Here is a 554,536-nt window from a genome sequence, read left to right on the forward strand (position 1 = left end):
AATCCATGTTCACTATTCTCTAATCGAGATGTTTATTAAATCTCTGAATAAAGATTCCAATCTATCTCAATGGAAACAAATTAAAACATGCTACCGTGCAAAGGGACCTGGGGGTCCTTGTGCATGAGACGCAAAAGCCCAGTCTGCAGGTACAACAGGTGATCAAGAAGGCAAATGGGATGTTGGCCTATATTGCGAGGGGGATAGAATATAAAAGCAGGGATGTCTTGATGCACCTGTACAGGGCATTGGTGAGGCCGCAGCTGGAATACTGTGTGCAGTATTGGTCCCCTTATATGAGGAAGGACATATTGGCATTGGAGGGAGTGCAGAGAAGGTTCACCAGGTTGATACCGGAGATGAGGGGTTTGGATTATGAGGAGAGGCTGAGGAGATTGGGTTTGTACTCGTTGGAGTTTAGAAGGATGAGGGGGGATCTTATGGAGACTTATAAGATAATGCGGGGGCTGGATAGGGTGGAGGCGGAGAGATTCTTTCCACTTAGTAAGGAAGTTAAAACTAGAGGACACAGCCTCAAAATAAAGGGGGGGTCGGTTTAAGACAGAGTTGAGGAGGAACTTCTTCTCCCAGAGGGTGGTGAATCTCTGGAATTCTCTGCCCACTGAGGTGGTGGAGGCTACCTCGCTGAATATGTTTAAAGCGCGGATGGATGGATTCCTGAGCGGTAAGGGAATTAAGGGTTATGGGGATCAGGCAGGTAAGTGGTACTGATCCACGTCAGATCAGCCATGATCTTATTGAATGGCGGGGCAGGCTTGAGGGGCTAGATGGCCTACTCCTGCTCCTATTTCTTATGTTCTTATTACCATGGATGTTGAATTAACTGCTCTCTCCAGTCCTAGAATTGTTCTCTGATGATTATTTCCAATATCTTTTCCATCACTGGTGTAAATTTTGATTGTGAACGTTATATTGTGTCTTGTTGCAGGAACCTCTGATGTAAAAAGGAGGAAAGTGTTGTTTATTCAGATTTATTCCGAGTTGGAACAAGGTCACTTTAAGAGACTGATCACATGATGTATTAATGATCTGTAGTTTGCAGGCTTATTCCTGTGGCCTTGCTTGAATCTCAGTGTAACATTAGCAATCCTCGGGCACTACTGTATCTAATGAGCAATTAAAGTCTCTGCTACATTTATCGTTGCCCCTTTCAGCAACTTATTCTACCCTGCATCTGGAGCGAGTGGTTGACCGAGCTTTCAGGTATGTTGATCTTTTTCAAACATCTATTCTGTCTCTGACCATTCTCTGATTGATTTCCTTTTTAGTAAAGACTTTATATCATCCATTTCCTTTCTGAAGACTGATAGAAAATATTCATTTAATACGTTAGCCATGTCCTCTGTTCTATTTTCAGATTTTTCCTCCTTTTATAGGCCCACCTTTCCCCAGCTAACCTCTTATACTTTATAGGTTTATGAAATGCTTTAAAACTCAGTGTAATATTGCCTGTGTGATGCGCGTTATCACACACGAGGCTTGAGATGCTCAAGGAAATAAAGGCTCTTATTTACTATTACAACGAAGCTACCATGTATAGTACACGATCCCAGACTGAAGGATCCCAGACATAGCAGTGACCTTTATACCTCTCCCAGGAGGCGGAGCCCGACTGGGATGTACCATAATAACTATAATACAGGTGTAACAGCCCAACCCTAACCCCAACAGCAACAAGTAGAACAACCCATCCCTAACCCCAACAGCAACATATATACATACTCGTAGTACTGGCCAGACCCTGGCTCAGTACTATCCAGTGGGAACCAACGATGGTTCACCACATTCACCCCTCCTTTGAAGACAAAGGCCGGCGGGGTACAAAAAAACCCAGAATAATTTGTCATCAGTCTATAAGTTCAGACGGTCAGGGGGACCGCACCGTCGTTGTGACCTCCTCAACACCGGTGATGACACCGGAGTAGGCACTCGCGGTGGCGTTCTCCCCAAGGCGATGTCCAACGGTTCCTCCACAGTCTCACGGGCCGGCTGACCCCGAGGTGATGATAATCCGTTGAGTTCCGACACGCCCTGAAGTGGTGACCATCTCCTGGACTCAGGCAAGCTGTACACGGGAGTAAAAGGGTTAAGTAATGGTCCCGATGCTGCCCGCGCCGTGTCAGGGGGGGAAACAATAGTTGGGGGATCTCTAACAGGAGGTATGGGAGCGACAGGGGTTTCTACGTCCCCTGCTGGTGCCAGGTCTCGAATCGAGACCGTGTCCTCTCGCCCGTCAGGGTATGCCACATAGGCATACTGAGGGTTGGTGTGGAGGAGATGGACCTGTTCGACCAACGGGTCGGGCTTGCGGGCCCTTACATGTCGCCGCAGGAGGACAGGTCCTGAGTATGTCAACCAAGACGGTAATGAGGTCCCAGAGGAAGACTTCCGAGGGAATGAAAACAGCCTCTCATGAGGAGTAGCATTGGTTGCCGTACACAGGAGTGAGCGTATGGAATGGAGCGCATCAGGGAGTACCTCTTGCCAACGGGAGACTGGAAGGCTTTTTGACTTCAACGCCAGTAAGACAGCCTTCCAGACTGTAGCATTCTCACGTTCCACCTGTCCGTTACCCCTAGGGTTGTAGCTCGTGGTTCTACTAGAGGCAATCCCGTATGAGAGCAGGTATTGCCTCAAGTCATCGCTCATGAACGACGAGCCCCTATCGCTGTGAATGTAGCAGGGGTACCTGAACAGAGTGAAACGATCACGGAATGCCTTGATAACCGTGGCAGCGGATGTATCAGAGCAGGGAATAACGAAAGGGAATCTCGAGTACTCATCAATGATGTTGAGGAAGTACACATTCCGATCTGTCGAGGGAAGGGGGCCCTTAAAGTCGACACTCAGTCTTTTGAAGGGACAAGTGGCCTTGACTAGTTGTGCCCGGTCAGGTCGGAAAAAGTGCGGTTTGCATTCCGCGCATACCCGACAACTTCTCGTTATGGACCTGACATCCTCCACCGAGTAGGACAGATTGCGGGCTTTTACGAAGTGGTAGAGCCGAGTGACCCCAGGATGGCATAGGTCATTATGGAGAGCCTGCAAACGGTCCTCCTGTATACTGGCACACGTTCCACGCGAGAGGGCATCCGCGGGCTCGTTGAGTTTCCCTGGACGATACATGATGTCGTAATTATAGGTGGAGAGTTCGATTCTCCACCTCAAGATCTTGTCGTTCTTGATCTTGCCCCGCAGCGTGTTATTGAACATGAACGCCACGGACCGCTGGTCCGTGATCAGGGTGAACCGTTTTCCCGCCAAGTAATGACGCCAATGCCTGACGGCTTCCACAATGGCCTGGGCCTCCTTTTCCACCGCTGAATGTCGAATTTTGGGGCCTTGGAGGGTGCGGGAAAAAAAGGCGACGGGCCTGCCCGCCTGGTTAAGTGTGGCGGCCAGGGCGAAATCAGATGCATTGCTCTCCACCTGAAAGGGGATGGACTCATCAACAGCGTGCATCGTGGCTTTCGCGATGTCAGCTTTTAGTTTATCAAAGGCCAATCGAGCCTCTGGTGTTAGGGGAAAAGAGGTGGACTTGATGAGCGGAAGGGCTTTGTCCGCGTAATTGGGAACCCACTGTGCATAGTAAGAGAAGAAGCCTAAGCATCTTCTCAGTGCTTTTGCGCTAGTGGGCAGGGGAAGTTCAAGGAGGGGACGCATACGGTCTGGATCAGGGCCAATGACCCCGTTTTCCACCACGTATCCGAGGATGGCTAAACGGCGCGTACGAAATACACACTTCTCCCTGTTGTAGGTCAGATTCAGGCGAGATGCAGTGCGTAGGAAATTAAGGAGATTTGTGTCGTGGTCCTGTTGGTCATGGCCGCAGATGGTGACATTATCCAGGTACAGGAAGGTAGCCCGCAGTCCGTTATGGTCCACCATTCGGTCCATAGCACGCTGGAAGACCAAGACCCCATTGGTGACACCAAAAGGAACCCTGAGAAAGTGATACAAGCGACCATCTGCCTCAAAAGCCGTGTATTGTCGGTCCTCTGGGCGAATGGGGAGTTGGTGGTAGGCAGATTTGAGGTCTATGGTGGAGAACACCCGGTACTGCGCAATCTGGTTGACCATGTCAGAAATGCGCGGGAGGGGATACGCATCCAGCTGCGCGTATCTATTAATGGTCTGACTATAGTCAATGACCATCCGGGGTTTGTTCCCACTCTTGACCACCACGACCTGCGCTCTCCATGGACTAGCGCTAGATTGTATGATCCCTTCCTTGAGGAGCCGCTGAACTTCAGATCGAATGAAGATCTGATCCTCAGCGCTGTAACGCCTACTCTTAGTCGCGATGGGCTTGCAGCCTGGCACAAGATTCTGGAACAGGGAGGGTGTGGTAATCTTCAGCGTCAAGAGGCTACAGGCGGGGCGCGTTGGGCAATTTGGAAGCTGCTGTTCTCCCACTGAAAGCGGAGGGAGTAGCCCACCGTACTGTAGGGTTACACTCTTCAAGCGGACCACGAAATTTAGTCCGAGGAGTATTGGCGCGCAAAGGTGCGATAACACTGGGAGCTTGAAGCGCTCGTAAACCGTGCCCTGCACCGTTAAATTTACCACGCAACTCCCTAGCATGGTGACAGACCGGGATCTTGATGCCATCGAAATCGTCTGTTTGACAGGTTGGATCTGGAGGCCACACTGCTTCACAGCGTCTGGGTGAATAAAACTCTCAGTGCTCCCGCTGTCAAACAGACAATAAATCAAGTGTTTGTTTACCTGAATGTCCATCATAGACTTGTCGAGTCTGTGAGGCTTGGCCTGGTCCAGGATGATCGACGCCACCGTTGGTTCGTGTGTGCCACTGCAGGCAGCTGAGATAGATGAAGATGACCCCTGCTGATCGTTCGCGGTTGGTGCCGACCAACATGGCTGCTCCCATAGGACGCACGTGGGCGATGGCGCCAAAATCAGCGACCCCTGGTGGTCGCGCATCTCTTGCGACTCCGTCGACTGTAATGGCGGCGTCCTGGCCTCGCACGTGGACGAAACCCTTGACGATGCCGACGACGAAGAACCGGGCTCCGGGGAGTCGCAGGCTGCACTGCTGTTCCTGGAAGTAAGTTTGGATCGGCATACCTTCGAATAGTGCCCCTTCTTACCACAGGCGGAGCACAACACAGCTTTAGCGGGACATCGCTGCCGAGTGTGCTTCACTCCCCCACAGAAGTAACACCGCGGGCCGCCCGGAGCTGCTGCCGTCGTCAGGCCCGAGTGTGGGCACGCAATCACGCAGCTGTTCAAACCCGAGGGACGAGGAGGGATCAGCGATTGCTCCTGCCACGTTGTCTCCACGTGGTCTTCGGGATACAATACTAGGCTTTTGGAGGCCGTCTCCAATGTATCCGCTAGTTCTATCGACTTAGTGAGATCAAGATTACCTTGCTCCAGTAGTCTGAGTCGGATGTAAGATGATCTGATTCCCGCCACAAACGCATCTCGAGCGAGGTCGTTCATGTTCTGGTCTGCCGACACTGCTTTGCAGTTACAGCCCCTGGCTAGCTGTAGGAGCTCGTTCGCGTATTCTTCCGTCGTTTCGCCGGGCTGCCGTCGTCGAGTGGCTAAGAGGTATCGAGCATGCATCTCGTTTGGCGGTTTAATGTAATGCTCTTAAGAAGCTCGAGGGCCCTTGTGTCGTCGGTGGCCGCACGGATCGCGAGATATACGGTGTCGCTTACCCTCGCGTGGAGGACCCGGAGTCTGTCATCGTCTGTGGTGACCGCTGCGGAGGCTGCCAGGTAGTCCTCAAAACATTTCAACCAGTGGTCGAAGGTGTTAGAGGCGCCCGCCGCACGTGGATCCAGTGTAAGACGTTCGGGTTTTAACATTTGCTCCATACTTTCTGTATCGTTTTCTTTTTTTTTAACGACGAGAGTTTAATTAATAGTAAATAAAATTGATGCGCGATATAACTCACGAGGCTTGAGATGCTCAAGGAAATAAAGGCTTTTATTTAGTATTACAATAGAGCTACCATGTATAGTACACGATCCCAGACTGAGGGGTCCCAGACAGAGCAGTGACCTTTATACCTCTCCCAGGAGGCGGAGCCCGAGTGGGATGTACCATAATAACTATAATACAGGTAGAACAGCCCAACCCTAACCCCAACAGTAACATGTAGAACAACCCAACCCTAACCCCAACAGCAACATATATACAGACTCATAGTACTGGCCAGACCCTGGCTCAGTACTACTTGGTGGGAACCAACGATGGTTCACCACATTCACCCCTCCTTTGAAGATAAAGGCTTTTATTTAGTATTACAACGAAGCTACCATGTATAGTACACGATCCCAGACTGAGGGGTCCCAGACAGAGCAGTGACCTTTATACCTCTCCCAGGAGGCGGAGCCCGACTGGGATGTACCATAATAACTATAATACAGGTGTAACAGCCCAACCCTAACCCCAACAGCAACAAGTAGAACAACCCATCCCTAACCCCAACAGCAACATATATACATACTCGTAGTACTGGCCAGACCCTGGCTCAGTACTACCTAGTGGGAACCAACGATGGTTCACCACACTGTGTGTTATTTTTAAAGGGTTGGTTTGCAGACCATGAAGTTACAAACAAACAAGAACTTCATTAGAAAGGCGTTTACTCTACAGGCTGTTAGGATAGACTATCCATTTGCCTGCCTAAACATGGTGTCATTAATACATCATGTGATTGGACTCTTAAAGTGACCTTGTTCCAATTAGGAATAAACAACACTTTTCTCTCTCTTTACATCAGAGGTTCCTGCAACAAAACACAATATAACGTTCACAATCAAAATTTACAAAATGAACAATTAATAAAACAGCAGTCAGTAAGTTCGACATTTCCGAGGATGCCGATTCCTACGTGGTTGTCAGTGAATCTCTGGTGTTTTGGTTGAGTTTGGGCTTTCTCTGTAGTTGTTTAAAACTGGAGTTGATATAGGATTTGGAGGTTGACTCGGTGTTGAAGTCTCCTCAGCTGAGTTATTGTCTTCCCCAGTTGTTTTGGATATTGTCAGGTTCTCAGGAATGTCCAGGTCTTCACTTGGCACAGCTTGTTGTGGACTCTCGGTTGATTCTGTCTCTGACAAACTGGGTCTAGTTTCTAAAAACGAATCAGCGTGTCTTCCCCGAGTTTGAACGGTGTAGGAGACCGGTCCTGTCTGTGTTAATACCATGGTGGGTACCCGCGTCTCTCTGGTGATATCGTTTCTGCCAATACCTCCTGGCCTTTCTGAAAAACGTGGCGTTTCGCCCTTTCCTCAGATTGCAAAACCTGACTTTGCTGTTTCCTCTCGACAATTCCTCTTGTCTGAGGCGGCTTCAGCAAATCAAAAGCTGTGTGTAACTGACGCTTTACCACGAACAATACTGGAGATCTTTGGGTGGCTGAATGTGTTGTATTCCTGTTTGTCATCAGGAATTGGCTGTCAATTAAACAATGATCCTTGTTCATGAGTTACCTCAATGAATGCTTCATCATCTGAATAAACTTTTCAGCCAGCACATTAATGACAGGATGATGAGGAGCGGATGTGTTGGATTCCGTTCTCTTTTCGATAATTTGTGAATTGAATTATGGCCCATTGTCACCAACAACTTGCTCAGGGTGACCGAATCTTGCAAAACTCTCACTCGGTCTTTCTATCGTTCTCTCCGAGGGCACAATCTTCAGAATGGTGATTTCAGGCTATTTCAAATGAGCATCTACCACAATGAAAAACATTCATCCTTCAAATGGTCCAGTATAATCTATATGTCCAAACTTGTGCAGGTTAGGGGGATTGGCCATGCTAGATAGCCCCTTAGTGTCCAAAGATGTGTAGGTTAGAGGGATTAGTGGGATAAATGAGTGGGGTTAAGGGAATGGGGTGGCGGTTGGGTGTGGGTAAGATGTTCTGTCAGAGAATCGGTGCCGACTCAATGGGCTGAATGGCTTCCTTCTGCACTGTAGGGTTCTATGATTCTCTGCTAACTCATTGCCATGGCCCTTTTGGCCATTCCCATGGGTGTAATGGGGCTAGCAGTGGCAGGTTTCAAACCTTTGCACAAACCAAGCACATCCCTGCCTTCTCTTTGATTTCACTAAAGAGCCCTGACCACCAAGAACAGCTTGTGGCTATCTCCTTCATCCTTACCATCCCACAATGACCTTCATGAGCTCGATTGGGACACGTTTCCTTAACAATGGTGGAGTGAAGACCCTCATTCCCCAGAAGAGACCACCAGTCTGTACGGATAGTTTGAGTCTTCGGGTAACACATGGCCTCAACTCCGTGTTTGTTCCCACGATCTTGCCACGAAGTATCATGTCCGTAACTTCTGACAGTCTTAGATCATTTCTGGTAAACTTCTTAACTTGTCCTGTGGTTACAGGAGTGTTATCAACTTCTTCGAAATAGAAAATATTACCACTCTATTCATTGATAACTTCATAATAAAAGCAGCCAGCATAATCAAGGACCCCACGCACACCGGACATTCTCTCTTCCACCTTCTTCCATCGGGAAAAAGATACAAAAGTCACGTACCAACTGACTCAAGAACGGCTTCTTCCCCGCTGCAATCAGACTTTTGAATGGGCCTACCTCGCATTAAGTTGATCTTTCTCTACACCCTAGCTATGACTACATTCTGCACTCTCTCCTTTCCTTCTCCCCTATGTACTCTGTGAACGGTATGCTTTGTCTGTATAGCGTGCAAGAAACCATACTTTTCACTGTATCCCAATACGTGTGGAGGGCCGAAGGGCCTGTTTCCTGTGCTCTACTGTGTGACAATAATAAATCAAATGGTTCTTGCTTTTTATAATTCTTGTTTTGAATTTGTTCTTTCTCCAATGCGTATGTTCGATGTGTCCTTTTTTACTAAAATTCCTGCATTTTGCATCTTAGCACCAACAGCCAGCTGCCGTGTGCCCAGTTTTTGCACATCGGTGGCAATTTTGAGACTGTATCTGTGTTCAGCTTTCAGTCATTACCTCATGGACTTTGATGCTTTAGCTTAATTATTGTGCTTCCTTAGCTGCTAATTCCATAGAGATTGTGACTAAAGCTCTTTAGGTCTAAGTTGTTTTCTGTTAACAGTCTTTTCTGCGTAGCTTTGCTTCTTAACCCACACACTAGTCTGTCTCTAATGGTGTCGTTCAAGACATCTCCAAATTCACAGTATTCAGCTAATTTCTTTAAAGTAACTACGAATTTTATGATTGATTCACTTTCTTCTTGGTTATGTTTATGGAACCTGATCCTCTCGGCAACTCTGCGATATCTCCACAATCTCATCATTGGTTTGCAAGTCTGGTTTTCCTGCCTGCATCAGAATTCGCAGGTGATAGAATGTTCTCCCCGCCCACCGTGATGCTCAGGAAAGACTCCCGCAATTTTGTTAACGTAGACCAAGTATTCAAATCTTTCAATGTACGAGCTCCCCTGTGGGGTGGGCCGGGCCTCAGGTAAGATGATCTTTCAGAGGGTCAGTGCAGACTAGATGGGCCTAATGGCCTCCTTCTGCATTGCAGGAATTCTATGACTTTAGAATGATTTCTGACCTGTTATTTTAATGTCTTGTTAAAACCTGAGGCAAAGTAACTCTTCAATATTTCTGCCACTTCACTATCCTATTCTATTGTATCTAACCAGTAAGCTTATCTCATTCCTTACTTGTTTTATCTTCATTTAATTTTCCTTTTGTTGTTTGTGTGTGCAGAATTGTCTGCTGTTTATTTGTTATTATTTAATAATTGCAGTTTGTAATTCCTCTTTGATTTTTAAAATTACTTTTATTTCTGTGGCACAGTGTGGAGGTCCCTGGCATTGCTGCCTCACAGTACGAGGGACCTGGGTTCAATTCCTGGCTTGACCCACTGTCTGTGTGGAGTCTGCACGTTCTCCCCGTGTCTGCGTGGGTTTTCCTCCGGGTGCTCCGGTTTCCTCCCACAGTCCAAAAAATGTGCAGATTAGGTGGATTGGCCATGATAAAATCGCCCCTTAGTGTGAGGGGGACTAGCTCATGTAAACGCATGGGGTTATGGGGATAGGGCTTGGGTGGGATTGTGGTCGGATTCTGTGATAGAGTCATAGAGGTTTACAGCATGGAAACAGGCCCTTCAGCCCAACTTGTCCATGCCGCCCCTTTTTTTTGATTTGATTCGATTTGGTTTATTATTGTCACATGTATTAACATACAGTGAAAAGTACTGTTTCTTGGGCGCTACACAGACAAGGCATACCATTCATAGAGAAGGAAAGGAGAGAGTGCAGAATGTAGTGTTACACTCATAGCTAGGATGTTAGAGAAAGATCAGCTTAATGCGAGGTAGGTCCATTCAGAAGTCTGACAGCAGCAGGGAAGAAGCTGTTCTTGAGTCGGCTGGTACGTGACCTCAGACTTTTGTAACCCCTAAGCGAATCCCAATTGCCTGCGTTTGGCCCATATCCCTCTATACCCATCTTACCCATGTAACTATCTAAACACTTTTTAAAAGACAAAATTGTCCCCGCCTCTCCTACTGCCTCTGGCTGCTCGTTTCAGACACTCACCACCCTCTGTGTGAAAAAATTGCCCCACTGGACACTTTTGTATCTCTCCCCTCTCACCTTAAACCTATATTATCTATTTATTGTTTGTGTATTTTCTCTAGAGTTTTAATTTTGCTCTGATGTTTTAATTCAGACACGGTGGGGGCGATTCTCCCAAAAGTGCTGAATTGGCAGGAAAACTGTTCTAGATCACAACTGTTTTTCCAGTTCAGCTTCACACTCGAATCTCCGCACTCTGTGCACTGAAGAAGTCCCAATCGTGAATCTCATTAAAAACCCGGGGGGTGGGGCCTATTTGCGCCGGTGTCTGACAGTTCTGGAACTCTGCGCATTTGCAGTGGCCCCGATCTGTCAGACTCCCCGTTTGCTGGTCAGCCCGGGATCCCCGCAGTGCTGCCCTCTCCAGCCCTCTCCAGCCCTCCGCACGGCCCGATCACAGCTGCCACAACAATTCCCGGGCCAACCCTGAACTCACCCCCCGCTCCGGAGTGCCCCAATGTCCAGCCCCTCCACACCCAGCAGTGACGATCCCCCCACCCCCCTCACCCCAGCAGACCCCCCCCCCCCCCCCCCCCCCCGCCATCACTGGCCTCCCTTCAGCCCAGACCGATCCCAATGCAGAGTGACAGCGGGACCCTCTAGACCCTGCCCACATTAAGCCCCACCCCCTTGGCACTGCCTGATGCCCAGTGGGCAATGCCAGGGTGCCCATGCCCAGGGGGCACCAACCCCCCCCCCTCCCCCACCGCCTACCCCCCCCTGGGGGCCCCAACTGGCCCCCCTTCATTCTGGCGGGCAGTGCACCCCCGATTCTAACCACTCTCTGTGTGAAAAAGGTTTTCTTCTTGACACCCTGGCTCTTTGGCTAATCATATTAAAACCAGTGCCCGCTGTTTCTCAACACTTCCGTCAAAGGGAAAAGTTTCTCCACTCTGTTTAAACTCTTCATAATTCCGAATGCCTCCATCAAACTTCCTCTCAGACATTACTTTCAGGAGAACATTGCCTATTCTCCAAACTATCATACAACTGAACTCCCTTATCCCTGGAACCATTCTCAGCGTTCTGTGCTGCTCCCATCTTCTGAGATTGCAGGACCTAACCCAATGCAGACCCAGATCTCGACACATGATTCCAGCTGAGGTCAAACCAGTGTTTTATAAAAAGTCTACATAACTTCCTTGCTTTTCTAACTATTGTGTCTATTGCTAAAACCCAGGATTCCGAATGCCTGTTTAAGAATTTCCCAACCTGCCCTGCTACTTAAATTGTGCACATTCGCCCCCAAGGGCTCTGTTTCTGCACTCCTCCCTTTTAGAATTGTAACTTTTATTTTATATTGTCTCTCCTCCTTCTTCCCAGCAAAACATCTCACTTTGCAAATCTTAAATTGCATCAGCCACTGCCCCCCTACTGCACCCGCTTGTCTCTGTCCTCCTCACAGTTCACCCTCTCTTTCCTGTCACTCAGACAGCTTCCTACCCACTCTGCTTCACCATCACTCTTATTTCATGAGCTTTAACTTTCCTGATATTTGCCTGTCCTTGTTTATTCAGCAAAATGTATTTTTTCTGATCTCCATTTGAATAAATACTTTCCAATTTACCCAGACAGCTTTCTCCTTTGCTGTCTATCTTCACTGATACATCTTCAACTGTTATTTGAGGATAAGAAGTTTTGCATCATAGGATCCTACAGTGCAGAAGGAGCCATTCAGCCCATCGAGTCTGCACCAACCACAATCCCACCCAGGCCCTATCCCTGTAACCCCATGCATTTACCCTGCTAGCCCCCCTGACACTAAGGGGCAATTTAGCATGGCCAATCAGCCTAGCCTGCACCTCTTTGGACTGTGGGAGGAAACCGGAGCACCCAGAGAAAACCCACGCAGACACGGGGAGAACGTGCAAACTCCACACAGACAGTGACCCGAGGCTGGAATTGAACCCAGGTCCCTGGTGCTGTGAGGCAGCAGTGCTAACCACTGTGCCGCCCTCTCTTGAAAGATGAGAATAGCTAAATCTGCCAAAAACCACAGCAAATCACCTTCCAGTAAAATCTGTTGGAGAGACTTGAGATCTGAAAGGTATAAGCAATGTTCAAACTGAAGGAAACATTTTTCAAATAGTCAAAGAATTCTAGTTTTCATCAAAGCTAGTTTAATATAAATGATAGGGAGTGGGATAGCTTGATCTTGGTTTCGGAAAAGGTTCGGCACAACATCGTGGGCCGAAGGGCCTGTACTGTGCTGTACTGTTCTATGTTCTATGTATGTAATACTAATGGACCAGCTCAAAATGCAATCAAAAAAGCAAATGGAATGTTGGTCTTTATCTCAAGGGGGTTCGAAAACAAAGGAGGTGGAAGTTGTGTTACTGTTATACAAAGCACTGGTTAAATTCCATCTGGAAAACATTATTCAACCTTGGTCACCACACTTAGGCTATATTGGTCTTGGGAAGAATGCCCCACAGATTAACTAGAATGATACCCACAGCTTAAAGGGTTCAATTTAATGGATAGGTTACCTAATATTAACTTGTATTCCTTTGAGTTTGGAAGATTGAAAGCTGATCTGATTGAAATGTTGAAAGGATTCAGTACGCGAGCTAGAGAGAAACGATTTCCTCTGATGGGGAAATCATGGACAATGGGACATCTTACAATTAGACCGCAGCCATTGAGAAGGGAAATCCTTTCCCGACAAGGTCTGGAATTCTCCGCCTCAAAGGCGGTGGATGCTGGGACAATGTTTAGATAAGTTTTATTTGTCAGGTGAAGGAATCAAAGGATTAGGACCAAAGGCGGCTAAATGGAGTTAAGATACAGATCAGCCATAATCTAATTGAATGGCGGAATAGACCCAAGGGATTGAATTTCCTCTCCTGCTATGTTTCAAAAAGAACAATGCAAACTTGCTGTCCAATTTGTGTTCAACACAAGGTTTAAGGTCAAGTCTGGCAGAGACGGTGAACAAGACGAAGGTTCTAAAGACTGGCACCACTCTACGGGCAAGATGATAAATATCCTTCGATTCTGATGGAGAGGCAGAGAGGCTCCAACAAGCATCACTGAAGAGCTGCTGAAGTATTGAGATGTACAACAGCAAATCAGCACAGTACCCGTATTTCAGAGGGAACAGCACTTTGAGCCACGGTAAACCCTTTCGATTGATGCCAGTGACAGGATGGGGCATTGCTGGACAGAATGATCCAGCAATTACCCAGTTTTAGAAGGGAGAGACCTTCTCTCATCACCTGCTTACATCTTTGACATTTTCCGAAATTCTTTTTCGATGCAAGTCTCCTTTGGTTCACCAGTCGGGCAAATTTTCCGACTGTTTACATCCAATTTTAGGGCAGAGAGTTGGGACACGAACTCGACATCAGCCACCCCAGATATTTAACCATTTCGCACATTCTGCATCCTTTCTACTTGGAACTAAGCATGTTGGCAGCACATTCACACCATAGAAAGGTGAAATCTTCATTAGATAGTTAAATAAAGTATCAGACATATTGGTCAGAATTCTCCGGTCTCATTCGCCCCGCCCCAAATTCTAGTGATAATGGAGAATTTCGCGCTCAGTCAAACCTTCATTCAGAGCAGCGGAACTGGAAAATCCCAGCCACAGGTGAGGTCGGAGAATCCCATCCATCATCTTAAACATACAAAATTCCTCAATATTTGTACCAGTTGGATAACACCAGTTAAGCACAATGCTTGCTCTCATCTATTTCCATTCTTGGCAAGGCCAGCATTTTTGTCCATATCGATTTGCCCTCAAGAAAGTGCTGGTGAGCAGCTTTCTTGAACTGTTACAGTCGGATTGCTGTAGGTACACCCACAGTGCTGTTAGGAAAGGAGTTCCAGGATTTGACCCAGTGACATGGTTCCAAATCAGGATGGGATGGCGTGTAACCTTGAGGGGAACTTGAAAATGATGATGTTCCATGGTGGAGGTCACAGGCTTGGAAGGTGCTGTCAAAGAAACCTTGGGGAACTAGTGTAGTGCATCTTGTACATGGTACACACTGCTGCCACAGTGTGGAGGGGTTGCTGATCGAGTGAACTGTTTTGTCCTGGATGGTGTCGAGTTCTTTGAGCATTATTGAGAAATATCACGGCAGGATCGCACTGTGTGCTGGACAACCATGCACCCACCCCGTTCGCGGGCCCATCCGGTCCTCACACTCGCCCCACTCACGCCCGCCCCGCTCGCACCCCCACCCTGTCCTTGTGCCCGACCTGCTCACGCCCTCACCCTGTTTGCGCTCCTATGCCATCAAGATCAGAAACACTGTGAATATTTATTTTGCGAAATCCTTTCATGTTTTCCTGAACCACAGGATAGATGTGCCAAAACACTTTACAGCCAATGAAATATTCCTGAAGTATAGTCAATGTTGTAATGTAGGAAATGTGGAAGCTAATTTGTGCACAGCAAGCTCCCACATACAGCAATGTGGTCATTTTTCAGTCATGTTGTTTGAGGGATGGTATTTTTATGTCCACCTGGGGTGGACATGAAGAGGTTTTCTGCAACCCTACTTATAATCATAGTCATTACAGCACAGGAGACCATTCAGCCCGTCAAATTAATGCTGGCATTCTGTATAGCAATACAGTCAGTCCCATTCCCCCACTCTATCCCCGTCATCTTGCAAGTTTATTTTCTCAATTTCCCATGCAATTTTATTTTGGTTGTCATTTCTTTCACAGCCATTGTAGGCAGTGACTTACTGTCTGTTCCTGGTCAGGACCATTCGCGGAAACAATGGACATTATTTGCATCTTGATAAGCTTATCCGTCTAGTGGAATCAATGACTCCCTGACACAATGAATCTCAAAATAAATGGTAACTCTTTCAGAAACGAATGGCTGGGATATTATCAGTCCTGAAGCCAAGGCCAGTCCCAGACACTCGATCAACATCCCTTCTGAAATCAACGCAGAGAACGAAGGTCGCATAACTCGAGTGACCATTTTTAAATATCTATTTCCTTTGAGAACTGAGAGACCCTCAGACTGCTGCATGAGTGTTTGTGCGTGTGTGTGTGCCTAAGTGTGTGAGTGAGTCTGCATGAGTGTGTATGTATGAGTTTGCTTCTGTGAGTGTGCATGTGAATGTGTATGAGTGTGTGGATGTGTGTGAGTCTGTGTATGTTGGAGTGTGTGTGTCTGTCTGTGTGTGTTGTGACGCTACTGTGTCTTTAAGAAATATTTTTTTAAATCATGTTCTCTGCAGTTTGTAAGCAGCTTTGCTTTTTTTTCATTGTTGCCGACCTGTCTGCTTAGCTATCCTTTGATTGCTTCTTAAATGGTTTAAATGGGGTTTTGTTTATCTTTTGTCAAGGCCTAATGCGACGTCCTGGAGTTTTAAGAGTTTACGGCCCTTTTGAATTATCAGGGGGGGAATGATTGACAGGTCAGGTGACCAGATTTCTTTTACTTGCAGCTTGGCTGTTGCTTTAGTTCGAAGCTGTTTGGACAGCAGAATGGGAGCAGATTTTCCTGCCTCTCTCTGGAGTGAAAATTCTGCCGTCGGTGGTTTGTTGGCAAGGATTGCCTCTGGCTCTCGAAGTGGTTTGCTGGCTAAAAGCTGGAGTAAGAGTTTTAACAACACCAGGTTACAGTCCAACAGGTTTATTTGGTAGCAAATACCATTAGCTTTCGGAGCGCTGCTCCTTCGTCAGATGGAGTGGATATCTCCATCTCCACTCCACCAGATATCCACTCCATCTGACGAAGGAGCAGCGCTCCGAAAGCTAATGGTATTTGCTACCAAATAAACCTGTTGGACTTTAACCTGGTGTTGTTAAAACTCTTACTGTGTTCACCCCAGTCCAACGCCGGCATCTCCACATCATAAAAGCTGGAGGCCAGCAGTGGCTGTATCTCTACCTCGAGGTCTGCTCTAAGTCAAAATTTCAAGTCTATCTAAAGCACTAATTCACAGCAGGTATTTCAGAGCTGCAAAACCACATGAGCATTCTTATTGTCTGTGCTAAGCCTGGGGCAGGTGTATATAAGGAGGTTTGTTGTATTGGAACAGTGCATAAAAAACTCTGAGTAGGAGGTGCTGCTCACTGCACCTATTTGCATACAGCCTTTATTCAGGCTGATAACATGTATCAGCCTGAATAAAGCATAGTGGACACGCCCACTGTCTCGGAGAACAGAAATGCTGCTTGCCCACGGCAAACAATACATTTGTGAAAAGCAGAGGCTTTTGGATCTAATGATAATTGCTGACGAGTCTCTTCAATGTATCAAACTATTCACTGACAGCTATTGGCGCACTCTCCTGGGTTACCACAGGTCATCTCAGGATTTGGGGGGATGATAGAAAGATATTCTTGCTTCTCTCTAATTACCCCAGAACAGCAAATTCATTCAAAATCCTGAACAGTTTTGACTGAATCAAACAATAGAAGTTGTTTCCTGTGACAGTGTTGGTAATCAGAGGACATCCCCAAAGATGGATTGGTAATTGGCCGGGTTGGATTTGTCCTGTTTTTTGTGTACAGGGCATACCTGGACAATTTTCCACATTGCCGGGTGTTGTAGCCGTACTGGAAGAGCTTGGCTAAGGATGCAGCAAGTTCTGGAGCACAAGTCTTCAGGACTATTGCTGCAATGTTATCAGGGCCCATTGCCGTTCCAGTATCCAGTGCCTCCAACCGTTTCTTGATATCACGTGGGGTGAATCGAACTGGGTGACTCGACACTTCTGGCTGAAGATGGTTACAAACTCCTCATCCTTCAGCGTTTGGCTCTGATGGGAATACCTGTGGAGCTTTCATTTATCAAACCTTGTTTTTTTTGAAGTAATGTTTAAATTTGTTTTGAAACGTTGGCTGGGATTTTCCAGCCCTTCCCGCCGGCAGCATCTCTCAATCCCACCGAGATGGGCCATTGACCTTGGCGGGACTGAAAGATTCGGCCCCCCCCTCAGCAGCCAATGACAAGCCAGCTCTGCCACCAGAACACTTGCTGTCGGGCGGGGGGGGGGGGGGGGGGGGGGGGGTGGTGGGGGGGGGGAGTGGAGGGTTGGGGAGGGGGGTGGAGGGTTGGGGAGGGGAGTGGAGGGTTGGGGAGGGGAGTGGAATGGAGAAGGGTGCAGAAAATTCCTGCCTTTGTCTTTAAAGATTTTCCCCTCCCCTGTGATTGGCCATCCAGCCTGTAGTTGTCAGGTCTATCTCTCTCCCACTCAAACAATGCTGGAACATCTACAAGCTTATAGTCCATTGGCACGTGCTCACAGGACTGGAAGATTGTTAAAGACAGAATTAATCTCCCTGTCCCTCCAACACTTCCCTGAGCACAAAGGGATCAATACAGAGTAAAGCTCGCTCTACCTTCCATCTACAATGTGTCTCAGTCACTTCCTGAGAAAATCACCCTTTCTGTTCAATCCCATACCATCATCCTGTGAGTGAGACTTGTACCGAGTAAGAAGCAGGATTGTGTTCCAGGATCACACTGGGCCAGTCATCCTAAAGATAGTTGATGAAGGAACCTTGAGTTCGACAGACAGTGTTATTCTGGGCTGCATTAGAACTCAAATCCAATATTTGGAACAGTACAAATATAATAAATCGAGGATGATTTGATGGGGCCAAAGGTCAAAAGGCTTTATAGCCAACGAACAAATAACTGTATTTACAACAGGGTCAGACAGAATAACCCTGCGACTACACTGCTCCTACCTGGCTCCTTAAGAGTTTTAACAACACCAGGATAAAGTCCAACAGGTTTATTTGGTAGCAAATGCCATTAGCTTTCAGAGCACTGCTCCTTCGTCAGATGGAGTGGAAATCTACTCTCAAACAGGGCACAAAGACACAGTGCCCTGTTTGAGAGCAGATTTCCACTCCATCTGATGAAGGGGCAGCGCTCCGAAAGCTAATGGTATTTGCTACCAAATAAACCTGTTGGACTTTAACCTGGTGTTGTGAGACTTCTTACTGTGTTTACCCCAGTCCAACGCTGACATCTCCACATCATGCCTACCTGGCTCCACCAGCAGATTCTCCCTCAACCCGGGGTACACACCCTCACATTCGATTGGCTCAGCCTCCCACCCCGACACTCCATAGGGTCCGGCCCGACCATGTGGCCTTTAGAAAGCGCCCCCTTAAAGGGGCCATGCTGTCACAACAAAGTAGCATCCTGTAACCATCCCTGCTTTAAGAAATTACTATTGCACAACCAATATTGCTGGTTTTTGGGTAAGGCAGTGAGGTGTCTCCCCACCCCCCACACCCCCTCCCCCCCCGCCAAACTGCAGTCTAATCCACAAACAGTGAGATTATTTGGGTCAAAGTTTGAAGCAGGTGTGGAGAGGGTGAGCTGCCAATTAGAATGTTTCCAGGTTTGCTCTTCACAAATCACTCTGAACTTCAATGCTGATCATCTTCATTTGAATTTGTCAGGTGTTGTGAAACCAGAGATACTGGCTGAGTTATCCACCAGTGGCTGAGTTATTATCTCCCAGTGATTGATTAGACACAATGATATTACAAGGGGGCATAACTATAGGGTTCGTGGAGATATAGGAAGAATATCAGAGGTAGGTTCTTTACACAGCGAGTGGTTGGGGTGTGGAATGGACTGCCTGCAAATGGTAAGGGTAAATGGTAGGACTCTGAAGAGTGCAGTTGAACAGAGAGATCTGGGAATACAGGTACAGAATTCCCTAAAAGTGACGTCACAGGTGGATAGGGTCGTAAAGAGTGCCTTTGGTACATTGGCCTTTATAAATCGGAGAATCGAGTATAAAAGTTGGAGTGTTATGGTAAGGTTATATAAGGCATTGGTGAGGCCGAATTTGGAGTATTGTGTACAGTTTTGGTCACCTAGTTACAGGAAGGATGTAAATAAGATTGAAAGAGTGCAGAGAAGGTTCACAAGGATGTTGCCGGGACTTGAGAAGCTGAGTTACAGAGAGAGATTGAATAGGTTGGGACTTTATTCCCTGGAGCGTAGAAGATTGTGGGGAGATTTGATAGAGGTGTATAAGATTTTGATGGGTATGGATAGAGTGAATGCAAGCAGGCTTTTTCCGCTGAGGCTAGGGGAGAAAAAAACCAGAGGGCATGGGTTAAGGGTGAAAGGAGAAAAGTTTAAAGGGAATATTAGGGGGGGCTTCTTCACGCAGAGAGTGGTGGGAGTGTGGAATGAGCTGCCGGATAAAGTGGTAAATGCGGGGTCACTTTTAACATTTAAGAAAAACTTGGACGGGTTCATGGATGAGAGGGGTGTGGAGGGATATGGTCCAAGTGCAGGTCAGTGGGACTAGGCATAAAATGGTTCGGCACAGACAAGAAGGGCCAAAAGGCCTGTTTCTGAGCTGTAATTTTCTATGGTTCTATGGTTCTATGCAGTGATTGTGGAGTCAGACACTTTAGGAACATTTAAGCGGTTATTGGATAGGCACATGGAGCACACCAGGATGATAGGGAGTGGGATAGCTTGATCACTGCAGGCAGTCCATTCCACACCCCAACCACTCTCTGCATAAAGAACCTACCTCTGATATCCTTCCTATATCTCCCACCACGAACCCTATAGTTATGCCCCCTTGTAATAGATCCATCCACCCGAGGAAATAGTCTTTGAACGTTCACTCTATCTAGCCCCTTCATCATTTTATAAACCTCTATCAAGTCTCCCCTCAGCCTCCTCCGCTCCAGAGAGAACAGCCCTAGCTCCCTCAACCTTCCCTCATAAGACTTACCCTCCAAACCAGGCAGCACCCTAGTAAATCTCCTCTGCACTCTTTCCAGCGCTTCCACATCCTTCTTATAGTGAGGTGACCAGAACTGCACACAATATTCCAAATGTGGTCTCACCAAGGTCCTGTACAGTTGCAGCATGAGCCCACGGCTCTTAAACTCCAACCCCCTGTTAATAAAAGCTAACACACTATAGGCCTTCTTCACAGCTCTATCCACTTGAGTGGCAATCTTTAGAGATCTGTGGATATGGACCCCAAGATCTCTCTGTTCCTCCACAGTCTTCAGAACCCTACCTTTGACCCTGTAATCCACATTTAAATTAGTCCTACCAAAATGAATCACCTCACATTTATCAGGGTTAAACTCCATTTGCCATTTTTCAGCCCAGCTTTGCATCCTATCTATGTCTCTTTGCAGCCTACAACAGCCCTCCACCTCATCCACTACTCCACCAATCTTGGTGTCATCAGCAAATTTACTGATCCACCCTGCAGCCCCCTTCTCTAAGTCATTTATAAAAATTACAAATAGCAGAGGACCAAGCACTGATCCCTGTGGCACTCCGCTAGCAACCTGCCTCCAGTCCAAAAATTTTCCATCCACCACCACCCTCTGTCTTCGATCAGACAGCCAGTTACCTATCCAATCGGCCAACTTTCCCTCTATCCCACACCTCCTCACTTTCATCATAAGCCGACCATGGGGGACCTTATCAAACGCCTTACTAAAATCCATGTATATGACATCAACTGCCCTACCTTCATCAACACACTTAGTTACCTCCTCAAAAAATTCAATCAAATTTGCGAGGCACGACTTGCCCTTCACGAATCCGTGCTGTCTATCCCGGAATAATCCGCATCTTTCTAAATGGTCGTAAATCCCATCTCTAAGGACCTTTTCCATCAATTCTGGCACCATCCCCGTGGACAGCGAGGACCCAAAGATCAAAGCCAAAGGCTCTGCAATCTCATCCCTTGCCTCCCAAAGAATCCTAGGATACATTTCATCAGGCCCAGGGGACTTATCGACCTTCAGTTTATTCAAAACTGCCAGGACATCCTCCCTCCGAACATCTATTTCCTCCAGCCTATTGGCCTGGAACACCTTCTCTTCCTCAAAAACATGGCCCCTCTCCTTGGTGAACACTGAAGAAAAGTATTCATTCATCACCTCGCCTATCTCTACTGACTCCATACACAAGTTCCCACTACTGTCCTTGACCGGCCCTAACCTCACCCTGGTCATTCTTTTCTTCCTCACATAAGATTAAAAAGCCTTGGGGTTTTCCTTGATCCGACCCGCCAAGGACTTCTCGTGTCCCCTCCTAGCTCTCCTAAGCCCCTTTTTCAGCTCGTTCCTTGCTAACTTGTAACCCTCAATCGAGTCATCTGAACCTTGTTTCCTCATCCCTACATAAGCTTCCCTCTTCCTTTTCACAAGACAATCCACCTCTTTCGTGAACCATGGTTCCCTCACTCGGCCATTTCCTCCCTGCCTGACAGGGACATACCTATCAAGGACACCCAGTATTTGTTCCTTGAAAAAGTTCCACTTTTCATTAGTGCCTTTCCCTGACAGTTTCTGTTCCCAACTTATGCCCCCTAATTATTGCCTAATCGCATCATAATTACCTCTCCCCCAATTGTAAGCCTTGCCCTGCCGTACGGCCCTATCTCTCTCCATTGCAATAACAAAAGACACCGAATTGTGGTCACTATCTCCAAAATGCTCTCCCACAACCAAATCTATCACTTGGCCCGGTTCATTTCCCAGTACCAAATCCAATGTGGCCTCACCTCTTGTCGGCCTATCCACATATTGTGTCAGGAAACCCTCCTGCACACACTGCACAAAAACTGCCCCATCCGAACTATTCGACCTACAAAGGTTCCAATCAATATCTGGAAAGTTAAAGTCCCCCATGACAATTACCCTGTGACCCCCACACATATCCATAATCTGCTTAGCAATTTCTTCCTCCACATCTCTATTACTATTTGGGGGCCTATAGTAAACTCCTAACAACGTGACCGCTCCTTTCCTATTTCTAACCTCAGCCCATATTACCACAGTGTGCAGATCCCCCTCAAAGTGCCTTTCCGCAGCCGTTAAACTATCCTTGATTAACAATGCCACTCCTCCACCTCTTTTACCAGCTTCCCTACACTTACTGAAACATCTATACCCCGGAACGTCCAACAACCATTCCTGTCCTTGTTCTAACCACGTCTTCGTAATGGCCACAACATCGTAGTCCCAAGTACCAATCCACGCCCCAAGTTCATCTACCTTGTTCTGGATGCTCCTTGCATTGAAGTAGACACACTTCAACCCACCTTCCTATCTACCGGTACCCACCCTTGACCCTGATACCTTCCCCAATACCTCACCACCCTCAACACTGACTTCTGGACTACAACTCCTCTTCCCACTCCCCTGACAAATTAGTTTAAACCCCCCTGAAGAGCCGTATCAAATTTGTGCCGTATCAAAAGATGTGCGGGTTAGGTTGATTGGCCATATTAAAATTGCCCCTTAGTGTCCAGGGATGCGTAGATTAGAGGGATTAGCGGGTAGAATATATGGGGGTAGGGCCTGGGTGGGATTGTGGTCGGTGCAGACTCGATGGGCCGAATGGCCTCTTTCTGTACTGTCGGGTTTCTATGATTCTATGATATTGGTGCCCCTCTGGTTCAGGTGCACCCCGTCCTGTTTGTACAGGTCCCACCTTCCCCAGAATGTGTTCCAATTAGCCACGTATCTGAAACCCTCCCTCCTACACCATCCCTGCAACCACATGTTTAACTGCACTCTCTCCCTGTTCCTCAACTCGCTATCACGTGGCACCGGCAACGTACCAGAGATGACCACATGTTTTGTCTTGGCTCTCAGCTTCCGGCCCAGCTCCCGAAATTCCTGTTTTAAATCCCTGTCCCTTCTCTTACCTCTTCAGGGGGGTTTAAACTAATTTGTCAGGGGAGTGGGAAGAGGAGTTGTAGTCCAGAAGTCAGTGTTGAGGGTGGTGAGGTATTGGGGAAGGTACCAATGTGTACCACGACTTGTGACTGTTTCCCCTCCCCCTTAAGAATCTGGAAAACACGGTCCGAGACGTCACGGACCTTGGCATCCGGTAGGCAACATACCATCCGTGAGTCTCTTTTGCTGCCACAGAACCTCCTATCTATCCCTCTAACTAACGAGTCCCCAATAAATATTGCCCTCCCGCTCTCCCCCTTACCCTCCCGAGCCACAGAGACGGACACAGTGCTGGAGATCCTCTCACTGCGGCTCACCACTGGTATGTCATCCCCCTCAACCGTATCCAAAGCGGAATACTTGTTGCTAAGGGGAACGACCACCGGGGATCCCTGCACGGACTGCTTCCTCCCAGCCCCTCTCACCATCACCCATCTGTTTTCATTCCTCGGAGTAACTGTATTCCTAAAGCTTCTGTCTATGGCCACCTCTGCGTCCCTAATGATCCTAAGTTCATCCAACTCCAGCTCCAGTTCCCTAACACGGTTTTGGGGGAGCTGCAGATGGGTGCACTTCCCACAGGTGTAATCAGCAGGGACACTGTCGTCGTCCCTTACCTCAAACATAGTGCAAGAGGAACATAGCACTGCCTGCACACCCATCCCCTCTCGATACCTTATGAGAGTTAACAGGCATTTTCAGTTCTAATCAGCTGTTTCTAGTACATGCTCCAACTCTTTTATTACGATGGTGCTACACGTGACTGAAGCAGCATTCGCGTTGCAAACTCTGCTGTGGACCTGCTCAGAGATCATCACCACAGAATTCAGCTGCTGAAAGCACCCCCATTGTCTTATGTTGTCTTCTGGCTCCCTCTGGTGGTAATGTTTTGAATGTGACATTCAGTTTTTCATTGCTGCAAACATGGGGGGGGTATAGCTGTGTGCTGAGGTTATTGCTGTGCGCTGGGGGGTATAGCTGTGCGCTGGGGGGTATAGCTGTGCGCTGGGGGGTATAGCTGTGCACTGGGGGTATAGCTGTGCGCTGGGGGTATAGCTGTGCGCTGGGGGGTATAGCTGTGCGCTGGGGGGTATAGCTGTGCGCTGGGGGTATAGCTGGGTGCGGGGTGTATAGCTGGACGCTGGGGGGGTATAGCTGAGGGTACAGCTGGGCACTGGGGTATAGCTGGACATGGGGGGGTATAGCTGTGCGCTGGGGGGTATAGCTGTGCGCTGGGGGGTATAGCTGTGTGCCTGGGGGGTATAGCTGTGCGCCTGGGGGGTATAGCTGTGTGCCTGGGGGGTATAGCTGTGTGCTGGGGGTAGAGCTGGGTGCTGGGGTTGGAGTTGTCTGTCTTCCACAGCTTACCTGTTCTATAGCAGCTATCGACACAAGACCGCTCTTACCAAGTCTCTTCAAGGGTATAGAGGCAATAATCCCGTTCAGGACAATTCCCCATGTACATCTCCACACCCTCATCCGGTGGGTCAAGGAGTTGGTTTCTCTATGGTTGGTGTTGGATTTGTTTTGTAGCATTAAACAGGCCATTCAGCCCATCTAGTCCATTCCAGTGTTCCTGTGCCACACAAGCCTCCTCTCACCTTATCAGATTATTTCAACATGCAATTCCACTTCCTCATGTACTTGTCAGATTTCTCCTTAAATGCATCTTTGATTCACCTCAAACAATCCATGTATAGCAAGTTCCACATTTTCACCATTCCCTGACCTTCCTGTTGTATTAATGAGTGACTCTCCTGTACCGTATTGATGGTGACTGTTATTTACTCCACCACAAGTGGAAATAACTTTGTTCCACGGTCTGTGTAAATTTTAAAGACCTCCATCAGGTCACTCACCAGTCGTTCCTTTTCCTTTCCTGGAGAAACCGGATTTTTCCTGTTCGCTCCCAGAACGCTAAATGTGATCTAACCAAAGTTAAAATAACTTCTCTCACTCTGGAAATGAAACCTAGTGGTCTGTTACCATCATTTTGTCTTTATTAACCCAGGGTGTTAATTTTAGTGATTTTAAAATATATATATATCTAGACCTCCCCTAGACCTAGGATGGCATGGTGGCACAGTGGTTAGCACTGCTGCCTCACAGCGCCAGGGACCTGGGTTCAATCCTAGCTTGGGTCACTGTCTGTGCGGAGTCTGCACATTCTCCCCGTGTCTGCGTGGGATTCCTCCGTGTGCTCCGGTTTCCTCCCACAGTCCGAAAGACATACAGGTTAGGTGCATTGGCCATGCTAAATTCTCCCTCAGTGTACCCGACCAGGCGCCAGAGTGTGGCAACTAGGGAATTTTCACAGTAACTTCATTGCAGTGTTAATGTAAGCCGATTTGTGACTCTAATAAATAAATTTAAACTTCAATAAACTTTAGATCTCTCTGCTCCTTTGCCCCATTTAACCCTTCATTTCCAGGGAGGATGTGAGCCTCCTATCTAAATACATATTTCACACGTACCTATATAGAAACTACTGTCATACCAAGCTGTGATACATCCGAAACCTGACTCAGCAATCCCATCACCTTTAGAAAGGCCCCCATCTGCCATATAGATAGATAGATACCCTACAGTGCAGAAAGAGGCCCTTCGGCCCATCGAGTCTGCACCGACCACAATCCCACCCAGGCCCTATCCCCATATCCCACCCACTAATCCCTCTAACCTAGACATCTCAGGACTCGAAGGGGCAATTTTAGCATGGCCAATCAACCTAACCTGCACATCTTTGGACGGTGGGAGGAAACCGGAGCACCCGGAGGAAACCCACGCAGACACGGGGAGAATGTGCAAACTCCACACAGACAGTGACCCAAGCCAGGAATCGAACCCAGGTCCCTGGAGCTGTGAAGCAGCAGTGCTAACCACTGTGCTATCGTGCTGCCATATGTTTGTTCTGAGGAGGCAGGTGTTGGATGGATTTGAGTCTTTCACCTCTGGAGCCGGGTCAGGTGTAGTCACGGAGGTACGCAAGTACCAAGGCTGATTCGAAGGTCTGCCTCAGTTGTCTGGGGCTTCAGCCCAGTGGTATTGAAGACTGTTGGGCCCTTTATCCCTCACCTCTCACCCCTCTCTCCACTGACCACTATGCCCCCTCATATCCCCAGGGCACTTCTATTCACCCATGTACCCCATATAACCACTTATCCACTATCCAATACATGGGCAGGAAGCCTGAGGAAACTAAAGCAAAATAAACTCTGACAATCTAATAGAGGTCTCACTCAAACACACTTTTTTAATAGGAATAAAAACTTACTCCTGGAACCCATTAAAATGCAAATGCCCTCAAATGATCAATCTGTTGTGAAAAAACATCTATTTCAATAACCATATCAAAGGCAGCTAATCCTTTAATAACCTCTAAAAACTGTCAATCAAAGTATGTATACAGATCCCTGCTGTGATAAGTAGTTCAGGATCTTTTGAAATTCAACTAAGCATTCATAATGGGCTCAGTTACAGTGACAGACCTTGGGAAGTAGAAACAACAGAATCTATTGAAATTGCAAAAACAGATGGCTTATGTATTTTCATTAAGTTACACCAGATGGCCTGTCAATCAATGTGCTTCAGCAGTGGTGAGGTTGGTGGGTTGGTCTGTTTTTTCACTTTGGATGAAGCTGCACACAGTGTTTTTTTTCACTGAGGGATTTAAATTGCATCAGATCAAGACATTTAAAAAGACCTTTAATCCACCCTTCATGAGCATTTCCGTCTCCTTCATCAAGTTATTATTCTCACTCTGTAGTGTAAGGTGCTTGGAACAGTGAAAATGGAGTCTGTTAGAACTCAGCACTAATTTCACATGGCACCACGGATTTGTGTTTGCCACTTTTGTGGTTCACATCCACCCACCTGCAGGTCTGGAGTCACATGTAGGGCAGATCGGGGAAGGATGGCAGATTTCCTTCCCGAAAGGGCATTTCAATGTAAATTCCACCAGCTGCTATGGTGGGATTTGAGCCCAAGTCCCCAGAGCCTCTGGATTATTGCCATTTGTTTATAATTTGAACTGATCGGTTTTCTTTGAGTCACCACAATAAGTGAAGTCCATTCATCTTGTTAATTGTTCCTGTTTTTTCTCATCTATCCAGGTTTATTTTACTTTCTCTTACTGTGTTTTGTGTCCTCGCTGATCTTTACAAAATGTCAGCTGTATATTATCCTTTATCTTGACTTCAACCTGATGTCTAATTTTATCATTTGGTCAACCTTGCTCAAAGACACCCATGATATCCTTATGAACATGATCAATCCTTTCTTATCCTTTACCTCAATCCATATGGGTTCTATTGATTATGTCCCTTCCATTGAGAGGGAGCACCAATACTACAATGATCTACAAGGAATTCCCAAGGCTGCTCAGACCCCGCAGAGAACATCAACTCCATCCAGATCCCCAGCAAATATCAAGTCTGTACAGACTCCTCTTTGTTCGACTGGAGCATAAAAAGTCGGCTGCACTATACAGCGGGCAGCGTCGGGAGTGGGCAGCAGAGTGTGTGGGAAGCAGAGTGTGAGCTTTAAGGGCTTTGGCTCACAGGGCTTAGGCTGAAAGGGCGAGGCAAGGTAAGTTATTTTTATCCAAACCTGTATCGGATAAGGGTAGCTATGAGCGATAGGCCAATTCGGTGCTTCCGGTGTGGGATGTGGGAGTTCCTGGAAACACCTAGCCTCCCAGAGGTTCACATTTGTGCCAGGTGCGTGGAACTGCAGCTCCTGAGGGACCGTGTCACGGAACTGGAGCTGCAGATTGCTGACCTTGGTCTAGTCAGGGAGAATGAGAGAATAATTGACATGAGTTATAGGGAACGAGTTACACCAGGGCATCGGGAGGAAGACACGTGGGTCACAGTTAGGAGGAGTAAAGGTCAGAAGGGTAACGTACCAGAGAGTACTCCAGTGGCTGTCTCTCATAATAGGAAGGGCTCGGCGACAGGTGTGAGAGGGGAGGGGAGTGAGCAATTAGAGGAGGGGTCACCTGTGGTTGTCCCACTCCAAAACAAGTATATTGTTTTGGATAGTGTGGGGGAGGATGACTCTCCAGGGGTAAGCCACAGTGACCAGGTCACTGGCACACAGTCAGGCTCTGTGGCGCGGAAAGGAAAGAGAGGGGTTAGGAGAGCAATAGTGGTGGGGGATGCGTCGGTTAGAGGCACGGACAGGCGATTCTGTGGGTGCGAATGGGACTCCAGGATGGTAGTCAGCCTACCTGGTGCTGGGGTACTGGATGTCTCCGAGCGGATAGGAGGCATATTAAAAGGGGAAGATAAAGAAACGGATGTCATTGTACACATTGGCGCAAATGACGTAGATAGGAAGAGCAGGGGGATCCTACGAGAGCAATTCAGGGAGTTGGGAAATAGGCTAAAAAGTAGGGCCTCCAGGGTGGCCATATCTGTGCTGCTCCCAATGCCTCATGCCAGTGAGGCTAAGAATAGGGAGTTAGTAAAATTGAATGCTTGGCGAAAGGACTGGTCCAGGAGGGAGTGCTTCATTTTCCTAGATCAATGGGAAGTTTTCAGGAGAGGAGGGCACCTGTACAAGGACGGGTCACAACTAAGTTGGAAGGGCACGAATATCCTGGCTGGGAGTTTTGCTAGTGCAGTTCGGGGGGGTTTAAACTAGTATGGCAGGGGGGAGGGGATCAAAATATTAGGTCTACAAGTGTAGAGGCTGGGGATGAGCTTGGGGCTGGGACAAGGCTGGCAAAGAAGAAGAGCACTCTGGGGGTGGAGGTCTGGAGTGCTGATACTTCAATGCAAGGAGCGTAGCAGGTAAAACAGATGAACTTAGGGCCTTAATGCTCACGAGGAATTTGGATGTGGTTGCGGTGACAGAGACTTGGTTGAAAGAGGGACAGGACTGGCAGCTGAATATTCCGGGGTACAAGTGTTTTAGGCGAGACAGAGGAGGGGCCAAAAGAGGTGGGGAAGTAGCAGTATTAGTTGGAGAGCATATTACAGCGGTGCAGAGGGAGGACAATTCAGAGGGGTCGTGTAACGAGTCACTCTGGGTGGAGCTTAGAAACAGGAAGGGCGCAGTCACTATGTTGGGGGTGTACTACAGGCCCCCCAACAGCCCAAGGGAAGTGGAAGAACGGATATGTCAGGAGATACTGGATAGGTGCAGGAAAAATAGGGTTGTTGTAGTGGGAGACTTCAATTTCCCTGGTATAGACTGGAAATCGCTGAGAGCAGGGACTCTGAATGGGGAGGAATTTGTAAAATGCGTACAGGAAGGGTCTTTGGTACAATATGTAGATAGCCCGACTAGAGAGGGGGCTATACTGGACCTTGTGCTGGGGAATGAGCCCGGTCAGTTCTTCAAAGTTTCGGTAGGGGAACATGTGGCAAATAGTGACCACAATTCTGTTAGCTTTAGGATAGCGATGGAAAAGGATGAGTGGTGTCCCAAGGGTAAGGTGTTGGATTGGGGGAAGGCTAACTTTAGTGGGATTAGGCAGAAATTGGCAGCTCTTGATTGGGAGAGGCTGTTTGAGGGTAAATCCACATCTGGCATGTGGGGGTCTTTTAAGGAACAGTTGTTAGGGCTGCAGGACAGGCATGTGCCTGTTAAAAAGAAGGATAGGAAGGGTAGGATTCGAGAACCGTGGATAACCAGGGAAATTGAGGGACTGGTCAAAAAGAAAAGAGAGGCGTAAGTTAGGTCCAGGCAGCTAAAAACGGAGGGAGCTCTGGAGGAGTACAAAGAAAGTAGGAAAGAACTCAAACGGGGAATTAGAAGAGCAAAAAGGGGTCACGAAATGTTCTTGGCAGACAGGATTAAGGAGAATCCCAAGGCATTTTATTCATACGTTAGGAACAAAAGGATTGTCAGGGAAAAAATCGGACCTCTCAGGGACAAAAGTGGGGAATTATGCTTAGAGCTCAAAGAAGTAGGGGAGATCCTAAATGAATACTTTGCGTCGGTATTCACAAAGGAGAGGGATGTGTTGACTGGGAGTGTCTTGGAGGGGAGTGTTGAAACGTTGGAGAAAATCTCCATTACAAAGGAGGAAGTGTTAGGTTTGTTAGAGAATTTAAAGACTGACAGATCCCCAGGGCCTGATGGAATCTATCCAAGGCTGCTCAGGGAGACGAGAGATGAAATCGCTGGGCCTCTGACGCAAATCTTTGTCTCGTCACTGGACGCAGGTGAGGTCCCAGAGGATTGGAGGATAGCTAATGTGGTCCCGTTATTTAAGAAGGGTAGGAAGGATAACCCGGGTAATTATAGGCCGGTGAGCTTGACGTCCGTGGTGGGGAAGTTGTTGGAGAAGATTCTTAGAGATAGGATGTATGCGCATTTAGAAAGGAATAAACTCATTAACGATAGTCAGCATGGTTTTGTGAGAGGGAGGTCATGCCTCACTAACCTGGTGGAGTTTTTTGAAGAAGTGACCAGAATGGTTGACGAGGGAAGGGCCGTAGATGTCGTCTATATGGACTTTAGTAAAGCGTTTGACAAAGTCCCTCATGGTAGGCTGGTGCAAAAGGTTGGATCTCATGGGATAAAGGGGGAGGTGGCTAGATGGGTGGAGAACTGGCTTGGTCACAGAAGACAGAGGGTGGTAGTGGAAGGGTCTTTTTCCGGCTGGATGTCTGTGACTAGTGGTGTTCCGCAGGGCTCTGTATTGGGACCTCTGCTGTTTGTGATTTATATAAATGATCTGGAAGAAGGTGTAACTGGGGTGATCAGTAAGTTTGCGGACGACACAAAATTGGCAGGACTTGCAGATAGTGAGGAGCATTGTCAGAAGCTACAGAAGGATATAGATAGGCTGGAAATTTGGGCAAAGAAATGGCAGATGGAGTTCAATCCTGATAAATGCGAAGTGATGCATTTTGGTAGAAATAATATAGGGAGGAGCTATATGATAAATGGCAGAACCATAAAGGGTGTAGATACGCAGAGGGACCTGGGTGTGCAAGTTCTCAGATCCTTGAAAGTGACGTCACAGGTGGAGAAGGTAGTGAATAAGGCATATGGCATGCTTGCCTTTATAGGACGGGGCATAGAGTATAAAAGTGGGGGTCTGATGTTGCAGATGTATAGAACGTTGGTTCGGCTGCATCTGGAATACTGCGTCCAGTTCTGGTTGCCACACTACCAGAAGGACATGGAGGCTTTGGAGAGAGTACAGAGGAGGTTTACCAGGATGTTACCTGGTATGGAGGGGCTTAGTTATGAGGAGAGATTTGGTAAACTGGGGTTGTTCTCCCTGGAAAGACGGAGGATGAGGGGAGACTTAATAGAGGTGTATAAAATTATGAAAGGCATAGATAGGGTGAACGGTGGGAAGCTTTTCCCCAGGTCGGTAGTGACGTTCACGAGGGGTCATAGGTTCAAGGTGAAGGGGGGGAGGTTTAACACAGATATCAGACGGACATATTTTACACAGAGGGTGGTGGGGGCCTGGAATGCGCTGCCAGGCAAGGTGGTGGAGGCGGACACACTGGGAACGTTTAAGACTTATCTAGACAGCCATATGAACGGCGTGGGAATGGAGGGATACAAAAGAATGGTCTAGTTTGGACCAGGGAGCGGCACGGGCTTGGATGGCCGAAGGGCCTGTTCCTGTGCTGTATTGTTCTTTGTTCTTTGAATACCCACTCCACTTAGATCCAACTGGAACAGTAATACTGAGCATCCACAGGAAATACCAGATCTACTCAGACCTCCAGGGAATACCAACTACAATAAAAAGTCCAACGAGAAACAAAGTCTCTTCAGATCCCCAGGGAACATCATTACTATAGAGATCCCAGGGAAACAATGTTGTATCGATCTTCAGGGAATATCAAATCTGTTTAGACCCAACTCATCATGGGCCTACTGGGTGCTAATTGTATGTTAATTCTATGAAAATAAAGGTTATTAATTGGTGTTTCAATTCAAAAGATAATTGGCCGGTATTTTACGACCTCACTCGGGTGAGTTTCGTAAAATCCCACCGAGACTAACAGAGAATTCCTGTCGCAGTAAAATTACAGAAAGAGACATTTACTGAGGTTGGTCTGGTGGTGGTCAGAGCTGTAGGCTTATAATTCTTAAACAAATGCATGACTGAGTAAAGATGGGTTCCAGAGTATTCCTTCACCAGCTGGCTTTCCATACTAGAATACAGGGAACATTAACTCTACACAGACCCAAAAGATTACCAACTCTGAATTTACAAAGTAGTTCAAAATGTTCATCTAATTTTTGCAGTAATCAGTGTCATTTAACACAACAAAGCTCCAGTTGGGCCCTTCTGCTTTGAGGCTTTGACTCAGAAGATTCAGTAAAGGATCTAGATGTGGGACTACTCTGATGCGTACACCCACACACGACTTCCTGCGTAGATCTGGACTGCCATTGTCTCTAGATCTGAGTCTTCAGGTGGGACTGCAGTTTTCCTGCTCAAAGGAGCAACACTATCAGATAAAACAGCCAATAATATAAATATACATCACCATAGAGACTGGGTAGAGGATAGCAAATTATTTCATGAAGTTTCTATTCTGTGTTGACCATTTCCAATGTGACAGAATATAACCTTCTCCCCTAGACATTCAATGACCATTGCTGGTTTCCCCACTATCAACATCCTGAAGTTACATTTACATTTGGAAGAAAATGGAAGTCAGTGACAGGCAGCATAGCTTTGTACAGGAAAGGTCACCAATGTCTCACCAACTTGATTGAATCTTTTGAAGGGGTGACAAAGATAATTGATGAGGGAAGGGCTGCGGATGTAGTTTATATGGACTTTAAGATGTTTGACAAGATCCCACATGGCAGACTGGTACAAAAACTAAAATCACATGGGATTCTGGGTGGGCTGGCTCGATGGATGCAGAACTGTCTTTGTCATAGAAGACAGAGAGTAGCGGTGGAAGGGTGTTTTTCAGAATGGAGATCTGTAGCTAGTGGTGTTCCACAGGGATCAGCGCTGGGACCTCTGTTGTTTATAGTATATATAAATGATCTGGAGGAAAATGTGGGGAGTCTGATTAGTAAATTTGTGGATGACACGAAGATTGGTGGAGTTGCTGATAGTGCCAGGGATTGTCAGAGGATACAACAGGATATAGGTAGATTGGAGACATGGGCACAGAAATGGCAGATGGAGTTTAATCCAGACAAATACATGGTGATGCATTTTGAAGGATCAAATTTAGGTGTGAATTATACTGTAAATGGCAGAACCCTTAGGGATATTAACATACAGAGGGATCTGGGCGTGCAGGTCCACAGTTCCCTAAAAGTGGCAACACAGGTGGCCAAGGTGATTAAGAAGGCATATGACATGCTTGCCTTCATCGGCTGGAGCATTGAGTACAGGAGTTGGGAAATCATGTTGGAGCTATATAAAAACTTGGTTAGGCTGCATTTGGAATATTGTGTGGAGTTCTGGTCACCACACTACCAGAAGGATGTGGAAGCTTTGGAGAGAGTGCAAAGAAGGTTCACCAGGATGTTGCCTGGTCTCAAGGGTGTTGGCTATGAGGAGTGGTTGAATAAACTAGGATTGTTTTCACTGGAGAGAGTGGTAAATACCTGGAACGCACGCCAGGGGTGGTGGTGGAAGCAGGTACATTAGCAACACTGAAGAGGCACCTGGATGGGTACATGAATAGGGAGGGAATAGAGGGATCCGGACTGAGTAAGGGCAGAAAGTTTTTTTTAAGTTAGGGCATCATGATCGGCACAGGCTTGGAGGGCCATAGGGCCTGTTTCTGTGCTGTACTTTTCAGTGTTCTTTGTTATCATTGACCGGAACTGAACTGGACTAGACATATAAGCACTGGCTATCAGAGCAGTCAGGGGCTAGGGATTCTGCAGTGAGTAACTCACCTCCTGACTCCCCAAAGCCTGTCCACCATCCATATGGCACAAGTCAGGAGTGTGATGAAATACTCTCCAATTGCCTGGATGAGTGCATCGCCAACAGCACTCAGAAACTCATCACCATCCAGAACAAAGCAGCCTGCTTGATCGACACCCATCCTCCAGCTTAAATATTCACTCCTTCCATCACTCTTGAACATTGGCAGCCATGCGTACCATCTACAAGATGCACTGTAGCAACTACCTAATAGAGGTATATAAGATGTTGAGAGGCATAGATCAGGTGGACTCTCAGAAGCTTTTTCCCAGGGTGGAAATGGCTGCTACGAGAGGACACAGGTTTAAGGTGCTGGGGGTAGGTACAGGGGAAATGTTTGGGGGGAAGTTTTTCACACAGAGGGTAGCGGGCGAGTGGAATCGGCTGCTGTCAGTGGTGGTGGAGGCAAACTCAATAGGGTCTTTTAAGAAACTCCTGGATGAGTACATGGGACTTAATAGGATGGAGGGTTATAGGTAGGCCTAAAAGGTAGGGATATGTTCGGCACAACTTGTGGGGCCGAAGGGCCTGTTTTGTGCTGTAGTTTTCTATGTTTCTATTTCTATGTAACTCACCAAGGCTACTACAACAGCACTTTCCAACGAGTGACCTCTACCATCCAGAAGAACAAGGACAGCAAAAACATGGGAGGTAAATATGTTGTAGGTAAATAATACCTCTGAGACTAGTTGTGAGTCAAAGTACAGTGGTTTATTTTCACAAGCTTGTGGGAGAAGTCCGATTCCTAACATGGTCTCCAGACTTCTCACCAAATACAGGTTGAGCGCAAATATTTATACATATATTTTCGCCCCTGGTTACGTCCGCATTTTCTCACAATTATTGCTGCCTCGGCAGTTCCATCCTTCCCGTGTAACCATGGCCATCTCAAGGCTGCGACTATCTGTTCTGTCGCCTCTATGTGGCGGGCATCTGCGGCTTGTTTATCCAGCATACACGATTATAAGTTTGCATAAACAAGTTAACTGACATACAGGGGCCTATATAACACTTCATATCGGTAAGGATGAATAGTATATAATGAATATGTATGGATCTATTATTATATGATCACAGAAGGCATGTATGTAAGCTCCACCATGTTCAACAGAAGTACATAATATTAAAGAACACAAAATGGATTCTAGCTGGGTTAGCCACATTCCTGAACACAATTAGCTGGGAAAATCATGAGCTTGTATACAGCAGCTGCTTCTCTTATCTGTTTGGATACACGAAAACAAGTTCTACAATGCTTCTCACAAATCTTTAAGTATTACAAAGTTCGGGTTTCAATGCTTTGCACAAATCTTAAGTATTACAAAGTTCATTAACCTGTTCCCTTCTTCAACCTCCTCCAAGTCACTCATCATCCTGACTTGGGAATATATCACCTTCCTTCACTGTCGCTGAGTCAAAATTCTGGAATTCCCTCCCTAACAGCACTGTGGTTGTACCTACACCTCAGAGACTGCAGCGGTTCAAGAAGGAGATTCACCACCACCTTCTGAAGGACATTTAGAGATGGGCAACAAATGCTGGTCTTGCAAGCGATGCCCACATTTCCTCATGAAAGAATAAAGAGCAGTTGCTATGTTCTTTTGCATCAGCAGCTGGATCAATTCTCCAACACTGTCCATGTGAGTCCAAAAGAGAAATTCATACAGCTTTCACAGCTGCAGTTAAAGTAAAATTAGTGGAATATCTATGTAACAAATATCCGTTCTGTTTACACCTGACATGCAGATTTCCAGTGAGGTTTTCTCCTTGTTAGCCAAGCCGGGATGTTGAGGTGAATTCTAGCACTCCAATGCTGAAATTGAGCTACACAGCGCAGACACCAGGTCTAATGTGGAGCATTCTAGTCTGAGTAACTATTGTCCACTCTGTGCTCAAACTCCCACAGTAATGTAGGAACATAGAAAATAGGAGCAGGAGTAGGCCATTCGGCCCTTTGAGTTGATTATTCAACTCCGTAACCTGTTCTTGCTTCCCCTCCATATCCTTTGATCCTTTTATCCCCGAGTGCTATATCTACCTCCTTCTTGAAAACATGTTTTGGCCTCAACTGCTTCCTGTGGTCAAGAAAATGTTGTCTCCACACCATTCTGTGGGTGAAGACATTTCTTCTCATCTCAGTCCGAAACGGTCTACCCCATGTCCTCAGACTGTGACTCCTGGTTCTGGAACCTCCCACCATCAGGAACATGTTTCCTGTCTCTACCCGGTCTAGTCCTGTTAGAATATATAGGTTTTAATGTGATCCACCCTCATTCTTATAAACTCCAGTGAATATAATCCTAAATGACTCAATCTCTCCTCATACGCCAGTTCCGCCTTCCCAGGACTCAGTCTGGTCAACCTTCTTTGCACTCCCTGTAGAGCAAGGACATCCTTTCTCAGATAAGAAGATCAAAACTGCTCACAATATTCCAGGTGTGGCCCTGTTTAATTCATAACATCATAGAATCCCTACAGTACAAAAAGAGGCCATTCAGCCCATCGAGTCTGCACTGACACAATCCTACCCCGGCCCTATCCCCATAACCCCACATATTTACCCCGCTAATCCCTCTAACCTACGCATCCTGGGACACTAAGGGGCAATTTAGCATGGCCAATCGACCTAACCCGCACATTTTTCAGACTGGAGACCAGTTACCAGCGGTGTACCACAAGGATCAGTGCTTGGTCCTCTGCTATTTGTGATTTTTATAAATGACTTGGAGGAGGGGGCTGAAGGGTGGATCAGTAAATTTGCTGATGACGCCAAGATTGGTGGAGTAGTGGATGAGGTGGAGGGCTGTTGCAGGCTGCAAAGAGACATTGATAGGATGCAGAACTGGGCCGAAAAATGGCAGATGGAGTTTAACCCTGATAAGTGCAAGGTGATTAATTTTGGTAGGACAAATTTGAATGCGGATTACAGGGTCAAAGGTATGTGGAGGAACAGAGAGATCTTGGGGTTCATATCCACAGATCTCTGAAGGTTGCCATTCAAGTGGATAGAGCTTTGAAGAAGGCCTATAGTGTGTTAGCGTTTATTAACAGGGGGTTTGAGTTTAAGAGCCGTGGGGTTATACTGCAACTGTACAGGACCTTGGTGAGACCACATTTGGAATATTGTGTGCAGTTCTGGTCACCTCACTATAAGAAAGATGTGGAAGCACTGGAAAGAGTGCAAAGGAGATTTACCAGGATGCTGCCTGGTTTGGAGGGTAGGTCTTATGGGGAAAGGTTGAAGGAGCTAGGGCTTTTCTCTTTAGAACGGAGGAGGTTGAGAGGCAACTTAATAGAGGTTTATAAGATGATGAGGGGGATAGATAGAGTGGACGTTCAGAGACTATTTCCTCGGGTGGATGTAGCTGTTACTAGGGGGCATAACTATAAGGTTCGTGGTGGAAGATATAGGAGGGATGTACGAGGTAGGTTCTTTACTCAGAGAGTGGTTGGGGTGTGGAATGGACTGCCTTCTGTGATAGTGGAGTCGGACACTTTAGGAACTTTCAAGCGGTTATTGGATAGGCACATGGAGCACACTAGAATGATAGGGACTGGGATGGCTTGATCTTGGTTTCGGAAAAGGTTCGGCACAACATCGTGGGCCGAAGGGCCTGTACTGTGCTGTACTGTTCTATGTTTTACGAAACCCACGCAGTCACAGGGAGAATGTGCAAAGTCCACACAGACAGTGACCCAAGCCGGGAATTGAACCCGGGTCCCTGGCGCTGTGAGGCAGCAGTGCTAACCACTGTGCCACCCAATTGCAGCAAGATATCCCTGCTCCTGTACTTGAATCCTCTCGCTATGAAGGCCACCATACCATTTGCTTTCTTTACTGCCTTTTGCACTTGCATGCTTACCTTCAGTGACTGGCGTACTTGTATAAAGAATGTTTTTCATTCCTTCCGTGCCCTGGGTTAATGTCAATCTGTGCAGAATATGAAGCAGGAGTAGCTGTCACACTGACAGAGGGAGTCCTTAATGAAAGTGTTGATTACAAATAAAGGTGAGTATGCACAAGGGGGAATACAGCCTCCTAGAGCTTCATAGGAATCATATTAAACAGTTTGCTTTTCATTTTTCAAGTATTCTATTCAATAATTTGCTGCCACAGCTAGAAAGAAGCTTGCTGTATTTCTGGAATAAATATGCTCCTGGGGCAGGTTTATACTGCATATGTAGCTCAGAGTGACAGAGTTATACTGTTACCTTAATAAACAATAACTGGAAGTGATTTCAGAATGCTCATGGTGTGAACTAAAGGGTTGTTCCCTTGTTGGCCTCAGCTAAAAGAGAAAACTTTGCACACAGCATTCCAACTGAAACAAATAAGGAACTGTAACTTAATTTGAACCTCACCTGGACAAATCTGTCTGGACAGGATCTGGGTGTCATGATTTAAGCTGTGAACTTAGTTCATATAGATAATATTTTAGATAAGTTTAATGTGCTTACAAATCACAAAGTATTTTTGTTAGAACAAGAAGAAAGAAAAGTACAGCACAGGAACAGGCCCTTCGGCCCTCCAAGCCTCTGCTGATCATGATGCCCTAACTAAACTAAAAAAAACCTTCTGCCCTTACTCAGTCCATATCCCTCTATTCCCTCCCTATTCACGTACCCATCCAGATGCCTCTTAAATGTTGCTAATGTGCCTGCTTCCACCATATCCTCTGACAGCGTGTTCCAGGCACCCAGCACTCTCTCCGTGAAAAACGCCCACTGAACATCTCCTTTAAACTTTCCCCCTCTCACCTTGAACCTGTGCCCCCTTGTAATTGACACTTCCACCTTGAGGAAAAAGCCTCTGCCTATCCACCCTGTCTAAGCTTCTCATAATTCAATAGACGTCTATCTGGTCTCCCCTCAGCCTCCGTTTTTTCCAGTGAAATCAATCCTAATTTATTCAACCTCTCCTCATAGTCAATACCCTCGAGACCAGGCAACATTCTGGTGAACCATCTCTGCACTCTCTCCAAAGCTTCCACATCCTTCAGGTAGTGTGGCGACCAGAGCTGAACGCAATATACCAAGGTTTTATATAGCTGCAACATGATTTCCCAACTCTTGTACTCAATACCCCGGCCAGTGAAGACAAGCATGTCTTCTTAATCACCTTGGCCACCTGCGTTGCCATGTTTAGGGAACGGTGGACCTGCACACCCAGATCCCTCTGTATGTTAATGTTCTTAAGAGTTCTGCCATTCACAGTGTAATTCACACCTAAATTTGATCCTCCAAAATGCATCACCTCGCATTTGTCCAGATTAAACTCCATCTGCCATTCCTGTGCCCAAGTCTCCAATCGATCTATATCCTGTTGTATCCTTTGACAATTCACGGCACTATCAGCAACTCCACCAATTTCCGTGTCATCCACAAACTTACTAATCAGACCACCCACATTTTCTTTCAGATCATTTATATATACTACAAAAAACAAAGGTCCCAGCGCTGATCCCTGTGGAACTCCACTAGCTATAGATCTCCATTCTGAAAAACACCCTTCCACTGCTACTCTGTCTTCTATAACCAAGCCAGTTCTGCATCCAATGAGCCAGCCCAGTCCAAATCCCATGTGATTTTAGTTTTTGTACCAGTCTACCATGTGGGATCTTGTCAAACGCCTTACTGAAGTCCATATAAACAACATCCACAGCCTTTCCCTCATCAATTACCTTTCTCATATTTTCAGAAAACTCAATCAAGTTGGTGAAACATGACCTTCCTGTACAAAACCATGCTGCCTGTCACTATCTAGTCCATTTTCTTCCAAAAGTACATATCCTGTCCCTCAGTAACTTTGGATGACATGAAGATTGGTGGAGTCGCTGATAGTGCCGAGGATTATCAAAGGATACAACAGGATATAGATAGATTGGAGACTTGGGCACAGAAATGGTAGATGGAGTTTAATCTGAACAAATGCAAGGTGATGCATTTTGGAGGATCAAATTTAGGTATGAAGTGGACTGTAAATGGCAGAACCCTTAGGAACATTAACATTCAGAGGGATCTGGGTGTGCAGGTCCATAGTTCCCTAAAAGTGGCAACACAGCTGGCCAGGGTGATTTAGAAAGTATACGGCATACTTGCCTTCATCAGCCGGGGCATTGAGTACAGGAGTTGGGAAATCATGGTGCAGCTATATAAAACCTTGGTTAAGCTGCATTTGGAGTAGTGCGTGCAGTTCTGGTCACCACATTATCAGAAGGACATGGAAGCTTTGGAGAGAGTGCAAAGAAGGTTCACCAGGATGTTGCCCAGTCTCAAGGGTGCTGGCTATGAGGAGAGGTTGAATAAATTAGGATTGTTTTCACTGGAAAGATGGAGGCTGAGGGGAGGCCTGATAGAGGTCTACAAAATGATGATGCATATAGAGGGTGGATAGTCAGAGGCCTTTTCCTAAGGTGGAACTGTCAATTACAATGGGGCACAAGTTCAAGGTGAGGGGGAAAACTTAAGGGAGATGTGCGGGGGAAGTTTTTTCATGCAGAGAGTGGTGACTACGTTTTGTTTCATTTTATTGCCTGTAACTGAAGAGTACCTTCTGCTGGATGAACAATGGTTGGGGTTGCTCTATAACGTGGCTTAACCTCGCCACATGAAATGGACAAATGTTGTTGGTGAATTTCAGACTACCTATTTGGATGGCCTTTTCTAGGACCAGATCTTCTTTAGCCTATGGTATGTCTGAATAGCATCATTAGCCACTCCAATCACTATTTGGTTTCAGTGAGCTCTGACTTAAGGTCTCTGTAATCACAACCTTCAGCCAATTTGTATAATTTGTTTATGAAAGAATCAATGAATTCTCCACGTTGTTGGACAGCTTTTGAATTTTTGCTCAGTCTAAAATGTTATTAATTCATGAATAAAATATGTGAAGGATTTCAGAACATCTTGAGACATATTTGAAGATTCATTTATTCTTTGATGTCATTGGCTATTGGACCTACTGGATACAGTCGTGTATTCCCTTGTTTGGCCTCTGTCTTCTTCTCCAAACCTGAAGCTATCACGAATCTTTAAAATCTTATTCACCAAAGTACTTTTGTGGCTGGTCTGTGATGCGCGTTATCACACACGAGGCTTGAGATGCTCAGGAAATAAAGGCTTTTATTTGCTGTTACAACGAAGCTACTAATTATATACATGATCCCAGACTGAGGGGTCCCAGACAGAGCAGTGACCTTTATACCTCTCCCAGGAGGCGGAGCCCGACTGGGATGTACCACAATAACTATAATACAAGGTGTAACAGCCTAACCCTAACCCCAACAGCAACAAGTAGAACAACCCATCCCTAACCCCAACAGCAACATATATACATACTTGTAGTACTGGCCAGACCCTGGCTCAGTACTATCTAGTGGGAACCAACGATGATTCACCACATTCACCCCTCCTTTGAAGACAAAGGCCGGCGGGGTACAAAAAAACAGAATAATTTGTCATCAGTCTGTAAGTTCAGACGGTCAGGGGGACCGCACCGTCATTGTGACCTCCTCAATACCAGCGATGACACCAGAGTAGGCACTCACGGTGGCGTTCTCCCCAAGGCGATGTCCAACTGTTCCTCCACAGTCTCACGGGCCAGTTGACCCCGAGGTGATGGTAATCCATTGAGTAGTTCCGACACGCCCTGAAGTGGCGACCATCCTCTGGACTCAGGCAAGCTGTACACGGGAGTAAAAGGGTTAAGTAATGGTCCCGATGCTGCCCGCGCCGTGTCCGGAGGGGAAACAATAGTTATGGGGTTTCTAACAGGGGGTATGGGAGCGACAGGGGTTTCTACGTCCCCTGCTGGCGCCAGGTCTCGGATCAAGACCGTGTCCTCTCGCCCATCAGGGTATGCCACATAGGCATACTGAGGGTTGGCGTGGAGGAGATGGACCTGTTCGACCAACGGGTCGGACTTGCGGGCCCTAACATGTCGCCGCAGGAGGACAGGTCCTGAGTACGTCAACCAAGACGGTAATGAGGTCCCAGAGGAAGACTTCCGAGGGAATGAAAACAGCCTCTCATGGGGAGTAGCGTTGGTTGCCGTACACAGGAGTGAGCGTATGGAATGGAGCGCATCAGGGAGCACCTCTTGCCAACGGGAGACTGGAAGGCTTTTTGACTTCAACGCCAGTAAGACAGCCTTCCAGACTGTAGCATTCTCACGTTCCACCTGTCCGTTACCCCTAGGGTTGTAGCTCGTGGTCCTACTAGAGGCAATCCCGTATGAGAGCAGGTATTGCCTCAAGTCATTGCTCATGAACGACGAGCCCCTGTCGCTGTGAATGTAGCTGGGGTACCCGAACAGGGTGAAAAGATCACGGAATGCCTTGATAACCGTGGCAGCGGATGTATCAGAGCAGGGAATAACAAAAGGGAATCTCGAGTACTCATCAATGATGTTGAGGAAGTACACATTCCGATCTGTTGAGGGAAGGGGGCCCTTAAAGTCGACACTCAGTCTTTCGAAGGGACGAGTGGCCTTGACTAATTGTGCCCGGTCAGGTCGGTAAAAGTGCGGTTTGCATTCCGCGCATACCCGACAACTTCTTGTTATGGACCTGACATCCTCCACCGAGTAGGGCAGATTGCGGGCTTTTATAAAGTGGTAGAGCCGAGTGACCCCAGGATGGCATAGGTCATTATGGAGAGCCTGCAAACGGTCCTCCTGTATACTGGCGCATGTTCCACGCGAGAGGGCATCCGAGGGCTCATTGAGTTTCCCTGGACGATACATGATGTCATAGTTATAGGTGGAGAGTTCAATTCTCCACCGCAAGATCTTGTCGTTCTTGATCTTGCCCGTCAGCGTGTTATTAAACATGAACGCCACGGACTGCTGGTCCGTGATCAGGGTGAACCGTTTTCCCGCCAAGTAATGGCGCCAAAATCAGCGACCCCTGGTGGTCACGCATCTCCGACTCCGTCGACCGTAATGGCGTCGTCCTGGCCTCGCACGTGGACGAAACCCTCGACGATGCCGACGACGAAGAACCGGGCTCCGAGGAATCGCAGGCCTCACTGCTATTCCGAGAAGCAGGTTTAGATTGGCATACTTTCGAATAGTGCCCCTTCTTACCGCAGGCGGAGCACAACACAGCTTTAGCGGGACACCGTTGCCGAGTATGCTTCGCTGCCCCACAGAAGTAACACCGCGGGCCGCCCGGAGCTGCTGCCGTCGTCAGGCCCGAGTGTGAGCACGCCATCACGCAGCTTTTCGAACCCGAGGGACGAGGAGGGATCAGCGACTGCTCCTGCCACGTTGTCTCCACGTGGTCTTCAGGATACAATACTAGGTTTTTAGAGGGCGTCTCCAACATATCCGCTAGTTCTATCGACTTAGTGAGGTCAAGATTACCTTGCTCCAGTAGTCTGAGTCGGATGTAAGATGATCCGATTCCCGCCACAAACGCATCTCGAGCGAGGTCGTTCATATTCTGATCTGCCGACACTGCTTTGCAGTTACAGCCCCTGGCTAGCTGTAGGAGCTCGTTCGCGTATTCTTCCGTCGTTTCGCCGGGCTGCCATCGTCGAGTGGCTAAGAGGTATCGAGCATGCATTTCGTTTGGCGGTTTAATGTAACGCTTCTTAAGAAGCTCGAGGGCCTTTGTGTAGTCGGTGGCCGCACGGATCGCGAGGTATATGGTGTCGCTTACCCTCGCATGGAGGACCCGGAGTCTGTCATCATCTGTAGTGACCGCTGCGGAGGCTGCCAGGTAGTCCTCAAAACATTTCAACCAGTGGTCGAAAGTGTTAGAGGCGCCCGCCGCACGTGGGTCCAGTGTAAGACGTTCAGGTTTCAATATCTGCTCCATACTCTATCGTTTTTTTTTCTTCCGACGAGAGTTTACTTAACAGCAAATAAAATTGATGTGCGTTATCACACACGAGGCTTGAGATGCTCAGGAAATAAAGGCTTTTATTTGCTGTTACAACGAAGCTACTAATTATATACACGATCCCAGACTGAGGGGTCCCAGACAGAGCAGTGACCTTTATACGTCTCCCAGGAGGCGGAGCCCGACTGGGATGTACCACAATAACTATAATACAGGTGTAACAGCCCAACCCTAACCCCAACAGCAACAAGTAGAACAACCCATCCCTAACCCCAACAGCAACATATATACATACTTGTAGTACTGGCCAGACCCTGGCTCAATACTATCTAGTGGGAACCAACGATGGTTCACCACAGTCTGGCGTCTGTATCAGCCCAAATTGATCTGGTTGGCTTGATTTATCATCCATAGCTGCTTTTGGGGGAGTACATCTTTTAATACTGTTCCACGTTTAAAGCTGGTGCTGGAATAATTGTTTTGTCAACACACTTCTTCTGGTGTTTATCAGGTTTTGACAGGCTCCCACGGCAATCGTGGACCCAACCTCAAAAGGATCTGTTTTTTCCAGCAAATTTTAAAATCAAAGATGTGGACCATTTTGAATGTTTTTGGTGTGTGGTAAGGCACAAACTCTGAACCTAGGCTGGCCGCGGCGATTAATGAAACGGACTGTTCTGGCTGATTATTGAGCTGAAGAATTTCAAAGGCTAGTTCAGCCTCAGAACTGAGTTTTTGCCCAGGAGGTCACAACAGATCTCCCTGTGCTCCAGTGGAGTCCCTTAGTCCTTCTGCCCTTCAGTGTCCACGCTGCAATGAAACTTCTTTCCAAGCAATCTCCAGCCTTGTCTTCAGTTCAAGTGCAATTCAGTCAGGTCAGGGTGCTGTCCCTTTAGTTTTTCAGACTCTGGGGCCTTCACCAGATTCTTGGGTTCTGAATTTGTTCCAAGAGCTATCAGCATGTTGTAAGAGTTTGTTAAGTAACTCTCACTAAGAGACTCAGAGGCTTGTAATGCTGAATAGAAGTTTTGTTATTGGTAACACAACTATTTGCCTATGTACAAATCATAGCCCAAACTATGAGTTAACTCTATGCTTATTTCTACACAGGTCCCTGCACACCTTCAGACTGACCCTTATCATTTGAACATTGTACAGCAGACGGTACTATTCTCTAGTTCCCCATTAACCTTGCTAAGCCAAACATCCTTATACTATCTCAACAAGTATTCCTTGATTAAAATCATAACAGTACATTGCATTTATTTTACCATTTAACCGTAGTAAATGATCATTGTCGTAAGGTTCATCAGTCACAGAATGTAGAGAATAGATGCAGTGAGTTTCTGAGTGGGCATTTATTCACCAACCACTATGACCACACAATATTAAGCTTACACATACTTTCTAATTAGGAATTTATAGCTCAACAATAACACACCAAAGGGAAAGGTTCATAGAACATAGAACATAGAACATAGAAAGCCACAGCACAAACAGGCCCTTCGGCCCACAAGTTGCGCCGATCACATCCCCACCTCTAGGCCTATCTATAGCCCTCAATCCCATTAAATCCCATGTACTCATCCAGAAGTCTCTTAAAAGACCCCAACGAGTTTGCCTCCACCACCACCGACGTCAGCCGATTCCACTCACCCACCACCCTCTGAGTGAAAAACTTACCCCTGACATCTCCTCTGTACCTACCCCCCAGCACCTTAAACCTGTGTCCTCTCGTAGCAACCATTTCAGCCCTTGGAAATAGCCTCTGAGAGTCTACCCTATCCAGACCTCTCAACATCTTGTAAACCTCTATCAGGTCACCTCTCATCCTTCGTCTCTCCAGGGAGAAGAGACCAAGCTCCCTCAACCTATCCTCATAAGGCATGCCCCCCAATCCAGGCAACATCCTTGTAAATCTCCTCTGCACCCTTTCAATGGCTTCAACATCTTTCCTGTAATGAGGTGACCAGAACTGCGCGCAGTACTCCAAGTGGGGTCTAATCAGGGTCCTATAAAGCTGCAGCATTATCTCCCGACTCCTAAACTCAATCCCTCGATTAATGAAGGCCAGTACGCCGTACGCCTTCTTGACCGCATCCTCCACCTGCGAGGCCGATTTAAGAGTCCTATGGACCCGGACCCCAAGGTCCTTCTGATCCTCTACACTGCTAAGAATGGTACCCTTCATATTATACTGCTGCTTCATCCCATTGGATCTGCCAAAATGGATCACCACACACTTATCCGGGTTGAAGTCCATCTGCCACTTCTCCGCCCAGTCTTGCATTCTATCTATGTCTCGCTGCAACTTCTGACATCCCTCCAAACTATCCACAACACCACCTACCTTGGTGTCGTCAGCAAACTTACCAACCCATCCCTCCACTTCCTCATCCAGGTCATTTATGAAAATGACAAACAGCAAGGGTCCCAGAACAGATCCCTGGGGCACTCCACTGGTCACTGACCTCCATGCAGAGAAAGACCCCTCCACAGCCACTCTCTGCCTTCTGCAGGCAAGCCAGTTCTGGATCCACAAGGCAACAGCCCCTTGGATCCCATGCCCTCTCACTTTCTCAAGAAGTCTTGCATGGGGGACCTTATCGAACGCCTTGCTGAAGTCCATATAGACCACATCCACCGCTCTTCCTTCGTCAATGTGTTTGGTCACATTTTCAAAGAACTCAACCAGGCTCGTAAGGCACGACCTGCCCTTGACAAAGCCGTGCTGACTACTTTTGATCATACTAAACTTCTCTAGATGATCATAAATCCTGTCTCTCAGGATCCTCTCCATCAACTTACCAACCACTGAGGTTAGACTCACCGGTCGGTAATTTCCCGGGCTGTCCCTGTTCCCTTTCTTGAATATAGGGACCACATCTGCAATCCTCCAATCCTCCGGAACCTCTCCCGTCTCCATCGACGATGCAAAGATCATCGCCAAAGGCTCCGCAATCTCCTCCCTCGCCTCCCACAGTAACCTGGGGTACATCCCATCCGGTCCCGGCGACTTACCAACCTTGATGCCATTCAATAGTTCCAACACATCCTCTTTCTTTATGTCCACATGCTCGATCCTTTCTGTCCACCGCAAACCAGCAGTACAACCACCCAGATCCCTTTCCACCGTGAATACCGAGGTAAAGTATTCATTAAGCAGCTCCGCCATTTCTAACGGTTCCGCACAAACTTTTCTCCCTTCACCTTTTAAGGGTCCTATGCCTTCACATCTCATCCTTTTACTCTTGACATATTTGTAGAAAGCCTTGGGATTCTCCTTAATCTTACCCGCCAAGGCCTTCTCATGACCCCTTCTCGCTCTCCTAATTTCCTTCTTAAGCTCCTTCCTACATCCCGTATACTCCTCTAAATCCTTAACACCTCCTAGCTCTCTGAACCTTCTGTACGCCTCTCTTTTCTTATTCACCAGGTTCATCACAACCTTCGTGCACCACGGTTCCCGTACCCTACCAACACCCCCCTGTCTCATCGGAACGTTGTCATGCAGAGCTCCAGACAAACATTCCTTGAAAATCCTCCACTTTCCTTCGGTACTTTTCCCCAAGAATGCCTCCTTCCAATTTACCCGTCTAATTTCCTCCCTGATGACACTGTATTTCCCTTTACTCCAGAGAAACACTTTCCTAGCCTGCCTGATCCTATCTCTTTCCAATGCTATCGTGAAGGAGATAGAATTATGATCGCTATCCCCAAGATGCTCACCCACCGAGAGATCCTCCACCTGTCCAGGTTCATTAGCCAGCACCAGATCAAGTACAGCCTCTCCTCTAGTAGGCTTATCCACATACTGTGTCAGGAAACTCTCCTGGACACACCTAACAAACTCCTCTCCATCCAAACCCCTAGCCCTAGGGATATTCCAATCTATGTTTGGGAAATTAAAATCTCCCATCATGACAACTCTGTTATTCCTACATCTCTCCAGGATCTGTTTCCCCATCTGCTCCTCAACATCTCTGTTACTATTGGGCGGCCTATAGAAAACACCCAGCAACGTTACCGACCCCTTCCTGTTCCTAACCTCCACCCACAGAGACTCCGTAGTCAATCCCTCCACGGCGTCCACCTTCTCTACAGCCGTGACACTATCCCTGATCAACAGTGCCACTCCCCCCCCTCTCTTGCCTCCCTCCCTGTCCTTCCTGAAACATCTAAAACCCGGCACCTGAAGCACCCAGTCCTGTCCCTGAGACATCCAAGTCTCCGTAATGGCCACCACATCACAATTCGAAGCAGCAATCCACGCTCTAAGCTCATCCACTTTATTCACTACACTCCTGGCATTAAAATAGACACATCTCAGACCTTCAGCCTGAGCACTTCCCTTCTCCATCACTCGTCTAACCTCCCTCTTACCCTGTTTACATTCCTTATCTATTTGCGAGCTAACCTCCTCGCTCTCAGTCCCCTCATTTCGATTCCCTCCCCCCAACCTTTCTAGTTTAAAGTCTCTCCAGTAGCCTTAGCCAACCTTCCCGCCAGGATATTGGTCCCCCTGGGATTCAAGTGCCACCCGTCTTTTTTAACAGGTCACACCTGCCCCTAAAGAGGTCCCAATGATCCAAGTACCCAAATCCTTGTCCCTTGCTCCAGTCCCTCAGCCACGCATTCATTCTCCACCGATTCCTGTTCTCACTCTCCCGCGGCACAGGCAGCAATCCCGAGATTACTACCTTTGCATTCCTCTTTCTCAGCTGTCTACCTAACTCCCTATATTCTCTTTTCATGACCCCTTCCCTCTTCCTACCTATGTCAGCAGTACCTATATGCATCACGACCTTCGGCTCCTCTCCCTCCCCCTTCAGGATTTCTGGGACTCGACCAGAGACATCCCGGACCCCTGCACCAGGGAGACAAACCACCATCCGAGAGTCCCGTCTGTGTCCGCAAAAACGCCTATCTGACCCCCTCACCGTAGAGTCCCCAATTAGCACTACCCTCCTTTCCTTACCCTTTTGCACTACTGGGCCAGGCTCAGCTCCAGAGACACTGCCACCGCTGCTTCCCCCAGGTGGGCTGTCCACCCCAGTAGTACTCAGACAGGAGTACTTATTATTAAGGGGCACATCCACCGGGGTGCTCACCATCAACTGAGCTTTCTCCTTCCTCACTGTTACCCAGTTACCCTCCTCCCGTGGTCCCGGTGTGACCACCTGCTGATAGCTCCTGTCAATGACCTCCTCACTATCCCTAACCCGGCGAAGGTCCTCGAGCTGCAATTCCAGTTCCCTAACATGGTCCCTTAGGAACCGCAGCTCAACACACCCAGCACAGATATGGTCGTCCGGGAGGCTAGGAGCCTTTGCATTGGGTGAGATGAGGATTTTTACACTCCTGTTTAATATGGCGACTGTATTACTGTCTCTGTTATCCTCCTATCACAACAAAGTAATCTGATTGTTTAAAGCAAGAACTTGCATTTATATAGTATCATTGAACACTCCCAAAACTCATAACCAATGAAGTACTTTCTCAGTAACTCATTCATGTAGGAACTCCAACAGCCAATTTGCACACAGCACAGTCCCAAAAGCAGCAGATATCCACTCGAGTGATGAAGAATAGTGAGTGAGTGGGCGAGGATCTGGCAGATGGAGTATAACGTTGACAAATGCGAGGTTCTTCACTTTGGAGGAAATAATAGCAAATTGGATTATTATCTAAATGGAAAGAAATTACAACATGCTGCTGTGCAGAGGGACCTGGGGGTCCTTGTGCATGAGACGCAGAAACCCAGTCTGCAGGTGCAACAGGTGATCAAGAAGGCAAATGGGATGTTGGCCTATATCGCAAGGGGGATAGAATATAAAAGCAGAGATGTCTTGCTGCATCTGTACAGAGCATTGGTGAGGCCGCAGCTGGAATACTGTGTGCAGTATTGGTCCCCTTATTTGCGGAAGAATATATTGGCCTTGGAGGGAGTGCAGAGAAGGTTCACCAGGTTGATACCAGAGATGAGGGGTGTTGATTCTGAGGAGAGACTGAGCAGATTGGGTTTGTATTTGTTGGAATTTAGAAGGCTGAGGGGGGGATCTTATAGAGACCTATAAGATAATGAAGGGGCTGGATAGGGTAGAGATGGAGGGATTCTTTCCACTTAGAAAGGAAACTAGAACTAGAGGGCACAGCCTCAAAATAAAGGGGGGTCAGTTTAGGACAGAGTTGAGGAGGAACTTCTTCTCTCAGAGGGTGGTGAATCTCTGGAATTCTCTGCCCACTGAAGTGGTAGAGGCTACCTCGTTGGATATGTTTAAATCACAGATAGATGGATTCCTGATTGGTAAGGCAATTAGGGGTTATAGGGATCAGGCGGGTAAGTGGAACTGATCCACTTCAGATCAGCCATGATCTTATTGAATGGCGGGGCAGGCTCGAGGGGCTAGATGGCCTACTCCTGCTCCTATTTCTTATGTTCTTATTAGCCAGGACATTGGGCTGAACAGCTTTCTCCCCATTAAATTGCATCATGAGATCTTCACATCCACCTGACAGCAGAAGTCTCAGTTTAACGTGCCATCTGAAAAATAGCACTGCCAACATAGCAGCACTCCCTCAGTACTGTACCAGAAATGTCATCTACACTGTCTGCAAAAGTCCCTGAAGTGAAGTTTGAACCCATGACCTGAACTAGAGACGAGAAAGCTACCACTGAGCTACGGTTGACATTCAGGGGCTGATTATCAACTGCCAGCTACCCATTTCTGAGTGGGCATCATTGGGCAAGCGAATAGAGGGATTGGGGGAACCACTTCTGTTGCCCCTCTCTACTTGTCGTGTCTGACATAATCTTCAGACAGTCTGCTAAATGAATAAGCAATCCATCTGCCAGTGGGTTGTTTGCAGTCGAGGTTTAATTTTAAATGAACAGAATGTGCATATTGCTCACTGCACTCCAGCCACACAGAAATCATAGAATCCCTACAGTGCAGTAGGAGGCCATTTGGCCCATCGAGTCTGCACTGACAACAATCCCACATCAGGCTCTATTTCCACAACCCCACATATTTACCCCACTAATTCCTCCAATCCACACATCCTGGGACACTAAAGGGCAATTTAGCATGGCCAATCCAACTAACCCGCACATCTTTGGACTGTGGGAGGAAACCAGAGCACCTGGAGGAAACCCACGCAGACACGGGGAGATTGTGCAAACTCCACACAGACAATGACCCAAGCTGGGAATCAAACCCATGTCCCTGGAGCTGTGAGCCATCAGTGCTAACCACTGTGCCACCGTGCCGCCACATATGGCCCTCACTGAGCAGTCTAACCCTTGCTCCCTGTGACCACTGGAGATCACTTATGCAAATCTTTGATTGCTTTGTGCCCCATGCCTGATCTCTGGTCAGTTGACCATGGGAACTGGTTGATTTCCTGTTCTCCTATAGCAGGCCCACCTGCTCAGTGATGACAGCTCAGCTGATGTGTATCCAAACCATTCAGGTTTCCCATTGCTGTGTTTGGACAGGTACACTGGCCCCTATTCCAAACTCGCATGTTCCATGGGAAACCTAAAGTTGTGTCCTTGAGTAGATGTGTTGCATTTGGGAGAAGGTTAGTCATATGACCTAAAAGGTGTGTGTTAGGTGCAAAGTCCACTAGGGTGACAGAGGTAACTAATATCAACCATTGGGATATCAATTGCTGATATCCCAATGGATGTAGATGCCATCCTATTAATTGTATTGCCTAATCCAAGGGATCCATTGTTTTTAAATTGTTGTGAAGTACGGGCGAGAGACCAGTGGTTAGAATTTTGGTCTTGTAGTGATGCCTGGAGAAGCATCACAGAGGCCAGCATCCCTTCCCGGGAATGCAATCTGCCACCAAACACTTCCTGCATGGCCCAGCCAATGTTGCAGCAGGAGAACGATGTATCCGAGTGTGGTCCCTGCAGGCAGCAGAGGCTGTGAATCGGCATTATCTGACATTCCAGAACACATCCCCAGTGTGATGTCAAGTTTCAGAATTTTCACCATGCTGGTCCTGTGCATCCATCACTCTTCAAGAGTTTGGTGTGATGCTGCAACCTGGGCACTGGAATCATGTTCCTTAAAAGGGCAGGCACCCAAATTGAAGTTTGGCAATGTCAGTCTTGACAACTTTTTCCATTGCAAGGAAGTACTCTGGAGTAATGAACTAGTACTGTTTCATTGACAACAACTAAGTTCATTCATCTGCTGTAAGGTTGAACACTGAGAATTCTAATCAACATTTAGACAAAGATTCTTATCTAGAATTGTTAGAGACACAATGTCGTTTGAGTAAATTGCAGTATTTCAGGCTAGGTTCAATTCCCTTTGACACAGTATAAGTCAGGCTCCACATCTGAATCTACAGTTTGGCTCAAAGGTTAGGTTTACAGTTCATATACTAACTTGCTGATAAGTTAACAACTTAACTCATGACTTGATTCTTTACTGGGTGGGATTGCTCTCACCTGGTTCCATTCTAATCAATCTAACTGTAGTTAGAGAATCACTTGCACTGATTTCTCTTCCTGCTCCTGCACTCTTATCTCTGGTGAGTCCCAAGGATTGATCCTTGGGCTCCTCCTATTTCGCATCTATATGCTGCCCTTTGGCAAAATTATCCAAAGGCACAGCAACAATTTTCACATGGATGTTGATAACACCCGCCAGCAGCACCTCTTGATGCAGTCACAGAGAAGGGTGATGAAGGGAATTTGATTTGATTTATTATTGTCACATGTATTAGCAGATAATGAAAAGTATTGTTTCTTGTGTGCTATACAGACAAAACACACGGTTCATAGAGTACATAGGGAGGAAGGAAAGGAGAGGGTGCAGAATATAGTGTTACAGTTCATAGCTAGGATATAGAGAAAGATCAGCTTAATATATGGTAGGTCCATTCAAAAGTCTGATGGCAGCAGGGAAGAAGCTGTTCTTGAGTTGGTTGGAACATAATCTCAGACTTTTGTATCTTTTTCCCGATTGGAAGAAGGTGGAAGAAAGCATGTCTGGGGTGTGTGGGGTCCTTGGTTATGCTGGCTACTTTTCCAAGGCAGCAAGAAATGTAGACTGAGTCAACGGATGGGAGGCTGGTTTGCGTGATGGACTGGGCTTTGTTCACAACCCTTTGTAGTTTTTTGCGGTCTTGAACAGAGCAGGAGCCATACCAAGCTGTGATACAACCAGAAAGAATGCTTTCTATGGTGCATCTGTAAAAGTTGGTAAGTGTCGTAGCGGACATGCCAAATTTCCTGAGCCTTCTGAGAAAGTTGATGGGCTTTCTTAACTATAGCATCGTTGTGGAGAGACCAGGACAGGTTGTTGGTGATCTGGACACTTAGAAACGTGAAGCTCTTGACCATTTCCTCTTCGTCCCCATTGATGTAGACAGGGGCATGTTCTCCACTATGCTTCCTGAAGTCCATGACTATCTCCTTCGTTTTGTTGACATTGAGGGAGAGATTATTGTCACCGCACCAGTTCATCAGATTGCAGTAGATGTTGTCAACATGGATTTTTTAAATTCTTTCTTCGGATCTGGGGCATCACTGGCAAAACCAGCACTTGTTGCCTATCCCTGATTGCGAGTGCTATACTTACTGCTTTGTTTGCTATGCACAAATGATCTTGAAATATAGAGTAAAATTCAAAATTTGCCAATAATATCAAACTTGGAGAAGTCATAAAAAGTAAGGATGATACTAATCAATGCAACAGGACATGGATAAGCTGGTAGAATGGGCAGACAAGTGGCAGATAGAATTTAATTCAGAGAAGTGTGAGGTGATGCATTTTTTACACGTTATAAAGGCAATATAGATTAACAGCACAATTCTAAGAAGTGTAAAGGAAGATGGGTTCTGGGGGTTTGTGTGCATTGGTCTTTAAGTTGGTCAGATATATTGAGAAGTGGTTAGCAAAGCATCTGGGATCTTGGACTTCATTAAGAGGTGTTGAGAACAAAAGCAAGGAAGTTATGCTGAACGTTTATAAAGTTCTGGTTAGGCTCCAACTAGAGAGTTGCTAAGTCTGGTCATCGTACATTAGGAAGGATGTGAGGATCCCTGAGAGGGTGCAGTGGAGATTAATCAGAAAGGTTCTAGGGATGGGGGATTTTAGACACAAGATCAGCTTGGAGAAGCTGGGGTTGTTCTCTTTGGAGCAAATGAAATTGAGGATGACAAGATTATGGCAGGTTTGGATATGGTAGAAAAGTTTAGAAACACTCCCCATTAGCTGATTGTAAAAGACTATGGGGCACAGATTTCAAATTTTGTGTAAGAGATGCAGGGTTGATGTGAGAACGACATATTTACACAGCGCAGGGTAATAACCCGGAACTTGTTGCACACGCGGGTGCTGTAAGCAGAGATGACGAATGATTTCGGAAGGAAAATGAACGGGCATTTGAAGAAAACAAAGCTTTTGAGTTATGGGGATCGAGCAAGGGGATTCTCCAAGGATAGACTCGATGGGCTGAATGGACTCCTTTGGTGCTGTAAACAACTCTATAACTTTATTTCCCTGTAATACTCTCCCCACATCTCTCCACCTCTTTGCCTCACTTACCCCATTAAAACCTTCCTTAAAACCTATCTCTATGACCTGACCCAATATCTGCTGATGTGGAGTAGTGCCAGACTTTGTTTTCATAGAATCCCTGCAGTTCAGAAGGAGGCCATTCAGCCCATCAAGCTTGCACCGACAACAATCCCACACAGATCCTATCCCCATAATCCCATATATGTATCCTGCTAATCTCCCTGACACTAAAGGGCAATTTAGCATAACCAATCCACCTAATCTGCACATTTTTGGAGTGTGGGAGGAAAGCGGAGCACCCAGGGGAAACCCATGCAGACATGGGGAGAATGTGCACCCTCACACAGTCACGCCAGGCAGGAATTGACCCCGGGTCCCTGGTGCTGTGAGGCAGCAGTGCTAACCACTTTATAATGCTCTTGTGAAGCATCTTGTGACATTTCTTTGCATTAAAGAAGCCATATAAATATAAGTTGTTGTTTTTGAAGATGGAGAAATTGCAAGAATGGCGTAGTGTCCTTACAGAAAGCAAGGTGTGAGGAAGTGCAGTCGAGAGGGAGCTGTGGGACTCAGTGTGCTTGTGGCAAATATTGACTGATAAGCTCCCTCCAGAAATGGAGACAGAAGCCAAGGAAGGGAAGGGAAGAATTGGAGGTGGACCTTGTGAAAATGAGTGACTCCCAGAAATGAGATGTCTCAAGTATCCGTAAAGAAATCTCCAGTTTCTTCCAGGGATCTTCTGGTGACATCTTCAGAATTTTAGATTTGGAAGCTGATAAGTGTATCTGCCTGGTGACCTAAGGACCTCATCACAATAGCTGTGAGAGGACCTCCTACGGGTGCAGAAAACAGTTGCAACAAAAGCCACATGACCACCAGGACAATTACTGAGCAAGTCATTAAGTTGCTGAAGATGCAATTCAGATCCCTGGACTGATCTGGGATGCCCTTCGCTGTATTCTAGCAAATGGGGAGTTAAGAACGGTCGTGAAAGCTGTGGCCCTTAAGATAGTGCATGCAGCCATATGGCAGAGCAAGAAGAAACCCCCACACCACTCAACACAAATCATTGCCAGTCATAATTCTTTCCATCATATTTGCTCATCCCTCTTCGCTGGTGGCATTGATCTCCTGCAGTCTAATGTTCGTTTTGGAATTCAGAGATGCAACAATTGAACAGACAGCACAATGAAGAGTTCAAATAAAGGGCTCAATTCAATGAAATTTCAAAGGCGTAATGACATTGATATTGTCATAAACACTCATGTGAATCCCCTTGTGCAAAGAAGAAGTTTCCATTTTCTCTTCCACTCCTACATAGTGTTATCCCTGTGACTTTGGCAGGGCTAGAGACAGGCTGCTCATTCCCCTTTCTCTCATAGCTGAGATGCCCGTCATGTACATCCTCTGGTTTTGGAGCCCGTGAGGGGCTCAAATATGGTCTTGCCTGTACCTGAGCGGGGCAGACATGGTCATCAGGGCAGCAGCATATGGACCAATGATTTAGGGAGGTGGGGATTCTTAGGCAAGGAATGAGAAATCTTGAGCAGAATCCCCACTTCCTTTTGTCCTTCCTCCATTTTTCCTTCCCATGACCCATCGGCAGTTCCCTGTTAGAGTGACAGAGATTGTAAACAACTGGAAACTCCATTGACAGGGGCAGGACTGGAAGACCCTGCTGCCAGCCAATGGTGGGCTGTCTCTGCCACCACAGAGGGTGGTGGAGGATGGGGGTGGCGGGGCTGGGCTGGGAGTTATGCCCAGAAGAGTTGAGGAAGGGAAGAGCTGGAAATAGAGAGGCTGAAATTGAAAATAAATTCAGTGAAAATGTTCCGTTGCAGGATGAGAACAGGAAGTGGCTTTGACACAGTCGTCAATGCGCTGGAAAAAGAGATGAGGGAGGCATCCCAAGTAAGACTGGAACAAGGAATGTTCCATCTATCCCACAAAAACTGCAGACATTGCTAGGACCAATGTGGGTACCCATAGCAACCATAGCAACACCTTTGATGTGGTGGAAGTGAGTGGAGTCAAAGGAGAAATTCAATGTGAAATAAATTCAGTCAGGCGTGGAGGGCGATGGTAGATGGGGACTGTTTAGACCTCCATTCAAGGGAGATGTGGAGAGCCCTCAGACAGCCGCACTGGGGGATAGAGGCGCAGAGAGATTGGATGTCCAGAGTGAAAAAGGAGACAGTTAGCACCAGGAAACCGGAAACTGTTGAAGTGACGCAGGGCATCAGAGGTATCATGAATATCGAAAGGAGGAATTTGGAAAAGGGCGGCCCAGTGATTGGCACTGTTGCCTCACAGTGCCGGGTACCCGGGTTCGATTCCGGCCTCGGGTCACTGTCTGTGCGGAGTCTGCACGTTCACCCTGTGTCTGCGTGGATTTTCACCGGGTGCTCCGGTTTCCTCCCACAGTTCAAAGATGTGCGGGTTAGGTGGATTGGCCATGCTAAATTGCCTCTTAGTGTTAGGGTGACTAGCTGGGGCAAATGCCTGGGGTTATGGGGGTAGGGCCTGGGTGGCATTGTGGTCGGTGCAGACTCAATGGGTCGAATGGCCTCCTTCTGCACTGTAGGATTCTATGAATCTATGATAAAAATAGAGTTGAGTTCAGTGGGCAGGAAGTCAGCTTCTGGCAATTAGGAATTGTCTCAAAAGAACGATAACACTAAAACAAGTGAGTCAGTCCGGAAGGATTCATTCCTTTTCCTTCATTTTATGAGAGGACACTGAGCAAAAGAAGTGAAATGAATCCAGAAAATGTTGGGCATACTCAGCGGGTCGGGCAGCATCTGTGCAGAGAGAAAGAGAGTTAACATATTTTTCTTCTATGTAAGTTAAGTGAGATTTGGTTTTGGCTGTTATTCCACACGGTCACGTGCTGGAATGTAAAAGCCGCAGTATGTGATGCCACAACACTAGGAGGAGCTCTTCCCACACAGTCAGTGACAGTGATGGTCAGTGCGGGGACCGATCGACCTAACAGTTACTGTGTGATCAATCACAGCAGGATTGAAACTTCATGTTCAGGTCGAAGGATGTTAAAGCACTAAAGCTAATGTCAATGCAAGTTTGGAGTCAATCTGACTCAGGAATACCCAATACAGTGACGATTTCCATTTATACAGCACCTTTAATGCAATAACATCAATGTAATGTGGCAATTATCTTCAATATAGTGAAGGGTGAGGTGGAACATTTTGATAGGAAGTATTAGGAGGCCACATAGTGCCTGGAAAATAAAGGGTAATAATCTGTCCTGTGTGGTAGTACGAGATTATACACTGTGTCTGTCCGGTAATTCCATTGACACTGATGCTGTGGGGATCACTGGCTGGGCTAACATTTATTGCTGCAGTGACTTGAGACACAATAAAGATAGTCAAATGTGTTGTTCAAAAGAATGATCTTCTTTATATAAATAAATAACAATGCACTAACAGGAGCACCAGTAAAACAGGTCTCGCTCACAGGTCACCCTCTCACAGACTGAAAAGCCCACCAAAACCCGCACATGCTCAGAACCCTCATTAGATGCCAGCAAACCAATTGCATAGGAGGAACACTCTGAACACAAAATGACACACTGCAACTTTTGCCCATCCTGAATTTCCATTAAACTGAGTGAGTAGCTCGCTAAGCCATTTCAAAGGGTATTTAAGAGTCAACCACAAGGCTGTGACTCTGCCGTATCCAAGCGGAGGCAATGGGGGATATTGCCTTGTCTTTTTAAAAAATTCTCAGCAATGGTTTATGATCAGTTGCTGTGATGAAGTGTCTACCGTAGACATATTGCTGGAGTCAGTTCTCTTGCCTGAATCCGGCCCCCTTTATCAGCATGAGAAACTGTACCAACCTCGCTAACCAGGAGTGAATCCACTCCCATTCATTCCAGACCCCCTGATTAACTTGCAGCTGACCGACTCAAGCTGATAAGAAGAACTGCTCTCTATACTCCATTGTCCCAAAGAATTTGGTCTGTCTGATACTGTCTACTTCCCATCATGCTAAGCAGTTAGATCGTCAGTTGGCCAAGATTCACAAGGCACACATTAAGTTTACATTTTAGTTTCATAATACTTGGTTAACTTGTAGTTATGATGTGGAGATGCCGGCGTTGGACTGGGGTAAACACAGTAAGAAGTTTAACAACACCAGGTTAAAGTCCAACAGGTTTATTTGGTAGCAAAAGCCACACAAGCTTTCGGAGCTCCAAGCCCCTTCTTCAGGTGAGTGGGAATTCTGTTCACAAACAGGGCATATAAAGACACAGACTCAATTTACATAAATAATGGTTGGAATGCGAATACTTACAGCTAATCAAGTCTTTAAGATACAAACAACATGAGTGGAGAGAGCATCAAGACAGGCTAAAAAGATGTGTATTGTCTCCAGACAAGACAGCCAATGAAACTCTGCAGGTCCAGGCAAGCTGTGGGGGTTACAAATAGTGTGACATGAACCCAATATCCCGGTTAACTTGTAGTTATACAGACAATACCTTTGCATATATTGCAATAGGCACATGGTGAATCCTTATTCTATATATAAGGCACCTTGTGATCTTCACCTTAACCTAGTCTTATTATAGTAAATTTAAAACAAGGGTCTTTTAAACTAAGAGTTTTATACTACCCTCCTTCACACCCTATCACTGCCCCTTAATATTTGGAAATGTTCTAGATTCCAGGTGTTAGAGGGATTTAAGATAACTTGGGAGTAAAAGACTAATCGATTAAGATAAAACTAATTTAGAGTGAATATAGTATTGAAAAAGTACAAAGTACCTGGAGTTATAAAGGTACTGTTTAGCATAGAAACACATATTACCGCTGTTAGAGAACTAAAGCATGTATTTTTGAACATTCTGTACACCCGAGGCCAACTGCACACTGCCCCAGGGCATAGTGGGATATAGCTGAGTAAGAAGAACCACATTCCTTGAAAACAATACAGCTGCTTAAGTGAAGTAGAAAAAGGCTCTATTATCAGAGTGGGTCTCAGGTAGTTCGAGCAATCCCAGACAGCCGAATGAATACAATAATACAATTTTCCTGATAAAGATTTGATCAGTAGATAGTGAGAAATGAAACTTTTGAACTCTATGGACTTACGTATTTGAGATTGCTAGGAGACAATCGGAAATAATTCCCAGACTCTACGGACCTATGTATTTTCATGCTGCCAGAGAGTAGAATGTTATTGGCCAAGGTAAATGATTCATTCTAAAATGATTGGCTTATCCGGTTATGATGAACAGAGTAGGTGGGCAGATGATTTCTGAAAAGTGTATAATTGTAATACAATACAATATAATTTCGAGTAATTTGGGCTGCTCCAAATCGTTCTCCCACACGTGTGGACCAGGCCTGGATGACACTAAAGTACGTATTCAACCAGAATTACTGTCTCCATGAGTTCCTTGTATTTGCTGAGCTGTAATTAATAAAGAGAAATCTCTCATGTAACAGCCAACAGAATACATAGGTCCCTGAAAAGCTCCTACCCCAGGGAACTCTGGTTTGTGAAATCTCTCTTCATAATTTAACCCCTTGGAGTCCAGGTATTATTCCGGTAATTCTACACAGCACTCCCTCTGAAGTAGATTTGAGATGCCCAGAACTGCTCACATCGCTCCAGATTACTGTGAGCAGAATGAGAACTGGAGAGTCACTCACACCATCAGTGTCTCCGTTGTTTCGGGCTCTCTGTATTGTAAAATAGCAAGGCTGCAACAGGCCAACCCCTCCTTCACCAACGGTGGGGAGAGAATCAGAGCTGCATGTTACTGAATTCTGTACACCCCTCAGTGATGTGCCCTATGCTTCTGCCCAGGTGACCTCTACACAATGAGATACAAATTTCACCTTTAGCTGGATCCATGCTAACAATATGATGGGTTTTACTGCAGGAATGCTGAAACCATAAAGTAGATCATCTATGCAAATAGACTTTGGGTATGATCTTTCTGGCCCGCTGCACTGCTCGATCGGCGCAGTGAGCTGGGAAGATAGGGCACGAGGCTTTCGCCAGGTGCGAACTGGTCTCGCGCCTAAAGCCATCTTCCCAGCTGTTTACCAGGGTGAAGCCAAGTTAAATATTAATGATATGCCCAGCACAGCCTCCTGGATGTCAGTGAGACCTCAGGTTGGATCTCTGGAGATCCCCATGGGGGTCAGACTGGGTCCCTGGAGATCCACATGGGGGTCTGACTGGATCCCCGGAGATCCCCATGGGGGTCAGACTGGATCCCTGGAGATCCTCATGGGAAGAGTTTTAACAACACCAGGTTAAAGTCCAACAGGTTTATTTGGTAGCAAATGCCATTAGCTTTCGGAGCGCTGCTCCTTCATCAGATGGAGTCAACATCATGATCCTCATGGGGTCAGACTGGATCCCCGGAGATCCCCATGGGTGTCAGACTGGATCCCCGTAGATTCTCATAGGGGTCAGACTGGGTCCCTGGAAATCCCCATTGGGTCAGACTGGATCCCTGGAGATCCCAATAGCTTAATTGCTCCGAAATCTTATGGTATTTGCTACCAAATAAACCTGTTGGACTTTAACCTGGTGTTGTGAGACTTCTTACGATCCCAATAGGGGTCAGACTTGATCCCTGGAGATCCTGATAGGGGTCAGACTGGATCCCGAGGGATCCCCATGGGGTCAGACTGGATCCCGGGGGATCTCCATGGGCTCAGACTGGATCCCGGGGATCCCTGTGGGGGTCAGAGTGGACCCTGGGAATTCCCATGGGGGTCAGGCTGGATCGCTGGAGATCCCCTTGGGGGTCAGACAAGATGTCTGAAGATCCCCATGGGGGTCAGACTGGATCCCCATGATCAGAACTCCCACCCACCTGACGAAGGAACAGCCTGTTCCAAAAGCTAGTGGCTTTTGCTACCAAATAAACCTGTTGGACTTTAACCTGGTGTTGTTAGACTTCTCCCTGGGGAACCCCATGGGGGTCAGACTAGATCCCTGGAGATTCTCATTGGTTCAGACTGGATCCCTGGGGAAAGCTTATGGTATTTGCTACCAAATAAACCTGTTGGACTTTAACCTGGTGTTGTTAGACTTCTTACTGTGCTTACCCCAGTCCAACGCCGGCATCTCCACATCATGACCCAATGGGGGTCAGACTAGATCCCTGGGATCCCCGTGGGGGGTGGTGTCAGGCGGGAGTAGCCCCTCTGGACTGTGGCCCAGACTGAATGTGGCCACATTCAGAGTAATATCAATAGTTTAAATATAAATATTTCACAGAGCTCGGCCCTGTCAGAGAGCGGGACATTCACTAAATCAGAAACTCCCCCATTCCCTTTGTCAGAGCCTGGCGCTGTGGGCGGAGCCAGGGCCATGCGTGCTGACGTAGTGGGTGCGTGGAGACGCGGGGGGGCAGGGCCGGGCCGGGCCTGCGTGGTGAGGCGGGCGGCGAGGTGGGGCGTGCGTGGTGACGCGAGGGACGGGGCGGGGCGTGCGTGGTGACGCGGGGGACGGGGCGGGGCGTGCGTGGTGACGCGGGGGGGGGCGGTTGGCGGTTTGCGGTTTCCTCAGTGAGAGAGTGCGGGAGATGGAGCGGCGGGAGAGCGGCAGCGAGAGCGGCTGAGGCAGCTCCGAGAGAGCAGGTAGGAGCCGCCAGAGCGCCGACTCTGACAGGAATACAGAGCCCGGGAGAGGGAGGGAGGGAGCGATCCCCGAGTGAGAATGAGAGGGAGCGGGCAGACAGCTCCGATGTGACACGGGGAGGTCTCCCGGGGATAGACAGCGGGGAGGATAAAGAGTCTGGGTGTGAGGGATGGAGGGACGGGTGGATCTGGGGGTGGGGGGGGGACGGGTGGATCTGGGGGTGGGGGACGGGTGGATCTGGGGGTGGGGGGACGGGACGGGTGGATCTGGGGGTGGGGGGGGGGGGACGGGTGGATCTGGGGGTGGGGGGACGGGACGGGTGGATCTGGGGGTGGGTGGGGGGGGGGACGGGTGGATCTGGGGGTGGGGGGGGGACGGGTGGATCTGGGGGTGGGGGGACGGGACGGGTGGATCTGGGGGTGGGTGGGGGGGGGGACGGGTGGATCTGGGGGTGGGGGGGGGACGGGTGGATCTGGGGGTGGGGGGGACGGGACGGGTGGATCTGGGGGTGGGGGGGGGGACGGGTGGATCTGGGGGTGGGGGGGGGGGACGGGTGGATCTGGGGGTGGGGGGGGGGACGAGTGGATCTGGGGGTGGGGGGGGGACGGGTGGGGTGGGGGGGGGGACGGGTGGATCTGGGGGTGGGGGGGGGACGGGTGGATCTGGGGGTGGGGGGGGGATGGGTGGATCTGGGGGTGGGGGGGGGGAACGGGTGGATCTGGGGGTGGGGGGGGGACGGGTGGATCTGGGGGTGGGGGGACATCAGGGGGTGGATCGGGGGGGTTGGTGGGGGGTGCGAGGGTCTCGCTGGCTGCAATGTGGGTAGGAACACATTTGGCTTCGGTGGAGAGAAATCATAGAAACCCTACAGTACTGAAAGAGGCCATTCAGCCCATCGAGTCTGCACCGACCACAATCCCACTCAGGCCCTACCCCCATATCCCTACATATTTTACCCACTAATCCCTCTAACCTACGCATCTCAGGACACGAAGGGACAATTTTTTAGCATGGCCAATCAACCTAACCCGCACATCTTTGGACTGTGGGAGGAAACGAAAGATGTGCGGGTTAGGTTGATTGGCCAGGTTAAAAAAATGCCCCTTAGAGTCCTGGGATGCGTCGGTTAGAGGGATTAGCGGGTAAAATATGTGGGGGTAGGGCCTTGGTGGGATTGTGGTCGGTGCAGACTCGATGGGCCGAATGGCCTCCTTCTGCACTGTAGGGTTTCTATGATTTCTATGATTTCTATGAAACCGGAGCACCCGGAGGAAACCCACGCAGACACGAGGAGAATGTGCAAACTCCACATAGACAGTGACCCAAGCCGGGAATCGAACCCAGGTCCCTGGAGCTGTGAAGCAGCAGTGCTAACCACTGTGCTACCGTGCCGCCCTACTCAGAGACACTGAGAATCAGCCTGGAATGAGCTGACTGCTGCCTGTATGGTTCAGCGCTGCAGGTATTTTGAAGCCATCCAAAGCCAGATGTGCTGCAGTGTGAGAGTGTATTTAGGATGAGAATGTATTGTCAGCAGGGTGTGTTGTGGAAATGGCAGTTGCATGGGATATTCTTTGGGTGTGTGATCGTTGTACAGCATGAGGATTGATTCCATGTACATGAATGTTGTGCGTTTGTTGCATTGTCAATGTATTGATCTTCTGTATCTAACCTGAATTAGTGACTGTAATACCTAACACCCGGACACCTTTGGGCAGTGAAACAGAGCTTGATAGCAGCACAGTGTATAGGAAAAGGATTCAGATCAATGATAGGTAACCTAAGCTGGTGGGTGGGCACATGAGATTTTCCCTTGGCCTTTATCTGTGCATAACTTCAGTCATACCGGTAGGGAAAAAAAAAGACACGGATGGAAATCAGTGGAATGTGGCAATCCTGCACGTGGGCATTGGCCAACAAAATGCCCTGTGAGGCTGCACTGGGAACCCAGATGGGCTACATGTCGCCCCTGTGCTACTTTTTGCCCACCAAAGATTTAGATTGTGTGTGTGTGTCTAATTATACTGAAGACAGACTGCAAGATTAAAAATATCAAAAGGGTGTTAGGCGTGAAAGCAAAAGTTTTGAACAGGAGATGAGCAAGGCGAAGGTGAGAACAGTGAGCAGTGTGAATGAAAGTTTGTCGTCGGAAGTTTGACTTTTGTGCTTCAAAAGAAGACAATTGGTCAAGATGGTAATTGAACAAAGCAAAGTAAGATCTGTATAGTCTGGGAAGGAGAACTTTCAAAGGGAGATAGAAACAATAGATTTAAAGATGAAAGGGGGAGAACATATTTCAAGAGAGATTGAAGGTGGTGTATGGAATATGGTCATGAGATCCTGAAGAGCATGTGTGCTGTAACAGACCTGTGAAGAAAGTAGCCTGCATGTTGTGCTGCAAGGTTTTAATACAAGTTATGGTTTTTCCATTATCGAGTGAGATGGGGAGAAGCCAGTGAAATACTTCCCTGTCGCAACTGTGGATGTTTGTGGTAATCTTATATGGAGCAAATCTGAGGACTAGGACAGCAGGAACAAGGGACCTTTCCTTGGCATGTTTGTCCATAGATCTGTGAAGGAGGAAGGGCATGTTAGGGTGGTGGAAAAGTGTATGGGACACTTGCCTTTATCAATCGAGGCATAAATTACAAAAACAGGGAGGTCATGTTGGAGTTGTATAGAACTTTGGTGAGGCCACAGCTAGAGTACTGTGTGCAGTTCTGGTCGCCACATTATCGGAAGGATGTGATTGCACTGGAGGGGGTGCAGAGGAGATTCACCAGGATGCTGCCTGGGATGGAACATTTGAGCTGTAAGGAGAGACTAATAGGCTTGGGTTGTTTCTGTTGGAGCAGAAAAGACTGGGGCAATCTGATCAAGGTGTACAAGATTAAGAGGGGTATGGAAAGAGTGGATAATGAGCAGCTGTTCCCCTTAGTTGAAGGGTCAGCCATGAGGGGACACAAATTCAAGGTGATGGGCAGGAGGCTTGGGGGGGATGTGAGGAAACCCCTTTTTACCAGAGGGTGGTGATGGGCTGGAATGCGCTATCTGGGGGGTGGTAGAGGCAGGTTGCCTCATGTCCTTTTAAAAAGTACCTGGATGAGCACTTGGCACATCATAACATTCAAGGCAACAGGCCAAGTGCTGGTAAATGGGATTAGATGGGAGGTCAGGTGTTTCTTGTGTATCAGTGCAGGGCTGAAGGGTCTCTTCTGCACTGTATGATTCTATAACTGTTGCCTAAAAAGGATCTTTAGCTCTTAACTAATCAGAAATATTTGAGAAATGCTTGTAGAACTGCTGTTAACTGTGAATGTAATCTTTAGTGTTAGTTTTCTTTCAAGAACAAAGAACAGTACAGCACAGGAACAGGCCCTTCGGCCCTCCAAGCCTGCACCGATCATGTGTTCCTAACTAGACCATCCATTTGTATCCCTCTATTCCCAGTCTGTTCATGTGGCTATCTAGATAAGTCTTAAATGATCCTAGCGTGTCTGCCTCAACCACCTTGCCTGGTAGTGCATTCCACCACCCTCTGTGTAAAATACGTCCCCCGCATATCTGTATTGAACCTTGCCCCCTTTACCTTGAACTTGTGACCCCTTGTGTTTGTCATTTCTGACCTGGGAAAAAGCTTCCAACTGTTCACCCTCTCTATGCCCTTCATAATTTTATAAACTTCTATTAGGTCGCCCCTCAACCTCCATCTTTCCAGGGAGAACAACCCTAGTTTACTCAATCTCACCTCATAGCTAATACCCTCCATACCAGGCAACATCCTGGTAAACCTTTTCTGTACTCTCTCCAAAGCCTCCATGTCCTTCTGGTAGTGTGGCGACCAGAACTGGACGCGGTATTCCAAATGTTTCTTTGAAACAAACATTTAAGTTTGATTATTAAAATCTCCAAAAGTGGTTTAAAAGTTTTGCTCTTCAGCGCAGGCACCTTCTGATAAAATACAAATTGCAAATTGTTGTGATAGCATGTTCAAGTTTCCCTTTGGGATTTGGGCAGCCTGGTGATTACCGCCTGCCATAGCATAACAAGATTGATAATAGTATCAGGCAGATAAGGGGCAAAGGGGAAAGGTAAAGTGACATTCATTGATTATGGAAGGCACAATGGAAATTAAATTGGACAGAAAGGTGTTCACATTATATTTGAATGTTGGAATTGGAAAGATTGGATCTGGGCTGAATAAACTGGATTCAGAGGCTGGCAGGAAAAATGGTAGCTGAACAATGGACAGAAGAGGTAGTTCAGGCACAGTCAAGGTAACCTCTTGAAAGGTAAAGGTAGGGCTAACAAATCTGGAGTTGCTTGGATGGCAAAGGACATGGAAATTTAGATAAATTAGAAAAAGTGTGCTTATGACAGATGTCAAGTAGAAAATTCAATTCGGAATCAGGCTGAGTAAAGGTTCAGAGGGGAGGTGAAAGCAAATCTGGAGAAGCAAAGGGAGAGTATGAAAAGAGACTTTCAGCTAACATAAAGGGAATCCCAAGGTCACTTCCACGAATACCAATAAAGTAAAAGGGTGGTAAAGGAGGAGTGTGATTAGGAACAAAAAGGTGATTTACACATGGAGGCAGAGGGCATGGCTGAGGCAGTATATAAATACTTTGACGCTTGCTCAGGCAGTGTATTCCAGATCATAAACATTTAACGTGGGAAAATATTGCAAAACATTTCACAGGTTTGGAAGCAGACAAGCAGTAACAGCTACAGAAGGAGATATTAGGACAGTTCACCAAAAGCTTGTTCATGGAGTTAGAGAGGAAATTCCAGAGCTTGGGTCTCAGGCAATTGAAAGCCTGACCACGAATGGTGGAGTGAACAAATTTGGAGTTAAACAGGAAGCTCAGCTGGGAGAACATGTTAGAGGATTGTACAGCTTGAGGAGTTTGCAGAGAGAAGAAGGGGTGAAGCTATGGAGGAATTTGGAAATTACGATGAGAATTTCCATATCGATTCACTACTGCACTGGAGCCAATGTAAATTAGGCTTGGGTCAGCAGAGTTTTAGATGAGTTCAGGTTTACAGAGGGTGGAGGCCAGCAGGAAAGGATTAGAATAAGAACATAAGAACTAGGAGCAGGAATAGGCCATCTGGCCCATCGAGCCTGCTCCGCCATTCAATAAAATCATGGCTGATCTTTTTGTGGACTCAGCTCCACTTACCCACCCGCTCACCATAACCCTTAATTCCTTTACTGTCCAAAAATGTATCTATCCTTGCCTTAAAAACATTCAATAAGATGGCCTCAACTGCTTCACTGGGCAGGGAATTCCAAGGATTCACAACCCTTTGTGTGAAGAAGTTCCTCCTCAACTCAGTCCTAAGTCTGCTTCCCCTTATTTTGAGGCTATGCCCCCTAGTTCTAGTTTCACCCGCCAGTGGAAACAACTTCCCTGCTTCTATCTTATCTATTCCCTTCATAATCTTATATGTTTCTGTAAGATCTCCTCTCATTCTTCTGAATTCCAAGGAGTGTAGCCCCAGACTTACCGGTCTCTCCTCATAAGCCAACCCTCTCAACTCCAGAATCAACCTAGTGAATCTCCTTTGTACCCCTCCAGTGCCAGTCTATCCTTTCTCAAGTAAGGAGACCAAAATTGTACACAGTACTCCAGATGTGGCCTCACCAGCACCTTATACAGCTGCAACATAATCTCGCTGTTTTTAAACTCCATTCCTCTAGCAATGAAGGACAAAATTCCATTTGCTTCTTAATTACCTGCAAACCAACTTCTTGAGATTCCTGCACAAGGACGCCCAGGTCCCTCTGTACAGCAGCATGTTGCAATTTTTTACCATTTAAATAATAGTCAATTTTGCTGTTATTCCTACCAAAATGGATGACCTCACATTTACCAACATTATACTCCATCTGCCAGACCCTCGCCCACTCACTTCGATTATCTATATCCCTTTGCAGACTTTCAGCATCCTCTGCACACTTTGCTCTTCCACCCATCTAAGTGTCATCTGCGAATTTTGACACACTACACTTGGTCCCCAACTCCAAATCATCTATGTAAATCGTAAACAATTGCAGTCCCAACACTGATCCCTGAGGCACACCACTAGTCACTGATCGCCAACCAGAAAAACACCTATTTACCTCCACTCTTTGCTTTCTGTTAGTTCACCAATCCTCTATCCATGCTAATACATTATCCGTAACACCGTGCACCTTTATCTTATGTAGCACTCTTTGGTGTGGCACCTTGTCAAATGCCTTCTGGAAATCCAGATACACCATATCCACAGGTTCCCCATTGTCCACTGCACATGTAATGTTCTCAAAGAATTCCACCAAATTAGTCAAACATGACCTGCCCTTCATGAACCCATGCTGAGTCTTACCAATGGGACAATTTATATCCAGATGTCTCGCTATTTCTTCCTTGATGATAGATTCAAGCATTTTCCTAGCTAACTGGCCTATAGTCACCTGCCTTTTGTCTACCTCCTTTTTTAAACAGTGGCGTCACATTTGCTGTTTTCCAATCTGCGGGAACCACCCCAGAGTCCAGCGACGTCCAGAATAGTTGAGTCTAGAAGGAACAGTGGATTAGATGAGGGTTTCAGCAGCAGATGACCTGAGGCAGGTGTGAAACTGGGTAATGTTGTGGGTGTGGAAGTAGGATATGGAGTCAAGTTCAGCTTAGGGTTAAATAAGAAGATAAACTATGAGCATTTATTTAGATTTAGTTAAGGTGCATAGGCAGATTACGTTCTAAGTGTCATTACGGCCTGTACAGCAGGTACTGGGTTAAGGAGCTGTGTGTTTGTTGTTTAGGGATGGTGAACAGCAGTAGGAGGAGGGCTGTGTGTTGTGGAATGTTGGAATCCAGGTTTACTATGACGAGAGGTTCAGACCGAGTTATGTGAAAATCTAGGAGTGTCATTTGAGGTCTTGTGGCTATCTACAGAGGGACAGACTTGGAGCAGACCTTTGGCTGAGGATTGGGGAGAGTACAGGATATAAAATTGATTCAGAAGATTATAAATTAAAAAGCAGCCTTGCAATTTATAATGTGCCCTTTCAGACCAAAGGACATTCTATATCGCTTTACAGCCAATGAATTAGTGTACTTCGGAAATTGCAGTTGTAATGTAGGAAACGTGGCAGCCAATGTGAGCACAGTGAACTCCCATCATTAGCAAGAGATAATGATCTGCTTTTGTGATGTTGAGTAAGGAATAAATATTGGCCAACACTCTAGGGATAACTCCCCTGCTCTTTTTCAACATTTTTAAAGTTTATTTATTAGTATCACACTGCAATGAAGTTACTGTGAAAATTCTCTAGTCGCCTCACTCCGGCGCCCGCACATCTTTACATTGACCTGAGGGCAGATGGGACTTTGGTTTATTATCTCCCCCTGAAATCCAGCACCTCCATACCCTCAGTGTCAATCCTGGAGTGGGGCTTGAACCCATAACTTCTGACTCAAAGGCAGGAGTGTTACTATGAGTCATAATTGACACTGGTCATGTTGTGGGGTCTGGGGAATAGGCTGGGATTGCTGGCCCTTTATGATGGTTCAGTTTCCCACTTGTTCAGCTCATTTTGCTGGGACTATCGATAACTGTAAAGGCTGCATAGTTTCCTGGGAGGGGAAACTGGACAATGAGGTTGATCCTGGGCAGTATCCTGTCTCTGCTACGGGACACTGGTTCAGTGTTGGGGGTTGGTCACACCCTGCCAAGCAGACTAAAGGCTGGGAATTAACTGGTGTTGCAAATCACATTTGTTTTTCTGCATCAGGAAAGGTTTGGAAGATTGGCAGTGTGCAGGAGCAGGGGATGTGCTCAGATTTATTTATTTATATATCCAATTCAATCCAATCAAATCCAATTCAGAGTCTCAGCAAGTGAGACATTCCCGATCCAAGCTGACAAGACAGGGCTCTCACCTCCTGTCTTGGGCTTGAGCTACATGATCCAAGCTGATTGGAGTAGGCGTTGCACCTCCTCCAAGGCTTGATCTTATTTGCATCTTAGCCAAAAGGCCGAGATGCCGCTTTTAAAAATTGCTTCAAATGAAGCCACAATGTACCTTATGACTTCAACCAAGCACAGCATGTCAATACTATACTTGATCTTAGCCAAAAGGCCGAGAAGCGATTTACTCTAGGTGATGTAGACACCATCACTGATAAATACAGTGTATGAGCAACTGGTTCGACATGTTTAACGTTGTATGGGGGTGGGGAAGGCAGGGGTGGTGAGAGTGGGTTGAGTTGGATTGTGTTGCTTTGATTTGAGTAGGCAGTGGTGTGGGAGGGGAGGAGAACTGCCTATCTTTTCAATAAATTACAACATTTAAAATTATACAATTATACAATTCTGAGTGTCTGCCGTAGTAACAAATGGTCTCAGTGAAGCTTGGTTTAAGGTCCTATAACTACTGCCACTAAGTGATGAGCAGTTGTTTTGCTGTGTTTCGAGGAAAACATGTTCTGTTTTCAACTAACTAACTGACAGACAATGCAGAGGCTGCCCCTTGACCTGGAAGCTACACAGATGAAAGGTGTATTGTTTGCAGGCTGGGAATTCTGTCGATTCATTCTGACCTGCTGGCATTATCGCTTGAGAGGGAAGCTACGTTTTTAGTATCAAATAATCAGCTTGTTTTTGTGAATTTGTACTGGTAAAGGATATGCAATTCTTCAATGGCACTCTAGGGGATTTTCACAGTACCTTCATTGCAGTGTTAATGTAAGCCCACTTGTGACACTAATAGATAAACTTTAAACTTTGTGTCTCAGTACAGCAGACGTTTAGTCTTTGAGCATGAGGATTTTGTCTTGATGACATAGTCTGAATCCACTTCCCCGCATCCTCCCAAATATTGAATTTTCTCTCCTCAGTTTCATGCTTTTTCACTCACTCCCTGCCTACTTGGGAAACTCTCCTGTCCTGACTTTGTTTCATTGCAATCTTGTTCTCTTTCCACCTCTTCTCCAACACCCCTACCTCTCATTCTAGTACAGTCACATCTTTCTCCTCCCTCCCCCAAGCTTGATTGAAAAAATGAAGAGATGTATGTTGTCATTGCTTCCCCAAGTGCTTTGCAGCTTATGTTTAAAGCATCATAATTGTTGTAATATAGACCCTTATGAAAGTAGTGGTAGCGAGTTGCCTTCTTGAAGCACTGCAATGTGGTGTAGGTATACTCATAATGATGTTGAGGAGGAAGTTCCAGGATTTTGACACAGCAGCATTCGGGGAACGGTGATATTGCTCAAAGTCAGAATGAGTTGGAGGATAACTTGCAAGTGGTGGTGTTAGAATTGTCCATGCAAAGTTAGTCTCTCTGCATATAATTCATGTTGAAGGACCCTAATAATATGTCATTTATGGTCCTGACATGAAGCTCAATCTGAGAGACCCAAAAAAGAGCAAATATAACTGTGGTATCTCACTTAGAATCCATACAGCGCAGAAGGAGGCCATTCGGCCCATCGAGGGTCTGTACCAACCACAATCTCACCCAGATCCTCCTACAATGTCTTGTAACATTTATGTTAGTGTTGGAAGGTAGATTCTCAGGATGCTGGAAGGATGTTCCCAGTGGTGGTGGTGTCCAGAACTAAGGGTCATAGTCTGATATGGAATAAACCTTTTGGGACTGAGACGAGCAGAAACTTCTTCACCCAGAGAATTGTGAGCCTGTGGAATTCTCTACCACAGAAAGCAGTTGAGGCCAAAACATTGTATGTTTTCAAGGAGGAGTTAGATATAGCTCTTGGGGTGAATGGGATCAAGGGATATGAGGGGAAGGCTATTGAGTTGGATGATCAGCCATGATAATGAGTGTTGGAGCAGGCTCGAAGGGCCGAATAGCCTCCTCCTGCCCCTATTTTCGATGTTTCTATGATGCCATGCTGTTTTGACAGTCAGAAATGCAAATTAGTTTGGTGATGTAATTTTGGAATAAGTAACTGTCTGCACAATTTGCTCCAGTATCAAGTCAGCTGTTCAACAATTCGTGGTACATATGTGGTGTTTGGGGGAAAAGCTAAAGATCAGTTTTGCTCATCGTGTGAGGCCCCATTCCAGTGGTTGCTGGACCAACATTCATAATATCTTATAGGAATTAGTAAATTTGATACATTAACATTTTTTTAAAAATCCTGAGGTCTGGTCAAACAATCTTAACTGATTGCATCCTGTAAACAGGCGGTGACTGACCGATTTCTTGTGAAACTAATTTTGTGTAGACTGGAGAAGGTTTTTGTGGCACATATCCTGTGTAATAATTGTCTTTCTTGCCACCGGAGCTAACTCTTTTAAAAATGTAACTCTCAGAAGGCAGTGTTTTTGAATCACGCTGCTTTATCGTGAAGCATAAAGTACAGGAGGATCCTGTTTGATACATAACAGTGCTGTACTTCTGTCACAACATTGCTTGTTTTGTGTATTACAGCAAGGTTTCAGAGTAAGGGGAATTACAGCTCCGAGAATCGGAAGCTGACTGCAATATTTAACCCTGGGGAGTGATTGCAGGTTTGATATGACCCCCCTGGGCTGATATAATGGAACATCTGTTCTTGAGCCTCATTATCAGTACCCATCATAAACAAAGTGCTGAAAATGTGCAGAAGGTCACAGCATCTGTAAGGAGACATAGTATGACATTTGTGCTGTGTACATCAGAATGGATACACGCCCAAAATAAGCTTGCCTTTACAGATGTTGCTGCTCTGATTGTTCAGCATTTACATTGTTTCTAATGGTTAGCTGATTTCTAATAGTGGGAAATGTAGATTTGTACTCAGTAATTGCTGAGCCTTCAGCTATGGGCTGCTGTCAGATCAGACAGCGAAGATAATGAGTTTCAGTAATTCAGTCTCGGTGGTGACCCTGCATATTTGTAACAGGCATGGTTGGATGATGTAGTTCATTTTTGCAAACATGCTGTAATGTTCAGGTTAGTTTAAGCCATATTTTCTCAATTGTAATGCTTGAGATAAATGCAGGATGTTGGGGAAGCAGCTGATAGAATGAACTGATCCATAGCAAAATCTGCCTCCAGTGTAGTAGAAACTGAAAGCATGCCTGCTGTGCCATGTACGAACAGAAGTATTCAGGAATAGATTGTAAAGAGTCTACATGTCTACTTGCTGTCTGAGAGCACTGGGTGGTGAGAAGGTGGTGATGTATTGAGTGGTTTGTCCTTGCGCTAACAGTCACCAAGTGGTAAAGATGCTGGTCTTTGGCCGAGTGTAATAGTGCTTATATCCCAGCGCAGAAGGCTCTGTGCTGGAATGTGTCTTAAAACAATATTTGGGAGCTCTTGCTGTTGAGTGCACAGTTTTGTATTGGAATAGAAGTACAATTGGAGGTGATGTGAGCCTCTTCCTCCATTGAACACCTGCTGTTCTGCATTTTAATTTCCAATCCCTTTATACTCTTTTGTAACAATTTTTTTTACAAAATTACTCCATTGCACAAAGCTATGTGATTCAGAAATGTAATTCCTCATTTTTGCAGTTAACCAATTTCAGCCAGGGCAGTCGGTTTGGCCACCTGACAGATTATAGGGTGAGCATTGGCCGATGAAAGAGTTAATTTAGCTGCCATCTTTCACTGATTCAAAAACCAACTAGCATTCATTGTCTAGGCTTACACTCGAAGAATGGCCAGTTGGCTGAAGTACTGCTGGCAGTCAGTATCTGTCGAAGTAGGCCTCACCGATAGCCAGCACCCTCAGGAGAGGAGGAGAGAAAATAACAATTAAAAATGTAAAGGTGCCTTGAGGGTGAAATGATGGTGATTTCATCAAACTGGAAAATCCTGTTACAGTATTCTGTACTTTGTTTTTGAAGGAACCTGAGCAGCACAGTGGTTAGCACTACTACCTCACGGTGCCAGGGACCCAGGTTTGATCCCTGGCTTGGGTCGCTGTCTGTGTGGAGTTTGCACGTTCTCCGTGTCTGTGTGGGTTTCCTCCAGGTGCTCCAGTTTCCTCCCACAGTCCAAAGATGAGCAGGTTGGGTGCATTGGCCATGCTAAAATTCTCCCTCAGTGTATCCGAACAGGTACTGGAGTGTGACGTCTAGGAGTTTTCACATAACTTCATTGCAGTGTTAATGTAAGGCTACTTGTCATAGAGTCATAGAAGTTTACAGCATGGAAACAGGCCCTTTGGCCCAACTTGTCCATGCCGCCCAGTTTTTAACTAAATAAACATTTTCTTTATGGATCACTTAGAATTTTGGTGAATTTATTATTGGTAAAATAATGTGGATTAGGAATTCTGTTGAAATGTGTTTCTGGAATTTGGGGTCATTTCAGTGTAAAGTAAGGAATGTGCAAGGTCTGTTTTCAATTTGGCTGGGCAGATGCTGGGAACAGTATTGCTAGGTTAGGAGTTTGACGTGTCAAACCGGCCATTTAATATGGAACTGAAATTTATTTTAGTTTTCAGGAGGGCGATTAGAAACAAGCTGCCATGAATATGAGATTTTGAGCTAAACTTGGGAAGATTCTAGATGTGTTACATGAAGCTTGAATTCCAATTGGGTTTAAGTGCTTTTTATGTTAGTTGTGGCTTAGTTGGTAGCCCTCTCACCTTTGAATCACAAGGTCCTGGGTTCAACCCACTTCAGGGCTTGAGCACAAGAATCAAAGCTGATTCTCCAGTACAGTACTGAGGGAGTGTTGCTTAGTTGAAGGTGCAGTTTTTTAAATGAGATGTTAAACTAAGGTTCCATCTGCTTACTCAGGTTGTAGAATTCCTGTGGCGTGATTTTGAAGAAGAATAAGGAAGTTATCCCTGGTGTTCTTGTCAATATTTATCTCTAAATCAACATCAGACAAAAAAACTGATTATCTGGTCGCAATCACGTTGCTGTTTGTGGAGCTTTGCTGTGTGCATATTGGCTGGTAGTCATGATGTGGAGATGCCGGCGTTGGACTGGGGTAAACACAGTAAGAAGTCTCACAACACCAGGTTAAAGTCCAACAGGTTTATTTGGTAGCAAAAACCACTAGCTTTCGGAGCGCTGCTCCTTCGTCAGGTAAGTGGGAGTTCTGTTCACAAACAGGGCATATGAAGACACAACCCTGGGGAGTGATTGCAGATTTGATATGATAAAAGATGTGTCTTTATATGCCCTGTTTGTGAACAGAACTCTCACTTGCCTAACAAAGGAGCAGCGCTCCAAAAGCTAGTGGCTTTTGCTACCAAATAAACCTGTTGGACTTTAACCTGGTGTTGTGAGACTTCTTACTGTGCATATTGGCTGCCATTGTATGTTACAGTGACTACACTTCAAAAGGAATGCATTGGCTACCAAGAGCTTTGAGATGTCTGGTGGTTGTGAAAAGCACCACATAAATACCAGTCTGCCTGTCTGTCTAAATACAAGACTGCAGTATTAATAGAGAGTAGGGAATAGTGGGAAGTGGTTTAAAAGTCCCTGACATGGGGCTTGGTGTCATGAACTGTGAAATAGCCATCAATTGGACCATGAAAGTATATTCCAGCTCTATATTCTACCCTCCATATATGTTCTGATTATTTTTCGTCCACCCTACTGCATTCACTGTTCCAGTTCGTGAAGGTGGGAAGGTAAGTTTGTACTAGGCTTCTATTAATTTCACAATGCAGACATTGACAGTGGCGCAGTGGACTGCTGCCTCACAGTGCCAAGGACCTGGGTTCAATTCCGACCTTGTGTCTGTGGAGTTTGCACATTCTCCCTGTGTCTGCATGGGTTTCCTCCGGGTGCTCCGGTTTCCTCCCACATTCCAAAGATATGCAGGTTGGGTGGATTAGCCATGTAAAATTCCCCCTTTGTGTCTGTAAATTAGATGGATTAGCCATGGTAAGTGTGCAGGGTTATGGGATCGGGTGGGTAAGATACCCTGTCAGAGAGTTGGTTCTGACTCGCTAGTTGGTTTTGACCTGAATGGCCTTCTACACTGTAGGGATTCTATGATTTTATGATTCTGTCTCATGTCTCTTGGGGCTTCTACCTGGTGTCCCTGAGAGCTAGGGTTCTATAGGCTGGAAATAATGGAAGAGAATAAATGTAAATCTGTAATAAGAATTGGGTGATGATCGTTTAGGCTTTAAAAGCTTGTAGTCTGGGGAGGAAATGACCACTGAGAGGGAAAGTAATTCCACAAATTGTGTGTGATGGAAACTCTCTCTGCTGATGTTGCCATTTTAAATATTTCCAGTATGTTCTGTCTTTATTTGGGATTTCCAACATCTGCAGTATTTTACTATTTATTGCAAAATCTGTTGACCTCATTCTATTCCATGCTGCGTCTCTAGGTCATCTATTAGCCCTTTTCCTTGCCATCTTCTACCGGATCTCTGCACACAATTCTCATTCTTGTCTCTAAACCCATGATGTTGCCTCACTTTCTGTCTAGCTCTGCGTCCTAACTTGCACTCCCCACATCCTCCAATGTTGGCAGAGCCTTTCGTGAAAATCCCCCACCATTTTCAAAAGCTTCCATCTGCAATTATCACACTGAACTGTCCACCATCTCTGTACCTGGTATCTATTCGTAAAGCTCTTGCTGTAGCCTCTTTTCTAACCGGAGCCTGAGGTTAATGGCAAACACTTGGGCAACCTGAAGTGTAACGCCCAGGTGATTTTACCTCAAGGGGTTTGTTTGCAAATTCCAGCCGTGCCACGGAAATATTCCCCCAAAAAGAATAAGGGGGCAGGGAGGTTGCAGGTTGAAAAATCTATGATTGGTTGAGATGAGGTTTGAAGTATGCTCATGAGGAACTCTCCCGTTGAGCCCCAAAGCAAGGTAAGTTTAAAAAAATCTTGCTAGTCTGGACCTTCTCTGGCTTGGATTCCTGTTTTTGCTGATGGGCTTGAGACTGTAGGCTGTATTTGGACTCCTTGTTAAAATGGCATACATATCCCAGTAAATTGGACTTAATTTTGTCATTAAGCCGAATGCAACTAAATTAAGGAACTCCCTTGATGTTGGTTAAATGTAACTGAGTATTTTAGGAGTTCTGGCACTATGTAGAAATACTTTGGTACACTTTGCCAACATGAAACTGCTCCTGATACTGATAGGTGCTGTATTTCCTGTGACCTCATCAATTGTTAGACATATTGACAGGATGGAGATAATGACCTCTCTCTCTCCAGTTAGTGCCCTTGGGGAAAATGCTCTGCTCATTTTGTCAGTAAAGAAAATTGTCTCTTTGATCTGATTGAATGAGCGAATAAAGAGCAAATTATTTTACTGCAACTCCATTTACATTTGAATGAGATAGTTGTGTGTCGGTTCATACCTGCTTTTTCTAGTTTTACTTTCCAAACAAAATATGAAACTCAGCACATTCCACAATGTCCTGTGTACTGCTTGTTTTTCCTTCTCTCTCTCTCTCTCTCTCCAGGTATTGGTTAGTGGTGTTGTTCCAGTGACTGGTTGCCCCAGTACTTTGCCCAATTGGCTTTTAGCCATTCTTATACCACCCTGGTAAGTGACTCTTGGCACACTATTCGACTGTGAAGGACACAATAACTGTGTCTATTCTGACCGTTACCCAATGTTCACAAATGGGCATTTTGCAACAGGAGAGCAGAACTGTGATCAGGAGTGGAAACCTTGTTGATATTGGTATATTTTCCTTCGAAGGCACCTCAAACTTGTGACCGCTATAACCTAGAAGAACAAGGCAATAGACGCATGGAAATACCACCGACACCCCTTAAGTTTCCATCCAAGACTCTCACTGTTCTGACTTGAAAGTATATCCCTGTCATCATCACTGAGTCAAAAGCCAGCAACTCCCTTCCTACCAGCACTGTGGGTGTACCTACACTATGTGGATTGCAATGGTTTAAGATGGTGGCTCACCGCCATCATCTCCAGGGCAATTAGGGAGGGCAGTAAATGCATGCTGAACCAGCAACGCCCACATCCTATGAAATAAAAAAAGATTGCAATAGCATTGAATCTTGTTCAGGCTGTTTAAATATTCATGGATATATGACACGGTGGGAGGAAAGAGGCTTTCTGCGCTAGTAGCTCAGAGTAGGTGTAGTGTGACTCACAGTGAGGTTTACTTTAGACACTCTAATCCCACACAAATCCTTGATATGTTGATTTGACTTTTTCTACATTTGCTGTCTGCAACACCAAACCGTAAGTTTACAATTTGTTTCATTGAGAAGCTGGAAATATAAAAACCAGGAGTTCGATGTTCAGATGATTTGGAGATTACTTGACATGAAGTGCTGGTCTTTTGCTTGCTCCAGTTCTCGATGGTTTATACACTACCCTGTTACAGCTGTTGTCTAGTTTGGGCTGTGGTGCAAGTTCCTTGGGGTAGCAGAGGAAACCCAACATTTGGATAAACATTTGTGTTGTTAGTTGAAGTTTCAATCTAAGCTAACAACATGGTCAGATGTGTCTACAAATGTGGGTCCTTCCTTTATTGTTTCATTGTAAACAGCAATCTTGTTTCTCTGGTTTTTGGTTGTAGGCTTTTAATTCAAATTATCTTTTTTTTAGCACAAAGTTACCACTTTGCTCTATTAATAGAATCTATCTTTTATGTTGAATTCAAATGTTGGATTTTTTTTTAGCACAAACAGCTGAATTATAAGGTGCAGACCCCAGCTCCAACTAATCTAATCTTCAAAAGCGCTGGTTTAGTACACAGACCATCGGATTCTGACTCCATTGGATTCATTGTTTAATGTGGGATCCTTCACTTGAACTGCAAGCTATGCGATCATAAGACTCAGGAAATATGCAGTTAGCTACCAGTCTGTTTTTTTTCTTCTATTTAGTTTGTAATAATCTGCTCACTAAAACATTCTGAGTGGGTCCCAAGATGGCACCAGAGTGAGGCAACTTCTTGCAAGCTGTGCCGAGCATACCTTCTAATTCTATTTTTTACTCTCGTTCTACATTCTGCACTCTTGTTTCCTTCTCTATGAACGGTATGCTTTGTCTGTATAGCGCACAAGAAACAATACTTTTCACTGTATGCTAATACATGTGACAATAACAAATCAAATTCTGCTTTGATGAAACAAACTGCTGAGGTGCTTATTGGAAAGGGTTGGATGGGGAGAGGCAGGCATGGTGGCACATGCAGAGAGAATTGCCCCCATAGTTCAGCATATTTAACCTTGTCTCTGTTGAGAGAGGTGAGTGATTTCAGTGCAATTGATGAGGATTTTCTCAGATGTTGGAGAATGATTTCTTTGATAAAGATTGGCTAGGTTACCTTCTGAATGTTGAGAGATTATCTGTACAGGTAAAAAGGAATCGACTATTGAGTCTACACTTGTGGCTATTTCAGTCAAATGGACACTTCGAAAATAGTTTGTCTGGTTACGCTGTTGCTTTTCTCAAATCCACACCGATGATGGATTTGCACTGAAAAGAATGGGAAACTTTCTGTGAGCCCTCAAAGTGATTGTGCACATCCGGTGCATATATTGTGTTACATCCCTGAAGCTGTCTTGATTCTGATTTTATTTGCAAGGGTCTCTTCTAATTCTGCAGTCAAACTGACTCTCCTCAAGAGTTAAACCCTTTTTAAAAAAATTTGATTTGATTTATCATTGTCACATGTATTGGGATACAGTGAAAAGTTTTGATTTTTGCGTGCTATACAGACAAAACATAGCATTCATAGAGCAGGTAGGGGATAAGGAAAGGTGAGGGTACAGAATATAGTGTTACAGTCATAGCTAGGGTATAGCGAAAGATCAGCTTAATATAAACCCACGTGTCTGCGTGGGTTTCCTCCGGGTGCTCCAGTTTCCTCCCACAGTCCAAAGATGTGCGGGTTAGGTTGATTGGCCATGCTAAAATTGCCCCTTAGTGTCCTGAGATGCGTAGGTTAGAGGGATTAGCGGGTAAAATGTGTAGGGATATGGGAGTAGGGCCTGGGTGGGATTGTGGTCGGTGCAGACTTGATGGGCCGAATGGCCTGTTTCTGCACTGTAGATTTTCTATGATTTCTATATGGTAGGTCCATTCAAAAGTCTGATGGCAACAAGGAAGAAGCTGTTCTTGAGTCAGCTGGTACGTGATCTCAGACCTTTGTACCTTTTTCCTGATAGAAGAAGGTGGAAGAGAGCATGCCTGGGGCGTGTGGGGTCCTTGATGATGCTGGCTGCTTTACCAAGGCAGCAGGAAGTGTAGGCAGAATTAATTAATGGGAGGCTGATTTGCGTGATGGGCTGGGCTACGCTCACAACCCTTTTGTAGTTTCTTGCGGTCTTGGTCAGAGCAGGAGCCATACCAAGCTGTGATACATCCGGAAAGAATGCTTTCTATAGTGCATCTGTAAAAATTGGTGAGAGTCATAGCAGACATCATAGAAACCCTACAGTGTAGAAAGAGGCCATTCGGCCCATCGAGTCTACACCGACCACAATCCCACCCAGGCCCTACCCCCATATCCCTACATATTTACCCGCTAATCCCTCTAACCTACCCATCTCAAGACACTAAGGGGCAATTTTAGCACGGCCAATCAACCTAACCCGCACATCTTTGGACTGTGGGAGGAAACTGGAGCACCCGGAGGAAACCCACGCAGACACGAGGAGAATGTGCAAACTCCACACAGACAGTGACCCAAGCCGGGAATCGAACCCAGGTCCCTGGAGCTGTGAAGCAGCAGTGCTAACCACTGTGCTACCGTGCCGCCCTACATGCTGAATTTCCTTAGCCTCCTGAGAAAGTAGAGGCATTGGTGGGCTTTCGTTACTGTAGAGCAGTGTGGAGGGTGATCTGGACACCTAGAAACTTGAAGCTCTCGACCATTTCCACATCATCACTGTTGATGTAGACAGGGGCACGTCCTCCTCAATGCTTCCTGAAGTTGATGACTATCTCCTTCGTTTTACTGACATTGAGGGAGAGATTATTGTTGCCGCACCAGTTCACCTGATTCTCTATCTCATTCCTGTACTCCGTCTCGTCATTGTTTGAGATCCAACCCACTACGGTTGGATCAGCAAACTTGAAATTTGAGTTGGAGCAGAATTTGGCAACACAGTCGTAGGTGTATGAAGAGTATAATAAGGGGCTGAGGACACAGCCTTGCGGGGCACCAGTGCTGAGGGTAATTGTGGAGGAGTTGTTGTTGCCTATCCTACTGGAATTGCGGTCTGTGGGTTAGGAAGTCTAAGATCCAGTTGCTGAGGAAGGAGCCGAACCCGAGGCCACGGAATTTAGAGATGAGTTTTGTTGGGGTAATGGTTTTGAAGGCTGAGCTGCAGTCAATAAATAGGAGTCTGACATTAGTGTCCTTGTTATCCAAATGTTCCAGGGTTGAGTATAGGGCCAGGGAGATGGTGTCTTCTGTGGACCTGTTGCAGCGATAGGCAAACTGTAGAGAGTCCATGCAATCTGGGAGACCAGTTGATTTGTGCCATGAGTAACCTTTCGAAGCACTTCATAGTGATGGATGTCAGAGCCACCTGGCAGTAGTCATTAAGGCACACTGTCTGGCTTTTCTTTGGTACAGGGATGGTGGTCGTCTTAAAGCAGGTAGGGTCTTCAGATCGGTGTGAGAGGTTAAAGATGTCTGCGAATACCCCCGCCAGCTGGTCTGCACAAGATCTGAGTGCTCATCTAGTTACCCCATTCAGGCCAATCGCTTTCCATGGGTTGACTTTTGAGAAGGCTGATCTGACGTCTGCAATGGTGATCTCTGATACTGATTTGACTGAAGCTTCCGAGTGGAAGACGTCCTCTCGCTGACCTCTTGCTCAAAACGGGCAAAGAGTACATTGATCTCATTGGGGAGGGGTGCATTGTTGCCGGCGGTGCTACATGCCTTCATCTTATAGCCTGTTATGTCATGCAGACCTTAGTATAATCGGTGGGTGTTTGTGTGGCTAGCCTGGGACTCTAGCTTGGTCCGGTACTGTCTCTTGGCATTTTTGGTTCTCCATAGATCATATCTGGATTTCTTGTATAGTTCAGGGTCACCCGGCTTGAATGTCTCAGAAGTGGACTTCAGTAAGTCATGGATATCCCTGTTCATCCATGGTTTCCGGTTGAGAAACACACAGATTTGCTTCTTTGGCACACGGTCGTCTATGCACTTACTAATGAAGTATGTTACTGTAATGGTGTACTCATTCAGGTTGGTCACTGAGTTCTTAAATATTGACTCGAAGCCGTCACAAAGGAGATTATCTGATTCCTCAGACCAACATTACATGACTTTCTTCAACGGATTCTCCCGCTTCAGTTTTTGCTTGTAAGCCGGGAGCAGGAGCACAGCCTTGTGGTCTGATTTGCCAAAGTGTGGACGGCGATAGAGCGGTAGTCCTGTTTGATGTTTGTGTAGTAGTGATCGAGGAAGTTTGGGGCTCTGATGGAACAGGAGATGTGTTGGTAATACCTTGGTAGGACACTCTTGAGGTTGGCTTGATTGAAGTCCCCAGCCATGATGAAAAGGCCTCGGGATGTTTAGTCTAAAGGCTATTTGTGGTGACATATGTTTCGTCTAGCGCAGTCTTCCCATCTGCATGGGGTGGGATGTAAACTGCTGTCAGGATAAGAGGGGAACTCCTGCGGTAGGTAGTAGGGGCAGCATTTCAGTGTCAGGTACTCTATGTCTGGGGAGCAGAAACTTGCCAGTGTTGTTACGTATGAGTACCAAGAGGTGTTGATTAGAAGGAAAACCCCACCTCCGCTAGCCTTGCATGAGGCCCCTGTATGGTCCATTTAGTGGATTGAGAAACCCTCTGGTTGTAGGGCACAGTCTGGTGAAGCGGGAGTGAGCCATATCTCTGTGAAACAAAGCACACAGCAGTCTCTCAGTTCTCTTTGAAACGTGTGGCATTGCCATTGGAAATGGATTCTGAATCTCTTACTTTTGTTTAAAATTGTTCTACATTTTTACCTATGAATATTCTCAGGCAGATGTTACCAGTGGGAAATGAAAAGCTGATAATGCCTTTCCCCAACAAAAGATTACCCATTATATCATACACTGGGAAATGGTTGACACTGAGTGGGAAGTGGGATTAGAGGAGGTTGCTGAAGTGGGAGCAAGTGAATCAAAACTGGCTAAGCTTAGGAGATTTCCAGCGGATATGAAGGTGGCTTTGAGCTGTGCCATGTGTAGCATCATAGAAGTCCTACAGTGCAGAAGGAGCCCATTCGTGTCTGTACCGACTCTCTGACAGAATATCCCACCCAGTCCCGATCCCCGTAACCTCCCGTTACCCCGCTAATTCCCCTAACCTACGCATTTTGGGGCAATTTAGCATGGCCAGTCCACCTAACCTGCACATCTTTGGACTGTGGGAAGAAACCCACACAGACAGGAGAACATGCAAACTCCACACAGTCATCCAAGATCTGAATTGAACCTGGGTCCCTGGTGCTGTGAGGCAGCAATGCTAATCACTGTGCCACCATGCCGCCCTGTGGTGGAGGAGAATTGGCAACCAGAGCTGAGAAAAGGATAGAAGCTGAAGGCTGGGATCTGGCCCTTGAGAAAATTTCAAGTGTAACGTGGGACAAGGTAGTGGAGGGATGTGAAGTCAAGCATACAAACTTCAAAGTAGGTGCATTGATGGTATTAAATGAGTGCCCATAGATTAGTGAGGCCAAGATGAGGGGTCTGTATGCCTTTGTGCAAACTAGGATGTAGGAAGTTCTGGATGTGTTGAAGTATGTAGAGTGGAGCTGGGTAAACTAGCAGAGTGTTAGATTAATATGTAATTGACATCGATGAGTATATCAGCAGTGAAGATGTGACCTTGGGTTTTACTGGGGTATATCTTGGAACTGAAAGTATGCAGCCTTCATGATGAACTGGTTATGTGTTTGAAACATAGGGTGGGATCGGGAGTTGAGGCTGTATGTCAGCAAATGACTAAAGACAGGGTTAAAATTGAAACCCAAGGAATTAGAATTCAATAAAAAATATCTGGAATTAAGAACCTACTGATGACCATGAAACCATTGTCGATTGTCAGAAAAACCCACCTAGTTCACAAATGTCCTTCAGGGAAGGAAATCTGCCGCCCTTACGTGGTCTGGCCTACATGTGATTCCAAAGTCACAGCAATGTGTTTGACTCTCAACAGCCCTCCAAGGGCAACTAGGGATGGTCAACCAGTGATGCCCATGTCCCTTGAATGAATTTTTAAAAAGTTTCTCTTTGGGATTTGAACAGAATGGATTTAGATTTGTCAGTGTTGAGCTGGATTTGACCTTGAAAGTATTGGTCTGAGCCATAAAATTGAGTGTGGAGATGAGAAGTAAATTTGGTGTTGACTAGTATGGAAGCTGCCTCAATGTTTGTGTTTGCTGGGATGGACTAATTGCTAGTAGAATTTAATGTTCCAGACCCCCAGTCATCAATCAGCTCATTCCCCTGGACATAGTTGAGGGTTATTTAAAACCTCTATGGTTTTTCTATTATGCAGCTATTTACACTCAGTCCCCACTGTGGATACTCACTGGCCAATTGGCTTAGAAGTTGAGTTGCATTCTCCTAGCTTGTAGACAAAGGGAGAAAACTCACCAACTACTGGAGGCTGAAACAGGGAGGAAAAGAAAGGAGCACTCCTTTTCTTTCTTTACCGACTTTGTCACTCATCAATTTCCCAACTTCACATTTGCCTAAGCCACATTCCGTGACCTTCCTGCAGTGGCTCTTTCCCAACCCTCTAACCCTCCTGTTTCAGCTTCACTTGCCCCACTCACTAGTCCTCCAATCACAGAGTCCCCTTTTTCTGGCTGTTTGATTTGATTGATGTGTGTTGCCCGCTTGATCCCACGCATGTTTAGCTGCCTGTTCCAACTTCAGTATTTCCTGATGCCCCCCTCCCCTGCGCGCCCTGTGATGTAATGGAGCGTATCAAATGGACAGCAATATTACCAGTCTCCTGGCTTTGGGGCTGTTACAGCCTGCTCATTCTGGCGAGATCCAATTACTCTTTGGGGTCAAGATCCATGGTTTAGAAATGACTGGGCTGCAGGGACTATATGCAATGCGGTCAGTTTTGAAGTCTCTTGGCAAAGAGCTGAGTCGAATGGCTTCATCTGTGTTGTAAACATCTATGGAGGCGAAGGTTTGTTCGCTGCTGTCTCTGGACTGAGCTGATCTTTCAGAATTGGAATCAGCGATCTGAAATATGGAATTGTTAAGTTGGATGTAAAGCTTCTCCACATTGTTACAATAATATTTCCCAGCCTCTGTGTGCTTGGTGTGACTTTTGTTTCAGACAGTAGATATCCTCTCTTAGAGAGATTACCAATTTTGTGTCAAAGGTTGTTTTGTGCTACGCTGGCTCATTGTCAGTGGGAACTCTTAATATTCCCAATAAGAATTGGAATGAGAGTACTCAAACTGCAGGTGGCAGCCTTACAGTTTATACACTGGGCTTCAGGGGTGGTTATCAAACTTCCACTGAGAGAATTCCAGGTGACCTCATTTGAGGTTGCAAAATCACCAAGGCAAATTATTCACCGTGATATATGGTTGAAAATGTAGGGACACAATATGGGAGGGGTGGGAAAATCGAGCAGAATTACTTCAGTCGTAGTAGCGTTGTGGAATATGTTATTAATGAGGACTGTTTGAGCAGTAATATCAGTTTGACGACAATCTGAGGAAATTAGGTGTAAATGTTGATCTATGAAAACGCAGAATACCTGTTTTCAGTTGTTAATATTCTTGTGCTGTTTCTCTGCTGGTCTGTAGATGGGCTGTGACTGGGGTATGAATGTGATTGGACTCAGCTGTCATAGGGATGGACTATGGCTGGGTTATGGCTGACACTGCTGCTGGCTTGTAGCCGGGCTGGGCTGGGCTGGTTGGCTTGTCGTTATTAAGATGTCTGCTTTTGCCGAGCCAGAGTGTTTGCAGTGGGCTTGTCTTGAGGTAATGTGACTGCAGTTTAAAAGCACGCTTTGCTGTGTGCTGAAACTGCAGCAAGCTGTGGCTGTTTGCTGCGTCTCACTGTCCTTCACAGCTGGTGTACTGCTTTAGGGACTACAGGCACACTTTCTGTTTGTGAAATTCAATCCTGATGAGGACGGACAATTTTGGTGAGAAATATTTTATTTGGTTTAAACTTGAAGGAAATTAAATGATGTATTCGAATGCCTTGTGTGGATCAGGTGAGCTTGAAGACTGAGCTGAATCAGCCTACTGGTTTTCTTCACCTGTACTTACTTTTATGATCTTTATGCATGTGTCTTCTCGGGTAAATTGTGCTGTACAGTTCCAGCGTCTGATCAGGGGGTCAACATTTGGCAAGAAGCTCATTTCTTTTGCATTTAAAATTTTTGTTTGGTAAATATGTGCAATGAAGGGAAAATGTAAATACGTTATTTTCCAGTTTGGGCATGTATTGTCTAAACCCCCGAATCAGATGTATTGTGACAAGCAGCACAATAATGCTTTCTCTGCTCTGCCTCAACTCCGCTTTGAAAAGCAGTCCCTGCTGTGTTACAGTAATCCTTTCCCATCTCCTACACCAGAACTCTGTAGCCTCTCTGTGATGAATAATTTAGAGTAATGCTGAGGTCCGATTTCTTACTGAGCTTTCATCTCATTGATTGGTCCCTGGAGGTTGAAGAATAGTGCTGATATATTGCACCACCCAGGCAGTCTCCCTCTGCCTTTTGTGGAACCATTCCTGTCACAGTCAGTGTAAAAGTATGATGCTTTGATTTGTACAAAACAAAATCCTGAATTTTGCTCTCTGGTGCATGAAAATTAATCTCTGTAACATCTGCGGAGTTTACACCATGGAGTCTGAAATGTTAGGTAATTTCTATGGTGTACGAAGACAGTATGATGCTGTCAGTTCTCAATCCACTGCTTGTAATTTATTGACCTATTAAATTGAAATATGACTACACTGGCTTCTGAAGTCATTGCTACTACAATTTGTATTTGTGCAGCACCTTTAATGTAGATAAAACACAACAGGGTGGTGTGTGAACACCACCAAAATGCTTAATTATATTTCAATGTGATGAGCCTCAATTTTAGGTGCATGTATTATTAAGTGACGGGGTGAAGTGACTTAATTGGCTTTTAAGCTTCACTCTTGCAGCTGTATCTATTCTTGGTGCAGTGTGCTTTTTAACTCTTTCTTTGATTATGCCTGTCTGGTCAGTGAACCATTTGCACGTTGTGGTAAGAAATGAATATTTTACATTCATTTTTCATAAAGTTAATTGGTTGCATTCTGTCTGTGTTTACAAGCTTTGTCTGGTATCTTGGGAATGACTCTTGAACCTGTTTTCAGAGTTGGATGCATGTTAGAGTTGCCTGCCAGTCTTGTGTGTATGGCCCACACTGTTCACTCCGTGCTTATTGTGTGCTGCTTAGATTTTGTCCAAAAATGCAACAGATCCAAACAGGGTCATGCTGCTTTCTTGTAAAGCTGTGTCACTGTAAGAATTGCTAAGAGATTAATTTTACAATCCCTGTTAGTGCCACTGCACCTGGTAGTAATCTTGGGGATTTTGAACTTCTGTTTATATATGTAAAATTGAGATGTAGAAGCAGCTGCAAGTTATTACCACGACAATTTAGCTGAATAATGACAATGGAAAGAAGATGTTGCAGATATTCATTCATTACGCAGATGGATGCAGACTCACACATGGACTTTCACGTCTCACTATAAGCTGTCTCTGGAGATCAGGTGTTGATGGGTCTGTTGTCACCTCTTTTCCAATTTTACCATCTCTGTTCCTGAAGCTGTTGATTGATGTTGGAGTATGGCTCCATGAAAGCCATTAACCCTCTTGGGTACTTAAAGGGCCTTTCTTCATTTGTGAGTGTATACAGTGAGTGTCAGTTGTGGAAGTTATAACAGCTGAGTTTATTAATGACCAGGGCGGCAATGCTACCTCATGGCGCCAGGGACCTGAGTTTGATTCCGGACTTGGGTGACTGTGTGGAGTTTGCATGTTCTTCCTGTGTCTGTGTGGGTTTCCTCCAGGGGCTTCAGTTTTCTCCCACAGTCCATCGATGTGCAGGTTAGATGGATTGGCCATGCAAAATTGCCCCTCTCCAAAGATGTGTAGCTTAGATAGATCAGCCATGGTAAATGCATGGGTACGGGGATAGGGCAGGGTGAGTGGGCCTGGGTAAGATGCTCTTTCAGAGAGACAGTGAAGACTTGATGGGCCGAATGGCCCCTTTTGCACTGTAGAGGTATTCAATCTTCTGCTTTGTGTCAATATCAAAGGTTGCCAGATCATAAAAGGGAGCTGGAGCCATGTTCTCTTCCTCAGCCTATGCTGCTGAAGTTTATTGCTGTATGCTGCTAGTCGATGGGAAAGTGAACCTGTGATATTTTCTGAACTCTGTGGCTCAGTTGCTTGAGTCTTTGGAAAAATTGGATTATGTTGAAAATGCAATTGTTCCTATATTTGTGCTTGGCTGCTGCCTCCTGCTGTATGGGAGTTAGAGCCTCTGTCCATTCCTACCAAAATTCACCCATTGGTTTTTTTCTTAAGACTGGTGATCAGGAAGTTGGAGATATTGTGGTGAGATCTTTGAGAAGCACTGAACCAGGTAGAAATATAGAAGATCAATATAGATATGGAAGGAAATTTACACTAGGAAATAACTTGAGAGACTAATTGGACAAAGGATGAATAAGAGGCCAAAAGGGCAGAGATCTCAGAGGATTGCAGGAGAGGGGTAAGACCATGAGGAATTTGAAAACAAAGAAAAAATGTTAAAAATCGCCGTGCAGCCAGACCAGATTGGTGAAGATGCCTGAATGGGGCTTAATATGAATTGTGATACAGGCAGCATAGTTTTTGATGAGCACAAATTTATGGAGGCTGTAAAGTGGGTGGTCAGCAAGGAGAACATTCTGCAAATGTGTGAGGAGTAATGCAAGAATGTTGGAGTTTTGAGTGCATTAACGTAATACATAGAACATAGAACAGTACAGCACAGAACAGGCCCTTCGGCCCACGATGTTGTGCCGAGCTTTATCTGAAACCAAGATCAAGTCTGAAATAAAAACAGAAAATGCTTGAAATACTCAACATCCATGGAGAGAGAGATCGAGTTAATGGGCCTGAGCTTCTGTAGTGTGACAACCTGAGTCGGATGGCCACTCTGCTCCGACAGCCTTGCCTGAAAATCCTCTCGATCCTGTCTCACTTGATCTTCTGACTCTGGGTGGGCGAGTACTTCCCCGGAGCAGAGGAGCTACGACATCTTCTCCGGAGCCTTCAATATGTCATTGATGAAGACGAACATCTCGCCAAGGCCATCCCCACACCCCCACTTCTTGCCTTCAAACAACCGCACAACCTCAAACAGACCATTGTCCGCAGCAAACTACCCAGCCTTCAGGAGAACAGTGACCACGACACCACACAACCCTGCCATAGCAACCTCTGCAAGATGTGCCGGATCATCGACACGGATGCCATAATCTCACGTGAGAACGCCATCCACCAGGTACACGGTACACGGTACATACTCTTGCAACTCGGCCAACGTTATCTACCTGGTACGTTGCAGGAAAGGATGTCCCGAGGCATGGTACATTGGGGAGACCATGCAGACGCTACGACAGCAGATGATTGAACACCGCTCGACAATCACCAGGCAAGAGTGTTCTCTTCCTGTTGGGGGGCACTTCAGCGGTCACGGGCATTCAGCCTCTGATCTTCGGGTAAGCGTTCTCCAAGGCGGCCTTCACGACACACAGTGCAGAGTTGCTGAGCAGAGACTGTTAGCCAAGTTCCGCACACATGAGGATGGCCTCAACTGGATTTTGGGTTCATGTCACACTATCTGTAATCTCCATGACTTGCCTGGGCTTGCAACATCTCACTAACTGACAATACATACCTCTTTAACCTGAGCTTAAAGCTCTCTCCACTCACATTGTCTGTTCCTTTGAGACTTGATTACCTGTAAAGACTCGCATTCCAACCATTATTTTGTAAATTGAGTTTGTGTCTTTAAATGCCCTGTTTGTGAACACAACTCCCACTCACCTGACGAAGGAGCAGCAAGCACTCCGAAAGCTAGTGGCTTGTGCTACCAAATAAACCTGTTGGACTTTAACCTGGTGTTGTGAGACTTCTTACTGGGCGAGAACTGTGCAGGGCCGTGCCCTCAGTCAGTTGCTGCAGAATCAGATGGCAGGAGGCTACGTGCTTTTTTATAGCACCAGCTGCTGGAAATCAGCTAAGTATGAAGATCCAGCATTTTCAAGCCAGACAGGGTATGGTTGTCCGGTAGGTTGTTAGAATTTGGAGGGGTGGGGGTGGTGGGGATTCAGAGGGTTGGGGATGTGGGGGGAGGTTCCTGACAGGTGGGGGAGAGGAGACATTGGACAGGCAGGTGGGGTCAGATCAAGGTGGGGGTCAGTTTGGGAGTAAGGTGGGGATTGTTGTGAGTTGGGGGTGTCCCCTGGGGTGTGTAGTTGGAGTGTGTGTGTGTGGGGAGATTCTCCTTGGGGGTTGGGACAGTCTCGTGGGGACTGTCCCATCGAGGGGGACGGGGGCCCACTGGGGATAGTCCAGAGTTGGGGGAGTCTTCTGTGGTTTGGGAGATGTCCCCTGGTCCATGGAATGGTCCACAGAATGCATCCCTGGATACTAAAAGAGATGGCGGGAGAAATAGCAAATGCACTAGTGGTAATTTACCAAAGTTCGCTGGACTCCGGGGTGATTCCGCAGATTGGAAAACAGCAACTGTTTAAAAAAGGAGGTTGACAAAAGGCAGGTAACTATAGGCCGGTTAGCTTAACTTCTGTAGTAGGGAAAATGCTTGAATCTATCATCAAGGAAGAAATAGCGAGACATCTGGATATAAATTGTCCCATTGGTAAGACGCAGCATGAGTTCATGAAGGGCAGGTCATGTGTGACTAATTTGGTGGAATTCTTTGAGAACATTACATGTGCAGTGGACAATGAGGAACCTGTGGATGTGGTGTATCTGGATTTCCAGAAGGCATTTGACAAGGTGCCGCACCAAAGATTGCTTCATAAGATAAAGGTGCATAGTGTTACGGGTAATGTATTAGCATGGATAGAGGATTGGTGAACTAACAGAAAGCAAAGAGTGGGGGTAAATGGGTGTTTTTCTGGTTGGCGATCAGTGACTAGTGGTGTGCCTCAGGGATCAGTGTTGGGACCGCAATTGTTTACGATTTACATAGATGATTTGGAGTTGGGGACCAAGTGTAGTGTGTCAAAATTCGCAGATGACACTAAGATGGATGGAAGAGCAAAGTGTGCAGAGGATGCTGAAAGTCTGCTAAGGGATATAGATAGTCTAAGTAAGTGGGCAAGGGTCTGGCAGATGGAGTACAATGTTGGTAAATGTGAGGTCATCCATTTTGGTAGGAATAACAGCAAAATGGACTATTGTTTAAATGGTAAAAAATTGCAGCATGGTGCTGTGCAGAGGGACCTGGGTGTCCTTGTGCAGGAATCTCAAGGAGTTGGTTTGCAGGTGGAGCAGGTAATTAAGAAGGCAAATAGAATTTTGTCCTTCATTGCTAGAGGAATGGAGTTTAAAAACAGCGAGATTATGTTGCAGTTGTATAAGGTGCTGGTGAGGCCACACCTGGAGTACTGTGTACAGTTTTGGTCTCCTTACTTGAGAAAGGATAGACTGGCACTGGAGGGGGTGCAGAGGAGATTCATTAGGTTGATTCCGGAGTTGAGAGGGTTGGCTTATGAGGAGAGACTGAGTAGACTGGGGCTATACTCATTGGAATTCAAAGAATGAGGGGAGATCTTATAGAAACATATAAGATTATGAAGGGAATAGATAAGATAGAAGCAGGGAAGTTGTTTTCACTGGCGGGCGAAACTAGAACTAGGGGGCATGGCCTCAAAATAAGGGGAAGCAGATTTAGGACTGAGTTGAGGAGGAACTACTTCACACAAAGGGTTGTGAATCTGTGGAGTTCCCTGCCCAGTGAAGCAGTTGAGGCTACCTCATTGAATGTTTTTAAGGTAAGGATAGCTAAATTTTTAATCAGTAAAGGAATTGAGGGTTATGGTGAGCGGGCGGGTAAGTGGAGCTGAGTCCACAAAAAGATCAGCCATGATATTATTGAATGGCGGAGCAGGCTCGATGGGCCAGATGGCCTACTCCTGCTCTTAGTTCTTATGTTCTTATGAAGAGTCCTGAGGGGGTGTTGGTGTGGGGCTGGGTCTGGGGAGGGGGGATCCCCAGCAACTTTGGGATAATCACCAGTTACTGCCCTGGAGCAGGTGCAGAAGTGATTTAATGGACTGGAACCGGGGAAGAGTAATTTCAGCTCTGTGGACAGACTGGAGAATCTGGTGCTGTCCTTTGAGCAGACGCGGTTAGATGGGGGGATTTAATCAAATCATACAGTTCTTAAGGAATAATATGTTTCCAGTGACAGAATGGTCATGAACCAGAGGTATCAATTTAAGGTGATTGGCAAAAAAAAGCTGGAGGGGAGTTGTTATAATCTGGAACGCACTGTCCAGAAAGGGTGGCAGAACCAGATTCTGTCGTAATTTTCAAAAGGAAATTAGGTAAATATTTGAAAGACAATAATTCACAGGGCTGAGGGGAACAAGCAGACGAGTGTGACTAATTTGAAAATTCTACCAAACAACTGACACAGACATGCCAGGTCAATGGTTTCTTCCTGGCTGTATCATTCTGTGATTCAATAAACTTCAACGTCTGGAGTTGATTCGGAGTCAATCAGCACCTTGATGGGCGATGGTGAACCAAACCTTCATTTAAAAGGCAAGAAATTATGAAGGTAGTTGTGGTTGAGGTAGTTACCTTCGATATTGCTCTTTACATAGAGCGAGTAAACATCAATATCTGTATTGGAAGGGGAAAGTTATTTGTGAAAAGTTAAAAATATTCCTTTCTCGAGTTCAACGAGACCTCAACAGAAAACCAAAATCCCAAAGCTGTGTGTTACATTTAACAAAAACATGTTCCGTATGCTCGACTTCCTGAGGTACCATAGTCCACTATAATCAAACTGATTTCAGCTTCACGAAAAGGTGAGAGAGCCAATTCTCTTGCATTCATCTGATGTATCCCTGCCAGCAGGATTTGTTGGTTTTTGGTGTTGGCACATGGAAGTTTTAATAGAATCTCTCACAGGAAGTTGTTGGTTTATAATCTAAAAGCCACAGACCACATAACCTACAATTGCTGATCTGATATATGATTAACATAATGCCTGGGTTTCTAGAGATGAGTTTTCTGTACCAATATAAATCAGTGTAGACGGTTAGTCCCTCTGTCTTGGGAGATGATGGACTGCGCTTGTGGATTGAACATCATCTGTTGTGCTGTAGAGGCCAATTCGTGAGTGGCAGTCCCTTTTACAACTGGCACAGATGAATAGCATTGGCCTGAAGTCGACAGTATTTTCCTCCCATGGACTCTGTCTTCTGCCATCTGGTCATTTCTTTTACCCTCAGTTTTTTGTTTATGCTCTTCTTGACTGCTTCATGCATGAGCTCTGATCCTGGTCAACTTGAGGTCTTCTTTACAGATGTCCTTATATCTCAGATGTGGGCGACCTCTTGGCCTCATGCCAACAATAAGCTCACCATAGATCATGTCTTTGGGATCGTGGCTGTCATCCATTTGGCTTACGTGACCCAATCACCGGAGTTGCCGATGCCTCGAGAGCAAACCTGCTGGAATCCCTATATGCTGGTGTACTTTAGTATTTGGCACTCTGTCTTGTCAGTAGTTGATGTGGAGATGCCGGCGTTGGACTGGGGTAAACACAGTAAGAAATCTCACAACACCAGGTTAAAGTCCAATAGGTTTATCTGGTAGCAAAAGCCACTAGCTTTCGGAGTGCTGCTCCTTCGTCAGGTAAGTGGGAGTTCTGTTCACAAACAGGGCATATAAAGACACAAACTCAATTTACAAAATAATGGTTGGAATGCGAGTCTTTACAGGTAATCAAGTCTTAAAGGTACAGACAGTGTGAGTGGAGAGAGGGTTAAGCACAGGTTAAAAAGATATGTATTGTCTCCAGACAGGACAGTTAGTGAGATTTTGCAAGCCCAGGCAAGTCGTGGGGGTTACAGATAGTGTGACATGAACCTAAGATCCCGGTTGAGGCCGTCCTCATGTGTGCGGAACTTGGCTACCAGTCTCTGCTCAGCAACTCTGCGTTGTCGTGTGTCATGAAGGCCGCCTTGGAGAATGCTTACCCGAAGATCAGAGGCCGAATGCCCGTGACCGCTGAAGTGTTCCCCAACAGAAAGAGAATACTCTTGCCTGGTGATTGTCGAACGGTGTTCATTCATCCATTGTCGTAGCGTCTGCATGGTCTCCCCAATGTACCATGCCTCGGGACATCCTTTCCTGCAGCGTATCAGGTAGACAATGTTGGCCGAGTTGCAAGTGTATGTACCGTATACCTGGTGGATGATGTTCTCACGTGAGATGATGGCATCCGTGTCGATGATCCGGCACGTCTTGCAGAGGTTGCTGTGGTGTCGTGGTCACTGTTCTCCTGAAGGCTGGGTAGTTTGCTGCGGACAATGGTCTGTTTGAGGTGTGCGGTTGTTTGAAGGCAAGAAGTGGGGGTGTGGAGATGGCCTTGGTGAGATGTTCGTCTTCATCAATGACATGTTAAAGGCTCCGGAGAAGATGTCGGAGCTTCTCCGCTCTGGGGAAGTACTGGACAACGAAGGGTACTCTGTCCGCCGCGTCCCGTGTTTGTCTTCTGAGGAGGTTGGTGCGGTTTTTCGCTGTGGCACTTCGGAACTGTCGATCGATGAGTTGAGCGCCATATCCTGTTCTTATGAGGGCACTTTCAGCGTCTGGAGGTGTCTGTTGCGATCCTCCTCCTCTGAGCAGATCCTGTGTGTACGGAGGGCTTGTCCATAGGGATGGCTTCTTTAACGTGTTTGGGTGGAAGCTGGAGAAGTGGAGCTTCGTGAGGTTATCCGTGGGCTTGCAGTACAGTGAAGTACTGAGGTGACCGTCCTTGATGGAGATGCGTGTGTCCAAGAATGCAACCGATTCCAGAGAGTAGTCCATGGTGTGTCTGATGGTGGGATGGAACTTGTTGATGTCATCATATAGTTGTTTCAGTGATTGTTCACCATGAGTCCAAAGGAAGATGCCAGGAGATGCCCAGTATTTGTCTGAGGCAGTGGAAGTGCAAGCTGTTCAGTTGCTTGGCTTGGCTTGCAAAAGTTGACCAAGCTTTGCCACAAACCTGGTACACAGGGAGCTTTGTATTTTCAGTTAGTTACCTTGGTCGACTTCTCAACTTTGGAGTGACAGCTGCGGCATCAGAAAACCTGCTGCTGATTTTGGCATCAAGGGACAGGTTGCTGGTAATTGTTGATCCAAGGTATGTGAAGCTGTTGATGACCTCCAGGTTGTTGATGTTGATGGAAGGTGCCATCTCTATGTCTAAATTCCTTGCAGCCAAGCAGAACCAATCTACAAGTGGATGCCACCATGGTGTCATCAATAATAGCAGCTCATGGACGAGGGCCGATCTCGAAAGCATCTAATGTTGCTTCATTGTAACTGATGTAACTGCATGTTCTCATGGAAAGAAGAAATGTTCAGGAGTCCAAGCAGGATCCTATTTTCCCCAGCAGTTTAAAGAGTCTGTCTCTGCTGATGAGAATGAAGGCCTTGTGTGAGCTCTATGAAGGCAATGTCGAGTGCTCTGTGCTGTTCACAGTGCTCCTCTTGTAACTGCCAAAATGAGAAAATCATGTCAACTGTTGATCTGCCAGCTCTGCGACACAGGGTAGGTCTGCAATCTGGTCAGAGCAACATTAGCAAAGACCTTCCCCATGATACTTAACGAGGAGATGATTCGGTAATTGTTGCAGTCACCGCGATTCCCTTTGTTTTTGTACAAAGTGACCATATTTGTATCTCTCATCTCTTACCTTCTCGGAGAGACACAAAAATTAACAAAGATACTTGGGGATTTACCACTGGCAAGATAGTCAGTGGCCTTATTAAGCTCTACTGCAGTGGGCTCACTGTCCAACTCCTCCATGGCTGGAATGCCTGGAGTGGTGCCAAGAACTTCTTTAGAGACAATGTTTTCTGCTGCATAGAATTTGAGATAGCGCTCCGCACATCTTTTCATCTGCTTGCGATGATCACACCGGATTTTGTCTTCAAGGGAACTCCGTACATCCCTTTAGCAGCCCCAAATTCAGCAGCAGATTGTATACTATTGAAGAGTTTCAATCAGCATTGATTGCCACTGTGCCAAAAAGCCTGCTGAGATTTGAATCTGGCAGTGCTAAGAACATCTAGATTTTTTTTCTTTTATTCTTTCATGGGATATGGGCATTGCTGGCAAGGCTAGCAATTGTTGCCCACACCTAATTGCCCTTGAAGTCTTGGGCCATTTTAGAAAGGTAGGGACTTGTAGTTCATGAGGGCTATCCTCTTGGTTGCAGTAACAGATTCCATTTCAGTCCAATAAGCCTCAAGCCAGTCATACTTCCTTCGATCTCTTCCTGTACACACACTGCAGAATTTTAGATAATGTTGTGCAGATTTTCTCACTTTGACACCACACTCTAGCCTTGGATGTTATTTTTCTTTCAGAACCTGATCACAAATCTGGACAAACTCCTGGGTCCTTTCTGGGTCAATGGTGCAGCAAGTGTTGATGCGAGGATGACTTTCCTTCTTGTAGTGGTATTGTTAGGAGTGGCCAATGTTACAGTCAGCACTGTGATTGTTGAGGGTGATATGTCTGGTGATGGTCTAGCTAATGCCTGTGGTGTAATTTTGCATGTCATCATGACACCTTGTGGCTAGGCTTGGTTGTCACACAGGAGCTCATGGTAATGGCATAGCTCTCGTGACCTTTGTCCTTTTTTGTTCATCTTGCTGATTCTCTGAGACCCTATGCACATTGGTCAAACTGTGTGTTCATTACCCACCCTTGAAATCCCCTAGAAAGCACATATCCTCAATGCTAGGAATTCTGCTGATGGAAGCATCAAGTGCCTCATGGAATTGATCCTCAGCATATGGGCTAGAGGTGAGTGTGTCAGGTATGGATGCACATGAGGTTGATTAGGTCTCTCTGAGCCTGTTGTGGAGTATTGAGTCATCGCAAGTTGTGTTTTTTAGTGCAAAGCTCACTCCATGCTCATGAGTTTCCTCTCTGGTTTTCTCCTGCCAAATGAACGTGGAGTGTTTCTCTTTAAGGAATTCACTTTGAGCGAGCCCAGTTACTTATAATGCAGCAATAGAGTCCAGTGTCATAGATGTGCACAGCACGGGAAAAGATCCTTCAGCCCATCGCCTCTGCATCGGTCAAAGACAAATCCCCTAACTATTCTAATCCCATTTTCCAGCACTTGGCCTATAGTCTTGTAAAGTTTAAAGTTTACTTATTATTAGTATCACGAGTAGACTTGCATTAACACTACAATGAAGTTACTGTGAAAATCCCCTAGCCCCCATACTCCAGCACCTGTTCGGGTACACTGAGGGAGAATTTTAGCATAGCCATCTTTTGGACTGTGGGAGGAAACTGGAACACCCGGAGGAAATCCACACAGCCACAGGGAGAACATGCAGACTCCGCACAGACAGTGACCTAAGCTGGGAATCGAACCCGGATCCTTGGCGCTGTGAGGCAGCAGTGCTAACCACTATGCCACCGTGCCTCGTGCAATGCCTTGGCATTGCAAGTGAACATCTAAATACTGCTTAAATGTTATGAGTGTCTCTGCCTCTACCACCCTTTCAGATGTGAGTTCCACACCCTATGGGTGAAAAGGTTTTTCCCCTCCCAACCTCCTGCTCTTAAATCTATGCACCCTAGTCACTGACCCCTCCCCCAAGAGGAAAGGTTGCTTCCTGTCTACTCTATGCCCCTCATAATTTTATACATCTCAATCATGTTTCTCTTCAGCCTCCTCTATTCCAAGGAAAACAACCCCAGTCTAACCAATCTCTCTTCATCACTAAAATGCTGCAGCCCAGGCAACATCCTGGTAATCTGCTCTGCACCCTATCCAGTGAGACGTAATGATCTCTCCCACCATTGGAAGTAACTCCTGGCGTTTGTGCTCTGTGACAATAGAGCAAGAGCTTATAACTGATAACCATTTCTTCCACTGTTGTGCCAAAGTAAGCCACAAAGCAAGAGTATCCTCCCCAGGGTGCAGGCTTGGGCAAATAGTATGGAGACCCTGGATTGCCCAAGCATCAGGACCCCTTGTCTGAAGTTTGTTTTGCTATAAAAGAACCCTAATTTGTCAGTGGAAGTACACCTGGAGTGAAGCATCCTATCCTCACATTTATGCCAAAAAAAAATAGGGTCTAGTCTGGCTTTCGAATGGAATTTGGGATTCTGATCCAGGACCCTAACACATTTAAAAGTCTCACAAACCTGACAAGGCTGTGTCCTCAGACCCCTTCTATACTCTTTGTACACCTATGACTGTGTGGCCAAATTCCCCTCCAACTCGATTTTCAAGTTTGCTGATGACACCACCGTAGTGGATCGGATCTCAAACAATGATAAGACAGAGTACAGGAATGAGATAGAGAATCTGGTGAACTGGTGCAGTGACAATAATCTCTCCCACAATGTCAACAAATTAAGGAGATAGTCATCGACTTCAGAAAGCGTAGTGGAGAACATGCTCCTGTCTACATCAGTGGGGATGAAGTAGAAAGGGTCGAGAGCTTCAAGTTTTTAGGTGTCCAGATCATCAACAACCGGTCCTGGTCCTCCTGTGCCGACACGATAGTTAAGAAAGCCCATCAACGCCTCTACTTTCTCAGAAGACTAAGGAAATTTGGCATGTCAGCTACGACTCTCACCAACGTTTACAGATGCACTATAGCAAGCATTCTTTCGGTTGTAGCACAGTTTGGTATGGCTCCAGCTCTGCCCAGGATGCAAGAAACTACAAAAGGTTGTGAATGAAGCCCAGTCCATCACTCAAACCAGCCTCCACCCATTGACTCTGTCTACACTTCCCGCTGCCTAGGAAAAGCAGCCAGCATAATTATGGACCCCGCACACCCCGTACATACTCTCTTCCACCTTCTTCCATCGGGTAAAAGATACAAAAGTCTTGAGGACATGTACCAACTGACTCAAGAACAGCTTCTTCCCTGTTACCATCAGACTTTTGAATGGACCTACCTCGCATTAAGTTGATCTTTCTCTACACCATAGCTACGACTGTAACATTCTGCACTCTCTCCTTTCCTTCTTTATGAATGGTATGCTTTGCTTGTATCGTGCGCAAGTAACAATACTTTTAACTGTATACCAATACATGTGACAATAGTAAACCAGATCAAATCATCTCCAGCAGTGTGGCACTCCCTTGGTACTCCATTGAACACAGAAGAATAACTTGCCTGCATTCTGGATTACAGAAGTATCAAATGTAACACTGCTTTACGACTGTGATCAGCATATGAAAACTGGATCTGACTTGATGTGGGTTTCATCCTTGCAGTAATTCTTGTGATAACTTTAAGGATGAAATGAAGGTTTAATGCAGTTGAAATGGATTGAACAGCAGCTTGCTGTGGACTTCCATTTGAGTGCAAGACATATCATCTGTATTTGTAACCTGGCCCTTCTGGTTCAAACATATACACAGGCAGCTCCTACTTGGCTCAGGATAGTCCCTGTTAGATCATTTGTATCACTGTGAAGCTTTGCAAGCAAATGTCACGTGTGAATGCTTTAATCAGATCGGAATGTCTATGAAAGCAACAATGAGCTTGGTGTCTGAGAGTGCCAGGATGTAATTGCCCAGCCGTGTCTTGCTGTTGTAAGTTGCTGCAGTAATGCTTGGTGTGCCAGTTCAGATACACATGTAAAATAACTTGACTAGTTGCTCAGCAACCAGGAAAAAGGGATTGATGATGCACTATAGTGCTTGCGTTCTGATTACAATGTACTGTGCTCACTCTACAATTCAAAAGCCTTTTATTTTGTCAATGCTGTTGTGGTTCTAGATTTCTGGAAGTAGGGAGTGAGAAGTGTTAATTAGCTTGTCTATTGTGAATGTTAAATATTAAATATTCAGCTGATTACATGTAATGAAATGTGGCTGGTGTATCTGAGAGTCTAAATGTTGCCCTGCAATTGAGCTGAGAGATTTATATTAAATATTTCTAATTGATTCTGACTGACACAAACCACCTTTTCTGATGAGGCACTTCATCCAGCTCAGGAATGAGCTTGCTATTCTGTTCTGTGCTGATGTATCTCAAGATTTTTATTAACCTTTAAATTATTTTATAATGTATTTGAACACCTCTTTGATGGATGGTAAATGTTTAAAGAGACATCCTGTTCAATTCAAAACTAAAGTGACTTGGTTTACAATTCCACCATTAGCAGGATGTACTAAAGTAAATTTCATGTTGCAGTTAAAAAAGCTTCTGATATGGGCCTGTGATGAGTGAGGTGGCGGTATTGTTTAATAAACCAGTGCCTGGATGCAGCTGTTTGGTTCAAAGCACACTGAGCACTTATTTCATTGACCAAATTAGGGCGGCACGGTAGCACAGTGGTTAGCACTGCTGCTTCACAGCTCCAGGGACCTGGGTTCGATTCCTGGCTTGGGTCACTGTCTGTGTGGAGTTTGCACATTCTCCTCGTGTCTGCGTGGGTTTCCTCCGGGTGCTCCGGTTTCCTCCCACAGTCCAAAGATGTGCGGGTTAGGTTGATTGGCCATGCTAAAAATTGCCCCTTAGAGTCCTGAGATGCGTAGGTTAGAGGGATTAGTGGGTAAAATATGTAGGGGTATGGGGGTAGGGCCTGGGTGGGATTGTGGTCGGTGCAGACTCGATGGGCCGAATGGCCTCTTTCTGTACTGTAGGGTTTCTATGATTTCTATGATTAGAAATTAAAAGTACATTCCAGCAGGTTATGAGAATAAATTGTAAATTCATAGGGCCATTCCCCATTAATAAATCACTTGGGAATATGCATTTAGCTTGTTTTGTGACTAACCTGAGGATCAAAGCATGAGCCTACTTTAGTTTGGTGTAGTTGGTCATCAGTGAGGATATATTGGGTGAATAGTGGTCCCTGCACTGTCTGTCCATTCCACTGAATGGATTTGATTTGAATTTGAATTTGATTTATTATTGTCACATGTATTAGCATACAGTGAAAAGTATTGTTTCTTGTGTGTTATTCAGATAAAGCATACCATTCATCGAGAAGGAAAGGAGAGATTGCAGAATGTAGTGTTACAGTCATAGCTAGGGTGTAGAGAAAGATCAACTTAATGCAAGGTAAGTCCATTCAAAAGTCTGGCAGCAGGGAAGAAACTGTTCTTGAGTCGGTCGGTGCGTGACCTCAGACTTTGTTTCTTGTTCCCGACGGAAGAAGATGGAAGAGGGAATGTCCGGGATGCGTGGGGCCCTTAATTGTGCTGGCTGCTTTGCCGAGGCAGCGGGAAGTGTAGACAGAGTTAATGGATGGGAGGCTGGTTTGCATGATGGATTGGGCTGCGTTCACAACCTTTTGTAGTTCCTTGCGCTCTTGGGCCTCGTTGAATATGTTTAAATCACGGATAGATGGATTCCTGATCGGTAAGGGAATTAGGGGTTATGGGGATCAGGCGGGTAAGTGGAACTGATCCACTTCAGATCAGCCATGATCTTATTGAATGGCGGGGCAGGCTTGAGGGGCTAGATGGCCTACTCCTGCTCCTATTTCTTATGTTCTTATGGGCAGAGCAGGAACCATACCAAGCTGTGAATCTGTAAAAGTTGATGAGAGTCGCAGCTGACATGCCAAATTTCCTTAGTCTTCTGAGAAAGTAGAGGCGTTGATGGGCTTTCTTAACTATAGTGTCGGCATGGGGGACCAGGCAGACTGTTGGTGATCTGGGCACCTAAAACCTTGAAGCTCTCGACACTTTCTACTTCGTCCCCATTGATGTAGACAGGGGCATGTTTTCCTCTATGCTTTCTGAAGTCGATGACAATCTCCTTCGTTTTGTTGACATTGAGGGAGAGATTATTGTTGCTGCACCAGTTCACCAGATTCTCTATCTCATTCCTGTACTCTGTCTGGTCTCGAATGGAAATAGAGCAACAATTACAACTTTTCAGTCTGCAATGCACCTGGAGATTTGGGAAATATGAAGGAATTTACGAGATGAAGGCAGGATGAAACTGCGGTCAAAGTTTCAGGGTGGTGAGGTCACAGAATAGAGCATTAATAAAGTTTTTAAAATTTATTTATTAGTCATGAGTAAGGTTTACATTAGCACTGCAATGGAATTACTGTGAAATTCCTCTAGTCGCCACAGCCTGGCACCTGTTCGGGTCAATGCACCTAATCATACATACAACATACAATTAAATGAAACTCCACACCTGCCTGACAGGGTGTGGGTGAACAACCACTTTTCATTTGTCTATTCATCTAAAAAGCACAGGGTCAGTGTATAGAATAGCTTTCAGTATCGGGAGGAGCATGACAGGTTAACGTTTTGGGTTATAAACGTATGAATTAGGAACAGGAGGAGGCCATTCAGCACCTTGAGTCTGCTCTGCCATTTGGTAAGGTAATGGCTGATCTGATTGTGGTCTCCACTCCACTTTCCTTCCTACTCCCCATTCCCTGTAAACCTTTGCCACACTTCAGACAAAGAGTCTCCTGATTCCCTTTCAAAAGTTGATGAATCTGCTGTGCGTTTCCAGTAGTTCCTGCTTTTACTGTCGATTTCCAGCACATGTATTTTTTGTCCTTTGGGATGCAGATCATTATGCAAGAAAAAAATGCAGGGAGGAAGCCCACTTGTTAAAAATCTTTCTTGCTGATTGATTGATGCCGGGTGTTCTTTGACTTGTGCTGTAACATGCCCTGCAGAATGATAAAGCAGGACACATTGCTTCACAATTCATAAATTATTGAAACCTGAATTCATTTAGGACAAGAAGTGTTGTTTATTCATGTGGGAGTTCAGACAAAGGTCAGCTAAGCCAAACCTTTCTTTTGTGGTATTTCCCATTATCTAAGAAATTGCACTTCACAATACATTAGCTAGCTGTGAAAACCAGGATTGATTATAGTATCCCATCTACTTGTCTTGGACATTGCTGCCAGTTACTTTTTTAAAAATACTTTTCCAATTCAATCAAATCAAATCCAATCCAACTCACAGTCTCAACAAGTTGAGACATTTCAGATCCAGGCTGACAAGACAGGGCAAGCGACCAAACCACCCTATCTTGGGCCTGATCTACACGAGCCAAGCTGATTGGAGAAGGGGGAGGATCCTTCTCCAAGACTTGAGCTCACCTGCATCTTAGCCAAAAGGCCGAGATGCCGCTTTAAAAAATTGCTTCATATGAAACATATGAAGCCTCAGCGTATTGGACTGATTATGTTTGTCTGTGATTGCATATTTTGGGGGAAACACCTGCTGGCACTGCCCCTCAACCTCTCAGCACAGGTTCAAAGGAGGGAACCAACGAGCGGGAAAGTCTGTGAAATGAGAGAGGCAGAAAATCAGAGGGTCAGAGAGGGGGAGATGGGGAAAATTAGAGGGATGGGGGAAGCAATGAGTGAGAGGGTTGGTGGGCTGGAAGGAGAAGCGGCAAGCTGAAGACAAGCGGAAAGAGGTTTCAGAAATATGTCTGGAACAGAACCCATGCTTATTCTGTAGTTTTATATGGGAAAGTGATTTTTGTTCACGCCATTATTTTTAGGAAGACATAAGCGCTAAACCAAGACAACTATATTTCACTGTCACTCGGCATCTTTGGAGAGCTGATAATGTGTGTTTGTATCCTTGTGAATCTGAAACGTTGTCTCTACACAGATGCTGATTGACCTCTTTAGCTTTTCCTGTTTTCATTCCAGCATTCCAACGTTATTTTTTTTACCTTTCCGGTAGTAGGCACTTTAGTGGGAGATTCTTCAGATTGAAAGCTGATTATTGCGCAATAACGTACTTCATGAATTGCAGTTACTATGATATCACATTTGCAAAGAAATATGTAGCTAGCTGTTCCTCTTTCGACTAAACTTGCAGTGCAGTCTGTAAGGGACTCTGTCTTATTTCCTTTAATGATGTTTCCTTTGGGTATATCAAAATAAATTTTCCCTTGTGTCTGATTATTTATGGTGTTTGTGGATATTTTCTAAGTTAACACATGGAGTTGTCTCCTTGCCTCGTTGAAAGAATATTGATTTTTTTTTCCTCTTTGCATCTCTCATTTTCCCTCTTGCCAGCATTTCTATAATATGTTTGTCCCTTTCCTCCTGCTGGTCAGTATGCAGCTGTCCTGTGAATGAGAAAATCAACACCAGTTCCCATTCTGATTTCAGTCTACAAAATTGAATTGGGTTTTTCCGCAACTCTCTATTCACCAAGCTTTCATGAGTTTGGGGTGCAAGAAAACAGTTCAGTGAGAATGCATTAATCCATGGTGTGCCAGTTAAGGGAAAAAGATCTGCAGTGTTTGCCTTTATAGGACGGGGTATAGAGTATAAAAGCTGGAGTCTGATGATGCAGCTGTATAGAACGCTGGTTAGGCCACATTTGGAGTACTGCATCCAGTTCTGGTTGCCGCATGACCAGAAGGACGTGGAGGCGTTAGAGAGAGTGCAGAGAAGGTTTACCAGGATGTTGCCTGGTATGGAGGGTCTTAGCTATGAGGAGAGATTGGGTAAACTGGGGTTGTTCTCCCTGGAAAGACGGAGAATGAGGGGAGATCTAATAGAGGTGTACGAGATTATGAAGGGGATAGATAGGGTGAATGGTGGGAAGCTTTTTCCCAGATCAGAAGTGACGATCACGAGGAGTCATGGGCTCAAGGTGAGAGGGGCGAAGTATAACTCAGATATTAGAGGGATGTTTTTTACACAGAGGGTGGTGGGGGCCTGGAATGTGCTGCCAAGTAGGGTGGTGGAGGCAGACACGCTGACATCGTTTAAGACTTACCTGGATAGTCACATGAGCAGCCTGGGAATGGAGGGATACAAACGATTGGTCTAGTTGGACCAAGGAGCGGCACAGGCTTGGAGGGCCGAAGGGCCTGTTTTCTGTGCTGTACTGTTCTTTGTTTGTTCTTTGTTCATTACTCAACCTCAAGATATGAATCTATTTGAAAAGGTTCAGACGGGAATGACCAGGGTGATTGTGGTTCTTGAGAGAAAGCAGTCTGAAACAACTGATACTAAAGTATAATACTGCAGATACTAGACATCTGAAATAAAAACACTGCTGGAAATACTCAGCAGCTCTGGCAGCATCTGAGTGATAAGGTTTCATGTTAACTCTTTCTCTCTGCACAGATGCTGCTAAGTATTTATAGCATTTTCTGTTATTTCTGGAGCAACTATATCGATTTGTTGGAGAGAGAATGCAAGGGAGACCTGGTGTACATTTTTAGATGGATGAAAATGTAACTATGCCAGTTGTTTAGCTTGTATGTCAAAGTAAATGTAGGAGCTTAATAGTGTAGTGGCCGAGAGTTATAGACAATTCCTTCAAGTTCAGAAAGGAGGAAAATTGACACCTTTGTGAGAGCACCATCACACATGGACTGCAGTGATTCACTGAGAATCGTTGCTTTGGGGCAATATGGGATGGCAATAAATGCCAACCTTGTCAGTATCACCTACATCCCAAGAGGAAATAGATATTTGTAACAAAAAGCTTCAGTATTCTTGGGTGTAAATAAATTTAGCTTCTACTGTCTCTCTTGGTAGCTCAGTGTTTGACATCAGTCTTAGAGGCCTTTTCTGCTCCTTTCCAGGTGTTGTCTTACCCTTCTTGTAACGGCAATACAGAGTTGGACCAATGCACTGTTTTTCACTCAGTAACACACTTGTGTGCTTTATTCCCTGTGTTATGTGTCTCAACTGTTTCTGGCACAGTGACTACCACTGCTGGTCCTCAGTGCCAGGGACCAGGGTTTGATTCCTGTGCGGAGTCTGCAAGTTCTCTCCATGTCTGCATGGGCTTCCTCCAGGTGTTCCAGTTTCCTCCCACAGTCCAAAAGATGTGCTGGTTAGGTGCATTGGCCATGCTAAATTTTCCCTTAATGTACCCGAACAGTCACCGGAGTGTGGCGATGAGGGGATTTTTGTAGTAACTTCATTGCAGTGTTAATGTAAACCTATTTGTGACACTAAATAAACCTAACTTAAACTTATTTATCTTTTTTAAATTAATTCTTTCATTGGGTGTGGGCATTGTTGGCAAGACAGCTCATATCCCCAGAACATTAGCCTGGATCTCTGGATTACTGGTCCAGTGGCCATGCCATCATCTGCCCTCTTATTACTTCTGCTGCACTGGTGCCCACCATTAAGTCCTCATGGGCAAATGGCGTTTTATCTCTTCCTTTATTCGTTCTTGAAATGTGAGCATCGCTGGCAAGGCCATTATTTATTGCCTATCCTTAATTGTTCTTGAGTGGGTCTTGGTGAGTTGTCTTCTTGAACCGCTGCAGTCCATGTTGGTGAGGGTAATTGGGAGTTGGTTAGGATGTTACAGCAGAGTTTGGATGAGCTCAAGATTATGATATAAATTTATTGTATAAGCATCGAGTGGCATGGTGGCACAAAGGTTAGCACTGGTGCCTCACAGCACCAGGGACCCGGATTTGATTCCTGGCATGGATCACTGTCTATGCGGCGTCTGCATGTTCTCCCCGTGTCTGTGTGGGTTTCCTCCGGGTGCTACGGTTTCCTCCACAGTCCGGAAGACGTGTTGGTTAGATGCGTTGGCCATTCTAAATTCTCCCTCTGTGTGCCCGAACAGGTGCCGGAGTGTGGCGACTAGGGGGTTTTCCCAGTAACTTCATTGCAGTGTTAATGTAAGCCTACTTGTGACACTAATAAATAAACTTTAAATTATAGCCCTTTTGACATCTTTGTGAATTACAAATGAACCTGATTGAGGTGATAAGTCTGTTTGCTTTTTAGTGATGTGATAACCAGGCTTTTGGTTATCTGCCCTTGTATTTCATGTTGCATGGTGTCCCAGCTTGTTTGATAACAGTCCTGTAACACTGGAGGTGCACTATTTCAATATAAGTTGTTGTTAGATAAAATATTCCAAGTGTTCAAAGTCCATGTTCTTTTCAACAGCTCCTCAGTGACATGGTGTGATGAATGTCCCTTATAAAGCCATGTAGCGACAGGGCTAAGAAAACTGGGAACTGTTAACACAAGGACATCTGCAGAGTTTACTCAAAGGAACTTTTTAATGAAAAAGCAGACCTTTTAAAGACTATTCTAGTAAAGTCATAACAGCAAACCAGGATCAGATCTCACATATGAGGGATTCTTAGAACGTAATGATTCTCGGCACCGTGGAGACCGAGTGTATATTTATAACCAGCCGTCACCAAGAGGTATTCATAAAGTAAAGCAATGTGGAGGAACATGAAGAATTTTTTGCCTGCAATTCTCCAATTTGAAGTTTGATGAGGGAAGATGGGCAGCTTCTAGTTAGAATCCAAAGAATCCCTACAGTGCAGAAGGAGGTCATTTGGCCCATCGAGTCTGTTCCAACTTTCTGAAAGAGCACTCTACCTAGGCCCAGCCCCACTGTCCTATCCCCGTAACCCTGTGCATTTACCATGGCTAATACACCCAACGTGCACATCTTTGGACACTAAGGGGCAATTTAGCATAGCCAATCCTCCTAACCTGCACATCTTGGACTGTGGGAGGAAACTGGAGCACCCGGAGGAAATCCATGCAGACACGGGGGAAATGTGCATACTTCACAGAGGCACCCAAGCCCGAATTGAACCCAGGCCCCTGGTGCTGTGAGGCAACAGTGCTAACCACTGTGCCACCCTCTTATAACAGCTTATTGTTGTTTCAAAAAGAATGAGATAATAAATACAGAAGTGACTGAAAAATGTAGAGAGCACCCCATCTATTCAGTGAGCAATGTTCTGTTGTCAGGAATCAATTGTTAAACACGGGCACGTTCTTCCATATCCAGCAGTGAATAAGATACCAGCTTTGGTTCCCAAGGATGTGGAAACTGTCATTCTAGTCTGAATACACGAGTGAAGTTTGTACGGAAAGCTGTGGACTTGGAGCTCTATCCTGTTGTGTGCTCCCATCTAGCAACAGTCTGAATAGATGGAAACATTACTCCTTTTAAGATTCCTGTATGACCCTCGAGTATTCAATCAAAGCACTTAAAAAGGACCCGAGTACTCCTCGCACTGCTGGTGATGTTACCAATTGAATTTCAAATAAAATTAATTACGTGTATATGTCAAACTGCCGATAGAATGTTAAATATGAGCAATTTGGCTCTCCTCAGGCAATTGCTGGACCCAGTAGAGAATTACAGTCTTTTTATTGTTTTAACTTTCAACCTTTAGATTCAGTTAAATATATACTATTGCAATTGGTGATGCAGAAAAACCAAGAAGGATAAAGCCAGTCATTTGCTGAACATCGGAGTATAGCACACTCGGTCTGTCAAATCTGTTCTGCCATTCATTACATGATGACTGATCTGTACTTTGACTTCATCAACTTGGCTTTCTGCCATATCCCTGATACCTTAAACAAGAGCTGTGATAATGCTTCAAAATATCTTATTGCCTATGAAGCATTTTCGATCTCTTGAGGGCGTGAAAGATGCTATTTAAATGCAAGTTTTAAATAATTTTGTGTGAGGACTCCCTGCCTAACACTGTCACAGGTGAGGGATGAAAATATCACTTGTCATTTCACTGTGATTTGTTCCAGAAGGCAGCCTGATAGTGTTACTCCGTATGCAAATCACAGTTGACCTGCGGTCTCTCCATATTCTTCTGCACTTCTTAGCGTCTGCACTGGCCCCAACCTGATCACTACTGATATTTGCCTTTGGAATTTGGAACTTTATTTGTTTTTGTTTCATTCATTCACAAGGTTTGGGCTTCACTGGTGAAATGAGTATTCATTGCCCATTCCTAATTGCCCTTGAGCAGGTGGTGGCAAGGGATTGCCTTGAACTGCTACAGTCCATGTGGTTTAGATGCACCTGTGGTGCTGTTAAGGAGGGAGTTCTAGAATTTTGACCCAGCGACAGTGAAGGAATGGCAATATATTTCCAAGTCAGGATGGTGTGTGGTGGAGAATTTGCAGGTGTTGGTGTTCCCATGCCACCCTTCCAGATGGTAGAGGTTGAACTTTGAAAGCTTTGAATCATAGAATCCCTACAGTGCAGAAGGAGGCCATTTGGCACATTGAGTTTGTACCGACCACAATCTCACCCGGGCCCCACATATTTACCCTGCTAATCCCCTGACACTAGGGTCAATTTAGCATGAATTTGTTGGATGGCACTTGGCTGTACCATGATTGCTGCAAAGAGACTACATTGATCTAAAGCCACAATGACAGAACAATCTCTAATCTGGCTTGGAAAGCTCAACAACTAAATCCAGCAACAAAAATATTTAGGTGCACAATTGAAAATAAGTTAGAACATAGAACATAGAAAAGCTAGAGCACAAACAGGCGCTTCGGCCCACAAGTTGCGCCGAACATGTCCCTACCTACTAGGCTTACCTATAACCCTCCATCTTACTAACTTCCATGAACTTATCCAAAAGTCTCTTAAAAGACCCTATCGAATCCGCCTCCACCACCACTACTGGCAGCCGATTCCACATACCCACCACCCTCTGAGTGAAAAACTTATCCCTAATACCTCCTCTGTACCTACTCCCCAGCACCCTAAACCTGTGACCTCTGAGAATCCACTCTATCAATACCTCTCAACATCTTATACACCTCTATCAGGTCACCTCTCATCCTTCACCTCTCCAAGGAGAAAAGACCTAGCTCTCTCAACCTATCCTCATAAGGCATGCCATCTAATCCAGGCAACATCCATGAAAATCTCCTCTGCACCCTTTCTATGGCTTCCACATCCTTTCTGTAATGAGGCGACCAGAACTGGGCACAGTACTCCAGGTGGGGTCTGACCAGGGTCCTATACAGCTGCAGCATTATCTCCCGATTTCTAAACTCAGTTCCTCTATTGATGAAGGCCAGTATTCCATACGCCTTCTTAACCACAGCCTCCACCTGCGATGCTGCTTTGAGCATCCTATGAGCCTGGACCCCAAGATCCTTCTGATCCTCCACACTGCCAAGCGTCTTACCCTTAATATTATATTCTTTCATCCTACTTGACCTGCCAAAATGAACCACCACACACTTATCTGGGTTGAAGTCCATCTGCCACTTCTCCGCCCAGTCTTGCATCTTATCTATGTCTTGTTGCAACTGCTGACATCCCTCTACACTATCCACAACACCACCAACCTTTGTGTCATCAGCAAACTTGCCAACCCATCCTTCCATTTCCTCATCCAGGTCATTTATAAAAATCACAAAGAGCAAGGGTCCCAGAACCGATCCCTGGGGCACTCCACTGGTGACCGACCTCCATGCTGAAAAAGACCCATCTACCACTCTTTGCCTTCTGTGGGCAAGCCAGTTCTGAATCCACAAAGCAATGTCCCCTTGCATCCCATGCCCCTTCACTTTCTCAATCAGCCTTGCATGGGGCACTTTATCAAACGCCTTGCTGAAATCCATATACACTACATCTACCGCTCTTCCCTCGTCTATGTGTCTAGTTACATCTTCAAAAAATTCAATTAGGCTCGTAAGGCATGATCTGCCTTGGACAAAACTGTGCTGGCTATTTCTGATCATACTATTCCTCTCCAGATGTTCATAAATCCTGCCTCTCAGGATCTTCTCCAACAACTTACCAACCACTGAGGTTAGACTCACTGGTCTATAATTTCCCGGGCTATCTCTTCTCCCTTTCTTGAATAACGGAACCATGATCCCTTCTTGCTCTTCTAATTTCCCTCTTAGGTTCCTTCCTACTAGTCGCATACTCTTCTAGATTTCTAACATTACCTAGCTCCCTGAACCTTTTGTAGGCTTTTCTTTTCTTGACTAAATTCGTTACAGCTTTCGTGCACCATGGTTCCTGTAACCTACCATAACTCCCCTGTCTCATTGGAACGTTGCTGTGCAGAGCTCCAGACAAATGTTCCTTGAAAATTTGCCACATTTCTTCTGTACATTTCCCTGAGAAAACCTCCTTCCAATTTATGCCTCTAATTTCCTGCCTAATAGCCTCATAATTGCCCTTACTCCAAATAAACACTTTCCTAGCTTGACTGATCCTATCTCTCTCCAATGCTAATGTAAAGGAGATAGAGTTATGATCACTATCCCCAAAATGCTCTCCCACCGAGAGATCTGACACCTGCCCAGGTTCGTTCCCTAATACCAAATCAAGTACAGCCTCTCCTCTTGTAGGCTTATCCACATACTGTGTCAGGAAGCCCTCCTGAACACACCTAACAAACTCCTCCCCATCTAAACCCCTTATCCGAGGGATATTCCAATCGATATTTGGGAAATTAAAATCTCCCATCACGACCACTCTGTTATTATCACATCTCTCCAGGATCTGCTTCCCAATCTGCTCCTCCACATCCCTGCTACTATTGGGCGACCTATAGAAAACACCCAGTAAAGTTATTGACCCCTTCCTGTTGCGAACCTCCACCCACAGAGATTCCGTAGACAATCCCTCTGTGGCATCCATCTTTTCTACAGCCGTGACACTATCCCTGATCAACAGTGCCACTCCCCCACCCCTTTTGCCTCCTTCCCTATCACTCCTGAAACATCTGAAACCTGGCAATTGAAGTATCCAGTCCTGTCCCTGAGATAACCAAGTCTCTGTAATGGCCAACACATCACACTTCCAAGTCGTGATCCACGCTCTAAGCTCATCCATTTTGTTCACTACACTCCTTGCATTAAAATACACACATCTCAACCCTTCGGTCTGAGCGCTCCCCTTCTCCGTCACCTGCCTATCATAGAAAGAAATCATAGAAATCATAGAAACACTACAGTGCAGAAGGAGGCCAATCGGCCCATCGAGTCTGCACCGACCACAATCCCACCCAGGCCCTACCCCCACATATTTACCCGCTAATCCCTCTAACCTACGCATCTCAGGACTCTAAGGGGCAATTTTTAACCTGGCCAATCAACCTAACCCGCACATCTTTGGCACTGTCTACAAGCCCCTTTTATTTTTAAGCTAACCTCCTCTCTCCCAGTCACCTCATTTTGATTCCCACCCCCCAAACATTCTAGTTTAAACACTCCCCAGTAGCCTTAGCAAACCTTCCCGCCAGGATATTGGTCCCCCTGGGATTTAAATCCTTTTTGTACAGGTCGCACCTGCCCCTAAAGAGGTCCCAATGATCCAGGAACCTGAATCCCTGACCCCTGCTCCAGTCCCTCAGCCACGCATTTATCCTCCGCCTTATTTTGTTCCCTTCCTCACTGTCTCATGGCACAGGCAGCAATCCCGAGATTACTACCTTTGGCTATTTCTGATCATACTATTCGTCTCCTGACCTAACTTCCTATATTCTCCTTTCAGCTTCTCCAAGTTGACTGCAGCTTCAAGGCTGCAGGCTAAAGTTCGATCCTATCTGCAGGCTGTGTTTTGGATCTAACTGCTCTGGGATATGAAAGTTTGAGTGAGGCTTGTGACAGTTGTGAAGTATAGATGTCACGGGCAATGGTCTCGAGTTGGAAATGGGTGTTAATGGGCTGGAATTGGGATCAAAACCTCAGTTTGGGGTCACCCAGAGTGCCATCAAATCCAGCCTGGAACAATGTGCTGGTGAAGGCTGAGCAAGGATGACTGATATTTGATTGTGGACAGACAGTTGGATAGTACAACAGTATGATTTCTGACCCTCTGGCAACAGAGGTATAGTTCTACAGTGGAATGAATCACTAAGCATTTATGTGGGACATTTTCATTTGAGACAGAGCCGTATGAAATCTATTAACGATAATGGGATTTACAGAATTGTCCTTCCAATGCTGTGCTGGCAGTGTTTTGCCAGATTGCTGCCTGATCTCACTGATTGCCAGTCTTTCTTTCTTAGTGATTCACAGATCAGTTTAGTAGCCCTTTATTTAAGGATGGTGGGAAATATCTTTGAAGCCAGTCCCTGTTTCTGCTAGGCGGTTTGCTTTGGATTTGAATGTAAAGTCTTGAATATTTGTATTGAGCTGAATGTTGTTGAGGAAGCTAATACATTATGTGGGAATTAGCAGCAGTATTCTGGGGGCAAACAGAGGCCCAGGTGGATCCCCTGCAGTTCTTAATATCAGGGTAAAAATTGTATATTTGCATAATAAATTCATCCAAATCTGCTTTTTATAGCTGGGGAGAATGAGAAGTTTGCTTTCACAGGATATCTTCTCTCAACTTTGTTTATTTCTCTAACCTTTAATGCTGTGCTTTACCCGATTATTTCTGTCTGTCCATGTGTTTGGACTTTGCTTGGAGATTGTCCCATTACTATTAAATAATTGCTCTTCTTAGGCTTCTTCTGTTTCACCCTTTGGCAGAAGCGTCCCTTTTTCATCAGTTAGACTTTACACAAACAACGAATTGCATTTATATTGCTGTTTATGTAATTTCTGGGCATCCCAAGGTGTTTTCCATCCAATAGAGTACTTCTGAAATGTAGTTGCTGGCGGCAGCCTATTTGCACACAGCAGGATTACACCAACATCAGTGTAACAAATAGATGTACTTCAGGTGTTAGTGGAGGAGTAAATATTGGCCAGGCCACCAGCAGCACTCCCTCAGTTCTACAGAGGTGTGTCACCCAAGATGACGCCCTCAAATCTCCAGAGTAGGGCTTGAACTCTTGACCTTCTGATTGGCAATTGAGAGTGCCACCAACTGAGTTACGGCTGATACTTAAGGACAGTTCAACAAATCTGCTGATATATCTAATCCTTTATAAATTAATGATGCTAAGCTGAGCTAATGATTAGATTTGAAAAATTGAAGCGTGCTGAACACAGTGGCATGGATCGTGAGCAATGATGTACTGTTGCTATGGGGAGAGAATATGCAAGAAGTAGCAGAAATCAGGCAGGTTCTTAATTGGGGCATTGTCAGATTCTGTCAATTTAATGCTTGTAGGCTCTTGGGCTACTTAATGGAATGGAGATATTTTATGTTCCTGATGTAAACTCCAGTATGTCCAGTTCCCAGCTACAGTTGCTGCGTTAGAGTCTTCAGTCCCATAGATAATGAGCCAAATACTGTGGTCACTGTCTGTGGTGTTATGGCTCTGACATTTTACTGGTTTCTGATGAGGGGAGGCAATGATCTCAGATTATTGGACAGTTTGGGTAAGGGGGAGTATTGCACTCTGAGACACCACTGTAAGGAAGCTCGTCAATTTGGGGATCTGGGTTAAAACACTGAATCACTGATGAATAAACGCACACTTCTCGCTTTGCTTATAGACAGGAAGATATACATTTATAAGCACAGGGACTGGCTTTGACATTGGCGACCACTATAATATATTCAATTGACAAATTGTATTTAACTCCTTACCCATTAGTTACATGACCATTGAGATCAATTCCTTTGTGCAGATGGTTTTGAAAATGGACTTTTCTTTAGATGAAGACAGACTTTAATTAGTGCATAAAACTTGCTCTTTAATAAGAATCTTAGCTTGTAGCATGTGGGAATACCTAGGCACTCCTTGCAGTCTAGATGACCAAATTTGCAGCAAGTGGCACTGTTTGACCAGCTTGAGAGCCGGGTTTCCATGGATCCATGGAAACCATGGATGAACAGGGATATCCACTGCTTGCTGAAGTCTAAGTCTGAGGCATTCAAGTCAGGTGACCCTGACCTATACAAGAAAGAGTACCAGGTTAAAGTCCAACAGGTTTATTTGGTAGCAAATACCATAAGCTTTCGGAGCACAGCTCCTTCGTCAGATGGAGTGGATATCTGTTCTCAAACAGTGCAAACAGACAGAGAAATCAAATTACAGAATACTGATTAGAATGCAAACCTCTACAGCCAGCCAGGTCTTAAATGTACAGACAATGTGGGTGGAGGGAGCATTCAACACAGGTTAAAGACATGTGTATTGTCTCCAGACAGAACAGCTAGTGAAATTCTGCAAGTCCAGGAGGCAAGCTGTGGGGGTTACTGATAATGTGACATAAATCCAACATCCCGGTTTAGGCCGTCCTCATGTGTGCGGAACTTGGCTATCAGTTTCTGCTCAGCGACTCTGCGCTGTCGTGTGTCGTGAAGGCCGCCTTGGAGAACGCTTACCTGAAGATCCAAGGCTGAATGCCCGTGACTGCTGAAGTGCTCCCCCACAGGAAGAGAACAGTCTTGCCTGGTGATTGTCGAGCGGTGTTCATTCATCCGTTGGCGTAGCATCTGCATGATTTCCCCAATGTACCATGCCTCGGGACATCCTTTCCTGCAGCGTATCAGGTAGACAACGTTGGCTGAGTTGCAAGAGTAGGTACCGTGTACCTGGTAGATGGTGTTCTCACATGAGATGATGGCATCCGTGTTGATGATCCGGCACGTCTGTAGAGATTTGCATTCTAATCCGTATTCTGTAATTTGATTTCTGTGTCTGTTTGCACTGTTTGAGAACAGATATCCACTCCATCTGACGAAGGAGCTGTGCTCCGAAAGCTTATGGTATTTGCTACCAAATAAACCTGTTGGACTTTAACCTGGTGTCGTGAGACTTCTTACTGTGCTTACCCCAGTCCAACGCCGGCATCTCCACATCATGACTATACAAGAAAGCCAGATACGATCTAAGGAGATCCATCAAAGATGCCAAAAGACGGCACTGGATCAAGCTAGGATCCCAGACTAGCCACACGGACCCCTGCCGACTATGGCAAGGTCTGCAAGACACAACAGGCCATAAGATGAAGGCGTGTAAAATCGCCTGCACCAATGCACCCATACCTGATGAGCTCAATGCATTCTATGCCCATTTTGAGCAAGAGGTCAGCGAGAGCACACCCTCCACCCTGGATGCCTCAGATGAACCTGCATCGGAGATCACCATTGCAGACGTCAGAGCAGCCTTCACGAAGGTCAACCCACTGGAAAGCGACAGGCCCGGGTGGGGTACCCGGACGAGCACTCTGATCCTGCGCGGATCAGCTGGCAGGGGTATTCACAGACATCTTCAACCTCTCTTTACAACAATCTGAGGTCCCTATCTGCTTCAAGAAGTCAACCATCATCCCGGTACCGAAGAAAAGCCAAGCAGCAGGCCTTAATAACTATCATCGGGTGGCTCTGACATCCATCATTATGAAGTGCTTCGAAAGGTTAGTCATGGCACGAATCAATTCCAGCCTTCCAGATTGACTGGATCCACTACAGTCCACCTACCGCCGCAACAGGTCCTCAGTAGATGCCATCTCTCTGGCCCTGCACTCAACCCAGGAACGCCTAGATAACAAAGACACCTACGTCAGACTTCTATTTATTGACTACAGCTCAGCCTTCAACACTATTATTCCTACGAAACTCATCTCCAAACTCTCTGGCCTGGGGCTCGGCTCCTCCCTCAGTGACTGGATCCTGAACTTCCTAACCCACAGACTGCAATCAGTAAAGATAGGCAACAAAGCCTCCACGATCATCCTCAACACTGATGTCCCACAAGGTTGTGTCCTCAGCCCCCTACTATACTCCTTACACACCTATGACTGTGGCCAAATTCCCCATCAACTCAATTTTCAAGTCTGCTGATGACAACACTATAGTGGGTCGGATCTTAAACAATGACTAAAATAAATAAATTATTTATTAATAAATTTTAATTCATTTTATTCGTTTTGAGAACAATTGCGGCAGTCTAGAAAAGGCGTGGAATGAAAAGTGGGCGAAAAAAAAAAAAAAAAAAATTATTTTTAATTAAAATATATAATTTAAAAACTGCCTGGTTTGGAGGGTAGGTCTTATGAGGAAAGGTTGAGGGAACTTGGGCTTTTCTCTTTGGAGTGGAGGAGGTTGAGTGGAGACTTGATAGAGGTTTATAAGATGATGAGGGGGATAGATAGAGTGAACGTTCAAAGACTATTTCCTCGGGTGAATGGAGTGGTAACTAGGGGGCATAACTATAGGGTTCATGGTGGGAGATATAGGAAGGATGTCCGAGGTAGGTTTTTTACTCAGAGAATGGTTGGGGTGTGGAATGGACTGCCTGCAGTGATAGTGGAGTCAGAAACTTTAGGAACATTTAAGAAGCTATTGGATAGGCACATGGAGTACTTCGGGATGATAGGGAGGAAATAGCTTGATCTGGGTTTCAGACAAAGCTCGGCACAACAATGTGGGCTGAAGGGCCTGTTCTGTGCTGTACTGTTCTATGTTCTAATGACAAATACAGGAATGAGATAGAGAATCTGGTGAACTGGTGCGACAACAATAATCTCTCCCTCAATGTCAACAAAATGAAGGAGATTATCATCGACTTCAGGAAACATAGTGGAGAATATAGTGAGAACATCAATGGGGACGAAGCACAAATGGTTGAGAGCTTCAAGTTTTTAGGTGTCCAGATCAACAACCTGTCCCGGTCCCTCCATACCGACACTATAGTTAATAAAGAACACCAACACCTCTACTTTCTCAGAAGTGGGGAATTTCGCATGCCCGCTACGCATCTCACATACTTCTGCAGATACACCATAGAAAGAAAGCATTCTTTCTGGTTGTCTCACAACTTGGTATGGTTCCTGCTCTGTCCAAGACTGCAAGAAACTACATAGGGTTGTGAATGAAACCCAGTCCATCATGCAAACCAGCCTCCCATCCATTGACTCTGTGTGCATCTACCGCTACCTCGGAAAAGAACAAAGAAAATTACAGCACAGGAACAGGCCCTTCGGCCCTCCAAGCCTGCACCGACCATGCTGCCCGACTGAACTAAAACCCTCTACCCAAAGGACAAAGAAAATTACAGCAGTAAGCATAATCAAGGACCCCAAGCACCCTGGCCATCCTCTCTCTCTCCCATCTTCTTCCATCGGGAGAAAGATACAAAAGTCTGAAGTCACGTACCAACTGACTCAAGAACAGCTTGACTTTTGAATGGACCTACCTTGCATTAAGTTGATCTTTCTTTACACCTTGGCAATGGCTGTAACACTACATTCTGCACGCTCTCCTTTCCTTCTGTATGAACTTAGAAATCTTAGAAACCCTACAGCACAGAAAGAGGCCATTCGGCCCATCGAGTCTGCACCGACCACAATCCCACCCAGGCCCTACCCCCATATCCCTACATATTTACCCACTAATCCCTCTAACCTACGCATCCCAGGACACTAAGGGCAATTTAGCTTGGCCAATCAACCTAACCTGCACATCTTTGGACTGTATGCCTCGTCTGTATAGCGTGCAAGAAATAAAACTTTTCACTATGTTAATGCACATGATGATAAATTAAATCAAAAGAGTATTAGACCTTGTGGGTTGGCTGGAGGCACAGTGGGGCATCTGCAGGGCTGAGAGGTTTTTGGGCAGGACATTTTTAGATATGGTCACCCTGCAGCTTGAAGAAATATAATCAGGGAGGGAATGGGTGACCACCTGTCTGAAGAAAGGGGGCAGGCAGGTAGCCAAGAAAGCCCCAGCATGCATCTGATTCAAGAACCGTTTTTCTGTGTTGGAAATTGGTGAGAGTAATGGGAGTGCAGACAGAGCCAAGTTCACGGCACTCTGGGTGACTCAGCTGCACAAAGTGGGAGGAGTAAGAGTGGAAGAGCAATAGTGGTAGCAAACTTGATAATATGGGGTGCAGACAGGTGTTTCTGCAGCCGCAGACGTGACTCCACAATGGTGTGTTGTCTCCCTGGTATCAGGGTCAAGGATTGTTAGTTGAGGCCTAGAAAATGAGAGCAGGGAGGTAATGATGCAGCCGTGTAAAACCCTTGTGAGATCACAGTTAGAGTACTGTGTGCAGTTCTGGTCACCACACTATAGGAAGGATGTGATTACACTAGAAAGCGTGATAGCAGATTGATGCGTGTTATCATACACGAGGCTTGATGCTCAGGAAATAAAGGCTTTTATTTGCTGTAACAAAGCAGCTAACAATTATATACACGATCCCAGATTGAGGGGTCCCAGCCAGAGCAGGGACCTTTATACCTCTCCCAGGAGGCGGAGCCCGACTGGGATGTACCACAACACTACAATACAAAGGTGTAACAACCCCACCCTAACCCCAACAGCAACAAGTAGCACAACCCATCCCTAACCCAACAGCAACATATGTACATACTTGTAGTACTGGCCAGACCCTGGCTCAGTACTATCCAGTGGGAACCAACGATGGTTCACCACATTCACCCCTCCTTTGAGAACAAAGGCCGGCGGGGTACAAAAACAGAATAACTTGTCATCAGTCTATAAGTTCAGACGGTCAGGGGGACCGCACCGTCGTTGTAACTTCCTCAATACCGGCGGTGACACCGGAGTAGGCACTTGCGGTGGCGTTCTCCCCAAGGCGACGTCCAGCTGTTCCTCCAGAGACTCACAGGCCGGTTGACCCTGAGGTGACGGTAATCCATGGAGTCCCGACACGCCCTGAAGTGTCGACCATCCTCTGGACTCAGGCAAGCTGTACACGGGAGTAAAAGGGTTAAGCAATGGTCCCGATGCTGCCCGCGCCGTGTCCGGGGGAGAAACAATAGTTAAGGGGTTTGTAACAGGGGGTATGGGAGCGACAGGGGTTGCTGCGTCCCCTGCTGGCGCCAGGTCTCGGATCGAGACCGTGTCCTCTCGCCCGTCAGGGTATGCCACATAGGCATACTGAGGGTTGGCGTGGAGGAGATGGACCTGTTCGACCAACGGGTCGGACTTGCGGGCCCTTACATGTCGCCGCAGGAGGACGGGTCCTGAGTACGTCAACCAAGACGGTAATGAGGTCCCCGAGGAAGACTTGCAAGGGAATGAAAACATCCTCTCATGGGGAGTAGCATTGGTTGCCGTACACAGGAGTGAGCGAATAGAATGGAGCGCATCAGGGAGCACCTCTTGCCAACGGGAGACTGGAAGGCTTTTTGACTTCAACGCCAGTAAGACAGCCTTCCAGACTGTAGCATTCTCACGTTCCACCTGTCCGTTACCCCTAGGGTTGTAGCTTGTGGTCCTACTAGAGGCAATCCCGTATGAGAGCAGGTATTGCCTCAAGTCATTGCTCATGTACGACGAGCCCCTGTCGCTGTGAATATAGCCGGGGTACCCGAACAGGGTGAAAAGATCACGGAATGCCTTGATAACCGTGGCAGCGGATGTATCAGAGCAGGGAACAACAAAAGGGAACCTAGAGTACTCGTCAGTGATGTTGAGGAAGTACACATTCCGATCTGTTGAGGGAAGGGGGCCCTTAAAATCGACACTCAGTCTCTCGAAGGGACGAATGGCCTTGACTAAATGTGCCTGGTCAGGTCGGTAAAAGTGCGGTTTGCATTCCGCGCATACCCGACAGCTTCTTGTTATGGACCTGACGTCCTCCACCGAGTAGGGCAGATTGCGGGCTTTTATAAAGTGGTAGAGCCGAGTGACCCCAGGATGGCATAGGTCATTATGGAGAGCCTGCAAACGGTCCTCCTGTATACTGGCGCATGTTCCACGCGAGAGGGCATCCGAGGGCTCATTGAGTTTCCCTGGACGATACATGATGTCATAGTTATAGGTGGAGAGTTCAATTCTCCACCGCAAGATCTTGTCATTCTTGATCTTGCCCCTCTGCGTGTTATTAAAAATGAACGCCACGGACCTCTGGTCCGTGATCAGGGTGAACCGTTTTCCCGCCAAGTAATGGCGCCAATGCATGACGGCCTCCACAATGGCCTGGGCCTCCTTTTCCACCGCTGAATGCCGGATTTCGGGGCCTTGGAGGGTGCGGGAAAAAAATGCGACGGGCCTGCCCGCCTGGTTAAGTGTGGCGGCCAGGGCGAAATCAGATGCATCGCTCCCCACCTGAAAGGGGATGGACTCATCAACAGCGTGCATCGTAGCTTTCGCGATGTCGGTTTTTAATTTATCGAAGGCCAATCGGGCCTCTGGCGTTAGGGGAAAAGTAGTGGACTTAATGAGCGGACGGCCTTTGTCCGCGTAATTGGGAACCCACTGCGCATAATAAGAGAAGAAGCCTAAGCATCTTCTCAGTGCTTTTGCACTCGTGGGCAAGGGAAGTTCAGAAAGGGGGCGCATACGGTCTGGACCAGGGCCAATGACCCCGTTTTCCACCACGTATCCTAGGATGGCTAAACGGCGCGTACGGAACACACACTTCTCCCTGTTGTAGGTCAGGTTCAGGCGAGATGCAGTGCGTAGGAAATTCAGGAGATTCGTGTCGTGGTCCTGCTGGTCATGGCCGCAGATGGTGACATTATCCAGGTACGGGAAATCATAGAAACCCTACAGTGCAGAAGGAGGCCATTCGGCCCATCGAGTCTGCACCGACCACAATCCCACCCAGGCCCTACCCCCACATATTTACCCGCTAATCCACGCATCTCAGAACTCTAAGGGGCAATTTTTAACCTGGCCAATCAACCTAACCCGCACATCTTTGGACTGTGGGAGGAAACCGGAGCACCCGGAGGAAACCCACGCAGACACGAGGAGAATGTGCAAACTCCACACAGACAGTGACCCGAGCCGGGAATCGAACCTGGGACCCTGGAGCTGTGAAGCAGCAGTGCTAACCACTGTGCTACCGTGCCGCCCCACGGTAGCCCGCAGCCCGTTCTGGTCCACCATTCGGTCCATAGCACGCTGGAAGACCGAGACCCCATTGGTGACACCAAAGGGAACCCTGAGAAAGTGATACAAGCGATCATCCGCCTCAAAAGCCGTGTATTGTCGGTCCTCTGGGCGAATGGGGGTTGGTGGTAGGCAGACTTGAGGTCTATGGTGGAGAACACTCGGTACTGCGCAATCTGATTGACCATATCAGATATGCGCGGGAGGGGATACGCATCCAGCTGCGTGTATCGATTAATGGTCTGACTATAGTCAATGACCATCCGGGGTTTGTTCCCGCTCTTGACCACCACGACCTGCGCCCTCCACGGACTAGCGCTGGGTTGTATGATCCTTTCTTTGCGGAGCCGCTGAAACTCAGATCGAATGAAGGTCCGATCCTCAGCGCTGTAACGCCTACTCTTAGTCGCAATGGGCTTGCAGCCTGGCACAAGATTCTGGAACAGGGAGGGTGTGGTGATCTTCAGCGTCGAGAGGCTACAGGCGGGGCGCATTGGGCAATTTGGAGGCTGCTGTTCTCCCACTGAAAGTGAAGGGAATGGCCCACCGTACTGTAGGGTTACACTCCTCAAGTGGACCATGAAGTTAAGTCCGAGAAGTATTGGCGCGCAAAGGTACGGCAACACTAGGAGCTTGAAACGCTCGTAAACTGTGCCTTGCACCGTTAACGTTACCATGCAACTCCCTAGCACGGTGACAGACCGGGACCTCGATGCCATAGAAATTGTCTGTTTGACAGGTTGAATCCGGAGTCCACACCGCTTCACAGTGTCTGGGTGGATAAAGCTCTCAGTGCTCCCGCTGTCAAACAGACAATAAGTCAAGTGGTCATTTACCTGGATGTTCATCATAGATTTGTCAAGTCTATGAGGCTTGGCCTGGTCCAGGATGATCGACGCCACCGTTGGTTCATGAGCGCCACTGCAGACAGCTGAAATCGACGAGGATGACCCCTGCTGGTCGTTCGCGGTCGGTGCCGACCAACATGGCCGCTCCCATAGGTCGCACGTGGGTGATGGCGCCAACCTCAGCGACCCCTGGTGGTCACACATCTCCGACTCCGTCGGCCGTAATGGCGTCGTCCTGGCCTCGCACGTGGACGAAACCCTCGATGATTTCGACGACGAAGAACCGGGCTCTGAGGAATCGCAGGCCGCACTGCCGTTCCTAGATTTAGATCGGCACACTTTCGAATAGTGCCCCTTCTTACCGCAGGCGGAGCACAACACAGCCTTAGCGGGACACCGTTGCCGAGTATGCTTCGCTCCCCCACAGAAGTAACACTGCGGGCCGCCCGGAGCTGCTGCTGTTGTCTGGCCCGAGTGTGAGAACGCCATTACGCAGCATTTCGAACCCGAGGGACGAGGAGGGATTGGCGACTGCTCCTGCCACGTTGTCTCCACGTGGTCTTCAGGATACAATACTAGGCTTTTGGAGGCCGTCTCCAGCATCTCCGCTAGCTCGATTGCCTGGGTAAGGTCAAGGTTTCCTTTCTCCAGTAGTTTAAGTCGAATGTACGACGATCCGACTCCCGCCACAAACGCATCTCGGGCGAGGTCTTTCATACTCTGCTCAGCCGACACAGCTTTGCAGTTACAGCCCCTGGCTCGCTGTAGGAGCTCGTTCGTGTATTCCTCCATCGTTTCGCCAGACTGCCGTCGTCGAGTGGCTAAGAGGTAACGAGCGTGTATTTCGTTGGGCGGTTTGATATAACGCTTCTTCAGAAGCTCGAGGGCCTTTGTGTAATCGGTGGCCGCACGGATCGCGAGGTAGACAGTGTCGCTTACCCTCGCATGGAGGACCCGGAGTCTGTCATCATCTGTGGTGACCGCTGCGGAGGCTGCCAGGTAGTCTTCGAAACACTTCAGCCAGTGGTCGAAGGTGTTAGAGGCGCCCACCGCACGTGGATCTCGTGTAAGGCGTTCCGGCTTCAGTATCTGCTCCATACTCTTTTTTTTTTTCTTTGACGAGAGTTTATTTACAGCAAATAAAATTGATGCACGTTATCATACACGAGGCTTGATGCTCAGGAAATAAAGGCTTTTATTTGCTGTAACAAAGCAGCTAACAATTATACACGATCCCAGACTGAGGGGTCCCAGCCAGAGCAGGGACCTTTATACCTCTCCCAGGAGGCGGAGCCCGACTGGGATGTACCACAACACTACAATACAAAGGTGTAACAACCCCACCCTAACCCCAACAGCAACAAGTAGCACAACCCAACAGCAACATATGTACATACTTGTAGTACTGGCCAGACCCTGGCTCAGTACTATCCAGTGGGAACCAACGATGGTTCACCACACAGATTCACCAGGACGTTGCCTGGATTGGAGTGTTTCAACTACGAAGAGAGATTGGAGAGGCTGGGGTTGATTTCCTTCCAGCAGAAAAGGCTGAGGAGGGGGGACCTCATTGAGGTGTACAAAATTATGAGGGATATGGATAGGGTAGATAGAAATAAACTTTTCTCCTTAGTCGTGGGGGCAATGACCATGGGCAAAGATTTTAGGTAAGGGGCCGGAGGTTTAGAGGAGATTTGAGGAAAAACTTTTTGACCTGGAGGGTGGTGGGAATCTGGAACTCACTGTCCGAAAGAGTGATAGAGGCGGAACCTGCACAACATTTAAGAAGTATTTAGATGAAATGCCATAGCACAGAACGCCATGGACCAAGTGTTTGGAAAATGGGATTAGAATAGATTAGGTGCTTAATGGCTGGCACAGACAGTATGGGCCGAAGGGCTTCTTTCTGTGAGGTAATGGCAATAACTACTGTTTAAAAGTTGTCACATCATTGGGTTTTAATAGAAACTTGGGACTAAACCCGTGTCTCGTCTATTTGGTTGTGCTGAACTTTGTCTGGGAGGACCATGCCTAATGTTTTGCATGATTGCTATTTAAGTATTATACTTGCCTTTGATACTACTGAGGCCCTAAAGTCAGGAAAGGGAGGTGGAATATGATGTACTGGGCCACTGAGGTCATTGTTCCTAAATAGAGTTCTGAATTCTAGCCTTGGCTTGGTGCAGTGTACTTTTCTCTGTACACTTGAGGACACAGTCTTCCCAGAACTGAAGTATTTTCGATACTCTGAATAAAATGTTAAGCTCTGATTCCTTCTGCCTTTTTGGTTAGATAAAAGAAAAAGATCCCATGGCAGCAATTGTAGAAAAGCAGCAGCATTCTCCCCAACCAACACCTAATGCTAAATCACCATCACCAAATCTGACCATGCACCTTGTTTGGAGAACAGTCTATGTGGAAATTGGTTGCTCTGTTGCCCTACAAAATAAAAGTCACTGCACTTTGAAGGTGATGCACTTTGGATTATTCCGAGGACAGGAAATGCAAGTTTTTTTCCCCTCTTCAAAGATGAATAATTGTACTTTCGCAACCCTGAATAATTCCATGTTGAGAGCTGTCTGGTTGGACATGGTGGCACCTCGTTTCTGTCTTATCTCAACTTACTGACCTAGGCACAATTTCACTGGTGTTAGTTTTCCATACTATGTTTTGAAGTTACCATGCTTTGTGTGTGAACTGTCTAGTCCGTGTGTTGACATGCTGTGGAAGATTTTATAGCCAAACCCATTTTCTGTCGTTTCCTGCCTCCATCTTCACTTGGCATCCTTATTTGCAGATTTATTACTTATTACCGAGTTGTTGGATAATGATCCAGCCTTTGGCAAATTCCCCTCACCATTCTGAAGCACTGAGCTCAGTTATAAATTCCCACCTAGTGCCTGAGCAAATATGGTGTTTAGTGCAAATTGTGCTGTAAAATCTGAACTAAATGCAGAACGTGTCAGAAGTGCATAATCTATTGAGTTTAGTTTTAAAAAAGGGTCAATTTAATGTTTGTGTTCAACCCTTTTTGGCAGGATAGAATCCCTACAGTGCAGAAGGAGGCCATTTGGCCCATTGAGTCTGCACTGACAACAATCCCACCCAGGCCCTATCTCCATAACCCCATGTATTTACCTTGTTAGTCCCTCTGACACTGAAGGCAATTTAGCATGGGCAATTTAGCATGACCAATCAACCTAATCCGCACATCTTTGTCGTGAATTCTCAGTACCAGGAACAGTAACTTGTCTCCCATCTTGTCTTCCCATGCGGGAAGAATATTCCCGATGTTGTGGGAAGTCCAGAACTAGGGATCACATTCTAAGAATAAGCCATTCAGGACTGAGATGAGGAAGAACTTTGTCACTGAATTGTGAACCTGTGGAACTCTGAACATCAGAAAGCTGTTGGGGCCAGTTTGTTAGATATGTTCAAGAAGGAGCTGAACATGGCTCTTGCGGCTAAAGGGATCAAAGGGGTATGGAGAGAGAGTGGGATACTGAGAGTGCATGATCAGCTATGATCATACTGAATGCTGGTGCAGGCTCGAAGGACTGAATGGCCTACTCCACCAATTTTCTATGTTTACAAATGCTGATGGAACTTTTGTGCATAACTTGGGCCTCCTGCTGAGGTTTTCTGTGATGTACTAAAATGAATGTAGAAGGTTATGGGATGATGTGACAATTTTTGCTGGACTTTGAAAGGAATTGATTGGGTCGGTAGAAATAAATATTTGTACTGAAGCAGCAAACTAGGACAAGAGGACATATCCTTAGCTAGAGAGCTAGACCATTCGGGAGAAGTTAGTAAACACTTTTTCAGGTAAAGGGAGAGTTTCACACTTCCCCTTTGTGTGAAGAAGTGTTTCCTAACTTCTGGATGGTCTGGCTCTGATTTTAAAGTTATGTCTCCTTGTCTGAGACTACCCCTTCTACAAAAAGAAAGTTTCAGGAAATACAAGCCTAATTTATGTAATTCCTCCTCGCAATCTAGCTCTTGGAATCCTGGTAACATTTTGCTAAATTTGTGCAGTACTCCTTCCATGGTCAGTTTGTAAGGTGCAGTGCCCAGAACTCTCCACAAAATCTCCACATGTGGCCTGAATGAGACTTTGTATAGCTGTAGCAAAACTTCCTCCTTTCTATATTTGAGTCATCCAATATAACGGCTAACGTTACATTAGCCTTTTTGATTATTCTTTTATACGTATTCTATTTTAGTGAGTACATGGGCTTTTTAATCTCTCTGGACTTCCACCAGTCCTAACTTTTCATTATTTAGATAATATTTGGATCTTTCCTTTTTTGGACCTAAATAAATTCTCCTTACACTTGTGTTGAAATGTATCAGCCACAATTCCTTCCACTCTTGTGATTTTTCAACTCTGTACACTCGCTGCAGCTAACCCAATCTTCATAGCAGCAGTCTGTGACTCCATTAGAGGTTGGTTCTAAATCTTGTACCTCACTGCTGCTAACAATTCAACGTCACTAAGCCTCTGGGACCTAATTTTTCTGTTTGTAATACTGTATGGTGGGGAAATGGAGGGGAGCAGGTTGCCTAGCTGCAAGGAGAGAGGGTTATGTGGAAGAGTGCCGTGCTGTACAAGGCTGGGTTTTGGAGGGTAGCTTGCACTCTGGGTGGCAGAGGAAATCATTGAAATCACATTGCAAATTCTTCAACACATTAAGGCTTCATTAGAATGCACTAACACAATAAAATGTAGCCAATAACCCAAGTTTATTTAAATAATTATACTATGATGGCTCCCAGGGGGAATAAAAACACAGCCTTTCTTTGAATCACTTCCTCTGCACTTCCGAGCACTCAGTCCAGTCGTTTGTTATGGGATGTAAAATCTCTCATGCTCGCCTTCCCTACGCAGCTTCCTCTTGCATTAATTTAGTAATGAAAAGCGGGGTCTGTGAGGGAGGAGCCTACTTAAACACTTGGCACAAATCTATGTTGAGATCTTTGTTAACATTAGTATTGGTGAAACCATGACTATGCTGTCAGGATTTGGTTTCCCCTTTGAATTGCACACAAGGGCAGCCATTACTGTCAAATATTTCCACGTGCATTGTACAACAGTGTCTAAAACCATTGTTTCCTTCAGTGACGTTGCTTGCAATATTTGATGTTGTTTGCAATATTGGTTGCTATATTTCAAAGTGTCTCTCTGATGCACTGATGGAATTATTAATCGTGATTCTACTTGTATGTTGTCAAATGATTTCTTGTATGCTTCAGACATACTCCCAGTCACCCATTGTTCTGGATTGCTTCCTATCTCACCTCCTCCTCTCCCTCTCCACTATTGTCTTCCCAGAATGTTCACGCAGCTTGGTTCTGTACGCTAACTCCACTTCACTGTCATACTAATATAGTTCCTATCTAGAATATTATTTTGTTTTTGTATTCTTGCATTGAATTCCATGCTGCCAAATCCACTGGGATCAGGGAATATAAAGATTTTCCAGTGAGCGCACAGGTATTGTGCAAAGTCTTGCGGTAATTTTGCTGCAGTAAACTGACATTGTCACTCAATAAGAAGTCTCACACCAGGTTAAAGTCCAACAGGTTTATTTGGCAGCACAAGCTTTCGGAGTCTCGCTCCTTCATCAGGTGAGTGGGAGTTGTGTTCACAAAAAGGGCATATACAGACACAAACTCAATTTACAAGGTAATTGTTGGAATGTGAGTCTTTACAGGTAATCAAGTCTTAAAGATACAGACAATGTGAGTGGAGAGAGGGTCAAGCACAAGTTAAAGAGGTGTGTATTGTCTCCAACCAGGATAGTTAGTGAGATTTGCAAGCCCAGGCAAGTCGTGGGGGTTACAGATAGTGTGACATGAACCCAAGATCCCGGTTGAGGCCGTCCTCATGTGTGTGGAACTTGGCTATCAGTTTCTACTCAGCGATTCTGCATTGTCGTGTGTCATGAAGGCTGCCTTGGAGAACGCTTACCCGAAGATCAGAGGCTGAATGCCCGTGACTGCTGAAGTGTTCCCCGACTGGAAGGGAACACTCTTGCCTGGTGATTGTCAAGCGATGTTCATTCATCCGTTGTCGTAGCGTCTACATGGTCTCCCCAATATACCATGCCTTGGGACATCCTTTCCTGCAGCGTATCAGGTAGACAACTTTAGCCGAGTCGCAAGAGTATGTATCGTGTACCTGGTGGATGGTGTTCTCACGTGAGATGATGGCATCTGTGTCGATGATCCGGCACGTCTTGCAGAGTTGCTGTGGCAGGGTTGTGTGGTGTCATGGTCACTGTTCTCCTGAAGGCTGGGTAGTTTGCTGCGGACAGTGGTCTGTTTGAGGTTGTGTAGTTGTTTGAAGGCAAGAAGTGGGGGTGTGGTGATGGCCTTGGCGAGATGTTCGTCTTCATTGATGACATGTTGAAGGCTCCGGAGAAGATGTCGTAGCTTCTCCGCTCCGGGGAAGTACTGGATGACGAAGGGTACTCTGTCCGCCATGTCCCGTGTTTGTCTTCTGAGGAGGTCGGTGCGGTTTTTCGCTGTGGCACGTCAGAACTATCGATCGATGAGTTGAGCGCCACATCCTGTTCTTATGAGGGCGACAGATCTGACGTGCCACAGCGAAAAACCGCACCGACCTCCTCAGAAGACAAACACGGGACACGGTGGACAGAGTACCCTTCGTGCGACCTGGCCAACGTTGTCTACCTGATACGCTGCAGGAAAGGATGTCCCGAGGCATGGTACATTGGAGAGACCATGCAGACACTACGACAACGGATGAATGAACATCGCTCGACAATCACCAGGCAAGAGTGTTCCCTTCCATTCTGGGTATTCAGCCTCTGATCTTCAGGTAAGCGTTCTCCAAGGCGTCCTTCATGACGCACGACAACGCAGAATCGCTGAGCAGAAACTGATAACCAAGTTCCGCACACATGAGGACGGCCTCAACCGGGATCTTAGGTTCATGTCACACTACCTGTAACTCTCACGACTTGCCTGGGCTTGCAAAATCTCACTGACTGTCCTGGCTGGAGACAATTCACATCTCTCTAACTTGTGCTTGGCCCTCTCTCCACTCACATTGTATGTACCTTTAAGACTTGATTACCTGTAAAGACTCACATTCCAACCATTATCTTGTAAATTGAGTTTGTGTCTGGATATGCCCTGTTTGTGAACACAAGTCCTCACTCACCTTATGAAGGAGCGAGACTCTGAAAGCTTGTGCTGCCAAATAAACCTGTTGGACTTTAACTGGTGTTGTGAGACTTCTAACTGTGCTTACCCCAGTCCAACGCCGGCATCTCCACATCAGTATCACTCAAGCCATAGAGGTTTTTTGTGAGCGTGGTAATGTCACACTGCTGCAGTAGCATGTACTTTGTTGACAAGGCAGAGTTGAGAGATCTTTACCTGCATTTTGGTTCTGCTGCAGTCAACGTAAGAATCCTGGAATAGTGTATAAAGTCTTGCCATTAGCTAAGTTATTCTGCCTTCCATCCCAGAATTCGTCATTGAGCCTGGAGGTAAAACCTCGCTCCCTGCCCCATGAACAGCTTGGTGCTGTTATAACCCTATGGCTGTGACTCATGTAGTATCAACCAGCCTCTGAATCAGAAAGCTCTGAGTTCAAGCTCCAGTAAGAGGTCTCACAACACTAGGTTAAAGACCAAGTGGAGAGGATCTCCAAGAAGATCGCGCATATCGACAAAGACATCAGGTTTCTACAGAGATGCAAGAAAGCAGACAAGATACCGAAAGGACGACATTTCATCTTTAACCTGGTGTTGTGAGACTTCTTACTGTGCTTACCCTAGTCCAATGCCGGCATCTCCACATTCAAGCTCCAGTCCTTTGAACCTACAAATTTAGACAGACACTCTAGTGAGTTGGATGTGATGTTAAAATGTAGCCTCTCAGGTGGCTGGTAAAGATAGCAACATTTTGAAGAAGAGCAGTGTGTTCTCTCAAACAACTTACCACTGATTTAGATTATCTGATTTTTATCTCATTGTTGCTTGTGGGTGCCAATGGGCTTCTGTGTTTCCTGTACTACAGCAGTAACTATGCTTACTTCATTGGCTGTAAAATATTTACAGATACCACGAGGTTTTAAAAGGTGCCCAATAAATGCAGTTCTTGTTTTTCTCTTCTTTACTGGCCGGAGATTGATACATAATCCTCACCCATTTATCTAGGCATTTCCCTTGACGGAACCTTCATACTAATGTCAACTCATCAAGACTGCAGAAAAAATTGAAACCTGTAATAACCTCCTCAGTAAACTTGCAGGTACCTCATGGGGATCACAGGCAAAGACCCTAAGGACCTCTGCTCTTTCCATCACATACTCAACTGCAGAATTGACTTTTAAGGAGCGTCTTGACTTTTAAGGGACGTTTTGATTTTTAAGGGGCGTCTTGACAAATACATGAATAGCATGGGAATGGAGGGATATGGCCCCCGGAAGGGTAGGGGGTTTTGGTTCAGTTGGGCAGCATGGTTGGTGCAGGCTTGGAGGGCAAAAGGGCCTGTTCCTGTGCTGTAATTTTCTTTGTTCATTGTTCTCACTTTCTCATCATGGTCTCTACTGCTTGTCTGCCTGGCTTTGACCTCCCAAGGTGACAGTGGGCCCTTTTAAACTGCTTCCGGACTGGTGAACGCCTCTGTGCAGCCAACTAACATTGGTGGGTTTCCCAAGACCATTGACACTGCAATAGCAGTGCAGCCCACACATATTGTGGAGGAATGTAGGCAGGATTAAAGCCACTGAAAAGGCTTATTTCTTGGCTCTGTCAATATGCACGTGCTAAATAAATAAGTACATTTCTGTTATTCTGTCTTTGTCATTCTGGATGTATTCTCCACACCATCTGCCAGCCCTCTACTTTAAGTTGTTTTAAAACTTAAAATTTATGATCTGTCCTTATCTACTATTCTGAGAAGGAGAGTCTTATTGAACATACTTGAAATTTGGCTCTTAGAGATATCATGTGTCTGATAGAGAAACTGTGAATGGTGTGTTGCTCTGGACTGATGACTGGAGATGAGTGTAGAGTTGGTGAATTGAACTTTCCAATTTTACTCTTTTATTTGCAACCTGTCTTTAGGCCCCAGGTGAGGTTATGGTGATTGGTTTTGATTGCCAATGCAATTGGGTGGACGATGTGCGCCAGATGATTAAAAAAAGTGGAATTCCTTTTTTTAAAAAAAAATGTTGTGTTTTACCCCTTTTGCTTTCCCAAAGGCCCTTGCAGAGTTAACTTTCTATGATCTCACTGAGTAACTTTATGTATGAACCAAGATATTGAATGCCAACAGGAGGTTCAATTGGATGATGCATCATTAAGCAACCCTTCACCTGTCATCGCCGAGGCGTGTGCTTTTCAGCAGGGATTACTTAATAATGATTTATGTGGGAATCCTGTTACTTATTCGGAGCTTATGGGCACTAAGGTCAATTGTACTCTGTAAAACTTTGGTCTTGTTGTCTAAAGAAGGATATAATTGCCTTCGGGAGCTTGCAACACATATTTACTAGATTATTTCGTGAGCTGAGAGAGATTGAATGAATGTGGATTATATTTTCTGGAGTTTAGGAGAATCAGAGGTGATCTCATTGAAAAGTATAACAATCTTAGAGAGCTTGACATGGTAGAAACTCAGAGGCTGTTTCTCCTTGCTGGAGTTCTCGAATGGGGGGGGGGGGGGGGGGGGGGGGGGCGGGGGGTGCACAGTCTCAGGATAAGGGGTTGGCCATTTAAGACTGAGATAAGAAAATACTTCATGGTTGCAAATCTTTGGAAATCTCTACCCAGAGGGTTGTGAATGCTCAGTGGATGATTCTATTCAGGCTGGAGCTCAATAGATTTTTGAGCACTGAAGTACGGGAATTATATAAGAAAGTGGAATTGATGTTGCAGTTCACCCATGATCTTACAGTCCCTCGAGTCTGCTCCACCATTCAGTAATGGCCAACTGCAGCTCCTATTCCTTATTTATGTACTAATGTTGCTGACCTGACTACTATTAACTAACTCTGCACAGACCAGTAATCAAATCTCAGAGTTCTGGTGATATGGGCAAGTGCAACATCAGGTTGTATTCAACCCCATTAAGTGTTCAGACTAACTTGGAATTCCTTAATAATTTATACTATTGAGATCTGAAGAGATATCTGTTCCTCGTGGGAATTAATGGTTGAATTATTTTTGTTAATATACCAATATCATGCACTTATCCCTGTTTTTCTGAATGATGTGGAAGAGACAGATTATTTGTTGTCATTCCCATTCTGGAGCTAATAACGAAAGGGGGACTAATTAGATAATTCTTTGAGACTTGTCTGATCCCCGTGGTGGAAACCATAAACCAAAATAACTATATTTACTGAATCTCAAATTCAGAAATTATCATCAAGATTCCACTTTTTGTAGATTTTACTTTAATACTGTTTAGAACTGATGCAAATTAACGCATTAATTAACAGGCAAGTGACACTTCAGATGAAAAAAGTAAATTTCACTTTAAATAGTTGATTCACCAAAGATGCATCTTGCATCACCACAAGCATTCCTCTATGGCATGAATGACATTATGTAGCTACACAGTTCCACAGTTCTTTGCTCATGCAGGGTAAATCAAGAGTCCTATCTGACAGCAGCTTTCGCCTCCAGGTTTCATGGGCATGATTATCATCAGCAAGGCATACTCCTACGAACCCCCTCACCCTCCAGTTATGACAGTTCTGGTGGTGAAGCTCTCCAGTACACATGATATTTCTAAGCGCCAAATTTCAAGTGTGTTCAATAAGGCTCTCCTTCTCAGAATAGTAGATAAGGACAGCTGACCAACAACAAGTAACTCACCCCTGTTCATGGCCTGGCCACTGTTAATGTTGCAAATGCTGCATATCCTGCAAATGCTTGCAGGGGAATTTCACAGTAACTTCATTGCAGTGTTAATGTAAGCCTACTTGTGATACTAATAAATAAACTTTTAGGCGGCACGGTAGCACAGTGGTTAGTGTGACAGTTGGTGTCTCACTGTGGGAGTGCTGCTTGGGCTGCAGTAGAGTAATTAATTTATTTAATTATTTTTCAGTTCAATTAGTGAAAAAAATCGGAGGTTTTTTTTTCTAAACAGGAAATAGGCCCAGCAGCAGCCTGGGAAGATTTTGGAGGGTTTAAAAGTAGGCCGCACCTTTGAGCGGGCAGCGTCGTTAGCGGGCAGTGGAGTGAGCAGGGGACAGAGTGAGAGCTAAAAGGGCTTTGGCTCACAGGGCTTCGGCGAGGAAGGTTGTTTGTTTTTCTTCGGTTACACCCCCTTTTTGTTTTATCCCCAAAACTAAAAAGGACATGGCTGGTATGAGTGGGAGGCCAGTATACTGCATTCGGTGTGGGATGTGGGAGTTCCTGGAGACAACTTGCCTCCCGGAAGTCCATATCTGTGCCAGATGTGTGGAACTGCATCTCCTGAAGGATCGTGTAAGGGAGCTGGAGCTGAGGCTCGATGAACTCAGTTTAGTTAGGGAAAATGAGAGAGTCATAGATAAAAGTTATAGTCAGGTAGTGACACCAGGGTCTCGGAAGGAAGACACGTGGGTCACGGTTAGGAGGGGTAATAGTCAGAAGGGTGATGTGCCAGAAAGCACCCCAGTGGCAGTCTCCCATAAGAGAAAGGGATGGGCAACAGATGGGAGAAGGGAAGGGAGTGAGCAGTCTGTGGAGGGATCCCCTGTGGTTGTCCCCCTCCACAATAGGTATCTTGTTTTGGATTCTGTGGAGGGGGATGACCCTCCAGGGGTAAGCCACGAGGACCAGATCGCCTCCACGGGGACAGGCTCAGGGGTCCGGAAGGGAAAGAAGGGGTTTAGGAGAGCGATAGTTGTGGGGGACGCAATAGTTAGAGACACGGACAGGCGCTTCTGTGGGACTGAACGAGAATCCAGGATGGTAGTCTGCCTCCCTGGTGCCGGGGTACTGGATGTCTCCGAGAGGGTAGGAAGCATATTTAAAAAGGAAGGTAGTCAAACGGATGTGATTGTACACATTGGGGGAAATGATGTAGGTAGGAAGAGCAGGGGGGTCATACGAGAGAAATTCAGGGAGTTGGGTGCTAGGCTAAAAAGTAAGACCTCCAGTGTAGCAATCTCTGGACTGCTCCCGGTGCCTAGTGCAAGTGAGGCTCGGAACAGGGAGATTCTACAGTTGAACGCGTGGCTAAAGGACTGGTGCAAGAGGGAGGGTTTTAAATTCATAGATAACTGGGAAATCTTCAAGTCAGGATGGCAACTGTACAGAAAGGATGGGTTACACCTTAACTGGAAGGGAGCAAATATCCTGGCTGGGAGTTTTGCTCGAGTGTTTCGGCAGGATTTAAACTAGTGTGGCAGGGGGGTGGGGAACAAAACAGGAGGTCAGTAAATACTGAGGCTGGGGTCGAGCTGGGGGCCAGGGCAAGGCTAGCTAAGAAGAGGAGCACTCTGGAGGAGGAGGACCTGACTGGGCCTGGAGGTCTGGAGTGCATCTGCTTCAATGCGAGGAGTGTAACGGGTAAAACAGACGAACTTAGGGCCTTAATGCTTGTGCGGAATTTGGATGTGGTTGCGGTGACGGAAACTTGGTTAAAAGAAGGACAGGACTGGCAGCTGAATATTCCGGGGTATCAGTGTTTTAGGCGAGACAGAGGAGGGGCTAAAAAAGGTGGGGGAGTAGCGATATTAGTTAAGGAGCATATTACCGCGGTGCAGAGGGTAGACAACTTAGAGGGGTCATGTACTGAGTCGCTGTGGGTGGAACTCAGAAACAGGAAGGGTGCAGTCACTATGCTGGGGGTGTACTACAGACCACCCAACAGCCCACGGGAAGTGGAGGAAAGGATATGTCAGGTGATTCTGGATAGCTGCAGAAAACATAGGGTTGTTGTAGTGGGGGACTTTAATTTCCCTGGCACAGACTGGAAAGTGCTGAGAGCTGGGGGACCGGACGGGGAGGAATTTGTAAAATGCGTACTGGAAGGTTCTTTGGAACAGTATGTAGATAGCCCGACTAGAGAGGGGGCTATACTGGACCTAGTTCTGGGAAATGAGCCCGGTCAGGTCGTCAAAGTTTCGGTAGGGGAACATGTGGCAAATAGTGACCACAACTCTGTTAACTTTAGGATAGTAATGGACAAGGATGAGTGCTGTCCTACGGGCAGGGTGCTAAATTGGGGGAAGGCTGACTATAGCCGGATTAGGCAGGAATTGGTGGATGTTGATTGGGAGAGGATGTTCGAGGGTAAGTCCGTGTCTGGCATGTGGGAGTCTTTTAAGGAACTATTGATAAGGCTGCAGGATAGGCATGTGCCTGTAAAAAGGAAAGATAGGAAAGGTAGGATTCGAGAGCCGTGGATAACCAGGGAAATTGAGGATCTGATTAAAATGAAAAGGGAGGCGTACGTTAAGTCCAGGCAACTGAAAACAGATGGAGCTCTGGAGGAATACAGAGAGAGTAGGAAAGATCGCAAACGGGGAGTTAGAAGGGCAAAAAGAGGGCACGAGATGTTCTTGGCAGGCAGGATTAAGGAGAATCCTAAGGCATTCTATTCATACGTTAGGAACAAAAGAGTTGTCAGGGAGAAAATCGGACCTCTCAGGGACAAAGGAGGGGAATTATGCTTAGAACCCAAGGGAATAGGGGAGATCCTAAATGAATACTTTGCATCGGTATTCACGAAGGAGAGGGGCGTGTTAGCCGGGAGTGTCTCGGAGGGAGGTGTTGACCCGTTAGAGAAAATCTCCATTACGAGAGAGGAAGTGTTAGGTTTTTTAGGGAACATTAAAACTGACAAAGCCCCAGGGCCTGATGGCATCTATCCTCGACTGCTCAGGGAGACGAGAGAGGAAATTGCTGGGCCTCTGACGGAAATCTTTGTCGCTTCTTTGGACACGGGTGAGGTCCCTGAGGATTGGAGGATAGCGAATGTGGTCCCGTTGTTTAAGAAGGGTAGCAGGGATAACCCAGGAAATTATAGGCCGGTGAGCTTGACGTCCGTGGTAGGGAAGTTGTTGGAGAGGATTCTTAGAGACAGGATGTATGTGCATTTAGAACGGAACAATCTCATTAGTGACAGACAGCATGGTTTTGTAAGAGGGAGGTCGTGCCTTACAAATTTGGTGGAGTTTTTTGAGGAAGTGACAAAAACGGTTGATGAAGGAAGGGCCGTGGATGTCGTCTATATGGATTTCAGTAAGGCATTTGACAAAGTCCCACATGGCAGGTTGGTTAAGAAGGTTAAGGCTCATGGGATACAAGGAGAAGTGGCTCGATGGGTGGAGAACTGGCTTGGCCATAGGAGACAGAGGGTAGTGGTCGAAGGGTCTTTTTCCGGCTGGAGGTCTGTGACCAATGGTGTTCCGCAGGGCTCTGTACTGGGACCTCTGCTATTTGTGATATATATAAATGATTTGGAAGAAGGTGTAGCTGGTGTAATCAGCAAGTTTGCGGATGACACAAAGATGGCTGGAATTGCGGATAGCGAAGAGCATTGTCGGGCAATACAGCAGGATATAGATAGGCTGGAAAATTGGGCGGAGAGGTGGCAGATGGAATTTAATCCGGATAAATGCGAAGTGATGCATTTTGGAAGAAATAATGTAGGGAGGAGTTATGCAATAAATGGCAGAGTCATCAGGAGTATAGAAACACAGAGGGACCTAGGTGTGCAAGTCCACAAATCCTTGAAGGTGGCAACGCAGGTGGAGAAGGCGGTGAAGAAGGCATATGGTATGCTTGCCTTTATAGGACGGGGTATAGAGTATAAAAGCTGGAGTCTGATGATGCAGCTGTATAGAACGCTGGTTAGGCCGCATTTGGAGTACTGCGTCCAGTTCTGGTCGCCGCACTACCAGAAGGACGTGGAGGCATTGGAGAGAGTGCAGAGAAGGTTTACCAGGATGTTGCCTGGTATGGAGGGTCTTAGCTATGAGGAGAGATTGGGTAGACTGGGGTTGTTCTCCTTGGAAAGACGGAGAATGAGGGGAGATCTAATAGAGGTGTACAAGATTATGAAGGGTATAGATAGGGTGAACAGTGGGAAGCTTTTTCCCAGGTCGGAGGTGACGATCACGAGGGGTCACGGGCTCAAGCTGAGAGGGGCGAAGTATAACTCAGACATCAGAGGGACGTTTTTTACACAGAGGGTGGTGGGGGCCTGGAATGCGCTGCCAAGTAGGGTGGTGGAGGCAGGCACGCTGACATCGTTTAAGACTTACCTGGATAGTCACATGAGCAGCCTGGGAATGGAGGGATACAAACGATTGGTCTAGTTGGACCGGGGAGCGGCACAGGCTTGGAGGGCCGAAGGCCTGTTTCCTGTGCTGTACTGTTCTTTGTTCTTTGTTCTTTGAAGGGGGGGAGGTTTAACACAGATATCAGAAGGACATATTTCACACAGAGGGTCGTGGGGGCCTGGAATGTGTTGCCGGGCAAGGTGGTGGAGGCGGACACACTGGGAACGTTTAAGACTTATCTAGACAGCTATATGACCGGAGTGGGAATGGAGGGATACAAAAGAGTGGTCTAGTTTGGACCAGGGAGCGGCGCGGGCTAATTGTTCCTTGTTTCTCGTTTCAAGGCTTCATTCTATGATCATCTTGCTGGTGCCAGTACAGAGCGAGACTGCGGATAGTTGGGAACCTGTCTCGGGGGCAGGGAATTCATATGGTGTTCATGGAAGTGGAAATGACTAGGGTTGGGAAGCATCTTCCGATCAGGGCCATTGTGATCTCCTGGACTCGTTTCGATCGCCTCAGGGGGTCGGAGAGGAATTTCCCAGATTTTTTTTTTCCCCATATTGGCCCTGGGGTTTTTCACTCTGGGTTTTCGCCTCTCCCTGGGGATCACATGGTCTGGAATAGGGGGGTGGGGGTGAGTTAATAGGTTGTAATGAACAAAGCATCGTAGCTGTGAGGGACAGCTCGGTGGATAGGATATTGGTATGTAGATAGGCTGGAAAATTGGGCGGGGATCCTGGATTCAGGATTCAATCCTGGACCGGGGAGCGGCGCGGGCTTGGAGGGCCGAAGGGCCTGTTCCTGTGCTGTATTGTTCTTTGTTCTTTGTTAGCACTGCTGCTTCACAGCTCCAGGGTCCTGGGTTCGATTCCCGGCTTGGGTCACTGTCTGTGTGGAGTTTGCACATTCTCCTCGTGTCTGCGTGGGTTTCCTCCAGGTGCTCCGGTTTCTTCCCACAGTCCAAAGATGTGCAGGTTAGGTTGATTGGCCATGCTAAAAATTGCCCTTAGTGTCCTGGGATGTGTAGGTTAGAGGGATTAGTGGGTAAATATGTAGGGATATGGGGGTAGGGCCTGGGTGGGATTGTGGTCGGTGCAGACTCGATGGGCCGAATGACCTCTTTCTGTACTGTAGGGTTTCTATCATTCTATGAGTGCATTCTCTAGTTGTGATTAAGAGCAACTGATACTAATTGACAGAAGTTTAGGGCACATATAAAAGGATCAGTTTCCACCTGTGTGAGGAACTATGTGGAAGGGAAAAGTATTCTGCTCTCATGCTATCCCCAGTTTTGTGAATAAACTCATGTTGAAGACAAACTGGCTCCTGCTTCTTTCTTTCACAGATGGATGTTCATTTGATTTGCAGCCGCTTCTGGTAAAACACCCAGCTCTTCAGTGTGCCTGAGCTATTCACAAATTCTTCCACCTTTTTGACCCTTTGTTTGCTCAGTGCCTGAGAGTTCCTGCATCTGTGTGCTGATTATTTTCTGCCTCCAGCTCTTCTCTTTGTCTTGTGCATGTCCATCTTAACATCTTCCAGTCATTACTGCTTCTGAGTCAAGGATCACTGGGGCAAATGTCCCAGTATTTCTTATTATCCAAGAAAATTACAATGATGCAAACTCTTAAAAGTCCTTTTCAAACATTCTTAAAACCAATTGCAAATTCTACAGATATTTTAAAGAAATTACAAATGTTCCTCACTGAGTTAACGGTTGAAAGTTGTTGTTAGGTCCTCGATGCGGTGTATGTGATCTATGTGATTTCAGCTAGTGCTTGGTTCAAGTACTGCAGCCTTTACATTGAAATTAGAATATAAACAGGCATTTTGGTCCATTCAGTCTGTGCTTGATATAATAGAGTCATAGAGGTTTACAGCATGGAAACAGGCCCTTCGGCCCAACTTGTCCATGCCGCCCTTTTTTAAAAACCCTCAGCTAATCCCAATTGCCCGCATTTGGCCCATATCCCTCTATACCCATCTTATCCATGTAACTGTCTAAATGCTTTTTAAAATACAAAATTGTACCCGCCTCTACTACTATCTCTGGCAGCTTGTTCCAGACACTCACCACCCTCTGTGTGAAAAAATTGCTCCTCTGAACACTTTTATATCTCTCCCCTCTCACCTTAAACCTATGCCCTCTAATTTTAGACTTTGGGAAAAGATATTGACTATCTAGCTGATCTATGCCCCTCATTATTTTATAGACCTCTATAAGATCAACCCTCAGCCTTCTACGTTCCAGAGAAAAAAGTCCCGTCTATCCAGCCTCTCCTTATAACTCAACATGTATATATCCTGAACATGAGCAAATGATTCTAGTCACACTTGTCCACACCATTCTTATATTCCTTTATCCTCCTTTCCATACCAATCTAGTCGAGAGAGGGCTGCAGTGTTTTTAAATAGAGCTGCCAGACATAGGATCCAGAGTTGAAATTTTCTGTATGTTTACTGAGGTAATGATGCAACCTTCTGTGTCAAGAGGATTGATGCTAACTTGCTCTCATTTGGAGATGGAATCTGAATTCGCAGTCTTTGCTCTCCACAGTTTGCTGCTAATAATCTTCAATGTACAGCCTAAATTTCAGTTGGAAGTCATAGTTTCAGAAATGTAGCATCAATCATCATATATTCAGCATCCAGATACCATTTTAGAATTTATCTTTACCACTACCACAGGCATCAGTTTAATAACATACAATTTTAGATTTTTAATATAATTTATAAGTTTAAACGGCAGATTGAATAGAATGAATTTGGACCATACATTCAGTACTATATTCATGGGATTACTCTACTTCTGAGTTCCTGTCATTTGGGATTTCATGTTTAGAACCATAGAATCCAGAAAGAGGCTATCCGGCCCATCGGATCTGCACTGACGGTCCTAAACAGCATCCCACTCAGGCCCTCCCCTCTGCCCTTTCCCTTAACTCCGCACATTTGCCAGGATTAATCCACCTAATTTACACATCTTTAGGCACGAAGCAGGAATTTAGCATGGTCAATGCACCTAACCTATACACCTTTGGACTGTGGGAGGAAACCAGAGCACCTGGAGGAAACGCCTGCAGAGACATAGGGAGCACGCGCAAACTCCGCACAGTTTACCCAAGACCGGATATGAATTGCTGCTCCACATTGGGGTCCCTGACAATATGGGGCAGCAGTGCTAACCACTGTGCCACCATGCAGCCATAGCCGTTATAATTTAGTGAATGTAAATTCCCTTGTCTCAATTGAACAGTGATTTGAACATTTCGATCCAGTGTTGCTCATTTTGTGCTCAGCTCATCCTGTGATGTACCTATGTGCATGAGTTATGGCTACATTATTGGATGACTGCATTGAAGCCTGTGTTATTTTACAGTTTCACTCCAGTTAGTCACCCCATCTAATATGCTGTGGTATAGATTTAAACATGCGTTGGGTAACGAAGTACCTTAGTGTAGTAGTTTCAAAGTGTTTCAATTTACAGGGCATTTAGGTGCAGCATTGTTAATATTTCAATTGTGAATGAAGCCTGAAGTTGTGTACTGAATTGATGGTCAATAGAGGCTACTGGAAATGGTATTGATTGGTGTTTCTTGTTTGTTGTAGGTTCTCTCATTTCTATAGTGTGTGCCATTTAGATCCTTGTGTGTTACCCCAGTAGCTTCTGTTACTTGGATTCAGATGTCCATTTTTTTAATGTTCTTTCACAGCATGTGGGCATAGCAGGCTAGGCCAGCATTTGTTGTCTATTTTTAATTGTCTTTTAGTGCTGTCAGAGAGGGAGTTTCAGGATCTTGACCTGGAAATGGTGATATATTTCTAAGTCAGGATCATGTGTGGCTTGGAGGGGAACTTGCAGGTGGTTGTGTTCCCATGCACTTATCCTTCTACATGGTAGAAGTAGCGGATTTGGAATGTGCTGTCAAAGGGGATTTGATGAGTTGCTGCAGTGCACCTTGTAGATTGCACATACTGCTGCCACTGTGGCAGTGGCACAGGGAGTGAATGTCGTGAGATGGTGGATGGGGTGTCTCTCTGGATAGTGTCGAACTTCTTAAATGTTGTTGCAGATACAGTCATCTAGGCAAGTAGAGAGTATCCTATAAAACTCCTGACTTATGCTTTGTGCATGATGGACAGGCTTTGGGGAGTCAGGAGGTGAGCTACTCCACAGAATTCCCAATCTCTGACCTGCTCTTTACCACAGTATTTATATCGCTGGTCCAGTTCATTTTCTGGGCAATACCCAGTGATGGTAGGCATTCGAACAATGTTATCGCTAGTGATTGTCAAAGGAAATGGTTAGGTGCAATCTTGTTGAAGGTGGTCATTGCGTGGCACTTGTGTCACATAAATGTTACTTGCCACCTATCAACCCAAGTGTCCAGGACTTGGAGACAAACTGCTTCAGCATCTGAGAACAGTACAATAATCAGCGAATCCCCACTTCTGTTGAAGGAGAGAAGGTAATTGATGAATCAGTTGAGCATGTTTGGGCCTAGGACATGAACCTGAGCAACTCCTGCAGTGATGTTCTGGGACTGAGAAGATTGTTTTCCAACAGCGACATGCTTTGTGCTAGTTATGACTCCAAGCAGTGGAGAGTCTTCCCGATTTCCCCTTGAATCCAAATTTGCTAGGGATTCTTGAAGTCACACTCATCAAATGCTGGTTTGATATCAAGGGAAGTCACTCCCGCCTCACCGCTTGAGCTCTGTTCTTTTGTCCATGTTTGGACGAAGGCTGTAAGATGGTCAGGAGCTAAGTGACCCTGATGGAACCCAAGCTGAGCATCAGTGAGCAGGTTATTGGTGTGTAAATGTTTGATACCACTGCTGATGATCCCTTCCATCACTTTTCTGATGATCGAGAGTAGACTGATGTTACGATAATTGGCTGGGTTGGATTTGTCCTGCTTTTTGTGGACAATACATACCTGGACAATTTTCCACATTGCTGGGTAGATGACACTGTTGTAGCTGTAATTGAATGACTTGGCTAGGGATGCAACTATAACTGGAGAACTATGCTACTACTATAATCTGTCCAGATTCATAGCATTGGCAATATCCAGTGCCTTCAGCCATTTTTTGATATCACATGGAGTGAATTGAATTGGCTGAAGTCTGGCATTTGTGATGCTGGGCTGAGATGGAAACTGCTGTTTGGCATGAAGTAATCCTGTGATGTAGCTGCACAAGATTGATGCCCATTCTTAGCCAACCCTGATGCTGCTACTGGCGTGCCCTCCTGTACTCGTCATTGAACTATAGTTGATCCCCAGTGTGATGGTAATGGCAGAGTGGAGGTATGCTGGGCCATGAGGTTACAGTGGCCCACAGCATCTCATTGAGGAGTCCATTTTGAGCTCCTCGATCCATCCGGAGTCCATCCTGTTTCACACAGTGGTAGTGCCATGCAACATGATAGAGGATATCCTGAATCTGAAAGCAGGACTTGCCTGCACAAGGAATATTTGGTGGTCATTCCTACTGATACTGTCATGGACAGATGCATCTGTGATAAGTAGATTGTTGAAGGCAAGTGGACGGTATTCCATCACACTGCTGACTTGTGCCTTTATAGATGGTGGACAGACTTTGAGGAGTCAGGAGGTGAGTTACTTGTTGCAGGATTCGTAGCCTCTGACTGCCTTTATAGCCACAGTATTTATATGGTTGGCCAATTCAGTTTCTGGTCAATGTTATCCCCAGAATGTTGCTGTCTGAGACAATGTCTGTTGATAAGGTATGATTCAGTGGGTATCATTATGTTGAGCTGTTGCTTGACTAGTCTGTGGGATGGCTCTCCCGCTCCTCCTAACATCTAACAGGATGTTAAGAGGACTTTCAGCTGCTTTGAGGGTCTGGGCCTGAACCCCTCGTCAGCAATGAAGTGTCCCCCAATATCATTAAGATTTTGGTAGGATCCTTGGCTTGGTTATTGGATTCACTGTTGTTTAACCTTGCAGTTACAAAGGGAGTACTGCACTGCTCTTCAGCTGTGGTGTTAAACAGAGGCTCCATTAACCCTCAAGTATAAAGGATCCCACGGCTTTATTCAAAGAAGGCAGGGGATTTATTTCATTACAACTGTAACTACATTATCAAAGACACTTACTTAGTTGGGGAATACTTTGGAATGCTGTCAGGCTGTGAAAGATGCTATATAATTGCAACTCTTTTATTTATGTGAAACTTTTAATGTATTATGTCACACTTCAAGTCAGAGAGGTGTGGAATAATCAGTGGCTGGAACAGGTTTCTCCTCATATAGGGAGTGAAGTGTCTTATTGAAATAGCAAAGAGAGAGTTTCAATTGACCAGATGTACAGTTTGTAACTAAAGATGTTTATTGTTGAAAATCCATTTATCAGTGTTTCTCTTGAAGATTGAGTTTTGGCCCTGAAGCTATGGTTAAGGCTCAGATTGGTTTTCAGTATTTTGTAGATTATAAAAGGATGGAATACCTTGAGACTGTATAGAGAGTGCAAAATGAAGCTGCTTGTGAGAAGTAGTTGCATGTAACTGATCCAGAGTTTTTCCAATACTTTAAAAGTTATATCAGTTACAGAACAAGAAAGTGGTATCCAGAAACTGAATTTTTGCCTGCAATTTCTCCTCCGTTGCTGGGATATAGTTCCAAGATATTAGTAGTTCTCGTCATATTTTAGCCAAATGCTCACTCTTGAACACTGAGTCTCAGCAAGCACTTTTATTGCTTATAGCTGAGATTGATCCTGTCTCACCCAAGTCTCCCCACAGCTACACATACAGCACAGATCTGTGGAATGGAGTCGGGAACAGGGACTCTGCCTGATTATCTCTTTCCAGCTCTGCATGTTGCAGCCACATGTAGCACCAAACTGTGGTGATTGTTGCTAGCTAATTAAATCTGGACTTTACTTAACAGCTCAGTTACTCCTTTTAACATTATAGAAGTCACAATTACATTCATTTAGATTTCAAAGTGTTCATCATCTTTCCTGAACAGATGGGATGCAGCAGTTGATTTTATTTTTATCCTGTTAAGAGTCTGGATGGGTGAGTGGCAGCTTCTTTGGGTGAGGAATTGACTCAACGCTGCATGCCTCCCAGATCTTCTCATGTGATGCCTATGATTGTGATTGTGACAGGAAGTTTGTATTGGAATCACAGGCATAGCTGTGTATTCTGCCACTATGTGGCATCACCGATTAGTGCTGTTTTGTGATGTTGCACAAGTCAGTGTGTCTGTAGCATTTTGAAACAACTGCAGCTTAAGGAATAAATGTATTAGAGTTTTTTGAGTTCTTTAATATCATGGGATCTGCCTGTGCAGCATGCCTTCAGTGATGCAGGTCTGGGTGCTGCAGCATTACTCTTCAAGCAGTGAGGTAAGTGCTGCTTGTGGATTAAATTTGTGTGTGTGTGTGTGTGTGTGTAACCAGGGAACAGAGAGTTGAAAGCTGCTTCCGGTTGGACTCTGGTGATGTAACTATGCAGTGTGTGCAGCCGAATGTGACACAGTGAGGAGCTTTCGAGTATTGGATGCACTGTAACTAGATTCAGGTACCGGGTGTGTAAGCTGTGTTGTACGTGCTTCTACATAAAGGGAAGGTGCACAACATGTTGTTTGTATTTGGATTGATGCAGCTTTGAATCCATTGGCAAGTAATCAGGCTGGCTCCTGGGAGCGACCGAATGGAAGAAATGTTGTGTAGTGTGCCTTCAGTGCAGCATTATTGACTTCTGACTCTTGTTGCTCAGGTCGTTACATGTCCTTTTACTCCATGCTGATATGCTGACCAATATTTTTCTTGGCTGTAATAAGAAATGACAGAGAATGCAATTTACGCATGTGAGCTTGACTGGCTAGTTTGTCTTAAAGCTAATTGTTTGGTGAACTGTGAAACCAGTTTGAACAGGAGTGGAAGGAAAGCTCAGTGCACCATAACCAACATCTGATCTGCCTTGAAACTGTGCTGTTAACCAGACAAACTGCTTCCTTTGCAAATTACTTGCCAGTGTGTGTACAGCTGCTCCGAGCCTGAACATGTGCAGGAGATGCTGGAGATTTTGGTAACGCAGCAGGGATTTATCAGTCACATCTACCTCTCTCTGGGACCATCCTAAATCTAGGGTCTGTGCTGGTGAAAACTGCAGTGACTGGAATATTTACTTGAATTTAAGACTAAACTAAGAATTTACTTGAATATTTACTTGAATTTAAGACCAAGTCCCTGTCAGGCAGGGAGGAAATGGCCGAGTGAGGGAACCATGGTTCACGAAAGAGGTGGAATGTCTTGTGAAAAGGAAGAGGGAGGCTTATGTAGGGATGAGGAAACAAGGTTCAGATGGCTCGATTGAGGGTTACAAGTTAGCAAGGAATGAGCTGAAAAAGGGGCTTAGGAGAGCTAGGAGGGGACATGAGAAGTCCTTGGCGGGTCGAATCAAGGAAAACCCCAAGGCTTTTTACTCTTATGTGAGGAATAAAAGAATGACCAGGGTGAGGTTAGGGCCGGTCAAGGACAGTAGTGGGAACTTGTGCATGGAGTCAGTAGAGATAGGCGAGGTGATGAATGAATACTTTTCTTCAGTGTTCACCAAGGAGAGGGGCCATGTTTTTGAGGAAGAGAAGGTGTTACAGGCTAATAGGCTGGAGGAAATAGATGTTCGGAGGGAGGATGTACTGGCAGTTTTGAATAAACTGAAGGTCAATAAGTCCCCTGGGCCTGATGAAATATATCCTAGGATTCTTTGGGAGGCAAGGGATGAGATTGCAGAGCCTTTGGCTTTGATCTTTCGGTCCTCACTGTCCATGGGGATGGTAGTCATGATGTGGAGATGCCGGCGTTGGACTGGGGTAAACACAGTAAGAAGTTTAACAACACCAGGTTAAAGTCCCAACAGGTTTATTTGGTACTTGTGTGGCTTTTGCTACCAAATAAACCTGTTGGACTTTAACCTGGTGTTGTTAAACTTCTTACATGGGGATGGTGCCAGAGGACTGGAGAGTGGCGAATGTTGTTCCTCTGTTTAAGAAAGGGAATAGAAATGACCCTGGTAATTATAGACCGGTTAGTCTTACTTCGGTGGTTGGTAAATTGATGGAAAAGGTCCTTAGGGATGGGATTAACGACCATTTAGAAAGATGCGGATTAATCCGGGATAGTCAGCACGGATTCGTGAAGGGCAAGTCGTGCCTCACAAATTTGATTTAATTTTTTGAGGAGGTAACTAAGTGTGTTGATGAAGGTAGGGCAGTTGATGTCATATACATGGATTTTAGTAAGGCGTTTGATAAGGTCCCCCATGGTCGGCTTATGATGAAAGTAAGGAGGTGTGGGATAGAGGAAAAGTTGGCCGATTGGATAGGTAACTGGCTATCTGATCGAAGTAAGAGGTTTAACAACACCAGGTTAAAGTCCAACAGGTTTATTTGGTAGCAAAAGCCACACAAGCTTTCGGAGCTGCAAGCCCCTTCTTCAGGTGAGTGGGAATTCTGTTCACAAACAGAGCATATAAAGACACAAACTCAATTTACATGAATAATGGTTGGAATGCGAATACTTACAACTAATCAAGTCTTCGCGACACACGACGGCGCAGAGTCGCTGAGCAGAAACTGATAGCCAAGTTCCGCACACACGAGGACGGCCTCAACCGGGATATTGGGTTCATGGCACACTATTTGTAACTCCCACAGAGTTTCACTGGCTGTCTTGTCTGGAGACAATACACATCTTTTTAGCCTGTCTTGATGCTCTCTCCACTCACATTGTTTTGTTTCTTAAAGACTTGATTAGTTGTAAGTATTCGCATTCCAACCATTATTCATGTAAATTGAGTTTGTGTCTTTATATGCTCTGTTTGTGACCAGAATTCCCACTCACCTGAAGAAGGGGCTTGCAGCTCCGAAAGCTTGTGTGGCTTTTGCTACCAAATAAACCTGTTGGACTTTAACCTGGTGTTGTTAAACTTCTTACTGTGTTTACCCCAGTCCAACGCCGGCATCTCCACATCATATCTGATCGAAGACAGAGGGTGGTGGTGGATGGAAAATTTTTGGACCGGAGGCAGGTTGCTAGCGGAGTGCCACAGGGATCAGTGCTTGGTCCTCTGCTCTTTGTGATTTTTATTAATGACTTAGAGGAGGGGGCTGAAGGGTGGATCAGTAAATTTGCTGATGACACCAAGATTGGTGGAGTAGTGGATGAGGTGGAGGGCTGTTGTAGGCTGCAAAGAGACATAGATAAGATGCAAAGCTGGGCTGAAAAATGGCAAATGGAGTTTAACCCTGATAAATGTGAGGTGATTCATTTTGGTAGGACTAATTTAAATGTGGATTACAGGGTCAAAGGTAGGGTTCTGAAGACTGTGGAGGAACAGAGAGATCTTGGGGTCCATGTCCACAGATCTCTAAAGGTTGCCACTCAAGTGGATAGCGCTGTGATGAAGGCCTATAGTGTGTTAGCTTTTATTAACAGGGGGTTGGAGTTTAAGAGCTGTGGGGTTATGCTGCAACTGTACAGGACCTTGGTGAGACCACATTTGGAATATTGTGTGCAGTTCTGGTCACCTCACTATAAGAAGGATGTGGAAGCGCTGGAAAGAGTGCAGAGGAGATTTACCAGGATGCTGCCTGGTTTGGAGGGTAGGTCTTATGAGGAAAGGTTGAGGGAGCTAGGGCTGTTCTCTCTGGAGCGGAGGAGGCTGAGGGGAGACTTAATAGAGGTTTATAAAATGATGAAGGGGCTAGATAGAGTGAACGTTCAAAGACTATTTCCTCGGGTGGATGGAGCTATTACAAGGGGACATAACTATAGGGTTCATGGTGGGAGATATAGGAAGGATATCAGAGGTAGGTTCTTTACGCAGAGAGTGGTTGGGGTGTGGAATGGACTGCCTGCAGTGATAGTGGAGTCAGACACTTTAGGAACATTTAAGCGGTTATTGGATAGGCACATGGAGCACACCAGGATGATAGGGAGTGGGATAGCTTGATCTTGGTTTCAGATAAAGCTCGGCACAACATCGTGAACCGAAGGGCCTGTTCTGTGCTGTACTGTTCTATGTTCTATGTTCTTAAACAATTACACATTTGTTAAATAAATGCTATGCTCAAAAATGGGGGGTTAGGTCACACCTTTGATGTTCTTTGTTATTGTAAATATTGCTACATGCAGTGTGTAGGGATGATAAAACCTGTTGAAGCTGTGAACTTCCTCTCCCAAGGATGTTGGTGGAGAATGGCAGTTGTGATACATTGGACATTAATATTAGTTTAGTTATTTTTTGGTGGTTGTATCTTTAGGGTGTTATGTTTAAAATTAAAATGAGTTGGAACAGTAGCAGCGGCACCCAAAGTTTAAGTTTAAAAAGCTTCTTGGTGCATTGAAACAGTGGAAAGATTGTAGCTCAGACAACCTTACCACCAACAGAGGTGGTCATATTGATGCAGTTTGGTTTAATGATCTTTTGGTTGCTATAGTGACAAATGTGACAAGTTGGAGTCGTTCTACTTAAAAAGTTGTAGTTACAGGAATAGGGATGTGGCCGCCAGCCGGTAAGGAGCAGGCCTTCCCTTGGACATCACTCTGGCAGGTTGTGAGGTGTTCGACATTGTGATCTTTGCAGTGCACAGATCTGTGATTCTCAAACCAACAACCCTGAAATGAGATGCTACTTTAGATTTGTATTTGAGTGATGAGTTGAGTTGAAGTGTGGATTGTGGCATTCATCCATGGTTGGCACTGTGCTAGTTAGATATCCTGGCATCTTTAATTGTACTTGCACTAAAACCTCGTTGTTCATCCAGGGTCTCCACCACTATCTACCCCCCCGCCCCGCCTCCGTCCCCCACCTCCCAATTTCCTGATGAAGGTAACTCATGATTGAGTTCCGGTTAAAGCCTTTGCACTCATGTTTGCTGCTGGGACTTTTTCACTTATTATTCACTGTAATAAATCATACAATTGTATAGCACACAAGAGGCTCTTCGGCCCATCAATTCCACGTTGACTCATTAGAAACACTTGAATTGCCACCTAATCCCATCTGCCATCACTTGGCCCATAGCACTAAATGTTATGATGTACCAAGTGCTCCTCCAGATACTTTTTAAAGGATGTGATGCAGCCTGCCTCTACCACCCTCCCAGGCAGCGCATTCCAGGCTGTCAGCACCCTCTGGGTAAAAAAGTTTTTCCTCACATCCCCCCTAAATCTTCTGCCCCTCACCTTGAACCTATATCCTCTCGTGACTGACCCTTCAAGGGGAACAGTTGCTCCTTATCAACTCTGTCCATGTCTCTCATAATCTTGTACACCTCGATTTTATAAAATGTATATATTAGAGTACTAACAGCGTGAAACTAAAAGGTTTTGAAAAATGAAGCCATCTTTGAATGTTGACGCCCCTTTGGTTTCTTAAGGAGAGAGGTGTGACGATACTGTGCCTTTAAGAAATGTATTTTAATCATGTTTTTCTGCAGGATGTTTCTAGCAGTCCCTGACAATTTTTCAGCGCTGTTTTGTTTACAACCGGTATCCTCTGTTGTTACGGAAGCAGTATAATTGATACCATGTTTGTTTTAATCTCAACTAATGCAATGTTCTCCTGGGATTGCAGAGTAGGGTTTGACTGGGATGATTGACAGGCCAGGTCATATGACTGGTGACAGCTAAGGTTTCACAGAGAATTCCAGTTTAGTTGCTGTTTTCAGATTCTGTTTGGAGTTGAGAGTGGGCAGTTTCTCTTTTTTCCCCCCTCTGGAGTTGGATATTCTGCTGTCTGAGTGTTAATGTTTTGGAAGTTGCAGAGAGAGAGTTCCCTGCTGCTGAAGTCTGAAGATTGGAAACTGCTAGAGACTAGATTTACTTCTCTGTTTTGCTGCAACATTGTTGTTCCTCTCTATTTAAATAATCTGCTTTTCTATTCCCACAAAAATGAACAACCTCACATTTCCCTACATTACACTCCATTTCCAAGCTTTTGTTCACCTGCCAATTTTTAGCTCACTTGCTAATTTGATATCATCCTTAAATTGCTTGGTTAGCCATGAATAGCACATCCTTATCATAGATATATTCTTTCTGATTGGAACGTTTCCACTAAGAGTTTCCACTATTTCCCGCATTGCCTCGAGAGTTCCAGCTGCCGCACCACTTTAGCTAACACTTCAACATCCATGTGCATCATTAAATCTTACAAGGTTGGGTCTAATCATTGACCTTTCAATTGCATTGAGTAATTTTAACTGACCACATCCATAACAAGTCACCATAGTGAGCCATAAAATGAGACTGTTGATCTGTCAGCCCCAGCTCTCATTCCTATGGGTGTGTTGATCCAGCGAGTTCCTGTGGGGTTGTTCTTGTTGCTGTGGTGACAGTGTGAGCGCCATAACAGGCTGCTCACCTCATCAATGTCAAGGCACGGAATGGTAGGGCCTTTCTGCATTGATGTTGTCGCAGTCTGACGGTCAAAAGGAGTGGTCAATGATAATAATGGTGTCCATTGAGGGGTGGCCGCCTCCATCTCATCGCTGCGTGTTTCAGCCCTTTCATGGGTCCTTGAACGTCTGAGGGAACCACTAGCTGGGGCACATCTGGCATCTATTCCATGTATCTTTGTGCTATTAGTGCCACTGACCAGTCAATGGTACAGAATGAGGCATGAAATCTGTGCCTGCACTGCTCCTGCATTCACTCAGCATGATGCCATATGTGACTTTTTAAGAGGTTGGCCACTCTGAGTTGATGTGCTCGTGCCTGAGACATACTGGGCCATATATCATGAATGAACTGATCCAATCTCTGCTCACGACTCCACAGTGCCCCCGGGGAACTCTGACATTCATCTCCTTTTGCTGCATCAGGACGGCAGACCTTGTGACTGACACCCAAAGCTCTGCACCTTTGTCCAGCTGAGCATGGCTATATCTTTCTTGCCCAGGGACTGTCTGACTTTCTTCATGTTGTGTTGCTGAGCCTGTGTCACCCGTTCTAAATACATACGAGGCCCCACCAAAATGAGGGTTATTGTGCAGCTGGAGAGTGGCTGACCGATATGAAGTTGCTGGCTTGATTGCTTCTTTCCCCATTCAAGAGGACAACAATGTCATTTTTTCTGCCTTGCCTACCCTGTCCCACAACTGCTGGAGACATAAACTGGCTGAAAGAACTTTCCCATTTCAATATTTGCTTAGGCAGAGTTGCAGTATTCCATTGCAAGTTTTTTATAGAAATAAATGAATCCACGGAGGAGGGAACTCTATCCCCATCAACTGGAGCTGGGAAGATATTTTCACTCTGTTGGACAGACGAACATCACACCAACACCAACTTCCTGACGGATCATCACTGTGCGAACATCAGGGGCCTCCTTCATTGACATTAGAATTATTAGAAGGGACATTCCACCTTCTGAATGAATTCTCGAGTTGTGAGTTTATTTCTTCTTCACGGTCAAGTGCAAGAGAGTTGGGATTATATTGCCCTCTTTGACCACCGCCAGTGGGTTAGATGTGTGTTATTTCACTGCCAGCAATATTGTCTCCTCCGCAAGGGACTGTGGTATGATACTTACTGGCTCAATAGTGCTCCAGGGTTCAGATCTTTTTAATATTCTTGAGCTCTATGGGCCTTAGGTTGCTTAGCTCGGTGGTGAGCTAGTTATTACAGTGTTAGAGTTGTGTAACCAGGCACTGCATTGTTTTGCCAGCCTTCAGAAGCTGCATTGTACCCACCTCCTGTCGTACCTGCTTTTTCTGGCTGGCTGGCTGGCCTCCACCTGCCTCTCTGTGGGAAATGAATGAGCTGCTGTCAGCCAACACCTCCAGAAGAACCTTGAGAAAGATGTCTCAAAATCACAAGGCTTCCCTTGCTCGGAAGCCTGACTTGCTACTTCCCCTCTCTTCTGTTCTTCAGCTCCATGTCCACAGTAATTGGCTGCCATTAATCCTTCAAATCAGGCCCATGTCCCGTTCCCATTGCCTCACCCCCATTGCATCACTCGTTCTGCCATCCCTGATTGGATGGTGATTGGGCCATTTGGCCACTAATTGGCTATCTCACTGAAAATTGCATTGGCTGTCATGTGGGGTCAGGGCCTGGAAATGATCCTGATTCCAATTGAAAAATTACCTCTATTATATTTCCACTAATTGCTGAATGTTTCCATCATTTTATGTTTTTAAGTCAATCATTATGGAGTGATTTATTTCCTGCAGTGTTCCATATATTTGGTGCTGCATGTCGTGGCCAGTTCCACCATCTCCATCAGAAACTGCTGATATTTATGCATTGTCTGCTGGACCTCAGCATGCAGAAGCTGTGAAAAAGTTCAGTTTCCTTGTTTGGAGATATCCTCAAAAGTGTGTTGATGACGGCACCATCCAATCGGCTTCATGGTCATACAGACCTGGAAACTGCAGCTTGGATTCCTGGTTTCTGCTGAGTTGTGTTATCTGGTTGGGCCAGTTTAGTTAGCCTCAAGCATCTGGGCTAGGGATGGGAAAAGTTAGCCTGGGTTTCTTTCCACTGTTATTTGCTCTCCAGTGACTCATTCTGGGGAATGAGAATGTGATAGTTTCTGTGATTGGTTGTTCTGCTGACTCAGGGCTCAACCCCTGAATGTTGCTGCAGTTTGTAACATAACTTCTGGTTAATTTGCTAAAATTATTTTTCTTCTCAGCAAATCAATTTTTATTTGGAATGTGCAGCACATCTGTGAAATGTGCATCAGTTTTAGAGAAGGGGTAAAGTTCCCTGTCCTGTCTGAACACAGATTAATGTTATATGCTGTTTTTCCAAATCTGAAATTTAGGCTGTGTTGACATTATACGAATATATGAATTAGGAGCAGGTTAGGCCATTCGGCCCCTTGAACCTACTTTGCCATTAATAAATCGTGGCTGATCTGATTGTGGCCTCAACTCCTTGTTCTGCTAACCCTCAATAACCTTTGACTCTCTTGTTCATTCAGAATCTAACTACCTCTGCCTTAAAGTTATTAATTGACCCTGTTTCCATTGCTCGTTGGGGTTGCAAAGATTCATAACCCTTGGAAAAAATTTATTCTCATCTTCCCAGGCCCTGTTTTTTTACTGTTTTGGTCTCTCCCACAGAAACATCTTCTCAGAATTAATGTGTTTCAATACAATTACCTCTCAATCTTCTACACTCTAATGGACAAAGGACCAGTCTGTACAACCTTTATAGAATCATAGAATGCTACAGTGCAGAAGGAGGCCATTTGGCCCATTGAGTCTGCACCGACCACAATCCCACCCAGGCCTATCCTCATAACCTCATGCATTTACCCTAGCCAGTTCCCCTGATACGAAGGGGCAATTCAGCATGGCCAATCCACCTAACCCGCACATCTTTTGGACTATGGAAGGAAACTGGAGCACCCGGAGGAAACCCACACAAACACGGGGAGAATGTGCAAATTCCACATAGACAGTGACACAAGCCAGGAATCGAATCCAGGTCCCTGGCGCTGTGAGGCAGCAGTGCTAACCACTGTGCCACCCCTAAATGGAACTCATTTACTCGTTAGATAACCCCGACCCAGCTATCAAGTCAAGGGAACCTTCTCTGAACTGCTTCTAACACACTGCTATCCTTTTCAAATGAGACCAAAATTGTACAAAGTGCTTTAGATGTTGTCTCGCCAACTGTTCAACTGTAGCAAAACATCTCCACTTTTATATTCCATTCCCTCTGCAATAAATGACAGCATTCCATTTACTTTGCTAATCACAGACTGTACCTGCGCATTAGCTTTACGTGGTAGTACTGAAAGAAATGGGGACTGGATTGTGCTTTCTGTTTGATCACATTTTGCAATCTGTTGAAATCACATCATCGGTGAGCTCTCATCCAGCTGTATGAGGCAGAATTCCAAACCTGAGCAAAAGCACAAAACTTTGCCCAGTGCCCCAATGAACATTTTACCCATTTTTTTTCATGAATTCCCTTCACTGACAAACTGTCAGACATCTTCCTGCTTCTGTTCACCCCTCGCCTCCACACACTACAGTCATCTCTCAAATCGTGCAAAGATCATCTGTTGATTCCTAGAGTCTGCTCACACATTGCTTTACAAGTAATGAGCTGCAGCCTCCTCCCCACCCACGCTCGTACCTTGGGAGTAATAAGCCAGCCTGCTGAATCCTAAATCCGTTGGTATTCTTTTGATTCTGAGCCAGTTAAAGTATGATCAGTGGAACAGGAATTGAGGGCCAGTAACACACTTTAACCCCTGAAACGTCAGAACTCTGCTTTAAAAATAAAGTTTTGCCAATAACAGGCAGTGCTGGAGACCTGTGCCTTTACTGGGAATGTTAGCAGTGATATATACAGGATCTCCTGGGTAATAGAGTCATATCATTAATCAAACCTTAGCCACAGCCCAGGATTGTGACCATAACCATCACCCCTCAGGATATTGATATAAATTATATGCAATTAATCCAAGGAATGGACTGAGGAAGGAGTACTTATGTGTCTCTTTCTCCTTTCCCTCCTCATCTGCCAATTTTGTATAGCCCTTTCCATCTTGGAGTACAATCATAGATCATATACTCCTACAGTGCAGAAAGAGGCCTTTCGGTCCATCAAGTCTGCACCGACCACAATCACAACCAGGCCATATTCCCATAGCCCCATGCGTTTAGACTATCTAGTCCCCCTGACACTAAGGGGCAAGTTAGCATGGCCAATCAACCTTACCCGCACATCTTTGGATTGTGGAAGGAAACCGGAGCACCCGGAGGAAACCCATGCAGACATGGGGCGAATGTGCAAACTCCACACAGACAGTGACCCAAGCCGGGAATTGAACCCGGGTCCCTGGTGCTGTGAGGCAGCAGTGCTAACCACTGTGCCACCCCAAATCCTTGGACCTTCCAATACCTTGCTTAAATGACAACAGTCTTTGTGTTTGCGTGCAGTTAATGAATGAGCTGTCCAACCCTGGGACATGTCCTTTTCACATATGCACATTGAACAAAAAGGCCTTTCTGTATATAATGTTCTGCCCAACAGAGTGGCTTCAATTCCTGTATTAGCTGAGGTTATTCATGAAGGCCCTGCTTCTCAACCTTGCCCCTTGCCTGAGGTGTGGTGAACCTCAGGTTAAATCACCACCAGTCAGCTCTCCCCTTAGTAGTCCCTCATCTGGGACTATGGCAGCTTTATCTTTACCTTCTATAATGATCAGGAGTTGGGCCACTGGCTGTTATCCCCATCTTAATCCAGGAATGCTGTTTCGAATTATAATGCCTCTATCACTGTCCTCATTGAGACCCTCGGGCTGCATGGTGGCACAGTGGTTAGCACTACTGCCTCACAGTGCCAGGGACCCAGGTTCGATTCCTGGCTTGGGTCACTGTGTGGAGTTTGCACATTCTCCCTGTGTTTCCTCCGGGTGCTCCGGTATCCTCCCACAGTCCAAAGATATGCAGGTTAGGTGGATTTGCCATGCTAAATTGCCCCTTAGTGTCAGGGAGACTAGCTGGAGTAAATGCATGGGGTTATGGGGATAGGGCCTGGGTGCGATTGTGGTTGATGCAGACTCAATGGGCCGAATGGCCTCCTTCCACACTGTAGGATTCTATGGTTGACATAAACATTGCTTGGGAATTGAACCGTACACTTTCCTGGGGGTCTGCGTGGCAGGGCTATCCAATATTTTGACGAGCTGAACTATTGAGAAGGTGGCTTATTTGATATGTTACATTTTCTGCTTTGTTATCTGGTTCCCAATAAAATTAGCTGGAGAACTCGTGTCCCAGGTTTCCCAACATTCTTCCATCTTAAACAGCACTTTTTGTCAGTCATTAAAATGCTCACAACCCATCCCATGCAAAAAGGTTGACACACATGTCTGCCTTTATCAAAGCATCCTGCCCAATTAGAGTTGGATATTCCCCGTAAAGGATCATAATTTGCATTGTGTGGCTATTAGTAGGAGCTTCTTTTCTAATGATTATGAAGGACCTCTCCTTTACTTCCTGATTTAAACACGCATATGGCTGCTCTAGTCTGTATAGTTTGGCTGTAGTTGACCAAGTGTTTGTTTGACTTTGAATTGAAAGAATTGATTATTAGATTCAGTTTGCACTTGGCTTTGGCAAGGAGTGAGTGCCAGCCTCCTCATTTATTGCGATTGCTGCTTAGATTCAGGTTGATGCCTTTATGGCCAAATGTTTGGGTCCTTTTACAAAAGACTGTCCGTCATTGTCCGTATACATGTCCCTTGCTCAGAAACTGAGAATGCCAGGTGACTGGATAACTTTGGTGAAAACACATTTTTGTAAAATTGTTTTAAGATTTCTGTACTTTTATGTCAGGTGGCTGTTTTTCACCAGCTGGGATAGCTGCTCTTTGCCAATGCATTTCCACTAGGTGCCAGTCTCTCAATAACATAGTGCAATGCATTGCTCTTGCAGGAGCAAGCAGCTGAACCTTGTAGTAAGTTTGAGGAGCTGCATTTGGATGGGATTGAACTATGCTTGGCTCCTTATATTTAATGCAGCTATGGGAGAGCATAATGTTATAATGTTAAAGTAATAAATTGAAAAAACTTGCATTCATATAGTGCCTTTCACAAATGTCCCAAAATGCTTTCAGCCAATTAAGTGCTTTTGAAGTGGTAGTTACTGTTGTAATGTAGACGAGGAGGCAGCCAATTTGTGCATGGTCATGGTACACAAATAACAATGAGATAAATGACCAGGTAACCTGTCCTTGGAGTAAGTGCTGGCTAGGACAAAGGGTGAGCCTCCTATCTCTTCTGAATATTGTCATAAGGAATTTTAAATTCACCTAAGGGGGCAGACAGTACAGTGCCTTGGTCATCTGAAAGACAGCATCTCCAACAGTGCAGCACACCTTCTGTATGTCAACCTAGATTCTATACAGAGGTGTATGGAGTGGGGCTTGAACCTAGGTCTTTGCACTCCGAGGTGAGAGTGCACCACTTAGCCATAGCTGACCTTGGTTAGGAGCATAAACTGCAAAAGATACAAATATGAGATAAGAAAAACCCCACGGGTGGAATGATTTGATCCAAAGTCACTGGTTCCTCTCAAGGATGCTTCACTCAACCACGTGATGCCTCAAATTATTCATATATTAATGAAAACACAGCAATTGCATGTTTTATTATTAAGTAGAATGACTTTTTTAAACAACTTGGTGATGGGTGCTGAGGTTCCTTTCACTGTACTACCTTACTTGCCTTGAGAAAGTGGTGGTCTTGTTTGAACTGAAATCATCCTCTGTTCTGCTGCTCCTGTTTAGTCACTGGCTTGCTGGACATGTTGGGTCGACCACATGCTGTGGAACTGGAAATATGTGTAGGCCAGACTGGGTAGGGAAGGATGTTGTGTTCTTTTCCTACTACTTATTAGGCAGTGAATCATAGGCTGTAATCATCATTGCTGGACAAAACATCACCATCAGATCTTTTGAATTCAATTTCACAATTAGCCATGGTGAAATTTGAACTCTCAACCTCTGCTTGCTGGTTCAGTGCTATAACCATGTGAGTAACATGTGAGTCGAAGGGTGACTGTTGTCTGACCTCTGTAGTAACTGGGTCAGATTGTGTATGTGAAATAATTATTTGTGACATTTTGTTTAACAATCCTCTCGCACCTTGTGGACAGTGGTACTTGTGCCACTTCCTGAACCCTGTTGTTATTTGATGTCAGGTATATATCTTAGTCAATATCTTTTCCCAAAAGTAGGGGAGTCTAAAACTAGAGGGCATAGGTTTAAGGTGAGAGGGGAGAGATACAAGAGTGTCCAGAGGGGCACTTTTTTCACACACTGGGTGGTGAGTGTCTGGAACAAGCTGCCAGAGGTAGTAGTAGAGGCGGGTACAATTTTGTCTTTTAAAAAGCATTTAGATAGTTACATGGGTAAGATGGGTATAGAGGGAAATGGGCCAAATGCAGGCAATTAGGATTAGTTTAGGGGTTTAAAAAAAAGGATATAATGGACAAGTTTGGCCGAAGGGCCTGTTTCCATGCTGTAAACTTCTATGACTGTATGACTCTAGGTACCTGCTGTGGTGTTATCAGAAAGCAAGATAGTTAATTTGTGGCTGATTTGGAAGCAGCAGTGGCCACTGGCTCGAGTCCCTTTACATCTGTTGCTTTGATCAAAAGATTACCAGATTTCACACCATAATTAAAAGCCAGAAATGTCAGAAACTTATTGGCTATCAGGCCCAATCATGAATGATGAAGATTACTTGGCAATCTTTGGATGTATTCATAGGTTAGATATTAACTGCATTCCACTTAAAGGTAGAAAATTGCAAAAATCCTATGGGAGAAATTAAGTCTTTAAGAAAGCCATACCTTAAATATTCAGATAAAAGTTAAAATTTATCAGTAGAGTGCTCATCTCCCAAGTCAGAAAATCGTGTCGTTTTGTGTTTATTAGTTTCTGCTATCAGAAAAGAATTGTTCATATTCTTCTGATTTGCAGTGGTCTACACACTACATGCTTATCTTTTTTGCTCACTTTCAGCTGGGGCTTTCAATCCAAGCTGGAACAAAGAAGCTCCAGCGCGGTAAACCAGGTGAAACCTCGCCAAGAGGAGCAACGCTGTTTTTATGACATCAGCTGCCGTATTTAAATATTTGAAGGTCTCAAGTCATTTGAAGGGTTTAGTGAATCCTGTTTTGGGGGGGGCGGGGGTGGTGGTGGTGGTGGTGGTGGTGTGGTCAGGAGTGGGTTGGGGAGGTGGGGGGGTGTGGTAGTTGGATTAGGTGGTATGTAGTTAGATTCGGTGGTATGTAGTTAGGTCAAGCTGTGGGCAGTTGGGTTGTGAATTTGCTGGTGGCGTACACAGGTTCGGTAATCGAGTTGGGGAATTTGGGGAGGGTGTAATTGTAGAAGTTTTAAGGGGGATTAGTTGAATCGGGGGAGGGGGGGTGGTGAGTGGGTTACACGTTGAATCACCTAAATTGTACCAGAGATTAAACAGTGTAATAATTCTGGGTAAATATCCGGTTAAGTAGTAAGTGCCTAGCTCCAAGTCTCTTACTCTGAGCTCAGTGTAAAGGATGTCAGCAAATGATCCGGAGCAGCCCAAATCAGCCCATTGGAAATTTAAACTTTCCATGTGTGTCAGGGTTTCCTCAGTGTCCCAACATGCACCAGTAGAAGTTCAACGCATCACTGCTCCTGAAACCAGAAGATCTGACCAAATATCTTTGAGAGAGTGAATGCCACAACTGTCAACTATTCCTGCATCACTCAAATCCCAGAGCCTGCAATGCTGCCCCAGTTTGTCTTCTCCAGATAAAGATTTGTTCCAATTGCATCGCAAACAGTTTAATAAAGATGTCAGCCCTGCTAGAGGAACAGGTTGATGCCTTAGAGCAAATGTTAATTCAAGAAAGAATGTAAGCATAAATCCAGCAGCTACAGTTTTATTCACAGTCTGGCTAAACTCAATGGTACAAAAGCTTTTGGAGATGATAATCCGGGACAAAATTAACACTTAGACAAGTGTGGGTTAATTTGCGAAAGCCAGAGTGGATTTGTTAAAGGCTAATCATGTTTGAAGTTTTGATTGAAGTTTTTGATGAGGGAGCAGAGGTAGCTGATGAGCGTGATCAGTTCTGCTGATGAGCGTGATCACAATGCAATCGTCTCTACAATGAGGTTCAGTCTGTAAGCTTGATCCTGAGTTACCTGTTACTTGTCATTTCAATTCATCGCCTTGTTCCCGCTCTGACCTTTCTGTCCTTGGCTGCTGCAGTATTTCAGTGAAACTCAACCGCAAGCTCAAGGAACTACACCTCATCTTTTGACTCGGCAGTATCCAACCTCCTGGACTCAGCAATGAGTTCAACAATTTTAGATCATAACCTGCCTCCATTTTGTTTTTTTGCTGGATTGGGTTTTTCTTATTTCTTTATTCCTTCACTTTGCATTCAGATGGCTGCTTTCCAGCCATTCACACCTCATCTAGACATATCTTTTGTTTCTTTACTACATCCATTACTATTCTCTTTGCCTTTTAGATCATGAAACTTTTGTGATTTGATCTTCCCTACTCTCCACCCTTTCATGGATCATTTTGTTTCTGCTCTCCATCCCTCCCCTTTCACTTAAAAGCTATTGCATTTCTATTATCTTCACTTCTGATGAAAGGACGTTGACAAGAAACATTAACAGCATTTACTGTCCATAGATGTTGCCTGACCTGACTCTATCCAGCATTTTCAGATTTTATTACAGATTTCCAGCATTTTACTTTTGTGCTGTGGTTGATATGGACTTCTAAAAGGTTTCTGAAAAGTGCCACAAACAGGCTTGTGAGTAAAGTTGAAGGCACGGAATAAAAGGGACAGTGATACATGGACATGAAGTTGACTGAGTGCTAGGAAATAGATCAGTGGTGGTCGTCTGTTGTTTTTTGGACTAGAGGAGGGTAAATAGTGGGGTTCCCAATGGTTGAGCCACTGTTTTCTTGATTGCATGTCAATGACCTAGACTTGGGTATAGGGCACAATTTTAAAATTTGCAGATGACACGCTAAGAAATATTGTGAACTGTGAGGAGGATAGTGATGGACTTCAAGAGGGCAAAGGTTGCAGAGAAAGAATTGCTATATTTGGTATCAGGGCGGAGAGGCAAAATGAAATAAAGGTTACGATTCTAAAGGGTGTGCAGGAACAGAAGGACCTGGAGATATACGTAGGTTGAGAAAGTGGTTAAAAAGATATATAGCATCCTAGGCTTTATAGAGGAATGGGAAGTTATTTTGGACCTTTATAAAACACTGGTTGGACTGTAACTGGAGTAATGTATCCAATTCTGAGGTTTGCCTTTTGGAAGGATTTGGAGAGAATTCAGTGAATAGTTTACAATAGTTCCAGAGATGAAGGATTTCAGTTATGTGGATAGATTGGAGCTGTTGATGTTCTCCTTAGAGAAGAGAAAGTTGCGGGAGAAATTTGATAGAGGTGCTCAAAATCATGAGGTGCCGGGACAGTGGATAGTGAGAAACTGTTTCCACTGATGGAAGGGTCGAAAACATGATTTAAGGTGAACGGTGTCTCCCCAGAATGAACTCACTGGTGTTTCTGCAAGTCTCTTCCCACATTCAGAGCAGGTGAATGGCCTCTGACATCGTGACATGCAGATAGAAAAAACTGAGCAAGTGTGGATACGATAGGGGCTTTCATAAGGGAATTGGCTAAGCACCTGAAATGAAAAGAAATTGCAGGCTAAGGGAAAGAGCAGCAGAGTTGTCTATTGCAGAGAACCAGAATGGGCATGATTGGCTGAATGGCCTTTTGTGCTGTAAACATTCCTCAAGACTAAAGAGCCTAAAATATGTTGCAGAGCATTCCTAGAATAGCCACAGCTTGTTGGAGCTTCCTGAGGTTGCCTGGACCTAATTGGCAAATAAACTGTTCTCTGAAAAGGGCAGCATCATCAGCTTTTTTTAGTAAATCAAATGGAAAACCTGTAGTTCTCATCCGAACGCTAAGCATAGCAGTGCAAACTGACCTTTGTGTAGAGGACATCCATCATCGATTGCTGGCCAACCATGGCCCACATTAGATCAATTCCTGGATGGAGCAGGAACTTGGATCACTGCCAAATCAATTTCAGTGGAATATTTGTACACAGATTTTATTCTTTGGCAAGAGATCAGATGAAACTGGTTCTCTTTGAATGAAACACCTTTCCTTTCATGCTAAGCGTTTTCTTTACCTCTATTCCAGAGGATCTGAAGGATGTGGAGGTGGAAAGCAGGAAAATGGAACATTGAAAAATCAGCCTGTAAAGGCCCTAAACATTTTTGTAAATTCAGATTGAGGAAGGGTCAAATGGCTGTCCGTGTGTTCAAAATTAAGTGTTTTTGTTTCTACATTTCTGAAAGTCTCTACTTCTTTGCAATTAATAGATTACCATTGAGTCAGTGGATGCTTTTGCAAAAACAAATGTCTCTGAAGTTTGAGGAACTGTACAGAATCTGGCTACGATGATTGCCTGCTGCATTCTTGGATAGTTGGAACCCTGCAGAAATGTGATTAGAAGAAATAGCTACTGGACCATTAACGCTAACCTTGTTTTCCCCAGAATTAGCCTTCAGCTGGACCCACATTGAGAGACATTCCAAATAGGGTTATCATTAAATCGGAACATTCCAAAGTGTTTCACAGCTAATTATGTAAATTATGCAGTCACTGCTGAAGCGTTGGGTGTACAGTAGTCAATTTGTTCATAGCAAGATTCCTCAAACAGCAATAAGATCATCTGTTTTTCAGTGATGATGATTGAGTGAGATAGAATCATAGAGGTTTTCAGCATGGAAACAGGCCCTTCGGCCCAACTTGTCCATGCTGTCCATTTTTTAAAAAACCCCTAAATTAATCCTAATTGCCTGCATTTGGCCCATATCCCTCTACACCCATCGTACCCATGTAACTATCTAAATGCTTTTTAAAAGACAAAATTGTATCCGCCTCTACTACTACCTCTGGCAGCTTGTTCCAGACATTCACCACCCTCTGTGTGAAAAAATTGCCCCTCTGGACACTTGCATCTCTTCCCTCTCACCTTAAACCTATGCTCTTTAGTTTTAGATTCCCCTACCTTTGGGAAAACATATTGACTATCCAGCTGATCTGTGCCCCTCATTATTTTATAGACCTCTATAAGATCACCCCTCAGCCTCCTACGCTCCAGAGAAAAAAGTCCCAGTCTATTCAGCCCCTCCTTATAACTCAATCCATCAAGTCCCGGGAGCATCCTAGTAAATCTTTTCTGCACTCTTTCTAGTTTAATAATATCCTTTCTATAATAGGGTGACCAGAATTGCACACAGTATTCCAAGTGTGGCCTTAACAATGTCTTGTACAACTTCAACAAGACATTCCAACTCCTGTATTCAATGTTCTGACCAATGAAACCAAGCATGCCGAATGCCTTCTTCACCACTCTGTCCACCTGTGACTCCACTTTCAAGGAGCTATGAACATGTACCCCTAGATCTCTTTGTTCTGTAACTCTCCCCAACGCCCTACCATTAACTGAGTAAGTCCTGTCCTGGTTCAATCTACCAAAAGTTTTGTCCAAAATTTAGTCAACCTCGCATTTGTCTAAATTAAACTCCATCTGCCATTCGTCAGCCCACTGGCCCAATTGATCAAGATCCTGTTGCAATTGGAGATAACTTTCTTCACTGTCTACTATGCCACCAATCTTAGTGTCATCTGCAAACTTACTAACCATGCCTCCTATATTCTCAGCCAAATCATTAATATAAATGACAAATAACAGCGGACCCAGCACCGATCCCTGAGGCACACCGCAGGTCACAGGCCTCCAGTTTGAAAAACAACTCTCTACAACCACCCTCTGGCTTCTCTCAAGAAGCCAATTTTGTATCCATTTAGATACCTCACCCTGGATCCCATGTGATTTAACCTTATGCAACAATCTACCATGTGGTATCTTGTCAAAAGCCTTTCTAAAGTCCATGTAGACAACATCAACTGCACTGCCCTCATCTTCCTTCTTGGTTATCCCTTCAAAAAACTCAAATTTGTGAGACATGATTTTCCACTCAAAGCCATGCTGACTGTCCCTAATCAGTCCTTGCATCTCTAAATGCCTGTAGATCCTGTCTCTCAAAATACCTTCCAACAATTTACCCACCACAGATGTGAGGCGAACTGGCCTGTAGTTCCCAGGCTTTTCCCTGCAGCCCTTTTTAAATAAAGGTACAACATTTGCCACTCCAATCTTCGGGCACCTCACCCGTGACTCTCGATGATTCAAAGATCTCGGCTCGGGAACCCGCAATTTCCTCCCTTGCCTCCCACAATGTCCTGGGATACACTTCATCAGGTCCCGGAGATTTAACTACCTTCATGTGCTTTAAGACTTCCAGCACCTCCTTCTCTGTAATATGTACACTCCTCAAGACATCACTATTTATTTCCTCAAGTTCCCTAATATCCATGCTTTTCTCAACAGTAAATACTGATGAGAAATATTCATTTAGGTTCTCACCCATCTCTTGTGGATCCGCACATAGATGACCTTGTTGATCCTTAAGAGGCCCTACTCCCTCCTTTGTTACTCTTTTGCCCTTTATGAATTTGTAGAAGCTCTTTGGATTCTCCTTTGCCTTATCTGCCAAAACAATCTTGTGTCCCCTTTTTGCCCTCCTGATTTCTCTCTTAACTTTACTCCTACACCCTCTATACTCTTAAAGGGATTCACTTGATCCCAGTTGCCTATGCATGTCATATGCCTCTTTCTTCTTGCATATATTGGTTGAGACACCAAGATTGATCTTTGAAAGTACCATGGGATCGTTTACAACCACAAGAGTGGTTTGAAGGCTCACCTGAAACTCAGCACTTTCAACACTGCTGTACCATCCCAGTACTGTGAGAAATGTCAGCCGAGCTTGTGCTTTCAAGTCTCTGAAGTGGGACTTTACCTCATTGAGGTGAGAGTGCCACGATTGAGCCATGACTAACAAGAAGGCTTTATCAGATAGGTAATTTGCCATTTCTCTACAAAAATCAAGAGGGGAGCATTCTGTTTTAAACCATAAAATTGAATAGCAGAATCCAACAATGTAAGGTGTTGTATCATATTTACATATTAAATGTGCGACATTGGTTAATTTCCCTGCCTTGTATTTGATATCAGTAGAAACTAGAATTAAAAAAAGCACAGAAGGATTCCATTCCATCCCTTGTACCTGTGCTGGTTGTTTAAAACTATGGTAGTCCTGATGTGGAGATGCCGGCGTTGGACTGGGGTAAACACAGTAAGAAGTCTAACAAGATAAGAACATAAGAAATAGGAGCAGGAGTAGGCCATCTAGCCCCTCGAGCCTGCCCCGCCATTCAATAAGATCATGGCTGATCTGACGTGGATCAGTACCACTTACCCGCCTGATCCCCATAACCCTTAATTCCCTTACCGATCAGGAATCCATCCATCCGCGCTTTAAACATATTCAGCGAGGTAGCCTCCACCACCTCAGTGGGCAGAGAATTCCAGAGATTCACCACCCTCTGGGAGAAGAAGTTCCTCCTCAACTCTGTCTTAAACCGACCCCCCTTTATTTTGAGGCTGTGTCCTCTAGTTTTAACTTCCTTACTAAGTGGAAAGAATCTCTCCGCCTCCACCCTATCCAGCCCCCGCATTATCTTATAAGTCTCCATAAGATCCCCCCTCATCCTTCTAAACTCCAACGAGTACAAACCCAATCTCCTCAGCCTCTCCTCATAATCCAAACCCCTCATCTCCGGTATCAACCTGGTGAACCTTCTCTGCACTCCCTCCAATGCCAATATATCCTTCCTCATATAAGGGGACCAATACTGCACACAGTATTCCAGCTGCGGCCTCACCAATGCCCTGTACAGGTGCATCAAGACATCCCTGCTTTTATATTCTATCCCCTTCGCAATATAGGCCAACATCCCATTTGCCTTCTTGATCACCTGTTGTACCTGCAGACTGGGCTTTTGCGTCTCATGCACAAGGACCCCCAGGTCCCTTTGCACGGTAGCATGTTTTAATTTGTTTCCATTGAGATAGTAATCCCATTTGTTATTATTTCCTCCAAAGTGTATAACCTCGCATTTCTCAACGTTATACTCCATTTGCCATATCCTCGCCCACTCACTCAGCCTGTCCAAATCTCTCTGCAGATCTTCTCCGTCCTCCACACGATTCACTTTTCCACTTATCTTTGTGTCGTCTGCAAACTTCGTTACCCTACACTCCGTCCCCTCCTCCAGATCATCTATATAAATGGTAAATAGTTGCGGCCCGAGTACCGATCCCTGCGGCACGCCACTAGTTACCTTCCTCCAACCGGAAAAACACCCATTTATTCCGACTCTTTGCTTCCTGTCGGATAGCCAGTCCCCAATCCAGTTTAACACACTACCCCCAACTCCGTGTGCCCTAATCTTCTTCAGTAGCCTTTTATGGGGCACCTTATCAAACGCCTTTTGGAAATCCAAAAACACCGCATCCACCGGTTCTCCTCCATCAACCGCCCTAGTCACATCTTCATAAAAATCCAACATGTTCGTCAAGCACGACTTTCCCCTCATGAATCCATGCTGCGTCTGATTGATCGAACCATTTCTATCCAGATGCCCTGCTATCTCCTCTTTAATAATGGATTCCAGCATTTTCCCTACTACAGACGTTAAGCTGACCGGCCTATAGTTACCCGCCTTTTGTCTCCTTCCTTTTTTAAACAGCGGCGTAACATTAGCCGTTTTCCAATCAACCGGCACTACCCCAGAATGCAACGAGTTTTGATAAATAATCACTAACGCATCCACTATTACCTCTGACATTTCTTTCAATACCCTGGGATGCATTCCATCCGGACCCGGGGACTTATCCACCTTCAGTCCCATTAGTCTACCCAGCACTGCCTCTCTGGTAACATTAATTGTATTAAGTATTTCTCCTGTTGCCAACCCTCTATCGTTAATATTTGGCAAACTATTTGTGTCCTCCACCGTGAAGACCGACACAAAAAACTTATTTAAAGACTCAGCCATATCCTCATTTCCCACTATTAACTCCCCCCTCTCGTCCTCCAAGGGTCCAACATTCACTCTAGCCACTCTATTCCTTTTTATATATTTATAAAAACTTTTACTATCATTTTTTATATTAATTGCTAGCCTAGCTTCATAGTCTATCCTTCCTTTCTTTATCGCTTTCTTAGTCTCTCTTTGTTGTTTCTTAAATTTTTCCCAATCACTTGTTTCTCCACTATTTTTGGCCACTCTGTACGCAGCTGTTTTTATTTTAATACTCTCCTTTATTTCCTTCGTTATCCACGGCTGGTTCTCCCTTTTCTTACAATCCTTGTTTTTTGCTGGAATATATTTTTGCTGAGAACTGAAAAGGATCTCCTTAAAAATCCTCCACTGTTCCTCAGCTATCCTACCTGCCAGCCTGCTCTCCCAGTCTACCTTAGCCAATTCATCCCTCATCCTATCATATTTCCCTCTGTTCAAACAGAGGACACTGGTTTGGGACCAAACTTTCTCCTCTTCCATCTGAATCAGAAATTCGACCATATTGTGGTCACTAGACCCAAGAGGGTCCTTCACAATAAGATCCTTAATTCTACCTACCTCGTTACACAATATCAGATCCAAAATAGCTCGTTCCCTCGTCGGTTCCGTAACATGCTGTTCAAGGAAACTATCCCGACAGCATTCTAAGAACTCTTCCTCCATTCCACCCTTACCGACTTGAGTCTGCCAGTCAATGTGCATGTTGAAGTCCCCCATGATTATTGCCGTTCCGTTTTTACACGCATCCCTTATCTGCTTGTTTATAGCCCTCCCTACCTCAACATTATTATTTGGGGGCCTATATACCACACCTACTAGTGTCTTTCTCCCTCTACTATTCCTCATCTCTACCCATAACGATTCCACGTTTTGTTCCTCAGAGCCTATGTCATCCCTCAGTACTACCCTGATATTATCTCTTATTAATAGCGCGACCCCACCACCTTTTCCTTCCTGTCTATTCTTCCTAAACGCCTGATACCCCTGGATATTCATCTCCCAGTCCTGGTCACCTTTCAGCCACGTTTCTGTAATGGCCACTAGATCGTACCCACTCGTGCTGATTTGCACCATCAACTCATTTACCTTGTTCCGAATGCTTCGTGCATTCAGGCAAAGTGTCCTTATTCCAGCTTTTATCTGGACCCGCTTTGATGAGTCGCGAACACCCTCTCCCTCTACTCCCTTATCTAAATTACCGCCTTCATTCACTTGCACCCTCTCCTCTACCATTAATTTTGTAATTCCCCTTACCCCTGCATCCTCCACCCCATCAATTAGTTCCTTGATCCTAGTCAACTCTTCTAGCTCCCCTCCCCCCAACCTATCTAGTTTAAATTCTCCCCAGTAACCTTAGCCAACCTACCGGCCAGGATATTGGTCCCCGTGTGATTCAAGTTCCACCCGTTTTTTGTATACAGATCACCCCTGCCCCTAAAGAGGGGTGATATTAAATATTTAAAGAGAATTGAGTTTGTGTCTCTGTATGCCCTGATCGTGAGCACATCTCCCACTCCACCTGACGAAGGGGCAGCGCTCCAAAAGCTAATGGTATTTGCTACCAAATAAACCTGTTGGACTTTAACCTGGTGTTGTTCGACGACTCACTGTGTTTAAAACTATCCAGTAGTCCCACTCTCAACCTTTTCTCTATAGTCCTCTTAAAATTGACCCTTTTCAAGTATTTATCCAGTGACTGAATCAGAAACTACTCTTCTTTCAGCCATTGCATTCCAGTTCGCCACAAGTGTAAACAAAAAAAGTTTCTTACCTTTTTCTGCCAGACACCTTAAACCTGTCTCTTCTTTCTGCTGGTGGCCCTTCTGTCACTGGAACCATCAAAACCTTTCATGATTTTGAACACCGTTATTAAATCTCCTCTTAGCATCTCTGTCCTAAGGAGAACAACCTCAGTTTTTCTAGCCTCTTCACAAAACTGAAACCCCCTTTTCCTGGTATTATTGAGTGATTTTTTTTCCTGCACCCTTCCTAAGATCTTGACATCTTTTCCAAAGCATGATGCCTCAAATTGAATCCAATCCATCAGATAAAACAATGTTTTCTAAAAGGCGAAGTATAATTTCTTTGTTTTATTCCCTATGGCTGCCACGCATCCTAGATGCCTTTCTAACAGCTTTCTCAACATGTCCTGCTACCTTCAAAGATTGGTGTACATTGTCATGGTGGGTATGGCTTTTGCATGAGCGATATTAATCAGTAATTTCACTGGCTGACCAAACCAAAGATACTTTTAAGAGCGTGTAGGCCAGCTGGTAGTGCACCAGAGAGCCCTGAATAAAGTATTACATAGACAATTATATTTTTGGATTCATTACAAGAATTAGCATATACCAATCAAACTGTACATTTGTTTAGAAGTTATTTATATCCATTCACAACCAATAATTAGGATTACATAATGAATGGGTGGCACAGTTGTTAGCACTGCTGCCTCACAGCACCAGGGACCTGGGTTCAATTCTGGCCTTGGGTGACTCCCTCTGTGGAGTTTGCACGTTCTCCCCATATCTGCATAGGTTTCCTCTGGGTGCCCTAGCTTTCCGTCTCAGTCCAAAGATGTGCAGGTTAGGTGGATTGGTCATGCTTAATTGCCTCTTCGTGTCCCAAGATGTGTAGGTTAGGAGGATTAGCGAGGTAAATATGTGGGTTGGGGTGGGGGGTGGTCCTGGGTAAGATGCTCTGATAGAGACTCTTACCCAGGTAGACTTGATGGGCTGAATGACCTCCAACTGTACTGTAGCGATTCTATAACATATAATTGTCCAGTTAACTATAATACCATTAAGCACATACTTTCTCTACTTATCTACTAACTTTTGGACATGAGTATGATAGATATATTTCTGACAAGTGGCGTATAAAATTCCCTTGCCCTTGATCCCTGTTTTAATGGACACACACAAGGTATAGCTGCACATGGTTCAATTGAGTTCTTGTGTGCATGCTGTGTGATTAAAACCTCCCTTGTATTTAAAAGTTTCATGGTCCTTGACTGTTATCTGGAGATCTCCTGGTATTAAAGTGTCTGCTTTCTCGGAGCTTCTTTGCCTTTGAGAATTTAGCAGCTTGTGTGATTTTTAATTTGTATGATTTTTAACCTTTTCAAGGAGATCTATATTTCTAAGGGTAAACATTCGAAATAAGGTACAGTTTTAGGTAGGTTTAATTTACTATTTCTGTGTATGGCAAGGAGTTGTAGATAGATTTCATGCTGAACAAAAGTGTTTATCTGTGTGAGGGTTAGTTTCAATCCAGATGAGATACTATTGAAAGTGCTATAGTGTGAAGAAAGAAAGAAAAACTAGAGGGACTCTAAGGGGAGTAGCATCTTTCTTCTTCAGTTTCAGCTGAAAGCTGGAGGCAGTTGGAGACAGCCCCACTAGGGGAAGCTAAAAGAGGGCCCAGGTATTTTAGCTTTGCTAAAAGAACCCTACAGTGGAGTAATGGTTCAGGCACCCAGTGCCAAAGATCTAAAAAGCAACTGGTTAAGAAGTTAGAGAAATTAAGAAAAGTTTTCAGAAGGTCTGGAGTTAAAGGGAACAAAGAAGAAACTTGGAAATGGAACAGGATTCTGTACAGAGACACTAGACAAAAGGGTGAAAAGAAATTGATTGGTGAGGTAATGACAAAAAGGTTTTCTAAAAGTAATCCTAAAATTTGAAATGTCTTATCGTCTGTAAATAAATTATAAAGTATTGACTGGATGTCAGAATTGGTGTAAGTGAAAACCTGAAAGGGTTAATCTGAAATCCTGGCACGGATGTATTGCTAAAAGTGGATGCTCAGGTCAAATTGGTATTTTGGAAAACATGAACTGGGTTTTGGAATGTCAATCACTAAGTGAAAGTATTGCTCTGAAAGAAGATTTTAAAGCGTATTTTGGAAACTCGTATGACAATCATCTAGGGAAGATTCTCTGAGGAGAAATTTGCAGATACTAACTTTGTGCGCTAATGAGACCATTGGAGCTTCAAATGGATTTTGTCTTCCGTGTTAATCTTAATCTGTGTTTATTGGCTAAGCTAAAGGAGGCATAAAGAGTATTGTATTATAATCCATTTTCATATTTAAATTCTTTGCTTGCTAAAACTAATTAGCGGTCCTGTTACTGTTGATCCATGTTTGATTTAGAAAAAGTGAAAGCTGCGGTAGGTATTTAGAGCCAGGGTTCCATTCTGGGACCTTCCTGTCTGGTTATAAAATCAACGTGGGACCGTAACAATATACTGAACTATTTAAAAAGGACTTTTTAAGGACAAGAAGACACTGACCAAAAGTGGTTTCCACAAGTCACCTAAGGTGTGAAATTGCAAGTTGACTAGCTTCTCTTAAATTCCAATATGAGTTGCAATTCAGACATGCTGTGGCATTTTTCTCTGGAACTTTACATATAAGGATGTCGGGAACCACTTCAAAGAGTTTTACTGAAATGTACTGTGCATAACATTTGGACTTGTGTAAGACTTGCTCTCCAGCGAAGAAAGATAGTCTGCTAGAACAATGGTAATATGGAGATGTGTCTTCCTATCTCATCAAGATGGTTAATGGTTGGGACCTTACTGAATCTACAGTAACAGTCAGTTCAGACATCCAATAAATAAACCTCTTCTGAAATCATGATGCGAAGTTAGAGATCCTGTGACTGAAGTAGCCTTTTTGAAATCTCTCAATATAAGTCGCTAAAGACGAGCAGTGAGTAGGCTGGAGAAGTTGTCAGTGAAGCAGTAAAGCACCCTTCTCTCCTCTCCCAATATAATGCCCTATCACTTAAGGTTTAAAAATCCAGCACACAGGTCATGAATTTTCAATTGAAAGCAATCTCAGGTGAAACTACTGGAAGGGACAGGTTATGAAATAGAAATAAATTATCTTCAGAAATTATAATTGCATTGGTGTCAAATCAACTTCTGAATTCTAAAGGAACTTGGCAAAATGTCTGCCACAGCCACAGTAACCAGTCATGGACTCACAATAGCAAACTTTCAAGTTTTTTCATGTTTCTGCATCAAACTTTAATTTGGCTAAGAAAGTAACTACCTACTGTATAACTTGTAAATTTTGCATGCTGAGAGTATTGTGCCTGTGTTCCACATGTTCCTGAAGCAGGGATGTACTTCTGAGGCTGTACAAGGCTCTGATCAGACCCCATTTGGAGTATTGTGAGCAGTTTTGGACCCCATATCTAAGGAAGGATGTACTGGCCTTGGAAAGACTCCAGAAGAGGTTCACAAGAATGATCCCTGGAATGAAGAGCTTGTTGTATGAGGAACAGTTGAGAACTCTGGGTCTGTACTCATTGGAGTTTAGAAGGATGAGGGGGGGATCATATTGAAACTCACTGCAAGGCCTGGATAGAGTGGACGTGGAGAGGATGTTTCCACTAGTAGGAAAAATTAGAACCAGAGGGCACAACCTCAGACTGAGGGGACGATCCTTTAAAACAGAGATGAAGAGGAATTTCTTCAGCCAGAGAGTGGTGAATCTGTGGAACTCTTTGCCGCAGAAGGCTGTGGAGGCCAGGTCATTGAGTGTCTTTAAGACAGAGATCGATAGGTTCTTGATTAATAAGGGCTTGATCAAGGCTTATGAGGAAAAGACAGGAGAATGGGGATGAGAAAAATATCAACCATGATTGAATGGTGGAGCAGACTCAATGGGCTGAGTGGTCTAATTCTTATGGTCTAAGTTCAAGAAGTTCTAACTTCCCTTTTTAAATATTTTGCGATGTCTATTTACCTGGGTGGATTTTTAACTCAATACAAAGTTTTTTTGTGGTAAACTTGAAGAAAGCCTGCTAGATTTGTTTCTTTGCAAACAACACGTGAATGCTTAAACACAAACATTGAGTTAACTTCTTTCATCCTTCTAAATACACAAGAAATTCTGTTACTATCAGACTTGAAGTGATAGGACAGGATCGTCATCTTTATCCTTCCTCACATAGCTGTAACAACATAGACACCCAGGTTCAAAAACAGAAAATGCTGGAGAAACTCAGCAGGCCTGACAGCATCTGTGGAGAGAGAATAGAGCCAATATTTTGAGTCTGGATGACCCTTCGTCCGAGCACGTATTCTCTCTCCACAGATGTCGTCAGACCTGCTGAGTTTCTCCAGCATTTTCTGTTTTTGTTTCAGCTTCCAGCATCTGCTGTATTTTGCCTTTAGACACCCAGGTTTCTCTTCCTAAAATTGTGCCATTTGGTTATTTAGTCTTGTTTTCCTGGTCTAAATTTATCACTTCACACTTACTGAATTTCATCTGCCATGTATGTGCCCATTTTCATAAAAGACTGTTTTCTCTTGAAATCTGGTATTCTTGTTGTTTATTGCATTTCCAAGTTTCATGCATTCTGCAAACTTTGAAATTATACCTCGTCTGCACAAACCCAAGTCAATAATGTGCATTAGTTATGCCATTGAATGTCAAAGGGAGGTGATTAAATTCTCTTTTGTTGGAAATGATCTTTGCCTGGCATTTTGGCACAATTGCCTAGATTTTCTGAGGAACACTTTGCAGGGTCATGTTTGATGCCAAGGCCAATCTTTATGATCTGTCCAGTTTTAGTCGTCTTAGGCTTTTCTGTAACATTTTGATACAAGTGAGTGGCATGCTAAGAGTAACCATGTGCTGTGGTCTGGAGTTGCATGTAGGCCAGACAGGAAAGAAAGATATTTCCTTCCCTGAAGGACATGAGTAAATCAGATGGGTTTTTATGACGATCTGGTTTTCATGGCTACCATTACTGTTTTTTTTATTCCAGATTTATTTAATTGACTGAATTTAAAATTCCCCAAGCAGCTGTGAAGGTGGGCGTTGAACTCCAGTTTCTGGATCATTAGTTCAGACTTCCGGATTACTGGTCCAGTAACTACGCTACTGTGTGGATAATATAGCACAGCAAGCGGGCTAGGTCAATAATCAGACCAGTGCTGTTCCTCTTCAGAAGGTGGAATTCAGTGAACTTAGCTTGTGCGTGTGCAACTTAACCACACAGAATCGGATAGCACAATGGAGCATTGTGAAAGTGGCTATTTTCAAATGTTTCTCTTTAAAGATTCCAATGTAAAGTGATCTCTGAAATGCTCCTGAGTGGTGTTGCACTGTGAGATGTCACTGCCAGGGTCAGGGTTTGCGCTCTCATTATTTCATAGGGATGTTATAGAACCTAACAGAGAGTTGTCTATTTTTAATGTTGTCATTTGTAAATGGAAAGGCACCTGTATTCAGATGTTCTCCAGTTTGCAGTTCACTGCTGGGTACCTTAAATCAGGGCAAAACTGGAGCGATTCCAGAACCAATAGGTAGTAAAAATGTAGCATTTGATCTGTATCTAAAAGAACACCACCTTCCATCATTGTTCCACAGGAGCAGGCTGAGAGTAAGGGAGTGTGTTCCTGCATGTGATTTATGAAAAATCGGAGGTTTTTTTTGCAAAACAGGAAGTAGGCCCAGGAGAAGCTTGGGAAGGTTTTTGGAGGGTTTAAAAGCGGGCCGCACTTTTGAGCGGGCAGTGGAGTGAGTGGGAAGTAGAGTGAGAGCTGACGGGCTTTGGCTCATCGGGCTTCAGCGTAAACAGGCAGAGGTGGGGTAGGTTTAGACAGTTTTTCCTGTGTCATTGGAAGAAAGGGGGAATTATGATTGTGAGGCCAGTTTGTTGTTCTCAGTGTCTGATGTGGGAGGTCCTGGAGTCAGCTAGCCTCCCGGACGTCCATATCTGTGCCAGGTGCATCGAGCTGCAGCTCTTAAGGGACCGCGTTGGGGAACTGGAACTGCAGCTCAATGACCTTCGTCTGGTTAGGGAGAATGAGGAGGTGATAGATAGGAGTTACAGGCAGGTGGTCACACTGGGGCCACGGGAGACAGACAAGTGGGTCACGGTTAGGAAGGGGAAGGGGAAAGGTCAAGTACTAGAGAGTACCCCAGTGGCTGTGCCCCTTAAAAATAAGTACTCCTGTTTAAGTACAGTTGGGGGGAGCAGCTCACCTGGGGGAAGCAACAGTGGCCGTGCCTCCGGCGCAGATTCCGACCCGGCAGCTCAGAAGGGGAGGGAAAGGGAGGATGAGCAAACTGACCACAGCACCAAGGTGTACAGGGAGCCATCCAAGTGGGGGGAGAAACAAAAAATGTCGTAGAAATTGGGGATAGTACACTTTTGGATGCTGTTGGGGGGGACGACTTAGCAGGGGTAAGCCATGGGGTACAGGTCACTGGCTCAGAGTCTGACCTTGTGGCTCAGAAGGGAAGGGGGGAGAGGAGTAGAGGATTAGTCATTGGGGACTCCATAGTTAAAGGGATGGATAGGAGATTCTGTGGGAGCGAGAGAGACTCGCGGTTGGTGTGTTGCCTCCCAGGAGCCAGAGTCCGCGATGTCTCGGATCATGTTTTCGATATCCTTAAGGGGGAGGGGCACCAGCCCCAAGTTGTGGTTCACATAGGCACTCAAGACATAGGTAGGAAAAGGGGTGGGGATGTAAGGCAGAAATTCAGGGAGTTAGGGTGGAAGCTTAGGGCTAGAACAAACTAAGTTGTTATCTCTGGTTTGTTACCCGTGCCACATGATAGTGAGGAGAGGAATAGGGAGAGAGAGCAGTTGAACACGTGGTTACAGGGATGGTGCAGGAGGGAGGGATTCAGATACCTGGACAATTGGGGCTCTTTCTGGGGTAGGTGGGACCTCTACAAACAGGATGGTCTGCACTTGAACCAGAGGGGTACCAATATCCTGGGGGGGGAGGAAATTTGATAATGCTCTTCGGGAGGGTTTAAACTAATTCAGCAGGGGGGGGGGGTACCTGAATTGTAGCTCCGGTGTACAGGAGGTTGAGAGTAGTGAGGTCATGGATGAGGTTTCAGAGTCGCAGGAGTGTACTGGCAGGCAGGAAGGTGGTTTGAAGTGTGTGTACTTCAACTTATACTTCAATGCCAGGAGCATCCGGAATAAGGTGGGTGAGCTTGCAGCATGGGTTGGTACCTGGGATTTCGATGTTGTGGCCAGCTCGGAGACATGGATAGAGCAGGGACAGGAATGGTTGTTGCAGGTTCCGGGGTTTAGATGTTTCAGTAAGTGCAGGGAAGGTGATAAAAGAGGGGGAGGTGTGGCATTGTTAGTCAAGGACAGTATTACGGTGGCAGAAAGGACTTTTGATGAGGACTCGTCCACTGAGGTAGTTTGGGCTGAGGTTAGAAACAGGAAAGGAGAGGTCACCCTGTTGAGAGTTTTTTATAGACCTCCGAAAAGTCCCAGAGATGTAGAGGAAAAGATTGCAAAGATGATTCTGGATAGGAGCGAAAGTAACAGGGTCGTTGTACTGGGGGACTTTAACTTTACAAATATTGACTGGAAAAGCTATAGTTCGAGTACTTTAGAGGGGTCGGTTTTTGTCCAGTGTGTGCAGGAAGGCTTCCTGATGCAGTATGTAGATAGACCAACAAGAGGCGAGGCCACATTGGATTTGGTACTGGGTAATGAACCAGGCCAGGTGTTAGATTTGGAGGTAGGTGAGCACTTTGGTGACAGTGACCACAATTCGATTACGTTTACTTTAGCAATGGAAAAGGATAGGTATATACCAAAGGGCAAGAGTTATAGCTGGGGGAAAGGAAATTATGATGCGATTAGGTGAGATTTAGCTGGCATAGGTTGGGGAAGGAAACTGCAGGGGATGGGCACAATTGTAATGTGGAACTTGTTCAAGGAACAGCTACTACGCGTCCTTGATAAATATATACCTGTCAGGCAGGGAGGAAGCAGATGTGTGAGGGAACTGTGGTTTACTAAGGAGGTTGAATCTCTTGTGAAGAGGAAGAAGGAGACTTATGTTAAGATGAGACGTGAAGGCTCAGTTAGGGCGCTTGAGAGTTAGCCAGGAAGGACCTAAAGAAAGAGTTAAGAAGAGCCAGGAGGGGACATGAGAAGTCTTTGGCGGGTAGGATCAAGGAAAACCCTAAAGCTTTCTATAGGTATGTCAGGAGTAAAAGAATGACTAGGGTAAGATTGGGGCCAGTCAAGGACAGGAGTGGGAAGTTATGCGTGGAGTCTGAAGAGATAGGAGAGGCACTAAATGAATATTTTTCGTCGGTATTGACACTGGAGAGGGACAATGTTGTTGAGGGGAGTACTGAGATGCAGGCTGTTGGACTGGATGGGATTGATGTTCATAAGGAGGAGGTGTTAGCAATTCTGGAAAGGGTAAAAATAGATAAGTCCCCTGGGCCGGATGGGATTTATCCTAGGATTCCCTGGGAGGCTAGAGAGGAGATTGCAGAGCCTTTGGCTTTGATCTTTGCATCGTCATTGTCTACAGGAACAGTGCCAGAAGACTGGAGGATAGCAAATGTTGTCCCCTTGTTCAAGGAGGGGAGTAGGGACAACCCTGGTAATTATAGACCGGTGAGCCTTACTTCTGTTGTGGGCAAAGTATTGGAAAGGATTATAAGAGATAGGATTTATAATCACCTAGAAAGGAATAATTTGATTAGGGATAGTCAGCACGGTTTTGTGAAGGATAGGTCGTGCCTCACAAACCTTATTGAGTTCTTTGAGAAGGTGACCAAAGAGGTGGATGAGGGTAAAGCGGTTGATGTGGTGTATATGGATTTCAGCAAAGCGTTTGATAAGGTTTCCCATGGTAAGCTTTTGCAGAAAATAGGGACACATGGGATTGAGGGTGATTTAGTGGTTTGGATCAGGAATTGGCTCGCTGTAAGAAAACAGAGGGTGGTGGTTGATGGGAAATATTCATCCTGGAGTTCAGTTACTAGTGGTGTACCGCAAGGATCTGTTTTCGGGCCACTGCTGTTTGTCATTTTTATTAATGACTTGGATGAGGACGTGGAAGGATGGATTAGTAAATTTGCGGATGACACTAAAGTCGGTGGAGTTGTAGACAGTGCGGAGGGAAGTGGCAGGTTACAGAGGGACATAGATAAGCTGCAGAGCTGGGCTGAGAGGTGGCAAATGGAGTTTAATGCGGAAAAGTGTGAGGTGATTCACTTTGGAAGGAGTAACAGGAATACAGAGTACTGGGCTAATGGTAAGATACTTGGTAGTGTGGATGAACAGAGGGATCTAGGTGTCCATGTGCATAGATCCCTGAAAGTTGGCACGCAGGTTGATAGGGTTGTTAAGAAGGTGTACAGTGTGTTAACTTTTATTGGTAGAGGGATTGAGTTTCGGAGCCAGGAGGTCATGCTGCAACTGTACAAAGCTCTGGTGCGGCCGCATTTGGAGTATTGCGTACAGTTCTGGTCGCCGTATTATAGGAAAGATGTGGAAGTGTTGGAAAGGGTGCAGAGGAGATTTACCAGGATGTTGCCTGGTATGGTGGGAAAATCGTATGAGGAAAGGCTGAGGGGCTTGAGGTTGCTTTCGTTAGAGAGAAGAAGGTTAAGAGGTGACTTAATAGAGGCATACAAGATGATCAGAGGATTAGATAGGGTGGATAGTGAGAGCCTTTTTCCTCGGATGGTGTTGGCTGGCACGAGGGGACATAGCTTTAAATTGAAGGGTGAGAGATATAGGACAGATGTTAGAGGTAGGTTCTTTACTCAGAGTAGTAAGGGCGTGGAATGCCCTGCCTGCAGCAGTAGTGGACTCGTCAACGTTGAGAGCGTTCAAGTGGTTATTGGATAAACATATGGATGATATTGGAATAGTGTAGATTAGAGGGGCTTTAGATTGGTACCACTGGTCGGCGCAACATCGAGGGCCGAAGGGCCTGTACTGCGCTGTAATGTTCTATGTTCTATCTGAGCCCTGGGTACTGCTTGTTTAATTGATGCAACAACTACAGTCCTTTAATCTCTGGGTTTGTAGTTGAGCCTTGATTGTGATTACCTCCTGAGGTAACCCACGATTAAATTGACTTTCAGTAACATTTCTATTCTGGTAGAAGTGAACCTTTCAATCAGAATTCTTATTGTGTTGTAGAGATTGTATCAAAACTGGGTAAAAAGTATATGGAAACGTCTTTTAAAGTCATTTTGCTACCTGTCTTGAGGGTATTATTGTTATTTCATAGCTTTAAAAATTATGAATCTTTTTGTAGGACACTGTCTTCCCTCACCTGACCTGTGTCGGAATCAGGTGTGAGAGTTTGAGGTGATACTGCTGCTGGGATTGGGTTCCAATGTCCCTGTGATCTAACTGGCCCACATATCTGCGCATAATGAGGTACCAAGCTGCACTTTCAGCTTTCCAACTCACTCCTCACTGCTAGTAACCAATGAGCAAGGTAAAGTAACAGGCACGTTTTAAAAAATTTTCAAGCAATCCTGGCAAGTTTGGCAGTCCATCTCTTTTATCTTTTCAAACTGCAAGTTGTTTGTAGAACTGAGTGCGGAACCTGGCTATCAGTCTCTGCTCACATGAGGACGGCCTCAACCGGGATATTGGGTTCATGTCACACTATCTGTAACCCCCACAACCTGCCTGGATGTGCAAAATCTCACTAGCTGTCCTGTCTGGAGACAATACACATCTCTTTAACCTGTGCTTAATGCTCCCTCCACTCACATTGTCTGTACCTTTAAGACTTGATTAGCTGTAAAGGCTCACATTCCAATCATTATTCATGTAAATTGAGTTTGTGTCTTTGTGCCTTGTTTGTAATCAGAACTCCCACCTACCTGATGAAGGAACAGCCTGTTCCGAAAGCTCATGGCGTTTGCTACCAAATAAACCTGTTGGACTTTAACCTGGTGTTGTAAGACTTCTTACTGTGTTTACCCCAGTCCAACGCCGGCATCTCCACATCACAGGGGAGGTGCCAGATGACTGGAGAACAGCTAAAATGGTTCTACTATTTAAGAAGGGTTGTAGAGATAAACCAGGGAACTACATTCCAGTGAGCCTCGTGTCAGTGGTAGGGAAACTATTAGAGAACCTTCTGAAGGAGAGCATTTATCTCCACTTGGAGAGGCAAAGCTTGATCGGGGATGGTCAGCATGGCTTCGGTAGAGAGAGGTCATGCCTAACAAATTTGATTGAATTTTTTGAGGAGGTGACCAGGCGTGTAGACGAAAGTGGTGCAGTTGATGTAGTTTATATGGATTTCAGCAAAGCCTTTGACAAGATCCCACATGGGAGACTTGTAAGGAAGGTAGACTCACAGGGGGGGATATGGGGTAATTTGATAAAGTGTATTCAGAATTGGCTCAGTTGTAGGAGACAGAGAGTGATGACAGAGGTTGCTTTAGTGACTGGAGGCCAGTGTCCAGCACCACAGAGATCTGTGTTGGCCCCCTATTATTCATCATTTATATAAATGACATAGATGACTATGTGGCGGGGGGGGTAGGATCATTAAGTTTGCGAATGACACAAAGGGCCTGATTTTACCATTTTCATTCTAAGTGCTGAATCTGGGCACAATTCAGATTCGACTTAGAAATCTGCTTTCAGGCGCCCCCATACGCACATAGCCTGAAAGAAAATCGCGGGTCCCATTCGCGCTGTGGGCGGGGCTTAGCGCACCCGAAACGATCGGAGCTCTGAACTGCGCATGCGCAGTTCGAAAAAGAATTTGAAAAAGCGCGCCCATGTCAGATCACTCCCGGGCCACAGAAAGCAGAGAAAGCGGCCCGGAAGCGAAAAGCGGGAGCGATGGCCCCCACAGACATCACTGTCCCCCTTGTCCCCCCACCCCCCTGCTACACAGACCGATTGCGAACCCCCCCCCCCCACTGATCGCCCCCTCGCGCCCACCCCCCCCCCCCACCCAGAGGAACATCTGACCCACCTCCTCCTCCCCGTCCCACCACCACCGATCTGAGTCAGAGACCCTTTGGAAGCTCTGAACCCACCTCTTCAGCAGCTGGAGCGCCCGATTCAGACTTTTATTCAGCATGTTCATTTTAGCACGATTCCGGATCGGCAAACGCGATGGTAAAGGGGGAAATGCTGATAAAGTTGGGTGGGCAGTTCATTAATTCAATATAAATGCATGCAAATGCATTTAAATTGCCGTTGCGCCCGATTCGGGCGCGAATCGGATCGCGGCTATTCCTGGGTCTCAGTAAAGTGGCCATCTGCGCGGACGTGGGCGCGGATTGCGTTAATAACCTCACACCCGACTTTTCCACGTTTTCGTGCCCGTGGTAAAATAAGGCCTAAAGATTGGACGTGTGTTTAACAGTGAAGCGGCATGTCTTGGGCTACAAGAAGATAAAGATGGAATGGTCAAGTGGGCAGATAAGTGGCAGATGGAATTCAACCCTGAAACGTTTAAGGTGATACACTTTGGAAGGAGTAATTTGACAAGAAAGTACTCAGTGGATGGCAGGACACTTGGAAGTTCTGTGGAACAAAGGGACCTTGGCGTGTTTGTCCACAGATTTCTGAAAGCGGAAAGGCAAGTGAGTAGGGTGGTGAATAAGGTATATGGGACACTTGCCTTTATCAAGCGAGGCATAGATTACAAAAGCAGGGAAGTCATGTTGGAGTTGTATTGAACTTTGGTGAGGCCACAGCTCGAGTACTGTGTGCCGTTCTGGTTACCACATTATCAGAAGGATGTGGTTACACTAGAGGGGGTGCAGAAGAGATTTACCAGGGTGCTGCCAGGGATGGAACATTTAAGTTATGAAGAGAGGTTGGATAGGCTTGGGTTGTCTTTGTTGGAGCAGAGAAGACTAAGGGGCGACCTGATCAGGATGTATAAGATTGAGAGACATGGACAGAGTGGATAAGGAGCAGCTGTTCCCATTGTTTGAAGGGTCAGTCATGAGGGGACATAGGTTCAAGGTGAGGGGTAGGAGGTTTAGGGGAGATGTGAGGAAAGGGACCTTGACGAGTTTGTCCACAGATCTCTGAAAGCGGAAGGGACATGTTCGTAAGGTGGTGAAAAAGGCATATGAGCCGTTATCAATCGAGGCATAGGGAGTTGTATGGAACTTTGGTGCGGCCACAGTTAGAGTACTGTGTGCAGTTTGGTCACCACATTATCGGAAGGATGTGATTGCGCTGGAGGGGGTGCAGAGGAGATTCATCAGGATGCTGCCTAGGATGGAACATTTAAGTTATAAAGAGAGGTTGCATAGACTTGTGCTGTTTTTGTTGGCGCAGAGAAGACTGAGGGACGACCTGATTGAGGTGTACAAGATTATGAGAGACATTGGCAGAGTGGATAAGGAGCAGCTGTTTCCCTTAATTGAAGGGTCAACCATGAGGGGACATAGGTTCAAGGTGAGGGGCAGGAGGTTTGGGGGGATGTGAGGAAAAACTTTCATACCCAGAGGGTGGTGATGGTCTGGAATGCACTGCCTGGGAGGGTGGTAGAGGCGGATTGCCTCACATCCTTTAAAAGGTACCTGGATGAGCACTTGGCACATCATCACATTCAGGGCTATGGGCCAAATGCTGGCAGATAGGACTAGGTGGAGTTCAGGTGTTTCTAATGTGTCAGTGTGGACTCGATGGGCTGAAGGGCCTCTTCTGCGCTGTATGGTACTACGAATCACAAGTGACTCATTGTGTGCAGTGCTTTGAAATGCTTTGACATAGCTTTATACAAATGAACACTTTAGATGTTAACTCTCAATTGATATTTATCCTTCCGATTTTTTTTAGAAAGTCTCTGTCACATAAAACAATATGCGATCCACAGCAAAGAAATGTACTGGGAAAGACACTATACTGGAATTAAATCTTCCCAAAGCTTCATTGTGCATTGTGTTTTGTCTTCATTCCTGTGGGCTAGCAGTTAAGAGAGGCAGCTGAGTCCCTCAGAGCTCTTGTGATAGTAAACTTGTGATTTCCCCTCTCCTTACAAACTGAGCAGTTTAAAAACAGGAGGCCATTCAGCCCATTGAATCTGCACTGTCTTTCAAAGAGCAATCCACGTAGTCCTACTATCACTGCAGCCTTTTTCTAGTATTTATCAAATTACTTTTGAAAGCCAATATCAAATGTGTATGCCACACCCCATTAGGTATAAAGAAAGGAGGTCAGTTTGTGAGAGTACTGTTCCTCCAGGCGTTGAATGAAAGTCTTCAATGCGTTTGCACAACAATCACATTATCAAAACTTGGTCATAACCCTCTGCAAATACCAGTTTGAAAACACGTCTGGGCATTTTGCAGTGACATCATCATGTACAGGTAGTTACATGGTGGACATGGGCACATAGACGGGAACTAAGTAATCCTTCCCTCCGCACACGGATCTCTGCCCCTGAGTCATACCCATGTAATGGGAACAACTTGAAGAACGGGGATCTGTGGGGCCAGTGATAGTGAGTGAAAGGCTCATTTATCCCAGCCTACAATTATAGGCACTGCTGTCTTCCAGCCTCCTGTCCATGCAAAGCTTATCCAAGCCAGCATTGATACTGAACTAAAGGACTGTCGCGATCTGCCGCGTGCTGAGTTTCCTATGTTTGTTGATCAATGTGGATGCTGCTGTGGAATGGGGGCTGGATGCGTTAAACTACTAACAGCCAGTTGTTGAAGTAATCTTCTTTCAGTTTTAGACTTATTCAAGTTTTTACATTCTTGATGAACAAGGGAGTTGAAGAATTTAGGGGGTAGGCAGGAAAGTGGAATTGAGGCCACAATCAGATCAGCCATGATTTAATTAGTGATGGAGCAGACTTGAGGAGCTGAATGGCCTACTTTTCTTCCTAATTCATGTTTATAAGGGTGAAGTTCCTAACTCCCACATCAGTGTCAAATTGGTGTCCCTAATCTCTGATCATCCAATCAATTTCCTCTACCTATATATACTTAAATGTCTGTTAATTGTAGCGTATTGAATCTGCAGTTGAGCAATTCAGAGTCTGTGCCCATCTCAACATACTTTCGGATACCAACCGAAAATTCACACCGGGAACTTTCAAGTGGAGTTGGGTTGGTGCAATTAGACCCTGAAAAAAATCTGTGCAGGAAATCACAGTGATTCCCCTCTCCCCACAAAAAAAATACATTAATAAAGTGTTACATTTATGAGCAGGAGGAGAGATATATAGCTAGTTCTGGAATTTGACCCATAAATTCTGTGATAATTGGTGCAGACTAATTGATCTGAGAGTGTTTTTCTGTAATAAGGAATCAGATTTAACTCTATATGGAAATCAGTAATTTATGTTAATTCAGTGCTTGATCTAACAGTTCTACCAATGGGAGATTTGGAAGCAGGTGTGAAAGGGTGAGATGTTGAGATGAGAGCAGTGGAATCAGCCTGTATTGCCTTTATAATTATTTTAAAGTTGCTGTGAGATTGCTTTCCTATCATGACTCTCTAGTTTATGTGTGACTGACTTGCACAGCTTCATCAAGTGCTTTGGAAACCCCAGTACAAACTGTCGGTTTAGTTCAGTTGGCTGGATGGCTGGTTAGTGATGCAGAGCAATGTCAACAGTGTGAGTTCAATTCCCAAACAGGCTGAGGTTATTCATGAATAACCTTCACCTTAATTCTCAACCTTGCCCCTCGCCTGAGGTGTGGTGATCCTCAGGTTAAATCGCCGCAAGTCAGTTCTTCCTCCTCAAAGGAGAGTGCAGCCTATGGTCATCTGGGACTATGGCAACTTACTGTACTTACAAGCTGTGTGTACCACATGTGACACATTCTAAAATTCTGTGATTCATTTGATTTTGGCGGCAATGTGTAAGTTAAAAATTCAGCCTTGTAAATGTACTATCCAGCTGTAAATAACAGTCATGACAAATATGAATGACAATTTTACTTTTGCATGAATGTATAGTCCTGTCTTTAGGTGGGACATGTAAAATAACCAAAGTGTTTTATATGTCTTTGGAAGCATAGAGTATTGTGACATAGTTCTGCTTGCAGCTTTTCAGGGAACAGTGCTGGAAGGACTAATAGTGTGTACCTGCATGGGCACTTTTTGCACAGGTGAGAATTCCTTCCCACTGTACAAGGCAGCATTACAGCTTTCACATTAAAGTCTCAGTAGAACCTTCCGCGTTAGGAAAGACACTTACTAGAAGTGAAAAGTTGTACATTTGTTTTAATATTTCTTCAGTTGTGATGTTCTGCTTCTAAAAGCACGAATTGCATTAAAAATTGGTCAAATCTGGAACAGAGGTGTAGCTTCATAACTATTGGAAAAGGTTCAGTGATATAAGTAGGGGATTAAATCTGCTGAAAGGCTGTTAACCTCTCTTATGCGTGGTACTCGGTGAGTGACTTGGAAAGCACTCCTTCGGCTCAGCTGGTTAGAGAATACTTTACGATGACTCGCTGTGTGAGCTGATGACAGGGTGATCAGTGTTGGATGTGGGGTGGCATGGAGACAGCTGACTCTGGCATCTGGTAAAGGTTAGTGTGCCTTTTCTTGGCTCATTCCACTACAAGAGTACTGATGGTATTGTTGGTACAGTATTCGAATCCTGTGGACTAACTTGGAAATTATAAGAACTGTGTAGACCACCATGATGAAATATTTTCAGAATTTCCTCTTGCTGTGTTTCTAGTATGAGATATGTGCTTAGGGCTGTTTTCTTGGCATTGTGCTTGAAACACTCATTACAAAGGGCAATGCTGTAATTTTATAATCAACAGCAAGTAAAACTAATTGAATGCCTCTGGAGCATGAAATAATCAAGATGTGTGGAATGTTAGCTCTGCCTTTCATTGATAGACATGAAAACATCTTATTTTTTCTTGGCTATTAGTGAGCAGCAGTTCTAATACTAAAATTTCCAGATTCCCTCAGCCAGCTTTTAAAAATTAATTTATGAGATGAGGGCATCGCTGGTTAGGCCAGCATTTGTTGCCCATCCCTAGTTGTCCTTGAGAAGGTGGTGGTGAGCTGCATTCTTGAACTGCTGCAGTCCCTGAGGTGTAGGTACACCCAGTAAGAAGTTTAACAACACCAGGTTAAAGTCCAACAGGTTTATTTGGTAGCAAAAGCCACACAAGCTTTCGAAGCTCTAAGCCCCTTCTTCAGGTGAGTGGGAATTCTGTTCACAAACAGAGCTTATAAAGACACAGACTCAATTTACATGAATAATGGTTGGAATGCGAATACTTACAACTAATCAAGTCTTTAAGAAACAAAACAATGGGAGTGGAGAGAGCATCAAGACAGGCTAAAAAGATGTGTATTGTCTCCAGACAAGACAGCCAGTGAAACTCTGCAGGTCCACGCAACTGTGGGAGTTACAAATAGTGTGACATGAACCCAATATCCCGGTTGAGGCCGTCCTCGTGTGTGCGGAACTTGGCTATCAGTAGGTACACCCACAGTGCTGTTAGGGAGGGTGTTCCAGGATTTTGACCCAGCGACAGTGAAGAAACAGTGATATATTTCCAAGTCAGGTGGTGAGTGATTTAGAGGGGAACTTCCAGGTGGTAGTATTCCTCTGTATCTGCTGTCCTTGTCCTTCTAGATGGTAGTGATTCTGGGTTTGAAAGGTGCTGCCAAAGGAATATTGGTGAGTTCCTGCAGTGCATCTTTAAGATGGTGCACACTGCTGCCACTGTTTATTAGTGATAGAGGGGTTGAATGTTTGTGGAATGGATAACAATCAAGTGGGCTGCTTTGTACTGGATGGTGTCAACCTTCTAGAGTGTTGGAGCTGCACTCATCCAGGAAAGTGGAGAGAATTCCATTCCTATCTTCCTAACACTTCCAACTTGTGCCTTATAGTAGCGGAGTCAGGAGGTGAGTTACTTGCTGCAGGGTTCCTAGCCTTTGACTTGCTCTTGTAACCACAGTATTTATATGGCTAGTCCAGTTCAGTTTCTGGTCAATGGTAATCCCAGGATGTTGATAGTGGGGGATTCAATGTTGGAACTGCCATTGAATGTCAAGGGGCGATGGTTAGATCCTTTCTTGTTGGAGATAGTCATTGTCTGGTACTTGTGTGGTGTGAATGTTACTTGCCACGTGTCAGCCCAAGCCTGGATATTGTCCAGGTCTTGCTGCATTTGGACATGGACTGCTTCAGTATCTGAGGAGTCGCATTACTTCCAGCACATTTTCATTTAGCTTTCTTGCTGCTATCTGGCCACTCTGAATGTGAAATCTAGACATCGCGTTCAACGATTGAAATAACACAAATGATGAATTTGATTCTGTTTTGCCTTGTAACTGCAAATGTGAAAAATTGAATTCAATAGACACAGTGAGACCATTGCCTTTATAACTCTTGGATCACGTGATTATTTGGCTAATATAGCTGCTTTCCATATTGTTTCAAGGATGTGTTTTTAAAGATAAAGATACAATTTCTTGTGCCTTTTTTTCTGGCTGGAGTTTTAATTAACTCTAATCCCATTAAGACAATGGAACAAGACAGCTGAAGATAGAGCTAGCATTCCACCCCAAGTGGGATGAAAAGGAACAAACTCGGAGCATGAAAGATCCAATCTCCTGTTGACTTTTACACTATCACTCTTTAAAAGTTTCTGACATGAGACATCAAAAAATGTAATTACCTGTTACAATGTAATGGCTTCAATATACATGGTGATCAAATTCCCTTGGAATATATAACCAGCAAGGCTTTTTAAGAACTGCTTTTTTTTGCTATATCAGGACAGAGATCAGAAGGGTATACTGAAAGGCTACAAGAACTCTCCCCCTGCCTCTACCTCTTGGAAGTATTGAGCACAGATATTGCAAAGTAACCATTCTGAAAAGAAGAATCCACTGCAAACCAAGTTCTTTTGTGGGTAAAACCTAGCGATCTATTCCATACACTCAGGAGGGCATCTGAAAAAATCAGCCGCAACATGAAAGCACTGCATTGAGACCAGTCAGAGGACAGTTCAGCTTTTGTTATTTCTTCACAAACTGTAAAATATCTATAAGTAAATCTCCCTTTCTGGTGTGTGGTTGTGTATAAATGGTGGTTGTAATTTACCTAGTTTTTCTGAAATTTGGGAAGTAGCTTCAGTAAAAGTTATCTTCTTTGATTTGAACTCAAAGCCTGTCTGGTTGCTCTTTATAATCTGAAAATTTGCATAGTGGGACTCCTACAGTATTGGCAAAGAACATCCTCACTAAATTCACGACAGAATTCTGATACAGCTTTTATTCACTCATGAAACATGGGTGTTGCTGGCCAGCATTTATTGCCCATCCCTATTGCCCTTGAACTGAGCAGCTTGCTCGGCCATTTCAGAGGGCAGTTAAGAGTCAGTCACATTGCTGTGGGCCTGGAGTCGCATGTTGGCCAGTCCAGGTACGGATGGCAGATTTCCTTCCCAAATGGACATTAGTGAACCAGATGGGTTTTTATGACAATCAACAATGGTTTCATGGTCATCATTAGATTTTTAGTTCCAGATTCTTTTTATTTTATTGAATTCAAATTTCACTATCTGCCATAGTGGGATTTGAACCCAGGTCCCCAGAGCCTTGGTCTCTGGGTTACTATTCCACCTGGAGTGTTAGATTACCCCACTTCTCACGGTTTTAACAATATGCAGAGGACACAAATTTCACAATGATCAATGCTAAAGTGCAAAGGGACTTGGGAGTCCTAGTCCAGGATTCTCTAAAGGTAAACTTGCAGGTTGAGTCCGTAATTAAGAAAGCAAATGTAATGTTGTCATTTATCTCAAGAGGCTTGGAATACAAAAGCAGGGATGTACTTCTGAGGCTTTATAAAGCACTGGTTAGGCCCCATTTGGAGTACTGTGAGCAATTTTGGGCCCCACACCTCAGGAAGGACATACTGGCACTGGAGCGGGTCCAGCGGAGATTCACACGGATGATCCCAGGAATGGTAGGCCTGACATACGATGAACGTCTGAGGATCGTGGGATTATATTCATTGGAGTTTAGGAGGTTGAGGGGAGATCTGATAGAAACTTACAAGATAATGAACGGCTTAGATAGGATGGACGTAGGGAAGTTGTTTCCATTAACAGGGGAGACTAGGACGCGGGGGCACAGCCTTAGAATAAAAGGGAGTCACTTTAGAACAGAGATGAGGAGAAATTTCTTCAGCCAGAGAGTGGTGGGTCTGTGGAATTCATTGCCACAGAGGGCTGTGGAGGCCGAGACGTTGAGCGTCTTCAAGACAGAAATTGATAAATTCTTGATTTCTCGAGGAATTAAGGGCTATGGGGAGAGAGCGGGTAAATGGAGTTGAAATCAACCATGATTGAATGGTGGAGTGGACTCGATGGGCCGAATGGCCTTACTTCCGCTCCTATGTCTTATGGTCTTATGGTCTTATGTCAACTTGAGAGGGAATCTGGTGTAGACCTGAAATTTGTAATAGCCAATAATGGCAACCTCTGAGCTCTCCGTTTGCAAGTTATTTCGAGCACTGAGATTACACATACCTGGTGTGACCACAAATATCAAGACAAAGGCCCAGGTGAAGAGTCCCCAGATCCACCAGTATAGCAGGAGGTTAGTGAAAGACCCCAGTGAGGCCGGATCTGTGTCAGGAAGGCCTTGGAGGAATTGGACACAGAGGTGCCTGTGCTTTCTGATTGTTGCTGAATTTGCATGTTTTGTTATGAATTGATGGATGGGAACCCAGCATGGCTGCCCACAGGATTTAGATTTGTCTTTGTTAGCCCTTTGTTGCTTTTTACTGTTTGATTCCTTTTATTTGCGATAGATTGTAGGCTTTGACACCAGCTGTGGGATGAATGGAGGAAAAAGTATATAAAAGACCAGAGTTAAAAGTACTGAAGGATGTGGTTGCAGGGCTGGAAGAGATTGCAGAGATCTTGTAAAGGATCGATTAAGTATCCTTGTGACGTTGACAGAAGAGGTTTGACAAGCTGTGTGGAATGCTTTAAGATTCATTGAGGGAAAGGAAGTAGGAATAGCAAAAAAAAGCAATGACTGCCTCAGGGTGACCGCCGTGGAGTGATTGCAGTATCATCTTATGCTGTTGGAGAAGAGTTGATATTCATAGAAATAATAGAAACCCTACAGTACAGAAAGAGGCCATTTGGCCCATCGAGTCTGCACCGACCACAATCCCACCCAGGCCCTACCCCAATATCCCGACATATTTTACCCGCTAATCCCTCTAACCTACGCATCTCAGGACACTAAGGGCAATTTTTAGCATGGCCAACCAACCTAACCCGCACATCTTTGGACTGTGGGAGGAAACCGGAACACCCGGAGGAAACCCACACAGACACGAGGAGAATGTGCAAACTCCACACAGACAGTGACCCAAGCCGGGAATCGAACCCAGGTCCCTGGAGCTGTGAAGCAGCAGTGCTAACCACTGTTAACCATTCCTGTAATTATTCCTGTTATTTGTTTTCACATTGTAAGTTATTTAAGTGCCTTTTTTCATATACTGACATCAGAACTGCTTCCTTGATATGATACGAGGAACTGGCCTCAATTTCCAAAACAATTGGCCATTTCACTTTGTCTTTCTCACACTTCACCAGATCACCACGTAGCTTCAACATCACATTCCCTTGTTTTCTACAGCTCTTCCCATGCAATAATTGAACTGATGCGTCATTAATGATGTTTATCTCTGTCTCTAACCTGGAGTCTGGCTTAATTTCTCTCTATCCATTTGGATTGTGCTTTTTTGAAAGTTTGTCATGTGACTAGAAGGCTGAAAGTATTTCTGCTTCAGTATCTGGAACATCTGTGGTTGTTCTGCTTTGCCCTCACCCTGATCCTCTACCTTTCTATTCTATCCCCCTCTATTGTCTGCTCTGCCCCCTTACCCCCTCACTCTGCCTTTGACTCTTAACTATTGTGCATCCCCACTGTCCCCTATTGATGGCTGTTGCTTCAGCTGTCTACTCTAGCTGCCACCATCTGGAATTCTCTGATGTTCTTCCTTTAGGACCTTCCTTAAAATTAATCTCTTTGACTAAGCTTTGGCTCAATCTCTCCAGTTTGGTGTCCATATTTTCCTTTCACCTCTGTGAAGCATCTTATTTCCTCACATTTACTGTGCTGAATAAGTGCGGAATTTTAAATCTGCCAAATATGTAATGAAGAATTGGTAAATTATAGTAAATTAGGTCAAATATGAGTAGCATGGCGCTGTGGGTGTGGAGAAGAACGAGGATATTCTTTATCTGTTTGTGAGGAAATTGGTTGTTCTCCTTTTTTGTTTGTGGTGGTGGGACAAATCTGTGAAAAGTATGAAAATTATGGAACTGAATTTGAAAGTGGTATAAAAACTTTTGACCAGCAACAGAGGAGATGGTTTTGTCATGGAGGATCTGTCGGGAGAACAATCTGCTCCTCTGGCACTAATATAGGCTCCAAGATAACAGCTTTACTCTTTAAGCAAACAAGAATGACAGAGGAGAAAAGTGCTGCTTTTGGTAAAAGTTTAATTTAACCCATCTCTGTGCTATTAGTAACTGCTCAATGGAGGCTTCATCATCTTTAAGTTGCTATACTTTGTTATCCTCCATAACAGGCAACATTTCACCACTACAAGCTATATGCTACATTCAGCATCAGTGCTGTTGAAGGATGCCTCCCTTGAAACATAAAGTTTATTTATTTATTAGTCACAAGTAAGGCTTACATTAACACTTCAATGAAGTTACTGTGAAATTCCCCTAGTCGTCATACTCTGGCGCCTGTTTGGGTCAATGCACCTAACTAGCGCATTTTTCAGACTGTGGGAGGGAACTGGAGCACCCGGAAGAAACCGATGCAAACATGGGACCGGATGGGATGTACCCCAGGTTACTGTGGGAGGCGAGGGAGGAGATTGCGGAGCCTTTGGCGATGATCTTTGCATCGTCGATGGAGACGGGAGAGGTTCCGGAGGATTGGAGGATTGCGGATGTGGTCCCTATATTCAAGAAAGGGAACAGGGACAGCCCGGGAAATTACCGACCGGTGAGTCTAACCTCAGTGGTTGGTAAGTTGATGGAGAGGATCCTGAGAGACAGGATTTATGATCATCTAGAGAAGTTTAGTATGATCAAAAGTAGTCAGCACGGCTTTGTCAGGGGCAGGTCGTGCCTTACGAGCCTGGTTGAGTTCTTTGAAAATGTGACCAAGCACATTGACGAAGGAAGAGCGGTGGATGTGGTCTATATGGACTTCAGCAAAGCGTTCGATAAGGTCCCCCATGCAAGACTTCTTGAGAAAGTGAGAGGGCATGGGATCCAAGGGGCTGTTGCCTTGTGGATCCAGAACTGGCTTGCCTGCAGAAGGCAGAGAGTGGCTGTGGAGGGGTCTTTCTCTGCGTGGAGGTCAGTGACCAGTGGAGTGCCCCAGGGATCTGTTCTGGGACCCTTGCTGTTTGTCATTTTCATAAATGACCTGGATGAGGAAGTGGAGGGATGGGTTGGTAAGTTTGCTGACGACACCAAGGTAGGTGGTGTTGTGGATAGTTTGGAGGGATGTCAGAAGTTGCAGCGAGACATAGATAGAATGCAAGACTGGGCGGAGAAGTGGCAGATGGACTTCAACCCGGATAAGTGTGTAGTGATCCATTTTGGCAGATCCAATGGGATGGAGCAGCAGTATAAAATGAAGGGTACCATTCTTAGCAGTGTAGAGGATCAGAAGGACCTTGGGGTCCGGGTCCATAGGACTCTTAAATCGGCCTCGCAGGTGGAGGATGCGGTCAAGAAGGCGTATGGCGTACTAGCCTTCATTAATCGAGGGATTGAGTTTAGGAGTCGGGAGATAATGCTGCAGCTTTATAGGACCCTGGTTAGACCCCACTTGGAGTACTGCGCGCAGTTCTGGTCACCTCATTACAGGAAAGATGTTGAAGCCATTGAAAGGGTGCAGAGGAGATTTACAAGGATGTTGCCTGGATTGGGGGGCATGCCTTATGAGGATAGGTTGAGGGAGCTTGGTCTCTTCTCCCTGGAGAGACGAAGGATGAGAGGTGACCTGATAGAGGTTTACAAGATGTTGAGGGGTCTGGATAGGGTGGACTCTCAGAGGCTATTTCCAAGGGCTGAAATGGTTGCTACGAGAGGACACAGGTTTAAGGTGCTGGGGGGTAGGTACAGGGGGGATGTCAGGGGTAAGTTTTTCACTCAGAGGGTGGTGGGTGAGTGGAATCGGCTGACGTCGGTGGTGGTGGAGGCAAACTCGTTGGGGTCTTTTAAGAGACTTCTGGATGAGTACATGGGATTTAATGGGATTGAGGGCTATAGATAGGCCTAGAGGTGGGGATGTGATCGGCGCAACTTGTGGGCCGAAGGGCCTGTTTGTGCTGTGGCTTTCTATGTTCTATGTTCTATGGGGAGAATGTGCAAACTCCACACAGACAGTAACCCAAGCCGGGAATCGAACCCAGGTCCCTGGTGCTGTGAGGCATCAGTGCTAACTACTGTGCCACCGTGCCGACCATACAGCACGTGGCATGCTCCTTGACCTGAGTGTATGGGTTGCACAAGCGACGCTGAAAGACCATCTCTTTCACTGTTTTCGACATGTCCTGTTCTGCTCAATGTTCAAATATCTGCACTCCTTGCTTGATTAGTGATTTGGATCCCTCCCATGTGTGTGCCTGTAGCAAGTGACTGTAGTGCGCTTTGTAGCAGCACCAGCTGGATGGGGATGTGCAGCTGCTCCAGATGAATTTTAAGCTCTCCCTTTTTTCACTATGATTTAGTATCAGTTGTGTTTTGTACAAACAAGCAGTTGACAGCTAGGCTTTAATGTGTATGTGCTTAAATTGTGGTTGTGTGAGCAATATGCTGATTTGTAATTTAATGAAGCATTTGATAGTCTGGAACTGTATGGGGCTGGGTTTATTCCTGGACTATGGATTCACCCTCTGCTGTCTCGTTAAGAGAATGTTGGATGGAGAAGAGGAGAATATTTTTTTCAGACCTGAAGGATGTGATCTGAAGTCGGCTATCTTGGTGGTAAAGTCAGTACCATTTCATGAGCTGAGATTTTAATCTTGGAATATTTTCTTGAGCAGCAGGCACTGGGAGTTAGTCGGTGCACTGAGATATGCAGGACTGCAGTACTGGCTTCCGTCCAACATTGAGGGGCACAGGTTGCGACAGTCTTCTGTGGAGCTTCATACCTGTCCTGGCAGTGAACTGGGGCACTAAGCACGTGGCGGTGAGTGCAATGGACCGAGAAACTCATTCAGTGCAGATGTGGGGAATGGGGATAAGAAAATTCTCGGTTTTTAGTCTTTCATAAAATAAAATTTATTTTTTTTAGAAAGTTGCAGTTTCCAGACATTAACCCTAAGCACATCCTAGGTTTAGATGCATTCCAAATGTAAGTTAAATAAGAGCTTTAATAATGTTCAGTTATAGTTCATCTTTTATTTAAGTCTTGGCTCATTCTTTATATAAGATGACAGTTCCCTATTGAGGTTAATTCTGGCAAAGAACTTGTTTGTCTTTTTCGTTGTACAGTCAGTCCCAGATATTACACTGAAGAACAGAATATTTGCATTCAAAGCAATCAGTGAGATAATGATATAACAGGAAATGATGCATGAGGAATAGTGGTACTGGAACGTTTAGTGAGATGATTTGTGCCTGAATGCATCATAATGTAAAAGTGCTCAGCAATGCAAGGGTTAATGTGTAACTGGAGAGCCACACCGTCTACAGTGTGGTGTCTGCAATCACATGGTCAGAGAACAGTCTAGAAGTACACTCGAAGCACTTCACCTGCATGGTGGGAGCCCATACTTAGAACTGTAAATAGTTAAAGACTACCAATAAAGATGTTTATGTTTAAACACATAAGCCTCAAGTACTCATCAACGGGCTACTGTCATAGCAGCATAAAGAACCCACATTATGACACTTGGGGATGCCATAAATCAAGCCACTTCATAATTCAGACTATGAACAGCTACTTAGGGAGGGATTGCTGGTTACACCTGTCAGAACTGGGGTTTGTTCCATCTGGACTGTGGCACCTCTTCAGGCCCCATTTTCTCAGGGGATGTCTCTTTGGGACATCAGCATTCCATCTTTTTCTTCTAGCTGCTAACTGTGTCCTTGGTTCAGTATCGGTTGGGTGTAGTACCAGCTCAATGTATAGATACTATGTAGTCTCCTGATTCTTTACCACACACTCATCAGCTGCTGTTTCTTTCAGCCTTTAATGCTTTTTTTCAACTTGGAGAAGAGGAGAATATTTTTTCAATCCTGAAGGATGTGATCTGAAGTCGGCTATCTTGGTGGTAGCTTACTGTCGAAATATGATGCATTAAGATTTTTTTCACAGCTTTGCAGTGCTGGGAGCGACTAAGTTTCAGGGTTTGCTGCATTTTGATGTCTTTTGGGGTCAAGAATTGGCAATCCTACTGTCTAACTGTGTCATTGTGGTTGCTGCTGCTGGTTTGTATTTCTCCTTTGAGGGCATTTGGCATGATTATATTTAGTGAACTTCTCAGACTGCCTGGTATCCTCTCCAGATTCAGGTAGAGGCTGGCCACTCAGCAAATATCACAAAATACATAGGACAAGGTTGAAGCATTTGCAACCATCTTCAGCCAGAAGTGCTGAGTTGATGATCCATAACAGAGGTCAATGTTCTGGCTGGTTATGGTTGTTAACTGAGCAGGTTGGATAGAGCAAAGTTAGTGGACCCCACCAGCTGTAGTACTGCAGACTTCTGCAGCAAAATTAGCTGGATTCCTCACCAGGCTGTTCCAGCACCATACTGGTACCTCCCTGACAGTGAAAACTGCTCAGGTATGTCTATCGTCAATGACCAGGACAAATGCAATTTGACTGATTACTGACCATCTGCCGAAAGTCAATCAACAGCATAGTGATGGAAAATGTTGACAGTGCTGTCAAGTGGCCCTTACTCACCAATACCCTGGTCACTGATGCTCAGTTTGGGTCCTGCCCAGGACCATTTGGCTCCAGACCTCAAAAAGCCTTGTTCCAAACATGGACAAAAGAGTTGAATTCTGGAGGTGAGTTGAGAATAACTGCCAAGACATTAAGGCAGTGTTTTACAAAGGGTGGCATGAAGGAACCTGATCAAAATTGATGTCAGTGCAAATTATGGGGAAATATCCCTCCACTGGTTGGAGTCTACCTAGCATGAAGGAAGGTGGTTGTGTTTATTAGAAGAGTTCCTTTGGAAAGTGTCCTAGTCCTAACCATCTTTAGCTGCTTTATCAATGATCTCTACTCCATCATAAGGTCAGAAATGAGAATATTTGCTGATGACCGACACCCTATCTTGTAATCGATCTATTTGCTCTGTCCATCATTTTTTGTAGATGGAAACAGGTGGTACAATGGTTAGTACTGTTGCCTAACAGCTCCAGGGACCCGGAATCAATTCCAGCCTATGGTGACTGTGAGGAGTTTGCACATTTCTCCCCTTATCTCCGTGGGTTTCTTCCAGGTGCTCCAGTTTCCAACCACAGTACAAAGATGTGCAGGTTAGGTTGATTGGCTGTGCTAAATTGTCCCTTAGTGTCCCAAGATGTGTAGGTTAGATGAATTAGCCATGGGAAATGTATGGGGTTACAGGGATAGGGTGGGGGAAAGGGCCAGGGTAAGATGCTCCGTCATAGGGTTGGTGCAGACTCGATGGGCTGAATGGCCTCTTCTGCTTTAAGGATTCTATGAAAGATGCCACTTGTTGATGTGTAACCTGAAGGCAGGAGGGAGGGTCTTATCCACAAGTTGGCTGGATTCAGCATCTGCTCAGGCAGAGACACCCCCACTCTTCTGATGTAACAGAGGTGTCAATCTGGAGCTTTGATCCAATAATATTGCAGGTTCAAAACATGGCCAGTGTGCTCCTGATTATTATCAGAAACAGTGAACCTTTACTTTGGCATTGTTCTTGGATCCTGTTTGGAAGAGTAGCTTCCATACAATTTTGTTACGCCCAGGCTTTGTCAATGCTGAGTTCACATCCATTGTTCAATATGCAGATTGAAAATGTAAGTTAGAGAATTGAGTAATTTTACCTGCTATTTTTGAAGGTCTATAAAGCAGGCTCCTTTTACATTAAAGAGTGCTGATAATGGAGGAGTAACTTTATAATTTATAATCACCCATGACACTAATCTGTCTACTCACTGCTGGGTGCTCCAAAGTTGCTGTGCAGTCTGAGAAGATTTTGATTTTCCTTGTGTCAAGTCTGGCTCAGGTGTAATTCATTCAGCTGGACTACAGTGGGAGCTTTTCCCAGCCCTTTCACCAGCTGCTGGTTCTCTAGGGGTTGGTTGTATGTGATGGTCCTGCTGTCTGTATAAAGGAGGACACAGTAAGAAGTCTCACAACACCAGGTTAAAGTCCAACAGGTTTATTTGGTAGCAAATACCATAAGCTTTCGGAGCACTGCTCCTTCGTCAGATGGAGTGGAAATGTGCTCTCAAACAGTGCAAACAGACAAAATCAAGTTGCAGAATACTGATTAGAATGCGAATCCTACAGCCAGCCAGGTCTTAAAGGTACAGACAATGTGGGTGATCATTGGTAGTTGCCTGGGTCAACTGGCTGCTGTTGTTTGTTGGCAGAGTCAGATTTCTATGTAAACATGCTTTAAGTAAAGGAGGCCAGCTCCTCTTTTATTTTGAGGGTCCAGAGAATGATGTTCGAGGCAGCAATGCAAATGGAATCAGAAACATGTTGGTGAATAAAGATTTGTGGTGACAAAGGGCATGAGTGCTTTCTCTGTTTGATGCTGTTTGTACTAAAACAACTTGAGAATATAACCAGGAATACCATAATATGATGGCAGGCTTAGAAAAAATCTCTCATCTGATCAGTCTTACAAACTTTAAACAATCCTGTTATCACCACAACCCTGGGTTTCTAATTGGATATTCTGAAAAACTAACACCGTTTCATTGCTGCTGATTAATCCATTACAGGGCATTCAAAAACATGGTGATGTAGACCAAACATCAGCAGGGACATTGAGGTTCAACGGGGACCACCTGACATTGAGGTTGCCTGCATTGCATCACATGGGATACCTACAGAAATAGGAGAAACGTGTAGTGAGGAGTGGGAGAATTTGTTTGGGTTGGATTTTGACTGGACAGTGGTTGTAGATTTTATACGTATGTCACCCACTCCTGAGTAAATGGTGCCCCTAACCAAACCCAATTGCACATGCTGAGTTAGCATCATAAAATGTTCAGCCCCACTAAAAATGTCAGGCTGTGTAAAGAGATAGTTAATCATTGGTAGTTGCCTGGGTCAACTGGCTGCTGTTGTTTGTTGGCAGAGTCAGATTTCTATTGTAAACATGCTTTAAGTAGATAAAAGAATAGAATTTTAATTTGCTGCTCTCAATTGATGGCTCCTTATAAATACCAGTCAAGTGTTGAATGTCCTGTGCAGGTGTGACAGTTTGGACATCGTAAAATTGATTACCCCATGGTACTGATCTCAGTCCGTGATGTTTTGGCCATTGTGCTTAACTATGCCCTAATTATGGACTTTAAATCACTCTTTTCAAAGTAAAAAACATTTGTTAAATTGAACAATGGAAATCCTGCTTCCAAAAGGTGCAGCGGGTAAAGTATAGTGTTAGGATGTATAGATCAACTAACAGGCTGCCAAGAAGGCAGACTGCTAAAGAGCCATAGTTGTCAGCTCCATTGACTTGCTTGGCATTATTGGGCTATGGTCACCCACGGAAGGGGGCGAGGGGAGGGAGTACTATTTCTATTGCTCTGGACCAATAAATCAAGCAGGGTTGGTGATGGCTGTTTTTAATTGAGCTTATTCTTGGGGCAGGGAGAGCACAGAACCTGGTGTAGTGTGATTCATGTGTTGGGGGCTGACTGGAAGCCACAGGGAGCCGGGGATTGGATTAGGCCTGGGATTTGCTCTTTGGAGTTGTGAAGGGACCCCTTTCCTTCAGCAATCCGGGGAGCTGCTCCCCAGCCTCACATATCCAGCAAGGGCCATCCTGAGGCCTTGATGGTTGTTGGAGGCTTCACAGATAATCAGAGACCGCATGTTTTCTGGCCTGGTATTAGCACTGAGTAAGGGGCTAAGTGTGAGTATCTCGTGTAATGGTGTTATTGTTGTTTCTCTTCCCACACTTAGTGGTGCACAAGGCAGACTTTCATAGCAAGTTTTTACCTGGAACAGATCACTAGCCTGCTTCCAGAGTGGCATCATTCTGCATCAAGCATGACTGACTAGTAGTGTCTCCAGCTCTTATCACCTGCCATCGGCATGTTGGAAGGATTTACAAGTTGATACTTAAACTGTTTGGCTGCATTATGAACACCTTCCTTCACCATCAAATCCTGCGGTGGACTTGAACCCAGAATTTCTGGCTCAGAGGTCTACTGTGTCACAAGACCTCCATAAGTGTGATAGAGCGGGGTCATTAATTGTTTGGGGAGGAGTGTATATTTATTGTTGTAAAGAGTTATCTTTGGGAGACCTAGTGCTGTGCCAGGGGTTTTGTTTTAGGGGATTGATTGCTATGGTGAAGGGGTTTGATGAGCATTGATACAACGATGGGATTTACTTGGAGGAATTTGTACTGTGGTGAAGGGATTTAGTGGAAGATTTAGTGCTATGGTGAAAAGCTGTTGATGAGAGTTCTATGGTTCTATGGATGTTTTAGTGCTGAGATGTGGCTTATTGAAGCAGTTTTGGGTTGTACTGAAGGGATACCATTGCTGAGGTGGTGGACTAATGAGGGGTTTTAATGTAATTTGCTGAGGTAGGTGCTTTGTTGAGAGGGATTAGGGACAAGGCTGGGTTTCATTGGCATGAACCAGAGGGGAAGGGGTTGACCTCTGTGAGAGAGGTCAGGGAATGGCACAGCTGGAGGAGAAGATCATATCTACGTCTGTGGTGATCTGGATCTTGCTAGTTGGTGCTTTCAACCTTAACAACAAATCAATAGTAAGGAAGTAAACCCAACACACAATCTGCAGTGGAGTCCCATGTAGCGTTTGTTGTTTCCCTCAAGTTAGCAGCCAGAGCTAGGAGACTAGAGTTTGTCCAAAGCTCCGCTTCAAAGATGCTTGCAAGTGTGACTGAAGGCCTGAGATATTGATTATTGTACCCGAGAATCGCTGATGACAGAGCAAACAGCAACACCATTTTATGGGCTGGCGTTTGCCACCATGATGCCTACAGCAGCTTGACAACAGACGCCAATGTCAAAGACAACAATCTACATGACCTCTGCAACTTGTGTGGTGCTTCTAGCAGTTCCTGTCTCTCAATGATTAACCTATTCAGCCATTAATAAAGGTGCGCCGTATAAAGACATCCTGTCTAAAATGTATTTGTTGCACATCCATTATCATCTTTAGATGGAAGAGTACTGACTAAACAAAGTGAAATGGATCAGATGATCTGAGCTTCATTTCTTCTGTTTGGTGGATTAAATAGTTTAATCTGGGCAGTAAAGTATTGCAACTTGTTGCAGTGCTCATAAGCTGAGAAGAGTCTGCCAAGGTTCCTACTCATAGTTGTGATCCAGTGACTCCTTGAAAATGTGCGGGTGATCAGATAGCTTCCATAGTGGAATTCTCTGCTATTAGATGCTTGTGCTGTTCGAGTACCTTTAAAAGTTTTTTTAAAAAATCGTGATCTCTGCAGCTCTGTCAGTCCGTGTTTCTCAACTCTTAGCTGATGTCATTATGTTGTCGGGCTGACAATGATGAGAGGGTGAATTTGGTGAAAGTGCCAAATTCAGGATCTGGAGCTGGGGTGGAAATCGTGTAAGAAACAAAATCCTGGGATTTCAATACTCATTTCTTGACTTAAAAAACCATGCAGCATCTCATTTGTACATGAAAACTAACAGGGTGAGTTATCCTTCTTTTACTAACTCTCTTCACTGGGGATGATTGGGAAGCCTTACAAACTTTCAATCGCAAAATTTCCCCAAACTCAATTGCTTCAGTTTAGTTGTGAAATTTAATCACCAGTCAGGCTGTGTTGTGTCTTGCATTAGAAGTTGTGCAAAATATGACAGCGAAGTTACTTGAGTGGGGTTGCAGGAGGTTATTCATTGTGCATCATGCCTCTTGGTGCTTTGGTTCCAGTGCAGTTGGACATGATACCAATCCCAGCAGCTGGTCAATGTGGCGTTAGGATGTTTATATTATGAATATTTCCTTCAAATTTTCAGTCATTGGAATGCAATACTTCACTGGACTCTGAAAGATTTCCTTGGATTAGTTCTATATTTGGAATCTGTTAATTGATCGTTGTAAACATCAGGTGTTAGTGATTTGGGAAAAAAGGAACCAAACCAGGAGGAGCTTCAGAAAATGCATGTTGTTGGCTCTCAATCCTTGAATAAGTGAACTGATGATCTGAGTTCTTGTGATAGAATGCAGGTTTGGATTTGTGGTCAGAACTGTTTGTGCCACTTGATTGAATAACTGGTCTAGAATCATTCTCATTCTTTTAGGAGATCGCTCAGTATTACAAGTACAAGATGTGTTTTGCAGTCCAGTGTTATAAGCCAATAAGCTCAACTCCTCCTCCCTGTGATCCTGGTTCATAGAATTCATAGAATCCTACAGTGCAGGAGGAGGCCATTCAGCCCATCGAGTCTGCACTGACCACAATCCCACCCAGGCCCTATCCCCATAACCCTACTAACCCCCTCCTCCTTTCTGTACTTCAAGATTGAACTGTTGGTGAGTTTTTAGCCTCCTTCCTCTGTTAATGTTCTCACCTGTTGTCTAAATGTATTGTGTTTCATTTTTGCTTCAGCATTGAGGTTTCTTGCTGGTGATGGCATCCATAGCTTTACAGTACTCTGGAGACTGGCAGAGAGAGAAAATCAAGGTTGTATATTTTGGAGACAAAAATCAGTACTTCAGTACTTTTATTGGTGTGTCAGCTTAATCGCGCAGCATCAATTGTGCTAATTGACAGTGTTTCCTTGTGTCGGAGGCAGCTGTGAATCATAAATGATGCTTTGTAAAATGTGGGGATTCCAGAGTGCAGCAAATTCACGGTTGAGATTCAGCGGAAGTATCACATCTTTGTCCTGCTTGCTCGGCAGTTCTGAAGATGGGCTAAAGCTATTGCCTGCACTTACTTTGCAACTTTTGCAAAAATATATTTTATTTGTAAAATGTCTGAAAGAACATTGCAAACATTTCAAAATGGCCATCTCACAGTGCAGTAATATTCAGGTTTTTTATCATCAGCCATGTTACACTCTTGAGGTGCTTCAATACAGTCAAATAGATATTACAGACATTTCAAAATGGTCATTACAAATGCTGCAATAGTATTTAAGTTGTCTACGTGAATCACATTGTTCTCTTGAGCCTGAATGCATTTGACTTTGCAGAGCACGGAGGTGGGTCCATCAGAGTGCCTATTTAACAAAGACCCTGTAAGTGCTCAGTGCTACACCACTTATTTCTTAAGTAGTTCAACTTTTCATCTCGCTGTCCTACCCAGGATACCATTCCATGTATTGATCACTGTGTGAAGAGGGGTTTCCAGACAACTACCCTAAACTTTAATATCACTAGTTTGAGCTGGTGTCACTTTATCTTACTCTTGTGGTTTACTATTAGCCGGTCTCAATACAAGTAAGTCACTGCCCATAATGACCTTGAGAAGCAAAAAAAAGGACTGGTGGGTGTTTGGTGATTGTCACCATTTCTGAAGCATGTTAGCATGGCAACCTACAGATGCCTCCACCGTTTCGCTGACTCCCTCGTAATGACAGTTAGTATCACACACATTTTCTCTCAGGGTCTCTGAGTATTCTGCAATAAATTCCCCAGTATTTGTTTTAAGGCCATTTTCCTACATAAATCTTCCACTTCCCATATAATTGACCATTACTTCAGCTTGCCTATGTCTGGTTCCATCCTCTCTTGTGAATACTTGGTTTAACTATAGCTGCTCCAATTATCTCTCCATCATAAGGTTATAATTGGTATTGTTTGCTGATGATTATAGAATGCTCAGCTTCATTTGTAATTCCTCTGATCTCTGTCTGCATTAGCAATTGGGCTAATAATTAGCACACAAATGTATATACCACCTACCAGATGCATTGAGACACCTCCCAAACCAATGACCTCCAGCAGCTAGAAAGACGCTGGTGTATGTGAACACAATCGGCTCCAAGTTGCAGATATATCTCTGTTCCTTGAACTCCCCATGTAAAGCATTGTGGGAGCACCTTCACCTCATGGACTGTAGCAGTTCGAAAAGAAAGGCCACCACCAACTAGGAATGGGCAATAAATGTGGCTTGCTCAGAATATTGATGTCACATTTTGTCTAAGGGTCTCTGATTATTCTGGAATAACTTCTCCCAGTATTTATTGCTTGGCTGTGTAAAATCTGACTGTGGAGATGCCGGCGTTGGACTGGGGTAAACACAGTAAGAGTTTTAACAATGCCAGGTTAAAGATTCTTTAACCAGTTCTTTAACCTGGTGTTGTTAAAACTCTTATTAAATTTTGACTGACAGGGTCAGGAGGTAATCACCTTTGAACTTTACCCTCTGAATCGCTTGGGTATTTCCAACATTTTTACTTGGTTAATTAAAGGCAAAATCAAAATAACTCGACTGTTCTCATACAGTCTTCTTGCTTCATAAGAAGTGAGTCAGCATTCTGTGCCAGTGTGCGGCATACCATACTGTCTCTGTCTTTTTCATATCAAGTAATTCATTATAGAACTTACCAACTTTCACAGAATTACCTTCTTGGGCCTCTCACAGAACCCTGATATTTGGGGCTACACCATACTCTTTTTCCTGCATTGCCGTAAACACTATTCCTCTACATGTTGTATTTAATTTATTTGTAAGGATACAATGGTAAATTGATGGGATTTACGACCATTTAGAAAGATGCGGATTAATCCGGGATAGTCAGCACGGATTCGTGAAGGGCAAGTCGTGCCTCACAAATTTGATTGAATTTTTTGAGGAGGTAACTAAGTGTGTTGATGAAGGTAGGGCAGTTGATGCCATATACATGGATTTTAGTAAGGCGTTTGATAAGGTCCCCCATGGTCGGCTTATGATGAAAGTAAGGGGGTATGGGATAGAGGGAAAGTTGGCCGATTGGATAGGTAACTGGCTATCTGATCGAAGACAAAGGGTGGTGGATGGAAAATTTTCGGACTGGAGGCAGGTTGCTAGCGGAGTGCCACAGGGATCGGTGCTTGGTCCTCTGCTCTTTGTGATTTTTATTAATGACTTAGAGGAGGGGGCTGAAGGGTGGATCAGTAAATTTGCTGATGACACCAAGATTGGTGGAGTAGTGGATGAGGTGGAGGGCTGTTGTAGGCTGCAAAGAGACATAGATAAGATGCAAAGCTGGGCTGAAAAATGGCAGATGGAGTTTAACCCTGATAAATGTGAGGTGATTCATTTTGGTAGGACTAATTTAAATGTGGATTACAGGGTCAAAGGTAAGGTTCTGAAGACTGTGGAGGAACAGAGAGATCTTGGGGTCCATATCCACAGATCTCTAAAGGTTGCCACTCAAGTGGATAGAGCTGTGATGAAGGCCTATAGTGTGTTAGCTTTTATTAACAGGGGGTTGGAGTTTAAGAGCCGTGGGGTTATGCTGCAACTGTACAGGACCTTGGTGAGACCACATTTGGAATATTGTGTGCAGTTCTGGTCACCTCACTATAAGAAGGATGTGGAAGCGCTGGAAAGAGTGCAGAGGAGATTTACCAGGATGCTGCCTGGTTTGGAGGGTAGGTCGTATGAGGAAAGGTTGAGGGAGCTAGGGCTGTTCTCTCTGGAGCGGAGGAGGCTGAGGGGAGACTTAATAGAGGTTTATAAAATGATGAAGGGGCTAGATAGAGTGAACGTTCAAAGACTATTTCCTCGGGTGGATGGAGCTATTACAAGGGGGCATAACTATGGGGTTCATGGTGGGAGATATAGGAAGGATATCAGAGGTAGGTTCTTTACGCAGAGAGTGGTTGGGGTGTGGAATGGACTGCCTGCAGTGATAGTGGAGTCAGACACTTTAAGAACATTTAAGCGGTTGTTGGATAGGCACATGGAGCACACCAGGATGATAGGGAGTGGGATAGCTTGATCTTGGTTTCAGATAAAGCTCGGCACAACATCGTGGGCTGAAGGGCCTGTTCTGTGCTGTACAGTTCTATGTTCTAATAAAGATTGGAGTAAAAACATTAAAACCTGAACATTAAGCTCCAGCAGTCGTATCTGGGTTGTCCAGTTTTGGTCTGTTTGCTGGTTTGCTTTCCCCAGAGAGGTCATTGTAAGGTTCAAATGAGAAATGCAGCATTATTGTGAAGTCCCAAACAAACACAAGTTTCTCCTTGTTAGGGATCAAATAATCTTCCTGCCATCTCTCCACATCTCATCTATTCTAAACCATCGTTGGTATTATTATAGTACTGATGTAGTGTTGTCCTTTCTCATAGGTACTGGTGGCCCTGTTCATAGAATCATAGAATCCCTACAGTGCAGAAGGAGGCCATTCGGCCCATCGAGTCTGCACCGACCACAATCCCACCCAGGCCCTACCCCCACATATTTTACCCGCTAATCCCTCTAACCTACGCATCTCAGGACTCTAAGGGGCAATTTTTAACCTGGCCAATCAACCTAACCCGCACATCTTTGGACTGTGGGAGGAAACCGGAGCACCCGGAGGAAACCCACGCAGACACGAGGAGAATGTGCAAACTCCACACAGACAGTGACCCGAGTCGGGAATCGAACCAGGGACCCTGGAGCTGTGAAGGAGCAGTGCTAACCACTGTGCTACCGTGCCGCCCCTGTTATGGGATTTCTCTTTATATTTTATGTTTCCTGTCCAATTTTTCTATGTCCTTCATACTTTGTGCAAAGTATCCTACTTCCAACATCTCAGATGCTTCATTAATGGTCACCCCTCCATCCAGCAGTTAGAAGTGGGGATGTTTACTGATTGCGCAATGATCAGTACTGTTCATGATGAAAATACTGAAGCATTCTGTGACCATAGGCAACAAGATCTGGATAATATTCGGGCTTGGATTGTGGCAAGTAACATTTGCACGACAGAAGTGCTAGGCAATGATCATCTCCAATAAGAGAGAATCTAGAAATCTCCTCTTGATATTCAATGGCATTACCATCGCTGAATCCTCCATGATCAACGCCTTGAGGGTTACCATTGGCCAGAAACGGAACTGGACCGGCCACATCAATACTGCGGTTACAAGAGTTGGTCAGAGGCTGGGAATTCTGCAGTCGCCTCTTGACTCCCTACAGCCTGTCCACCATCTACAAAGCACAAGTCAGGGGTGTGATGTAATTCTCTCCACTTCCCTTGATGAGTGCAACTCCAGCAACGCTCAAAGAGCTTGACACCATCCAGGCCAAAACAGCCTGCTTCATTGGCACCCCATTCACCACCTTAAATGATCACTTTCCCTACCATTGACGTACAGTGGCAGCAGTGAGTACCATCTACAAAATGCACTACAGCAACTCATCAAGGCTCCTTCAACACCACCTGCTGAACCTGTGATCGCTACCATCTAGAAAGACGAGGGCAACAGATTCATGGGAACATCACCACCTGCAAGTTCTCTTCCAAAGTCACATACCATCCTGACTTGGAACTATGTCCCCATTCAAACTCTTTGGGACCTCCCCCTCCCTCCCTCGCCCTTCTTCCCTCCCCCAACAGCACTGTGGGTGTACCTGCACCACTTGAACTGCTGTGGTTTAAGAAGGTGTCTGACCACCACCTTCTCGAGAGCAATTGGTGATGGGCAACAACTGTTGGCCTAGCCAGCAATGCCCATACCCTAAGAGAATTAAAAATAATGTTTAACAATTTTTGCACGGTTTTATTTCGAAGACTTTTCATTGACTTGCTGAGATCTTTATTGCATATCATTTTTCACCTCTTCCAACTTAATTGTTTTTAACCAAATTCCTAAAAGCTGCTTGGTGGCACAGTGGTTACAAAGTGCCAGGGACCTGGGTTCGATTCCCGGCTTGGATCACTGTCTGTGTTTGCACGTTCTCACCATGTTTGCGTGGGTTTCCTCCGGGTGCTCCGGTTTCCTTCCACAGTCTGAAAGATGTGCTGGTTAGGTGCATTAGCCATGCTAAATTCTCCCTCAGTGTATCCGAACAGGTGCCAGAGAGTGGCGACTAAGGTTTTAAAGTTTATTTATTAGTCTCAAGAAAGGTTTACATTAACGCTGCAATGAAGTTACTGTGAAATTCCCCTAGTCACCACAGTCTGGCACCTGTTCGGGTCAATGCACTCAACCAGCACGTCTTTCAGAATGTGGGAGGAAACCGGAGCATGAGGAGGAAACCCATGCAGACATAGGGAGAATGTGCAAACTCCACACGTGATGTGGAAATGCTGGCATTGGACTGGGGTAAACACAGTAAGGAGTCTAACAACACTTGGTTAAAGTCCAACAAGTTTATTTGGTAGCAAACGCCACTAGCTTTCGGAGCGCTGCTCCTTCGTCAGATGAAGTGGAAATCTGCTCTCAAACAGGGCACAGAGACACAAAATCAAGTTACAGAATACTGATTTGAATGTGAATCTCTACAGCCAACCAGGTCTTAAAGATACAGACAATGTGAGTGACACAGATTTGTGACAGCAGATTTCCACTCCATCTGACGAAGGAGCAGCGCTCCGAAAGCTAGTGGCGTTTGCTACCAAATAAACCTGTTGGACTTTAACCTGGTGTTGTTAGACTCCTTACTGTGTAAACTCCACACAGACAGTGACCCAAGCTGGGAATTGAACCCGGGTCCCTGGTGCTGTGAAGCAGCAGTGCTAACCACTGTACTACCATGCTGCCTGGGGATTTTCACAGTAACTTAATTGCATTGTTAATGTAAGCCTACTTGTGACACTAATAAATAAAACTTTAAACTTAAGTGCGTTGGGGCTGGGTGTGGCACCCTATCTATATAAAGAGCTCCAGAAGAATTAGTACACTTCTTGCTACCAGATTAATCATTTTGTGAATGATGCTTGTGTCCAATAAGCAGGTTTAATTCAACCAGTGAGTATTAATTGCATTTTGGTGGATCATGCCATGTGCCAATTTGTCTTGTGGTGAGTATCTGGATTGCGAGCTGAATGGTCCCCCTGACACTCATTGTTCATTCTATGAATTTGTGAATTCTTGCTCCAGTGTGCACAAACCTTAACTGTGTAAATGATCTGTAAATTAACCTTCTATTGTAATTTTTAAAAAGTCAGGTGGTGGACTCTGCTTGCAGGATTGAACGATGCTGAGTCTGGCATTGTATTTATTATATAGCCTGAGTTAGGGGTGCTGTGTCAATTAAAAACGCATACAAAATGTTTAAAAGCCTGATCTGCCCTTTATTTTTCTTTTAATCTAAGTTTTAATCTTCCTTATTTCTTAAGTAATATTTTCATTTTAGTTGTGGTTTCATAATGAAATAGAAACCAGGCAGCGATGAACCAGTATACATTAAGCATGCAGCATTATTTGCAAGGCTTTCAGAGCTGCTGCCACCAGCGTGGGCGTTTGAAATCATAAGCATGGATTGAAATTATTGGGTTTGGCGGGGGAGGGGGGGGGGGGGGCGGGGGGTGGTGGGTGCTCGCAGCAAGGGATCAGAATCGTGAGTGCTTGGAACTGCTGAATATCAGTGCTTCTGCATCAAAGCCCACATTATAACTGCCCCGCAGATGAAATTCTGATGGCAAAGTAAAAATTTTGACAGGTTGTATTCAAATCTTGAACAAGTGCATAGTGATTTGAAATGAGTTTTTACCCCTGAATTTCTTCCCTTGGTGTTCTTCCCTTGTACCTCCTGGTTTGGAGTTGATGACTGATTGGCATAGTATAATGGGTAGTAAGTAGCTCTGGTGATTTGCCCAAGTGCTCTCCTTTCATACCCGGCTACCTGAAAACTGTCTTTGCTATTTGAGCATTGGAGTTGTTACCTGAAATCTCTCCTCATCCAGAATGCGCACAGAAACACACCACAACAATGGTATAGAAATAATCACTTGGTAACACAATATTGCTGAAAAAAGACATGTTGTCAAAACTTTTTGCCGAGCACCCATCAGGACAGACATGAAAATGCCAAATTTCAAAGGGAGCGACAGTTAGTACTGCATTCGAAAAGGGTGCTAATTGGTTGGCAAGTTGACTTTAGTCGAGGCATTGCCATGGAGACTGCACCAGGGAACTATTGTCATCCGTCATTCCCTCCCCTGTTGTGATGAAAGTTGATCGAGCTGAAATTTTATGCTGAAATCTTCCTCTCTCTACAGCTGCTGCATGATTTGAGTATTTCCAGCATATTTTGTTTTGTACAGCAATAATTTGTTTGTCATCCAACTTCTTTACTTGGAGAGATAAATGTTTATGGCTACACCTGGTCATAAGAAAGAAGAGCTGGAAGTCATACAGTTCTTCAAGCCCACTCCACCATTCAATAAGATCATGGCTGATCTGTTCTTCACCTCAACTGCTCTCTGTGTCCTAGTCTGCAGGCTATCTTTGCCCATTTGATTTGTGTAATCTATATGAAGATTAAAATCACCCATAATTACCGCAGTACCTTTCTTACAACCCCCTATTAATTCTTAATTTACACTGTGTCTTACATACAGCTGTTGTTAGGGGGCTTATAAATGACTCCGATTAATGACTTATTTCTCTTGCTATTTCTTATTTCCATCCAGACTGATTCTATATCTTGATCTTCTGAGCCAAGATCATTTCTCACTACTGTACTGATCTTATTCTTTATTAACACAACTATCTGACCACCTGTATCTTTCTATCTTTCTAAAATGTTAATGGCGTTTGAATATTCAACTCTCAACCTTGGTCACTTTTTCTCTGATGGCTATCAGATGATGCTCATTTCATAGAATCATAGAATCCCTACAGTGCAGAAAGAGGCCATTCAGCCCATCGAGTCTGCACGGACCACAATCCCACCCAGGCCCTATTCCCATAACCCCTCATATTTACCCTGCTATTATCCCTAACACTAGGGTTAATTTAGCATGGCCAATCAACCTAACCTGCACATATTCACAGATTATCACAGTATCTATACGGGTTCTATTTCTATTTGTGGCATCAATTCGTCTTTCTCATTATGAATGCTATGTGCATTCAGATAAAAAATCTCTAATTGAGCATTTCTCCCTACTCTCACCACATTTGCTGTTGGGTTTGTATGTTTTAAATGTTTCTACCACAGTCTGGTTATCATTCCCGATGTCGCAACCCAAGCACTATTGCCTTGTCTTTTCTTTAACTTCCAAAATTTCTCTTCCTTGATCCCTCCCCTTTCTATTTAATTTAAAGCTATATCTGCAACTCTAATTATTTGATTCATCAGGACACTTGGATTTTAGTAAGGCGTTTGATAAGGTCCCCCATGGTCGGCTTATGATGAAAGTAAGGAGGTGTGGGATAGAGGGAAAGTTGGCCGATTGGATAGGTAACTGGCTGTCTGATCGAAGACAGAGGGTGGTGGTGGATGGAAAATTTTCGGATTGGAGGCAGGTTGCTAGCGGAGTGCCGCAGGGATCGGTGCTTGGTCCTCTGCTCTTTGTGATTTTTATTAATGACTTAGAGGAGGGGGCTGAAGGGTGGATCAGTAAATTTGCTGATGACACCAAGATTGGTGGAGTAGTGGATGAGGTGGAGGGGTGTTGTAGGCTGCAAAGAGACATAGATAGGATGCAAAGCTGGGCTGAAAAATGGCAAATGGAGTTTAACCCTGATAAATGTGAGGTGATTCATTTTGGTAGGACTAATTTAAATGTGGATTACAGGGTCAAAGGTAGGGTTCTGAAGACTGTGGAGGAACAGAGAGATCTTGGGGTCCATATCCACAGATCTCTAAAGGTTGCCACTCAAGTGGATAGAGCTGTGAAGAAGGCATATAGTGTGTTAGCTTTTATTAACAGGGGGTTGGAGTTTAAGAGCCGTGGGGTTATGCTGCAACTGTACAGGACCTTGGTGAGACCGCATTTGGAATATTGCGTGCAGTTCTGGTCACCTCACTATAAGAAGGATGTGGAAGCGCTGGAAAGAGTGCAGAGGAGATTTACCAGGATGCTGCCTGGTTTGGAGTGTCGGTCTTATGAGGAAAGGTTGAGGGAGCTGGGGCTGTTCTCTCTGGAGCGGAGGAGATTGAGGGGAGACTTAATAGAGGTTTATAAAATGATGAAGGGGATAGATCGAGTGAACGTTCAAAGACTATTTCCTCGGGTGGATGGAGCTATTACGAGGGGGCATAACTATAGGGTTCATGGTGGGAGATATAGGAAGGATATCAGAGGTAGGTTCTTCACGCAGAGAGTGGTTGGGGTGTGGAATGGACTGCCTGCAGTGATAGTGGAGTCAGACACTTTAGGAACATTTAAGCGGTTATTGGATAGGCACATGGAGCACACCAGGATGGTAGGGAGTGGGATAGCTTGATCTTGGTTTCAGATGAAGGTCGGCACAACATCGTGGGCCGAAGGGCCTGTTCTGTGCTGTACTGTTCTATGTTCTATGTTCTATGTACTAGCCCTACCACTGTCAATGAAGTCTGTCCCAACTGAATTGTTCTTTTTGTTCCCCAGTACTGCTGTTAGTGTCCTATGAATTGAAACCCATTTCTTTCACACCAATCTTTGAGTTATGTGTTCAATTCTCTGATCTTGTTTATCCAATGCCAATTTAATCATGGCTGAGGTGGTAATCTTTGTAGTTCTGCTTTTTCATTGAGCCCTTAGTTGCTCATACTCCCTCAGTAGGACCACTTTCTTAGTCCTACCTGTTATTGGTACCCACATAGAGTCATATGGCCATTCAGCCCATTGAGCCTGCACTGACAACTACCACTAAAAGCACGCTAATCCCATTTCCTTGCACTTGTATTATATCCTTGAATGTTATGATATTTCAAGTGCTAATCCAAATATTTTTTAAAGGTTGTAAGTCTTCCAGCCTCCACTACCTTCCCAGGCAGTGCATTCCAGATTTCCACCACCCTATGAGTGAAAAGGTTTTTTTCTCAAATCCTCTCTGAATCTCCTGCTCCTAACTCTAAAACTGTGCCCCCTCGTGATTGACCCCTCAACCAAGTGGTACAACTGCTCCCGACTCTCCCAGTCCATTATGGACTATGACAACTGAAATTTTCTCTTCCCCCTCCAAGCTCTTCTCCAGCTCCAAGACGTCCTTAACCCTGGCACCAGGCAGGCACCCCCACATCCTTCACTTTTCTAGTTGCAGAGAACACTATCTGTCTCCCTAACTAAATTGTCGTCAACTGCTGCTGCATTCCTTTTCACTCCTCCCACATTGAGCTGGAGAGACTCTTTAAGAATCAAAGGCAGAAAGCTGTTTGTTGAATGAAATGCAATGCACCGGGAAAGGAGAAATTGTCCCTCGCGTTGTTATTCTTGACAATACAAGATGAGAGATAGTGGATTTGAACTTCTGAAAAGTCCTACAGTGTTTCTGAGGGGACTCTGCAAGTTATAGTAATGTATGGAAGTGTTGAGGCTGTCAAATGTAGAATGCGTGCAACCTTCCCAACACCGAGAATTGGTGTAAATAGAGCACCTCAGGAGCTGATGAAAATTGTGATAAATTTTGTTTCCCTGTACAATCTTCTGGTGAAGTAAGAACTTGGGATGTTTTTTTCTACACTAACTAATTACAGATGTAATGCCTTTCACACCAATTAAATTGGTTCATTTAATCTGAATGCATTCAGTTTGAAATGCTGGACTCGCACAATCCTCATAAAAATGCAAGAATGCGAATTTGTCTGGAGAGGAACAATTTAACCGTTGTGTGCCTAGACTTGCTTTTTATGTCCCCTGAATGTGTGTTGGGTGTGAAATTACTCAATGTGTTTCACAGAAGAATGCAATTCCAGATCATTGCATAGCTTAAGAGAATTCTTGAAATGTTTAGCAACAGCTGTTGTATGCTCTGGCACATTATTGCTGAGATAGTGAAGCTTTAGAGAATATTCCGGGAGTAATTGGCAAAGAGGTGTGCTGCTGGCTGGGTCTTGTGGCATCTTATTATACCCTTGACCAGTTATAGAGTGAAAGGAAAAGTAGAATATTGCTGCGGATGGTGGGAATCAGAAATGCAAATAAAAGATGCTGGAAATACTCAGCAGCTCAGGCAGCGTTCTTCAGGTTGTTAACTTCTCATCAGAATGGGGTAGAGTTAGAGATGTAATAAATTTTGAGCAAGGAGAGGGAGTGATGAGGACGAAAGGAAAGTTAAAGTTTATTTATTAGTCACAAGTAGGCTTACATTAACACTACAATGAAGTTACTGTGAAAATCCCGTAGTCGCCACACTCCAGCGCCTGTTCAGGTACACTGAGGGAGAATTTAGCGTGGCTAATTCACCTAACCTGCACATCTTTGGACTGTGGGAGGAAGCCGGAGCGCCCGGAGGAAACCCACGCAGACACGGGGAGAAGGTGCAAACTCCACACAGACTGTGACCTAAGCTGGGAATCGAATCCGGGTCCCCGATATTGTGGGGCAGCAATGCTAACCACTGTGCCACCATGCTGCCCCTTAAGTAATGAGTGGAGGACAGGAGAGGTTGAATGACAGAAGAGTCTTTCAGGGCTGAAGGGAATGGTGATGGGGTAAGAAAAGAAACAGAGATACAAAAGATGTAATCTGAGCAAAAACAGAAATTGCTGGAAAATGTCAGCAGGTCTGACAGCATCTGTGGTGAGAGAACAGAGCTAACGTTTGGAGTCTGGATGACCCTTCATCAGAACTGAAGACAATAGAGAATATACTCTTGTGGTGGTGGGGGGTGGGGGGAGGAGGGGGGGGGGGTGGCAAGCTGGATCGAGAACCATCAGTTGGTAGAGATGGGAGAGATTGATAAAAAGACAAAGGGCATGTAAATGGCTAAGAAGGGTGCTGATGGCAACATGTTAAGTGATCAGAATGAACTCTGCTCCTACTCATTCTTTGCCCCAAGTCTGTAACTGGCCTATGCTGAGCAGGCTGGATGAGAATCCAGTTTTTCTCTCTCCTGTAAAATTTTGGGTGGTGTCTTTTGAGAATGAAGATGAGGGTTATTAGTGCTGGGAATAAAATATTCCCAGTTTCTGAATCCAATATCAGCAGGAACCACTCCCAGGTCAGGTAAAGAAGAGAAGCTGAAACCACCACCTTAGAAATAATCCTCTACTTGTATAAGTGGGAATTTTTGTTAGCTGTGTTCTGGTCAGACTCTCCAAGGAACTTGCTTGCGCTGCCTTTAGACTACAAGCAGAAAGTGACGGAGGCAATAACCATCCTATCTGCCTCGATCTGCCTTAATCCAGTGAAGAAATGACAGAACATGATGACTAATCCAGTCATTATGATAAAGTTCCACATCCAGAACAACATTCAAACGCTTCTGCTGTTGGGAACTCCTAATCTGTGTAACCATGTAGTAGGATTAAATGTTCAGAATGGGATTGTGATTACTCCTGGTAGGATCACATTGAGGCTTTAAAGATGGTGATGATATTAGACATTGTGCATTGAAGGCAGCAAGAATTCTAGTGACTGAAGCAGAAATTGTTCTCGAATTGAAGGTCATGTTCAGAATCTTATTGCTGTGCTGTTAACTCATCCCGGTGGGATGGAAGTAGGAATGAAACACCTGTGTTGAAAGGGAAATTCAGCCAGGGTTCCACTTTCACATCACAACCCAGTGGCCCTGTTGGAAAATGTGTATGGATTTTGAGGATAGAATTTGGCACAGCTGTGATGCCTTCTGTGGCAGCAAAGTCTCAATCCCATTTTGAAGTATTTTTAGTTTTGGTGGAACCCTTTGGGCAAATCTCTACCATCTGTGAAACTGACAGTAACAGCTGACATCATCATGACCCAGCCCACGTAGATGGACTTGATTCACTTGTGTTGAGTTTGAGTCATTGGATCAAAAAACAACTTGTATACACCTTTAGAGAAAATGCTGGAAAATCTCAGCGGGTCTGGCAGCTACCACGGTAGCACAGTGGTTAGCACTGCTGCTTCACAGCTCCAGGGTCCCGGGTTCGATTCCCGGCTCGGGTCACTGTCTGTGTGGAGTTTGCACATTCTCCTCGTGTCTGCGTGGGTTTCCTCCGGGTGCTCCGGTTTCCTCCCACAGTCCAAAGATGTGCAGGTTAGGTTGATTGGCCAGGTTAAAAATTGCCCCTTAGAGTCCTGAGATGCGTAGGTTAGAGGGATTAGCAGGTAAATATGTGGGGGCAGGGCCTGGGTGGGATTGTGGTCGGTGCAGACTCGATGGGCCGAATGGCCTCCTTCTGCACTGTAGGGTTTCTATGATTTCTATGATCTGTAAGGAGGAAAAAGAGCCGATGTTTTGAGTCCAGATGACCCTTTGTCAAAGCTGAGACAAAGGGTCATCTGGACTCGAAACGTCAGCTCTTTTCTCTCCTTACAGATGCTGCCAGACCTGCTGTGATTTCCCAGCATTTTCTCTTTTGGTTTTAGATTCCAGCATCCGCAGTAATTTTGCTTTTATCTGTTGAATACACCTTTACTATAAAACAAAATGTGACACAGAACCACTTAAGGGAAGGCTTGTATTTATATAGTGCTTTTTACAACCGCTGGATGTATCAAAGCATTTGGAATAAATTGAATTATTTTGAAGTGTGGTCACTGTTATGATGTAAGAAAAGCAGCAGCCAAACTCCACTTGTAAATTCTGTCAAGCAGCAATGTGATGACCAGAAAGTCTCTTAATTTTTGTACTGTCGATTGAGAGATAAATATTGGACTGGACATTGGCGAGAACTCCCCTGATCTTTGTCCCAGTTGTACCACGGAATCTTTTACATTACATTCACCTGAGTAGGCAGATGGTGCCTTGATATAATATCTCATCTAAATGATAATTTCTATAGTACAGTGCCACCTCAGTATTACACTGGAGTGTTAGCCCTGATTAAGGAGATGTTAGGGCAGATGACTGATCAAATAGGTTTTAAAGAGCATCGTAAAAGGAAAGTGAGAGAAGCGGAGTGATAGAGAAGGAATTCCAGAGCTCGGGGCCTAAGTAGCTGAAGGCATGGTTGCCAGTGGAAGAGTGATGAAAATTGGGGGATGCTCAAGAGGTCATACTTAAAGGAAACTCAGCTCAGGATCAAATATGACGCCGAGTTTGCAGCTGCCTTGGCTGTGTCTTAGGCACTTGCCACTGGACACCGGCCTCCAGTCACTCAAACAAGCCTTTGACCACCACCCTTTGTATCCTATTACTAAGTTAGTTTTGGATCCATCTCGCCAAGTTTTCCTGAATTCTATTTGCTTCTCAATCAGTCTCTAATGTGGGACCTTGTTAAAGGCTTTGCTAAAATCCATTTAAACTACACAGAATTCCTACAGTGCAGAAGGAGGCCATTCGGCCCACCCATCAAGTCTGCACTGACTCTTAGTCAGGTTTAGCCCGTAACCCCATGTATTTACCCCACTAATCCCCCTAACCTATATATTTTGAGGCACTAAGGGGCAATTTTTCACGACCGATCAATCTAAGCTGCACATCTTTGGACATCAACTGCACTTCCCTCATCCACACATTTGATCACATCTTTGAAAAATTCTATCAAATTTGTTAGGCATGACCTCTCTCTGACAGTCAATTGATTCTTTTTTTGCTGAAACAAAGGTTGGTACCCAGCCTCCCTAATCTCCTAATTGAAACACCGCGCTTTAAATTAGTGAATATTTCCTCAGACCAAACCGGCATTGATCTGTTGAATCTGTTCCATTTGCTCCAGATGTTCATCTGGTGAGTTCTGACCTGATTTTACATGAAGCCCGAATCAAGTTGATCAGCTACATAATTAATCTCCTCACCCCATAGACCCAAGTCAATATTTTGGACAAAGTTTCCATTTCTCTGCTTATAGATAATTAATGTATACAAAGAGATGAGATATTATTACATGCCAGCTGGTTTTAATATTCATGCTCCCTATACACCACTCTTGATCCTCGCAGGTCTCAGAAATATTGGATTCATCTAGGAGACTCCCAGAATTCCTTAACCTCAGATAATGTACCCCTCCCTGCCCCCAAGAAAATTCAACTTCTGCTCTTGCTAACTACGGCCCCACCTCCAAGCTCCCTTTCTTCTCCAGACTCATTGTCCCTGCCCAAATCCTTGCTCATTTGTCCACAGCTCCCTCCTTGAATCCCTCTAATCTGGTCTCCACCTATCACAATACCAAAACAGGCCCAAATCGGTCACAAATGACATTCTCTGTAGTTGTGACGAAGGTAAAATTTCCCCCCTCCTCCTTCTCAACCTGTTTGCAACTTTTGGCACAAGTGACTACACCATTCCCCACCACTGACATCATCTGACGAGACTAATCTCATCTGGTTCCATTCTTATCAAAGGTCGTTAACCGAAAACAATAACTCTCGCTCTTTCTCTCTGCACAGATTCTGCCTGACCTGTTGAACAATTTCCAGCATTTTCTTTTTGGTTTTCCAGCATCTGCATTTGACTCTAATCTGTTCAGCATAAACAGGTTGGCAATGGGTTCTCTCAATACCATAATGCTAAACATTAGGATTTATCTTTAGCCCACTCATATATACATTCTGCCCCATGGCAACATCAGCAATGGCATTTCATCTTGTTCTACATTTCAGCTAGCCACAAAGGACATTTCCTCACTGTCACTCCCTCTTGATCCATCCATTCTCTAATTTGTCACCCTACTTGTCTGATACCTGGCTAAGCAGCAACTTGCTCCAACCAAAAATTAGGGAGAAGAAACTGTTGGCTCAACAGTGCCACAAAATCCATAGCTGACAGTGGATAGACTTGGATTGTTTTCTCTAGAGCAGAGGAGGCTGAGGGGGGAATATGATCACAAGGTGAATACGAAGCAGCTGTTCCCCTTGGTTGAGGGGTCAATCACGAGTTGTCATAGTTTTGGGGTAAGGGGCAGGAGCTTCAGAGGGAATTTGAGAAAAATATTTTTCACCCCGAGGGTGGTGGGAATCTGGAACGCACTGCCTGGGAAGTTAGTGGAGGCTGGAAACCTCACAACCTTTAAAAAATATTTGATGAGCACTTGAAATATTCAAAGGTATGGGATTGGTGCACCTGTAGTGAGTTATTGGTGTCTACTTGATGGGCCAAAGGGCCTTTTCTGCGCTGTACGACTCTATGACTCTTATCAAACTATTTTCAGATGGTTGAGCTGCTCCTGGTTAAATCCTCCTCCCTTTGTGTTTGCACATAGCCTGTGAACCATCAGAATACATTTCATGTGCTCACACCTGTAAAACCTTTGCTTGTGGGAGCTGAGATTATGTTTGTGCCAGTCTGACTGTTGCTTCAATTTCCACAAAGCTCAGCACAGTTTTAAATATTCCCTTTCGATGTAGGTTGAAATATTTGAAGATGTGTTATTGAATTATGGATATGTTGTAATGTGCTCTGTTTCCATACACTGCACATAGATGGATATGGATCCTGTTTGTTTCCTCGCCTCATGTTGTCGGTCTCAGCTGAGCAGAAGGGAAGGGATTTGAATGTAATGATGAGTGTGAGGCTATGCTCCCGCACCTCCTAGTGGCTAGCTTCAGACTGAGCATAGGTTAGCTGCTTACCTTCTCAGTCATGCAATGAGGCATGAAATGGAATAAACAAATAGCATAAAGATAAGGGTTGGCTTGGGGATGTGTGAAATGATTTGGGGTTGATTCAGCTTTGCCTGATGATCCAGTCTTACGGGGCTTGTCACGTCAATGCAGAATGAGATGAGTAGCCCTGCTTGGATGAGGAGTGTATAGGGAAGGATTGGAAGGCGTGGGGTGGGAGAACACGAGAGAGAGATGAGACCATGGTATAAGGTATAACGGCAGAGGATTGGCAGAGGAAATGTTGCCGTCTTGTGGAAAGTGTTGGTGTGTGCAGTATTTGGAATTATCTGTGCCAATTCACTGCCAAAGTTGGAATTAATTGTCCCAGGGAAATCAGGAACTTGTTTTTGTGGCAGCAGATTGTGGTTCTGTTTCTTGAGGGACTACATGTAGGAAGTCCAAGATCCCAAAATATGCACCAAATTGCCAAAGCATTGATTCGATGTAAAGAGGGGCAAGGCTCACTCCATGCTGCCTGGTGGGTTCTTCGGTTAGTGGTTATTGCAAGTGAGCTGTAGTGTCCTGTCATTGGACCATAGAATGTTCTGAATGCTTCAGTGTGATGTTTAGACAAACTGGCAACTAAAAATCACTTCACCGGCAAGATTTTAAAATATATAGATTAGTTTGAGTTATTGACACTGCAATGTGGTGATGTCTATTGCTCTACGGCTAATAGTGATCTCTCTCTCTTATTTCACAGGCCATTGCTTCGTTGTGACATGGAGAGTACTGCTGCAGCTGGAAGGGCTGCCGATGATTTTGTAAGGTGAGTGTAAATCCTTCATTGGAAGAGCTTGCAAAGAGCTCCTCTTTAACCAGGGGTATAAAAAATAGAACAGAAGGGAACAAATCCCACAAGATAAGGCATCTTTTTTGATAAAGAACTGTACAAGTGCAAACAATACACTGCTTGGATACAGTAAGGAAAAATTTAGCAAGGCCAGTGCACCTAACCAGCACGTCTTTTGGACTAGGAGGAAACTGGAGTACCCACAGGAAACCCACGCAGACACGGGGAGAACATGCGGACTCTGCAAAGACGGTGACCCAAGCCGGGAATGGAACCTGGGTCCCTGGCATTGAGGCAGCAGTGCCAACCACTGCCACCAGGCCACCTTAATGTAGGGGAGGGGCTGTCTGCGAGGGTGTGGGGGAGGAGCTGTCTGCGAGCGGGCAGGGGAGGGGCTGTCTGCGAGAGGGCGGGGGAGGGGCATCACGGAAGGAATGCAGTAGCCCTGTTGCTGAGGGCAGTGTGGGGAGGAGGTGTTGCTGATGGAGGGGTGGGGTGGTGGCTAGGGTGGTTGGTGGAGGCTTGGAGATGCTGCGGATTGAGTACAAGTGGAGCTGGAGGACAGGGTGGGGTGAAGCTGCTGCGGAGACGGAGCTTTGAGCAAGACTCAAAAAAATGATTTGAAATCGATAAGTGGGGAAGTCTCAGGAAAAACCTCACCCAAATCAAGACAGATCATAGATGTAAAGGTTAGTTCGATTATTTTGGACACATCCAGGGAGGCATCCATGAATTGAAAATCAGAATGAAGCTGACAGTGGGGATCTTGAAACTTGGTATACTTATACTAAAGCACAGACACACAAATGCTCAATTGATGAAAAATACATAGCCTGAAGGGAAGGCTCTTGTAATGAACCACAATGCCGTCAGAATTTCAGAAAAACGGTTTAATCCGAAGATGATAATTAATGTAACATTCAGAAGGATAGAATGTTCAACATGTCAACACAATGCGATGACAGGTATAAAATACAGTTTAGTGTGAATAAATGTATACTTGTTCATTGTGAGTGGACAACATGGAATAGGAATATAGAATCAAAGCAGAGACAATGAACGTTATGAATGAACCAAGACCAAGGAGTTCAAATTCTCCACAATGTTCCTCCCAAGTCTTTGTTCCTACATTACCGTATTGTACATTTGCCTGTTGTCAGTCCACTGTCATCCTCTTGAAAGCTGAAGTGATGCATAGAAACCAGTTCTGTGCAGTTTGTTCTGGGTGCGGTGTGGAACCATCCCTATATCCAATTGTTCTTTAAAGATTTCCTCCTAAGATTGCGAGTGCCAGTGGACACTGCAAGATTTCAGATTTTGTATTTATCGGCTTTTATGGTTTAGGTCAGAAACTCCAAAGTCTTCTATGGAGCCCGCTTGGATCGTAAGTTTAGCATTTTGAATTTGGCTAGGATAAGCATGGTAGGTTTCGCTTCAGGTGTGATTCAAATGACCCACTAGGGAGCTTTTATCAAACAAAATTTATTTAAGAATAGAGTAAACATGTATAGTAAGAAAATTAGCAAGAACTCTTATTACAAGCAAGAAACAAAACAACCACTATAATGTATAACCCTTAACAAATATATCTAATGTATTCCAATCAAACCATTCCTGTAGACAAAAGACCCTTCAAACACAGGTTTAACATAGCAAAGACTAATGCTCACATGATACTGGACTTGAGACCCTTGGATGAAGTCTGCAGTTCTCTGGATAGACTCAGAACAGTTTAAAATCAGAACAGCTTCCCAAAACACCACCAACAGCCGATTTAGAAAGGCAAGATCTTCCTTTCAGCTAACCAGCAGAATTTCCAAAACCAGAGAGTGAGAATCTTCTTTTCAGCTTGATGCCCCTTCTAAAACTAAAACTCAACCTGAAAACGGAAGAACTCCTGTCACCTGATCTGCCAACCAGGTTTTCTTCTTCTAAGAGTCATAAACATCCCAGAAAAATGAACAAACCTCCGTTTCAGCAGCAATAAAAAGACTTGTAGTCAACTCGGCAACAATGAGTAAAACAAACTGAAAAAGTTTACTTACAGTTGCAGGGTACATGATTTAAAAAAAAACACTTCCTAAAGGTACGCCAACGTCACAAGGCACAGAGTATAAGGGTTGCCCCATATCGACCCAAGGCTGAATGTTGTCCAAGTCTTGCTTTGTGCAGGCATTACATGTCAAATTATGAATGGTGTTGAACTTTGTGCACTCATCAGCCAACTTTCCCACTTTGACTTTATGATGGATGGAAGGTCATTGATGAAGCAGATGTTTGGCCCTTGCACACTACCCTGAGAAACTCCTGAAGTGATGTCCTGGGACTGAGATAATTGATCTCCAACAACCACACCATCTTCCTTTGGCTAGGTTGTGGTTTGATGCAACTGAATGGTTTGCTGGGCCATTTCAGAGTCAATCATATCGCTGTGGGTCTGAAGGCACGTGTAGGTCAGAGCATGTAAGGACGGCATATTTCCTTCCCTAAAGGACATTGTGAACCAGATGACAATCCTAGAAAGATACCATAAAATCCCTACAGGGCAGGAGGAGGCCGTTCGGTCCATTAAGTCCGACAGAGCATCTTACCCATACAGCCACAGGGAGAATGTGCAAACTCCACACAGTCACCCAAAGCCGGAAACGAACCTGGGTCCATGGTGTTGAGGCTGCAGTGCTGCCCCAATTGACAATTCTTTCGTTAATTGAATTTAAGTTCCACTAGCTGTTTTGGTAGGATTTGAACCTGTGTCCCCAGAGCATTAACATGGGCCACTGGATTGCTAGTCCAGTGCCATTACCATCCTGCCACTGCCTCCTAGAAGGATGAGGATAGCAGACACGTGGAAACACTATCACCGACAAATTTCCCTCCAAGCCACCCACCATCCTGAATTGGAATTGTATTGCCATTTCTTCACTGTTGCTGGGTTAAAATCCTGAAACTCCCGCCCTAAAGGCACTGTGAATGTACCTGCATCATGGATTGCAGCGGTTCAAGAAGGCAGCTCACCACAACCTGATGGGCAATAAATGCTGGCCTTACAAAAGAATTTTTAAAAAGGTATGGCTCAACCAGGGAGCGTTTTTGCCTAATTTGCGTTGACTTCAGTTTTGTTGGCGCTCCTTGATGCCACAGTCAGTCGATTGCTGTCTTGATGTCAAGGGCAGCCTCTCACCTCGCCTCTGAAATTCGCTTCTTTTGTCCATGTTTGGTCCAAGACTATAATGAGGTCAGGTGGTGAATTGTCCCAGCAGCACTCTAATTGATCATTGGTGAGCAGGTTATTGCTGAGTAAGTGCCACTTGATAGCACTGTACGAATACCTTCCATTACTTCTGTCTGAGAATAGACTGGTGGGGCAGTGACTGGCCCGATTTGATTGGTTCTGCTTTTTGTGGACAGGGCATACTTGGACAATTTTCCACATTGTTGAGTAGATACTAGTATTTATAGATGTACAGTTCTACATAAAGTAGGATGGGAAATTATTGTTCTGAAGAGATGCTTCAGTTAATAGGACTATTTTTAGTAAAACAAAGAGTATTAAAAGGGGAATTGATTGAATTTTTAAAAATTATGAATGGTAAACCGGGACAGATGCTGATGTGGTCAGTGATGAAGTGTTATCAGTTTAAATTGGGGTGGAAAAATTTCTTCACACAGAGGTTTATTGGAGGATGCTGTGTCAGAGGAACTTATTGAGGCAAAGACCACTGCCTCATTTAAGGGGCAGCTGAATAAATATTTGAAGCAGAGGAAGATACAAGTCTGTGGTGACAGTGCTGGACTGTAGGATTAGTTTCAGACAGTGCTGGACTGTAGGATTAGTTTTAGACAGTGCTGGACTGTAGGATTAGTTTTAGACAGTGCTGGACTGTAGGATTAGTTTTAGACAGTGCTGGACTGTAGGATTAGTTTTAGACAGTGCTGGACTGTAGGATTAGTTTTAGACAGTGCTGGACTGTAGGATTAGTTTCAGACAGTGCTGGACTGTAGGATTAGTTTCAGACAGTGCTGGACTGTAGGATTAGTTTCAGACAGTGCTGGACTGTAGGATTAGTTTCAGACAGTGCTGGACTGTAGGATTAGTTTCAGACAGTGCTGGACTGTAGGATTAGTTTTAGACAGTGCTGGACTGTAGGATTAGTTTCAGACAGTGCTGGACTGTAGGATTAGTTTTAGACAGTGCTGGACTGTAGGATTAGTTTTAGACAGTGCTGGACTGTAGGATTAGTTTTAGACAGTGCTGGACTGTAGGATTAGTTTCAGACAGTGCTGGACTGTAGGATTAGTTTCAGACAGTGCTGGACTGTAGGATTAGTTTCAGACAGTGCTGGACTGTAGGATTAGTTTTAGACAGTGCTAGCAGAGGTGGCACAGTCATGGGCTGAATGGTCTCCTGTGCTGCAAGCGTCAGTTCTAATTATACAATGTTCTGTGAATTACCGGCACGGTAGCACAGTGGTTAGCACTGCTGCTTCACAGCTCCAGGGTCCCAGGTTCGATTCCCGGCTCGGGTCACCGTCTGTGTGGAGTTTGCACATTCTCCTCGTGTCTGCGTGGGTTTCCTCCGGGTGCTCCGGTTTCCTCCCACAGTCCAAAGATGTGCGGGTTAGGTTGATTGGCCAGGTTAAAAATTGCCCCTTAGTGTCCTGGGATGCGTAGGTTAGAGGGATTAGCGGGTAAATATGTGGGGGTAGGGCATGGGTGGGATTGTGGTCGGTGCAGACTCGATGGGCCGAATGGCCTCCTTCTGCACTGTAGGGTTTCTATGTTTCTATGTTTCTACCTGTTACAGGGAAGATGTGGTTTTGGATCATACGCAATTAAATTTTATCAATGTACTGTACCGCTAGAGATGGTATAGGATTTGGGAGGCAAGGTGGCACAGTGGTTAGCATTGCTGCCTCACCGCACCAGGGACCTGGGTTCGATTCCAGCATTGGGTGACTGTGTGGAGCTTGCACTTTCTCCCCTTGTCTGCGTGCATTTCCTCCGGGTGCTCCGGTTTCCTCCCACAGTCCAAAGATGTGCAAGTTAGGTTGATTGGCCACGCTAAATTGTCTCTTTGTGTGCAGGGTAAATATATGGGGGTCACAGGGATAGAGCCTGGCTGGGACAGTTGTTGGTGCAGACCTGATGGACCAAATGGCCGCCCTCTGCACTGTAGGGATTCTATGATTTGTGTGTGCTGTATTAGGTAGTCAGTCCTAGTCCATCACACTACAAATGACAGAAATGTTGGAACATTCATGATTTCAAGCAGATGCTTCTGAAATTCAGCAGTGCTTAGGATGCTATAAACACATGTTCTGTTGTTTTGCGAGATTAAAACTTGAATGTAGCTGATAGCAAATTTAAATGCAAGTTATGAGGCAACTTTTAATTGTTATGAGTTTTATAAAGATGAAGCTGTTTTAACTGCAGTGGATGTTAAGTGCCATCGCTTGGATACTGTAAGGAGGAATGAATTGGCTTAGAGCACTGGTTTAAATATTTATATACAGTGAAGTGTGGCGATTTCCCTCTAAGTAGAATGGTGGGGAATGAAAACAAACATTCGCATAATTGTGGGAGCAGGCTCTCCAAGAACCAGGAAATGGGAGTAGTGAAACCATTAACGGAGTGTGTGGCTTTGGCAGAGGCTGCTGGCAGCTGTTGCTGTCATCTCCAGTGCTGTTCTTGCAGTTGCCTACATGTGGGTATGAACAAATCCAGGTTTCTTTATAGGATCTTTCTGTCCGTGAAAGATCCTTTTAGATTATGGTTTGGTGTGTCTCAGGCACTAAAATTATGATGTTGCATTACTCTACTCCAAATTTGTCTGTTACCGACAGGCGTACTGTTGCCCTCATGGAAGCTGAAAGAATGCATGGAAAACAGACTTTGCCTGCACGTGTGAAACATTTTTAAAAGATTTCCTCCCACAATGTGTAAATTTTTTGAACTAAATGAATTATATGGTGGAGTGCAGTGAAGATGCGCTTAGTCACTTTGGGAAATACACAAAATCTGCTCACTCTTTCCTGCAGATTTTTCTGACAGAGTAAAAAAAATCAGCTGGTGGAATGAGGCACCTAATGAGCCTGGGAATTGCTGCTCTGCTGGTTCCGGGTGTATTTACAAAGCACAGTGCTTGCTTCGGGACAAAGCATGCAGACAAAGAACCAGCTCGGGTGTCTTTTGGATTGGAGCACAATGCAGCTGGTCCGTCAGCAGATTGCGAGTCTTACGGTAAAAATGGAGCTCTGTAACCACCAGCTACATGGAGCTAGGGCTGTTAATGTTTTTACGTTGAAATCAGTAGCGTGGGGGAATATGCATCTACAGTCGATACATCTACAAAGAGGGCTTCCTTCAGATGTAGCTGGGATATGAAGTGTTCCTGGAGTAAATCACTTCTGTCTAGTTACTGAAGCTATTTTTATGACAACAGCAATTTTAAATTAAGTGAATTCTGTTTGTTAGTTTGAGATCATGAACATTTCGTGAAACCTTTCGATAGTTAGAATTTTGCCACTCCTTGGAGTGGTTTTAGTCAATATAAAAATTGAGCCTAATATTCTTGTAGGTTCTATAGCTCCATACAAGAATTGAGGCCAGCTCTAATGAATATAGGATGTGAACCTATAAAGTATTATCTTACAGCATTTGAAGAAAGGCAAGGGAATTCAATCATGTTGGTGGGATATATTGGCTGACTTTATGTATGTGGGTAGATGAGATGTTTAATCATTCCGTTAGAGTACAGATGAGATGACAGAAGGGAGCTCGTTCACAGTGGAACTGAGAGGGAGCCTGCTGAGACCTCATTAATTTTGCACTTCTTCCATCAACGAAGAAGACAGCAAAGCTATGACTAACGGGCCTTGAGACAAATATGCAAATAAACCATACTAGTTAGAACTCTTCAGTTTGTGCTGTGGCCTCTACTCTACTGACAACATGTAGTCAAATTTCATGAGTACGAATGGCAATAAGCAATAATGTTTACCAGGGGATTATGATATATTTATGGGTTGAGTTTCACCTCTGATTTGGGAGAGGTGATTGAGTTGATAAAGGAAATCAATGAAGAGTTAATTCAGGATTTAATAAAGAAGGGGTTGGTTTTCTTTTTGGCTACTTATGCTTTGGGACTTGTCTTGGCAAAAGCAATATGTTCTGGGTGTTTTGATGGTCTGTATAGACAGATGAAGCAGCTGGAGATGATGGCTGACAGCAGCCATTTATTTATGATGTTTGGATTGAGCACCTTGTGATTTGATACGCTGCATTGATCAGGAGGAAAAGAGATTGGGGACGGGAGATTTTACACTAATCACCTTGTTTGCTTTTCAGCACTATTGCTGAAGTTGGGCTATCAGTGTGAATATTGTAATGTAAATGCAGCATTGTAGTAAGACTACATTCTCTTGGAGGCCATTTAGAGGGGTAAGTCTGATCTTGAACCTTGTTTTATGTCCTATTCTATTTTATCCTTATCTTTTCAGACTTGTGACACCCTTTGTCGCCTCTCCATACTTGGGAAAGGGCCAAGCTTATTTAGGGGAGCTAGTGGTGCACCATGACAGTTCAATTTTTAAAAAAAGTTAAAGAAGTCCAGTTTCTTATATAGCTGTGCTCTGACTGGGAAAGTTTATGTATGCAGCAGTGGCGGTGTAGTGCTAATGTCCTGGGGCCAGTAATCCCGAGGCCCAGGTTCATGTTCTGGGGATATAGGTTCAAATCCCACCATGGCAGCTGGTAGAATTTAAGTTCAATTGATAATTCTAGAATAAAACTAGCCTCCGTAATTGTAAAAACTACAGTGGATTCACTAATGTCCTTTAGGGGAGGAAACTGTCATTCTTACTTGGCTGACATGTGACTCCAGATCCGCAGCAAACGATTCTGAAATAGCCGAGCAAATCACCTGATTCAAGGGCAATTAGGGGTGGGAAATAAATGCTGGACTTGCCAGCAATACTCTCATCTCATGAAAGAATAAACAAAAATTCACTGATGTTTATAATGCTAGAATAAATGGACACTTTAAAAGACTTTCTTTTAACCCTAGAATAGAATCCCTACAGTACAGAGGGAGGTCATTCGGCCCATCGAGCCTGCACTGACGACAATCCCACCCAGGCCCCATCCCTGCAACCCCACGTATTTACCTTTCTAGTCCCCCTTGACACTAGGGGCAATTTAGCATAGCCAATCAATCTAACTCACACATCTTTGGAGTGTGGGAGGAAACTAGAGCACCTGGAGGAAGCCCACGCAGACACGGGGAGAAATGTGCAAACTCCCCATAGATAGTGACACGAGGCCGGATTTGAACCTGGGTCCCTGGTGCTATGAGGCAGTGCTAACCACTGTCTCACAGTGCCGCCCATTTAGGGTCATCATCCTACTTGGAAACATCAATGTCCCTTTGAAGTTAACGGGAGGAAATATGAGTGTGGTGTGTGAGGAGAAGCTCCTTGAGGCAAATTTGTGGAGAGAAGCTCTGTAATGAAGCAGTATGACTGTTGAGAATTGGAGATTTATATCACAGAGGGAGAATTTGCATTTATAATGTCTCAGGCTGTCCCAAAATACTGTGCAGCCAATGAAATATTTTAAAGTGTAGATACCATTGTTATGTAAGCAATTACAGAGGACAACCGAGGATCTAATGAATAGATGATCTGAAATATTGGCAGGGAAGCAGAATAACTCCTTTGCGGTTCTTTGAATTGTACCAGGGAAACTTTTATATCCGTCTGAGGGGGGTAGACGGTAAATTGCTTTAATGTTTTAACTGAAGATGCTAGCTCAGATGCTACACTCCCTCAGAACTGCACTGAAGTGTCAGCCCATGTTATGTGTACAATTGTATAAGTGAGTCCATGATCTTTAGAATCAGAAGCTAGAGTCTTGCCACTGAACCAAAATTGATGAACTGGAGGAAGCCATTTGTCTCTTCATGTACTAGCTGCTTGCTACAGCAATCTAAAACTCAACCTACAGTCAACTCTCCATAGTCTTGTATCTTTCTCTTCAAATATTTTTCCTGTGTGGTACCTTGATCCAGACCTCAACCAAAACATTTCATGCTCCAACAGCCCATTCCATAAATTTCGGCGAATCAATCTCAATCAGAGATCCCCTTCCTCTGCCTCCAAGTCTGAGTTGAATTTCCCATGTATCTAATTCTTCATTGTCTGTGGTGCCCAACGCTATACTCAGTTCACTTTTGGGGTAAGGTAGTATTATGCATGGCCATAGGTGGGTAGGTAAGCCATATCTAAAGGCATTCCTGATGTGTAACATAGTAATGTGGAGATCTTGTTTGGTTTCCCGACACTTCATGATTACTGCCTCTTCAGCTGTACTGGACAAAGTGAATATTGCACTTGATTGTGTTGGCCACAGATGTACATGACGTATCCTTCAATTGTCTGATGAATGGAAACTTGGAAAAGTAATTGGTGATTAGAAGACAATTGTCAGAATGGATAATAAATTGTTATGATTTTAGAACAAAGTATGATGGAATCTCATGAGTGTGTAAGTAGAATCATAGAATCCCAACAGTACTGAAGGAGGCCATTTGGCCCATCGAGTCTGCACCAACTCTCTAACAGAGCATCCCACCAAGAACCTATTCCTGTGCAATTCAATCCTTGCAGTGCAGAAGGAGGCCATTCGGCTCATTGAGCCTGCACCGACAACAATCCCACCCAGGCCCTATTTACGTAGGCGACACAGTAGCACAGTGGTTAGTATTGCTGCACCACAATGTCATGGACCCAGATTCGATTCCCGGCTTGGGTGACTGTCTGTGTGGAGTTTGCACGTTCTCCCCGTGTCTGCGTGGGTTTCCTCCAGGTGCTCCGGTTTCCTCTCACATTCTGAAAGACGTGCTGGTTAGGTGCATTGACCCGAACAGGTGCCAGACTGTGGCGATTAGGGGAATTTCATAGGAACATCATTGCAGTGTTAATGTAAGCCTCACTTGTGACTAATAATACATTTTAACTTTAACTTTTAACTTTAACTTTTATCCTGCTAGTCCCCTTGACACTAAGGGGCAAATTAGCATAGCCAATCCATCTAACCTTCACATCTTTGGGGTGTGGGAGGAAACCCACGCAGACATGGAGAGAATGTGCAAACTCCACACAGATCAGTGACCTGAGGCTGGAATTGAACCCGAATCCCTGGCGCTGTGAGGCAGCAGTGCTAACCACTGTGCTGCCCACTGTAACCCCACGTATTTTCCCTACTAATCCCCTATCCTACACATCTTTGGACACTAAGGGACACTTTAGCATGGCCAATCCACCTAACCTGCACATTTTTGAACTTTGTATTGATGTGGTTGATGACTCTGGCATGTAATGCACATTCTCATTTCCTTCAAAATATCATTGTTGATCCTGGCCAATGCACAGTTTCCCTTGCCAGGTACCTTGTTTGCTCTATGCCAATATGCCCCTGGTTTAACAGTGACAATATATCTTGGCAAAGAGCTTTAGGCGCAAGTACCTGTTTTCTTTTGAAATCATGCCTCTAGAAATAACTACAAAACCTTCTGAGGGTGTCTGGCACTTTTTGTATCATATCAGACCAGCATTCTGCAATAAACTCTCCATTATGCTTTCAGTCGTGGACCACTTGCTGTTTCCCACTGAAGTTAGTTGTGTTTGTGTTGACCAAACCTCATCGATTGATTGAGTACATATTCTACTTCAGTGTCTATGTTGTCCACTGTAAGTCTATCAAAATATCTTTTTCCTACTCCAGTGAGTCTGAAATTACTATTTTACTATCTGGCTTGGAACAGACATTGAAATATCCAGTTTTTTTATCAGAAGTCATTCTAGTCTTGGTGGTGTACTCATCAGATGCTTGGACCAAATCATTTCCAATGTTTTATGGTCAGTTTTCAATGTGAGTCATTTAGTAATTAGACTTTTGTGACACAGAGCCAGTACTTCAAATACTCTGCTCAAATAATTGGATTCATCTCGCGATAGATTTTTGGAACTAAATGCAATTTAGTTTACCATCTTTCATAATACATGCTTCTAATCCCTTTTGAGATTTGTTGACCTCTAAGACCGTTTCTTTCCTTGGTTCATTGCATTATAGAATGCCTGCCTCTTCTGACAATGCCTGTTCAAGCAACTCAAACGTGTGTTGATGTTCCTCCTGCCGTGCATAGGGACTATCCTTCTCTAAGAACTCTCTTGGTGCTGATGCTTTATTTGCAAAGTTAGTTATGTATGGCATGTAGAAATTGAAAATTCCAATGCATGTCTGCAAGCCTTCTTGTCCTACATCTTTGAGTTTCCTGGGTCAGGATGGATCCCAAAACTTTAATAAATAGATCCAAAAAATTAATTTGACTTGAATTCATTCATCTGGCATTTCTTACAGTTGAAGGCAAGTTTTTTACAATAGAATCATAGAAGAATCATAGAAGCCCTACAGTGCAGAAAGAGGCCATTGGGCCCATCGAGTCTGCACCGACCACAATCCCACCCAGGCCCCACCCCCATATCCCTACACATTTACCCGCTAATCCCTCTAAACTACGCATCTCAGGACACCAAGGGGCAATTTTAGCATGGCCAATCAACCTAACCCGCACATCTTTGGACTGTGGGAGGAAACCGGAGCACCCGGAGGAAACCCACGCAGCACGAGGAGAATGTGCAAACTCCACACAGTCACCCAAGCCAGGAATTGAACCCAGGTCCCTGGAGCTGTGAAGCAGCAGTGCTAACCACTGTGCCACCGTGCCACCCCTGTTGTCAAACGTGTAGATTTCAGTCATTATCATTTTTAGTTTTGCCCATTACCACAATATTATCAGCAATGCATACACATCCAAGAACATTTTCTATGATTCTGTCCATGTGATGTTGGAATGGACCCTGACTGATGGATGAACTGATGGGTATCTTTGGAAGCAAATCTTCCAAATTATGCCCTGAATGTAGTGATTTCTTGAGATCCTCTGCCAGATGAACTAACTAATATCAGTGTTTGGCATCTGACTTGGCGATACCCTGCTTGTGGCAGAACGGCACCAGTTGGTGTGGTGATGCACACGATGGACACTGCCATTATGCTCTGTGATGTCCAACTCATTCTTAAGCTGTACGTGCACACTGCACTTTCTGGAGGGTCAATCAATGGAGTTGCATCTTTTCTGAGATGTAGTACAGCATCACTTCTGAAGTTTCCTCTGGTGTTGAATCTGTCTGGGTGTATCTGCTATGGGTCATGGACTGACTCAGTGCGATCATTCTTGGCCTCTTCTGCCACACTTGGTACGTTGGTGGTCTTGTGTATGGTCACGGTGTTGAGTTCTGTACATGCCAGTAACCTTGCCATTGCTAGCCCACTTGTGTCCACAATATTTGTAGTTTACATGAAGACTTGCTATAAGAAGCACTTCAATGCCAATATACCGATACAATAAATGGGTGACTCATATGCAGTTAACTTATCTATCGTAGATTGTATAATTGACTTCCAATGATCTAGATGCCAACTGGTAAGATGTTTGCGCTCATTCCTGTGTTGACTTTGGCTGTGTGTGTGTGTTTGCCACTGTTAAAGAACAGTACAGCACAGGAAACAGGCCCTTCGGCCCTCCATATGTTCTTTGGCCATATGATGCTGATAGTAGAGAAAGCCTCTAACTGTTTGAATTCATTTATACATGGTGTCACATTCACAGTATGGAACACTTGTTCACTTCTCAGTTGAAGATTTTTCTACTCTCAATCTTCACCCTGGTCTCCCTGTTGTTGCTGCCAATGTGCTATACGTACTTTTTGTTTGGTTGTATCGTATCATAACTGTTGGTTGCACCTCCAGATCCAAGTTACATACATGGGGGAGCCCAATGTCCTTTTACAACACACACGTTGCAAATATTTTGCAACGCAGGGCACCTTTGTGATTGGTGCAGTAGACCGAACTTTTCACATGGTTTGCTTTTTGGTTTCTGGCTATCGGGATAATATTGATAGTGACACCTAATGCTTCAAAATGCTGTCCAGTGCAGATAGCTTCGTATTTTCTGCCATCTATTAGCAGTGTTAATATTGTGACCTCTTTCTCCAAAACATCTATTTTTATAGACATTGATTGGTGATGAAGCTCTCACCAGATTCATTATCTGTTGAGACGGCTCAGTTGCTTAAAAATCGCAGCCGTTCCTCCTGGAACCTGTTCATGAACTGATCAATTAATTCTTGTGGCTGCTGTCTGTAAGCCATCCGTTTCAATCTGAGTATTCTGAAGTTCACCGCTACATAAAACCTATCCTCCAGCATGTTTTGCAGCTTAACAGGGTCCATCTGATCTTCCTGAGACAGGCCCAAAGTCTATGCAATGCCTCGTTTATTTTTACACTTGTTTACCATGTTCTGGATAAATCTAAAATGCATAGCTCTATTCTTTATTTGAACAGCCTGAATTTGCATAGGACATTTAATTCATGCTGGGAATTTGGTGGTGATCTTCCAGAGGATAGGTGATTGGTAACCCCTCTATTCTGTGAAGAGATTCGCCAGTATAGCTGCTATGTTTTAGAGAGAAACCCTACAGTGCAGAAAGAGGCCATTTTGGCCCATCGAGTCTGCACCGACCACAATCCCACCCAGGCCCCACCCCCATATCCCTACATATTTACCCACTAATCCCTCTAACCTACACATCTCAGGACACTAAGGGCAATTTTAGCATGGCCAATCAACCTAACCCGCACATCTTTGGACTATGGGAGGAAACCCACGCAGACACGAGGAGAATGTGCAAACTCCACACAGACAGTCACCCAAGCCGGGAATTGAACCCAGGTCCCTGGAGCTGTGAAGCAGCAGTGCTAACCACTGTGCTACCGTGCCGCCCACATAGGTTTTTTTTGTTCTGTGGCAGCAGTTTTGTTTTTTCTGTTTTGCATGTTTTTGCCTTGCGCAGTAATAGCAGTAGAGGACATCTTGATGGCCCTGCAGCCTTTCCCACCTAATTAAAAATTGTCTCCAGGGAACAATTCTAAACTGACTTGTTGCTCCCATTAATCACCAATTCAACTAGTCCATGAATTGGTTACTCTTTTGCAAAGCACCATTTGTAGAGGGAATCAGACTCGTTCCCATGTTCATATAGCATTCAGTTGGTCTGTGACTTGTCCAATGGTCTTCAGAATCCAACCGCTGCTATCATGTTGCGTTTCCATGTTTGCTTCATGCAAATTGCCAATCTCGTGCACGGACCAGTAAACAAGACAGAAGTTGTGTTTATTTGAAGATGATACAGAATGGCTCAGCAGACAGATCTACTTTATGGATTAAGCAACTATTTATCATGAGGACAGCGCAACTGCAATTTCTCCAACACACACTATACTATTCTACATCCTGGCTACTTGTTCCTTTGCATATTTCCTTAAAGTGTTATGACAATATAAGTCACAGGTGGGTAAGTTGATATTGTACACAGCCACAGGTGGGATAGGTGGATGTTATACATGGTTAAAGGTTGGGTTATGTGGATGCTATACATAGTCAGAGGTTGAGTAGGTGGATGTTATACACGGTTACAGATTGGGTAGATGGGTGTTAGACACAGCCACAGGTTGGGTTGGTGGATGCCACACATGGTTACAGATTGGGTTGGTGGATGCCATACATGGTTACAGGTTGGGTTGGTGGATGCCACACATGGTTACAGATTGGGTTGGTGGATGCCATACATGGTTACAGGTTGGGTTGGGTTGGTGGATGCCATACATGGTTACAGGTTGGGTTGGTGGATGCTATGCATGGTTACAGGTTGGGTTGGTGGATGCTATGCATGGTTACAGGTTGGGTAGATGGATGTTATACATGGTTACAGGTTGAGTAGGTGGATAGAACAAAGAAAAGTACAGCACAGGAACAGGTCATTCGGCCCTCCAAGCCCGTGCCGATCATGATGCCCTAACTAAACTAAAAAAAAACCTTCAGCCCTTACTCGGACTATATCCTTCTCTTCCCTCCCTATTCGTGTACTCATCCAGATGCTCTTAAATGTTGCTAATGTGCCTGCTTCCACCATCACCTCTGGTAGTGTGTTTCAGGCACCCATCACTCTGTGTGAAAAGCTTCTCCCGCACATCTCCCTTAAACTTTCCCCCTCTCACCTTGAACCTGTGCCCCCTAACAATTGACACTTCCATCCTAGGAAAAGACCTCTGACTATCCACCCTGTTTATGCCGCTCATAATTTTGTAGGCCTTTATCAGGTCCCCTATCAGCCTCCGTCTTTCCAGTGAAAACAATCCCAGTCTCCTCATAGCCAACACCCTCGAGACCAGGCAACATCCTGGTGAACCTTCTTTGCACTCTCTCCAAAGCTTCCATGCCCTTCTGGTGGTGTGATGACCAGAACTGCACGCAATACTCCAAATGCGGCCTAACCGAGGTTTTATATGGCTGCAACATGATTTCCCAACTCTTGCACTCAGTCCTCTGGCTAATAAAGGCAAGCATGCCATGTGCCACCTTAATCACCTTGGCCACCTGCGTTGCCACTTTTAGGGAACTTTGGACTTGCACACCCAGATCCCTCTGTATATTAATGTTCCTAAGAGGTCTGCCATTTACAATATAATTCACACCTAAATTTGATCCTCCAAAATGCATCACCTCGCCTTTATAGGAATTGGCTAGGAATGTTGCAATGAGTAATTTACCTCCTGACTTTCCAGAGGCTGTCCGCCATCTGCAAGGCACAAGTCAGGAGTGTGATGGAGTACTCCTCACTTGCCTGAATGGGTGCAGCTCCAACAACACTCAAGAAGCTTGATGCCATCCAGAACAAAGTAGCCCACTTGATTGGCACCATATCCACAAACACCACTCCCTCCACAACTGATAATCAGTAGTGACAGTGTGTACTATCTAGAGGATGCACTGCAGCAATTCACTAACGATTCTTAGACAGCACTTTTCAAACCTACGACCACTTCCATTTAGAAGGACAAGGACAGCAGGTACATGGGAACACGGCCACCTGCAAGTGCCCCTCCAAGGGAAATATATCCCCGTTCCTTCGCAGTCGCTGGGTCAAAATCCTGGAATTCCCTTCTAACGGCATGTGGATCAACCCACAGCACATGGATTGCAGTGATTCAAGAAGGCAGCTCACCACCACCTTCTCGAGGGTAATTAGAGATGGGCAATAAATGCTGACCAGCCGGTGACGCATATGTTCCACGAATGAATAAAACATTTGTCCAGATTAAAGTCCATCTGCCATTTCTGTGCCATCCATCATATCCTGTTGTATTCTGTGACAATCCCCAGCACTATCAGCAACTCCATCAATCTGTGTCATCTGCAAACTTACTAATCAGACCACCCATACTTTCCTCCAGATCATTTATATATACTACAGACAACAGAGGTCCCAGCATTGATCCCTGCGGAACACCACTAGCTACAGATCTCCATTCTGAAAAACACCCTTCCCCCGCTACTCTCCGTCTTCCATGACCAAGCCAGTTCAGTATCCATCTAGCCAGCCCACCTAGAATCCCACATGATTTTTGTTTTTGTACCAGTCTGCCATGTGGTACTTTGTCAAACGCCTTACTAAAGTCCAAATAAATTACATCCACAGCCCTTCGCTCATCAATTATCTTTGTTAGCTATTCAAAAAAACTCAATCAAATTGGCGAGACATGATCTTCCCTGTACAAAACCGTGCTGCTTGTCACTAACTAGTCTAATTTCTTCCATGTGTGCATATATTCTGTCCCTCAGTATCTTCTCCAAAAGCTTCTGTACCACTGACGTCAGGCTCACCGGTCTATAATTTCCTGGATTATCCCTGCTTCCTTTCTTGAACAAGGGAAAACATTAGCTATTCTCCAGTCCTCTGGAACCTCGCCTGTGGTCAAAGAGGATATAAAGATATCTGTTAAGGCCGCAGCTATTTCTGCCCTTGCCTCCCGCAGTAGCCTAGATAAATCCCACTCTGGCCCCAGGAACATGTCTACCTTGATGCAATTTAGGATCCTCAACACTTCCTCCTTTGATATATTGACATCCTCTCGAGTATTCACACACCCATCCCTGACCTCAACATCCATCATGCCCTCCTTTGTGAATACTGATACAAAGTACTCATTAAGGATCTCGCCTACTTCCTGTGGCTCCACGCATAACTTCCCTCCATTATCTTTAAGTGGGCCTATTCTTTCTCTTGCTACCCTCTTGCTTCTAATATATGGATTAAAAAGCCTTGGGATTCTTCTTCACCCTGTTTACTAAAGACATTTCATGGCCCCATTTAGCCCTCCTATTTCCTTGTTTAAGCTCCTTCCTACTTTCTCTATACTCCTCAAGGGCTTTGTCAGTTTTTAGTTGCGTAGACTAGGAACTGGCAGATAATGTCAAAACTGTAAGATGTGGTTCTGGACATGAGTGTTACCATTTCACAATTCATGCTCAGTCTTGCTGAAACCACCCTGTACTAAAATCATAACAATTCAGCTGTGTTCTGTTATGGAGCTGCTTCCATTGTGATATAAATAGGCCATTAGAGACCAACACTGCTGAGTGCAAAGACCTGATGCCAAGATGACTGCAAGATTTGTCCGTCTGGCATCCTTGTCTTTTACTAATGAATGAGTTGGAGTTGGTCACCCAGCTCAGTGTCAATGCTGCAGTTATCCACTTGCCTTTGACAGAAAATCTAATTGGACAAAGTTATTTGGCATTTAGATTCAGAAAAGACTTTCCTTTGGCAGCAAAACTTAAAAACTGTTCAACCGCCAGCCCCTGGTATCAAACTGATTAAAACGATAGTGAATTGTAACCATAGTATTCTTACCCTTAAAACGGTTAGTATGGTGTCTGGCAGTTTAACCACAGTGTTTTTCGCAGCAGTTGAATGGGGATTTTCCCCTTCACAATCCTGAATCTTGGCCCTCTTGTGTAGCTGCCTTGGCTTTCATGGAAGTATTTTGCATTGTGTTTATATTGTATGTCGTGTTAAGTATTGCGAGGAACCAAAGCTTGTCATTCTCCAAGCTCTTTCCTCTAACAATGGCAGCTTTTTGCCTGTGCTGCACTGATTTTAGGGCCTGAATGTCCCCTTTATGTTGTGCTGCCAAAATAGCGCAGAGCACTCTGCGTGCAACATAACTGATGCATTATAGAGCTTGGGGAAAAGGAGAAATTCTTCTTTTCTGTCACATGGATGCTGCTGCTTGACAACATCAACCAAAACCATAGGGTCTGCTTAAGCTTGAATGCCCATGCCATCCAACTCTAATTCTCTACCTCCTCTACCTCCTCTGCCTTTCTGCAAAACTGACGCTTGACTTATATAGATCAGTAGCAACAGGGGCCCCAAAACTGATGCCAGACACGCTCCCCTGAGTACATCTCTTCAGCTCAGCCAGCTTCACCCCAAATTCACACCAGCTGCTGCTTAAAGGAACGATATATCACGAGCTTTGTGGCATTCACTTGGGATGTTACTGTCTCCAAAGAAAGTCAGGTTCGTTGTTCAGTGTTGGCTGTCATTGGTTTCTTTAATTTATAAGTTGATAATCCTGCAACATTGATTCTAATTGATTCCGTTATTTTGCCAGTTCCTGATGCAAGACAAGTAAATCTACACTGACTGGCATTGGTTATACACTTATTCTGTATGCTCAATAGAATATCCCTAAAGGTCGTCCATCTGTTCTGAGCTACAGTTTTCTTGCGTGCTATCTGATTTTATCTGTTTAATTGCTTTTCTTATTGCCTTGAAGTTAGCGCTTTTAAATTGTGTTCCTGTTGACTTATTCCAGTTTTTACTGTATTTAATTATGCTCTGGTCACTTGTCATTACCAAACATACGTAATGCTCCAAAGAGAGAGCAGTCATGCACTGCCATTCATTAGTTCAGATCCTATTTGGGCAGTCCCAGTTAATATGAGTTGGCAATTGTCCCCTATTATTTTGATCTTTCTGCTTTCACTTTCCTTTCATAAAGAGCGCACTGGCCCCCTTTTTTTTTTGGAGCAGAATCACAGAATTGTTATAGTGAAATGCAGAAGGAGGCAGTTCGGCCCATTGTGGCTCCACTGGCTCTCCAAATTCCCCCTGTAATCCTGCACAATCTTCCTTTCCAGATAATAATTCCCTTTTGAATGGCTTAATTGAACCTGACTCCTCCACAGTATCAGGATCGGATGCACCCCGCTTACTACCTCCTTGTTTTCTGCTTTTCATTCTCCATTGTAACCTTGTTTCACTTGCAAATACATGCTGTTTTATTCTTCTTAGCCAAATACATATCCATTTCTGCCGCCTGCTTGATATTGACTGACTTCCCACTCAGGCAGTACTTCACAAATCCAGGTACAGTACATCATTTCACTCCTTTCATCCCTAAGCTCTGAGCAGTTTGGGATGTTGAATATCCTCAAAACAATTGTGAGATTGGGCTGTTAAAATTCACCATTCTGAGCTCAAGCTGGCTAGCATTTAATAGATTTCTTTACGGGTTCTGTTCCATTTATGCATACTGAGGTTGCCTTTTCTATTCTGTGGATCTGGTAAGGAGCAGTTTAAGCTAGGTCAGCTAATCCATCCTCCTCTTCCTGAGTGCAACTGCAATGTTCCACATGTGCACATCTATTCAGAGAAGTGGTTATTCACCAAGTGCAAACCTGCATAGTGAATGTTGGTGGCATCACAGTCAAGTGTTATCTCGGCCCCGCCCAATATCACATTTGCTTGTTTTCAAGCAGGGGTGGTTTGTTAATATTCAGGAATGAGAACCCTCTTTGATTTTTCCCTTCTCAGCCTGGTGACATTGAGATCAGTTGTACCCCTGCCCTCTGCACTGCTTTTTCCAGTCAGCTTGGTTAGCATGGTTCAATGTAAAATTCTCCATTCTGTTTATCTGTTACTTTACTAATCCGTTGCTATACTGGTCCATTGTAGGTGTGAATCCTAACGCTCAACACATAGTTGTTGAGCATCCCAGTTCTCCTGTACAATTGGGAGTGATACCTTTTATTGCCAGATTTAAATCACTGATAATCAATGAACGAACAACATGTTTTGAATGAGCTTAGCCACAGGTTGTGTAATTCAGGTATGTTTGTTTTGAAATGTGTAATTGGAGTAACTTACACTATCAAACGCAGCTCACCACCATGTTCTGAAAGGCAACTAGGGATTGCCTAACCAGCGACACCCACTTCTCGTCAATTAATTTTTAAAAAGTCTCAATTTTTGACAGTTTAGTGTCCAGGATGAATTGATTGACAGGAACACCGCTGGGGACAGGACACCCGATCAGACTGAATTGTTAGAATTAATGTTAGAACATAGAACATAGAACATAGAACATTACAGCGCAGAACAGGCCCTTCGGCCCACGATGTTGCACCGACCAGTTAAAAAAAAACTGTGACCCTCCAACCTAAACCAATTTCTTTTCGTCCATGAACCTATCTACGGATCTCTTAAACGCCCCCAAACTAGGCGCATTTACTACTGATGCTGGCAGGGCATTCCAATCCCTCACCACCCTCTGGGTAAAGAACCTACCCCTGACATCGGTTCTATAACTACCCCCCCTCAATTTAAAGCCATGCCCCCTCGTGCTGGATTTCTCCATCAGAGGAAAAAGGCTATCACTATCCACCCTATCTAAACCTCTAATCATCTTATATGTTTCAATAAGATCCCCTCTTAGCCGCCGCCTTTCCAGCGAAAACAATCCCAAATCCCTCAGCCTCTCCTCATAGGATCTCCCCTCCATACCAGGCAACATCCTGGTAAACCTCCTCTGCACCCTCTCCAAAGCCTCCACATCCTTCCTGTAATGTGGGGACCAGAACTGCACACAGTACTCCAAGTGCGGCCGCACCAGAGTTGTGTACAGTTGCAACATAACGCTACGACTCCTAAATTCAATCCCCCTACCAATAAACGCCAAGACACCATATGCCTTCTTAACAACCTTATCTACTTGATTCCCAACTTTCAGGGATCTATGCACACATACACCTAGATCCCTCTGCTCCTCCACACTATTCAAAGTCCTCCCGTTAGCCCTATACTCAACACATCTGTTATTCCTACCAAAGTGAATTACCTCACACTTCTCCGCATTAAACTCCATCCGCCACCTCTCGGCCCAACTTTGCAACCTGTCTAAGTCTTCCTGCAAACTACGACACCCTTCCTCACTGTCTACCACACCACCGACTTTGGTGTCATCAGCAAATTTGCTAATCCACCCAACTATACCCTCATCCAGATCATTAATAAATATTACAAACAGCAGTGGCCCCAAAACAGATCCCTGAGGTACACCACTTGTAACCGCACTCCATGATGAATATTTACTATCAACCACCACCCTCTGTTTCCTATCCGCTAGCCAATTCCTGATCCAATTTCCTAGATCACCCCCAATCCCATACATCTGCATTTTCTGCAGAAGCCTACCATGGTGAACCTTATCAAACGCCTTACTAAAATCCATATATACCACGTCCACTGCCTTGCCCCCATCCACCTCCTTGGTCACTTTCTCAAAAAACTCAATAAGGTTAGTAAGGCACGACCTACCTGCCACAAAACCATGCTGACTATCACCTATCAATTCATTACTCTCCAAATAACTATAAATCCTATCCCTTATAATTTTTTCCAACATCTTGCCGACAACAGAAGTGAGACTCACCGGTCTATAATTCCCGGGGAAGTCTCTGTTCCCCTTCTTAAACAATGGGACAACATTCGCTAACCTCCAATCTTCTGGTACTATACCAGAGGCCAACGACGACCTGAAGATCAGAGCCAGAGGCTCTGCAATCACTTCTCTTGCCTCCCAGAGAATCCTTGGATAAATCCCATCCGGACCAGGGGATTTATCTATTTTCAGACCCTCCAGAATATCCTGCACATCCTCCTTATCAACTGTAATACTGTCTATTCTACTCCCTTGCAACCCAGTGTCCTCCTCAGCTATATTCATGTCCCCTTGCGTGAACACCGAAGAGAAATATTGGTTCAATGCTTCACCAATCTCCTCCGGTTCCACACATAACTTCCCTCTGCCATCTATAACTGGCCCTAAACTTGCCCTAACCAACCTTCTGTTCTTGACATACCTATAGAACGCCTTAGGATTCTCTTTAACCCTATCCGCCAAAGTCTTCTCATGTCCCCTTTTAGCCCTTCTAAGCTCGCTCTTCAACTCCCTCTTAGCCAATCTAAAGCTTTCTAGTGCACTACCCGAGTGCTCACGTCTCATCCGAACATAAGCCTCCTTTTTCTTTTTAACCAACAAAGAAACTTTTTTGGTGCACCACGGTTCCCTAGCCCTACCAATTCCTCCTTGCCTGACAGGGACATACCTATCACAGACTCGCAGTAGCTGCTCCTTGAAAAAACTCCACATGTCGGACGTTCCCAGTCCCTGTAATCTCCTAGTCCAACCTATGTTTCCTAATTCTCTCCTAATAGCCTCATAATTACCCTTCCCCCAGCTAAAACCACTGGCCCGAGGTTCATGCCTATCCCTTTCCATCACTAAGGTGAACGTAACCGAATTGTGGTCACTATCACCAAAATGCACACCAACTTCCAAGTCTAGCACCTGGTCTGGCTCATTTCCCAGCACCAGATCCAATATAGCCTCACCTCTAGTTGGCCTGTCTACATACTGAGTCAAAAAACCTTCCTGCACGCTTTGAACAAAAACTGACCCCTCTAACGAGCTAGAGCTATAACAATTCCAGTCAATATTAGTCAAGTTAAAATCCCCCATAACAATTGCCCTATTACTTTCACTCCTAAGCAGGATTGACTCCGCAATCCTTTCCTCAACCTCTCTAGAACTTTTAGGAGGTCTATAAAAGACTCCCAACAGGGTGACCTCTCCTCTCCTATTTCTAATCTCCGCCCATACTACCTCAACAGATAAGTCCTCATCAAACCTCCTCTCTGACACTGTGATACAATCTCTGACCAATAATGCTACCCCTCCCCCTCTTCTACCTCCTTCCCTACTTCGACTAAAACATTTGAACCCCGGGACCTGCAGCATCCATTCCTGCCCCTGCTCTATCCATGTCTCTGAAATAGCCACAACATCGAAGTCCCAGGTACTGATCCACGCTGCAAGTTCACCCACTTTATTGCGAATACTCCTGGCATTGAAGTATACACATTTCAAACCCTGCTCCACCCCACCTCTGCAATGCCGTGCATTGCAGTCCCCATCCATGCATCCCTCACTTTCAGCCCCACTACTCAGGATCCCTCCCCCCCCCCGAATCAGTTTAAACCTCCCTGCATGGCCTTAGCAAATTTACCCCCCAGGATATTGGTCCCCTTCTGATTAAGGTGTAGACCATCCTTCTCATAGAGGTCACACCTTCCCCATCTAGTTGCCATCTAGTTTCTCTGCTGCTTGTGATTCTTTAGTTGAAAACTGATTTGATGAACTCTTTACATCAGCAGAGCTTATAAAAAGATGGATCTCATTCAAAGTGCAATTGGACGCAGTGTTTGATGGTCTTGCCCTCCATTTTAAGTAATGATGTCATGTGAAGCAACATCTCTAGGGTATATGTGGTTGTTTTTGCTTCATGCCAAAGTTATTTATAAGTTGCTTAAGAACAGGCCAGCCCTTTAAGAATGATTACAAGGATATTTTAAAGATGTGACTATGAACGGTTGATTCAAATTTCTAAACAACTGTCAGATTGAATTACATGCAACTCATTTCAGCCATTTTGAAATAATTTCTAAAATTAAAGCAAAAACTTTGGATGCTGGAAACTAAAAATAAAAACGAAATGCTGGAAAAAAAACTCAGCATATCTGGCAGCATCTGCAGAGAGAGAAATAGAGTTGCATTTTAAGTCCAATATGATTCTTCAAAACTGTGGAGAAGTAGGAAGAGAGGTACTCTCTTCAGATCTGAAGAGTCACATGGATTCGAAACATTAACTCTGTTTCTCTCTCTACAGACCCTGCTGGACATGCTGAGTTTTTGCAACAATTTTTATCTCTAAACAATTTCTCCCTAATGTTTAAATATCAACAATTCTTCGCTGATATATTTAATTACAATTTTCAGTTCCCTGTCTGATTTCTGCTGGCGCTTAAACCTGATTATCTTCCCTATTATCTATTAATTACAGCAACATTTGTTTAATGAGATTGGATTGGTTTACATCATTGACAACAGTTCAGTACTTTGATCTCACGCTATAAATGGGCATTGACGACACCTTGGATAATTGCCAAATTAACTCAATTTGGCAGAGAATGTGCCCCTGGGATTTACATTCACAGCAAATTAAAACTGAAAATTAAATTAAGATTTAAAAACAAATTCCTTCTCATTAAGTCAAATTCCAAAGAAGGTTAGGATTGATCACAATTGAGAAACACTGCTCCTTGAAGTAATGTCCCCTGGCACTTTGATCTCTATGTTCTGTCATATTGCAGAGTTCATCATGAATTAAATCTTTAATCAGTTAATCCATCATAAAAGAAAATTTCAGCCTGAAAAGTTAGTGATTTCCTGTGCTGTGAACAGTAAAGGAACAGTTTGTATCACAAACCTGTAAATGTCCTTTGGAAGTTGATTGTGAGATGGATGAGGTAAGGCACCATTTTGCTAAGCATGTGTAGGATTTAAGGCACTACATGCCAGTGCCTATTGTGCTTCTGAAGTACCATCTGATGCTATAGAAAGGTTTTGTTTGTACTGCGAGATGGAGTGTTAGCATATACACATACAGCATATTATTTTGAAGTCACCCACAGTAATTATTTGTCAATGTCTGGGGAAAATTTCGACAGGAAAATGGGAATAGATTGCATTGATGATCTACATTGGGTGACTGAGAAGCTCAGTTTGCTAATTCATTGATGGCTAAAATGTGATGTTTTTAACTAGTGGAGACATGGAACCTGCTGTGTTTGTGGCACAAATGGTGTTACATTTATATTCCTTATTTTGTGATGATTTGGGAGCTGCAAACTAATGATATTTAGGTGTGACATGTACGTTTTTAATCTTTGTCAGGGCTGATTAAAGCCACATTCCAGAATATCCAGCCAACCGTGTGCTGAGGCGCTCGGACCAATTCTCTCTACTGGATGTTGACAAAGTCCAAAAAATAAAACTGGATGGATCACCTGGTGTCAGCTTTGGCGCTGGACACAACAAAGGTACATCTAGTTCAGTCAATCCAGAAAAGCCCTCCTTGCTAACATCTAGACACTTGTACTTAACATCTATCATCGGGAAAATGTTAGAAGCCATTATTAAATATGTCATAGCAGGGCACTTGGAAAAATTCAAGGCAATCAGGCAGAGTCAACATGGTTTAATGAAAGAGAAGTCACATTTGACCAATTCATTGGAGTTCTTTGAAGGAGTTGCGTGCTGTGGATAAAAGGATGATAAGGTGCCACATCAAAGGTTATTGCAAAAAATAAAAGCTCATGGTGTAGTGGGTAACATTGGTGGGGACTGATGATTGGCTAGCTAACAGGAAACCAAGAGTAGGTATAAATGGCTCTTTTTATGGCTAGCCAGATGTAATGAGTGGTGTGCCACCGGGATCAATTACTATAAATGACTTGGAAAAAGATGGTTGCTAAATTTGCTGACGACTCAAAGAGGAAAGTGAAGTGAAGAGGGGTAAAAAAGCTACAAACGGCTATGGGTTCAGTGAGTGGGCAAAGTTCTGGCAAATCGAGTATGATGCGGGCAAATGTGAAATTGTCCACTTTGACAGGAAGAATAAAAAAAAGCTTATCTAAATGGTGAGAGGATGCAGAGGGATTTGGGTTAGCTATGAGGAAATCTCACTCTCTCTTTCTCTCATAACAATATAGAGTGAGGTCTTAGTCCCTTGACACCTTTATTCCTTGAAAATGTCTACCTTCATCTTTCACTGAACTCTGCCTGATGAAGGAGCTGAAAGTGATTGTTCATGATTCCTCTTATAATGACTTTTATTTTTGTTTCTGAACTTGCTTGAACTCTACCTTTGGGATTTTAATCACATGTTTTGTTTTTTAAACTAATTTTGTCCATTGCTAAATTGGACTTAGAATCATAGAATCCCTACAGTGCAGAAGGAGGCCATTCAGCCCATCAAGTCTGCACTGACAACAATTCCATCCAGGCCCTATCCCCATTAACCCCATGTATTTACCTTGCTAATCCCCCTGACACTAAGGGGCAATTTAGCATGGCCAATCAACCTAACCTGCACATCTTTGGTGAGTGGAAGGAAACCGTAGCATCTGGAGGAACCAGGAGTAGACACTGAGAGCATGCGCAAACTTCACACAGTCATCAGAGGCCGGAATTGAATCTGGGACCCGGGCGCTGAGAGGCAGCAGTGGTAACCACTGTGCTGCCCTTGAAGACAACATTATTGTAGTTGCTGTTTCATTACATTAGCCCTAAAGTAAAGTTATCCTTCCCAGATCAATGTAGGTTGAGCGTTTTAAAATCAGTCCCAAAGGATTATCAGCTCTTGCAGTGAGCAGTGATGTTCCGGCATTTTGATTTAGATGGCAGGGAAGTCGTACTGGAGGGAATTGCTGCATTTGCAACAAGGTTATAGAGTCATTGAGGTTTACAGCATGGAAACAGGCCCTTCGGCCCAACTTGTCCATGCTGCCCTTTTTAAACCCCTGAGCTAATAGAACATCATTATGAAGTGGATTATCACTGTTGGCTGTTAATATTAGTTGCTGTCAGGCAGGACATGAGTTCATGACGTTACAGAGCAAGGTTATGGAGACTATTGCATTGGGCATGCTTATAGGCAAGCCAGTCCCAGAACTCAGGAATATTTGGAACCAGCTAAATTTCACTGGGAAGATCAGGCATTGTTGGGAGCACGTTTGGTTGCTTCTCAACATTGCTGTTCTCGGATGTTAGGAAGGATGGCCACCAGGAAACTGAGATGTATGCTCACGTATATATCATCCTGGCTTTTCAGAGCCCATCAGTGATGCTTATGCTGTTGGTCTTTGGGAAAACACCTGTTAGTGTTACAATACAAATGTGGGTAGGCCTAACTACGGTTCATGGAGGCAGAAAACAAAACCAAGTTATGGAGCTTCTAAACCGCATTTTAAATTTTGTGCTCAACCTCTAACTCGAGTCTGTGCTGCTTCATTATCAATAAAGATAGCTGTTTCCTCACATCTAGTTGTCTTAACCTGACTTCGCAGGTGAGACATTTAGATCTTCAGTGGCAGTGAGCTGCTTTTAAGCATTGTCCTAAGTGACATTGTTGTACTTTGAAAAAGGAAATGGTATTGCCGATGCTGTATTTATGAGACTCTGGGTGTAAGTTGAAAATACAGATACTTTAAATATTTAGAACAGAAAGGCTCAGCAAAGCATTAGTCTTCAGTTCCAAAACTATTGGATTAAGAGGCTGAGATCAGTGAGGTTATGTAATTGATTTGCATTTCACATCTTCCAACATCAGCTATTAAACTGTACTCTGGGTTTCTCCGATTCCACCTCATTCAAAGGTTCTTTTGCATTCTAGGATAGTATGTGTTAAAGGAGATCATTGTTTGTTTGAGATTTCCTAAGTTCATTGAACCACCTTTTATTTGAAGCATCTTATAAATAGATGCACAGTTGTGATTTGAAATAGAAAATTGTAATACTGACGTTGCATTCATCATAATGCATAATGCCTCCATGAACCGTAGTTAGGCGTACCCACATTTGTACTGTAACACCAACAGGTATTTTCCCAAAGACCAACAGCATAAGCATCACCGGTGAGCTCTGAAAAGCCAGGATGATATATACGTGAGCATACATCTCAGTTTCCTGGTGGCCATCCTTCCTAACATCCCGAGAACAGCAATGTTGAGAAGCAAGCCAAACGTGCTCCCAACAATGCCTGATCTTCCCAGTGAAATTTAGCTGGTTCCAAATATTCCTGAGTTCTGGGACTGGCTTGCCTATAAGCATGCCCAACGCAATAGTCTCCATAACCTCGTTCTGTAATGTCATAAACTCATGTCCTGCCTGACAGCAACTAATATTAACAGCCAACAGTGATAATCCACTGACTGCTTCATAATGATGTTTTAACCTTGTTGCAAATGCGGCAATTCCTTCCAGTACAACTTCCCTGCCATCTAAATCAAGATGCCGGAACACCACTGCTCACTGCAAGAGCTGATAATCCTTTGGGACTGATTTTAAAACGCTCAACCTACATTGATCTGGGAAGGATAACTTTACTTTAGGGCTAATGTAATGAAACAGCAACTACAATAATATTGTCTTCAAGGGCAGCACAGTGGTTAGCACTGCTGCCTGTTTGCATGCTGTAAACCTCTATGACTCTATAAAGCATTTAGATAGTTACATGGGTACAATGGGTATAGAGGGATATGGGCCAAATGCGGGCATTTGGTCTTAGCTTAAAGGTTTAAAAAAAAATAGGCGGCATGGACAAGTTGGGCCAAAGGGCCTGTTTCCATGCTGTAAACCCCTATGATTGTCTAATCTGTGATGCAAATTGTATTGGTACACTAAGTATTGATAGTGGTACACAAGAAATTAGTTCCATTACAGCTACCAAGGGTAAGCAAGGGAAGTATTGGCAGAGGTTAAATCTAGCCCTGTAGCCAGAATGGTTGGACTTTAGGAAAAGTGAAATACTGCAGAATGCTGGGAACTCTGAAATGAAAACAGAAGATGCTGGAAAAACTCAGCAGGTCTGGTAGCATCTGTAAAGAGAGAAACAGAGTTAATGTTTTGAGTCCAATAAGACTCCTCTTTGGAGCTGCAGAGGAGGCATGGTGGGACTTATGGCTGTAATAGGGATAGCCAACTGACAGGAACCCACATGTAGATGTGAATGTGCAACACCCACACGTGTACACAATGGCATTTATCTTCTCAACAGTCGGAACAGCTCCGACTTCTGTAGATTATATCAACATTTGGTGAATGGCATCAGTGTTTTGTCACCTGTAACACATGAGTTTTCCTTCACATGTAGACAAGCAATCCAACACTAGTTCTTTATGTAGGGGTGGGGTCATTCCAAGGGACTTCCATTTAACCCACTGTAATGCCATCAGGGATTTTACAAGAAACAGAAGCCATTTGGCTCATTGAGCCTGCTCTACCATTCAGTAAAATCATAGTTGATCTGATTGGGGCCTTAACACCACTTTCCTAACGCTCAACTCCCTGTTGATCAAAAACTTGTTCAAATCAGCCTTCAATGACCCAGCCTGCACTGCTCTCTCTAGTGGATAATTTCAAAGGCTGAAAGCACTCTTAAGACGAGAAATTCCTCCTCATCTCAGATCACTAATTTTGAACAGTGCCCCCTAATTCTACATTCCTCAATGAGAGGCAACATCCTCTCAGCATCTGCACTGTCAAGACCCCTCAGAAACCCATGTTTCAATAAAAATCACCACTCGTTCTTCCACACTCCTATGTCAGACTCCTATTTATTGACTATAGCTCAGCCTTCAACACCATTATTCCTACGAAACCCATCTTCAAACTCCGTGGCCTGAGCCTTGGCTCCTCCCTCTGTGACTTGATCCTGAACTTCTTAACCCACAGACCACAATCAGTCAGGATAGCAACAATACCTTGTCCACGATTGTCCTCAACACCGGTGCAAACACCTTCCGCCCCTACTATACCCCTTATACACCTATGACTGTGTGGCCAATTTCTCCTCCAATTCGATTTTCAAGTTTGCTGACGACACCACCGTAGTGAGTCGGATCTCAAACAATGACGAGACAGAGTACAGGAATGAGATAGAGAATCTGGTGAACTGGTGCAGCGACAATAATCTCTCCCTCAATGTCAACAAAACGAAGGAGATTGTCATCGACTTTAGGAAGCGTAGAGGAGGACATGCCCCTATCTACTTCAGCGGGGACGAAGTAGAAAAGGTCAAGAGCTTCAAGTTTTTAGGTGTCCAGATCACGAACAAACTGTCCTGGTCTCCCCATGCCGACACTATAGTTAAGAAACCCCACCAACATCTTTACTTTCTCGGAAGACTAAGGAAATTGGCATGTCGGCTATGACTCTCACCAACTTTTACAAATGCACCATAGAAAGCGTTCTTTCTGGTTGTATCACAGCTTGGTATGGCTCCTGCTCTGCCCAAGACTGCAAGAAACTACAAAAGGTCGTGAATGTAGCCCAGTCCATCACACAAATCAGCCTTCCATCCATTGACTCTGTCTACACTTCCCACTGCCTCAGCAAAGCAGCCAGCATAATCAAGGACCTCACGCACCTCAGACACTCTCTCTTCCACCTTCTTCCTTCGGGAAAAAGATACAAAAGTCTGAGATCACGTACCCACAGATTCAAGACCGGCTTCTTCCCTGCTGTCATCAGACTTTTGAATGGACCTACCTTGCATTAAGTTGATCTTTCTCTACACCCTAGCTAAGACTGTAACGCTACATTCTACACTCTCTCCTTTCCTTCTTTATGAACGGTATGCTTTGTATAGTGTGCAAGAAGCAATACTTTTCACTTTATACTAATACACGTGACAATAGTAAATCAAATCAAAGACTCCAATGAATATAAACCTAACCTGTTTAACCTTTTCTTGTAAGGCGAGTCTCTTTTTCCCAGGAATGAGCACAGTGAACTTACTATAAACTGCTTCCAGTGCAAGTATTTTGCTCCTAAGGAGACTGAAAATGTACACAATACTCTAGGTATTATTCACCAAAACCAGAAAATATAGGCAGACCCCAAACAGGTGTCCAGGTTGTATGCACTGTGAGCACAATGCTACTAACAAACTGCACCTCAAAATGCTGACGTGAAGTAGAAATATAACTGACAGCCCACGGCAGATTCTTGACCTCATTTCCATTCACTGCAAAGTGCTTGTGTGGACTGCCTGAGGACATCATGGAGTTGGATTGTGATGCCCTCCACAGTTGCATTGCCTGCTGACATAGGAATTTGGTTTTCACAGCTCTACTTGAGTGCCTGATGCCATTTAAAATCTGTGGTAAATGTGGGGGTTTGGTGAAACCTGATGACACAATGCACTGTTGCATCCTGCAATGTTCCACGTCACAATGTGCCAATCCATCTGCCTTTCTAGAACGTGGACTCCTGCTTACTCTGTAGCACCATATGAGCAACTGCTGAGTTAATAGAACTCTGCTTGAAAAGCAGAACCTTTTGGACTGTAACCTGGGGGTGTTGTGAGACTTCTTACTGTGAAAAGCAGAGACCAAAGGACTAAATTCCATGTGTGATTCTTTAATGGTATGGTGGTTCCTGTGTTAGGTTGTGTTTTTGGGGAATGTGATAGGGTACTGAATCTCCTCATTGGCTTCACACACTCATATCTACACAAGAGCTTTCACGTCGAGTTGAATTTTTACACATGATTGCAGACCATCCAGTTACCTGGTGATGGACTCAGCAAAGTGCAAGTTGTATTGGACATTGATTTTATCAGTTGTCTAATCTCCATACTGCTCACAGCTTGTGCACTTACTGCTAAATTGGTGAAATTTTCAAGATGTGACTGGCATGTAGATTGGCCCTGCTGCCGCAACCTGCCATAAATTAGCTTTCTAGAAGCTCTCAGATTAGCCTTCACTGACACCGTCTTTTGCTTCTCTGGTATAAATGCTGCAAGTGCTGATAATTTACAAATGGTTCCTTCCCGGTTAGAAATGTTGCAATTTTCTGCTCCGAAATCTCTTTCCTCGGTTGCTTAAAATGCAGTTGAGGTGGGCGCGTTTTGAATCTAACCTGTCTGTTTTCCCACTGCGTATCCGTCCACCCACCCACCCAACCCACACTAAAAACTGTCATTGTACTTATACTAACTGCTCACAGTAGAGAAGACTTCTCGGGTAAGATTGTGCCGAACAGATCAGTTTGGGGATGCAGATGGTAAGTGTTAACAGGAGATAGATTTGTTCCTTCAAAATGTACCAAAGACTAATGTGAAAGATCTCACATGGGAAAGGAAAGTGAGGATTGGTGTTAGAAAAGGTGCTGATTCTGAGCAGGTTGTAGTGCACCTTGTCAGTCTGTCAGTTGGTTGTGAAGATCCTTGGCACATTTTCAATGCAGCAATCTGTGATCAGAATACGCCACCTGCAAATGAGTTATCAACACAATGATTGTCACATCAGACAGTTTTAAAAAAGTATTTGCACCCTCACTCTTTCTGTCCAGAGGGTGTGTGTTCTGTTTGGAGAAATTCTGTGGCTGTTGGTGTGCCTTCTGCTCTGTGATTATTTGTATTCAGACAGTAGGTCGAGTTGAGAAATAGCAAGAGAGCGAAGTCACAGGTGGGAATGGTCCATAGGCCCCTAACATTAACTACATTGTGGGACAGAGTATAAATCAAGACTTAGCAGGAACTTGTGAGAAATGTATTTTAATAATTGTGGGTGACTCCAAATTTCACGTAGATTGAACAAAGAAATTTGGCAAACATAGCCGAGAGGAAAAGTTCAGAGTGTATTCTTAGAATAGTATATGAAAGAACCATCCAAGGAACAGGATATTTTAGATTTGCTAATGTTTAATGAGTGTTATGGCTCAGGTTAGAAACTTCGAAGTGTTTAATGAAGCCCGCCGAATCATAAGTTTTGCATCTTGAATTTGGCTAGGATAAGCATGAGATGCTTCACTTCAGGTGTGATTCAAATGACCCAGTAGAGAGCTTTTATCAAACAAAGTTTATTTAAGAATATAGTTAACATGTATTGTAAGAGGGAGGTCGTGCCTTACAAATTTGGTGGAGTTTTTTGAGGAAGTGACAAAAACGGTTGATGAAGGAAGGGCCGTGGATGTCGTCTATATGGATTTCAGTAAGGCATTTGACAAAGTCCCACATGGCAGGTTGGTTAAGAAGGTTAAGGCTCATGGGGTACAAGGAGAAGTGGCTAGATGGGTGGAGAACTGGCTTGGCCATAGGAGACAGAGGGTAGTGGTCGAAGGGTCTTTTTCCGGCTGGAGGTCTGTGACCAGTGGTGTTCCGCAGGGCTCTGTACTGGGACCTCTGCTATTTGTGATATATATAAATGATTTGGAAGAAGGTGTAACTGGTGTAATCAGCAAGTTTGCGGATGACACGAAGATGGCTGGACTTGCGGATAGCGAAGAGCATTGTCGGGCAATACAGCAGGATATAGATAGGCTGGAAAATTGGGCGGAGAGGTGGCAGATGGAGTTTAATCCGGATAAATGCGAAGTGATGCATTTTGGAAGAAATAATGTAGGGAGGAGTTATACAATAAATGGCAGAGTCATCAGGAGTATAGAAACACAGAGGGACCTAGGTGTGCAAGTCCACAAATCCTTGAAGGTGGCAACACAGGTGGAGAAGGTGGTGAAGAAGGCATATGGTATGCTTGCCTTTATAGGACGGGGTTTAGAGTATAAAAGCTGGAGTCTGATGATGTAGCTGTATAGAACGCTGGTTAGGCCACATTTGGAGTACTGCGTCCAGTTCTGGTTGCCGCACTACCAGAAGGACGTGGAGGCGTTAGAGAGAGTGCAGAGAAGGTTTACCAGGATGTTGCCTGGTATGGAGGGTCTTAGCTATGAGGAGCGATTGGGTAAACTGGGGTTGTTCTCCCTGGAAAGACGGAGAATGAGGGGAGATCTAATAGAGGTGTACAAGATTATGAAATGGATAGATAGGGTGAACGGTGGGAAGCTTTTTCCCAGATCAGAAGTGACGTTCACGAGGGGTCACGGGCTCAAGGTGAGAGGGGCGAAGTATAACTCAGATATTAGAGGGATGTTTTTTACACAGAGGGTGGTGGGGGCCTGGAATGTGCTGCCAAGTAGGGTGGTGGAGGCAGGCACGCTGACATCGTTTAAGACTTACCTGGATAGTCACATGAGCAGCCTGGGAATGGAGGGATACAAACGATTGGTCTAGTTGGACCAAGGAGCGGCACAGGCTTGGAGGGCCGAAGGGCCTGTTTCCTGTGCTGTACTGTTCTTTGTTCTTATAGTAAGAAAATTAGCAAGAACTTTTATCAATTACAATCGAGAAATAAAACAAGAAACAGAACAACCACTATAAATGTTTAAATCTTAGTGAATATCTCTGATGTGTTCCAGTTAAAACCAAAACCCATAGACAACAAAAAACCCTTTTTCACAGGTTTAACACAGCACTGACTAATGTTCACTTGATACTGGGATCGATTCTTTTCCTTATGAAGCTGCAGTCAAATATTCCTGTAACTCAGAGCAGTTTGAAGAAAAAACAGCTTTCCAAAGCAGCAGAGAGACTGTGGTCCAGCCCCCAACAACAGATTTTCTCCAGGAAGGCTTTCAGCTAAAAGGCAGAATTTCCCAAAACAAGGGAGAGAGAGAAGAGATGCTGCTTTCAATCTGATGTCCACTCCCTTTTTAAAAAAAAAACCCCAAACCTGCTGAAAATTGAAACTAAAAGTGACCCTGTCAGCTGACCTGCCGACAGTTTTTTATTTTTCTCCTCCCAACAATGCATCACCGAAGGCTGAGAGCTGCAGAGATCATGGTTTCAAAAAAAATCTCTTAAAGGGACACTAATGTCACGTGAGATAGGATTAATTAATGATCTTATAGTAAAGTATCATCTCTGGGAGAGTGATCATAACATGACTAATTTTGCATTCAGTTTGAGGGTGAAAAACATGGGTCTGAAACTAATGTCTTAAAGTTCATCAAAGACATTTACAAATGACAGAGATAGGGCCAGGGTTGGGTGATGTACTTAGATTTCCAGAAGGCATTTGACACGGAGCCACATCAAAGATTACTGTGCAAAATTCGAGCTCATGGGGTCGAGGATTGGTTGTTTTAACAGGACATGAGCGATTAGGCATAAATGGGTCATTATCAGATTTGCAAGGCGTGATGAGCGGCATGCCACAGGGATTGGTGCTGGAACTCAACTATTTATAATGTCGATCAATGATTTGGATAAAGGTGACAAGTATATGTTTGCTAAATTTGCTGATGACACAAAGATAGGTATGAAAATACGTTGTGAAGAGGACATAAGGATTCTTAAAAGTGATAGATAAATGAGTGGACAAAATTTAACAGGTGGAGTATAATATGGGCAAATGTGAACTTGTCCTCTTTGACCAGAAAAATAGTAAAGCTGCATATTATTTAAATGGAGAGAGATTGCAGAAATCTGTGGCACAGAGGGATCTGAGTGTCCGGGTGCAGCAAGGTTTACGTAGATTCCATGGTTGTGTTAATTGTGGCAATCATTTAGTGCAGTAATAAATATGGAGGTTGCAGATGGACCATTTACAATGCTTCCAAACTATTTTCCAATGTGACCCCATTTTAACACTTGAAAATTAATATGACCCCAGATGTCAGCAAAAATGAAATGGTCAATAAGATTGTTAACATTCAGTATATAATTATTAAAAGTTTGCACCTTCTCGAGGGTAACTAGTGATGGACAATAAATGCTGGTCTTGCCAGCAACATCCGAATCCCATAAATGACACATTTTTTTAATGGATCAACATGCATCAAAATTGAAAATCTGTGTTTTAAAGAACTTTCAGCCAAATATTCCATATTCTCCAGTGACAGAAGATGGAGTGAAGATTCCTTCTCCCCTTCAACCCCTCCCCAACACTGGAATCAGCCCCTCTCCCCTACTCCACACATAATAATCAGCCTCTCTCCCCTATCCCCACACAGTAATCAGCCTGTCTTTCTCCCCCCACCATAAACACCCCCACCATCAGTCCCTCTCTCCCCCCAGAACCACAGTAATCAACCCTTCTCTTCCCGCAGAAACACCATAATCAGCCCCTCCCCCTTCCCTAATACAATCAGCTTTTCTCCCCTTACAACCCCGCAAACAGTAATTCACCCCCATTGCGTGCACAGTAATCAACCCTTTTCCCCACCCCTTACCATATACACACATGCGTGCACGCACACATACACGCGCACAGACAGCTTCATTAATGTCCTTCCTCCCATCGTAAGGGGAGATATTTGCTAATGATTGCACAATTTTCAGCATCATTTGTGACTCCTCCCAAATTGAAGCAGTCCATGTCCAAACTGTAACAGGACCAGAATAATATTCAGGCTTGGGCTGGCAAGTATAATTCATGATGTAATTCACACCATACAAGTGCCAGATAATGACCATCTCGAACAAGAGAGAATCTAACCATCGCCCCTTGATGTTCAAGGGCCTTTCCATTGCTGAATCCTGCACTAACATCCGGGAGGTTATTATTGACCAGAAGAAACTGAACTGGACTTGCCATATAAAATCCATGGCTGCATGAGCAGGTCAAAGGCAAGGATCCAGCAATGAGTAACTCCTGACTCCCCAAAGCCCCTCCACTATCTAAAAGGCACAAGTCAGGGGTGTGATGTAATTCTCTCCACTTGCCCGAAGCTCCGACAACACTCAAGAAACTTGACATCATCCGGGACAAATCAGCCTGTTCGATGCACTGTGGGAACACACCAAGGTTCCATAAGCTGCACCTTCCAAACCGACAGCCACTACCATCTAGAAGACTGAAAGATGATATTGTCAGAATCTGCCTGCACTGAGTCAGCGCACAAACATCCCTGGCCCGCTTTGCACTCACAGCTAAACATGTTTGCTGAGATTAAGGAGCGCTTTGGGCTTATTGTTCGCCAGCAGGCAGCCAATGAGTCAGAGTTTTGTCTCTTTGTAGTTGCCATTGTTGCCTTGGAGGTGGGAGAGCTCACGACCCCAAATGCTATCTCTGCAATCTCATTGGGGTTGGAGCTCACAGTTTGAAAGCCCCAGTTTATGGTATTGTGAATAATGTAACAGCAGGCTGTTTCATGCAGTCAACATGAAGTTTTTCTATCTATTTGAATAATGCTGGGTTTCCATTTTGCATAATGAGTAAACAATTAGAAATAGAATTTTCCAATGCTGCAAAGTGAGTGATTTTTACTAAAAATTATTTTAATTTGAAAGCTATTGCTGGGAGTCAGGAATTTTGAATTTTCCACTTGATGTTATCAAAGCTTTGAGGGCTTTTACCCCCTGCGGTCAGTGCATTGTATAAGCAAATCACTAATCTCCAGTGCAATGAACCAAATAACAAAAACATTACAATTAATTATCTTTTATTCGGTCGATTGGTCTTCTGAAAATTATTTTGTGCTCTAAGCTCCTGGATAAATGGAATTTTTCCAGTATCGGGAAAGAGGATTGTTCGATAAAGAACAGGAAATGGCCTCTGTTTCTCACTTAGCCCCTGCTCTTTCCAGGCTATCTTGTCAACCCTTTCCTATTACTTCAGTGGCTTTCCCTGGTAAATTATTACCCATTTTATTAGTTAGTCTTTGGGTGAGAATGTTCCCCTTCCTTCCTCCTTTCTTGACATGATTTGCCACAAAGACGATTTAAATCTAGGATTTTATGAGCCTTTTAAATTTGGGAACACCATCCAAGTACTATCGCAATGCACCATCTGGCGAAATTGTTCACACGATAAAATACGCACTGGGATGATGACTGAGCTCACCCTTTCCTGTTGTAAGATGCCTTTGCCATCTAGTATTTAACTCCAGTTGTTACCTGTGAAATTTGCTTCAGTCTCAAGATAAGAAAGTGACTCTTTCAGCTGAGGGCTCTGTGTTTTTTAAATTTGTTTGTGGGATGTAAGTGTCGCTGGAGACCAGCATTTATTAGACATTCCTTATTGTCCTTGAGAAGGTGGTGGTGAGCTATCCACTCTGGTCCATGGGGCACACCCATGGTGCAATTAGGGAGGCAGTTCTAGAATAAATTTCCAAGTCAGGAAGGAACGTGCAGGTATTTTTCCATGCTTCTGCAGGCTGTCAAAGGGATGACAGTGTTGATGTGTGTTAGTGGGGTTGACTAAGGTTTTAGCTGAAGATTGAGTTGGTATATTGGAGGTGATAATGAATTTCATTGTCTGTCTGCCTTCGTCAAGAGTAGGTTACCAAGATGTGGAAAATGGTTCGCATTTTCCAGGATTTTAATCAATGGGATGTTGTGCTGTGAGAGCTGGTTGCAAGAAAATCTTAGTTTGCCGGTGTTTAGTGAAAGTCCCATTTTTTCATAACCTTTGGAGAAGAAGTCAACATTGACTTGGAGCTCTGTTTCGGAGTGAGCGTACACACAAGCGTCACCTGTATACTGGAGCTTTATTTCGGAGTGAGTGTATACACAAGCGTCACCTGCACGCTGGAGCTCTGTTTCAGAGTGAGCGTACACACCTGCATACTGGAGCTCAATAACTGAAGCTGGAGTGGTTTTGGTTTTGGATTGAAGTTATGGATTTTGTGGTTTTGGATTGATTATGTTGCAATCAGTTCTGTAGATTGTCCCATCCCTATAGATAATTTGTTGGAGGGGAGGTGCAGTATTGCAGTGAGGAAGATGGGGGAAGAAAGTTGGTGTCGTGGGACAGCCTTATTTTATCATTGAGATAGAGGGTGATTCCGTTGATGAGTATCAAGGTTTGCATGTCACCACGGTGTAGACAGCGGAGGGTGACACATTTCTAAGGGCAGTGAAATATGAGGAAGGTGCCCCATAAGCCTTTTCAGTTGACAGAGTTAGAGGCTTTTGTGAGGTTGAGAAAGGCCTTGTATAGCAGTTGGCGCTGTTCCTTGCACTTTTCTTGAATTTGCTCAAATTTCCTCAACGTACTAACTGCGGAAAAGAGAATTGGAGGACCAGGATCTCAAATTGAGACGAAGACATGGTTGACCATGTAGCAGTGACCCTCCAAGCTCCTTTATGCTTTGGAGACTTGGACAAACTATAGCAGGTACATCTCCAGTGCTTTGAGAAGTACCACCAGTGGATCTTCATAAGATCCTCCTCCGATAGTGAGAAAGACGGTACATCAGCAGCATTCTCTTCAAAGCTTCAGCATGGTGGCTCTAATCACTCAAAACGGGTTCAGTGGGCAGGGCTTGTTGTTCATATGTCTGACGCCAGCCTAGCTCTACCTACTCCGAACTCAGTTGCGGCAGGGAATTTCCAGGAGGGCAACAAATGTTTTAGGGCTGCCCTGAAACCATTCTGAAAGAGATTAAACATCCCTGCCGACTAATGAGAGTCCTGTGAGAATCCCTACATTGCAAAAGAGGCCATTCAGCCCATCGAGTCTGCACCGACTCTCTGACAGAGCATCTTAGCCTGGCCCGCTCTCCTGGCCTACCCCCATAATGCTACACATTTTCCATGGCTAATCTAGTCTACACATCTTGACCACTAAGGGGCAATTTAGCACGGCCATTCCAGCTAATCTACACATCTTTGGACTGTGGCAGGAAACCAGAGCACGCAGACACAGGGAGAACGTGCAAATTCCACACAGCTAGTCACCCAAGACTGGAATAGAACCCGGGTCCCTGGCGCCGTGAGGCTTGTTCCTGACCAAAATGTAAAAGGTTCATAGTGAAAGCACCAAATACATCGAGACACCTTGTCAAAATCACACAAAGGTAGAGTCAAGGCATTGGAGAGAGAGAGAGAGAGCACAAATTTCCAAGCAACTTATCGACCTGATCGTTTCTCTCTCCTCCTCCCCCCCCCCCGCCCCCCTTGGATCCCAAGAGCTATATCCAATGATTTGATTTCTGTGGTAGCGAATTTTACAAAGTCACAACTCTCTGGGTGAAGAAATTTCTCCTCATCTCAGTCCGAAAAGATTTACCCTGTATACTTAGACTGTGACCCCTGGTTATGGACACCCCCGCCATTGTGAACACCCTTCCTGCATCTACCCTGTCTAGTCCTGTTAGAATTTTATAGGTTTCTATGAGATTCCCCCCTCATTCTTCTAAACTCGAGTGAATACAATCCTAACCGACTTAATCTCTCCTCATACGTCAGTCGTGTCATCCCAGGAATCAGTCTGGTCATCCTTCTTTGCATTCTCTCTTTAGCAAGAAAATCCTTTCTCAGACCAAAACTACACGCAATATTCCAGGTGTGGCCTCTCCAAGGCCCTGCGTCAAGACATCCCTGTTCCTGTCCTCAAATCCTCTCGCTATGAAGACCAACATACCATTTGCCTTTTTTTTTACTGCCTGCTGCACCTGCAAGTTTACCTTCAGTGACTGGTGTACGAGGACACCCAGGTCTCATTACACCTTCTCCTCTTTTAACTTATAGCCATTCAGATAATCTGTCTCACTGGTTTTGCTACCAAAATGGATAACCTCACATTCATCTACATTGTACAACATCTGCTGTGCTTTTGCCCACTGAGTCAGCTTGTCCAAATTACACTGAACTAGCTCTACATCCTCCTCACAGCTCACCCTCCCATTGAACCCAGTGAACTGAGTTTAAACAAGTCATCCTCAATCATGAGATACTAAGGTGTATGTGCTCAGAGAGGGCGTTGGCTGGAGATTAAAGGGGAATAAGTAAAAAGGACCTTAGTTAAACATAGCTAGTACTGCCACCGGGCAAGTGTGGTTTGCTTGTGTATGAAAATAGTGAGTTAAACCAGTTTGTATGCTGATGCAGCATTTTGCAATGTGTGTACAATATCATATTTCAGTGACTTTACTAGCTTGAACATTGAACTATCTTGAGCAGTTATTCTCACACTGCAGTTTTTCTCATTTTTCTCTCATGGCCCCAACCCCAGCAAGGAAGAAGGTGTCACTGTATTTTTTTCCAGGATGTCTCAGGAAGCTAGGAAATGGGAGAGGCATCTGAACGATGTCTTGTTAGTGATAAGCAAGTCCACTATCACCTTTCACCTGCTGTTGAAGGTGAAACAGACTGGTTGAGGGGTTTGAATGGATGATTAAAATAGAGGCAGGATGATCAGTTATATTTACTCTACATTATGTTCCTGGACCATCATCCCAGAACCAAAGAAAAACCAAGCAGCGTGCCTTAATGACTATCGGCCAGTGGCTCTGACATCCATCATTATGAAGTGCTTTGAAAGGCTAGTCGTGGCACGAATCAATTCCAGCCTCCCGGACTACCTGGATCCATTACAGTTTGCCTACCGCCGCAACAGGTCGACAGCAGATGCCATCTCCCTGGCTCTGCACTCAACCCTGGAACACCTAGATAACAAGGACACCTATGTCAGACTTCTATTTATTGACTACAGCTCAGCCTTCAACACTATTATTCCCATGAAACTCATCTCCAAACTCCATGTCCTGGGCCTCGGCATCTCCCTCTGTGACTGGATCCTGAACTTCCTAACTCACAGACCACATTCAGTAAGGATAGGCAACGACACCTCCTCCAAAATCATCCTCAACACGGTACCCCACAAGGCTGTGTTCTCAGCCCCCTACTATACTCCTTATACAGCTATGACTGTGTGGCCAAATTCCCCTCCAATTTGATTTTCAAGTTTGCTGACAACACCACCATAGTGGGGTCGGATCTCAAACAATGATGAGACAGAGTACAGGAATGAGATAGAGAATCTGGTGAACTGATGCGGCAACAATAATCTTTCCCTCAATGTCAACAAAATAAAGGGGATTGTCATTGACTTCCGGAAGCGTAAAGGCGAACATGCCCCTGTCTACATCAACGGGGATAAAGTACAAAGGGTCGAGAGCTTCCAGTTTTTAGGTGTCCAGATCTCCACCAACCTGTTCTGGTCCCCCCATGCTGACACTATAGTTAAGAAAGCCCACCAACACCTCTACTTTCTCAGAAGACTATGGAAATTTGGCATGTCAGCTACAACTCTCCCCAACTTTTGTAGATGCACCATAGAAAGCATTCTTTCTGGTTGTATCACAGCTTGGTATGGCTCCTGCTCTGCCCAAGACCACAAGGAACTACAAAAGGTCATGAATGTAGCCCAATCCATCACGCAAACCAGCATCCCATCCATTGACTCTTGTCTACATTTCCCGCTGCCTCGGCAAAGCAGCCAACATAATTAAGGACCCCACGCACCCTGGACATTCTCTCTTCCACCTTCTTCCGTTGGGAAAAAGATAGAAAAGTCTGAGATCACGTACCAACCGACTCAAGAACAGCTTCTTCCCTGCTGCAGTCAGATTTTTGAATGGACCTACCTTGCATTAAGTTAATCTTTCTCTACACCCTAGCTATGACTGTAACACTACATTCTGCACTCTCTTGTTTCCTTCTCTATGAACGGTATGCTTTGTATATCACACAAGAAACAATATTTTTCACTGTATGTTAATACATATGACAATAAATCAACTCAAATCAAATCATAAAGACAAGTGGGTGGGATGAGCAGTAGAATTTTGGGTGGTTTGAATTTTATGCAGGGTGGATGGTGGGAAGCTAGCCAACAGAGCATTGAGCTCCCTTGTTTCTCTGTTCCTGCCACCGCCCTTCCTTGTCTTTGTTCTGTTCCTTTTTAAGTGTGAGTTGGTAATTTTTTCAATGGAAAGGATGTGCAGTCAGATTCTCAGCTCAGGGTCAAACAGAATGTTTAATTAAGCAGTTAATTTAACTAAGGCCGTGAGCACAGAATTCGAGAACATAATTCAAAAGATTAAAGATTAGAATAATCTGTTAACTCACAAAACATACTCCTGGAGAGAAAAAATAACTCTAGGTCACTTGCTACCTTTAAACTTAAAAGGATCTCGATCAACAGCTGTAGAGGGAAGGGGATTAAGAGATACCAATAATTGGTTTGATTCACCTGGGAGTTAGGAGTGATGTGGCACATTCTTTTTTGGGGTATATGAATATCGGTGATAGAGGTAGTTGTGAATTGGATGGACCCAAAGCCTTTTCCTGTCCAAAATCACCTCATGTTGGCTCATCCAAGAACTGTTGTGTTGACTCTATCTTCAACATGTCATAGTTGTTCGGCAGTATGGAACTTGAGTACTGATGAAAAAAGAGACATGCTCTCAAAGCTTTTTGCCTTTCACTCATCAGGACAGCTCACAATAAATTACCAACCATAACGGGGTATATTAATTTATTCTGCGTGTGGAGAGAGTGCTGATTGCTGGTGGAAGCATTGCCATGGAGAATGCGAACGCGTCATGGAAAATTCAAACCAGGCAGGTTTTCTCTGATTTGTTAAAGGCATTGCTGTGAGGAACGAACCAGGGAATGGCTGTACCCCAAGTTTTTGTTTAGTTGAAAAGGACGCAATGTGTGTGCATGCCCCTTTTGCCTGCAAAGAACAATGTGTGAATATGTGTAGCGTACCTCTGAGCTACACTGTGAGCCTGATTGATCATCTTAAATTGATCATCGCAAATAATGTACAAATTACAAGAAATTGTGTCATTCTTGGCACAGTCAGGATTGTTTCATTGGTGTTATCCAATCACAGAATCATATCTGATGTTCGATGCTATGTTTTGGGCTTTGTAAACATGTGCTGATTGGGTATGGTCAATCCTTTACCTATTGTGAAAGGCCAAAGGGCGCACTGTTTGACAGAATCCACCAGTCATTGGCATGTACCACGCATGTACTTGGCATCACACTGACACTGAATAATCATATACCACATTACTCATTTATGGCTTGATGGCAGCATCCTGTTCATGCCGGTATGTGCAGTAAGAAGTTTAACAACACCAGGTTAAAGTCCAGCAGGTTTATTTGGTAGCAAAAGCCACACCGCGATCTTCTTGGAGATCCTCCACCTGGAGCCGGCAGTTTGCGGTGTCGATGGTAGTCATGATGTGGAGATGCCGACGTTGGACTGGGGTAAACACATTAAGAAGTTTAACAACACCAGGTTAAAGTCCAACAGGTTTATTTGGTAGCAAAAGCCACACAAATCAGTGCCGGTATGTGGCCAGGTATATAGACCATACATCCCAATGATTGGCCAATGGTATCAAATAGCACATCCCTTCAGCTGTTCACAACAGACAATACTGACCATACCGAATCAACGGGTGTTTGCAAAGCTCAAAACATAGTGTCCAATATTAGATGTGATTCCGCAATTGGACAGCATCTGCTAAGCAATCCTGATTGTGCAAATCAGTTTAAGATTGCCCGTCAGGCTTGCAGTGTGGCTCACTGAGACATGCTAGAAACCACATATTATATGTCCTTTCCAGACAGAAGGAGCATGTCCATACATTGCATTGGTTTTTCAACTAACCAACAACTTAGGGATAGCCATTGCTGGTTCATTCCCCATGGCAGTGCCTTGATGGATTGGGGTTGACTTGCCGGGTTTGAATTTGAACAAAGCTGGGCAGTTAACTGTTCCATATTGAATTCTCCATGGCAACATCTCCACCAATCAGAGTCCGCTTGCCAACCAATCAGCACTCTCTTCTCAAGCAGAATACATTATTCTCCCTTTACTGTTAGTAACTTCTTGCAAGCTGCTCTGATGAATAGAACATAGAACAGCACAGTACAGGCCCTTCGGCCCTCGATGTTGTGCCGAGCTTTGTCTGAAACCAAGATCAAGCTATCCCACTCCATCATTCTGGTGTGCTCCATGTGCCTATCCAATAACCGCTTGAAAGTTCCTAAAGTGTCCGACTCCACTATCACAGCAGGCAGTCCATTCCACACCCCAACCCCTCTCTGAGTAAAGAACCTACCTCGGACATCCCTCCTATATCTCCCACCATGAACCTTATTGTTATGCCCCCTAGTAACAGCTACATTCACCCAAGGAAATAGTCTCTGAACGTCCACTCTATCTATCCCCTTTATCATCTTATAAACCTCTATTAAGTCGCCTCTCATCCTCCTCCGCTCTAAAGAGAAAAGCCCTAGCTCCCTCAACCTGTCCTCATAAGATCTACCCTCCAAACCAGGCAACATCCTGGTAAATCTCCTCTACACTCTCTCCAAGAATGCAAGATGCAAAGCTTTGATAACATGTCTCTTTTCAGCAATAATGTAATATTCCATTTAGTTCATTTAACCTCGTGAATGTTGGTATGTGTAAGCCTGTGTCAGGTCACCTGAGGAAGGAGCAACACCCCAAAAGCTTGTGCTACCAAATAAACCTGTTGGACTTTAACCTGGTGTTGTGAGACTTCTTACCGTGCTTACCCCAGTCCAATGCCGGCATCTCCACATCATGGCTCTCAAATACCAACATAGTTTGTGCTTCTGCCAAAGCATTTGCTATTGTCTGTATACAATATTATTTCTGAATGACATTTGCTCTCATTGTTAGACCAAGTAACTTGCAGCAATAACTACCTACACTCCATTGTTCAGTAGCTATTAATAAAACAAGCTCCAAAAAAGTAAGGATTATTGCATGAAAGTCTGTCAAGAGCTAAACGATTATAATTTTAAATGCAGTTAGAGGGGGAGGCAACTGAATACATTTTGCATGGTCTACCTGGTGTGCTCTATAATTAACTCTGGCCATGTACTTGCTGAAGTTAATTTTCTGTTAATTGCAATGTGATTTAGTCTGGAGGTCAGTCTGTGTACAGGACTTCAACGTAACGTCAAATAACCTGCCATCTGCAGTGCCGGCTGTTGATAACTGATTAGTGCTTAAAAGCTGTTATTTAAATTTCAGCATTGTCATGTGCTCAATGAGAGGTGAAGCACTTGTCCAGTGTTACAATAATTTTCGTAGAAATGTTTAATGAGCATTGTCAGTAATTTGAGTTGGTACAGTGGATGTATTGTCCAGTGCTGATTCTGGCTGGGACTTGAAGCACAGCTTTTAACTAATAGGCATTTTGTTACACAGATGGATTATTGAAAACCATTGCTGCCTTTGTGTAGTGAGGTTTGGTCATTGTGATCAAGGTTAAATTCCCTGAACAGCACTCACGTTAATGTTGAGATCCCCACTGCAGGTTGCTTCCATAAACTGTTTAGCAGGTTCCAGAATAAGGCGAGAGGGCCACGGATTCTTTGCCTTTTTATCTTTCTTCAGTTTTTGATGAAATGTCGTTGACCTGAAAAGTTAACTCAGTTTCTCTTCGCAGGTGCTGCCTATCTGACTTACTGAGTGTTTCCAGCATTTTCTGTTTTTATTTCAGATTTCCAGCATCTGCAATATTTGCTTACATTTTGTTGCCATAGGATTCCTTCTCTTCCACCTGCCCTACTGACTGGATGAATTCCTCTTTGTTATGTACACCCCCAAACTCCTTCCTCTTTAGTATCAATTTGGCCTGGTGGTAGCACTGTAGCCTGTGAATTTTTTGATTTGATTTATTATTTGCATACAGCAAAAAGAATTGTTTCTTGCGCACTATACAGACAAAGCATACTGTTCATAGAGAAGGAAAGGAGAGAGTTCAGAATGTAGTGTTACAGTCATAGCTAGGGTGTAGAGAAAGATCAACTTAATACGAGGTAGGTCCATTCAAAAGTCTGATGACAGCAGGGAAGAAGCTGTTCTTCAGTCGGTTGGTACTCGACCTCAGATTTTTGTATCTTTTTCCCGATGGAAGAAGGTGGAAGCGAGTATGTTCAAGGTGTGTGGGATCCTTGATTATGCTGGCTGCTTTTCCGAGTCAGCAGGAAATGTCGACGGAGTCAATGGATGGGAGTTGGAGAGTTGTGAGTGCAAGTCCTACTTCAAACTTGAGCACATAAGTTCTAGTACAGTACTGAGGGAGTGCTGCATTATAACAAATGCTGATTTCAGATGAGATATTAAATTGAGGTTGCATCTACCGGTTTGGTTGGCATAAACATTGCCTTGGAACTGTTCAAAGAGTAGGGGAATTTTCCTGGCATCATGGACCACATTGCTCACTTACCATGATGAAAAGAGATGTACTGGTTATTTATCTGTACTGTTTACCTGATCTTGCTGTGTAAACGAGGTATTGTGTAACTGCACTTCAAAAATAATTCATTGGCTGTGGAGCTACTTGCTGAGAGTCTGAAAAGTGATATATTTGCAAGAAGCAAATATTTTCCATTATTTAAGAAGAGTGCAAGTTAAATCTAGCAACTACAGGCCAGTCAGGTTAACCTCAATGCTGGGAAATTTTTTAGAAATGGTAATTCATGACAGATTATCAGGTATTTGGACAAATTTTAAAATTTATTTATTTGTGTCACAAGTAGGCTTACATTAACACTGCAATGTTAATGTAATGCACTGCAACGACTGTGAAAATCCCCGAGTCGCCACACTCTGGCACCTGTTCAGAAACACTGAGGGAGAATTTAGCATGGAAAGTGCACCTAACCAGCATGTCTTTCGGACTGTGGGAGGAATTGGAGCACCCGGAGGAAGCACATGCAGATACGGGGAGAAAGTGCAGACTCCACACAGTCACCCAAGCCGGGAATTGAACCCGGGTCCCTGCTCTGTGAGGCAGCAGTGCTATCCACTCTGCTACCATTTCGCCCCTAGTGCAGATTCATTACAGAAAGCTACCCAATTGTATTCAGCTAACTTGATTGAGCTTGCTTAAGTATTTTGATGAGGTAACAGAAATGATTGAGGGTATTATGGTTGACATCGTGTATTCAGGCTACATAATAGACTTGCCAGCCGAGGCCATGTAATATGAAGCGACAATAGCTGCATGTATACAAAGTTGGCTGAGTGACAGGAATTGGGGAGTAGTGGTTAACATTTATTTTTTGGATTGGAAGGCGGTGTCTGATGGAGTTCCCCATGGGTTGGTATTAGGACGACTGCTTTTCATGATATATATTAATGTCCGAGACTTAAATGTGCAGGGTACAAGTTCAAAATTTGCAGAGGACACAAAACTTGGGAGTACAGCTAACCCTCATTTAGCACACCTAATGTTTTCCTGAAAAACAGTGTGCAAAATGAATACGAGCTAATTGAAGACTATTTTGCCAGTGTTTCACTAGCTTGAGTTTGCGCAGAGAGCTGTCAGAGACAAAACTGAGTGTTGTAACCTTTTTAATCATTCTATGGTACTAAGCAAGACATTTGCCAGTTATGATAGGTCTGTGGAGTTCGTTGCATGATCATTCCAAACTTAATGTCATTGCCTTTCTTTTCCCTATAATCCTGTAACTGCCTCTGCTTCACATATTGACTCATTTTTCAATTCAAAGTTACAATGGCCACAGCCTCAACCACTCCCTAAAATGAGGCATTGCATGCTCCATAAACTCTGCTTAATTCCTCCTGACCTCTCTTAGTGACTATTTTAAATTAATGATCCAATTTTACTGACTCCCAAGACCCTTCACCACACAAATTATCTCCCTTTGTCCTTTTCTGTTCTTTGCAAACAGTCCCAATTCAGTTGGGTGCACTTTCCATGGCACTATTCAAAGAAGACTTGGCCAACATTATTCCTTCTGTCATAATCACCACAGTTTAGTTGATCACTCATGTTACTGGTGGACAAGATACAGGCTCAGCCAAGAATGTAATATATCCCCTTGCCTGGATGGGTGGAGCTATAAAACACTTAAGATACTTCACTTAATAAAACAATTCATTTGATTGGTGTCAATGCCATCAGGACCTAATTTCCATCAATGTTCTCTTTAAAGTTTAATCGTTCTGCGCAACTGTTTTTAATCAGTGTGCGGTCCCTTTAAATGTTTTTGCACTGCTGCGTTTTGGGCTTATCACATGCTGCTTTCATTGTTTGGCATACAAGTAGTTTTGTGTTGTGTCCATTCAATGGTGTGTTATTCCATTCAATTCGGTTGGTCACAGGCATCCCTAAGAGATGTTACTATATCTGGGTGGAGTGTCATTTAACAGGTAATTTAAAACATTTGACATGTATCATGCCATTCATTCAATTCCAGGCATCCTATGTGATTGACATCCTGGATTAGTGATTTTGACTGACAGCCATGTTGAGAATGAAGACTGTGAGAGGGGACAGAGTGCACTGGAGAAAAAGATGGAATAATTGTTACAGATAAATGTAAAAAAGGAACTGCTTATTTTTTAAAAAATGATCAGAACTCATGGTGGATGAATCACCAGTCCCTCCCTGGTGGTTGCATCCTTGGCTGTTGTATGAAAGGAGATAGAAGTGGTTCTGGCCTAAACTAAAACAATATTTCTTAAATGTGTAAATTGTGCAATAGGAGTGAAAATATAATATCTTTGATCAAGATGCATTAGAAGGACAAACCAGGTTCTATTAAGCAGTTAGTTCAATATCAGTTGTGGGCAAACCTTTTGAACTCAGTTCAAGATAGAATTAATGAACATTTACAACACATCAGTAAAGGAGCCATGAATATGATAATCTGGCGCACAGGGAGCAACATTTCAGAATTTGCTGATGAGACTAAAGTGGATAGTTTAGCAAATAATTAGAAAATGTTACTGGAAGATAGATGGTAACTGAGCGAATACAAGTTATTACGGGTAAGTCTGAGAAGGTAAAACTAGAAATGAGAGCATGTATTAAATGGAATGACATGCAGGTTGTGAATGAAACACGCAAGGATGAAATATATAATTTCCTAGAATCATGGACTGAATTTTCCCAGTCATACTGAGGGGGTGATTGGAAGCAAGATTGAGTAGTGCCATGGAATCTTTGCATCCAACTGAACTACTGAGACTGTTTAGAATGGGATTGATTTAACATTTCCTCTTGAAGGTCATCAACCCCAACAATCTAGTACTCCCTCAATATTGAAATGTCAGCTCGGTGAAAACCTTGGAGTGGGACTTAAACTCGCATCACCTAAAGTTATAAAGTATGTATTTTGGGACAGCACGGTGGCACAGTGGTTCGCACTGCTGCCTCACAGAACCAGAAACCCAGATTCGATTTCTGGCTTGGGTCACTGTCTGTGTGGAGTTTGCACATTCTCCCAGTGTCTGTGTGGGTTTCCTCTGAGAGCTCTGGTTTCCTTCCACAGTCCAAAGATGTGCTGGTTAGGTGGATTGGCCATGCTAAATTGCCCCCAAGTGTCAGGGGAACTAGCTAGGATAAATGCATGGAGCTATGGGGATAGGGCCTGGGTGGGATTGTAGTTGGTGCAGACTCAATGGGTCGAATGGCCTCCTTCTGCGCTGTAGGATTCTGTGATTCTATGATTCACCAAGGTTTGTATGATTAAAACATCTGCTTACAGGCTGTTTCATTTTATCATCTTTGCGGTTATGCTGGAATCATGTGGAAATGTTGCTCATTTGAGTATTTTGTTTAATCCACCCAGAAAGCTTGTACACTCCCTGTGCTTCTGCATTTAATTGTTTCTTAATAATTCTCAAGTTTCTGTCTCCAGGAATCTATTCTAAGTGTTGATCACTCTTTGTACAAATAACTTCTTGATATAAATCCTTAAGCAACTCTTCATTAGTCTGAACTGCTCTGGGGTGTTTGTTCTTTTGTCTGATTTTTGCTTTGTATGTTCCTGTTACAGGCTGAAGAGAAGCTCTCCAACACTGGAAGAAGATGATTATGTTCCAGAATTGTTGCTGACCCTCCCTCCTCGTGATCGTCTCGATTGGGAAGAGACAATCAGTGCTATGGTAATATCTCCTTGTGGAATGCTATTGTGGACAAATTGAGGTTCTCCTTTGCATTTGTTGCTATGCATATTACAGTTATCCACGTCCTGTAATTTGAATGACCCCAGGCATCCTTTGGAGAACTGCTGAACCCAGAATACAAAAAAAAATGGTGTGCTTTTCAAACCCTTGTGCAAAATCCATGAACTCAGCAGTGATGTCCTTGCAACTTTGAACAATTGAATTAATATTACCAATACAAAATCCATGGCCGCATCTGTGATTGTTAGTTTAGCAGGAAATGAAGTATCAAGGCAATTGTCATGGTTATTATAAATCAGGTATGCAGATATCTTCAAATTTATTATTCCAGTGTTAAAAATCAATGTTTAAAATGACTTATTGATGCATAAGACTGATACCAATGGACAGGACTGATGCTTTAGTGGTACCAGGTGCCATGTGTGTAGAGAATGAATATGCAACCAGCATTTTCAAATTCAAATTAAGGGTCCCACCAGATACTTGGGAATTATAGAAATAACTCAGTTGAAGTTTTGGGTACAGTATGGTGGTGCTTGAATCCCGAGTGTGCTGCACAATGGCTAGTTGTAAGCTGATCATACTATACACCGTGAGCTGTGCTTCCCAGCTCGGGTCCTGTGAAGAGACATTAAATAAAGTGGAAATGAGAGGCAACATCACTGTAGGCCTCTCTCAAACAATTCCTCACAACTGTGTGATACTCCAAATCTTTCTAACACATCGTCTCACTGCTGACTTCAAGGTGCTGTTGGCAAACATCTGGGAGGAAGAGATGAAGTGCCTTGTATCACGTGACTGGCACATGCAGACCAACGGAAAATGACAGGGGAGAACCAGAATATATACATGTTGAAGTTAGAGAAAACACATCACTAGTTCTGATAAAATAATTCATGTTTCTAGGCACTTGAGGCTTACATTCTGTAACTCTCAATCTACTGGTCAAGCCAAAGGAAGTTTAAAGGTGTTATTTATTTCTTAATTTTGTCAAAATCTGCCTTTTTAATGGAACAATGTGTGGCTCAAGCACAAAATTAAAGAAGCTATACAGAGATCAGGGATCTCAAATCCACGGTGAGATACAGAGATCAGGGATCTCAAATCCACTGTGAGGTACAGAGATCAGGGATCTCAAATCCACTGTGAGATACAGAGATCAGGGATCTCAAATCCACTGTGAGATACAGAGATCAGGGACCTCTAATCCACTGTGAGATAATCCACCCTACCTCTACTGATTTACAAAGTAAGTGTTATGGTGAATGATTATATGAATGAGCTAAACAACTTTTCTGCATACTATACTTGCATGTAAACTGACCTTTATTTTCACGGGGTTGTTTGGGAGACAAAGCTGTATTATTGGTGCTGTTCTAGTTTGTTTTCTGAATCTCAAGCTCTATTATCAGGGGCAGAATTGTCAAGCCAGATATTTACAGATGCAGTTCTCTCATAATCTAAGAAGCAAAAAAGATTTACAAAGATGATCACAGGAAATAGGAGCAGGAGTAGACCATGTGGTCTGCCAAAGCAACTCCACCATTTACTGTGATCCTGGCTGATCTTGGGTTTCAGTTCCACTTTCCTGCCCATTCCCCATATTCCCTAATTCCCTTAAAGGCCAAAAATCCCAGCTTTAAATGTATTCAATAATGGAGCACTCACATCCTGCTGGGGCAGAGAATTCCAAAGATTCTCTTGGAGGGGATGGAAGTGAAGGCAGTGCAATGTACCTCCTGCAGAATGTTTGAGGTGAGGGACACCGTCAGTGTCCCTGCTGATTACACCTGTGGGAGGTGCACCCATCTGCAGCTCCTCCAAGACCGCGTTAGGGAGCTGGAGTTGGATGAGCTTAGGGTCATCAGGGAGGCAGAGAGGGCCATAGACACAAGCTTCAGGGATATAGTTGCTCCAGGGAATGAAAATAGATGGGTGACAGTGAGAGGGGTTAGGAGGAAGCAGTCGGTGCGGGGATCCCCTGTGGTCGTTCCCCTTAGCAACAAGTATTCCACTTTGGATACAGGTGAGGGGGGGCAACCTACCAGTGGTAAGCTGCAGTGACCAGATCGCCAGCGCTGAGTCCGTCCCTGTGGCTCAGAAGGGAAAGGGGGAGAGCAGTAGAGCTATAGTTATTGGGGACTCGTTTGTTAGAGGGATAGATAGGAGGTTCTGTGGCAACAAGAGAGACTCACGGATGGTATGTTGCCTCCTGGATGCCAGGGTCCGTGACATCTCCGACCGTGTCTTCAGGATTCTAAAGAGGGAGGGGGAACAGTCACAAGTCGCGGTGCACGTCGGCACCAAAGACATAGGTAAGAGAGGGGACGGGGATTTAAAACAGGAATTCGGGGAGCTAGGGTGGAAGCTGAGAGCCAGGACAAAACAGGTTGTCATCTCTGGTATGTTGCCGGTGCCACGGGATAGCGAGTTGAGGAACAGGGAGAGAGTGCAGTTAAACACATGGATGCAGGGATGGTGTAGAAGGGAGGGTTTCAGCTATGTGGATAATTGGAACACTTTCTGGGGAAGGTGGGACCTGTACCAACAGGACGGGGTGCACCTGAACCAGAGGGCCACCAATATCCTGGGAGGGAAATTTGCTACAGCTCTTTGGGGGTGTTTAAACTAATTTGTCAGGGGGATGGGAAAAGGAGTTGTAGTCCGGAGGTCAGTGAGTGTAGTGAGGTACTGGGAAGGGTATCATGGTCAAAGGTGGGTACCAGCAGACAAGAAGGTGGGTTGAAATGTGTCTACTTCAATGCAAGGAGCATCCGAAATAAGGTAGGTGAACTTGGGGCGTGGATTGGCACTTGGGACTACGATGTTGTGGCCATTACGGAGACATGGGTAGAACAAGGACAGGAATGGTTGTTGGAAGTTCCGGGGTATAGATGTTTCAGTAAGTGTAGGGTAGCTGGTAAAAGAGGTGGAGGAGTGGCACTGTTAATCAAGGAGAGTGTAACGGCTGCAGAAAGGCATTTCGAAGGGGATCTGCCGACAGAGGTAATATGGCCTGAGGTTAGGAATAGGAAAGGAGCGGTCAAGTTGTTAGGAGTTTACTATAGGCCCCCAAATAGTAATAGAGATGTGGAGGAAGAAATTGCTAAGCAGATTATGGATAGGTGTGGGGGTCACAGGGTAGTTGTCATGGGGGACTTTAACTTTCCAAATATTGATTGGAGCCTTTATAGGTCGAATAGTTCGGACGGGGCAGTTTTTGTGCAGTGTGTGCAGGAGGGGTTCCTGACACAATATGTGGATAAGCCGACAAGAGGTGGGGTCACATTGGATTTGGTAATGGGAAATGAACCGGGCCAAGTGTTGGATTTGGTTGTGGGAGAGCACTTTGGAGATAGTGACCACAATTCGGTGTCTTTTGTTATTGCAATGGAGAGGGAGAGGGCCATGCAGCAGGGCATAGTTTACAATTGGGGGAGAGGTAATTATGATGCAATCAGGCGGGAATTAGGAAGCATAGGATGGGAACAAAATTTGTCAGGGAAAGGCACGAATGAAAAGTGGAACTTTTTCAAGGAACAAATACTGCGTGTCCTTGATAGATATGTCCCTGCCAGGCAGAGAGGAAATGGCCGAGTGAGGGAACGATGGTTCACAAAAGAGGTGGAATGTCTTGTCAAGAGGAAGAAGGAAGCATATGTAAGGTTGAGAAAACAAGGTTCAGTTGGCTCGATGGAGGGTTACAAGTTAGCAAGAAATGAGGTGAAAAAGGGCCTTAGGAGAGCTAGGAGGGGGCATGAGAAGTCCTTGGCGGGTCGGATCAAGGAAAACCCCAAGGCTTTTTACTCTTATGTGAGGAATAAAAGAATGACCAGGGTGAGGTTGGGGCCGGTCAAGGGCGGCAGTGGGAATTTGTGCATGGAGTCAGAAGAGATAGGAGAGGTGATGAATGCATACTTTCCTTCGGTGTTCACCAAGGAGAGGGGCCATGTTTTTGAGGAAGAGAGGCTGGAGGAAGTAGATGTTCGGAGGGAAGATGTACTAGCAATTTTGAATAAACTGAAAGTTGATAAGTCCCCTGGGCCTGATGAAATATATCCTAGGAGTCTTTGGGAGGCAAGGGATGAGACAGCAGAGCCTTTGGCATTGATCTTTGCGTCCTCACTGTCCACAGGGGTGGTGCCAGAGGACTGGAGAGTGGCGAATGTGGTTCCCCTGTTTAAGAAAGGGAATAGAAATGACCCTGGTAATTATAGGCCGGTTAGTCTTACTTCGGTGGTTGGTAAGTTGATGGAAAAGGTCCTCAGGGATAGGATTTCCGACCACTTAGAAAGATGCCAGGAAAAGATAACCAGGGAAATTGAGGGACTGGTCAAAAAGAAAAGAGAGGCGTATGGTAGGTCCAGGCAGCTAAAAACGGAGGGAGCTCTGGAGGAGTACAAAGAAAGTAGGAAAGAACTCAAACGGGGAATTAGAAGAGCAAAAAGGGGTCACGAAATGTTCTCGGCAGACAGGATTAAGGAGAATCCCAAGGCATTTTATTCATACGTTAGGAACAAAAGGGTTGTCAGGGAAGAAATCGGACCTCTCAGGGACAAAAGTGGGGAATTATGCTTGGAGCCCAAAGAAGTAGGGGAGATCCTAAATGAATACTTTGCGTCGGTATTCACAAAGGAGAGGGATGTGTTGACTGGGAGTGTCTCGGAGGGGAGTGTTGACCCGTTGCAGAAAATCTCCATTACAAAGGAGGAAGTGTTAGGTTTGTTAGAGAATTTAAAGACTGACAAATCCCCAGGGCCTGATGGAATCTATCCAAGGCTGCTCAGGGAGACGAGAGATGAAATTGCTGGGCCTCTGACGCAAATCTTTGTCTCGTCACTGGATGCAGGTGAGGTCCTAGAGGATTGGAGGATAGCTAATGTGGTCCCGTTATTTAAGAAGGGTAGGAAGGATAACCCGGGTAATTATAGGCCGGTGAGCTTGACGTCCGTGGTGGGGAAGTTGTTGGAGAAGATTCTTAGAGATAGGATGTATGCGCATTTAGAAAGGAATAAACTCATTAACGATAGTCAGCATGGTTTTGTGAGAGGGAGGTCATGCCTCACTAACCTGGTGGAGTTTTTTGAAGAAGTGACCAGAATGGTTGACGAGGGAAGGGCCGTGGATGTCGTCTATATGGACTTTAGTAAAGCGTTTGACAAAGTCCCTCATGGTAGGCTGGTGCAAAAGGTTGGATCTCATGGGATAAAGGGGGAGGTGGCTAGATGGGTGGAGAACTGGCTTGGTCACAGAAGACAGAGGGTGGTAGTGGAAGGGTCTTTTTCCGGCTGGAGGCCTGTGACTAGTGGTGTTCCGCAGGGCTCTGTATTGGGACCTCTGCTGTTTGTGATTTCTATAAATGATCTGGAAGAAGGTGTAACTGGGGTGATCAGTAAGTTTGCGGACGACACAAAATTGGCAGGACTTGCAGATAGTGAGGAGCATTGTCAGAAGCTACAGAAGGATATAGATAGGCTGGAAATTTGGACAAAGAAATGGCAGATGGAGTTCAATCCTGATAAATGCGAAGTGATGCATTTTGGTAGAAATAATGTAGGGAGGAGCTATATGATAAATAGCAGAAACATAAAGGGTGTAGATACGCAGAGGGACCTGGGTGTGCAAGTCCACAGATCCTTGAAAGTGACGTCACAGGTGGAGAAGGTGGTGAAGAAGGCATATGGCATGCTTGCCTTTATAGGACAGGGCATAGAGTATAAAAGTTGGGGTCTGATGTTGCAGATGTATAGAACGTTGGTTCGGCCGCATCTGGAATACTGTGTCCAGTTCTGGTCGCCACACTACCAGAAGGACGTGGAGGCTTTGGAGAGAGTACAGAGGAGGTTTACCAGGATGTTACCTGGTATGGAGGGGTTTAGTTATGAGGAGAGATTGGGTAAACTGGGGTTGTTCTCCCTGGAAAGACGGAGGATGAGGGGAGACTTAATAGAGGTGTATAAAATTATGAAAGGCATAGATAGGGTGAACGGTGGGAAGCTTTTCCCCAGGTCGGTGGTGACGTTCACGAGGGGTCATAGGTTCAAGGTGAAGGGGGGGAGGTTTAACACAGATATCAGACGGACATATTTTACACAGAGGGTGGTGGGGGCCTGGAATGCGCTGCCAGGCAAGGTGGTGGAGGCGGACACACTGGGAACGTTTAAGACTTATCTAGACAGCCATATGAACGGCGTGGGAATGGAGGGATACAAAAGAATGGTCTAGTTTGGACCAGGGAGCGGCGCGGGCTTGGAAGGCCGAAGGGCCTGTTCCTGTGCTGTATTGTTCTTTGTTCTTTTTTCTTTGTTCTTTATGCAGCTTAATCCGGGATAGTCAGCACGGATTTGTGAAGGGCAAGTCTTGCCTCACAAATTTGATAAAATCTTTTGAGGAGGTAACTAAGTATGTAGATGAAGGTAGTGCAGTTGATGTCACATGCATGGATTTTAGTAAGACATTTGATAAAGTCCCCCATGGTCGGCTTATGAAGAAAGTAAGGATGTGTGGGATAGAGGGAAGTTTGGCCGATTGGATAGGTAACAGGCTATCTAACAGAAGACAGAGGGTGGTGGTGGATGGAAAATTTTCGGACTGGAAACCGGTTACCAGCGGAGTGCCACAGAGATCAGTGCTTGGTCCTCTGCTATTTGTAATTTTTATAAATGACTTAGAGGAGGGGGCTGAAGGGTGGATCAGTAAATTTGCTGATGACACCAAGATTGGTGGAGTAGTGGATGAGGTGGAGGGCTGTTGCAGGCTGCAAAGAGACATAGATAGGATGCAAAGCTGGGCTGAAAAATGGCAAATGGAGTTTAACTCTGACAAATGCGAGGTGATTCATTTTGGTTGGACAAATTTAAATGTGGATTACAGGGTCAAAGGTAGGGTTCTGAAGAATGTGGAGGAACAGAGAGATCTTGGGGTTCATATCCATAGATCTCTGAAAGTTGCCACTCAAGTGGATAGAGCCGTGAAGAAGGCCTATAGTGTGTTGGCGTTCATTAACAGGGGGTTGGAGTTTAAGAGCCATGGGGTTATGCTGCAACTGTACAGGACCTTGGTGAGACCACATTTGGAATATTGTGTGCAGTTCTGGTCACCTCACTATAAGAAGGATGTGGAGACACTGGAAAGAGTGCAAAGGAGATTTACCAGGATGCTGCCTGGTTTAGAGGGTAAGTCTTATGAGGAAAGGTTGAGGGAACTTGGGCTTTTCTCTTTGGAGCGGAGGAGATTGAGAGGAGACTTGATAGAAGTTTATAAGGTGATGAGGGGGATAGATAGAGTGAACGTTCGAAGACTATTTCCTCGGGTGAATGGAGTGGTAACTAGGGGGCATAACTATAGGGTTCATGGTGGGAGATATAGGAAGGATGTCCGAGGTAGGTTCTTTACGCAGAGAGTGGTTGGGGTGTGGAATGGACTGCCTGCAGTGATAGTGGAGTCAGAAACTTTAGGAACATTTAAGAAGCTATTGGATAGGCACATGGAGTCCTTCGGGATGATAGGGAGGAAATAGCTTGATCTTGGTTTCAGTCAAAGCTCGGCACAACAACGTGGGCCGAAGGGCCTGTTCTGTGCTGTACTGTCCTATGTTCTATGTTCTATTCTGAAGTAATTTCTCTTTACTCCAGAATTAAATGATTGGTCCCTTACCATGAGCCTCTGTCCCCATATTTTAGATTCCCCAACCAGGAGAAACAACCTCCAACTGACACCAGACCTGAGAGAATTTTCAGGAAAGATTGATCAGCCTGGCACTCTTCCCTCTAATTCATCATTTAAAAAATAATAACGTGGAATTCATTAGCAAATGGAGTAATTCAGGTGAAAACCATAGATGCAATAAAGGGGAAGCCAGATATGTTCTTGAAACAGAAAGGAATGCTGATAGGACTAGATGGAAGTGCGGCAGGAGGAGGAATCACAGACATGAACTGGTTGGATCGTCGGCCTGTTTCTGTGCTTAGCATTTGTGCAATTCCATTTATGTTCAAACAGCCGCCAAAAAGCAACAGTTTAAATAAGACTACCTTATTGCAGTCCAAGAAGTAAGAATCACTTCTGGAGTTTTCACTGAAGAATTTAATGTATGAACACCATGGGATTTTGAGGCAGATCAACTGCTGTGTTACATGTGTTAACAACATCAGTTCGGTTCATTGATAGTACACTCTTGTGAATCAAAAGATTATAGATTTGAGATACGTTTTGGGATTTTTCTTCATTTGTTCAATGAATATGAGCCAGTATTTGTTGCCCATCCCTGATTGCTCTTGAGAAGGTGGTGGTGAGTCTTACTGAGCCACTGCACTCCATGTGGTGTTGGGGAGGAGTCCAGATTTTTGACCCAGTGAACATGAAGGAACAGTGATATATTTCCAAGTCAGGATGGTGAGTGGCTTGGAGGGAAACTTGCAGAGGGTGGTGTTCCCGTGCATCAGCTGCTCTTGTCCTTAGAGGATAGAAAGTTTTGGAAGGCATTTTTTAAAAATTAATTTATTTGATGTGTGTGTCACTGGCTAGGCCAGCATTTATTGCCCATCCCTTATCGCCCTTCAGAGGGTGGTGGTGAGCTGCCCTCTTGAACTATTGCAGTCCCAGATGAAAAGGTACATCCACAGTGTTGTTAGGGAGGGAGTTCCTAGATTTTGACCCAGTGACAGTGAAGGAGCAGTGATATATTTCTAGGTGTGGGGGTGGGGTTAGAGGTGAGTTAATCTCTGCAAAATACCTGGCCTCTGATCTAGTCTTGCAGGTGCAGTATTTAATCTCATAACCCACTTTATTTTGATCCTGGCTGATCTTGGGCTTAACCCACTTCAGTGCAGAGCTGAAGGATCGTTGCATTGCTCGAGGTGCGATCTATTGAATGAGATGTTAAGATGAATCCCATCTCCATTCTCTGGTGGGCGTAAAACAAAACCATGATCTTGCTAGGTGCTTTATAGGTAAGGCTGATGAGTTCAGAGTGTGGATTGACACATGGAATTGTGATATTGTTGCTATCACAGAGACATGGTTAAGGGAGGGGCAGGACTGGCAACTCAACATTCTGGGATATAAGATCTACAGGTGTGACGGGGTGGGTGTAAAAGAGGAGCTGGTGTCACATAATTAATTAAGGTGTCAGTTACGTCAGTAAGGCGGGACAATATCTTGGATGGGTTTTTGAATGAGGCTTTGTGGGTAGGGTTTAGGAATAACAAGAAGGAAGTCACATTGCTGGGAGTGTATTATAGGCCCCCGGACAGTCAGCGGGCCATAGAGGAGCAGATATATAGACAATTCACTGAGTTAATTACATTAGGGGATTTCAACTTGCCCAACATTGATTGGGATAGTCTTGGTGTAAAGGATTTAGAGGGAACAGATTTTTTGAAATATATTCAGGAGAGCTTTTTATGTCAATATTTGGAAGGTCCTACAAGGAATGGACAGTTGGGCAGGTGTTCGAGGTAGCAGTCGGGGAGCTTTTTTAGTGAGAGCGACCACAACACAGTACAATTTAAGTTTACTATGGAAAAGGAAAAAGATGGTCTTCAAAAATGGTTTTGGATTGGGGAGGAGGCAGACTTAATTCGAATAAGGCAGGATCTGGCCAAAGTATTCTGGTAACAGCTTCTTGGGTGGGGGGAATAATCTACAGCGGGGTGGGGGGCGGGGGGTGTGATATGTTCCCTTTAGGGTGAAATGTAGGAACGACAAGTCTAGAGAACCCTGGATGTCTGAGAATATTCAGGACTGGATCAGAAAGAAAAGAGAGGCCTTAGTGGATTATAGAAAGTTTGGGGGGGCGCTCAAGAAAGCAAAGAGGGGACATGAAAAAGCACTGGTGGGTAAGATTAAGGAGAATCCCAAGATACTCTATGAATATACTAAGGGAAAGAAGATACCAGGGCAAGAGTAGGACCCATTATGAACCATGGAGCAATCTGTGTGAAGCCAGAGGACATTGGTAAGGTATAAGCTAGTTCTTCACTCGAGAGAGTGAGGGATGTAGATACAGAATTCGGGGAGAGGGACTGTAAAGTTCGAACAGCTTGACCTCGGAATTGAGGAGGTATTGCAGGTTTTGGCGGGCTTAAAAGTGGACAAATCCCCAGTTCCGAATGAGTTGTTTCCCAGATTGCTGTGGGAGGCAAGGGAGGAAATTATAGGGGCTCTGACCCAAATTTTTAATTCTGCTCTGTCCATAGGGGAGGTGCTAGAGAATTGGGGGACAGCTAATGTGATTCCACGTTTCAAGAAGGATGGTAGAGATAAACCAGGGTTCGAGTTAAGATTAAGACCAGTGAGTGTCACATCAGTGGTAGGGAAACTATTGGAGAAAATTCTCAAGGAGAGAATTAATCCTCACTGGAGAGCCAAGATTTGATCAGCGATAGTCAGCATGGCTTTATCAGAGGGAGGTCATTTGATTGAATTTTTTGATTTGATTTATTATTGTCACATGTATACCACTCATCTGGTGAAGGAGCAGTGCTCCCAAATAAACCTGTTGGACTTTATCCTGGTGTTGTGAGACTTCTTACTGTACCCACCTCAGTCCAATGTCGGCATCTCTGCATCACGCCCATTGATGTAGACAGGGGCATGTCCTCCACTACGCTTCCTGAAGTCGATGACTATCTCCTTCATTTTGTTGACATTGAGGGAGAGATTATTGTCATCGCAGATTCTCTATCTCTTTCCTGTACTCTGTCTCGTCATTGTTTGAGATCCGACCCACTACGATGGTAGCATCAGCAAACTTGAAAATCGAGTTGGAGGGGAATTTGGCCACACAGTCATAGGTGTATGAAGAGTATAGCAAGGGGCTGAGAGCACAGCCTTGTTGGGCACCGGTGTTGAGGATGATCATGGAGGAGGCGTTGTTGCCCATCCTTACTGATTGTGGTCTGTGGGTTAGGAAGTTCAGGATCCAGTCACAGAGGGAGGTGCTGAGCCCCAGGCCACGAAGTTTGGAGATGGGTTTTGTGGGAATAATAGTGTTGAAGGCTGAACTATAGTTGGTAAATAGGAGTCTGGCTTAGGTGTCTTTGTTATCCAGGTGTTCCAGGGTTGAGTGCAGCGCCAGGGAGATGTTGTCTGCTGTGGACTTGTTGCAGAGGTAGGCAAACTGTAGTGGATCCAGGCAATCTGGGAGGCCGGAATAGATTTGTGCCATGACTAACCTTTCGAAGCACTTTGTAATGATAGATGTCAGAGTCATTGGACAATAGTCATTAAGGCATGCTGCCTGGCTTTTCTTTGGTACCGGGATGATGGTTGTCTTCTTGAAGCAGATAGGGACCTCAGATTGTTGTAAAGAGAGGTTGAAGATGTCTGCAAATATCCCCGCCAAGTGGTCCGCGCTGGTTCTGAGTGCTTGTCCGGGTATCCCATCCGGGCCAGTCGCTTTCCATGGGTTGATCTTCAAGAAGGCTCTGATGTCTGCAATGGTGACCTCAGATACAGGCTCGTCCGAGGCTTCCTGAGTGGAGAGCGTACTTTCGCTAACCTCTTGATCAAAAAGGGCATAGAATGCGTTGAGCTCATTGGGGAGGGATGCATTAGGGCCAGCAATTTTACATGACTTCACCTTGTAGCTGTTATGTAGACGTTGCCATAGTCGGCGGGAGTCCGTGTGGCTATCTTAGGACTCTAGCTTGGTCTGGTACTGTCTTTTGGCATCTTTGCTGGATCTCCTTAGATTATATCTGGATTTCTTGTACAACTCAGTGTCGCCTGACTTGAATGCCTCAGAACTGCCTCAGCAGGCAATGGATATCCCTGTTCATCCATGGTTTCTGGTTGGGAAACACGCGGATTTACTTCTTTGGCACAAAGTCTTCCGCACACTTACTAATGAAGTCAGTTACCATAGTGACTTACTCGTTCAAGTTGATCGCAGAGTTTTTAAATATTGATCAGTCTACTGATTCTAAGCAGCCCCATAGGAGATCATCCGATTCCTCACACCAACGTTGCACAACTTTCTTTGACGGATTCTCCCGTTTCAGTTTTTGCTTGTAAGCCGGGAGCAGGAGCACAGCCTTGTGGTCTGATTTGCCGAAGTGTGGGTGGGTGATAGAGCGGTAGGCATGTTTGATATTTGTGTAGCAGTGGTTTCAGATGTTTAGGCCTCTGTGAAATAGGACACGTGTTGGTGGTATCTTGGTAGAACGTTCTTGAGCTTGGCCTGATTGAAGTTCCCAGCCACAATGAACAAGGCCTCGGGATGTTTTCTCTCAAGGTTATTTGTAGTGGTGTGTATTTCGTCCAGCACAGTCTTCATGTCCACATGAGGTGGGATGTAAACTGCTATTGGGATAACGGAGGTGAACTCCCACGGAAGATAGTAGGGGTGGCATTTTAGCGTCAGGTATTCTAGGTTCGGGAAGCAGAACCTCACTAGTGTTGCTATGTTCAGGCACCACGAGGTGTTGATTCGGAGACAGACCCCACCTCCCCTAGCCTTGCCTGAGGCTGCTGTATGGTCCATTCGGTGGATTGAGAAGCCCTCTCTGGTTGTAGGCACAGTCTGGTGAAGCAGGAGTGAGCCACATTCCGTGAAACAGAACACACAGCAGTCTCTCAGTTCTCTTTGAAAGTGAGTCTGGCTTTTTGAGGTGGTGATCGAGTGTGTAGATAAGGGTGGTGCAGTTGATGTAGTTTGCATTGGTTTCAGCCAAGCCTTTGACAAGGTGCCACATGGGAGACTGATAAAGTTTGCGGGTGACACAAAGATTGACAGGGTAGTTAATAGTGAAGAAGAAGGTTTTTGGTTGCAGGAAGATATAGGTGGGTTGGTCAGTGGGGCAGATCAGTGGCAGATGGAATTTAACCCTGAAAAGTGCAGGGTGAGTAACAAGACAAAGGAGTACTGAATGAATGACAGGACTTTAGGAAACAGATCCCTGAAATACAGGTTGATAGGGTAATTAAGAAGGCATTTGGGACACTTGCATTCATCAGTTGTAGCATAGATTATGAGAGCAGGGATGCTATGTTGGAACTGTACAGAATGTTGGTCAGGCCACGGCTGGAGTACTGTCTGCAGTTCTGGTCATCTTGCCATAGGAAGGATGTGATAACACTGGAGAGAGTGCAGAGGCAATTCACCAGGGATGTTGCCTGTGATGGAGCATTTGAGCTATGAAGAGAGGTTGGATAGGATTGGGTTGTTTTCTTGAAGGAACTGGGGGGAACTGATGTGTATAAGATTATAAGGGGTATGGGCAGGGACTTTAGTTGAAGGGTCAATAATGAAAGGGGATGATTTTAAGGTGAGGGGCAGGAGGTTTAGAGGAGATATGAGGGTGGTGAGAGTCTTGAATGCACAGCTTGGAAGGGTAATAGAGCTGGGAAAGCTCTCAACCTGTGGATGAGTATTTAAAATCCAGACAAGTGTGAGATAATGCATTTTGGAAGGCCCAATGCAGGTAGGAATTATGCAGTAAATGGTAGAACCCTTAGGAGTATTGACAAGCAGAGAGATCTGAGTGTACAAATAGGCTGGAGGAAATAGATGTTCGGAGGGAGGATGTCTTGGCAGTTTTGAATAAACTGAAGGTCGATAAGTCCCCTGGGCCTGATGAAATGTATCCTAGGATTCTTTGGGAGGCGAGGGATGAGATTGCAGAGCCTTTGGCATTGATCTTTGGGTCCTCGCTGTCCACGGGGATGGTGCCAGAGGACTGGAGAATGGCGAATGTTGTTCCTCTGTTTAAGAAAGGGAATAGAAATGACCCTGGTAATTATAGACCGGTTAGTCTTACTTCGGTGGTTGGTAAATTGATGGAAAGGGTCCTTAGGGATGGGATTTACGACCATTTAGAAAGATGCGGATTAATCCGAGATAGTCAGCACGGATTCGTGAAGGGCAAGTCGTGCCTCACAAATTTGATAGAATTTTTTGAGGAGGTAACTAAGTGTGTTGATGAAGGTAGGGCAGTTGATGTCATATACATGGATTTTAGTAAGGCGTTTGATAAGGTCCCCCATGGTCGGCTTATGATGAAAGTGAGGAGGTGTGGGATAGAGGGAAAGTTGGCCGATTGGATAGGCAACTGGCTGTCTGACCGAAGACAGAGGGTGGTGGTCGATGGAAAATTTTCGGATTGGAGGCAGGTTGCTAGCGGTGTGCCGCAGGGATCAGTGCTTGGTCCTCTGCTCTTTGTGATTTTTATTAATGACTTAGAGGAGGGGGCTGAAGGGTGGATCAGTAAATTTGCTGATGACACCAAGATTGGTGGAGTAGTGGATGAGGTGGAGGGCTGTTGTAGGCTGCAAAGAGACATAGATAGGATGCAAAGCTGGGCTGAAAAATGGCAAATGGAGTTTAACCCTGATAAATGTGAGGTGATTCATTTTGGTAGGACAAATTTAAATGTGGATTACAGGGTCAAAGGTAGGGTTCTGAAGACTGTGGAGGAACAGAGAGATCTTGGGGTCCATATCCACAGATCTCTAAAGGTTGCCACTCAAGTGGATAGAGCTGTGAAGAAGGCCTGTAGTGTGTTAGCTTTTATTAACAGGGGGTTGGAGTTTAAGAGCCGTGGGGTTATGCTGCAACTGTACAGGACCTTGGTGAGACCACATTTGGAATATTGTGTGCAGTTCTGGTCACCTCACTATAGGAAGGATGTGGAAGCGCTGGAAGGAGTGCAGAGGAGATTTACCAGGATGCTGCCTGGTTTGGAGGGTAGGTCATATGAGGAAAGGTTGAGGGAGCTAGGGCTATTCTCTCTGGAGCGGAGGAGGCTGAGGGGAGACTTAATAGAGGTGTATAAAATGATGAAGGGGATAGATAGAGTGAACGTTCAAAGACTATTTCCTCGGGTGGATGGAGCTATTACAAGGGGGCATAACTATAGGGTTCGTGGTGGGAGATACAGGACGGATATCAGAGGTAGGTTCTTTACGCAGAGAGTGGTTGGGGTGTGGAATGGACTGCCTGCAGTGATAGTGGAGTCAGACACTTTAGAAACATTTAAGTGGTTATTGGATAGGCACATGGAGCACACCAGGATGATAGGGAGTGGGATAGCTTGATCTTGGTTTCAGATAAAGCTCGGCACAACATCGTGGGCCGAAGGGCCTGTTCTGTGCTGTACTGTTCTATGTTCTATGTACAAGTCCACCAATCACGGAAAGTGGCAACGCAGGTGGATAAGGTAGTCAAGAAGGCATGATTGCCTTCATCGCTTGAGACATTGAGTATAAAAATTGGCAGATGATGCTGCACCTGTACAGAACTTTGGTTAGGCCTCATTTAGAATATTGTGTGCAATTCTGGTTGCCACACTGTCAGAAGGATACAGTTGTGGCCACCTTATTATAACTGTGTACAGTTCTGGTCACCCAATTATAGAAAGGATATTATTAAACTAGAAAGAGTGCAGAAAAGATTTACTAGGATGCTACCGGGACTTGATGTTTTGCGTTATAAGGAGAGGCTGGATAGACTGGAAGTTTTTTCTCTGGAGCGTAGAAGGCTGAGGGGTGATCTTTATAGAGGTCTATAAAATAATGAGGGGCATAGATCAGCTAGATAGTCAATATATTTTCCCAAAGGTAGGGGAGTCTAAAACTAGAGGGCATAGGTTTAAGGTGAGAGGGGAGAGATACAACAGTGTCCAGAGGGGCAATTTTTTCACACACAGGGTGGTGAGTGTCTGGAACAAACTGCCAGAGGTAGTAGTAGAGGCGGGTACAATTTTGTCTTTTAAAAAGCATTGAGACAGTTACATGGTAAGATGTGTATAGAGGGATATGGGTCAAATGCGGGCAATTGGGATTAGCTTAGGGGTTTAAAAAGGGTGACATGAACAAGTTGGGCCGAAGGGCCTGTTCCTATGCTGTAATCCTCTATGTCTCTATGATTCTATGATATGGATGCTTTGGAGAGTGTACAGAAGAGGTTTACCAGGATGTTGCCTGGTCTGGAGGGTACTAGCTATGAGGAGAGGTTGGATAAACTTAGTTTGTTCTCACTGGAATGACGGAGGTTGAGGGGTGACCTGATAGAGGTTTACAAGATAATGAGCGGTATGGACAGAGTGGATAGTCAGATGCTCTTTCCTAGGGTATGAAAGTCAAATACTAGGGGATATAGGTTTAAGGTGTGTCGGGAAAAGTTTAGAAGAGATGTGCGAAGCAAGTTTTTTTACACAGGGTGGTGAATGTCTGTGACATGCTGCCTGGGGAGATGGTGGGAGCAGGTACGATAGTGGCATTTAAGGGGCAACTAGACGAATACATGACTAGGATGGGAATGGAAGGATACGGACTCCGTATGTGCATACGATTTTAGTTTAGGCAGACATCATGAACGGCGCAGGCTTGGAGGGCTGAAAGGCCTCCTGTGCTGTACTTTTCTCTATTCTTTGTTGTTCAAAATGTCATTCCAGTACTTGGCCCATAGCCTTGAATGTTAAGTCGGATTAGTGTAGATTTTGTATAGTTTTGTTGGTGAAGACTCTAAGAACTCTTCTGTACTGTATGACTCTGAAAAAAAACATGATAACTCCCTGATATCAAGGTTCAAATTCCTTCCACAGCCAACACCACCAAATAAACCCTTTAGTTTACTGTTCACGGGACCTTGCTACCAACAAAATTGACTACTGCATTTGTCTGCAGAAAAGTGACAGAAGTTGCAAAGTTAATTGATTCTAAAACGCTTTGAAATTTCCAGAGGATGTGATAAGTCTGTGTAAAGTCGACAGTTTGTATTTTGCAAGGGTAAGGATGATGTGTATGGTAAAACTATACAAGTTCAGTAAAGTTGCTATTGCATCCTAATGGTTAACTGTTAACTTGAAAATCCTGAACATTTTTACATTAAAGAATTATTGCTGATTTGTTTTGCTATTTGACAGCTATTGTATTGTAATGTAGGCCATTTTGAATCCTAATGCAGGTTTAGTGAAAAAAACATTTTGCGTCGGATGCAGAATTATCTGCCGCAGAGAATGAATCGGTAGCAAGTTACCATGGTGATTGAAGTAGTGAGATTTATTTGCGAAACTGAAATCAGCAGTTGATTTCTGGGTATATCTAGGCATTATCGATCACCTCCTGTGAGAATACCTGAGTGGTCTGTCTGGCCACTTAAAAAAAAAATCATTAGGATATTCGAAAGGAAATGTGTATTTCGTAAAGTTGCTGAATTGATCAATAAGACATTCCATGGCCACAGAAATTGCTCGAAAGAAACAATGGAAAGTAAACAGTGTCCATCATTGCCGGATGTTTTGCTAACTAACAATTTATGGTGAAAAGAAGACGGGCCTTGAGTTTAGATTCTCTACAGATCGCTGGACAATTTGCACAACCCTTAACATAAAAAAACCCCAGAAAAATGACAACCTCCCTGTGAGCCTCTCCGCTGAAATGTTTTGCATGACAAAGATTCCTGGATTTGCACCAGAAAAACAAATTAATCTCATTGGTTCCATTTAGGGTTGCTAATTCCTGTCACAAGGTCAATATTAATGATGTGATTTATGGTCCTTACATGAAACTCAACCTCAGAAGCCCAGGATGGACAAATGAAACTGTGTCTCGCTCTGGCGAGTACTAAATTGTTCCTAGAGGTTTTTTATATTAATTTTTTAAAATCTTTAAACTCTAATTTATCCTTTTTCCTCGTTTAGCATTTTCAGTTCCTTTCTTTATCCTGGTTGAGCAGATAAAACATCGACTCAATGTCAAGGAAGGTCCCAGATTCCTTGATGCCACTTATCAATTCACATTTCCAGCATTTGTGAAGCATAGTGCAATCTGAAGGTTTAGGAAGAATGTCCAAGTTGTTTGTTTATTTATTTATTAATGTCACAAGTAAACTTATATTAACACCGCAATTAAATTATTGTGAAAATCACCTAGTTGCCATACTCCACTGTCTGTTCGGGTACACTGAAGGAGAATTTAGCACAGCCAATGCACCTAACTAGCACGTCTTTCAGACTGTGGGAGGAAACTGGAGCACCCGGGAGGAAACCTACGCAGACAGGGGGGAGAACGTGCAAACTCCACACAGACAGTGACCCAAGGCTGGAATTGAACCCGGGTCCCTGGCACTGTGAGGCAGCGGTGCTAACCAATGTGGCACCTTGCAGCCCATGACTGCCATTCCAACAATCTTTTCATCATGGTGTTTGTGCACTGCCAAATCTTAACTAGAAACATGGGTAGTCATCATAAAGGTCATGATTGACCATTGTTGTTTGAGGTGGGTACAATAACACAGAATACAATGGTAACTCCAGAATAATTACCATTTTCAACAAATAATTCAATAAAGCAATTTTAGTTAAAGCAAATAATATTTGATATTGTACATAAACTTCATTTTGTAAAGACTAACAGGTCTCCTATCCCAGGAAGCAATTGAGACAGGGCAGCCTGTCAATAAGTAATACTTGAACTTCTGATTGTTTCCACTAGCTAGAGAATGCCATGCTCGTGGGAGCTGTCTTGGTGTTTTGGCCAACAGTCCTCCCTTTAAACAACAATATGCAGAATACTGATCAATAAATCCTTCATGGCTATTAGTGGGACATGATGAATTTAAACTTTAGTACACCCACGGTTGGAGTTTGGACATGTGCAGTTACATTTGCAACTCTTCAAATACTAAACAGTCCGTGCCTGTATGCACCAAGACTGGACAGCATTTAGGTTTGGGCTATTAAGTGGCAAGTAACATTCGCTCCACCCAAGTGCCAGGCAAATACCATCTCCATAAGAGAGAATCTAATCGCCTTCCCTTAATATTCAACAGCATTGCCATTGTTGTACCCCCACCATCGACATCCTGGGGATAGCGATGGGTGAGGTGGGAGTCACCAAATGATCAGCAATTGAATTGGACCAACCACATGAATGCTGTTAATGCAAAAGAAAAGGCTTTGTATTTTGAGGCAAGTCACCCATCTCCTGACTCAATGATTTTCCATCACCTAAAAGGCAGAAGTTAGGAGTCCACTTTCCAACAACAACACTCAAGAAGCTCAATATCATCTGGGACAAAGCCTGCTTGATTGACAACCACTAAACATGCACTCCTTACAACACTAGCACACTATGGCAACAGTGTGTGCCATCTGACTTGGACATATGTTGCTTTGTCATCATTGAGTCAAATCCTGCAACTCCCTTCTTGTGGGAGCGCTACCACCTTCTCGAGAGCAATGAGTAAGATAAGCGCTGACCATGCCAGTGATACCAACGCCCTGTGAATGAATAAATAAATAAGTATCATCAATTTGTTGTCTGGCACATGAACAGATTGGAACCTTGAGTGGCATGATTTCAAGCTCAGATATAGAACAATCAGTTTATTTGTGGATGACAACCCGACAGTAGTTTGTTACATCTTGTCCTTGGTTTTTATGAAATTATACTAATCAGCTGCTTCTCAAGGAAGCAGTCAGCGATAATTTTTGCTGAACACATTGCTGCATTGAAAAACAGTAGCTAATGCAGCCAGCCAAAATTTTCATCAGCTTATTAAGAACATTTCTGAAACTCAATTACTTTCTTGCATTTTGGAAAACCATCAACATTAGGGCGTATAAAATTAAATGAAGAACTTTGCCCATTGCTAAGCACATTAATCACATTTTGTGACATCTGTTTTAGTGCATGTTGAGCAGTTAATCTTCCTTTAGCTGAAATAAATTGCAGAAAAGTTCCTAGGATTTCTTTTGTAGTTTTCCACAGATTTTTACAAACTCGCTTCCTTGAAGATCAACCTCTTGCTTTATGAAAAGGGTGTAGAAACTGAACCTGATGTGTGTTCTTCATAAACTTGATCAACCTTGTGTAGTGTGGGGAGGATGTTTAGAATTAAAAAAACTGTTGGAGGGTTGCCTTCATTCTTCTCAATTTGAGATATTTCCTATGTGCAATTTCTACATAATTATCCCCTCATTTTTTTCATGGTCAGACCAAATAGCAAATGTAGAGAATGTCCTGCGGGTGAAATTGTGATCTAACAAGTATCAAAAACAGCTGGAAAGAAGGATGTCCCTTGAAAAATTAAAATGTTAAAGCCTTGTTTACTCTGAGTAACTGCGTTTTTAATAACATACTAGGCCATAATTACTATTGAATAAGCACTCTGGCCGACAAAACTAAGCTTATGAGAAGTCTCATTCCCTCAGAAGAACATTTAAAAATTGCATTAAAATAAGAAAAATGACATTTAAACATCTTCCTTAATCCCAATGTATGTCTCCATTTTTTATTTTGTTTAAATATAATGATTTAAATGTGAATTATATCCCTTGCTTTTTACTTTCTGCTTTGCTTAACATGATTGGCTTTTGTTGGCTGACACAAATCCTCTATAAACGGAACCACATGATTCCTGAAAAGAGGACATCTACACTTGAAATCCTACGAAATCATTCTGGGCTGCTCTCCCTTTGCTGCTGATGTGATGAGAGATGTTTTATTTTTTATATTTTTGAGGTCTATTATATTCTGTGAAGCAGGCTTGTTGGTCTGTCTGTGTATGAAAGTTTAGTTAAGCTGGGGGTTGATTGTCTTGTAGGGTTTGAGACCTGAGAATAATGTTGGTGTTAAAGGCATGCACTTGAAGTAGGTATGGCCAAGTGAATTTTCTATTAGTAAATAAGCAGTTGGTAAAAATTTGCACTTGGAGATAAAGGTTTGGATTTTCAACTTAAATTTCAAAGGGGGGGGCGGGGGGTGAAAGATTTTACAGTGTGGAAAAGATCACAAAGAAATAGAAAGGTTAATAAATTTTATTTGGCTTGAAAGTGGGGGCAGTAGGGAGAACAAGAAAGATTGTTATATTTTGGGCAAGTTAAGTTTCAGAGGAGCTAAGGACAATGGATTAAAAAATGAAAGAGGAAAGTGATATTTAAGGAGAGATAAAAGCAAAATACTCCTGGAAATATGAAATAAAAAAGGAAAATATTAGAAAAACTCAGCAGGTTTGGCAGCATCTGTGGAGAGAGAAACAGAGTTAAACAGAGCTCTGAAGAAGAGTTGTACTGATTCAAAACATTAAATTTCTGCTAAGTTTTTCCAGCATGTTCTGTTTTTATTAAATGAAAGATGTTGGACTGTTCTGGATGGTGGCTATGTGGGATCGCCTGGGCACATCTCAGTGTTGAGAAAATATCTGTGAAGGTGCAAGGTTTGAAGCAGCTATTGTGGCCAAGTCAGAAAAGTGTGTTTTTTCCAGAAAGCAGGGCTTTGGTCTTGGAGTGGGACAGAGTTTGAGAAGTCCTGTGATGTACCTTTCCTACAACAATAGTGAGTTAGCCTTGTAATATTACTGGAATTTTGTCGTTAAACATCTATAAGCAAGTGTTGCTTTGAGGGTGTTTACCTATGTAGTAAAGTGAGATTCTTCTGAACAATGTTCTGTGAAGCAAATTTTAACTGTGTAACAGCAGCCATGTATGTTTCAATTTTCTTTTCTTTATTTCTATTTTAACACTTAAACCTTCAAAAGTGTTACTGGAATCCATGGCTTCTGAATTCTGTAGACTTTTCTTGTCAGAATACAAAAATGGTTGTGATACATGAGCCAAGTTTCCCTTTGGGATTTGGTTTGCGCAGTAATTAACATCTGGAGGATTATAACCCTGACCTCAAAATTTGGTGTGGAGATGCCGGCGTTGGACTGGGGTAATAAACACTGGTGTTGTGAGACGGCTTACTGTACTCAAAATTTGGGCCATAGTCTGCAGTGGTGCGCATACAGATTATTTTTCTTACTGTCATTCTACCTGTTGCCCCATGATAAGTAGAAAGCATGGTTGTTTATGCATTGAATTTCTTTATAGGGAGATCTGAACACACTATCATTCCAATAAAAAATGGGTTACAATTATGTGTTCTCTCAGTGGTGGCTACGAGCCAGTTTAAGAACTGACAGCACTTTGATAATTACATTTTGAAAGTATTATAGCTAAATTATTTCACATTAATCTGCTCAGGATTTCATGGAAACAGTGAACTGTGTTTTGGACCAGATCTAGATATAGCACAAGAAGGTGGCAGTTTGGTTAAGCATCCACATAGAATAATTAAAGTAAAAGATGAGTTAATTATATTACAGGCATGTCTTGGTTATCAACAACTTATTTATTTAACCTCTTTAACATAACAAACCATTCCAAGGTACCCCACAGGCACATTATGAAACAAAATATCAGTAAGCTAACTTCAGGCAAACAGTAAAGCAAATACCAATCATTTGAGGTACATTGCTGTCAGGTGCAATTTTAACAAAACACTATAGATAAAAGCTCCTGTTTGGTCATAGTGAACATTCTTGTGACTGCTTGACCGGTTAGTCCAAGAAGTGGCACTAATGTACTTATTGCACGTAATTTCTTTGGAGAATGGTTGAGGATATCAGTTAAGCTTTTACGACAGGGATGAGATCTGGAGCTGTAATAAACAGCTTTTTCAAACAGAAGTCTGCTCAAAGCAGAGTGGCTATTTTTGGACATTAATGACTGCTCCTGTAACACTCTGTAAAGAGGAGGTTTTGTACGTCAGGAGAATTGGACTGAGTGCATTCTACTATGAACATCAACCGTTTTGTATTGAGTTCCAAGACAAACTGAAAGATTGTAACAGTGGGGGACATTTAACATTGCATTTGCGTTGCACACAGCAAGATTGTACACTAGCATTAGTTTTAAAAATTACAATCCTTTAATAAGGATCACTATGCTGGTGACATTTTAGCAATAAAAGTGTTTGAGTCTGGAGGGCATGGGATTGCAATATCATCACCCTTTTCTCCCACCTTCCACAATCCTGCACCATGGTTTGGCAGGGTTAATTTACTTCCCAATATGTTTGGCTGCCTTTGTCTATTGTGGTGGCAACTTTATTAGAATGTTTTTTGATCCCCTGATTCCTTAGTTCTCAATCCTGCTTCTGTTTAATAAAAGCAATGCAATCACCCTGTTGCACATCGTGGTTGTGCTGCAGCAGTTAAAGGAGGATCACCTCACTGCTCAAGATGAACCATTTCTCAAATGAACATAGCTAGATGATTTCCCACCGTGATTATTCCTTTTTCAGTGTGAGATTTGAACTTTGTGGTGTCTTGGAATTTCTAACAATGCTGATTACTTGCAAATGGAATCATGGAATAATACAGCACAGGAGGTCATCATTTGATCCATTGTGCGGCACGGTAGCACAGTGGTTAGCACTGCTGCTTCACAGCTCCAGGGTCCCGGGTTCGATTCCCAGCTCGGGTCACTGTCTGTGTGGAGGGGGCGGCACGATAGCACAGTGGTTAGCACTGCTGCTTCACAGCTCCAGGGTCCCGGGTTCGATTCCCAGCTCGGGTCACTGTCTGTGTGGAGGGGGCGGCATGGTAGCACAGTGGTTAGCACTGCTGCTTCACAGCTCCAGGGTCCCGGGTTCGATTCCCAGCTCGGGTCACTGTCTGTGTGGAGTTTGCACATTCTCCTCGTGTCTGCATGGGTTTCCTCCGGGTGCTCCGGTTTCCTCCCTCAGTCCAAAGATGTGCGGGTTCGGTTGATTGGCCAGGTTAAAAATTGCCCCTTAGAGTCCTGGGATGCGTAGGTTAGAGGGATTAGTGGGTAAATATGTGGGGGTAGGGCCTGGGTGGGATTGTGGTCGGTGCAGACTCGATGGGCCGAATGGCCTCCTTCTGCACTGTAGGGTTTCTATGATTCTATGATTCTAAGTTATTTGGTAGAGCTATCCTGTTAGACCCACTTCTATGCTCTTTGCTGATGGATCTATAATTTGTTTTGTCCTTCAACTATTTACCTGGTTTTCTTTGTCAGAACTTTCATGATTTTGAACACCTCTATCAGATTTCCTCTCTGTTCTAAGGGACAATCAGAAGTCTCACAAACACCAGGTTAAAGTCCAACAGGTTTATTTGGAATCATGAGCTTTCGGAGCATTGCTCCTTCATCAGGTGAGTGACTCACCTGATGAAGGAGCGGAGCTCCCAAAGCTTGTGATTCCAAATAAACCTGTTGGACTTTAACTTTGTGTTGTGAGACTTCTTACTGTGCCCACCCCAGTCCAACGCCAGCATCTCCACCTCATGTTTAAAGGGAAACAACCTTGGTTTCCTCTACATAACTCTGATTCCGCATTCCTGGTTCCACTCTAGTATATCACTGCTGCACCCTTTCCAAGACCTTAACATCGTTCCTTAATTATGGTACTCAAAGCTGAATATAGTGCACTAGCTGAAGCTGAACAAGTGTTTTAAAAAGGTTTAGCATAACATTTGTACTCTATTCCTCTATCAATTGAGCCAATGATATCACGTTCTCTATTAACAGCCTTTTCAACTTGTTTTGGCGTGTGTATGTACAACATTTTTGTACATACACATACAGCTGTCTTTGTTGATGTACCCCCTTTAAAACTGTACTATTTAATCCACGTTGCCTCTTCTCATTCCTATCAAAATATGTCACTTCACATTTCTCTGCATTAAATGTAATCTTAGATGTTTTTGACCATTTCACCAGCCAGTTATTATCATCTTCATTGCTTAGAAGTTTGAGTTTCATGTCATCTAAACATTTTGAAATTATGCTCTATATGCCCACATTAGCGGAGACAGTAGCGTAGTGGTATTGTCACTGGACTGGTAATCCAGAGACCCAGGGTAATGCTGTCGGGACCTGGTTTTGAATCCCACCATGGAAGATGGTGAAATTTGAATTCAATAAAAATCTGCCACTATAAGTCTAATCATAACCATGACAATGAAACAATTGTCGATTGTCGTAAAAACCCATCTGGTTCACTAATGTCTTTTAGGGAAGGAAACTTGTCCTTGCCTGGTCTGGCCTACATGTAATTCTAGATCCACAGCAATGTGTTTAACTCCTAAATGTCTTCAGGGTGTGGCAAATTCTGGCCCAGCCAGCAAGGCCCACATCCCATGAACAAATTGGTCCAGAAAACCATCCCACATACATTCCAGGAATTCCTCTTCTATGGTATTGTGACAAACTTGATTTGCTCAATCTATATACAGATTAAAGTCACTTGTAATTACAGATGTCCTTTATCGCATGCGCCCTCTAATTTCCAGTTTAATGCTTTTCCCAACATCACCACTATAGTTTGGGGGTCTGTATACAGCCCCCACTAACATTCCTGCCCCATAGTATTTTTCAACTCTACCCATACAGACTGTCAGAGCTAATAATTTTCCTCACTATTGCATTAATTTCCTCTTTAACTAGCAATGTAACTCCAGTGCCTTTTCCGTTTTGTTCATCCTTCCTAAATATTGAATACCCCTGGATGTTCATTGCCTATCCCTGATCAGTCTGCAGCCATGTCTCTAATTGCAACTAGATCATCATTTATCCACTTTATTGTGAACTCTCCTCATTTTAAGTAACGAAGCCTTAAGGCCTGTTTTTTTAACAGTACTTATCCCGGTTCCACTATTTTGTACTGTGCCCCTGTTTCTGGCCCATGATTTCTCTGCCTGTCATTTCTCTTAATCCCCTTACTGTCGTTTTGTTCTTGTTCTTGATTCTCCCATCCTCTGACTCCTTGCATAGATAACCAGCCCCCTTCCATTTTCAGTTAAACCCTCCCCAACCACTCGAGCAAGCACATCCCTTAAGTCATGAGTCCCGATCCTGCCCAGTTTGTACTTGATGCCACCTCCCCAGGACCAGTCCCAATGTCCGAAGAATCTGAACCCCCCCCTCCCCGACTAGCATGTGACACTTGTAGTAATCCTGAGATCACTACCTTTGAGGTCCTACTTTTCAACTTACTTCCTAACTCACTATATTCTGCTTTTACAACCTCATCCCTTTTATTAAAACCTATGTCATTTGTACCAATATGTACCCCAACTGCTGGCTGTTCATCCTCCTCCTTCAGAGTGTCCTGCAACTGTTTCTAGACATCCTTGACCCTAGCACCAGGGAGGCAATGTACCATCCTGGAGTCTCATTTGCGACCATAGAAACGCCTGTCTTCCCCTTACAATTGAATTGCCAATAACTATTTCATTCCTACACTTTTTACTCTTCCCCTGTGCAGCAGAGTCAACCATAGTGCAACGAATTTAGCTATTGCAGCTTTTCCCTGAGAGGCCATCCCCCCAACAATATCCAAAATGAAAGTCTGTTTTGTAGGGGGAGTAGCCACAGGAGATCCCTGCACTACCTGCGTGCTTAGTCCTCTTGTTCTTCCTGGTGGTCACTCTTTGCCTTCCTTCTTGTTGAGTCTTGGCAATGTGACCACCTCTCTATATGTGCTATGTATGCTGCTCGTGGATGCTGTCCGCAGCCACCGCTCCAGCTCTGAAACCCGAGCTTCCAGGAGCTTCTGCTGGAGACACTTCCTGCACACATGCTGGCCCCGGGCACTGGAAATGTACATAGAGCCTGAGGAACACACTGCAGCTTTGAGATCTCCTGTCATGACTTACTCCTTTAAATTAAATCTTTGAAAAATGCATAATATCAATTACTCCACTGCTCTTCTTTCCTGGTCCTCGTTACTATAGAATATAGCCCTTATAAACTATAAACCTCAAAAAGACCGTACAAACTGTAAGTGATAAAAGTAGCAACAACTTAGCGAACCTTACCCACTACTTACCAATCTGCCCTCTTCCTTGTAGCCTCTACTGATCTGGCAGGGCAAGGCCACTCCTTAAAAATTAAAAAAGTTAGCCAAAAAAACCCCCCAAAAAGCACCTCTTTTCCCTCTGCATTCAATTCCCATTGTGCTCTAAATTCACAATACCCACGCTCACTCTGGCTGTGTCTCATTCATGATGTGCTCTCTCCCATTCCTTGCACGCAAAGCTCACTGCTCACCAATAGTTTTCACCTATGATAACAAGCAGTTCCAGGTCAAAATCCATCTACGAACATTTTAAGCATCAAAAGATTTGTTCCTTTGTTTAAGAAGGGTAGCAAGAATAATCCAGGTAATTTACAGGTCGGTGAGACTTATGTCAGTGGTAGGGAAATTGTTGGAGAGGATTCTTCGAGACAGGATCTACTCCCACTTGGAAATAAGTAGATGTATTAGCGAGAGGCAACATGGTTTTGTGAAAGGGAGGTCGTGTCTCACTAACTTGATCGAATTTTTCAAGGAAGTGACGAAGATGATTGATAAGGTAAGACGGTGGATTTTATCTACGTGGACTTCAAGGTCCCTTGTGGCAGACTGGTGCAGAAGGTGAAGTCACATAGGATCAGAGGTGAGCTGGCAAGGTGGATACAGAACTGGCTCGGTCATAGAAGACATAGAAGTCTCCACATCGGTCATAGAAGACAGAGGGTAGCAGTGGAAGGGTGCAATTCTGAATGGAGGACAAGTAGCGTTCCTCAGGGATCAGTGCTGGGACCTTTACTGTTTGTAATGTATATAAATGATTTGGAGGAAAATGTAACTGGTTTGATTAAGTAAAGTTGATTTATTAGTCACAAGTAAGGCTTACATTAACACCACAATGAAGTTACTGTGAAATTCCCCTAGTCGCCACAGTCCGACGCCTGTTTGAGTCAATGCACTTAACCAGCATATAGAACCATAGAAAATTACAGCTCAGAAACAGGCCTTTTGGCCTTTCTTGTCTGTGCCGAACCATTTTTTGCCTAGTCCCACTGACCTGCACTTGGACCATATCCCTCCACACCCCTCTCATCCATGAACCCGTCCAAGTTTTTCTTAAATGTTAAATTTATCACTTTATCCGGCAGCTCATTCCACACTTCCACCACTCTCTGCGTGAAGAAGGCCCCCCTAATATTCCCTTTAAACTTTTCTCCTTTCACCCTTAACACATGCCCTCTGGTTTTTTTTCCCCCCCAGCCTCAGTGGAAAAAGCCTGCTTGCATTCACTCTATCTATACCCATCAAAATCTTATACACCTCTATCAAATCTCCCCTCAATCTTCTACGCTCCAGGGAATAAAGTCCCAACCTATTCAATCTCTCTCTGTAACTCAGCTTCTCAAGTCCCGGCAACATCCTTGTGAACCTTCTCTGCACTCTTTCAACCTTATTTACATCCTTCCTGTAACTAGGTGACCAAAACTGTACACAATACTCTAAATTCGGCCTCACCAATGCCTTATATAACCTTACCATAACACTCCAACTTTTATACTCGATACTCCAATTTATAAAGGCCAATGTACCAAAGGCACTCTTTACGACCCTATCCACCTGTGACGTCACTTTTAGGGAATTCTGTACCTGTATTCCCAGATCCCTCTGTTCAACTGCACTCTTCAGAGTCCTACCATTTAACATGTACGTTCTACTTTGGTTTGTCCTTCCAAAGTGCAATATCTCACACTTGTGTGCGTTAAATTCCATTTACCATTTTTCAGCCTATTTTTCTAGTTGGTCCAAATCCCTCTGCAAGCTTTGAAAACCTTCCTCACTGTCCACTACACCTCCAATCTTTGTATCATCAGCAAATTTGCTGATCCAATTTACCACATTATCATCCAGATCAGTGATATAGATGACAAACAACAATGGACCCAACACCGATCCCTGCGGCACACCACTAGTCACAGGCCTCCACTCAGAGAAGCAATCTTCCACAACCACTCTCTGGCTTCTTCCATTGATGTGGAGATGCCGGCGTTGGACTGGGGTAAACACAGTAAGAAGTTTAACAACACCAGGTTAAAGTCCAACAGGTTTATTTGGTAGCAAAAGCCACACAAGCTTTCGGAGCTCTAAGCCCCTTCTTCAGGTGAGTGGGAATTCTGCTCACAAACAGAGCTTATAAAGACACAGACTCAATTTACATGAATAATGGTTGGAACCATTATTCCAACCATTATTCATGTAAATTGAGTCTGTGTCTTTATAAGCTCTGTTTGTGAACAGAATTCCCACTCACCTGAAGAAGGGGCTTAGAGCTCCGAAAGCTTGTGTGGCTTTTGCTACCAAATAAACCTGTTGGACTTTAACCTGGTGTTGTTAAACTTCTTACTGTTCTTCCATTGAGCCAGTGTCTAATCCAAGTTAGTACCTCCCCATGTATACCCAGCGACTGAACCTTCCTAACTAACCTCCCATGAGGGACCTTGTCAAAGGCCTTGCTGAAATCCAGGTAGACAACATCCACCGCCTTCCCTTCATCCACTTTCCTGGTAACCTCCTCGAAAAACTCTAATAGATTGGTCAAACATGACCTACCACGCACAAAGCCATGTTGATTCTCCCTAATAAGTCTCTGTCTATCCAAATATTTGTAGACCCTGTCCCTTATCACACCTTCCAATAACTTGCCCACCACCGACGTCAAACTTACTGGCCTATAATTTACCGGATTTCTTTTGGAACCTTTTTTAAACAACGGAACAACATGAGCCACCCTCCAATCATCCGGCACCTCCCCCATGAATACTGACATTTTAAATATGTCTGCCAGGGCCCCTGCAAGTTCAACACTAGCTTTCCTCAAGGTCTTGGGGATTTAGCCACTCTGATTTGCCTCAAGATAGCAAGCACCTCCTCCCCTTTAATCTGTAAAGGTTCCAGGACCTCCCTACCAGTTTGCCCTATTTCCGTAGACTCCATGCCCATTTCCTCAATAAATACGGATGCAAAAAAAATCATTTAGTATCTCCCCCACATATACCCTGTATGTTTGGTCACCTAGTTTCCTCCCACATATCTTTCACAATGTGGGAGGAAACCGGAGCACCCGGAGAAAGCCCACGCAGACACGGGGCGAACGTGCAAATTCCACACAGACAGTGACCCAAGCCGGGAATCGAACCCGGGTCCCTGGTGCTGTGAAGCAACAGTGCTTGCTACTGTGCTGCTCCGTTTGCAGACAACACAAAGATTGGTGGATTTGCGGATAGCGATGAGGACCATCAGAGGAGACAGCAAGATATAGATTGGTTGGAGTCTCGGGCGGAGAGATGGCAGATGGGGTTTAAACCGGACAAATGTGAGGTAATGCATTTTGGAATGTCTAATACAGATAGGAAATATACGGTAAATGGCAGAACCCTGAAGGGTATTGATAGGCAAAGGGATCTGGGTGTACAGATACACAGGTCACTGAAAGTAGCAATGCAGGTGGAGAAGATAGTCAAAAGGTATACATAGAATCATAGAAACCGTACAGTAAAGAAAGAGGCCATTCGGCCCATCGAGTCTGCACCGACCACAATCCCACCCAAGCCCTACCCTCATATCCCTACATATTTTACCCACTAATCCCTCTAACCTACGCATCTCAGGACACTAAGGGGCAATTTTAGCATGGCCAATCAACCTAACCTGCACATCTTTTTGGACTGTGGGAGGAAACTGGAGCACCCAGAGGAAACCCACGTAGACACTAGGAGAATGTGCAAACTCCACACAGGCATGCTTGCCTTCATCAGTTGGGACATTGAGCTTACAAATTGGCAATTCATGTTGCAGCTTTATAGAACCTTAGTTAGGCCGCACTTAGAATATAGTGTTCAATTCTGGTCGCCACACTACCAGAAGGATGTGGAGGCTTTGGAGAGGGTACAGAAAAGATTTATCAGGATGTTGCCTGGTATGGAGGGCATAAGCTATAAGGAGAGGTTGGAGAAACTTAGTTTGTTCTCACTGGATCAACGGAGGTTGAGCGGCAGCCTGATAGAAATCTCCAGGATTGTGAGGGGCATGGATAGAGTGGATAGTCAGAAGCTTTTTCCCAGGGGGCATAGGTTTAAGATGTGAGGGGCAAGGTTTTGAGGAGATGTACGAGGCAAGTTTTTTATACAGAGGGTGGTGGGTGCCTGGAACCCGCTGCCGGAGGACGTAGTGGAAGCAGATACGATAGTGACTTTTAAGGGGCATCTGGACAAATACATGAATAGGATGGGAATAGAGGGATATGGTCCCTGGAAGGGTAGGGGGTTTTAGTTCAGTCGGGCAGCATGGGCAGTGCAGGCTTGGAGGGCCGAAGGGCCTATTTCTGTGCTGTAATTTTCTTTGTTCTTTGTTCTTATTTCCTTAGTTAATCTGTACACTGAAGTCCTCCCAAGTTCACATGGACAGAGTTTATCTTGTTTTTTTAAGTCTAGTACATTACCTGGCACAGTGGTTAGCACTGCAGTCTCACAGCGCCAGGGACCCAGGTTCGATTCCTAGCTTGGGTGACTGTGTGGGGTCTGCACATTCTCCCTGTGTCTGAGAGGCTTTCTTCCGGGTGCTCCGGTTTCCCCCCACAGTCTGAAAGACGTGCTGGTTTAGTGCATTGGCCATGCTAAATTCTCCCTCGGTGTACTCGAACAGGTGCCGGACTGTGGCAACTCGGGGATTTTCGCAGTAACTTTATTGGGGTGTTAATGTAGAAATCATAGAAACCCTACAGTGCAGGAAGAGGCCATTTGGCCCATCGAGTCTGCATTGACCATAATCTCACCCAGGCCCTACCCCCATTTCCCTACATATTTTACCCGCTAATCCCTCTAACCTACACATCTCAGGACACTAAGGGGAAATTTTAGCATGGCCAATCAACATAACCCGCACATCTTTGGACTGTGGGAGGAAACCGGAGCACCCGGAGGAAACCCACGCAGACACGAGGAGAATGTGCAAACTCCACACAGACAATGACCCGAGCCGGGAATCGAACCCAGGTCCCTGGAGCTGTGAAGCAGCAGTGCTAACCACTGTGCTACTGTGAGCCTACTTGTGACACTAATATATAAATTTTAAACTAAAACTACTCCATATTTCACAAAAACAGTAGCCTGTGTTTTAAACACCAACTTCTTGAAACTAGGTAAACAAAAAAGACAAATTTCTATCTACTTTTATAGTTGTGTCTTTGTAGTCAACTAGTCTGTCATTACCTCTTTCCCTTCCTGCTTGCCTTCTGCCTTGCAGTGGGAATCTCAGAGAAAAGAAAACTTAACTGAGTGAATGTTGGACCCTTGGAGGACGAGAGGGGGGAGTTAATAGTGGGAAATGAGGATATGGCTGAGTCTTTAAATAAGTTTTTTGTGTCGGTCTTCACGGTGGAGGACACAAATAGTTTGCCAAATATTAACGATAGAGGGTTGGCAGCAGGAGAAATACTTAATACGATTAATGTTACCAGAGAGGCAGTGCTGGGTAGACTAATGGGACTGAAGGTGGACAAGTCCCCGGGTCCGGATGGAATGCATCCCAGGGTATTGAAAGAAATGTCAGAGGTAATAGTGGATGCGTTAGTGATTATTTATCAAAACTCGTTGCATTCTGGGGTAGTGCCGGTTGATTGGAAAACGGCTAATGTTACGCCGCTGTTTAAAAAAGGAAGGAGACAAAAGGCGGGTAACTATAGGCCGGTCAGCTTAACGTCTGTAGTAGGGAAAATGCTGGAATCCATTATTAAAGAGGAGATAGCAGGGCATCTGGATAGAAATGGTTCGATCAATCAGACGCAGCATGGATTCATGAGGGGAAAGTCGTGCTTGACGAACATGTTGGATTTTTATGAAGATGTGACGAGGGCGGTTGATGGAGGAGAACCGGTGGATGCGGTGTTTTTGGATTTCCAAAAGGCGTTTGATAAGGTGCCCCATAAAAGGCTGCTGAAGAAGATTAGGGCACACGGAGTTGGGGGTAGTGTGTTAAAGTGGATTGGGGACTGGCTATCCGACAGGAAGCAAAGAGTCGGAATAAATGGGTGTTTTTCCGGTTGGAGGAAGGTAACTAGTGGCGTGCCGCAGGGATCGGTACTCGGGCCGCAACTGTTTACCATTTATATAGATGATCTGGAGGAGGGGACGGAGTGTAGGGTAACGAAGTTTGCAGACGACACAAAGATAAGTGGAAAAGTGAATCGTGTGGAGGACGGAGAAGATCTGCAGAGAGATTTGGACAGGCTGAGTGAGTGGGCGAGGATATGGCAAATGGAGTATAACGTTGAGAAATGCGAGGTTATACACTTTGGAGGAAATAATAACAAATGGGATTACTATCTCAATGGAAACAAATTAAAACATGCTACCGTGCAAAGGGACCTGGGGGTCCTTGTGCATGAGACGCAAAAGCCCAGTCTGCAGGTACAACAGGTGATCAAGAAGGCAAATGGGATGTTGGCCTATATTGCGAGGGGGATAGAATATAAAAGCAGGGATGTCTTGATGCACCTGTACAGGGCATTGGTGAGGCCGCAGCTGGAATACTGTGTGCAGTATTGGTCCCCTTATATGAGGAAGGATATATTGGCATTGGAGGGAGTGCAGAGAAGGTTCACCAGGTTGATACCGGAGATGAGGGGTTTGGATTATGAGGAGAGGCTGAGGAGATTGGGTTTGTACTCGTTGGAGTTTAGAAGGATGAGAGGGGATCTTATGGAGACTTATAAGATAATGCGGGGGCTGGATAGGGTGGAGGCGGAGAGATTCTTTCCACTTAGTAAGGAAGTTAAAACTAGAGGACACAGCCTCAAAATAAAGGGGGGTCGGTTTAAGACAGAGTTGAGGAGGAACTTCTTCTCCCAGAGGGTGGTGAATCTCTGGAATTCTCTGCCCACTGAGGTGGTGGAGGCTACCTCGCTGAATATGTTTAAAGCGCGGATGGATGGATTCCTGATCGGTAAGGGAATTAAGGGTTATGGGGATCAGGCGGGTAAGTGGTACTGATCCACGTCAGATCAGCCATGATCTTATTGAATGGCGGGGCAGGCTCGAGGGGCTAGATGGCCTACTCCTGCTCCTATTTCTTATGTTCTTATGTTCTTATGTTTCCTTTACTTTGTCATGCATGGCTCTGTCTCAGAATGACTGATTATTGAATTCACCTTCCTTCTTTTGCCTCCTTTGTAGACATGAATCTTGATTCAACTCAGCCAATGGCACTGTAGCTAGCTTAGTATATAGAAACATAGAAAAACTACAGCACAAAACAGGCCCTTCGGCCCCACAAGTTGTGCCGAACGTATCCCTACCTTCGAGGCCTACCTATAACCCTCCATCCTATTAAGTCCCATGTACTCATCCAGGAGTCTCTTAAAAGACCCTGTTGAGTTTGCCTCCACCACCACTGACGGCAGCCGATTCCACTCGCCCACCACCCTCTGTGTGAAAAACTTCCCCCTAACATTTCCCCTGTACCAACCCCCCAGCACCTTAAACCTGTGTCCTCTCGTAGCAGCCATTTCCACCCTGGGAAAAAGCCTCTGAGAGTCCACCTCTCAACATGCCTCTCAACATCTTATATACCTCTATTAGGTCTCCCCTCATCCTACGTCTCTCCAAGGAGAAAAGACCGAGCTCCCTCAGCCTATCCTCATAAGGCATGCCACTCAATCCAGGCAACATCCTTGTAAATCTCCTTTGCACCCTTTCAATCTTTTCCACATTCTTCCTGTAATGAGGCGACCAGAACTGAGCACAGTACTCCAACTGGGGTCTGACGAGGGTCTTATATAGCTGCATCATTATCCCCGGACTCCTAAACTCAATCCCTCGATTGATAAAGGCCAGCACTCCATATGCCTTCTTAACCACCTCCTCCACCTGCGGGGCCGATTTTAGAGTCCTATGGACCCGGACCCCAAGGTCCTTCTGATCCTCTACAGTACTAAGAATCTTTCCCTTTATATTGTACTCCTTCATCCCATTTGACCTGCCAAAATGGAGTACTACGCATTTATCTGGGTTGAAGTCCATCTGCCACTTCTCTGCCCAGTTTTGCATCCTATCAATGTCCCCTTGTAACTTCTGATATCCCTCCAGACTATCCACAACCCCACCAACCTTCGTGTCGTCAGCAAACTTACCACCCATCCCTCCTGTATTATAGGCCTGGTGCCATCCTCCATTGTTTCAAGGATCTCAGGTGGTTTTCCAGATAGATGCTGCAGTGGGCTACAGCCATTGGCAGGAATTTGAGTGATTTTGCTAAAGCATTCAGCATTATGAGGCAATCTTGACAAGGCACGTCAGCACCAGAACTTCCAGTTTCTCAATCCAATTGTTAAGCGTGAACAAAAGAGAATGTGAACACTTCACATCCCAACTAATCTAATTTCTGATCTCTACAGAAAAATATATTTATTTATGCTGATGCTCAAATTGGAATTGGAGCTTCTAACAGATTCATTTACCATATCCTGTATTGGACCTTTCCTCATGCTTTGATCTGTTATTGATTTCACATTGATTCAGTTTCTACTTTTATTTCCACCATACACCCAGTTTAACATTAACTACGGTAATGTAAGTGTGAATTGAACTGATCACATTGATGTCAGTGAGGATGTTATTAGTATTTTGTACTGTGTGCTGGTGACTTCTTCTTGGATGAGAGCCCCAGTGATGACATGCACAGTATGAAATGCCGGATAAATCCATCAGGTTTGGTGGAGTGTCAGGATGGATGTGGAGGTTGGAAGTACATTCCTCATTCCCTTGGGTGAGACTTTTTAATCTTTTGCACCATATGCCTGTGCTGCTCTGTTTCTCCTCGTTCTTCACCATAAAGTCCCAGCTTCTGTGACCTCCTTGTTTGCGTATTCGCATACCCGTGCTTTATACTTTGTACACTGCGTCACATGAGAATTTGCTTATCCACATTTTGTTTCTCTGTGGAGAAGTCTGTAGAAGCGGATTCCTTCCTTTAGTCCTGGCCTCCCTTCAGCATCTTTACCACAGGGTTGAGTAGTGGTGCCTAGAACGGTTGTAGCTGAAGTGAGTCCTAATGGAGAGATTAACCTGGAAATGTCAGAATCTCTCTATTTCAGAGCTGCAATAACAGCTTTGTTCAATTTTCAAACCTTCACCAATTTTGGTCTGCCAGTTTTGAGGGGATTCATTTTTTTTCTTAAATAAGGATTATATTTCTATACTGGTACCAGAATTTGCTGTACTGTACAGTTACAGACCAATGCTGCCCTTGCATTGCTGGAACCTGACTAATTGACTCCTATTGAAAACCATGTTCATCCTTCACAGTTTCTTCATTTGTGGCGATTCATGGGAATATAACCCCTGTGAATGGTGGGACTTTTCTGTACATCCCCAACCACAGCTGAGAAAATGCATATTCTCAGTAGGACACATCGGAGTTTGCTTCAACCTCATCAACTATTTCTTCTTGTTAAAAGTTGCTGTAGGTAGAGATGGGCAGAAATTAGATTAAAAATCCAAGTCTCCCAGGCTAAGAGATTTTATTGATAATGTGGAGGCAATTTTTCTTGCTGTTGAGTTAGTCTCTGTAAAGCTCAGAGTGAGGGCTATGAGGAACCTGGACTCAATGAGAACTACTTCAGAATAAGTTGTTTTTAGCTTTTGGTAGAGGTGATGTAACATTGTCTTTTGTTCACTTTATTTCCTGTTTGTGCGGCAGTCACAGATGTGCTGTGAAAGATGTGTTTTTGTTTGGAAATGTTGGTTAAAGGAGTTGTTGATATAGTTGTCGTGGAGACATCAGTGCTTGAGTAAGAACTCCTGATCTCACAGCATGCTTGTCCTTTCCCAAATGAGCATGCATCGTGTTTTAAATACATTCCAAAACCAAATCTCAGACATAGGTTTGCATGGGGTGGTACCAGGGTATCGGGGTGAATTCCAATATAGTACGAGAGTTTTCAATTACAGTGACAGGGCACCTGAGTATTGGGAAATCTGTGACCCAGGTAAAAAGTACAACTTGCAGTCTTCCATGCCCTCAAGATGTCCCACTGTACTTCATGACAATACTTTTTCTTGACAGGTTGTAATGTAGAGAATGTAGCAGTTGATTTGTGCGTAACAGACTCCCAATATTACAGTGCCCAATGTTTACTCATGGGACTTCAAAATTAACTTTTTATTAACCCACCTCCCAAAAATTCAATGCACCCCTGTGAAGTTGGGCCATTGTGCTGCTGGCATCGCCGCTAATGTTGGAATAGAGGAGACCCTATCCCTGTTTCTCACCCAGATCCATTAGTGACAATTGTCAGCGAGCTCTACCCTACCAGGCTGTGAGACGCATGCTCTTCCGTTTAAATCTGGTATCAGAGCAACAAATCAATGGAGCTTGTGTGTTTTGTTGAATCAATGGGCTGAGAATTAATCCGTCTTGGTGCATGAAATAAAAACAAAAAATGATGGACAAACGCAACAGGTCTGGCAGCATCTGCGGAGAGAGAAACAATGAAATTTTTTCTATTCATTCACGGAACGTGGGCGTCACTGGCTGGCCAGCATTTATTGTCCATCCCTAGTTGCCCTTGAGAAGGTGGTGGTGAGCTGCCTTCTTGAATCGCTGCAGTCCATGTGCTGTGGGTTGACCCACAATGCCGGTAGGGAGGGAATTGCAGGATTTTGACCCAGTGACTGTGAAGGAGCGGCGATATATTTCCAAGTCAAGATGGTGAGTGGCTTGGAGGAGAACATGAAGGTGGCGTTGTTTCCATGTATCCACTGCCCTTGTCCTTCTAGATGAAAGTGGTTGTGGATTTGGAAGGTGTTGTCTAAGGATCTTTGGTGTATTTCTGCAGTGTATCTTGTAGATCGTGTACACTGATGCATAGGTGGTGGAGGGAGTGAATGTTTGTAGATGTGGTGCCAATCGGGTGTCAAGTTTTTTGAATGTTGTTGGAGTTGCACCCATCCAGACAAGTGGAGAGTATTCCATTACGTACTGACTTGTGCCTTGTAGATGGTGGACAGGCTCTGGGTTACTCATCACAGTATTCTGCGCCTCTGTAGCCACTGTATTTATGTGGCAAGTGGCGTTGAGTGTCTGCTCAATGGTAACCCCAAGGATGTTGAAAGTGGAGAATTCAGTGATGGTAAAGCATCGAGTCCGTGACACTTCAGAGCCAGAGAGATTTGCAGTACTCAGTATTTATTTTAGTGTTGGTGCATGTTTTTTTGACTTCACCTTTTTTGCTCTTTATTGGGCTAACCCACTGCTGGTTGATGGTAGTTCTTGACAGAGTCAGCTATGATATAGCAGCTGATTAGACTGTCAATGCCGGCAGCTTGTGCTTTCGGGTATCAGAACCATCACTCACTTGGAATGTGGGTGACGCTGAGTCGAGAATGTGTCCTTGGAATTTGATGCCTCCATCTATCCAGTGTCTTCAGGGCATTATAATTTACCCAGGCTAGAGTGAGATAAATGTAAAATCTGTGTAAACTGTGGAGGAAACTTGCAGCACCTGTATTTGGTTCTGGGAGAAGAGAGCTGAGACCTGTGATTTCTCTGTTTCCATTCTACATTTTTATATGTGCTGATTGGAGACTGCTTCAAGAGTGGCCTGATATTGTTAGGGTTCCTGCTTTATTGCGGGTGTAATAATTCCTATTCACCAGTTAGGTAAATAATAACTGCAACATTTATTTACATATAGCTATATATGGGTGACACAGTGGTTAGCGTTGCTGCCTCTCAGCACCAGGGACTCGGATTCGATTCCTGGCTTGGGTCACTGTCTGTGTGGAGTTTCCACGTTCTCCCTATGTCTGTATGGGTTTCCTCTGGGTGCTCCGGTTTCCTCCCACAGTCTGAAAGCTGTGCTGGTTAAATGCATTGACCCAAACAGGTGCCGGAGTGTGGCAACTAGGGGAATTTCACAGTAATTTCATTGCAGTGTTGCTTGTGACGAATAAATAAACTGCAACTTTTAGCTTTAACTATAATACAGAGGCTTGTAGCCTAATGGCTGCCAGTCAGCTTCCTGGATCGAACTGATACAAAAACGCACATTTGTTAGGGTGATCCCTACCCTGGTCCCTGATTGGTTACATGGGCCACGTGCCCCTCTCGGCACATTACCCCTTAAAAGGGACAAACACCACAGTGGATGTAGTGTGATGTAGACGCCGAGAATGGGTTCGTTGTTTGGCTACCTCCGATAGAGATTACAGGGCACCACTTGTGTGAATATTGCGACAGCATTTTAGCCAATGCTAATTTTAGGTGGAAATTATACTCGTGATATAGGTAAATACCTAAATAAATAAAGACCTAACCATCATTCAGTGCAAAACATGGCCGTTTCTCATTCACTCGTGTTTGAAATAAAAACAAATTGCTGGAAAAGCTCAGCAGGCCTGGCAGCATCTGTGGAGAGAGGAAAACGGAGTTAATGGCCGGAATTCTCTGGTCATTCATGCACCGCTGCCATCGACAGCAAGGATGGAGAATTTGCCAAATCTCCATTCACTGCAGCGGGACAGGAAATCCCATCTGCGAGCGAGGTCAGAGTATCCGGCCCAATGTTTCAAGTTCTTCCGAACTGGAATTTTGACAACAGTGGAGTTTGCGTGTTCTCTCCATGTCTGCGTGGGTATCTTCTGGTTTCCTTCCACACTCCAAAGATTTGTAGGTTAGGGGGATTAGCGGGGTAAATGTGTGGGGTTACGGGGATAGGATAGCAGGTGGGCCTAGGAAACATGCTTTGTCAGAGAGTTGGTGTAGACTCAATGGGCTGAATGGCCTCCTGCACTTTAGGGATTCTATGATTCTGTACATCTACCAGACTGATTATTGCTGCCTGTAGATGTCTGTTGAACAGTTGAGAGTTTTACTTGGACAACATCAGAATGATCATGCAGAGTATTGACGCACAAGCCAATTTGAATTGAACATGGTTCACAGGTGATGGCAATTTTCAAACACAGATATTCTCCTTCAGCCGGGACAAGCCACATTTTTAGCACTGTACATAAAATTGTTCTCTGTTACGTATACACTTCATAATCATAGAAAAACACGAGAGGCCAATTAACTCATTGTAATTGTGCTGGTAATTTTGAAAGAGCTACCAATTAGGCCCACTCTCCTGCTGTTTCCCTATAGTCTTTGCAACATCACATTTATCTCCAATCCACATCTGTTACAGCTGTCCCACAAACATCTGCAGATTCCTAATACTAGACTGGAATGGGCCTTCCATCAACTGCAGACTAAAACCATTAAAATCAGCAAATCACTTCCTAAATTTTCCATGAAATTTTGAAACCAAGCAGTGCAACAATCTTGCAAAATCATTGGCAGCTGCGTATTGTTGCAATTTGGAAAGTGAATTAAATCTTGCCAAAAGAACAGTTGGGCTTTGCTTGAAATTCCATCAAATAGAGTCTCCTTTTCACTGCGGTTTCATGTTGCATTTCTTCCGGTGATTTGATATCGGTGAGAATGAGCAAATCATTTGCCCAAGCTTTATCTTCAATTTGCAAGAAATTGTTCAGGTTGGGAAAGTCACAGCAGCGCTGAGATGAACCTTTCCAATACTTGCCCTGAATCAACGCACCATTTCCAAATAAATGGTGTTCGGTCTCTTTAATCAGAAACTGATGATTGAATGGGAGAAAATTGATGATCTGCATAACAGTTTCTAACTCACTTTTCAACAAATTAACAGCGGCCATCTGAGAGCTCTTTTGGTGAATTGTGCAGTCAAAGGACCCCAGAAACCTGTGTGCTCCCAACCTCACTCGGACATTTTTCAGTGCTGGAGCGAAGCTGGAATTTCATTTGGTCGTGGCAGATGCATCATCAATGGTTCAGCTCAAGCCTTTCAATCATACGTTGTGTAGCACTCAAAATGTCAGAATCACATGAGTTTATTTGGTCCCAAAGGATCTATCCTATCATCTACATGCTAGCCTTTAGTGATATCATCCAAAAACAGTGTTAGATTCCACATAAATATTGATGATATCCAGCTATATCTTTCTCAATCACTCTGTTGCCTTTGATTTGACGTGCTGCCTGCCTGACATGAATATTGGACAAAAATAATTTTCTTCAAGTTAGGTGTATTTGGTCCCTGCCACAAATTCTATTCCCTAGCCACTGACTCCACTTTCTCCCTCGTCAGTGTCTAAGGCTGAAGCAGACTGCTTGCAGCATTGTCTGGTCCCATATTGCTGACTGATAGCTCTGTAATAGTGCCCATGTGTGCCCCTACTTCAGCTCATCTACTGCTGAAAGCTCCATCCATATCCTTCAGAATCTTTACAGTGCAGAAGAAGGCCATTTGGCCCATTGACTGTGAACTGGCTTGCTGCAAGAGCATGCTATCATAATCTTGTACATTCTTTTTCAGATAGCAATCCAATTCCCTTTTGAATACCTTGATCAAGCCTGCCTCCACCTCAAGTTTGTTTTAAACTCCCACATCCTCTGAGTGAAAAACATTTTCCTCATCACTTTTTCTCCTTTTGCTTGTTATTTTGGATATGTGTCCTCTAGTTCTTGTTCCTCAAGACTTGACTGTGTCAGTGCTCTTGTGGCCAGTCTCCCACCTACCAAGCTTTGTAAACTTGAGTTCATTGTAAACACTGCTGTCCGTATCCCGACTCTCAACAAATCACACTAACCTATCATCCCTTTGCTTACTGACTTGCACTGATTCCTGGCCCAACCTCAATCTTAAAATTCTTATTCTTGTGTTCAAATCCCCCCATAGCCTTGTCTCTCCCTATTTCTGCAACCTCCTCTGAGTTTACAACTGTACAAGATCTCCGCCATTCATGCATTGTCAATTCCTTGACATTACCATTCACTGCCTCAGTCTTAAATTCTGAATTCCCTCTGTCTATCTCTCTCTGCTTTTGTGATTGCCCGTAAAACTTTGATTAGTCTTCTGGTCATCTTTCCAAGTATATCTGGATGTGGCTTGGTGTCAGATTTAATCTGATGATGCTTCTGTGAAGAGCCTTGTGATGTTCTATTCTGTTAAAGGCACTATATAGAGCGGTTATAAAAAGCGTGCAAGTAGCAGCAAGGGTCGTGAGGGTGGAGGGCCTAGCAACCGACAGTTCCGAGGGTGGAGGGCCCAGAGGCAAAATAAATTATAGAAAGGTGCAAAAGTTCTATGGTAGTTATAATGGGGAACTTCTATTATCCGAATATAGATTGGAATAGTGGTGGTGCAAAAAGCAGTGAGGGATAAAAGTCCCTTAAGTGTGTTCAGGAGATTCTTTTATAGCAGTATGTTTCCAGTCCAGTGTGAAAGGAGACATTGCTGGCCCTGGTTCTTGGGAATGAGGTGAGCCAAGTAGATCAAGTAACAATAGGGGAACATTTAGGAGACTGAACAAGGTGGTCAACATCTTGGGGATTACCATTGACCAGAAACTGAACTGGACTAGCCCTATAAATACTGTGGCTACCAGAGCAAGTCGGAGGCTGGGAATCCTGCAGCGTATAATTCACCTCCTGACTCCCCACAGCCTGTCCACCATCTACAAGGCACAAGTCAGGAGTGTGTAGGAGTAGTCTCCTTTTGCCTGAATGAGTGCAACTCCAAAGAAGCTCGACACCATCCAGGACAAAGCAGCCCATTTGATTGGCACCACATCCACTGTCTCCACCACTAACGCACAGTGGCAACAGTGTGCCCCATCTACAAGATGCACTGTAAGAACTTACCAAGGCTCACCAGAACAGCATCTTCCAAACTCATGATCACCTAGAAAGACAAGGGCAGCAGACATGGGAGCACCACCGCCTTTAAGTTCCCCTCTAAGTCATTCACCATCTAACTTGGAAATATATCGCTGTTCCTTCACTGTTGATGGGTCTAAATCCTGGAACGTCATAACAGCACTGAGAGCACAATCACCCACATGGACTGCAGCGGTTCAAGAAGTCAACTCACCACCACCACCACAAGGGCAATTAGGGATGGGGGCAATAAATGCTGGCCTACACAGCGAAACCCACATCCCGTGAATGAATAAAAAAAAGTTCAGGGGTGGTGCTAGAGGACTGGAGAATTGCAAAATCTATGTCCTTGTTCAATAAAGGGCTTAAGGAAAAGCCCAGGAGCCACAGTTTTACTTTGGAGATCTGAGACTTCTAGAAACTATAATTCAGGACAGAATTAATAGCCACATGGACAAATGTGGTTTAATGAAGGGGAACCAGCATGGATTTCTTCAGGGAAAATAAATGTTCAATTAACTTGCGAGAGTTTTTTTCAGAGGTAACAGAGAAAGTTGATACTTGCTCCGTATCAGCTTAAAGAACAAAGAACAACAAACAGTACAGCACAGCAACAGGCCCTTCGGCCCTCCAAGCCTGCCTATACTAAAACCGTAAGCATTTATGGAGTCTGTATCCTTCCATTCCCATCCTATTCATGTATTAACATTCAGTTTAAGGCTGAATGTTGTTCATCAGGTCTTGCTGCATATGGACATGGACTGCTTCAGTATCTGAGGAGTTGCGAATAGTGATCATTATGCAAACATCAGTGGACATATTCATTTCTGACTTTATGATGAAGGAAAGTCATTAATGAAGCAGCTGAAGATGGTTGAGCGCCTATTCACTATACTGAGAAACTCCTGTAGTGATGTAAGATGATTGATACTGTGCTCAGCTCTGGTCGCCTCATTACAGGAAGGATGTGGAAAAGATTGAAAGGGTGCAGAGGAGATTTACAAGGATGTTGCCTGGATTGAGTGGCATGCCTTATGAGGATAGGCTGAGGGAGCTCGGTCTTTTCTCCTTGGAGAGACGTAGGATGAGAGGAGACCTAATAGAGGTATATAAGATGTTGAGAGGCATAGATCGGGTGGACTCTGAGGCTTTTTCCCAGGGTGGAAATGGCTGCTACGAGAGGACACGGGTTTAAGGTGCTGGGGTGTAGGTACAGGGGAAATGTTAGGGGGGAAGTTTTTCACACAGAGGGTGATGGGTGAGTGGAATCGGCTGCCGTCAGTGGTGGTGGAGGCAAACTCAGTAGGGTCTTTTAAGAGACTCCTGGATGAGTACATGGGACTTAATAGGATGGAGGGTTATAGGTCGGCCTAAAAGGTAGGGATATGTTCGGCACAACTTGTGGGGACGAAGGGCCTGTTTTGTGCTGTAGTTTTTCTGTGTTTCTATCTCCAACAACCACAACCATCTTCCTTTGTGCCAGGTAGGACTTCAACCAGTGGAGAGTTTTCTCCATGATTCCCATCAACTTCAGTTTTGCTAGGCCACCTTGATGCCACACTCTGGCAAATGCTACCTTTATGTTAAGGGCAATCACTCCCATCTCGCACAGAGTTCAGCTCTTTTGTCCATGTTTAGACCAAAGTTGTAATGAGGTCAGGAGCTGAGTGTCCCTGGCAGATCCCAGACTGAGTGTCATTGAGCAGGTTATTGCTGAGTAAGAAAAGTAAAGCTGCTTGATAGCACTATTTGATGATCACTTCACTGATGATAAGGGCAGACTATGGAATGATAATTGGCCTGCTTTTTGTGGACATCTTCTGGTTGAAGATGATTTCAAATGCTGAAGCCTTCCAGATGGCATTGATGTGCTGGGCTTCTCATCATTTAGGATGGGGTTGTTTAAGGCAACTCCTGCTTGAGGTAGTTGTTTAATTATCCATCACAATTCATGTGGCAAGACTGCAGAACTTAGATCCAATTTGTTGGTTCTGGGATCACTTAGTGCACTCTATTGCATGCTGCTTGCCATGAAGGTAGTCCTGTGTTGTAGCTTTCAATGTTGACACCTCATTTTTAGGTATGCCTGGCACTCCCTCCTGCAGCTTCATTGAACCAGGGTTGATCCCAGGCTTGATGGTAATGGAAATATGCCAGGCAATGAGATTAGAGATTGTGGTTGAGTACAATTTTACTGCAGCTAAAGGTTCACAGCACCTTACAAAGACGCAATTATGAGTTGCTAGATCTGTTTGAAATCTATCTCAGTTAGCATGGTGGTAGTGCCACACAACCTGGAGGGTAGCCTCTGTGAAAATAGGACTTAATCTCCTCAAGGACTGTGCAGTGGTTGCTTGTGTGAGTACAGTCATGGCAGATGCATCTGTGATGGGTAGATTGGTGAGGATGTGGTCAAGTAGGTTTTTACTTTTGCTGTCTGGACACTGGGGATTGGACATTGAAAGCTCCCACTGAAAGTTCATTCTGTGCCTTCGCAACCTTCAGTGCTTCCTCCTATTAATGTTCAACATAGAGGAGCAGTGGTTTTAACAATACACAAAAGAAATCATAGTATAAATCAGGTGGGAATGCAAGTTGTGAGGACTCTTCAAAGAGATTGCAAAGTGATATAGACAGACTCAGTGTGTTAGCAACAAAGTGGCAGTTGGCACGTGGGGAAATGTGAGGTTATTCACTTCGGTCATGAAAATAAAAGATATGAAACTTGTAAATGTTCGTGTTCAGAGAGATTTGTGTTTACTTGTACAAGGAACGCAAAGTTAGCCTGCAGTTACAGCGAGCTATTTGAACAGCAAATGGCACATTGACCTTTATTTCAAGGGATTGAGGTGCAGGAATAAGGAGTCTTGCTGCAATTGTATACAAATTTGATGAGAAGACCACATTTGGAATACTGTGTGCAAATTTGGACTCCATAGTTAAGATAGTCCAGCAAAAATTCATAGATTGGTCCCTGGGATGAGAGGGTTGTCCTATGTTGAGCTGAGGGTTTATATTTTCTGGAGTTTAGAAAAGTAAGATGTGACCTCCTGAAACATTCAAAATGTGTTGAGAAGTTGTTTTCCCTGGCTGGAAAATCTAGAACATGGTGGCACAGTTTCGGGATAAAGGATTAATCATTTGGGACTGAGCTGAGGAGAAAGTTCTTCACTCAGCGCTTTGAGAATCTTTGGATGTCGCTGCCCTGGAGGATTGTGAATGCTCTTATCATTGAGTATATATAAGACCTGAGACAGAATATCAGCATCACCATATTGAATGGTGGAATGTCATTCGTAGGTTCTTATACACTTCTCTCATAAAAGTCACATTTAGGCAAGGTGATGATTTTTCGTCAGCTGAATTACAATCCTATGTGTATGTGGCCAGAAGAGTTACAAAGATTTTGATTACTTTTCCAGCTGTGGGAGAATCCACTAACATCTGTATCATCCAGTCGCTCTTCAAAACCCTAGTAACTAGCCTCGCGGTAGTCCTGTCTGCAAGGACATTTTTGCATAAGTCCACCTGTTTGCGAAAACTAGTTTCCCTCATCTAGTACCTCAGAGTAAATTCAAAATTCGTGACAGCTATCTAATTTCCTTTGTTTTGCCTTTCTTCTTCGTTTATCCTTAAGTTATCAAATGATAATCAGAAGTTGTGCTTTTAGCTCTTTTATGAGACTGTTCCATGGCCTTCATTTCATGGCGTAATCTATTCAAGCTGTGAGCTTTTACTTGCACTTTGCAGGATTCTGAGCTCTCCCCCTTGCACCATTGGAGATTTGTTTCTGCAGTACACATTAGTTTTTTGAAATAAGAATCATTTGTGGGTTCACTGGCAATACTTGCACTGTGCTTTCTTACTTTCACCTCTTTTCCCCCCATTCTGTCATCCCATGGACCTAACATTTCGGCCATCTTCCTGCACATACAACCAATACTTAAACTTTTCAGTAGCTTGTTCTGTATCCCCCACCCTTGTCCTATTTCTCCATTCACTAGACTTGTCTGGGATATATGTTACTTGAATACCTACTCGGGGCAACTGGCCTTTGGATGTGATGGCTTGGTTCTGTGTTGTGACTCATTACTATTCAGCCCTTGTTCTTCTGTTCCTCAGAATCTTCCTCACAGAACACTTGAGCATTTGAGGTGCATATGCCTCATTTACTTTTTTCATCTTCGCCTGGTAGGATGAGCATATGGTCTATGTAATTTTAAGGCAATTTGTTTATCTCTCAGATTCTTATTATCTGATCCCATTGATAGTTGTTTAAAACTCTGATGAGAAACATCAGGTTAATGGATACAAAGTCATGACTGGGTAAATAGTGCCTTAACTGATTTTGCAAAAAAAACATAACCCCATGTCAAGTTTCATTTGTGTTTTCTTCATAAGATCTACTGTACAGATAAGTACCTTTTTAGAAGACTACATTGGTACTGACTGACTGGAATTACAACTTTCTTTAATGACCTCAACGTGTTGTAGTAAACCTAAAACAAGTAGTACTATTTCCGAGGAAGACAAATTTCAATTTCATAGAATCATAGAATCCTACAGTACAGAAGGAGCTATTCGGCCCATCGAGTCTGCATTGACCACAATCCTACCCAGCCCTGTCCCCATAACTCTAGTATTTACCCTAGCTAGTCCCCCTGACACTAAGGGGCAATTTTATTAGCATGGCCAATCCAGCTAACCTGCACATCTTTAGACTGTGGGAGGAAACCGGAGCACCAGGAAAAAACCCATGCAGACATGGGGAGAATGTGCAAACTCCACCTAAGCCGGGAATCAAACCTGGGTCCCTGGCGCTGTGAGGCAGTAATGCTAATTCCATGATTCTATGATAAATTTATATTTATACCATGTAAAAGCTATGCTCTGAATAGACCAGTTTATATCTTTCTTTTCCTTGGAAGACCTGATAGGCCCCAATATTTCAGACAGCCCATGATCTGGGGGAACGACTGGACCAGCTGCGAGAAGTAGTTATATGTAGTCGGGGATGGAATATGGGCAAGATGTTACTGCTGATTGGTCAGTGTATTATGTTTGTAATAGGTAGTGTTAACATTCTTGTTGCTGATTGGTTGTGTAGAGTGGGTTGAGTAAAGGTATCCAGATGTGGTAGATGAGAAGTCTTGGGGGGTGGTGTGGTGTTGGTAGACCTCTCTGATGCAATTTGTATGCCAGTTTGTGAATTATGAGACAAGTTTAAAGTTGGGCTAGTGGAGTTGTGGTTGAACATGTTTGGTGATAGCTGACTTATCTCATTCACTGTATTTGAAGTAGGTTTGATGTTACTTGTGTTGTTGCTGCGCCTGCTGCACAGTCAGTTTAAACCCTTATACGATGGACAAAGAATTGCAAGTAAACTACTTGTTAGTACAATAATATTTATTCTCACACACAATTATTAATCACCCACCCAATCAATACTAAGTTATCTTACAGAATACTAAAGTTCAAGTCCAATACTAGACTTGACTTAACTTTTGCGTGACTGGCAAGTACCCAGGTAGATATTGGCCTTTAGCCTTGTGTTGGTCTCCGTAGTCCTCGGCATAGTTTGGTCCTTCAGTCTGGTCTGATACTCTGGCTCTGGTCTTCCTTCCTTCCTTTGGTGTGGTGGCTCTCCTCGTTGCTGGCGATGCTCACCATTGTTGTGGTTCGTTCATTGGGAGAGAGAGGGAAAGAGATTCTTCTGTTGTGCAGCGCCTTTTATCCCTCCTTGGTTTTGTGCCCTTTTTGGCCATTGCCAATCAATCGATCCGGGCTTGATCAACCTGATCGATAAAGTCCAATCAGGTGCTGCCACATCGATCTCTAGGTGTGTACCCAATGGCCATGCCTGTAGGTACTGGAGGTACGTCAGTCACATACCTCCCTCCCAAATATGGGGTTAAGGCACCCCTGTGTCTGGTAAACAACGTAAGAATGCCGGCATCTCCACATCTGGTAAACAACCCAGTTTGACCAGAGAGTGTTCATTGTCTTTGGGATGGCCTATTTCCTGTGTATTCGGTCGTCTGAGTTGCAGCCTGTTTATCTGTCCAATTTCTTTTGAGGCTGCAACCTGTCTGTTTCAGTGCTTGCCCAATTATCCCAGCATGCTCTTGCATACCATCATTTTAGGTGGCCCATTTGGCCACAGAGTCTAGGATGGATACTGCAGCCTGTTTTCCCAATGTAGAAAGTCTGCAATGTGTGTGTATTGTAAATTCCTGGTTTGTTAAAACCTGGTTTCTAGTCTGTGTGTGTGTATGAAGAATGGAGTGAAGCTTTTTAGATGGTGATTCTATGTTGGCTGATTTGAGTAAGTATTGCGACCTGTACGAGGTGGAACCGATGTCTTGTCTTAGTGGAAGTAGATGCTGTAAACATTTATGTTGTAGTCACTGTGAGTAAGGTGGGTGTTAATCTTGGAAGTGTTACTGATGGAGTAGGCTTCGCTAATGAAACTGATTAGAGTGGTGATGGAAAATCAGTAGTTCAGGTCATCTGTCATTATGAGGGGCTTACAGTAGATTTGAAATAACTGAGACAGGCTGATCAGAATATCGAGAAATGGAATGGAAAGTTGTTCTGTCTGAATGGTGAAATGATTATTCAAATTTTGATTCTTCAAGTGTTGTAGGAAACTGATGTTTTCTTCTAGCATGTTGCCATATGAAAGTGTCATCGACATATCAAACCTAGAGTTTATTTCTTAATCCTGCATTAATCCTCACCGCTTAATAAATCAAAGTAACGCTTTCATCAACCCGTTCCACATAACTGTTGAAAGAATTAGAGTTATATAGGGCTTTTCATTGTCTCCTCAGAAGGAACTCTTCAAAATGCAGATAGTGAAACACAACAAAACTTATTCCAACTTATAAATCAAAGAAAGGGTTTAATAAAGAAACTTCATTACTCCAAACTTGGGGCCTCACCCTGGGCCACTCCAAGCTCCCCACAATTCTAAACAAGTTCTTATTTACACTGAGTCAGCTGGTCAGCTGACTATTACATTCTAACATTCATGACAACCAGGCACCTCGATGCACTTTACAGCCAACGAAGTACCTTTGAGGCGTAATGACCGTTGTAATGTAGGAATAACTACAAATGCTATCTAGTACTGCACAGGTAATGGAGCCTATGACTAGCCCCTTCAACGCTGAGGCAAAACTCCTCGTGATGGTAATTCACTCAGATTCATCATGATCTTCATCCTTTTCCACAGAAATTGCTTCATCATACGTCATTTCAAGCACCTTACCTATTCGTTTTGAGAAATTTATCACGTAACAGTACACTCATAAAGCACCTATTAATTGTTCCTTGGGCATTCCTGGGATACATTCATCTATTAATGCTGTTCCAATTTAGGTAATAGCCTGAATGTCTTTATTTTGATTTGATTTATTATTGTCATGTGGGATACAGTGAAAAGTATTGTTTTTTGCACGCTATACAGACAAAACATAACTTGCATAGAGTACATAGGGGAGAAGGAAAGGAGAAGATGCAGAATATAGTGTTGCAGTTACAAATAGGGTGTAGAGAAAGATCAGCTTAATACAAGGTAGGTCCATTCAAAAGTCTGATGGCAGCAGGGAAGAAGCTGTTCTTGCGCCAATTGGTACGTATTCTCAGACTTTTGTATCTTTTTCCTGATGGAAGAAGCTGGAAGAGAGCATGTCCAGGATGCGTCAGGTTATTGGTTACGCTGGCCGCTTTTCCAAGGCAACGGGAAGTGTAGATGGAGAAAATGGATGGGAGGCTTGTTAGCGTGATGGACTGGGCTATATTCACAACTCTTTTTAGTTTCTTGCGTTCTTGGTCAGACTGGAGCGATATCATGCTTTGATACATGCAGAAAGGATGCTTTCTATGGTGCTTCTGTAAAAGTTGGTGAGAGTCGTAGCGGACATGTCAAATTTCCTTAACCTCCTGAGAAAGCAGAGGTGTTTGTGGCCTTTCTTACCTATTGCGTCAGCGTGGAGGGGCCAAGACATGTTGGTCATCTGGACACCTAGTAACTTGAAGCTCTCAACCATTTCCACTTTATCCTCGTTGATGTAGACAGGGGCATGCCCTCCACTACGCTTCCTGAAGTTGATGACTGTCTTTTTTGTTTTACTGACATTGAGGGAGAAATCATTGCTGTCGCATCAATTCTCCAGATTCTCTATTTCTTTCCTGTTCTCCACCTCATCATTGTTTAAGATCCAGCCCACTACGGTGGTGTCATCAGCAAACTTGAAAATCGAGTTGGAGGGGAATTTGGCCACACAGTCATAGGCGTATAAGGAGTATAGTGGGGGGCTGAGGACACAGCCTTGTGAGGCACTTGTGCTGAGGATATTCGTGGAGGAGGTGTCGTTGCCTATCCTAACTGATTGCGGTCTGTGGGTTAGGAAGCCTTGGATCCAGTCGCAGAGGGACGAGCTGAACCTAGGCCACAGTGCTTGGAGGTCAGTTTTGTTGCGATAATGATTTCCTATGATTTCATAGAATCATAGAAATCCTACAGTACAGAAGGAGGCCATTCGGCCCATCAAGTCTGCACCGACCACAATCCCACCCAGGCCCTACCCCCACATATTTTACCCGCTAATCCCGCTAACCTACGCATCTCAGAACTCTAAGGGGCAATTTTTAACCTGGCCAATCAACCTAACCCGCACATCTTTGGACTGTGGGAGGAAACCGGAGCACCCGGAGGAAACCCACGCAGACATGTGGAGAATGTGCAAACTCCACACAGACAGTAATCCGAGCCGGGAAACGAACCCGGGACCCTGGAGCTGTGAAGCAGCAGTGCTAACCACTGTGCTATTTCTCAATGATTTTGAAGGCTAAGCTATAGTTAATAAATAGAGGTCTGACCTAAGTGTACTTTAAAAACTTTAAACGTTTTCATCATCATTCTGCCCAATTTTAATCCTTCTATTGTATTGATTCTTGCGCTCACCATCTGGACAGTTTATAAATATGGCAATGGTTGGGTTTTCTATTTCTTTGTAGAATTTCTCATTTGTTCCACAAAGGCTGAAGGAAATGACTGATTCCTCAGGAATTTTGTGAAGGCAACAGATATCTGATCCAACACAGTCTCCTTCTCTGAACACCAGTTAGAATCAGTAACTGGCCATAGAACAATCCATTTAGATGCTAGGACTCATCCAGGGAGCAAAAGACTGGATTCTGAGCATCTTTTTGCAATCTCTTAATAGTCCATGATACGTTCTTCCATGAAATGACCATCTATTTTCTGTAATCTATCAAAGTCTGAGTTTGCTCCAGAGTTGTTTATCAGATTATATTTATTGTAAATTTCATCCAAGAACTCTAATAGAAGGTCCAAACATTCATCACTATCCAACTCTTGGACATCCATTTCACAAGATACTTTTACTTGTGTCTTTACTTCTTGTAGGAAGTGACAAGGGGATTTTCACAGTAACTTCATTGCAGTGCTAATGTAAGCCTACTTGTGACATTAATTTAAAAAAAACAAATAAATAGTGCCAAGGCCACATCTTGTTTTGTCTTTGGTGGGGACATAACCCCAGATTATTTGTTGCATTCCTGCAGTGGCCATTTGGTTCCATAAACATCGGAAGATAATCAAACCCCAACAATTTACACTTGCTTTATGCCATTTTCCACAGTTCCCACTAGGATTTTAGTTTATTGCCTGATTTTCTTTTCCTTTGTTTCTAACCTTCAGCTTTAAGCAGCCATTTTCAACTACTGCAAAAAGACAATTAATGAAGGATGGAACTGCAGTCTTCACACACTTTTATAAGCATTTATTGACAGAGAACATAGTACAAACATGCATCTCCTCATCCAACAATAGTTTAAGTCTGTTCTTGTGTTTTACATAGGAAACTTCATCTGAAGTTTAAATCCATGACCTCTCGATTTAAAGTTTATTTATTAGTGTCACAGGCTTAGATAAACACTGCAATGAAATAACTGTGAAAATCCCCTAGTCGCCACACTCCGGTGCCTATTCGGGTGCACTGAGGGAGAATTTAGCATGGCCTGTGCACCTAACCAGCACGTCCTTCAGATTGTGGGAGGAAACTGGAGCACCCGGAAGAAACCCATGCAGACGGGGGAAAATGTGCAAACTCCACACAGACAGTGACCCAAGCTGAGAATCGAATCCAGGTCCCTGGCACTGTGAGGCAGCAGTGCTAACCACTGTGCCACTGTGCCGCCCTACACATACACTCTCAAAGTTCTTAAGTGAGAATCGTATTCCTTGAACAACATGATGGTGGCCCGTTGGGGCACGATGAATCCCTAGTTAATGCCCATCACCTGCATACATTTAACAAGTGCCTCGATGTCAGAAGTTCTATAAGTGGTCAAAGTTGTAAATTTTGAAGGTGATGAATCTGTTTTGGGATTATTTTGCTGCTGTGAATGATTTGTTGTTGAGAAGTTTTATTCGTTCTTCTGTGAACCGATTGGAAATTTTCTGTCAAATTCAAATGGAGCTATTCAATACTCGATGCTTCACATTATTCACCAAATGACTTTATACAAAAAGTAAAGTGGCTGCTCCTTAGTTTCCACAAACCAAATTTATCATTCATTGTGAAATTTTCATCCAGCTTTTGCCCACTGTTAAGCTGTTCTGTCTGAGGTTTTCACTGGCACATCAATCAGCTCTCCCAAAGAACCATTCACAAAAGCAGTAGATTCTTGTGACAAATCTATTCTATTCATTCACACCAGAGGAGCATCAGAATTGCCATTTGAAAAAAGACCAAGGTCCACCTAGTTTGTCTTCTGTCTTGGCTGTTGCATTAGCACTAATAATAATACTATTATCACTCATAATCAATCTCTGTCAATTATTCTATAATAGTTTAAGTGATCTATGTAATTTTTATTTGAATGAATACTATTTACTTCCATACTCACTGAAGTATGAATAGAATCCCTATGGTGCAGAAGGAGTCTGCATCACTCTACAACAGAGCATCTCACCAAGGCTCACCCCTGCCCTAATCCTGTAACCCCATATTTTTATGCTGCTAATTCTCCGAACCTACACGTCTTGGAACACTAAGCGGCAATTAAACATGGCCATTCCACCTAACCTGTACATCTTTGGGCTGTGGAAGGAAACCCGGAGCACCCAGAGGAAACACACGCTGATATGAGGAGAACAAAGAAATACATCATAGAGAAGGCTGGAATTGACCCAGGGTCCCGAGCGCTGTGAGGCAGCAGTGATAACCACTGTGCCACTCCTATTGTTTCCACAGGTTGATTTTTAATTTACCCCCTTCAGGGCCGCGTTCTGTAGTTCTACTGGTTCTGTACAGTATCTAGTCAACAATGATATCCTCTCCTGACAGTTTTTTCTTGGCATGAACGTGTTCAATTTATGTCATTGCTTCTCATAAATGAATCCCCGGGAATTATAGACCGGTGAGTCTCACTTCTGTTGTCGGCAAGATGTTGGAAAAAATTATAAGGGATAGGATTTATAGTTATTTGGAGAGTAATGAATTGATAGGTGATAGTCAGCATGGTTTTGTGGCAGGTAGGTCGTGCCTTACTAACCTTATTGAGTTTTTTGAGAAAGTGACCAAGGAGGTGGATGGGGGCAGGGCAGTGGACGTGGTATATATGGATTTTAGTAAGGCGTTTGATAAGGTTCACCATGGTAGGCTTCTGCAGAAAATGCAGATGTATGGGATTGGGGGTGATCTAGGAAATTGGATCAGGAATTGGCTAGCGGATAGGAAACAGAGGGTGGTGGTTGATAGTAAATATTCATCATGGAGTGCGGTTACAAGTGGTGTACCTCAGGGATCTGTTTTGGGGCCACTGCTGTTTGTAATATTTATTAATGATCTGGATGAGGGTATAGTTGGGTGGATTAGCAAATTTGCTGATGACACCAAAGTCGGTGGTGTGGTAGACAGTGAGGAAGGGTGTCGTAGTTTGCAGGAAGACTTAGACAGGTTGCAAAGTTGGGCCGAGAGGTGGCGGATGGAGTTTAATGCGGAGAAGTGTGAGGTAATTCACTTTGGTAGGAATAACAGATGTGTTGAGTATAGGGCTAACGGGAGGACTTTGAATAGTGTGGAGGAGCAGAGGGATCTAGGTGTATGTGTGCATAGATCCCTGAAAGTTGGGAATCAAGTAGATAAGGTTGTTAAGAAGGCATATGGTGTCTTGGCGTTTATTGGTAGGGGGATTGAATTTAGGAGTCGTAGCGTTATGTTGCAACTGTACACAACTCTGGTGCGGCCGCACTTGGAGTACTGTGTGCAGTTCTGGTCCCCACATTACAGGAAGGATGTGGAGGCTTTGGAGAGGGTGCAGAGGAGGTTTACCAGGATGTTGCCTGGTATGGAGGGGAGATCCTATGAGGAGAGGCTGAGGGATTTGGGATTGTTTTCGCTGGAAAGGCGGCGGCTAAGAGGGGATCTTATTGAAACATATAAGATGATTAGAGGTTTAGATAGGGTGGATAGTGATAGCCTTTTTCCTCTGATGGAGAAATCCAGCACGAGGGGGCATGGCTTTAAATTGAGGGGGGGTAGTTATAGAACCGATGTCAGGGGTAGGTTCTTTACCCAGAGGGTGGTGAGGGATTGGAATGCCCTGCCAGCATCAGTAGTAAATGCGCCTAGTTTGGGGGCGTTTAAGAGATCCGTAGATAGGTTCATGGACGAAAAGAAATTGGTTTAGGTTGGAGGGTCACAGTTTTTTTTTTTAACTGGTCGGTGCAACATCGTGGGCCGAAGGGCCTGTTCTGCGCTGTAATGTTCTATGTTCTATGTTCTATGTTCTACTCCTGCAGTCAATCCCATTGTCTCTTCTGCATCCTTACAGGGGGCTCAATGGCAGCAGACCTGCCCTTACTCTCCATCCAGGAAATTTGGACTGTTGCCATGACGTTCCTTGTTGGAGCTGCTCGATATTGGTTGGATTTGCTTTCACTTGCTGACCTGAGGTGTTATTACAGTTGGTTGAGCTGACCATGTTAATTAACAACTTCCCTTTCCTTACAATATTGTTGGTGCTTCTAAGGCGTTGAAATCTATTGTTTTCATCATTTTACCAGATAGAGGAACAGTAGCATAGCGGTTATATTAATGAATCAGTAATCCAGAGGCCTGGGTTGCTAAACCAGGAACATGACCTCAAATCCCACCATGGCTGCTAGGGAATTTAAATTAAAACAATTAAACAAATCTAGAATAAAAATCTGATATCACTAATTTGATTGTCATGATTTAGCAAAAAACAATCCTGTCAAGAGTACTAATGTCCTTTCAAGGAAGAAAGCCTGACATCCCTCCCCACTCTGGGTTATCTATGACTCCAGTTATGTGGTTGGCTCTTAACTACCCACTGAAGTGGCGAGGCAAGCCAGTGACCTCTATATAAGAAACAAAGAAAAACTACAGCACAAAACAGGCCCTTCGGCCCCACAAGTTGTGCCGAACATATCCTACCTTCCAGGCCTACCTATAACCCTCCATCCTATTAAGTCCCATGTACTCATCCAGGAGTCTCTTGAAAGACCCTATTGAGTTTGCCTCCACCACCACTGACGGCAGCCGATTCCACTTGCCCACCACCCTCTGTGTGAAAAATTTCTCCCTAACATTTCCCCTGTACCTACCCCCCCAGCACCTTAAACCTGTGTCCTCTTGTGGCAGCCATTTCCACCCTGGGAAAAAGCCTCTGAGAGTCCACCCGATATATGCCTCTCAACATCTTATATACCTCTATTAGGTTTCCTCTCATCCTACGTCTCTCCAGGGAGAAAAGAACAAGCTCCCTCAGCCTATCCTCACAAGGCATGCCACTCAATCCAGGCAACATCCTTGTAAATCTCCTCCGCACCCTTTCAATCTTTTCCACATCCTTCCTGTAATGAGGCGACCAGAACTGAGCACAGTACTCCAAGTGGGGTCTGACGAGGGTCTTATATAGCTGCATCATTATCCCCGGACTCCTAAACTCAGTCTCTCGATTGATAAAGGCCAGCACACCATATGCCTTCTTACCATCTCCTCCACCTGCGGGGCCGATTTTAGAGTCCTATGGACCCGGTCCCCAAGGCCCTTCTGATCCTCTACAGTACTAAGAGTCTTTCCCTTTATATTGTACTCCTTCATCCCATTTGACCTGCCAAAATGGAGTACTACGCATTTATCTGGGTTGAAGTCCATCTGCCACTTCTCCGCCCAGTCTTGCATCCTATCTATGTCCCTCTGTAACTTCTGATATCCCTCCAGACTATCCACAACCCCACCAACCTTCGTGTCGTCGGCAAACTTACCAACCCATCCCTCCACTTCCTCATCCAGGTCATTTATGAAAATGACAGACAGCAAAGGTCCCAGAATAGATCCCTGGGGCACACCACTGGTGACCGACCTCCAATTAGAAAAAGATCCATCTATACCCACTCTCTGCCTTGCCCACTCACCTGAAGAAGGGGCTTAGAGCCTCGAAAGCTTGTGTGGCTTTTGCTACCAAATAAACCTGTTGGACTTTAACCTGGTGTTGTTAAACTTCTTACTGTCCTTTGGGCAAGCCAGTTCTGGATCCACAGGGGCAGCAGCCCCTTGGATCCCATGCCCTCTCACTTTTTCTAGAAGCCTTGCATGGGGGACCTTATCGAACACCTTGCTAAAATCCATATAAACCACATCTACCGCTTTTCCTTCGTCAATGTGTTTAGTCACATTTTCGAAGAACTCCACCAGGCTCGTAAGGCACGATCTGCCTTTGACAAAGCCATGCTGAGTATTCTTGAGCATACTAAACCTCTCTAAATGCTCATAAATCTTGTCCCTCAGGATCTTCTCCATCAGCTTACCAACCACTGAGGTTAGACTCACCGGTCGGTAATTCCCTGGGCTATCCCTATTCCCCTTCTTGAAAATAGGAACCATATCCGCAATCCTCCAATCCTCCGGCACCTCTCCCGTCTCCATCGACGATGCAAAGATCATCGCCAGAGGCTCTGCAATCTCTTCCCTCGCCTCCCACAGTAACCTGGGGTACATCCCATCCGGACCCGGTGACTTATCTATCTTGATGCCATTCAAAGATTCCAGCACAACCTCTTTGTTAAAGTCCACATACTCAATCTTTTCAGTCCACCGCAAGCCCGCAGTACATTCACCCAGGTCCTTCTCCTCTGTGAAAACCGAGGCAAAATACTCATTCAGCACCTCTGCCATTTCTACTGGTTCCATACAGACTTTCCGCCATCACCTTTTATAGGCCCTATTCCTTCACGTCTCATCCTTTTACTCTTCACATATTCATAGAACGCCTTAGGGTTTTCCTTAATCCTACCTGCCAAGGCCTTCTCGTGACCCCTTCTGGCTCTCCTAATTTCCTTCTTTAGTCCCTTCCTACAAGCCGTATACTCATCTAGATCCCTATCTTCGCCAAGCTCTCTGAACCTTTTGTATGCTTTCCTTTTCTTCTCGACTAGGTCCCGCACAGCTTTCGTGCACCACGGTTCCTTTAACCTACCAACATCTCCCTGTCTGCTCGGAACATTGTCCTGTAGAACTCTAGACAGACATTCCTTGGAAAAACTGCCACCTCACTTCAGTACATTTCCCCGAGAATACCTCCTTCCAATTTACTCCTCTAATTTGCTGCCTTATGTCTTCATATTTCCCCTTACTCCATATAAACTCCATATAAATATAAATATTCAAAAAGGTGACTCACTACCACCTTCGCAAAGGCAATTAGGAATGGGCAACTAATGTTGGTCTTGTTGGCTCGCTTCATTTGAATGAATTTAAAAAAGATAACTAGTAAGCAGTAACCAAGAAAATAAAGCATACATGACAATCACTAAAATACTCGAATATATGCGTTCATCCCTCCATTTTACCAACAAAACTATCAAAAGGATAACATTCACAAATTTGCCTGTCAGATATGACCAGCTATGTCTATTTTTTTAATTTGTTAATCAGGAATCACCACATCTGGATTCTCAATTTGCCAGATGTGGCCAGTAGTTAATATTGAATAACCCTGTAGTGAAGAGCTGGAAACCAGTAAAATTAGGTCAGGAGTTCTGGCTTTCACTTGTGATGAAAAAATTCTTCTAAAATCACGCATTGCAGTGATTTATGATCTGGAGTGTTCAGGAACTGTGCCTATTCCCTTCCAGCTAAGGTTTGAGATAAAAAGCAGACAGCCACAGCTTCTGTCTGTTCGCAATGAAGTTTATTACTGGAATTCATGGAATTGAGACAAGTGATTTTCAATACTGGCCTAGGAATGCATTCTTACCTTGGTGTAAATATACAACCAGTGTGTTCAGCAAGAGCTTTGTGAGTGTGTCTACAATTTTGGGAGTGTGTATGGTCACAGTCAACACAACAGTGATAGTGTAAATGAGGATATATTTGCAATGAAAATGTGCTCAACTTGGCCTCTATCCCTCATAGTTTAACTCTAGTGAAGGGCTGATATTCTGTGATAGTTTTGTTCTAGTACAGAGTGTAGACTTCATAGAATCATAGAACCCTAAAGTGCAGAAAGAGGCCATTTGGTCCATCGAGTCTGCACCGACCACAATCCCCCCAGGCCGTACCCCCATATCTCTACATATTTAACACACTAATCTCTCTAACCTACGCATCTCAGGACACTAAGGGGCAATTTTAGCATGGCCAATCAACCTAACCCGCACATCTTTGGACTGTGGGAGGAAACCGGAGCACCCGGAGGAAACCCACGCAGACACGAGGAGAATGTGCAAACTCCACACAGACTTAAATATCCTAAGGCTTAATATTTGGAGAGGCAGTGTGTTTTTTAATAAAAGCTCAACACTCTTGCTCCATGGGTGTTCTGGAAATGGATAATGAAAGTATTGGATGCCAGATAAAATGTCTTGGATTTGGACTTACTCATCTAACTTTAATTCTTTATTAAGTTCAGTGTTATTGCATATCAGCTTATGAACATTCAATATTTCAGACTCCGTGTCCACGTTTATCAGAAAAATTCACTTGCATTAATTTTCTCTTCCAAAGTTGTCCTTCATAGAATCCCTACAGTGCAGAAGGAGGCTATTCGGCACATTGAGCCTACACCAACAACAATCCCACCCAGGCCTTATCCCTGTAACCCCACATATTTACCCTAGCTAGTCCCCCTGCCACCAAGGGTCAATTTAGCATGGCCAATCAACCTAACCCGCACATCTTTTGGAGTGTGGGAAGAAAGCAGAACACCAGGAGGAAACCCACACAAATACAGGGTGCAAACTCTACACAGTGATCTGAGGCTGGAATTGAACCCGGGTCCCTGGCGCTGTGAGCAGCACTGCTAACCACTGTGCCATCGTGCTGTCGTCAGGGTGGCTCGGTTCTGTGTAGATTGTCCTTAGGTCTGTGACTCATTCATCTGGGGGAGAGAGCAAGTAATGGGGATGGAATTATCCCAACTGCATTGCAAACTATTCCTGGCATAAGGCATTCGAATGCTCGAACTAGATTAAGCTTTATGGACAGGATAATTTGGTTGAAAATTTACTTCAAAGATATTTATGTTTCAGTTGGAGTTCAGAGAAATTCCCTACACTCCTCTCATGCCCACCCCCACTGTAGGTCAGTAGCTCACAGATGGGCTCAGAATGGAAGACGGCAACTTTAAATCTGTACTTATTTTTCCTGATGTGGAGATGCCGGCGTTGGACTGGGGTAAACACAGTAAGAAGTTTAACAACACCAGATTAAAGTCCAACAGGTTTATTTGGTAGCAAAAGCCACACAAGCTTTCGGAGCTCCAAGCCCCTTCAGGTGAGTGGGAATTCTGTTCACAAACAGGGCATATAAAGACACAGACCCACTTCTTGCCTTCAAACAACCGCACAACCTCAAACAGACCATTGTCCGCAGCAAACTACCCACCCTTCAGGAGAACAGTGACCACGACACCACACAACCCTGCCACAGCAACCTCTGCAAGACGTGCCGGATCATCGACACAGATGCCATCATCTCACGTGAGAACACCATCCACCAGGTACACGGCACATACTCTTGCAACTCGGCCAACGTTGTCTACCTGATACGCTGCAGGAAAGGATGTCCCGATGCATGGTACATTGGGGAAACTATGCAGACGCTGCGACAACGGATGAATGAACACCGCTCGACAATCACCAGGCAAGAGTGTTCTCTTCCTGTTGGGGAGCACTTCAGCGGTCACGGGCATTCGGCCTCTGATATTCGGGTAAGCGTTCTCCAAGGCGGCCTTCATGACACACGACAGCGCAGAGTCGCTGAGCAGAAACTGATAGCCAAGTTCCGCACACACGAGGACAGCCTCAACCGGGATATTGGGTTCATGGCACACTATTTGTAACCCCCACAGCCTGCCTGGACCTGCAGAGTTTCACTGGCTGTCTTGTCTGGAGACAATACACATCTTTTTAGCCTGTCTTGATGCTCTCTCCACTCACGTTGTTTGTATCTTAAAGACTTGATTAGCTGTAAGTATTCGCATTCCAACCATTATTCATGTAAATTGAGTCTATGTCTTTATATGCCCTGTTTGTAAACAGAATTCCCACTCACCTGAAGAAGGGGCTTGGAGCTCCGAAAGCTTGTGTAGCTTTTGCTACCAAATAAACCTGTTGGACTTTAACCTGGTGTTGTTAAACTTCTTACTTATTTTTCCTGGCAGAAGTGAGCACTAGACATTAGTCCGGAAACACTTATTATTATTCCCATATGTCATGACTCTATGATCAGATCCACTTTTCCATTGTCACCTGTTTAGATATATGTAAGTTCAGATGTTTTTTCAGTTTTAGATAGTTTCCTAGGTTGGCATCTTCAGTTCTGTGAGGGAGCTGGGGATAATATATTGCGTGAGAGAATGCAACTTTCCTTGGTTCAATAGTCATATACTGCCCCCTCATGGCTGTTAACCTGGTGTTGTGAGACTTCTTACTGTGTTTTATCTAGAAGCATATTAAGTGACTCTTCAGCAAATATTTTCTATTCAGGTGAAATAATCTTTGATGATTCAGATAAAACAGATAGATGCTGATTCAATTTAGAGTGTATAACTTCCAGCCTCCTCACCTGTGACACAGACTGTAGGTTGCACATTGGACTACTCAATCACCTGAGAATGCCTTTTCAGTGTGGAAGCAAGTCATCCTTGACTAAGAAAGCTGACTGGAGTCGGTTTAGTGTGTACTGACTGACAAATCAGTTCAGAGTGTGTACTGACTGATTGGAAACGGTTTAGAGCACACATTGATTAATTCGTTAAATTGACAAGTTATTGTGTTTTGCCAAAAGATTCTCCGCTCTATCTGAAGTGTTGATATCCCCATTGATATGTCAACTAATACCATTTACACTGAGCCAAGCTAATACCATGATCGGATCTGACAGTGTTCAAATAACCACCACACCCAGAGTGGAATTCAATGCCCCGTGGTGGGTTTTGTGGCAGAAGAGCATTTAATCGGGCAGTGAGGATCCCACTTCCTCTGCCTTTATCCCGCTTAAGCCATGATGGCTTGTTGACGGCCCAGAGTAAAGGCCTCATCCTACTGCCCCTGATATTCGTAACGTGGCAGCTGGGTAACTTGCCATGCAAGAAGCCTGGAAACCAACCCCAGTCTGGGTTGCTTGTGGGCTTCTGGGAGTTGCGGATTAGTTGTTCTTTGTGCCTGGCATTGGACAATGAGGAGTGCCTCCTGATAGCCATCTCCCTCCTCTTGCTGCTGACCTCCCTTGCTCCTCTCTCTGAGCTACCCTTTCCCTGCAGTTCCCCTCCCACCAGCACTCATCTGTGATCTGGGTCCCTCTGCTGGTCCTTAAGCCGGTGCATTGCTGGCAGCAGCCAGCTCCTCCTCAGTGGCACTGAGCATAATAAAGAGCTGCCAGTCTCTGATTCGGCTGGCAGCTCTCGGCAGCTGGGACTTTTGCCTCCAGAGTCTTTGATCCAGGGAAGGGCTGCCACTGTCCAGTTATGCGGTTGGCCTTCCCCAAAAAAGAGGTGAGGCTTTCACCGGCTTTCATGTGGGTGGGCAACACCTCTACCACATACATTAAAACCTGTTACTAATGTTCAGATTTGATTTGTGAGTGAAATTTATTTAGGTTTAATGTTTCATAGTTTTCTAACTTGAATATTGGGAACTGTAGGGCACCACTGAAGCAGGGTCTCGTGGCAGAGAGGATGAAGCAAATGGTTAAGTGGCATCAGGATGAGATTTTAAAGGGTGGTCTATAGATTTTAGAGAGAAGGAATGATTAAGGGTCGTGAGATGAGGTTCTAAGAAAAGTGGGGAATGGTGTGACAAATCCTGATTCCCAGACTAAAGGTGCAGGAAAGAGGAAGTATCTAAGAATCTGAACCTGTTAGCGATAAGGTTATATTTTCTTAAATTATGTGTCTTTGGACATGATATACAATATGTTGAACTATTTATAATAAGCTTAGCACAGTGGGTGTCTGATATTACTGAACGCTGATCCTTTTAATACTGGACATTGTTGTATTGTACCCCATAACCAGGCAACTGGTTAGATTTGATATCATAGATCATAGAATCGTACAGTGCAGAAGGAGGCCATTCGGCCCATCGAGTCTGCATCGACCACAATCCCACCCAGGCCCTATCTCCATAACCTCAAGCATATATCCTAGCCAGTCCCCCTGACACTAAGGGGCAATTTTGCATGGCCAAACCATCTAACCTGCACATCTTTGGATTGTGGGAGGAAACTCGAGCACCCAAAGGAAACCCACACAGTCAGGGAGAACGTGCAAACTCCACACAGACAATGACCCAAGTCGGGAATTGAACCCAGGTCCCTGGCGCTGTGAGGCAGCAGTGCTAACCACCTACCGCCCCATTTGATTTATTATTGTCACATGTATTGGGATACAGTGAAAAGTATTGTTCCTTGCGTGCTATACAGACAAAGCATACCATTCATAGAGTACGCAGGGGAGAAGGAAAGGAGAGGATGCAGAATATAGTGTTACAGTTGTAGCTAGGGTATAGACAAAGATTAGCTTAATATATGGTAGGTCCATTGAAAAGTCTGATGGCAGCAGAGAAGAAGCTGTTCTTGAGTCGGTTGATACGTGACCCCAAACTTTTGTATCTTTATATTTGCAGTGGAAGAAGGTGGAAGAGAGAATGTCTGGGGTGCGTGGGGTTCTTGATTATGCAGGCTACTTTACCGAGGCAGTGGGGAGTGTAGACAGAGTCAGTGGATGGGAGGCTGGTTTGCGTGATGGACTGGGCTATATTCACAACCTTTTGTAGTTTCTTGCAGTCTTGGACAGAGCTGGAGCCATACCAAGCTGTGATCCATCCGGAAAGGATTCTTTCTATGGTACATCTGTAAAAATTGGTGAGAGTCGTAGCGGTGTTTGTGGAAGACTAGAATGAAGGTGTCAGTGTGGGATGAGTCTCTAAATGTGGTAGAGGACAGAGGGACTGGAGGGTACGGATACACAAATCACTAATTGTAGCAGTGCAGGTTAACAGCATAATACAAAGAAAGCATTGAGATTATTTTCTGGGGGGATAAAATTGAAAAGCAGAAACCTTGGTTAGGCTACACTTGAGGTCCAGATGAAAGGTCGAGCTGAAAGGTTAACCCAGTTCTCCACACAGATGCTGCCAGACCTACTCTGTATTTTCAACATTTAATGTTTTTATTTCAGATTCCCAGTATCCATAGCCTTTGTTATGATGTGCTGTGAACATTTCTGATTTCCATATTGTAAAATGGATACCGTGGCACTTGAAATGATGCATGAATGTTAGCAAAACTGGGAAAACTGAAAAGGCTAGACTCTTTTCTAGAAAAGAAAAGGCTGAGAGGTGATGGTCTGTAAGAGGTCTTTAAAATTATAAAGGATTGCGGGGAGTCCAAAGATAGGTCATTTATATTGAAGATTATTATTGATAAATCCAATAGGGAATTCAGTAAGAATGCCGAACTAGCTATCACAAGGAGTAGTCATCCAAATAAATGAGGGAAAAGTAGAAAGTGTTGTTGACAAGGTTAGATGAGTGAAGATGAGAGGAGGCTCATGTGGAGCGTACAGACACCAACTTGGATCAGTCATACTGATTGGCTTGTTTCTGTGCTGTAAAATTCTCTGTTTAAAATAACAAACTGAAACTTGTGTGCACGGCCCAAGTACTGATCACTTTCTCCTTCTGTCCACAGGCGAGGAGTGCTGACCTTCCTGATCTCCCCGGAGAACTCCCACTCCGCCCGTGTGGGAGCACAGCCAGCATGAAAGTCAAACATGTCAAAAAGTAAGACTGAGTGTATTTCTGTTTGCACAGACCGGGCTGGCCTGCCTGGCTTCTGATTTAAGATTGCAAGCTGTCTGTTGAGCAGATGATGCTGCTAATTTTTCACCACACTGATTAAACTGTATTCAATCAACCATGTTCCCAACCTGGTCCCTTTTTTGTTTTCTGTTTGATACAAAGTGTAATATTTGCTTTCATGTGGATGACTGTGACTGTGGAATGTGTATTCACTTTCTTCAAGACTGATTTTTAAAGTCACAAAACTAAACATCCTCTTCAATGTTTTTGACTGATTTGATTTAATTCCAGCCGAGGACAGAAGGACCCGAGGGATACGGATATATAAGTCACAAATTCCTGTTAATGAAAGGCTGGATATTCTCAAAGACGCTAATAGATGGGAAGCTCCCAGTATTGTGGTCTCTGGGATTGAAAGTGATGAAAACACGGCAGTTACAGCAGTAACATACTCAAGGGCAGCATAGTCAAATCAGGGCTGACCCACACTGGGGAGGGAGTTACCTGCACACTTTGTTTCAAGAGGTAGTCACACCCCTTTAGGATTGGGTCTCCTGGTTTAGAAAGTGGACAGGGACAGGAAGCAACTGAGGCAGGTAAGGGGACCCAGAGGGCAGGAGTATAGGAGTGTCAGCCTCTGCAATTGTCCAGCAGTTTGAGGTTCTTTCAGCGATGAGGGTGGGTGAGCTGACTGGCCATGGATGGTGGTGGTAGTGGGGAATAGTATAGTGAGGGGAATTGACACTATTCTCTGTAGCAAGAAGCGAGAGTTCAGATGGCTGTGTTGGCTGTCCGGTGCCAGCATTCAGGACCTCTGCTCTGGACTGGAGAGGAACTTGTAGTGGGAGGATCCCTTTGTCATGGTCCATGCAGGTACGAACAACATAGGTAGAATAACAGGCTGGGGGTCAGCTGAAAATTTCAAAGCTGAGATTGGTAGATTTTTGTTAGGTAAGGATATTAAGAGTTATGGAACCAAGACAGGTTATTGGAGCCGAGATGCAAATCAACCATGAACTACTTGAATAGCAGAGAAGCTTGAGGGGTTGATCACATAAGGGGCTGTTCCCATTTTCTTTCTTGTCAGGAAGATTAACCCACTCACCCCAGCTGTGGTAAATAGGTTATTGTTTTTGGAAGTGGAAAGCAGAGACCCGCCTCAAGCCAGTTCTTCATTCTTGCCACAGAGTTTCCTGCCACTAATGCACAGTGTGCCTGCGAGTTTGCTCATCTCTTGCAGTGTTTTAGGGGTATGGCCTTGTATTTCTCCTCCTTTCGTCAGCTGAGCATGTAAAATGTTGGCGGGGGCTTGCTGTTGATCGCTGCGCCCGTGCTGTTAGCAGAGTTCTGTGTAATTGCAGCTAGTAGGTTTGCTGCTGTGAGATGCAGGGTGACAATCTGGTTAGTTTTGAAATGTACTTTGGATCTGATTGAAAGGGCTGAGACTTTGCTGACTGGGCATCAATGCACGCTGCAGGATTTCGTCTACCATTCAGAGTCCACTCCTGTCACTCTGACCCAATTTGTGAATCAGACAGGCAGCTGAAGTGTTTGTCTTGCAGTAACTTTACTGATTAGAGCTTCGGAACTGGAACACCTGGCAGTTGCCTTAGAGCACATAATCGAACCTGGTTCTTTCTATCCTGACACTCTCGGTGGTAAACTCATCTGACCAATATTATTTTCTGTAGTCCTTTTAGCTAGTTAGATTTCGTTGATGTAAGTACTGTTAAAAAGTCATTCTCTATGGATTTTGATGCTCAGCAGCCTGTAGAATATTTGTGGTGGAAAAAAATAAGAAAGAAAGGAAGACTTGCATTTGTCTTGCACCTTTGATAATCAAAGCATGTCCGGTGGTGCTTTACAGCCAATGTATTTCTTTTGAAGTATAGTCACTCTTGCAACATAGGAAGCACGACAGCCAATTTACACACAGCAAGCTCTGTTAAGTAGCAGTGTGATAATGAACAAAATATATTTTTTTACATGATCGTTGATTCATATGTTGCTGGAGGGATAAATATTGGTTAACATACCAGGGATAACACGCCTTCATCTTCTAGATAGTGCCATGGGCTCTTTTATGTCACTGGGACACTGTGCTGGTGTCAAGTATTCTCAGTTTAATGAGGTAAAATAAAACTCCCTCTGTTTTGCCCAAACAATATGACTCTGGCTAACCTCAGAGGAGGGTCTTCCGCAGCATTGTAAATTTCCTCCCAGCCTGTGACTTCTGAGTGGGATTATTCCAAAAAAGGCAAGAAGGATAAATTGCATCAGCAATTGAAGGCAAGTTAGTTGTCCTAGACCTAACTATCTTCAGCTGCTTCATCAATGACCTTCCTTTCATCATAAAGTTAGAAGTGGCAATGTTCGGTGATAATTTCATAATGTTCAGCACTATTCACAACTCGTCAGGTTCTGAAGCTGTCCATGTCCAAATGCTGATCAGTCACAAGTAATATTCGCACCACACAATTGCCAAGCAATGTGAATCTAGCCATTGCCTACTGACATTTAATGATACCATTGCTGAATCCCCCACTATTACCATCGTTAGGATCCTAGATCAGTACCCCAAGGTATATTATGAAGCCAGACTAGACCCCAACAATTTTTCTATTTTGACATAAATGTGAGGAAAGAATGCTCCCAGGAATTATTCCACTGATAAAGTAGGGATCCTTTTCTAGTAAAGCTAACTTTATTTCATAACACAGTTTAAATATAACTCAAACAAATGAAGCAGCTTAACTATTAACAGTTGAACAATATTTAAAAATGAAAGGAAACAACTTTAATTTCTAACTTATCACTGGTGTAGTTCCAAGTAAGCAACATTCCTCTTATGGATGTAAATGCCACTTTAAATACAGTTAGCAACCGTAAACATACTTGCTATAATGAATGTATATAGTCTTGAGACTTTCGGAGAGATAGAGTTCCAGAAGCCTGAAAAATCCTGATAACTTCAACCCGGCTTCAGCTGCAAACTCAACTGCCTTCTGCAAAAGCTTTTTTCTCTCTCTGCTGCAGACCCAGAACTGCACACAAACCACATCATCACACAACCCAGTCAATCACTCTAATAAGAAATCCCAGGGGAACGTAAGTAAACAAAAGTCTATTAACTCTACTTAACATAGCCACTTGCCCTCCTGGTATCTGAGTTGCATTCCCACCAGACATACCGACTGCCCGTAGCCTAAAACTGAATTTTTAAACGTTCCTCTCATACATTAAAAAATATATCTATATCTAGATTAAATGCACTACTATTATCACAACATCCTTTGGAAAACCACTTGCCTGAAACTGAACTGGACTATAAATACTGTAGCTACAAGAGCAGGTCAAGCATTGGCAATTCTGCAGTGTGTAACTCACTTACCTTCTGACTGCCCAAAGCCTGCCCACCATCTACAAGGCACAAGTCAGCAGTGTGATGGAATGTTCTCCACTTGCCTGCATGAGTATAGCTCAAACAACTCCCAAGAATCTTGACAGCATCTAAGACAGGGTGGCACAGTGGTTAGCACCGCTGCCTCACAGTGCCAGGAACCCAGGTTTGATTCCTAGCTTGGGTCATTGTCTGTGCGGAGACTGCACGTTCTCCCCTTGTCTGCGTGGGTTTTCTCCGGGTGCTTCGGTTTCTTCCCACTTTCTGAAATACGTGCTTGTTAGGTGCATTGGCCATGCTAAATTCTCCCTTGGTGTACCTGAACAAATGCCGGAGTGTGGCGAATAGGGAATTTTCACAGTAACTTCATTGCAGTATTAATGTAAGCCTACTTGTGACATTAATACTTCAACTTAAAACAAAGCGGTTTGTTTAATTGGCTCCCCATCCATAGTTATTCACTCCCTCCTCCACTGACGCACAGTGGTAACAGTGTGCACCATCTACAAGGTGCACTGCTGGAACTCAGCGAGGTTCCTCCGATAGCACCTTCCAAACTCACGACTACTACCATCAAGAAGGACAAGGGCAGCAGACATGGGAACACCACCACATGGAAGTTTCCTTCCAAGCAACTGTCACTGGGTCACAATTCTGTAACTCCCTCTCTAACAGCACTTTGCATGAACCTACATTACATGCCCTGCAATGATTCAAGAAGGCAACTTCTCAAGGATGATTTGATTTGATTTATTATTGTCACGTATTAGTATACAGCGAAAAGTATTGTTTTTTGCATGCTATACAGACAAAGCATACCGTTCATAGAGAAGGAAAGGAGCGAGTGCAGAATGTAGTGTTGCTGTCATAGTTAGGGTGCAGAGAAAGATCAACTTAACGCAAGGCAAGTCCATTCAAAAGTCTGACGGCAGCAGGGAAGAAGCTGTTCTTGAGTCGGTTGGTACGTGACCTCAGACTTTTGTATCTTTTTCTCAACGGAAGAGGGTGGAAGAGAGAATGTCTGGGGTGCATGGGGTCCTTAAGTATGCCGGCTGCTTTTCCGAGGCAGCGGAAAGTGTAGACAGAGTCAATGAATGGGGGGCTGGTTTGCGTGAAGAACTGGGCTACATTCACGACCTTTTGTAGTTTCTTGCGGTCTTGGGCAGACAGGAGCCATACCAAGCTGTGATGCAACCAGAAAGAATACTTTCTATGGTGCATCTGTAAAAGTTGGTGAGAGTTGTAGCTGACATACTAAATTTCCTTGGTCTGAGAAAGTAGAGGCGTTGGTGGGCTTTCTTAACGATAGTGTCAGCATGGGGGTACCAGGACAGGTTGCTGGTGATCTGGACACCGAAAAACTTGAAGTTCTTGACCATTTCTACTTCGTCCCCATTGATGTAGTCAGGCATGTCCTCCACTACGCTTCCTGAAATCGATGAAAATCTCCATCGTTTTGTTGACATCGAGGGAGAGATTATTGTTGCCGCACCAGTTCACCAGATTCTCTATCTCATTCCTGTACTCTGTCTCGTCATTGTTTGAGATCCGACCCACTACGGTGGTGTCGTCAGCAAACTTGAAAATCGAATTGGAGGGGAATTTGGCCACACAGTCATAGGTGTACAAGGAGTATAGTAGGGGGCTGAGAACACAGCCTGTGGGGCACCGGTGTTGAGGATGATCGTGGTGTAGGTGTTGTTGCCTATCCTTACTGATAATCAAGCATTCGCAATAAATGCTGGCCTAGCCAGCAATGCCCATATCCCATGAATGAATTTTAAAATAAATTTTGGTACACCAGCTTTCAACAAGCTAATCCAGCAGGAAATTAACAGCAATTTGGGAAATAAATGAAGGAGGGACAGGTATGAATTTCAGGGAAAATCATGTTTGGCTAACTTGATTGAGTTCTTTGAGGCAACAGAGAGGATGGATGAGACATTCTGATTGATGTGTATATGGACTTTTAAAACGCTTTTAACAAAGTTCACATTTTTAAGCTCTTTAGAAAAATTGAAGCCCATCCAATATAAGGGGCAGTAGCAGCATTGATAGAAAATTGTCTCAGGGATATAACAAAGTGCTGTGGTGAATAGTTGTTTGTCAGACTGAAGGGAGGTATAAGTTGAATTCCTCATGATTCAGTACCAGGACTATTGCTGTTGCTGATGTACGTTCGTGTCAATGAAGTAAGGGTGTGGGGCATAATGTCAAAGCCTACAAATGACACAAAATTTGGAAATGTGTGGATATGTGTTGGTGCAATGGGCAGACACATGGCAAGTGAAATTCACCAAAACACAGCGATGACCATTCACCCCTTGAGCCTCACTCTCCTTCATCCTGTAACCCCTTGGTTGACAAAAGTCTATCGGTCTTAGATTTCAAATTATAATTGATCTAGCATTAATAGCTGTTCAAGGAAGAGTGTTCCAAACTTCTAGCATCTTTTGTGTGTACTAGTGTTTCCTAATTTCACCACTAAGCGGTTTGGAGCTTGGACTATGCCCCTTAGTGCTGGACTCAATCACAGCAACTTATGATATGCTTACTGGAAGTCTAGAAGAATAACAATTATTGACATTCCCCTGTCATCGCTTCAAAAAGCATCAATCAATCAACTCACTGGTCTGTAATTTCCTGGTTCATCTCTACCACCCTTCTTGAAAAGTGGAACCGCATTAGTTGTCCTCCAGTCCTCTGGCACTTCCCCGTGGCCAAAGAGGAATTACAAATTTGTGTCACTGACTAAAAATTATGGTCACAACCTACAAAATGATCCCCCACTGCTACTTCATCCACTTGTCCAGCTTCATTTCCTAAGAGCAAATCTAGAATTGCACTCTCTCTCTCGTTGAGCTTGTGATATGCTGGTTAAAATGTTGTCTTGAATGCAATTGAAGAATTTTGCACTCTCTGTGCCGTTCACACTGTTGTATTCCAATTGATATTAGGATAGTCAAAGTCCCCAACGATTACTGCCCTATTGTGTTTGCACTCAGAAATATGTCTACATATTTGCTCTTCGAACTCCCTTCCATATAGTACAATCCTAGCAGTGTGACTGCCCCTTTTGTATTTCTGAGTTCAATATCATATGGCTTCATTTACATCCCTCCTCACAGCTGTAATTCATTCTTTAATCTTTTCTTTAGTCCCCGCCTTTTTATCCCCCTCTCTATCCTACCTGAAAACTCTATATCCAGGGTTGTTGTGCCGCCATTTTTGCCCCTCCTTCGGCCAAGTTTTGGTTATAGCGATGGTGTTTTTTAAAATAGTGGAGTAGCAGGTGCAATTTTCAAATTGAAATCGAGAGAACTTTGGAAAATTATAGTTAGGGCATTTGCAATGTCCTCACCCACTTCCTTTCAAATCCTGGGATGGAAACCATCTGCTCTTGGGGATTTGTCAGTCTTTAGTGCAGTTAATGTCTTTGTTACTGCTTTTTTGTTTACATTAGTTTTGACTCTGCCCCTGGCTCAATATTAGTTTCCTTAGGCATTTTGACCTCTTCCTCTACTGAAAACATTGACGCAAAATCAAATTGTTAGCTTCATTGATAATATCACCATTATCAGTTTCCCAGGAGTCTACATTGTTCCTGACCACCCTTTCTATCCGAATAGAATTGTAAAGATTTTTGTTGATTTTCATATCCCTTGGAAGTTGGCTGCTTTTCGAGCTCCCTTTTTGCAGCTATTACCATCTGCTTTGTCACTCATTGCTGTTCTTTGTGTTTCTTCCATTTGGCAGCATCTCTGATATCTATGCATTTTATATGTCATTTTTTAGTTTAATATTGTTCCTTTTTCCTCCATTTCTTTGGCAAGTCACACTCTTGCCCTTCAGGCTATAAACCAAATAGATTATTTTTGAACACTTCCCACTGATCCTCTGTCATTTTACTCATTAACGGATTTGCTTAGTTTATAGTAGTTTCTGTTTCATTTCATTGAAGTCAATCTTATCCAAATCTGGAACCTTAATAACTGCTTCATATTTCTCCCTGTCAACCATTACTTTGCATTCAATTATACTGCGATTGCTATTAGCTAAATTTTCACGCACTATTAAGCTATCAACTAAATCTGGCTGATTACTGAATTTAATATGGTATGCCACCTTATTGGTTCTGGAACAGAAATCTATCCCAGCACACTCGGGAAATTCTCTACATTTCTGATATGCACTATTCTCACTGGTAACAGTACATTTTAATTGTTGAATAGGAACAATTTCTGTTGATTCTCACTCTTGTCGGGCAATACAGCAGGATATAGATAGGCTGGAAAATTGGGCGGAGAGGTGGCAGATGGAGTTTAATCCGGATAAATGCGAAGTGATGCATTTTGGAAGAAGTAATGTAGGGAGGAGTTATACAATAAATGGCAGAGTCATCAGGAGTATAGAAACACAGAGGGACCTAGGTGTGCAAGTCCACAAATCCTTGAAGGTGGCAACACAGGTGGAGAAGGTGGTGAAGAAGGCATATGGTATGCTTGCCTTTATAGGACGGGGTATAGAGTATAAAAGCTGGAGTGTGATGATGCAGCTGTATAGAACGCTGGTTAGGCCACATTTGGAGTACTGCGTCCAGTTCTGGTCGCCGCACTACCAGAAGGACGTGGAGGCATTGGAGAGAGTGCAGAGAAGGTTTACCAGGATGTTGCCTGGTATGGAGGGTCTTAGCTATGAGGAGAGATTGGGTAGACTGGGGTTGTTCTCCTTGGAAAGACGGAGAATGAGGGGAGATCTAATAGAGGTATACAAGATTATGAAGGGTATAGATAGGGTGAACAGTGGGAAGCTTTTTCCCAGGTCGGAGGTGACGATCACGAGGGGTCACGGGCTCAAGGTGAGAGGGGCGAAGTATAACTCAGATACTAGAGGGATGTTTTTTACACAGAGGGTGGTGGGGGCCTGGAATGCGCTGCCAAGTAAGGTGGTGGAGGCAGGCACGCTGACATCGTTTAAGACTTACCTGGATAGTCACATGAGCAGCCTGGGAATGGAGGGATACAAACGATTGGTCTAGTTGGACCAAGGAGCGGCACAGGCTTGGAGGGCCGAAGGGCCTGTTTCCTGTGCTGTACTGTTCTTTGTTCTTTGTTCTTTATCTTATTGGGTACCCCTCACATTAATCCTGTTCTGAATTTGCATCTCTACACAATGTGTGACTGGGACAAACTATCCAGAAACTGCTCCCCGCTCATTATGTGTCTCCAATTCATCAGTAGATAGATCAATGATATATCAAGGAGCAAATACCTTCTATTCACTTAGCACAGCCTTGTCTCCCACACAGCAATGCTGACACACAACCTGCTCTGTCATATCTTAATCAAATTTATTTATATTTTGATATCTACTTTTAAGTTGTAAGATTTTTTTCCTGCGCACTAACTTGCACCACTGAAACACTGGGCAAAATTTTAAATAACTACTGCCCCAAGCTTGTAAGAGGCACAACCACTACTCCTTCCTCTGCACTGAATTCGGAATCTGACCAAATTCATAACTTTTGCATTCAGTTTGTGCTGCACTCCTTTTTGTACCACTCTGCAACCATTTAACAAAAGAAATGAAGAGTAAATACCGTGAGGGCCCAAATTTAATGTGATTGGCAAAAGAATCCGAGACGGTTAGAGGAAAGGTATTTAATGCAATATGTGGTCAGGATCTGGGATACACTTTCTGACCGAGGAGTAAATACTGATTAAATAGTAGCCTTCAGAAGAGGATTTCCTTCATACTTGAAGGAGGAAATATTGCAAGGACATGGGAAAAGAGTAGGGGAATGGGACAAAAGAACTGGTACAGACTCAATAAATCAAAAAGCCGCCTCCTGCCCTATACTATTCTATGATTCTATGAATGCCAACCACTGCCAAATGGTGTTCAATTTTATGCTATGAGCCCACTATGAAATACATTAAAACTGGCCAAATAGTTCACATAAGTATCCTATCTATTCCCCCCTGCCTGAGCTGGACATGGGCACAGGGGCAAAGTGGCAATTTCTGACCCAATACACCAAGCCCTTGAGAACGCTTATTTGAAGAGTTTAATTTCTTGCCTTACTGTTCTTTACTGATTCTCCAGGATTTGCTCATTAAGAGAAATTGAACCTTGGATCATCAAGGGAAGGCCTCTACAAAGCCTTCTGCATTTATTTGCCAAATTTGAGGCTATTGTACCACTCTATCCATTCTCAGGATATAGGTGTTGCTGGCATTCATTGTCCTTGGCTAGATGCTCCGAGAAGGTGTTGGTGGGTCTTCATGAAACACGGCATGTAATCTGTTTGGCAATTTCATAGAGTCATTAAGAGTGGGACTGGAGTCACTTAAAGACCTGAGAGAGTAAAGACAACAGACCAGTGAATCAGTTGGGTTTTTACAGCAACCCAATTGCATGATACCGATTTTTGATTATTGTCAGATTTTTAAAGCTGAATTCAAATTCTGGATTTCAATAATTTTAGGTGGCAGCTCCTCACAGGGCCAGGGAAGGGAGAATGCAGGAAGGAAACGGTTGGTGATGCCAGACCCTAATAGTTCTGAGTGGTAGGTGGGGAAGAATTGTGTTCCCATCTCGCCTGCAATCCCATCATTTTCTGGGAGTGACAGTGGACAAAAATCTTCTCCCTGGATTGAGGTGAACTGATTTTAGCTGAGCAAGTGCACATTACCACAACTGTTAACAGCACCATATAAATGCGAGTTGTTAATGATGAAAGTGAAGATTAACACTAATGCAGGTGTCCCTCTCCATGTTACAGACTGGCATTCACTAAAGGTCACTTCCCCAAACTGGCTGAATGTGCCCATTTCCACTATGAGAACGTTGACTTTGGCAGCATACAGGTGAGTAACACTTTTTCTGTATATACCACACTGTACCATTACATGGTCATATTAGTATCCCCCACTACCGTTATACAGCAATATTATCCCACATTGTATCATAACATGGTGTTATTATACCTTATTATCATATGGCAGTGCTATTTATAGCTGTTATGCTGTAATAGAGATTGTAATCAGCCAGTATGTCTTCATAGATGTCCAGAGTAGATCCTGGCAGAACCATCACAGGTTCATTGAGTGTTGGCTGAGTATTCTTTTGTTATGGATCTTTCCTCTAATAAATGCCAGTTGAGTTCAGAATTAAAAGGAGTTTTCTGTTGGATCCAGTAGAACTGGATTCAAATGACCTAAACCTGAATTTGTCTAGGAACTTTGTAGCTTGGAGAAAGAGAGAAGCCAAAGTGTGCAGCCAGCAGAGTAAAGGATAGTATGAAACTCACTGTCCCACAGAGCTGCCGTCTGTTGGATTCTGAAAACCATAAGTGAAAAGGCTTTGCTTTCTGGCATTTTAAATCAAACCTCCTTTCTGGTATAGTAAGTATTTAAAAATGTATTTGAATTGCAGTCGCTGATATTTGAATGTCCAAAGCCCCTTAATAATGTGTACACGTAATGAGCAGCTTACACTGTAACATGTTTGGGAGAATGTGGTGTTATTCAATCATGATGTGGAGATGCCGGCGTTGGACTGGGGTGAACACAGTAAGAAGTCTCACAACACCAGGTTAAAGTTCAACAGGTTTATTTGGTAGCAAATACCATAAGCTTTCGGAGCACAGCTCCTTCGTCAGATGGAGTGGATATCTGTTCTCCAACAGTGCACAGACACAGAAATCAAGTTACAGAATACTAATTAGAATGCAAATCTCTACAGCCAGCCAGGTCTTAAAGGTACAGACAATGTGAGTGGAGGGAGCATTCAACACAGGTTAAAGAGATGTGTATTGTCTCCAGACAGAACAGCTAGTGAGATTCTGCAAGATCAGGGGGAAAGCTGTGGGGGTTACTGATAATGTGACATAAATCCAACATCCCGGTTTAGGCCGTCCTCATGTGTGTGGAACTTGGCTATCAGTTTCTGCTCAGCGACTCTGCGCTGTCGTGTGTCGTGAAGGCCGCCTTGGAGAACGCTTACCTGAAGATCCAAGGCTGAATGCCCGTGACTGCTGAAGTGCTCCCCCACAGGAAGAGAACAGTCTTGCCTGGTGATTGTCGAGCGGTGTTCATTCATCCGTTGTCGTAGCGTCTGCATGGTTTCCCCAATGTACCATGCCTCGGGACATCCTTTCCTGCAGCGTATCAGGTAGACAACATTGGCCGAGTTGCAAGAGTAGGTACCGTGTACCTGGTAGATGGTGTTCTCACGTGAGATGATGGCATCCGTGTCGATGATCCGGCACGTCTTGCAGAGGTTGCTGTGGCAGGGTTGTGTGGTGTCGTGGTCACTGTTCTCCTGAAGGCTGGGTAGTTTGCTGCGGACAATGGTCTGTTTGAGGTTGCGTGGTTGTTTGAAGGCAAGAAGTGGGGGTGTGGGGATGGCCTTGGCGAGATGTTCATCTTCATCAATGACATGTTGAAGGCTCCGGAGGAGATGCCGTAGCTTCTCCGCTCCGGGGAAGTACTGGACAACGAAGGGTACTCTGTCCACTGTGTCCCGTGTTTGTCTTCTGAGGAGGTCGGTGCGGTTTTTCGCTGTGGCGCGTCGGAACTGTTGACCGATGAGTCGAGCGCCATATCCTGTTCTTATGAGGGCATCTTTCAGCGTCTGGAGGTGTCTGTTGCGATCCTCCTCATCCGAGCAGATCCTGTGTATTCGGAGGGCTTGTCCATAGGGGATGGCTTCTTTTACGTGTTTAGAGTGGAAGCTGGAGAAGTGGAGCATCATGAGGTTATCCGTGGGCTTGTGGTACAGTGAGGTGCTGAGGTGACCATCCTTGATGGAGATGCGTGTGTCCAAGAATGCAACCGATTCCGGAGAGTAGTCCATGGTGAGTCTGATGGTGGGATGGAACTTGTTGCTGTCATCATATAGTTGTTTCAGTGATTGCTCACCATGACTCCACCCACATTGTCTGTACCTTTAAGACCTGGCTGGCTGTCGAGATTTGCATTCTAATTAGTATTCTGTAACTTGATTTCTGTGTCTGTGCACTGTTGGAGAACAGATATCCACTCCATCTGACGAAGGAGCTGTGCTCCGAAAGCTTATGGTATTTGCTACCAAATAAACCTGTTGGACTTTAACCTGGTGTTGTGAGACTTCTTACCGTTATTCAATCATGACAGGTTTGTACCACTGTCTCCATCATAACTGCTCCCTCTCCTGCCATCCTTCTACCTTAGTTAACTTATGTCCTGTATCACAATGTCAACCTTCCTGTGGCAAAACTGTTTGCAATAGTGTACTAGCAGTTTAGTAACAAGGTTGTGATGAATTGAGAAGGTGGAGGTCGAGTATAGGATAACAAGAAGTGATAGGTACTGCAAGTGAAAGAAAGCACTTGGCAGAAACTTTGGACATGTGTGAGAGTCCAGTTGTTGGGGAGTGAGGGGTCAGGTGCTGGGAGGGCTTTGTTCAGACTGGTGAAATTAACACAGCTGGATTTCAACAGGGGTACGGGGGGAGGGGGGAGCTAGCTGCTGTAGCTCAATTAGCAGAGCAATGCAGGGTGAGCTGATGAGGCTGCAGGGCATCTGGATGTTACACAAGAGTATTGGATTATATAGGATTAGATAAAGCTTTTACAGACCATTAGCCTGGCCACAGTGCCTGGAAAATCAAATGGCAATCCTTCTTTATTCCACTCTCAAATATTTGGGACTTCTTGACTCTCAAACTCATTGATGCATTTGGATCTACAGTCTCCCTGACATGTATTTATAAAATAGGTCCAAATTCTTTCTCTCTGTATTCTAACTTCTAGGTTTGAGGCTATGTCCCCTAGTTGTACAGTTTGTGCCTGGATTTTCCATGCTGATATAAGAACATAAGAAATAGGAGCAGGAGTAGGCCATCTAGCCCCTCGAGCCTGCCCCGCCATTCAATAAAATCATGGTTGATCTGATAGTGGTTTAGTTCCACTTACCCGCCCGCTCCCCATAACCCTTAATGATCAGAAATCTATCTACCTGCGACTTAAACATATTTAACGAGGTAGCCTCCACTGCTCCAATGGTCAGAGAATTCCAGAGATTCACTACCCTCTGAGAGAAGAAGTTCCTCCTCAACTCTGTCCTAAACTGACTCCCCCTTATTTTGAGGCTGTCTAAGTGGAAAGAATCTCTCTGCCTCTACCCTGTCTAGCCCCTTCATTATCTTATATGTCTCTATTAGATCTCCCCTCAGCCTTTTAAACTCCAACGAGTACAGGCCCAATCTACGCAATCTCTCCTCATAAGCTAACTCCCTCATCTCCGGTATCAACCTGGCGAACCTTCTCTGTACTCCCTCCAAGGCCAATACATCCTTCCGCAAATAAGGGGACCAAAATTGCACACAGTACTCCAGTTGCGTCCTCACCAGTACCTTGTACAATTGCAGCAAGAGTTTTTATATTCCATCCCCTTCGCGATAAAGGCCAACATTCCATTTGCCGCCTTGATCACCTGCTGCACCTGCAAACTGAGTTTTTGCGATTCATGCACAAGGACCCCCAGGTCCTTCTGCACAGTAACATGTTGTAATTTTTCACCATTTAAATAATAGTCCATTTTACTATTATTCCTTCCAAAGTGCAAAACCTCACACTTGTCAACGTTACACTCCATCTGCCAGATCCTCGCCCACTCACTTAGCCTATCCAAATCTCAATTGCCTTTATCCTTCAGGATCTTGAATCCTGTGAGATCATCCCATTCAGTGTGACCATTTGCCCCTCTCCGTTGTTCAGGTGCTTAGTCACAGCTCTCTGCAGTTGCACTTTGCTGGGACTGGACAAAGAATCTGTCCACAGAGAATCATTGCCTGAAATTTGTATATTCCTCTGATTCTGTCACTCAAGGTTCTATTTGCTTTATTCATTGCTGCCTACACTGTGCTAATGGCCTCATCAGTACCTCTAAATTCTTCTCTGTGCCGCATCCTGTACAATATTGCCATTGTCTTGTCACTTGTCACCTGTTGCCAATCTTAAAGATTTAACATTTGTCCACATTAAATGATAGGTCTGTGCCAGCGCAGTTCCCCAAGTTATCCATGTCTGTCTGAATTTGACTGGCTATTGTCTGTAGTCCCTCCCTGTTTGATTGATTTGATTTGTTATTGTCACATGTATTAGTATACAGTGAAAAGTATTGCTTCTTGCACGCTATGCAGACAAAACATACCGTACATAGGGAAGGAAAGGAGTGAGTGCAGAATGTAGTGTTACAGTCATAGCTAGGGTCTGGAGAAAGATCAACTTAATGCGAGGTAGGTCCATTCAAAAGTCTGAAGGCAGCAGGGAAAAAGCTGTTCTTGAGTCGGTTGGTACGTGATCTCAGACTTTTGTATTTTTTTCCTGATGGAAGAAGGTGGAAGAGAGTATGTCCGGGGTGTGTTGCAATTATGCTGCCTGCTTTTCCAAGGTAGCGGGAAATGTAGACAGTGTCAATGAATGAGAGACTGGTTTGGGTGATGCACTGAGCTTCGTTCATGACCCTTTGTAGTTTATTGTGGTCTTGGGCAGGGCAGGTGCCATACCAAACTGTGATACAACAAAGAAAAGTACAGTGCAGGAACAGGCCCTTCGTCCCTCCAAGCCTGTGCCGATCATGATGCCTGCCTAACTTCCCCAGGAGGCTAAATTTGGCATGGCCACTACAACTCTCACCAACTTCTACAGATGCACCATAGAAAGCATTCTTTCCGAAGATGATAGATGACGGAAAGGCAGTGGATGTTGTATATATGGACTTCAGTAAGGCCTTTGACAAGGCACCTGATGGTAGATTGGTATGAAAGGTGAAGTCACACGGCATCAGAAGAGAGCTAGCAAGATGGTTACAGAACTGGTTTGACAATAGAAGACAGAGGGTAGAGGTAGAGGGGGGCACTTACAGAATCCGTATCCTTCCATTCCCATCCTATCCATGTATTCGTCTAGTTGCCCCTTAAATGCCATTATCGTACCTGCTCCCACCACTATCCCAGGCAGCACGTTACAGATATTCGCCACCCTCTGTGTAAAAAAAGCTCCATCTGCCATTTCTCCGCCCAAGTCTCCAACCGGTCTGTATCGTGCTGTATCCTCTGACAATCCTCTTCACTATTCGCAACTCCACCAATTTTTGTGTCGTCTGCCAACTTCTAATCAGACCAGCTACATTTTCCTCCCAATCATTTATATATACTACAAACAACAAAGAATTGATCCCTGTGGAACACTGTTAGTAAGAAGTTTAACAACACCAGGTTAAAGCATGGATTTAGGAGGAGATTTAAAGATTGGGCTTTAACCTGGTGTTGTTAAACGTCTTACTGTGTTTACCCCAGTCCAACGCCGGCATCTCCACATCATGAACACTGTTAGTCACAGCCTTCCATTCAGAAAAGCCCCCCTCTACCTCTACCCTCTGTCTTCTATTGTCAAACCAGTTCTGTAACCATCTTGCCAGCTCTCTTCTGATGCCGTGTGACTTCACCTTTCATACCAATCTACCATCAGGTGCCTTGTCAAAGGCCTTACTGAAGTCCATATATACAACATCCACTGCCTTTCCCTCATCTATCATCTTCGGAAAGAATGCTTTCTATGGTGCATCTGTAGAAGTTGGTGAGAGTTGTAGTGGCCATGCCAAATTTAGCCTCCTGAGGAAGTAGAGGCGTTGGTGGGCTTTCTTGTAGTGTTGGCATGGGGGAACCAGGACAGGTTGTTGGTGATCTGGACACCTAAAACTTGAAGCTCTTGACCAGTTTGGCACCATCAACAAGGTTTTATTTCACTCTTCAGTTCCAAGTGCACAATAAACCACATCGATCTCTCGGACATGCTACCATCTGAGTGACATGTCCGAGAGACGATGGGCAGAATTTAATATAATTGATGGGAGAACTGGTGGAAAGCCCCCTTTGCTTCTAGGGGGAAACCCGGATCAAACTAAGCAGCTATCAGGCTTGCCAGCTGGTCAATGTTGCGCTTTCCCCGGGATTCAGGAACCCCCCCCCTCTACCTGCTGAGAACTGCTGGCCAACCAACGCTGGCAGCTGTCCATTGCCAGGGGCAGTGGTTACTGTTGGTAATGGTCCAGGGACTTTACCACAGATCATTGCTGGGTCCCTGGACTCAGGTGAGTAAGGAAGAGATGGGAAGAAGGGGAGTCTGAGGCAAGGTCAGTGAGGTGGTTTTTTCAGCATACCAAGTGGCATTCCCCCCTTCTCTCCTGACTTAATCCCAGGAGGTTTCCTGCTGGCGAGGGATGATGGTGATCGCCCCGATTAAGTGGGCCCAGATGCCATGTTTCCCACTGCGACAGGCTGCAGTAAATTCTGCCCATTGTAGATTTCTTTTCTCACTTTCCTTAAAGTGAAATGGCTGCCCTCTACTGGCCAACAATATTTGTTAGTCTTAACTTTTCCTGTGCTCAGAATGGGCTGCTCTGTCACTAGATGGCAGCATTTTCAGTTTTTTACTGCTCCCTTGCATCTTTTAAGTGTGATCTGTCTTATACATTGCCTACATTTTAAAGACTGATGCAATTTGGTAAGATTTGAGCTGCCTCCTGTTGTTGTTGTACAGGCTGATATGTTCAGAAAGAGGGGATGAACTCGACTCGCTCCCTGAATAAACTAGTGCCAATGTGTGTTTTCCAACAGAATTCCAGCTAGCGTGTGGAAGTTCTCAGATCAGTTATATTTGTACATGTGCATTCTGATCCTTAGTTTTTTATCTTCTGTTGTCTACCCCTGCTGTTGTTTGAAAAAGGGACTAAATTGAACAGTTCATTCTCCTCCAGGACCTGCGATTGAAATCATAGAATCTTGGCGTTTATTGGTAGGGGGATTGAATTTAGGAGTCGTAGCGTTATGTTGCAACTGTACACAACTCTGGTGCGGCCGCACTTGGAGTACTGTGTGCAGTTCTGGTCCCCACATTACAGGAAGGATGTGGAGGCTTTGGAGAGGGTGCAGAGGAGGTTTACCAGGATGTTGCCTGGTATGGAGGGGAGATCCTATGAGGAGAGGCTGAGGGATTTGGGATTGTTTTCGCTGGAAAGGCGGCGGCTAAGAGGGGATCTTATTGAAACATATAAGATGATTAGAGGTTTAGATAGGGTGGATAGTGATAGCCTTTTTCCTCTGATGGAGAAATCCAGCACGAGGGGGCATGGCTTTAAATTGAGGGGGGGTAGTTATAGAACCGATGTCAGGGGTAGGTTCTTTACCCAGAGGGTGGTGAGGGATTGGAATGCCCTGCCAGCATCAGTAGTAAATGCGCCTAGTTTGGGGGCGTTTAAGAGATCCGTAGATAGGTTCATGGACGAAAAGAAATTGGTTTAGGTTGGAGGGTCACAGTTTTTTTTTAACTGGTCGGTGCAACATCGTGGGCCGAAGGGCCTGTTCTGCGCTGTAATGTTCTATGTTCTATAGTGCGGAAAGAGGCCATTCGGGCCATCGAGTCTGCACCAACCACAATCCCACCCAGGCCCTATCCCCATATCCACCCACTAATCCCTCTAACCTTTGCATCCCGGGACACTAAGGGGCAATTTAGAATGGCCAATCAACCTAGCCCGCACATCTTTGGACTGTGGGAGGAAACCGGAGCACTCGGAGGAAACCCACGCAGACACGGGGAGAATGTGCAAACTTCACACAGACAGTGACCCGAGCCGGGAATCGAACCCAGGTCCCTGGAGCTGTGAAGCAGCAGTGCTAACCACTGTGCTACCGTGCTGTCCGTGTCTATCTCCTCTGTCTATTCACTATCAAAGTTGTACATGCAGTAATGTGCGTATGAAAGCAAAGCTCTTCTCTCAGGCAATATGGTAATAACGTCACCCAATCAGTCCTCTGTTCACATTAGGCCAATTAGAAAATAAATACAGCAGTAAAAACCAATGACCTTCCACTGAATTTTCGACTGAGATAATTTGCCTGCCAGTATTCTTGGCATTATGCGCACCCTGCAGCACCAACCCATGTGATACATTGCAACAAAACAGATTAAGTAGGTCAGAATATCTATCAAATGTTTTACATATCATGCAAAACCCAATATTCTAGTGATGATCACCCACGCAACCATTACAGTAAATGTTTGCTCCTTAAACATCCTACAACAGCGTGTCACATTTTCTTTGGATTCAAGAGAGACACATTTGTAAGAAGCGGCTGTACGATGTTTGGAATAAGACAGACCAACACAGGGAGCTGCGGCATTCAGCCAAGCCCAGACCTCACTGAGCAAGCATTGGCACTGCATGGTCCTGCGACATCAGTGATTTGCTACAACATCAAGTGAATTTAAAAGGGAATTGGATGTGTAATTTTAAAGCTGAAATTTGCAAGCTGAAATTTGCAGGGCTATTGGGCAGTATGGGGTAATACGACTAATTTGATAGCTCTTTCATAGAGGTCGGTACAGACACGAGGCTGAATGGCCCTCTTCTGTGTTCTCTGATTTTATGATCGACACAAACTGTTTGCACTCCTCAGTGAAGTGCATTATCACTGAATCAAAGGATGTTAGTAATGCCTTTGATATCACCAATCTGCACTACACTCTATATTTAAATATGGCAGATTACCACAACCGCACTATCGGACAACTATTGATCCAGTGGAAATTGACTTCCTCCTCAGATAGGAACTTGACAGCTTAAAAATCCTGGCAGCATCAAGCAGAACGCCACTAATACTGAAACTACTCATTCAAGTGTTCCTATGGTCCCCTGAGGAATTTTGGGAAGTCTCTCAAAGCTTCATTTGAAGACCTGAAGCAAATTCAACCCATCTCCTGTCTCCTGCAATGACTGCTCCACCCCACTCAGTGCTGTTATGTTTCTCATCTGCAGATTCTCCCGTGTTTGCACAATCACATCAGGCAAACTTGAAAATTCTGCCATTAGCCCTCTCCTAGCCCTGTATACCCTGTATACACCGTCTGTGGCATTATTTAAAAACAAGATGTTGGCCTTCACTCTTTTACCATACCCTTAACTTCACCACTGTTGCTGGGCCGTCCGGCATCAAGTGAACTACTTCTGCTCCTGGCTATCAGCTTGCTTGGGTGAAGCTGTGCTGTTACTCTGAGCTAGTTTAAACTTCACAGGGCCATATTGCTTATTTATTCAGATCACTACTCATGATATTGTCTTCAAGCTCAACAACTCCAACGTGTTTGCAACATCAACTCCAACTCACCCAGATCCGCTTCGAATTGTATCCCACTCACCTATTGCCTCATCCATGCTGACTTTGGCTTCCTATCTGTTTGACCAAGTTAATGAAGTCTTCAGGACTATGTCACAGATCACCCCCTCCACTCTTTGGAGTGCGGCCCATTGGTACTGACGCGGCTTCCCTCCCTCAGCTTCTGCCTGAAATGCTATTGATGACAAAGCTTTCAGGCACAAGAGCGCTGCAGCTTGCAATTCTCTTCCTAAACCCTTCTGCTTTGTTACAACTCTCTCCACCTTCAAAACCCTCCTTAAATCTCCCTCTTTAACTCCTCATTCTTTCCTGTAACTCCTCCCAATCCCAATTGGATCTGTCAGCCCCACCCTCCCACTGCTATGAATGGCCTTGAAGAGTTTTCCAGTAATATCAGTGTTGTAGGTTGTCATTCTCTACATTGTTAAAATTGAGGCTCATTGGACCATCTTGTGCTGTAACTGGTTCTTTTTCAAGACCCAGAACTGTAATGATAAGGACACGCTGTAAATCCAAAAAATCTGATGTCAGGGCTGAGAAGGCTGGAAACAAACAGCTGGTCCCCTCTGCTCTACATTTGCTGTATTTGGAACTCATTTTTGTTAGTGCCAATGTTTGCAAACATTAAATGTTTTTGGCTTTTCAGTTTGAATAACTTCGACACTCAGCTTCACGTGGTGCGACCAAGTGAAAAAGGAATGTTAATGATGGATTCGATATGAAGTTTGTTTTCTTCTGACTGAAGTGTTTTGAGTTTTGCCTCATTATTGAATCTTGCGAATGGAGTGGTCTGTGTATCATTAGTGTGTGATGAATCATCCTGGTCTCCCTGGATTTAGTAAAACTGATTACTTCCTAGCTGTGGTCTGAAGCTTGTGGTATGGCATATATATATGTGGTATGAGATATAACTACAGATGCAAGTCCAGATTGTCCCATTAGGGTATTGCTGTTCAGCATGAACAAAGTGTGATGGTTACAGTGAGGATGTTAAAAAGTATGTATGGAGTGGATCCGGTTTCTCCAGCAGTGAAAATCCCAATACCGTGAGTTATTTTCAAGTGGTTTGCACCCACAGGAACCGAGAGACTGAAGCATTAACTCGAGGTTTCGCTGAAGTGCTGACACTTTTCTAACAAGATAAAATTTAATCTCAATCCCATATCACATTATCAGAGAACATTCACAAGAGGTGCTGGGGCATTCTGTATTGGCAAAATAACTCTGCAGGAGAGCAAAGAGGTCATTCAAGCTGAAACACGAGATCTCCGGAGAGAGGAGAACTTGGCCCAAGAGCATGGAGAACCTGCTGTCTCATTTCACGTGCGTGTGTGTGTGTCTGTCTCAGTATCTGTGTGTGTGTCTCTCAGTATCTGTGTGTGTGTGTGTGTGTGTGTCTCTCAGTATCTGTGTGTGTGTGTCTCAGTATCTCTGTGTGTGTCTCTCAGTATCTCTGTGTGTGTGTGTCTCAGTATATCTGTGTGTATGTGTCTCAGTATATCAGTGTGTATGTGACTCAGTATATCAGTCTGTATGTGTCTCAGTATATCAGTCTGTATGTGTCTCAGTATATCTGTGTGTATGTGTCTCAGTATATCTGTGTGTATGTGTCTCAGTATCTGTGTGAGCGTGTGTGTCGGTATCTGTGTGTGTGTGTGTCTGTGTGTGTGTGTGTCAGTATCTGTGTGTGTGCGTGAGTCTCAGTATCTGTGTGTGTGCATGTGTCTCAGTATCTCTGTGTGTGTCTCAGTATCTCTGTGTGTGTCTCAGTATCTGTGTGTGTGTGTGGCTCAGTATCTGTGTGTGTGTGTGTGTGTGTGTCTCAGTATCTGTGTGTGTGTGTGTGTGTGTCTCAGTATATCTGTGTGTGTGTGTCTCACTATATCTGTGTGTATGTGTCTCAGTATATCAGTGTGTATGCGTCTTAGTATCTGTGTGTGTGCGTGCGTCTCAGTATCTCTGTGTGTGCGTCTCAGTATCTCTGTGCGTGCGTCTCAGTATCTCTGCGTGCGTCTCAGTATCTCTGTGTGTGCGTCTCAGTATCTCTGTGTGTGCGTCTCAGTATCTCTGTGTGTGCGTCTCAGTATCTCTGTGTGTGCGTCTCAGTATCTCTGTGTGTGCGTCTCAGTATCTCTGTGTGTGCGTCTCAGTATCTCTGTGTGTGCGTCTCAGTATCTGTGTGTGTGTGTGTGTGGCTCAGTATCTGTGTGTGTGTGTGTGTGTCTCCGTATCTCTGTGTGTGTGTCTCAGTATATCTGTGTGTGTGTGTCTCACTATATCAGTGTGTATGTGTCTCAGTATATCAGTGTGTATGCGTCTTAGTATCTGTGTGTGTGCGTGCGTCTCAGTATCTCTGTGTGTGCGTCTCAGTATCTCTGTGTGTGCGTCTCAGTATCTCTGTGTGTGCGTCTCAGTATCTCTGTGGGTGCGTCTCAGTATCTCTGTGGGTGCGTCTCAGTATCTCTGTGCGTGCGTCTCAGTATCTCTGTGCGTGCGTCTCAGTATCTCTGTGGGTGCGTCTCAGTATCTCTGTGCGTGCGTCTCAGTATCTCTCTGTGCGTGCGTCTCAGTATCTCTGTGCGTGCGTCTCAGTATCTCTGTGTGTGCGTCTCAGTATCTCTAGTGCGTGCGTCTCAGTATCTCTGTGCGTGCGTCTCAGTATCTCTGTGCGTGCGTCTCAGTATCTCTGTGCGTGCGTCTCAGTATCTCTGTGCGTGCGTCTCAGTCTGTGTGTGTGCGTCTCAGTCTGTGTGTGTGCGTCTCAGTCTGTGTGTGTGCGTCTCAGTCTGTGTGTGTGCGTCTCAGTCTGTGTGTGTGTGTGTCAGTCTGTGTGTGTGTGTCTCAGTCTGTGTGTGTGTCTCAGTCTGTGTGTGTGTCTCAGTCTGTGTGTGTGTCTCAGTCTGTGTGTGTGTCTCAGTCTGTGTGTGTATCTCAGTCTGTGTGTGTGTCTCAGTCTGTGTGTGTGTCTCAGTCTGTGTGTGTGTCTCAGTCTGTGTGTGTCTCAGTCTGTGTGTGTCTCAGTCTGTGTGTGTCTCAGTCTGTGTGTGTCTCAGTCTGTGTGTGTGTGTCTCAGTCTGTGTGTGTGTGTCTCAGTCTGTGTGTGTGTGTCTCAGTCTGTGTGTGTGTGTCTCAGTCTGTGTGTGTGTGTCTCAGTCTGTGTGTGTGTGTCTCAGTCTGTGTGTGTGTGTCTCAGTCTGTGTGTGTGTGTCTCAGTCTGTGTGTGTGTGTCTCAGTCTCTGTGTGTGTGTGTGTGTGTCTCAGTATCTCTGTGTGTGTGTGTGTCTCAGTATCTCTGTGTGTGTGTCTCAGTATCTCTGTGTGTGTGTGTCTCAGTCTGTGTGTGTGTGTCTCAGTCTGTGTGTGTGTCTCAGTCTCTGTGTGTGTGTGTGTGTGTCTCAGTATCTCTGTGTGTGCGTCCCAGTATCTGTGTGTGTGTGTCTCAGTCTCAGTATCTCTGTGTGTCCCAGTATCTCTGTGTGTCTCAGTATCTCTGTGTGTCGCAGTATCTCTGTGTGTGTGTGTCTCAGTATCTGTGTGTGCGTGTGCGTCTCAGTATCTCTGTGTGTGCGTCTCAGTATCTCTGTGTGTGCGTCTCAGTATCTCTGTGTGTGCGTCTCAGTATCTCTGTGTGTGCGTCTCAGTATCTCTGTGCGTGCGTCTCAGTATCTCTGTGTGTCTCAGTATCTCTGTGTGTCTCAGTATCTCTGTGTGTCTCAGTATCTCTGTGTGTCGCAGTATCTCTGTGTGTCGCAGTATCTGTGTGTGTGTGTGTCTCAGTATCTGTGTGTGCGTGTGCGTCTCAGTATCTCTGTGTGTGTGTGTGTCTCAGTATCTGTGTGTGCGTGTGCGCCTCAGTATCTCTGTGCGTGCGTCTCAGTATCTCTGTGCGTGCGTCTCAGTATCTCTAGTGCGTGCGTCTCAGTATCTCTGTGTGCCTCAGTATCTCTGTGTTTGCGTCTCAGTATCTCTAGTGCGTGGGTCTCAGTATCTCTGTGTGTCTCAGTATCTCTGTGTGTCCCAGTATCTCTGTGTGTCCCAGTATCTCTGTGTGTCTCAGTATCTCTGTGTGTCTCAGTATCTCTGTGCGTGCGTCTCAGTATCTCTGTGCGTGCGTCTCAGTATCTCTGTGCGTGCGTCTCAGTATCTCTGTGCGTGCGTCTCAGTCTGTGTGTGTGCGTCTCAGTCTGTGTGTGTGCGTCTCAGTCTGTGTGTGTGCGTCTCAGTCTGTGTGTGTGCGTCTCAGTCTGTGTGTGTGTGTGTCAGTCTGTGTGTGTGTGTGTCAGTCTGTGTGTGTGTCTCAGTCTGTGTGTGTGTCTCAGTCTGTGTGTGTGTCTCAGTCTGTGTGTGTGTCTCAGTCTGTGTGTGTGTCTCAGTCTGTGTGTGTCTCAGTCTGTGTGTGTCTCAGTCTGTGTGTGTCTCAGTCTGTGTGTGTGTGTCTCAGTCTGTGTGTGTGTGTCTCAGTCTGTGTGTGTGTGTCTCAGTCTGTGTGTTGGGTCTCAGTCTGTGTGTGTGTGTCTCAGTCTGTGTGTGTGTGTCTCAGTCTGTGTGTGTGTGTCTCAGTCTGTGTGTGTGTGTCTCAGTCTGTGTGTGTGTCTCAGTCTCTGTGTGTGTGTGTGTGTGTCTCAGTATCTCTGTGTGTGTGTGTGTCTCAGTATCTCTGTGTGTGTGTCTCAGTATCTCTGTGTGTGTGTGTGTCTCAGTATCTCTGTGTGTGTGTGTGTCTCAGTATCTCTGTGTGTGCGTCCCAGTATCTGTGTGTGTGTGTCTCAGTCTCAGTATCTCTGTGTGTCCCAGTATCTCTGTGTGTCTCAGTATCTCTGTGTGTCGCAGTATCTCTGTGTGTGTGTGTCTCAGTATCTGTGTGTGCGTGTGCGTCTCAGTATCTCTGTGTGTGCGTCTCAGTATCTCTGTGTGTGCGTCTCAGTATCTCTGTGTGTGCGTCTCAGTATCTCTGTGCGTGCGTCTCAGTATCTCTGTGTGTCTCAGTATCTCTGTGTGTCTCAGTATCACTGTGTGTCTCAGTATCTCTGTGTGTCTCAGTATCTCTGTGTGTCGCAGTATCTCTGTGTGTCGCAGTATCTGTGTGTGTGTGTGTCTCAGTATCTGTGTGTGCGTGTGCGTCTCAGTATCTCTGTGTGTGTGTGTGTCTCAGTATCTGTGTGTGCGTGTGCGCCTCAGTATCTCTGTGCGTGCGTCTCAGTATCTCTGTGCGTGCGTCTCAGTATCTCTAGTGCGTGCGTCTCAGTATCTCTGTGTGCCTCAGTATCTCTGTGTTTGCGTCTCAGTATCTCTAGTGCGTGGGTCTCAGTATCTCTGTGTGTCTCAGTATCTCTGTGTGTCCCAGTATCTCTGTGTGTCCCAGTATCTCTGTGTGTCTCAGTATCTCTGTGTGTCTCAGTATCTCTGTGCGTGCGTCTCAGTATCTCTGTGCGTGCGTCTCAGTATCTCTGTGCGTGCGTCTCAGTATCTCTGTGTGTGCGTCTCAGTATCTCTGTGCGTGCGTCTCAGTATCTCTGTGCGTGCGTCTCAGTATCTCTGTGCGTGCGTCTCAGTATCTCTAGTGCGTGCGTCTCAGTATCTCTGTGCGTGCGTCTCAGTATTTCTGTGCGTGCGTCTCAGTCTGTGTGTGTGCGTCTCAGTATCTCTGTGCGTGCGTCTCAGTATCTCTGTGCGTGCGTCTCAGTATCTCTGTGCGTGCGTCTCAGTATCTCTGTGCGTGCGTCTCAGTATCTCTGTGCGTGCGTCTCAGTATCTCTGTGCGTGCGTCTCAGTATCTCTAGTGCGTGCGTCTCAGTATCTCTGTGCGTGCATCTCAGTATCTCTGTGCGTGCGCCTCAGTATCTCTGTGCGTGCGTCTCAGTATCTCTGTGCGTGCGTCTCAGTATCTCTGTGCGTGCGTCTCAGTATCTCTAGTGCGTGCGTCTCAGTATCTCTGTGCGTGCGTCTCAGTATCTCTGTGCGTGCGTCTCAGTCTGTGTGTGTGCGTCTCAGTATCTCTGTGCGTGCGTCTCAGTATCTCTGTGCGTGCGTCTCAGTATCTCTGTGCGTGCGTCTCAGTATCTCTGTGCGTGCGTCTCAGTATCTCTGTGCGTGCGTCTCAGTATCTCTGTGCGTGCGTCTCAGTATCTCTAGTGCGTGCGTCTCAGTATCTCTGTGCGTGCATCTCAGTATCTCTGTGCGTGCGCCTCAGTATCTCTGTGCGTGCGTCTCAGTATCTCTGTGCGTGCGTCTCAGTATCTCTGTGTGTGCGTCTCAGTATCTCTGTGCGTGCATCTCAGTATCTCTGTGCGTGCGTCTCAGTATCTCTGTGCGTGCGTCTCAGTATCTCTAGTGCGTGCGTCTCAGTATCTCTGTGCGTGCGTCTCAGTATCTCTGTGCGTGCGTCTCAGTATCTCTGTGCGTGCGTCTCAGTATCTCTGTGCGTGCGTCTCAGTATCTCTGTGCGTGCGTCTCAGTATCTCTGTGCGTGCGTCTCAGTATCTCTGTGCGTGCGTCTCAGTATCTCTGTGCGTGCGTCTCAGTATCTCTGTGCGTGTGTGTGTCTCAGTTTCTCTGTGTGCTTGGGTGTCAGTACCTGTGTGTGTGTGTGTGCGTCTCAGTATCTCCGTGTGTGCGTCTCAGTATCTCCGTGTGTGCGTCTCAGTATCTCCGTGTGTGCGTCTCAGTATCTCCGTGTGTGCGTCTCAGTATCTCCGTGTGTGCGTCTCAGTATCTCCGTGTGTGCGTCTCAGTATCTCCGTGTGTGCGTCTCAGTATCTCCGTGTGTGCGTCTCAGTATCTCCGTGTGTGCGTCTCAGTATCTCTGTGCGTGCGTCTCAGTATCTCTGTGCGTGCGTCTCAGTATCTCTGTGCGTGCGTCTCAGTATCTCTAGTGTGTGCGTCTCAGTATCTCTAGTGCGTGCGTCTCAGTATCTCTGTGCGTGCGTCTCAGTATTTCTGTGCGTGCGTCTCAGTCTGTGTGTGTGCGTCTCAGTATCTCTGTGCGTGCGTCTCAGTATCTCTGTGCGTGCGTCTCAGTATCTCTGTGCGTGCGTCTCAGTATCTCTGTGCGTGCGTCTCAGTATCTCTGTGCGTGCGTCTCAGTATCTCTGTGCGTGCGTCTCAGTATCTCTAGTGCGTGCGTCTCAGTATCTCTGTGCGTGCATCTCAGTATCTCTGTGCGTGCGCCTCAGTATCTCTGTGCGTGCGTCTCAGTATCTCTGTGCGTGCGTCTCAGTATCTCTGTGCGTGCGTCTCAGTATCTCTAGTGCGTGCGTCTCAGTATCTCTGTGCGTGCGTCTCAGTATCTCTGTGCGTGCGTCTCAGTCTGTGTGTGTGCGTCTCAGTATCTCTGTGCGTGCGTCTCAGTATCTCTGTGCGTGCGTCTCAGTATCTCTGTGCGTGCGTCTCAGTATCTCTGTGCGTGCGTCTCAGTATCTCTGTGCGTGCGTCTCAGTATCTCTGTGCGTGCGTCTCAGTATCTCTAGTGCGTGCGTCTCAGTATCTCTGTGCGTGCATCTCAGTATCTCTGTGCGTGCGCCTCAGTATCTCTGTGCGTGCGTCTCAGTATCTCTGTGCGTGCGTCTCAATATCTCTGTGTGTGCGTCTCAGTATCTCTGTGCGTGCATCTCAGTATCTCTGTGCGTGCGTCTCAGTATCTCTGTGCGTGCGTCTCAGTATCTCTAGTGCGTGCGTCTCAGTATCTCTGTGCGTGCGTCTCAGTATCTCTGTGCGTGCGTCTCAGTATCTCTGTGCGTGCGTCTCAGTATCTCTGTGCGTGCGTCTCAGTATCTCTGTGCGTGCGTCTCAGTATCTCTGTGCGTGCGTCTCAGTATCTCTGTGCGTGCGTCTCAGTATCTCTGTGCGTGCGTCTCAGTATCTCTGTGCGTGCGTCTCAGTATCTCTGTGCGTGCGTCTCAGTATCTCTGTGCGTGTGTGTGTCTCAGTTTCTGTGTGTGCTTGGGTGTCAGTACCTGTGTGTGTGTGTGTGCGTCTCAGTATCTCCGTGTGTGCGTCTCAGTATCTCCGTGTGTGCGTCTCAGTATCTCCGTGTGTGCGTCTCAGTATCTCCGTGTGTGCGTCTCAGTATCTCCGTGTGTGCGTCTCAGTATCTCCGTGTGTGCGTCTCAGTATCTCCGTGTGTGCGTCTCAGTATCTCCGTGTGTGCGTCTCAGTATCTCCGTGTGTGCGTCTCAGTATCTCCGTGTGTGCGTCTCATTATCTCCGTCTGTGCGTCTCAGTATCTCCCTGTGTGCGTCTCAGTATCTCCGTGTGTGCGTCTCAGTATCTGTGTGCGTGTGTGCGTCTCAGTATCTCTGTGTGTGCGTCTCAGTATCTCCGTGTGTGCGTCTCAGTATCTCCGTGTGTGCGTCTCAGTATCTCCGTGTGTGCGTCTCAGTATCTCCGTGTGTGCGTCTCAGTATCTCCGTGTGTGCGTCTCAGTATCTCCGTGTGTGCGTCTCAGTATCTCCGTGTGTGCGTCTCAGTATCTCCGTGTGTGCGTCTCAGTATCTGTGTGCGTGTGTGCGTCTCAGTATCTCTGTGTGTGCGTCTCAGTATCTCCGTGTGTGCGTCTCAGTATCTCCGTGTGTGCGTCTCAGTATCTCCGTGTGTGCGTCTCAGTATCTCCGTGTGTGCGTCTCAGTATCTCCGTGTGTGCGTCTCAGTATCTCCGTGTGTGCGTCTCAGTATCTCCGTGTGTGCGTCTCAGTATCTCCGTGTGTGCGTCTCAGTATCTCCGTGTGTGCGTCTCATTATCTCCGTGTGTGCGTCTCAGTATCTCCGTGTGTGCGTCTCAGTATCTCCGTGTGTGCGTCTCAGTATCTGTGTGTGTGTGTGCGTCTCAGTATCTCTGTGTGTGCGTCTCAGTATCTCTGTGTGTGCGTCTCAGTATCTCCGTGTGTGCGTCTCAGTATCTCCGTGTGTGCGTCTCAGTATCTCCGTGTGTGCGTCTCAGTATCTCCGTGTGTGCGTCTCAGTATCTCCGTGTGTGCGTCTCAGTATCTCCGTGTGTGCGTCTCAGTATCTCCGTGTGTGCGTCTCAGTATCTCCGTGTGTGCGTCTCATTATCTCCGTGTGTGCGTCTCAGTATCTCCGTGTGTGCGTCTCATTATCTCCGTGTGTGCGTCTCAGTATCTCCGTGTGTGCGTCTCAGTATCTCCGTGTGTGCGTCTCAGTATCTGTGTGTGTGTGTGCGTCTCAGTATCTGTGTGTGTGTGCGTCTCAGTATCTCTGTGTGTGCGTCTCAGTATCTCTGTGTGTGCGTCTCAGTATCTCCGTGTGTGCGTCTCAGTATCTCCGTGTGTGCGTCTCAGTATCTCCGTGTGTGCGTCTCAGTATCTCCGTGTGTGTGTCTCAGTATCTCCGTGTGTGCGTCTCAGTATCTCCGTGTGTGCGTCTCAGTATCTGTGTGTGTGCGTCTCAGTATCTCCGTGTGTGCGTCTCAGTATCTCCGTGTGTGCGTCTCAGTATCTCTGTGTGTGCGTCTCAGTATCTGTGTGTGCGTCTCAGTATCTCCGTGTGTGCGTCTCAGTATCTCCGTGTGTGCGTCTCAGTATCTGTGTGTGCGTCTCAGTATCTGTGTGTGTGTGTGCGTCTCAGTATCTCTGTGTGTGCGTCTCAGTATCTCTGTATGCGCGCGCGCGTGTGTGTGTGTCGGTATCTTTGTTTGTGTGTGTGTGCGTGCGTGTGTGTCAGTATCTCTGTGCGTGTGTGTCAGTATCTCTGTGCGTGTGTGTCAGTATCTCTGTGCCAGTATCTTTGTCTGTGCGTGTGTGTCAGTATCTCTGTGCATGTGTGTCAGTATCTTTGTCTGTGCGTGTGTCAGTATCTTTGTGTGTGTGTGTCAGTATCCTTGTGTGCGTGTGTGTGTGTCAGTATGTTTGTGCGTGTGTGTCACTATCTTTGTGCATGTGTGTGTGTCAGTATCTTTGTGCGCGTGTGTGTGTGTCTCAGTATCTTTGTGTGTGTGTGTCAGTATCTTTGTGCGTGCGTGTGTGTCAGTATCTTTGTGCGTGCGTGTGTGTCAGTATCTTTGTGCTTGCGTGTGTGTCTCAGTATCTGTGTGTGCGTGCGTGTCAGTATCTGTGTGTGTGTGTCTGCGTCTCAGTATCTCCGTGTGTGAGTCTCAGTATCTCCGTGTGTGCGTCTCAGTATCTCCGTGTGTGCGTCTCAGTATCTCCGTGTGTGCGTCTCAGTATCTCCGTGTGTGCGTCTCAGTATCTCCGTGTGTGCGTCTCAGTATCTCTGTGTGTGTGTGTGTCTCAGTATCTCTGTGTATGTCTCAGTACCTCTGTGTGTGCGCGTGTGTGTGTGTTGGTATCTTTGTTTGTGTGTGTGTGTGCGCGTGCGTGTGTGTCAGTATCTTTGTGTGTGTCAGTATCTTTGTGCGTGTGTGTCAGTATCTTTGTGTGTGTGTGTCAGTATCATTGTGCGTGTGTGTGTCAGTATCTTTGTGCGTGTGTGTGTCAGTATCTTTGTCCGTGTGTGTCAGTATCTTTGTGCGTGTGTGTGTCAGTATCTTTGTGCGTGTGTGTGTGTGTCAGTATCTTTATGCGTGTGTGTGTGTCTCAGTATCTTTGTGCGTGTGTGTGTGTGTCTCAGTATCTCTGTGTGTGTGTATGTGTGTGTGTCTCAGTACCTCTGTGTGTGCACGCGTGTGTGTGTGTGTCGGTATCTTTGTGTGTGTGTGTCGGTATCTTTGTGTGTGTGTGTCGGTATCTTTGTGTGTGTGTGTCGGTATCTTTGTGTGTGTGTGTGTCAGTATCTTTGTGCGTGTGTGTGTGTCGGTATCTTTGTGTGTGTGTGTGGGTATCTTTGTGTGTGTGTGTGGGTATCTTTGTGTGTGTGTGTGGGTATCTTTGTGTGTGTGTGTCAGTATCATTGTGCGTGTGTGTGTCAGTATCTTTGTGCGTGTGTGTGTCAGTATCTTTGTGCGTGTGTGTGTCAGTATCTTTGTGCGTGTGTGTGTGTGTCAGTATCTTTATGCGTGTGTGTGTGTCTCAGTATCTCTGTGTGTGCGTCTCAGTATCTCTGTGTGTGCGTCTCAGTATCTCTGTGTGTGTGTCTCAGTATCTCTGTGTGTGCGTCTCAGTATCTCTGTGCGTGCGTCTCAGTATCTCTGTGTGTCTCAGTATCTCTGTGTGTCTCAGTATCTCTGTGTGTCTCAGTATCTCTGTGTGTCTCAGTATCTCTGTGTGTCTCAGTATCTCTGTGTGTCGCAGTATCTCTGTGTGTCGCAGTATCTGTGTGTGTGTGTGTCTCAGTATCTGTGTGTGCGTGTGCGTCTCAGTATCTCTGTGTGTGTGTGTGTCTCAGTATCTGTGTGTGCGTGTGCGTCTCAGTATCTCTGTGTGTGTGTGTGTCTCAGTATCTGTGTGTGCGTGTGCGCCTCAGTATCTCTGTGCGTGCGTCTCAGTATCTCTGTGCGTGCGTCTCAGTATCTCTAGTGCGTGCGTCTCAGTATCTCTGTGTGCCTCAGTATCTCTGTGTTTGCGTCTCAGTATCTCTAGTGCGTGGGTCTCAGTATCTCTGTGTGTCTCAGTATCTCTGTGTGTCCCAGTATCTCTGTGTGTCCCAGTATCTCTGTGTGTCTCAGTATCTCTGTGTGTCTCAGTATCTCTGTGTGTGTGTGTCTCAGTATCTGTGTGTGCATGTGCGTCTCAGTATCTGTGTGTGCATGTGCGTCTCAGTATCTCTGTGTGTGCGTCTCAGTATCTCTGTGCGTGCGTCTCAGTATCTCTGTGCGTGCGTCTCAGTATCTCTGTGCGTGCGTCTCAGTATCTCTAGTGTGTGCGTCTCAGTATCTCTAGTGCGTGCGTCTCAGTATCTCTGTGCGTGCGTCTCAGTATCTCTGTGCGTGCGTCTCAGTCTGTGTGTGTGCGTCTCAGTATCTCTGTGCGTGCGTCTCAGTATCTCTGTGCGTGCGTCTCAGTATCTCTGTGCGTGCGTCTCAGTATCTCTGTGCGTGCGTCTCAGTATCTCTGTGCGTGCGTCTCAGTATCTCTAGTGCGTGCGTCTCAGTATCTCTGTGCGTGCATCTCAGTATCTCTGTGCGTGCGCCTCAGTATCTCTGTGCGTGCGTCTCAGTATCTCTGTGCGTGCGTCTCAGTATCTCTGTGCGTGCGTCTCAGTATCTCTAGTGCGTGCGTCTCAGTATCTCTGTGCGTGCGTCTCAGTATCTCTGTGCGTGCGTCTCAGTCTGTGTGTGTGCGTCTCAGTATCTCTGTGCGTGCGTCTCAGTATCTCTGTGCGTGCGTCTCAGTATCTCTGTGCGTGCGTCTCAGTATCTCTGTGCGTGCGTCTCAGTATCTCTGTGCGTGCGTCTCAGTATCTCTGTGCGTGCGTCTCAGTATCTCTAGTGCGTGCGTCTCAGTATCTCTGTGCGTGCATCTCAGTATCTCTGTGCGTGCGCCTCAGTATCTCTGTGCGTGCGTCTCAGTATCTCTGTGCGTGCGTCTCAGTATCTCTGTGTGTGCGTCTCAGTATCTCTGTGCGTGCATCTCAGTATCTCTGTGCGTGCGTCTCAGTATCTCTGTGCGTGCGTCTCAGTATCTCTAGTGCGTGCGTCTCAGTATCTCTGTGCGTGCGTCTCAGTATCTCTGTGCGTGCGTCTCAGTATCTCTGTGCGTGCGTCTCAGTATCTCTGTGCGTGCGTCTCAGTATCTCTGTGCGTGCGTCTCAGTATCTCTGTGCGTGCGTCTCAGTATCTCTGTGCGTGCGTCTCAGTATCTCTGTGCGTGCGTCTCAGTATCTCTGTGCGTGCGTCTCAGTATCTCTGTGCGTGTGTGTGTCTCAGTTTCTGTGTGTGCTTGGGTGTCAGTACCTGTGTGTGTGTGTGTGCGTCTCAGTATCTCCGTGTGTGCGTCTCAGTATCTCCGTGTGTGCGTCTCAGTATCTCCGTGTGTGCGTCTCAGTATCTCCGTGTGTGCGTCTCAGTATCTCCGTGTGTGCGTCTCAGTATCTCCGTGTGTGCGTCTCAGTATCTCCGTGTGTGCGTCTGAGTATCTCCGTGTGTGCGTCTCAGTATCTCCGTGTGTGCGTCTCATTATCTCCGTGTGTGCGTCTCAGTATCTCCGTGTGTGCGCCTCATTATCTCCGTCTGTGCGTCTCAGTATCTCCGTGTGTGCGTCTCAGTATCTCCGTGTGTGCGTCTCAGTATCTGTGTGCGTGTGTGCGTCTCAGTATCTCTGTGTGTGCGTCTCAGTATCTCCGTGTGTGCGTCTCAGTATCTCCGTGTGTGCGTCTCAGTATCTCCGTGTGTGCGTCTCAGTATCTCCGTGTGTGCGTCTCAGTATCTCCGTGTGTGCGTCTCAGTATCTCCGTGTGTGCGTCTCAGTATCTCCGTGTGTGCGTCTCAGTATCTCCGTGTGTGCGTCTCAGTATCTCCGTGTGTGCGTCTCATTATCTCCGTGTGTGCGTCTCAGTATCTCCGTGTGTGCGTCTCAGTATCTCCGTGTGTGCGTCTCAGTATCTGTGTGTGTGTGCGTCTCAGTATCTCTGTGTGTGCGTCTCAGTATCTCCGTGTGTGCGTCTCAGTATCTCTGTGTGTGCGTCTCAGTATCTGTGTGTGTGTGTGCGTCTCAGTATCTCTGTGTGTGCGTCTCAGTATCTCTGTGTGTGCGTCTCAGTATCTCTGTGTGTGCGTCTCAGTATCTCTGTGTGTGCGTCTCAGTATCTCCGTGTGTGCGTCTCAGTATCTCCGTGTGTGCGTCTCAGTATCTCCGTGTGTGCGTCTCAGTATCTCCGTGTGTGCGTCTCAGTATCTCCGTGTGTGCGTCTCAGTATCTCCGTGTGTGCGTCTCAGTATCTCCGTGTGTGCGTCTCAGTATCTCCGTGTGTGCGTCTCATTATCTCCGTGTGTGCGTCTCAGTATCTCCGTGTGTGCGTCTCATTATCTCCGTCTGTGCGTCTCAGTATCTCCGTGTGTGCGTCTCAGTATCTCCGTGTGTGCGTCTCAGTATCTGTGTGTGTGTGTGCGTCTCAGTATCTGTGTGTGTGTGCGTCTCAGTATCTCCGTGTGTGCGTCTCAGTATCTCCGTGTGTGCGTCTCAGTATCTCCGTGTGTGCGTCTTAGTATCTCCGTGTGTGCGTCTCAGTATCTCCGTGTGTGCGTCTCAGTATCTCCGTGTGTGCGTCTCAGTATCTCCGTGTGTGCGTCTCAGTATCTGTGTGTGTGTGTGCGTCTCAGTATCTCTGTGTGTGCGTCTCAGTATCTCCGTGTGTGCGTCTCAGTATCTCCGTGTGTGCGTCTCAGTATCTCCGTGTGTGTGTCTCAGTATCTCCGTGTGTGCGTCTCAGTATCTCCGTGTGTGCGTCTCAGTATCTCCGTGTGTGCGTCTCAGTATCTGTGTGTGTGCGTCTCAGTATCTGTGTGTGTGTGCGTCTCAGTATCTCCGTGTGTGCGTCTCAGTATCTCTGTGTGTGCGTCTCAGTATCTGTGTGTGCGTCTCAGTATCTCCGTGTGTGCGTCTCAGTATCTCCGTGTGTGCGTCTCAGTATCTCTGTGTGTGCGTCTCAGTTACTGTGTGTGCGTCTCAGTATCTGTGTGTGTGTGTGCGTCTCAGTATCTCTGTGTGTGCGTCTCAGTATCTCTGTATGCGCGCGCGCGTGTGTGTGTGTCGGTATCTTTGTTTGTGTGTGTGTGCGTGCGTGTGTGTCAGTATCTCTGTGCGTGTGTGTCAGTATCTCTGTGCGTGTGTGTCAGTATCTCTGTGCCAGTATCTTTGTCTGTGCGTGTGTGTCAGTATCTCTGTGCATGTGTGTCAGTATCTTTGTCTGTGCGTGTGTGTCAGTATCTTTGTGTGTGTGTGTCAGTATCCTTGTGTGCGTGTGTGTGTGTCAGTATGTTTGTGCGTGTGTGTCACTATCTTTGTGCATGTGTGTGTGTCAGTATCTTTGTGCGCGTGTGTGTGTGTCTCAGTATCTTTGTGTGTGTGTGTCAGTATCTTTGTGCGTGCGTGTGTGTCAGTATCTTTGTGCGTGCGTGTGTGTCAGTATCTTTGTGCTTGCGTGTGTGTCTCAGTATCTGTGTGTGCGTGCGTGTCAGTATCTGTGTGTGTGTGTCTGCGTCTCAGTATCTCCGTGTGTGAGTCTCAGTATCTCCGTGTGTGCGTCTCAGTATCTCCGTGTGTGCGTCTCAGTATCTCCGTGTGTGCGTCTCAGTATCTCCGTGTGTGCGTCTCAGTATCTCCGTGTGTGCGTCTCAGTATCTCTGTGTGTGTGTGTGTCTCAGTATCTCTGTGTATGTCTCAGTACCTCTGTGTGTGCGCGTGTGTGTGTGTTGGTATCTTTGTTTGTGTGTGTGTGTGTGCGTGCGTGTGTGTCAGTATCTTTGTGTGTGTCAGTATCTTTGTGCGTGTGTGTCAGTATCTTTGTGTGTGTGTGTCAGTATCATTGTGCGTGTGTGTGTCAGTATCTTTGTGCGTGTGTGTGTCAGTATCTTTGTCCGTGTGTGTCAGTATCTTTGTGCGTGTGTGTGTCAGTATCTTTGTGCGTGTGTGTGTGTGTCAGTATCTTTATGCGTGTGTGTGTGTCTCAGTATCTTTGTGCGTGTGTGTGTGTGTCTCAGTATCTCTGTGTGTGTGTATGTGTGTGTGTCTCAGTACCTCTGTGTGTGCACGCGTGTGTGTGTGTGTCGGTATCTTTGTGTGTGTGTGTCGGTATCTTTGTGTGTGTGTGTCGGTATCTTTGTGTGTGTGTGTCGGTATCTTTGTGTGTGTGTGTGTCGGTATCTTTGTGCGTGTGTGTGTGTCGGTATCTTTGTGTGTGTGTGTGGGTATCTTTGTGTGTGTGTGTGGGTATCTTTGTGTGTGTGTGTCGGTATCTTTGTGTGTGTGTGTCGGTATCTTTGTGTGTTTGTGTCAGTATCATTGTGCGTGTGTGTGTCAGTATCTTTGTGCGTGTGTGTGTCAGTATCTTTGTGCGTGTGTGTGTCAGTATCTTTGTGCGTGTGTGTGTGTGTCAGTATCTTTATGCGTGTGTGTGTGTCTTAGTATCTTTGTGTGTGTGTGTCTCAGTATCTCTGTGTGTGTGTATGTGTGTGTGTCTCAGTACCTCTGTGTGTGCACGCGTGTGTGTGTGTGTCGGTATCTTTGTGTGTGTGTGTCGGTATCTTTGTGAGTGTGTGTCGGTATCTTTGTGTGTGTGTGTCGGTATCTTTGTGTCTGTGTGTGTCGGTATCTTTGTGTCTGTGTGTGTCGGTATCTTTGTGTCTGTGTGTCGGTATCTTTGTGTCTGTGTGTCGGTATCTTTGTGTGTGTGTGTCGGTATCTTTGTGTGTGTGTGTCGGTATCTTTGTGTGTGTGTGTCGGTATCTTTGTGTGTGTGTGTCGGTATCTTTGTGTGTGTGTGTCGGTATCTTTGTGTGTGTGTGTCGGTATCTTTGTGTGTGTGTGTCGGTATCTTTGTGTGTGTGTGTCGGTATCTTTGTGTGTGTGTGTCGGTATCTTTGTGTGTGTGTGTCGGTATCTTTGTGTGTGTGTGTCGGTATCTTTGTGTGTGTGTGTCGGTATCTTTGTGTGTGTGTGTCGGTATCTTTGTGTGTGTGTGTCGGTATCTGTGTGTGTGTCGGTATCTGTGTGTGTGTGTGTCAGTATCTTTGTGTGTGCGTGTGTCAGTATCTTTGTGCGTGCGTGTATCAGTATCTTTGTGAGTGTGTGTGTGTGTCAGTATCTTTGTGTGTGTCAGTATCTTTGTGTGTGTCAGTATCTTTGTGTGTGTCAGGATCTTTGCGTGTGTCAGGATCTTTGCGTGTGTCAGGATCTTTGCGTGTGTCAGGATCTTTGCGTGTGTCAGGATCTTTGCGTGTGTCAGGATCTTTGCGTGTGACAGGATCTTTGCGTGTGACAGGATCTTTGCGTGTGACAGGATCGTTGCGTGTGTCAGGATCTTTGCGTGTGTCAGGATCTTTGCGTGTGTCAGGATCTTTGCGTGTGTCAGGAACTTTGCGTGTGTCAGGATCTTTGTGTGTGTCAGGATCATTGTGGGTGTCAGGATCTTTGTGTGTGTGCGTCCGTATCATTGTGTGTGTGTGTGTGTGTCGGTATCTTTGTGCGTGTGTGTGTGTGTCGGTATCTTTGTGTGTGTCGGTATCTTTGTGCGTGTGTGTGTGTCGGTATCTTTGTGCGTGTGTGTGTGTCGGTATCTTTGTGCGTGTGTGTGTGGGTCGGTATCTTTGTGCGTGTGTGTGTGTGTCGGTATCTTTGTGCGTGTGTGTGTGTCAGTATCTTTGTGTGTGTGTGTGTCAGTATCTTTGTGCGCGTGTGTGTGTCAGTATCTTTGTGCGTGTGTGTCAGTATCTTTGTGAGTGTGTGTGTGTGTGTGTGTCAGTATCTTTGTGAGTGTGTGTCAGTATCTTTGTGCGCATGTGTGTGTGTCAGTATCTTTGTGCGTGTGTGTGTATCAGTATCTTTGTGAGTGTATGTGTGTGTATCAGTATCTTTGTGAGTGTATGTGTGTGTGTCAGTATCTTTGTGTGCGTCAGTACCTTTGTGTGTGTCTGTATCTTTGTGCGCGTGTGTGTCAGTATCTTTGTGAGTGTGTGTGTGTGTGTGTCAGTATCTTTGTGCGTGTGTGTCAGTATCTTTGTGCGTGTGTGTCAGTATCTTTGTGAGTGTGTGTGTGTGTGTGTCAGTATCTTTGTGCGTGTGTGTCAGTATCTTTGTGTGTGTGTGTCGGTATCTTTGTGTGTGTGTGTCGGTATCTTTGTGTGTGTGTGTCGGTATCTTTGTGTGTGTGTGTCGGTATCTTTGTGTGTGTGTGTCAGTATCTTTGTGCGTGTGTGTCAGTGTCTTTTTGCGCGTGTGTCAGTATCTTTGTGTGTGTCTGTATCTTTGTGTGTGTATCTTTGTGTGTGTGTGTATCTTTGTGCATGTGTGTGTGTCGGTATGTTTGTGCGTGTGCGTGTGTGTGTGTGTCGGTATCTTTGTGTGTGTGTGTGTGTGTCTCAGTATCTTTGTGTGTGTGTGTGTGTCGGTATCTTTGTGTGTGTGTGTCGGTATCTTTGTGTGTGTGTGTCGGTATCTTTGTGTGTGTGTGTCGGTATCTTTGTGTGTGTGTGTCGGTATCTTTGTGTGTGTGTGTCGGTATCTTTGTGTGTGTGTGTCGGTATCTTTGTGTGTGTGTGTCGGTATCTTTGTGTGTTTGTGTCGGTATCTTTGTGTGTGTGTGTCGGTATCGTTGTGTGTGTGTGTCGGTATCTTTGTGTGTGTGTGTCGGTATCTTTGTGTGTGTGTGTCGGTATCTTTGTGTGTGTGTGTCGGTATCTTTGTGTGTGTGTGTCGGTATCTTTGTGTGTGTGTCGGTATCTTTGTGCGTGTGTGTGTGTCGGTATCTTTGTGCGTGTGTGTGTGTCGGTATCTTTGTGCGTGTGTGTGTGTCGGTATCTTTGTGCGTGTGTGTGTGTCGGTATCTTTGTGTGTGTGTGTGTGTCGGTATCTTTGTGCGTGTGTGTGTGTCGGTATCTTTGTGCGTGTGTGTGTGTCGGTATCTTTGTGCGTGTGTGTGTGTCGGTATCTTTGTGCGTGTGTGTGTGTCGGTATCTTTGTGCGTGTGTGTGTGTCGGTATCTTTGTGCGTGTGTCAGTATCTTTGTGCGTGTGTCAGTATCTTTGTGCGTGTGTGTCAGTATCTTTGTGTGTGTGTCAGTATCTTTGTGTGTGTGTCAGTATCTTTGTTTGTGTGGCAGTATCTTTGTGAGTGTGTGTGTCAGTATCTTTGTGAGTGTGTGTGTCCGTATCTTTGTGAGTGTGTGTGTGTGTGTCAGTATCTTTGTGTGTGTGTGTGTGTCGGTATCTTTGTGCGTGTGTCAGTATCTTTGTGCGTGTGTCAGTATCTTTGTGCGTGTGTGTCAGTGTCTTAGTGCGCGTGTGTCAGTATCTTTGTGTGTGTGTCAGTATCTTTGTGTGTGTGTCAGTATCTTTGTTTGTGTGGCAGTATCTTTGTGAGTGTGTGTGTCAGTATCTTTGTGAGTGTGTGTGTCCGTATCTTTGTGAGTGTGTGTGTGTGTGTCAGTATCTTTGTGTGTGTGTGTGTGTCAGTACCTTTGTGCGTGTGTGTGTCAGTATCTTTGTGCGTGTGTGTGTCAGTATCTTTGTGAGTGTGTGTGTGTGTGTCAGTATCTTTGTTAGTGTGTGTGTGTCAGTACCTTTGTGCGCGTGTGTGTGTGTCAGTATCTTTGTGAGTGCGTGTGTCAGTATCTTTGTGAGTGGGTGTGTCAGTATCTTTGTGAGTGGGTGTGTCAGTATCTTTGTGAGTGTGTGTGTCAGTATCTTTGTGAGTGTGTGTGTCAGTACCTTTGTGCGCGTGTGTGTGTGTCAGTACCTTTGTGCGCGTGTGTGTGTGTCAGTATCTTTGTGAGTGTGTGTGTCAGTATCTTTGTGAGTGTGTGTGTCAGTATCTTTGTGAGTGTGTGTGTCAGTATCTTTGTGAGTGTGTGTGTCAGTATCTTTGTGTGTGTCAGTATCTTTGTGTGTGTCAGTATCTTTGTGTGTGTGTGTCAGTATCGTTGTGTATGTGTGTCCGTATCTTTGTGTATGTGTGTCCGTATCTTTGTGTGTGTGTCCGTATCTTTGTGTGTGTGTGTCCGTATCTTTGTGTGTGTGTCTGTATTTTTGTGTGTGTGTCTGTATCTTTGTGTGTGTGTGTCTGTATCTTTGTGTGTGTGTGTCAGTATCTTTGTCTGTGTGTGTCAGTATCTTTGTCTGTGTGTGTCAGTATCTTTGTCTGTGTGTGTCAGTGTCTTTGTCTGTGTGTGTCAGTTTCTTTGTCTTTGTGTGTCAGTGTCTTTGTGTGTGTGTCAGTATCTCTGTGGGTATGTCAGTACCTTTGTGTGTGTGTGTGTCAGTATCTTTGTGCGTGTGTGTGTCAGTATCATTGTGCGTGTGTGTGTCAGTATCTTTGTGCGTGTGTGTGTCAGTATCTATGTGTGTGTCTGTGTGAGTATCTAAGTGTGTGTGTGTGTCAGTATCTTTGTGTGTGTGTTTGTGTGTGTGTCAGTATCTTTATGCGTGTGTGTGCGTCAGTATCTTTGCGCGTGTGTGTGTGTGTGTCAGTATCTTTGTGCGTGTGTGTGTGTCAGTATCTTTGTGTGTGTGTGTGTGTGTGTCAGTACCTTTGTGCGTGTGTGTGTGTCAGTATCTCTGTGTGTGTGTGCGCGTGTCAGTATCTTTGTGCGTGTGTGTGTCAGTTTTTTTGTGGGTGTGTGTCAGTTTCTTTGTGTGTGTGTCAGTTTCTTTGTGTGCGTGTGTCAGTATCTTTGTGCGTGTGTGTGTCAGTATCTTTGTGCGTGTGTGTGTGCGTGTGTCAGTATCTTTGTGCGTGTGTGTGTGTGTCAGTACCTTTGTGCGTGTGTGTCAGTATCTCTGTGCATGTGTGCGTGTGTCAGTATCTTTGTGCGTGTGTGTGTCAGTTTTTATGTGGGTGTGTGTCAGTTTCTTTGTGTGTGTGTGTGTCAGTTTCTTTGTGTGTGTGTGTCAGTATCTTTGTGTGTGTGTGTCAGTATCTTTGTGTGTGTGTGGCAGTATCTTTGTGTGTGTGTGTCAGTATCTTTGTGTGTGTGTCAGTATCTGTGTGTGTGTGTGTGTGTGTGTGTCAGTATCTGTGTGTCTGCGTGTGTGTCAGTATCTGTGTGTCTGCGTGTGTGTCAGTATCTGTGTGTCTGCGTGTGTGTCAGTATCTGTGTGCGTGTGTGTGTGTCAGTATCTTTGTGTGTGTGTTTGTCAGTATCTTTGTGAGTGTGTGTGTGTGTGTGTCAGTATCTTTGTGTGTGTGTGTGTCAGTACTTTTGTGCGCGTGTGTGTGTGTCAGTATCTTTGTGCGTGTGTGTGTATCCGTATCTTTGTGAGTGTGTGTGTGTGTCAGTATCTTTGTGTGTGTCAGTATCTTTGTGTGTGTCTGTATCTTTGTGTGTGTCTGTATCTTTGTGCGCGTGTGTGTATCTTTGTGCGCGTGTGTGTCTGTATCTTTGTGCGCGTGTGTGTCAGTATCTTTCTGAGTGTGTGTGTGTCCGTATCTTTGTGTGTGTGTGTCCGTATCTTTGTGTGTGTCCGTATCTTTGTGTGTGTGTGTCCGTATCTTTGTGTGTGTGTGTCCGTATCTTTGTGTGTGTGTGTCCGTATCTTTGTGTGTGTGTGTCCGTATCTTTGTGTGTGTGTGTCCGTATCTTTGTGTGTGTGTGTCCGTATCTTTGTGTGTGTGTGTCCGTATCTTTGTGTGTGTGTGTCCGTATCTTTGTGTGTGTGTGTCCGTATCTTTGTGTGTGTGTGTCCGTATCTTTGTGTGTGTGTGTCCGTATCTTTGTGTGTGTGTGTCCGTATCTTTGTGTGTGTGTGTCCGTATCTTTGTGTGTGTGTGTCCGTATCTTTGTGTGTGTGTGTCCGTATCTTTGTGAGTGTGTGTGTCCGTATCTTTGTGAGTGTGTGTGTCAGTATCTTTGTGAGTGTGTGTGTCAGTATCTTTGTGAGTGTGTGTGTGTCAGTATCTTTGTGAGTGTGTGTGTCAGTATCTTTGTGAGTGTGTGTGTCAGTATCTTTGTGAGTGTGTGTGTCAGTATCTTTGTGTGTCAGCGTCTTTGTGTGTCAGTGTGTGTGTGTGTCAGTACCTCTGTGTGTGTGTGTGTGTGTGTGTGTGTGTCAGTATCTTTGTGCGTGCGTGTCAGTATCTTTGTGCGTGTGTGTGTGTGTCAGTATCATTGTGTGTGTCTGTGTGAGTATCTAAGTGTGTTTGTGTCAGTGTATTTGTGTGTGTGTGTCAGTATCTTTGTGTGTGTGTCAGTACCCTTGTGTGTTTGTGTGTATCAGTATCTTTGTGCGTGTGTGTGTGTGTGTCAGTATCTTTGTGCGTGTGTGTGTCAGTATCTTTGTGCGTGTGTGTGTGTGTCAGTACCTTTGTGCGTGTGTGTGTGTGTGTCAGTATCTCCGTGCGTGTGTCAGTATCTTTGTGCGTGTGTGTGTCAGTTTTTTTGTGTGTGTGTGTCAGATTCTTTGTGTGTGTGTGTCAGTATCTTTGTGTGTGTGTGTCAGTATCTTTGTGTGTGTGTCAGTATCTTTGTGTGTGTGTCAGTATCTGTGTGTGTGTGTCAGTATCTGTGTGTGTGTGTCAGTATCTGTGTGTGTGTGTCAGTATCTGTGTGTCTGCGTGTGTGTCAGTATCTGTGTGTCTGCGTGTGTGTCTGTATCTTTGTGCGTGTGGGTGTGTCAGTATCTTTGTGCGTGTGTGTGTGTCAGTATCTTTGTGCGTGTGTGTATGTCAGAATCTTTGTGCGTGTGTGTGAGTCAGTATCTTTGTGAGTGTGTGTGTCAGTATCTTTGTGAGTGTGTGTGTGTGTCAGTATCTTTGTGAGTGTGTGTGTGTGTGTCAGTATCTTTGTGTGTGTGTGTGTGTCAGTACCTTTGTGCGCGTGTGTGTGTGTCAGTATCTTTGTGCGTGTGTGTATCCGTATCTTTGTGAGTGTGTGTGTGTGAGTGTCAGTATCTTTGTGTGTGTCAGTATCTTTGTGTGTGTCAGTATCTTTGTGTGTGTCTGTATCTTTGTGTGTGTCTATCTTTGTGTGTGTCTGTATCTTTGTGCGCGTGTGTGTGTCTGTATCTTTGTGCGCGTGTGTGTGTGTGTATCTTTGTGCGCGAGTGTGTGTCAGTATCTTTGTGAGTGTGTGTGTGTCAGTATCTTTGTGTGTGTGTGTCAGTATCTTTGTGTGTGTGTCAGTATCTTTGTGTGTATGTGTCAGTAACTTTGTGTACGTGTGTCCGTATCTTTGTGTATGTGTGTCCGTATCTTTGTGTATGTGTGTCCGTATCTTTGTGTGTGTGTCCGTATCTTTGTGTGTGTGTCCGTATCTTTGTGTGTGTGTGTCCGTATCTTTGTGTGTGTGTGTCCGTATCTTTGTGTGTGTGTCTGTATTTTTGTGTGTGTGTCTGTATTTTTGTGTGTGTGTCTGTATCTTTGTATGTGTGTGTCTGTATCTTTGTGTGTGTGTTTCTGTATCTTTGTGTGTGTGTTTCAGTATCTTTGTCTGTGTGTGTCAGTATCTTTGTGTGTGTCAGTATCTTTGTGTGTGTCAGTATCTTTGTGTGTGTCAGTATCTTTGTCTGTGTGTGTCAGTGTCTTTGTCTGTGTGTGTCAGTGTCTGTGTGTGTCAGTGTCTTTGTGTGTCAGTGTCTTTGTGTGTCAGTGTCTTTGTGTGTGTGTCAGTATCTCTGTGGGTATGTCAGGACCTTTGTGTGTGTGTGTGTCAGTATCTTTGTGCGTGTGTGTGTCAGTATCTTTGTGCGTGTGTGTGTCAGTATCATTGTGCGTGTGTGTGTCAGTATCTTTGTGCGTGTGTGTGTCAGTATCTTTGTGCGTGCGTGTGTGTCAGTATCATTGTGTGTGTGTGTCAGTATCTTTGTGTGTGTGGGTGTCAGTATCTATGTGTGTGTCTGTGTGAGTAAGTGTGTGTTTGTGTCAGTGTATTTGTGTGTGTGTGTCAGTATCTTTGTGTGTGTGTTTGTGTGTGTGTCAGTACCCTTGTGTGTTTGTGTGTGTGTCAGTATCTTTATGCGTGTGTGTGCGTCAGTATCTTTGTGCGTGTGTGTGTGTGTCAGTATCTTTGTGCGTGTGTGTGTGTGTGTCAGTATCTTTGTGCGTGTGTGTGTCAGTACCTTTGTGCGTGTGTGTGTGTGTCAGTATCTCTGTGCGTGTGTGCGTGTGTCAGTATCTTTGTGCGTGTGTGTGTCAGTTTATTTGTGGGTGTGTGTCAGTTTCTTTGTGTGTGTGTCAGTTTCTTTGTGTGTGTGTCAGTTTCTTTGTGTGCGTGTGTCAGTATCTTTGTGCGTGTGTGTGTCAGGTTTTTTGTGGGTGTGTGTCAGTTTCTTTGTGTGTGTGTGTGTCAGTATCTTTGTGTGTGTGTGGCAGTATCTTTGTGTGTGTGTGGCAGTATCGTTGTGTGTGTGTCAGTATCTGTGTGTGTGTGTCAGTATCTGTGTGTCTGCGTGTGTGTCAGTATCTGTGTCTGCGTGTGTGTCAGTATCTGTGTGCGTGTGTGTCAGTATCTTTGTGCGTGTGGGTGTGTCAGTATCTTTGTGCGTGTGTGTGTGTCAATAGCTTTGTGAGTGTGTGTGTCAGTATCTTTGTGAGCGTGTGTGTGTGTGTCAGTATCTTTGTGAGTGTGTGTGTCAGTATCTTTGTGTGTGTGTGTGTGTGTGTCAGTACCTTTGTGCGCATGTGTGTGTGTCAGTATCTTTGTGCGTGTGTGTGTATCCGTATCTTTGTGAGTGTGTGTGTGTCAGTATCTTTGTGTGTGTCAGTATCTTTGTGTGTGTCAGTATCTTTGTGTGTGTCTGTATCTTTGTGTGTGTCAGTATCTTTGTGTGTGTCAGTATCTTTGTGTGTGTCAGTATCTTTGTGTGTGTCTGTATCTTTGTGTGTGTCTGTATCTTTGTGTGTGTCTGTATCTTTGTGCGTGTGTGTGTGTCTGTATCTTTGTGCGTGTGTGTGTGTCGGTATCTTTGTGCGTGTGTCAGTATCTTTGTGCGTGTGTGTCAGTGTCTTTGTGCGCGTGTGTCAGTATCTTTGTGTGTGTGTCAGTATCTTTGTTTGTGTGTCAGTATCTTTGTTTGTGTGTCAGTATCTTTGTGAGTGTGTGTGTCAGTATCTTTGTGAGTGTGTGTGTCCGTATCTTTGTGAGTGTGTGTGTGTGTGTCAGTATCTTTGTGTGTGTGTGTGTGTCAGTACCTTTGTACGTGTGTGTGTCAGTATCTTTGTGCGTGTGTGTGTCAGTATCTTTGTGAGTGTGTGTGTGTGTGTCAGTATCTTTGTTAGTGTGTGTGTCAGTACCTTTGTGCGCGTGTGTGTGTGTCAGTATCTTTGTGAGTGCGTGTGTCAGTATCTTTGTGAGTGGGTGTGTCAGTATCTTTGTGAGTGGGTGTGTCAGTATCTTTGTGAGTGTGTGTGTCAGTATCTTTGTGAGTGTGTGTGTCAGTACCTTTGTGCGCGTGTGTGTGTCAGTACCTTTGTGCGCGTGTGTGTGTGTCAGTATCTTTGTGAGTGTGTGTGTCAGTATCTTTGTGAGTGTGTGTGTCAGTATCTTTGTGAGTGTGTGTGTCAGTATCTTTGTGAGTGTGTGTGTCAGTATCTTTGTGAGTGTGTGTGTCAGTATCTTTGTGTGTGTCAGTATCTTTGTGTGTGTCAGTATCTTTGTGTGTGTGTGTGTCAGTATCGTTGTGTATGTGTGTCCGTATCTTTGTGTATGTGTGTCCGTATCTTTGTGTGTGTGTCCGTATCTTTGTGTGTGTGTGTCCGTATCTTTGTGTGTGTGTCTGTATTTTTGTGTGTGTGTCTGTATCTTTGTGTGTGTGTGTCTGTATCTTTGTGTGTGTGTGTCAGTATCTTTGTCTGTGTGTGTCAGTATCTTTGTCTGTGTGTGTCAGTATCTTTGTCTGTGTGTGTCAGTGTCTTTGTCTGTGTGTGTCAGTTTCTTTGTCTGTGTGTGTCAGTGTCTTTGTCTTTGTGTGTCAGTGTCTTTGTGTGTCAGTGTCTTTGTGTGTGTGTCAGTATCTCTGTGGGTATGTCAGTACCTTTGTGTGTGTGTGTGTCAGTATCTTTGTGCGTGTGTGTGTCAGTATCATTGTGCGTGTGTGTGTCAGTATCTTTGTGCGTGTGTGTGTCAGTATCTATGTGTGTGTCTGTGTGAGTATCTAAGTGTGTGTGTGTGTCAGTATCTTTGTGTGTGTGTTTGTGTGTGTGTCAGTATCTTTATGCGTGTGTGTGCGTCAGTATCTTTGCGCGTGTGTGTGTCAGTATCTTTGTGCGTGTGTGTGTGTCAGTATCTTTGTGTGTGTGTGTGTGTGTCAGTACCTTTGTGCGTGTGTGTGTGTCAGTATCTCTGTGTGTGTGTGCGTGTGTCAGTATCTTTGTGCGTGTGTGTGTCAGTTTTTTTGTGGGTGTGTGTCAGTTTCTTTGTGTGTGTGTCAGTTTCTTTGTGTGCGTGTGTCAGTATCTTTGTGCGTGTGTGTGTCAGTATCTTTGTGCGTGTGTGTGTGCGTGTGTCAGTATCTTTGTGCGTGTGTGTGTGTGTCAGTACCTTTGTGCGTGTGTGTGTGTGTGTCAGTATCTCTGTGCATGTGTGCGTGTGTCAGTATCTTTGTGCGTGTGTGTGTCAGTTTTTTTGTGGGTGTGTGTCAGTTTCTTTGTGTGTGTGTGTGTCAGTTTCTTTGTGTGTGTGTGTCAGTATCTTTGTGTGTGTGGCAGTATTGTTGTGTGTGTGTCAGTATCTGTGTGTGTGTGTGTGTCAGTATCTGTGTGTGTGTGTGTGTGTCAGTATCTGTGTGTCTGCGTGTGTGTCAGTATCTGTGTGTCTGCGTGTGTGTCAGTATCTGTGTGCGTGTGTGTGTGTCAGTATCTTTGTGTGTGTGTGTGTCAGTATCTTTGTGAGTGTGTGTGTGTGTGTGTGTGTCAGTATCTTTGTGTGTGTGTGTGTCAGTACTTTTGTGCGCGTGTGTGTGTGTCAGTATCTTTGTGCGTGTGTGTGTATCCGTATCTTTGTGAGTGTGTGTGTGTGTCAGTATCTTTGTGTGTGTCAGTATCTTTGTGTGTGTCAGTATCTTTGTGTGTGTCTGTATCTTTGTGTGTGTCTGTATCTTTGTGCGCGTGTGTGTATCTTTGTGCGCGTGTGTGTCTGTATCTTTGTGCGCGTGTGTGTCAGTATCTTTCTGAGTGTGTGTGTGTCCGTATCTTTGTGTGTGTGTCCGTATCTTTGTGTGTGTGTGTCCGTATCTTTGTGTGTGTGTGTCCGTATCTTTGTGTGTGTGCGTCCGTATCTTTGTGTGTGTGCGTCCGTATCTTTGTGTGTGTGTGTCCGTATCTTTGTGTGTGTGTGTCCGTATCTTTGTGTGTGTGTGTCCGTATCTTTGTGTGTGTGTGTCCGTATCTTTGTGTGTGTGTGTCCGTATCTTTGTGTGTGTGTGTCCGTATCTTTGTGTGTGTGTGTCCGTATCTTTGTGTGTGTGTGTCCGTATCTTTGTGTGTGTGTGTCCGTATCTTTGTGTGTGTGCGTCCGTATCTTTGTGTGTGTGCGTCCGTATCTTTGTGTGTGTGTGTCCGTATCTTTGTGTGTGTCCGTATCTTTGTGTGTGTGTGTCCGTATCTTTGTGTGTGTGTGTGTCCGTATCTTTGTGTGTGTGTGTGTCCGTATCTTTGTGTGTGTGTGTGTCCGTATCTTTGTGTGTGTGTGTGTCCGTATCTTTGTGTGTGTGTGTGTCCGTATCTTTGTGTGTGTGTGTGTCCGTATCTTTGTGTGTGTGTGTGTCCGTATCTTTGTGTGTGTGTGTGTCCGTATCTTTGGGTGTGTGTGTCCGTATCTTTGCGTGTGTGTGTGTCCCCGCATCTTTGCGTGTGTGTGTGTGTCCGTATCTTTGTCTGTGTGTGTCCGTATCTTTGTGTGTGTGTGTCCGTATCTTTGTGTGTGTGTGTCCGTATCTTTGTGTGTGTGTGTCCGTATCTTTGTCTGTGTGTGTGTTTTAGTACCTTTGTGCGCGTGTGTGTGTGTCCGTATCATTGTGTGTGTGTGTCCGTATCATTGTGTGTGTGTGTTTCTGTATCTTTGTGTGTGTGTGTCTGTATCTTTGTGTGTGTGTGTCAGTATCTTTGTGTGTGTCAGTATCTTTGTCTGTGTGTGTGTCAGTATCTTTGTCTGTGTGTGTCAGTGTCTTTGTGTGTCAGTACCTTTGTGTGTGTGTCAGTATCTTTGTGCGTGTGTGTGTCAGTATCTTTGTGCGTGCGTGTGTGTCAGTATCATTGTGTGTGTCTGTGTGAGTATCTAAGTGTGTGTTTGTGTCAGTGTATTTGTGTGTGTGTGTCAGTATCTTTGTGTGTGTGTCAGTACCCTTGTGTGTTTGTGTGTGTGTCAGTATCTTTATGCGTGTGTGTGTGTCAGTATCTTTGTGCGTGTGTGTGTGTGTCAGTACCTTTGTGCGTGTGTGTCGGTATCTCCGTGCGTGTGTCATTATCTTTGTGAGTGTGTGTGTCAGTATCTTTGTGTGTGTGTGTCAGTATCTTTGTGTGTGTGTGTCAGTATCTTTGTGTGTGTGTGTCAGTATCTTTGTGTGTGTGTGTCAGTATCTTTGTGTGTGTGTGTCAGTATCTTTGTGTGTGTGTGTCAGTATCTTTGTGCGTGTGTGTCAGTATCTTTGTGCGTGTGTCAGTATCTTTGTGCGTGTGTGTCAGTATCGTTGTGTGTGTGTGTCAGTATCTTTGTGTGTGTGTGTCAGTATCTTTGTGTGTGTGTGTCAGTATCTTTGTGTGTGTGTGACAGTATCTTTGTGTGTGTGTGTCAGTATCTTTGTGTGTGTGTGTCAGTATCTTTGTGCGTGTGTGTCAGTATCTTTGTGCGTGTGTGTCAGTATCGTTGTGTGTGTGTGTCAGTATCGTTGTGTGTGTGTGTCAGTATCTTTGTGTGTGTGTGTCAGTATCTTTGTGTGTGTGTGTCAGTATCTTTGTGTGTGTGTGTCAGTATCTGTGTGTGTGTGTCAGTATCTGTGTGTCTGCGTGTGTGTCAGTATCTGTGTGTCTGCGTGTGTGTCAGTATCTGTGTGCGTGTGTGTCTGTATCTTTGTGCGTGTGGGTGTGTCAGTATCTTTGTGCGTGTGTGTGTGTCAGTATCTTTGTGCGTGTGTGTGTGTCAGTATCTTTGTGAGTGTGTGTGTCACTATCTTTGTGTGTGTGTGTGTGTGTCAGTATCTTTGTGAGTGTGTGTGTGTGTGTGTGTCAGTATCTTTGTGAGTGTGTGTGTGTGTGTGTCAGTATCTTTGTGTGTGTGTGTGTGTCAGTACCTTTGTGCGCGTGTGTGTGTCAGTATCTTTGTGTGTGTGTGTCCGTATCTTTGTGTGTGTGTGTCCGTATCTTTGTGTGTGTGTGTCCGTATCTTTGTGTGTGTGTGTCCGTATCTTTGTGTGTGTGTGTGTGTCCGTATCTTTGTGTGTGTGTGTGTCCGTATCTTTGTGTGTGTGTGTGTCCGTATCTTTGTGTGTGTGTGTGTCCGTATCTTTGGGTGTGTGTGTCCGTATCTTTGTGTGTGTGTGTGTGTCCGTATCTTTGTCTGTGTGTGTCCGTATCTTTGTGTGTGTGTGTCCGTATCTTTGTGTGTGTGTGTCCGTATCTTTGTGTGTGTGTGTCCGTATCTTTGTCTGTGTGTGTGTGTTAGTACCTTTGTGCGCGTGTGTGTGTCCGTATATTTGTGTATGTGTGTCCGTATCTTTGTGTGTGTGTGTCTGTATTTTTGTGTGTGTGTCTGTATCTTTGTGTGTGTGTCTGTATCTTTGTGTGTGTGTCTGTATCTTTGTGTGTGTGTCTGTATCTTTGTGTGTGTGTCTGTATCTTTGTGTGTGTGTGTCAGTATCTTTGTCTGTGTCAGTATCTTTGTCTGTGTGTGTCAGTATCTTTGTCTGTGTGTCAGTATCTTTGTCTTTGTGTGTCAGTGTCTTTGTGTGTCAGTACCTTTGTGTGTGTGTGTCAGTATCTTTGTGTGTGTGTGTGTCAGTATCTTTGTCTGTGTGTGTCAGTATCTTTGTCTGTGTGTCAGTATCTTTGTCTTTGTGTGTCTGTGTCTTTGTGTGTCAGTACCTTTGTGTGTGTGTGTCAGTATCTTTGTGTGTGTGTGTCAGTATCTTTGTGTGTGTGTGTCAGTATCTTTGTGTGTGTGTGTCAGTTTCTTTGTGTGTGTGTCAGTATCTTTGTGCGTGTGTGTCAGTATCTTTGTGCGTGTGTGTCAGTTTCTTTGTGTGTGTGTGTCAGTTTCTTTGTGTGTGTGTGTCAGTATCTTTGTGTGTGTGTGTCAGTATCTTTGTGTGTGTGTGTCAGTATCTTTGTGTGTGTGTGTCAGTATCTTTGTGTGTGTGTGTCAGTATTTTTGTGTGTGTGTGTCAGTATCTTTGTGTGTGTGTGGCAGTATCGTTGTGTGTGTGTCAGTATCTGTGTGTGTGTGTCAGTATCTGTGTGTCTGCGTGTGTGTCAGTATCTGTGTGCGTGTGTGTGTGTCAGTATCTTTGTGCGTGTGTGTGTGTCAGTATCTTTGTGCGTGTGTGTGTGTCAGTATCTTTGTGCGTGTGTGTGTGTCAGTATCTTTGTGAGTGTGTGTGTCAGTATCTTTGTGAGTGTGTGTGTCAGTATCTTTGTGAGTGTGTGTGTGTGTGTGTCAGTATCTTTGTGAGTGTGTGTGTGTGTCAGTATCTTTGTGAGTGTGTGTGTGTCAGTATCTTTGCGTGTGTGTGTCCGTATCTTTGTGTGTGTGTGTCCGTATCTTTGTGTGTGTGTGTGTGTCCATATCTTTGTGTGTGTGTGTGTCCGTATCTTTGTGTGTGTGTGTGTCCGTATCTTTGTGTGTGTGTGTGTCCGTATCTTTGTGTGTGTGTGTGTCCGTATCTTTGTGTGTGTGTGTGTCCGTATCTTTGTGTGTGTGTGTGTCCGTATCTTTGGGTGTGTGTGTCCGTATCTTTGTGTGTGTGTGTGTGTCCATATCTTTGTCTGTGTGTGTCCGTATCTTTGTGTGTGTGTGTCCGTATCTTTGTGTGTGTGTGTCCGTATCTTTGTGTGTGTGTGTCCGTATCTTTGTGTGTGTGTGTCCGTATCTTTGTGTGTGTGTGTCCGTATCTTTGTCTGTGTGTGTGTGTTAGTACCTTTGTGCGCGTGTGTGTGTGTCCGTATATTTGTGTGTGTGTGTCCGTATCTTTGTGTGTGTGTGTCTGTATTTTTGTGTGTGTGTCTGTATCTTTGTGTGTGTGTGTCTGTATCTTTGTCTGTGTGTGTCAGTATCTTTGTCTGTGTGTGTCAGTATCTTTGTCTGTGTGTCAGTATCTTTGTCTGTGTGTCAGTATCTTTGTCTGTGTGTCAGTATCTTTGTCTGTGTGTGTCAGTATCTTTGTCTTTGTGTGTCAGTGTCTTTGTGTGTCAGTACCTTTGTGTGTGTGTCAGTACCTTTGTGTGTGTGTCAGTATCTTTGTGCGTGTGTGTGTCAGTATCTTTGTGCGTGCGTGTGTGTCAGTATCATTGTGTGTGTCTGTGTGAGTATCTAAGTGTGTGTTTGTGTCAGTGTATTTGTGTGTGTGTGTCAGTATCTTTGTGTGTGTGTCAGTACCCTTGTGTGTTTGTGTGTGTGTCAGTATCTTTATGCGTGTGTGTGTCAGTATCTTTGTGCGTGTGTGTGTGTGTCAGTATCTCCGTGCGTGTGTCAGTATCTTTGTGCGTGTGTGTGTCAGTTTTTTTGTGTGTGTGTGTCAGTATCTTTGTGTGTGTGTGTCAGTATCTTTGTGTGTGTGTGTCAGTATCTTTGTGTGTGTGTGTCAGTATCTTTGTGTGTGTGTGTCAGTATCTTAGTGTGTGTGTGTCAGTATCTTAGTGTGTGTGTGTCAGTTTCTTTGTGCGTGTGTGTCAGTATCTTTGTGCGTGTGTGTCAGTATCTTTGTGCGTGTGTGTCAGTATCTTTGTGCGTGTGTCAGTATCTTTGTGCGTGTGTGTCAGTTTCTTTGTGTGTGTGTGTCAGTATCTTTGTGTGTGTGTGTCCGTATCTTTGTGTGTGTGTGTCAGTATCTTTGTGTGTGTGTGTCAATATCGTTGTGTGTGTGTCAGTATCGTTGTGTGTGTGTCAGTATCTGTGTGTGTGTGTCAGTATCTGTGTGTGTGTGTCAGTATCTGTGTGTGTGTGTCAGTATCTGTGTGTGTGTGTCAGTATCTGTGTGTGTGTGTCAGTATCTGTGTGTGTGTGTCAGTATCTGTGTGTCTGCGTGTGCGTCAGTATCTGTGTGCGTGTGTGTCTGTATCTTTGTGCGTGTGGGTGTGTCAGTATCTTTGTGCGTGTGTGTGTGTCAGTATCTTTGTGCGTGTGTGTGTGTCAGTATCTTTGTGAGTGTGTGTGTCAGTATCTTTGTGAGTGTGTGTGTGTGTGTGTCAGTATCTTTGTGAGTGTGTGTGTGTGTGTGTCAGTATCTTTGTGAGTGTGTGTGTGTGTGTCAGTATCTTTGCGTGTGTGTGTCCGTATCTTTGCGTGTGTGTGTCCGTATCTTTGTGTGTGTGTGTCCGTATCTTTGTGTGTGTGTGTGTGTCCGTATCTTTGTGTGTGTGTGTGTCCGTATCTTTGTGTGTGTGTGTGTCCGTATCTTTGTGTGTGTGTGTGTGTCCGTATCTTTGTGTGTGTGTGTGTCCGTATCTTTGTGTGTGTGTGTGTCCGTATCTTTGGGTGTGTGTGTCCGTATCTTTGTGTGTGTGTCCATATCTTTGTCTGTGTGTGTCCGTATCTTTGTGTGTGTGTGTCCGTATCTTTGTGTGTGTGTGTCCGTATCTTTGTCTGTGTGTGTGTGTTAGTACCTTTGTGCGCGTGTGTGTGTGTCCGTATATTTGTGTGTGTGTGTCCGTATCTTTGTGTGTGTGTGTGTCCGTATCTTTGGGTGTGTGTGTCCGTATCTTTGTGTGTGTGTCCATATCTTTGTCTGTGTGTGTCCGTATCTTTGTGTGTGTGTGTCCGTATCTTTGTGTGTGTGTGTCCGTATCTTTGTCTGTGTGTGTGTGTTAGTACCTTTGTGCGCGTGTGTGTGTGTCCGTATATTTGTGTGTGTGTGTCCGTATATTTGTGTGTGTGTGTCCGTATCTTTGTGTGTGTGTGTCTGTATTTTTGTGTGTGTGTGTGTCCGTATCTTTGTGTGTGTGTGTCTGTATCTTTGTGTGTGTCTGTATCTTTGTGCGCGTGTGTGTGTCTGTATCTTTGTGCGCGTGTGTGTGTCAGTATCTTTGTGAGTGTGTGTGTGTGTCAGTATCTTTGCGTGTGTGTGTCAGTATCTTTGTGTGTGTGTCAGTATCTTTGTGTGTGTGTCAGTATCTTTGTGTGTGTGTCAGTATCTTTGTGTGTGTGTCAGTATCTTTGTGTGTGTGTCATTACCTTTGTGTGTGTGTGAGAGTATCTTTGTGCGTGAGTGTCAGTATCTTTGTGTGTGTGTGTGTGTGTCAGTATCTTTGTGTGTGTGTGTCAGTATCTTTGTGTATGTGTGTCAGTATCTTTGTGTGTGTGTGTCAGTATCTTTGTGTGTGTCAGTATCTTTGTCTGTGTGTGTCAGTATCTTTGTGTGTGTGTGTCAGTATCTTTGTCTGTGTGTGTCAGTGTCTTTGTGTGTCAGTGTCTTTGTGTGTCAGTGTCTTTGTGTGTGTGTCAGTATCTCTGTGGGTATGTCAGTACCTTTGTGCGTGTGTGTGTCAGTATCTTTGTGCGTGTGTGTGTCAGTATCTTTGTGCGTGTGTGTGTCAGTATCTTTGTGCGTGCGTGTGTGTCAGTATCATTGTGTGTGTGTGTCAGTATCTTTGTGTGTGTGGGTGTCAGTATCCTTCTGTGTGTCTGTGTGAGTATCTAAGTGTGTGTTTGTGTCAGTGTATTTGTGTGTGTGTTTGTGTGTGTGTCAGTACCCTTGTGTGTTTGTGTGTGTGTCAGTATCTTTATGCGTGTGTGTGCGTCAGTATCTTTGTGCGTGTGTGTGTGTGTCAGTATCTTTGTGCGTGTGTGTGTCAGTACCTTTGTGCGTGTGTGTGTGTGTGTGTCAGTATCTCTGTGCGTGTGTGCGTGTGTCAGTATCTTTGTGCGTGTGTGTGTCAGTTTTTTTGTGGGTGTGTGTCAGTTTCTTTGTGTGTGTGTCAGTTTCTTTGTGTGCGTGTGTCAGTATCTTTGTGCGTGTGTGTGTCAGGTTTTTTGTGTGTGTGTGTCAGTTTCTTTGTGTGTGTGTCAGTATCTTTGTGTGTGTGTGGCTGTATCTTTGTGTGTGTGTGGCAGTATCGTTGTGTGTGTGTCAGTATCTGTGTGTGTGTGTGTGTGTCAGTATCTGTGTGTCTGCGTGTGTGTCAGTATCTGTGTGTCTGCGTGTGTGTCAGTATCTGTGTGCGTGTGTGTCAGTATCTGTGTGCGTGTGGGTGTGTCAGTATCTTTGTGCGTGTGTGTGTGTCAGTAGCTTTGTGAGTGTGTGTGTCAGTATCTTTGTGAGCGTGTGTGTGTGTGTGTCAGTATCTTTGTGAGTGTGTGTGTGTGTGTCAGTATCTTTGTGAGTGTGTGTGTCAGTATCTTTGTGTGTGTGTGTGTGTCAGTACCTTTGTGCGCATGTGTGTGTGTCAGTATCTTTGTGCGTGTGTGTGTATCCGTATCTTTGTGAGTGTGTGTGTCAGTATCTTTGTGTGTGTCAGTATCTTTGTGTGTGTCAGTATCTTTGTGTGTGTCAGTATCTTTGTGTGTGTCTGTATCTTTGTGTGTGTCTGTATCTTTGTGTGTGTCTGTATCTTTGTGTGTGTCTGTATCTTTGTGTGTGTCTGTATCTTTGTGCGCGTGTGTGTGTCTGTATCTTTGTGCGCGTGTGTGTGTCAGTATCTTTGTGAGTGTGTGTCAGGATCTTTGTGTGTGTCAGGATCTTTGTGTGTGTCAGTATCTTTGTGTGTGTGTCAGTATCTTTGTGTGTGTGTCAGTATCTTTGCGTGTGTGTCAGTATCTTTGTGCGTGAGTGTGTCAGTATCTTTGTTGCCTGAGTGTCAGTATCTTTGTGTGTGTGTGTGTGTGTCAGTATCTCTGTGTGTGTGTCAGTATCTCTGTGTGTGTGTCAGTATCTGTGTGTGTGTGTCAGTATCTTTGTGTGTGTGTGTTAGTATCTTTGTGTGTGTGTGTCAGTATCTTTGGGTGTGTGTGTCAGTATCTTTGTGTGTGTGTGTCCGTATCTTTGTGTGTGTGTGTCCGTATCTTTGTGTGTGTGTGTCCGTATCTTTGTGTGTGTGTGTCAGTATCTTTGCGTGTGTGTGTCAGTATCTTTGTGTGTGTGTGTCAGTATCTTTGTGCGTGTGTGTCAGTATCTTTGTGCGTGTGTCAGTATCTTTGTGCGTGTGTGTCAGTATCGTTGTGTGTGTGTTTCAGTATCTTTGTGTGTGTGTGTCAGTATCTTTGTGTGTGTGTGTGTGTTAGTACCTTTGTGCGCGTGTGTGTGTGTCCGTATATTTGTGTGTGTGTGTCCGTATCTTTGTGTGTGTGTGTCTGTATTTTTGTGTGTGTGTGTGTCCGTATCTTTGTGTGTGTGTGTCTGTATCTTTGTGTGTGTCTGTATCTTTGTGCGCGTGTGTGTGTCTGTATCTTTGTGCGCGTGTGTGTGTCAGTATCTTTGTGAGTGTGTGTGTGTGTCAGTATCTTTGCGTGTGTGTGTCAGTATCTTTGTGTGTGTGTCAGTATCTTTGTGTGTGTGTCAGTATCTTTGTGTGTGTGTCAGTATCTTTGTGTGTGTGTCATTACCTTTGTGTGTGTGTGAGAGTATCTTTGTGCGTGAGTGTCAGTATCTTTGTGTGTGTGTGTGTGTGTCAGTATCTTTGTGTGTGTGTGTCAGTATCTTTGTGTGTGTGTGTCAGTATCTTTGTGTATGTGTGTCAGTATCTTTGTGTGTGTCAGTATCTTTGTCTGTGTGTGTCAGTATCTTTGTGTGTGTGTGTCAGTATCTTTGTGTGTGTCAGTATCTTTGTCTGTGTGTGTCAGTGTCTTTGTGTGTCAGTGTCTTTGTGTGTCAGTGTCTTTGTGTGTGTGTCAGTATCTCTGTGGGTATGTCAGTACCTTTGTGTGTGTGTGTGTGTCAGTATCTTTGTGCGTGTGTGTGTCAGTATCTTTGTGCGTGTGTGTGTCAGTATCTTTGTGCGTGCGTGTGTGTCAGTATCTTTGTGCGTGCGTGTGTGTCAGTATCATTGTGTGTGTGTGTCAGTATCTTTGTGTGTGTGGGTGTCAGTATCTATCTGTGTGTCTGTGTGAGTATCTAAGTGTGTGTTTGTGTCAGTGTATTTGTGTGTGTGTTTGTGTGTGTGTCAGTACCCTTGTGTGTTTGTGTGTGTGTCAGTATCTTTATGCGTGTGTGCGTCAGTATCTTTGTGCGTGTGTGTGTGTGTCAGTATCTTTGTGCGTGTGTGTGTCAGTACCTTTGTGCGTGTGTGTGTGTGTGTGTCAGTATCTCTGTGCGTGTGTGCGTGTGTCAGTATCTTTGTGCGTGTGTGTGTCAGTTTTTTTGTGGGTGTGTGTCAGTTTCTTTGTGTGTGTGTCAGTTTCTTTTGTGTGCGTGTGTCAGTATCTTTGTGCGTGTGTGTGTCAGGTTTTTTGTGTGTGTGTGTCAGTTTCTTTGTGTGTGTGTCAGTATCTTTGTGTGTGTGTGGCTGTATCTTTGTGTGTGTGTGGCAGTATCGTTGTGTGTGTGTCAGTATCTGTGTGTGTGTGTGTGTGTCAGTATCTGTGTGTCTGCGTGTGTGTCAGTATCTGTGTGTCTGCGTGTGTGTCAGTATCTGTGTGCGTGTGTGTCAGTATCTGTGTGCGTGTGGGTGTGTCAGTATCTTTGTGCGTGTGTGTGTGTCAGTAGCTTTGTGAGTGTGTGTGTCAGTATCTTTGTGAGCGTGTGTGTGTGTGTGTCAGTATCTTTGTGAGTGTGTGTGTGTGTGTCAGTATCTTTGTGAGTGTGTGTGTCAGTATCTTTGTGTGTGTGTGTGTGTCAGTACCTTTGTGCGCATGTGTGTGTGTCAGTATCTTTGTGCGTGTGTGTGTATCCGTATCTTTGTGAGTGTGTGTGTGTCAGTATCTTTGTGTGTGTCAGTATCTTTGTGTGTGTCAGTATCTTTGTGTGTGTCTGTATCTTTGTGTGTGTCTGTATCTTTGTGTGTGTCAGTATCTTTGTGTGTGTCTGTATCTTTGTGTGTGTCTGTATCTTTGTGTGTGTCTGTATCTTTGTGTGTGTCTGTATCTTTGTGCGCGTGTGTGTGTCTGTATCTTTGTGCGCGTGTGTGTGTCAGTATCTTTGTGAGTGTGTGTCAGGATCTTTGTGTGTGTCAGGATCTTTGTGTGTGTCAGTATCTTTGTGTGTGTGTCAGTATCTTTGTGTGTGTGTCAGTATCTTTGCGTGTGTGTCAGTATCTTTGTGCGTGAGTGTGTCAGTATCTTTGTTGCCTGAGTGTCAGTATCTTTGTGTGTGTGTGTCAGTATCTCTGTGTGTGTGTCAGTATCTCTGTGTGTGTGTCTGTATCTGTGTGTGTGTGTCAGTATCTTTGTGTGTGTGTGTTAGTATCTTTGTGTGTGTGTGTCAGTATCTTTGGGTGTGTGTGTCAGTATCTTTGTGTGTGTGTGTCCGTATCTTTGTGTGTGTGTGTCCGTATCTTTGTGTGTGTGTGTCCGTATCTTTGTGTGTGTGTGTCCGTATCTTTGTGTGTGTGTGCGTGTGTCCATATCTTTGTGTGTGTGTTTGTGTCCGTATCTTTGTGTGTGTGTGTCCGTATCTTTGTGTGTGTGTGTGTCCGTATCTTTGTGTGTGTGTGTGTCCGTATCTTTGTGTGTGTGTGTGTCCGTATCTTTGTGTGTGTGTGTGTCCGTATCTTTGTGTGTGTGTGTGTCCGTATCTTTGGGTGTGTGTGTCCGTATCTTTGCGTGTGTGTGTGTGTCCGTATCTTTGTCTGTGTGTGTCCGTATCTTTGTCTGTGTGTGTCCGTATCTTTGTGTGTGTGTGTCCGTATCTTTGTGTGTGTGTGTCCGTATCTTTGTGTGTGTGTGTCCGTATCTTTGTCTGTGTGTGTGTTTTAGTACCTTTGTGCGCGTGTGTGTGTGTCCGTATCATTGTGTGTGTGTGTCCGTATCATTGTGTGTGTGTGTCTGTATTTTTGTGTGTGTGTCTGTATCTTTGTGTGTGTGTGTCTGTATCTTTGTGTGTGTGTGTCAGTATCTTTGTGTGTGTCAGTATCTTTGTCTGTGTGTGTGTCAGTATCTTTGTCTGTGTGTGTCAGTGTCTTTGTGTGTCAGTACCTTTGTGTGTGTGTCAGTATCTTTGTGCGTGTGTGTGTCAGTATCTTTGTGCGTGCGTGTGTGTCAGTATCATTGTGTGTGTCTGTGTGAGTATCTAAGTGTGTGTTTGTGTCAGTGTATTTGTGTGTGTGTGTCAGTATCTTTGTGTGTGTGTCAGTACCCTTGTGTGTTTGTGTGTGTGTCAGTATCTTTATGCGTGTGTGTGTGTCAGTATCTTTGTGCGTGTGTGTGTGTGTCAGTACCTTTGTGCGTGTGTGTCAGTATCTCCGTGCGTGTGTCAGTATCTTTGTGAGTGTGTGTGGCAGTATCTTTGTGTGTGTGTGTCAGTATCTTTGTGTGTGTGTGTCAGTATCTTTGTGTGTGTGTGTCAGTATCTTTGTGTGTGTGTGTCAGTATCTTTGTGCGTGTGTGTCAGTATCTTTGTGCGTGTGTCAGTATCTTTGTGCGTGTGTGTCAGTATCGTTGTGTGTGTGTGTCAGTATCTTTGTGTGTGTGTCAGTATCTTTGTGTGTGTGTGTCAGTATCTTTGTGTGTGTGTGTCAGTATCTTTGTGTGTGTGTGTCAGTATGTTTGTGTGTGTGTGTCAGTATCTTTGTGTGTGTGTGTCAGTATCTTTGTGTGTGTGTGGCAGTATCGCTGTGTGTGTGTCAGTATCTGTGTGTGTGTGTCAGTATCTGTGTGTGTGTGTCAGTATCTGTGTGTCTGCGTGTGTGTCAGTATCTGTGTGTCTGCGTGTGTGTCAGTATCTGTGTGCGTGTGTGTCTGTATCTTTGTGCGTGTGGGTGTGTCAGTATCTTTGTGTGTGTGTGTGTCAGTATCTTTGTGCGTGTGTGTGTGTCAGTATCTTTGTGAGTGTGTGTGTCACTATCTTTGTGAGTGTGTGTGTGTGTGTGTCAGTATCTTTGTGAGTGTGTGTGTGTGTGTGTCAGTATCTTTGTGAGTGTGTGTGTGTGTGTGTCAGTATCTTTGTGAGTGTGTGTGTGTGTGTGTCAGTATCTTTGTGTGTGTGTGTCAGTCCCTTTGTGCGCGTGTGTGTGTCAGTATCTTTGTGTGTGTGTGTCCGTATCTTTGTGTGTGTGTGTCCGTATCTTTGTGTGTGTGTGTCCGTATCTTTGTGTGTGTGTGTCCGTATCTTTGTGTGTGTGTGTGTGTCCGTATCTTTGTGTGTGTGTGTGTGTCCGTATCTTTGTGTGTGTGTGTGTCCGTATCTTTGTGTGTGTGTGTGTCCGTATCTTTGGGTGTGTGTGTCCGTATCTTTGGGTGTGTGTGTCCGTATCTTTGTGTGTGTGTGTCAGTATCTTTGTGTGTGTGTGTCAGTATCTTTGTGTGTGTGTGTCAGTATCTTTGTGTGTGTGTGTCAGTATCGCTGTGTGTGTGTGTCAGTTTCTTTGTGTGTGTGTGTCAGTATCTTTGTGTGTGTGTGTCAGTATCTTTGTGTGTGTGTGTCAGTATCTTTGTGTGTGTGTGTCAGTATCTTTGTGTGTGTGTGTCAGTATCTTTGTGTGTGTGTGTCTGTATCTTTGTGTGTGTGTGTCAGTATCTTTGTGTGTGTGTGTCAGTATCTTTGTGTGTGTGTGTCAGTATCTCTGTGTGTGTGTCAGTATCTCTGTGTGTGTGTCTGTATCTGTGTGTGTGTGTCAGTATCTTTGTGTGTGTGTGTTAGTATCTTTGTGTGTGTGTGTCAGTATCTTTGGGTGTGTGTGTCAGTATCTTTGTGTGTGTGTGTCCGTATCTTTGTGTGTGTGTGTCCGTATCTTTGTGTGTGTGTGTCCGTATCTTTGTGTGTGTGTGTCCGTATCTTTGTGTGTGTGTGCGTGTGTCCATATCTTTGTGTGTGTGTTTGTGTCCGTATCTTTGTGTGTGTGTGTCCGTATCTTTGTGTGTGTGTGTGTCCGTATCTTTGTGTGTGTGTGTGTCCGTATCTTTGTGTGTGTGTGTGTCCGTATCTTTGTGTGTGTGTGTGTCCGTATCTTTGTGTGTGTGTGTGTCCGTATCTTTGTGTGTGTGTGTGTCCGTATCTTTGTGTGTGTGTGTGTCCGTATCTTTGGGTGTGTGTGTCCGTATCTTTGCGTGTGTGTGTGTGTCCGTATCTTTGTCTGTGTGTGTCCGTATCTTTGTCTGTGTGTGTCCGTATCTTTGTGTGTGTGTGTCCGTATCTTTGTGTGTGTGTGTCCGTATCTTTGTGTGTGTGTGTCCGTATCTTTGTCTGTGTGTGTGTTTTAGTACCTTTGTGCGCGTGTGTGTGTGTCCGTATCATTGTGTGTGTGTGTCCGTATCATTGTGTGTGTGTGTCTGTATTTTTGTGTGTGTGTCTGTATCTTTGTGTGTGTGTGTCTGTATCTTTGTGTGTGTGTGTCAGTATCTTTGTGTGTGTCAGTATCTTTGTCTGTGTGTGTGTCAGTATCTTTGTCTGTGTGTGTCAGTGTCTTTGTGTGTCAGTACCTTTGTGTGTGTGTCAGTATCTTTGTGCGTGTGTGTGTCAGTATCTTTGTGCGTGCGTGTGTGTCAGTATCATTGTGTGTGTCTGTGTGAGTATCTAAGTGTGTGTTTGTGTCAGTGTATTTGTGTGTGTGTGTCAGTATCTTTGTGTGTGTGTCAGTACCCTTGTGTGTTTGTGTGTGTGTCAGTATCTTTATGCGTGTGTGTGTGTCAGTATCTTTGTGCGTGTGTGTGTGTGTCAGTACCTTTGTGCGTGTGTGTCAGTATCTCCGTGCGTGTGTCAGTATCTTTGTGAGTGTGTGTGGCAGTATCTTTGTGTGTGTGTGTCAGTATCTTTGTGTGTGTGTGTCAGTATCTTTGTGTGTGTGTGTCAGTATCTTTGTGTGTGTGTGTCAGTATCTTTGTGCGTGTGTGTCTGTATCTTTGTGCGTGTGTCAGTATCTTTGTGCGTGTGTGTCAGTATCGTTGTGTGTGTGTGTCAGTATCTTTGTGTGTGTGTCAGTATCTTTGTGTGTGTGTGTCAGTATCTTTGTGTGTGTGTGTCAGTATCTTTGTGTGTGTGTGTCAGTATGTTTGTGTGTGTGTGTCAGTATCTTTGTGTGTGTGTGTCAGTATCTTTGTGTGTGTGTGGCAGTATCGCTGTGTGTGTGTCAGTATCTGTGTGTGTGTGTCAGTATCTGTGTGTGTGTGTCAGTATCTGTGTGTCTGCGTGTGTGTCAGTATCTGTGTGTCTGCGTGTGTGTCAGTATCTGTGTGCGTGTGTGTCTGTATCTTTGTGCGTGTGGGTGTGTCAGTATCTTTGTGTGTGTGTGTGTCAGTATCTTTGTGCGTGTGTGTGTGTCAGTATCTTTGTGGGTGTGTGTGTCACTATCTTTGTGAGTGTGTGTGTGTGTGTGTCAGTATCTTTGTGAGTGTGTGTGTGTGTGTGTCAGTATCTTTGTGAGTGTGTGTGTGTGTGTGTCAGTATCTTTGTGAGTGTGTGTGTGTGTGTGTCAGTATCTTTGTGTGTGTGTGTCAGTCCCTTTGTGCGCGTGTGTGTGTCAGTATCTTTGTGTGTGTCCGTATCTTTGTGTGTGTGTGTCCGTATCTTTGTGTGTGTGTGTCCGTATCTTTGTGTGTGTGTGTCCGTATCTTTGTGTGTGTGTGTGTGTCCGTATCTTTGTGTGTGTGTGTGTGTCCGTATCTTTGTGTGTGTGTGTGTCCGTATCTTTGTGTGTGTGTGTGTCCGTATCTTTGGGTGTGTGTGTCCGTATCTTTGGGTGTGTGTGTCCGTATCTTTGTGTGTGTGTGTCAGTATCTTTGTGTGTGTGTGTCAGTATCTTTGTGTGTGTGTGTCAGTATCTTTGTGTGTGTGTGTCAGTATCGCTGTGTGTGTGTGTCAGTTTCTTTGTGTGTGTGTGTCAGTATCTTTGTGTGTGTGTGTCAGTATCTTTGTGTGTGTGTGTCAGTATCTTTGTGTGTGTGTGTCAGTATCTTTGTGTGTGTGTGTCAGTATCTTTGTGTGTGTGTGTCTGTATCTTTGTGTGTGTGTGTCTGTATCTTTGTGTGTGTGTGTCAGTATCTTTGTGTGTGTGTGTCAGTATCTTTGTGTGTGTGTGTCAGTATCTTTGTGTGTGTGTGTCAGTATCTTTGTGTGTGTGTGTCAGTATCTTTGTGTGTGTGTGTCAGTATCTTTGTGTGTGTGTGTCAGTATCTTTGTGTGTGTGTGTCAGTATCTTTGTGCGTGTGTGTCAGTATCTTTGTGCGTGTGTCAGTATCTTTGTGCGTGTGTGTCAGTATCGTTGTGCGTGTGTTTCAGTATCTTTGTGTGTGTGTGTCAGTATCTTTGTGTGTGTGTGTCAGTATCTTTGTGTGTGTGTGTCAGTATCTTTGTGTGTGTGTGTCAGTATCTTTGTGTGTGTGTGGCAGTATCGCTGTGTGTGTGTCAGTATCTGTGTGTGTGTGTCAGTATCTGTGTGTCTGCGTGTGTGTCAGTATCTGTGTGTCTGCGTGTGTGTCAGTATCTGTGTGCGTGTGTGTCTGTATCTTTGTGCGTGTGGGTGTGTCAGTATCTTTGTGCGTGTGTGTGTGTCAGTATCTTTGTGCGTGTGTGTGTGTCAGTATCTTTGTGAGTGTGTGTGTCACTATCTGTGTGAGTGTGTGTGTGTGTCAGTATCTTTGTGAGTGTGTGTGTGTGTGTGTCAGTATCTTTGTGTGTGTGCGTGTGTCAGTACCTTTGTGCGCGTGTGTGTGTCAGTATCTTTGTGTGTGTGTGTCCGTATCTTTGTGTGTGTGTGTCCGTATCTTTGTGTGTGTGTGTGTGTCCGTATCTTTGTGTGTGTGTGTGTCCGTATCTTTGTGTGTGTGTGTGTCCGTATCTTTGTGTGTGTGTGTGTCCGTATCTTTGGGTGTGTGTGTCCGTATCTTTGTGTGTGTGTGTCAGTATCTTTGTGTGTGTGTGTCAGTATCTTTGTGTGTGTGTGTCAGTATCTTTGTGTGTGTGTGGCAGTATCGCTGTGTGTGTGTCAGTATCTGTGTGTGTGTGTCAGTATCTGTGTGTCTGCGTGTGTGTCAGTATCTGTGTGTCTGCGTGTGTGTCAGTATCTGTGTGCGTGTGTGTCTGTATCTTTGTGCATGTGGGTGTGTCAGTATCTTTGTGCGTGTGTGTGTGTCAGTATCTTTGTGCGTGTGTGTGTGTCAGTATCTTTGTGAGTGTGTGTGTCACTATCTTTGTGAGTGTGTGTGTGTCAGTATCTTTGTGAGTGTGTGTGTGTCTGTGTCAGTATCTTTGTGAGTGTGTGTGTGTGTGTCAGTATCTTTGTGTGTGTGTGTGTGTCAGTACCTTTGTGCGCGTGTGTGTGTCAGTATCTTTGTGTGTGTGTGTCCGTATCTTTGTGTGTGTGTGTCCGTATCTTTGTGTGTGTGTGTCCGTATCTTTGTGTGTGTGTGTCCGTATCTTTGTGTGTGTGTGTGTGTCCGTATCTTTGTGTGTGTGTGTCCGTATCTTTGTGTGTGTGTGTGTCCGTATCTTTGTGTGTGTGTGTGTCCGTATCTTTGGGTGTGTGTGTCCGTATCTTTGGGTGTGTGTGTCCGTATCTTTGGGTGTGTGTGTGTGTCCGTATCTTTGTGTGTGTGTGTCCGTATCTTTGTGTGTGTGTGTCCGTATCTTTGTGTGTGTGTGTCCGTATCTTTGTGTGTGTGTGTCCGTATCTTTGTCTGTGTGTGTGTGTTAGTACCTTTGTGCGCGTGTGTGTGTCCGTATATTTGTGTATGTGTGTCCGTATCTTTGTGTGTGTGTGTCTGTATTTTTGTGTGTGTGTCTGTATCTTTGTGTGTGTGTCTGTATCTTTGTGTGTGTGTCTGTATCTTTGTGTGTGTGTCTGTATCTTTGTGTGTGTGTCAGTATCTTTGTCTGTGTGTGTCAGTATCTTTGTCTGTGTGTGTCAGTATCTTTGTCTGTGTGTCAGTATCTTTGTCTGTGTGTGTCAGTATCTTTGTCTTTGTGTGTCAGTGTCTTTGTGTGTCAGTACCTTTGTGTGTGTGTGTCAGTTTCTTTGTCTGTGTGTGTCAGTATCTTTGTGTGTGTGTGTCAGTATCTTTGTGTGTGTGTGTCAGTTTCTTTGTGCGTGTGTGTCAGTATCTTTGTGCGTGTGTGTCAGTATCTTTGTGCATGTGTGTCAGTTTCTTTGTGTGTGTGTGTCAGTTTCTTTGTGTGTGTGTGTCAGTATCTTTGTGTGTGTGTGTCAGTATCTTTGTGTGTGTGTGTCAGTATCTTTGTGTGTGTGTGTCAGTATCTTTGTGTGTGTGTGTGGCAGTATCGTTGTGTGTGTGTCAGTATCTGTGTGTGTGTGTCAGTATCTGTGTGTCTGCGTGTGTGTCAGTATCTGTGTGCGTGTGTGTCTGTATCTTTGTGCGTGTGTGTGTGTCAGTATCTTTGTGCGTGTGTGTGTGTCAGTATCTTTGTGCGTGTGTGTGTGTCAGTATCTTTGTGAGTGTGTGTGTCAGTATCTTTGTGAGTGTGTGTGTGTGTGTGTCAGTATCTTTGTGAGTGTGTGTGTCAGTATCTTTGTGAGTGTGTGTGTGTGTGTCAGTATCTTTGCATGTGTGTGTCCGTATCTTTGTGTGTGTGTGTCCGTATCTTTGTGTGTGTGTGTCCTTATCTTTGTGTGTGTGTGTGTGTCCGTATCTTTGTGTGTGTGTGTGTCCGTATCTTTGTGTGTGTGTGTGTCCGTATCTTTGTGTGTGTGTGTGTCCGTATCTTTGTGTGTGTGTGTGTCCGTATCTTTGGGTGTGTGTGTCCGTATCTTTGTGTGTGTGTGTGTGTCCATATCTTTGTCTGTGTGTGTCCGTATCTTTGTGTGTGTGTCCGTATCTTTGTGTGTGTCCGTATCTTTGTGTGTGTGTGTCCGTATCTTTGTCTGTGTGTGTGTGTTAGTACCTTTGTGCGCGTGTGTGTGTGTGTCCGTATATTTGTGTGTGTGTGTCCGTATCTTTGTGTGTGTGTGTCTGTATTTTTGTGTGTGTGTCTGTATCTTTGTGTGTGTGTGTCTGTATCTTTGTCTGTGTGTGTCAGTATCTTTGTCTGTGTGTGTCAGTATCTTTGTCTGTGTGTGTCAGTATCTTTGTCTGTGTGTGTCAGTATCTTTGTCTGTGTGTGTCAGTATCTTTGTCTGTGTGTCAGTATCTTTGTCTGTGTGTCAGTATCTTTGTCTGTGTGTGTCAGTATCTTTGTCTTTGTGTGTCAGTGTCTTTGTGTGTCAGTACCTTTGTGTGTGTGTCAGTACCCTTGTGTGTGTGTCAGTATCTTTGTGCGTGTGTGTGTCAGTATCTTTGTGCGTGCGTGTGTGTCAGTATCATTGTGCGTGTCTGTGTGAGTATCTAAGTGTGTGTTTGTGTCAGTGTATTTGTGTGTGTGTGTCAGTATCTTTGTGCGTGTGTGTGTGTCAGTATCTCCGTGCGTGTGTCAGTATCTTTGTGCGTGTGTGTGTCAGTTTTTTTGTGTGTGTGTGTCAGTATCTTTGTGTGTGTGTGTCAGTATCTTTGTGTGTGTGTGTCAGTATCTTTGTGTGTGTGTGTCAGTATCTTTGTGTGTGTGTGTCAGTATCTTTGTGTGTGTGTGTCAGTATCTTTGTGTGTGTGTGTCAGTTTCTTTGTGCGTGTGTGTCAGTATCTTTGTGCGTGTGTGTCAGTATCTTTGTGTGTGTGTGTCAATATCGTTGTGGGTGTGTCAGTATCTGTGTGTGTGTGTCAGTATCTGTGTGTCTGCGTGTGTGTCAGTATCTGTGTGCGTGTGTGTCTGTATCTTTGTGCGTGTGGGTGTGTCAGTATCTTTGTGCGTGTGTGTGTGTCAGTATCTTTGTGCGTGTGTGTGTGTCGGTATCTTTGTGCGTGTGTGTGTGTCAGTATCTTTGTGAGTGTGTGTGTGTGTGTGTGTCAGTATCTTTGTGAGTGTGTGTGTGTGTGTGTCAGTATCTTTGTGAGTGTGTGTGTGTGTGTCAGTATCTTTGCGTGTGTGTGTCAGTATCTTTGTGTGTGTGTGTCCGTATCTTTGTGTGTGTGTGTCCGTATCTTTGTGTGTGTGTGTCCGTATCTTTGTGTGTGTGTGTGTCCGTATCTTTGTGTGTGTGTGTGTCCGTATCTTTGTGTGTGTGTGTGTCCGTATCTTTGTGTGTGTGTGTGTCCGTATCTTTGTGTGTGTGTGTGTCCGTATCTTTGTGTGTGTGTGTGTCCGTATCTTTGGGTGTGTGTGTCCGTATCTTTGTGTGTGTGTGTGTGTCCATATCTTTGTCTGTGTGTGTCCGTATCTTTGTCTGTGTGTGTCCGTATCTTTGTGTGTGTGTGTCCGTATCTTTGTGTGTGTGTGTCCGTATCTTTGTCTGTGTGTGTGTGTTAGTACCTTTGTGCGCGTGTGTGTGGGTCCGTATATTTGTGTGTGTGTGTCCGTATCTTTGTGTGTGTGTGTCTGTATTTTTGTGTGTGTGTCTGTATCTTTGTGTGTGTGTGTCTGTATCTTTGTCTGTGTGTGTCAGTATCTTTGTCTGTGTGTGTCAGTATCTTTGTCTGTGTGTGTCAGTATCTTTGTCTGTGTGTCAGTACCTTTGTGTGTGTGTCAGTATCTTTGTCTGTGTGTGTCAGTATCTTTGTCTTTGTGTGTCAGTGTCTTTGTGTGTCAGTACCTTTGTGTGTGTGTCAGTATCTTTGTGCGTGTGTGTGTCAGTATCTTTGTGCGTGCGTGTGTGTCAGTATCATTGTGTGTGTCTGTGTGAGTATCTAAGTGTGTGTTTGTGTCAGTGTATTTGTGTGTGTGTCAGTATCTTTGTGTGTGTGTGTCAGTATCTTTGTGTGTGTGTGTGTCAGTATCTCCATGCGTGTGTCAGTATCTTTGTGCGTGTGTGTGTCAGTTTTTTTGTGTGTGTGTGTCAGTACCCTTGTGTGTTTGTGTGAGTGTCAGTATCTTTATGCGTGTGTGTGTGTCAGTATCTTTGTGCGTGTGTGTGTGTGTCAGTATCTTTGTGTGTGTGTGTCAGTATCTTTGTGCGTGTGTGTCAGTTTTTTTGTGTGTGTGTGTCAGTATCTTTGTGTGTGTGTGTCAGTATCTTTGTGTGTGTGTGTCAGTATCTATGTGTGTGTGTGTCAGTATCTTTGTGTGTGTGTGTCAGTTTCTTTGTGCGTGTGTGTCAGTATCTTTGTGCGTGTGTGTCAGTATCTATGTGCGTGTGTGTCAGTATCTTTGTGCGTGTGTGTCAGTTTCTTTGTGTGTGTGTGTCAGTATCTTTGTGTGTGTGTGTCAGTATCTTTGTGTGCGTGTCAGTATCGTTGTGTGTGTGTCAGTATCTGCATGTGTGTCAGTATCTGTGTGTGTGTGTCAGTATCTGTGTGTGTGTGTCAGTATCTGTGTGTGTGTGTCACTATCTGTGTGTGTGTGTCAGTATCTGTGTGTGTGTGTCAGTATCTGTGTGTCTGCGTGTGTGTCAGTATCTGTGTGCGTGTGTGTCTGTATCTTTGTGCGTGTGGGTGTGTCAGTATCTTTGTGCGTGTGTGTGTGTCAGTATCTTTGTGCGTGTGTGTGTGTCAGTATCTTTGTGCGTGTGTGTGTGTCAGTATCTTTGTGAGTGTGTGTGTCAGTATCTTTGTGAGTGTGTGTGTGTGTGTGTCAGTATCTTTGTGAGTGTGTGTGTGTGTGTGTCAGTATCTTTGTGAGTGTGTGTGTGTGTGTGTCAGTATCTTTGTGAGTGTGTGTGTGTGTGTCAGTATCTTTGTGAGTGTGTGTGTGTGTGTGTGTCAGTATCTTTGTGTGTGTGTGTGTGTCAGTACCTTTGTGCGCGCGTGTGTGTCAGTATCTTTGTGCGTGTGTGTATCCGTATCTTTGTGAGTGTGTGTGTGTGTGTGTGTCAGTATCTTTGTGTGTGTCAGTATCTTTGTGTGTGTCAGTATCTTTGTGTGTGTCTGTATCTTTGTGTGTGTCTGTATCTTTGTGCGCGTGTGTGTGTCTGTATCTTTGTGCGCGTGTGTGTGTCAGTATCTTTGTGAGTGTGTGTGTGTGTCAGTATCTTTGTGTGTGTGTGTCAGTATCTTTGTGTGTGTGTCAGTATCTTTGTGTGTGTGTCAGTATCTTTGTGTGTGTGTCAGTATCTTTGTGTGTGTGTCATTACCTTTGTGTGTGTGTGAGAGTATCTTTGTGCGTGAGTGTCAGTATCTTTGTGTGTGTGTGTGTGTGTCAGTATCTTTGTGTGTGTGTGTCAGTATCTTTGTGTGTGTGTGTCAGTATCTTTGTGTGTGTGTGTCAGTATCTTTGTGTGTGTCAGTATCTTTGTCTGTGTGTGTCAGTATCTTTGTGTGTGTGTGTCAGTATCTTTGTGTGTGTCAGTATCTTTGTGTGTGTCAGTATCTTTGTCTGTGTGTGTCAGTGTCTTTGTGTGTCAGTGTCTTTGTGTGTCAGTGTCTTTGTGTGTCAGTGTCTTTGTGTGTCAGTGTCTTTGTGTGTGTGTCAGTATCTCTGTGGGTATGTCAGTACCTTTGTGTGTGTGTGTGTCAGTATCTTTGTGCGTGTGTGTGTCAGTATCATTGTGCGTGTGTGTGTCAGTATCTTTGTGCGTGTGTGTGTCAGTATCTTTGTGCGTGCGTGTGTGTCAGTATCATTGTGTGTGTGTGTCAGTATCTTTGTGTGTGTGGGTGTCAGTATCTATGTGTGTGTCTGTGTGAGTATCTAAGTGTGTGTTTGTGTCAGTGTATTTGTGTGTGTGTGTCAGTATCTTTGTGTGTGTGTTTGTGTGTGTGTCAGTACCCTTGTGTGTTTGTGTGTGTGTCAGTATCTTTATGCGTGTGTGTGCGTCAGTATCTTTGTGCGTGTGTGTGTGTGTCAGTATCTTTGTGCGTGTGTGTGTGTGTGTCAGTATCTTTGTGCGTGTGTGTGTCAGTACCTTTGTGCGTGTGTGTGTGTGTGTGTCAGTATCTCTGTGCGTGCGTGTGTGTGTCAGTATCTTTGTGCGTGTGTGTGTCAGTTTTTTTGTGGGTGTGTGTCAGTTTCTTTGTGTGTGTGTCAGTTTCTTTGTGTGTGTGTCAGTTTCTTTGTGTGCGTGTGTCAGTATCTTTGTGCGTGTGTGTGTCAGGTTTTTTGTGGGTGTGTGTCAGTTTCTTTGTGTGTGTGTGTGTCAGTATCTTTGTGTGTGTGTGGCAGTATCTTTGTGTGTGTGTGGCAGTATCGTTGTGTGTGTGTCAGTATCTGTGTGTGTGTGTGTCAGTATCTGTGTGTCTGCGTGTGTGTCAGTATCTGTGAGTCTGCGTGTGTGTCAGTATCTGTGTGCGTGTGTGTCAGTATCTTTGTGCGTGTGTGTGTGTCAGTATCTTTGTGCGTGTGTGTGTGTCAGTATCTTTGTGCGTGTGTGTGTGTCAGTATCTTTGTGAGTGTGTGTGTCAGTATCTTTGTGAGTGTGTGTGTCAGTATCTTTGTGAGTGTGTGTGTGTGTGTGTCAGTATCTTTGTGAGTGTGTGTGTGTGTCAGTATCTTTGTGAGTGTGTGTGTGTGTCAGTATCTTTGCGTGTGTGTGTCCGTATCTTTGTGTGTGTGTGTCCGTATCTTTGTGTGTGTGTGTCCGTATCTTTGTGTGTGTGTGTGTGTCCGTATCTTTGTGTGTGTGTGTCCGTATCTTTGTGTGTGTGTGTGTCCGTATCTTTGTGTGTGTGTGTGTCCGTATCTTTGTGTGTGTGTGTGTCCGTATCTTTGTGTGTGTGTGTGTCCGTATCTTTGGGTGTGTGTGTCCGTATCTTTGTGTGTGTGTCCATATCTTTGTCTGTGTGTGTCCGTATCTTTGTGTGTGTGTGTCCGTATCTTTGTGTGTGTGTGTCCGTATCTTTGTGTGTGTGTGTCCGTATCTTTGTGTGTGTGTGTCCGTATCTTTGTGTGTGTGTGTCCGTATCTTTGTCTGTGTGTGTGTGTTAGTACCTTTGTGCGCGTGTGTGTGTGTCCGTATATTTGTGTGTGTGTGTCCGTATCTTTGTGTGTGTGTGTCTGTATTTTTGTGTGTGTGTCTGTATCTTTGTGTGTGTGTGTCTGTATCTTTGTCTGTGTGTGTCAGTATCTTTGTCTGTGTGTGTCAGTATCTTTGTCTGTGTGTCAGTATCTTTGTCTGTGTGTCAGTATCTTTGTCTGTGTGTGTCAGTATCTTTGTCTTTGTGTGTCAGTGTCTTTGTGTGTCAGTACCTTTGTGTGTGTGTCAGTACCTTTGTGTGTGTGTCAGTATCTTTGTGCGTGTGTGTGTGTCAGTATCTTTGTGCGTGCGTGTGTGTCAGTATCATTGTGTGTGTCTGTGTGAGTATCTAAGTGTGTGTTTGTGTCAGTGTATTTGTGTGTGTGTGTCAGTATCTTTGTGTGTGTGTCAGTACCCTTGTGTGTTTGTGTGTGTGTCAGTATCTTTATGCGTGTGTGTGTCAGTATCTTTGTGCGTGTGTGTGTGTGTCAGTATCTCCGTGCGTGTGTCAGTATCTTTGTGCGTGTGTGTGTCAGTTTTTTTGTGTGTGTGTGTCAGTATCTTTGTGTGTGTGTGTCAGTATCTTTGTGTGTGTGTGTCAGTATCTTTGTGTGTGTGTGTCAGTATCTTTGTGTGTGTGTGTCAGTATCTTTGTGTGTGTGTGTCAGTATCTTAGTGTGTGTGTGTCAGTATCTTTGTGTGTGTGTGTCAGTTTCTTTGTGCGTGTGTGTCAGTATCTTTGTGCGTGTGTCAGTATCTTTGTGCGTGTGTGTCAGTTTCTTTGTGTGTGTGTGTCAGTATCTTTGTGTGTGTGTGTCCGTATCTTTGTGTGTGTGTGTCAGTATCTTTGTGTGTGTGTGTCAATATCGTTGTGTGTGTGTCCGTATCTTTGTGTGTGTGTGTCAGTATCTTTGTGTGTGTGTGTCAATATCGTTGTGTGTGTGTCAGTATCGTTGTGTGTGTGTCAGTATCTGTGTGTGTGTGTCAGTATCTGTGTGTGTGTGTCAGTATCTGTGTGTGTGTGTCAGTATCTGTGTGTGTGTGTCAGTATCTGTGTGTGTGTGTCAGTATCTGTGTGTCTGCGTGTGCGTCAGTATCTGTGTGCGTGTGTGTCTGTATCTTTGTGCGTGTAGGTGTGTCAGTATCTTTGTGCGTGTGTGTGTGTCAGTATCTTTGTGCGTGTGTGTGTGTCAGTATCTTTGTGAGTGTGTGTGTCAGTATCTTTGTGAGTGTGTGTGTGTGTGTGTGTCAGTATCTTTGTGAGTGTGTGTGTGTGTGTGTCAGTATCTTTGTGAGTGTGTGTGTGTGTGTCAGTATCTTTGCGTGTGTGTGTCCGTATCTTTGCGTGTGTGTGTCCGTATCTTTGTGTGTGTGTGTCCGTATCTTTGTGTGTGTGTGTGTGTCCGTATCTTTGTGTGTGTGTGTGTCCGTATCTTTGTGTGTGTGTGTGTCCGTATCTTTGTGTGTGTGTGTGTGTCCGTATCTTTGTGTGTGTGTGTGTCCGTATCTTTGTGTGTGTGTGTGTCCGTATCTTTGGGTGGGTGTGTCCGTATCTTTGTGTGTGTGTCCATATCTTTGTCTGTGTGTGTCCGTATCTTTGTGTGTGTGTGTCCGTATCTTTGTGTGTGTGTGTCCGTATCTTTGTCTGTGTGTGTGTGTTAGTACCTTTGTGCGCGTGTGTGTGTGTCCGTATATTTGTGTGTGTGTGTCCGTATCTTTGTGTGTGTGTGTCTGTATTTTTGTGTGTGTGTGTGTCCGTATCTTTGTGTGTGTGTGTCTGTATCTTTGTGTGTGTCTGTATCTTTGTGCGCGTGTGTGTGTCTGTATCTTTGTGCGCGTGTGTGTGTCAGTATCTTTGTGAGTGTGTGTGTGTGTCAGTATCTTTGCGTGTGTGTGTCAGTATCTTTGTGTGTGTGTCAGTATCTTTGTGTGTGTGTCAGTATCTTTGTGTGTGTGTCAGTATCTTTGTGTGTGTGTCATTACCTTTGTGTGTGTGTGAGAGTATCTTTGTGCGTGAGTGTCAGTATCTTTGTGTGTGTGTGTGTGTGTCAGTATCTTTGTGTGTGTGTGTCAGTATCTTTGTGTATGTGTGTCAGTATCTTTGTGTGTGTGTGTCAGTATCTTTGTGTGTGTCAGTATCTTTGTCTGTGTGTGTCAGTATCTTTGTGTGTGTGTGTCAGTATCTTTGTGTGTGTCAGTATCTTTGTCTGTGTGTGTCAGTGTCTTTGTGTGTCAGTGTCTTTGTGTGTCAGTGTCTTTGTGTGTGTGTCAGTATCTCTGTGGGTATGTCAGTACCTTTGTGTGTGTGTGTGTCAGTATCTTTGTGCGTGTGTGTGTCAGTATCTTTGTGCGTGTGTGTGTCAGTATCTTTGTGCGTGCGTGTGTGTCAGTATCATTGTGTGTGTGGGTGTCAGTATCTATCTGTGTGTCTGTGTGAGTATCTAAGTGTGTGTTTGTGTCAGTGTATTTGTGTGTGTGTTTGTGTGTGTGTCAGTACCCTTGTGTGTTTGTGTGTGTGTCAGTATCTTTATGCGTGTGTGTGCGTCAGTATCTTTGTGCGTGTGTGTGTGTGTCAGTATCTTTGTGCGTGTGTGTGTCAGTACCTTTGTGCGTGTGTGTGTGTGTGTGTCAGTATCTCTGTGCGTGTGTGCGTGTGTCAGTATCTTTGTGCGTGTGTGTGTCAGTTTTTTTGTGGGTGTGTGTCAGTTTCTTTGTGTGTGTGTCAGTTTCTTTGTGTGCGTGTGTCAGTATCTTTGTGCGTGTGTGTGTCAGGTTTTTTGTGTGTGTGTGTCAGTTTCTTTGTGTGTGTGTCAGTATCTTTGTGTGTGTGTGGCTGTATCTTTGTGTGTGTGTGGCAGTATCGTTGTGTGTGTGTCAGTATCTGTGTGTGTGTGTGTGTGTCAGTATCTGTGTGTCTGCGTGTGTGTCAGTATCTGTGTGTCTGCGTGTGTGTCAGTATCTGTGTGCGTGTGTGTCAGTATCTGTGTGCGTGTGGGTGTGTCAGTATCTTTGTGCGTGTGTGTGTGTCAGTAGCTTTGTGAGTGTGTGTGTCAGTATCTTTGTGAGCGTGTGTGTGTGTGTGTCAGTATCTTTGTGAGTGTGTGTGTGTGTGTCAGTATCTTTGTGAGTGTGTGTGTCAGTATCTTTGTGTGTGTGTGTGTGTCAGTACCTTTGTGCGCATGTGTGTGTGTCAGTATCTTTGTGCGTGTGTGTGTATCCGTATCTTTGTGAGTGTGTGTGTCAGTATCTTTGTGTGTGTCAGTATCTTTGTGTGTGTCAGTATCTTTGTGTGTGTCTGTATCTTTGTGTGTGTCTGTATCTTTGTGTGTGTCTGTATCTTTGTGTGTGTCTGTATCTTTGTGTGTGTCTGTATCTTTGTGTGTGTCTGTATCTTTGTGTGTGTCTGTATCTTTGTGCGCGTGTGTGTGTCTGTATCTTTGTGCGCGTGTGTGTGTCTGTATCTTTGTGCGCGTGTGTGTGTCAGTATCTTTGTGAGTGTGTGTCAGGATCTTTGTGTGTGTCAGGATCTTTGTGTGTGTCAGTATCTTTGTGTGTGTGTCAGTATCTTTGTGTGTGTGTCAGTATCTTTGCGTGTGTGTCAGTATCTTTGTGCGTGAGTGTGTCAGTATCTTTGTTGCCTGAGTGTCAGTATCTTTGTGTGTGTGTGTGTGTCAGTATCTCTGTGTGTGTGTCAGTATCTCTGTGTGTGTGTCAGTATCTCTGTGTGTGTGTCAGTATCTGTGTGTGTGTGTCAGTATCTTTGTGTGTGTGTGTTAGTATCTTTGTGTGTGTGTGTCAGTATCTTTGGGTGTGTGTGTCAGTATCTTTGTGTGTGTGTGTCCGTATCTTTGTGTGTGTGTGTCCGTATCTTTGTGTGTGTGTGTCCGTATCTTTGTGTGTGTGTGTCAGTATCTTTGCGTGTGTGTGTCAGTATCTTTGTGTGTGTGTGTCAGTATCTTTGTGCGTGTGTGTCAGTATCTTTGTGCGTGTGTCAGTATCTTTGTGCGTGTGTGTCAGTATCGTTGTGTGTGTGTTTCAGTATCTTTGTGTGTGTGTGTCAGTATCTTTGTGTGTGTGTGTGTGTTAGTACCTTTGTGCGCGTGTGTGTGTGTCCGTATATTTGTGTGTGTGTGTCCGTATCTTTGTGTGTGTGTGTCTGTATTTTTGTGTGTGTGTGTGTCCGTATCTTTGTGTGTGTGTGTCTGTATCTTTGTGTGTGTCTGTATCTTTGTGCGCGTGTGTGTGTCTGTATCTTTGTGCGCGTGTGTGTGTCAGTATCTTTGTGAGTGTGTGTGTGTGTCAGTATCTTTGCGTGTGTGTGTCAATATCTTTGTGTGTGTGTCAGTATCTTTGTGTGTGTGTCAGTATCTTTGTGTGTGTGTCAGTATCTTTGTGTGTGTGTCATTACCTTTGTGTGTGTGTGAGAGTATCTTTGTGCGTGAGTGTCAGTATCTTTGTGTGTGTGTGTGTGTGTCAGTATCTTTGTGTGTGTGTGTCAGTATCTTTGTGTGTGTGTGTCAGTATCTTTGTGTATGTGTGTCAGTATCTTTGTGTGTGTGTGTCAGTATCTTTGTGTGTGTCAGTATCTTTGTCTGTGTGTGTCAGTATCTTTGTGTGTGTGTGTCAGTATCTTTGTGTGTGTCAGTATCTTTGTCTGTGTGTGTCAGTGTCTTTGTGTGTCAGTGTCTTTGTGTGTCAGTGTCTTTGTGTGTGTGTCAGTATCTCTGTGGGTATGTCAGTACCTTTGTGTGTGTGTGTGTCAGTATCTTTGTGCGTGTGTGTGTCAGTATCTTTGTGCGTGTGTGTGTCAGTATCTTTGTGCGTGCGTGTGTGTCAGTATCATTGTGTGTGTGTGTCAGTATCTTTGTGTGTGTGGGTGTCAGTATCTATCTGTGTGTCTGTGTGAGTATCTAAGTGTGTGTTTGTGTCAGTGTATTTGTGTGTGTGTTTGTGTGTGTGTCAGTACCCTTGTGTGTTTGTGTGTGTGTCAGTATCTTTATGCGTGTGTGCGTCAGTATCTTTGTGCGTGTGTGTGTGTGTCAGTATCTTTGTGCGTGTGTGTGTCAGTACCTTTGTGCGTGTGTGTGTGTGTGTGTCAGTATCTCTGTGCGTGTGTGCGTGTGTCAGTATCTTTGTGCGTGTGTGTGTCAGTTTTTTTGTGGGTGTGTGTCAGTTTCTTTGTGTGTGTGTCAGTTTCTTTTGTGTGCGTGTGTCAGTATCTTTGTGCGTGTGTGTGTCAGGTTTTTTGTGTGTGTGTGTCAGTTTCTTTGTGTGTGTGTCAGTATCTTTGTGTGTGTGTGGCTGTATCTTTGTGTGTGTGTGGCAGTATCGTTGTGTGTGTGTCAGTATCTGTGTGTGTGTGTGTGTGTCAGTATCTGTGTGTCTGCGTGTGTGTCAGTATCTGTGTGTCTGCGTGTGTGTCAGTATCTGTGTGCGTGTGTGTCAGTATCTGTGTGCGTGTGGGTGTGTCAGTATCTTTGTGCGTGTGTGTGTGTCAGTAGCTTTGTGAGTGTGTGTGTCAGTATCTTTGTGAGCGTGTGTGTGTGTGTGTCAGTATCTTTGTGAGTGTGTGTGTGTGTGTCAGTATCTTTGTGAGTGTGTGTGTCAGTATCTTTGTGTGTGTGTGTGTGTCAGTACCTTTGTGCGCATGTGTGTGTGTCAGTATCTTTGTGCGTGTGTGTGTATCCGTATCTTTGTGAGTGTGTGTGTGTCAGTATCTTTGTGTGTGTCAGTATCTTTGTGTGTGTCAGTATCTTTGTGTGTGTCAGTATCTTTGTGTGTGTCTGTATCTTTGTGTGTGTCTGTATCTTTGTGTGTGTCAGTATCTTTGTGTGTGTCTGTATCTTTGTGTGTGTCTGTATCTTTGTGTGTGTCTGTATCTTTGTGTGTGTCTGTATCTTTGTGCGCGTGTGTGTGTCTGTATCTTTGTGCGCGTGTGTGTGTCAGTATCTTTGTGAGTGTGTGTCAGGATCTTTGTGTGTGTCAGGATCTTTGTGTGTGTCAGTATCTTTGTGTGTGTGTCAGTATCTTTGTGTGTGTGTCAGTATCTTTGCGTGTGTGTCAGTATCTTTGTGCGTGAGTGTGTCAGTATCTTTGTTGCCTGAGTGTCAGTATCTTTGTGTGTGTGTGTCAGTATCTCTGTGTGTGTGTCAGTATCTCTGTGTGTGTGTCTGTATCTGTGTGTGTGTGTCAGTATCTTTGTGTGTGTGTGTTAGTATCTTTGTGTGTGTGTGTCAGTATCTTTGGGTGTGTGTGTCAGTATCTTTGTGTGTGTGTGTCCGTATCTTTGTGTGTGTGTGTCCGTATCTTTGTGTGTGTGTGTCCGTATCTTTGTGTGTGTGTGTCCATATCTTTGTGTGTGTGTGCGTGTGTCCGTATCTTTGTGTGTGTGTTTGTGTCCGTATCTTTGTGTGTGTGTGTCCGTATCTTTGTGTGTGTGTGTGTCCGTATCTTTGTGTGTGTGTGTGTCCGTATCTTTGTGTGTGTGTGTGTCCGTATCTTTGTGTGTGTGTGTGTCCGTATCTTTGTGTGTGTGTGTGTCCGTATCTTTGGGTGTGTGTGTCCGTATCTTTGCGTGTGTGTGTGTGTCCGTATCTTTGTCTGTGTGTGTCCGTATCTTTGTCTGTGTGTGTCCGTATCTTTGTGTGTGTGTGTCCGTATCTTTGTGTGTGTGTGTCCGTATCTTTGTGTGTGTGTGTCCGTATCTTTGTCTGTGTGTGTGTTTTAGTACCTTTGTGCGCGTGTGTGTGTGTCCGTATCATTGTGTGTGTGTGTCCGTATCATTGTGTGTGTGTGTCTGTATTTTTGTGTGTGTGTCTGTATCTTTGTGTGTGTGTGTCTGTATCTTTGTGTGTGTGTGTCAGTATCTTTGTGTGTGTCAGTATCTTTGTCTGTGTGTGTGTCAGTATCTTTGTCTGTGTGTGTCAGTGTCTTTGTGTGTCAGTACCTTTGTGTGTGTGTCAGTATCTTTGTGCGTGTGTGTGTCAGTATCTTTGTGCGTGCGTGTGTGTCAGTATCATTGTGTGTGTCTGTGTGAGTATCTAAGTGTGTGTTTGTGTCAGTGTATTTGTGTGTGTGTGTCAGTATCTTTGTGTGTGTGTCAGTACCCTTGTGTGTTTGTGTGTGTGTCAGTATCTTTATGCGTGTGTGTGTGTCAGTATCTTTGTGCGTGTGTGTGTGTGTCAGTACCTTTGTGCGTGTGTGTCAGTATCTCCGTGCGTGTGTCAGTATCTTTGTGAGTGTGTGTGGCAGTATCTTTGTGTGTGTGTGTCAGTATCTTTGTGTGTGTGTGTCAGTATCTTTGTGTGTGTGTGTCAGTATCTTTGTGTGTGTGTGTCAGTATCTTTGTGCGTGTGTGTCAGTATCTTTGTGCGTGTGTCAGTATCTTTGTGCGAGTGTGTCAGTATCGTTGTGTGTGTGTGTCAGTATCTTTGTGTGTGTGTCAGTATCTTTGTGTGTGTGTGTCAGTATCTTTGTGTGTGTGTGTCAGTATCTTTGTGTGTGTGTGTCAGTATGTTTGTGTGTGTGTGTCAGTATCTTTGTGTGTGTGTGTCAGTATCTTTGTGTGTGTGTGGCAGTATCGCTGTGTGTGTGTCAGTATCTGTGTGTGTGTGTCAGTATCTGTGTGTGTGTGTCAGTATCTGTGTGTCTGCGTGTGTGTCAGTATCTGTGTGTCTGCGTGTGTGTCAGTATCTGTGTGCGTGTGTGTCTGTATCTTTGTGCGTGTGGGTGTGTCAGTATCTTTGTGTGTGTGTGTGTCAGTATCTTTGTGCGTGTGTGTGTGTCAGTATCTTTGTGAGTGTGTGTGTCACTATCTTTGTGAGTGTGTGTGTGTGTGTGTCAGTATCTTTGTGAGTGTGTGTGTGTGTGTGTCAGTATCTTTGTGAGTGTGTGTGTGTGTGTCAGTATCTTTGTGAGTGTGTGTGTGTGTGTGTCAGTATCTTTGTGTGTGTGTGTCAGTCCCTTTGTGCGCGTGTGTGTGTCAGTATCTTTGTGTGTGTGTGTCCGTATCTTTGTGTGTGTGTGTCCGTATCTTTGTGTGTGTGTGTCCGTATCTTTGTGTGTGTGTGTCCGTATCTTTGTGTGTGTGTGTGTGTCCGTATCTTTGTGTGTGTGTGTGTGTCCGTATCTTTGTGTGTGTGTGTGTCCGTATCTTTGTGTGTGTGTGTGTCCGTATCTTTGGGTGTGTGTGTCCGTATCTTTGGGTGTGTGTGTCCGTATCTTTGTGTGTGTGTGTCAGTATCTTTGTGTGTGTGTGTCAGTATCTTTGTGTGTGTGTGTCAGTATCTTTGTGTGTGTGTGTCAGTATCGCTGTGTGTGTGTGTCAGTTTCTTTGTGTGTGTGTGTCAGTATCTTTGTGTGTGTGTGTCAGTATCTTTGTGTGTGTGTGTCAGTATCTTTGTGTGTGTGTGTCAGTATCTTTGTGTGTGTGTGTCAGTATCTTTGTGTGTGTGTGTCTGTATCTTTGTGTGTGTGTGTCAGTATCTTTGTGTGTGTGTGTCAGTATCTTTGTGTGTGTGTGTCAGTATCTTTGTGTGTGTGTGTCAGTATCTTTGTGTGTGTGTGTCAGTATCTTTGTGTGTGTGTGTCAGTATCTTTGTGTGTGTGTGTCAGTATCTTTGTGTGTGTGTGTCAGTATCTTTGTGCGTGTGTGTCAGTATCTTTGTGCGTGTGTCAGTATCTTTGTGCGTGTGTGTCAGTATCGTTGTGCGTGTGTTTCAGTATCTTTGTGTGTGTGTGTCAGTATCTTTGTGTGTGTGTGTCAGTATCTTTGTGTGTGTGTGTCAGTATCTTTGTGTGTGTGTGGCAGTATCGCTGTGTGTGTGTCAGTATCTGTGTGTGTGTGTCAGTATCTGTGTGTCTGCGTGTGTGTCAGTATCTGTGTGTCTGCGTGTGTGTCAGTATCTGTGTGCGTGTGTGTCTGTATCTTTGTGCGTGTGGGTGTGTCAGTATCTTTGTGCGTGTGTGTGTGTCAGTATCTTTGTGCGTGTGTGTGTGTCAGTATCTTTGTGAGTGTGTGTGTCACTATCCGTGTGAGTGTGTGTGTGTGTCAGTATCTTTGTGAGTGTGTGTGTGTGTGTGTCAGTATCTTTGTGTGTGTGTGTGTGTCAGTACCTTTGTGCGCGTGTGTGTGTCAGTATCTTTGTGTGTGTGTGTGTGTGTCAGTATCTCCATGCGTGTGTCAGTATCTTTGTGCGTGTGTGTGTCAGTTTTTTTGTGTGTGTGTGTCAGTACCCTTGTGTGTTTGTGTGAGTGTCAGTATCTTTATGCGTGTGTGTGTGTCAGTATCTTTGTGCGTGTGTGTGTGTGTCAGTATCTTTGTGTGTGTGTGTCAGTATCTTTGTGCGTGTGTGTCAGTTTTTTTGTGTGTGTGTGTCAGTATCTTTGTGTGTGTGTGTCAGTATCTTTATGTGTGTGTGTCAGTATCTATGTGTGTGTGTGTCAGTATCTTTGTGTGTGTGTGTCAGTTTCTTTGTGCGTGTGTGTCAGTATCTTTGTGCGTGTGTGTCAGTATCTATGTGCGTGTGTGTCAGTATCTTTGTGCGTGTGTGTCAGTTTCTTTGTGTGTGTGTGTCAGTATCTTTGTGTGTGTGTGTCAGTATCTTTGTGTGCGTGTCAGTATCGTTGTGTGTGTGTCAGTATCTGCATGTGTGTCAGTATCTGTGTGTGTGTGTCAGTATCTGTGTGTGTGTGTCAGTATCTGTGTGTGTGTGTCACTATCTGTGTGTGTGTGTCAGTATCTGTGTGTGTGTGTCAGTATCTGTGTGTCTGCGTGTGTGTCAGTATCTGTGTGCGTGTGTGTCTGTATCTTTGTGCGTGTGGGTGTGTCAGTATCTTTGTGCGTGTGTGTGTGTCAGTATCTTTGTGCGTGTGTGTGTGTGTCAGTATCTTTGTGAGTGTGTGTGTCAGTATCTTTGTGAGTGTGTGTGTCAGTATCTTTGTGAGTGTGTGTGTGTGTGTGTCAGTATCTTTGTGAGTGTGTGTGTGTGTGTGTCAGTATCTTTGTGAGTGTGTGTGTGTGTGTGTCAGTATCTTTGTGAGTGTGTGTGTGTGTGTCAGTATCTTTGTGAGTGTGTGTGTGTGTGTGTGTCAGTATCTTTGTGTGTGTGTGTGTCAGTACCTTTGTGCGCGCGTGTGTGTCAGTATCTTTGTGCGTGTGTGTATCCGTATCTTTGTGAGTGTGTGTGTGTGTGTGTGTGTCAGTATCTTTGTGTGTGTCAGTATCTTTGTGTGTGTCAGTATCTTTGTGTGTGTCTGTATCTTTGTGTGTGTCTGTATCTTTGTGCGCGTGTGTGTGTCTGTATCTTTGTGCGCGTGTGTGTGTCAGTATCTTTGTGAGTGTGTGTGTGTCAGTATCTTTGTGTGTGTGTGTCAGTATCTTTGTGTGTGTGTCAGTATCTTTGTGTGTGTGTCAGTATCTTTGTGTGTGTGTCAGTATCTTTGTGTGTGTGTCATTACCTTTGTGTGTGTGTGAGAGTATCTTTGTGCGTGAGTGTCAGTATCTTTGTGTGTGTGTGTGTGTGTCAGTATCTTTGTGTGTGTGTGTCAGTATCTTTGTGTGTGTGTGTCAGTATCTTTGTGTGTGTGTGTCAGTATCTTTGTGTGTGTCAGTATCTTTGTCTGTGTGTGTCAGTATCTTTGTGTGTGTGTGTCAGTATCTTTGTGTGTGTCAGTATCTTTGTGTGTGTCAGTATCTTTGTCTGTGTGTGTCAGTGTCTTTGTGTGTCAGTGTCTTTGTGTGTCAGTGTCTTTGTGTGTCAGTGTCTTTGTGTGTGTGTCAGTATCTCTGTGGGTATGTCAGTACCTTTGTGTGTGTGTGTGTCAGTATCTTTGTGCGTGTGTGTGTCAGTATCATTGTGCGTGTGTGTGTCAGTATCTTTGTGCGTGCGTGTGTGTCAGTATCATTGTGTGTGTGTGTCAGTATCTTTGTGTGTGTGGGTGTCAGTATCTATGTGTGTGTCTGTGTGAGTATCTAAGTGTGTGTTTGTGTCAGTGTATTTGTGTGTGTGTGTCAGTATCTTTGTGTGTGTGTTTGTGTGTGTGTCAGTACCCTTGTGTGTTTGTGTGTGTGTCAGTATCTTTATGCGTGTGTGTGCGTCAGTATCTTTGTGCGTGTGTGTGTGTGTCAGTATCTTTGTGCGTGTGTGTGTGTGTGTCAGTATCTTTGTGCGTGTGTGTGTCAGTACCTTTGTGCGTGTGTGTGTGTGTGTGTCAGTATCTCTGTGCGTGTGTGCGTGTGTCAGTATCTTTGTGCGTGTGTGTGTCAGTTTTTTTGTGGGTGTGTGTCAGTTTCTTTGTGTGTGTGTCAGTTTCTTTGTGTGTGTGTCAGTTTCTTTGTGTGCGTGTGTCAGTATCTTTGTGCGTGTGTGTGTCAGGTTTTTTGTGGGTGTGTGTCAGTTTCTTTGTGTGTGTGTGTGTCAGTATCTTTGTGTGTGTGTGGCAGTATCGTTGTGTGTGTGTCAGTATCTGTGTGTGTGTGTGTCAGTATCTGTGTGTCTGCGTGTGTGTCAGTATCTGTGAGTCTGCGTGTGTGTCAGTATCTGTGTGCGTGTGTGTCAGTATCTTTGTGCGTGTGGGTGTGTCAGTATCTTTGTGCGTGTGTGTGTGTCAGTATCTTTGTGAGTGTGTGTGTCACTATCTTTGTGAGTGTGTGTGTGTGTCAGTATCTTTGTGAGTGTGTGTGTGTGTGTCAGTATCTTTGTGAGTGTGTGTGTCAGTATCTTTGTGAGTGTGTGTGTCAGTATCTTTGTGTGTGTGTGTGTGTCAGTACCTTTGTGCGCATGTGTGTATCCGTATCTTTGTGAGTGTGTGTGTGTCAGTATCTTTGTGTGTGTCAGTATCTTTGTGTGTGTCAGTATCTTTGTGTGTGTCTGTATCTTTGTGAGTGTCTGTATCTTTGTGTGTGTCTGTATCTTTGTGCGCGTGTGTGTGTCTGTATCTTTGTGCGCGTGTGTGTGTCAGTATCTTTGTGAGTGTGTGTCAGGATCTTTGTGTGTGTCAGGATCTTTGTGTGTGTCAGGATCTTTGTGTGTGTCAGGATCTTTGTGTGTGTCAGGATCTTTGTGTGTGTCAGGATCTTTGTGTGTGTGTCAGTATCTTTGTGTGTGTGTCAGTATCTTTGTGTGTGTGTCAGTATCTTTGCGTGTGTGTCAGTATCTTTGTGCGTGAGTGTGTCAGTATCTTTGTTGCCTGAGTGTCAGTATCTTTGTGTGTGTGTGTGTGTGTGTGTGTGTCAGTATCTGTGTGTGTGTGTCAGTATCTGTGTGTGTGTGTCAGTATCTCTGTGTGTGTGTGTCAGTTTTTTTGTGGGTGTGTGTCAGTTTCTTTGTGTGTGTGTCAGTTTCTTTGTGTGTGTGTCAGTTTCTTTGTGTGCGTGTGTCAGTATCTTTGTGCGTGTGTGTGTCAGGTTTTTTGTGGGTGTGTGTCAGTTTCTTTGTGTGTGTGTGTGTCAGTATCTTTGTGTGTGTGTGGCAGTATCTTTGTGTGTGTGTGGCAGTATCGTTGTGTGTGCGTCAGTATCTGTGTGTGTGTGTGTGTGTGTCAGTATCTGTGTGTCTGCGTGTGTGTCTGTATCTGTGTGTCTGCGTGTGTGTCAGTATCTGTGTGCGTGTGTGTCAGTATCTTTGTGCGTGTGGGTGTGTCGGTATCTTTGTGCGTGTGTGTGTGTCAGTAGCTTTGTGAGTGTGTGTGTCAGTATCTTTGTGAGCGTGTGTGTGTGTGTGTCAGTATCTTTGTGAGTGTGTGTGTGTGTGTCAGTATCTTTGTGAGTGTGTGTGTCAGTATCTTTGTGTGTGTGTGTGTGTCAGTACCTTTGTGCGCATGTGTGTGTGTCAGTATCTTTGTGCGTGTGTGTGTATCCGTATCTTTGTGAGTGTGTGTGTGTCAGTATCTTTGTGTGTGTCAGTATCTTTGTGTGTGTCAGTATCTTTGTGTGTGTCTGTATCTTTGTGCGCGTGTGTGTGTCTGTATCTTTGTGCGCGTGTGTGTGTCAGTATCTTTGTGAGTGTGTGTCAGGATCTTTGTGTGTGTCAGGATCTTTGTGTGTGTCAGGATCTTTGTGTGTGTCAGTATCTTTGTGTGTGTGTCAGTATCTTTGTGTGTGTGTCAGTATCTTTGCGTGTGTGTCAGTATCTTTGTGCGTGAGTGTGTCAGTATCTTTGTTGCCTGAGTGTCAGTATCTTTGTGTGTGTGTGTGTGTCAGTATCTGTGTGTGTGTGTCAGTATCTGTGTGTGTGTGTGTCAGTATCTGTGTGTGTGTGTGTCAGTATCTTTGGGTGTGTGTGTCAGTATCTTTGTGTGTGTGTGTCCGTATCTTTGTGTGTGTGTCCGTATCTTTGTGTGTGTGTGTCCATATCTTTGTGTGTGTGTGTCCGTATCTTTGTGTGTGTGTGTCCGTATCTTTGTGTGTGTGTGTGTCCGTATCTTTGTGTGTGTGTGTGTCCGTATCTTTGTGTGTGTGTGTGTCCGTATCTTTGTGTGTGTGTGTGTCCGTATCTTTGTGTGTGTGTGTGTCCGTATCTTTGTGTGTGTGTGTGTCCGTATCTTTGTGTGTGTGTGTGTCCGTATCTTTGTGTGTGTGTGTGTCCGTATCTTTGGGTGTGTGTGTGTCCGTATCTTTGCGTGTGTGTGTGTGTCCGTATCTTTGCGTGTGTGTGTGTGTCCGTATCTTTGTCTGTGTGTGTCCGTATCTTTGTCTGTGTGTGTCCGTATCTTTGTCTGTGTGTGTCCGTATCTTTGTGTGTGTGTGTCCGTATCTTTGTGTGTGTGTGTCCGTATCTTTGTCTGTGTGTGTGTTTTAGTACCTTTGTGCGCGTGTGTGTGTGTCCGTATCATTGTGTGTGTGTGTCCGTATCATTGTGTGTGTGTGTCTGTATTTTTGTGTGTGTTTCTGTATCTTTGTGTGTGTGTGTCTGTATCTTTGTGTGTGTGTGTCAGTATCTTTGTGTGTGTCAGTATCTTTGTCTGTGTGTGTGTCAGTATCTTTGTCTGTGTGTGTCAGTGTCTTTGTGTGTCAGTACCTTTGTGTGTGTGTCAGTATCTTTGTGCGTGTGTGTGTCAGTATCTTTGTGCGTGCGTGTGTGTCAGTATCATTGTGTGTGTCTGTGAGTATCTAAGTGTGTGTTTGTGTCAGTGTATTTGTGTGTGTGTGTCAGTATCTTTGTGTGTGTGTCAGTACCCTTGTGTGTTTGTGTGTGTGTCAGTATCTTTATGCGTGTGTGTGTGTCAGTATCTTTGTGCGTGTGTGTGTGTGTCAGTACCTTTGTGCGTGTGTGTCAGTATCTCCGTGCGTGTGTCAGTATCTTTGTGAGTGTGTGTGTCAGTATCTTTGTGTGTGTGTTTTCAGTATCTTTGTGTGTGTGTGTCAGTATCTTTGTGTGTGTGTGGCAGTATCGCTGTGTGTGTGTCAGTATCTGTGTGTGTGTGTCAGTATCTCCGTGCGTGTGTCAGTATCTTTGTGAGTGTGTGTGTCAGTATCTTTGTGTGTGTGTGTCAGTATCTTTGTGTGTGTGTGTCAGTATCTTTGTGTGTGTGTGTCAGTATCTTTGTGTGTGTGTGTCAGTATCTTTGTGCGTGTGTGTCAGTATCTTTGTGCGTGTGTCAGTATCTTTGTGCGTGTGTGTCAGTATCGTTGTGCGTGTGTGTCAGTATCTTTGTGTGTGTGTGTCAGTATCTTTGTGTGTGTGTGTATCTTTGTGCGCGTGTGTGTGTCTGTATCTTTGTGCGCGTGTGTGTGTCAGTATCTTTGTGAGTGTGTGTCAGGATCTTTGTGTGTGTCAGGATCTTTGTGTGTGTCAGGATCTTTGTGTGTGTCAGTATCTTTGTGTGTGTGTCAGTATCTTTGTGTGTGTGTCAGTATCTTTGCGTGTGTGTCAGTATCTTTGTGCGTGAGTGTGTCAGTATCTTTGTTGCCTGAGTGTCAGTATCTTTGTGTGTGTGTGTGTGTCAGTATCTGTGTGTGTGTGTCAGTATCTGTGTGTGTGTGTGTCAGTATCTGTGTGTGTGTGTGTCAGTATCTTTGGGTGTGTGTGTCAGTATCTTTGTGTGTGTGTGTCCGTATCTTTGTGTGTGTGTCCGTATCTTTGTGTGTGTGTGTCCATATCTTTGTGTGTGTGTGTCCGTATCTTTGTGTGTGTGTGTCCGTATCTTTGTGTGTGTGTGTGTCCGTATCTTTGTGTGTGTGTGTGTCCGTATCTTTGTGTGTGTGTGTGTCCGTATCTTTGTGTGTGTGTGTGTCCGTATCTTTGTGTGTGTGTGTGTCCGTATCTTTGTGTGTGTGTGTGTCCGTATCTTTGTGTGTGTGTGTGTCCGTATCTTTGTGTGTGTGTGTGTCCGTATCTTTGGGTGTGTGTGTGTCCGTATCTTTGCGTGTGTGTGTGTGTCCGTATCTTTGCGTGTGTGTGTGTGTCCGTATCTTTGTCTGTGTGTGTCCGTATCTTTGTCTGTGTGTGTCCGTATCTTTGTCTGTGTGTGTCCGTATCTTTGTCTGTGTGTGTGTTTTAGTACCTTTGTGCGCGTGTGTGTGTGTCCGTATCATTGTGTGTGTGTGTCCGTATCATTGTGTGTGTGTGTCTGTATTTTTGTGTGTGTTTCTGTATCTTTGTGTGTGTGTGTCTGTATCTTTGTGTGTGTGTGTCAGTATCTTTGTGTGTGTCAGTATCTTTGTCTGTGTGTGTGTCAGTATCTTTGTCTGTGTGTGTCAGTGTCTTTGTGTGTCAGTACCTTTGTGTGTGTGTCAGTATCTTTGTGCGTGTGTGTGTCAGTATCTTTGTGCGTGCGTGTGTGTCAGTATCATTGTGTGTGTCTGTGAGTATCTAAGTGTGTGTTTGTGTCAGTGTATTTGTGTGTGTGTGTCAGTATCTTTGTGTGTGTGTCAGTACCCTTGTGTGTTTGTGTGTGTGTCAGTATCTTTATGCGTGTGTGTGTGTCAGTATCTTTGTGCGTGTGTGTGTGTGTCAGTACCTTTGTGCGTGTGTGTCAGTATCTCCGTGCGTGTGTCAGTATCTTTGTGAGTGTGTGTGTCAGTATCTTTGTGTGTGTGTTTTCAGTATCTTTGTGTGTGTGTGTCAGTATCTTTGTGTGTGTGTGGCAGTATCGCTGTGTGTGTGTCAGTATCTGTGTGTGTGTGTCAGTATCTCCGTGCGTGTGTCAGTATCTTTGTGAGTGTGTGTGTCAGTATCTTTGTGTGTGTGTGTCAGTATCTTTGTGAGTGTGTGTGTCAGTATCTTTGTGTGTGTGTGTCAGTATCTTTGTGTGTGTGTGTCAGTATCTTTGTGCGTGTGTGTCAGTATCTTTGTGCGTGTGTCAGTATCTTTGTGCGTGTGTGTCAGTATCGTTGTGCGTGTGTGTCAGTATCTTTGTGTGTGTGTGTCAGTATCTTTGTGTGTGTGTGTCAGTATCTTTGTGCGTGTGTGTCAGTATCTTTGTGTGTGTGTGTCAGTATCTTTGTGTGTGTGTGGCAGTATCGCTGTGTGTGTGTCAGTATCTGTGTGTGTGTGTCAGTATCTGTGTGTCTGCGTGTGTGTCAGTATCTGTGTGTCTGCGTGTGTGTCAGTATCTGTGTGCGTGTGTGTCTGTATCTTTGTGCGTGTGGGTGTGTCAGTATCTTTGTGCGTGTGTGTGTCAGTATCTTTGTGAGTGTGTGTGTCACTATCTTTGTGAGTGTGTGTGTGTGTGTCAGTATCTTTGTGAGTGTGTGTGTGTGTCAGTATCTTTGTGCGTGCGTGTGTGTCAGTATCATTGTGTGTGTCTGTGAGTATCTAAGTGTGTGTTTGTGTCAGTGTATTTGTGTGTGTGTGTCAGTATCTTTGTGTGTGTGTCAGTACCCTTGTGTGTTTGTGTGTGTGTCAGTATCTTTATGCGTGTGTGTGTGTCAGTATCTTTGTGCGTGTGTGTGTGTGTCAGTACCTTTGTGCGTGTGTGTCAGTATCTCCGTGCGTGTGTCAGTATCTTTGTGAGTGTGTGTGTCAGTATCTTTGTGTGTGTGTTTTCAGTATCTTTGTGTGTGTGTGTCAGTATCTTTGTGTGTGTGTGGCAGTATCGCTGTGTGTGTGTCAGTATCTGTGTGTGTGTGTCAGTATCTCCGTGCGTGTGTCAGTATCTTTGTGAGTGTGTGTGTCAGTATCTTTGTGTGTGTGTGTCAGTATCTTTGTGAGTGTGTGTGTCAGTATCTTTGTGTGTGTGTGTCAGTATCTTTGTGTGTGTGTGTCAGTATCTTTGTGTGTGTGTGTCAGTATCTTTGTGCGTGTGTGTCAGTATCTTTGTGCGTGTGTCAGTATCTTTGTGCGTGTGTGTCAGTATCGTTGTGCGTGTGTGTCAGTATCTTTGTGTGTGTGTGTCAGTATCTTTGTGTGTGTGTGTCAGTATCTTTGTGCGTGTGTGTCAGTATCTTTGTGTGTGTGTGTCAGTATCTTTGTGTGTGTGTGGCAGTATCGCTGTGTGTGTGTCAGTATCTGTGTGTGTGTGTCAGTATCTGTGTGTCTGCGTGTGTGTCAGTATCTGTGTGTCTGCGTGTGTGTCAGTATCTGTGTGCGTGTGTGTCTGTATCTTTGTGCGTGTGGGTGTGTCAGTATCTTTGTGCGTGTGTGTGTCAGTATCTTTGTGAGTGTGTGTGTCACTATCTTTGTGAGTGTGTGTGTGTGTGTGTCAGTATCTTTGTGAGTGTGTGTGTGTGTCAGTATCTTTGTGAGTGTGTGTGTGTGTGTCAGTATCTTTGTGTGTGTGTGTGTGTCAGTACCTTTGTGCGCGTGTGTGTGTCAGTATCTTTGTGTGTGTCCGTATCTTTGTGTGTGTGTGTCCGTATCTTTGTGTGTGTGTGTCCGTATCTTTGTGTGTGTGTGTGTGTCCGTATCTTTGTGTGTGTGTGTGTGTCCGTATCTTTGTGTGTGTGTGTGTCCGTATCTTTGTGTGTGTGTGTCCGTATCTTTGGGTGTGTGTGTCCGTATCTTTGTGTGTGTGTGTGTGTCCGTATCTTTGTCTGTGTGTGTCCGTATCTTTGTCTGTGTGTGTCCGTATCTTTGTGTGTGTGTGTCCGTATCTTTGTGTGTGTGTGTCCGTATCTTTGTGTGTGTGTGTCCGTATCTTTGTGTGTGTGTGTCCGTATCTTTGTCTGTGTGTGTGTGTTAGTACCTTTGTGCGCGTGTGTGTGTCCGTATATTTGTGTATGTGTGTCCGTATCTTTGTGTGTGTGTCTGTATTTTTGTGTGTGTGTCTGTATTTTTGTGTGTGTGTCTGTATCTTTGTGTGTGTGTCCGTATCTTTGTCTGTGTGTGTGTTTTAGTACCTTTGTGCGCGTGTGTGTGTGTCCGTATCATTGTGTGTGTGTGTCCGTATCATTGTGTGTGTGTGTCTGTATTTTTGTGTGTGTTTCTGTATCTTTGTGTGTGTGTGTCTGTATCTTTGTGTGTGTGTGTCAGTATCTTTGTGTGTGTCAGTATCTTTGTCTGTGTGTGTGTCAGTATCTTTGTCTGTGTGTGTCAGTGTCTTTGTGTGTCAGTACCTTTGTGTGTGTGTCAGTATCTTTGTGCGTGTGTGTGTCAGTATCTTTGTGCGTGCGTGTGTGTCAGTATCATTGTGTGTGTCTGTGTGAGTATCTAAGTGTGTGTTTGTGTCAGTGTATTTGTGTGTGTGTGTCAGTATCTGTGTGTGTCAGTACCCTTGTGTGTTTGTGTGTGTGTCAGTATCTTTATGCGTGTGTGTGTGTCAGTATCTTTGTGCGTGTGTGTGTGTGTCAGTACCTTTGTGCGTGTGTGTCAGTATCTCCGTGCGTGTGTCAGTATCTTTGTGAGTGTGTGTGTCAGTATCTTTGTGTGTGTCAGCATCTTTGTGTGTGTGTGTCAGTATCTTTGTGTGTGTGTGGCAGTATCGCTGTGTGTGTGTCAGTATCTGTGTGTGTGTGTCAGTATCTCCGTGCGTGTGTCAGTATCTTTGTGAGTGTGTGTGTCAGTATCTTTGTGTGTGTGTGTCAGTATCTTTGTGTGTGTGTGTCAGTATCTTTGTGTGTGCGTGTCAGTATCTTTGTGTGTGTGTGTCAGTATCTTTGTGTGTGTGTGTCAGTATCTTTGTGCGTGTGTGTCAGTATCTTTGTGCGTGTGTCAGTATCTTTGTGCGTGTGTGTCAGTATCGTTGTGTGTGTGTGTCAGTATCTTTGTGTGTGTGTGTCAGTATCTTTGTGTGTGTGTGTCAGTATCTTTGTGTGTGTGTGGCAGTATCGCTGTGTGTGTGTCAGTATCTGTGTGTGTGTGTCAGTATCTGTGTGTCTGCGTGTGTGTCAGTATCTGTGTGTCTGCGTGTGTGTCAGTATCTGTGTGTCTGCGTGTGTGTCAGTATCTGTGTGCGTGTGTGTCTGTATCTTTGTGCGTGTGGGTGTGTCAGTATCTTTGTGCGTGTGTGTGTGTCAGTATCTTTGTGAGTGTGTGTGTCACTATCTTTGTGAGTGTGTGTGTGTGTCAGTATCTTTGTGAGTGTGTGTGTGTGTGTGTCAGTATCTTTGTGAGTGTGTGTGTGTGTGTGTCAGTATCTTTGTGTGTGTGTGTCCGTATCTTTGTGTGTGTGTGTCCGTATCTTTGTGTGTGTGTGTCCGTATCTTTGTGTGTGTGTGTGTGTCCGTATCTTTGTGTGTGTGTGTGTGTCCGTATCTTTGTGTGTGTGTGTGTCCGTATCTTTGTGTGTGTGTGTGTCCGTATCTTTGGGTGTGTGTGTCCGTATCTTTGTGTGTGTGTGTCCGTATCTTTGTCTGTGTGTGTCCGTATCTTTGTGTGTGTGTGTCCGTATCTTTGTGTGTGTGTGTCCGTATCTTTGTGTGTGTGTGTCCGTATCTTTGTGTGTGTGTGTCCGTATCTTTGTCTGTGTGTGTGTGTTAGTACCTTTGTGCGCGTGTGTGTGTCCGTATATTTGTGTATGTGTGTCCGTATCTTTGTGTGTGTGTCTGTATTTTTGTGTGTGTGTCTGTATTTTTGTGTGTGTGTCTGTATTTTTGTGTGTGTGTCTGTATCTTTGTGTGTGTGTCTGTATCTTTGTGTGTGTGTCTGTATCTTTGTGTGTGTGTCTGTATCTGTGTGTGTGTGTGTCAGTATCTTTGTCTGTGTGTGTCAGTATCTTTGTGCGTGTGCGTCAGTATCTTTGTGTGTGTGTGTCAGTATCTATGTGCATGTGTGTCAGTATCTTTGTGCGTGGGTGCGTGTGTGTCAGTATCTTTGTGCGTGTGTGTATGTCAGTATCATTGTGCGTGCGTGCGTGTGTGTCGGTATCTTTGTGCGTGTGTGTCATTATCTGTGTGCGTGTGTGTGTGTCCGTATCTTTGTGCATGTGTGCGTGAGTGTCAGTATCTTTGTGCATGTGTGTCAGTATCTTTGTGCGTGTGTGTCAGTATCTTTGTGCGGGTGTCTCAGTATCTTTGTGCGTGCGTGTGTGTCAGTATCTTTGTGCATGTGTGTCAGTATTGTTGTGCTTGTGTGTGTGTCAGTATCGTTGTGTGTGCGTGTATGTCAGTATCTTTGTGCGTGTGTGTGTGTCAGTATCATTGTGCGTGTGTGTGTGTGTCAGTATCGTGTGTGTGTGTGTGTCAGTATTGTGTGTGTCAGTATTGTGTGTGTGTCAGTATCTCTGTACGCATGTGTGTGTCAGTATCTTTGTGCGCATATGTCAGTATCTTTGTGTGTTTGTGTCAGTATCTCTGTGCGTGTGTTTATGTGTGTCAGTATCTTTGTGCGTGTGTCAGTATCTTTGTGCCTGGGTCAGTATCTTTGTGCGTGTGCTAGTATCTTTGTGCATGTGTGTGTGTCAGTATCTTTGTGCGTGTGCGTGTGTGTCAGTATCTTTGTGCGTGTGTGTGTGTCGGTATCTTTGTGCGTGTGTGTGTCAGTATCTTTGTGCGTGTGTGTGTGTGTCAGTATCGTTGTGTGTGTGTGTCAGTATCGTTGTGCGTGGGGGTGGGTGTCAGTAGCGTTGTGCGTGTGTGTGTGTCAGTATCTTTGTGCGCATGTGTCAGTATTCTTGTGTTTGTGTGTGTGTCAGTATCTTTGTGCATGTGTGTGTGTGTCAGTATGGTTGTGCGCGTGTGTGTCAGTATTTTTATGCGTGCGCATGTGTCAGTATCTTTGTGTGTGGGTATGTGTCAGTATCTATGTGCGCATGTGTGTGTCAGTATCTTTGTGTATGTGTGTGTCAGTACCTTTCTGTGCGTGTGTGTGTGTCGGTATCTTTGTGCGTGTGTGTCAGTATCGTTGTGCGTGCGTGTGCATGTGTCAGTATCTTTGTGTATGTGTGTGTGTCAGTATCTTTGTGCGTGTGTTTATGTGTGTCTATCTTTGTGCGTGTGTCTCAGCATCTTTGTGTGCATGTGTGTGTCAGTATCTTTGTGCGCGTGTGTGTGTCAGCATCTTTGTGCGCGTGTGTGTGTCAGTACCTTTGTGCGCGTGTGTGTATCAGAATCTTTGTGTGTGTGTGTCAGTATCTTTGTGCGTGTGTTTATGTGTGTCAGTAACTTTGTGCGTGTCAGTATCTTTGTGTGTGTGTCAGTATCTTTGTGTACTTGTGTGTGTGTCAGTATCTTTGTGTGCGTGTGTGTGTCAGTATTTTGTGCGTGTGTGTGTCAGTATCAATGCGCGCGTGTGTGTCAGTATCCGTGCACGCGCGTGTCAGTATCTTTGTGTGTGTATGTCAGTACCTTTGTGTGTGTGTGTGTGTCAGTATCTTTGTGTATGTGTGACAGTATCTTTGTGAGTGTGCGTGTGTCAGTATCTTTGTGCGTGTGTCAGTATCTTTGTGCGTGTGTCAGTATCTTTGTGCGTGTGTCAGTATCTTTGTGCGTGTGTCAGTATCTTGTGCGTGTGTCAGTATCTTGTGCGTGTGTCAGTATTTTGTGCGTGTGTGTCAGTATCTTTGTGCGTGTGTCAGTATCTTGTGCGTGTGCGTGTGTCAGTATCTTTGTGCGTGTGTGTCAGTATCTTTGTGTGTGTCAGTATCTTTGTGTGTGTCAGTATCTTTGTGTGTGTGTGCGTGTCAGTATCTTTGTGCGTGTCAGTATATTTGTGCGTGCGTGTGTGTCAGTATCGTTGTGCGTGCGTGTGTGTCAGTATCGTTGTGCGTGTGTGTCAGTATCGTTGTGCGTGTGTGTCAGTATCATTGTGCGTGTGTGTGTCAGTATCGTGCGCATGTGTGTGTCAGTATTGTTGTGCGTGTGTGTGTGTCAGTATCGTGTGTGTGTGTCAGTATCTTTGTGCGTCAGTGTGTGTGTGTCAGTATCTTTATGCGGGCGTGTGTGTGTGTGTCAGTATCTTTGTTCGCATGTGTCAGTATCTTTGTGTGTTTGTGTGTCAGTTGCTCTGTGCATGTGTTTATGTGTGTCAGTATCTTTGTGCGAGTATGTGTGTCAGTATCTTTGTGCGAGTGCGTGTGTCAGTATCTTTGTGCGTGTGTCAGTCTCTTTGTGCTTGTGTCAGTCTCTTTGTGCGTGTGTCAGTCTCTTTGTGCGTGTGTCAGTCTCTTTGTGCGTGTGTCAGTCTCTTTGTGCGTGTGTCAGTCTCTTTGTGCGTGTGTCAGTCTCTTTGTGCGTGTGTCAGTCTCTTTGTGCGTGTGTCAGTCTCTTTGTGCGTGTGTCAGTCTCTTTGTGCGTGTGTCAGTCTCTTTGTGCGTGTGTCAGTCTCTTTGTGCGTGTGTCAGTCTCTTTGTGCGTGTGTCAGTCTCTTTGTGCGTGTGTCAGTCTCTTTGTGCGTGTGTCAGTCTCTTTGTGCGTGTGTCAGTCTCTTTGTGCGTGTGTCAGTCTCTTTGTGCGTGTGTCAGTCTCTTTGTGCGTGTGTCAGTCTCTTTGTGCGTGTGTCTGTCTCTTTGTGCGTGTGTCAGTTTCTTTGTGCGTGTGTCAGTCTCTTTGTGCGTGTGTCAGTCTCTTTGTGCGTGTGTCAGTCTCTTTGTGCGTGTGTCAGTCTCTTTGTGCGTGTGTCAGTCTCTTTGTGCGTGTGTCAGTCTCTTTGTGCGTGTGTCAGTCTCTTTGTGCGTGTGTCAGTCTCTTTGTGCGGGTGTCAGTCTCTTTGTGCGTGTGTCAGTATGTTTGTACGAGTGTGTGTGTCAGTATCTTTGTGCGTGTCTGTGTGTCAGAATCTTTCTGCATGTGTGTGTGTGTGTCAGTACCTTAGTGTGTGTGTGTCAGTACCTTTGTGCGTGTGCGTGTGTGTCGTTATCTTTGTGCGTGAGTGCGTGTGTGTCAGTATCTATGTGCGTGTGTCAGTATCGTTGTGCGTGCGTGTCAGTATCTGTGTGCGTGTGTGTGTCAGTATCTTTGTGTGTGTGTGTCAGTATCTTTGTGCGTGTGTGTCAGTATCTTTGTGCGTATGTGTCAGTATCTTTGTGCGTGAGTGCGTGTGTGTCAGTATCCTTGTGCGTGTGTGTCAGTATCCTTGTGCGTGTGTGTCAGTATCCTTGTGCGTGTGTGTCAGTATCCTTGTGCGTGTGTGTCTGTATCCTTGTGCGTGTGTGTCAGTATCTTTGTGCGTGTGTGCCAGTATCTTTGTGCGTGTGTGTGTGTCAGTATGTTTGTGCGTGTGTGTGTGTCAGTATCTTTGGCTGTGTGTCAGTATCTTTGGCTGTGTGTCAGTATCTTTGGCTGTGTGTCAGTATCTTTGGCTGTGTGTCAGTATCTTTGGCTGTGTGTCAGTATCTTTGGCTGTGTGTCAGTATCTTTGGCTGTGTGTCAGTATCTTTGGCTGTGTGTCAGTATCTTTGTGCGTGTGTCAGTATCTTTGTGCGTGTGTCAGTATCTTTGTGCGTGTGTCAGTATCTTTGTGCGTGTGTGTCACTATCTTTGTGCGTGTGTGTGTGTCAGTACCTTTGTGTGTGTGTGTGTCAGTATCTTTGTGTGTGTGTGTCAGTATCTTTGTGTGTGTGTGTCAGTATCTTTGTGTGTGTGTGTCAGTATCTTTGTGTGTGTGTGTCAGTATCTTTGTGTGTGTGTGTCAGTATCTTTGTGTGTGTGTGTCAGTATCTTTGTGTGTGTGTGTCAGTATCTTTGTGTGTGTGTGTCAGTATCTTTGTGTGTGTGTGTCAGTATCTTTAAGCGTGTGCGTGTGTGTCGGTATCTTTGTGCGTGTGTGTCAGTATCTTTGTGCGTGTGTGTCAGTATCTTTGTGCGTCAGTGCGTGTGTGTCAGTATCTTTGTGCGTGAGTGCGTGTGTGGTAGTATCTTTGTGCGTGTGTGTCAGTATCTTTGTGCGTGCTTGTGTGTCAGTATCTTTGTGCGTGTGTGTCAATATCTTTGTGCGTGTGTATCAGTATCTTTGAGCGTGTGTGTGAGTATCTTTGTGCGTGTGTGAGTGTGTGTCAGTATCGTGTGTGTGTCAGTATCTTTGTGCGTGTGTGTGTGCGTCAGCATCTTTGTGTGTGTGTGTCAGTATCGTGCGTGTGCGTCAGTATCTTTGTGCGTGTGTGTCAGTATCATTGTGCGTGTGTGTGTGTCTGTGTGTCAGTATCGTGCGTGTGTGTCAGTATTGTGTGTGTGTGTCAGTATCTTTATGCGGGCGTGTGTGTGTGTCAATATCTATGTACGCATGTGTGTGTCAGTATCTTTGTGCGCATGTGACAGTAACTTTGTGTGTTTGTGTGTCAGTATCTCTGTGCGTGTGTTTATGTGTGTCTATATCTTTGTGTGTGTGTGTCAGTAGCTTTGTGTGTGTGTGTCAGTATCTTTGTGTGTGTGTGTGTGTCAGTATCTTTGTGTGAGTGTGTGTCAGTATCGTGCGCGTGTGTGTCAGTATCTTTATGCGGGCGTGTGTGTGTGTCAGTATCTTTGTGTGTGGGTATGTGTCAGTATCTTTGTGTGTGTGTCAGTATCTTTGCGTGTGTATCAGTATCTTTGCGTGTGTGTCAGTATCTTTGCGTGTGTGTCAGTATCTTTGTGCGTGTGTGTCAGTATCTTTGTGCGTGTGTGTCAGTATCTTTGTGCGTGTGCGTCAGTATCTATGTGCGTGTGTGTCAGTATCTTTGTGCGCGAGTGCGTGTGTGTCGGTATCTTTGTGCGTGTGTGTGTGTCGGTATCTTTGTGCGTGCGTGTGTGTCGGTATCTTTGTGCGTGTGTGTCATTATCTGTGTGTGTGTGTGTGTCAGTATCTTTGTGCATGTGTGCGTGAGTGTCAGTATCTTTGTGCATGTGTGTCAGTATCTTTGTGCGTGTGTGTCGGTATCTTTGTGCGTGTGTGTCAGTATCTTTGTGCGTGCGTGTGTGTCAGTATCTTTGTGCATGTGTCAGTTTCTGTGTGCGTGTGTGTGTCAGTATCTTTGTGCGTGTGTGTCAGTATCTTTGTGCGTGTGTGTCAGTATCTTTGTGCGTGTGTGTGAGTACCTTTGTGCGTGTGTGTGTGAGTATCTTTGTGCGCGTGTGTGTGTCACTATCGTTGTGCGTGTGTGTGCGTCAGTATCTTTGTGCGTGTGTGTGTGTGAGTATCGTTGTGTGTGTGTGTCAATATCTTTGTGCGAGTGTCAATATCTTTGTGCGTGTGTGTCAGTATCTTTGTGCGTGTGTGTCAGTATCTTTGTGCGTGTGTGTCAGTATCTTTGTGCGTGTGTGTCAGTATCATTGTGCGTGTGTGTCAGTATCATTGTGCGTGTGTGTGTGTCAGTATCGTGCGTGTGTGTGTGTCAGTATCTTTGTGCGTGTGAGTGTCAGTATCTTTGTGCGTGTGTGTCAGTATCTTTGTGCGTGTTTGTCAGTATCTTTGTGTGTTTATGTGTGTCAGTCTGTTTGTGCGTGTGTCAGTCTCTTTGTGCGTGTGTCAGTCTCTTTGTGCGTGTGTCAGTCTCTTTGTGCGTGTGTCAGTCTCTTTGTGCGTGTGTCAGTCTCTTTGTGCGTGTGTCAGTCTCTTTGTGCGTGTGTCAGTCTCTTTGTGCGTGTGTCAGTCTCTTTGTGCGGGTGTCAGTCTCTTTGTGCGTGTGTCAGTATGTTTGTACGAGTGTGTGTGTCAGTATCTTTGTGCGTGTCTGTGTGTCAGAATCTTTCTGCGTGTGTGTGTGTGTGTCAGTACCTTTGTGTGTGTGTGTCAGTACCTTTGTGCGTGTGTGTCGTTATCTTTGTGCGTGAGTGCGTGTGTGTCAGTATCTATGTGCGTGTGTCAGTATCGTTGTGCGTGCGTGTCAGTATCTGTGTGTGTGTCAGTATCTTTGTGTGTGTGTGTCAGTATCTTTGTGCGTGTGTGTCAGTATCTTTGTGCGTATGTGTCAGTATCTTTGTGCGTGAGTGCGTGTGTGTCAGTATCCTTGTGCGTGTGTGTCAGTATCCTTGTGCGTGTGTGTCAGTATCCTTGTGCGTGTGTGTCTGTATCCTTGTGCTTGTGTGACAGTATCTTTGTGCGTGTCTGCCAGTATCTTTGTGCGTGTGTGTGTGTCAGTATGTTTGTGCGTGTGTGTGTGTCAGTATCTTTGGCTGTGTGTCAGTATCTTTGGCTGTGTGTCAGTATCTTTGGCTGTGTGTCAGTATCTTTGGCTGTGTGTCAGTATCTTTGGCTGTGTGTCAGTATCTTTGTGCGTGTGTCAGTATCTTTGTGCGTGTGTCAGTATCTTTGTGCGTGTGTCAGTATCTTTGTGCGTGTGTCAGTATCTTTGTGCGTGTGTGTGTCAGTATCTTTGTGCGTGTGTGTCACTATCTTTGTGCGTGTGTGTGTGTCAGTACCTTTGTGTGTGTGTGTGTCAGTATCTTTGTGTGTGTGTGTCAGTATCTTTGTGTGTGTATGTCAGTGTCTTTGGGTGTGGTGTGTCAGTATCTTTGTGTGTGTGTGTCAGTATCTTTGTGTGTGTCAGTATCTTTGTGTGTGTGTGTCAGTATCTTTGTGTGTGTGTGTGTCAGTATCTTTGTGTGTGTGTGTCAGTATCTTTAAGCGTGTGCGTGTGTGTCGGTATCTTTGTGCATGTGTGTCAGTATCTTTGTGCGTGTGTGTCAGTATCTTTGTGCGTCAGTGCGTGTGTGTCAGTATCTTTGTGCGTGAGTGCGTGTGTGGTAGTATCTTTGTGCGTGTGTGTCAGTATCTTTGTGCGTGCTTGTGTGTCAGTATCTTTGTGCGTGTGTGTCAGTATCTTTGTGCGTGTGTGTCAATATCTTTGTGCGTGTGTATCAGTATCTTTGAGCGTGTGTGTGAGTATCTTTGTGCGTGTGTGAGTGTGTGTCAGTATCGTGTGTGTGTCAGTATCTTTGTGCGTGTGTGTGTGCGTCAGCATCTTTGTGTGTGTGTGTCAGTATCGTGCGTGTGCGTCAGTATCTTTGTGCGTGTGTGTCAGTATCATTGTGCGTGTGTGTGTGTCTGTGTGTCAGTATCGTGCGTGTGTGTCAGTATTGTGTGTGTGTGTCAGTATCTTTATGCGGGCGTGTGTGTGTGTCAATATCTATGTACGCATGTGTGTGTCAGTATCTTTGTGCGCATGTGACAGTAACTTTGTGTGTTTGTGTGTCAGTATCTCTGTGCGTGTGTTTATGTGTGTCTATATCTTTGTGTGTGTGTGTCAGTAGCTTTGTGTGTGTGTGTCAGTATCTTTGTGTGTGTGTGTGTGTGTCAGTATCTTTGTGTGAGTGTGTGTCAGTATCGTGCGCGTGTGTGTCAGTATCTTTATGCGGGCGTGTGTGTGTGTCAGTATCTTTGTGTGTGTGTATGTGTCAGTATCTTTGTGTGTGTGTCAGTATCTTTGCGTGTGTATCAGTATCTTTGCGTGTGTGTCAGTATCTTTGCGTGTGTGTCAGTATCTTTGTGCGTGTGTGTCAGTATCTTTGTGCGTGTGTGTCAGTATCTTTGTGCGTGTGCGTCAGTATCTATGTGCGTGTGTGTCAGTATCTTTGTGCGCGAGTGCGTGTGTGTCGGTATCTTTGTGCGTGTGTGTGTGTCGGTATCTTTGTGCGTGCGTGTGTGTCGGTATCTTTGTGCGTGTGTGTCATTATCTGTGTGTGTGTGTGTGTGTCAGTATCTTTGTGCATGTGTGCGTGAGTGTCAGTATCTTTGTGCATGTGTGTCAGTATCTTTGTGCGTGTGTGTCGGTATCTTTGTGCGTGTGTGTCAGTATCTTTGTGCGTGCGTGTGTGTCAGTATCTTTGTGCATGTGTCAGTTTCTGTGTGCGTGTGTGTGTCAGTATCTTTGTGCGTGTGTGTCAGTATCTTTGTGCGTGTGTGTCAGTATCTTTGTGCGTGTGTGTGAGTACCTTTGTGAGTGTGTGTGTGAGTATCTTTGTGCGCGTGTGTGTGTCACTATCGTTGTGCGTGTGTGTGCGTCAGTATCTTTGTGCGTGTGTGTGTGTGAGTATCGTTGTGTGTGTGTGTCAATATCTTTGTGCGAGTGTCAATATCTTTGTGCGTGTGTGTCAGTATCTTTGTGCGTGTGTGTCAGTATCTTTGTGCGTGTGTGTCAGTATCTTTGTGCGTGTGTGTCAGTATCATTGTGCGTGTGTGTCAGTATCATTGTGCGTGTGTGTGTGTCAGTATCGTGCGTGTGTGTGTGTCAGTATCTTTGTGCGTGTTTGTCAGTATCTTTGTGTGTTTATGTGTGTCAGTCTGTTTGTGCGTGTGTCAGTCTGTTTGTGCGTGTGTCAGTCTCTTTGTGCGTGTGTCAGTCTCTTTGTGCGTGTGTCAGTCTCTTTGTGCGTGTGTCAGTCTCTTTGTGCGTGTGTCAGTCTCTTTGTGCGGGTGTCAGTCTCTTTGTGCGTGTGTCAGTATGTTTGTACGAGTGTGTGTGTCAGTATCTTTGTGCGTGTCTGTGTGTCAGAATCTTTCTGCGTGTGTGTGTGTGTGTCAGTACCTTTGTGTGTGTGTGTCAGTACCTTTGTGCGTGTGTGTCGTTATCTTTGTGCGTGAGTGCGTGTGTGTCAGTATCTATGTGCGTGTGTCAGTATCGTTGTGCGTGCGTGTCAGTATCTGTGTGTGTGTCAGTATCTTTGTGTGTGTGTGTCAGTATCTTTGTGCGTGTGTGTCAGTATCTTTGTGCGTATGTGTCAGTATCTTTGTGCGTGAGTGCGTGTGTGTCAGTATCCTTGTGCGTGTGTGTCAGTATCCTTGTGCGTGTGTGTCAGTATCCTTGTGCGTGTGTGTCAGTATCCTTGTGCGTGTGTGTCTGTATCCTTGTGCTTGTGTGACAGTATCTTTGTGCGTGTGTGTCAGTATCTTTGTGCGTGTGTGTGTGTGTCAGTATGTTTGTGCGTGTGTGTGTGTCAGTATCTTTGGCTGTGTGTCAGTATCTTTGGCTGTGTGTCAGTATCTTTGGCTGTGTGTCAGTATCTTTGGCTGTGTGTCAGTATCTTTGTGCGTGTGTCAGTATCTTTGTGCGTGTGTCAGTATCTTTGTGCGTGTGTCAGTATCTTTGTGCGTGTGTCAGTATCTTTGTGCGTGTGTGTGTCAGTATCTTTGTGCGTGTGTGTCACTATCTTTGTGCGTGTGTGTGTGTCAGTACCTTTGTGTGTGTGTGTGTCAGTATCTTTGTGTGTGTGTGTCAGTATCTTTGTGTGTGTATGTCAGTGTCTTTGGGTGTGGTGTGTCAGTATCTTTGTGTGTGTGTGTCAGTATCTTTGTGTGTGTGTGTCAGTATCTTTGTGTGTGTGTGTCAGTATCTTTGTGTGTGTGTGTCAGTATCTTTAAGCGTGTGCGTGTGTGTCGGTATCTTTGTGCATGTGTGTCAGTATCTTTGTGCGTGTGTGTCAGTATCTTTGTGCGTCAGTGCGTGTGTGTCAGTATCTTTGTGCGTGAGTGCGTGTGTGGTAGTATCTTTGTGCGTGTGTGTCAGTATCTTTGTGCGTGCGTGTGTGTCAGTATCTTTGTGCGTGTGTGTCAGTATCTTTGTGCGTGTGTGTCAATATCTTTGTGCGTGTGTATCAGTATCTTTGAGCGTGTGTGTGAGTATCTTTGTGCGTGTGTGAGTGTGTGTCAGTATCGTGTGTGTGTCAGTATCTTTGTGCGTGTGTGTGTGCGTCAGCATCTTTGTGTGTGTGTGTCAGTATCATTGTGCGTGTGTGTGTGTCTGTGTGTCAGTATCGTGCGTGTGTGTCAGTATTGTGTGTGTGTGTCAGTATCTTTATGCGGGCGTGTGTGTGTGTCAATATCTATGTACGCATGTGTGTGTCAGTATCTTTGTGCGCATGTGACAGTAACTTTGTGTGTTTGTGTGTCAGTATCTCTGTGCGTGTGTTTATGTGTGTCTATATCTTTGTGTGTGTGTGTCAGTAGCTTTGTGTGTGTGTGTCAGTATCTTTGTGTGTGTGTGTGTGTCAGTATCTTTGTGTGAGTGTGTGTCAGTATCGTGCGCGTGTGTGTCAGTATCTTTATGCGGGCGTGTGTGTGTGTCAGTATCTTTGTGTGTGTGTATGTGTCAGTATCTTTGTGTGTGTGTCAGTATCTTTGCGTGTGTATCAGTATCTTTGCGTGTGTGTCAGTATCTTTGCGTGTGTGTCAGTATCTTTGTGCGTGTGTGTCAGTATCTTTGTGCGTGTGTGTCAGTATCTTTGTGCGTGTGCGTCAGTATCTATGTGCGTGTGTGACAGTATCTTTGTGCGCGAGTGCGTGTGTGTCGGTATCTTTGTGCGTGTGTGTGTGTCGGTATCTTTGTGCGTGCGTGTGTGTCGGTATCTTTGTGCGTGTGTGTCATTATCTGTGTGTGTGTGTGTGTCAGTATCTTTGTGCATGTGTGCGTGAGTGTCAGTATCTTTGTGCATGTGTGTCAGTATCTTTGTGCGTGTGTGTCGGTATCTTTGTGCGTGTGTGTCAGTATCTTTGTGCGTGCGTGTGTGTCAGTATCTTTGTGCATGTGTCAGTTTCTTGTGCGTGTGTGTGTCAGTATCTTTGTGCGTGTGTGCGTGTGTGTCAGTATCTTTGTGCGTGTGTGTCAGTATCTTTGTGCGTGTGTGTGAGTACCTTTGTGCGTGTGTGTGTGTGAGTATCTTTGTGCGCGTGTGTGTGTCACTATCGTTGTGCGTGTGTGTGCGTCAGTATCTTTGTGCGTGTGTGTGTGAGTATCGTTGTGTGTGTGTGTCAATATCTTTGTGCGAGTGTCAATATCTTTGTGCGTGTGTGTCAGTATCTTTGTGCGTGTGTGTCAGTATCTTTGTGCGTGTGTGTCAGTATCTTTGTGCGTGTGTGTCAGTATCATTGTGCGTGTGTGTGTGTCAGTATCGTGCGTGTGTGTGTGTCAGTATCTTTGTGCGTGTGAGTGTCAGTATCTTTGTGCGTGTGTGTCAGTATCTTTGTGCGTGTTTGTCAGTATCTTTGTGTGTTTATGTGTGTCAGTCTGTTTGTGCGTGTGTCAGTCTCTTTGTGCGTGTGTCAGTATCTTTGTGCGTGTGTGTGTCAGTATCTTTGTGCGTGTGCGTGTGTGTCAGTATCTTTGTGTGCGTATCTGTGTGTCAGTATCTTTGTGTGTGTGTCAGTATCTTTGTGTGTGTGTGTGTCAGTATCTTTGTGTGTGTGTGTGTCTGTGTGTGTGTGTGTGTCAGTATCTTTGTGCGCCTGTGTGTGTCAGTATCTTTGTGCGTGTGTGTGTGTGTCAGTATCTTTGTGTGTGTGTGTCAGTATCTTTGTGTGTGTGTGTGTCAGTGACTTTGTGTGTGTGTGTCAGTATCTTTGTGCGTGTGCGTGTGTGTCAGTATCTTTGTGCGCGTATCTGTGTGTCAGTATCTTTGTGTGTGTGTCAGTATCTTTGTGCGTGTGTGTGTGTGTCAGTATCTTTGTGTGTGTGTGTGTGTCAGTATCTTTGTGTGTGTGTGTCAGTATCTTTGTGTGTGTGTGTGTCAGTATCTTTGTGTGTGTGTGTGTCAGTATCTTTGTGCGCGTGTGTGTGTCAGTATCTTTGTGCGTGTGTGTGTGTGTGTCAGTATCTTTGCATGGGTGTGTGTCAGTATCTTTGCGTGTGTGTGTGTCAGTATCTTTGTGCGCGTGTGTGTCAGTATCTTTGTGTGCGTGTGTGTCAGTATCTTTGCGTGCGTGTGTGTCAGTATCATTGCGTGCGTGTGTGACAGTATCTTTGCGTGCATGTGTGTCAGTATCTTTGCGTGCGTGTGTGTCAGTATCTTTGCGTGCGTGTGTGTCAGTATCTTTGCATGCGTGTGTGTCAGTATCTTTGCGTGCGTGTGTGTCAGTATCTTTGCGTGCGTGTGTGTCAGTATCTTTGCGTGCGTGTGTGTCAGTATCTTTGCGTGCGTGTGTGTCAGTATCTTTGCGTGCGTGTGTGTCAGTATCTTTGCGTGCGTGTGTGTCAGTGTCTTTGCGTGCGTGTGTGTCAGTATCTTTGCGTGCGTGTGTGTCAGTATCTTTGCGTGCGTGTGTGTCAGTATCTTTGCGTGCGTGTGTGTCAGTGTCTTTGCGTGCGTGTGTGTCAGTATCTTTGCGTGCGTGTGTGTCAGTATCTTTGCGTGCGTGTGTGTCAGTATCTTTGCGTGCGTGCGTGTGTGTCAGTATCTTTGCGTGCGTGTGTGTCAGTATCTTTGCGTGCGTGTGTGTCAGTATCTTTGCGTGCGTGTGTGTCAGTATCTTTGCGTGCGTGCGTGTGTGTCAGTATCTTTGCGTGCGTGTGTGTCAGTATCTTTGCGTGCGTGTGTGTCAGTATCTTTGCGTGCGTGTGTGTCAGTATCTTTGCGTGCGTGTGTGTCAGTATCTTTGCGTGCGTGTGTGTCAGTATCTTTGCGTGCGTGTGTGTCAGTATCTTTGCGTGCGTGTGTGTCAGTATCTTTGCGTGCGTGTGTGTCAGTGTCTTTGCGTGCGTGTGTGTCAGTATCTTTGCAGCTGCAAATTTCATGTAAAACTGCTGGGGCTTTAACATTGGCTGTCAATAAAGTATGTATTTATAGCAGGTCTGTAGCCATCTGCACAATTGCTGTGCTCTGGATGTTGGGGGCACATGTACTCATATCATTTGTGTTGCGCAGGTTCAGTGAATTGCAGAGCAACAGTTTGATGATGTCCTGACTAGACTTCTTTCAGTAGTAATTTGATTGTAGAAATGTTTTGGTTCTTCAAAACCAGTCCATTGAAAAGAATTCTGTGAAAAATCCATTCATTTGATGCTCTTACCATTACCCAGACTGAGGAGCTCCATTGAAGAGAAAGCCCTGTTCATGTTCGTGTGGTGACTGCGTGATCTCACAGCTACTCGACACTCCAGTATGCAAACTTTGTGCTGTGTCCTGCTGTTTGGTTTTGGCAGCAGCAGGGAAGGGGAGAATAAAGGTTGTTGCACAGCAAATATATTCACAGTTATGTAAATTCACAGCTACAACACTGGCATCTGCCTAACAATGTGGAAAATTGCCCAGGTGTGTCTAGTCCACAACCCAGAGCAAATTCAACATGGCCAATTATCACCCCTGTCAACTCTCGGTCATCAACAAAATGATGGAAAGTGTCATCGAAAGCGTTATCAAGTGGCACTTAGTCGGCAGAACCTGCTCACTGATGCTCAGTTTGGGTTCTGCCAAGACCATTCGACTCTCGGCCACATTGTAGCCTTTGTCCAATGGACAAAAGAGGTGAGATGAGAGTGACTGGCGGCACGGTAGCACAGTGGTTAGCACTGCTGCTTCACAGCGCCAGGGACCTGGGTTCGATTCCCGACTTGGGTCACTGTCTGTGTGGAGTTTGCACATTCTCCTTGTGTCTGCGTGGGTTTCCTCCGGGTGCTCCGGTTTCCTCCCACAGTCCAAAGATGTGCGGGTTAGGTTGATTGGCCATGCTAAAAATTGTCCTTAGTGTCCTGAGATGTGTAGGTTAGAGGAATTAGTGGGTAAAATATGTAGGGATATGGGGGTAGGGCCTGGGTGGGATTGTGGTCGGTGCAGACTCGATGGGCCGAATGGCCTCTTTCATTTCTGTAGTGTTTCTATGATTTCTATGACTGCTCTTGATGTCAAGGCAGCATTTGACCAAATTTGCCATCAAGGAGTCCGAGTAAAACTGGAGTTAATGAGAATTGGGGAATCAGTAGTTGGAGTCAAAGGAAAATGGTTGTGGTGGTTGGAAGTCAGTCACTTCAGTCCCAGGACATCACTGCAGGAGTCCCTCAGGGTAGTGTCCTCGGCCCAACCATCTTCAGCTGCTTCATCAATGACTTTCCCTTCACCATAAGGTCAAAAGTGGGCATTTTTGCCGATGACTGCACAATGTTCATTATCATTCGCGACTCCTCAGACACTGAAGCAATCCGTGTCCATATGCAGCAAGATCTGGGCAACGTTTAGACTTGCGCCGATAAGCGGCAAGTAACATTTGCGCCACACAATTGCAGGCAATGCCCAACTCCAACAAGAGAGAACCTAGCCATCTCCCCTTAACATTCAATGGCATTATTGTTGCTGAATCACCACCATCAACATTCTGGGGGTTACCAATGACCAGAAACTGAACTGGCCTAGCCACGTGAACACTGGCTACAAGAGCACGTCAGAGGCTGGAAATTCTGCAACAATGAATTCTCTTCCAAAGCCTGTCCACAATCTACACGGCCCAAGTTTGAGTATCACCAAATATTCTCCACTCGCTTGGATGAGTGCAACTTTATCATTCAGGATATAGCAGCCCGCTTGTATGGCACCTCATTCACCACCTTTAACATTCACTCCACCACCTTTGCACAATGGCAGAAGTGTGGATCATCTACAAGCTGCACTGCAGCAACTCACCAAGGCTTCGTCAAAAAAATCTGTCAAACCTGCAACCTCCACCACCTGAAGGACTGGAACAGCAGACGCATGGAAACACGCCACCTGCAGATTCCCCTCCAAACTACACACCATCTTGGCTTGGAAATATATTGCCATTCCTTCATTTTTCCTGAGTCAAAATTTGGAATTTCCTCCCTAATAGCAGTGTGGGTGTACATGGACCACATGGACTGCAGCAGTTCAAGAAGGTGGCTCTCCACTACCTTCTTGGGAAATTAGGGGTGAGCAATAAATCCTGGCCAAGCCAGCGACGCTCATATGAAAGAATAATAAGAAATAAAAACTTCTCCAACAATATGTCTGCCTCCCTGATTAGACCCATGATGTGGAGATGCCGGCATTGGACTGGGGTATGCACAGTAGAAGTCTCACCACACCAGGTTAAAGTCCAACAGGTTTATTTGGTAGCGCAAGCCACAAGCTTTCAGAGCGCTCGCTGCTCCTTGATGAAGGCGCTACTCACCTCATGAAGGAGCAGCGCTCTGAAAGCTTGTGGCTTGTGCTACCAAATAAACCTGTTGGACTTTAACCTGGTGTTGTAAGACTTCTACTGTCCCTGATTAGAGTGATAGAGAGTCATAGAGGTTTACAGCATGGAAATAGGCCCTTCGGCCCAACTTGTCCATGCTGCCCTTTTTTTTAACCACTAATTAAAACCATAAGTGAGTCCCAATTGCCTGCTTTTGGCCCATATCCCTCTATACCCATCTTACCCATGTAACTAAAACACTTTAGAGATGGAAACTGTAAAATAAAAACTTGTGTTTTCATCCTGCTTTCTTGTGATGCAGAGAGCGAATTCAATTGTGGAGAGAAACCTGACCATTTTCTGTTTACCTGAGAAGTTTGAGGTGATCCGATTTCACCTTGATCCTGTGTTGAATGTGTAGGGGTGTTCTCCAGCTGTTGTACCTGCGTGTTAGTTTTCCACACCCTGAAGATGGCGGCTGCATTTCTGGTTTAGAATGATCCAACTCATTAATTATTCAGACTGACACAGGCCTGTTGGGGCACTAGATAAAGCAATGTAATGCAGTACGCATTTGTTTACAGTTTGGTGTTTTTTGTTGTTTCTGCATTTGAATGACATATCATGCTGGTGAGAGGAGTAGCTGCTGTACATGTGGACTGCAGTAGTTCATCATCATCACAAAGGTATACAGACACGGTCCATTTCTTTATGTAGGTATGAGTTAGTCAGCGTGTTCAGTTTAAGGGAGCTGTTCAGTTTCTCTGCAGTGCTGATTGTAATTCACTGACCACCTTCCCTGTCAGAACTGCACATTTTCATGTTTTAGAAGTTAGTTCCCAGAAGATGGTCAAGTGTCTCAGATTCCTGTGCTTGCTAAGCCAGTTGATGTACTAAGTCCTGATTTTGAGGCTGGAACATTTAGTGGGAGATGGTGCCCATTGAGAAATTAATCTGAGCTGAGGGTTTGCTTGTGTCTCATTTTCCAACTGTGCAATGCAGCAGGATAAATACTGAACACCCAACAAGGCTACAGACTTGCAAAGAAACAGTCGACTTTTACTTTGTCAATAATGTCAGAGCCCCAGCTTTGATCAACTACCTACTGCTTGATGCGCATCAATTGGACACGAGGCACAAAGCTTCGGTAAAAGAAGGCTTTTATTAACTAACAATGGAACTATCAGAACTTTAACACACTATCCCAGACTGAAGAGGTCCCGCCCGAGCAGGGGGTCTTATACCTCTCCCAGGAGGCGGAGCCCGACTGGGATGTGCCACAACAGTAACAACCACAGGTGTATCAATCCCACCCTAGCCCAACAACAACATTAGAACAACCCAACAACAACATTAGAACAATCCCACAGTGGGAACCAACGATGGTTCACCACACTGCTCTTGGGTAAAGTCTGGAGCTTTGGAAGCTAAGATAGATATCTCAGAAATCACATGGGCTGTGACTGACCTCACTTGACTGACCTCTCTCTCCCGTTCTGGTTGCTCTGGCTGGCATGGTGAACCCTGAGAGTCTGTGCTCAAGCTGACAATCTGACAGCCTGTTAGTAATGATGTTCTCCAGTTAGACATTTCTCTCTCCCTCTCACACACGCTCACTCACTGACATTAGGTTTACATCTGTGTCGGGTAAGGGAACGTAACATTGGGCTAAGATGATGTGACATTGACTTGGGCTCCTGGGAATCTTTAATTTGATCTCGAATGCCACCTTCCAGTAGAGTATGTTGTGGTGAGTCCTGGTGATTAGGCAAGGAATGGGAAGCAGGTATCTCTGTCTCTCCTCCTGTATCATACTCAAATGCTCCTTTCTTTTTCCCTTCCACTGAAGCACAGTACACCGTGGGTAAAGAGGGAACCAAGCATGCTCACAATAATCTGGATTTACTGTGCTGCTGTCTCAGTGCAGTTCTGAACAGAGACCCATATATAAAAAAGTATGTGCCCTTTATTCAAAGGTGGCCCAACCTCAAAAGAAAGAGATCTTGAAGCTCACCTTTGCAGAATTGGCATCATGGACAGTTGAATCGTTTTAGTTATAAGCTAACTCAGAGGAAAACTATTTCCTCTGGTTAGTCAATCAGTAACTCAAGGACATCGATTTAAAAGCATCATCAGAAGAATGAAGAGGCTAAAAGGATTTTTTATACATAGAGTTGTTAGGTTGTGAATATCTGACCAACAACGAGGGGGTGGGAAGGGAATGGATAGCAGAATCGATTACAGTTTATAGAAGAGAAGTGAATAAGTATATGCAAAAAGAGGTTATTTGACGGTGTGGGGAAGAATCTAAGTGGGTCACTGAGAGACCTAGTGTAGGTGTGATAGACACTGGAGATCTGTTGGCAATCCTTGTACATAGTGACATACACTATGTATAATGCTTGGTTTTGTTTTCCTGTGCATGAAATGAAGTTCTGCTACTTTCTTCTTCTCCTTGATTTTCTCTGCTCCTTTCCTGAAGGCACTTGCTGTTGCTGGGGTACAACTCCATAATGGGTAGGAGCTGGAGGAATGTAGAGCTGTTGGAGACGGTGGGTCAGGCACAGAGTTGATGCTGACAGAAATCATGCAGTGTGAGGTGGGGTGAGGCAGGGAGATTATGACATGTGCCTCTTTTGGTGTCAAGCATGGACTTGTTGAGGAAGAATTCTGAAAGTTGTGCTGAGCAGGTGATGAGTGGCAGTGAAAGAATTGGGGAGATCAATAACAAGCGGAAAACAAGATGGTGGAAATGTGTTTAAATGTGTGCTTATGGTCTTCTGTACGTCTTCACCTTTAACCCTGTGATCATGTATGCTGTCACATCCTGGCTTCCACATTTTTAAAAAATTCCTTTTCCTATCTCTTTGTGTTAGGTCTGAGAAAGCTTTGTTAAATGTTCCTGATTTTTCTCTGAGCCCAATGTCAAATCTTGTTGGACTTTGAATCCAGAAAGACAATAGTGCCCGAGGCCAGTAACAATATGATGGATGGATGAGGCCCTGAAGTATTTAATTGGGTAGATGGAAATAAACTATTTCCTCTGGTGAAGGAATCCAAAACAAGGGAACATAACCTTAAAATGGGAGCTCAGCCTTTCATGGTGCTGTGCAGAAGCACTTCCTCATGCAGAGGAAGTGCTCATACAGCTACAACTCTCACCAACTTTTACAGATGCGCCATAGAAAGCATTTTTTCTGGTTGTATCACAGCTTGGTATTGCTCCTGTTCTGTGCTCCTTTGTCCAAGGCCATAAGAAATTACAAAAGGTCGTGAATGTAGTCCAATCCATCACGCAAACCAGCCTCCCATCCATTGACTCTGTCTGCACTTGCAAAGCAGCCAGCATAATTAAGGACCCCACGCATCCCAGACATTCTCTCTTCCACCTTCTTCCGTCGGAAAAAAGATACAAAAGTCTGAGGTCACGCACCAGCTGACTCAGGAACAGCTTCTTCCCTGCTGCTTTCAGGGAATAAAATGAATGGACCTACCTCACATACTGTAACACTAATTCTGCACTCTCTCATTTCCTTCTCTATGAACGGTATACTTTGCCTGTATAGTGCGCAAGAAACAATACTTTTCACTGTATACTAATACATGTGACAATAATAAATTAAATCAAATAAGGGTAGTGGAAATCTGCAACTTCCTCCTTTCAAAAAAAGCAGGAGACCAATTGAAAATTCCAAAACTCAGATTGTTAGGTAAAGATATCAAAGGTTACAAAATTAAAGTGGCTAAATGGAATACAGAATGCAAATGAATACAGATCAGTGATGATCGAATTGAATAGCAAAACAAGCTCCGGGGCTGAGCAGCTATCTCCAGTTCCTTTTACGTAGCAGTGAAAATTGCCTTCTGTCCTGGGGACTAAAAACCTTCAAACACACCTTCTGAAGGGCAGTGTGATGGTTCTTGGGTAAGGGCAGAGTGGAAAATGCCATGTGCATAGGACGCTGTTATTGTTTATGACGTTTGAGATTAGCAGCAGATACAGTGAATGTCAAACCCCCGTGACCCTGGGGAATGCCATATTGCACAGAAGAGCTTACACAAAGAACACAAATCACGTATTAAAATTCAAATGTAGGTCCTCAATTACCAGTCTGAGGGCTAGGTTAGTATGAAGAATATGTCATCTAAAAGAGAAAAAAACCAAATGTGCCTTTCAGGCTCGGGAACAGCAGACGTTCAGTTTCTAATCGCTTTTGCCATTTTAAAACAAAATTTTAATGTGGTGGTTTTGTGTTTGCCTTTCCCGTCAGTGTTGGTGAAACACAGAGTTCAGTGATCGGATTAAAAGCAGTGACAGATTGCTGAAACAAATGTGAATGGATGTACTGCTGACCTGAACATGCACTGGAGAGTGTAAAAGGTTCCACTGGTGTGTGGGTCCTCTTGATTTGAAATGGGGGTTGGACTAGGGATTCTGATCTCATTTTTAAAAAACTGTGAATATACTTTGTTAAAATCAACTTGCATGGTTTTATTGGCTGGATGATCAAATGGAAATGTTTGACCAATTCTACTGGAGATGATTCCCAAATAACTCTGCTTCATCTCCCTGGGCAATAGTGCAGTGCTCTGTGATACACAACGAGAAATGGCTCTGCTTCATCAGCTAGAAGTAAGGGATAGCGTAATAATTTTATTAGTGAAGTTGCACAATACTTATTTCGCTCTCTTCTCCCCCGCCCCCCCCCCCCAAGGGTGAAATGCATCACCTGGTTCAGAAACATTGCAGTATCAGAGTTTAACCCTGTAGAGGGCAATTACTGTTTAAATTGTGTATGTTTTCCTGCAAAAGGCTTTTTTTTTGTTGCTACACATCTGAATTGGGTGATCACATGGCGTTTAAGGCATTTCACCCACTGTGTTTACAACATGCTGGTTTATCCATTTCATTTGTGGAATGATCCTGTTGTCAATGCAAAAGGGTTAATGAATTTGCCTGCAGTCCCACGACTTGTTCCTATTCTCAAAGCAAATGAAAACTACAAGACACATTTTGTTTGATTTTCTTTAAGACTGCCTTTACTCATCCATTCACGTTAGTCCTTGCTCTTCACGACTTCGGTTTAATATAGCTTTCAATACTGGACTGTTAGCTCCTGATTTTGAAACGCTTGTACATGTCCTGGCGTAGAGTCTGTGTTGCATTTTACTTTAAGTAGCGAGAATGACTGGTGAGAGGTTCAGATGAACTCAATGCCATGTACAGTTTGCGTACAGGACAGGGGAGGAGAAACATACAGCCAGCATGGAATCCCTTACCAGAAACTGAAGGTAATGTAAGCACAGCATTTGGAAAATCTTCAGTTCTGACTGGCACCATTGAAATAGTTCCTCCTTTCTAGTAAGAGAAATGAAAAAAAGGATGATTTAGAATAGCAAGTTCAGGACAAAGCCAAACTCTGACCTTCTGGTTTGAAAAGGATATAGAATGCGAGAGTTCGAAATCTGTCCAATAGCCCAGCCCTAATGAGCTTCCAGCATACACAATCAGTCTGAATAGTGCTGCATGGCTGCTCAGAAGCCAAGCATTGTTTTTATTTAATGAGTGAATGTCATGTTTGAGATAAAGACTCTTACATGAACTGTTCGTGTCCCCACTGAGTGCTTTGAGCAGCGAAATGTCTGGCAGGCACATCATTGCTGCACGTACTCCTGTGTTGCTCTTGGCTGCTGCCGCGCTCCATGCTGTCGGTCCTCGTCCTCTGGGACCCTTCCTACTACAGAGCAGCTGCCTTAGCTAAGCAAATTGAGTATGAAACGGGCAGTACAGAAATGGGTTAACGGGGAGCTCAGCGGCTCAGCTTATAAACAATCTGAACGATCACCGTGTGGTCTGCTCGATTCAGGCGAAGGATTTTTACAGATTGACTGAACAAGCTTTTCAAACTAGCGTTCGGAGGATGGATGTTTTTTCTTGCTGTACAGTTCTAGCATTTAACTTGTGCCTGGACATGACTCAGACGGCCTGTTAAATTTCTGCTGGTCTGTATATTGTGAGGAAAGCATTGTTAGGAAGGGTAAGTGCGAGGCTGCAGTGATATTCTCCCTTTGAAATGGGTGCTGCACAGTGCACACTGTGCTTTGATCATTCAGTGTCTTGTTATCTAATAAATGTACACCATCAGAAGGACAGGCACTTGAGCGATTCATGCATTTTTCTTCATTAAGCTCTGTGTTTTGCAAGAGAGTCACAGCCGTCATGGTTGTCTTACACAAATAATGCAAAAAACACATCCGTTCTCACAAAGGTGATCTGAGGGTGGAATTGGCACACAGAAAAAAGGTTTTAATTCAGTCACATTCCAGACAAGTCCTCGCTCTTTGTTTCCTCTGGGGCAGAATTGGAAAAGACATGAAATCATTTGTAGCAGATAAATGGCTGAACCCTCTCTTTATGCTAATTGTCTGCTGTGCTTTATTACACCCAGGAAGGATGGTGTGTGTGTGTGTGCTTTTAAACGGAACATTTAATACGTTAACACTTTGGACCAGAGTCTGTGTATGAATCTGAAGCTTCCTGCAGTGATCAATCCATTTTTAAACAGATTGGGTTTGGCTGGAAATCACCGATTGATGAGAGCTCGTATTAGGCAACTGGCAATGACATCACTGATTGTAGCTTTCCCCCCCCAACCCAATCCAATTTGTTTAACACAGTCTCCAGCGTAATACACTACAGGGTCAGCAGTGACGAGCCAGACCCTCATGCATTATTTAATGAATTGTTTGGCCTTAAACTAATGTGTATTTTTAAATCTTTCTGTCCCTTTTACCTCTTCTCCCCTTCCCGATTCTTTGGCCTTGTGTAGCTGGCGCTGACGGAGGAGCAGAGTGATGCGAGCAGGAATGGTGCTGATACCAAAGACCTTGTGTTTCTGGTTCAGGTCTCCTGTCAGGTAAGGTTACATAGATTTTTGATTATTGCTTTAACGAGATGAGCACCCATACTAATGCATCTTTTGCCCTGTGATACAACAGACACAATATGATGTGTGAGTCGAGGCTGATAAAATTAGACCTGTAAAGAGTGAATGCAAAAGGAAGAGAAATGCACTGGCCTAAATACGTGTCCTTGATCAATTCAGTTATACACCTGGTCTCGTCCAATACTGCACCATACTACTGGAGCATCAGTCTATATGTGGCAGCTATGCCTTCAGCCTGGAGGGTTTTATTTTAACCAAATTGCTGCAGCCATTGCCACTGGAAACAGTGGCCAGCCTTGAGCATGGGTTCTGAATTATGTTGTGACAAGGTCCAGTTATTTTTAAATGGAACTCTACAGTTTATGATGCTTTTTTGGACCAATAAAACATTGGGAGGACCACATGTGGCATACTCTGTACACTTCTTGAGGTAATCAAAAAGCTGGCAGCACTTAAGTTGATAAGTCACCAGGACCAGATCACTTGCATTCAGGGATACCGAGAGAAGTAAGGGTCAAAATTGCACTGTCCATAATTTTCCAAACCTTGTCAGAAATGGGTGGTGCCAGAGGACTGGGCGATTGCAAATGTTACACCCTCGTTCAAAATATAGTATAAAGATAAGCCCAGCACTACAAACAGGTTAGTTTAAGCTTGGTGGTGGGAAAGCTTTTAAAAACAATAATCTAGGTTAATATTAACAGTCACTGTAGATTAATTAAGGAAAGGCAGTGCAGATTTGTTCAGGACAGATCATGTTGGGATTAGGTTCTGAGAAGAGATTGGAGAAACCTAGTTGGTCTTGGAGAAGAGAAAATTCAGAGGAAATTTGATGGGGGGTGTTCAGAATCATGGGAGTCAGGGCAGAGTAAATAGAGGGAGAACACTATTTCCATTGGTGGAGGGGGTGGAGAACCAGAGGACAACGATTCAAAGTCATTGGCGAAAGAACCAGAGCCACAGAATCATTCGGGAACTGAAGGAGGCTATTTAACCCATTCAGGTAATGCAAACTCTCTCTAGAATGGTCAGTCCCAATTCCATACCTGATCCCTTTACTCCTTCAAGCGCCTCTCCCATTTCTTTTTGAAATCGTTCATAGTTTCTACTTCCAACATCACTATGGGGCAGTGAGTTCCAGACCCTTACCACCTACTATGTAAAAATTGTTGTTTCTCGCATCTCTTGCCCAAAATCTTAAAGTTATGTTTTTGTACATCATCCAATGGGAACAACTTTCTTTATCTAAATCTGCCATAATCTTCTACACCTCTGTCAAATCTTCCTTCGATCTCCTTTGGTCCAAGGAGAACAACCCCAATTTCTCCAACTTTGTAGCTAAAATTTCTGACCCTTGGAACTATTCTGATAAATCTCCTGTGCACTCTCAAGAACTGAAATATCCTTTTGCTTGCCCGCTGCATACTGCTGCTCTGTTCAGTAAAAAAAAAACAGTGCATGGAAGATCATCCCATTCAGGCTAAAACTTCAAATTAGGCTTATTACAAGAAAAAATACGCAAAGAGGCAAATTAAGTCAGCAGGGGCAGCATGGTTGCATACTGTGTGGAGTTTGTATGTTCTCACCATGTCTGCGTGAGTTTCCTCCCACAGTCCAAAGATGTGCTGGTTAGGTGGATTGGCTATGTTAAATTGTCCCTTAGTGTCAGGGGGATTAGTGGGATAAAATGTGGGGTTATGAGAATAAAGCCTGGATGGGATTGTTGTCGGCGCAGGGTTAATGGGCCGAATGGTCTCCTTCTGCACTGTAGGGATTCTAAGTAAGCAGATGAAGCAATGTTTAATTCTGTTAGCTTAATTCATTTCCTGAAAGCAAGTTAACATTTTTAAATTATTGAAGTACTTTCTCCTTCAAAGTGGTGGTTTTGATGAATTATTTTGTGAAGTACATAAATCTGGGTTTGCCGAGGGTTTTTTAATGTAACCCTAAAAATATGAATGAATTAAATGAAGGCCAGTTATGCCCAAATGGCACCAGTAAACTATACCTGCTATAAGAAACTTCTCTCATTTCAGATCCAAGGTTTTTTTCCCTTCACTAAACAGATGTTTATAAAGCTGTCTCCAACCCTTTCTCAACAAGCAGGAAACAAGTCTTTAATCTGTTATATCTTGAGACAAAGAGAACATGGCTTTGACACCTCGGTGGATTTTAAATCTAACACTTCAGTTTCTAAGCGATGATAATGCATCTCCTCTTTGCCACATATTAATACTTCACCAGACTGAGGTGCTTCGCCAACCACCCGTATCTTGATGAGCTATTGTTTACAGCCTAAAAGTGTAAACCAAGGAGGGGTGACCTCTCTTGCTATTCATTGTCAAATGCAGCCACTGTTTGGTATTTACTTCTTCCAGAACCTCGCATGAAGACAAAGTACAGGAAGATCATCAAAAAAAGCAGACAGATGATTCTATTTGAAGCATTTCAGTGCCCAGCTAAACTTTAAATAAGGAATGGCAATATAGAAATACTGATAATTTGAAACTTGTTTTGCATGCTTCTGGTGTGTATCATCTCACTCTAGCAATCTCTGCTGCATCCTATTCATCCAACTCTCTGAATGGTTTCCACACTCCCACAGTCCCAGCCACACTTTGAGATTATCCTTAAATTCTCTGTCTTTTAAAACTTGCCAATTCGAGAATAATAACTAAACAGAAAGGAATGTAAGCAGAGCCAGAGATAGAATACATCTTTCCTGTCTGAATTGCTCATGTTTCTGTCCTGCAGAATGGGCTGCGTAAAATTGTCTTCTGATCTTGCATTTGGGAACCTCTAGACAAATCCAGAGAGCATGGTGGCACATTCTGTAAAGCTCACACTATATAGTTTGGGTTTTGGTGCTGAACATAAGATGCATTCAGGCATACATATTTACCACAGCAGTTTCCATTCAGACAGGTGTGTGAGAATAATTTCACACATAGTGGACCTTGGAACCAGGATCACCACCTGCCCTAGGGAACCAGGGAGAACAGAGTTCTTATTGATGGTGGTACTTAGACAGATGCTGTCTAGGTTCAGTATGTTATGGGTCACTGAATAGTGGAAAACTGAGCATGAGATTTACAGCAATTTGGAGACCTTTGCAGCAGTCAGAGTTGTAATAATGGGGTGGAGTGGGGTCTGGGTTGATTGGAGTTCAATGTTGATGCTGCATGTTCTTGGTACTCCTACATCATTGTGATGTTTACAAAGGAACTCTTTCTTGTGGTTTCAAATACAGAAATGGTCATGGGGGGAGGTTAGAATGAAACTGATAAAGCAACCCAATTAGACCAGTGAAAAAATGAACATTCTGGATGAGGCCCTGGGGGGCGACAGGTACCTCAGCATGAGTCTGTGCCTTTTCGAAGAAGAAAGTAGGGAGACGTGTCCATTGTAAGTTTGTGCGGAACCGTTAGAAATGGCGGAGCTGCTTAATGAATACTTTACCTCGGTATTCACGGTGGAAAGGGATCCGGGTGGTTGTACTGCTGGTTTGCGGTGGACAGAAAGGATCGAGCATGTGGACATAAAGAAAGAGGATGTGTTGGAACTATTGAATGGCATCAAGGTTGGTAAGTCGCCGGGACCGGATGGGATGTACCCCAGGTTACTGTGGGAGGCGAGGGAGGAGATTGCGGAGCCTTTGGCGATGATCTTTGCATCGTCGATGGAGACGGGAGAGGTTCCGGAGGATTGGAGGATTGCAGATGTGGTCCCTATATTCAAGAAAGGGAACAGGGACAGCCCGGGAAATTACCGACCGGTAAGTCTAACCTCAGTGGTTGGTAAGTTGATGGAGAGGATCCTGAGAGACAGGATTTATGATCATCTAGAGAAGTTTAGTATGATCAAAAGTAGTCAGCACGGCTTTGTCAAGGGCAGGTCGTGCCTTACGAGCCTGGTTGAGTTCTTTGAAAATGTGACCAAACACATTGACGAAGGAAGAGCGGTGGATGTGGTCTATATGGACTTCAGCAAGGCGTTCGATAAGGTCCCCCATGCAAGACTTCTTGAGAAAGTGAGAGGGCATGGGATCCAAGGGGCTGTTGCCTTGTGGATCCAGAACTGGCTTGCCTGCAGAAGGCAGAGAGTGGCTGTGGAGGGGTCTTTCTCTGCATGGAGGTCAGTGACCAGTGGAGTGCCCCAGGGATCTGTTCTGGGACCCTTGCTGTTTGTCATTTTCATAAATGACCTGGATGAGGAAGTGGAGGGATGGGTTGGTAAGTTTGCTGACGACACCAAGGTAGGTGGTGTTGTGGATAGTTTGGAGGGATGTCAGAAGTTGCAGCGAGACATAGATAGAATGCAAGACTGGGCGGAGAAGTGGCAGATGGACTTCAACCCGGATAAGTGTGTGGTGATCCATTTTGGCAGATCCAATGGGATGAAGCAGCAGTATAATATGAAGGGTACCATTCTTAGCAGTGTAGAGGATCAGAAGGACCTTGGGGTCCGGGTCCATAGGACTCTTAAATCGGCCTCGCAGGTGGAGGATGCGGTCAAGAAGGCGTACGGCGTACTGGCCTTCATTAATCGAGGGATTGAGTTTAGGAGTCGGGAGATAATGCTGCAGCTTTATAGGACCCTGGTTAGACCCCACTTGGAGTACTGCGCGCAGTTCTGGTCACCTCATTACAGGAAAGATGTTGAAGCCATTGAAAGGGTGCAGAGGAGATTTACAAGGATGTTGCCTGGATTGGGGGGCATGCCTTATGAGGATAGGTTGAGGGAGCTTGGTCTCTTCTCCCTGGAGAGACGAAGGATGAGAGGTGACCTGATAGAGGTTTACAAGATGTTGAGAGGTCTGGATAGGGTAGACTCTCAGAGGCTATTTCCAAGGGCTGAAATGGTTGCTACGAGAGGACACAGGTTTAAGGTGCTGGGGGGTAGGTACAGAGGAGATGTCAGGGGTAAGTTTTTCACTCAGAGGGTGGTGGGTGAGTGGAATCGGCTGACGTTGGTGGTGGTGGAGGCAAACTCGTTGGGGTCTTTTAAGAGACTTCTGGATGAGTACATGGGATTTAATGGGATTGAGGGCTATAGATAGGCCTAGAGGTGGGGATGTGATCGGCGCAACTTGTGGGCCGAAGGGCCTGTTTGTGCTGTGGCTTTCTATGTTCTATGTTCCCTAGATTTTCCTTCCAAATCAATTTATATAATATGCTGTTGTATAAAATAAGGTAAATAGGATGAGTCATAAATCAAGAGAATCTGTTCAATTGCAGGGCACGAGGAGATTTTGAATTCTGATTACATTGTTATTTGGGAATAGAACCCATATTTACAACCATTCCTTTGATCTTGTTCTCTCATAACCTTGCTACCCCCACTGTATCAGTAAAAGATAATGCCATCTCGGATCACTTTCTTGTATCATTGTGCACCCAAATACCCCTGTTGCTTCCCACCTTTCCCCAGCCTGTTGGACAAATAACTCGAAGGGTTCCACCCTACACTAGCATTGTACTTGTATCTTTCTCCACTTTATCATCTCCTAACTCCTATATTTGAACATATGTGTATATGTTGGTTTGCAGCCTTTTAACCTAATTGTCCAAGCTTTTGGTCATTTGCTCTAATATCTCCTTGTATGTCTCAGTGTCAGATTTTGTTTGGTATCAAAACGTGACTTGGTATCTCTTACACATTAAAGGTGTCATATAAATCAAGCTGTTTGTATTGTTGAGTATGAAGTTCTTGAAAGCAAAATCTTGGATGATTAGCTAGGGGATGCAAAGTTGGTTATATTCTGTGAACAGTCTAGTGATAAACATATCTTAAAAATAAACTATTTCCTCTCCTTACAAGCATACTTCCAGTCTCCATGGAGATTTGTCAGTTTTCTCCCTTATTGCCCGGCCTTAGCTAACTCGTTGATTCAATGGGGTCACAGCTTTATCCTGACCGAAGAGCTGATGCGGAATTGTTTGACCCTGGGAAAGTGTGCTGTTAACTGGGTTGTGGATTTATGCTCAGTCCAGTCTAGTATTGCTGTTACTCATCAAATCAAGGTGTCGGGTGAGGGATGAGAAAAAAGTTATTGAGTTAAATGAAGAGAACAGGAAAAGCGAAGGATGGGGTGAGAACACTGAGCATGGGAGAGGGCAGGATAACTGATATTATTCAGGTTTCAGAAGTGCTGAGCCAGTTTAAGAAGGAGACACGTAATTAATTAATTTGATTTAGAAGGGAACTATATGGTGTTGGTGATAATGTGATATTTGCCTTATTGCTTACTACCAGTACAGTTGCAGTGCAGCTGTGCACACTCTAGGTGAATGAATCTCAGGGGCCAGATAAGATGCAACCAAAGATTCTAAAGGAAGTAAGAGAGGAAATTGCAGGAACTCTGGCACAAATCATCCAGAAACCTCCGAGTCCTGGAGAGATCCCTCAGGACTGGGGAAAAGCAGGAGTTATTCCTCTTTTTTGAAGAAGACATGCAGGATGCTGCAGACCAGTAGGGTGGGTGTCCATTGTAGATAAAGTTGTAGAATCCTTTACTAAGAAAAAGATTATGGAGCATCTGGATGGATATAAAATCATTAAGGATCTCCAAATATGCATTCATGAACAGTAAGAAGTCTCACAACACCAGGTTAAAGTCCAACAGGTTTATTTTGTAGCAAAGAACAAAGAAAATTACAGCACAGGAACAGGCCCTTCGGCCCTCCAAGCCTGCACCATGCTGCCTGACTGAACTAAAACCCCCTACCCTTCCAGGGACACATCCCTCTTTTCCCATCCTATTCATGTACTTGTCAAGACGCCCCTTAAAAGTCACTACCATATCCGCTTCCACTACCTCCCACGGCAACGAGTTCCAGGCACCCACCACTCTCGGTGTAAACATTCTGCCTCGTACATCTCCTTTAAACCTTGCCCCTCACACCTTAAACCTGTGCCCCCTAGTAATTGACTCTTCCACCCTGGGAAAAAGCTTCTGACTATCCACTCTGCCCATGCCTCTCATAATTTTGTAGACTTCTATCCCCTCAACCTCCGTAGGACGAGCTTTCGAAGCGCTACTCCTTCATCAGGCGTGTGGAGAGTTCGTGAGGCCAGGACTGAAATAAAGGAAGCTGGAATCTGGAAGAACAAAGAACAATACAGGACAGGAACAGGCTTTTCGGCCCTCCAAGCCCGCGCCGCTCCCTGGTCCAAACTAGACCATTCTTTTGTATCCCTCCGTTCCCACTCCGTTCATGTGGCTATCTAGATAAGTCTTAAACGTTCCCAGTGTGTGTGCCTCCACCACCTTGCCCAGCAGCGCATTCCAGGCCCCCACCACCCACTGTGTAAAATACGTCCTTCTGATATCCGTGTTAAACCTCCCCCCCACCTCATCCTCCGTCTTTCCAGTTAGAACAACCCCAGTTTACCCAATCTCTCCTCATAACTAAGTCCTTCCATACCAGGTAACATCCTGGTAAACCTCCTCTGCACTCTCTCTAAAGCCTCCACGTCCTTCTGGTAGTGTGGCGACCAGAACTGGGCGCAGTATTCCAAATGCGACCGAACCAACGTTCTATACAACTGCCACATCAGACCCCAACTTTTATACTCTATGCCCCGTCCTATAAAGGCAAGCATGCCATATGCCTTCTTCACTACCTTCTCCACCTGTGCCGTCACCTTCAAGGATCTGTGGACTTGCACACCCAGGTCCCTCTGCGTATCTACACCCTTTATGGTTCTGCCATTTATCGTATAGCTCCCCCCTACGTTAGTTCTACCAAAATGCATCACTTCGCATTTATCTGGATTGAACTCCATCTGCCATTTCTTTGCCCAAATTTCCAGCCTATCTATATCCTTCTGTAGCCTCTGACAATGTTCCTCACTATCTGCAAGTCCAGCCATTTTTGTGTCGTCAACAAAATGAAGGAGATTGTCATTGACTTCAGGAAGTGCAGTGGAGAACATGCCCCTGTCTACATCAATGGGGACGAAGTAGAAATGATCGAGAGCTTCAATTTTTAAGGTGTCCAGGTCACCAACAACCTGTCCTGGTCACCCCCATGCAGACACTATAGTTAAGAAAGTCCATCAACGCCTCTGCTTTCTCAGAAGACTAAGGCAATTTGGCATGTCAGCTGCGACTCTCACCCAACTTTTACAGATGCACCATCGAAAACATTCTTTCTGGTTGTACCACAGCTTGCTATGGCTCCTGCTCTGCCCAAGACCGCAAGAAATTACAAAAAATCATGAATGAAGCCTAGTCCATCACTCAAACCAGCTTCCCATCCATTGACTCTGTCCACGCTTCCCTCTGCCTCAGCAAAGCAGCCAGCATAATTAAGGACCTCACGCATCCTGGACATTCTCTCTTCCACCTTTTTCCGTCAGGAAAAAGATACAGAAGTCTGAAGCCACATACCAATCAACTCAAGAACAACTTCTTCCCTGTTGCCATCAGACTTTTGAATGGACCTATCTTGCACTAAGTTGACCTTTCTCTACACCCTAGTTATGACTGTAACACTACATTCTGCATTCACGTTTCCTTCTCTAGGTATGGTATGCTTTGTATGTATAGCATGCAAGAAACAATACTTTTCACTGTATACCAATACATGTGACAATAAATCAAATCAAAACAATAGACGAAACTGACCACTTTTAAAAAAAATCCAAAACAGTTTTTGTTCCAATGCAACCCCCTCCCCCCCACCTCCACTGGGCTGTCTGTCACTTGTTCTTTAGTTTTGTTTTCACTGAGCCCGCCTCTCCTATTAACATATTCTGCTATCTTAACTTTATGCCACTATTCTACAGTCCTTCACACTATCATTAATGCTTTCTCTGTCTCGTGCTCGACACATCTTGATTGAAATCTCACCTATTGCTGAGTTTTTACTCTATTCTATCTGCTCCACCTCCTTTTATACAATACATAATCTATCACATTTCTCCCTCTCTTTGGCATTGAGAAAACTCAAATGGACTCATAACGTTGGCTCAACTCTCTCCACAGATGCTGCCAGACCTACTGAGGTTTACCAGCATTTTCTGTTTTTATGTTAGATTTCCAGCATCCGCAATATTTTATTTCTATTTTGGGAATGCAGCGTTCTTCACATGGTGGTGAAACACATAAATGGAAAGAAAATGATTATAGAGAATATTGAAAGATCTAGGATCCTCATCAACAATAAATTGAAATTATCGCTAGAATGCTTGACGACAGTGAATAAAATGAATCACATGTTGGGATGCATTAAAATATCAATACTGAACTGTAAGGGTGAGTAATCCTGTTCATTTCTAAATCATTGGTACAATTGCATTTTGAATCCGCCAGTGTGCAGTTCTGTGGTTGCTTGAATACAGAAAGAATATTGCAGCTATTGAAAGGATACAAAATACAACAACCAGTCTGATCGAGGGAATGGAAGGATAGGATTATGAAGAGCGATTATGTAAATTGGATGTGTTCACACTGGAAGTGTGAAGACATGGAGGTGATATAATTGCTGATTTCATGATTGTAAGGGGATTAAACAATGTAGACCATGAACATTGTTTCACCTTGTCCAAAACAGCAGAACCAGAGAACACGTCTGGTGCTTAGGAGAGAGTAAATTCAAAACTAATCGATGGAAACCACATTTATAAACTAGTGATCGTTCTATGGAACAGGCTCCCTAGACAGATGGCGGGAGTAGGCGGTATTGATTCATCCAAGTACAGTGCGACGGATGAGCAATTTGAAACATGACATGTGGCAGGTGAGTTTGGATGTATGATTTGGGCAATTCTTACCCAAATGTCTGGGTCTGTTGAACAGCTCCATGACGATTGTATCATTGGATGGGAGAAGGTGAACCAGATGGGATTTGCTCTTATGCAACAATTGCTTTGTTCTTGAGAGAGTTTCTTGGGAGAGCAGAAAATTGCTTTTGATATTTCAGTAAAATACTTTTGCATGACTGATCTATGTTAGACAATCTTGTAATTCTTTTGAGATGGATTCCATTGTAGAAAGAGCCACAGATAGTTCTGCTCTTCAGGGGTTTGTTGCCTTCATGAACAATAAACTGTTTGATCTTGAATTAGCTGAGTTTATAGGAACTGTTGTTTCTGCGTGCTTGCTTCCTTTCTCATTTATAAATGTAAATTTTGTTTTTTCTTTTCCCACCACCTGAATTTTTTGAGTGTCCTTGGAATCCAGTTTTGGCACACCTCCAATTCCTGGACCCAGCCCTGTCCCGTGCTCATCTGATCTCTGTGTCTGCCCTTTCCGCCAGTGCTCAGTTAGTACATCAGGAGTGTAATCTTGGTTATTGTCTTACTTTTGATTCATGTTAAGCCCAGGAACTAAATGTCAACTAACTGAAAGAAATTGGGGTTTTCTGTTCTATGTTTTAAGGCTACAATTGGCAAGGTCACCAGGGAAACCTTATTTAAGGATCTGTCCCCAGATTTCTGTTAAGCTGTAGGTGGTCTAGCAGCTTGAGGCTTCCGACTCCGATCCACCAGTTTCTTGGTGCAGTTACGACTGTAAAGAGCATCTTTATATTAGTGTGACCTGGTGACCATCTATTTATTTAGCCTTCAGCTTGCGGCTGAATGCAGTGACTGTTGTAGATTCATAATTGCTGAATCAAATCTGTCAGAGAATGTAAAGTGGAGAATGAAAAATCTGTTACAGGGTTGTGCTGGGTTGTGTATGTATACGGTGTGTCCTTATACAGACTTAAACTGCAGATCCTGTTCTGTCATTGAGGCTGCATACATAATGTTTATAAAGGAGTCTCAGATCTGATCTCTGTTTTTCACTATTTGCATTGTAACTTCATCTGTTTAAACTATGAGGATCTCAGTCTGTGAAAACTCATTAATATCCATTCCTTGTTTTAACCAGTGATTTGTTGGACCTGCAGTTTTATGTTAAGGCGCACTAAGTCACTTAATGACTTATGACTCATGACAGAAAATATCTTTCCATATAATTATCAGTTCTCAGTTCTTTCTTGCTTGTAAACCAGGTCTACTGGCAGACTTAATTGTAGCCCACTAATTGAAAGGGGATTGCCTCTTATGCCATCTTCTCTGCTGCCGAATGGGCTGACTGGTAATGTGATGCTTTGTATCGCCTCATCCAAATGCCATTCTTTGTGTATGAGCTGAGCTTGATTTTGTCCTTGTCCTCGGATGTCCCAGGTAATGCCTGCAAAAGGACTCACTAGTGATGAGAAGTAGGAACCTCTGAGCTGATTTTGTCCTCCTTGTTCCAGGCCTAATGATATCAGTTGTCGTACTTTTACTGCTATCTTTGCCGAGAATACTTAGCACATGCCAGGAATAAGCCAGTCACATCTTGGTAGCGTTTTTTTTATTCATTCATGGGACGTGGGCAGCACTGGCTGGGCTGGCATTTATTGCTCATGTCTCATTGCCCTTGAACGGGGCCATTTTTTAGAGGGCATTTAAGAGTCAACCACATTGCTGTGGGTCTGGAGTCACATGTAGACCGGACCAGGTAAGAATGGCAGATTTGCTTCCCTAAAGGATATTAGTTAGTAAACCAGGTGGGTTATTTCGACAATGGTTTCGTGGTCATCATTAGATTCCAGATTGTTATTGAATTCAAATTTCATCATCTGCCATGGTGGGATTCAAACCCAGGTCCCCAGAGCGTTTTCTAGGGACTCTGTCCAGTAACAATATCACTATACCACAGCCTCCCTTCTTGGTAATGTCACTAGACTAGTAATCCAGAGATCCAGGCTAATACTCTGGGCACATTGGTTCAAATCTCACCATGGCAGTTGGTGAATAAAGTCAAGCAAATTAGAGAATTAAATTCATGGCTCAAAGTGTGGTATAGGAAGAAGGTGTTTTGATTCATGGGGCATTGTCATCAGTACTTGAGAAAATGTGAACTATTCTGCTGGAATGGACTACACTTGAATAGGGTTGCCAGTGATCTGCCCACTCGTATAGCTAGGGCTGTAGACTGGGCTTTAAACTAACAAAGGGTGGGTGGGTTTGGGTTAAGGGAGATTTAGAAATTCAAGCTGAAAGGTCAAGGCATTAGAGGCATATAACAATGTGGGTAAAGATCAGCAGAGTAGGATAGGAAAGGACAGAGTTTTTAAAAAATGACTACGGTCATTGTAAGGAATAGGAATGAAGTTGCAGTTCTTTATCTGATGCATGAGGCACCTGCAGCAAGATAGATGAACCAGTGGCTGAAATAGAGGTCAATGATTTTGATCTAATCGTGATTACAGAGACATGGGGAGAGATTCTCCAACCTCCCAGCCACGTGTTTCTCAGCGGTGGAAGGCGGTGTGGCGTTCACTGGCAGAGAGGGGTTCTCTGGTCCTGCCACTGTCAGTACGATCTCCCATTGAAGGCACCCTATGTCACCTGGAAACCAGTGGTGGGATTAGTTTATGGACGCCCTAACAGTAGTTATATTGTTAGACAGAGCATTAAACAGGAAATCATTTAGGCATGTAACAAAAGCAATGTAAGAATTGTGGGAACTTTAATCTTCTTATAAACTGGGACAATCAAATGGGCAAGACTGGTCTAGAATGCAAGTTTGTGGAATGTTTTTGTGACAATTTCTTCAATACATTTTTGAACAAACTAGGGATGAAGCTGTCATAGATCTGGTATTGTAGAATGAAGCATGGTTAATTAGTAACATTGTCATAAAAATCCACTGGGAAATAGTCATCATCATATCACCAAATTTCAGTTTATTTCATTTTTTTGAGGTGGCATAGTGGCTAGCACTGCTGCTTCACAGTGCCAGGGACCCAGGTTCGATTCCGGCCTTGGGTGACTGTGTGGAGTTTGCACGTTCTCCCCGTGTCTGCATGGGTTTCCTCTGGGTACTCTGGTTCCTTCCCACGTTCCAAAGATGTGCAGTTTAAGTGGATTGGTCATGCAAATATGCATGGTTATGGGAATAGAATAAGGGTGGGCCTGGGTAAGAAGCTCTTTGGAGAGTTGGTGCAGACTTGATGGGCCGAATGGCTACCTTCTGCACTGTAGGAATTCTGAGATAAATTTGGAAGTGACTTATTCCAATTGCAAACAAGAATTTTAAACTTAAAGGCAATCACAGGTACGCGGGGAGAACTGTCTATAAGTTAAATTGGGTAAATAGAGTAAAAGTTAGGAAACATTTCAAGAAACAATTCAAAATGTCCAAAAAATATACATTCCATTGAAGAATAAACTCAGCAAGAAAGAGCCACCTGAGACTCACTCGGGAAGATAGGGACAATATTAGATTTAAAAAAGAGACTGGCAGTGTTGCAAAAAACAGTAACAAGTGTGAAGATTGGGAGTGTTCTACCAGCAAAGGAATCGTTGTGGGCAGGGGGCGGACCATGCAAAGGTCTGTTGGCCTCGGGTGAGATTTTCCGGTTTTGGGGCGGGCATGGCCTGGAAATCCTGTCCTTTGTGTCTATCTTCACAGGAGAAGGCACAAGTTTCAATCCAGAAATAGATGGTAAACTAGCGGCTAAAAAGTGTGGAAATTTGGAAAATTAATTTCAACGGAGATAAAGTATTAGAGAAAGGGACTAAAATGTAACAAATCCATCAGCCCGGATAGCCTATATGCGAGGGTCCTAAAGGAGATAGCTGCAGAGATTTGGACATGCTGGCTGTAATTTTACAGAATTCATTGGATTCGGGAACAGTCCCATTAAATTGGAACTTGGCAAATATTACCCTGCTGTTCAAGAAAAACAGTGAAAACCGGGAACTACAGGCCAGTTAGCCTAACATCAGTTGTTGGAGGGAATTGCTAGGATCCATTATTTAAGGAAATGTTACCAATGCAATTAGAAAAGCAAGATGATTAGAACAAGTCAACATGGTTTTACTAAAGGGAAATCCTGCTTAACACGTTGATTGGGAGATTTCTGAGGATATAGCTAGTAAGGCAAATAAAGAACTAGTGGATGTAGTATGTACCTGGATTTCCAAAATGCAGACTTGATGGGCCGAATGATCTCCTTCTGCACTGTAGGGATTCTATGATTCAATAAGGTGCCATTCAAAAAATTAATAAGCAAGATAGGTGTGTATAGAGTTGGATGTAATATATTAGCCAGGATAGAGGATTGACTAACAGATAGAAAGCGGAGAATGAGCTTTAAGGGAGGTAGTAAACAGTGGCGTACCGCAAGGTTCAGTGCTGGAGTGTTAGCTATTACAATCAAAATAATGGTTAGATGAGGAGACACTAATGTATCTACGTTTGCTGATTATACAAAGTAGACGGAAAGGTAAGCTGTGGGGAGGACACAAACTGCAAAGGGACATGGACAGGTTAAGTGAATGGGCAAAACATAGCAGATGGAATATGATGTTACCCACTTTGATCGGAACAACAGATATGTAAAGTATTTCTTAAATGGTGAGAGATTAGAAAGTGCAAAGGGACCTGGGCATCCTCATCAATAAGTCACTGATGCTTGCTGTACCTACATGTTGGGTATTAGGAAGGCTAATGGTATGTTAGCATTTATCATAAGAGGATTTGAGTACAGAGGAAGCAAAGTATTGCTTCAATTATATAGAACCCTGGTTAAACCACACCTGGTGTACTGTGTACATTCTTGGTCCTTTGGATGAGTGGGTTGTCCTATGATGTGAGTCTGAGCAATTTGGGACTATTCTCTCCAGAGTTGGAGAAATGTACATGATTCTGAAAGGGCTTAATAGGTGGGCAGAGTTCTCACCACCTTTCTACCTCTTTCATTAAGACTCCCCTTTAAAACTCTTGTGCTGACATGTCACAGTGCAGTCAATGCCCCTGCTGCAGTACAGACTATCGCGGTGACAGTGCAGTCAATGCTCCTGCTGCAGTACAGACCATCACACCAACAGTGTAGTCAATGTCCTGTTGCTGTACAGACCATCATGCTGACAGTGCAGTCAATGTCCTGTTGCAGTACAGACCATCACGCTGACAGTGCAGTCAATGTCCCTGTTGCTGTACAGACTATCACGCTGACAGTGCAGTCAATGTCCTGTTGCTGTACAGACTATCACGCTGACAGTGCAGTCAATGTCCTGTTGCTGTACAGACTATCACGCTGACAGTGCAGTCAATGTCCTGTTGCTGTACAGACTATCACGCTGACAGTGCAGTCAATGTTCCTGTTGCTGTACAGACCATCACGCTGACAGTGCAGTCAATGCTCCTGCTGCAGTACAGACTATCACGCTGACAGTGCAGTCAATGTCCTGTTGCTGTACAGACTATCACGCTGACAGTGCAGTCAATGTCCCTGTTGCTGTACAGACTATCACGCCGACAGTGCAGTCAATGTCCCTGTTGCTGTACAGACTATCACGCCGACAGTGCAGTCAATGTCCCTGTTGCTGTACAGACTATCACGCCGACAGTGCAGTCAATGTCCTGTTGCTGTACAGACTATCACGCCGACAGTGCAGTCAATGTCCTGTTGCTGTACAGACTATCACGCCGACAGTGCAGTCAATGTCCTGCTGCAGTACAGACTATCACGCTGACAGTGCAGTCAATGTCCTGTTGCTGTACAGACTATCACGCCGACAGTGCAGTCAATGTCCCTGTTGCTGTACAGACTATCACGCCGACAGTGCAGTCAATGTCCTGTTGCAGTACAGACCATCACGCTGACAGTGCAGTCAATGTCCTGTTGCTGTACAGACCATCACGCTGACAGTGCAGTCAATGTCCCTGTTGCTGTACAGACCATCACACCGACAGTGCAGTCAATGTTCCTGTTGCTGTACAGACTATCACACCGACACTGTAGTCAATGTTGCTGTACAGACTATCATGCTGACAGTGCAGTCAATGTCCTGTTGCTGTACAGACTATCATGCCAACAGTGCAGTCAATGTTCCTGTTGCTGTACAGACTATCACGCTGACAGTGCAGTCAATGTTCCTGTTGCTGTACAGACTATCACGCTGACAGTGCAGTCAATGTTCCTGTTGCTGTACAGACTATCACACCGACACTGTAGTCAATGTTCCTGTTGCTGTACAGACTATCACGTTGACAGTGCAGTCAATGTCCTGTTGCTGTACAGACTATCACGCTGACAGTGCAGTCAATGTCCTGTTGCTGTACAGACTGTCCTGGTGACGGTGCAATCGATATGTACAGACTATCGTGGTGATAGTGCAGTCAGTGTCCCTGTTGCTGTGCAGACTATCACGCTGACAGTGCAGTCAATGTCCTGTTGCTGTACAGACTATCATGCTGACAGTGCAGTCAATGTCCTGTTGCTGTACAGACTATCACGCTGACAGTGCAGTCAATGTCCTGTTGCTGTACAGACCATCACGCTGACAGTGCAGTCAATGTTCCTGTTGCTGTACAGACTATCACGCTGACAGTGCAGTCAATGTCCCTGTTGCTGTACAGACTATCACGCCGACAGTGCAGTCAATGTCCCTGTTGCTGTACAGACTATCACGCCGACAGTGCAGTCAATGTCCCTGTTGCTGTACAGACTATCACGCCGACAGTGCAGTCAATGTCCTGTTGCTGTACAGACTATCACGCCGACAGTGCAGTCAATGTCCTGTTGCAGTACAGACCATCACACTGACAGTGCAGTCAATGTCCTGCTGCAGTACAGACCATCACGCTGACAGTGCAGTCAATGTCCTGTTGCTGTACAGACTATCACGCTGACAGTGCAGTCAACATCCCTGTTGCTGTACAGACTATCACGCTGACAGTGCAGTCAACATCCCTGTTGCTGTACAGACTGTCCTGGTGACGGTGCAATCGATATGTACAGACTATCGTGGTGATAGTGCAGTCAGTGTCCCTGTTGCTGCACGGACTATGCCTCTGTAGTGAACCAGGCCAGGTGCAGCATTTGTACCTGCCTTGTTTATGTATCTGTACAGGGCAATGATGGATCAAGTGAAATAATAAAGATCGGCAGTGAATGGGTTAAAAGAAATACCCACTTAGATTGAAACAATTTCAGCTTTTAACCGTGTAAGATGAAAGAGCTTTCTCCGTGTTACTGAGCTCAAGAGAAAAGCAAAGGAAAAAGATCAATAATTGGGTGAGAATAGTCCATTCATCCAGTAACTCCTGACAGGGCAAAAGGATTACGCTGTGCACAAATGCTGAGATTGCACTTGCAGTGTGGATTGGCAGCTCGACAGTCAGAATATGAGCCACAAAGCCTCTTCTCATTGTTCAGCAATTGGAAAGTGTGTCCTTTCTTTTAAAACAAACATCATCAAAAATTTTCTCATCTCCATAATTCCTGCTCCTGCTGCTCTTCTGCCCCCCACCCCCTAATTTCAGTGTGGCTAACAGGGCACTTAATAGCATCAGTAGACCTGAATGGATATATGCTGGGATTAGGGCAACTGATTTTGGCATAACATGGCATCTTGTGAGAGAACCTGTGAATTTCTACATAGTGCATCCCTGACAATCTATTGCCAGAACACTAAGCTTTAAAAGTTTTAAAGTTTATTAGTGTCACAAGTAGGCTTACATTAACACTGCAATGAAGTTACTGTGAAAATCCCCTAGCCGCCACACTTTGGCGCCTGCTCGGGTACACTGGGGGAGAATTTAGCATGGCCAATACACCTAACCAACACGTGTCTCAGACTGTGGGGGGAAACCGGAGCACTGTGTCGTGCCCCTATGCCACAGTGCTGCCGTGCCACGCCCACGTGCAGTGAAAACGTCAGTGTCTGAATGACCTCTGATGTACTTGTGGGAATTCAGCGAGCTTCTTTACATAGTTCATCAATGTTCAGAATTAGTGAAATTGACAGAAGCATGGAGCTCTCCCTGATTATCAGTTTGAGGAGTGTGTCACATACAGTGATTGCTGACATCCTCTGTCATTATCTGTATTTGAAGAATACAGCTGACCTGCTAGACTGTTGCCCTTCCATGTTAGCTTTTAGGCTGTCTTCATGGTAGTGAGCAGTGTTGTAGAACCATAGAATCTTGCAGCATGGAAGGAGGCCTTTTAACCCATCATGGTCTGATGGACTATGGTCCACAGTCCCATTCACTCCATCACACCCTTTTGACATTTTGCTTTTTAAATATATTCCAATTTGCTGTAAAAACTGTGATGAATTCTGCTTTCCCCATTTGTTTGTGGTCTGGCAACTTGTCCGAACAACCTTCTATGTTTAAAATAAACTCACTTCCTTTTGCTGTTCATCCTCGAGCTACAATTCACTAATTGGCTGAAATAATTTTTCCCACTTTGCTCCTGATTTCAAACATAACTATCAGATCTTCTAACCTCCTTTGTTGCAATCAAAGGGGCCTTTGTTACTCTGATCTCTCTTTATAAGTGAAGTATTTCATCCCTGGTATATCAGAAACAGGATTAATGAAATCTTTTGCTCTCCATGAACTGATGGCAAAGCCTCTTTTTTAGGTTTTTGAAGTTTAAAGTTTATTTATTACAGTCACAATTAAGCTTACATTAACACTGCAATGAAGTTACTGTGAAAATCTCCTAGTCGCCACACTCCGGAGAATTTAATATGACCAATGCAGCTAACCAGCACGTCTTTCAGACTGTGGGAGGAAACCGGAGCACCCGGAGGAAACCCACGCAGACACGGGGAGAACGTGCAGACTCCGCACAGACAGTGACCCAAGCCCAGAATCGAACCCGGGTCCCTGGCACTGTGAGGCAGCAGTGTTAACCAGTGTGCCGCCCACGTGAAGGTTGGAGGGGTGTTACATTATTTGTCTTTAAAAAACATTTTTAAGAGCAGCTGACGATGCCATAGCGTGTGGAATGGACTTGCTGATTTTTTCCTGATTCATTCATATGATGTAGGCATCATTAGCAGGGCCAGCATTTATTGACTTTGGGAGGTTGGCGTTGAGTTACCTTCTTGAACTACTGCTGTCTGTGTGGTCTTTCACAGTGCTGTTTCACTGTAATTAGGTTTGAGTTCCAGGATTTTGACCCAGTAACAAAGAAGGAAATGGTGATGTATTTCCAAGCCATGATGGCGTGTGATTTGGAGTGGAACTTAGATGTTAATACTTCATGTGGAGGCCAAAACCCAGGCAGCAGAAGTTGTGGGTTTGGGAGATGTTGAAGAGGTTTTGGAAAGTTGATACATTGCATCTTATAGATGGTACACCCTGTAGCCATGGCGCATTGTAGGTGGATGGGCTGTCAGTCAAGCAAGCTGCTTTGTCCCAAGTTTTTCAAATTTTGAGTATTGTTGAAGCTGTACCCGTTCAGACAAGTGAAGAGTATTCAATCACAGTGCTAACTTGTTCCTTGTAGATGCAGCTTTGGAGAGTCAAGAGGTGAGTCATTCGCCATAGAATACTCTGACGTGTTTTGTGGCAAGAAGTCTCACAACACCAGGTTAAAGTCCAACAGGTTTATTTGGTAGCAAATGCCACTAGCTTTCTGAGTGCTGCTCCTTCATCACTTTTCCACTTGGAGCCAGCAGTTTGCGGTGTCGATGGTAGCCATGATGTGGAGATGTTGGACTGGGGTAAACATAGTAAGAAGCCTCACAACACCAGGTTAAAGTCTAGCAGGTTTATTTGTAGCAAAAGCCACTAGCTTTCGGAGCGCTGCTCCTTCATCATGTTTTGTAGCCACAGTGTCTGCGTGGCTAGTTCAGTTAAATTCTAGTCAATGATGATCCCCAGGATATTGTTAGTTGGAGATTTGGCCATGTTTATGCTGCTGAATGGCCAGGAGGAGTGGTTAGATTATCTCTTATTGGAGACGGCCTGAATGTTATTTGGCACTGATCAGACCAAATCTGAATGTTGTACAGGTTTTGTTGCATGTGGGTACAGATTATCTGAAGACTAAGAATGGAACTGAACATTTCAATCATCAGTTAATATTCTCACTTTGACCTTTCTTCCAATGGAAGGTCACTGATTTTTTTATACTTTTCCAATTCAATCAAATCAAATCCAATTCAGAGTCTCAACAAGTTGAGACATTTCCGATCCAGGCTGACAAGACAGGGCAAGCGACCAAACCACCCTGTCCTGGGCCCGATCTACATGAGCCAAGCCGATTGGAGAAGGGGGAGGTTCCTCCTCCAAGACTTGGGCTCATTTGCATCTTAGCCCAAAGGCCGAGATGCCGCTTTTAAAAATTGCTTCATATGAAACATATGAAGCTTCAATGTAACCTAATGACCTCAACCAAGTGCAGCATCCTCTCCATACTACACTTGATCTTAGCCAAAAGGCCGAGAAGCGATGGAAGGTCACTGATAAAGCAGTTGAAGTTGGCTGAGTCCTGTATACTGCCCTGAGGAACTCTTGCAGTGATACCCTGGGGCTTCAAACAAACACAACCACTTTTTCTCTGTGCTAGGTATGACTCCGACTTGTGGAGAGTTTTTCTCCCGATTCCCATTGACTTCATTTTTGCTTGAGCTGCTTGACACTGCACTCAGCTAAATGCTGTCTTGATGTCAAAGCAGTCACTCTCACCTCCCCTCTGGAATTTAAATCTTTTATTCATGTTTGAATGAAGCCTGAAGTCAGGAGCCAAGTGGTTGCTGGTGGATCCTAAATTGAGAATTGTTGAGCAGGTGAGTGAATGCTGCTTAATAGCACAGTTTGCGACGCCTTCCATCACTTTGCTGATTTAAGAGGAGGCTGATGGGACAGTGATTAGATCTGTCCTGCTTTTTGTGGGCAAGACATATTTGAGCAATGTCCCAGTTTGTCATGTTTGAGGTCTGAGTAGTTCTGGAACACAGATTTTCACTGGGATGCTGGTGGGGCCTATTGCATTTGCTTGTATCCATTTCATTCAATTATTTCCTGGCATCTGATGGGAAGGAGGCCAAGCTGGGTCATCACTGAACACTTTATGGATGAAAATGCTTCAGCCTTGTCTTTTGCACTGATGTGTTGATTAGCCATCGTTACTTGTTGCACTGTATATCAGTATAATATATCAGTATCTTGCCTTCAAACAACCGCACAACCTCAAACAGACCATTGTCCGGAGCAAACTACCCAGCCTTCAGGAGAACAGTGACCACGACACCACACGACCCTGCCACAGCAACCTCTGCAAGACATGCCGGATCATCGACTCAGATGCCATCATCTCACGTGAGAACACCATCCACCAGGTACACGGTACATACTCTTGCAACTCGGCCAACGTTGTCTACCTGATACGCTGCAGGAAAGGATGTCCCGAGGCATGGTACATTGGGGAAACTATGCAGACGCTGCGACAACGGATGAATGAACACCGCTCGACAATCACCAGGCAAGACTGTTCTCTTCCTGTTGGGGAGCACTTCAGCGGTCACGGGCATTCAGCCTCTGATATTCGGGTAAGCGTTCTCCAAGGCGGCCTTCGCGACACACGACGGTGCAGAGTCGCTGAGCAGAAACTGATAGCCAAGTTCCGCACACACGAGGACAGCCTCAACCGGGATATTGGGTTCATGTCACACTATCTGTAACCCCCACAGTTGCCTGGACCTGCCGAGTTTCACTGGCTGTCTTGTCTGGAGACAATACGCATCTTTTTAGCCTGTCTTGATGCTCTCTCCACTCGCATTGTTTCGTCTCTTAAAGACTTGATTAGTTGTAAGTATTCGCATTCCAACCATTATTCATGTAAATTGAGTCTCTGTCTTTATATGCCCTGTTTGTGAACAGAATTCCCACTCACCTGAAGAAGGGGCTTGGAGCTCCGAAAGCTTGTGTGGCTTTTGCTACCAAATAAACCTGTTGGACTTTAACCTGGTGTTGTTAAACTTCTTACTGTATCAGTATAAAGCCATTTGCTGGAGTATGCTTCTAGTCCCTGTGATCAGACACACTCCACTGAACTGCTTAATTAAAAGTAGATGTTACAATCAGCGTGTGATCTAACCACTGACAAGGGGATTATTTTAACAGGGAATGTGCTCATTGATGTTAAACAACTACTGTTGCCAGGATGGTGCTTTATCCTGCGATTGGGGAGAATATTTTGTCCATCTTGCTTGGATCTTTTGTGTATTGGTGGCTGCTGTTTTGAGTGTGTGCATGGAGAATCTTTAAACTTGGAGGTCAGCTGAGGAACAGAATGGAGTGCTTCAGGGGAAGACTGAAACAGAAAGGGAGAGGCAATCCATTCAAATACAGAGGATCAATTGATGTGATTGGGGTGTCTCGATGATCTCTCAGCTATTATTTACTGGAGGTTCACTCTGTGGTGGATGATTAAGGTTTGACTGTACAGTCCAAGATGTTACTGATGTGCAGTGTTGAAACATTTCCAGTTTTGTAATTGAGGCGAGAGAGGAATTTAGAACTCTGTCAGTGAAATTGAAAATAGAAAGCTTGTATTTATATAGTGCTCTTTACATCCCTGGCACATTCCAAATTGTTTTACTCCCAATGAATTTGTTTAGATAAACAGTCATCGATGTTTTGTAGCAATGACAGCAACCAATTAGCACACAGCAAGGAGGTGATTAGAAACAGAAAAAGCTGGAAATGCTCAGTCGATCATACGAATTAGCAGCAGTAGGCCCCTCAAGACTGCTCTTCCATTCAATAAGATCATGGCTAACCTGATAGTAACTTCAACCCCACATTCCTGCCTACCCTCCCCCCCCGATAACCCTTCACCTCTTGTTAACCAGCAATCTATCTAGCTCTGCCTTAAAAATATTTAAAGATTCCACTGCTTTTTTGAGGAAGAGTTCTGAAGACTCGCGACTCTCTGAGAGAAAATAATTCTTCTCATCTCTGTCAGACAGCATCTGTGCAGAGAGAAACAAGAGTTAATGTTTCAGGTCTGTGACTTTCCATCAAAACTGAAAGGAATTAAAAATGTCAGAGGTTTTGAGGAAGAGATTTGGAAGGGGGTGAAGGGCTGGCCTTGGTGGGAAGAACACCAGAAGGGAACGTCTGTGATACAGTGGATGGCAGGAACGAATAAATGACAATGTTTATGTTACAAGGCCAAAGGGAGATAAATGGCGAGGTCATTTGATTTAGTGGAAGCTAAAATCATAAAGCTAAATCCAGATCAGGGCGACTTATCAGTCCTTTCATAGAAACCAACAGTGTCCAATCAGAGTATCTGACTAACACTTGTTTACTGATATTTACAGGCACAAAACGTTCAGAAAAATAGGGAATTAGAAAAAGGGCAGCAGGGCGGCAGCATTAATTTGTAGTGTTGGAAAGGAAGGATGTGTTGGAGTGGCAAGAAAATAATCCATTTAATTAGAGTCGAGAAGCAGAAAGGATATAATCAAGCTACTGGGGATATTCTATGGACCCCCCAAATAGTGAGAGAGAGTGTGGCAAATCTGCAGGGAAATCACAGGGACAATAGAGCAGTGATACTGGGGGGCTTTAATTACCCAAAAATCCATTGGGATATTGTTAGAATAAAGGCAAGGTGGGGGAGGAACTTTTGGGAAAGTTTTCGGGAAAACTTCCTCGGTCCGTATGTTCTCAGTCCAAACTAGGAAGGAAATATTGCTGAATCTGGTGTGGGAATGAGTGGGCCAAGTAGACTAGGTGTCTGTTGGACAGCATCTGATTTAGAGTAATCATTGTACGTAAGGTTAAGATTAGAATAGTAATAGAGAAAAGCGAAGGACAATCTCAAGTAGAATTCTAAATTGGAAGAGAGCTAACCTCAGTGCCAATAGCCACAGAATAAAGACATTTTCATCATGTCCCATTTAACATTTATCCCTCAACCAACATCTATAAAGAGAATATCTGGTCATTTATCTCATTGGTGTGTGTGGGACCGCACTTTATGCAAATTGTTTTATATGCCCAGATTACAAGTAGTGACAATAGTAATGTAGTTAATAATTACTTAGCAGCGAAGTGCTGTGAAATATACTGAGGATGTGTAAGGTACTATATAAATACAGATCTTACAAGATTTATTCCTCAGTCAATGTTACTGATCTACCACATAGCCACTGTAAATGGTTTAAACACTGAAATAATGGCCCAAATCTTCCATTCAGTGTTGGAACCCCTGTTTCGGATACTGATCAGACCAAAAAATGACTATCCGCTTATCTTCCTCTGATTGCTCTGGCCAAACTGCCGATGAATCATACAATCCCTACAGTACAGAGGGAGGCCATTCGGCCCATCGAGTCTGTACTCAACATGTGACATGATGCTCTGACTGCCTTTCTAGAATTTGGACTCATTCTGTGAGCAATGTTGACCTGTTGGTACTGAGGATTGGTGACAAACAAATAGGCTAGGCCTTGTAGACAGATTTTTGAGTGTCATAGAATCGTAGAATTTTTTAAAATTCATTTACGGGATGTGGATGTCGCTGGCTGGGCCAGCATTTAGTTGCCAATCCCTAACTGCCCTCCATTTCAGAGTCAACCACATTTGTTGTGGGTCTGGAGTCACATGTAGGCCAGATTAGGACGGCATATTTGCTTCCTAAAGGAGATTAGTGAACCAGATGAGTTTTTTTCAACAATTGACAATGGTTTCATGGCCATGGTTAGACTTTTAATTCCAGATTTATATTGAATTCAAATTTCACCATTTGCCGTGATGGGATTTGAACCTGGGTCCTCAGATCTTGCCCGGGGTCTCTGGATTACTCTTCCAGTGACAATACCACTATGCCACCACCTCCCCATTCTATTCTAGTTTTTATGGTCTGCAAATCACTGAGCTTGCTTTGCACAGTCTTGTGGCTGATTCGATAGGCATCATGTTTGGATAGTGGATGTCTTGTCATTGAGGTAAACCCTGCTGAGGTGATGTTTCTCTTCAAGCCATTTCTGGATTACCTCAATGTTTTCATTGAACCAATCTTGATGCTTATGAAAGAGCCAAGGGCCTCCCAGGCAGTGGATTACTCTATGTGGGATAGAGGGAAAGTTGGCCAATTGGATAGGTAACTGGCTATCTGATCGAAGACAGAGGGTGGTGGTGGATGGAAAATTTTCGGGCTGGAGGCAGGTTGCTACCGGAGTGCCACGGGATCAGTGCTTGGTCCTCTGTTCTTTGTGATTTTTATTAATGACTTAGAGGAGGGGGCTGAAGGGTGGATCAGTAAATTTGCTGATGACACCAAGATTGGTGGAGTAGTGGATGAGGTGGAGGGCTGTTGTAGGCTCCAAAGAGACATAGATAGGATGCAAAGCTGGGCTGAAAAATGGCAAATGGAGTTCAACCCTGATAAACGTGAGGTGATTCATTTTGGTAGGACTAATTTAAATGTGGATTACAGGGTCAAAGGTAGGGTTCTGAAGACTGTGGAGGAACAGAGAGATCTTGGGGTCCATATCCACAGATCTCTAAAGGTTGCCACTCAAGTGGATAGAGCTGTGAAGAAGGCATATAGTGTGTTAGCTTTTATTAACAGGGGGTTGGAGTTTAAGAGCTGGGTTATGCTGCAACTGTACAGGACCTTGGTGAGACCACATTTGGAATATTGTGTGCAGTTCTGGTCACCTCACTATAAGAAGGATGTGGAAGCGCTGGAAAGAGTGCAGAGGAGATTTACCAGGATGCTGCCTGGTTTGGAGGGTAGGTCTTATGAGGAAAGGTTGAGGGAGCTAGGGCTGTTCTCTCTGGAGCGGAGGAGGCTGAGGGGAGACTTAATAGAGGTTTATAAAATGATGAAGGGGATAGATAGAGTGAACGTTCAAAGACTATTTCCTCGGGTGGATGGAGCTATTACAAGGGGCATAACTATAGGGTTCATGGTGGGAGATATAGGAAGGATATCAGAGGTAGGTTCTTTACGCAGAGAGTGGTTGGGGTGTGGAATGGACTGCCTGCAGTGATAGTGGAGTCAGACACTTTAGGAACATTTAAGCGGTTATTGGATAGGCACATGGAGCACACCAGGATGATAGGGAGTGGGATAGCTTGATCTTGGTTTCAGATAAAGCTCGGCACAACATCGTGGGCCGAAGGGCCTGTTCTGTGCTGTACTGTTCTATGTTCTATCCCTGAAGATCGTCTAGTCATCCTCAATAGAGGATGTCCGTTTTCATTGTACACAGGCGACTCTCAAGTTTTTCTAAGAGTAATTCTTTCATTAATGTCTGTTTGAGCCTTGCGAAATTGAGAAGCTTCTGGACCTTCATTCCTTGGGGACATGTAGGTGTTCTTGATATTTAGCTTTGAAATGATAAGACAGAGGTCAGCCCAGTAATTAGTGCCGCTCATGGCTCTCATTATTCATACATCCTGCTCATAACTCTACCTGCTGATCACATTGTTCCATTAGAACAGGGTGTATCCAAGGCATTTTGTTGCGGTTAGGGAAGTGGAAAACTGTGTTGGTGATTGAGCGTCCATACTCAAAATGTATCTTCAGCAAGAGTAAAATATATTGTTACAACCACCAACTTGTTTTCCCAGTGATCCTTCCCATGCCAGGTGATCTGCACCAACTCTTGTGTTACAGTCACCAGGAATGATTAACAGGGCCATCACACTGATGAGAATTGCTTGCCTGTGGCCGTGCAACAGGAGTATAACCATGATTGGATGATCATCAACACCCTTGGGAAGTTAAGTCAATTTACTGATCAGATGGTTCATGACAGCAAAGTCTAACCCCAGCTTTGCACAGTTTTCCATAGCCACTCCAAATGAATGTGTAAACTGCAATCTGTTCCCTGAGCTGACCCTTCCCGGGTAGATGAGTCTTGCTGAGAGCAGCGTTTGCCCTTACTGACCAGGGCAAATTTTCTCTCAGACTGTGACGTTGTCCATGAGGGTGTGCAAATTCCACATGCAAATGGTGGTCAGTGTCACCTTTGCTTTTTTTGAGATTGACCTTTGGGATCCCTGCCAGCTGCAGCCGACTGGCCAGGGAAGTGAAGCAGATAATGTTTAGGGAACCTTTTCTAGCCCTTTTCTGATAAGAGAGGTGAGAAGTGTGGTCCAGAAGAGGGCTGTTCACTTGCTCAGGAAGCTGCCAAGTTCATTCCAGTACAAAAAAGAGGCTAGCTACAAGATGAAGGCATGTAAAATCGCCGGCACCAACGCACCCCTCCCTGATAAGCTCAATGCATTCTATGCCCATTTTGAGCGAGAGTATTGCCTCCACCCCAGAAGACTTGTATCAGAGGTCGCCATTGCAAATGTCAGAGCAGCCTTCTCGAAAGTCAACCCATGGAAAGCGACTGGCCTGGACGTGCACTCAGATCCTGCGTGGACCAGCTGGTGGGAGTATTCACAGACATCTTCAATCTGTCTTTACAACAATCTGAGGTCCCTATCTGCTTCAAGAAGACAACCACAATCCCTGTACCAAAGAAAAGCCAAGCAGTGTGCCTTAATGATTATCGTCCAGCGGCTCAGACATCCATCATTATGAAGTGCTTTGAAAGGTTAGTCATGGCACGAATCAATTCAGCCTCCCGGATTGCCTGGATCCACTACAGTTTGCCTACCGTCACAACAGGTCCTCAGTGGGTGCCATCTCTTTGGCCCTGCACTCAACCCAGGCACACCAAGATAACAAAGACACCTGTGTCAGACTCCTATCTATTGACTACAGCTCAGCCTTCAACACCATTATTCCTATAAAACTCATCTCCAAACTCCGTGGCCTGGGGCTCAGCTCCTCTGTCTGCGACTGAACCCTGAACTTCCTAACTCTCAGACCACAATCAGTAAGGATAGGCAACCACACCACCTCCACGACCATCCTCAACACCAGTGCCCCACAAGGCTGTGTCCTTAGCCCATTACTATACTCCTTATGCACCTATGACTATGTGGCCAAATTTCCCTCCAACTCGACTTTTAAGTTTGCTGATGACACCACTGTAATGGGTCGGACCTCAAACGTTGACCAGACAGAGTACAGGGTAAGGTATCAAAATGGATACAAAATACAGAGGGTGGTTGTAGAGAGTTGTTTTTCAAACTGGAGGCCTGTGACCAGCAGTGTGCCTCAGTGATCAGTGCTGGGTCCACTGTTATTTGTCACTTATATTAATGATTTGGATGAGAATATAGGAGGCATGGTTAGTACGTTTGCAGACGACACTAAGATTGGTGGCATAGTGGACAGTGAAGAAAGTTTTCTCCAATTGCAACGGGATCTTGATCAATTGGGCCAGTGGGCTGACAAATGGCAGATGGAGTTTAATTTAGACAAATGCGAGGTGATGCATTTTGGTAGATTGAACCAGGGCACGACTTACCCAGTTAATGGTAGGGCGTTGGGGAGAGTTACAGAACAAAGAGATCTAGGGGTACATGTTCATAGCTCCTTGAAAGTGGAGTCACAGATGGACAGAGTGGTGAAGAAGGCATTCGGCATGCTTGGTTTCATTGGTCAGAACATTGATTACAGGAGTTGGGATGTCTTGTTGAAATTGTACAAGACATTGGTAAGGCCACACTTGGAATACTGTGTGCAATTCTGGTCACCCTATTATAGAAAGGATATTATTAAACTAGAAAGAGTGCAGAAAAGATTTACTAGGATGCTACTGGGACTTGATGGATCAAGTTATAAGGAGAGGCTGGATAGACAGGGACTTTTTTCTCTGGAGCGTAGGAGGCTGAGGGGTGATCTTATAGAGGTCTATAAAATAATGAGGGGCACAGATCAGCTAGATAGTCAATATCTTTTCCCAAAGGTAGGGGAGTCTAAAACTAGAGGGCATAGGTTTAAGGTGAGAGGGGAGAGATACAAAAGTGTCCAGAGGGGCAACCTTTTCACACACAAGGTGATGAGCGTCTGGAACAAGCTGCCAGAGGTAATAGTAGAGGCGGGTACAATTTTGTCTTTTAAAAAGCATTTAGATAGTTACATGGGTACGATGGGTGTACAGGGATATGGGCCAAGTGCGGGCAATTGGGATTAGCTTAGGGGTTTAAAAAAAAAGGGTGGCATGGACAAGTTGGGCCAAAGAGCCTGTTTCCATGCTGTAAACCTCTGTAATGAGAGAGAGAATCTGGTGAATTGGTACGATGACAATAATCTCTCCCTCAATGTCAACAAAACGAAGGAGATTGTCATCGAATTCAGGAAGCATAGAGGAGAAGATGCCCCTCTCTACATCAATAGGGACGAAGTAGAAATGGTTAAGAGCTTCAAGTTTTTAGATGTCCAGGTCACCAACAACCTGTCCTGGTCCCCCCATGTCGACACTATAGTTAAGAAAGCCCACCAATGCCTCTACGTTCTCAGAAGACTAAGGAAATTTGGCATGTCAGCTACGACTCTCACTAACTTTTACAGATGCACCGTAGAAAGCGTTCTTTCTGGTTGTATCACAGCTTGGTATGGCTCCTGCTCTGCCCAAGACCGCAAGAAACTACAATGGGTCGTGAATGAAGCCCAGTCTGTCACGCAAACCAGCCTTGCATCCATTGACTCTGTCTACACTTCCCGCTGCCTCGGGAAAGCAGCCAGCATAATTAAGGACCCCACGCACCCCGGACATTCTCTTTTTTTTTCACCTTCCGTCGGGAACAAGATATAAAAGTCTGAGGTCATGTACCAACCGACTCAAGAACACCTTCTTCCCTGCTGCCATCAGACTTTTGAATGGACCTAACTCACTTCCTTTACATCATTTACCATGATGGGTTTTGAACCTGACTGTAACACTACATTCTGCACTCTTTCTTTCCCTATGAACGGTATGCTTTGTTTGTATAGCATGCAAGGAACAATACTTTTCACTGTATACTAATACTTGTAACAATAAATGAAATCTAATCAATCCGAGTACCTGAGCTTACTGCATGCAGATTCAGAACTACAACTCCAGTCGATCCACACCTGTTACGTCCCTCGCCTATCACCACAGGACTTGTGACAGAAAGATGATGGATGATAGATGATGAGCTGGTCTGTCAGGTGGATAAAATGAGATCTTGGTCAAGTGGCAGGATGAGCCTAGACAGCTAGCGATAATACAGATGTGGTGGGTGACCAGGATGTGTCTGTATTTTTGAGCCGTATGCTTTCCACAACACAGTGCTGACCTACCTTCAAGACCATTGAATCTTAGATTTATCTCATCCATCCAGTCCACTGAAGTCAATCTTGGCATAACAGGGTCAATAAAATCGCTCAGTTTCCAAGGGTGGGGGACCTGATGGCTCCCCTCACCTGGTTTGGCCCTCCTGTTGAAGTGGTTTATTGCTCTGTGGCGTCAGATACTAACAACTACTCTGAACCACACCTGAGAGCTGGGAAAAGGCCCGATAAACCATTCCAAGGACTGTAGAGAGCCAATCTGTAAGAGTTCCTTCCCCTCCCTGACACCCATCTGGATTACGAGCTACTATTATGATGCCATCATTCTTGTATTATTTGACTGCACTTTATGCTGAAAGATAACATGATTTGCCAGCATTTGCATTGTTGAGCATTAGTGCGTATTCTGTGTCTATTGCCTGATTGACAGGTGGGTGACATTTCACGGGTCATCTTACTACCCTGCAGGCTGCTACCACTGATTCATGACTGTTGGTTGCTGTTTTCCCTGCTTTCTATTTCGAGTGCTTACCACCCCTTTGTGCTTGTTGGAGACCAATGGGACTGAACTTATATTTTATATGGAGTCTTGCAGCAGCTTGAGATGATGGGAAGGTGGACCTTGGACATGACCCAAGTTGTGGCATTTGCTCTTTTAAGCGGGAATATACTATTCATCTGCTTTGGAACACTTTGCAGTTGAAGACATCATCTCCACCTCACATTCAGCTGTTGAAGCTATTTGGTGCTAAATTTTGTAAGCCCTAAGCACTTTTTATGACTAGTCACTTGCTGGTTTAGTGGAAGTTCCTTTGAGTCACTTCAGAATAACCTTTAACCACTTAATATATTGAAGCCCCTCTCTTTCTGATTCCTTTTTATCGCACAGTTGAGAGTTCATGTTGCGGGAGGGAAAATAAATATCAAGTCGGTTTCTAGCTGTGGTATTTAAACTTAACCCTACAGCACGAAAACAGGCCATTCAGCACAGCTGATCACTGTTTGTGTTAATGGCTCAAATGAGTCCCTTTCCATCCACTTTCACCTAACTCTATCTACATATCCTCCTTTTTCTTTCCTCGTGCTAATCTAGCTTCCCATTAAATGCATCTATGTTATTTATCTATGTTCTTTACTTTAACCATGCCTGGTGGTAATGATTTCCATGTTCCAGTTCCTTTTTAGATTTATTAATAATTAACTTCTCTTTTGGGCCCCTGGTTCTTGTCTCCCTCAAAAGTGGAAGCATTTCCTCTACAACTTCCCAATCAACTTTCATTGTCTTAAAGGCCTCCATCAGGTCACCTTGTAATCTTAAATCTAGCAAAGTAACCCATCCTGTTCAGTCTTTGCTGATAGATGTAACATAGGGGAGCATCTTGGGGATAGTGATCATAACTCTATCTCCTTTACGCTAGCATTGGAAAGAGATAGGATCAGGCAAGCTAGGAAAGTGTTTATCTGGAGTAAGGGGAAATATGAAGCCATCAGGCAGGAGATTAGAGGCGTAAATTGGAAGGAGACATTCTTGAGGAAAAGTACCGAAGTAAGGTGACAGATTTTCAAGGAATGTTTGTCTGGAGTTCTGCATGACAACGTTCCGATGAGACAGGGAGGTGTTGGTAGGTTACGGGAACCGTGGTGCACGAAAGCTGCGCTGAACCTAGTCAAAAAGAAAAGGAAAGCGTACAAAAGGTTCAGAGAGTTAGGCGATGAGAGGGATCTAGATGATTATATGGCTTGTAGGAAGGGACTTAAGAAAGAAATTAGGAGAGCCAGAAGGAGTCACGAGAAGACCTTGGGAGGTAGGATTAAGGAGTAAGTTTGCCGACGACACGAAGGTTGGTGGTGTTGTGGATAGTTTGGAGAGATGTCAGAGGCTGCAGCGTGACATAGATAGGATGCAAGACTGGGCGGAGAAGTGGCAGATGGACTTCAACCCGGATAAATGTGTAGTGGTCCATTTTGGTGGGTCAAATGGGATGAAGGAGTATAATATCAAGGGTAAGACTCTTAGCAGTGTAGAGGATCAGAAGGACCTTGGGGTCCGGGTCCATAGGACTCTTAAATCGGCCTCGCAGGTAGAGGAGGCGGTTAAGAAGGCGTGTGGTGTGCTGGCTTCATCAATCGAGGGATTGAGTTTAGGAGTCGGGAGATAATGATGCAGCTTTATAAGACCCTCGTCAGACCCCACTTGGAGTACTGTGCTCAGTTCTGGTCGCCTCATTACAGGAAGGATGTGGAAGCCATAGAAAGGGTGCAGAGGAGATTTACAAGGATGTTGCCTGGATTGGTTGGCATGCCTTATGAGGATAGGTTGAGGGAGCTCGGTCTGTTTTCCTTGGAGAGACGAAGGATGAGAGGTGACCTGATAGAGGTGTACAAGATGTTGAGAGGTATAGATCGGGTGGATTCGCGGAGGCTTTTTCCCAGGGCTGAAATGGCTGCTACGAGAGAACACAGGTTTAAGGTGCTGGGGAGTATGCACAGAGGAGATGTCAGGGGTAAGTTTTTCACTCAGAGTGAAAAACCTGATATTTATTTTCCCCCCGCAGAGTGGTGAGTGGAATCGGCTGCCGTCAGTGGTGATGGAGGCAAACTCGATAGAGTCTTTTAAGAGACTTCTGGATGAGTACATGGGACTTAATAGGATTGAGGGTTAAAGGTAAGCCTATATATAAGCCTAGGTAGGTAGGGACATGACCGGCGCAACTTGTGGGCTGAAGGGCCTGTTTGTGCTGTATTTTTTCTATGTTCTATCTCAGTTCTGGTATCATACTTTGTGAATTTTATTTTGCATCTCACGAGTGCTTCTATTTTTAAAAGAAGGAATCCAGAACTGTATACTGAGATGAACGTAACTTCTCTACCTTTTAATTCTATTCCTTGAGAAATGAACCCCAGTGCTTAATTTGATTTGTTAAACTGTCCCTATTAACTCAGTAAGAAGTCTCACAACACCAGGTTAAAGTCCAACAGGTTTATTTGGTAGCAAATACCATAAGCTTTCGGAGCACAGCTCCTTCGTCAGATGGAGTGGATATCTGTTCTCAAACAGTGCAAACAGACACAGAAATCAAATTACAGAATACTGATTAGAATGCAAAACTCTACAGCCAGCCAGGTCTTAAATGTACAGACAATGTGGGTGGAGGGAGCATTCAACACAGGTTAAAGAGATGTGTATTGTCTCCAGACAGAACAGCTAGTGAAATTCTGCAAGTCCAGGTGGCAAGCTGTGGGGGTTACTGATAATGTGACTAGCTGTTCTGTCTGGAGACAATACACATCTCTTTAACCTGTGTTGAATGCTCCCTCCACCCACATTGTCTGTACATTTAAGACCTGGCTGGCTGTAGAGATTTGCATTCTAATCAGTATTCTGTAATTTGATTTCTGTGTCTGTTTGCACTGTTTGAGAACAGATATCCACTCCATCTGACGAAGGAGCTGTGCTCCGAAAGCTTATGGTATTTGCTACCAAATAAACCTGTTGGACTTTAACCTGGTGTTGTGAGACTTCTTACTGTGCTTACCCCAGTCCAACGCCGGCATCTCCACATCATGCCTATTAACTCATACAGATACGTTGAAAATAGGGGTATCTCCAGATCCCTTTACTCTTCTATCCCAGTTGGACTCTTATTATCTGACCACTATATGGCCTGCTTGTCTATCTTAAAAATCATTGCCAAGTCTAAGTTTATTAAATTGTCTTACGTTTTGTCTTATTATTTTTCTGAGTTAACTGCATCCCTCAGTTCATTGTTGTTTTCAAATTTTGCAATTAAGACCAAATTATTAATATAAATTGTGACAATAATGGCCCCAGTACCAATCCTTGTGGAACACCTGATGTGAGACTGAGTAATTGCCCTTAACCCCTACTCTCTGTGGAATTTTACCCCAGTCCAACGCCGGCATCTCCACATCGAATTTTATGATGCCAGCTTGCCATTCCTCCGTGTTGCCTGGCACCACTCTGATCTTAGTCTCGAGTTTTCTGTGAAATACCTCAGCAAAGGCCTTCTGAAAATCCAAATGTATTACAACAGCTGCATTTCCCTTGCTTGTTCTTTCTGATGGTTCTTCAAAAAAATCAGTGTCTGACCAAACGTAACCTTCCCATTCGATATGCAGCTCACTTATGTTCTCAGTTTCTAGATGCATTTTTGTGAGCAATGATTTTATTTATATTCCTGAGCACTTACACAAAGCTGGTCTGTAATTCCCTGGATGACCTTAGTTCCCTTTCTAACTATAGGAATTATATTAGCTGCCTGCAGTCCACTGGAACTATTTCCTTTTCTAATGATTTTTTATATAACAAAAGAGTGCCTCTGAAAGCTCTTCCCAAACTTATTTTGATATGCACGAATGCAGCGCATCAAGACCAGGGATTTTATCCTCTGTAAGTTTGCTTAGTTTATCCATCATCTCCCCTCTTTTCGATAATATATGTCCTCCTATCTTTTATGATCGCTTCTTTTAATGTCAAATTTGTCCTGTTAGTTTCCCAGAAACGAAACCTATCAATATATCTGTTTCCGTCTACGCTGCTTATATTGCTGTCTATTTTTGAGTTGTTGGCAAAATTTGTGTATTTGGCTTTCTATCCTTTCATCTAAGTTGTTAATTAATACTGGATTGTGTAACTACTGAGGCAAAGTAATTATTGATTTTTTTTCCATTTTGCAGTCATTTCCTGTGACTTTATTGTTAGTGATCCTATCCCGGTCTTTATGCTTGCCCTGCTGAAGTGTGAATAGCCATATTAATACCCTCAGCTACTGATTTTGTAATGCTTCTGTCTATAAATGTTTGACAGTGCACAGTGCTAGTTTCTAATTACTGAGCTGGTCAACACTGGCATTGAGAAGCATTGTATTGCTGTTTGTTAACAATGGTAGAATATTGGAACTGTTCTTTTTGCCTGAGGATTTTACTCTGCACATACCTGAAGGTATTCGATAAATGCGAAGTGATGCATTTTGGTGGGAATAATGTAGGGAGGAGCTACACGATAAATGGAAGAACCATAAAGGGTGTAGAGACGCAGAGGGACCTGGGTGTGCAAGTCCACAGATCTTTGAAGGTGACGTTACAGGTGGAGAAGGTGGTGAAGAAGGCATATGGCATGCTTGCCTTTATAGGACGGGGCATAGAGTATAAAAGTTGGGGTCTGATGTTGCAGATGTATAGAACGTTGGTTCGGCCGCATTTGGAATACTGCGTCCAGTTCTGGTCGCCACACTACCAGAAGGACGTGGAGGCTTTGTAGAGAGTACAGAGGAGGTTTACCAGGATGTTGCCTGGTATGGAGGGGCTTGGTTATGAGGAGAGATTGGGGAAACTGGGGTTGTTCTCCTTGGAAAGACGGAGGATGAGGGGAGACTTAATAGAGGTGTATAAAATTATGAAAGGCATAGATAGGGTGAACGGTGGGAAGCTTTTCCCCGGGTCGGTGGTGACGTTCACGAGGGGTCATAGGTTCAAGGTGAAGGGGGGAGGTTTAACACAGATATCAGAAGGACATATTTTACACAGAGGGTCGTGGGGGCCTGGAATGTGTTGCCGGGCAAGGTGGTGGAGGCGGACACACTGGGAACGTTTAAGACTTATCTAGACAGCTATATGAACGGAGTGGGAATGGAGGGATACAAAAGAGTGGTCTAGTTTGGACCAGGGAGCGGCGCGGGCTAATTGTTCTTTGTTTCTCGTTTCAAGGCTTCATTCTATGATCATCTTGCTGGTGCCAGTACAGAGCGAGACTGCGGATAGTTGGGAACCTGTCTCGGGGGCAGGGAATTCATATGGTGTTCGTGGAAGTGGAAATAAATAGGGTTGGGAAGCATTTTCCGATCAGGGCCAGTGTGATCTCCTGGACTCGTTTCGATCGCCTCAGGGGGTCGGAGAGGAATTTCCCAGATTTTTTTTCCCCATATTGGCCCTGGGGTTTTCACTCTGGGTTTTCGCCTCTCCCTGGAGATCACATGGTCTGGAATTGGGGGGTGGGGGTGAGTTAATGGGTTGTGATGAACAAAGCATCGTAGCTGTGAGGGACAGCTCGGTGGATAGAATATTAGTATGTAGATAGGCTGGAAAATTGGGCGGGGATCCTGGATTCAGGATTCAATCCTGGACCGGGGAGCGGCGCGGGCTTGGAGGGCCGAAGGGCCTGTTCCTGTGCTGTATTGTTCTTTGTTCTTTGTATTCTGCAGTATTTCTATGCCTTGCTAAAATTGTGTACACATTCCATCTCACCAGCCTGCCAGAAAATGATTCCTTCTTCCCTTTTCAGTGCAGTACTCAGCAGTGGAAAAACTACTTCTGCAAATATTGAAGGAAATGGGCGTAATTCAGAATATAAGGGGAGTGCTCAGTCCTCGAGAGGTTTAACAAATAGGGAGAATATCACATGCAATTTTCTCAGCTGCAACAACATCCATTTTTTATTGCATTTAATCTAAAAGATTTATTAGATTATTGATGAATTTGATAACAGTAACGATCCCTTTGCACTCTGCTTGTGAGGAAATAGTAAAGAAAAATGATGGCACTGTGCAGACAAGTGTTACAAGTGGCACTTGGGGAATGTATATGGTATCTGCTCATTGGACAGAGCTGGAGAGTGCGTCCCAAATTTGTAATAGTTCAGGTACACTGGAGTTTAGGTTCAGGTTTGCCTGTTTCATACTTGCACATTTTTAGAAACTAATCTTGTGAAGAGATTGGGGGAACAATATACATCTTGAAATTAAAGTGGCTACTCCATGTAGACCCTGAAACAAGCCAGTGTTTTTTTTTGCTGAATACTTTTTTTGTTAAATATTTTTTTCTCCCTCTCCGTTCTGTTCAACTCTGCATCCATAAATCACAGATTAGAAAGTGAGACCACCCTCTGCCAATACTCAGTAAATAGGCCTGGATTTGCATCCTCAAGTCGGGTATTGGTGGCTGGGAAGGTTCCCGAGATACCCGAATGCCTGAGGTACACTTGGTGTGGTGAGCCTTCCCCAAAAGAGATGACGGGGGCTTCTCACTGCCTTCCCAGTCGGTGGGCAAGTACCCTGTCAACTCCGTTTCCATCCATTGAGAGAAAGCTGTGGCAAATGTATTCAGTGTGACAAATCATCTTCTCTGAACCCAAGAAATACAGATCAGAGAGGTTTAAGGGTCCACATAGGGAAATAATTAAAAGTTAGTGGACAGGTACAAAAAAGAATTTATAAAGCTGATGGGATGCTGGCTTTTATCTCAAGGATGCTGGAATACAAAGCGATGCAGTATACAGAGTCTTAGTCAGACCCATAGAATCATAGAAACCCTACAGTGCAGAAAGAGGCCATTCGGCCCATCGAGTCTGCACTGACCACAATCCCACCCAGGCCCTACCCCCATAGCCCTACATATTTTACCCGCTAATCCCTCTAACCTACCCATCTCAGGACACTAAAGGGCAATTTTAGCATGGCCAATCAACCTAACCCACACATCTTTGGACTGTGGGAGGAAACCGGAGCACCCGGAGGAAACCCACGCAGACACAGGGAGAATGTGCAAACTCCACACAGACAGTGACCCGAGCCGGGAATCGAACCCAGGTCCCTGGAGCTGTGAAGCAGCAGTGCTAACCACTGTGCTACCGTGCCGCCCCATGAGAACCATGCCGCCCCACTGAACGAGCATTCAGTCCTTGGCACTGCAACTTGAGAAAGTTATATTAGCTCTTAGACAGTGTGATTCATCAGAATGACCTCCACACTAAGAGTTAAGTCACGAATATTCATCTATATGGAAGATTAAAGGGTGAGGTGGTTAAGATGGACCAAAAGATGTACTGGGCAAGAATGAGAGAAACTTTTTCTGCTGGAGAGGGAGTCCAGCCTTGGAGTGAGAGCTGGCCCATTCAGGTTTGATGTCAGGAAGCAATTCTACAAATGACAGCGAGCAGAAATCTGGAAAGTTGAGGAGGTGCCTCAAAATTTAAAGTTTCAAAAATTGTAAACAATAGGTTATTATTGGTTGATGATATTCAGAGTTGCAGATCTACAGTGAATAGATGAAGTTATAATTTAAATCAGCCATTAGCTAACTGAATGGTGGTGGAACAGGCTTGAGGAGCCCAATAACTGACTGCTGCTCCTGTCTCATAGAGTCATAGAGGTTTACAGCATGGAAACAGGCCCTTCGGCCCAACTTGTCCATGCCGCCCTTTTTTTAAACCCCTAAACTAGTCCAATTGCCTGCATTTGGCCCATATCCCTCTATACCCATCTTAGCCATGTAACTGTCTAAACGCTTTTTAAAAGACAAAATTGTACCCGCCTCTACTACTGCCTCTGGCAGTTTGTTCCAGACACTCACCACCCTCTGCGTGAAAAATTTGCTCCTCTGAACACTTTTGTATCTCTCCCCTCTCACCTAAACCTATGCCCTCTAGTTTTAGACTCCCCTACCTTTGGGAAAAGATATTGACTATCTAGCTGATCTATGCCCGCATTGTTTTATAGACCTCTATAAGATCACCCCTCAACCTCCTACATGCCAGAGAAAAAAGGTCCCAGCCTATCCACCCTCTCCTTATAACTCAATCCATCAAGTCCTGGTAGCATCCTAGTAAATCTTTTCTGCACTCTTTCTAGTTTAATAATATCCTTTCTATAATAGGGTGACCAGAATTGCACACAGTATTCCAAGTGTGGCCTCACCTATGTCTTGTACAATTTCAACAAGACGCCCCAACTCCTGTATTCAATGTTCTGACCAATGAAACCAAGCATGCCGAATGCCACCTTTGCCACTTGGTCCACCTGTGACTCCACTTTCAAGGAGCTATGAACATGTACCCCTAGATCTCTTTGTTCTGTAACTCTCCCCAATGCCCTACCATTAACTGAGTAAGTCCTGTCCTGGTTCAATCTACCAAAATGCATCACCTCACATTTATCTAAATTAAACTCCATCTGCCATTTGTCAGCCCACTGGCCCAATTGATCAAGATCCCATTGCAATCCGAGATAATCTTCTTCACTGTCCACTATGCCGCCAATCTTAGTGTCATCTGCAAACGTACTAACGATGCCTCCTATATTCTCATCCAAATAATTAATATAAATGACAAATAACAGTGGGCCCAGCACTGATCCCTGAGGCACACCGCTGGTCACAGGTCTCCAGTTTGAAAAACAACCCCCTACAACCACCCTCTGGCTTCTGTCAAGAAGCCAATTTTGTATCCATTTTGCTACTTCACCCTGGATCCCGTGAGATTTAACCTTATGCAACAACCTACCACGCGGTACCTTGTCAAAGGCCATGCTAAGTCCATGTCGACAACATCAACTGTACTGCCCTCATCTACCTTCTAGGTTACCCTTCAGAAAACTCAATCAAATTTGTGAGACATGATTTTCCACTCACAAAGCCATGCTGACTGTCCCTAATCAGTCCTTGCATCTCTAAATGCCTGTAGATCCTGTTTCTCAAAATACCTTCAAACAACTTACCCACCACAGATGTGAGGCTCACTGGTCTGCAGTTCCCAGGCTTTTCCCTGCTGCCCTTTTTAAACAAAGGCATAACATTTGCCACCCTCCGATCTTCAGGCACCTCACCTGTGACTATCGATGATTCAAATATCTGCTTGGGGACCCACAATTTCTTCCCTAGCCTCCCACAACGTCCTGGGATATACTTCACCAGGTTCTGGGGATTTATCTACTTTGATGCGCTTTAAGACTTCCAGCACCACCTCCTCTGTAAGATGTACACTCCTCAAGAGATCACTATTTATTTCCCCAAGTTCCCTAACATCCATGCTTTTCTCAACAGTAAATGCTGATGAGAAATATTCATTTAGGATCTCACCCATCTCTTGTGGATCCGCGCACACAGATGACCTTGTTGATCCTAAAGAGTCTGCCAAGTTACTCTTTTGGCCTTTATATATTTGTAGACGCTCTTTGGATTCTCCTTTGCCTTGTCTGCCATGTGGAATTGTGTGCTGGCATACAGGGTATCATGTGGATCAGTCCAAATGCCCTGCAGTGAAACTTGTATTTCAGCCAGACCATTTTAATTTGCACAATGAGCTTCTCAGATGAAGCTTTAAATCTGCACCTTAAATTGCCTGTTTAAACCCATCCCCAAATCGAGCTGTCTTTAATTTTAACAACTCAAAATGCTGCATCAAGACAAATCTTAATTGTACTGTCAGGTGCTCTCACAGTTCCCCCTCTGCTCACTACTTCTGTATTCTTTCTCTCCATTTTCTCCTACACCTTGCCCTTCCTTCCCCCCCTTGGCGTCCTCTCCCCCCTCCTTTTGCTGCCCCCCCCACCCCCCACCCCCCGGTTCTCTACCTTTTATTTCTTTATTGTCTTTCTTCGTTTTCTCCCCGCCCACTCTTTCCCCCTACTTTATCCTGCTTTCCTTACCTTTCCTCCCCCTTTGCTTCCCCTTACCCCCCTTTCTAAATTTTACCCCTGCCCCCCCTTTCCCTCTCCCCTCCCCCCACATCTTTATCTGTCACAGCTTACCCTCTGATTTCAGCTTCTCTGCCGTTTGGCCATTCACAGCCTCTAGTCTCCCTATGGACTGTCATTAGCAGCCTTTCCCCTGGTTTCTGTGGCTATGGCTCGTCTTTCATTCCCTCACCCTACAGTAAAATATCTGTCACTTCCTATGCCTTTTAGCTCTGCCAAAGGATCATCTGGACTCGAAATGTCAGCTTTTTTCTCTCCTTACAGATGCTGACAGATCTGCTGAGATTTTCCAGCATTTTCTCTTTTGGTTTCAGATTCCAGCCTCTGCAGTAATTTGCTTTTACTCTGTTTCTCCATCCCTACCTCCTTTGCCTCTCCCTCTCCACTTCCCTCCTCCTCCTACCTTTCCCAATTACTTATTCGTGAAATTGAAGATGCTTAAGTCCTATTTTTAAAGCAAGTTCCTCTGGCAGTAGACAATTTTGAAATTGAGTATTTTTCTTTACTATATATTGTTTGTTTTAGTTGCTGCCTTTTCTCTTGTTGGATCTGCTTGGGAATGGGTTTCACTGCAAAACCGCCCTGGCACTGGAACAGGGCTTTCCGCCAACACAATATTAATGAATCTGTTTCAGGTTTCTAGCTGAAGGCCACTTTACTAGGTCTTTAAGTGGCTTGCAGTATCCAACAATCCTTGCTGGAAACATTTGGGCAGGACTTTGGGGTCAATAAGGGAGGATGTCAGATGGAAACAGGCCTGGGCTTAGCTCAGGTACCCTTTGCACTTGAATGGATTGTAACAGTCACACCTGCAGGATGTCCACTTGGGCAGTGTAGGTGAGTGCTGCCTGTGCCTATTGTCAGAATTGGTGCCTTGTGGATAATCCCTTTATCTATCGGCTAGGGGCAGTTATTGGCACATTTCACAGCAGCCAGTACTCCAGCTGGCCATCATGTGCGGCCCTATGACTTCATCAGTGCTGAGGCTATGCTCATTGGGGGTGGGTTTTGACTCTGGGAAACATGAATTTTAAACTTTATGACTCGCGTGACATATTTTGAAAATGAGTAACGGGGAACAAGCTGTGTTCAGAGCTGTGGGTCTCAGACCTGCGTGAGCTCTTTTAAAGAGGGTGTGTTTCAAGAGAGGAAAGAGCTGGCAGAATGTAATGCATTAATTACATTGTAAACCAGAAATCATTGCTAGCCCATTGTGTTGCTTTAAACAGCAGTTAGGAAAGCTGTTGCCTCAGTTATCAGAAACCACCCTCATCCCACTGCTGATGGCTTGATTTGCCTGATTGTTACGTAGCTTCTGGAGGTCAGAATGTTGATGTTCTATTCACCCTTTGAAGCTATAGTGATCTGACCAGACGATTCAAATTGAAGGAGAAAAATGCAGCTGGTTTTCTTAACAATTTGACTGCGTCTGTGTTGTCTGAGAAAGGCCTTCAGGTGGGAGAAATGGAATTGCGCATTGGTCGTGTGGAGATTGGTTTTTTTTGTATATTTGTGAGGAGGCTGAATTTGGAGTTTCTCCTACTCTTCCTAGATGCTGTCACTGAAAGCACGAGTATTCTTCTATCTGACAGATCTGGAGTCCTTTGGTGGAGGAATCAAACACACCATAAAAGCAGCGTGCGGATGTAGTTTCATTTATTTTTATATTTGTGTAGGGATTGTTTCAGCACATTGGCAAATGACAAAGAGTCCTCTGATGAAAGATTCTTCCTCAAGTTGGCATTTTGCAACTGCTTGCATTATGGGTGTGAATGAGAGCCCGGCCATTCATGCAGTATTTTTCAATGAAGATGATTTTTAAATACCTCCAAGCTACACATCTCACAGGAAAAAATATGCCTGCACATAAAATGTAAATAAATATGGTCTGACAGATTGTAGACACTAAATTTGGTGTGAGATTCCCATCATCATACAACCCATTAGAGTGTTTCCCTGCTGTGGAGAAAACTGAGTGATGTGTTTTTGGGCCGTTAATCGCTAATCACAAATGGAAATTGGAGCTTCTGAATGTAATGGCTGGTCAGGGACTGAGTTACTGACCTCATTGTTTGACTCTTTAATAATAAATGTTAGCTGAGCATTTCCCATCTGTGTTTCTGGCAGTGTAATAGCCTTAGTCCGTGTGTGTGCCTTGGACATGCAACCAGAGACTGGCTGTGTTTCACAAATACTCCTCTGACCATCGTTCAACAGCAGTACAATCGATGCACTCATAAAAGCTGTGCAGCCGTGAGATTTACATTGTGATAAATCTATTTCATCATTTTTTTAAAATTGCTTCGTTATGCTGAGTTTCAACATGTTGGCAATTGTACCACTCATAACTGATCTGCTTTAAATGCCTTGTATAAAGAGAACAGAAGCTGTGGTGAGTGTGTGTGCAATAAAATATGGAGCAGCCTGATGCCTGCAGAGAGGAGAAATGGTGCATCCCTGTTCATTGAAAGCATGAGTTCAGGCCACTTCTCTTAATACTCCTTAATAGAGTCTTCATAGAACCATAGAAAATTACAGCACAGAAAGAGGCCTTTTGGCCTTTCTTGTCTGTGCCGAACCATTTTTTGCCTAGTCCCACTGACCTGCACTTGGACCATATCCCTCCACACCCCTCTCATCCATGAACCCATCCAAGTTTTTCTTAAATGTTAAAAGTGACCCCGCATTTACCACTTTATCCGGCAGCTCATTCCACACTCCCACCACTCTCTGCGTGAAGAAGCCCCTCGTAATATTCCCTTTAAACTTTTCTCCTTTCGCCCTTAACCCATGCCCTCAGTAGAAAAAGCCTGCTTGCATTCACTCTATCTATACCCATCAAAATCTTGTACACCTCTATCAAATCTTCCCTCATTCTTCGACGCTCCAGGGAATAAAGTCCCAACCTATTCAATCTCTCTCTGTAACTCAGCTTCTCAAGTCCCGGCAACATCCTTGTGAACCTTCTCTGCACTCTTTCAACCTTATTTACATCCTTCCTGTAACTAGGTGACCAAAACTGTACACAATACTCCAAATTCGGCCTCACCAATGCCTTATATAACCTGACCATAACACTCCAACTTTTATACTCGATACTCCGATTTATAAAGGCCAATGTACCTTGATCATTTTATACCATTAAATGGTTTCTCTAATATTTACAGTAAGTTTCCTCTGGGAGCAGCTTTTATCTCATTTAGTCAGCTAACAAAACACAGAATCCATATGCAAATTTAGTTAACACCATCGTTCTTTTGTAATACTGGCAGCCCAACAGCAAATCCATCTAACTCTAGAGGTGAATGCAAAGGAATTGCACAAAGGAGGTCTCACAAACCTGCATCCACCTGGCACATATGCCTGGTCAGTCTTGACATTGACTACAATAAGAAACTGAAACTGCCCAACTTGTCTTGATGTGGTGGGTATGGGCACACGTTTTGTTGTAAGATGTTGTCACTAGTTGCACCTGTTTCCGATGGAGAGTGAGGCTGGATGCGAAATCCGTACAGCATCACTGTACCCAACTGGGGCTGCCATCTGAAAGTTTCCAGTGGTATTTGTAGCTCAATTCCTGACCAGCTAATATTGTTTCAGCTGCCACTAGTGTGTGACTGTGGTGCCATTGACTTCTGACGTGATGTGTGTGTCGATGGTTATGCTGCTGAACCAAATGAGGAACCCACTCATTTGTATCAAAGTTCTCCAAAAATATCCAATCAGATTATAACTCGGACAGACTGGCCAACATCGATCTCGACACCGAACACAAATGCACACCCAACCCAACTCATCTCCAAGAGTGCCCCTCTGGAGACTTGCTAAAATAAAGGGAACTATCAAAGAGACCAATCAAGCAACCGCCTGACCTAACCTAACCGTATTCACAGAATCATATCTTTGAGCCAAAGTTCCAAGCTCCTTTATCACCATCCACCAGTGGGGCAGGACAGGCCCACCAGAGTGGTGACTCAGTGATCGAACAGAAAGGTGTGGCCCAGGGAGCCCTCAACATTGATTCTGGACCTCATGAAGTCTCATGGCATCAAGCCAAGATGGATAAGGAAGCCTCCTGTGGGTTGCCAGCTGTTGCCCTCCAGCTGTTGAATCATTACTTCTCCATGTTGAACACTACTTGGGGTGGCACAGTGGTTCGCACTGTTGCCTCACAGCGCCAGGGACCCAGGTTCGATTCCCGGCTTGGGTCGCTGTCTGTGCAGAGTCTGCACAATATCCCCGTGTCTGCGTGGGTTTCCTCCAGGTGCTCCAGTTTCCTCCCACAGTCCAAAGACGTGCTGGTTAGGTGAATTGGCCATGCTAAATTCTTCCTCAGTGTACCCGAACAGGCGCCGGAGTGTGGCGACGAGGGGATTTTCACTAACTTCATTGCAGTGTTAATGTAAGCCTTCTTGTGACTAATAAATAAACTTTTTTTACTTTTAAACTTTTACTTTACTTGGAAGAAGTACTGAGGGTAGTAGGGAACTGAGTGTACTCTAAGTGGTGTTATTCAACATCCAGCACCAAGAGTCACTTGGTGGCAACACCACTGACTGAACTGGCTGAGTCTGAAAGGATATGACAGCTGAATTGGTCCTGTGGCAGGTGATGATAAAACTGATTTGATCTTGTCCTCACCGATCTAATGTTGCAGATGCTCTCCTCTTGACAATGATTGGAGTGGTGCAGGTAGAGAAGGTAGTCAAGAAGGCATACGGCATGCTTGCCTTCATCGGCCGGGGCATTGAGTTAAAAAGTTGGCAATTCATGTTGCAGCTTTATAGAACCTTAGTTAGGCCGCACTTGGAATATAGTGTTCAATTCTGGTCGCCACGCTACCAGAAGGATGTGGAGGCTTTGGAGAGGGTGCAGAAAAGACTTACCAGGATGTTGGCTCGTATGGAGGGCATTAGTTACGAGGAGTGGGTGGAGAAACTTGGTTTGTTCGCACTGGAATGACGCAGGTTGAGGGGCGACCTGATAGAAGTCTAAGTCTACAAGATTATGAGAGGCATGGACAGAGTGGATAGTCAGAAGCTTTTTCCCAGAGTGGAAGATTCAATTACTAGGGGGCATAGGTTTATGTTGCGAGGGGCAAGGTTTAAAGGAGATGTACGAGGCAAGTTTTTTTTATACAGAGGGTGATGAGTGCCTGGAACTCGCTGCCGGGGGAGGTAGTGGAAGCAGATACGATAGTGACTTTTAAGGGGCATCTGGACAAATACATGAATAGGATGGGAATAGAGGGATATGGTCCCCAGAAGGGTAGGGGGTTTTAGTTCAGTCAGGCAGTATGGTCGGTGCAGGCTTGGAGGGCCGAAGGGCCTGTTCCTGTGCTGTAATTTTCTTCTTTGTTCTTCGATCACATTAAGGACAACCTCCATCGTGTTTGTACCACTGTTCTAAATGGGATAGATGTTGAATAGATCTAGCAACTTAAGAAATGGGCATCTATGAGGCATTATGGACTACCTGCAGCAGAAAAATTGTATTATACTACAATCGGTAACTTCATGGAGTGACCGTGTATTTTACCCCATCCATTACCTCTACCATCTTCGCTTTTATCAGCATCCTCATCTCAGCCAACGCAACTCGATTACTAGTACTAATCTTGGGAAACATTACTGTCTACTATCCTCCCATCTGAAAAACAACCATTCACCACAGCTTGCTGCTTTTTGTCCTTATGCCAATTTTTTATCCAGGTTAACACTGCCCCCCCCCCCCTCCCCCCCCCCCCCCGCCCCAACTCCAAGAATCTCAATTTTCTTAACTAGCCTTTTATGCGACACTTTGTCAAAGACTTTCTGAAACATCCCACCACTTTCCCTTCATTAACCTTCTCTGTTCCTTCATCAAAACATTCAATGAAATTAATTAAGAACAAATCTCTTGACTCACCTTAATTACTTTCTAAGTCCGTATTGATTTTTTTTTCCCCCTGAAAAGGAAAATATTCCATTACACTCCTTGTAGATGGTGGACAGGTTTTGGAGTGAGGAGGGGAGCTTTTTGCTTGAAAAAAAACACGGCTGAGGGATGATCTAATAGAGTTCTTTGAAAATTATGGAAGGTTTTGATCGAGTAACTGGATAGACAATGTTTCCTCTTGAGGGGAAAAGCATAACTCGAGGCCATCAATATAAGATAGTCACCAAGAAATCCAGTGGGGAATTCAGAAGCAAGTTCTGTACCCATGCAGACACAGGGTGAACGTGCAAACTTCACACACACAGTGACCCAAGCCAGGAATCGAACCTGGGTCCCTGGCGCTGTGAGGCAGCAGTGCCACTGTGTTGCCCCATGATGCTTTAAGGGGAAGCTAGATAAGAATATGAAGAATGTGAGGAAAATGGTTTAAGATGGTGGATTCAGATGAGAAAAAATGGGAGGAGGCTCAAGTCGAGCATAGGCACCAGCATGGACTATTTGGGCTGAATGAGCTGTTTCTGTACCATCCTGCGTATGTTATTCATGTAATCCTATGATAGAGTCATAGAGGTTTACAGCATGGAAACAGGCCCTTCGGACCAACTTGTCCATGCTGCCCTTTTTTTAAAAAAAACCCTAACCTAATCCCAATTGCCCGCATTTGGCCCATATCCCTCGATACCCATCGTACCCATGTAACTATCTAAATGCTTTTTAAAAGACAAAATTGTACCTGCCTCTACTACTACCTCTGGCAGCTTGTTCCAGACACTCACCACCCTCTGTGTGGAAAAATTGCCCCTCTGGACACTGTTGTATCTCTCCCCTCTCACCTTAAACCTATGCCCTCTAGTTTTAGACTCCCCTACCTTTGGGAAAAGATTTGACTATCTAGCTGATCTATGCCCCTCATTATTTTATAGACCTCTATAAGGTCACCCCTCAGCCTCCTACGCTCCAGAGAAAAAAGTCCCTGTCTATCCAGCCTCTCCTTATAACTCGATCCATCAAGTCCCGGTAGCATCCTAGTAAATCTTTTCTGCACTCTTTCTAGTTTAATAATATCCTTTCTATAATAGGGTGACCAGAATTGCACACAGTATTCCAAATGTGGCCTTACCAATGTCTTGTACAACTTCAACAAGACATTCCAACTCCTGTATTCAATGTTCTGACTGATGAAACCAAGCATGCCGAATGCCTTCTTCACCACTCTGTCCACCTGTGACTCCACTTTCAAAGAGTTGTGAACATGTACCCCTAGATCTCTTTGTTCTGTAACTCTCCCCAACACCCTACCATTAACTGAGTAAGTCCTGCCCTGGTTTAATCTACCAAAATTCATTACCTCGCATTTGTCTAAATTAAACTCCATCTGCCATTCGTCAGCTCACTGGCCCAATTGATCACGATCCTTAATAAGTACTGCCATCTTACCTCCCTTTTCCCTGTCCCTATCTTATCTGAACATTTTGTATCCTTGAATATTAAACTCTCAGCCCTCACTATTTTAAGCCACATTTCCCTTATTGGCACTGCCTCTTATAACTTACTACCTCTTGTTTGTAGCTCCAATTGCTTATCTCCAAGCAATTGGAGATAACTTTCTTCACTGTCCACTATGCCACCAATCTTGGTGTCATCTGCAAACTTACTAACCATGCCTCCTATATTCTCATCCAAATCATTAATATAAATGACAAATAACAGTGGACCCAGAACTGATCCCTGAGGCACACCGCTGGTCACAGGCCTCCAGTTTGAAAAGCAGTTCTCTACAACCACCCTCTGGCTTCTATCAAGAAGCCAATTTTGTATCCATTTAGATACCTCACCCTGGATCCCGTGAGATTTAACCGTATGCAACAACCTACCATGCGGTTGGTTGTCAAAGGCCTCGCTAAAGTCCATGTAGACAACATCAACTGCACTGCCCTCATCTACCTTCTTGGTTACCCCTTCAAAAAACTCGAGCAAATTTGTGAGACATGATTTTTTCACTCACAAAGCCATGCTGACTGTCCGTAATCAGTCCTTGCGTCTCTAAATGCCTCTAGATCCTGTCTCTCAAAATACCTTCCAACAATTTACCCACCAGATGTGATGATATTTGGGTAGTTAACCCTCTGGCCCCCCAAATCACCACTCTGTAGTTCTTGCACATCTGCAGGTTTGGTCCTTTCATTATCTCTCTCATTATTCTGAGGCTTAAAATACCACTGATAATGAAATCTTCCCCTTTTTGCTTCTCAACTTCAACTAAATGGATTTTAGTTTTGCAGTCTCCGGGACATCCTGTTTTTCCAAATTTACTATGTCTTCCTTAATAAGTACTGCCATCCTACCTCCCTTTTCCCCGTCCCTATCTTATCTGAACATTTTGTATCCTTGAATATTAAACTCTCAGCCCTCTCTATTTTAAGCCACATTTCCCTTAGTGGCACTGCCTCTTATAACTTACGACCTCTTGTTTGTAGCTCATCAGTTTATTTTCGTCACATTTGTGTGTTTACATACATTCATTGTGAAGCTATCTCTGTATTCCTGATAGTCCCTCTGAGTCTGCTTCTATCTAAAATGGTCTACTTCCTACTCTAATTAAAATTCTGACTCCTTTGTGCACCTTATTCCTCTTTACTGCAGCTATAGGCTGCTGCCCATCACCCTGCCAATTTAATTTAAACCCGTCCCAATCATTCTACTGAATTCTGCTACAATGACTCCAGTTCTGTTAACTAGGTGCCTCCTGCTCAGAACTGATGCCAATATCTGGAAGAATCTGAAGCCCTCCCTCCTGCAGCATGCATCAAGCCATACATTGATCCCCCAATTCTTCCTATATCTACTCTCACTAAGCACATGGTAATCCAGAGACCTCTTTGAGATCCTACTTTTTAACTTGCTCTGTAACTCCAGAAAATCTGACCGTATGATCTCAATATCTGACTGCTTTTAAGTTGTTTTGTCACATTTTTCCCCCTATAGTTGCCTTGGATTTTTACCTGGTTTCTCATCTCCCAGGCAATCACGTGGTGTGTTTGTGTGTGTGTGCTGTGATGCACCAGACAAATAAGGTAGATGAACCACTGGGTCCTTTCCTGTTAGTCAATTTCATATATTTGTGGAAGCTGTGGAACTCACCAAGGCAGCACCTCTCAAACCCGTGTCCTTTTGTCACCTTGTGGCCTATCACCTTAAAGGCCATCAATAATACCATCAGGATACCCTAAAAGTTACAAATCATCCTGACACCAACATGTTGCTCAGTGAAAAACCCTTCCTCACAACGCTGGAAATACCTGCATCAGACGGACTGCAGCAATTCAGAAAGGCCACCAACTTGAGTGCAACTAGGAATGGCCAATAAATGCTGACCTCGTCAGTGACACTCACTGCCTGAGAATGAACAAAAAAATCACTGATATGGAAAAGGAACATTGGCAGGTTCCTGAGTCAATGGAAAAGGTCCTTATTTTACATACCCCACACACAGCTAGCTATACTGGAGTGATTTTAGACGTAATGACACTACCATGGCCCAGACCCCTATAGAAAGCTTTGCAAACATCCAAATCAGTAATGAATTATTCATCTATTGTGGCGATGTGTAAAATCAGCAAGAAAATTGCCTGTCACATTAATGAAATTAAAAGCATGAAATACGCCTCAATGTTAATAATTTGCCAGTTAACAGCAAGTAACTTTCATAACTTCTAATGAAAGAGCAATTTAATGGCAGTTAAAATGGGTCATCTTAGGGATAGGATGAATGCCAGCAAATAGTCACTCTGGATGGGTGGACTGGACTATGAGGCTGAAGCGATTTAACAGAATAGGATTTCTTGTCAAATTTTCAGTGGCAGTTTGCTTAAATGGGTTGAAACATGCTGATGGAGCTCTGTCTCAGATAGGCCAGTAACCCTCCTCAGGCGGGGCAGTGCGTGGAATCGTGGCTGGAGCACGTACACATACATGACATAAGGGCACCTCCTCAAGTACACAAGCAGATGATGATGATAATGACATACGATTACATATATGGCACTAAAACAAGCTCGCCTGCCCAATCAGTCCTTGCCAGTGTTTATGCTGCATTCCAGCCTCCTCCCATTTTCTCTCATTAAATCTACCTTCATAACCACTATTCCCTTCTCCCTCGTATGATTGTCTGGCTTTCCATTAAGTGCTTCTGTATTATTCACTTTATCCACTTCCTGTGGTAGCGAGTTTCACATCTTGTCACTCTTTGGGTAAAGTAGTTTCTTCTGAATTCCCTGTTGGATTTCTTGGTTGCTTTTTTAAATTAATTACCTCTAATTATGACCTTCCCCACAAGAGGAAACATTCTGTTTATATCCACTCTATCAAAACCTTCCAGAATGTTAAAACCCCTATTAGTTGACCCTGAGCTGCCTTTTCTCAAGCGAAAGGAACCCTGGTCTGTTATTCCTTTCCTGATATATATATCCACGTATTTCTCTTAATCATCTTGTAAACCTTCTCTGCACCCTTTCCAGTGCCTCTCATTTTTGTGCTTCTTTAATAATTTGGTGACCAGAACGGCATGCAGTATTCTCCCATTTTGACCAAGGTTACAGACTTAGCAGAATTTCCCTACATTTCAATTCTATCCTTCTAGAAATAAAGCTTCTGGCACTACAGGTCTACAGCATTCTGGACTCAATACTGAGTTGAATAATTTATATCCCAGCTGCCTCCATCTTGTTCTCAGGGAGGAATTCCACAGCGCTTCCCGCCGGTGACATTTTCCAGTCCTGCCAAAGTCAGTGGATTTTTGAACGGCTCACTGTATTCTCTGGTCCCAGCTCTGCCCAGAAAATTCCACAGTAAGAGTTTTAACAACACCAAGTTAAAGTCCAACAGGTTTATTTGGTAGCAAATGCCATTAGCTTTCGGAGCGCAGCTCCTTCGTCAGATGGAGTGGATATCTGCTCTCAAACAGGGCACAGAGACACAAAATCAAGTTACAGAATACTGATTAGAATGTGAATCTCTCCAGCCAACCAGGTCTTAAAGATACAGACAATGTGAGTGGAGGGAGCATTAAGCACAGGTTAAAGAGATGTGTATTGTCTCCAGACAGAACAGCCAGTGAGATTCTGCAAGTCCAGGAGGCAAGCTGTGGGGGTTACTGATAGTGTGACATAAATCCAAGATCCCGGTTTAGGCCGTCCTCATGTGTGCGGAACTTGGCTATCAGTTTCTGCTCAGCGACTCTGCGCTGTCGTGTGTCGCGAAGGCCGCCTTGGAGAACGCTTACCCCAAGATCAGAGGCTGAATGCCCGTGACCGCTGAAGTGCTCCCCCACAGGAAGAGAACAGTCTTGCCTGGTGATTGTCGAGCGGTGTTCATTCATCTGTTACCGTAGCGTCTGCATGGTTTCCCCAATGTACCATGCCTCGGGACATCCTTTCCTGCAGCGTATCAGGTAGACAACGTTGGCCGAGTTGCAAGAGTAGGTACCGTGTACCTGGTAGATGGTGTTCTCACGTGAGATGATGGCATCCGTGTAGATGATCCGGCACGTCTTGCAGAGGTTGCTGTGGCAGGGTTGTGTGGTGTCGTGGTCACTGTTCTCCTGAAGGCTGGGTAGTTTGCTGCGGACAATGGTCTGTTTGAGGTTGTGCGGTTGTTTGAAGGCAAGAAGTGGGGGTGTGGGGATGGCCTTGGCGAGATGTTCGTCTTCATCAATGACATGTTGAAGGCTCCGGTGGAGATGCCGTAGCTTCTCCGCTCCGGGGAAGAACTGGACGACGAAGGGTCCACCGTGTCCCGTGTTTGTCTTCTGAGGAGATTGGTGTGGTTTTTGCGATTTTGTTTGTTGGCTTCTTTCTTTCATGTTGTAGTGAGATGGTGGTTATATAGTCATTCACAACTCATCTTTGTTTCATTACTGTACCCATTGTCTTTAGCTTTAAAATATTTAGTTACTCTCTCCGTCCCTCAGCTTTCCTTTCCTTTTGTTCTTCCTAACCTCTCCTCCTCCCCCCTACTAGCTTAAAAACTCTTATATTTTGATCTTTCTTCAGGTCTGATGAAAGATCAATGACCTGAAACAGTAACTCTGTTTCTCTCTCCATAGATGCTGCAAGACCTGCTGAGTTTTTCCAACATTTTTAAAAAATTTCATATTTCCAGCATCCACAGTACTTTGCTTTTGCACTACTTTAGTAATCACTGTATTTGTACTCTGAGATTTCTTTGTTTGTCTTCCAAGTCATGCGTGAGCTCGTGTTCTTTCTACCAAAATGTAGAACCCAATCTCTTAGTTATCTATGTTGAACTGCATTTGACAATTATTTCAATGAGCAGTGCGGGAGGGCATGCCAGGAGCAGCACCAGGCATACCCAAAAATGAGGTGTCAACTTGATGGAGCTACAGCACAGGGCTACCTGCATGCCAAACGGTGGAAGCAGCATGCAGTAGGCAGAGCTAAGCAATCTCATAACCATTGGATCAGATATAAACTCTGCAGTCCTGCCACATTCAATCACGAATCTTGGTGGACAAATAACCACGCAGGAGGAGCCCAGCACATCGGTGCAAAAGACAAGGTTGAAGCATTTGCAACAATCTTCAGCCAGAAGTGCCGAGTGGCGAATCCATCTCGCCCTCCTCCGGAGGTCCCCAGCATCATAGATGCCTGCCTTCAGCCAATTTGACTCTCTCCATATGATATCAAGAAACGGCTAACTGCACTGGTCACTGCAAAGGCTATGGACCCAGGCAACATACTAGCAATAATACTGAAGAGTTGTGCTCCAGAACTAGCTGCGCCCTAGCCATATAGTTCCAGTAGAGTTATAACACTGCTGTCTGCATAGCAATGTGGAAAATTGCCAGGTATGTCCTGTACATAAAAAGCTGGACAAATCCAACCTAACCAATTACACACTTTCAACATCAAATTGATCACTTTGAATAAAAAGTACCCCCATGCATTTGCTTTCTTCTTTATATTCAGACTGGTAACTTGTGGGCAATGGGAAATGCACACTAATAGATACAATCTAAAACATATCAGACGACTGTTGATCATCAGTAAATTGATGGAAGACGTCACCTACAGTCCTGTCAAGCGGTACTTACTCAGCAATAATCTGCTCACTCTCAATTCCCACTCCACCAGGGCCACTTAGCTCCTGACCTCATTAGTCGAAAAATAAACAAAAGAGCTGAGCTCAGCAGGTGAGGCAAGAGTGACTGCCCTTGACATTGAGGCAGGATTTAACCAAGTGTGGCATCAAGGAGCCCTAGTAAAACTGGAGTCAATGGGAATTAGAGGAAAACCGTCCACTGTCTGGAGTCATACCCAGCACCAAAGGAAGATGGCTGTTTTGTTGGAGGTCAATTATCTTGGAACTAGTTCTCCTGAATTTGATGTCATCAATGAATTTAGAAATTGAGAGTAAAGCGCACATGTGTATATATATATATACAGACACAGACACACTCACTCACACACACTCTCACTCACACTCACACACACTCACTCACTCTCACTCTCACTCACACACACACACACTCACTCACACTCATCCACTCTCACACACACTCACTCACACACACACACACTCACACACTCTCACTCACACAGACACACACACACTGCAAGGACACCTCACTCTCTTTCTTAGAAACACACACAGGCCATAAGAGCACCAGACACACAGGTGCACACGCCCGCACACGCACACACACTCGTACATACACACTAGCCAGCAGAAGCCAGCCTGCATCACCCGTTTTCCACGAGGTTCCGAACATGATTGCATTCCTGTTAAGCCAGGAGCATTGGGATATTGTGAAATGTTTGAAATATGTAGCTGTGATCGTGTAAGCTGGCTGCACTCACTCAGTATAGCCATGTGTAGGCTGTGAGAAAGCAGCATTTTCTACTTACACTGATGTGTTGCAGCTTTAAAGGTCAATAGAGAGCAAGTTGTGGTCTAATTCCTTGTGGACCAGGGCCTCAGAGTTGGCTCTGGAGCAATAAGAAATGAAAAGTCTAAACTGACAGATGCTGTGACGGAACACAGATGTTTCTTCAGAAAGTAGTTCCTGTTAAAATAAAACTGCTGATATTCATCATTTTCCTTTCTGTAGAATGTTGTGTGCTAATTATGGGATAGAGTGGTTTAAATTTTATTGGTAGTTCTGCTCCACTTCCCTCCCGCCACCATCTTTTCCCTGTACCAGGGACCTGTGCAATTACTCTGTTTGAGACCTGAACTGCACCAAATACTTCCTGAAATCTTTAGTGATTTTTGGATCTATGTGTAATTTTCTTGTTGAGAAAACATGTCTTTTAGATCCCGTATCTGAGTGAGTATTTCCTATTGCCCACAAGTGGACAGTTTGAGTATAAAGAGGAAAGAAAGTATATGGGGTACTTTCTGTTTCAAACTGATCAATTTGATGTTGAAAGTCTGTACACTGCTTAAAAGAATGAGCATACTTTGTTTTGAATTAGCACAGCAGCACGCTGCATTATTGTCCCAGCCCCCCCTCATTGGTATGGGCTGCTCCAGTGTGATGATTAGTCAGAGGGGTCCTGGGGGAGAGGGAGCACGCCATCGCCAGTGGTTAAAGTTTTATGGAAACACATGTTAAAATATTATAAATATTTAAATGATGAAACTGTAAAAAATGTTGAAGAAAGAATTTGCATTTATGTAGTTCCTCTTGTGAGTTCAGGATGTTCAAAGCAATATGCAACTAATGAATTATATTGATTACTGTACTGTGGAGAAACAGAAGATTCCACAAACCGCTTTAAGCCTAATGACCAAGCTAATTTGTTTTGGTGATGCTGGCTGGGGAATAAATATTGGCGAAGCCACTTTAGAACGTCCAGTTTAGAGACATTTGGAGGTGGTAAGGTAGAGTTTGGTGTCATAAGTCTCCATGTGGAATCTAACAATCTGCTCTCGGATGCTATCAGTGAGGAGCGGTATGGGGATGGGGAGTTGGAGGAAGCCCAGGATAAATCCTTGAGGGACATCAAAGGTAACGGTGCGGGAATGGGACAAGAATTGATGGCAATTTCCTGGCTACAATTTGATAAATGAAAACGAAACCAGTGCATTCCCACAAGCAGGAAAATGGTGGCGAGGTGTTAGGGAGGATGTAAGTGGTAAACTGTGTCAAAGGCTTCGGACAGATAAAGAATGATGAGAAGGGAGTGTTTACCTTTGTCATGGTTACATAGGATATCATTTCTAACTTGGTAAGAACAGTGTAAAAGGGGCAGAAACCTGATTGGAGGGATTTCCTGAAAGTACCAATTGACAGTAATGAATAAAGTACAAAATGTATCACTGCGGCAGTTGTTGAAACCGGCTGTTTTCTTGTTACAGATTGCTTGGTTTTCTTTTGGCTCACTTCTCAAGTGACATACATCCAGTGTCTTCAGTAAACTCTCTTCTATCTGCAGGGCAGGAGTTGGATTGTGAAGAGGAGTTATGAAGATTTCCGGGTGCTGGATAAACACCTCCATCTCTGCATTTACGATCGGCGTTTTTCTCAGCTTGCCGAGCTGCCTCGTACAGACTGGCTGAAGGGACAGTGCAGAGGTACGGTGCCCAGCATCACACTGCCCTGATATGGGCAGTCCCAATCTCTGTTCATTATTGGGAGAAAGGAAGGGTTAGAGGTTGGAGTAGTATTTCTCACAATCCTTAGAAATACATGTGTGGTGTAGCATCAGTGACCAACCACAAACTGCAGGAGAAAGATTACAGCGGACAGCTTACCTTCCGCTTCAGTGCACTAGGCTTAAATTTATTTTAGAATCAAAACTTAAAACCATCTCACTTTCTCATTTAGCCATATTCTCACCATTCCGACTCCATTTATTGCCCCTTGTGCACCCTCCCGACCTCTCTCTACTCATTGTTTCTGGCGACTCTTGCCATCTGCTTCCCCCCACCTCCCGATGTCCCACCCATTGCATTGACAGGCTCATTTGTCCATATTTTCTTCCTACTTGCTCTTTTTTTCTCCTTGCCCTATTTTTGTTAAGCTTTCCCCCCCACACCTCCTGCCCCCTCATGTCCCCTCCCTCCCCCTCCTTTCACTCCCCCGCCACTTCTCCCACCCCCCCCCCCCGCCACTTCTTCTCCCCCCCGCCACTTCTTCCCCCCGCCATTTCTTTCCCCCCCCCCCCCCCCCCCAAGCACCTCCCCTCCCTTGTTACTCTTTTGGCCTTTATGTATTTGTGGGAGCTCTTTGGATTCTGCTTTGCCTTATCTGCCAAAACAATCTCGTTTCCCTTTTTGCCCTCCTGATTTCTCTCTTAACTCTACTCCTACACTCGCTATACTCTTCAAGAGATTCACTTGATCCCAGCTGCCTATGCACATCATGTGCCTCCTCCTTCTTCTTGACCAGGGCCTCAATATCCTGAGTCATCCAGGGTTCCCGACTTCTACCAGCCTTGCCCTTCACTCGAAGAGGAATATGCTTACCCTGAACCCTGGTTAACACACTTTTGAAAGCCTCCCACTTACCAGACGTCCCTTTGCCCTCCCACAGACTCCCCCCAATTAACTTTTGACAGTTCCTGCCTCATACCATCAAAATTCGCTTTGCCCTCATTTAGAATTTTAACTTTTGGGACAGACCGATCATTCTCCATAGCTATCTTAAAACTAATAGAATTATGGTCACTGGTCCCCAAAGTGATCCCTCACTAACACTTGTGTCATCTGCCTTTCCTTATTTCCCAAGAGGAGGTTAGGTTTTGCCCCCTCTCTAGTCAGGCCATCCACATACTGAATGAGAAATTCCTCCTGAGTACACTCAACAAAATTTCTCTCCATCCAACCCTCTAATACTATGGCTGTCCCAGTCAATGTTGGGAAAGTTAAAATCCCTGACTATTACCACCCTATTTTTCTTGGAGCTATCTGTAATCTCCTTACATATTTGCTCCTCAATTTCCCGCTGAGTATTTGGGGGCCTATAGTACAACCCTATCAAAGTGATTTCCCCCTTCTTATTTCTCAATTCTACCCATATAGACTCAGTGGCCGAACCCTCGGATATATCCCCTCTCAGTACTGCCGTGATGTTTTCCCTAATCAAAAGTGTAACTCCCCCTCCTCTCCTACCGTCTGTTCTACCTTTCCTATTGCATCTGTACCCTGGAACATTGAGCTGCCAGTCCTGTCCCTCCCTTAGCCATGTTTCAGTAATTGCTATAATATCCCAGTCCCAGGTACCCATCCTTGTCCTGAGTTCATCTGCCTTGACCCTCAGGCCTCTTGCATTGAAATAAATGCCGTTTAATCTGGACTTCCCTTGCTCTCTGTCTTGCTTTTGCCTGATCTGTCTGGTACTAGGATTACTGACACTGCCTTTACTACTTAATGTGCTCTCTTTAACTTCTGTGCTGTCTTCAACCTTCTCTTCTGTCTCTCTACTGTTTTGGATCCCAAACTGTAAGCAAACATGCAGGTGGGAAGGCAGTGGGATCCCACCTGTCCGATCAAGTGCACCCCTCTCATCAAATGGGAGGGGGCAAAGAATTCTGCCCTTGCTGTGATTGCATAGAATTTTACAGCAGAGAAACAGATATTTTCACTTTTCTGGTCTGTACTAATGTTCATGCTCTAAATGAGCCTCCTCTCACCTTATTTACTACCAGTATATCTTCCTATTTTTTTATACCGATCTAACCTTCCCTTAAATACATCAATCGATTCACCTCAAAACTCCATGTGAAAGAACTCACTTGGATTTATCCAGTGACTTTCACCACAACTTTCAGGACGCCCCAAACCGTATTACAGCCGATCAGTACTTCTGAAGTGTAGAGGCTCCTGCAATCTGCCTGCAGCCTGTGAAACAGTTGGCCACAGCATCCTTCCCCAGCACCACTCTATATTGTCCATCTGGATGGGACTGTCTTCATTCTTCATAATCAAAGCCAGAGAATCACCATCACTGACATATCTTCCCATTCTCATAATGTTATCAGTGGTGTTCCTCAGGGATCAATCCTTGATTCCTCCTATTCCTCATCTTCATGCTGCTCCTCAGTGACCTCATCCCAAAATGCAACGTCAGTTTCCACAGCTGCACTGATGATACCTAACTGTACCTCACCGCCATCTCTCTCAATCTCTCAAAGTGCAGAGGAGGGGGGGAACAGAAGAAGGTGGGGCGAATGAGAGAGAAGGAGAGGGACAGGAGACAGAGAGGGGGAGGGAGGGGGGAAACGGGAGAGAGAGAGGGATGGGGGACGGGAGGGAGGGGGGAGGGAGGGAGGAGGGACGGGAGGGAGGGAGGAGGGACGGGAGGGAGGGGGAAACAGGAGAGAGGGAGGGAGGGGGAGGGGAGGGAGGGGGGAACGGTAGAGAGGGAGGGAGGGGGGAACGGGAGAGAGGGAGGGAGGGGGGAACGGGAGAGAGGGAGGGAGGGGGGAACGGGAGAGAGGGAGGGAGGGGGGAACGGGAGAGAGGGAGGGAGGGGGGAACGGGAGGGAGGGAGGGAGGGGGGAACGGGAGGGAGGGAGGGAGGGGGGAACGGGAGGGAGGGGGGAACGGGAGGGAGGGAGGGAGGGGGGAACGGGAGGGAGGGGGGAACGGGAGGGAGGGGGGATGGGGTGAGCGGGAGGGAGGGGGGAGCGGGAGGGAGCGGGGGAACAGGAGAGAGGGAGGGAGGGGGGACGGGAGGGAGGGAGGGGGGACGGGAGGGGGGAGGGAAGAGAGAGGGGGAGGGAGGGGGGACAGGAGAGAGGGTGAGAGGGAGGGGGGACACGAGAGAGGATGGGAGGGAGGGGGGGCAGGAGAGAGGATGGGAGGGAGGGGGGCAGGAGGGAGGGGGGACAGGAGGGAGGGAGGGGGGACAGGAGAGAGGGTGAGGGCCGGGAGAGAGGGTGGGGGACGGGAGAGAGGGAGGGGAGACGGGGGAGAGAGGGAGGGAGGGGGAATGGGTGGGAGGGAGGAGGGACAGGAGAGAGGGTGGGAGGGAGGGGGGACAGGAGAGAGGGTGAGGGGCGGGAGAGAGGGTGGGGGACGGGAGAGAGGGAGGGGAGACGGTGGAGAGAGGGAGGGAGGGGGGAATGGGAGAGAGGGTGGGAGGGAGGAGGGACGGGAGAGAGGTTGGGAGGGAGGAGGGACAGGAGAGAGGGTGGGAAGGGGGACGGGAGAGAGGGTGGGAGGGAGGGGGGGCTGGAGAGCGAGAGGGACAAGCGGGAAAGGAGAGAGCGAGCGCAAATGATTTAAATTGATTTATTATTGTCACGTGTATTGGGATACAGTGGAAAGTATTGGTTCTTGCGCACTAAACAGGCAAAACATGCTTTGTGTAGGGGAGAAGGCAAGGAGAGGGTGCAGAATATAGTGTTACAGTCACAGCTAGGGTGCAGAGAAAGGTCAACTTAATATATGGTAGGTCCATTCAGAAGTCTGACAGCAGCAGGAAAGAAGCTGTTCTTGAGTTGGTTGGTGCGTGACCTCTGACTTTTGTATCGTTTTCCCGATGGAAGATGGTGGAAGAGAGAATGTCCGGGGTGCGTGTGGTCCTTGATTCTGCCGGCTGCTTTGCTGAGGCAGTGGGAAGTGTAGACAGAGTCAATGGATGGGAGGCTAGTTTGCGTGATGGACTGGGCTATGTTTACAATCTTTGTAGTTTCTTGTGGTCTTGGGCAGAGCAGGAGCCATACCAAGCTGTGATACAACCAGAAAGAGTGCTTTCTATGGTGCATCTGGAGAAGTTGGTGAGAGTCGTCGTGGACGTGCCCCCATCCCCCCCATTCCCCCCCCCCCCCCCTCCGCTTCCCGGTTACCATTCCCATGGCGGGCTACACTGGCAAGTTCCCCCCTCTTATCTCTTCCCTGTGCTCAGTCTTGTCATTGAGATCGACCCAGTACGGTGGTGTCATCAACAAACTTGAAATCTGCAAAATTGAAAATGAGTGGGAAAGGAGAGAGAGAACATGAACAGGAGATCGGGGCAAAGGAGAGGCAGAGAGATTGGAGCGACAAACAGAACGGAAAGGGAGGGAGAGAGGCATGAGCAAGAAAGGAGAGAGAGAGAGACACACAGACAGACAGAGCGGCAAAGAGCTGGAAAAGAAAGCAAAAGATTGAGCTGAATTTGAGATGCTGCGAGTGCAGATGCACAAGCTATGATACTCAGCTTGTTTGGGTGATTTATTGCTTTTGAATTCATATAGAATTTCTGTTGTGTTCAATGATTTAGTTTATTTTGCAAGTTATCTCAGCTAAATGTACACAGTGCTGCATGTGTATGGTACAGCATTTCAACTTGTACGTTGGCTTTTCTGAGCCAGAAATATATAAAGGAACCTGACTCTGGCTTTAACATTGAATACTATGGGAAGGCACGATTCACTTCAAGTTTCACATCAAGTCGCAATTTTCAGGAATGCAACTACGTCTTTAAGGGAGGAGTTACTGTACCTCTGTCCAATTTCTCTCAATCTTCCCTTCACCCTTCAAGGGTAAGAAAAGATTTCTGAACTCTGTAAAATTCCATTACCGTCTCCTTTTCCTTCCCTCTTGCCAGTTTATTTGGGGGTGGTTGAAATTTTGTTTATTATTCGATATCCTTTACTCAGTTCAGGAATGCTTACATATTTCTTCCTCCACTTACACTATTTACTGATCTGTAGATTCATGTGATATCTTGTTATTCTTTATCTCAGTCACTATACAGCGGGCTTGCCTCCCTTCCATCTATGCTTACGTACTTTTTTGCCATTCCTGTTCTTTATGAGTGGACTTGTTTATATCTGGTTCCTTATTACAAAGTATTGCCTCCAGTTTATCCCATTTTGTTTTGAATGTTGTACAGTTAATTTAATATGTTTATGCTAACCATTTGCCTCTTTATTTCAAGCCATTATTTACACTTGTATTCTGTGTACGCCTTCCTCGACCATTAATATCATTTTGTTCCTTACTGTGGTCCTGATGTTTTCTCTCATCGCGCTGGGTTTCTGGTAACAATGTTGAGATCAAAGGAAATGACACTTGGTGCAGGGATGGATCCCAGAATCTGATCCCAAATGTCAAGGAAAAGAAAGAACTTGCCGTGCCTCTCAGTTGATTGTTTTCATATGCAATCCAATTACTTTTATAGTGTAATCATTGCAATATGATAGTAGCTGGAAGCTAATAATACACACGGCAAGATCTCGCATACAGCAAATGTGTTCAAAATCAATTAATATCTCTGGCGGTGTTGATTGGGGGAATATTTTTCTCCCAAGATAAAGGTAATGCGAAGGTGAATGTGCCTGGGGAGTCTCATTTGATGGCGAAGAGACATGAAATGGGAGACAAAATAGAGCAATGAAGAAGTTAATCATACCTTCAGTATTCCAGTGAACAATGCCAATGTGTTCTCAATCCAAATCTACGGTTATGGCATACAGCGTCTGATAGAGGAGAAGGTACGGTTGAGGAGGGATTTTTCTCATTCGTGGATGATTAGTGTCATGACATTGTTCATGTTCACCTTAAATGTTGAAGCAGGCCTTGGTTTAATCTGACGTTCAAAGTAGAACTTTGAGGTATGGAGGTGTGGCTAAGTGCGGTGAAGTACCATCTGATACCTCAGTGACTTGAAGGATGTGTTGTTTTTTTTGAAAATGGAAAAAGTCCTCTCGGGCAGTCCCATGGGCTTCATCAGATCATTGGGAATCAAACGTTATAGTACTTTGGTCGAAACAATACTGTGCTTTGTACCGGCATCTTTGAAAGAGGCAAAGATGCAAGATTAGGACGAATGGTGGGAAGAGTAAGATAGAGAGGGAGGGGCTGGATAGTGAGGGTGATTGGAGGTAACACGCTTCTCATCCAGGTCCTAGTGATGTATTAATTTTGTCTGTTCTTGGTTGAAGCCTCTGTGTTTTCATGGACCTGAGGGTTAATGAAAACCCTTCTTATCTGCTTACGGCATTAAACCTCTTTGAAGCGGAAGATTAAATGACATAAATGATGAACATGCATTGCCCCAGGGATTGTGTATACCAGTGACTGAGGTAATATTTATGTGGCAGTAGTAGCTTGTAGCATTGGCCGTCTTTATTGCAATTTAGTTTTTGTTGGAGATTAAATGTTGTGCCCATTGAACAGCTGGTGCTGAAGAAAGGCTGTAGCATCTCCCAAGATAGAGAAAGGTAACGCAAAGGTGAATGTGTCTGGGGAGTCTCATTTGATGGCGAAGAGACAGGAAATAGGACACAAAATAGAAAAATGAAGAAGTTAATCATACCTTCAGTATTCCAGTGAACAATGCCAATGTGTTCTCAATCCAAATCTACGGTTATGGCATACAGCGTCTGATAGAGGAGAAGGTAATGGAATGAACTGTTCAACCTTGTTAAACAGGCTGTGCAAAGGGCAGTTAAAAGGGTGATAATTGAATTATGGGAAGGACGGGGCCCAAACAGGGGTTAGGCAGAGAGCAAAGTGCTGCCATGCAATTTGTGTCATTCCTTTCCTTTTTTCAGGTTTCTGTTGGTTCATACTGCTATCTTTTTTCTTTGAGCCTATATGCTAAGGGTTTCTCAGTAACGTGTCACATTGTCCGAGTTTCTGTGGATCACTCACTGAATAGGATCAAAGTGCTGCCATAATCAAATCTGTCCCATAATTCACAAAGGCACAAAGCTTGGAATCGGTTATGGAGCAGATACAAACCAGAGCCAGAATTCTCTAATTCCTGGAATATATAGAATAATTTCTTTGTGTTTGGAGCCAAATGCTACAAAAAGAATTTCTTTTGCTGCCACGTTCACCTTTTCTTGCTGGGATCCAGTTACTTGGACTCTTGATGTTCTCTGGTACTTCATCCAAGTAACCGTTATTTATCTGGGAAACTTGCTGCGTGGACTGTTCAGCTGTGGGAGGCCGTCACTTGAATTTTAGCGAGACTTTTGACAAGATTCCATGTGGCAGACTGTTGAGAGAAATAACAGCTTATAGAATCCAAAGGAAAGCGGCAAGTTAGATCCAAAATTGATTGTGTGGAAGGAGGCCGGTATGGAAAAATGAGTTGTGTGGTTTCTGGTGAGGAATAAAGCTGGCGACTGCAGGAAGATTCCAATGCAATGGTCAGATGAGCAGACAAGTGGCAAATGAAATTCTGTCTGGAGAACCTGTGGTCATGAAACTGTGGTGGGCAAACAGGCACGAGAGTACACAGTAATGGGTAGGATATTAAGCAGTGTAAAGGAACCTTTGAATGCATGTCGGCAAATTCCTAGGGGGGATAAAGTGTTTCAGAAGGCATACGGAGTTCTTTCCTTATCAGCCAAGTTATAAAACGTAAAAGTAGGGCAGTTAGGATTAGAACTGTATAAAACTGTAGATAGGCCACAGATAGAGTACTACGTATGATTTTGGTCACCGCATTGTAGGAAGGACGTGATCATGCCAAAGAAGGTGCAGAGAAGGTTTTTGCGAATGTTGTAAAGAATGGAGAATTTTAGCTTTGACGAAAGACTGAATAGGCTGGGCTGGTTTGTTTTGGAATAGAGGAGGCTTGTGGAAGATTTAATTAAGATATATGAAATTATGAGGGACCTTAACAGGGAGGATAGGATCTATTTCCTTTAGCAGAGAGGCCATTATCCAGGGCAGAGATTTACAGAAATTGACAGCAGGATTAGAGGAGAATTGAGAAATCTTTTCACCCAGAGGGTCATGGGGTCTGGAACTCTCTGTCGGAAGCAGAAATCCACATCGGTTTTTAAAAAATACTTGGAAGTGCACTCACGGTGCTGTAAGTGACAAGGCTGCAGAGCAAGAGCTCTTGAAGATGAGATTAAGCTGGACAGCTCTTTTTAAACTGGCATGCAAATGGTGGGCTGAATGATCTCATTCAACGCCAGAGTTAGAAAGGACACATACTTCTGGGGAGGTGTAATCATCAGCAAGTGGGTTAGGGAAGTCCATCACATATGGTATCCTGCTCCTGACACAATGTCTAGAGCAATGCCTTGTCGTCACCAACACCTTGTTCCACCAGAGAGACAAGTACAAGGAAGGCCTCATGGCAACACCCTCACTTTAAGCACTGGCATCTGATCGACTGCATCATTGCCTGAGTGTGGGACTGCAAGCCCGTGTGCATCACCCACGTCATGCCAGGTGCCGATGGCTCCTGGACAAGCACCGTCTAATCCACTCTATGATCAAAGTCAGCAGGCGACAGAAACAATACTGCAGGAAATCAATGCTGAGGCACTCAAAGATGTTGATGAGATAGAGAGCCCTATTCAGCCAAGCCTCACTGCCAACCTGATGACTCCCAGTGATGCAGAGTGTTCACAGTGCCTGGTTTGCCCTCAAGATTGGCACCTGTAAAGAAACGCTTGGGCATTTGACCAGGAAAGACCAAGACTGATTTGATGAAAATGACCAGGAGTTCCATGAGTTCATCAGCCACCAGCGTAAGACTTTTCTGAGCCTGAAGCAGCAATCCCACTCCAGAGCAAGAAAGCAGTTCTACAGACTGAAAGCTAAAGTCCAGCAAAAACCTGGTAGCTAAGCACAGATTGTGGGCAGAAAAAGTGCAAGAGATCCAGCAGTCAGCCAATGACCATGATGTGCAAGATTTCTTTGGTGTGGTCAAGACCACCTTTGATTTGATTTGATTAATTACTGTCACATGTATTAACATAGTGAAAAGTAATGTTTCTTGTGTGCTAAACAGACAAAGCATACCGTTCATAGAGAAGCAAAGGAGAGGGTGCAGAACGTAGTGTTACAGTCATAGCTATGGTGTAGAGAAACATCAACTTAATGTGAGGTAGGTCCATTCAAAAGTCTGACAGCAGCAGGGAAGAAGCTGTTCTTGAATCTGTTGGCACGTGATCTCAGACTTTTGTACATTTTTCCTGACGGAAGAAGATGGAAGAGAGAATGTCCGGGGAGAATTAGTGGATTGGGAAAGCTTTAAAGAAAAACAAAGAACGACTAAGAAAGCGATTAAGAAAGGAAAGATAGATTATGAAACTAAACTAGCTCAAAATATAAAAAAATGATAGTAAAAGTTTTTACAAGTATATAAAAAGGAATAGAGTGGCTAGAGTGAATGTTGGACCCTTGGAAGATGAGAGGGGGGATTTAATAGTGGAAAACGAGGAAATGGCCGAGACTTTAAATAAGTTCTTTGTGTCGGTCTTCACGGTGGAAGACACAAATAGTTTGCCGAATATTAGAGATCGAGAGTTGGTGGGAGGGGAGGTCCTTAATACAAATACAATTACTGTTACTAAGGAGGTGGTGCTTGGTAGACTAATAGGACTGAAGGTAGACAAGTCCCCGGGCCCGGATGGAATGCATCCCAGGGTACTGAAAGAAATGGCTGAGGTAATAGCAGATGCGTTAGTAGTAATTTATCAAAATTCGCTGGACTCTGGGGTAGTGCCGGCTGACTGGAAAACAGCTACTGTTACGCCGCTGTTTAAAAAAGGAAGTAGACAAAAGGCGGGTAACTACAGGCCGGTTAGCTTAACGTCTGTAGTTGGGAAGATGCTAGAGTCCATTATTAAAGAGGAAATAACAGAGCACCTGAATAAGAATGGTTCGATCAAGCAGACGCAGCATGGATTCATGAAGGGAAAGTCGTGTTTGACGAGTCTACTGGACTTTTATGAAGATGTCACGAGTGCGGTTGACAGAGGGGAACCGGTGGATGTGGTGGTTTTAGATTTCCAGAAGGCGTTCGATAAGGTGCCTCACAAAAGGTTGCTGCAGAAGATTGGGGTACACGGAGTTAGGGGTAAGGTGTTGGCGTGGATTGGGGATTGGCTATCTAACAGGAAGCAGAGAGTTGGGATAAATGGGTGCTTTTCTGGTTGGCAGTTGGTGACCAGTGGCGTGCTGCAGGGATCGGTGCTGGGGCCTCAATTGTTTACCATTTACATAGATGATCTGGAGGAGGGGACTGAATGTAGGGTATTCAAGTTTGCTGATGACACGAAGGTGAGTGGGAAAGCGAATTGCATGGAGGACGCGGAAAGTCTGCAGAGAGATTTGGATAGGCTGAGCGAGTGGGCAAGGATCTGGCAGATGGAATATAACGTTAGCAAATGTGAGGTTATCCACTTTGGAAGAAATAATAGTAAATTGGAATATTATTTAAATGGAGAAAAATTACATTGTGCGACTGTGCAGAGGGACCTGGGGGTCCTTGTGCACGAATCGCAAAAACTCAGTCTGCAGGTGCAGCAGGTGATCAAGAAGGCGAATGGAATGTTGGCCTTTATCGCGAGGGGGATAGAATATAAAAGCAGGGAGGTCTTGCTGCAACTGTACAAGGCACTGGTGAGGCCGCAACTGGAGTACTGTGTGCAGTTTTGGTCCCCTTATTTGCGAAAGGATATATTGGCCTTGGAGGGAGTGCAGAGAAGGTTCACCAGGTTGATACCGGAGATGAGGGGTGTAGCTTATGAGGAGAGATTAAACAGATTGGGTCTGTACTCGTTGGAGTTTAGAAGGATGAGGGGTGATCTTATAGAGACATATAAGATAATGAAGGGGCTGGATAGGGTAGAGGTGGAGAGATTCTTTCCACGTAGAAGGGAAACCAGAACTAGAGGGCACAGCCTCAAAATAAGGGGGGGCCGGTTCAGAACAGAGTTGAGGGGGAACTTCTTCTCTCAGAGGGTAGTGAATCTCTGGAATTCTCTGCCCATTGAAGTGGTGGAGGCTTCCTCGTTGAATATGTTTAAATCACGGGTAGATAGTTTTCTGATCGATAAGGGAATTAGGGGTTATGGGGAGCAGGCGGGTAAGTGGAACTGATTCACTTCAGATCAGCCATGATCTTGTTGAATGGCGGGGCAGGCTCGAAGGGCCAGATGGCCTACTCCTGCTCCTATTTCTTATGTTCTTATGTTCTTATGTGCATGGCATCCTTAATTCTGCTGGCTGCTGTGCCGAGGCAGTGGGAAGTGTAGACAGAGTCAATGGATGCGTGGCTGGTTTACGTGATGGATTGGGTTACATTCATGACCTTTTGTAGTTTCTTGCGGTCTTGGGCAGAGCAGGAGCCATACCAAGCTGCGATACAACCAGAAAGAGTGCTTTCTATGGTGCATCTGTAAAGGTTGGTGAGAGTCGTAGCTGACATGCTAAATTTCCTTAGTCTTCTCAGAAAGTAGAGGCATTGGTGGGCTTTCTTAACTATAGTGTCGGAATGGGGGAACCGGGATAGGTTGTTGGTGATTCTAAAAACTTGAAGCTCTCAATCATTCCTACTTCGTCCTCGTTGATGTAGACTGGGGCACTACGCTTCCTGAAGTCGATGAAAATCTCCTTCGCTTTCCTGCACTTACAGCCGAAGCACTCATGGTGCCACCCCACAGCTGTCCAGGAATGAAGAGATGTTCATCTGGAACAGAGGCAGCCAGTGCCTGTTGGAAGGAGTGGTCCTTAACAGAGACTCTGTCTTCAATACAAGTGTCCTCAACTCCATCCACAGCATGCTACCTGGTACCGTCTCAGCACCACCCAGCATGAAGTAGAAAGGGCCATCCAACAGCTAGAGAATAACAAGGCATCTGGAACAGGGGGAATCCCTACCAAAGCACTAAAACATGGTGGAGAAACAGTATTGGCACAACCTCATTTCACTTATCTGGAAGGAGCAGAACATGCCAAAAAATCTGAGATGCCGTAAACATGACCGTCTTCAAAAAAGGTGCCAAGTCTGACTGCAGAAACTAAAGAGGAATTTCCCTTCTATCGACCATAGGGAAGGTTATCGCAAGAGTCCTCCTTCACCGCCTTCTCCCAGAGTGGATTCTGCAGACTAAGGGGCACAATGGACATGATCTTCATGGTGCAGCAACTGCAAAAGAAATGTAGAAGCAGCACCAACCCTTCTGTACGACTTTCTTCTTCGAATGATCTTTAACTCTGTCAACCATGAGGGATTCTGGTTCGTCCTCCTCCATTTCAGCTACCCCTGAAAGTTTGTCACTGTCCTCTTCCTGCTCCATGATGACATGCAAGCTGTCATCTTGACCAGTGGATCAGCCATAGACCCAATTCATGATGGTCGGACCGGGGTCAAGCAAGGCTGTGTCATCATACCATGCTCTTCCAATCTTCCTTGCTGCAGTGCTCCATCTCACCCTCAGCAAACTCCCCGATGGAATAGAGCTAAACTACTGAACAAACGGAAACCCGTTCAGCCTCCACTGCCAGCAGGCCAGATCCAAAGGCGTCCTGTTCTCTGTCATTGAACTACAGTAAGCCGACAATGCTTGCGTCGGCGCACACTTGGAGGTCGAGCTCCAAAACCTTGTCAACACCTTCACTGAGCTGGACGGTGCGTGAGCCTTACACTAAACACCCGTGATGCTCCTCTACCATCATTCCGCTGCCACACAACTTGGCCACAACTCCCTGTCAAAAATCACAACGGGCCTTGAACAAGGTAGGTGTGGAAAGTGGTGCACTGTCAGCAAGGGCAGACATTGACAATGGTTCAACGCCAACTTTAGTGTGCCAGCTTGAGGAAAAATGTGTTTGAAAACCACAATCTTGGACCCAGCACCCAGCCCATGGTCGACACAGCAGTAGTGATACCCACACTCTGATATGACTCAGAGATCCTGTAAATCCATTGGCAGGATAGGTGTACCGATGTCAGTGTTTTTGCCAGAATTGATACATGGGGCGGCACGGTGGCACACTGACTAGCACTGCTGCCTCACAGTGCCAGGGAGCCGGGTTCAATTCCAGCCTCAGGTCATTATCTGTGGGGGGTTTGCATGTTCTCCCCATGTCTGCGTGGGTTTCCTCTGGGTGCTCCAGTTTCCTCCCACAGTCCAAAGATGTGCAGATTAGATGGATTGGCCATGCTAACTTCTCCCTTATTGTCCGAAGATGTGTAGGTCCTGATACGAGACTCTGGAAACAAGCATTCTATCTGAACTTTGACAGGGCAAGCAAGCTCCAAGAGGGCAGGGGAATTGCTTCTCAGACACCCTGAATGTTTCATAGAATAATAGAATCCTTACATTACAGATGGAGGCCATTTGACCCATCGCGTGTGCACCGATTCTAACAGAATATCTGAACCAGACCCTCTCCCCCATCCGCTCCCTGTAACCCCACACACCTTACCATGGCTAATCTACCTAACCTGTATATCTTGGGATACGAAAGGGCAATTACCCATGGCCAATCCACCTAACCTGCACATCTTTGGCCTCCTTGGAAAAAGTGCAACAAGGGCGGCACGGTAGCACAGTGGTTAGCACTGCTGCTTCACAGCTCCAGGGACCTGGGTTCGATTCCCGGCTTGGGTCACTGTCTGTGTGGAGTTTGCACATTCTCCTCGTGTCTGCGTGGGTTTCCTCCGGGTGCTCCGGTTTCCTCCCACAGTCCAAAGATGTGCGGGGTAGGTTGATTGGCCAAGCTAAAATTGCCCCTTAGTGTCCTGGGATGCGTAGATTAGAGGGATTGGCGGGTAAAATGTGTAGGGATATGGGGGTAGGGCCTGGGTGGGATTGTGGTCGATGCAGACTCGATGGGCCGAATGGCCTCTTTCTGTACTGTGGGGTTTCTATGATTCCGCACCAAATCGCTGGCCAAAGACTGCCCGAAGTGGAGAAAATGCATCCAGGAAGGAGCTCACCACCTGTGGTTCATCACTGAGAGTAAACTGAAGCCAAACATCGACAGTGAAAGGAGCGCCTGGCAACCCGGGCACCCTACTCCTCCAACCACCATCTGCCCCACCAGTGACAGAGACTGTAGGTTACGCAATGGACTCCTCAGTTACCTGAGAACTCATTTTTAGTGTGTTGCTCTGCAGGCGTGCGCACACCGAGCTTTGCTGAAGCAAAATGATGGAGAAAAATTATTTTGTTCTTTGCAAATGGGTCCCCACGAATAGCTCCATTCACATGTCAAAATCGTCTACCCACTGATCTCGCTTTAACCCGAAGCTCTCTCGACCTCTTCCCCCCCCCTCCCTTGGCCTCTCTCAACCCCTCCCCCCTTGGCCTGCCTCAACCCCTCCCCCCTTGGCCTGCCTCAACCCCTCCGTCCCCGGCCTCTCTTGACCCCACTTCCCCCTGGCCTCTCTCGACCCCACTTCCCCCTGGCCCCTCTCGACCCCCCCCCCCCCCCCCCCCCGGCCTTTCTCGACCCCTCTCTCGATGCGCCCCAGTCCGCCATTTCTCTCTCAACATCCTCCCCCCCCAATCTGATGTGCAGTTTAGTCTTTGTCTTCAGCTCTAAGTTCCATTGGCCATGCGCATGGGCCTCAACAACATAAAACAATCTAAACCGCGTGTTTGTGGCTCTGTCGCAGCCGCGCAGGCACAGGAGGCCTAAGATTCATTGGGTCTTGGAGATGCCAACCACAGGACTGAAAACGAAGGTTAGTTTTAGTTTGACTGCATGAATATTGAATCATTTTAAATCTTTTTTTTTGCGACACACTTGGGGGGGTCTTCACGACACACCAATGTGCCACAGCACAATAGTTGTGAACCACTGCTCTATCTATTCCTGTAGTTCCAACTCTATCTCTGATCTGCACCTATAATCCTGCCTTAGCTTGCATCCGTGAGTGCAAATAATGCCCTCGCTTTGATCTGTGCTCATAATTTCTTTCTTGTTCCAATCTGTAATTCCTAGCTTCAGTTCTTGTCCCAGCTCCTATCCAAACTCCTCTTCTGCCCAATGGTTCCTTTAAGTCTTCCTTTCCCCAGTTTTTCTGATGGCACTGTCCTAACATAGCACAATCTTCAATGAATGTGTAAGTCCATTCCAGTGTTGGCGAGCCAGCCAGTAAAGCTTTCAGAAAGTTTCCTTTCACCAAGTCCAGTGTTTAAGAGAGGGGAAAGACAATTTTACTATTTCTAGTTGCTAAGTTTTGCTTTCCTGAGGTTAACCAACTTTCTCTCAGCTAGTTGGAACAAGATCTGTTTTACTCATGTTTGGAAACAGTTTGCCATTCTGTTCTGGTTTCAGGGATGTCTGTTTTTAATCCCCTGTCATTGTTTTTCTTTTACAGGCCGTTACCCAGATGCTGATGGCTTATCTGGCCCGACTCACTCTCATAGCAGATAACAAGATCAACTGTGGGCCTGCTCTCACATGGATGGAGGTATGTACTCTGCTTCTTCTGCACTCTATGGTATGATGCCATACAATAGGGATTACAAAGTGCAGCCCTAAATAGATGTCATTATAATTTACTGTGTTGTTATTGACAGTTGTCATTATGAAGTACATAGGAATAGGAGTAGGTCTGTTCATCATTCAGTTAGATCATGGGTGCTTTATATCTTAACCCCATTTACCAACCTTGGTTCTGCAACCCTTCATACCAATTGAATTATATAATGATACAGCTTAAGTCTGTGTCATCACTTCAAAACTGGTCTCCAAAAAGTCCCACTCAACATTCCTTTTCCCATAACCATACAGAAATCTCCTTTTTCAGTGTGTTTGTCTATTCTCTTTTAAGATTTAGTGGTGAATCTGCTTTCACCAACTTTTCATCCAGTGCATTCCAGAACACCATGACTCTATCTGAAAAGAAAGGTTCTCCTCATCTTGCTTCTGGTTCCTTTTTTTTCAAAGTACCTCAAATCTGTGACCACAGGTTACTGGAAATAGTTTCTCCTTTGTCATTTTATCAAAATGTTTCAGGAATTTGAACACCTCGGTTAAGTCTCCCCTGAGCCTTCTCTGCTTTGAGGAGGAAGGACTGCCGCCAGTCCTTGAACCTGTTCTGCTATTCTGTTAGATCATGGCTGATCAGTGTCTTAACTCTATTTATCTGCCTTGGTTCCATAATCCTTGATATCACCCAACAACCTAGAAATCTCAGTTCTGAAATTTTCAACTAATCCCCAGCCTGAGCAGCTTTTTAAGGGAAAGAGTTCCAGATTTCCACTACCTTTTTTGCGAAGAAATGCTTTGTAACATCACCGCAAATGACTTTAAGATTATGCCCTCTTGTTCAGGTTTTCTAGGAGCTATTTGGCTCTCAGCTCCTGTAAGTAATTGTGTCTAGGTTATTAATTCAGGAGGCTTCACTATCTGTTGTTGGCTTCGGGTATGTCAGTAGCAAATATTTTGTTAATGTGTCACCTAATATTTAGAGCACTATGTGCTGCCCAGAAAAATAATGGCAATGAGTGTATGTGGCCTTGACCCAAAGCTGCAAGTTCCTGTGGATCAGGGACTGATTATTCAGTACTGTCCATGTGTTTGCTCTTAAAAATAGAATACTACTGATCAGGTAACAGCTGTCGCCAGAATATAAACTCTAGTACCTTTCTCGTGAGCTTAGGGTGAGAGTTTCTTATTCAGGATAAGTCTGGTGACCATTCGATGGTCAATCCATTTATACATGGCTGAATCATAAAGAAGTAACTGTAGAATCATAGAATCCCTACAGTGCAGAAGGAAGCCTTTCGGCCCATCGAGTCTGCACAGACCACAATTCCACCCAGGCCCTATCCCCATAACCCCATGCATTTACCCTAGCCAGTCCCCCTGACACTAAGGGGCAATTTATCATGGCCAATCCACCTAACCCGCACATCTTTGGACTCAGAAACAGAATCAGGAACTAGTTCTGTGAAAGCACACTGATGGTGCAGGAGGCCCCAGCCATTCCTGTTTTCTGTGCATTAGATGATCCTGGTGTACATAAAACTGTTGCATATCCTTTAGACACGGAGGCACAGTGGTTGGTACTGCTGCCTCACAGCACCAGGGGCTTGGGTTCAATTCTGGCCTCCGGTCACTGTCTATGTGGAGTTTGCACGTTCTCCCCATGTCTGTGTGGGTTTCCTCCAGGTGCCCCGGTTTCCTCCCACAGTCCAAAGATGTGTGGGTTAGGTTGATTGGCCATGCTAAATTAATTGGGAGATTAGCAGGGTAAATATGTGGAGTTACAGGAATAGGTTGGTGCAGACTTGATGGGCCAAATGGCCGCCTCCTGCACTGTAGGGATTCTATGATCTGCCATCCATTCCCAGTTTGGCCTATATGTGACTGTCAAGCGGCTCTTGGTGTGATTAGTGCCAACAAAAAAAAGATTAGGCTTGACTGTGATAGCTCCCCCTCAGTATAAACTCTTACATGTAAAAGGGTGGTTGAGGAGTGAGAGTCAACATCTAGAGATTGGTCAAAAATGTAAAAGCCCATGGGATGCAGGGTAATGTGGAAAGTTAGCTTAATAACAGGAAACAAAGGGTAATGGTTGATGGATGCCCTTGTGAATGGAATGTTGTTTCAGGTGGTGTTACATAGCGCTCGGTGTTGGGACCCTTGCTGTTTGTGTTATAAATTAACGATTGGACCTGAACGCGGGGGTCAGGATTGGAAAATTTGCAGACGACACAAAGATTGGCTAAGTGGTGGATAATGTAGCGGACAGCTATAATCTACAAAATGATATCGATGGGCTGGTGGAGTTGGTGGTAAAGAGGCCGATGGATTTTAACATAGAGAAATGTGAGGTAATGCATTTAGGGAGGTCAAACAGTTGTAGTGAATACACAATAAATAGGAATATGCTAAGAAGGGTTAGATGAAATGAGAGATCTTGGCATAAAAGTACATAGATCTCTAAAGGCAGCAGTGTTCAAGTAGACAAGGCTGTGAAGAAGGCACATGGAATGCTCGCCTTCATTGGCAGAGGTTTAGAATACTGGAATATTGCGTGCAGTTCTGGTCACCCTATTACAGGAAGGATGTAATTGCTCTGGAGAGAGTGCAGAGGAGGGTTACAAGAATGTTGCCAGGGCTGGAAAAGTGTAGCTATGAGGAGAGATTGGATAGGTTGGGTTTAGTTTCCTTGGAACAGAGAAGACTGAGGGGTGACATGATTGAGGTGTGCAAAATTATCAGGGGAAGAGATGGAATGGACAGGATAAAATTGTTTCCCTTGGGGGAGAATTCTAGAACCAGGGGACATAAATTCAGGATAATTGGTGGTGGGTGTAGAGGGGACATGAGGAAGAACGTTTTTTACGCAAAGGATGGCGGATGTCTGAAATTCACTGCCCGAGTTGGTGGTGGAGGCAGAGACCTGAAACTCTTTGAAAAAGGTCTTGGATTTGCAATTTAGTTCTGTAAGCTACAGGGCTCTGGGCCGGGTGCAGGAAGCAGGGATTAGAAAGGGCACTTGGGTATCATTGGGCTGGCATGAACAGGACGGGCTGAATGGCCTCCTGTATGCAACTTTTCTATGGTTCTACAGCACGAAAGAGCAAAAAGGTCAAGGCAATAGTGATGGAAAGAGAAATCAGATCCACAACCATGTTCCTGATCTGTAATTGCACTCTGAAATGATCTAGCAGTGTACTCAGTTGTATCGAATTACTGCAAAAGATATTAAAAATACCAACACACAAACCACCAACCTCAGTCTAAGCATCAGATACAATTAAGGCATGTCCAGCCCTGTCAACCCAGCAATGTCCTACTGATTAATATCTGGGTAGTTGTGCTAAAATTGAGAGAACTATTCCATCAACTGATCAAGTGACAGCCTGACACTCACCTTTCAGCCAATTTTCCAGACTCCTTCATCACCATTCCTGGCTATGCCCTTAGGCAGGATAGATATACCAGCGATGGTGATGCAGTGTTATATAGTCTGGAAACAGTCAACATTAACTCCAGATCCTAGAAGATCTCAGGGCATCAGGTTAAACATGGACAAGGAAACCTCCTGCTGATTGCCACTACCACCCTTCTTCAGCTGATGAATCAGTGCTCCTCCATGTTGGATACCATCTGGAAGAAGCATGTAGAGTGGCAAGGCCATGTAATTTACTCTGGGTGGGAGACTTCAATGCCTGTCACCAAGACAGTCACTGTTTCACTGATTGAGCTGGCTGAATCCTGAAGGGCATAATACTTTTTTAAAAAATAGCTGCTGGATTGGATCTGTGGCAGGTAGTGAGGACTCATCAACTTAGTTGGCACAAATGCATCTGTCCATGACAATATGATGGAAGTGATCATCGCATAGTCCTCGTAGAGATGAAGCCCCCTTTTCACACTGAGGATTCCCTCCATTGTGTTGTCTGATGCTACCACCATGTGATTGATTCAGAACGGATCCAGCAACTCAAAACTGGGCACCATGAGTGATTTAGTTAAGCCCAAAACTTAATTCTTAAAATCTGAACAAAGCAAACTGCATAGATATAAGGGGCGAGCTGGCGAAGACTGGGGAAACTGGAAAGCTGAGGGGGAAATGACATCCACTGTAACTAACAAAAGTAACCTATCGTCGTCCTCCTTTCTGACCTGATTACAACCTTTAATACACTTGACCACACACTGTTGTCCAACTCTGTGGTACTGCTCCCATCTGCTTCCATTCTTACCTAACTAATGATAGCCAGAGAATCAGGGGCGGCACGGTAGCACAGTGGTTAGCACTGCTGCTTCACAGCTCCAGGGTCCCGGGTTCGATTCCCGGCTCGGGTCACTGTCTGTGTGGAGTTTGCACATTCTCCTCGTGTCTGCGTGGGTTTCCTCCAGGTGCTCCGGTTTCCTCCCACAGTCCAAAGATGTGCGGGTTAGGTTGATTGGCCAGGTTAAAAATTGCCCCTTAGAGTCCTGGGATGCGTAGGTTAGAGGGATTAGCGGGTAAATATGTGGGGATAGGGCCTGGGTGGGATTGTGGTCGGTGCAGACTCGATGGGCCGAATGGCCTCCTTCTGCACTGTAGGGTTTCTATGGTTTCTAAATCACTTGCGATCGCTTCTTTTCCTGCTACCGCACCGTTATCTCTATCCTTGGCCACTATTTTGCAGGTCGTCCCTTGGTAGCATCATCAAAAGAACACTGTTAGTTTTCAAATGTACACTGTTGCCACCCAGTTCGCCTTCACTGGCATATTCCATGACTGTTTTCAAATGAACAGATCATCCACTACTGGATATGTAGAAATTTGGAAGTTGGATTATCCCCAGTTTGGTTGTTATAGGAGTTGGGTCTCCTGGACAAGATGAGCTTAAAGCACAGCAAGAAGTGAAATAGAATCTGGGGAAAGATGCCCATTTTTATGCTGTAGGTGTTGACTCTCACTCCCCAATAACTCCTTTATATGTGAGCCTTGATACTGTTATGGTTCAGGTCAGAAACTCTAAAGTGTTCTATGGAGCCCACTTGGATCTTAAGTTTTGCACCTTGAATTTAGCTAGAATAAGTGTGATATGTTTCACCTCAGGTATGATTCAAATGACCCACTAGGGAGCTTTTATCAAACAAAGTTTAATTAAGAATATAGTTAACATGTATGGAAAAAAAATTAGCAATAGCTTTTTTCAAATTACAGACAAAAACAAAACAACCAAGATAATGTATAACCCTTAACAAATATATCTAAAATGTTCCAATCAAACAAAACCCTTGCCATAGGCAAAACCCTTTAAACAGGTTCAACACAGCAAAAACTAACATGATACTGGAACTGAGCCCTTTGGTTGGAGAATTGAAATCTCTCAGTCCTGTAAGTTCCAGCAGCTCCCCTGATACACCCAGAACAGTTTGAAGTCTGAACCCCAGGTAGACTCTAGTCAAGCCACCAACAACAGATTTTCTACTCCAGGAAGGCTTTCAGCTAACCCGCAGGATTTCCAAAACCAGGGAGAGAGAGAGATACTACTTTTCAGCTTGCTGTCCCTTCTAAAACTAAAACCTGCAGCTCCAAACTGAAAATAAAAGAGCTCCTGTCACCTGACCTGCCAAGCAGTTTTTTTCCTAACAATGCAGAGTCATAAACATCCCAGTAAAAATAAACAAACCCCCATTTAAGCAGCAATAAAAAGACTCCTCCAGATAAACCGGTGCCATAATGAGAAAACAACTAAAGCCAAAAAGGCCGCCTTACAACCGCAGAAAACATGATTTCGAAGTAAACATCTCTTAAAGGTATACTAACGTCACAATACTAAGGAGGAACTATCACAGTCAAACCTAATCTTTTTCTCACTGGAACCTATCACACCAGGAGTCACTAGACAGTTATTGGGAGTCATCGTGGCTTACTTGTCTTATTTCAAATCACCACTTGGACTTGGGCTCTGAAGTTCATTCGAGCATTCCTGCTACTGTGCTGGCTGGAATTTCCATTAACACAGCCCATGTCACCGAGTGGCTTAGTTGAATGCTGGAGAAGACTTCTCTTCATAACTGATGAATGGATGTGATCCTGATGGAAAGACTCTGACATTTGTTTGGGTACTTTAATCAGTAAAGTGTTCTCCCATTTCAGTAGTTTACAGGTGTGTGCTGTGTAATCTGCTCTTCATATGTGACTTTGCTGAATCTCCTCACAGATAGATAACAAAGGGAACCATCTATTGGTGCACGAAGAGTCCTCCATCAATGTTCCTGCCATTGCTGCTGCACACGTAATCAAGAGATACATTGCCCAGGCTGCTGATGAGCTGTCTTTCGAGGTAAGTTGCCTTTTAATTACAAGTCAAAGTAAGTCTGACAAAATGGAGAAATAGTGATCATTCGCTTCTATTTTAACTTCCTCCAGTTACCCCTCCATCTCTCCTGGAAATGCTGATGTGGTTAATGGGCATTAACTACTTCAACTAACCATTTCCTACTGGTCAGTCTTTTGTGTGTGAGATTCTGACAGCACTGGTCACCATGGAGAAATCAAAGGGGGCGGCACGGTGGCACAGTGGTTAGCACTGCTGCTTCACAGCCCCAGGGTCCCGGGTTCGATTCCCGGCTCGGGTCACTGTCTGTGTGGAGTTTGTACATTCTCCTCGTGTCTGCGTGGGTTTCCTCCGGGTGCTCCGGTTTCCTCCCACAGTCCAAAGATGTGCGGGTTAGGTTGATTGGCCAGGTTAAAAATTGCCCCTTAGAGTCCTGAGATGCGTAGGTTAGAGGGATTAGTGGGTAAATATGTGGGGGTGGGGCCTGGGTGGGATTGTGGTCGGTGCAGACTCGATGGGCCGAATGGCCTCCTTCTGCACTGTAGGGTTTCTATGATTTCTATGAAAGCTTAATCCTGATCCTGTCCTCGTTTGTTGTCTGTAAATTTGAGCAGATGTCACTGGAATAATGGGCAGGTGTGTGAATTGCCTCCTTATTGCAATGACCACCTGCTGCTCCATTTGGGTTAATGGACTCAGCACAGACTGGGAGTTGTACCTGGGACTTGATAACCAGTATAGCCCAGTGTACTGAGTATTAAGGGTAAAAACCAGACCCCAGGAGTCAAAATCCAATTTATTAGTTACTTAGAGTGAAATGTCCAATCACATTAGCAGGTCTAACATGAGAAGTCCCAGTTTTCTCAAATGTTCACTGATATTTATAAGATTTGGGCTGCTCAGTAACTGGGGAATTAAGAGCAAGTCCGTTGTGGTGCACAGCTCCTGTGTCTGAGCTTCTTGCAGTGCCAGCATTCAAAACCAAGTTGTATTTAGCTTGTGTAGAATTTCTGAGATCCATCTGCTGTCTGGTTGGTAGGGAGTCAGCAGTCACTCATAGGTGAGAGTGCATCAGCGAGCAGCCTTTCAACTATTTAAAAATATTCCGCCTACGTTAGCTGGAGCTTTCTTCAAAATGTTAGAAGTGTTTAACATGTTTTAAGTTACCTCTATTACTGACGTGCATAACTCAATTGAACACCAGGCGATAGATGTGACAGTTTTTTATATCAATGATATAGCAGAGCAGGGCGGCACGGTAGCACAGTGGTTAGCACTGCTGCTTCACAGCTCCAGGGACTTGGGTTCGATTCCCGGCTTGGGTCACTGTCTGTGTGGAGTTTACACATTCTCCTCGTGTCTGCGTGGGTTTCCTCCGGGTGCTCCGGTTTCCTCCCACAGTCCAAAGATGTGCGGGTTAGGTTGATTGGCCATGCTAAAAATTGCCCTTAGTGCCCTGAGATGCGTAGGTTAGAGGGATTAGTGAGTAAATATGTAGGGATATGGGGGTTGGGGGTAGGGCCTGGGTGGGATTATGGTCGGTGCAGACTCGATGGGCCGAATGGCCTCTTTCTGTACTGTAGGGATTCTATGATATAGCAGAGCAATGTTAAAACAAGAGCTCTCAAAACTGCGGTGCTGAATCTGAATTTTCCAATTAACAACCCACTGTCAGTTCCCCGCTGTACCCATTTAAAGCTGGGTGGAACATTCATCCTCAAGGCCTCTGATAACCATTTGAGGATCTGTAGAAGATCAGTTGCTGGATGATGTTCAAAGTGTGGAACTTGCTTCCTTTTACTCACCCACTTTTGGTAGCGGGAATACTGAGACCGGCCACCCGCATAGCAGCACCGTAAAAGTGCCAGTCACCTGAGAGTCTCCATGCCTATCTCAAACTGGTTTGCAAAGAACGGAAGCAGTATTAGTGCACTGGTGCAGGTACTCTTAGGATTCCCTTGCGATTTTCCTGCACATGTAGTATAACTTGAAACTGATCACTTTCTTATGCTGTGTATAGCCACAATGCCAAGGGTTTTATACCAAGTGCTAAGAGTTGGATTTGTTGCAGTTGCACTGAAGTGTTTGAATTTTCTTGGCTTTATTTGACTGCATCCATTGCATATTTAATAGTGGAGTGAAGAGACTCTTGTTGCTGGGTGGCTTATGTACTATTCACTTGCTAAGGGAAGCAGTGAGAAGATTGACTGAAGTGCTGTTTGGCTCTGTTCCTCTAGGTTGGAGATATAGTGTCTGTTATTGACATGCCACCCAAAGAAGATACTACATGGTGGAGAGGAAAACATGGCTTTCAGGTAAGGAAGGACCCGTGCAGGGCTATGATGGTATGGAGGTGTTGGGAGCTGGACACTGAACTGACATTGTTATTCTGAGATGTGGGCTCTCCCCCTTTGCAAATTTATCTATAGAGAATTTGAATAAATCATTCCTTAATTGCAGTGTTTAGTTGAAAATGACACATGACTTTATTTAATTATTGACTCACTAGTAGAGACGGTTCCCTTAAATCGCCTTATCCAAACCCCTTGTCGTTTTGAATAGTTCTCTGCTCGAGCTGAAAATATCCCATTTTTTTCCAGACTTTCTTCAGCTGAATCAGCCGCACGGTTGGCACAGTGGTTAGCACTGCTGCCTCACAGCGCCAGGTTCAATTCCCAGCTGGGTCACTGTCTGTGCGAATTCTACACATTCTCCCTGTGTCTGCATGGGTTTCCTCCGGGTGCCCCGGTTTCCTCCCACAGTCCAAAGATGTGCGGGTTAGGTTGATTGGCCATGCTAACATTGCCCCTTAGTGTCAGGGCAATTAGCAGGGTAAATATGTGGGGTTACGGGAATAGGGCAGCGGTGAAATTGTGGTCGGTGCAGACTCGATGAACTGAATGGCCTCCTTCTGCACTGTAGGGATTTTAGAGCTGGATTATTGCTGGAAATGAACACAACTTGCGTACCAATATTCATAGAAATTCATAGAAACCCTACAGTACAGAAAGAGGCCATTCGGCCCATCGAGTCTGCACCGACCACAATCTCACCCAGGCCCTACCCCCATATCCCTACATATTTACCCACTAATCCCTCTAACCTACGCATCTCAGGACACTAACGGGCAATTTTAGCATGGCCAATCAACCTAACCCGCACATCTTTGGACTGTGGGAGGAAACCAGAGCACCCGGAGGAAACCCACGCAGACACGAGGAGAATGTGCAAACTCCACACACACAGTGACCCAAGCCGGGAATCGAACCCAGGTCCCTGGAGCTGTGAAGCAGCAGTGCTAACCACTTGGTGTTACATACATACATAGCTTGGTGTTACATACCTTTCTTTACTCAACCTTCCATACACTTAACACTCGCTCATTATCCCTCAATACTATGTGCTCATTTACACTTTTTCACTTCTGTTATTGCCATTACTATTCAAAACTGCTCTTTGAGCAGCAGTAGGCTTGCTGGAAGAACTTAAATCTGAGAAAAGCTGTACTTCATATTCCTCTGGGGATATATTTTGGGATTTGTTTTTTAAAATTGGAATGCATTTGTGACTTTCACAGCTGTTGTGGAAACAGCATTTATTGTACAAGTGAGAAATTCTGACAATTTTATCACCGAGAATTACAACATAAAATCTTCCTCATGAGCAGAATAGTTATTGCATTCCCTTTAGTCTTCCTGTTCTTTTTTTGCATGTTGTATATCATTGTTTTATAGCATGAAAGGGTATTCAGCATTACATCTATGTTAACTCTCGGGGGAAGCTATCCACATCATTTTACCCTGCTGTCCTTTCCTGGTAGCCTGTTAAATTTTTCTTTTGTGGCGTGCCGCAGGGATCGGTACTGGGGCCTCAACTATTTACCATTTATATCGACGATCTGGAGGAGGGGACTGAGTGTAGGGTAACAAAGTTTGCAGACGACACAAAGATAAGTGGAAAAGTGAATCGTATGGAGGGCGTAGAAGGTCTGCAGAGAGATTTGGACAGGCTGAGTGAGTGGGCGAGGATCTGGCAGATGGAGAATAATGTTAACAAATGCGAGGTTATTCACTTTGGAAGAAATAATAGCAAATTGGATTATTATCTAAATGGAAAGAAATTACAACATGCTGCTGTGCAGAGGGACCTGGGGGTCCTTGTGCATGAGACGCAAAAACCCAGTCTGCAGGTGCAACAGGTGATCAATAAGGCAAATGGGATGTTGGCCTATATCGCAAGGGGGATAGAATATAAAAGCAGAGATGTCTTGCTGCATCTGTACAGGGCATTGATGAGGCCGCAGCTGGAATACTGTGTGCAGTATTGGTCCTCTTATTTGCGGAAGGATATATTGGCCTTGGAGGGAGTGCAGAGAAGGTTCACCAGGTTGATACCAGAGATGAGGGGTGTTGATTGTGAGGAGAGACTGAGCAGATTGGGTTTGCATTCGTTGGAATTTAGAAGGCTGAGGGGGGATCTTATAGAGACCTATAAGATAATGAAGGGGTTGGATAGGGTAGAGATGGAGAGATTCTTTCCACTTAGAAAGGAAGCTAGAACTAGAGGGCACAGCCTCAAAATAAAGGGGGGTCAGTTTAGGACAGAGTTGAGGAGGAACTTCTTCTCTCAGAGGGTGGTGAATCTCTGGAACTCTCTGCCCACTGAAGTGGTGGAGGCTACCTCGTTGAATATGTTTAAATTACGGATAGATGGATTCCTGATCGGTAAGGGAATTAGGGGTTATAGGGATCAGGCGGGTAAGTGGAACTGATCCACTTCAGATCAGCCATGATCTTATTGAATGGCGGGGCAGGCTCGGGGGGCTAGATGGCCTACTCCTGCTCCTATTTCTTATGTTCTTATTTTGTCAAATATTTATCTAGTTAGCTTTTAAAAGTTATTATCAATTCTGCTTCTACCGTTGTGTCCTCATAAACCCTTGTTTGAACATCTGTCCTAATCTCGCTTTAGTTTTTTGGTAGTGGTCTTCAATTTATGTCCTTTAATTATTGACTCACTGAGTACTAGAGATGGTTCCCTTAGATTGCCTTATCCAAACGCGTTGTCGTTTTGAATAGTTCTCTGCTCAAGTGGAAAATATCCCTGTTTTTCTCGACTTCAACGGAATCAGCAGCACGGTGGCACAGTGGTTAGCACTGCTGCCACACAGCCACGGACCTGGGTTTGATTCCCGCTCGGGTCACTGTCTGTGTGGAGTTTGTACATTCTCCCTGTGTCTGCGTGGGTTTCCTCCGGGTGCTCCAGTTTCCTCCCACACTCCAAAGATGTGTGGGTAGGTGGATTGGCCATGCTAAATTGCCCCTTAGTGTCAGGGGGACTAGCTAGGGTAAATGCGTGGGGTTATGGGGATAGGGCATGGGTGGGATTGTGGCCGTTGCAGACTCGATGGGCCGAATAGCCTCCTTTTGCACTGTAGGATTCTATCTTCTCATCCCTGCGATCATTGCTGCGAATCTGTCCTGCATCTTCTTTATGGTTTTGTAGTATTTGTTCTCATGTAAAGTTACCAACACTTGACCATATATTCTTCTGCAGCTGAATCAATGATTTTTACAGGTTTAGCATTTCCTCTTCAATTTTACCATAATTTTTCCCATTTATAAAAGCTTGACTCTCTTTCCTTTTACAGTTCATCAACTTGTCATCACATTGTGAAGCTTTGTGTAGCTGAACTAAGAGAGTGTCAGCCGTGGCTCCATTTTAACACTCTCACCTCTGCATCAGAAGGTTGAGGGTTCAAGCCCCACTCAAGGACTTGAACACACAATCGAAGCTTATAGGTCACTGTAACACTGAAGGAGCTGCGGCCTCTTATTGTGATGTGAAGTGAAACTCAACAGGCTGCTTCAGTGGTTCTAAACGAGTAATTGGCACCATTCACAGAAGAACAAAATGTTCTCTCGAATGGCCAACATTCCTCCATTGAGCAACGTTACCAAATACAATTTAAGTGACTATCTATCTCACTGCTCTTTGCGGGTCCCTACAGTGCTCAAATTGGCCCCTCTTCACAAAATAACTCACCAGAGGAGAAACAGTGAGGTGTGCAACTGTGATATAAAGGCCCCGATAAACATTGGGAAATGACCCATGTAACTGCAGTGTAACAGAGCAATGTGTAACAATTTAATAAATGTGCAAAATATGATGATCAGGAATGAGCTGTAAATGTATTTAATCCATCTCGGATCTCAGATAGGATTGAGTTATGAGTGACCAGATCTGGGTCAGGAGTGAACTATGAATACGTACATTATATTGTCCTAATTAATGAGAAGTTTGTTTCTTTGTGGAGCCATTCCGTTGCTGGTTTCTTCAAATGGGGTGGTTGAGGAATCAGTATGCTGGGTGAGTTGGGGAGTGGCTATAGGACCGACTGACCTATTGGCCAATCCAGCTGACTGTTCCTCAGGGACTGTCTCTTTATTTTTAAGAGCAATGCTCAGGAAATCACTCTGAAACGCTTAAACCTCCATAGATAGGAGATGTTTTATTTTATTAATTGAAAGGATGTGGGCATCGCTGGCTAAGCCAGCAGTTATTGGGGCGGCACAGTGGTTAGCACTGCTGCCTCACAGCACCAGGGGCCCGGGTTTGATTCCCGGCTTGGGTCACTGTCTGTGCGGAGTCTGCACGTTCTCCCCATGTTTGCATGGGTTTCCTCCGGGTGCTCCGGTTTCCTCCCACAGTCCGAAAGACATGCTGGTTAGGTGCATTGGCCATGCTAAATTCTCACTCAGTGTACCCGAACAGATGCCGGAGTGTGGTGACTAGGAGATTTTCGCAGTGACTTCATTGCAGTGTTAATGTAAACCTACTTGTGACACGAATAAATAAACTTTAATTATTGCCCATCCTGAGTTGCCTTTGAGAAGGTGGTTGGTGAGCTGCCTTCTTGAGCCTCAGCAGTCTATATTTAAGTACAAAATCTTTTCTGTAAACATTAGTTTCTGTTTGATAATCTCTCCTTGTACTTCTTGGTTCCGGATTCTTCCATTTATAGGAAATGGAAGTCGAGGCGCTTTATGCATAAACAAAATCTTAGTTTTAGATTTAATTATTGTATTCAGTTTGATCTGCTGAGGTGAAAACAATGTTTTTGATTTTAATTGGAATGTTAAATCATTGAATCAACTAATGTGAACAACACTGGGACTTAGTGTCTGATTTGTAGCTTTGTTTGATTTGCAGGTTGGATTCTTTCCCAGCGAGTGTGTGGAGCTCATTAATGATAAAGTTCCTCATTCTGTGACTAGCGCAATGCCAAAGCCAGGTATGGTAATCCTTTCTACTGCAGCTGCTGCACAGATGGCATCCAACCCAGTTTTGATCAATGTGAGCTTCAGAATCTCCAAATACTCAGAGATGATTTCCACAGGAAGGTGTAAATATGCTGACGATGGACATCTCATTCAGGGATGTTAACTACAAAATATGTTAGGCATATTAATTGTAATTTTGTACAAAAATGTCATAACTTTATACAGTCATTTAAGTGTAGCATTTCGTGAGACAAACTGATTCAGTTCTGGCACTTCTGTGTTTTCATTTGTGAATCAATCTGCAGCTGAACAAGAGCATCCAACACAAATCACTGCACGAGAGCCTCCCAACCAAGCTCAGGGTTTCAAAGAGCTGCTGGTTCTCAGGCTGTTCTTCTCTACACAGCTTACTGTTAATGGGTGATGGTGTTCTCACTTTCCTGCTACATTGACTGTGAAACCACTGTATTCTGAACATGAGAGGTATCGTTATAGAGTGAAGGGTTTGTTCCATCAAATTACTGATGTTAGGGCAGCACAGTGATTAGCACTGCTGCCTCACATCACCAGGGACCTGGGTTCGATTCCAGTCTTGGGTTATTGTCTGTGTAGAGTTTCCCCTGTCTGCGTGGGTTTCCTCCAGGTGCTCTGGTCTCCTCCCATAGTCCAAAGATGTGCGGGTTAGGTGGATTGGTCATGCTAAATTGCCCCTTGGTGTCCATGGATGTATAGGTTAAGGAGATTAGCGAGGCAAATATGTGGATCCACTACAGTTCGCCTACCGCAGCAACAGGTCCACAGCAGGTGCCATCTCCCTGGCCCTGCACTCAACCCTGGAACACCTAAATAACAAAGACAGCTATGTCAGACTCCTATTTATTGACTACAGCTCAGCCTTCAACACCATTATTCCTACTAAACTCATCTCCAAACTCCGTGGCCTGAGGCTCGGCACCTCCCTCTGTGCCTGAATCCTAAACTTCCTAACCTACAAACTACAATCAGTAAGGATAGGCAACAACACCTCCTCAACAATTATCCTAAACACCAGTGCCCCGCAAGGCATGTGTTCTTAGCCCCCTACTATACTGCTTACACACCTATGACTGTGTGGCCAAATTCCCCTCCAACTCGATTTTCAAGTTTGCTGATGACACCACCGTTGCGGGTCGGATCTCAAACAATGATGAGACAGAGTACAGGAAAGAGATAGAGAATCTGGTGAACTGGTGCGGCAACAATAATCTCTCCCTCAATGTCAGCAAAATGGAGGAGATAGTCATCGATTTCAGAAAGTGTAGTGGAGAATATGCCCCTGTCTACATTAACGGGGACGCAGTAGAAAGGGTGGAGAGCTTCAGGTTTTTAGGTGCCCAGATCACCAGCAACCTGTCCTGGTCTCCACATGCCGACACGATAGTTAAGAAAGCCCACCAACGCCTCTACTTTCTCAAAAGACTAAGGAAATTTGGCATTTCAGCTACGACTCTCACCAACTTTTACAGATGCACCATAGAAAGCATTCTTTCTGGTTGTATCACAGCTTAGCATGACTCCTGCTCTGCCCAAGACCCGCAAGAAACTACAAAAAGTTGTGAATGAAGCCCAATCCGTCGCGCAAACCCCTCCCATCCACTGACTCTGTCTACACTTCCCGCTGCCTCGGAAAAGCAGCCAGCATAATTAAGGACCTCACGCACCCCGGACATTCTCTCTTCCACCTTTTTCCGTCGGGAAAAAGATACAAAAGTCTGAGGTCACCAACCGACTCAAGAACAGCTTCTTCCCTGCTGCTGTCAGACTTTTGAATGGACCTACCTCGCATTAAGTTGATCTTTCTCTACACCCTAGCTGTAACTTTCACACTACATTCTGCACTCTCTCCTTTCCTTCTCTATGAACGGTATGCTTTCTCTGTATAGCACGCAAGAAACAATACTTTTCACTGTATACTAATACATGTGACAATAAATCAATCAAAAAAATGTGGGGGGCTCCAGGATAGGGCCTAGGTAAGATGCTCTGTTGGAGAGTCGGTGCAGACTCGATAAGCCAAATGGTCCCCTGTGAAAAGAGGTGCCACAGCAATAGATTTTTTACTTCATCGCCGGCCCTTGTAACTCTCCGATTGTTTAGCAGGAAGTAAAAGTGTTGAAGTCTAGTCTGTCTTGTTGGTGTGTTGGAGTCTAGTTGTTCTGTTTGTGTGTCAGAGTTTAGTCTGTCCTGTTAGTGTGTCAGAGTTTAGTCTGTCCTGTTTGTGTGTCAGAGTTTAGTCTGTCCTGTTAGTGTGTCAGAGTTTAGTCTGTCCTGCTTGTGTGTCAGAGTTTAGTCTGTCCTGTTAGTGTGTCAGAGTTTAGTCTGTCCTGTTTGTGTGTCAGAGTTTAGTCTGTCCTGCTTGTGTGTCAGAGTTTAGTCTGTCCTGTTTGTGTGTCAGAGTTTAGTCTGTCCTGTTAGTGTGTCAGAGTTTAGTCTGTTCTGTTTGTGGGCCGGAATTTAGTCTGTTCTGTTTGTGTGTCGAGATTCTAGTCTGTACTGTTTGTGTGTCAGGAGTCTAGTCTGTTCTGGAATTTGATGTTCTCTGGTAATTGGTTGTTGGAAGAAATTTCAAATTTAGTTTTGCAGTTAGTGTAGAACTTTTGAAACTGTAATGGAAACTGCTGGATAGTTAACAGAAACATTCTGTCAGTGGGTGTGCACAGTTACCAGTTGAACAGCTATTGGTGATCGCCTTCATTCGTGCTAACTGCTGTGAGCAGAGGTGGAGTCAGCATTTGACGTTAAATGTGGCTTTAAAGATGTGTGTGAGTAATCAGTATCTGACATACTGAACCGAATGCATCATAAACAGTATCAAAGTTGATCATTTGGTGAGTGTGGATTTGGTGCAGGGGGAGGTGAAGTAGGTGCTGCTTTTGCCTCCAACACTTGTGGTGGTTCATGTGAGTCAGTAAGTATTTAAAATTTTCATGATTGTTTTAACATTTAATGCTATTTAGTTAGAAAAAGCAAGAAGCTTGCAACAAACTAACTGATGCGTATAAATAATCTAGACTAAGATGTGGCAGAACAGGTTATGCGGGGAATCCTCTGGCTGTTTACGTAAGTGGGATTCTCCGGTCCCGCTGGCAGCGTACCCCCTCTTGCGGGTTTTGTGGTGACGTGTCTGGAGTGTAGTATGTGGAAGTATTTTGGATGATAAGACTTCAAACTGAACACATCTGTATTTGATGTCTCCAATTCACACCTCTCCAGCTCCAGAGTAATTGAAATGAATGAGAATTGGAGGCACTCAGACAGATAAGAGAGCGGTAGAAGCATCCAGATAGTTTGTTACAGCCTCGTCAGGCCTTGTGGAGATGCAGGATCAGAATGGAGTTGGTGTGAGCAGAAGTGTGCAGAGTTAAAGGGAACCCAAGTGAGGATCCCAGAAACTAATCATTTCCAACATGTAAAATGTACTTACCGCCTACGAAGATAAGAATAAAGACTGTCAAAGAGGGGCAGCCAGAACGCAACCATGGCACCTTGAAGCAGGATACTGTGCAAATGGAGGAGGAGGAAACGTAATGTAGAATTCAGTAATTAAGGGGGCAGCTAGCTAGCGGCCTTTATAAGCAGGGTCAAGAGTTATGTTTTTCTTTGCAAAAATATACTTTATTGATAAAATATTTAAAAGAGCATTCCAAAACATTTCAAAATGATAAACAGTGGAATGATATTCAGATTTTCTATAAATCATGTTGCGCTGTGAGGTGCTTCAATACAGTTGTGTATATTACATGTATCACTGTATACATTCAACGTGAATCATACGGCCCAAGGAGTTCTGTACAATTTCCAGCCCCTTGATGTACAATGGCTGAAAAGCCTTAGACAGCAACCTTTTCCCATTGTGCCTCTGCAGCGGCTGCACCAACCTCAATGTATCCTTTAGCACATAGTCCTGGACCTTGGAATATCCCAGTCTGCAAATCCCGGTTGTGGATTGCAGACCAGCAAACTCCGGGCAGACCAAAGAGCATCTTTCACTGAGTTGACGCTCCTCCTTGTCTGTCTGATTCTGGCTGATTTGAAAGGATATCGGAGAGAGTAGGGGAAAGATCCAATTATTATGATCTTTGTTGCGACCAGCAACATACGGAAGAATAGGCAAGGGGTCCAAATACAAGAAACTGGGCGCTAAATTTAAAAGCAGCACCACCCGAAGGACTATAATCTCTGTTACCTGAACAACATGCAAATTAACAAACAGATAAAAGATTATGGAAATGAAGAAATTATGTCAGAACCAGTTGTGAATTGGTAGATTGTGTAAATAGAGATTAGTCAAGCATGTAGCAGCAGCAGAGTTTTAGTGGGGAATTTTAACTTCCATATAGATTGGGATCAGCAAACTGGCATGTCAAGAAAGGATTTCTTTAGTGTGTGCAGGATAACTTTCTCCAACATGTCCTAGAATTATAGAATCCCTTCAGTGCAGAAGAAGCCATCGGCCCATCGCGTCTGCACCAGCTCTCTAACAGAGTATCTTGATGGGGCAGCCTGGTGGCACAGTGGTTAGCACTGCTGTCTCACAGCGCCAGGGACCCGGGTTCAATTCCCGGCTTGGGTCACTGTCTGTGTGGAGTCTGCACTTTCTCCCTGTGTCTGTGTGGGTTTCCTCCGGGTGCTCCGGTTTCCTCCCACAGTCCACAGATGTGCAGGTTAGGTGAATTGGCCGTGCTAAATTCTCCTTCAGTGTACCTGAACAGGTGCCGGAGCGTGGCGACTGGGGGATTTTCACAGTAACTTCACTGCAGAATGTAAGCCTACTTGTGACTAATAAATAAACTTTTTACCCAGACCCTATCCCCGTAAACCCACACATTTTCCCATGGCTAATCCACCTAACCCGCTCATCTTGGGACACTAAGGGACAATTTAGCATGACCTGTCAACCTAACCCACACATCTTTGAACTGTGGGAGGAAACCAGAACACCCAGAGGAAACCCACGCAGACACGGGGAGAATCTGCAAACTCCACACAGATAGTCACCCAAGGCCGGAATTGAACCTGGGTCCCTGGAGCTGTGAGACAGCAGTGCTAACCACTGTGCCACCATGCTGCCCAAGGTGGCATGGCATATTCTATTGAGTAATAAACAAGATTTAATTAATTGTGTGAACATTTATGTAATAGCAATCCTAATATGTTCAAGCCCAATATAGCGTTTGAAAAGGAGAATCTCGAAACAACCACTAAGATTCCAGATTTAGATAAAATTAACCTAAATGCGGTGGGACAGAGACTGTCCACAGTAAGCTAGGTATATTTATTAATGGATAAAATGACAGAAGATCAGTGCGAGGTGGTCCAAAAGACATTTGATATGATAAGATGTTTATAACTTTAAGGGGCAAGGGTCCTACTTGCCAAAAACAGCAGCTACGGATGACTAAGAAATATTTACATAAAAGCAAATTACTGCGATGCTGGAATCTGAAACAAAAACAGAAAATGTTGGAAAATCTCAGCCGGTCTGACAGCATTTGGGGAGAGAGAATAGAGCCAACGTTTCGAGTCTGGATGACCCTCACCGGAATTTTACTGCTCCACCTGCCACACAGTTGGAGCAGGTGAGGGGCAGACAATGGGAAGGTCTGTTGACCTTGGGCGGGATTTTACGGTTTTGGGACAAGTGAAGCAGTAAAATCCTACCCCCTTTGTCAGATATTTGCACTTTTCTAATTCTGGTCTAATTCTTGAGCATCCTCAACGTTAATTGCTCCCTCATTTGTGACTGTTGACCTTTAAGTCAAAGGGTGTTGAGTCTATATTTTCCCTCACTAAACATCTTTAGCTCTCTACCTTTGTTCCCTCTTTTAAGATACTCCTTAAAAATGAAGTTTGACCAAGCATTTTACCATCTGTGGGCAACCTGAGCCCTTGGAAACTGATAATGGTGAAATTTCCAATTAAAATAAGGAAATGGCTGAAGCATTGAGCCAGTATTTATAGCAGAGAAAGTGGTTGGCATGTTGGACATTCCAAGAAAATTATCAGGGTCAGGATCTCAACAAAATTAATGTAAACAAAGTCTCATACACTAATGAGTGACAAATCTCCAGGATCAGATGGGTCCAACTCAGGAATTTTAATCAAAGTGGACGAAAACATTGCAGATGTCCTGACTATAATTTTCCAATATAAAAACAGAAAATTCTGGAAATACTAAGCAGCTGCGGAGAGAGAAAGGTTTAATGTTTTAGGTCAATGATACTTCTTCAGAACTGAAATTATTGAGAGCGATAATGTTTTTGAAGCAAGGCAGGGGAGGAAAGAACACAAGGGAAGGTCTGTGATAGAGTGGAAAGCAGAAGAGATTAAAAGACAAAAGGGATGATGGTGCTCGGCAAAAAGGTAATGAGATAAATAAACAGATAAAAGTGTCTACAGGAGATGTAAATATGGAAAGTAGAGTCAGTATCATCAGCTGCCATCTGAAACAAAATCTATGATTTGAAATTTTGAACTCAATGTTGATTCCAGAAGGTGCTTTAGTCAAACGATGAGGTGCTGTGCCTCAAACTTAATGTTGCATTTCGTAGGGGTAGCAGGAAGCTGAGGTCGGTGAGAGCGGAATAAAGAATTAAAATGATAGGCATCCAGAAGCTCAGGGTCATCCTTGTGGACTGAACTGAGGTATTCTGCAAAGCAACCACCCAGTCAACGTTCGGTCTCCCCAGTGTGGAGGAGGTCGCATCATGACTAGACAGGGTAGATGCGGACTAGACAGGGTAGATGCAGGGAGGATATTCCCGATGGTGGGGAAGTCCAGAACCAGTGGTCACAGTCTGAGGATTCGGGGTAGACCATTTAGGATGGAGGTGAGGAGACATTCCTTCACCCAAAGAATGGTGGAATTCATTACCACAGGAAGTAGTTGATGCCAAAACATTGAATGTATTCAAGAAGTGGCTAGATATAGCACTTGGGGCAAATGGGATCAAAGATTATGGGGGAAAAAGCAGGATTAGACTATTGAGTTGAATGATCAATCATGAAGGTAATAAATGGCGGAGCAGACTCGAAGGGCCAGATGGCCTCTTCCTGCTCCTATCTTTTATGTTTCTATGAGCAGTGAATCCTTTATACTAAAGCGGAATTTCCGCTCATAACCTCTGCTCCCGTTTCTTTTCTATCCTGTGTTTTTGTTGGAGTATAGTCTATCATGTTTTTATTGGAGAATATTCTGTCCTGTGCTTATTTTGGAGTATAGCATGCCTTGCATTTTTGTTGGCGTTTACTCAGTCCTGTGCTTGCGTTGGGAGTATAATCAATCAGTGTGGTTTCTGTATGGAACGAGTTCCTGGCATGTTGCATACCTGGTCCAAATAAGGTATGTTATTCAGGCCAAATAGTGTAAAAAAAATCAGTATTGATAATATGTTAGTGACAACGGTTTTTTAACAAAAATCAAACCAGTTTGAGCAGAAATAAAAATAAAATCAGAAAATTTTGTAAATGTGGATCAGATCAGGTTGAACCTCAGAGAATTCACACTTTGAGTTTTGATGTTTTGTTGGCATCTCATTTTCATTAAAGGTAGTGGGTGATGCCTACATGGACTTTAGTAAGGCCTTTGACAAGGTCCCTCATGGCTGGATGATACAAAAGGTAAAGCCTCGTAGACTAGCTAGATGGATACAGAACTGGCTTGGTCATTGAAGACAGAGATTAGCGATGGAAGGGTGCTTTTCAGAATGGAGCTCAGTAACTCGTGGTGTTCCACAGGGACCAGTACTTGGGACCTCTGTTGTTTGTAATGTATACAAATGATCTGGAAGAAAATATAGGTGGCCTGATTGATAAGTTTGTTGATGACACAGAAATTGGCAGAGTTGCAGATAGTGATGAAGATTGTCAAAGGATCCAGCAGGATATAGATAGATTGCAGACTTGGGCAGAGAAATGACAGATGGAGTTTAGAACAAAGGACAAAGAAAATTACAGAACGGGAACAGGCCCTTCGGCCCTCCAAGCCTGCACCGACCACACTGCCTTTCTGAACTAAAACCCCTAACCTTCCGGGGACCATATCCCTTTATTCCCATCCTATTCATGTATTTGTCCAGACTTAAAAGTCACTATGGTAGAGTTCCAGGCACCCACCACCCTCTGTGTAAAAAGAAAATTTGCCTCGTACGTCTCCTTTAAACCTTGCCCCTCGCACCTTAACCCGATACCCCCTAGTAATTGACTCTTCCACTCTGAGAAAAAGCTTCTGACTATCTACTCTGTCCATGCCCCTCATAATCTTGTTGATTTCTATCAGGTCGCCCCCTCAACCTCCGTCATTCCAGTGAGAACAAACCAAGTTTCTCCAACCTCTCCTCATAGCTAATGCCCTCTATACCAGGCAACACCCTGGGAAATCTTTTCTGTATCCTCTCCAAAGCTTGCACATTCTTCTGGTAGTGTGGCGACCAGAATAGAACACTCTATTCCAAGTGCGGCCTAACTAAGGTTCTATAAAGCTGCAACATGACTTGCCAATTTTTAAACTCAATACCCCGGCCGATGAAGGCAAGCATGCCGTATGCCTTCTTGACTACCTTCTCCACCTGCATTGCCACTTTCAGTGACCTGTGTACTTGTATACCCAGATTCATTTGCCTATCAATGCTCTTAAGGGTTCTGCCATTTACTGTATATTTCCTATCTGTATTAGACCTTCTAAAATGCATTATCTCACATTTGTCCGGAAAATATACTCCACCTGCCATCTCTCTGCCCAAATCTCCAACTGATCTACATCCTGCTGTACCCACCGACGGTCCTCATCGCAATCCGCAATTCCACCAACCTTTGTGTCATCTGCAAACTTAATAATCAAACCAGTTACATTTTCCTCCAAATCATTTATATATATATTACAAACAGCAAAGGTCTCAGCACTGATCCCTGAGGAATGCAAAAGTTGACAAGTTACATTACAGCTGTGTAAGACTTTAGTTTGGCCACATTTGGAGTATTGCGTGCAGTTCTGGTCACACATTACCAGAAGGATGTGGATACTTTGGAGAGGGTGCATAGAAGATTTACCAAGATGTTGCCTGGTCTGGAGGGTTTTAAGTATGAGATTGGATGAACTCGCATTGTTTTCACTGGAAAGGCGGAGGCTGAGGAGCAACTTGATAGAGGTCTACAAGATTGAGAGGCGCAGATAGGGTGGATAGCCAGAGGCTTTTTCCCAGTGTTCAAAGGTCAACTACAAGTGGGCACAGGTTCAAGATGAGAGGGGGAAAGTTTTGGGGAATCGTGCGGGCAAAGATTTTCATAGAGGGTGGTGGGTGCCTGGTACGCATTGCCAGTGGAGATGGTGGAAGCAGGTACGTTAGCAACATTGTAGGCGTTTCTTGGTAGACATGTGAATGAGAGGCGAACAGAAGGATAGAAGACGCATATGGGCAATAAGTAGTGGGTCTTTATGAGGATTAGGAATCGATGCAGGCTTAGTGGGCTGAAAGGCCCGTTCCTGTGCTGTATTGTTCTTTGTTCATTTAAGGTGTGGGGATTCTGTGTGAATATTCTAACAGGTGGAGTTGAATTATCTGAGTCCATCAAAAGGCACTGGATCAGATCAGATCATTTATCCTTTAGGTAATAAATCATGGGACATGTGAATATATCCAACATCCAAGAGTAATTGATAACCTTTATAGCAGTGAAGCACGACATGATTCCAGACTGACGCAGTGCTGGGGTCCAGGACTGAACCTAGACAGAGTCCTGGATCAGGAAATCTGATAGAGTTGTTGGAATATTATTAGTGACTGTCACAGCAATCCAACGGGCCAACTTTGCCCCAGATTTAGTTCTTTATTTCAGATTTTCAATTGGATGTACAAGCTGGGCCGGTGCTAATGCTGTAATGTCATAAGTGTTGTGGCCTGAAGCTTGATTTGTGGTCTGGTAGAAACAAAGTGACAAAATAGCGTAGGTCCATTTACGCAATGTATCAGGTAAACTGATTGCTGCTTATCCATGGTGAGTGGCATTGGAGGGAGTGTGATTATAATCAACAGCTACCTCGCTATATCATTGCTACATTGACTATACGCAATCAGTAAGGATAGGCAACGATACCTCCTCCACGATCATTCTCAACACTCAGCACCCTACTACTCTTTATACATCTATGACTGTGTGTGTGTGGCCAAATTCCCCTCCAACTCCATTTTCAAGTTTGCTGATGACACCACCGTGATGGATCGGATCTCAAACAATGACAAAATGAGGTAGAGAATCTGGTGAAATGGTACAACGACAATAATCTCTCCCTCAATGTCAGTAAAACGAAGGAGATGGTCATTGACTTCAGGAAGCATAGTGGAGAACATGCCCATGTCTACATCAACGGGGACGAAGTAGAAATGGTTGAGAGCTTCAAGGTTTTAGGTGTCCAGATCACCAACAACCACACACAGAAACCCTACAGTGCAGAAAGAGGCCATTTGGCCCATCGAGTCTGCACCGACCACAATCCCACCCAGGCCCTTCCCCCATATCCCTACATATTTTACCCGCTAATCCCTCTAACCTACACATCTCAGGACACTAAGGGGCAATTTTAGCACGGCCAATCAACCTAACCCGCACATCTTTGGACTGTGGGAGGAAACCGGAGCACCCGGAGGAAACCCACGCAGACACGAGGAGAATGTGCAAACTCCACACAGACAGTGACCCAAGCCGGGAATCGAACCCAGGTCCCTGGAGCTGTGAAGCAGCAGTGCTAACCACTGTGCTACCATGCCGCCCTGATTCCCCCCATGCCAGCACTATAGTTAAGAAAGTCCACCAATGCCTCTACTTTCTCAGGAGGCTAAGGAAATTTGGCATGTCCACTGCGACTTTCACCAACTTTTACAGATGCTCCATAGAAAGCATTCTTTCTGGTTGTATCACAGCTTACCCTGGCTCCTGCTCTGAACAAGACTTACCTGGATAGTCACATGAGCAGCCTGGGAATGGAGGGATACAAACGATTGGTCTAGTTGGACCAAGGAGCGGCACAGGCTTGGAGGGTCGAAGGGCCTGTTTCCTGTGCTGTACTGTTCTTTGTTCTTTGTTCTAAGACTGCAAGAAACCATAAATGGTTGTGAACGTAACCCAGTCCATCACTCAAACCAGCCTTCACTCCATCGACACTTCCTGCTGCCTCTGGAAAGCAGCCAGCATAATCAAGGACCCCACAGACCCCGGACATTCTCTCTTCCTCCGCCTTCCATCGGGAAAAATATATAAAAGTCTGTGATCGCGTACCAGCCGACTCAAGAACAGCTTCTTCCCTGTTGCCATCAGACCATTGAATGGACCTACCTTATATTAAGTTGATCTTTCTCGACACCCTTGCTATAGCACCCTTTCCTTTCTTTCTCCCCTACGTACTCTATGAACGGTTTGCTTTGTCTTTATAGCGCAATAAACAATATCTTCACTGTATCCCAATATATGTGACAATAATAAATTAAATCATGGGTTTCTTAATCAGACTTTCACTTAGCAGTGTGTGTGGTGACAAGCAGTTTGCTACTTCAGTCTATTTCACTTGCTAAATGTGACTGCTTCTGTTTTACTTATTTACTGAGGTGTTCTTAATCCTATCTCTGGATGTCCTTTCCCAGTTTGCCCATGACATGGAGTCTGCCCAGCCTTCTGGAGTTACTTTTCTCTCTGCATATTTCCAATTCTCCTGTCATACAGAATTGTTACTTCCAGCTGGCTCATGTTATGTAATCAATGAAAATAAGAACGTTATAGTCTGGTGAATGGTAGATTTTTTTTTTCTTTCTCTTTTTTTCTTAGAATTATTACTTAGACTCATTTACTGGTAAAACCTGTGTTTTATTCTGAACAAATGATGGGAGTATTCGCTCGTACCATTGACCCTGATGTTAACAGTAGAATATAAACATTTCTAAGATGAACTCCTGATTTGCACAGTAAGCATCCATTTTTGGTTTCCCTGAATGGAATGATATAATTGTGCAGGTGCAAATGCCCTTCTGTACTCAGTAAGAAGTTTAACAACACCAGGTTAAAGTCCAACAGGTTTATTTGGTAGCAAAAGCCACACAAGCTTTCGGAGCTGCAAGCCCCTTCTTCAGGTGAGTGGGAATTCTGTTCACAAACAGAGCATATAAAGACACAGGCTTAATTTACATGAATAATGGTTGGAATGCGAATACTTACAACTAATCAAGTCTTTAAGAAACAAAACGATGTGAGTGGAGAGAGCATCAAGACAGGCTAAAAAGATGTGTATTGTCTCCAGACAAGACAGCCAGTGAAACTCTGTGGGGGTTACAAATAGTGTGCCATGAACCCAATATCCCGGTTGAGGCCGTCCTCGTGTGTGCGGAACTTGGCTATCAGTTTCTGCTCAGCGGCTCTGCGCCGTTGTGTGTCGCGAAGGCAGAAACTGATAGCCAAGTTCCGCACACACAAGGACGGCCTCAACCGGGATATTGGGTTCATGGCACACTATTTGTAACCCCCACAGAGTTTCACTGGCTGTCTTGTCTGGAGACAATACACATCTTTTTAGCCTGTCTTGATGCTCTCTCCACTCGCATCATTTTGTTTCTTAAAGACTTGATTAGTTGTAAGTATTCGCATTCCAACCATTATTCATGTAAATTAAGTCTGTGTCTTTATATGCTCTGTTTGTGAACAGAATTCCCACTCACCTGAAGAAGGGGCTTGCAGCTCCGAAAGCTTGTGTGGCTTTTGCTACCAAATAAACCTGTTGGACTTTAACCTGGTGTTGTTAAACTTCTTACTGTGTTTACCCCAGTCCAACGCCGGCATCTCCACATCATGACTTCTGTACTCACCCAGATGAGGCTGGACAGTGCGTGTCTAATCCTATCTCACTGGCCATTCCTACACCTGCCTTATCCAGCAATGGGTCATCAGCTAGTGATCAGGAGTGAGATCTTTGGTCAGTTCTTTTGTTCCTTCCCAGCCCAGTGCAGAAGTTGACTGCAGAGCTCTAACTGAGGTCAGTTAACTCAATACAGAAGAAGGTTTGAATTTGGAGCCTTCTGTTCACCGGTGTTTCTCAGCATTGGCCTTTTATCCAAGAGAATTTCCTATTCAAACACTTAGTTAAATCAAAATGTTAATGAGTTAATTAGAACAAAGGAAACTTGAAGAATTTGGAATTTTCACTGTTTAAGTTAAAAGTTTATTTATTAGTGTCACAAGTAGGCTTACATTAACACTGCAATGAAGTTCCTGTGAAAATCCCTTAGTCGCCACACTCCAGTGCCTGTTCAGGTACACCGAGGGAGAATTTAGCATGGCCGATGCACCTAACCAGCATGTATTTCAGACTGTGGGAGGAAACCAGAGCACCCGGAGGAAACCCACGCAGACACGGGGAGAATGTGCAGACTCCGCACAGATAGTGACCTAAGCCGGGAATCGAACCCGGGTCCATGGAGCTGTGAGGCAGCGCTGCTAATCACTGTGCTACCGTGCTGCCCGGTGCTGTTCAATGTGATCACTGTCGCCCAGCAAAGCAGTTACTTTGATTGAATTCAAATTAACCGTTGAAATTTTATACAACCGGTTTTAGTGAATTTGTTCACTGCTCATCATTGTACTCTTGTAAATGGAACCATCGTTTTCAACAAAGTAAATACATTTTAATTTATTCCCCTTGGGTCTTTCCAGAACTGCATTACACTCAGTGGAAGAGCATTCCCTTTATGCCTGATTGCTTGAACTCTCAAAGACAAGTCCAGAATCGCAATCCTCTGGCATTGGGAATTACTGAATCAGTACACTTCCTTCACGATTAAAAGTTTTCATTGGATCACCTCAGAGTTGGTTCCTTTTCTTTAAATTTTCCCCTTAACTTACATTGGCTGCTCCTGGAATCCTTGCAAATGCCACAACAGGCGCCTTGCCTCTTTGCAGCAGAGGGAGCCAGTTTTGATTGTTTTCAGTTTCTGGGCTGATAGAAACTGATCTCCGAGCCTGTGGTTGACTCTGATCTCGTGCCACTCCCTTTGCCCTGGAACAATCGGGTGTATCAAATGGACTAGCAAAGCGATAGTGAAATTCAGCTTGAAGCCTGGGTTTTGAGGCACCAGGCTCAGGGTGCTTATTAATAAATAGTCCAATTGATAGATTGAGTTGCGTGGATCCTGAATTGCCAGTCTGCTGGTTGCCTGTGAGGTGTGGCTCCAATGACTACCAAAATGGAAGAAAGTCATGTACCCTTGAGGCTAGGGAAACTCTGTGAAATCTGGGCCCAGTGCTTGTTCATTGCCAGTATGTGTCTGTAACATAAACTGCAGCTTCCTGACAGGCACCTGAAGTATAGTTCCCCCACCCTGCTCACTATCCCAGTTTGGTTAGGATCACTGCCTAATCCTGTGGCCCAACCAAGATTCGTCAGCCACACACACAATCGTGCACACCTATAATCTGCTTCCAGGGTCCTCTGCAACCCCAGGCATTCAGTTATGTTCATCCAATGCCACAGTACCCCTTGCGCAATTTATACGATTAAGGCAATGCATTCATCATGTTGTCATCAACAAACAAGTGCAGGAGAAAGAAGAACGATAAAGAGATGTGACACACATGTTTCTCACACCCCCATCCCGTCAGTAAGCGGGACTGGGCGCAGTCTGCGTGGCTCTGAAGAATATCTGACTCTGTTGCATGGAAAAACAAGACTTTTTAATTAAATGACCAGAGTCAGTGTCTTGGAATGCAGAATCTAATCCATTGACTGATCTGTTTTTCACTTTGCATGTGGTTATACAGATGGAAAGTGCAAATCTGAGTATTGCGTGTGTGATCCTGACCGTGCTCAGGTGGACATGATCATGGGAGTAACACCACAATAACACTAAAGTAACAGCTAAAAATAATCCAACCTTACAAACTCCTGTCAGTACTGTGACGCACAAGAATGATCAAAACCTCAAAACTTTTAACCTTTTCCACAAAATCTGTAAATCTGTTTCTCACACCCACGCCAGACCACCCATTTGTCCATCTCAGTCCCATCACCAACTTCTCCCACACTCCTCATGTCAGTAGCACAGTCCCACTTACTGAGGGGATGGAGGTGTGAGAAACATGCATGTCACATTTTTTTATCGTTCTTCTTTCTCCTGCAATTGTTCTTTGATGACAACTTGATGAATGCATTGCCTTAATTGTATAAGTTGCGCAAGGTACTCTGTGGCATTGGATGAACATAACTGAATGCCTGGGGTTGTAGAGGACCCTGGAAGCAGATTATAGGTGGTATAGATATGCATGATTGTGTCTGTGGCTGACGAATCTTGGTTGGGCCCACAGGGTTAGGCAACTCTTATATTCTCCTCTGTGCTAATGCTAATTCTCAGGAGCCGGCACTGTGGCATGACATAGTGTTAGTAGCAAACAACACAGAGTAGCTAGGGGTGAAACAACTGCAACAGAAACTGTTCACCATCAGAAAATAGATGGATATAGTAGATGAGCTGGCAGTTATATACAGTATGGCCAAAACTCTGGGACCTACAGCTGAGCTGCTCTTGGAGGCTAATGTAACTGAAAATGACTGACATATGAGGAGTGTGGGAGAAGTTGGTGATGGGAGTGAGATGGAGAAATGGGTGGTCTGGCGTGGGTGTGAGAAACAGATTTACAAAATTTGTGGAAAAGGTTACAAGTATTGTGGTTTTGATCATTCTTGTTCATCACAGTGCTGGCAGGAGTTTGTAGTGTTGGATTATTTTTGGGTGTTATGCTGCACTGTATCTTCACTTCTGATATTTTAACATCTGCAAAGAATTTCCTTCCTCTCACAGAGATTACAGATAATTTAAACAAACAGTGTTTGGATTGTGACTCTGGGGCTAATTTTCACCTGTTTTCAAGTAGGAGTTGGCAGTAGCAGTCTGAAAATCAGGGTAGACAACTTAATGCCTTATCCTCCCTGACATCCACCCCACCGCAAATTCTGGGTATGCTGAGAAATGGGTGGGTGCTTACTTTACCACGTAAACCAGGGGGAACATGGTCATTGGGCTGAGTACACACTCCATCCAATGGAACTGAATGGTGAGTACCTGCACCCAGTAGCCCTTTGAAAATGAGAACAGATTGTTGTGGTATGGGTCTCCACACAGCTCAGAGCAGAATGCAGCTTAGTGCTTTCACTCTCTACCTGGGGATGACCCCATCCCTCTAACCAGCTCGGTCCTGCAGAGAGGCCACTCCATTTCCCACTGCTTACCTTTAACCAATTGGTAAGCTGCCTGTCAATTGTATTCTCATACATAACTGTGAAATGTGGTTTGAGCCCTTAACTCATGCCATTGGAATATTTAGGGGACTTTCCATAGGGTGAATTATGGAAAAGTACAGGACCAGAAAGGACTGCAAATCATGTGGCTCATTCCAAAAATTAATCTCACGCCGTGATTCAGTTCCTCCATTATACATCCCATTCTCCCCTTCCCTCTTTGTCATTTTTCTGTCTGCGAGACACTGGTTTTTACTGTGGTTGCAGGGTGATCACATCTGTGTCAAACATCACCTGGTATGCTTCACTTCAGAAGTCACTGTCTGGCACCGTAATCTTTGTCAAAGGAAGACAGTGCACTGAGAAGGTGCAGAACTTGTAGAACTCTGGCCTCTCTTTTTGGCCAGCTATGATTTTAGTTTCTCTTTGTCTCTTCCAATGCTCTTCCAAATAGGCAACCTCAAGAAGTTACAGCCATCTGTGAATGTCTCCTATTACCTTTGTCAGTGTTTGCCATCTTTCTATCTCGCTTGCACTTGCCCTTGTATTAAAAGTGTGGAGGTCCAGCAGGTCACTGTACGGGAAGGTCTTTGAGTATATAACCATTATCCATCCGATGAGTGTGGCGAAGTGAGCAGATGTTGGCTTTGAAATGGGTGTGCGCTGATGGAATTAGCATGCTCCATCACCTCTGAGTTGGTGAACTTGTCCTGCCAAGGATATGTCTGAGAAAATTAAAATGGAAACTATTCAACCCCGTGCTCCTTTCTAGCATATTGTTCAGGTCTCACTGCTGTAAAGGAGTGCACCAAGGTGTAGGTATATTCACAGTTTGTTCACAGTCAGGTTACTATTGTTCCATACTCTCTCATTCAGCCTGTACATAACAGACACCCTCTCATTCAGCCTGTACATAACAGACACTCTCTCATTCAGCCTGTACATAACAGACACTCTCTCATTCAGCCTGTACATAACAGACACCCTCTTATTCAGACTACATAACAGCTGGAAGCCAGCCTCCAGCGTTGCCAATGCTTACAGATGGCGATATAGCAACATCCTGGGCCATGACATTTATCGTCTTGATGCTGATGTTCAAAAGCATGAGTCTGTCCATTTGCCGCTGAAGGTGTTCCTTCGTATGGATTGTTAGTGTGACTTTGCCCACATAGAGCAACTCTCTAATGGGAATTTGGCATACTTTTAACCCACTTTGTTAAATTAGCTTTGTTCTGACTGAATGTTCTCCCTTCACTAGATAAAAGCAAATTACTGTGGATGCTGGAATCTGAAACCAAAAGAGAAAATGCTGGAAAATCTCAGCAGGTTTGGCAACATCTGTAAGGAGAAAAGAGCTGACGTTTCGAGTCCAGACAACCCTTTGTCAAAGCTATGCCTTTTAGCTTTGACAAAGGGTCGTCTGGACTCGAAACATCAGCTCTTTTCTCTCCTTACAGATGCTGCCAGACCTGCTGAGATTTTCCAGCATTTTCTTTTTTGGTTTCTCCTTTCACTACTTCTGTTTGGTAGCATGATCTCGGAATGTTGTCGGATGTAATGTGAGGTCACTCGAATGTTCTGAGGATGTAGGGTGTATAAAAGTGAACAATTCCTGTCTTTGATTGTCTACCCTGTCTGCCTAGCCTGTGCTCTGCCTTGTACTGCCTTTTCACCCCTTCCTGTACAGTCTTTCTCACTGTGCCCCAACATTGCTCCAGCCTTAGTATTTATCAGAGAGATAAACTGGATATGACGTTAGAAGAAGAGATCAAGAAGTATATCAAGACATTTAAGTTGGAGAGATGGGGAGATGATTGCTAAATTAAACAAATTTACAGAGAATAAATCCCCTGGTTAGGTGCACATTATCTAAGAAGCTGCAGAACAAAACATAGAACAGTACAGCACAGAACAGGCCCTTCGGCCCACGATGTTGTGCCGAGCTTTATCTGAAACCAAGATCAAGCTATCCCACTCCCTATCATCCTGGTGTGCTCCATGTGCCTATCCAATAACCGCTTAAATGTTCCTAAAGTGTCTGACTCCACAATCACTGCAGGCAGTCCATTCCACACCCCAACCACACTCTGCGTAAAGAACCTACCTCTGATATCCTTCCTATATCTCCCACCACGAACCCTATAGTTATGCCCCCTTGTAATAGCTCCATCCACCCGAGGAAATAGTCTTTGATCGTTCACTCTATCTATCCCCTTCATCATTTTATAAACCTCTATTAAGTCTCCCCTCAGCCTCCTCCGCTCCAGAGAGAACAGCCCTAGCTCCCTCAACCTTCCCTCATAAGACCTACCCTCCAAACCAGGCAGCATCCTGGTAAATCTCCTCTGCACTCTTTCCAGCGCTTCCACATCCTTCTTATAGTGAGGTGACCAGAACTGCACACAATATTCCAAAGGTGGTCTCACCAAGGTCCTGTACAGTTGCAGCATAACCCCACGGCTCTTAAACGCCAACCCCCTGTTAATAAAAGCTAACACACTATAAGCCTTCTTCACAGCTCTATCCACTTGAGTGGCAACCTTTAGAGATCTGTGGATATGGACCCCAAGATCTGTCTGTTCCTCCACAGTCTTCAGAACCCTACCTTTGACCCTGTAATCCACATTTAAATTAGTCCTACCAAAATGAATCACCTCACATTTATCAGGGTTAAACTCCATTTGCCATTTTTCAGCCCAGCTTTGCATCCTATCTATGTCTCTTTGCAGCCTACAACAGCCCTCCACCTCATCCACTACTCCACCAATCTTGGTGTCATCAGCAAATTTACTGATCCACCCTTCAGCCCGCTCCTCAAAGTCATTAATAAAAATCACAAAGAGCAGAGGACCAAGCACTGATCCCTGTGGCACTCCGCTAGCAACCTGCCTCCAATCCGAAAATTTTCCATCCACCACCACCCTCTGTCTTCGATCAGATAGCCAGTTACCTATCCAATCAGCCAACTTTCCCTCTATCCCACACCTCCTTACTTTCATCATAGGCCGACCATGCGGGACCTTATCAAACGCCTTACTAAAATCCATGTATATGACATCAACTGCCCTACCTTCATCAACACACTTAGTTACCTCCTCAAAAAATTCAATCAAATTTGTGAGGCACGACTTGCCCTTCACGAATCCGTGCTGACTATCCCGGATCAATCCGCATCTTTCTAAATGGTCGTAAATCCCATCCCTAAGGACCTTTTCCATCAATTTACCAACCACCGAAGTAAGACTAACCGGTCTATAATTACCGGGGTCATTTCTATTCCCTTTCTTAAACAGAGGAACAACATTCGCCATTCTCCAGTCCTCTGGCACCATCCCCGTGGACAGTGAGGACCCAAAGATCAAAGCCAAAGGCTCTGCAATCTCATCCCTTGCCTCCCAAAGAATCCTAGGATACATTTTATCAGGCCCAGGGGACTTATCGACCTTCAGTTTATTCAAAACTGCCAGTACATTCTCCCTCCGAACATCTATTTCCTCCAGCCTATTAGCCTGTAACACCTTCTCTTCCTCAAAAAGAGATGAGAAATTATTGTGTGTGTGTGTTATATGTAATATCTCCATAATGTCTAAATAAAAATTGAATAGAAAATAAATTAGTGCCAGAGATCTGGTAAGTAGCTAATGCTTCATTTAAAAGTCAGAACAATTCAGGAATTGTAGACCAGATAGCTTATTATCGGTGATAGGAAGGAGTTTGGAATCTGTACTGAAAGATGTAATAGAAGACCATCTAGAAATCAAAAATGTAATGAATAATACGTTGCATGGATTTCAAAAAAGGTCATGCTTGACTAATCTCATTGAATTCTTTGAGCAACAAGCGTGAACAAGGATAATGTAATAGGCATAATATACTTGACCTTTCAAAAAACCTTCACTAAGATCAAAGCATGTAGAATTGTGGCAATTAGCAGGATGCATACCAAACTGGCTACAAAACAAAACTGAGACTTGTGGGAAGTGGTGTTCCACAAAAATCTGTACAGGACTTTATTGTTCACCATTTATAGAAATAATTTGCACTTGAATCTCAGAATTGTCTGGGCAACACCAAAATGGTGGCAATTTTTAATGCTGAGACAGACTGACACAATACACAAAGATATTAACAAACTGGCGTGTGAGTACCAAATGAATTGCAATATAGATAATTGTGAGGCGGTTCATTTTGGTAGGAGGAATAAGGCAGCCACCTACTCCTTGGAAAACAAATGTCTCTAAATATGATAAAGATGCAAAAAAGATCCGTAGAAATTATTCACAAAGCATTAAAATTAGCAGTGCATCTGAGCAAAGCCATAAAATACCCAAACAAAGCACTGGTGTTCATTCCTACAGAAATAGAATTGAAACAGAGAAATTATGTTAACCTTGGTTAGACTACACTTGGAGTACTGTGCATAATTCTAGTCTCCATATCACAAAATGAATATAAAAAGTCACGCACAGTACAAGAAAGTGTTACAAAGATAATGCCAGAACTGGAACTCAGGAGAGATTGAACAGGCTGAGGCTAGTTGTTCTAATAAAGAGAATACTGAGGGTGATTTGATGAAGATCTTTAAAACTACGAAAGGGTTTGATTAACTATATGTAGAGAAGATGTTTCTACGTGTCAGAGTCCATAACTATCAGGTAGTCAGCAAGAAAGCCTAGTTGTGAATTCAGGAGAGAGTTTTTTATTGAGAAAGTGGTGAGGATGTGGAACTCACTACCACAGGGCTAGCTAAAACCATAAGTCCATTTAAGGGGAAGCTAGATATGTATATAAGGAAGAAAGAAACACAATGGTATGTTGATAGGGTGAGATGAAGTCAGATGGAAGGATGCTTTGTGGAGCTTAAGTAATGACATAGGCATGTTGGGCCAAATGGCCTGTGCTTTAAACACTATATAATTTTATTTAAATATTAATGAAGGTAGATTTGGAAATAGCTGTTTGAAAAACCTGCTGGAAAGGTATGTCTGAATTCCCAAGGAGTTAAACTCATGGCTGTGAATCATTGTGAGAAATGTTAAGAATGTGCAGGGGTGACAGCACATCCTGCAGCATGAACCAGCAGCAGCTACCCCACACGGCATGCTGGGGCATCTCCCAGGTAAATCACTGTGTGCTGATAGATTGCCATTTCTACATGATGCAGGCTGCAGAAAGAATGGGCTTCAATAATAGTGAGGTGGTGGGTTGGGGAATTGCCCGTTCATCCTGAAATTCGAAGTAATAGTTTAATTATTCTGCGACGGTGCAGTCTGGCTCCCTGTATCCCATGCAGTCTCACGTATAGTTGCAGAACTTTGAACTGGATTGCCTGGGTGGCCACCCACCAGCCTGAAAGCATCTGATGAGTGTCACATCCTCTCATGCCACTGACACAGGGGGAGAATGGACAGGTTTGTCAACACCTGAGGCTGTTGTGATTCACAGTGAAGTCAGTCCCTTTGACGTGAGATTTGTCACTGAAACTCGATTAGTTCTACCTTGTTCTAACATTGCATCAAAGCTGCCTACTGCACTTACAGAATGTCAAGTGGGGACTTTGAGTGATTTCCATTGATGATGCTGTACAAACATCACTGCTGCTGTGATTTATTTTGACGTTCTCTGCCAGTAAAGGTAGTTTGGAACTTCTGAAGAATTCTGGTAATGTGTTTCCTGGCCTAATGACCTTGGCTTCATGTTAAGAGGCAGCTTGATAATGCTTTAAGTTATTGGAGGTAACTTCTATACTGCACAAAAGCAGAGGGCCATTTTCCAAAAGAAATGATAGTTTACCACATTTCCACCCCGCTCCCTAACCCTCTTCTTTCGCACTGTCCGCTCCCTCCCACCCCTCGCACTGTCCACACTCTCCCTCCCCTCGCACTGTCCGCTCCCTCCCTCCCCTCGCACTGTCCACACTCTCCCTCCCCTCGCTCTGTCCGCTCCCTCCCTCCCCTCGCACTGTCCACACTCTCCCTCCCCTCGCTCAGTCCGCTCCCTCCCTCCCCTCGCACTGTCCGCTCCCTCCCTCCCCTCGCACTGTCCGCTCCCTCCCTCCCCCTCGCGCTGTCCGCTCTCCCCCTCCCTCCCCCTCGCACTGTCCGCTCTCTCCCTCCCCTCGCACTGTCCGCTCCCTCCCACCCCTCGCACTGTCCACACCCTCCCTCCCCTCGCACTGTCCGCTCCCTCCCTCCCCTCGCACTGTCCGCTCTCTCCCTCCCTCCCCTCGCACTGTCCGCTCTCTCCCTCCCTCCCCTCGCACTGTCCGCTCTCTCCCTCCCTCCCCCTCGCGCTGTCCGCTCTCTCCCTCCCTCCCCCTCGCACTGTCCGCGCTCTCCCTCCCCCTCGCGCTGTCCGCTCTCTCTCTCCCTCCCCCTCGTGCTGTCCGCTCTCTCCCTCCCTCCCTCCCCCTCGTGCTGTCCGCTCTCTCCCTCCCTCCCCCTCATGCTGTCCGCTCTCTCTCTCCCTCCCCCTCGTGCTGTCCGCTCTCTCCCT

General features: G+C 44.8%; 2 protein-coding genes, 1 non-coding gene and 1 pseudogene across 4 annotated transcripts in view; 2 read left to right on the top strand and 2 right to left on the bottom strand.

Moving 5' to 3' along the window:
- Positions 1–62,132: 62,132 nt before the first annotated feature.
- LOC144480063 (rho GTPase-activating protein 32-like) lies at positions 62,133–475,953 on the top strand. 2 transcript variants are annotated; one of them, XM_078199237.1, is made up of 7 exons: positions 62,133–62,208; positions 219,879–219,944; positions 270,347–270,455; positions 335,117–335,208; positions 345,411–345,495; positions 446,456–446,542; positions 475,848–475,953. In XM_078199237.1, exons 2-7 carry the CDS (start codon positions 219,898–219,900, stop codon positions 475,899–475,901), a joined length of 474 nt encoding a protein of 157 aa, XP_078055363.1. In that variant the 5' UTR covers positions 62,133–62,208; positions 219,879–219,897; the 3' UTR covers positions 475,902–475,953. The 2 variants fall into 2 exon arrangements, with proteins under 2 accessions (XP_078055363.1, XP_078055362.1); XM_078199236.1 differs by having other exon boundaries at positions 475,810–475,945.
- On the bottom strand, positions 70,152–70,349 carry LOC144480075 (U2 spliceosomal RNA). The gene has a single exon (XR_013495612.1). It is a non-coding gene; the product is annotated as a U2 spliceosomal RNA (small nuclear RNA).
- LOC144480082 (U2 spliceosomal RNA) lies at positions 466,613–466,822 on the bottom strand (annotated as a pseudogene).
- A 42,079-nt stretch (positions 475,954–518,032) lies between the features above and the next one.
- The window catches only part of LOC144480062 (rho GTPase-activating protein 32-like), a 159,999-nt gene continuing 123,495 nt past the window's right edge, over positions 518,033–554,536 (top strand). The window contains exons 1-4 of the mRNA XM_078199235.1: positions 518,033–518,121; positions 524,333–524,455; positions 526,687–526,764; positions 531,662–531,743. Coding sequence (XP_078055361.1) covers positions 518,041–518,121; positions 524,333–524,455; positions 526,687–526,764; positions 531,662–531,743 — 364 coding nt within the window. The 5' untranslated portion in view covers positions 518,033–518,040. The remainder of the gene's footprint in view (positions 518,122–524,332; positions 524,456–526,686; positions 526,765–531,661; positions 531,744–554,536) is intronic.

Source organism: Mustelus asterias, chromosome 27 (genome assembly GCF_964213995.1).
Source record: "Mustelus asterias chromosome 27, sMusAst1.hap1.1, whole genome shotgun sequence".
NCBI classification, from domain to species: domain Eukaryota; kingdom Metazoa; phylum Chordata; class Chondrichthyes; order Carcharhiniformes; family Triakidae; genus Mustelus; species Mustelus asterias.

What these genes read in the sequence shown, in the direction of transcription:
- LOC144480063 (XM_078199236.1), top strand. Translation starts at nt 219,898, where the DNA reads ATGGAGAGTACTGCTGCAGCTGGAAGGGCTGCCGATGATTTTGTAAG. An exon ending in GCTGCCGATGATTTTGTAAG is followed by an intron (nt 219,945 to 270,346) that starts GTGAGTGTAAAT and finishes TTCCTGTTACAG; the next exon opens with GCTGAAGAGAAGCTCTCCAA. An exon ending in TTGACTTTGGCAGCATACAG is followed by an intron (nt 345,496 to 446,455) that starts GTGAGTAACACT and finishes GGCCTTGTGTAG; the next exon opens with CTGGCGCTGACGGAGGAGCA.